At 44.7% G+C, this 512,963-nt stretch overlaps 7 protein-coding genes and 4 long non-coding RNA genes across 22 annotated transcripts; 7 read left to right on the plus strand and 4 right to left on the minus strand.

Moving 5' to 3' along the window:
• Positions 1-9,752: 9,752 nt before the first annotated feature.
• On the plus strand, positions 9,753-49,425 carry PMEPA1 (prostate transmembrane protein, androgen induced 1). 3 transcript variants are annotated; one of them, XM_039563433.1, is made up of 5 exons: positions 9,753-10,145; positions 25,278-25,316; positions 42,112-42,266; positions 48,149-48,202; positions 48,620-49,425. In XM_039563433.1, the coding sequence occupies exons 1-5, from the start codon at positions 10,043-10,045 to the stop codon at positions 49,169-49,171; spliced, it is 903 nt and encodes a 300-aa protein (XP_039419367.1). In that variant the 5' UTR covers positions 9,753-10,042; the 3' UTR covers positions 49,172-49,425. The 3 variants fall into 3 exon arrangements, with proteins under 3 accessions (XP_039419367.1, XP_039419368.1, XP_039419366.1); XM_039563432.1 differs by having other exon boundaries at positions 10,043-10,145; positions 48,617-49,425; XM_039563434.1 differs by lacking the exon at positions 25,278-25,316 and having other exon boundaries at positions 9,865-10,145; positions 48,617-49,405.
• A 38,764-nt stretch (positions 49,426-88,189) lies between these two features.
• Positions 88,190-95,876, minus strand: PCK1 (phosphoenolpyruvate carboxykinase 1). The gene is made up of 10 exons (XM_010396813.3): positions 95,766-95,876; positions 95,264-95,538; positions 93,710-93,891; positions 92,881-93,084; positions 92,379-92,566; positions 91,267-91,429; positions 90,923-91,147; positions 90,697-90,828; positions 89,858-89,953; positions 88,190-89,274 (listed from the first exon to the last, which is right to left on the minus strand). The coding sequence occupies exons 2-10, from the start codon at positions 95,485-95,487 to the stop codon at positions 88,820-88,822; spliced, it is 1,869 nt and encodes a 622-aa protein (XP_010395115.1). The 5' UTR covers positions 95,488-95,538; positions 95,766-95,876; the 3' UTR covers positions 88,190-88,819.
• Positions 95,877-99,459: 3,583 nt separating this feature from the next.
• Positions 99,460-108,065, plus strand: LOC109144317. The gene is made up of 4 exons (XR_002045010.3): positions 99,460-99,780; positions 100,792-101,031; positions 102,817-102,956; positions 104,891-108,065. It is a non-coding gene; the product is annotated as an uncharacterized LOC109144317 (long non-coding RNA).
• Positions 108,066-108,070: 5 nt separating this feature from the next.
• CTCFL (CCCTC-binding factor like) lies at positions 108,071-121,059 on the plus strand. Of its 4 annotated transcripts, none has more exons than XM_010396810.4 (9): positions 108,071-108,852; positions 109,854-110,106; positions 111,681-111,854; positions 112,535-112,668; positions 114,257-114,377; positions 115,634-115,783; positions 116,450-116,610; positions 117,396-117,516; positions 118,642-121,059. In XM_010396810.4, the coding sequence occupies exons 1-9, from the start codon at positions 108,694-108,696 to the stop codon at positions 118,830-118,832; spliced, it is 1,464 nt and encodes a 487-aa protein (XP_010395112.2). In that variant the 5' UTR covers positions 108,071-108,693; the 3' UTR covers positions 118,833-121,059. The 4 variants fall into 4 exon arrangements, with proteins under 4 accessions (XP_010395112.2, XP_010395113.2, XP_019140016.1 ...); XM_010396811.4 differs by having other exon boundaries at positions 111,684-111,854; XM_019284471.3 differs by having other exon boundaries at positions 111,729-111,854.
• A 1,263-nt stretch (positions 121,060-122,322) lies between these two features.
• Positions 122,323-135,049, plus strand: LOC120411061. Its single transcript, XR_005603483.1, has 4 exons — positions 122,323-122,754; positions 126,327-126,458; positions 130,598-130,728; positions 132,422-135,049. It is a non-coding gene; the product is annotated as an uncharacterized LOC120411061 (long non-coding RNA).
• A 6,374-nt stretch (positions 135,050-141,423) lies between these two features.
• Positions 141,424-156,403, plus strand: LOC120411087. The gene is made up of 4 exons (XR_005603505.1): positions 141,424-141,670; positions 142,819-142,910; positions 154,711-155,052; positions 155,545-156,403. It is a non-coding gene; the product is annotated as an uncharacterized LOC120411087 (long non-coding RNA).
• Positions 156,404-156,416: 13 nt separating this feature from the next.
• Positions 156,417-171,757, plus strand: LOC104687614. 4 transcript variants are annotated; one of them, XR_005603504.1, is made up of 4 exons: positions 163,163-166,971; positions 167,350-167,430; positions 169,329-169,466; positions 170,533-171,757. It is a non-coding gene; the product is annotated as an uncharacterized LOC104687614 (long non-coding RNA). The 4 variants fall into 4 exon arrangements; XR_002045013.2 differs by lacking the exons at positions 163,163-166,971; positions 170,533-171,757 and adding an exon at positions 156,417-163,147 and having other exon boundaries at positions 169,329-169,764; XR_751571.4 differs by lacking the exon at positions 170,533-171,757 and having other exon boundaries at positions 169,329-169,764.
• Positions 171,758-173,678: 1,921 nt separating this feature from the next.
• On the minus strand, positions 173,679-188,379 carry RBM38 (RNA binding motif protein 38). Its single transcript, XM_039563552.1, has 4 exons — positions 188,034-188,379; positions 187,184-187,307; positions 186,515-186,569; positions 173,679-175,120 (listed from the first exon to the last, which is right to left on the minus strand). Exons 1-4 carry the CDS (start codon positions 188,199-188,201, stop codon positions 174,820-174,822), a joined length of 648 nt encoding a protein of 215 aa, XP_039419486.1. The 5' UTR covers positions 188,202-188,379; the 3' UTR covers positions 173,679-174,819.
• A 12,796-nt stretch (positions 188,380-201,175) lies between these two features.
• On the minus strand, positions 201,176-208,744 carry RAE1 (ribonucleic acid export 1). Its single transcript, XM_039563620.1, has 12 exons — positions 208,659-208,744; positions 208,100-208,196; positions 207,854-207,958; positions 207,182-207,274; positions 206,687-206,773; positions 206,173-206,259; positions 205,878-205,949; positions 205,326-205,433; positions 204,904-205,010; positions 204,734-204,809; positions 204,008-204,202; positions 201,176-202,512 (listed from the first exon to the last, which is right to left on the minus strand). Exons 2-12 carry the CDS (start codon positions 208,187-208,189, stop codon positions 202,426-202,428), a joined length of 1,107 nt encoding a protein of 368 aa, XP_039419554.1. The 5' UTR covers positions 208,190-208,196; positions 208,659-208,744; the 3' UTR covers positions 201,176-202,425.
• A 1,119-nt stretch (positions 208,745-209,863) lies between these two features.
• On the minus strand, positions 209,864-434,616 carry SPO11 (SPO11 initiator of meiotic double stranded breaks). Of its 4 annotated transcripts, XM_019284454.2 has the most exons (15): positions 426,120-426,343; positions 324,329-324,460; positions 221,430-221,574; positions 219,259-219,372; positions 216,763-216,851; positions 216,082-216,148; positions 215,763-215,871; positions 215,074-215,160; positions 213,748-213,784; positions 213,415-213,524; positions 212,435-212,534; positions 211,881-211,918; positions 211,174-211,250; positions 210,865-210,976; positions 209,864-210,612 (listed from the first exon to the last, which is right to left on the minus strand). In XM_019284454.2, the coding sequence occupies exons 3-15, from the start codon at positions 221,525-221,527 to the stop codon at positions 210,493-210,495; spliced, it is 1,158 nt and encodes a 385-aa protein (XP_019139999.1). In that variant the 5' UTR covers positions 221,528-221,574; positions 324,329-324,460; positions 426,120-426,343; the 3' UTR covers positions 209,864-210,492. The 4 variants fall into 4 exon arrangements, with proteins under 4 accessions (XP_019139999.1, XP_019139991.1, XP_019139988.1 ...); XM_019284446.2 differs by lacking the exons at positions 215,074-215,160; positions 426,120-426,343 and adding an exon at positions 434,548-434,616; XM_019284443.2 differs by lacking the exon at positions 215,074-215,160.
• On the plus strand, positions 246,985-289,953 carry BMP7 (bone morphogenetic protein 7). Its single transcript, XM_039563431.1, has 7 exons — positions 246,985-247,498; positions 270,828-271,020; positions 281,044-281,192; positions 284,372-284,569; positions 285,788-285,864; positions 286,508-286,618; positions 287,147-289,953. Exons 1-7 carry the CDS (start codon positions 246,985-246,987, stop codon positions 287,294-287,296), a joined length of 1,392 nt encoding a protein of 463 aa, XP_039419365.1. The 3' UTR covers positions 287,297-289,953.
• Positions 434,617-512,963: the final 78,347 nt, after the last annotated feature.

The raw sequence follows: 512,963 nt of genomic DNA on the forward strand, positions 1-512,963 counted from the left end.
AAGAATTTGGAATTTTTGAGTGCAGACGTGCCGTACACTTTCTGTCTCTCTGGTTGTACAGTGCAGCGTGTTGGAGTGGTGGGAAGTGTGTATGAATGGGAATGTATCACATTACATGTGGGATGTTAGCAAGGCTGGGATTTTTTTTCACAGGAAACTGCATTTGCAAAGAGCACACAGCAACACGCAGTACCCTAAAAGATGTGTGTGAAGGAGTGAGCAAGATGCATTTCCCTAAATCTTCTGGGCAACCCAGTGCCTGAGGGAATCCCAAGGAGGGAGGACAGAGCCTGGGCCCCACTCCAGTTTCCCCGTCCAGTCCTGTGCAGAGGTGTGAGGCAAACTGGAAGCTTCTCAGACACCCCATCCCCGTTCCCTGCCCTTGGCCGGCGCGGGCAGAAGGATGTCCCAGTGCTCAGACAATGGTGGAGGAAGCGGCTCTGGCTGCATTTCCCTTCTGCTCCCTGGGGAGCCGGGGGAGCACACAAGCCAGGGCCAGATTTAGCTCTTGGATCCACATGAAACATCCCTGTGCCGACTGCTCTCTTCCTCCATGCTCGGGCTCTTGTCACAGGAGTGGAAGTGGCGCACACAAGGGGAACAGAGGGGCCGAGCCCATGTGCAGCAGCAGGGCCGGGAACACAATGCGGGGGAAACAAAGAGCGGGGTTGTGTTTGCTGCCTTCCCAGGGCCATTCACTTCTCCTGCTTGGAGCCTGTTTCCTCTTTTCAGGAGCCTCTTGACCTGCAGCTCCCTCTCCTCAGCAGACAGACCCCAAAGCCCTGCGGCTGGATCCTAATGCCTCTTCAGATCAAATCGGCAAAACACTCGGAACACAGAGCCTGAGCTGTGTGTTTGCAGCCAGGCTTTAAGCTCCTTGGCACTGGCACCAGGGGTTCCTGTTTGTTTTCCAACTCCTGGGGACAGCAATGGTGCTCTCGAAGTCAATACAAACAAAACAAGAGAGGCTCCAGCCAGTGCAGCAGAGCTTATCCAAGTGCCGCCATCCCTGGGACTGGGCTGTGCTCTTGCCGATGGAAGCTGTCTCCAGCACTGATCTGAGCTGTCAGCTCAGGCCTGCATACCCCAAATCTTGCACAAAAAAACCTGGCAGAACACAGAACTTCCTCAAAAGAAGGGCACCAATTGACCCATCTGTGCCAAGACACCCGACTCGGGAGGAAGGTGCTTTGACAGCTGCTCTAAAACCCCATCAGATTTTCAAAGCTCACTATCAGTGATGGATTTTCAACCCCTCACTTTCTCCAGGCACTCTCACATTGCAGTGAGTGGGTGCAGGTGGAGGTGTTGGGGGCCCTCACTTGATTCATTTCATAGAATCACACAATGGTTTATGTTGGAAAAGCCCTCTAAGGTCATCGAGTCCAGCCATTCCCCCAGCACTGCCAAGGCCACCACTAAACCCAATCCCTAAGCACCACATCTACACGTCTTGTACACCGAGCACGAGGCAGCAGACCCCTCTGAGCCCGTGTTCAGCTTTCAGGCAGCTCCATCCCACGGCATCCGCCCTCTCTGGAGTTAAGCGTTAGTGCCTGCACGTGGTGCGGGCTCTGTGGAAGCGGGATGGGAAACGGATGCATCCCGGAGCCGCCGTGACCTTCAACCCCACTGCTTGGTCACCCAGCAGAAAAAATTGGGAGCATTCCTTCCCAACAGCCAAATGTGGTCCCCTGTGGGAGCTGCTTTTCCTCTCTGGCCGGCCGGAGCTTCCTCCAGCCAGGACTGTCCCACCAGCTGAGATTCAGGGGTTTGTGTATCCCACATCCAGCACCTGTGTTTCCCACAGCCAGGCTGAGTTTTAAACTCCTCTCCATCAGCTACGGCCAGTGGCTTTCGGAGATGAGCAGGGGCTGTAATTGATTCATCAGGACTCCTGTTAATTGGGCTTTGCTCAGTTGTTGCAATATATTTCGTTCCTGATTATTACGCTCTGGAGCCATGGTTCCTTTAGGTAATTTATGCTGTAGCCTACGTATGTGTAAAAAATTTATTGCAATCGTGTTTTTAATTAAAATGCATGCGATAATACTAAAAGCAGAGAGGGGGAGGGAGGGAGGAGAACGCAGATTAAGTTTTTAATTGTTTTAATAGTGAGATTTGTTTCAGAGAGAACAGGGCATATTGGTTTCCTTGGAAACATTGGCGATGTATTAGCTGTATAAAATCTAGCATAAAAGATTTGAGAAAGTGAAGCCTTTAGGTTTTAACTGATGTTATAACTCTTTTCATTTGGAAAACCAGATTCACACATGCTCCCTGGAGTCCCAAAAAGGTGTCTTTTTGTGTTTTCTCTTAAGCCTTAGAAATCATTTCATAGATTATCGGAATCATTAGAAATCCAAAACTGCAATAACAACAAGAAGAAAAAAACCTTCAACAATTCAATATCCCTGATTCATACGATTTAATTAGATGTGCCTGTAAGTTCTCTTTGTGCCAAACAGTACCAGGCTCAGGCAAGACTCCACGTGATTTGAGAAAGAAGTGCAAAAAATTTGGCTTTTTCAAATGTTCCAGTAAAATTAAGATTATTGGTAATAGACAGGGGGTTCAGTTATTTTATTGTACATCACCTGGAGGTACAATATACAATGCACAGACAGTTTCAAGCTCAGAGAATCACTGAGGCTGCTGATGATGATCTGGCCTCACACAAAGTCTTCAAGGCCTCTGTTTTTCCTGGCTTATGTTTTAGGAACCAGAGAACCCCTGGAGAGCCTCAACCCAGAGACAGCACGTCAGGTTTGGGGCTACAACACTCCAAGGCAGTACAGGAGGTCAAATGTCCATTTTAAGGATGTTCTCATCTGAAGTTAAAACACTTTCTTTTCATTCTCTTTGAAAAGCAGGCTCTCAAATTATAAATTTTGTCTCTTAGTGAGGAAGGATTCAGGTCTCTGCAGCCGAGTGAGACTGAAACAACCAATTTTAATATCTGTGATTCACCTCTGAGCCCAAACTGTGATGATACAGTGCATCTGGGGATCAAATACCGCAGAAACGCTCTCTTTGAAACAAGGGGGGGAACAGACTGCAGATAAAGTACCAGATGTAGGATTTTGGTCCATCAGAGAAGAGAATGGAAGGCTTGGTTTTAGCATGTAAGACTAATCACTCAGTTGAAATCATTTCAGCAGCTGAGTAAATAGACTTATGGAAAAGACATTTATGGGAGCATTTGTGTTCCAGGATCCTCCCTCTTTCCTAGCCCTCCCGTTTGTTTGCTTTTCTGTCTCTTTGGTGTCGAAGCCTCCCCGCTCGCAGGTTTATGAAGCAGCGGTGACGGTGTCAGCCGTGCCGTGTGCGAGCAGAGGGGTCTGAGCTCCCCATCCTGCCCAGGGACAGGGGCCCCTCTGCCCCGCGGGGCTGCGCTGGGCTCCGGGCACGGGACCGGGAGCACCGGCCCGGCCTCTCCATCGCTGTCCCGGTGCTTCCCCCCGCTCCGGGTCACTGCCAGCAGCGGCTCCCGGCTCGGCCAGCGCAGGGGATGTCCTGGGCGGTGCCTGCCGGGGTGTCACGGAGAGGCACAGGGAGGGTAAGAAATGAGTAAAGCCTGAAGGAAGGGCACGGTCCAGGCAGGCTCGGCCTGCACAGGGAATGGGGGACTTCATGGCCCAGCCCTGCCTGGCTGTCTGTCTGTCCTGCCTGGCCTGAGCCCTGGCTATCCGTCCATCCTGCGGATGCAGACGAACCCTAGCTGTCCATCTGTCCTGCCCAGCCGGTGCAGGCAGGGCCCCGGCTGTCTGTCCGTCCGTCCGTCCGGCTGTGCACGGCGGCTGTGCCCAGGGCAGGGCACGGTCACCGCTCGACACCCCGCAGAGGTGATGCCGTATGTCCCTGCCTGCTGTGCGTACGGGCGGGTGAACCGGTTCATGACCGGGGCAGGAAGCCCTGGCAGGGTTTGTGTGCCGTGACACACCCAAGGCACGCTCAACCTGCAGCGCCGGGGGTCGGGGCAGCCCGGCCCGCTGCGGTGGCGCGGGGCCCGCGCTGTCCCTTTAAGGCGGCGGCGCGGGAAGGCGCGCGCTGCGCCTTTGTCACGGCCCCGGGTCACGGCGCGGTCAACGGCCCCCGCCCCACGTGGCGCCGCCGCCCGCATGGCCCTCGCGCGCCACGCCCCCTGCTCTGATTGGCTGCCTTGCGCCCCGCGGCCGCGGCCACCACTCCTGATTGGCTGAATCCGCGCGTCCTTTACCGGCGGGGGCGGGGGCAGCGCCTGCCCGTGACACCGGGGCCATCTGGGGCTGCCCCGCGGCCTCCGCGGGATTTAAAGGGGCCGCGCCCCGCGGGGCGAGGCGAGTTCAGTTCTGGGCGCACTATGCGGCCGGGTTTTCCATGCGAGACCGAGGGCGCATTCCTGGGGACACCCTTATGGTACCCCACGAGTGATGGTGATGGCGGGAGGAGGGCTCGGGCTCGCCCTGTGCTGACGCTGAATGGCGACTCAAGACAGGGGCATTTTCAGAACCTCCTCCTCCTCGTCCTCCTCCCCGCAGAGGTTCCCTGTGGCAGGCGCGGAGGGGCTCCGGGGATGGCTCCCGAGCTGCTGCCCGTTTTTGGGCCGGGGCAGTGAGCGGGGCCTGCCTGCCCCGGCTGCCCGGCAGCTCCAGCCCAGCCTGAGCGTCCAGGCAGAAAAATGCAGAGCAGAGCCTGGGTTTGCCTGAGCTCACCGTTCATGCAAGAAGCAAAAGCACCAAAGCGCAGCAGTTGTGTTTTGGCAAACACGAGCGTGTCCGTGTGTAGCATTTTTGCGTGGGAGTGCGCTGGGTGGGCGTAGATGGGCATCAATCAAGGACAGTTCAATCCATGAGCTGTTTGCAGCTGCTCCGCTTCCAAAACAATGCTGAGAGTGGTTCCGAGCTGCCTTCCAGCATCACTCAAGTGCTTCCTTGGATGAGCCTGAAGTCTTCACTTGGTTGTGGCAGAGCTCAGGGTCACTCACCTTTGTTTGCTTTCCAAAGTGCCATTCCCCTCTCCAAAATGCCTGCTGTTCCCTCAAGAAAAGTCAGGGATTATTTTATGCTTAAGCAGTTAAAAGTCTTCCCTCGGCGCTGTTTTATTTTACACGTGCCATCCCGGTTTCTCTATCACAAGGCAATGAAATGTGCTCAGGCGGAGAGCTGTGAATTCGGAGGGTTATGTATCTCCTACCAGTGCCTCAATAAAATGCAAAGGTAGGGTGGAGTCTTTCCAGTGATGTCAGCCGGAGTTATATTGGGCCCCAAATGAGACAGAATGGGTTGGAATAACATTCTGGTGGCTTCAGTGAACATTTTCATTACAAACAAATACTCACTGACTTTTTATCCGTCCTGGATGGGAACAAAACCTCCTAAGTGGGACCCTTAACTAAAGCTGCTGAGCATCCATGTCCCCATAGCATTGTTCTCCTCTGTGGCAGCAGAGATCCTCTTCTAATTGTTGGGGAGAAAGCCTGAGTTTCTGGTACCAAGCAGTTAAAAAAATAAACTTAAATTGAGAGGTTAGTCACCAGAAAGTGGAAACCATGTCTGGGATTGTCAGAAATAAGGCTTGCTTGAAAATAAATATAGAATTATTCACCATGGTAACTATTGCCCTATTGCGTTAGTGCGTATCGATTTAACATTAATCCAGAGACTAATGCTGTGAAATATTTGGACTCTTTAATGGACAACTGTTTGGTTAACAAAGCTTTGGGGAGTTTTGGAGTTTTTTTGGTTTGGTTTTCCTTAGGTTGTCCTGAACACGATTTGACTCTTAAGGTTACTTATTTCTCAGATGGATCTTGCTTTTCCATTACATTTTATGAATTTATCCTTAGTGCTGCACTGTAATGATCTAAGTGATGCTGGAGTGTTGCAGTGAGGAATAAAAGGAAAGATTTAAATGTGACTGCATAGGCAAATGCCTGACTTCTGGTCTGGCACTGAGCAAAATTACGTTACAATCCCACACTAGCCAGAGCAGGCTGATGTTCCCATGTCCTTCAGTTTGTCCAAGGATCCCAGATGATCTCAGAACTCCTGTGTGTCCCTTTCCCTGGCTGCAGAGCCTGAGGCCCAGGGAGCAGCCTTGGCTCTCCCTGAAATTTTATGGCAAACCCAGGAGGCAAAGGGAGATCTCGCAGTTCCAGACTCATCCTGGAGCCGTCTGAGGTGTCTCCAGGGAAAACATAAAAAGAAGTGGAAAAAAGCTGATCAGTGACAGAATACAGGAGCCAAAATCAACAACAGTGTGTTCTGGAAGTGTCCCACAGATGAGCAGCACTCGCTGCTGGGACAGAAGCTCTGACAAATGCGTTGGGCTGGAGGCTGGATGGTGTCATTACAAAGAACAGGGTGAAGCATTTTAGTTAGCTGATGTACTTTTAATTTTTACAAGCCCATCTGGGATGACTTTAATTATTTGTTCTTAAATCATGGTGGAAAAATGCTGATTATTCTTAAAGCCACATGAGTAGTTCAGATGAAATGGGGATGGTGGTAAACAGAGCATTTTTAAACCAGCATCGACTTGCAAACAGTTATTTTTTTCTTTATTTTTAAAGAAGGTTAGGAAGATGTGTGAACTTGCAGCAGCCTGCACCTGAAATGGGAGCCTTTATCCACCAAAGCGTTGGGAACTTGTGAAAACTCCCCCTGAGCAATGGCACGGCCAGAACCCGGTGCCCAGGCTGCACTGGAGCTGTGGGAGAGGCAGCTCCAGTGGGGGAGGGCAGGCACCGTGCCATTGCTCAGGCCACCCCATCTCCAGTCCCTGTGCCCAGGAGTGATGCCTTTTGAAAGGCAAAGCCTTGCTTGTTGCAGCAGAGATTGCAGAGAAGGACCCTCCACTCAAGGAACTGACCTGCCTCAGAAGAATAATCCATTGCTTAGAGCTGCGTTTACTCTCCTGAGACTGTTTAAGGGTGTCCCAACTGTCTTAAAATCCAAGAATTCTGAACCAAACGTGAACTGTGGCCACATCCATGCACCTGAGGAGCTCGGAGGGCTCGGCAGTGGTGGCAGGGCTGGTGCTGCCAGCTGGGATCTCACATGACACGGGGACACGTGCAGTCTTCACCTTGACTTATTTATGGCAGTGCTACGTGTTTTAAGTGCAAAGGATGGTAGTTGCAAGCTGGTAGGCTCAGATAAGCTTCCAGCCACTTTTTCTGGCCAGTCAAGCAAGGTCCTTTGAAAAAGCATCGCTAATATTCAACTGCCAAGTGTTTTAAACATAATATAAAGATATATTTCCAGATAAATAATAATAAAAGTGGATTGATTGATAAAGCCTATCTGAACTGGAATTTGTCTTCAGAGTTTTGACCGTGTGTGTGCCTGGCTTTAACTTTCTTGATGGCCTTTCTGGGTCTGGTAGGCTCCCACCTGCCCCAGGCCCATGCCCCTGTAGCAGGGGTAATGTTTCTTCACATTTTCAGAAGGCATTTCTAAAAATCTGAGTGCCACAAAATAAATTGAGCCCCCAGAAATAACCTGAAGGAATCAGGATTACCCCTCCTGTGTTACTGATGTGGAAACTGAGGCAGGGAACAAAATATAAAATAGGACTGGAAATGCTTTATCTCCAGTTCTAGCACAGATTTTTTTTCAGGTAATTGTCCCTAATCTCCCTGCACACCAACCCCCACCTCTGGTGCCACCCCAGTAGCTCCTCCTGCCTTTGGGAATGGCACTTGTTGGATAATTCATGTCTGCCCAGTGCTGGGAAGTGCAAACTTCTCAAAGCTTGTTTCTATCCAAGCCACACGACCCTCTTCCGTGTTTCCTTTGGATTAGTAATTGCTGGGAGTTACCATCTGTCGAGTGACAAAGAGTAAAAGATTAAACAACCTGGCAATTCCTTGTTCTTTCTCTCCAGGCATTTTCAGAGGACTGAATGGGGGCTGCAGAAGTACAGGTGGGTATTTAACATTAGTTTGTAGTAGTCATGTAGAAATAAATTCCTTTTCTGGGGAGGGAAATAAAGGTTAAATCTTACCAGTGAGTGCCACTGTCTCTGACCCAAATTTTGAAACCATCCATCTCCTGTGATTGCTTCAGCTTTGTTGGAATAGGATTTCTGCAGGTCGGTCGCCCATGCCCACCTCGATGCACCTTCCCAGCAGCATCTCTGGGGTGCACAGGCCCAGATGGGGACTCCTCAGATACTCCCAAATCCTAAATCAGAGCTATCAACAGTTATGGGAAAATGTGCTTTCTTAGAAGATAACTGAAGCTGCCTTTATCTCCCAGTAACAGAATTCACCAAGTATTATAGCAGCTCTTCGCACCACTGTAGTTAAGCTTGTTTCAGCATTTTCATTATAAACCTTTGTTTTCACAGGTTTATTTCCCAGAAAAAAAAAAAATCTGTCTTGACTAAAGCTTGGCACACTGAGCCCTCAGGGAAGAGTTGATGTTTTTTACTTTTACCTGTCTTGCAGTGAATGGGGTCACTCCATTTTACAGTGTGTGGTTTGAAACAAAAGTGGGAATGTGTCTGGAATAGTTCCTGAGCTCTGAGCAGCATCACTGGCACTACCATGGCAGCTAATGGTAGAATTTTTACTGAGCTCAGCCATGGCCAGACTGGCCCTTACAGGTTTATCCCCCACATTTCTTTTCCAATCTTTCCCATTTTTCTGTCTGAAATGCTGCACTGGGGACTGGCTGTGTGAAGTGAGGCTGAAGCCCTGTGGCTTGGTGCTGTGGGGCCGGGGCTGAAGGGGGTCCCCACAGCTGGGTGGGTGTTGCGGGGTGAGCCTGACTTTCAGGTGGTTTTCCAGCAGGATACACAAATCCAGGTGCTTTTGGAGCTGATCTACAAAATCTCTGCCAGGTTCTGGTGGAGGCTGGGAGCTGGGGGTGCCACTGGACCCACCTGGGTGGGCTCAGTGCAGGTCGTACTTTAAAGATCCACTGTGGGTGGGTGGGTGGGTGCATGACTATGACTGGAGCATCTCTTATGAGGAAAAGCTGAGAGAGCTGGGCCCGTTCAGCCTCCAGAAGGGATGCCTGAGAGGGGACCTCATCAATGTCTGTAAGTATCTAAAGGGAGGGTGCCAAGAAGATGGACCAGGCTCTGCTCGGTGGTGCTGAGCAATAGGACAAGAGGCTACAAAACTGATGGCCAGGAATTTCCACCAGAACATGAAGAAGAACTTTGTTCCTGTGCAGGTGAACAAGCACAGAACAGATTGCCCAGGGAGGGTGTGGAGTCTCCCTCACTGGAGATATTCCAGAGCCGCCTGGACACAATCCTGTGCCCTGTGCTCTGGGATGACCCTCCTTGAGCAGGGAGGTGGATCACCAGCTGACCTACGGTGGTTCCCTCCAGCCTGACCCGCTCTGTGGTTCCGGGGGTCCGCCGGAGCTGCCGCCGCCCCGCCTGGGCGCGTCCCGGGGGGGCCGCACGGGCGCTCCCCCAGCTCCGGTCCCGGCGGCGGCGCGGGGAAGGGAAGGGAAGGGAAGGGAAGGGAAGGGAAGGGAAGGGAAGGGAAGGGAAGGGAAGGGAAGGGAAGGGAAGGGAAGGGAAGGGAAGGGAAGGGAAGGGAAGGGAAGGGAAGGGAAGGGAAGGAAGCAGTCCCCGTCTGGCGCTGACGTCACGGTCCCGCCCCGCGGCGGCGGCGGCGCGGCCGCGTCCCCGTGGCCGTGAATGAGCGCGGGGGGCGGGAGCGGAGCGGAGCGGGAGCGGGCGGGCCGCGCTCCCACCGCGCTCCCACCGCGCCGCGCCCCACAAAAGTGCGGGGCTGCCGCGGCCGGGCCCAGCGCTGCCGCTTTCCCGGGCCGGAGGGGCGCGGAGCAGCCGCGGGGCCGAGCGGAGCCGCTGCCGGGGGCGCTGCGCCGCGCCGGGTTTTTTATTTCCAATTTCTGGTCGCAGCTGCATTTCCCTCCCTCCGCCCCCCCGCGCCGAGGAGGAGCCCCGGCTTTATGTGGTGCTGCCCGGGGAGCGCTCGGCGGCCGGGAAGTTCTTTGTGTCGCCGTCGCCTTCCTTTTTTTTTTTTTTTTTTTTTTTTTTTTTTTTTTTTTTTTTTTTTTTTGTGTGTGTTTAAATGTATAACTTCATGGGGCTGAACAGCACGGCCGTAGCTATTCAGCCCAATGTGTCCTGCACATGCAACTGCAAAAGGTCTTTGTTCCAGAGCATGGAGATCAGTAAGTACTCGTCCTGCTGCTCCCGGGGAGGGTGCGGGAGGTGCCCGGGGTGCGGGAGTGCCCGGCGGCCCCGCCGCGGGCGGGGAAGTTCCCGCGGGGGCTCCCGGCGGCGCCCGGGACCCTTGGCTGCGATGCGCTTTCCAGGAGTGGTTTTCCTCCCCCCTCCGAGCGAGCCCCGGTCTCTCATCTGTTGCAGCTGGGATGTCGCTGCGGGTGTGACACGGCGCGGGCCGGGCTGGCGGAGCTGCCCGGGGATCAGCCTCCCCCGGCCGCTCCCCGCCGGCGCCGGGGCTGAGATCGCCGCTCTTCCCCATCGCGGCTCCATCACCACCCGCGTCTCGCCCCTTGCCCGCGATGCCCTGGTGCCTCTGCCCCGCACCTTCCCCTCCTGCGGGGGTGATGCTGGGGGGCCCCCGCTCTTTGTCCGGGGGTCTGCACTACCCCCGTGTCAATCACCCTCGCCTCGGTACCGGGGGGACACCGCGGTCCGGACGCCCGAGTAGGGTTTGTATTTGGGAACCTGTTCCCCCCGTCTCCAGCCCCTCGGGGCTTTTTGTTCCGAAGGGCGATTTGGGTTTTTTCGTTAATATTTTTCAACCCTCGCAGAGTAGCAGTGAGGGCAGTGCCTGACCTAAATATCCACCACTTCTCTATGTGCTCTTTCCCTCTTGGAAATGAAGTGCACGGAGGTGAGAGAGAAGGAATATTACTGCTGAGGGGAGAGGAATGAGTTGGGCTCTTTGGCAGTTTTGAGCAAATGGTATTTTCTGTAAAGGGAAGGTTTTCAAGGCATCCCAGACCGGGCGGGTTGTCAGGATTGTACCCTGCTTAGCACCTTGTTCAGTGCCGTGAAATCCAAACCCTGCACAGACTAATGCAAAATGGCCCAAAAGGAAAACTTGGGAAAGAGTCCGGATTTTGCATATATTCCTGGCACTGCGACGGGGCGGGCTGGCGCTCGGTGCGTGCAGGGAGCGCCAGCTGAGCTGTGCCTGTTTCTGCTAGCACAGGATCTACCCCGTTACCTCCAGCGGGGCTGCAGAGCATCTGTCCCTTGGTATTTTGGATGGCTTTTGTCCAGTGTCTCTGCCTTCTCCTTCTCCAGTTTCATCGTTGTTTAATTCAGGTGTCTTGAGTCCCGGAGAAGGTCTGCAGACATTTGTATACCAGGTACTAAAATGTGTTCATTCTGAATTTTAGCATAAACCATACGCTTTGTACTGAATGCACTTTTAATCTTGATTTAATCTCATTCGTGTTCAGACAAAACTAAGCTGGATTTGCCTGATTTTATTAACACTACCGGTACTGAATAGACCATTATTCTTCCCTGACTTTAACAGGCCGGGCTAGATGTGCATACCAATAGCAGTGTATAAATAATGAAGATACAGTTCTTTTTTGTGTCAGCCAGTTGCTGAACATAAACTGTGTCCCACAGAATCCCAAGGATGAGAGACTTTACTTTGTGTCTGATCAAGGCTCATGGTTATAATAAAAGTTGTGAATTAAAATGTGTAATGTCTTTTGAAGAAAAAGCTTCTATTCCAGTCTAACTCTTGGCATGAGGTTTTGTTGGAACAACTCAGGCTTTTAATTTCACTCCTTGACTTTTTAGAAATAGCATAGTTTATAATTTTTTCCCCCATTTTTTTCAGCATATGATAGGCTTGGTAAGAGGCAGGTGCTGCTTATGGATGGGGGGTGTGAGAGACTGGGGACACTGAATTACACCGGGGGAAACCTTGCCTGAATTTGGATAGGTATTATGGGAGCCTCGTGCCTGATGCTCCCGTGGTCCTTCCCTGACTTGTCCCCTGCCCTCTGTCAGCTCTGAGGTCCTGATACTCAGGTGCTGAGTTCCCATTAGCTCCTTGGACTGAGCCTTGGAGCCTTGGACTGAGCTCCCTTACTGCTGCCCTTCCTTATTTCATGTTGGTGTAGGTTTCTTATCACCAGTATTATTATTTATTTCCTGCTGATGGCGGGCAGCGTTCGCTCACCTCTGTGCTACAGGAGAGCTTTGGTGGCACTGCAGGGTTGTTACCTGATCGCTTCCTCCACCTGGCTCCAGTGGAAAGGGCAGAGATGAGCCTCCCCTGAGATAAATTCATTCTACAGCGTTTTTCCTCCTCCAGTCGCTCGATTTTGTGTATCTTTCTGATAAGACTTTGAGGGAACCTCAGAGCAGCTACCACCAGATGCTCCTTAATTTTTCAGCCAAAATTTTCAGTTACCAGGCAGGAACGATTCAGGAGAGCAGCACGTGGAGGAACATGCAAACTCCTCTGATTTATAACCATCTAAATAGGTTAACAGTCCAACCGATGCCCAAAACCCTTTTCCTCGCAGGCTTTATTCCGTATGGTGGCTGCGGCGCTGCGGTGGAGGAAGCAGCTGGTTTCTGTGTGTGGCGCTCCCAGATTAGGATTATAAAAGGGCTTTTTGGGGGCGGGGGTGCGAGTCTCGCCCGCCGCCGGGCTGGAGTGCCAATATGCCGGGCGGTGCTAAGCCAGCCAGACGTCTGCGGCAGTGGGCTCTAATCGCCTCGGCTGGGTGAAGGAGGTCAGGGGTGACCGGTGTGGCGGAAGAGGCTGTAAATAACTAATTATTTGGCGCGAGGAGCGGAGCGAGGCGCCGTGCCTGCCTCCCCAGCGGGCACCGGCACCTGCCCGCTCCGGCCATCCCGCGGGCACGGCTCCTGGAGGGTGAGGGTGCCAAGGCGGGGATCCCGCGGGCACCTGGGCATCCCTGTGGGAGGTGTGAGGGCAGCTCTCTCCCGGCTGGGTGGCTCTCGGCAGAGGCTTCGCTCATGCAGACACTTTGGTCGTGCAGGAACGTTATCTGAGGCGTTTGGGATTTTTGGGAGGCGTCGGCATCTCCCAGGAGTCGAGTCCCAACTGCAGCGCCGTGTCTGGCTGGGCTGAGCGAACCGTGGGAGTGGGTTCCTGTCCAAGCCAAGACTTCTAGGTTTTCACATTCTTTGGTTTAATAACAAACCAAGTGCATATGGCTCAACCAGGGATCACGTCTCCTTTCCACTTTCACACTGCTTTTCTGACACTCTGTCATCGACAGTTACGGCCTATTCCAGGGCAGAGTGGGTAAGAACCATGTGCTCCTTTATTCCCCCGCAAAGTTTTCCTCGTGGAGGAAAGCCAGAGCTGCTCCCAGTGTTTCAGCAAGCCCGAAAGTGCTTGCACAGAGGATGTTCAGTTTGTGGCATCTCGGTTTGACCTCAGCCAAACCGGGGAGTTCCCTGTGTCTGCCTTTGGCTGTGTGTCTGTGACAAGCTCTGCTTTTTGCTGAGATCAGCATCCCAAGGTATGATCCTGGAGGAGCAGAGCACGGGTGGCTTTTGCTTGTGGTGGCCCAAGAGGTGTCTGTGTGTGCCCTTGGCCATCCCAGGAGACCCGGACACTCTGCAGTCCCAGCCCCACAGGTCCTGTGTTTCATACCCAAGGAAAGGCCTGATTCCCTCAGCCTGGACAGCACAGGGGTCTTTATTAAAATTACAGTTTATTTTGTGCCCTCAGGTAGTGGTTTTAATCTTCGTGTTTTGTAATGGATGTTGAATGGGAGAATGGAAAGACACAGAGGAGGAAATGCAGGGAAAATAGTCAAACTTTGTTTTTTTCCTGTGGGTGAACACCTGGATTGTGCCGTGCTGCACAGCGGGACCGGCACATGGCACCAGAGGTGATCCTGTATAATTGGAGGTGATCATTTATAATGCAAAGTGGAGGCAAGACATGGTTCATTCTTCCTTTTCAGTCATTGTCAGGGTGTTTTCAGAGGAGAGTGTTTGCTGTAGTAAGTCCTGTTACCTTCTGCCATGGAGGCATCCCCCACCCCCTGAATGTTTGCCTTCATTTGTTTAGTAGTGTGTTTTCAGATCCTGATTGTGAGAGGACCAACACTGAAGGGTGTGTGAGGAACAGCAACCATATTCTTTTCCTTAAAGCCAGGAATTGCCAAGGTGGGGTCTGGGATCACCTCTAAATTTTTGGGCTATTGCATTAGCTGCTACCACTGCTTCATTTGCGAATGGAGAGAAGAGCACCTGCAAACATGTGCTCTTACTTTTATTTGCTGTTGCTCACCAAATATACTAATAATTTTCGATTTCCCAGGCTGAAGTTGGTGGTTTGATAAATCCAGTTTTAGAATGAATTTGTAAACTTAAATTATAAGTGGAGAGACATGAGGAGACCTTTCCAAGGGAAGTACCAAACTACGTGGTGTCACTAATAGAGGGTAATTACAACCCAGCTCCTTTCCTGAGTAACTCATTCTACAGTCATGTCTGTCTGTGTTGTTTCATTCAGGTAGCAGCAGCCATCAGAATTTGCTAAGCCTAATTAGTGAAAAAAAAGGTCATTTATTTGCAGTGGTGTCTCATGTGAAAACTGCCAACCAGTTTGCTTCCTGGAGGGAGATCCCGTACTGGTGTGTGGTTTGTCTTATCAGATCCCTCCCGTTCTCTGATACACTGTGCATCTGCTTCTGGCGGGTTTCATCAAAGTGATGAAGCCTGGCTGGAGAGCTCATGAGGAGAGGTACAAGGGCCACTTCGCTGCAATTAAGTGGAAACTTGGTTCATGCCATGAGCGCGCTCCCAGACGTCCATAAAGCACAGGAATCATTGATGTTGACGAGGATGTTTTTATGCAGTGTTCTTCCTGTCTGTGTGGCTGAATTGCTGGGTGATTATTTTATAACTATTTTGGCAGAAGGTAGGTCACTCAGGCAGGTCCCAGGTGAAGAAACGCATCACAGACCTGCTCCGTCTGCGAACGTCACGGCTGAGTCCGGCACAGGGAGGATCAGGGAGGAATTCTGTGGCAGCAGGGTCTCATCTCCATCTTTCAGAACTGATCAGTGGCTGTTGTGTTGCTGCTTCCTTGCTGCAGGGAATGCAGTAGTAGTCTGGGAGCTCCTCCAGGAGTGATGGGTGAGTGTGGGGTGTAGTGGAGTGGGGCAAGGATGATCCCGGCGCTGAGCATGGGAGCTCAGGTTCCAGGTCCCTGAGTGCCAGCACCTGGAACCTGGACACTCAGTGCTGAGAGCTGGAGAGACCCTGCACACACACACCACCAAGGGCTGACAAGTTTTAATACTTGAGGAGGTCTCAGGGTTCTCCCTGTGTGTGCACACAGCCATAAACACATCCGTGAAACTGAATTTAGTAATACAGGAAAGTGGCTCCAAATGAACTGGTTAATGAAGTAGTTGGTAACCAGAGAAGGGAGTTTTGGGGTTTGGGCTTTTCTGATTGTTTTTTTGGTTTTTTTTAAAGCAGATAAATTTCAGCTGTAAGAATTTATCATTCAAATCAGAGGATTTGGGGAGCTATTGAGAGTAAAGAGAGCTTTGATGATTTGGCAAGGAATACAGCTTCTAAGGCAGTACTTTGATCTGCATTTTAAATGCTTCTTTGTAATGACAGTTTCACAATTTCTTTTCTCATTTTGAGTCAGTTTTGCAGAGGTATGTTTTGAGAGAAAATAGTAACAGCACACATTATTCTTGTTGGCTTTGGAGCCAGCTAGAACTTGTAGTTCATCCCAGATCTTTTGGCTACCATGGTAAATTTATGATTGCACCAAAAAGGAAATTAGTAAAGATGTTAAATATTATCAAAGCTTTGCAAATCTTTTGAAATCTCTCCGGTGTGAAAACTAAACTTGCATTAGCATTTCTGCTGTGGTGTGTTGAACAGTGTTTATCCAAGCATCCACCTAATACTGCAGGTTCCTGATATAGCTTTCTTTTTTCCTTCTGAAGGACACGCTACTGTTTAGCACATGCATCCTTTTAGTCTTGCATTGCACCTGAAACCTTGGCTCTAGTGACTCAAGTTTTCTAAAGACAACCCTACTGGGAACCTTTCTCCTTTCTTTCTATCTCCAGCACCTTCTCAGGTATATCTAACTGTTGTTGGATGGAGAAGGTTGTTGTTGCCTGCGTGTTCTTATACAAGAGCGCTTGTTGCATTAATTTATGTGGTATGGAGAGGGGTAAGAATTGGGAATGTTTATTAAGGTTTTAATTTAACTTTTGCATAGCATCTTGAATCCAAACGGTGGAGGGGTTTATACCTCTCATTGGAAATCAGTAGCCTCAAGCACGAGAACCAATAAGCAGGTTTTCCCAGATCAGTTTGGAGCTGTGTGGCAGCTCTTCTGGTGCTGGTTTTGGCGTCTCCTGAGCTGTGGCTCTGAGCTGTACCAGGCTGGCAGCTCTCTGCTTGTGCAGCAGGTGTGTAAAACAGGGCACACATTTCATTTGCAAGGTAAATTCGCCCAGGAAGTTGGGTCTTCAGTACATGCAAAGGGTACTGGTAGGCTTTAGATAAATAGTGCTGTGGGTACATTTAACTTGCATCCCTCCCAAATTGTCAGTGACTGTGCTCAGTGGGGCGTTATCCCTGTTTTTGGATCTCTCTGGTAGAAGGTGTTGATTTGGAGCATGTGGCCCTGAGACATGTCAGTCATCCATCCCACTCAGAGATGGTAAAGCCAGGGCACTGTCTGTGTTCAGGCTCAGGTTGGCATCAAGTCCACCTTCACTTTTAGATTTTTTTTAACTAAATGCCGCTTTTTCACTGCATACAGCGAGGTAACAGTGCTAAGGTTGTCATCCATCAGTGTCCCCTTTTTCTCCAGGTAGTCAGACTTCCCATTTCTCACTGACACAGGACTAGGTTAATGCTCCATTTAGAAGAGGGTGTGTTTTTTGCTGTGTGTGTTAGCATGTCCCAGACTGTGGTGTTACGTAAAGACACCTTGCACATCTTTGGAAACTTGCCTCACAAGTTGTCAGTGTTGGTGGATGTCCACGGTGCTTTCAAGTGGTTCACACATTTGTGCTTGGTGTATTCAGTCTCACACATCTCTTTAATAAAATGCCTCAAACTGGGTAATTTTTCACTTGCAGTATACATTCAAAAATGTGCAGTTAGAAAGGCAAGTGCTTTTGCACATGGCAGTTCTCTGAACCATTCACAAGACCCTGCTGATGCCTGCTGAGCTGAGGGATTGTGCCTGTGATGGTTCGTGCTTTTGAGCAGGTGCAACAGGATTTCCCACATTTGCAAACTTGGCCCAAACAACCCAGCAAAGCAAAATTTAGCCTTGGCGAATGAAAACTGATTAACCCCCAGGCCTGGAGCGTACCAAGGATGAAAAAAGTCACTGGCACAAAAATCAAGGCTACTTTTCAAAGAATATGTGCAAGACATGGCTTGGGGATTTTTTTCCATCTCTTCATTCTGTCCAATATGTAAAGTAGCTGGTTTGTTACTCTAACCTCCTACAAATGATTGTCAGTAATAATTCTGTAAAACTGTGAATCAACTCTGCATGACTTTGTGCAAATAGACTGAGTAATTTCTTTGTTCTTTTCTTCTTACTTTGTAATTGGAGTCTGTAAAAGCCCAAAGGTTTGGTCTTGTGGAAAGCATGATTCATTTATTGGTGTCTGTGCCGACTAGTTATCTTTCAGTAATTCCAGAGTGCTGCTACAAGCCAAGAGTGATTCATACATGGCTAAGTGCACAAACAAATGGGGTCATGGCCATCTGCAGAAACTTTTCTAATCTATTTATGGTATCGGAGAAAGAAGTGGGTGTATTAAGGATGATGGAATAGGTGTCAATTACATTAGTGACTATAACCGGTTAAGTAACGCTCACCATTACTCAAAACCACATCTGCTCCTTGCTAAAGATCACAACAGCAGGTCCTGTTTAAATGTTAACGCAGATCTGATACGAGAGATGGATTGAGTGTCTAGCCTGCTTCCTGAGGAGCTCGCCATCCTCACAGCTCTTCTGCCTTCCTTGAGATTCAGACAGGGATCAGGAACTTGCACTGGGGATATTTGTAGTGGCAAAGTCCATCTCTGCTGTTGCTGTAAGCTTTACACACAGAATTTGGCCTTACACTTCACTTGTGTTGATGATGAGGGTAGGATTTGTCATTGGCACACCAGGCAGAACGGCTGTGTGACATCTCACAGTGGTGGTCAGGTGGTCAGTTTTCCATCCAAATGCATCTTCAGCGGTTTAAAATCTTGAGGGCAGATGACCAGCATTTTACAAGGTGGCATTTCTCTGCTCCCGTCCCTTTTCAGTAATTGTGAGAACTAATTTTCCCTTTGTAACTCTGGTAACAAAACAGCCCTGGCTGCAGCTGTGTCACAATTGCTCCGTTCAGGTTTTAGGCTTTTGCTTTGGGGGAAGCCATTTGCTCCTGCCCTGCTCAGGAGTGGAGGAGCTGGGCCCAGGGCTGGAGTTGGTTGTGAGGAGGAGAGAGTTTGAGACCAGCAGTAGGAAATAGCAGGGCAAGAAGCACTCCAGAGGCCTATGGTTGAGGGTCTCTGGTGGGCTCCCTCTGGACCCCTGACTGCCAGAGCCTGCCTGCTTGTCAGCCTTGCACGCTGCAGCTGCTTTTGCACCTGAGATATGTGTGTCCAACAAGATCTTGGCCTTGCAGAGCATGGAGTGGTCTCACAGTGGGTTAGAAACCTCCCATGTCTGCAGGATGGATGAGTGTTACTCATGATGAGGTTTGGAAGTGGCCATGGCCTCGTCTCCCCGAGCCCTGGGAGACCTTGTACAGTCACTGCTCAGTTTGTCTTCAGAGGACTTGAGTAGAACACAGAGCTCACGGACTCCAATTTCTGTAAACTGAATTTAAGCATCAGCACTGGCCAAAAATATGTAAGAATTTGGCAACACATCGTTGTTGTCCTTCCACTGATGTTTTGAGCACTGTGTTCGGCTGCGCCCTCGCTGCACGTGCTCCCATGGAGGGAGACGAGGCCTGGCTGACACCCTGAGTTCTCTGCGGACAGGGAAGTGACCCAGACTTTTGCCCAAAGGACTGATGAGTCTCTCCTGATGTCTGAGCAGCTTTCTTCTCCTGCCCTTGCTTTACTTAAGTCAACAGATTGTGTAAGCCACATGCGAGATTTACCTGCAGGGCAAGTGGGAGAGAAGCAGTGCCATTTGGATGAATTCCCAAGAGACATCTAACCGCTGAGCGTTCAGACTCACATTTCCAAGCCTGAGTCCTACAACAGTCCTGAATCTCCTCGTCGCCTCTTCCCTCCGTGGCTTTGGCTGCCGAGGACGAGTCCCAGGGAATTTGCCGGCTTTGGCTGCTGGCTGGCAGCTCCCCTGCGGGCTGAGCTCTGCTGAGCAAGCTTGGAAATTCTCCCCCTTAGTGGTTTCTGTTTAATGTTATGATTAATGTTGTTATTTCTTACGAAAACAAAAGATCCCCCCAAAGCAGAGCGGAGCCCCGCGCCTCCCACACCCTCCTGTGCTGTTTCCCACGGTGCTGAGGGTACATGGGGCTGACTCTTGGAGCCCTTCACAGGGTGAAACCCACAGCTCAGCAGCTGGAATGACCCAGGGTTGGGCTTGTCCTTGGTGCCTGTTCCAAGCCTGAAACCAGGCTGGGTTTCCTTGTGCTCTTCACAGGTATTTGTGCAATGAGAGTCAGTGGTTGTCGGTGTCCCCTGCGCTGGCTTGGCTGCGAGGGCTTGGCTTCACTGAGGACAGATGTCTCAGCTGCTTTCCTGGAGGAGCAAGTCTTGCTCTTTCTGTGTTGTTTTCATTATTTCCACCATTATTCCACTTAGCAAGGGTGGTCTCTTGGCTTCAATACCTCAATACCAGAACAGCATACACAGATTAGGCTGTTAAGCACTGAGCTCTGAAAGTACCTTGTCCTGCTAGGTGCTCTCTTTAGGACACTGAAGAAACAACATGATTGATGGGCACTTGCTTCACACAATTCAGGGAAAATTATCTTAAATTGCAATTATTTCCCGAATAATAAGCAGGAATGTAATTTTTGTTGTTACACTTACATTACTGTAATGGGACTTTCCTTCAACAGGAAGATGTGTTTTCGAATTCAGCATTTCCCTCTCCAACTGCTCAGACACACACAAGGTGTGTAACACTTAATGATACTGATCACTGGTGTGTAATGCAATCAGGGTTTATGTTTCTCTAGTGTGACTTAGTCATAGCAGTATATAGACACTGCACCTTCCTCAGCTTTTTCTGGGAATGCAGGTGCTGGCTGTCCTGTCAGCTGATGTGCCAGAGATGGGCTCAAAAACCAGGAGAGGGGGCAGAGGTCTGTAATGGGGGTCCTGTGCGAGGTGCAGAACAAACTGCAGAGTTACAAACACATTCTCTCCTGGTGATAGCTTTTAATCTTCATCGTTCTCATGGGTTTTCTTGATAAATACACTTCTCAACCTCCACTGAGTTGCCATCCAGGCCTGAATTGTAAGGAACAATAAACGTAATGGACAGACTCAATTTAATAGATTTCACTATGAGCTTTTTATTAGTGCAGCTTTTTTAAAGAGAAGGAAAAAGAGATGACTGCATTTATTTACTTGAAGTGCAGAAAGCAGCTCTTTAAAATCTGAGGGAAGCATGCCCGAGTGGGCTCAGTTCAGCTGGTGGTTGTGGAATGAGGGAAGGATCCCTCCTCCTGCTGTGCAGCCTGTGGAATGCTGGCCGGTCTGGAGTGGGTTAACAGTGTGTGCAGATGTTCAGGAATTCCTCTTTTGACTTGACCATGGGGTTTTGCTGCTCTTCAGAGCACAAGTGCACTCCAGTCACAGCAGGTTCATGGGTTTGGAGATGCCTTTCATCCTCTCCTGTTCTTGCTGTGTGCTCGGGAAGGGATCATGCCGTATCTTGCAGCCATGTGTCTTCCTTGGTTGCGTTTCTAGAGATTTGCAGACCACATAAAGCATCCATTAAATTAAGCAAAATGGCCTTTAGAAAGCAACATTTCAAGTGGAAGAAATGCTTTATGTAATGTAGGGGTATGTGAAGGGACCTAAATACAAGCTTAAATTGGCTGTTACGAAAATAGGTATAATTGGGTTTTTGCACAGTGATTTTACAGATTCTGAGTTTAATGTCCTGGCGAAATCCTGCGTCCAGTCCACGTGCAGCCGAGGAGATGGGGGTTGAGGAGCCCAAGTAATGGGATGTGTTCTAGGAACAGCCTTGCCCTCGATTGCAAAACTGGCCATACCTGTCATTTGCTGAGGCTCTGCTGTGTCTGAGAGGTGTCTGGAGCAGTGATTCGCTCTCACCGGTGTTTGCCCTTCGGTCTCTCCCCTCAACTGCCCCGTGTCAGGGTAAGGGGCATCTCTGACCGTGGTTGTAACTGCTTGCAGGTGAAAAATGCAGCTGTACCCTCCTAACTGGGCACGTGCCAAGAGCTGCAGCTTTGTTTTGCAGCCAGATCAATGCAGTTCGTTTAAGTCGTTGGGTAATTTAGTAGCTGGAGGCACTTCTGTGGGCTTGGCGTGAGAGCGACTGCTTCACTCCCCCCTCGGGAAGGCTGGGAAGGGTTTCCCTCTGAACCCAGGCTTCCTCAGCTGCATCCGGGCACAGGTGATGCTGTGGGGTCGTTGTCCAGCCGTTCTGGGATCAGGAGCCTGAGGAAGTGGAGGATATCACATTTTGACCTTGCATCCTCATATTAATCCCGATGGTTTTTCCTGTTTTAATATTTAAAGCCTTTCCGTTCCTCTCTGGAGAGACAGAGTATTGGCTCTCCTGGGTAAAGACTGACACATCCTCTTTTGCAAAGCTCATCCCAAAGCAGGTTTTCTTAATAGAAATCAAGGCACCTTCAAATCCTGTTGGCAGGAATTGAAGGAATAATTTTTTTATTTGGTCTATCTTCAACCAGTTAGGCCTGAGAGATGGTTTCCTTTCTAGCCTACTAAAGGTCCTGCAAGGATGAAAAAAATCTGTTGCTTTCCTTGGAGTCTCTTAGCCAAGGCATGGCAGGAAGGCCTGGCAGTGTGAGACAGGGTGGAAAAAGCTGAGATAGTATTTGCTGCTTCTTTGAAACTATCCCTTTTTAGTTGTCTAAACAGCGTTTCAAAGAAAATCTCTGCTCTTCTCTATCTTCTTCCAGCATTATAATTCTATATAATCACTTTTCTTTCTCTAAAAGAATAGAGTGTGATTTTTTTTTTTTTTTTTTGCAGAAGGAAGAAGGGATAAATTCCAGATGTTGCTGGGATACACTTTTTGCCTCTGTTTAATGTTTAGTGGCTTCAGTAAATATGCTGCAAGAGGTGGGGCTGGTGTTTTTATTCCAGGACAAATCATCTACAACAAATCCCATCTGCCTGCGGGGGGAGAGCGTATCTTGGGTGTGACCTGGTGGGCTTGGAGCTGATCCTGCCTTTCCTGCCCTGCAGAAAGGCAACAGAGACTGAGGCTGGCCCAGGTGCTCCTTTGGGGTCTTTGTCCTTGGTCACCCACGATCTTCACGCTGCCCTTCCCACGCCACTCCGGCTCCGTGAGTGTGGGGGTTGGATCCCTGGCATGGGAATGGGCACTTCTGCTCTAAACTGGCACAGGGCATTTTTGGGAGCAGCTCTGCCCTGCAGGCAGCCCTGGGTGGGTGAGGGCTGTCACGTCCTCCCTGCTGTCCTGCGTGGGATGCTTTGTTTAGAGGGACTCTCCCATCAAGCCAGGCTTTTTTTGGTGCTGGTGTTGCAGCCCAGCAAAGAACATCCATGTGCCCTGCACCAGAGGGGGGCTGGATCCAGGAGCTGGGCTCTGCAGACAGGCAGCCTTTTCCCTCCTTTCCCAGCAAAGACTTGCCTTTTCGGTGCATGCCATGCTTGTCTCTGCTTTGCAGCCTTGCAGGCTGAAGCAGCAGTGATTTTCCAGCATGTGTTGCTCAGAGGCGTTGTGGGACCAACACGGCAGCTCCGTTCCCTGTTTCATGTTTTCACCTGTTTAGGCGAAGTACATCCCTGCTTTGTTGGCAGCCTGTTGGGTTGCACAAACAGTGTAAGGCAAAACCACGAGCAGGTGTTGGTCCAGCCAGGGTAATTACTGGTTCCATGCTGCTGCTGGTAGGCAGAGGAGCCTGAGCCACCCTTCCCATGGAGCTGTCTGGCAGCACTGCGGCTGCAGAAGGGCTCCGGGCATGGCTCAGCCGCTCCCTGGATCTCTTCCCTGCTGCTGATTGCATAAAAAAAGTTTATGCATATAAGGAGGGAGGGAGGAGAGCTGAGGGTGGCTCTGGTCAGGTTTAAAGCACCGACTTTATGTGCCAATGCCCATTTGCATTTAAAAAGTTGGCAAATGCATGGCTGAACCTAAAGGGCAGATGTGAGGATGGGAGAGACAGGCGTGCTAAGAGGGAGGGGAGAAGAAACGTCCCAAAATCTTGCCTGATTTCAGAGGGTTCAGGCTGGCTTCTCCCACATATCCCAGACCATGGTCAAACATCTTGGATGAGACATGATGGGGACAATGTGCTCACATGTGCACAGGGTGTCACGCTGCATCGCCTGGGCTGTGGAGCAGGGAGGGGAGAGACATTGTTTTCTACCCTTTTGGAAATTTAGCCAGAGACAAGCTGATCCTGATCCAGCCAGCTGCATACATAGGGTCTCTTCTTCTCAACCCTTAAATTTCCTTTGGGCTCCCACCCTTCTGGGTCTCCCAAGCCGTTTTGGAATCCACTTTTTCTCAGACTCTACATTTTACTTTTGGGACTCCCACCCTTTCTGGCCTCCAGTCTTCTTTTGGCCTTTTACTCCTTTCCAGCCTCCCACCCCTTTCTCTCTCTCTGTGCAGTGAGCTGGCTGAGCAGGAGGAGGAGGTCCAAGCTTGTTGCCACACGTCGGTGTTTGGCTCGGCAGAATTCCTTTCTTTCCTTTCCTGTCACGCTCAGTGTCGGTGCCCATTCCAGCGGGGTGGTGATGGTGGTGCACATGGGCCTGGAGGCTCTTGGCTGCCCATGTGCATTCAGGTGACACCTCGTGTTTGCAGGGCCACTTTTGAACAGCTGCATGTGAAGCGTCTAAATCAGCCTGACCTTCACATCGGTGAGCCCAGCCTGCAACCCCTGCTGCAGTAATTTACAGCAACTCTCTGATCCTAAATCTTTTCCTGGGATGAAAAAGTTGCTTATCTCTGTCCTCCCAGGTACATGGGAAGTAACTTTTTAAAGCTTTATTTGAGAGCAGTGATGTGCTGATACATTCCCTTGAGCCTCCCAGCCTGCTCTCTTGCTGGAGAGGCAGGAGCTGTGTGAGGAGCGGGCGGTGTGTCCGTGGCCCCAACGTGGCATGTCTGGCAGCAACAGCCTCCCTTGCTCTCGGGTTAAAGGCCACTTTTATAGGCCAGTAGGACTCCTTCCGATCAGACTGTACTAATTAGTACCAATTAACCATTATCAGTGACAGCCAGTTCTTCCAGGCTTCATAAAAGAGTCCTGCGTACACGCGTTTCTCTGGCGAACCTCCTGCGGGATGCAGAGCTCCCACCCAGCCCACAGTGTCTCAGCTTGCCAGGCCCTGGGGAGGATCCATGTCCCATAATCCCTTCAGTGTTGCAGGTAGTCACACACTGATGGGTGAGGGAGAAGTTAGGAGTTGTCTTTTATTGCAAACTTTTTGCTGCTTTGTTCTCCTCACTTGAAAATACATCTGCTGGGCATTGCTCCTGGGGTGTTGTGCAAGATTTTGCTGTGGCTCTTCCTCTTCGGTACTCCATAGCCACTGCCCTCGCTCTGGGCACGGGGTGTCAGGAGACCCTGAGCTTTCACCACACTCAGCAGCATGTGGGGCTCAGCTCTGTGTGATTGCAGAGGAGACAGAATGTGATAAATAGTCCACCAGTGCCTTCAAGAGCAGAGTGCTGCCCAGGGCCATGGGTAGGCAGTCTGGCACTGCTGGATGTGGCAGAGAGGTCTCTGGGGTGGGCTGAGTGATCCCAGAAGCTTCACAAACCTCTGTAGAGCTTTGGCATTGCCATCAGGCATGATCAGGAGAGCAGTCCTGGGGAAGCAGGGGAGAGAGGAACGGGACCTCGAGAGACAGTGTCTGGTGTGGGAAAAGCATGTGGGGTCACTAACCAGGAGTGGTGGCACCCCTGGTACTGCTGGCCCTGCAGAGGTGGTAGGCGTGGGAGCAGGTGTCTGCTGGCCACAGGGGAGCTGTGCCAGGACGAGTTCCCAGGAGGGGAGCTGGGGTGTGTGTGCAGCCGCTCGGAGGTGGCTCCCATCACTGACGGATCCTTTCTGTTTTTCTTTCAAATGTCTCCAGGCACTGAATGTTTAGGTCGCACCTTTCCAGGTAAACTGGGTAAGTGAAGTATTTCAAGAGTTGCCAAGATCTAATTACGAAGGCTGATTGCATGATTGCAGCTGCTGTACCGTAAACACCCCGGTTACTGCTCCACGGAACGGGTGGGACATTGCCTGGCCCCGAGAGCAGCAGGTACCTGCTCTTCTGGTGCAGAGGGGATGCAGTGGTGTCTTCAGAGGCTGACTGTGCAAACTTTCTATTTTTTGTCTATCCATATGTGGCTGCACTTTGGTAATCCTGGATGGGATTTTTTTTCTTCTGCTGTTCAATGTAGAAACATGTTCAAAAGCTGAGTGTCCTTTTAAGCACCAGCTCTCTTCCATGTGCTGCTACTCTGGCAAACTGATGAGCAGCATTACATTGAGGAAAGAGACTTTCACTCTATTTTATGAAAGTAGTTGACATTCTGAACCTTTTTAAGTCATGGGATGTGGGACTTCTGCTGAGTGTGGCCAGAGATGCTCACAGACAAAACCAGGTGTTGGAAGCCTTGCTAAACCAGGCTCCTGGATTTGAGCTGAACCTGTTCATGAAAGAGCCTTTAAAAAGACACTGTTATAATGTTCGTGGGTCTGTCTCTCAGTTTAGACTTGAGTTCATGACAGTACCTCAAAAGTAAGGTGTCTTTGCTCAACTGTGGTGTTGCAAGCCTGCTGGGGAAGAACCAGCTAAATAAAATGTTAACAAGGGGTAAATAAATGATTTTAATAAATGGCAAATCAATTGCTATAGAGCCTGTGAAGTCAATAGAGCTTATGACCTTGGCTTATAACCACACTCAGATCCTTAACATGCTTATAATGCCTACAAATCATTCATTAGGCTTTTATCAAGCATCAATTAGTAAAAGTCATGATCTAAAATAAGAGGAAAAAAAAGGAATTATTTCAGTTCCTTTATTTCGAGCCTGGTGGCACAATTTGGTTGCACAGCAGGATAGTCCTTGCCTATGCAAAAAAGCTGTAAGACACCACTGGTCCCCCGGCAGCGTTATCGTGGTGCAGACATCAGGCAGGGAACTGCGGGAGCCCGAGGCTGGGATCAGCCCCGGAGCTGGGACACTCACACCAGCCCATAGAGAAACTGTCCTGCAGCAGGCAATGGTTTGTTTACATTTATTTGATATTAATGCCTTAAGATCCCAGCGGATAAGGCGGGCAGAGGGAGCCCTGGTGTCCCCGTGCTCAGGGCAGCTGCTCGGGGCGTTTTCACTCCAGCAAGAGGTGTTTGGCTGTCTCTCCACGGCTGTAAAACTCGCACCCGTTTTCTTGTGCTGTGATTTGGGAAAGCGTGTGAGCAGGGATGTGTTCGAGCTGTGCTGCTCTTCCTGCTTTCCCTGGTCTTCCCATTTTGTGTGTGTTTGTGCCTCGGGGAGGGAGGCAGAGATGCAAGTGAAAACATGCGGTTTTCTTAGAATATAAATAACAGAAAATTAAGTATAATTTTTGTTTGTTGTAGAGTCATTCCCTGCAGTCTCCAGTTGTTTGCTCCTTTGCTGCACTCCTGTGCTCTTCGGGTTTTTTTCATCTTACCAGATGGATACTATTTGGAGTGTGCTGCAGGACACTTCGGTGATCTTGCTGCGGGGTTCATTGTGCGCCCAGCGAAGAGCTGCGCTTGCAGACATCAGTGCATGCCCGGGCTTCTGAAAGCTCGGCCTGCCAGACGGGGCTGCCTCTATCAGACGGCTTTTTGCCTCGCCTTTGTTGTCTGGGTCCTTGTCTGCAGCTCCAGCCTGGGCCGGCATTCCCAGACATCGCCACCTCCACCACCCGCATCCTCCCGGAGCGTCCTGGTGCTGCTTGCAGAGCCAGAACCCCAGGGGGAGATGGCCGTGCCCATCCCTGTGCCACCTGGTCTAAAGCCCTGCACATGGTGGGTCAAAACACCAAACCTGGGCAGGGAGCGGCACTACCTCCCTCAAGGGAGGTTTGGCTTTCACTGGGCTTTTTTTCCTGGGTTTTTAAGGTATTCCACCATCTCCCTGGTAACTCCTGGGTGTCTGCGGTGTGGATGTCAGGCTCTTGGATTCCTGTACATGACTTGTGGATCCCTCTCTTGCCTGCTGAGAGGGAACAGTTCGGCCGAGCTGCAGCCTCTGCCCAGATCTGTGCACTGGAGCATGGTCAGGCAACACTGTGTCCCCTCCATGGGGAGTAAAAAAAGAGGTGCTGCAGTTTCTGCTGGGTTTTGTGTCAGCTCTCCTGCTTCTCATGGAGGCTGGCTTGGACATGGGTACAGAGGGGGAGGAGGGAATGCCCTCAACAAATGGCTATTCATCTTGTTTAGGAGGAGATGCATTCCTTGAACTCTAAAATCAGAGGGCAGGGTGGAGGGTTTTCACCAAGCAAAATTCACATAGCTAAACATGTAAGTACGTGAAAACACATGATTTCTTAGAGGTTTGGGTGAATTCTGAGAGAAGCTGGGTCATGCTCTGCATTCACTGAGATGCTCTGTGAAAAAGCCAGTGTGCACCATTCTTTATTTTATTGTTGTGGGTTTGGGCATTTTGTTATATTAGTCTTAAATGCGTTTGTTTCCATAGCTGCACACTGCTGATAAAATCCCAGTGTGGGATCTCTCAGTCTCCCCGTGCATGTGCACCAAAAATAAATCCCAGGCAGTTGTCAGGAGATGAGCTGCTGCCATGGCAGGTGCCAAGCGTGTGAGGAAGTCCTGGCTGGACCCTGCTGAGGCTGCAGGTGTGTAGCATCTCACCCCGGTGCCACCACGCAGGGCCCTGCCACAGCTCCCTGTTCTGTTGGTGCCTCAGTGGTCCCAGGGAGCTGGAGCACCTGAGGAAGGCGTTGCCACAGGACTGGTGATGTTTTGGAGAGGGGGTAGGAAGCAACAGAGGCAGGGGGAGAAGAAAGTCCTCGTCCTTCATCTTTTTGTTGTGTAAGGTATGGATGTGGTAAGGTGTGCTGGTGAAGGATTGGCATCACGTGGCCACCAGGACAGTAAAACTCCCCACTTGCTCTGAATTCACTGCATTTGCCATCAGCTGTTGAAATTTCACCTCTCATCACAAGGAGGTGGGGATTTAATAGCTGTTTAAACTATCTCAGCTGCTGGGTCTGGTTTTGCTTGGTCTCAGGCTGTAACTTCAGAGGTCCAGCCTGGAGCTGGCAGAAGGATGGGGGCGCTCCCTGAGGTGGCTGCTGGCTGTGCCCAGGGTTTCAGGTCCTGTGTGGAGCGGTGCCACTGGGCCAGTGAGTGTCTCTGATGCCCAGGGTGGCACCACACCAGTGCCACCATGGGTCATGGTGGTTTCTTAGCTGTATAGCTGGGCTGGAGCACATCTTCCAGGTATTTATTTACTTTTCCTTCAGGAATAGTGAAACTAAAGGGTTTTGTTTTGCCCAAAGTTCTGATCTGTGGGTTCCCAGGTTTGCGTGCGGTCCCACTGTGTGCTGGGTGTGCTTGGGGAGCTGCTGCTCCTGCTGCCTGGGCTGACATGGTCAGGGCATGGCCAGGGCCTGCGATCACCCCAAAACCGTATCCTGAGGGCACTTAGGGGCGGCTGGCCGGGAGTGCTTCCCCTCACTGCTCTGCCAGGGGTGTCCTTAACCCCCCCGGATGCTCTCTCTCCTTTAATGCATCTTTTTAAGTACTGGGTAATAGTGTTTTCTTTCTGGCAGAGACCAACGAGGGCTTTTAATAGGTCTTTTGTTTTCTCTTCGTGCGGTTCCCTGGCAGTAACCGGCCATTAGCTCCAGCATTTATTTAGGGTATTTGTATTTTTATATGTGGGGACCTCAAAACTGAGAAGCCAAGGGGTTTGATCAGGATCACACAACAAATACGTGTTAAAGCTGGGACTTCAGCTTTCTCTGAATGTTGAGCTGACCTCTAGGCTTGGCAGAGAGTGAACATCTCGGTTTGTCTCCTTTTAACTGAGCCAGACAGGGAAAGCAGAGAATAAAGGTTCTGTGGAAGGAAGCATATTTTTTTTTCACTCTTTCCTGTTGGCAGTCTGCACGGAGCTGGAATTGCAGGATCACGGTGTTCAGGAGTGTGAGGATGGTATGTGTAAAATACACGGAGGCAAAGGGAAACCCGGGGCTGGAAATCTGACGGGCTCCTTCACCTCCCCGGGTTCCAGCTGCGCTGGGAAGTGGAAGCTACCCTGCAAAGGCTGTGCTGGGGAGGAAGGGTGGGCTGTGCGAGCCCCCTCCCCCGGCAGCGTTTCGGGGCGATGCTGGGGCTGCAGCTGGGGGCTTGCCCTCGCTGCTCCTGCCCCGCAGCGCCTCTGTGCCCGCCTTGTCTGAGCAGCCCCAGTGTGCTGGAGCACAATGCTCCCTTCACTCCCCGTCAGACTGGAGGTCTAGACGCTCTCCCTGCCTTTTGTTATCAGGGTCACAGGTTAGGGAGCGTTCCCAGCTCCTTTTCCCTCCGCTGATCAGGAATCCCTCCCCGCATCCAGTGCTGCACCGGGGCACCCCTCCGGAGGGAGTCACCCCGCTACCCAAACACGCTTAGACTTAAAATTATTGTGGCAGCTCCCAGAAAGAAATGCGCCTTTGAAAGGCAGTCGGGATCACCCCCACTCCAGTTCTTGCCGGCACAGATGCTCAGCTGACACCAGCTAAATAGAAACCTTTTAGCCCTTGCCAGTAAGTCTGGAGCAAACTGCCAAAAAAGCATCGAGGACCAAGATACAAAACGAAGTCAGGCCTGAGCAAAGTACTTGCAGATGAAGGATGGAACTGATGTGTTCTGTCTCTTGATTTTTAGCACATGAGGTGCTTCAGTCTCAGGGTTTTTTTTTTAAATACATGGTGGCATTTTAAAGGTTTTCAGCAGATACAAAGCAAGTAAGTCCCCTAGCAACAAAGGGATGTTTTTTCCCTTAATGCAGGCTTTTTTAACGTGAAGCATTTGTGAAATTTTCCTTCCCCCTTGAAGACAAGTTTAGCTGAAGGAGACATTTTTAGTGGCTTTTAGATATATTTAGAGATGGGACTTGAACCTGTGATGTTGCTCCTGCCCCAGCCCACCCTTTGTCAGCCTTGCCCTGGCCAGGAGGTGCTTCTGGGCTGCAGCCCGTTGTCTGGAGGAAGGAGGTGCAGAGATGGGAATGGTTCGATAAAGAAGTTGGGAACAACTTTTTTCTTCTTCCTGGCAAGAAGACATAACAAAAAATTGGCAGGTTCATGCTTTTTATTATTGAATTAAAATCTATTAAATAGTAACAGAGAGCCAAAACCTGAAATTGCTGTTAGGCACTGCTCTTGGTGAAGTGAAATGCTTCTGGATCTGGCTCACTTCTGCATTTCACGTGTGTGTGTGCATGTGTATCATGTGTGAAGAATGAGTCTATGAAGCTCAAATAGAGGTTTTAAATAGAAATAATGCTGGCAGCTCTTTCTCCCTGAATCCAAGGCTATTATGTGTCTGGCTCTTGCCAACATGAATTGCAGAGGAAGTTCATGTGAACTCCATGGCTGATCTGACAGCTGCACAGCCATGGTGGGTTTGAAGCCCAGGCACAGTTGAGCAGAAGTGATGACATTTTTTGGTGTTTCTTCTTTTCAGAGGGTGAAGGGGGACCAAGGGAGCCTATTTCCCACCCCTGTCCTGGCACATGCAGGGATGGGCACATTGGGCAGTGGTGGCCCAACTTCTTCCCCAAAGCTTTACCCGTGGTCCCAGATGCTTCCACTCTCAGGGGAATGTCACTGATTTGTGCCACTGATGGGGGACATGAGGGGGACACAGACCATCCCACTGGCAGTGGTGGAAATCACAGAGCCCCCAAACCTGCCTCTCGCCCCTGTGAGAATCCTCATGCACCTGTGTGCAGTGGGAACAGTTTGGGGTTAATTCCTCTGCAAACCCGCAGTGCAGCGAATGATGCTGCTTGTACAGGGCATGGGGGGAAATAATGTTAAATTAAACTCACCGTAAGGGAAGAAAAGCATCCAGCCTCATTCTTTACTGCTCATTTTAGTAATTTCTTCCAGATAACCTACACATCTGTGTCAGTGCAATTAAAGCAGAAATTCTGTCTAATGAACAGTTGTAGCCCTTGGGCTATTGCGGAATGAACAATGAAGTTGGAAACAGTCTTATTAAAATAATAATTAAGAAACAAGGGTTGGGAGACAGGGGGAGGTGCAGATGAGGTGGTGGTGGGATGCTATAGGGTGAGGAGCAGAGGAGAGCTGACTTCGACCTGGTTCTGAACTTCCAGGGGTGACTCCCGCCATGACCTTGCCCTGTAGAAGGGACTGGGCAGTGAGGCTGGACCCGGGGCTGGGCACAGGTCATGCCAGGGACATGTGGTCATTCCATGTCACAACAAAACAGTTTCTCAAGCCCGTCTTGCACTGGAGTGGGAGTGGTGGCCCAGGCTGTGGCCTGGCCCTGTCACGGGCAGTGTTTGCCCTCCTGTTCAGCAGATCAATGATTTTGGCTGTGTATTTTATTTTGAGGTTTTCTTCAACAGCTGATGAAGCTCAGAGAGGGAGGAGAATGTTTCTTGTGTTAGGCAGGATTATATCTTGTTTTGCTTTCCCCAGAAAACCATCCTTTCTCAGTAAACCCAACACTCTGCTCACCCACATAGTTTGCTTTAACTTTCTTTTCTCTTTTACATTCCTGAGGACTGGGACTGACCAGGCTCAGCTGTGTCAGTGATGGGGACTGGCCAGTTTTTCTCATGTGATACAGTTTATTCTTTTGTTTCTAAGTAAATAAAAACAAAAAATTCCTTTTCAGTGTTAACCCTTGGGGTTATAATAGTGTCTCTCTGCAAGTCATCATTTTTTGCCAATAAATCAGTTAAAACTTGGAGCTGGCTTTTTCAAACTTAATACACTCCTATTTAGAAATGCATGTGCTGCAGAAAGCGACTGACTCTCGGAATAATAAAAATAAATTTAAAAAAAAGCAAATGCCATAAAAAAAAAGAGGCCAGACAAATCCCAGTGGAATGATACATTGGAATGATTTTAGTGGGATTTATATCTACGAGCTGTGGGGGTTTTGTGGTTTTTTTTTTCTTTTGAAATGGTTGTGAACCAGAGTGATTACTTATCATTTTCATTTTAACTCCATCTGACAAATCGTTTTAGATGGAGAAAGCAATACTGCATCTTTAAATGGCTACTCTGTCAGCGCATCTTGCAGGGCTTTAAATGCCCTTTGTTATCACAGTCTAGACAGGACGCAGGCGGAATATTTGATATGTTATAAGGCAGAGATGTGACAAGGTTGAATTAATTTACTGGCTTATTTAAAACTGAATTTCAAAACATTTTTCCTTACAAACTTGTCTTTTTCTCTCTCTATCCTATATTTTTTTTTTTTTCGAAGTTCGTGCAGTATGTTTCGACTGTTTAGACTGGGAGAGGAGACATTGGCTTACTGCAGCCTGCAGTACTTTAATTGCCCTTTTTATGACTGTCTAGACATCATGCAGATGCATGTTTGTGGTGAGAAGACATTTCCCCCTCTGGTTATACGATAGTCTGAAACCTTTACATTCCCTATCTCCTTACCCCCTCTGCCTTGGAATGCGCTTTACTCCCTCCATCCCCGAAAATCACTTTTCCCCGTAGTTTTATTTTTTGAAGGACACTTCAGCCGCCGTTTTCCTGCTCTTTTCCACGTGCTGGCGTGCAAACGCTTAGTGGGGATGGAGGTGTGAGGAGGGGATGGCTCTCGGGGGTCGCTGCACCGGGGGTGTCCCCGCAGCGCTGTCCCCGCGGTGGGTGCGGGTGCCCGTACGAGCGAGCACATCGGCGCGCTTTGAATGGGTGCGGAGTTTTAGTTATGCAAATCGATGCATTAATTAACCCCGTTGCTATAGCTACTGCTTTATTGTTAAATGCAGTGAAAAGGGGACAGGCTGTGTCCATGGATAATCCTCCCGTCGGTGCTGTGCCCCCTCCCGCCCGGTGCGGGACAGCTGCCGCCCGCATCCCGCATCCCGGCGGGCAGGTGGCGGGGCAGTGCCGGCCCGACAGCGGCCGGGATGGGCCGGCCGGGGCTCTGCCGCCTGCCCCCGGGCCCACTGTGGGGGCTGACCCGGGGGTCGGCTCCGTGCAGCCCCCCCCGCCCCGTGTGTCTGGGGATGGGACGGAGGAGCGGGACAATGGGGCGGCAGGAGGGACGCAGCTGGGCCGGGATGGGGATGCTCGGGGGAGGGGGGCAGAGCACCCCGGGATGGGGACTGGGTTGCTCAGGGAGGGTGGGGAGGCCCAGGACGGGGATGCTCAGGGAAGCCCAGGACTAGGATGTTCAGGAAGGGCAGGTGACCCCAGCCCGGTTCTTGGCCCCAAACCCCATCTGTGGCTGGCCTTCTCTTTGTGTGTGCCCTAAAACCTGCACATACAGAACCCCCCAACAAAACAGACTTCCCAGCAGATCTGCTGTGGGAGTTAAAACCTTTCTCAGGCTGTTGCTGCAGCTGAGGTGGAAGTAAATTTATTACCTTTAATTTTGTCAGATTTGGGGCGGTTGTACTCACCTCCCCCATTCACTCTGGTGTGTGTGTATATATATATAAATATAATTTTTTTCCACATCTCTGTGAGAGTGTGCACATGCATTCGCTTCCATCTGGTGGTAGCAACCAGTTCAAGAACTCAAATCCTGCAGTGACCAGACACAGTGTGCCTGTCTGGGCATTTGCATGCATTTTGCATGTTTTCTCTCTGCAATGCATAATTTTGCCTGTAACTTAAGAGTGTCCTTGTTCTCTGGCAGTAACTTGCCTTGTGAAAGGTTGCTCCTCTGGTGCGCGGGAGCTACAGAGTGGCACTGATGGTAACAGCGCTTGGGAAGAGGCAGAGCAGGGAGAGTTTCCCGTTTTTTGGCCCTGGACGGTGCTGAGGAAATCCGGTCGCAGTTCCAGCCCTGTCATGACCTGTGTGGCTTTGGCCAACTTGCTCAATCTGGGTTTCGACACCCGTCTGCGAGCCAGGGCAGCCCCTGTGGCACTGCTGCCCAGGGCTGCATGTCCTGGAGCCCCCAGGGGAGCTGCAGCATCAGGACAGGGGCACGGCAGGGTCTCCAGCACCGCTCCCAAATGTCACGGGGCTCCATGGGGCTGTGCTGGTTGATAAGTGAGGTAGTGTGAGGGAGCCATGCTGGTACAGAGGAGAAATGCTGAAGGAGCACAGGTTCCCCAGCCACAGTTCAGGGTGTTTTGTGGCTTTTCTGCACCTCAGTTTTGTCCCTAGCCGGGTGCTGGGTGTGAGTTGATGGGTGTCATGCTTGTGTCAGGGAGGCACAGGCACTGCTGCTGTCTGTGTCTCACTCAAGGTGCCCCTTCTTGAGCACTGGTCCCACAGGACTCGCTGGGCACCGTGACAGGGGTTGGGTGCTGGCACTGGGGCACCTGGAGCTGCCTTGGACTCTGACAGGGCCATAGCTGAGTGCACTGGGGATTGACCCACGGATGGTTTCCCCAAGAATAAGTGGAAATGGAAACTTCCTAGGGGACAGCCAGGGTGGAGAGACACCTGGTGAAACCCAGCGTATACAGCGTTTGTTTAGCTGGAAGAGGCTGTGGTTGATGCCGATGACATCCACAAACCCCCATCTCCACACCCACATGCTGTCCCCGCCGGCTGTTGTGCGCTGGGGTGTCCCACACAGAGCAGGACAGCCTGTGCCATCTCCCTGCTCCGCTGCCGCCTGCCTTTCTGTGTGCACAGCAAGCGCAGCCTGCTGGCTCCTCGTGACCTTCACAATTCAAGGCGCCTTGTTGTGCTGGGCTGGGTGACAAATGAATCCCATATTCCTTGGTGTCTCCGTGGCAGCAGGAGGAGGGAGCAGCTCCGGCACTGCTGGGTGACGCGATGCAGGTGGATGCAGCTGATGGAGGCTGCAGGTGCCCCGTCAGCGCGAGGCAGCTCCATTGCAGTGGGAGACAGGGCTCAGAGGAAGCTGGAATCAGAAACCCAGTCCCTGTCATTGCCGTTTGGAGAGGGGGCAAAGCCCTCCCTGCATGGAGCACTTGCTCTCCTTGGAGCATCCGTGTCTGGCAATTTGTCTGTGGAAACAGATGTGGGCAGCGACAAACATCTATTTCTATAACTAGAAACAAATTTGGTAATTGCCTCTTTCAACAGGACTTGCTCAAGCAGGAAATGAAATTCCTAAATGGCAGTTAGCAAAAGTATTTATAGCTAAGTTCATAAATGAGATGTGCTTTCCTTTGTCATGAGTTTCTGCTGGGTGGAAGGAAAAAAAAACCTCTACAGTAGCAAGCCACATATTGATGAGGAGTGTTTCCAGGGTATATGAAAATACTTATTTATTAATGTGTTTATTTTTACTGGCTGTTAGAAATACCCCTGACAAACAAAACCTGTTTGGTCTTTCAGGGTCAGCTGGTGGGGTTTGATCCGGATGTTGTGTGCTGTGTTTTTTCACTCATTATTTGGCAGTTTGTTTTTTTTTTCTGGTTCAGGCTATTTATGATTGCAGATGGTAAACTCTTTTTCCTGTGTCCCTCTCTCTGGATGCTCATGTTCAAAGGGGTGGGTGATGTTCTGGCCTCACTCACCCCTGCCCAGACATCATCCAGGCCTGATGCCATTGTGCTTCCTCTCGGGAAGCAGGAGATGCTCTGGATGTTCTCAGCTTGGTGGGGGCCATGAGCCCTGCTCAACATTTTCTAGTGAGCAAGCACATTTACCTGTCTTTTAAGTGCAAAATCAAAATGACTTTATTCTTTTAATCCAGTTTAGCTGTTCTCACCCTTGGGAGTAACTTCAAAAGCCATGTACTCCTTCCAGTCATCTCGGTAGGCTGGGATCAGCCTTACTGTGTGTGAAATACCTTGTCTAAAAATCCTGGAAAAGGGGAGGGTGATAGAAATAGGCACAGAAAAGAGAGAAGGAGTTGGCATATGCAAGATTTCAGAGAGTCTGCATGTCCCAAAGAACCTTGTTAGTTCTCATTGCTCTGAGGGAGCTGTTTCATGTCTTCGGGAGTTTCTCTAAACAAGTCTCCGGTTGACAGGTCTCTGCTCGGAGCCGGGAAGTGTCCTGGCTGACAGAGCTGCTGACCCCAGCTCTCACATTTGCCATTTCCCTGTAAAAGCTGAGTTCTGCCATGCTGATCCTGCCTTTCTGGCCCTTGGATGCAAGTCCCACTCCCCACAGCTGCCACCGAGCCGTGCGAGCTCGGGAAGGTCACCTTCTGAAAACAGGCCCAGTGGTGTGGCCAGGACAGTTGCTGTGTTTTTTGAGCGCTAAAAAATTTTCTGAGGCACAACCAGTTTGATATTTCTGTGACTATTAAGCATGAAATGGGGCTGTTTCCCTTAAAACTAACGAAAATGGGGGTGGGGAGGTGAGGCCATCATTTGCCAGTGACTCAGAGGATGTGATGCTTGATTACCTGGGGTGACAGATGAAGAAAAAGAACTATATTAAACGCATTTATGGCCCAAGGCTTGGCGCTATGGACAGGACTTCTTGGGGCCCTATTCCCTGTTTTCCAGCAATGTTTTTTCTCAGCTGGCTCCTTTTCTAAGTCTCACTTGCTCCTTGCCCTCCTGCCCCATCTCAGCCTGCCGTCACTGGCTCACACGGCGTCTTTTGTGCTCGCTGCATCAGAATTGTCTGTGCTGAATCCAGAAATGCAGTTTAGCTGTTAGCTGCACTGATGATGCATGAAGTAGCCCAGTATGAGCTCTTCCCAGCTGTCCTGCCTGTTGTCACAGGCCTGATCCTGGTCCCTGCAATGCCTCGGTGCTGCTGCAGCTTCAAGGTGCTGCCAGTCAGTGCCAGCAGTGGCACTATCAATATTGAGATAGTATTCTGTATCTATCTGCAGTACTTACTGTGCTGTCTTGTAAACAAATACAGTTGTGGGCAATCTGATGGGCCCTTTGGATCTGGTTTTATGGAGGCATTAGAAGATAAATGTAGCAGATGCTAATACAAAAATAGTGCAGTAATGACTTCGCCTTCTCTGATTGTTTCTAAGATGACCTAGCAGACGAGCAGCAGAGGATGAGTAATCTGCTGTCTGAAGTTCTTTGTTCTTTCATCTCTTCTTTGCTGTCCACAGCCTCTGAGAGGGAAAACACTCTTAAAAGAGAGTAAGAGTGTGTAAGAGAGTGTGTGTGTTAAGAATGTGTAACTGTGTGTGAGTGTGTACGACTGTGAGGTTTTTTTAACTTTTTTTCTTAGGAATTGTGGCTAGTGCAGCTACATTTCTTCAGTTTAGCTGTTATCTCCTGAGCAATTTCACTTCTTCTCATCACTTCTCACACAATACACAATTCCAGTACGCATAGAAATTGTAATTGAAGCTTGGGGATGACTAGTTTGACCTGCAGATGTGTGTTATACCTGGCTGAAAGCAAGGGTTATCTTGGCCAAGACCCTGCCTGAAAGCTGTTCTGTCCACCTGTAAATGATAGCTGGAGTGTCTGAAATGATTGCAACAAAATACAGGTTTTGGGGGGTTTTTTTTCTCCTTTATACTTGTGGTGGTTTGGAGAATTTGTCTTCTGCAGAGATACTCTGTGTGGAAGGAAGAGCATTAATAAAGTTTATAGGAAGCATTTTATGAACTGAAGTGTAGCTGTAAAAGGCAAGGCAATGCATTTAAAGTGTAACCAAGCCTCACCTCCCCTACGGCCGTGAGGGTGCTCCCAGCATCACCATTGACTCAAGTCACTCTCCCTCCTTGTAAATATATTAATTAATTTAAACCTGTGGGTGCCAGTATTTTGTTTATAAGGACTCGAGGAAGCTCCTAGATGCACCTTCCTGCAGCAACTTCTGTGGAGCCATGAGCGTGGTCTGCAGTGGGAGGAGTGCAGCCGCCACACATAAATCCATACATTTCAGACACTTTAGAGCTTTACGGTGTTGATGACTGGACAGCAGGATGGGCACCAAGGGCATGAGCTTCTTCTAAATCCAGGAGAGTGGAGACCACGGCCTTTGGAAGCAGGGGAGTCCCCATCACTCATTAATACATTCAGATAATCCATCGCGAAGCCCTTGCTCAAGGCCACGCGTGGTGTGAAGTGGCGAGCGAGCAGCGAACGTGAAGAATGGGACGTGACAAGTCATTCTCCTTGGTCACGAATACCCCGTTTTAGGGTGGTGAGAATCTGGGGAAAAAATGCTTAGTTGCAAAACAGTTGCACGCACAGTGCCCGGCTCCCGGAGCTGCCGCGTCTAGACAGAAAATACGGAAAAGCAGGTTGTGTCACTTAAATGTGATGTCTGAACCTGTTAGTTTGAAACGTATTCTGGAATAAAAATTATGCAAAATTAAATTAGTGTGACCTTGCTTTGCATTTGGAGGCGGAATATGCCCATCTTGTAAAGCCTAGTGCATTTATAACACTTCCCTTGGGGAAAATTACAGAGAGAAATGGAATGAGGTCTCTTCTAATTGAAAAGTGACGATGATTAGGAAGCCAAATACAAAATGTGTTGAGTATTTTTTTTCTTGTTTTGTTGTGTGTGTGTTTTTAAGAATACCAGTAGAATTATAAATTATGTGCTTTGCAGTTTGGCTTGTTTTTCATTCCCCAAAGGCTTTTTATTAGCATAGCAGCTGAATTGCACTTGTATAATAACATATTAACTCAAACTTTGGGTTTTTAATGATCTTTCTTCATTAGTTTGACTGAGCTGCTTGGATAAAAATCTTACTGAGTATATCCAGCTTTCCAGTGTGTTGGGTTTGTTTTCACTTCTGCAGAAAAGCCCGTGAAGACAAGTTAAAACAGAGAGAGAGCTGGCAGAAACTTTAGTGCCTCGAGTGGGTATGAGTCTCTTGAAACATGAAAAGCACAAATTCAGTGTGTGGGGGGTTTTTTTATGTTTGGTTTGACTTTTATTTTATTTTTTCCAAAGGCCAGATTGGGCAACCTGAGTGTTCTTGCTCATCTCTGCATACAGGATGGGTTTGCTTCTGGGCATGGTAAGGCTGGGCTGCTCCTCAGAGCCTGGGCTTGGGGTAGAGATGGGGCAGGAGGAGCATCCCTGCTGGAAAGCAGCATCCCCTTTGTTCTGGTAATCATCCTGTGCCTTCCTGTTGCACCTCTTGGCGAGTGTTGTGTAATCCCCAATTACAGCAGTCCCAGAGCACTGAGGGATGGATGAGACACTGGTGTGTTGTCCCAGATGCTGATGGAATTCCCACCCTTTCTTCTGCTTCAGGCTCTGCTGGTTCTGTGCCTGTGTGTGCAGGAAGCCTGGTTTAGATAATTTGTAAGTGACACATCTTGTGTGTTCCTTCCTGGGAAGGAGTTATGGCAGTACTTCCCCATGGCCAAAACCTCACCTGTGTCACTGAAGTACCAGGACCAATTTAGCAAGGTTTAGTTCATTTAAGGGATCTCTTGTCCTAGGAAAGGAACTTTTCTTTACTACTACTTTGGCCTTGTTTTTCTTCAGAAATACAGCCCCTTTTAACAGAAAAGGAAGTTTTCCATCACTGGCTTAATTTATATTTTTTCTTGTGTTTTCTTGCCATGGCCAAAGCACATGCTGCATTTTGAGGCTGAAGTGACTCATCCTCTTAAAAACATTTGGGGGTTTTTTGTTTGGATTTTTCTTTTCCATAATGGTTTGTGCAGAAGATGGGCTCTGCACCCAGGCTGGGTGGCTGCTCTGCTGCCCACGGGGAGGGCAGGCACAGGGGCTTTAGGATCTGGCTCTTCATGGGTGACCAGGGGAGCACCCAGGGGAACTGTGGGGAGCCCTGCTGGTGGTTGGGTGCTGGATGTCAGGGGGATGCTGTCAGTGCTGAGTTACAGCTGGCTCCAGGAATGTCTCTGGGGTGTGTAGGGACACCCCTACACAGCGGGGGTGACATGGGAACAGTTGCTGTGTCTTTTTTTAAATGGTTTTGCGTCGTCCCCTTTTGCAACCCTTTAGGTTTTGGTGTGTTTGTGCCTGTGGTCAGTCTGGGTTCTGCTCAGAAGCAGCGAGCTCCTGTTCCAGCCAGTTCCTCCAGCACAGGGCACCGGGGGCAGCTTTTGGGTCCCACAGATGAGCTGTACTGCTTTGGGGCTGGATCAAATTGTTGGGAATGTGGTTTTCTTCCATGCTCTTCCCCTCACAGTGGCACTGGGCAACTTGTTGGGGTTGCTGTGAAAGACCCAGAGCTTGTCTTTTATTCTAGCTGAAAAGCATTTTTAAGGCAAAACTCCTGTACAATGTTTGGCTTTTAATCCCTCTCTCCCCACCCCATGTGCAACTGTCCAGAGTAGGGGCAGCTGTGTTTTACGTGGAAGGATACGGGCTCCTAGTCCCTCATCCATCCAACTCCAAGAGCCAGATAAGGCTCCTGCTTTCAAGGCATAATTCTGCTTTCTGCAGGCAGTGGGCAGAGCTGATGGAGCATTTTGGGCAGTGGCAGAAATAGCTGCTGTTTAGCAGAAAGAGCTCCAAGGTAACTGGCAGCACTCACCACCTGGACTGTTTTCTTGACATTTATTTGCTTTTACTGGCACTCAAATGCCACCTGTCAGGAGAAAACTTTCCATAAAAAAAAAAAAAAAATTCCTGACTCAGCAGAAGCCACCCCAGCTGGTATGAGTGGTGCCCTTTGAGTTCTGGTGGGCCTTGCTGTGTATCTGCAGATATACATGTGTGTGTCTGTATAGATTAAATACAGATGGCAGCATCCATGATAGCTTCAGGCATGGCTTTCCCAAACTGGATTTTATAGCTGTCGCTGCTGAGAAGCAAACAAAGTGTAAATCCCCAGAATGATTGAATTTTCCTGTCTGGCCCCTCCTTCCCTCCTTTATACTGGGCACTGGAGTTGCTGCTGCCCAGTCCTGGGCACTGCTGGCATGAAGGGGGGCTGGGGGGAGTGACTGAGCACTTTGGGAATGGCATGTACTCCCTGGGCACCAAATTCATGGAAATAATAACCCAGCACTATGTTTGCCTCCAGTACTCAATTTTCCTAAGCCTCAGAGAGGTGTGAGGAATTATTTCCTTAGGAAATTTTAGGAGTGGCTTCTCGCTGCCTCGTGCCAAGTGTCTGCAGAGTTAACGGGATAGTCTGTTGTTTGCTTGTTCTTGTTTGTTTGGAGGGGTTTTGGCAGTTTTCCTTTCTGCCAGTTCAAGCCACTCAAGCTGCCGCTGTCAGCTGGCCGAGCCGCGAGCTGAGGGCTGTCTGGAGCTCTGGGATGTGGCCCCGTGGCAGACGCATCGCACCCATCTGGCGTCTCACCCAAAAGCAGGAGGTCTCCCCGCCCGCTTCTGTGGCGGGTGGGCAGCTCGGAGACGGGGGGGCTGCCACTGTCTCCAGTGCTGTGCTGTCCCCTGGGCCCCCACTGCCTGACCCCTGGCACAGAGGGGACGTGTCCTTGTGCAGGGATGTGCCGGGGAGGAATCACTCCTGTCCTCCATGGAGGAAGCAGTGGTGGTGACGGGAAGAGAATTGCAGAAATTTAGCTTGCATTTAGCTGAACTGTTTCATTAGGATGGCTTGTGTTGGTTCGTGGCTCCACAGCCCTGAGAGAGGTACTGGGATGCTCCTGGTTTTGTGCCCAGCACTGAGGAGGGCTTTGGGAAGTACAGTCTGTGCTGTAGCCTGGAAACACTCTGCAGTATAGATTGTCTTTTTAAAGATCCCTCCTGGACACTCTTCTGTGACACTGAAAAACTGAATGAGTGAGGCTTTTGCGGGCTCAGGGCACACAGAGCCCACGTGTGAGAGCTGTAATGGGAAGGGTGCAGTGTTGTCAGTGGTGTCTCAGCCACTTTATTGTTCTTGTGCTGAGTTATCTGCTGCTGTTCCTGATGGCTCAAAGTCTGTCTGTCTGTCTCTCTTGCAGCGGAGCTGGAGTTTGTACAGATAATCATAATCGTGGTGGTGATGATGGTTATGGTGGTGGTGATCACGTGTCTGCTGAACCACTACAAACTCTCTGCACGATCCTTCATCAGCCGGCACAGCCAGGGCAGGCGGCGAGACGAGAACCTCTCCTCAGTAAGTCACACCCTGCTCTTCCAGCCACACATGCCAGGTTATCTTTGGCCTTGGCATCGTCTGTCTCTGTTACTGGGGGTGGGAGGGCGTTTTAGGGGTGCCTCTGACTCTTTAGGGTGCTGTGTGTGCTAATCTATGGACAGCCATAGCCTCTGCCTTTGCCCTGAGCTTTCCAAATCTGATTTTACATCAGTAAAGTGACTGCACGAGGCTGTTCTTGGCATGTCCTGCTCCTGAAACCATCACCCTCATCTGGTTGGGGTTCATATGCCTTGGTTTAGCAGACCCAAACTATCAAGTCCTTTTGCTCCAGTTAGAGAGTCTCAAGTGACTGTATGAAAACTTCCTGCCTGCCTTGCAGGGAGCAGGAAATCCTGACTGACTCGCTCCAGTTTTTACCAGTGCTGCTGCCATTACTGTGGTGCAAGGGGCAGAAAACACTTGTCAGCCAGACAAGCAGAGAGCTCTCCAAGGGGATGTGTGAGAGGCTGTCTGTAACCCAGGCTCCTGGCTTCATAAAAGCCCGAGGAGAAACGTGTGAATTGTCCCTCTGACAGGGATTTGAGGGGAAGCCTCTCCAGCCTCGAGGCAGATGTTGGTTCATACAGTTTCCTTAAAGTGTAGTGGCTCAGAGAAACTCAGAAGGATGTATAGAGAAAAGGCATCACATTTTCTTGGAAGGTGAGCATGTGCTGTTCGCTGCTGCCTCTGTGGCTCCGTCTTCAGTGCAGGGATGTCTTGTACTGATACTTCTCTTTGTTAGCATTCACCCTGAAGGGTCTTAGAGCCCTTTAAGTAGGGCTCCCTCAAGGTCACTGCTCCATGCCCCCTCCTCTGCAGGCTGCCAGGGCAGGCTGAACACACCGCTGGTGCTGTGGGGTGCTCTGTGTGGGGCCAAGCTCCCTGAATCAGATCCGTACTCACTGCAGGAAAAAGATCAAATATGGGGATTGCTTGGGGGTTTTTTCTTCTATTTTTCCATTTTCTTTCCTCTATTTTTATTTTTTTTTGAGAGAGATATTTAAGATCTTTCACTAAGCCAGGCTTCAGTGCAGCTGAAGGCTGCCCAGGGCTGTCCCTCGTAGCTGCTGTTGTTGTCACACGCCACACGCAGCAGACAGAGCTCCCTCCTCGGCCGCTTTGTGGGGGGGATGCCCCGTGGGAAGGAGAGCTGTGCAAACCCAACCCAGTTAACCCCCTCCTCGTTCCGTGGGCTGTGGGGCACCTCCCCAGAGGGCACGGCATGATCCCGGCTCGGGGTCGTCTGTCAACGCTGCAGTGGCATCAGAGTGCTGGGAATGCCTGATCCCACGGGGTGCCTGATCCCACGTTAAACCAGCTGGTGTGAGGGTGGAGATAGCTCAGGCACCTCCCTGCTTTGGGGATCAGAGCCCAGCTCCCCACACATATCCCAGCTCCACCCGGAAATCTTACATTCCTCTTACGATCCCGTGCGCCCACTTCCAGCAGCAGCAGAGTGTGGGCATCCGAGCACATGAGTTATTAAAAATAGCAGAAACATTGTTTTCCCATTTTCAGATTCTTTTACTGTATTATCATGTCCAGAATGTTTTACTTGCACAATGCCAAATCGTGTCATTTTACATTTTCAAAGCAGAGTTCAGATCAAGCCCTCTTAATTTTAATACAGTAATTTCTGTTTTCTTAAGTGGCCTGCTATTTATTTTCTTTAAAGAGAGTTAAGAAGGCTAACATGGAAAGAGAAGAGAAAATCACATGGAGATTGACCAAAAATTTCAGGTTGAATGAAAAATTTACTCTTTCAAAAACAATTCCTTTTTCCCCTTTATTATTTTTTTCTATTTTAAATTTTACCAGGCCAGAATTTCTACCCATTTTTTGGTTCAGCTCTGTTACTTATTCAGCCTTGAGACACATCAGTGATTAAATGGCTTTTCAGCAGAGTTTGACCTCTGTGCCTCTGCTCGACCCCAGTGAGGATGTGGAGTCTTCAAAACCTTTTTTGGAGCTAAGGAGAGAAATAGGAATATATAATTTTGGTTGGTTTTTTATTATTTCCCATCTTTATGGTTGTTCCCCATCTCCCTGCCCTGTCCATGTGGTGTGTGCAGCACTGATGGAGTGGCAGCAGAGATTCCCTGTGGTCCCAGCACCTTCCTGATGGGACAGAGAAGGCCCTCATGTGCTAATGAGCGGGAAGCTCATTACAGTGGGATCCAGCATAATAAAGATCTTAAAGGCAGCACCTTTCAGGCTAAGCACAGCGTGTCTGTCGGTGGAAAACAGCTCCAGACTGAAGGAGAGCTGGAGCCTGGCAGGCAGAGGCCACACTGGGCTGGATACTGGTTTATGCAATCCGTTAAACTTGCACTGAACTGGTGTTGGGCTTTTTAAATCCCAAACTTCATTTTGGTGTCGTGACCGCAGATGGGCACTGGAGCTGCATTCACGCTTTTCATCTGCTGAAATATTAAAGCAGTTCATCCCGTGGTCAGGATGCTGCTGGGTTTGCTGGAGTTGTCCTTTTTTGTTGCTGCAGCTCAAAAATTACAGCTGAAGGAGAAATTAATTTCCCTAAAGGGTTTTTTAATGCGGCTCTTGCTGGCAAGCAGTTTTTGTATTACTTCATGCGTTTCTCCACCACCGTTCTCGCTGTACTTAAACTCTTGTCTCCTCACGACAAGTACTTTTGATTTTCCAGAACTAAGAATATTTAAGAAATGCTACTGACAACTCTCTTTGCCATAAGAATGGCACTGTCCCTGCACCTTTGGAACAGTGGTATCCCACTCCTCCAAGAAAAAGTAGTGTAAGTGCAATTTCCAAGCGCACCTTTGTCCCCCAAAATAGAAAATATGAGTCTTCCTGAAGGCTCAGAGACTTAATCTGTACCATGCAGCTTTACAGAGAAAATTCTCTGACATCACTAAAACAAGTAGTTCTCAAAAAGTTGAAGATTCATCTCTAAAAAGAAATTTAAAAGTAATTTTAGGTTCTGCAGCAAGTCCTGCAATACTTGCGGAGGCTTTTACAGCTGTGTTCCTCACCAGACAACAGAATCTCAGCTTTCCTTTCAGAGACCCGTGGCTTTCTAGACTGTTCATTGTTTAGATGAATTCAAGTCCTAAATATGCTGAAAATCAGAGGTGAGTGAGGAGAGGCCGAGGGTTTGCAGTGATGTTGCTCCTGCAGTTTTGCTTGGCTCAGTGGGGCTGTGGAGCCATCCCAGGGCCAAAGTGAAGGCTAAAAGCAGGGATGTATTCTGTCCCAGAGGCTTTGCCCTCCTCTGACTACTGATTTCCAGCAGTTTTAATCTTGCTGTGGAGTTTTCAGGAGAGCTGAGCTGTTCTCCAGATGGGCTTTGTGGTAGTGTGTGAGGTGGGGGTTGGCGTTGGGGAGCACTGGGTGCCTGTGGTCGGTCAGCTGTGGGCACAGGAGCATGGCCAGGCCCTGGAGTCCTGGGAGAGGTGGTTAATAGTGGCTGCAGAGATCCAGCTCCTGCAGAAAATGGGTCTCCTCTCTGCTGCTCCTCTCTCTGCACATCCCATTTTAGTGCTGTTTCTGTAGGTTTGCTACTCTTGCATCCACATGTTGCCCAGGGCATCATTCCTGGAGCTCATCTGTACAAACAGATAAATGGTGTGTGAGCCAGAGCTTTGATTCCAAACACATGGGCAGGATCTTGGTGCAGGCTCTGGGTGAGTGGGCACCTAGGGGTAGGGATGTTTTGGGTGGAGCAGCCCTCCCCATCCCCTGCCACCACGGGATGTCCCAGCTGAGCCTGGCAGGGCTGGGAAGCACCAGGCTGCAGCCACCCTCGTGGGAGCTGGCTGACATCACTCCCGGGAAAGGGGGGAGCAGATGGGATATTGCCATGGCACTGCCCACTGCCAAGTTAAATATAAAACATCTAGCAGAAGGCAGCGGGGTACTCGCTGCTCAGGAAGTCTGCCACGGGGGCACGGCAAAGTAAACACAATTTTCGGAGTGCTTCCCGCTCCTGCCCACTGCTTTGGCGTCCTTTGGGATGAGGGGATGGGCTGGCAGCGCCTGTGGTGGCACTGGAAATCCTCCCTGGGCCCTTTGGTGTCAGTGCCTGAGCGCAGAGTCAGAGGGAGGATTTGTCCTGTGGCAGATGCAGTTCCTCTTGGATCTTTTGGCTGCTGGGGGAATTTGATTGCAGACTCTCCCTGCAGGCAAGAAATCCATGTAAAATGGACCAGACTAAACAGTCGATGCCTGTGTAAACAGTTGCATGTTGGAGTCTCGAGGTCTGGAATGAAACAGGGTTGTCTTGCTCGGGAAGGGCCATGGGGCTGCAGCTCAGCCAGCACATTCCTCAGCTGCGGCCGGGGAAGGTGCTGGCATTGTGGCACTTCACCTCTGCTCCAAGGAGATGCTCCTGAAAAAAACATGGAGAAGGGGGAAGGCTCTGGGCGGTCTCATTTCCATTTAAATCGCTGTTTTCCTTGCACTGGCACCAGCATTGCCTTCAGGTTTGTGTGCAGAGCTGAGCTTTAAAACCCAGAACCTGATGGGTTCTCTCCATACCTGATACCACGTGCAATGCCGCAGGAGAAAATATGTTCCAACTTTGGGGAAAATGAAAAAATACGATATAATAGGTGGTTTCTCTGGAGATTTTAACATGGTGCTAGTGCTGTGTTTGGGGCAGGTAGAGAAATAGGTGTTCTCGTAGCAGGAAGGCGTGTGGTTTGCTCAGACCAGCTTCTGAGTGCAACACTTAAAGGGAAAAAGGGGGTTTCTTTTTCCCTTGGCATTTTTTTTCACTGGTGCTAAATACTCCTGCCTGCGCCTGGTTTACTAGTGCCAGAACTGGAGATTCACCTGCAAGGAACTGGGAAGTTCCAAGTTATAATTACAAGCCTTCTGGCTGTTTTCCTCCAGCTCTGCCTGCCAGAGGGATGTTGCTATATGTGAATATTAGCAATATTTAAATATTGCAGTTCCTAAGGCAAAAATGTCTGGGGTGAACTGTGCATGCTCAGAGTATCACCAGCAGATGGGAAGAACCTTTGTTTGTTTGTTTTGATCATGAATTGTAAACTAGTGTCAGGGTTTGGGGGAAATCGTGGCTTCACCTTGCCTGGGGTTGTTGGCACAGAGGTTCGGATCTCAGGATCAGGGTGATGCTTGCAGTGTAAGGAAGCTTCTACACTTCAGTCCCTCAGTCTATTTAAGCCAAGGACTACTTACTCTTTGGGGAAAAAATACTCTGAAACCGTCCTGTTGCTACAGAGTTTTTTCTTTTGTTTTTTTTTAGCCAAATCAAAATTAGGCTTAACATTTGGTTATTCACTTATTATCTTTATTTTCCCATGATGTCCGTGGTTGTGAGCATCAGAATGTGGGTGTGAGGGTTTTTTTTTGGTTTGGTTTTTGTTGTTTTTGTCGGGTTTTTTTTTTAATCTTGTCATTATTTCACGGAGCATTTTTTGATGTCTTGTGAATTACCCACGGCTCATGGATCACAAATTGAAAAATACTCCTCTGGCATGTTTGAACCAGGGAAAGAACCATGCTGGGGGTGTGGGGGTGGGGGAAGTCTGCAAACGGGAGAGGGTTCTTTGCTGGTGCCATTCTCATCATTCATTCTGCAAACGATCCATTAAATGGAGACGGAGGTGCAAGGGGAGGGAAGTTTCGATCGGAAGGGATGTTTTCAGTGGTGATGTGGTAACACTTGAGCATGTATCCACACGATGCCCAGCACACTTGATCATGGTTGGAGATGCTGGTTGGAGTTGGTCCAGGCGGGTCAGGAACACGTTGGTGGCAGTGTCTTCTCTAGGTGACACCTGGCACGAGCTGTCTGCAGAAGGAGCTTGACTGCCCTGGCATCAGACTCACCCTGCCCTCTCTTCTCCTTTCCCATGCAGGAGGGAAGCCTGTGGCCTTCGGAAAGCACCGTGTCGGGGACCGGCATAACCGAGGTGAGGGTGCTGTGGGTTCTGCTGTCCCCCTGCCCGCTGTCCCCCTGCCCCGCTGTCCCCCATCCCACTGTCCCCCATCCCGCTGTCCCCCGTCCCGCTGTCCCCCCGTCCCGCTGTCCCCCCGTCCCGCTGTCCCCCGTCCCGCTGTCCCCGTCCCGCTGTCCCCCCGTCCCGCTGTCCCCTGCCCCACTGTCCCCCGTCCCGCTGTCTCCCCGTCCCGCTGTCCCCCATCCCACTGTCCCCCGTCCCGCTGTCCCCCCGTCCCGCTGTCCCCCATCCCGCTGTCCCCCGTCCCGCTGTCCCCCTGCCCCGCTGTCCCCCATCCCACTGTCCCCCGTCCCGCTGTCCCCTGCCCCGCTGTCCCCCACCCCACAGCACCTCATGCCTCTCAGCCTCTTCACTCTCTCCCTCCAGCAGCAGATCTACACCCCGCGGCCCAGCGAGCGCCTGGCAGTGCCCTCCTTCCTGCAGAGGGACCGCTTCAACCGGTTCCAGCCCACGTACCCGTACCTGCAGCACGAGATCGACCTGCCGCCCACCATCTCGCTGTCGGACGGCGAGGAACCCCCGCCCTACCAGGGACCCTGCACGCTGCAGCTGCGCGACCCCGAGCAGCAGATGGAGCTCAACAGGGAGTCCGTGCGGGCCCCCCCAAACAGAACCATCTTCGACAGTGACTTGATAGATAACTCCGTGTTCGGGGGGCCGTGCCCCCCCAGCAGTAACTCTGGCATCAGTGCCACCTGCTACGGCAGCAGTGGCAGGATGGAGGGGCCGCCACCGACCTACAGCGAGGTGATCGGCCACTACCCCGGCTCCACCTTTTACCAGCACCAGCAGAACAACAACGGGATGCCCCCCATCTTGGAGGGCAGCAGACTCCATCCCTCACAGATCAATGGCCTTGAGAGCACAACGACGACGGCGTGGAACAAAGAGAAAGAGAAACAAAAAGGGCACCCCTTTTAAAAAAAAAAAAAAAAAGAAAAAAGAAAAAAAAATAGCAAGAAAGTAAATGAAACACTCTGCACTTCTCATTAAAAGAAAAAGGAGAGAGAGAGAGTTGAGGAAGATGAGCAAAGAGAAAAAAAAAGCCCTTCCCCATCTCTCAGTGTATAAATATTTACTTGTTATGTCTGGTCTGAATGCACAAGCCTACCAAGCTTGCAAAAACATTTCTTTATTGAGCTGTGTCTAGACATTTAAAAAGGAAAAAAAAAAAATCAACTGTAGTCTTTTTTTTTTGTTTGTTTCTAGTTGGGCTGTGTGTGAATGCTTTTTTTTTTTGTTTGATTATTTCACTTATCTTTAAAAACAAAATATTTGCACAAAAACCATTTTGTTTAAAGATCTGCAATATAAATATATAAATATATATTAAAAATAAGAGAAAGTGTATGTGTAAGGAGCAGGAGTATTTTTGTATTAGAAGAGGCCTATTCAAAAAAAAAAAAAAGTTGTTTTCTGAACTAGAAGAAAAATGGCAATTTTTTGAGTGCCAACTCAAAAAGCGTGTATTACATTGTAAAAAAACAAAAAACAAAAAAAAATCAAAAGCAGGGGTTTAGAGTTATTTATATAAATGTTGAAATTTTGCACTATTTTTTAATATAAATATGTCAGTGCTTGTGTTGGTCAAAGCCTCTATCATGTCTACCATGAACCTGTTAAGGGATCTATGTGGAAGTGAAGAACAAAGTAGCTGGAAGGGGAGGAGGATCCCTGAAGTGGAGATGCCAGCCCTGGGAGGAGCGGTGAGCGAGACTGCAGCTTATGCAAATCCTTAATTTCCAGAGTCCCTGTGCGTGGCCGCCGACAGCCACGGCTTTATACATTCCCTACAAAGCAAGAGGAGTTGGTGTGTGTCTTGTTTGTCATCCGGTAGGATTTTTGGAGTAACAAGGTAAAATGAAAACTCCCTGCTTCCCACAGTCAGGAATGAATGAAGCAGGCAAAAATTACTTGATTTTTTTTTTTATTTTTCTTTTTTTTTTTTTTTTTTTTTTCTTTTTTTGGACAACCTCTAACTTTTTGGAGGGGAGGGTGGTGGGGGTTGAGAATAAACTTCTGTGTCTGAAGGAACAAAAGTGTTTTTTGGTTTATTTCTTTCCATGTTCAACTGAAGGGCCCTGTTGGAGCCAAAGCGGTGGTTGTGGAGGTTGATGTGAGGAACTGGTAACGCACCCACTGGCTGCCCTTCAGCTGGGTTTAAATGTCTCATTGAAAGGATGAGGTGGAAAGTGTGGTGGTGGTGAACATCATTTTCATTTTGTTTCAACCTCCCAAACCTCAATTTGGGATGAACGGGCGCAGCCGTGTCCCGCGGCTCCGCCGTCCCTGGTTGTCGCTATTTTTTGCGTTTGTTATCCAGCTAAAGAGGCAGCAGGTACAGTAGGTGGAAATGAATCTGCTCCTGTGTTGTATTAACTAAAGGCTACAAAAATAATGCTTAAGGCTTTAGATGCAACCCCCCCTTACCTCTTCTGGAACATCCTCTCCCCCCCAGGTCCCGCTGCCCTCCCGCCGTGGGGCGTTGTGCGTGGTTCATTTATCTTGGTTTCGGAAGCGTTTTGTCTTGCTCTGCTCTTGTTTACATTTTCTGTCACCTCGGTGTCTGGTAGGGGCCTCACCCTCGCAGTGAATTCGTACGTGAGCGAGTGAGTGAGTGGGAAACCTGAGAGAGTGAGGGGGAGAAGGCAAAAGGGAAAAATCCCGTCGTGGGTCCCGTCTCTCCGAGCGCGAGGAAGGGTTGGTAGGGAACCACAGAGAGCGAGGATTTTACAAGGGGGTGTGATTTGATTTCCTGCAGGATGCTATCTAGTAGAGTGACATAAATGAAAGATATAAAGGCAATAACTATTGTTTTTAAGCAACTTTTTTATTACTTGAAAAAGAAAACAAACCTAACCATGAGAACGGTTTTGAAGTTCTGACCATTTGAACAATATTTATATATATTTTAAAGAAGATGATGAATAGCTGAACTTGAAGTTTGATCATTATTTTTTTGCTTTTTTTGTTATTTCTGCCTAGAAATAGTCCTGTACCTTCTCAGTACTTCAATCTGCTTTTCCACAGCTCTTGAAATCTTCATAGTTTTGCAGTCATGTAACCTAAATTTTGATGACCTAAAAAAAAAAGAAAAAAAAAAAAAGAAAAAAAAAAGCCACAAAAAAAAAGTAATGCAAAGGAATAAATCTAGTTTGTCATGAAAGGTACAAAACTGACGAATTTGTACGAGGTTTTTAAAATGTATCTTTCCTTTATGTAACATGTCTATTTAGTGCCTTATTAAAGAAACAGTAACCCTCCCTTATTAGAGAGAGGGACACAAAATCATCATTAGCATTACAAGTAACCAGCGTCTGGTCTCTTGCTCCTTTGGACCTTGCATTCACTTTTCCAGTCCCTTTTTCCCGGAGCAGCTCCCTGTGCCTGGCCACGCCGGCTGCTCCCTTGGCCGCTGCTCTGCTCCGACTGTTCTTAGGGAACTTGAACATGTTTTATGCACATTATCCTACCCGGGGAGGTAGGAATTTGTGGTGGATATTGTAAATGAGATACCAACCAAAAGAGAAAGCGAAATATAATATCTACTGCCCTCTTGAGCCAAAATGCGTGAATAGTGTTGTTGGGGTTGGGTGTTTTTTTGTTTTGTTTTTTGGGGAGGGAGGGGGGGTTGTTCAGTGATCTGAACTAGTTTTGTTTGCTGTAAAAAAAATACGGTTACCTCAGCAGATTTTGGGTGGAATATGCATCACATGTTTAAAACTGAGCAGTGAGTAAAGAGGTGGTGTGGGGACCAGAGGTTGTTAAGGAACGAGATTGTCTTGTCACAGGGTGTTACCTGGCCACCAACCCCCGTGGAAAAGTCAGGGAAGTGGGCAGGGGCTGGATAGGCACAGAGGGGTAGTGGGAGAGGGTCTGAAGATGCAGTGCAATTGAACCCAGCTCTCATGCTTGAAAGTCCTCGAAATTTCAACCAATTCTCTTTCTTTTCCCCCTATTTTTTTTTCCCTCCCTCCCCAATCCTCTCCCAGTGTGAGCTTTTATTTGTCTAGTGTCACCCCAAGCTCTGCAGTTGAGTGATCAGTTTGTTGAGTTCCTGGGTCCAGTTTCATTTACCTCTTTCTCTAGTTTGAGGAACTTGATGAGTGTGAAACGGGGTGGCTCATCAACACCAAATTTCTGTTGCAAATGACGCCTTTCAGCCCATCCATGCACAAGCCCCAAGCTGCCACCTTTCCCTGGGCTGCTGCAGCCCCAGTGGGGAGAGCCCCAGGTCCCAGGCAGTGGGTGCAGCTCCTCAGCAGAGCTCAGTCATTATCTTTTGTCTTTCTTCTGTCCATCCCTCTCTTTGCAGTCCTGAGAACTGTGTATTTCAAGTGCAGATACCAGATCAACTCCAAGTTCTGAATGGGTGTTTAGAGATAATGGTCTGTTCTTTTTTTTTATTACTATTATTATTATTGTTGTTATTGTTATTATTATTATTACTACTATTTAATGTTACTTTTCGCCTCGGGGTCCATTTCTTCCCAATTCCCACATCCCAAATTGCCACCAAGGCAGGGAATTTGCTTTGCACACCTTTGCTGATGCCCCGTTCCCTCTGGCCTTGGTGCAGCTCAGCGGAGAGCGGTGCTAGAGTGTCCCGCAGCTGCCAGCAGAGAGATTCAGGCCCCTTAAAAGTGATTTATTTTTAAAGAAGTACAGAAGAATCAAGGCATTGCTAATGCTTAGCAACCTCATGTCCTAGCCTGCCTTTTTGCTCGGAGTTTTAAGTCGCGTTAGCTTTAAAAGGGGTTGTTCATCTTACAGAGTTTCTTAGCTTACAGTACGGCAAACAGCATCCCTAAAGTGCCCCCAAACCTTCCTGGCCTGGAATGGGAACGTGGCTTTGTCGATCCTGGTGGGGAGGAAGGATGGGTTTCATTTGGGGCTGACACTGGTAAAACACGTGTTCCCTTCACAACCCTTGGTTCCACCGGTTTGAGGATTCAGCTTTACTAATCCAGTGTGTTGTTTCCATAAGTGTTACAAAATTCATTCTGTCTTAAGTGGGGGTCTAAGGAAATCCAATTGCTTTCTGGAGAATCACCCTTTTGTATGTGTATTGAATTATAAAATTGCACTAACTGCTATATTAAAGAATAAAGAAATAAAAGCCCAATGTTTTTCCTAAGGATTGGGAAAAGACTGAATCAGAGGTGTAGCATTAACAGTGCTAGGCCAGAAAAGAATGAATTTTAATCTCTTCTGTCTCTGTACCGCTCAGAGATTTTCTGTGTACAACACAAAGCTACAAAAAAAAAAAAAAAAAACAAAAAGAAGTTTTCCAGAAACTGCGCTTCAAATTTTTGCTGTACTATAGAAGCTCATGAAGGACAACATTAAAGTCCTAATTTGCCTGCCTTATAGACACATTTCATTGTATTAATATTTTCTTAAACTTCCAGTTGCATTGTGTTGGCTTTGGAGTTTGTTATAGGCAGTCCTGTATCCTGAGTTCTGTTCAGTTTAAACTTATGTAAACTATTGACAGCACATGCAATGCAGTACTTATCTATATTTTGCTGTTTTAGTATGAATATGTACTCTGATGCCAATTTACAAAAATCTGTTGTAAACGCTTCTTGTGTACCAGTAACCGATAGTGGCAATTATATGTCATTCTAAAAGCTGCAATACTTATACAAATAAATTTTACAATACTTTGGAAAATTTGCCTTCACCTTTTGCTTTGTTACCCAAAAAAAAAAAAATCAACCAAAAAAAAAAAAATCAGGGTTTGTCAACACAATGTAATTTCAGTTTTCCTAATTTCTTCTCGAATGTTGGAAAATGAATCTGCTCAGTTTTGGATATTTGTGTGGGTTTCCCCCTTCCTTGTTCTGAACCATGGCCCCACCTCTGTATTGCCCCCCGTGTGCTCCCCGTGGAGCTGTAGCTGGTTCCTGGTGTATTTGCATGCTCTGTGTGTGTGTGTGTGCGTGTACAGCTGTTTCCTTTCGAGTAGATCAGGTGGCACAGCTCTAATCCCAGAAGAAGCATTCCTGGTTTGCACCAGTGTGTCCAACCTTTCAGCGGTCCTGCCTTTCAGCCAAGAACGTCACTGTTGGTCAGAAGGTCTTAACTTGAATAACGTCAATCAACAAGAACTGCGTAGATTGACTCAAATCCTAAGCACAGAGAATTTGTGTGACTTTTTTCCTCTCTGAGACTGTGGTCAAATTGCAGTGATCACATTAAAGTCATTGAAAACTTGACTGTTTGCAGGGGGTTTTCTTTTGTGTGTCTGAAGGATGGATGTCCCGTAGATTCACCCAGAGCGTGGGTTCCCTCTTGGGGCTAAGGGATGTGTAGTCATTAACCCCTGGGTTTTGCTGCCAGCTCTGCCCCAGCCCTTCTCTCTGGCTGGTCACAGGCCCCTGGCTCTGACAAGCAGCTCCTCCAGCTCCTTTGGATGGGTAAGTGGCGGACACTTGGCTTTGATTTGGGCACGAGGAGCTCCTGTGGGCTTCAGCAGGATTCTGGGATGCTCTGCCTGGCCAATTATTTGCAACGCAGCCCCAGGCTGATGGTCACTTGGGAGAATATCTCTGGTAAGGAATGAAAGCAGCTTAATTGCAGCCCAGGGAGGAGAACCCCAAATCCACCCCTCCGGCTTCAATTCTGGAGCTGTGCCACTCGCCTCCCGGTTGTGGTTTGTTTTGTGGGACTCCTGGTGTTCTTTGTGCATTGCTGCTGGAAAGACAACCCGGTGTGATACAGTGCTGGAAAGAGCTGGCCTTGGCTGGAACACTTTTCCCTGTGGTAGGAAGTCAGATGCTTTTAAGGCTGTGCCAATGCTGTGACCCCAGTGTTGGCTTGAGCAGCTCCAAACCTTCTTTCCCATCTCATGCCCAAAGAAATGCCAAAACACAAAACTTCTGAGAGCAGGCAGTGCCCCTGCCCCAACCTCAGGATCACAAATATCCAAGTGGAATACATCCATCCACCTTGCCCCAGGCATGGCGAGGCAGGGAAAGGGCGGGGTTTGGTTTGAATCACTGTTTCGAAATTACATTTTTGGAATCACAGCTGAAACCAACATCTTCCCACAGAAAAAGAGAGCTCAGCTGAAACCACATTTTCCAAAAGGGAATTTTTTAAAATGACAAAAAAAAAGAAATCAAGTTCAACCAGTGCAGTGCGTGGGAATGGGCAGAGGTAGCTGTTACTAAGCTACCTTTCCATGTCTGTTGAGGAGATCTGGGGACACTGCAGCACCACTGATTGCCAAAAGATTATTTTTAAATTTCTGGGTTTTGGTCGGGTTCTTTTTTTTTCAGCTCAAAGGAAGAAACAAATTTATGACTTTTGGAAACCATAGGTGGCAAAACCTTTGTTTTTAAACAGATTTCTGTGCTGCAAATGGAATGGGAGTTAAGAGATCAGGTTCAGATTTTCCCTGTGCTTCCAGCACCAAAGCCCTTTTTGCCGCTCTTGTGGGCCTCCATGGTAGGCTCGCTGGAAGGTGCAAATTCCAACTGCAGAGAATTTAAACTTCATAGAAGCACTTTTTTTTTTTCTTTTTTTTCCCGTATTTTATCTGCTTGTCCTGTTCCAGCTGCTCCCCTCTGCTGCTGCCTCTCTGCCACTCTCAGTCCAGTCCATCCTGCTCCTGCTCTCCTGGCAGATGATTCATTCCTCACACTCATGCCTGTGTTTAATCTGGCTTTTGCCTGGAGGGCACGAAGCAAAACCCCTCTGGGGCTTGTTCAGCTCCAGTCCTGATGCTCTGGAATGGTGCCACCACTGATTCCTTCCTAGGAAAGACAGGGATGGCTTAGGGTGCTTTGAGGTGGGGAAGGTGTGAAACCTGGAGTCAGCCTCTTACTTTTTAACCTGCTCAAGCTGCATTTCCCTCGGATTGCTTTATTGGAGGTTTTTTTTCTCCATGCTGGGCAGACAGAGCTCTGTCTCACCACTGAGGGAGGGGAAGCCTTGACCAGGGATAGAAACCCTGAGTAAAGTGGCTGGAAACAGATTCTCCTTTACAGCGAGAGCCGCAGTGATGGGTTTCACTGAGATTTGTTACGAAAGCAACGTGCTCTCACAGGGATCCTGCTGTTGACTCTCCCAACTGTAATGGGAATTTACTCCAAACACTTGCTGCTATCCCTTTTTCGAAAAAAAAAGTGTAGAAATTCCCACTGCTTCGGCATAAAACAGGACTGTGTAACAGTATTAGTAGCTAAAGCAGAAGACCAGACAGGAGAGAAGAGGAAATAATTCCTGCCTTGGGCTTCTAGACGCGCTCATGCTGGAAAAGTACTGCCCGAGGTTCCCTTCTTTAAGGTCTGACGGGGTCAAAACTGATTCCCCCTCCCTCTTTTCCCTGCTCAGGAACCCTGCAGACAGCTCTCCCCTCTCCCTGGAATGCTGTGCAGGAACACTCAGAGGCTTTGCTCAGGGAGCAGGCAGGGACAGGCAGGAAGGAATGGGCAGCTGGTCCAGGTGGGGGCTGTGTCCCAGGTGGGCACGATCTTCCCATGGCCCAGGAGGCAAATTTATGAGGGTGGGGTTTGCTCTGGGGGTTTCTCTGCTCTTCTGCTGCGTCGGAGCTATAGGAGGTTTTGCACAGTCTTTCCTGACCGAGTTTCTGGAGCTGCCTGGATGATGTGAAGAAAAGATAAACCCTCTGAAACAGCAGCCACCTGTTCTTGAGATGAGATTGCGATTTATGGGATTTTTAAGGGTACCCAAAAGGCTGTCCTGGAGCTGCACTCTGCAGGAGCTGTGGGTGTACTTTTTCTTCCTCTGTGGCTGAAAGCACATGGATCACGGCAGCTCCAGGGCCTCCTTCCTGTCTGCCTTCTCCCCCGGGGAACTTGTCCTGTTCCCTGAGTGAGCAGGGCTTGCTGTCTGCTGGAGATTATCCTCGTGTGCTGCCCAGCAGGTCAGGCTGGTGGTTGTACCACTTCCAAGTTTCCTGCCCATCTCTGCCCACGGAGAGCCTGTTGTCAGGTAAGATTGAAAGGTGCATAAATGAAATTCAGAGCTCTGGCTGACCAGACTGATGGCTCTGCACCAGGCAGAGGAGAGGTGACATGAAGCCCTCCATGCAGTGAGCTTGGGGTTTGCAAAGGGGAAATGGGGGAGAGCATTGACTGCAGGATTCATCAGTTGTGAGCTCCTGGTGGGTGTTTGTTCCCCCCTTGCTCAGTCCTGACTCAGTTCAAATGCACAGGGTTGCCTTGGGATTGATTGTTATCAACAGCAATAAATCACAATCACAGCAGCCAGTGGTGAGTTTTGGATGCCAGTCAAGATGCAGCTCCTTGGAGTATTTATCTCCATGGAGGCAGAGAACCTGGACATTGAACAATTAGATCAGCGTGGCTCTGTGAAGCTGCATTTGATTAAGAGAGTAACTGCAGTACAAAGTTATTGCTGGGTGTTGCTGGGCATTGCTAAAAAGCAGCCTGGCTTTAAAAACAGAGAGACTGGGGATGGGAGTATAAAACACCTCTGTGCATCGCTCTCCAAGCTGCACCTGCACCAGGATCCCACCTTGTCCTTCCTGCTGTGGCCTTGCTGCTGCCAAGGCATAAAAGGAGAGAAGAGGCGGCTTTTGCTGCAGTGGAAGCATGGCACAGAGGTCCTGTCTTGTTTTCTCATACTGCAGAAGCTACTGGGTGACTTCAGAGACCTTAAGATGGGAACACCTAACCCTGAGTCTCTGGGCAGGGATGGGGCAGTGCCTGTATGTCCCAGGCAGCCCCTGCAGTGTCACAGGTGGGAATTCCCAGTTCTCTCTGTGTCCCCTCTGTGTTCCCAGCAAGGGATGGGCTTGGCCACAGCTCCTGCTCCAAGACAGCACCACTGAATCTACATCTCCAGTACCAGGAGCAGCCAGCTGCCTTTCTGCAAGTGGTCTTTACGGATTTCTAGTCCTTGGGCCCATTAAGGTGGGTAAGGATTAAGCATCCAAAACACTCCAGCTCTAAAACAGACAAGCAGGCATGCAGTCCTGCAAGACCAACCCCTTCAGGGTGCTTTGTGGTGTTTTGAGAAGTGTCTGCAGGTCTGGGGTGATCAGCAGAGCTGGTGTGAGCATGAGGAGGGAGCTGGGTTAGGTTTTAACTTGAGGTCAGTGCACATCAAGGGCTTTCCCAGGGAGGATGATGGGCTCCAAGCACATGTTTGCTCCAGACAATCTATTAATGTGCACACCGAGATTTTTTTCCTTGAATCTCAAACCTAGGCTCTGCAAGGTTCAGATGAGCAGAACCAGGTTAAAAAACAAATGTTGAATGACCCTGATGGGCCCCACTGCCTATCTCATCTTTATTTTTCTTTTGAGAGCTGCTGTTTCTCTCTGCTCTGCTGAGCAGGTCTGTTGATTTTCTGTTCTGAGGAGGAAAGCCTGAGGTTCTCCAAGAGCCTGGCCCTGGTGCTCTGCCTCCCTGTTCCCAGGGCAGCCCTTCCGTGGGCATGGAGGTGCCTGAGCTAAATATAAGCTGTGGAGGGGAAAATAGGGGGAGTTGGAGGAGGTTGAGTGAGAGGATCTGTTTATTTTCCCTCTGATCTCTAAGCCCTGTTATGTTTTATTGCTTTACAAACAGGAGGTCTGGAACGCTTCCTTCCCTCTTGTGCCAGTGCAAGGTCAGCTGGGTGCATAATTCCTGCACTTGAAGGAAAAAATACCAACTATTTACAGTAATGTAGTAAGAGTGGCATGGAACTGGAATTCTATTTACTTTCTGCAGGCCAGGTTTTACTGTAAATGCCCAAATAAGCTATTTATATAAACAATTTCTGTGTATTTGCTCAGCGCCTGGATGCACTTCCACCCTGCTGCTGAGAATTTAGATCTGATGAGTAACCTGTGGCAGAAGAGCAACTTTGATTGCAGGAAAGGTGAAGCAGACAGGTGCTTTACGTGCAGTGGATCTCAAGGAAGGTGAGGCACCTCCAGCACACTTGCTCCCTACATCTGCAGAGGGATGTAGTCACCTATAGCCTGGCAATGCTTCAAAAGAAACCCATTTTGGGGTGCGTGGTGTTTGAGCAGCTGTGTCAGAGAACAAAGGGGCAGTACCAAGGAATGCAGCTGGGGTTCCTCATGGTGTAGAAAATCCTGCTATGAGGTAAGGCTTTAAGGAAGCAGACTAACTTAAAAAAATGTGTTCAGGTTTACTCAGCTCTTCCCATTCGTCAGAACATGCCCGAGTCCTCTGTGGGGTTTCAGCTCAGAACCGAGATCTCGGACTGAGTCACGAGCAAATGTAACTGCTTGTGAGTAATTGCTGGAACCAAATGTGAGCTTCAAAAATGGGCTTTGTCTCTTCTCTAGAAGCTCTGTTTTATGGGAAAAGGCAGTGGTTTTCCTTTCATGCTCTGGCTTTTGGCTCCCCATGTGGGTAAAAGCACAGCCACGAGTCGCTGCTTCTGCCAGTGTGTGGGAGTTTGGCACCCCAGGACACTGCTCATTGCTGCTTTCTGTCTTGGTCCTCAGCTTCTGGACTGCCTTCAGGCAAATGAGACAAACTTCATCCAGCACAGGTACATGTTGCTTTTAAAGAAATGCTGCATTATCAGCCCTACACAGACAAAAAGCCCCTGAACCCTGAGGCACTGCATCCTGCTGTTCTCCATCCCCTCGTGCTCTCTCTGTGCTCTCTGCTCCTGGGTCCCTGTTAGCCCAGGACTTGACTGTGGCTTGAGGGCCAAGGTTCAGCTGCACAAACAGCCCAGTGCCCCAGCCCTGTCCCATGTGCATCCCAACATCCTCATGGCAAACCCAGGGGTGGCATTCCCACTGCTGTGATCCCCGACCTGCCTTTCCTGGATATCATAATTTTTCCTCCAGATCTGGCTGAGGTACAGGGCGACAGGCTAGAACTCGAGTGGAATCAAAATTGCATTTTAATTGTAAACATTTGTCCAGAAATTAATGTTTCTGAACTAATGTTTCTCTCTAACCAATGTGTTCAGAAACAAATGACTCTCACTAATTGATTTTCCCCTGTATAACGGGAATTGTACACGTAGAAAATCAACCATACATAATTGAAAATCCCCCTCTTTCAGCAGGTATCCACACAATCACTCAACTGATGTGTTTGCCTGTCCTCTGGCAGATATCATCTAGGAGTCATGTGGCCGGCTGGAGGGGGCTAATTTCTCCAATTTTTGTTCTTTGTGCTGGATTAAACATTGAAAGTCACTATAAACCAGCTTCCATGTCTAATAAATTTGCTTATAGTTCCAAATGTGTACCCATGAAGGAATGTTATTGATGGCTTCCTCCATTGGAAAGGTGTATTTGATACCTTTACACCTCTGAGATCAGTAATCCCAGTACATAAAACAGTTTTGAACAACTTCCAGGAGCCTTTTAGCAGCTGATCGACGGCTCCTCCGCAGTGAAGGCAGAAGGGACTTGGCTCTGAAGCCCTTGGCTCCACTGTGCCAAACCAACTGCCTCAGACCCCCAGGACCCTCCCAGAGAACTTACAGCCCGAGGGAGTGGGAGCAGAGGAGAGAAGTAAGTGTAAAATCAGTTGTAAAACTGAAAGGCTGTGATTCACTGCTTCTTGTAAAAGGCAGGTGAGACCTTCCCCTGCTGCAAACCAGGTCTTGAAGGTGGCAACAGATTTCAGTCAGTTTAGGAGGGTTAGGAGCAAGTCCTGCATGCAGCTGGTGTGTAACTGGATGTGTTTTAGGAGAGCTGTGGGGCCAGGGTGATGGTATTGATAAATTTTGCTTCATCCAACTTCCTCACCAAACTCCTCCAGTAACACCCACGATGGGTCCCAGCATCATGCAGTGCTTTACAGGAGTTTCCCTGAGGTGCTTTGACCTTTCCTACCATCAGCCTGAACAGGCAAAACCAATCAAGGTTTGTTCAAAAGTAGTTTTGCATCGCAGCTGCTGTTGAGGAGCAGAAAATCAGGTTTCATTAATTTATTTGTTTGTTAATAAAGCTGTGTAACAAAGGATTTCATCATTCCAGCCATACTGAATGTAATGTTCTTGCAAGAATTAATGCCACTGCTAATGGAGGATTGGAATTTTGCCTTAATTATATCATTAAGACACATTTCATGCATTTAATTGTTTTTGTAAAATGACAGCCAAGCTCTCCTGCCGCATATTTCCCATTTCCAGATTAAATTACTTCCCATACAAGGGCAACCTGCTAGTAATGGCCTCTCACAGTTTTTGCTTTCCAGGGGAAATCAAGTGGGTTTTGGTTAGATATGCCAATACTTTTCAGGTTAGCAAAGCTTTTACGTGTTGTTTGTCAATGTTAGTGATGAACAGATGCACCGAACTCTCCCTTCCTCCTTGCTGGCCTGGATTTCATGAAAAATAGGGGTAGGGGGAAGGGGAAAGTGTGTCAAGACAGAACAGGAAGGTAAAAAACCAATCACAGGATTTGTCACATGCCCTGATGCACCTGTGGGAGGTTAATTTTGGGGAAAACACACCATGTCTGATCCAAAGGCAGCAGTTGGAATCAGAAACTGCAGCCTCAGAGGGGATGATGTTCTGGTCTTTCTCATGGGACAGTCCCAGCCAGGAGGCTCAGGGCTTCCTGTGCAAAGTTTCCTGCTTGTTCTTTGGAACTAAGCTTGAGTCTGCAGGGCCAGAATCAGGCACCCCCAGCAAGCCCAGGCTCCTGGAGAGGCATCTCAGAGGTGTGTGAATCAGTGTGGTCCATTGTGCTCCAAGCCAGGACCCAGAGCCCTCGGCAATGGTGACGCACGTGGATTTGTTTGGGATGAGTAAATACAGTTTTCACTGGACAGGAATTTATAGTTATGTCTGCAGCTCCCAGCTGCTCAGGGGGATGGGAGGGGTGTGTTCTCCCTAGTTCATGCCTTCTCTGGCTGCAGCTCTCTCCCAAATCTGTAATCATTGCTGCGTAACGACATAAAGGCAAAATTCAGGGTGAGGGTGGTAGGAAATAGGCATCTCTGCTGAAATACAGAAAATATTAAATTGCCTTGAACAGCATCACTGCTGGATTTTGGACCATCTGAGATAAGCCAAAACCTCCCCAAATGCCATCCACGTGGCTATTGCTGTTTGCATGGCAAACCCAGCAGCCCACAGACGGAACGTAACAAAAAGCAGGTAAAGCAAGTGGAGGAATGCAAGTGGACTGTGCAGACGACAGAGTGGGAACTCCCATGCCAGGAAGCAGACACAGCAACTGGTGAACACTTTGAAAACCTTTCCAAGTTGCTCCTGCAGCACTGACTGTGGGAAGCATTTGGGAGCAGGCTTTTGTTCTCAGACTGTAACCATGCTGCTGACTTGATGAGTCCTTGACCTCAATTAGTTACATTCGTTATTTGGAGCCCAGTGAGAATGAAGTCAACTCTGTCTTTCCTTCTCTTCTTTCTTCCCATCCTTTCTTGCTTGGTGTATGAAAGAGCTGAAACTTGGCCAAGGCACAAATCCCATTCAGCCCTTGCTGGGTTCTGCCCTGGAGAGGTGGAGGAACCGTGTGAGCTCTGCAGACACAGACAACAGAAGGGAATCCACCATGAGAAATGTCCTGCTGGATGTGCTGCACATCTGCTTTGCCACTGACCTGCTGGAAACCTCGAGCAAGAAGCTTCACATGTCTCTTTCTCATGTATCTTGAAAGTGATGAGGGACATTCAGGCACCACGTCCTGGTTGCCTGAAGCCCACTGGGGAAATAACTGAGACACCAGAGAAACACCAGGCACAAAAAATCGAAATAAGAGGCGTGAGAAGCACTGACTTCTGTGTACAAAGCAGTGCAATACCATCTCACATCTTTCTACTAGGGAACTGAATTTCCAGTTCAATTTTGGTTATAGATTCTGTGTCTGGAGTGTTTCACCAACAAATACCTTCCCGCCCAGCCCCCTCTTTGCTGTGATTATTAGTAACAAATTTATGCTGTGCTTCATTTCAGGTTGTCCAACAAATTTTGGAACAAAACTGAGCACCATTAATTGTCGTTCTCGGAATAAACCAACAACATAATTTATCAACGTGGCAGTAACAGTAACATTTGTATTTCCCAGTCTTAAAATACTTGAATTGGAGATGACAATATAATTGAAAATAATGGTAATTATCTGTCTGCAAACGTGTTTTGTTGCTACGCTCAATATCTTCTTTGAAACCAGTCATGAACAGAAGTCACCATAAGCAACAGTAAACTAAAAATTCATTTTCCTAGAGATTGGTGCGCTGCATCTGTTGTGTGAGAAATAACTCCGATTTTTCTTTTGTTTGGGATTCCAAAATGGTCTGTGGATGGAGAATTTCAAATCAATACCATCAGGAAAAATCAACTGCTCCTCTTTAGCTGAATTTGAAATGTTATATGATAATATGAGTGTTTTTAATATATGGATATATGTATGTACACCTTGACATCACTAATATGGAAACAAGACACCTGCTGCATCAAGATGAGAAGGAAACATCAACATAATTGTTCTTGCTTTCCTAGTGAAAATTGACAAATACATGTTGTCAAACTGTGGGCAACATACTGAGTTGGGTATGAGCTGAGCACTGCCTGAGCCCAAGGAGCAGCGTTTCCTCCTGGGATCGGAGCCCTGAGCACTGCTCCCACCTGCCCTGTGCTCCTGGCCAGGGGCTCAGTGAGGTCTCCCCCAGCCCCAGCAAATTTTGGTCAGATCGTTTTTTCTGGAGCAGGCTTAAACTTGAATACTAAAACACATTCAGAGCCCCTCCCTGGAAAATAATGTAACATTGCAGGGCAGGGATGTTTCAGATTGTGTTTTGTACAAATTCCCCTTTTTATTGCTGATTTCAAGTAATACCCCCCCTTTTGCTTTGCCAGTGCCAGCAGGTGAGACACCTATCCCAGCTCCCAGCAGGGACAGGGACCTCCCAGCTGGACAGGGGAACCACGGAGCAGCATCTCTGGAGAGCATCACCAGAGCAAGCAAGAACCAAATGAGAGTTTTGGACCCTTCCAGCCTGGATTTGGGGCAGGAAGAGGCAGGCAAAAGCTTTGAAGGTGAGGTGGCACCCCACAGCTGGACTCAGGGAGGGGCACCTGGTGTCAGGGTGGGGGCCAGCACCAGCTCCGTGCAGCCACTTGCTCCTTGGATCCTCATTTCACTGTAAGCTATTGAAATGATTCCCTTATGAACTAGTTTCTGTTGTCCTTATTAACCAAGGATTAATTAATTATTAATTAAGCAACCCAGGCTACTTATTAATTCAACTTGTTAATTAAGTATAGGATGCTAATGAGGCAGCTTGTTAATTGAGTTGTCAGGGGGAAGTGAGGATAGAGAGGAGGATTTTTCTGCCCAGTTCCCGTAGCAGAGCCAGGAATGTGGCTCCATGTGGGGACGTTGGCCGTGGGAGCTTCCTGAGAAGGGCTGTGCAGTCACAGCTTGGGAGAAGCTTTGTTTATGTTTATTCCTTTTTACTGGCAGCCCAAAACAACCTTTCAAGAAGAGACTCCAGGACTTGCAGCCCAATATTTCAGTGCTATGTGCTGGACTAAGTAGGGTAAGCATGGGGACAGGACCAGTGTGCCCAGGGGACAGAGGCATGGCGATGACCTGGAGCCGTGGGGGATGATGGATGGCAGTGGCCTCCTGCTTTTCTCAGTCTTAATGAGATGCACAAATGGGAATTTTGCTCCTTGAAATGCCTTTAGCCTAAGACGAGAAAGGTCTGCAATTTACAGGCAGCAATAGGAGCAAGAGGTGAGCAGGAACTCTCTGCTTTGCCAGAGCCTCTGCAGGGAGTGAGAGCCACCTCTCTCTGGTACATTGGAGCTGCCTGTGGTCTGCCCCAGCTCTGCTCCTTCTGTTTGCAGGGTCAGGCCAGCATCCACTGAGGATGGAGCTGCTGTGTCTCCCTGAGCTGTGAGGACAACCTCCCCCAGCAGGGAGGCTTTGTGGGATGGCCCCACACGAGCATCGTGCTGTGCATTAGTGCCAGGTGGTCAGGACTGGTACGGTCATTTCAGGATGTTTTCTCTGGAAAGTTTCCGGATGGGCCATTTCTTGTTGCCAGCAAGACTCCAGCATCACTGGTTTGTTCCACTGCAAATGCCATTCCCCAGGCGAGCTGAAAATAAAACCATTTCTAATCTCTTCTGAAAGTTTCAGAAAAGAACTGGGGGAGGGGTAGAGCTAATGAGGAAAACACACAGCTTTAGAAACAGGAGAGCGTTCCCTGAAGTCAACAGGGTAAAAAAAATTCTTTTTGAATATTCATTTCTACTGAGATTTTCTATCGCTATAATTAATTTGTCACAAACACCCTGACAAAGCATTTCTGGTGGAGTGATGAAGGCTACAGGCAGAGGTTTACTTGGTCTCTTTTGAAGGAAAATAACTAGCTATCAAATAACTTTAAACTCCTAAAGCTTTTCTGGATTGATCCTGCTTTCATTAAAGAATGCTACTTGGCTTTGAAGACATTTAAAGCTTTTGAAATATTTTTATATGGATTTATTTTTGGTTAATTCAGTCCCCTTCTGGTATATTGGTGTATTATTCACAGACACTTTGAGAGGCATTGGCTACTTGTTTTCTCTTCATGGAGAGGGACACAACAAAGCCTTTAAAGCACCCCTGGAGTCATTCAGGCTCAGCTCTGCTGGTTTTCCCCTTCCTTCCTGCAGTAACTTGAGGTCCTTGGGACCTTTACCCAAAATAAAAGATTTCTGACAGCAGCCCAATAGCAAATTAATGCTGAATATCTTGAATGACTGACATGTAAAGACTCTGCCTCCTTAGGTTGGATCAGGATCCCTGCTTAGGTCAGATCAGAGCAGATCCCTGCTGGGCCAGCTGTGGTCAGCATGAGGAATTCAAGTCTTCAAGGTTTCCTTCTTTGTCTTTCTACCACCAAATTTCTGCACGACAGGACATCCTTGCAGGACCCAGCAACTGACTCAAAGCAGCAAAAATATCTGTTTGATGGGAGAAGGGTCAGACCTGATTCTGTAATCATTCCTCATCCCAAGGAGTACCAGTTCAATAGGATTGCTCATGTGAGGAAGCCTTCTCTGATGTGAGTAATCATGGCAGATTCTGGCCCTGAGTTATTACACAGAACTGTCTCAAGCTCAGGAGAAAGCTGCATGACTCAGACCCAGCTTTAAAAAATAAAAGTTTTAAATCCCAAGTTAGGATGTGCCATTTGGCTCCTGCTGAAGTTGGTCTAAAAAGGCAGCACTGAATAATAAAAAAGATCAAGCTTTTGATGTTAAATTGCATGTTCAAGCATAAAATCCAGCCTTGATGATGAAGCTTAGCCTGGCTTATTTCACTTGGGCAAAGACACTAAACAAGAACCTTACACTCTTTCTCACTTAAGAGGAAATATCTGTGCATTTTAAAAAAGCAAAAAAAAAGTTTTGACAGATAAGTAATTAGGAAACATCTGGCCAAACTGAAGGCAACAGAAGTGATTCCAATCAAAGGTGGTTCAGTGAAAGCTTTTCATCTCGACTCCAACAGAAACAGCAAACTTAGCACTTAAAAAAAATATATAAAATTCCAGTTTCTGATGAAGTGTTAAAAAGTCCAAGACTGAGAAGTGCAGAGACATCCCCCCGGCCCAGGGCTGCGAGGAGGAGGAGGAGGAGGAGGAGGAGGGAGAGCCCTGGCTGTGCACAGGAGGAGGTGAGTGCCAAGGGCCCGGAGGCAGGGCCGGCGCTGGGACAGTGGTACAGGGCTTTGGATGGAGTTCCCAGCGTGGCTCCGGGGCTGATGTGTCCCTGTGGATCCTGGTTCCTGCACGGTGCCGTGGGGTTCCTGCAGCACCAGCTGCTCCGTGTGCCCCTACCTGCGGGCACCCCAGGACAGGTGAGGCTGAGGGGTCACTGCTGTCCCCTTGTCTCATCCCTCCTTCTCCAAAGCTCCGTGGGAGCCATGCACAGAGCAGTGGAATATCCTTACTGGGGATTTGGGGTGAGGGATGCTCCCTCTCAGTCTCCACATTGCACCGTGTTTTGAAGAGCTTTCCCCACATTTAGTGAACGCTGCTGGTTTGGAGGGTCCATTAAAAGAAATCCCAGCGTTCTGTGTGTGCTTCCTCACTGAACTGGAAGGACTTCAGTGAGCCCCCTCTGAGGTGATGTGTTCTCATGGTGTTCTGGCTGCTGTGTACCTGCTGGACATAGTCCCCCAGGCTGCTTTCAATTTCAAACAAGCTTCATTCTGAGTTTTTGGGAAAGGTTTTAGATATTTCTTTTTCTTCAGGCTGGCAGATTTACACATCCTGTCCAAACCTCTTCAGCCCCCGTGGCCCTTCCTATGGTGTTCACATGTGGTATCTCAGCAGGGGTGGGCAGGACAGCCACCTCCCCTCTTTGCAGCACTCAGAATCAAACCCTGGCATTGGTGCTGGCTGTTGCTGCTTTAAACTGCCCATTTTTGTAATTGTAACACACCAGACTAAAAGCCCAGAGCAAAACTCACTGCTCAGCATCCAGCTGCAGCCCCGAGCTCTGCCAGGCAGGGCAGGAGGGGCGGCAGGGCTCTGGAGGAGGGACAGGAGTGGGAGGGTTTTGACAAAGTCCCTTTGCTGTCCTGCCCCGAAGGGAAGGAGGGGAAGGAGGGGAAGGAGAGGAAGGAGAGGATCCTTGCTCCAGCACAGCAGCCATTTTAAGCTGCTTCTTGCACAGCTGGAAATCATTGCGATAGCATCAGCTGCCAAGGGGAGTTAGGAGATTTGGCAGGATTCAGAGGGAAAGAGGTAGTAGTTAAATCATTTGTGAAGAGTAAATGCTTCAAAGGCAGAGCAAGGGGCCCTGGCTCACTGGCATGGTCCCACTTTGCCCAGTCCCAGGGCAGGGTGGAGCAGGACCCAGCACCAAGCAGGGCACCCACAGCTCTTGAGTTGCTCCTGATCTTCATTCCACAAGCCTGTCCCCATCACAGACAGCTGGAATACTTTCCTACTGGGATGGAATTATTGTTGAGTAAGGAAATATATGCTCTGTAACCTCACCGCAAAAAAACCTCTGTAAAGCATGAACAGGAAGTGTACAATATATTCCTTTCCAAATTAATTGCTATTATTTTGATTAAAACACATTATCATATAAATATTTGATTAAGAATGTCATTAAATCTTTCTTGCTCATGAACTGTGACAACTTTAAAGTCTAACCTTTTATAGCTTGGCATCACATCATTATTTTTCTCATTAGCTAAGTTTAATAATTCGATCTCATAATATGCTTTGCCATTTGGAACCTTCCTTTGTGTGCCAAGTTCAAATCGATGCTGTTAGTTATTTGTGCCACTGCAGATAATTAAACAAAAATTAACAGCAATTTAACCCTGCAGTCTGGCTGTGGGTAGAGGAGTGTTCAGAGAACAAGTCAAAGGGGTTCTTCTGCCAGCTGTGTTGGTGCAAAGCTGGCCAGGAGCAGTGTGGGAAAGTGGAGGCGTCTCCTGGAGGCTCCAGTAATTCAGAAAGTCCCTTTCCACCAGGTAAAGCCTCTGGGCATCACAAACAGAGTGGGCAAACTTGCTGTGGACTCTCACGAATGATGGGGCAGGGCAAAGTGGGGAGCAGTTGGGTCTTGGGCGTGTGGGGAGGAGAAGCAGAGGACCCCAGCTGAGGCTGGCAAGGGGTCACTCTGAGCAGAGCAGTCTCCCTCTCCCCCAGGACACACATCCCTGGGATTTGGGTGCTGCCCTGGCTCCTTCCCCTGGCTCCAGGCTGTTACTTTGGGTAGCTCAGTCTGCTGCAGCCTCCCCCTGTCCCTCAGCAGGATCAGGCCCTTGCAGGCTGTCTGGAGGCAGGAGGATGCCTCTGTCTCTCCCAGCTCACTGCAAACAGCCAGAGCCCACTTTCCTAATTTAAACCGCACACAAAAGCTTGCCTTACATGGTCACGGATGCTATTTTTAGGTCCGCCAATTAATCCAGCTCCGTTTGAGCTGGATTAGAAATCACATACCCCCTTAATTATAGGTGTATAAACTCCAGACTGGCAGCTGTTTTGACATTCTCAGCTGGGAAATTTGCCCTAAACAGCCGTCCCCTCCCTGGTGCGGCAGGATTGAGGCCCGGGGCTGCTGCCTCCGTGCCCATCTGCTGCCGTGGCACCGCGCCTGCTCCGGCGCTTGGACGCCTGCCCTGGGACACAGGTGCCAGGCAGCAGCGAGCTGCGATGGGCAGCCTCCCTCTTTCTCCCTTTTCTTTTTTTCTTTATCTTTTATTTTTTCCCCCCTCCATAGGAAAATCTCCCCTGGTTGCCCAGGTTTTTTCTTTCCGCTGTGGATGTCTGCCAGGAAGGAGAAGGAGCCCGTGCCAAGGCGCTTCCGAGGTGGGGTCTCCATCGGGGGCTGCTGGACGTGCCTGCCCCACACAATGGGCAACGAGGGCAGCTCCTGGCACTGCCAGAATCGAGCCTCAGTGCGGGGATGCTGGCCTGGCACGGCTCAAGCTCCCACACCCAGCAGTGCCAGCCCATGAGGGGGTGCCCATGGCAATGCTCTGTGTCCATGGCTTGTGTGGGAGCCTGTGCCGAGGGGCTGCTGTGCACCTCAAACCCCACAGCTGCTGCTTTGGCTACTCCAAGGGTGGCACATTGACCCTCTCCTTGCCAGGGTTCCTCTCTGGGGACAGGGACACCCAAGTGAGGAGTTGCCTTTTTTATTTTGACATCCGTTGGGGAGATTTTAAAGCTGCCTGTCCATAGAACTGCCCATTTCTAACCCTGCAGTGCCGCTGACTGCTGAGTTTCTGGCAGGAGCCCCCTGAAGCAAAGAGGAAACTTCAGAGAAAGTTCCGTGGGGACCCTCCCTGGGTCACACGGGGCTGTATCCAGCCCAGAGGCAGAAGCTGTCACTGGAGACCACCCTGTGGCACCTCCAAAGGCCCCACGTGTGGGGCAGGGCAGGACTAGAGGGTCAGACCCTTCGTCACCGTCCGACCCGAGCCGGGCCGCTCCCGGTGCAGCTGCCGGAGCATCGCTGCTAATTGCGGCTGCGGCAGGGCAGCCGGGAAGGGCCCGGGCTGAGCCATACCTGAGCAGTGAGATAATGCCCCAGCAGCGCCGGGACAGTGCCACCCCTGCGGGAGGGTCCCCCCGGGTCCTGCTCCAGCTCTCCACGGGTTTAATGCCCGGTGGTCATCTTAGTTCTTTTCTTCTTTCCTAGGAGCTGGAAGCTGGACAATAACTGGCACAAACACTAACAAATGCTTTTTTTGTTTCAGTGTGGTATCAAATGCTTTTGAGCCTAGTGAACAAAGTGCCCTCTCGCTGGAGCTCTGTGACTCTTCCCTCCCTCGTTGTCTGGCAGTGCCAGCATCATCAGCACAGGACAATCCTCTGTCCTTCTCTTGAGAATCTCACAGCACCTCTTGGATCACATTTAATTTCGTGTTTATGTTGAAGTCTGGCACACTGCATCTCGTGGGACAGCTCGACGACCAGGCACAGGCTCCCAAAGGAGTTTTTCCGCTGAAGCTGCAGCCATTTACTCCTGATGTTTTCCACTGCCCATTGGAAAAAAAAACCCCGTGTTACTGCTGCCAGTGCTGCCCTCGGAGAGGGAGAGGTTCACTGCTGTGTTCCTGTGTTTGGCTGTTGCCTTCAGGCAAAGCTCTTCCCTGGCACAAGCCCGTGGAGGGCTCAGTGGGGAACTCCCTCTGCCTCAGGGCTACCTGAGGGATGCTTTATGAAGCCTGGGGCCAGAGCAAATGATGAGGAAGGAATGAGCTCATTTCCCAAGTCAGCTCTGCAGCTGCCTAGGACAGGCCAGCTCTCCCAGCTGACAGTGACACCCCAAGAGTGCCAGAGGAGCCCTGGGACACTCTGGGGCCCAAGCAAGAGGCACAGGGACAGGCACACACCGCTGCCAGCTCCTGCTCCCCAGCAGAGAGCTGGAAGGGAAACAGGAGGATTTCCTGAGCTTTGCTCCTGCTGGTCAGACCATCGATGCCCTAGCAGAGCATCAGTCCCACCTGTGTCCTTACAGAGCTGTGTGGAAAGGAACACATGTCTGGCAGGGGTCGAGAAGGGGAAAGTGGAGATACCTGCTTTAATGGGCTTTGGGAACTCTTTGGTGGAGTTCTAGGAGAAGGCTTTTAGGCTGTTCTGATCCAACGCCCTGGCTCTGAGGTGCAGGAGCTGCTTCCTTCCCCTGCCTTGCTGCAACTCTTTGGTGGGTCCGAGGCTTTCATTGCCATGGGCAGCAGAGCAAGAACGCAGGAAAGCCGGAGCAGGAAAGTTTCGTGTCTGACAGAGGTTTCCCAGAGTGACTCACAGGGCAGCAATTCTGCCCATCCTCATCCCACTGCAAGGACATACCTGTGGTGTATTCCTGAGGCACCGAAACCATCCCCCAGAGAGAGCATTGTGAGATACCACTGTGAATCACCCCAGGGTGTGAGGGGTTGGCTCAGTGTCCCTGTCCCCACGCCCAGGGCTGGACCACCTGTAGAGCAGCTCTGCCAGCTGAGAATTGAGCAATGGGGTGACAAACCTGAGGCTCAGATCTTCCTGTCCCTGTGCCACCCATCCTTTAGCACAGCCCATGTCCACTCCATGCTAAGAATAATGAGAAAACCAAGCAGGGAAAGTGAATTTACAAACCTCTGCAGTGGGAACTGTACAAAGACCTCCACCTTCATCTCAGCGTAGTGACCAGCACCAGCCAGTCCTAATCCGGTCCAGCCACTGGGACAGCAGGACTTGGACGCTGCTCACAGCAGTCAGAGCCATCCAAATTCCTCTCGTTCACTGCCAACACAGTGAAGAAACCCCCTGTGAGGTGAGAGAGGCCCTGCCAGCCAACTCTGATACCTTCAAGTTCTCTCAATAGCCAGCAGGAACCACAATTAACGTCTGCTGCAATTTCTTCATTATCATAATGACAGTGCTCAGCAAAATATATGGGAGACGTTGACGGTGACGCCCAGATGCTGGAACCATACGATGCCACATGGAAAATCATGGTGTGGTATAAAACCCCGGCTTTCATATGGTACAGCTGCCTCTACATAATGCCCTTGTAATTTATCAGTGGATGGCATCTGGTTCTTTCCTGTCATTCTTCGACTTCCAGACAACCATAATCTCAAGTGTCTTAATAATAACACAGACCTGCCAGACAGGGGAGGAGGGAGGATGGAAAGGGGGTGGGGAGCAAAATTGCTCCTTTTGTGCTGTTCAACCCAAATTAGAGGGGAAAACCAGAAAAATGGAAGTCTGGCAGGGAGTGCTGGAGGGGGGCCTGGAGTGGCACAGCAGGTCCTGGAGGAATCTGCATAAGGGGCACCTTGCAGAAGCCATTGCTTGGGTATCCAGGTCTGGAAGGGCTTCCAGGCATCTGCTCTTTCTGGGGCAAATCTCCCTGTGTAGGTTTAAAGCAAACCATTTGGCTGAGGGTGCAGTTTGAGTGTGTGCACAGCGCTGGTGCAGGGTGGCACCGTGGCAGAGCTCAGCCTGCGGCCTGGGGCCGCACAGGGGGAAGGATCAATGCTGGGTCCTGCAGCGGCTCCATGCAAAAAAGTGCTTAAAAGGGTTTGAGACAGGAACTTTGTCTTTGGAGCTCTTCAGCCATGCTGCTGCATCCTGCAAAGCTGTGCCAGTGCCAAGCTGCCCTGGTGTCCCTGTCACGCTCTCCTGGCACTTCCTTCCCACCCTTGGTGCTCACGGGAGTGACTGAGCGTGACACCTACAGCAATTTTGGGGTGCCTGGGGGTGGGCAGCCCAGGCTTGGTGTGCTGGGGGCTTGAGGAGCCAAAGTTTTAAAATCTTTCACAAGACTGGGAGCATGAAATGTCTGCATGTCCAAAACATCATCGCCCCATATGTGATAATCTCCCGGTGCATCTCCCATGGGAGTCGGGGGAAATTCCTGGGGTAGGACAGAGCCCTGAGTGGGAGTGACTCTGCAGAGAGGACCTGCAGGTGCAGGGCCAAATCCGTGCCCGGGTTACCCAGGTGTGAACTCACTGACCTCTCCAGGGCTGGGTAGAACTTGCTTTGGGACGAGTCTGGGGGACAGGGCAGTGCCCGGTGTCGACGGCGAGCCCACTCCAGAGGCTCGGTGGTGGCCCAGCCCCTCCCACCCCAGCACACGCTGGGCCCCCGCAGCGGCTGCGGGATGTGGACATGAGGGAAGCGGGATGCGGACAGGAGGGATGCGGGATGAGGACAGGAGGGATGAGGGATGAGGACAGGAGGGATGCGGGATGAGGACAGGAGGGATGAGGGATGCGGACAGGAGGGATGCGGGATGAGGACAGGAGGGATGCGGGATGCGGACAGGAGGGATGAGGGATGAGGACAGGAGGGATGCGGGATGCGGACAGGAGGGATGCGGGATGCGGACAGGAGGGATGCGGGATGCGGACAGGAGGGATGCGGGATGCGGACAAGGAGGGATGCGGGATGCGGACAGGAGGGATGCGGGACGCGGGCCGTGGGACGCGGGCCGTGGCAGGCTGCCTGTGCCACCACGAGATGGCGAGCGAAGGAGCCTCTTGGCAGGGCTGTCCCGGGGAAAGGGGCTCGGCTCTTGGAGGCACGGGATGGATCAGCCCGGTTTCCCGCAGCCAGGGATGAGAGGAGGGTGGCGAGCATGTATGGGGACATCCACGGCCAGGCTGGGCTGGAATAAGGATGCTTGAAGTTATCCAAGCAGGATTTGGGAGAGCGTGGCAACACATCCCGTGGCTGTTTGTACCCCCGACTACCCCCAATTTCTGACATGCTGAATTCCAAGGGGAGGGTGGCTTCTTAGTCCCCTCTCCATCCCCTCTACTGTCAGGATAACCCACTGCTCCCCCACGTCCCCAGCAGCTGGGGGGAGTGGGGCAGAACCAGGCAGGAGGGGTGAATGGCACATGAGGGGCACCTGGAGGGTGGGCAGGCCCTGTGATAAGGAGCAGGGGCAGGAGCCCTGGCTGGGAGTTGCATGGGGAGCAGGAGTAAGGGATTTTCCTGGCCGTGATGGAGAGTGTTGCTGCATGGAGGTGGGTGTTGGGGCTGTCTCTGCCTGGGGATGGAGAGGCTCGGAGTGAGCCCCATTGTAGGGAGGTGGGGATGATGAATGGGGTGATGGGGATGGTGAGCAGCAGGGCTGAAGTCTTGCTCATCTGATTCTTTTCTGTGACTCCTTCCTGCCTCCTGTCCTGCCCTCTGAGTGTTCTGTCCCTGTCCATGCACACAGGTTGCAGCCTTTGGGCTGTGGGTCTTCTCTTCCAGCCTGATTTGACCTGGCAGGAGGGCTTGGGCCATCCCTGAGCCAGAGTGGTTCCCACCTGCCCCAGTTTGCAAAAGGGGCAGCAAAGCTACTCCCCCATTGATATTTCTGCTGGAAAAGTTTCCTGCTCACAGTTCCACAGGGAAAGATATCTGCAGGAACTAAAAGGGCTTATTGTTAAATATGAGCACACAGAAATTGCATGTGAGCTGTGGGAACACCTCCCCAGTGCTGCTGATGGGTGGCAGTGCCACGGCTGCCATTCAGCAGGCTCTGGCTGCTCTGGGACCTCCAGAGCCAAGCCTGGAGCAGCTGAGTGGGCAGCAGAGTCCCCTTGTCCTGCAGCATCACAGCAATTACTTTGCTGCTCTGTTGAGACGAATGAGGGTGGTTATGAGAACCACTCTGTAGAGGGGCTTAGTGCTCCAACACACACAGCCAGCGCTCCTCCCAGGGCACCCTGACCTGCAGACCTGTTTTCACAACTTGTGTCAGCCCAGAGTATCTTGATTTCTTTTTTCTTTTCCTTTAGTGCACAGAAACTTCTGGTTGCTTTGTTCTTGTAAGATAGGAGGGGAGTAGAGAGATGTTATTTTGCCCTGCTCTCTCTGTTTGTACAGTAAGAGATAAGTCCCATATTGTGTAAACAATCAGGCAACATGTGCTGAACTGGATCTCTTGGTACTAGCTGGGACAGCTTTATCTTGGGAGGGTGCCTGGGTGGGAGGAGATCCCTGTCTGGAATGAGCACAGATGATGCCAACTTCACTTCAGATGACGTTTGTACAGGCTTGCATTAAACTCTTGGGCAGGAATCCAGAGGTGAGGCACCTCTCTGCTGTGTCCCTTGAGGTTGCTGGGGTCAAACATCAATTCAAGAAGGGCTCCAATGCACAGGCAAGGCACTGCAGCTTAGTGCCCATGGCAGCTGAGCCACAGAAACAGGTCTGCTGTTTGCAGGGGAGTTCAGTCTCCTGCGAAGGGGCTTTAGGCTAATGCAGTTTGCCAAAGCAGGTTTGTGGCCTGGGACACTGAAGCCCCAGCACTGTGGTCCCTCCAAAAGGGGTGCACACTTGTGTGTTCACAGGGGAACTTCTGGCACCACGTTGAACTTGCCTTCGGTGGTAATCTCTGAAACAAGATGTGCCTGTAAAACAAACAAAGCAGCCAGTTACAGACCCCCAAATCCTGCTTGCTTTCATGCAGAGTTGAGACCAAGTGACCCAAGGCAGCCTGCCCTGTGCTAATGCAGTGTCTGTCCTGGCTGGGTGGGCAGCAGCTCCTGTGAAGGGACTTTGTGCTGCTTTGTGCCTCAGTTGCTGGCCTGGACTGGAGGGTGTTTGGGTCTCTGCTGGAGGCACAGGTCTCCTTGCAGCCTTTTGAAATCCTGCAGGGTCCTGTGCACCACCAAACACACCTGGGGCAGTGTGTGCAGTGTTTGGGTCAGGTCTCCTTTGGGGCTGCATTCCCTAAGTTCTGTGCCACTCCTCAGCCCACAGGCAGCAATCCTGGGAAGGATCTGATATATTTGGAAGCATTTCCCAATGTGTCTTCAGTGCGTGGACTAAAAAATGCTTGCAGCTCTGCTTGCATTTCTTTCTCCCAAGAAGCTTTCCTCTGGGCTGCTTGTCCCTGCTCACCCCAGCCTCAGCCAGCCCTGCCTCTTCCCCTCTTCCTGGCCCCCTCCAGACCCAGGCAACCACTAAAACCAACTGGTTTTACTCTTGGGGCAGTGGGAGCCCATGAACCTGGTGTGTTGCTGCGATGCTTTGCATCCCCACCCTCACCAGAATTGCTCTGCAGCCCCCTCCTCACACAGCAGAGCCCCCCAGGCCAGCACAACCCCTCTGATTCCTGCAAAACTGGCACAGTCTGCCCAGGTAATTTGCAGGAAAGGCTGAACACAAACAAAGCCGATGTGTCCATGGGTTTGCTTAACAAATGCGTGTGTTGCCCTCTGAGAGGAGTGTTTACCTTGGAGGTTGCAGTGCTGGCTCCGTGCACACAGGTGAAATGTTCCAAAGTGCAGCCTGGACAGCAGGAATCCAACAGTGGGACAACAAACACGTTACGCCAGCAGCTGAGCTGGAGCTGCATTCCTGGGTGTTTTTGCTTGGCGTGGGTGTCCCTGGGATGGAGGGGGAGCTGCCAAGGGGCCCCTTCTCTTAATTAAAACAAAAGTCTAGTTAGGCTTTATCAGGTTCAATGTTAATTAACCCACAGGGATAAAGGCAATAATTTTAGAGCTGCCTCTTTTCTGGACCTGCTGGTTGTATTTTTGTGGTCAGTCTTGTATTTGCCCCTTTTTGCACTGATTTCCTGTCCTGTTGATGGAAGTGTTGGGTGAGAGGGACCTCAGGAGGGCTCTGATCTGGTCTCTGAGCTGTTGCCAGTGCTGTTTTGGGTCAGCTGTGTCTTGGCCTGGACATCTCCAAGAAAAGAGCCTCCTTGGCCTCTCGGGCAGCCTCATTGCATTGCACCAACCCTGCAGGAGAACTTCCCTGATGTTCACCCTGAGCCTCCCCAGGAGCAGCATTGGCACATCCCTGGCACCACAGGACGTGGGGCTCTGCTCTTCCAGCCTTGGAAGCAGCTGGACTGAGGCAGCCTGGTCAGTCCAGGGGTTGCCAGTGAGATACATATTTTTCCAAAGAAATACGTATTTCCATAAAAAACAAACACTGCTGGCTTGGGTCAGCCCTGGGGTCAGCTCAACCCCTTCCTCACAGGTTGGAGACTGCAGATGTCCCACGGCTTGGAAATGAAGCCTGCCCCAAGAGGAAATGCCTTCCTGGTGCCCAGCTGGGAAGCCTGAACTTTGCTGTCCTTTTTTGAAACATTAATTTTTAAAAAATGTGGCTTATCCACCATTTCAGCTGAAGCTGGACTGGTGAATGCTGCTGGGAAATGGAGTTTGGATCTGAACATTTCCTCTGTGAGCTCGGGAGGGGTGGTGGATCTTTATCTCTCTTCAGTCTCCCTTGGCAACATCTATTTGCATGGCTGCACAAGCTGCTGAAACAGTTACTTCACCCTGGTCTTTTGTTTGGTTTCATTAGAAACCAATATTTTGGCCATGTCAAGGCTTGAATTCTTTTGTGTCATGTTTAATCCAGGTTTGATGGCTTGCTCTGCTCCCAGAGGTAGAAAACCAAATAGAAATAAATACGGGGAAGGAACTGATGAGATGTAAAAGAAACCGGGGTGGGGGAAAATGACCCCAAAAACCTGAAGTATCAGCAATTTGTCAGAAAGCCTCTATCATTTTTTTTTAATATGGCTCATGTAACTTCACGAATCTCTGTTTAAAAAGGAGGGAGATGGTGTCAAAGCCTTTGGTGGCTTTGACAATATATGTACCTACCCAAGTAGGTATTTATTTGTATGGGAGCCTGGAGGGGGAATTTCACTTGCTGCCTTATCAGCCTTATCTGCTTCTGCCCTGAAGCCAAAGTGGTGATGAGTGTTTTCTTCTCATTTATCTGTGTACCTGCCTTAGTGATTGGCCAGAAGGGATGGGGGATACTGTGGATCTCTAAACAAATCACTTCCTTCCAATATGCATAATTTACTGAGATACATAAGGAATCAATGTTACCAGATTGCTTATCAGCCTGGTAGGGCACTGCTGTTCCCCTTGCAATGCTCACACGCAAATCTAAGCAGGATCTCTCGGAAAGCTTTTATCTCGGATTGATTTTCAGGTAAGATAGGCATTATCTGCACAAAATAAACATTTTTTTGCCCCGTAACCCATGGTGATGTTACAGACAGGGCTGCCAAAATCAAGCCAGGCAAAGGGCCAGTTTGCATTTGCCTCTGGGGCTGGGCTGTGCAGGCAGCAGTGCTGGGTCTGTGAGCCAAACTGCAGCTGGGTCCTGCTGGGCTGCTCAAACCTGCCCTGCTCCCTGTCACTGCTCTGCCACCTCCCTCGAGCTCCCCGTGTGCTCCCAGCCCTCCTCCCACCTGGAAAGTGGTTGTCTTCCTCTTCTCCTTTCCCCAAGCCCACTGGGGTGCAGGCTCAGGAGGCAGCATGAGCTACCAGAGCTCAGGACAGTTTCTCCTCTCCCCCATATTCCTGTTCCTCCCCCCTTCCCACCGGTGCCAAGGGGCTGGGGGAGTCTGACCCTCACCACCCCCCCACGATCTCCTCTTGTGTCTGGCAGCACATCCTTGGCCCTGACACAGGATAACCTGGCATAACGAATGGATTACAAGAGCCGATCTCACTGCGCAGATAATTTTGCTGGCTTTGTAAAGTTAATCAGTTTACATGCTGCCATTAGGTCAGGAAAGCTCCGTTTACCTTAAATAATTAATCAAGATCAATTAAACACGGGGTAATTGTGAAGAACAGCAAAAGGCAGAATGACCCTCATTTCTTCCCGTTCTTTATCACGTTTAGACAACCCAGTGAACAGCACATCTTGCAGAGCTTGGGCAGTGAGAGAGTAACTTACATTTATATCTGTGGTGACAGCTCTGTCCCGAAGGTTTGACCTAATTACTGCATCTTGTCTCGACTTCTGTCTGGGAGTTATTGTTGCTGTCATTGTGGCAAACGCAGCTAATGAAAACATCCAGTGGTCCCATTAAAATATCAGCCTGGTGAGTCGGCTCTGCTGTGCAAGTGCAAATGAATGTTTCTGAATTCCTGAATTTTTTTGGTGACTTATTGCATCACTTTGAAAATTATCCTCCAAGAGTTCTATTGAGTATTTTTTTTTTGGATGATGCATGAAAAGACCAAAGAAGAAACTTCTTGAAAATAATTATATCAGGTACTTGATAATTATTAAAATCCCAATACCCCCTAAGAGGAAACTGAAATGCCTCTCACATAGGAGAACTCTACAGAAGCTGAGAGTTTTGGTCCTTTTAGTTGATCTTGGAGCTGCTTGGACATAACTTACAGTAGTTTACACAGATATTTCTTGGGATGTTTACTGCATGAATAAGTTGGTTGAACATGGCAGCAGCCAGTACAGAAACTGGTAGAAAGGGGCACGGCATGTCCCAGTGACACAACTTCAAAGAAGCCCTTTGGAGGGAGGTGGGGGCTGCAGGGCCAGTGCAGGATGTTCCTGGAAGGAGCCTGCTTCCTTCACATCCACTGAGTCACAAAACTTGTTCTTCTATTCTGAGAATCATCAGCACAAAGGGACCATAAAGAGTTTTAAAGGCCTTCCTTTGGCTCCCTTGTAAGGAAGCTCTTTGCAGTGAACTGGCAAATACCTGCTGGTGGCTGGCTGGGCTCCTCCCAGAGCTGGGGCAGGATCAGGTGAGGGTTTCCAGTCCCCTTACCTGGTGTAAGAATTACTTTAGGATGGTAATCTCTGGCCCTGACTTCCAGGAAGAACAGCAAGTCCCTGAGCCATGAGGACTCAGTGATCTTAAAGGTCTTTTCCAACCTAAATGATTCTATGGCAGGCTTTGAGAGCAACCCAGACTTGCAAGATACTGTAAAATGAGGTCTTTTTTTCAAAATGGGAGATTCTTTTCCTGAAGAAGTGAAACCAAATAGTTACTTGCTCAAAAGGGTGTGCTCAGAATTGAACAGGCTAGACATGAATTACTGCTCTAAAACAATCTCTTCTGCTACCCTTCACTCTCACGGAGTCTGCCTGTGGTCTGTTGTGACAGTTTTGCTTGTTCTTTGTCCTCAGAAGTGGCATTTTTATATGGATACATCTATAGATGATACATTACAAAAAGAATTCTGCAGTGATAGCTCAGTGTTCTTTTTGCTTCTGATGGGGAAATTGCAGAGGGTGTTTTTGGCTGTAATTCCTGGGGATCAACACATTAATGAAGTAGCCAATGAACTTTGGGCTGGATGTTGCAATGTCTTCGGGCTGTAGCACTTATCTGGATTACTCTTCAGAGAACCCATGTCCTGTCTGCTCCACAGGGAGGTTCAGAGAACAGTCCATAAATCCTCAGCAATGCACACAGTGGATTTTGTTTTAATTTATAATCCACCCCAAGTCACAGTACACTGCTAACTTGGTGTCGATGTGGTGCCTGCTGCACTGACATAACCTGTGTGCAGTGGACACTGAGATCTCTCCAGGCAATCGTGGTTCCCCTTCAGTTTGAATCCTCCTTCCCAGCAGTACAGCACAATGGTCAAATACGCCCAAGGCCTGGAAATATTTATGCTACAGGGACTCCTGGGCTGAGCATGGCTGGTGTTTGTCCCTGTGTTGTGCACGCTGTGCAACAGCAACAAGCCCTGAATTTCAGGAGTGTCAGCACTGGGAGGAATCTGGTTCTGCACACAGGCAGGCTGCAAACCTTCTGTTAACAACAAAACCTCCAAAATCGCTGACCCACTTTGTTCAGAGGGCTTGCATTCCTTCTCTGAGGTGCTTTGGAGGTTCAGGGATAAGGGAGTACTTAGCACTATAACCAGAAGCTTGGGGGAGGAGAACAGGCAGTGTTGGGAGCCCTGGATGGGAGCAAAGAGTTAACTTGCACCACTGGTTGCATGACAGCCCCCATCTGTCTGTGCCTTCCCCTCCAGCACTTTTCTCCATTATTTCATCAAAGCAACAGGCATGGTTTTAATTTTCCATGACTTGCTTATGAAATATGATCCTTGCTGTAATAAAGAAATGATTTGGTTTGTAATGGATACATAAGAAATCAATTTCCTATTTTTAAATTAGGTGGGATTAACAATGAAGCAAACAATAAGCAGAGCAACGGGGGGGAGAAGGATGGGAGAAAGACCTGGCAGCCCCCAGTCAGCGCTGGCTGCACTTGGACATGTTAAACTGCATTTGTTAATGGCTTCACCAAGGCAGCCACAGCTGTAGTGGTTCTTCCAGTATATATACATTTTATGCTTTAAAATCACGATGTTGGGAAGATTGCTGGAGATTCATGAGTTTTCTTCTGCCTGGCAGTAACATTTAGGGTCCAACATGGTTTCTGTCCAAATTCATAGTTCAAAATAATCAGCACCATCATAAATGTCTTGGGAGCAGCTGCCCTGCCTTGGCCATCCAGCAAACATACTCACCTGGACCAGGAGATTGGGAGATGCTCTCCAGCAACTGGAACAGAAGAAGCTTCCACTGTCTAAGGGTGTAGCTGTATGTGAGAGCTGCTTGTTTGGAGATAGAGTAGCAGAGTGACACAGCCTGCAGGGAGTTTTGTAGCTGTCATTGCTAGAAACCATCTGGTCCCCCTCCTTTACCTTCCTCCTACAGCACTGAGCAGTGCTGCCTGGGGACCCCCAGGCCAGGCAGTTGTCAGCAGTCTCACAGCTCTGCACAAGACTAATCAGTACAGTCGCCTTCCCGGCAGCTCTCTGCACTGTGTCCCTGAAAAGAAAGCACTTCCCAGTCCTCGCTGTAGTGAATATTCCCAGTGCCTGGTAATTCTGTGCTGGGTGCCATGTGCTCCACCTGTGCAGGCAGAGCAGTCCATCTGGTGAGGTCCATGGCAGGGGTCTGAGGGGCACAGGGATTAACCTTTAGCCTCTCAAGATGCTCTGCGTGCTTTTTTAATCCCCTGGGTTCCCTGGGAAATTCACCTCCTGTGTAGCAGGATGTGGGCAGGGTGCTTGCAGGGCATGTGCAGGGGGGCCTGTGGGCTGCCCAGTCACTGATACTTGCTCCAGGACACAGTTCCTTGGAGCTGCAGGAGTCTTGGAAGGCAGACTGCCCTTTAGACCTTGGACTGCAGACGGCCGATCCAGGCTCCTGCCAAGCCGCACCGAGCACTGCCGGTGTGTTTTTGTGTTGTTGACAGATGTGCTGTTACTCTGCTTTCCTACATGTGCAGGGAGCCCAGGGATCACAGTGTCCCTGGAGCTGTCAGCTTGCAGGGTTTTGGGGATGGGTCCTGTGGGTACCGAGCCTGTCTGAGTCTGTCCCCCTCAGCAAATCACCAAATTGCAGCGTGGACTTGCCAGAGCTGCTCTTCTGGTGCCAGCAACTCCTCCTGGCCCAGCTCCACACTTGTGCTAAGTGGCTTTGGAGCTGCCCCAGGGGTCTGTCACGGGTTGGAATTAAGAGTTGCATTTGGCTGGCTGGTCTGTCTTTCTTTCCTGGATGCGATTGCTTTTTTTAGCTTATCTCGGTTCTGCATGGGTTTGTGAGTTCCTGCTGAAGTCTCTAACAAGATTTGTATGGTGGCTTCTTTTTCCTCCAAGCAATCATAATTTGGCCAGAAATAAATGTCTGCAAAAATCTTTTTAAAGTCTCTCCCTCATGTAGGTTTCTGCAGCCTTCTTGAGAGACAAGCCGTAAAAACTGATGGGACTTTTGGAAATGGTTGGTGGGACTTCTAGGGCTGGGCAGAAGTCCAAACAATTTCTTGTAATCCTCTCCACATAGATCTGTTATTGCTGGGGCAGGTACCAGATGCATTATCACTACTAATCTCCTTCAAGGGTGGAGGGGTGCCTGAGTGTAGGTAACTATGATGAAATAGAGCCAGATTTCTGTCTCTACAGAATAAAGACCAAGAAAACGCCACGGAATCCAAGGCTTGCTTCTACTTATTAGTGTCAGAAGGCAATTGTTTTTGTACTCTAAGACCACCAGTCAACCCACAGCTCTCAAACAGCCTCTCCCTCCCTTTCCCAACTCTTGTCCTAGTTTAAATTTATAGCTAATTTATAATTGGGGTTTTTTCCCTATTGGTTACCTCTGGAGCTTCAAAAAACTGTTGGTAGTATCACTTTGAAAGGCAAAACCAGGCTGAATGTGGGGTTTTTGCTGGGGTTTGTTTTTGTGCAGATTCTTTCTGTCACCACCAGAGCCAGCAGGAGCTCTGTTGTCCAGCTCCACTGTCCCAGCCGTGGGGCTCTCCATGAAGTTGTTATTTAAGACTTATTTAAGGGACTGAGGTGGAACTAAAGTCCAGGCACACTTACCTTAGCCTGGGCAGACATGAATGAGCTATAGGAAAAGGACCAGGGGAGTCAGGGTGCTCAATGAGGGTCAGGGCAGAAGCTTCCCATGGCTCTCACCACCTTCCTGGCTCCTGCCAGCAGGAATAACTCCTGGGAGAGTTTTACCACTCATGGTTCCATGTCATTCAAAGTCACCCCACTTCTGCAGCATTGCTGGACCTGGATGGTGATGTTGTTCACCCTGTGGGTGGGAATTTATCTCCATGCCCCTTGCAAGGCTCTGCTGGCTTCCCAGCCAGCTGAACTGCCATCGTCTTGTAGCTTTAGGTTTCGCTCTCTTTCCAACCTTGGATAAATTTAAAGCCGCTATTCATAGCTGCTCTCAGGATCTGGAGCTCCAGAACACCATGGGAAGTTTCTCATCTGTTCAGGAAGACAGGAAGACACAGATAAATATAGTGATGGTTTTCAGTGGGTAAAACAAGGTTTTGTTGTTCTATTCACGTTCAGAGCTGGCATTTGTGCTGTTGCTGTGCCAACCTCCACCATGGTGACAGGCCCTTTCTAGGATTTCTGATGAGATGGGAAGGATGACAAGTTCAGACTATCAGTTTAGTTTAAAGCCCACAAATCTATACACAGCAGGGGTAAGATCTATTTATTGTGAGCCTAAGGAGCTATTTTCTGTGGAGGATGAGCTTAGTTTGTGCTGGAGAACAGCTGTTTATCAGGATCAAATTTCTGGGAGGAACTGTTCCTTGGCCATCTCAACCTGGGAAATGGCCTTGTGATGCTTTACAAGAAAAAGAACAAAAACTACATTCTTGGTTCAAAAAAAGAACAAAACCAACAAAAATTAAATGCAGCAGTTTACAAAGGGATTTTTTAGCTGAATAAAAGGCCTTGAGGCTGCATAAGAAACAGCACAAAAATTTTGATATGTTCCTTTGGGAGGATTAAACCAGATGTTTTCCCTTTTCCAATGGCCAACATCTGACATTTCCAAAGAAGACAAAAAGAACATTTCTGGGATGTGTATTAGGAAAAGTTCTGCTTGCAGCTTATCAGCTTGGAGGAAAGCTGAAGGCAGAATCCTCTCAGAACCTATGTCTGGTCACATTTTCACTGGAGAAAAGGCATGGCAAGAGGCACCAGTGTGAGGAAGAGCAAAACAAATTTCAAGGTGATCGTCACTGATGGCATCAAAGGCAGCACAAAGCCCTTCATGCTGGGTAGGGACAACTCAGAGGTCTTTTGCATGGCCTTGTAGAGTAAAGGCATCATGACCATGTTTTTGTTTGCAAGGAGCAGACACAGCCTGAATTTAGCATATTAATTTATGTGGATTTCTGCAATTTGCTCACAAAATCCTTCTCTGATAAAGTTTTGCAGCCAACATATCCATGGTGGCTGCAGAATGCAGTAAAGGAATACAATAGCAATTTGTGGTTTTTCTTTCTCATTTTCCCCACCTAGCTGTTTTGCATAAGGACTCACAGATGGGGCTGGACGTGGTTTGGAATCTCGGTGAGGAGGATTTGCCAACATTAATTTGACCAATGAGCCCTTTTGTACTGCTGAGGTTAAACCACTGCCAGAAATGTCCTCCACGATCAACACTAACAATTACTAATCTGGAGTTTAGAGTGCTCTGCTTTGCCATCCATAGCAGCATTCTCACAGTCTTCCAGCCAGGTACATCTCTAGTTACAATAATTGTCTTTTAGCTGGGGAGCTGACTGACTATACTGCTGAAAGTATGGAATAAATCATGTTACTATGGCAGCCAAGATTTTTGGAAAACAGCATTTCCCAGAGCACAAATGCCATTTCTCTGAATTTTGCTTCTTTTCCTGAAAATATCATCCCAGAATTGTGAGAGGTTTGAAGTTTGGTTTCCCAATTTTCCAACATGAGTTCTGCAGCAAGCCGGATGCTGCTTTTCAGGTTTATTTATTTACTAGGTTTAACCTTCATGATGTTGACAGAATCCAGGTGTGTGGATATCTTATATACTCAAGCTAATTACTGCTGAGACTGACATCTGAGAAAGGGATTTGAAGGAACAAGACAAAACACAGTCAAAACTTGACCTTGAACCATGAGAAATGAGTCCAAAGGATGGCATCGGGCTTGGAGGCTTCTCAACCTGTGCAAGGACTGGGCCAAGGTCTAGGTCTGAGCTCTGGATTTATCTGTGCTAACAGGAGCACTTGGCACTGAGGCCAGACTTTTTGCCTGAGGGACTGTGCTAAATTTAGGGCAGTTGAGCACAGCTTTTCCTGGATGCGGTGCATCCATCACAGTGTTCTTGTCCAGTGAATCACGGCACAAACAAGGCACCAGAGATCGTATCCTCAAGAGCATTAATGGTTAAACTGTGATTTTAATTTTGTCTCTCTTCTTCTCAGCCACCGGTACATCCACAAGTGTTTTAACAAAGTATTTTGTTTCTCACTTCCCAGAATACCAAGTGCATTTCATAACACAGCTGTTGCAAATGTTATGGCTCCGTACACTTCGTGTGTTAGTCTTGCCTGTGCTTCCCTTCTCTGAATTGCGTTTAATAGGCCAAGTTTTATATTTCTCTACTAATTTGTTGAAATTTATTGCATTTGTTGCCTTCCCCTCTTTCTTTTGAAAATCAGGGGAACTTCCAAATTTCAATTTAAAAGCATTTTGTTTTTATGGAGCATAGTATTTGTTGGAGGGAGAAGAGTTGAGATCATAATCTGGCACGGTTGAGTAAGTTTCTAAATTTTAAACCACCGCCTTCTCTCTTTTTAAACATTTTCACTGCCAATACTAAACATTTTGATCATTCAAAATGTAAATTGTACTCCCCATAGATGCTGATGGGCTGAGGATATATTTACATACAAAGGAGCTATTGAATGACTCATGCAAAAACTCATTTTCTTGTTCTCATTCCTAACAGTACAGCAGGTTTTTTCCCCCATTTTCTGGTTTCCGGAATGATCTTTGTCTCTGAGCAGTGTTTGAAAAGGTGCATGTGGTTAAAATGTGCGCAGTGGGAAAACCAAAAATGGTTTAAATATTTTTTGCCAGAGGAGCTTGTGATAGTCACTGTCCATGAGTAGTGCTGTGTTACATAGGAAAAACACCCAGAGCACAACCTGAGGGCAGCGGCCGGTCAAAGGAAGGGAAACTCCCCAATTTCTTGGGGTAAGGAGGAGAAAGCAGGGGTTTAGTCAGAATATGAAAGCCAGTGTTTTGGGCTGGGTAAGATATTCTCAAGGCAGTTAGCACTTTATAACAGCAGTGTTGCTAACTGGGCGTGTGCTGTAAGACCTCAGTGATGGTATCTATATCTCCTCACGGAGCAGCATTTTATGGGAGAAGTGTCACTTGGTTTTCCCATGTCCATATGCCTGCTGGGCTTGGGCCCCTGGCACAGATTCCTCTGGCAGGAAGTAGGAGTCGTTTCTTTGGAACATTCATTGGAGCCTGGTTGTGTTTGGGAAGGCAGAGCAGCACACTGGAGTGCTCAGAGAGCTCTGGAAAGCCCCAAGCTTCTGTACATCTCCTGGGCAGCATTTCAAGCTGTGCCTGGAACACGTCTGCGCTGCTCAGGGCCGCGATCCTCTCCCGAGGCCTCTAAGAAACTCTGAGGCTGTAACTGGCCATAACTCTCTGATATTACCACGATGAATTTTCTCAGCTCTCCCTGTTCTTCCTTAGACATATCCAAATACCAGTCCAGTGCTGTCATATCAGTTTGGGAACGGCCCAGGCTTTTCATCAGCTATTTATAGAATTACTTTATTAACAACTTTATTTTATACACTTGATAGTAATCCTTGAATCTGAGGAGTGTGTATTCCAGTCTTCCTTGGCTCACTTCCTCTGACTTATTTATTGACTTTCACCTTGACTTTTCCATTGATTTGGAGCCTGCTCAAGAGCACACATATAGGTGACCCTATAGGAGATGCAGATGTGATTTTGATCACCTCCACAGAGGCTGCACCACTCTCCTCCACTTCCATCACAGCTTTCTATTGTCTGTTCTCTGTCTGACCTGTGCATTGAGTTGGGCTCTATTATTCACTTCAGAACTGATAATGTTTGTGTTAAGTCTTAAATATGGAGTCAGGGGGTGGTTAGAGCCTTTTCAGGTTATGTGACCTCTCCTAGCAAACTTTGAAGGGCAGCTGTTGACCAGCCCCGGCACTGTTTGCTCTGCAAGGAAGCAAGGTCTGTAAAAAGGCTTATTACACAATGTAAGTGATTTTCTTTTTGCTAAGCAAATATTTGCAATATGTTTTGGGAGATCAAGCATTCAAAGCGAAAAAGCAGGATACCTGCCAGGGATGTGGGAAGCACATAAATGACACCTCTAACTGGGAGAACACGGGATGGTCTTAGTGTCTTGGCTCTACAAGGAAGCCAACACAGGCTCCTACCCTGATTTTCATTGAGCTCTAAGGCTTTAGGCATCCCGACAAATCTGGAGAACTTTTTCCCAAATTGTCTTTACTTCAACAGCTGCACTCGTTACTCTTGCAAAAGCCAAGGTACTGTGGAACAGAGACAAATCCTATGACTTTAACAAATGAGCAAGGTCCTAATATGGGGCTTTCCTAGAGGGTAGTTTGTTTTATAAATGCCTGCAGTAACTAACAATGCCCAGTTATGGAGAGTGTGTCACCAGCTGGATGACTGCTCACAGCTGGTATCATAATTTCTGGACCATTCCTTGGCTTGAATCAAAGTTGCAAAGACAGTATGTGGCTTAAACCAGTTGGCTTAGGAGTAGCAGATCAACTCTAGTCAACATCTAACTTCCACATGTGAATCTCTCCCTGTGCTGTGGTATTGACAGGAGGCTCAATTTATATGCATGCAGTTTATAAACAGCAAGAATACTGGAAATGAGGTAATATTTTGTATAAACATTTATTTTATAGTTTAAGAACAAGCCATTCAAAACATCTGGAAATCACAGGAACATGAGTAATATATAATAGCAATATCTTAAATATGCATTAGTAATATAAAGTCATCTTTCACTCTGATAGAAGTTACGACTTCATTTTTCTAAAAAATATTTAAGCCATGAAATATGTTTAGGTAGTACATATATACAGCATCTAATTTTCTCTCCTCTTTCCTGCAGAGTCTGAGACTCCAGAGGTTTCTGTGATGGAAACAATGTGCTACAACTTGAAGGCTGGATTGGTTTGGATTGTATACGCAGAACTAGGCAAATAATTTACACTCATCATGGCTCTGTGTGCATGTAAGTGACACAGCAGGGGTTTCAGACCCTGTGTACATGCACTCCCACAGCTGCTCACCTATTCACAACAACCGATGCAGTTATAAATCATTAGGTCTGGAGTTATTTCTAGAATGTCTGTATTTATATCCTAACTAAGCTATGACCTACTTTCATTATAACCCCCTGCCCATCAGTGTGCTGTTATGCTTCCAGTGGTGATTTGGTGAAATGTGTTTGCCCTGTCTTAGTGTGTGCGAATTGATAAATAATTGTGGGTTTGATCAGCTTACAGCTGTTTTATCCTCATCTCTAAGGCAAGCAATTCCCTTTCTATTTCATAGGGAAGGTCAGCATTAACTTGCACTTCAAAGTATTGCTTGATTTCTTCTACCTCTTTTTCCCAGAACTCTTTTGAGATATCAAACAGTTCGGTCAGGTTGACATCTTCTAAACCCTTCAAGTTCAAAGCAGCATCAGTAGGGATGTAACCTATGGCAGTTGGTTTGGCAGAGGCTTTCCCTTCAATTCTGTTGAACATCCACTCCAGCACACGGGAATTCTCCCCGAAGCCAGGCCACAGGAATTTCCCTTGGCTGTCTTTCCGGAACCAGTTAACGTGGAAGATCCTGGGTAGCTTTGCAGCCGGACGATGGGCCATGCTCAGCCAGTGGGCCAAGTATTTGCCAAAGTTGTAGCCAAAGAAAGGCCTCATGGCAAATGGATCGTGCATAATGATTTTGCCTGTTCAAAACACAGATGGAGAAGGTAAGGGAATACATAGCACATTTATTCTAAAGTACAAAGATTCAGATCCTCCCAGGGTTTAATACCCATAATCCCTTCACCATCCTTCTGAACCAAAGAGCTTTAAGAAACAACACAAGCATTATCCTTGATGTACAAAAAAAGGTAGAAATTAAATTAATTTTTGTTTTTAAACTTCTTAAATCTCAGGTCAAGCAGCTTAAATGAAGATCCTCAAGAGATGGCTATCATTCACGCATCTATGTTGAGCTCTAGCAGAAGAGAAAATTTAAGTTTGTTTATCCCAGACTGTAACAAGAACTCCCTGTCAAGGCTTCTGGCAACCCTGTGTCTGCATCCTGTTCTGTATACTTGCCACCTAAGGGATTATTTTGCTTAATTTGACTTTTACAGAGAATTTGGCTCTTAATTCCAGTGCAAATATTTCCTATTGTGAAAATGCACAGGTTGCAAAATTATCTGCCAAGACTGAAATGTGAAAGAGCGAGGGGAAGGAGAGGGCAGGCAGTCCAGAGGGGACTGCTTTTAATACAGGTAGGCAGATTAAATTTTGATTTACCTTTGTGCTCAGCAGCTGCTGTTGCTTCAGATCTCATGGCTGCTCCTACAAATACTCCATGCTTCCAGTTAAAGGCCTCATATACAAGAGGGACACCTAAAAAAGAACAAAATCACTTCAGTAATTAGAGGGCCAGAAACATTTTTATAACAGGTTTTGCTATCTGAGATAGTGCTGAATGCATGTCACGGGATGATATAGTCTACTTTTTCCTGTTTTTTAAAATCAGTTCATTTCCTGCTCTCTTACAGCAAATAAGTTTAAATGAATGTTTTCAAAACTGGCTACTGATTACTGAACACATCCATGTTTAGTTGCTCAGTGGGAGATATCTGGGACATCAGAATCTCCAGCAGATTTTAGTGGAAATTGAATCTGGTCCTGTGGTCATATTAGACTCAGACCTAGCATTACTTCTATTTCTTTTCCAACTTTAGGTGATCTTTAACAGGACAATTTATTTTACTTCCCTTTCTTTAAACTATCTAAAACTGATTCATTTCTCTAAACATTTGCTAACTGAACTAGTTAAACTACAAGCAAATTGAGGCCAATACAGCAATTTTCTATGTGTCTACTACCCAGGTTAGTGGGTCCTGATCTCCCTCCAGCCCTTTATTATTATTATGTGTTTTGTGCTAACATCAAACAACTCAGACACTGCAATACCAGTGGCTGGAAGCGTGTGTGCCAAAGGCTAACACGGAGAAATTGGACTAACATTGTTATTTCCTTGCTTTTGCAGTTGTGAAAGAAAAACCCATGTCTATGGCCAGCTGTGTGTCAACCCTTCTGTGGCCAGCACTTCAGCCTGGAAACGTGGCTGCTGCATCTCTTACCAGCAGGTCTGCGGCCTCCAAAAATGATCCCCTCGATGGGAACGCCTTCGGGCGACTCCCACGCAGGATCCATGATGGGGCACTGCCTGGCTGGGGAGCAGAACCTGGAGTTGGGGTGAGCACAAGGTTCCCCTGCACAGAACGAAATAAAAAGGTCATGATGGCAGAAGTAACATTAATTAATTTCAAAGAAAGCCAAGAGAGGGCCATGGCATGGGCCAGGTACCGTTGTCTGGGGTCCAATCCTTGTTCTTCCACGAGGTCACGGTCACTCCAGCTGGCAAGGGCTCATCAATGCCTTCCCAGTAGACACCTCCATCACTGGTTTCTGCCACGTTGGTAAAGATGGTATTCTTGAATATGGTTTTAATAGCATTGGGATTTGTTTTGACTGAGGTTCCAGGGGCGACACCAAAAAAGCCATTCTCAGGATTGATTGCCCTTAAGTTGCCTGGAAGTTAAATGACAAAATATAAGTAAATCATACTGATTTAATTCTATCCAGAATTTTGTAGCATGTCTTACTGCACCTACAGCAACCTGTAAAACATTCCAATTTAATTTCCATACCTTGTTCATCAAATTTCATCCAGGCAATATCATCACCCACACACTCAATTTTCCATCCTGGCAGGCTTGGGTTCATCATGGCCAAGTTAGTTTTTCCACATGCACTAGGGAATGCTGCAGCAAAGTACTTCTTTTTACCTTCTGGATTGGTAATTCCCAGGATCTATTGAAAAATTAATGCAACTGTTAAACACAGTCTTTTTTTCTTGCACTTTTTGTTTTGGAGATTGTCTCCCAGCAAGTGGAAATTGTAAGATATTTAATAATGCACATTTGTTCCTACAGAAAAAGCACCACATAATATAGCTGACAAATATCTCAAACTGTACTTTCGAAATCAGAGAGTCAACTCTTGCCATTAGAATATCTGTAAGAAATTCTTATATTTTAAAAAATGTTAGGTCTGTACATAATAAACATTTATCTTTATTTTGCTGATTAAAGACCATATACATCTGGGTTTCACTGTTGAGACAGAAGAAAACGAGGCAATATTCTTTTGGCTGCACAAGTGGAGTGAAGGGAAAGCACTTTGTGCGTAGATACTTCTGCTCTTCTCAGAGACCACAGATATTTTTTCTGAGACTGTTCTCTTATGCACTTTGAAGTTCTTTTTTGCAGTGGTATTTTATGGCGGTAGAATATTTGAGTGACAGCAGAAATTAAAGGCATGAAGGGTACACAGCCTTAGAACTCCCTTAGAAAAACCAATATTTGCAGGTTTTTGAGTGCATAGACCTCTTTATAATATGAAAGACAATTTTAAAAACTTGTATGAATCTTTAGCTATTAGACTTGTAAAGCAGATGCCCAGTGATGATGTTCAGGCTCTGCTCAAGTACATGGGTCTGCCTCCAAGAAGTCACTCTCAGAAGTTCCAAATCTTGCTTGTTTTATGCCATTACAGGTACTATTTTAAAAGTTTAGCACTTGGCCTTGCAAGCAGTTTTCTATTCCTCATGAGCCTGGCACGGGATACATTCCTATCTAAAGTTACAGGACTATCCATATGTGAGACTAATTTCATTGATAACAAGATGGGTGATGGATTTATGTGGCTCTAATTTGGGGTTTAACGGCTGCTCAAACACACATGATTTAATAGCTCTTACCAGCATGTGCTCTGCGAGCCAGCCCTCCTCTTTGGCCAGTCTGCTGGCAATTCGGAGAGCAAAGCATTTCTTCCCCAGCAAGGAGTTTCCTCCGTAGCCGCTGCCAAACGAGATGATCTCCCTGCGATCCGGGAGATGAGCAATCAGCGTCAGCTCCGGGTTGCACGGCCAGTTGTTGATTAATGGTTCTGCAGAACAGAATGTTGTACTCATGAATGCAGCAATTTCCATGCTTGATCACGCTGTTGTTTCATCAGCATTGAGCCTCTGACAGCAACCCACACCAGATGCTTCAAGGAAATCCCTGGTAAGTACCAGGGATAATAATCTCCTTTCCATGAAACTCTCGTTGAGCTTTGATTCCTTTAATTGAGTTTTGAACCTAGTGCTGTTACAGAACCACCCTGGTCTTCTCTGGTGAGGGTCTCCCATGTGCTGAGGACACACACAGAGCTCCAAAACACAGCCCTGGGAATTTCCAGGGGTTTTTAATGGCTCTTACCTTTTAGCGGGAGAGGGCACCCAACCGAGTGAAGGCATTTTACAAACTCCCCATTGCCCAGGGCTTTCAAAACATCTGTTCCCATCCGTGTCATGATCCTCATGCTGGCCACCACATAGGGTGAATCCGTCAGCTCGATCCCAATCTTGGACAAAGGTGACCCAATAGGCCCCATGCTGAAGGGGATGACATACATTGTACGTCCTGGAAAACAGGGAGTAGCAACATGTGGCCAAGAGTAAAACAAAGAACTTTTGAAGTAACCTTTATTCACGAGGAGGTTGTTTCTCAGTCCTTTAAGAGCCGTTTGTCTTGTGAGAGCTCCTGATGATGTTTCAAGAGTGCTTGTAGCTTTCTGTTTGTCGAATTGTGTAGCAAGAAGTTTTATCTTAAATGCTGAAAGCAGCAGTTCCGACAGATTGTCTAGCCAGGACTAAGGGGAGTTGAAGGTCAAGTTCTCTGTTAGTGTAAATCCCTGAATCTGAAATTATTGCTGTGGATGGGGGGGTCCTTCATTCTCATCTCACTTCCTATCTGCTGCTTAGTTGCTGTGTGACTTACTGAACAAAGTCACGCAAAGTTTTGTACTTTGCCACTCTTTTGGAAGACAACAGTGCTGGAAAGAGACTGAGGGCTGTCCTTGCCCAGGTATTTGGGTCTGTGGTAAGATCTGCATGAAACCAATGAAGTGACTATCAGGGGTATAAAGTTAAATCTTCAGCTCAAATTGTTCTTTAAAGATAACAGTGACTTGTAACTGTCATCTTTACAGTAGTAAGTGTCTCTGCAATCCTGAAAGTTCAGTGTCAATCATCTTTTTCTTGCCTACCTTGCATGCAGCCCGGGAACCTGGTGTTGAAGGCTTTCTCAAAATCTTCCTCAGACATCCAGCGCCCCAGCTGGCTTGTTCCAGTCTTAGGCATCGGCGTGGTATCTCTCTGCTCTTGAGTGATGATGACAGTTTTGCTCTCAATTCTTGCCACATCTCTTGGATCAGTGAGAGCCAACCAGCTGCATTTCACCAAAAATCAGGAAATTAGACTTTATAAATATAGCATTTTTACCCTTCTGTGGGACCAATTTGGCACAAAAGGATGCTAAAACAATGCTTTGTAAGGCAAAAATTACAGTGACAGAGCCAGTATAACAGATAATCTCAAAAATCAGTCAGATACATTCTCTCATACAAAATGTTTTAAGACTTTCCAGTGCTAATAACAAATTATATGGTCTAGGAAATTCTTGTTACATGTTAATACTCCTTTGCCCCTTATCTCAGCCTTATTCTCTGTTGCTAACTTTCAGGGAAAAGTTAATCTTCTTTAATTCTCATTCTCATCAGTGTGAAGTTGTTTTATATGGGAACCATAAAATGATGCCTCGAGCTAAGCGGATGCCAAGGAAAGTAGTTTAAGTGTTGGTATAAGTGCCAGAGGGATCAGAACCCAGCTTAGTGAATTGGCATAGTTCTTTAAGTTAGAGGCATCACAAAGGAAATACTGAGAATAAGCACGATCATTAAAAGTGAAGGAGTTTATTAAGGGGATTCTTTTTCCCCTCCAAGGAATTTTTGCCATCTATTTTCAATAGAGGGGATTGTTTTACATTTTCACCTCTGTGCATTGAAATTTTCCATGAGTATAAAAATGTTCTAGTTGGGCTGTCATAACCATCATCACTACAGCTAAGCATATAATTAACAATGAATAATTTATCTGGTGAATCTTGCCCTTTTCTCTCCCAAATAGTCTGCAAACAGATTGCCAAATTCCTGCACTTAGTTATTCAAAAGTCATTGCAGATTTCTCCCATGAAGATCTCGTGGTTGGCACGTAATTCCTGAGTATGTACTTGTTGTTAATATTCTCCTTTCATGTTCAGTTAGTTGGGAGAAATTATGAAATATTTGAAAAAAGTATTTGCAGAATACATTAGAGTCAAAGCTCATCAGTACGATATGAATAATGCCTGTACTGAATAACATTTGAACACCCACAGACCTATCTGAATGCCACAAAAAAGTATGTGATGAATAAACTAACTGGCTAAAATAGTAGAAGTCTTCAAAAGAAGATTTGCTCAATAATATTTAGCCACTGCTAATGATTAGTTGCGTATGTCTCATGACATTATTTCAGTTCCCTGATGTAACTAATCAATAGAGACAACATACAGTTGATAGTCCAACTGAATAATATGCTTAATGTTAATTTTTAGAGGACAAAGTTTGCTTTTCCTGAGTATTTCACCTATGTAAGCTAAAGTTCCGAAATGTTCATGGAAAGCAAATATTGGAGAGTTATAAGAAGTTTTTAAAGTAAACAGGATAGAAAATGAATTTTCCAATTCTGAGATGTTACTTGACTTCATGTAGGCTACTCACCAGTTCTCATACTTGTTCAGCTTCTTGATCATGCCTTGTTCCACCATGATGTCCAGAATTTTTTTGTTCTCCTCTTCCGAGCCATCACAGATGTGAATGCACTCAGGCTGGCACAGCTTGGCATTGGTTTCGATGAAATCCCTCGCTTCTGGAGACAGACTCTCCAAATCCCCCTGGACAACCTTGGGCATGACGTTCATCTCGGCTTTCAACTGTGGGGGCATTATTGAAGCTGTAGTGGATCTTGTTGATGGCTTTAAAATACTGATCACAATCTAAAATCAAATAGATTGGGTGTGTTAGCACACTTTACGTTCTAACCAGTGTCACAAAGCCTAACAACATATAACATAAAGGGAGAATTTGCAATGGACTTGATTATCTACTGCTTTAATATCGAGATAGGGAATTTGGATCACTGCTAATTTCAAGGTGGAAAAAATAGAGGCCATTCTACTAATTTAAGGTGAAAAAAGAAAAAAAAAAAGGCCATTCTACTTACTGTCTATGTAAGGTGGCGCTGGATGCCAGAGAGGATTTTGCTGTCCCTTTCAGCTGAGCCCGTTTCACCTGCCTTGGAGCTCTCTTGCAATTGCTGCTTTCCAAGGACGCACCTCCTTCCTTAAATATTCTTTGTGGTAGTGTCCATCCCACCAGTTGAGGTGAGGGAGGCTTGTCCTTTACATCACCGCTGGATGTGTCTTGGGACAGTGCCACTGACATTGTCATCACGCAGAGCTGTCAACAAAGCAGCCCTGGTGGGGTAATGATTTAACAGGCTTGATTAATGAATGCTGAAAGCGGAGGTTCTTAGCCCCCGGGTTTGCTGTTTTGAAGCAGTTACAAAATTTAGCAGCTTAACCAAACTTTGATCCAATTTGGCTTTGAAATCAAAAATGTCATAACTTCTCGGCTTGTGGGAAAGGTTGAGTACAAAGAGTTTCTGCAGCAGGAACACAGAGGTCATGCACGGAGGCAAAGTGCAGTTGGCACATTTTGTAGGCAGATGGTCACTAGTTGGCTGTGAAGTGGAGGCTCGTCCAAGGAGTGTTTACTCACCTTGGGAACATTGCCTGATCCAGGTATAAAGTTCAACAGTGAGCACTGACAGGCCTGAATAACCACTACGTACACAAGGCCCAGAGCTCTCATTTTTGTCTATGCAATACTAAAATATTCCCAAGCAATATAAATCTAAGGGTTGTGGTTCCTTCAGTGTAGGCTAGGAAGTTTTTGCTTATGGCTTGCTTTAGGCTCTTGGAAACTAAACAATTAATTTCTATTGCTACAAGCCCAGAATAGGCGGAGTGGCAACTGTCTCAATAATTAACCTCCTCTTTCAAATATTATGTTTTATTTTACTGTGAATTCTGTGGGGGGGAGGTGTCATAAAATATTAACCCATCTCTAAATTAGTACTCAGAGCAAAAGCACAGAACTGCTCAGGACTGGGGCTGCACACTGTTCTGTGGGTGAAGTGCCCTGTGCATATGTGCACATTCATAGACTTGAGTCTGTATCTGTATCAGTTGTGGCAGTGTCTGATACCAACAGCCACTACTACTCTTAAAATTCTGAGCGTTATCTCAGAGTGATATCAGACGCTTGTGTGATCTCAGACACTTTGATCTCTTGTCTCTGTTTCTGCCTGCCTGTCTTTAGCTTCCCCTATTCCATTTCAGACCATTGTGACCATAAAGAAAGGTGGTCCTCATGTCCATTTGTCCATGCAGTCTGGGTGTGTGAAGACTGAAGTATTTCAGACAAACAGAACTGTAGAAATAACTCTGCTGCCATTTCCTCTTGCTGTGTTTACATCCAGTCCCATCAGAGCATCTGGGGTCTGGATGAGATGGTGATTTCATGCCAGCTTGTGGGAGTTTTTTTGTATTGATGGGGCTTTTACTATGTATGTAAAATGTTGTCATTGGTAGTTTGCAGAATAGGAAATCTGGGATTCCCAGCTAAGTTTCAGTTCTATAAAGCAACAAAATTGACTGAGTATCTTGTATAAAGGGTGTTTATAACCCAGCCATTGCTCAGGTTGTGAAGCAGCTGGATGGTCCCAGCAAGGTTCTTGCTGGGGCAGCCAGCAGTGACTTACAAGCCCTGAAAAGCCATGCTGGCAGAGCAGCAGGGATCAGGACTGCAGTTCACCTTCCTGCCCTGCAAGTCTAAAATACTGCAGAGCTGAACCTCCCACTGCAGGAACACCCCCTGGGACTGTACCCTTTATCTCCCCATCAAAGTCTTTTATTATGTTTTGTAAATAAGGGAAGAAAATATTGAGGTAAGAGGGGCTGTCCTTGATTCATGGCAAGGCCAAACATTCCTGAAAAGGAAAACAAAAATCTGGTGGGATAAGAGGTGCTAAAGACTGTTCTAGATAGGGCTGTGACGTAAGCAAAGACAAAATCCAACCCAAATTTAATAATGGCAAAGCTGGTGTTTGTCTTCAAAGTCCACATACTGTGTTGCTGGTGGAGCTGATCAGAAATATTTTCCTTTTAAAACACGTCATTAAGTACCTTCATTAAAAATAAAATGGAGCATAATCTTTAGTAATACTAAGCAGAGCCCTTTTTCAGAGAAGTACAAAAATACTGAGTGCTTTTTGCTGGCCAGGTAAGTCAGTGTACGTAGAAATAACTGAGAGTAAGCCAGCAATGCTCAGTTGTCAGGAAGACAGTAGACCAGAAAATGATCCTATTGCAGCACAAGTAAAATCAGAATAAAAGCTTAAATACAACAGTGTAATACAGCAGGATAAGTCTTAGTGTCTCTAGGTTTTGAGAGGAGGAAAAAAATTCCCAAACCCAGAGCATTAATTCTGCCAATTAAATTACAGTCAGGCAGGTGTTGTGCAAATTTTCTAACACTGCAATCCTAACCTCCCACAATCTTGCTATACAAACTGTGGGCTTCTCTTGAGAAGACACTAAATATGCCAAATTGGTGGCACTGTGTTATGAACATATGTCCATTAAAAATCACATTAAGGATTCCAAATGTTTTTCATTTGTGATGGCAGCAGGGCTCGAGTGCAGATGTCCACTGGGAATTCTAGACACTTCAGCATCAAATTACTTGTATTTAGGTAACACCTCCCATCAGAGGATCTCAAAGCATACCACAAACACACAGTAAGCCTCAAGCCCCTACATAAAACACACGTAGTATTTGGTGCAATGAAATAAGTGGAGCATATGCAAATCAGGCCCAGGATTTTTTATTTTTTTTTCAAGAATCTTCTCATTTAGAGATTCAGCTTTTAGACAGCCAACAGAAGGCATTAAAGGTTTTATGTGAAGATAGTGAATTCTCATAACACCCACTGTCTCCCACACAAAAAACCCAGATGTAGCACTTCCAATGGCTCAGTTACAGTGGTCTTGAGGTGTTCACCCACTAGCAGTGGGTGCTGCTGCCTGAATTCAGTTTCTAGAAGATTTCACTAATGGCAAACATGGGAGGTGGTACAGGGCAATGTAAGGCCTTTAAAAAAAGAGTTGTCTTGAATGTAAAGTTTATTTTCCATTTAAATGAGAAGTCTTTTTTAGTAGTACTACATTATAATGCTCATCTAATAGCTGATACGATTTCTTCTGATTGAACTTTTTTTGGCACTTTTTCTCTGTGCTTCTTGACACTTGAATGTGATGCTTATCAGGTGCATTCTTGGAAGCTGTCAAATCATTTAAATGTGTGTGAATCTGACATTTCAAGATGAGAGTGTTCAACAAGTGTCTTGAAAGGAGGGGGTTTAGGACGTTTGCTTTGATGGACACTATTCAGGTTATTCAAAACAGCAGTTTTTGAGCACTTCAGGTTTTACAGACTTACTGGAACTCAATAAATGTAAAAGTTTTTAGATGCTCAGAAAAAGTGTCATTAAAAGCTTAACTCATCACTACATACCAAGGTGCAACAAAGCACTCACAGTGCGATCTGAAAGTTGTTAATGGCATGTAATAATACCCAGAAATTCTACTTCCCTCCCATTGCTAATTCTCCTACATATTGTCACCTCCAAAGAGTTTGTCACTTGGGTATTTTGTTATAAAATTTTAGGTTTTTTTAAAGATTCTCTGAACTGTTCTATTAACGGAAGAGCACTGCCTCTGGCTTGTTATTTCTGTGGTGGAGTCGTGCTCAGCTGACACTGAGCACACTCCAATAGCTGCTGGACTGGGTGCCACAGAGTCCAGATCCAAGGGCAGCCCTTGCAAGCTCACAGAGAGCAGGGCAGGGATTGTTCTCTCAATTTCCAGAAGAAAACGTGAACCGTGCAAATTGCCTGCATTTGCAAAAGAGTCTGTGAGCGAGCCAAGTGCTTATTCCAGACCCTGCACAGCCCTGCGTGATATTTCCGCCTCACAGCCCCTTTCCTTGCAGGCAGTTCTTCGGCACTGACCCATCTGCAGGAGGTCTGGGGGCCCTGCCACACGTGCTGCACACTCCTCTCCGCGTGCGCTGCGTGAACCGTGAGCCTGAGCCTCTGCAACCGGCCACAACAGGTAGCAGCAATCCGGGGCCACAGTGCTTTCCTTCTTACCTCCTTCTTCCCAACCCCAAATGATACAGGATTTGTCTTGGGCAGATTGTAAGATATATTTGTGGACCACTACAAAAGGCGATGTAATTTTTTTTGCCCATGTTCAAAATGAAGTGGCTTGTTCTGATGGCGGAGGAGAGGAAAAAAATACCCAGATTTATCATGATTAGACTGTACTTCCATTAGTATTTTCAGCTTGACAACAGACATTTCTCAAAACAAATGGAAGCAAATTTCAGCAGCCAGGAACATGCACCCATGCATGTTTAAGGTCTCTAAAGAAAGTCACCAACCTTTGATGCTCAGTTTAGTATCAGCTCAAGTGCTCAATCCTGAGCTGTATCTTAGGGGAAGTCCTGGTTGGGCCACAGTACATGCCAAGGCTGACATTATACCATGGGCACACTGGTTTCTTGCTCATTGTTCTTCTGTTTGGGCAGATAAAATAGTTATTGTTGTTGTTATTATTATTACTTTATTTTTAAGCTCACTTTTACAGGCTCAGCTCTGGAGATGGGATTGATTAATGTAATTTTAACTTTGATAAGCAGTCGCTCTTCTGGAGCCATTTCTTGAGCTGTGACTCTAATCTGGGGACTCTTCCCTAAAGGAATACTGTCCTTTCTTAAAAAAACCCCTGTCAAGTATCAGTGTGAATATGTGAGTAATGGGCTCTGTAGCCACTGGTACCTGACCAGCATCTGGGTATGTGTAATTCTGTTAGCTCGGGAGCTCTTCACATCTACTGCAGAAGATCTCATAGTCACGTGGAGAGTTTGGGCCCACCAAGACTTTGACTGACTTTACCCTAGCCACAACAAAATTATAACTTTTGCATGGTTACTGCAGGGTTTTTTTGCTGGATGAACAGTAGAACCATAGCCAGGAGAGAAGGGGACATACAAAGAAGAAACCATACAAACCAGAGTGAAAACCAGCCAGCATAAGGTTTGCACTTTCCTTTACCTTTCAGCATCTCCTCTGCCCAGTCACACAAAACCCAGATGGCTCTGAGATCCAGTCTGCAAATAAGAATGGTTACCCTTGCTGGAGTGAAATGTCTTTTACCACAGAGGAGTGTGTTTGCAGCTGTCAAGGACTCCCTGCTTCCTACTTGGAGAGAGGGGAACAGACAAACAATCCTTGCACACGAGTTCAAGCACCTCTCGTTCAAGAGTTTCTGGCTTCCTGTGGATGACTGGTGTCCTGCTAAGTATGTCCTTTTAGAGACACCTCACCTCCTCAGGCCTAAAGAAATGACATGGAAGCACCTTTTTATATTCTAAAATTGTTTATTTTTTCTAGGATGAGACACCCCTGGCTCCCCTTGCTCCTTCCTCTTGTACGCTGTTCATTATTTCTCTGCGATGCTTTGCTTTCTAGCAGCTCTCTGCTGGCAGTTGTCCTTTCACAGTTACCCAGCTCTACCTGTGCAATGTGCTTTTTCTCTTTCCTTTAAATCCTCCCATGTATCTTTGTTCTACCTCAACATTTCAGTCCCTTGTTACACACAGTCTGACCCGCTGGTCACAGTTCTGTACGTCCTTCTTGAGCTGACTCCTTTGAAGAAGGATGGCTTTAACCAGTAAGTGTGGGAGCAGATTCCGAAGGTTTAGGTTCTGTTTCTTCCTCTGCAATGGATTTTCCCATTTGACTTTGGACATGTAACTACATCCCCAAGCCTTTATCATCCCCTAGGAAGGGGGTTGGGAGGAGATGATGCCAATTTCTCCCTGTTCTTATGAATTTTCCTAGTTTGGTTGATAGTTCCCAGCTAGAGGAGTTTAAACCCTAATTAGACATGATCATTATCTCTTCTTATTGTTGTCTGTGCCACAGATAGTCCCCGCTGGGTCCTCACTAGGTTGCTGTAATGCAAATAGTAAATTCTTACTTGAAATGAAAAGCGTTTACTAAAACCTCTTTTCTCCTTCAGTAGCAACACAAAAGCAGCAACTTGGGCTGAACCATGTTTTCTGTTTCAAGTGAGATTTGTTCCGTAATTTTTTCCTCAAGAAAATAGCTTTGACTAATATTTCAAGCATTTTTATAACACTAAAAGCCAAGCAACAGGATAAAAAAGCTGATTATGCAGAAATGAAAGCCAAGCTACATCTAAAGGTCAGAAGGCAAACGTGCCTATGTCAAGCACTACATACCTTTTGGTTCTTGAACCTGGCAGCTGGAGGAAAATCAACATTGCACAAAAACCAATAATCCCTGTAACAAATCCTCTGTTTACTGGAAACTTATGTAAGTGTTAACAGGTCAGGTGAAGTCCTACATACTGTACACTTCTGCTTAGCAGCATTCTAATAGGAATAAGGCAACATCAGTGGACCACAATGGGATTTTTTTCAATGTACAGGCACTTTTGTTTGGTCACTGTAAATAGTTCCTACCAGACAAGTGCCGCAATTATGATTATTTCTACAAACAACCCTCAGTAAAGAGATCAGGAGTTCAACTGGACCCTGGAAATCATGCTCTTTTCTTATGCTTTTAGGAAGACAGAATTCAGACTCTGCTACACATGCATCTTTGACTGACCATCTGTAACTCCCTCCAAATTTACTGATTCAGGATGATACATATGCATTTGAATACTATTTATGTAAAGAGGAGTTTCTTACATGTGTGCTTAAACCAGTATGTACAAATGAATAGCAACCAACTCGCATTCTGCAAACAAAATAAACCCCCCCCCCCCCACACTTGTTAACCTTGTAGAGCTCAGGTATTTGCTCTGCAATAGCACTAAGTACCTTTTTGTTTTGGGTGAAGCATAAACGTGCTCTGCCCAGAAGATCTTTAACAAAAGATGGGTATGAATGACAGATCAAGAGACTTTCAGTTTCCAGAGGCAGCTCTGAACAGAGTAATAATCATGATTCACGAAACATGTCACCCAGATATTCTCATCTGCTTTCTAGACACTGCCTCATCTTGATGTTTAAGATTACAAGGACTATAAGGCTGACTTTATTTCTTCTTACAGGAGCAGAAAAGATGTACAACTAAGCCTGCTCTACCATATTTCCATTACCAGCTCCTGATGGAGAAGCCTGGGGCTATCTGGTCGTGGTCTCTAAGTGATGACTCAATAGTCAGTAGCAGTGCAGAAGACTAAGATTTAAGGTATGTCTGCTGATAAATATCATGGACTACATCACCTGGTGTTCAGTGAAGTGACATTAATATACAAGTTGTTAAATGTTCCCTCAAATTTTCTTGATTTCTTCAGATTTTTGAATCAAGAAGTTGATTAGGACTCCTCAGAAAGTTTAACGCCCAAGACAATTTGTTATCTGAGCTGGAAAAAATAGTGCACAGGAACCCACTGCTTTTCTGAACCCACCAGCCACCTCCTTACTGCTGATTTTGCAAGGTTTAACGTGCACTTGCTGCATATCCAAGTGGAAGCAGAATTTGAACTCCTCTGGGTTGTACATCTCACTTACAGATTTATTAGGACAATCATTTAATACTCTCTTTCTTCGGTGATCCTATTAACTTACAGGTTTTGGTGTCTGTTCAGCTGTGCATGAAGAGCTGTTCTCAGAACTGTTTTCCTGATTAAAGATTAACAACACGATAAAAGAAGGAAACATGGACATCCTTGGAGTTTGTTTCTTACATCAGCTGGGTTAAACCTTTACTATATTTTCTCACTGTGTATCTTCTCTCTGTGTTTGGCAATCAAATTCTGCACGGCTCCAGCACGTTTCCCCCGGTTTAGTCAAAACAAGAGGAAAACTTTCTGCCTTTTAAAATTTTAACTCTTCGACCCTTGCACAAACAGCAACAGAAACCTGTAATAACTAACTAAGAGCCGTTGTAGTTAAAACTTTCTTTGCTATCTCTTGGATTAAAGAGTATTCTGTAAAAACAGTGGAAGTCACTGAGGTGTAGTTAACTGTATAACCACGCTAATGTCTTTTGAAATGGAAGAAGTGATATGCTTCCCAATAAACATCCTTCCTCCAAACAGATCCAGGCACGCAGCTCTGCTGTTTGCCACAAGCAGCAAATTGTGTATTACTGGATGGCAGGATTGTTTCTAAATATATCAATGTTAGATGAAACAGTTAATAGACAAATTGCAATTATGGTTAATAATTTTTAGACCACTTCCCTGACTTGTGTCTAAGCAATCAATCATCCCTGGTACTTTCAGCTCCAATAAGCTTATGTTAAATACTTCCCCCTTTTATATATCCCACATCTGTACTCTATTATGTCTTGTTTTTTTGTCATGCTATGTCATTATAATCATTTACAGTATGGAGCAGGATTTTAAGAGTATAGACAATACTTGAAAGCATTAAGTCTTTTAACTTGATAGGAGTTGCTTTTGTTCTGCTGCAAGAATCACTCATATTTAAAGAGATGATTTGTCTCCTCAAAGTCAAGATGAGCACTGGAGAGTGAGCAAAGCCTGGCTTTCCCCATGCCTTAGGCACAACCCGAATTTAGCTGATCCTGCATGAACAGCACAGTCCAAGCACTGTGCCCCGAGACAGCTCTGCAGCTCTGCAGCTCTGCTCACCCTCCTCTGTGCATGAGAAGTGGTAATTTATAGCCTGCCTAGACACTAGTCAATCAATACCCTCCAGCATGATTTCCATCTGGCTTTGCTGTGTCCCATCTTCCCTCTGCTTTGGGGATTCAGCAAGGAAACAAGTAGGACTGTATGTTCTGATGTTCCTGGGTCTGAGGTCTGACTAGTTTTTATGTGATTGTAGCAACCGGGAGCAGAGAACTGTGTTCTTTGGGGCAGGCAAGAAATCCAAGTCAGATCTGAATCCTAAATGATGTCTGCTAAAATAAACTGTAGCTTCCATCTCAGAACCAGAGGTCTGGAGGAAAAAACCAAAAAATTAATAATATTCTTCTTTCCAAGTGATCAAATTATGTATTTTCTCCTGAGAATATTCCAGGCCAGCACTGAAGCACTGACTTAATTCTGAATCTGCAAGATTCAGTTGCTTAGAACAGCATCAAAAAGAACGTAAATTTTTATCACGCTCATTAGCTGACGTGCTTTCTTTTTTTTTTTCTTTTTAATTAAGCTTTTTGGTGGTCTCTGAAGAAATGCTTCATATTTGTGAAAGTGGGACACCAAAGGAACAAGGAGCACCAGAAAATACAGCAAAAAGATTTCAACCATTTAGTGACAGCTTCCAAGGCCTGAGCAACATTTAAAGGAGCCAGATGAATTAGAAGATTGTAGAAGTATCTTCACTTTCTCTGAAGCAGGTGACGGTGTGAAGGAGGTTATCTGGTGCTGTCGTTATTAAGAGGAGCAATATCTCACTGCAAAAGAGGTGCTGAAGGTAGTGATTGTCCCTGGGGTAAGAGCAAAGGGAAGGTGGGCATGTTTGCAGCCCGGTGCTAAGGCACACACACCACTGACAGGTGCAGTGTGAACACGACACATACTTGGAAACAAAAGTGAGATATTGGTGGAAAGTGAAAATGGAAAACTTTCCAGATGCCAGGTGGAAAATGGTATTAAAGCTGTCAAAATAAGTCACAACAAAGACTGGGTTTTCTCGTAGACTAACAGGAGTCATGTTCTGGAGAAGAGGGAAGGTTTCAACTACAAGGCGGAGTGTCATAAATGAAACAATTATGAGCATTGGAGGTTAAATTTGAACCCATTTGTTTTGGGGTTTTTTGCTTTGGTCTTTTTCTGGTTTTTTATCTTTTTCTTTTTTAAGTGCACTGTGGCATTCCTGATTTACTCTGCATCTTGTGGACAGGTCAAAAATGTGTAAATAAATCCCACTGTCATTGCTTCACATAGTTATCTATTCTGGGCCTAATTCCAAGCCCAGTTAAACTGATGGCAATCCTTCCATTGGCATCAAAGGACTGCAGTTTAGAACCTGTGATGGAGGTGCAAAGCATCACCAAAGAGGCTGGATAAACAGCCTCTGCAGTCATCCAAAGTGAGTTTCTGAAACGCAGTAAGGGAAGCAAACCTTGAACTAATTTGAGGTCAAATATGCTTTATGCACATGATAATGGAGCTTTTAAAAAAGTCAGCTCCACCTAGCACGTGTTAAACATCTTCAATATTATAAAAGATATTATTCAGATTTAAGACTGACAATTTGAACAGATAACCCAGTATTTTACTTCTCAAAAAAATCAGATGCACTGTTTATACTTGGGTGGAAAACCACAGATCAGAACAAAGTTTGCTGTGTTTCCTCAGTGCAGGATAGAATTTACTCTGCTGATTGAGGATTTTAGTTGTCCACGTATTGCCTTTCAGGCACTGGTAGATTCTTATCAGCAATTTATCTGCAATTTTGTGGCTGAATCTTGTTTCTTTATGTAACGTTACTTTAGCACAAGAAAATGTGCCTACATTACATTCCTTATGCTCCTTATAAAATACTCCTAGCAAACAATAATTCACATTGAACATTTACTCCCCAAAGTATAATTATGACTTAAAATATAAAATGGCTCTCCATTCTTTTTGTGAGAGACTTTTCATGCAGGCTGTTGATGTGTTAGAAAGAACCAGACTCCCAGTGGAGTGGGTAGAAGCTTGATTGCAGCTAGAGATAGACGATGCAGCAGCAGTAACCGGAGACTGCACACACAACACACCACAACGGCCATTATGGAGCTGTTAACCTCTAGTGTGTCAAAACCTACTCAGAAACTGGTTGAATTCATAGATTGCTGATCCAAGTGGTTCCTTTAAATTCAGCAAAAAATGAACTGAAGGGCTATTCTGCGTTTGAGTTATAAATTCTTGGAAATATCGGTTAATAGTGGAAATAATGACAGACCTTTACTGTAGCTGCACGGATGGTGCTGGTATTAATAATGCAGAAGTGCAAGGCAGGACAGCTCTCAGAAGCTGATAACTGTTAAAGTGCAGAAAACCTCATTAAAACAACCTAAAGGATGGTGGATCATTATAACAACTTCTTTCCTACAGTGCCCTTCAACTATCATAATTGCACAGTATACGTAGCAACTTGAAAAGATTCAGAAATATGTAAGAAATAAAATCTCTGGCCAGAGTTACTGGCAGCCTAATTATGTGAATATATTGTGTACTCTGCATCCTGTTCTTTAGTTTTGAGAGCCTACGGATTCGTGAATGATGAATAATGTGGTGTCTAACCAAAATATCAGCCCTAAGTTGCTGGAATACATATCCAGCCTAAATAATTGCCTTGGATTTGTGTTGATTCCAAGCAGTAGAATAGTTATGACTAACTTGCAGTTGTTAAATGTAAACATTTTGTATTATTTTTGCATTTAAGATTTTACAGAACTGTGGACAGGAGTTGTGAAGGGTGTTTATGGGATTTTTGGTCGCTGTTTCTGAGGATAAGGTGCAATAACCCCACCTCATGTGAGGGTACCGCTCGAAGGCCAGTGATGTGGGCTACTGTTTGTGCTATGGATATTTCACAAGTGCCAGTTTTACTGGGTTACTTCCACTGACAAGGAAAGCCACCCCCTGGTTTGGGGCTTTGATTAGTGTTCAGTAATTTAGTTTAGCAGGATCTGGACCACACTGGGCTGCAGTCCCTGTGCAATGTACTGTACCCTGCAATGCACTGAGCTAATATTTAGAGGTAAAGCTCCAAATCTGTCCTCTGCACCAGCGTATAATAGAGTATTCAAAGTAAGTGGGTTTTATAAAATGTTTGATGGCTGGAAATTACTAGTCTAGAAGAGTACACAAGATTAAACGTTAAGTCGCTCAAATTGTGCAAGTTTACCTCAAAGACATTTTCACAATGCCTTTGAAAAAGTCTTTCAGCTTGTTCTCATTGAAAAACCAATCCTGGCCTAAGGTACAGTGTAACGATGCTTATACATCGCTCCACTGCCTCTGCAAAGCCACTTGAGACAATTTTGTACAACACTTCTGTGGCGGCAGCATCAGGCGGCCCTTCAGCAGCACTCCAGCGTAGGGCTCCCGGCTGGAGGCTTTCCGTCGCAGAAATGTGGCAAGTGCTTCAGATATTTTGCAAGTGGAGAAACCAATTGAGCTCAGCCCCGTGGTCTTCAGCCAAGTGGGAGCAGAAGGTTAAGGGCCTACAATTAAGGCCAAGAGATCTTCATCTTCACTCAGAGGGTGAGAAAACGGCAGCTGCTCTGACAGGACTTGCCGTGCGCGGGGACCAAGGAGCACCGGGCACCCCGTGAACTGGGAAGGAAACCTCTGCAGGTCCGGGGCTTTGTGTTTCATAAGGAAATAACAGGTGAGAAGCAGCTGTTCCCCACAAGATGCTCCCCACGAGTGGGCTCCCACTCCAGCCGCTGCTGAGGGAGCGGCACAGGGAGGCAGAGGGCAGCCATGCCGACGTGCACGGCAGGGCATTGAGCCCCTTCCCTGCCGCCTCCCTCGAGGGGCAGCCCGGGCGCAATGGTCCCGGCCCACCCGGCCCAACAGCCTGGCGGACCCAGCTCCCCGCGGGGGAACCGCCCGCAGTGGCCGTGAGGGACCCCGGCCGAGGAGCGCTGAGGGGGCGAGGCCGGGCAGCGTGCGGGGTTCGGGGCGAGGCAGGGCCGGGGCTGGTTTGCCCTCGTGTTTAACCTCGAACAGGTTCGCTCAGCAGCGTGCGCGGCCTCAGGGCTACAGGAAAACCGGGGCCGGTAGCGGAAACGGTGGCTGAGCGGAGCCGGTGACCGCAGGGCGGGCGGGACACGCGTCCGCCGGAGTGGGCCCCGTCTCCTGAGGAGGGTGAAAGACACCGACCCCACACTCGGTGTGCGTGAAGGGGAGCCTGCAGCGGGGGGAGCCTGCAGCGGGGGGAGCCTGCAGCGGAGGGAGCCTGCAGTGGCCCCGCCGGCGCTGGGCCGGGCCGTGGCGCACAGCCCGCCCCCGGGCATGGCTGTGACCCTGCGGGAGGGCATCTGCGTCTTCTATGACTTAGAGCTGGCGCAGATCCGTATTCTGCAAGAAGAAGGGCAGGAAGAGAGTTCAGAAAACAAAGCGACAGAGAAACCACCAGACACGCTCCTGATGGAGGTACAAGTTCTGGATAAGGTGAAAGTAGAGACATGTTGTTCGTTGTTCGCTGTTAGCTTGTACGGTCGCACCGATTTGGTTCTGTCTTAAGTATTAGTCAGTATTATTGTTTCTAAATTGCTGAGCTTAAGTATCTAGTCCGTAGTACATCCTTTTACAATTTCATCTCATTTTAAAAGGACAAACTAAAAGTTTAGGGTTTCTAGATTCAGAGGATATTCTGAGTTGGAAGAGACCCAGATTATCGAGATGATATTTAAGTGTTGAAATTCAGACCAGTTTTAAATTCAGTTCACCAGTTTCGTGCTATTTGGTTGGACAGCCTCAATCTCTTAAGTGGCCTCATGCAATTTCCCTTCTTAATTGAATTAGTTCAATACTGCAGTAGTTGTTAAAGCTGGGTATGTAATACAGTCCCATTTGAAATGAATTTTATTAAGAAAGGATATGCAAACGTTGTTATTTGTTCTGTACTAGCTATTATATTGGTTCTACAATAAAATACTATTTTTTTCGTATAAAATTCATGCACCACTAGATAACTCCTGAGGTAGGTCATACTTAAGTTTAGCTAACACAAGAAGTATCACAACCTGGTTAATTGTTATATGACAAAGAAGGCATTACAATTAGTCTGCTGAAATCCTAAATTTGTTAAAAAACAGAGCATACTTCCCATTTTCTTTTAAAAGGTTGATGTACTGATATGAAATTTTAATATTTTCTTTAAAAAAATAAAGGTACAGGTTTCTGTGTTCTTAGTGATGTAATCTTAAAATGATGCTCTGAAATTTAGATAAAATCTTGAAGAGGTAGGGCACAATTTTAGTAATTGTTCACTTACCAGTTAGGCTGCTGTATGGTAAATGCAAATGTTTTGTTGCAGTTTTGTCCATCACATGTAAGACTGAAAATCAGAATGAATTGATAGCTTGCATTTTGTTGACTGCTCAGTTGATTTGCCACTACTGACTGCCTTTGATTGAGAAAGTTGTAAAACATACTCTTTTTTAAAATAGATTGACAGAGATAATGATGCCATTGCATTTGAAAATAACATCCAGCAACTGAGCCCATCTGCAGAGGGGGAAGGAAAGGAAGTTTTTTCCACTGTTGGGGAAACAAAGAGTCAGAGCTGCAAAGGGGGTGATGATTTGTCAGAGTTACTCAGTGAAAGTAAAGAGCAGGAATATCCAACTGCACCAGAACAAAGAGTTGTAAGAAATCTCAAGAATCTAAAATTTGTGGCTTGTGCTCCACATCAGGAAAAAGGTAAAAAGTTAATAATCTTTGTAGTTCATTTTTAGTTAAGGCATGTTAAGTGAGATTTTGAACCAAGGTTGAAATTTTACATTAAATACTCACAGTGGTAGTTGTTAAGTTTAGATTAGGTTAAGTCTTAACATTCTGTGGAAACTTGGAAGAAGAAATAATACCTTCCAGCCCTAAGTGCTTGAAGACCTTGTTCAGGCTGATGTCATCTGCCTTGTGTTCAGGAGAGACATTTTGGATGGCATTTAGAAATTAAGGGTCTTTTGAGCAGTGTGTGGTATTTGAAACCTCCAGGGAGATTTCAAAGTTAATATTGTATAAATGCCTTTGAATAAACCTAGTAATTTATTTAATCTCTTGATTCACTCATTCAGCTTCAAAAATGTGCATGTTTGAAGGTTTATGGTTGAGCTTAGAGTGGCTCCACGTTGCCAGCCCAGGGTGGTGGGCAAGTATCAGTCAATACCTGTCAGCAAAGCCTTTTCCAGAACCTAAATAAAAGTAACAGGAAATGGCTGATTTAAGATGTTAGAAACCTAAAAGTATGGTACAGAAGTTAAGGACTGACTCAGAAGGGAACAGATAAGCATCTGTTTCCCTAGAAACTGTGTGTGTGTACTGTAAAAGTCGGATGACATCAATGATGTTGAGTCTGTAAATGTGTGTTGTATCTGGAAGTTAAGGTATTTTGGCCGAGGTTCTCTATTCTCTACCGTACAAATTGTTAATGTCCCCTGTTTTAGTTACAGCCTTTATAGGGAGCACATTTGAGCAGTTTTAACAAAGCTAACAATGTTCCTTTGTGTGGGCGTGAATCCACAATGAATAAATGACAATAAAGTGGTTTTGTTTGCTGTTACTGAAGTGAAGTGTTATCTGCACATCTCTGTGTGGTATAAAGCATTGTAAAAAATGCATTTTGGTCTCAGCATGAAAATCATTACAGAGAGCACACTTGGGAGCAGAGACAACTGTTCTGGAACGACTCTTCAAATATGACGTATTTGCCATTTCACAGTTTCAAATCTTCTTCATAACTGAAAGTGTTGCACATTCATTACTGTTGTGCTACCAACTTTATTCTATGACTTCTTAAAATAACTGATTTTTTCCCCTCAAATTCAACCAGTAATTTTAAAAAGGCTTTTACATCATGATTTTTTTATATGCACTTTGCAGATTCAGGAGCACCAGAAAGCTCCTGGGAACAGCTTAACCTGCCATTTCTAAATCTTTGAATAAACTTACTTAGTGCTAATTACACAGTTGTTATCAAGAAGTTTGTTGCACAGGTTGTAAGTCTTGATGATGGTATCAAGAGAGGAAGTCTCATCCTGTCTTGGAGGTGGCAGCTAGGGTAGGAGTTAAGCTTCCTGGAATTAGGTTCTAAACTGTTTCACTAACAAATAACACAATTTTGGGGTCAAATCACTTAAGTCTTAATGAAGTCCTTTGATGTAGAAATTTGAAATAGTTTTACCTAGACTAGAGGGGCTCTTTAGAAATTGGTAATATTTTTTGAAAACTAGTCATTATTTTGTGGCATGTACAGTGTAAATCTGTCTTTGTTCCAGCAGGAGAAAAAGAATGTTTCAACTGTTTTTTCTGTACATTCACCTCAGTCAAATTATCAAGTCTTAGGCGTCATTTGAAAACCCATTCAGATGAGAAACGTCACGTGTGTCACCTCTGCCCGAAGGCCTTCCGTACAGCAACTCTGCTGCATAACCACGTGAACACACACACAGGTACCTGATGCTTGAAAATACTTCATGTTCCATACTATCTTCAAAATTGAATTAACAGTCAAGTGACTTTGCCTCGGAGCTGTGTTCTGTGATCATTTTATGCTCAGAAATTCCTCTGATTTTCTTTGGCGTTCCACACTGAAAAGACGTGGTCTGTAGTTGGAAACTCTCTGTGTGGGTATTTGTTTATTTTGTTTAGTACCATTCTAACAGTTCTTGTCAGCTGAACAGTGACTTCAGTTGTACTTCATTCCTACGTGCAGAATAGAATTTTCTGTGATGTTTTCATTTTCCTGTATAAATACATGAAGCAAAATGATAAACTGTATTTATTATAAACTTATTGTGTGCATCTATGTGGAAGAAATTCTTCTCTGTGAGGGTGGTGAGGCCCTGGCACAGGTTGCCCAGAGAAGCTGTGGATGCCCCATCCCTGGAAGTGCCAGCTTGGACAGAGCTTGGAGCAACCTGGGATAGTGGAAGGTGTCGCTGCCCGTGGCAAGGGGTAGAACAAAATGAACTTTAAGGTCCCTTCCAACCCAAATCATTCTATGATTTATTGTATATAAAAAGTCAGAATATCAGAAAAGGTTCTATTAAAAAATTCTACATGTTGATTTAAGGCAGACAGATCACATTGCTGTGTTTTTAAATAAAATTCTAATGGTGTATTCTTGCAGGGAACAAACCCCATAAATGCAGTGAGTGTGACAGAGCATTTGTGACCCGGGGGGAGCTTTCACGACACAGGAGGTACAAACACACTTTAGAGAAGCCTTTCAAGTGCACAGTATGTGAATACTCCAGTGTTGAAGTAAGTACAACCTTACTGAATCTTTTGGGAGGGTTTGGAGGCTTTCATGTGCCAAGATTTTAATGTACACAGAATTTTTGCCCAGATTTTTAATCTTGAGAAGTCCAGGCTCTGCTGATCTCCTTGGACACACTGATGGATTGTGTTTATGTGTTATGTTGCTGCAGTGTTACTGCAAGGTGGCTGATGGCGACAACTTTGTGGTGCCATGAATTTCATTTCATTTGTGTGCACATCTTTTCATCCCCATCACCCTGAAGAGAAGGAACAAGTAACCTGAATTTCTGGAACCCTCATTTGGTCCATGTAGTGATATTTGCAAATGTGTTGCTCCAAATTAATATTCATACAGTTATCTAGGGGTTTTTAACTAGTTGCATTTTAAGAGCATTTTCTTTTTTGTGACGCTAAAATTGCTGCTAGACTTTTTGGTCCTACACAAGCATTCTTGGTCCTCATTTACACTACATTCCATGTACTGTAGGACAGTACCAGCTAATGTCTAAAATGAAGCTCATATATTATGTTTGTACACTTGATGATGTTTGGGGTTTTTTCCAGGATTGGAATTTTCTTAATCAAGAGATAAAAACCTTAGAGTCTGCTTAAGGGTGCACTTCAAAATTGCAATTGAATTGGGTACACAGGCTTTCAGAAATGCACCTGTGATTGAATCACTGCCACAGTTTAGTGGATGTTCAATATCTGAATTTGTGCTGTGTCCAGATCTAAAGCTGTAAGCAAGCCTGAACTTTATTCCATGCACCTTATCTTAATAATTAGATTTTGGATAGCTTGCATCTTAAAAAACTGTGACAGCTGATATTAAATTACCCTGTTCTTTCCCTTGTTTCAATAAGGAGCTATTCAGCATTCACTGCTGTTACAGAACTCTCATTCCTGTAAGCTTTACTTGAATGAAAAAGCTGAAGGAGCTCTCTAGTACTTCTATGCAAATTATTTGACTTTTGGTAGCAAAGGTTGGCAGTCATGTTTAATTTTATTTAAGTGAATCGAGGTGTAGATTTGAAGGAATCTAGCAGTGAATTCAATAATTGTGTTTATAAATGGAGGAACTGAACATGTTGTAACTCGTAATCACATACCTGCAGTATTTATGTAATACATATCAGAAAAATAGTATTAAAAAAGTAGAATTGAATTAAACTTTGCAATGGAAGTGATTCATTGGGACTTGAAGGTGAATAGACTCTGGATAATGAGCTGGGTCTTTCATTTATTTTCTTGAGTGTTTTCAAAGAATTTTATGGTTTGTATATCCAAGTAGCCTGACAGTAGTAGGTATCCTCTTTTTAAAATTCTATCTTTTATGTTCCTATCATAAAATCTCCCATTTTGCTAATGAGGACATTAAACATGGAAGTAAGATATACTGGGGAAAGGGTGCAGAAGTGTCCTAAAACCACAGCAGGCTGATTGTGCAGGAAAAAAACATGGAGTGCTAATTCTGGGATTAATGCAATGCTTTAAATTGCCGTAGGTGTAGTATGTAAAATTGCTTATATTTTCATTAAATACATCTCTAGTGTAGATGTTACTTTAGAAAATCTCTTTATTTTTATCTGAGGCCAGCAAAATGAGACGCCACGTTCGTTCGCACACGGGAGAGCGGCCCTACCCCTGTGACCTGTGCAGCTATGCAAGCAAAGATGCCTATAAACTGAAAAGGCACATGTTAACTCACACAGGTAAGATTCTGGGGTAATGATCAAGTCTAGGGCCTCAGCTGCTTAGTATTCATAGGATTTCATTTCAGCCTCAAAATTAGCCCTTTTTTATTTCTGATTTTGGGTAAAAACACACCGAAAAAACATGTTCTCTTTCGGTGTTCTGGATTTGGCTGTTGGAAGCCCAGCAGTGCTAGTAGTTAGTCTTGCCATTCTTCCTAAACCTTTTTTATATTAGAAAAATACTTCTTTTTCTGTGGATCAAGTTATCACTTCTATTTATCAATTACTTGATTTTACATGGAGATGTATCTGACGAGAGATTTTTAAATATCTGTTCAGAACATGGATATTGTTGTGACCCCAGACTGCCAGCAACTAATTTGGTCAACAAAGAATTAAATTGCTTGAATGTTGAAAGCAGCGTGTTCCTGTCATAGCTCTGTAACAAGCGAGTAATCTCAGAGGGCACTGGGTATCAATCCTATACTTCAGGGTTTAACTTGGCTCAATTATGATATGTAATTTGTGCTCTGATTAATGTTTTAGGTTGAATCAGAGTGTGACAGCGTGGTTTGAATCAAATTTTCCAAATATCTCCACTTGTCATGCACTGGTTCACATCTTGAGACTGTTTGGTGCAATTAAACTGACATTTTTTTATGAGAGTCAACCACAAGAGTCCAACTGGAAGAGTTCAAGAGTGTTACCCACTAGTGGCAAGGACTTTTTCCACAGAACCAGTCTGGAGTTGGTTCAAAGCTGTGCCAGTTGCCAGTGTTGATGTAATTTTTAATGATAGTCACACCTGATGTGGCTTTTTGGGGAAGAAAAGCAAGAAAATAATTTCCTAATTTCTCTCCCCACCATTATCAATGGCTGGTGGTGTATCACTCTTATCATGGTGGTCTACAGCTGTTGGCTTCCTCTCCTTGCATATTTGAGGATAATTCTGCATTTTTGTACATGAAGTATTCAAGGAAGAGTAGATGACAGTTAAAATAATTCCTGATTCATAGTTTAGAATTATATGTGTGGCTTTATACTTCATCAGTTTGACTTGTGGAGTCAGGAAAGCCAAGATTTTGTGTTGCAATCAGTTATGTAAACTTCTGGAAGCTTGTTTGGCCTTTTGTGCACTGTCAACTAATACTAACTTTTGGTTGGTCTGGGAACTGTTGCTGTTAGAACATGGATGTTGAGTTCTGTGGGAATTTGCATTTGTATCAAATAAGTAGAGTTTCTAAGCATATGTTATTTTAATTTTGTTTTAATAGGTGAAAAACACTATGAATGTTACATTTGCCAAGCCAGATTCACTCAAAGGGGTACCATGAAAATCCACATGTTACAGAAGCATGGAGAAAATGTGCCAAAACACCAGTGTCCACATTGTAGTACCTGTCTTTCCCGAAAAAGTGATTTGGGTGAGTTGAAGGGAAAACACTGAAAATAAAATGTGAAGATAAGTAGAGGTGAAATCTCTAATTTTCACAAAGTTTCACCAAAGACATTATATATGGCTTCGTATTATCACGGAATATTTTATGTAAAATGTATTCGTAGTTTTACAGGTAAGTTCCTCCTGCAAGGAGATGTGGTGACATCTTGTGGTTGATGTTTTAATTTGTTTAAAATGCAAAGTAGGAAAGATTTAGCTTTTTTTCTTTTTTTTTATTTGCTTGATATCTGTGGCACTGTGACCTTCTGTTTTTTCAGAAGTGTTGGAAGCAATACAGCTGACCAGTAACAACAAAACCTATATAAAATTTCAAGTTTCCAGAAATACATGAAAAAACTGTATTAAAACTGGAAAGTTTTTGAGTATTTGATTTGTTAAATTATTTCCGCTGAAATCAGTCAGTTGCAGGCTTATAACCGCTTGATTTCTTTGGGAAGTTACAACATCTTGCTGCAACTTTAGTTTAATCTTAAACTAATTTGTCTGTTTTACCCCTACTGCAGAGAGCAGAGAAGGTTCTTTTGTGTTTTCCTCTACAAGATTTGCAGTATTCAGGGCCATGCACGGCTCAACTCTTGTTCAAAACTGTGGAAATAAAAACTTGAATGAATTGCTTTGAATAACTGTCCAGGTGTGCACCTGAGGAATCTGCATTCCTACATGGAAGAGTCAGTGAAGTGCAGGGACTGTGAAGCAGCTTTCCACGAGCGCTACGCTTTCCTTCAGCACAGGAAGACTCACAGGAATGAGAAAAGATTCAAGTGTGCTCAGTGCAGCTGCACATGTAACCAGGTATTTCCGTTCCCTGAGAAAATACTGATTCCTCTGGTGATGGTGTTGCCAGGTACAGTTGGCTTTGGGGTTATGTTTACCTTAAGAAAATAAAAACTTTTGTGACTGCAGTCCAACTGAAATAGTGCAGTGGTGCTTATTTTCAGGGTAAGTCCTTCACAAATAAACACTGAAATTGAAATGCTGGAAAGATGAGTCTATCTTCTTGATAAATCTTTTGTGCATGGGCTGCTTAGAAGCATAAAGTATGAGCAATCACTTTCAGGGATGTTGTGATACAGAACAAAATATAGTATTTGAGCCTGGAATGTGATTTTCAGCAGTGATGCAGAGTAAATTCAGTCTGAACTAAAAAATTTATTTTAAAGAGTACTTTTAGGATAGCTAGGACCAGTTCAGCAAGGAAAGTAAGAAATTATTTTCACTTCAAAACCGTATGCAGTGAGAACATTCTCTCATTTTGGGTTAACTGTGCCCACTTTAAAGTAAACGTGGCCCTTTTTCCACATACAGATTTTACATGTAAAACTTTATTTGCTTATCCAGGAACCAGAAAATGGTAACTTTTATTTTATACCCACCAAATGGCAATGTTCTTTTAAAGCAGAATTTTAATAGATATTCTGGAAAATCTTCAGGAGTTTTATGGAAGTTGTTAACTAAGTCAGTCTTCCAGTTAGTGTTCCAAAATTTGTCTGTCAGAACTGTATTTGCTTTGTGTGTGTTAAATTGCTTACATGGATTAATATTTGATTGATACATTTTTTTCTTCATTATGCTGACAGAGTAATATGTGTAAGCACGCTGAAAACTGTGGATTGGTGAGGGCAAAAACTGCTACACCCAGAAAAAGAAGCAAAGGCAAAAATAAAATCCACGAGAACCCGAAGTGTGTTAAGCCAGAAGGTAATCAGTGACTAAGTCAGAATTTAATCATGTAAATTAGAATCAAGACTAAAAGGCTAAGGCAGTGAATCTTCCCTGCTGCTTAATTACCGTTTCACAGTGAAGCTAATAATGGAAGAATACTTCAAAATAGGCTTTATGGTGTGTCAGAAATTCTTGTCATGTGAGTTGGGTCATTGCACAGGTACCATCTTGGGCTGTTCCCTGCTCCTGCAAATGAGTTCCTAAACTCCCTTCTTAGCAATGCTTTCAGGTGGTTTTTGTGGAGTAAGAGACAAGAATGGAGATACACCTTAGGCCTAGATGTCCCTAAACCTCACCTTTTGGTGTATCAGATTGTGTCTGCACTGAGAGAAAATTTGACATGGCGAAAAGAAGAAATGTTGGAACTTTTCTGAATCTAATGAATATATATCAGCAGCTGAGTTTACATTAGCATTGACACTTCTGTTTTCACTGGTGAGGCTGTAATGGTATGGTTAGAGAGAAGTGTTACAGCTGCAGTGTTTGTGTTTTTTCAGTAATTAGATTTTGCTGTTTATTAATGTTTTCCTACATGCAAACAATTCCTTTTGATATCTTGTAAATACCTTCATCTGAAAGCTTGATTTTCTAGAGCTGTGAGAACGTATCTTCAGATGTTGTTCATGCAAATATTCAGTTCATTAATTGACTCACACAAAACCTAAAAATTTCTGTGCTGTTTCAGAAGGTTTTTCCCCAAAGTTGACATTTGCAAGTATTTATATATCACTGTCCACTTCTCGCACAACTTGAAGGGGCCTGTGGGTTCCTCAGTGTGGCTTTGCAGATGATGACTTGTGAGACTGGGGCTGTTGCTAATAATTAAAAAAGAAAAAGGATGCATATGATAATTAAATTTCCAGTTAAATAATGCTTCATTTTCCTCTGATGAGAATACCACACTCAGTAACATGGCTTGTAATGTAATAGTCAACAAAAGATACATTGATTCCCCAAGTGAAGTGTAAGATAAAAGATGTGCTGTAGTTACATATTGGTAGCATTTTCTCCACTAGATTAAACTACATACTTGTTAAATTTATTGAAATATTTACTTGTCTTTCTGGTTAATCATCCCAGTATTTAATTTTCTTTTCAAAGTTGCCCTGAAATCATTCCAAGATGACTCTACTGTGAGAAATGAACATTGTGCCAGTGAGATTGTTCCTGTTTTAGATGGGACAGAAACAGCAGCTCCGAGGGAACACAAAACAGAAGCAACTCATGAAGTGGATTCTCAACATCAAGGACAAATAATGCACAAACAGACTGGTCTTCCTTGTTCTCAGTAGTTGTAACTGAACAGTTCAAAGTGTGGAACTACCTCCAGTTAGAAAGGTAGAAAAGATGCTGGTTGGAAGCTGTTGAAGCCTTTCCGTGCTCGTGTTTCTTCCTGCTGCAGTTTCTACTGTGCAGCCTAAGTACCATTGCAAAGTGTGAAAGTTAGAGGGGACCTTCAGCTGGTTTCTTACATACATGTAATAACAGAATGGGAGAAAACAGCTCATTTCAGGGTCATTTATTAAAGAATGGGTAGGTTTTTTCACCTTGCATTCGTTTTTTTCCAGCTTTACTCACAGAATTGCAGACTGATCTGAGGCAAATTTATCCCTCAGTATCACTGAGAGCTGCCTGAATTTTGGTGTTTTTCAGTGTTTATACTTGGCTGAGGTGAGCACATGAAAGACAATGATTTTTTTTAATGCAAGAAAACATTTACTAAATCTCCTTTCTACAAACACTTTGGTTTCCAATAGAATTCATGATGCAGTAGAATGCGTGACACAAATTTCTGAAAAAGCACCGTTTTTTATGCCTCACACTATTAGTAATCAGAAACTAATTTTTTGTCTGAATTTTTATCATCTCAGTTAGCTGGGCAGACAGAGCTGCATGACAAAAATGAAGCAGGAACAGGGTGTCAGAAAAGTGTGGGTGAACCCCACATTCTGGGAATGCAGAACCTTTTGTGACCTTAAGCTGACTGTTTTTTGAATGCAGGTGGGATCTCTTTTCTTTTTTATCCCTCCTTTAAACAGCTTTGCAAGTGTTCCATGTAAGTTTGTGATCCTCGGTTTAGCACCAGATCCAAACCACACCCACAACTTTGATTTTAATTAGCTCTTCAATAAAGCACAATTGCATTATTTACGAAAGTTCATGTTTATAGTAGACTTAAAAATCAAAAAAATTTAACTGACAAATACAATTCTCTAACGTTCCTTAGGTTATAAGAACTACTGGGTTTAACTCAATAATTACTAGAGTCATTACAGTAAGTACTATTAATTTTTATGATTCATTACAATGATCACAATTGCCATTTATGCACTGCTCACACATTTTTTTTTGTCATTTATAATTAATACTTGGAAACCTGCTCATAAAATCTTAAATACTTTTAAAATATTCATCTTTAATGCTGCTATTCTTACGTTACATTTAATTATAAATAAGCCCAGCATAACTAACAAATATTAATAATATTAGGTCATGTAACAAGTAAATTTAATTGAAATGTCAAGCCCTCATCCCAATTTCAAGATTAACATCTGTGTTTAGCTTTGTTATGGAATTTGACCAGTATTAAATGGTTTGGGTTTGCACGTTGGGCAAGCTGTGGTTGCTGGTTCTGCTGATGTGGTCAGGGGCAGAGAATTCCTGTGCTGTGCACTCCAGGTGAGCTGAAGTCTGACAGCAACTGCAACTTTAAACTTTTTTTACTTTGAATAGCGTGTTAAAAATGAAACCTAGTTAGTTTATTAAAATAACAGCTTTATCTTATAATTGGTAGTGTCTACATGCCTGTTCTAGGATAACTTCTTTAATTCAGCTGCTGTTCCAAGCCAGTGCCAGGAGCTTTAGCTGCCACACAGTGTCCCCAGTATCTCTGTGCTCACGGTGAGCAGATAAGGAAGAATGTTGGTATTAGCAGGAGATAATTGCTGTTTACAGCAAATAATCCATTTGTAGAGACCACACCAAAGGCCTCATTGAGACCTTCATCAATCAGCTCAGTCAAACACATGAACAGGAATTACAGTTTGGTAATAGAAACCTTGTCCAGTTTTGTAGCAAACCTGAGAAGTCAGAGGGCTTGAATTCATCGAAATTTCTCATTGGTTTTGTCTCTCCATTACAGAGCTGTTACTTGAGTGTTTATAAATGTTCATATTTATTGGTTTGTGTCTGTTTCCATACTGGTAAAATGTCCGTAAGTTCATTTGTTCTTCCAGTCACAGGACTTAAGAATACTTTTGTTCATGATAATTGCTTAAATAATACGGTTAACTTTATTCTTGTTGTGCTGTCTCCATTTCTGTTATAAATTATAAGCAGCAGATTTTTTGTTAAAATTAATTTTAGAAGTTGTTTAAATTCCTTGATCAATTTGCTGAATATATATTGTTCATTTGAATTGTTAATAACAAAGCTGACTCATCCTGTGCTGACATCTAAAAATCAGACTACATAAAGTGGAATGTGAATGTAGTAATAAAAGGTATTTTTATCTCTGAACTTTCAAATTATTATTTCAGTAGTTAGAAGCTAAAATGTGTCATTTTGGAAATCAAGGAAGAATGCTTTGACCTCCTCAGGAGCCATTCCTAGTGGCCACATGCTTTTTAACAGCAATGATTGTTCTTCATGATTAAGAATTTGCATAACTATGCAAATGCAAATATTTGCATCGCTATTCTGATTTATATTTTACAAAGATAATTTCATTGTATTGCTCACATATTTTAGACCAGTAGGTATGTATTAATATCTTTTAAAGCAATACATATTCTGAACAGATACCAAATTTAAAATACTTTAATTTACTAATTGTGGAGGAGTTGTTAAATACACAGGAATTATTCATGTCTGAAACAGATAGTGCTGGAGTGTTCTGTAGCATTACGTAACAGTGTTCTGAGATAATCCAGTTATTTGGGAAAGAAGAGGAAACTTGCATTCTGAGTTTCCTCTGCAAGCTGAAATTGTCTACACTTTAAATAGTTAATGTGTGAGGAAATTTAGTTTGCACAGACCCAGCAGATAGAAAGCAGAGAAAGTTAAAACAGGCCTTTGGATACATTTTTTTTACTATTTATGCTCTGTAATAAAAGAGACTTGACACAGCACAGGAGTAGCTTCAATGACGCTAAAATGTGACGTGTGACGTTGTGGAAGTGATGTGTCAGTTGGAATGAATTGCGTTCTGAAATTTGGGACAATCGCTCTCAAAAGCATCCTGGACTCTGCCGACGGGATGAGAAGGAGCCGAGGCTGGAAGTTGGCTCTGGTGTTCCTGCAGGGAGAGTTCACGGGCAGTGCTGCTCCGGGAGCGGTCCTTCCTGGTGCGGGTCCCGGAGCGGTCATTCCCGGTGCTGCTCCCAGAGCGGTCCTTCCCGCTGTTGTGTCCCGGAGCGGTCATTCCCGGTGCGGGTCCCGGAGCGGTCATTCCCGGTGCTGCTCCCAGAGCGGTCCTTCCTGGTGCGGGTCCCGGAGCGGTCATTCCCGGTGCTGCTCCCAGAGCGGTCCTTCCCGCTGTTGTGTCCCGGAGCGGTCATTCCCGGTGCTGCTCCCAGAGCGGTCATTCCCGGTGCTGTGTCCCGGAGCGGTCATTCCCGGTGCTGCTCCCAGAGCGGTCATTCCCGGTGCTGTGTCCCGGAGCGGTCATTCCCGGTGCTGCTCCCAGAGCGGTCATTCCCGGTGCGGGTCCCGGAGCGGTCATTCCCGGTGCTGCTCCCAGAGCGGTCATTCCCGGTGCTGTGTCCCGGAGCGGTCATTCCCGGTGCTGCCTCCCAGAGCGGTCCTTCCCGGCGCTGCCCGCAGGTGGCAGCACGGGGCCGCCGCCGTGGGAGCTCAAGGGAAGCCGCTCCGAGCTGCTGGAATTGCTGCCTCAGTTTCCCTCGGCCCGTCCCTCCATCACTTTGGCCATGTCCGGGCGATATAAAAAGAGCTGGTTTCTTTCCCTTAGCAGGCTACAAAGTGTTGTCACCCCAAGCAGGAGTGAGGATGGGGAGAGCGCTGCTGTCTTCTGCTGAAGCCCAGCTGGGATAGGATGAGGCTGCCTTGTTGTGCCTGGAATGGGACTTTTCTCCCGCTGGGGCTGGCACAGGCTCAGCTGGTCCCTCCACGTTCGCTGGCTGTGACACCTCTTCAGCCCTGCAGTGCCTTTGCTGTGTTTGTGTTTTCCCTTTGGCTGAGTTGGCTCCATGGAAGGTGAGGTTGGTGCCGCCAGTGCAAGGCAGGCGCAGGGAGTCTGCACTAGGGCGTGTTAATATATTTTCTGTTGCTGATAAATGTTTTTAACGTATCAGGATAGTTACTGTTTGTTGCTAATTTAAGCATCTTATCTAAGAAATCTTTACTTAAAGAGATTTTAGGGCTTTAAACAAGCAACAGATTTGTTAGGTAAATTTTAAAGTAAGTCCTTTAAGGTGAGGTGAAGTGGGCACACGGGCCATGAGGAGTGAGCTGGCCTTTTGATAAAGGAAGAGCTTGTCAAATCCAGTAGATTTCTTTTGTATGCTCCAAGTGTGGAAATCTCACAACAGTGTGGAAATGGTGCTCAGTGAGTGTCACCACAAGGACTAGGAGTTCTCATGCTGTGATGTAACATTTTGCCATGAGATGGTCTTTAGTCACTGTTTAAGTGTTATTCCTCATATTCTAAGAGTATATGAGGAAATGGTGGATTTCCAGCTGATTTCCATTTTTGTGACTGTTCCAAGAAATTTTCTTGAATTGTCATCTTAACGTTCCTGTCATCCTCTCCTTTGTATCCAAACTAGTCTCTTTCCTGTCTTTCAAATCTTTTTGCTGACTGCTGAGTCTGGATCGGGGAAACGTGTCTGCTGTCTGTCGGCACATTCCTGAAGATCTTTGCTGTGATAACTTTTTTGTTAGTTACATGAGTTTGGTTATTTAACAATCTCACATCTATACTGCAAAGATAACTGACAAGAAATTAACAGATGGGAGTGTAATTGTTGTTGTTTTGAGGAAGCCTCTCCGTCTCTCAGCCATAGCTGTGTTGTCTCCATTGTGCAGATGAGAAAGATGACACAGAACAAAATGAATCTCTGATTTAATCCTCTTGCCTTCAGGAGCAATGAAACCCACTGATGATACAGTGTGCTGTGCTTATTACTACTTCAGTCTCACTAAACCAGAAATAGAAACCTGGGGTGCTGCAGCATGTGATGATTAAGTTACATTAGCAGAAGGTGGTGAGCAAATAGGCAAGGATCTAAAGACATAAAGCTAGTGCTGTTAATCACTGCCAGAGACATTAAAATCGGAATATTAAAGCTGAAATAACATTTATAACTTCTTAAAGGTCAGTGCTTAAGCTGGTAGGAAGGCACTGTGGCAGCATGACTAACAGCCATGGGCACGAGTGGCATGCAGCATCTTGGAAGGAGCAGACACAGGGTTTCATCTGGTGCTAATTGGAACGTCCAAAAAGGAGACACAGACTCTATAGTCTTAAGGCCTTTCTAAAGTAGGAACAGTGAAATGAAAAACACTTTCCTTTGCTACAAACAGAGGCCCCTTTTGCTGTGTTTCTCTGAATGCAGGCTCACTCCATGCAGTCCCTAATGGGTGACTGAATTATGGCTGGCAGGTTATGTATGGCTCTAGCAGTAACTTCCACTCAGTTTAATATCTCGGGTTTGTTTTGTTTAAGAAGCGGGATGTGCATTTGAAAGCAATTTGCATTAATACAGTATGTCTTCAGGCAAACATCATTCCCTGTTTTTAACAGCTTTCGAACTTTTAAACAGCCCAGCTATTGTTTGAAGTCAGTCACAGAAACAGCTGGGCTCTGTCTGGCGTTAGGGGTGTGAGTGTTACAAAATGGGAAAGCATTTTTGAACAGTTTTGGTTCAATCTGTTTTCACTTCGAATTGGCACTTGATAATGAATTTAGTTTCGATCTCCATCGGTAGTTGACTGTTTGAGTTGCCTCTCTAAATTATTTTATTTTTAGCTTTTGAGATTGGGGTTTTTTTTCCCAGATTGACTATTACTGGTTCTATCCCTGCCCTGTCCACATAACAACATCTGCAGCTAATGGGAGGAATGCAAAGGAGTGACACTGCTGATTGGTTTGATAAGAAAGAGCCTTGCTTTTATTACCAACTAATTAAGTGGTAGGTAGCAGCTAATGGTGATTATAATTAAGCCTGGAACTGCCATTCTTTTTCTGGAAGAGCTGTAAGCTGGGAGAACTAAGCTAAAGTCCCTTTAAGGCAAAGGTGATTTTTCCTTTAGTTACAGGAGCTGATCAGCTGTTTCACTGTAAAGTGAAAGTTGTAAAGCTGTTTATAGTTGGTATTTGCCAATCCCATTTTAAATGTCCTGCTGCTTGAATGGAGTTGTTTATCCCTTCATCATTTAGCTTTACTGACTGTGAATTGAAATTGTTTAATTTTACATGAGCTGTACCCTCCAGGCCATGCCCTCTGACAAAACTTTTGCAGGAGTTTTGCTTCAGTAAAAATTGTGGGATAATAAATGTCATAATAGTGTTAAGGTAAGGCTGTGGTTCATCTTTGCAGAGGTGTAAGTTTATAGTAAATTCAGTCAGTTCAGTGAATTCATTCTATTCTAGTTAGAGGCAAAGTGAGACAGCTGTCTCTTCTTTTGGGGCAAACTTCCAAAGAGTGATGCACAACCAACAAACCCCACCTTTCAAGATGAGGCAATGCACCTACCTGTACTTTGGATACAAAGTGATATTTTTCTGTTTTCCTCTCAATGCCTCTGAGGGATGCAGGAGCATCCAGGGTGCTGCTGCTCATCCTGCCAGGACAGCAGCCTGGAGGGAGTTGCAGTTCCTGCCAGGGCTGCCCCTCTGCAGGGAGGGCACAGTGGGCAGCCAGGCTGTGCTTCAGGGGGTTCCTCCTCTCAGAAGCAGCTGATGAGTGCAAACAATAAAACTGCTTTCCCCATCTGGTGATGGAGACTGACGGTTCGTAGGGGATGAGTCAAAGGTCACTGATGAGAAGATCCATCCAGATAATTGCTGTAATTGCACCCTGAGGATGCAGCTCCTCTCGAAGAGCATCAGGCAGTGACTGTTGGTAAATCTATACTTGGCAGTGAACTTCATCCTAGGCTTTAAATCAAGGAAGTTCCTTCATGAGATATAAATGGAGAAAGTTATTTTGATTTTTTCTTCCTCAATCCAACCATGTTTTCTCTTGTTGGTAGGTGAATAAGGAAATAGTGCCATTATGAAACAGGGAAGTAATTGTGATTTAAACTTAAAATTACCATTTAGTGTTAAATCCTTTGATGAATACACAAGCTGTTGTTACTTCACAACAAATATCAATAGGCAGCATGAATGACTATACATAATTCATAGTATTTAACTTGAAATATTGCATCTTCTTCTTACAATTATTGATTCATTTTTCCTGAGTTTGTCCAGTGGCTTCATTACAATTTAATACAAAAACCTTTTCTGTTGGAGAGTGAACAGTAACAGAACACAAGCAGCAGCCCTGCCACAAAATTAACTTTTTTTTCACCCTTTCACGAGGCCCTGAAATCCAAAAGCTTTGTGGTTGCATTGCTGAGTGAAACTAGGGAAATAACACCATTATCAGTCAGTCAGCCCTTGGCAGTTAGGACTTTATTACGTGAGGAATAAGAAATACTAAACAGAGGTTGTGCTCAGTAAGAAGGAATTGAAAAGGCAGGAGTTAAATACAACAATCAGACTGTGGTTTTTTTTACCTCAAACTTCCTATTTTAATAGACTCTTTCTTTGCCCATAGGGAAATTTCTCTTATACCAGAGAGGCCAAAGGGATGGGAAGGAAAAATCTTTGCTCATGCAAGAAGCTGCAGTGTTTGTTTTCTGTCAAAGCTCCACAAAGGATTGTGATTACCCAACCACTGGTGAGGAAGGTGAGTGAGCATCCAGCATTGCATGAGCCTGTTTATGGCCAGGCATTTTCATTCCCTCTCAGGCTGTGTGTGCCCTGGATCAGTTTTCTGTGGTTCCCAGAGGCTGACAGAATGAAGAAGTGCAGGGGTAACCTGGCGTTGCTCTGAACAAAGGCCGGTTCCTCTCCAGTGCTCTCTGGGGCTGGTTTGCAGGTTCAGGCATGTTCCTTCAGACCCACACTGACACACAGGCAGGGGCAGAAGAACATTTTCTGGAAAGTGCTGTCATGGTTTTTAATCTGCTGTTGTTTCCTCCTTCCTGGATTTTTCTGTACCGGCTCCAAGGCAGTGTGATAGGGAGAAGCTGTCTCTAAACACTGTAGGGATAACTTATCCAGTCAGGTTTCGTTTTTATTCAGTGAAATTGCTGGGATTTTCCACACTGATAAAAGCTGTGCTGTCAGAGACATAATGGTTTTACATCATATACCTCTCATGCAAGTATTAATTTAAACTTGTCCTTACTATTATGAAATAAGTAGGTAGCAGCATGGTCTTGTGCCAGCACAGATTAGTACATTTGTAATTAGATTAGTACAAATTGTTTATAGGTTTCAGACTCCTCTTAGTCCAGTAGAATATGCATGCAGGCTGTAAAATTGCTTTCTTTGCTGGAAATTCCTTTGAAATAACAAATGTGTGGTTCAGAATAGAATTTTACATTTTTTACATTAGTTCAATAACAACAATAATCTGATATCGTGGTCATTGTTTACGCCTTTTGCCATTTATTCATCAAAACAGAAAGCAGTATTTTGTGCCTACCAGAGATCTTGGTATTTGTTTATGATTCATTCAGTGTCTATAATTCTAATGTACTCCTGAAAGTCTCCCCAAAGCTCTCGCTCGTGGGAAACCAGCAGGCTTACACCAAACATATCTGTCACTACTAAAAGCTATTTGATAAGAGACTTGGGAAAAAATCTTCTTAAAATACAGCAGAAGAGAACTGCAAAAACCAGAGTTCTTGAGTCAACTGCTGCACAGGAGCTCTGGCAGCTATTTTTGCTGGGAGTGCTTTGGGTGGAAGACAAACATGGTCAAATTAGCTAAAATGCTGGAAGTTCAGTCAAGGATACTGCCTTAAATAGTTTACCCAGAAAAGGACAAGGCTTTCTTAGGGCAGCCCCTTCAGAATTCCAATGGCAGTTGCAATTTCTAATAAGTAAATATCAAATATAGTAATTTTTCTGTGAATTTGTTTTACGAGAGATTATTGGAATGTTTCGAGGTCAAATTCAGCCCTCCTAACTATGAAATACTCACTAGGAAAAATATATATCTGAGAGTAGACCTTGATTAATATTGTTGTTTTCCTCTTCTAGGTTGTATTTTTTTGCCATTCATGGCTATAGGTCACATAGCTGGAGGAAAAAAAGTATGGTAACAAGATGCTAAAATTTAAAGGAAAATGCGTTCACTCTTGACCTCCTTTTACTGTGTAGTGGTTTTTAGTTTTTGCCAAATATCTGCTATTTGACCTCTCTGGGGTATGATAATATTGACCTAAAGAGCACAGGAGATTATCTTTCAATGTAGGAATAAATTCAATATTTACTCATAAATATTTTTCATAGAGCCATAGAATACCAGGCTGGAAAGGACCTCAAGGATCATGATGGAACCTTTCTAGGCAAAAGCACAGCCTTGACAGGATGGCCCAGCATCCTGCCCAGCTGAATCTTAGAAGTGTCCAGCACTGGGGAATCCACCACTCCCCCAGGGAGATTTTTCCAATGGCTGATTGGAAATTTCTCATTGTGAGAAATTTCCCACTTGTGTCCAAGTGGAATCTCCCCAGGAGTAACTTGTACCCATTGCCACTTGTCTTTTCCATGTGACTCCCTGTAAAAAGGGAATTTCCATCCTCTTTATAGCCTGGAACGTGGTGAGGAGGTCTCCCTAAGCCTTCTTTTCTCAAGGGTGAACAACTCCAGTTCTCTCAGCCTGTCCTCATGGGGCAGCTTCCCAGTTCTTTGCTGATCTTTGTGGTCCTTCTCTGGACCCTCTCCAGCCTTTCCACATCCTTTTTGCATAGCAGGGGTCAAAACTGAACTCAGTATTTCAGGTGAGGCCTGACAAGTGCTGGATTGAGTGGGATGATGATTTTATCTCTGCTGGTGATGCCCTTGTTGGTGCAGCCCAGCATCCTGTTGGCTCTCTGCCACCACAGCTCCCTGGTCACCCATATTGATCTTTTTGGCCACCTGGACCCCCAGGTCCCTTTCCCCAGAAAGTGGCTCAATTGCTGGCTTATCCCTGGTTATCCCATCCACCTTTCCTGCTGCAGTGACCATAGACACACCTGACACTGCAGATATCCAGCCTTTCACTTGATCACCCCCCTGCTCTCCTCTCAAATCCCTTCAGCTGCCACGAAAGCTTTGTGGTAGTTCCCCAAATGCCATATGTGTGGGTGTGACCCCCCATCTGTTAATTAACATTTGCATGCACAGACCAGTTTCTAATCACGTGGATAGAGGGTGGCTGTACTCATCCCACTTCTAGGAAAGATTAATTCCCAAATGCCAGAAGTAGAAATAATGGAGTGAGTAATTCGTGGCGACCCCTTTGCCTCGCGGTGGGGTTGTGGTGGTCTCAGCAAAGGGTTAACAGGGGCTGTGCACAGCCAGCCCCTCACTGCCTCTGCTAAAGGAACATTAATTATAGAGAGCCCGAAGGATTCAGAGCTAAAAAGCCTAAAAAGCCTGAGTCGTATTTAAAACCAAGACAGTCAAATAACCGGTTGGATTTGATCGCTAATAAATTACTGTGTTCTGATGGTGAAATTCAGCAAGAGGGTGACAGTCAGATGGGGAGGTTGGCAGCAAAAGTTTTAAAAATAAATAGTCTTAAATTGCAGGAAATTACAGCAAGCAGCTCCTTGGAGTTATTTTCCTGCACGCATTGTGTGTCTGAGGAGGCAGGCAGCCTGCTGGCAAGCTTTTGACCTTTTGTGTGAGAAATAAAATATGCAGGTGCAATAGTGTGAGTGCACAACGGGGGACAGTGACTTTCAGCTGTGGTTTGAGCACTGGGGGCCCTGCAGGGCAGCCAGGAGTGCTCCAGATTAGCTCCATTAAACCTGAGAGCAGCACAAGGAGAGGCTGTGGCTGTGAAGGATTGCAGAATTTGTGTTTCCTACAAATATCCTTGTACTCCAAATCAGTAAATCAGCCGATGGAAGATTTGTGTTAAATGATCTTGCTGAGAACTGATCTGGTTCTCATATTGCCCTATTTATATTTCAGTCTGGAGTAACTCTTAGAGCAGTTGAGTTTAGTTCAAAGACATTGCTGCAACCATGATCTAACTCCCAGTTCCTTGTCTGAAAGGAAATCCATACCTGCATGGCAGGGACTTCCTCCCACTGTAATTATGTTCCAAATTCCTGAACCCTCTATATAAATATGAATGAGAAGTGATGATTGTAAATGTAATGATGGTGCTGTAGGTAAAAAGGTGACAGTAATGTTGGGAATGTCAGCTCTGCAGTGGCTGGAGGAACAAGTCCCCTCAATTCTCCCTCTGCATCAGAAGTGCCAGATCCTGGATCTCTCTGGACAAAAGGAGTTGCTCCACTCAGATATTCAGTGTTTATCAGATCAGTGTCCATACAGACAAAACTGAGGAGTTCCAGTCATTCAGTTCGCACAGTTTAATGTTGTTGTTACTGCTCCAATGTTTGCCAGTTGTTTGGGCATGAAAAAATCACCAGTTTTTACTGTGGGAAAAACCCCCATGTTGTCCCAAACACTTCCCTATCTTTATAAATCATAGAGGAACTTACACTGAGGATTCTGAACCCAAAGTTTTATCTACTGATAGATCACATTTAGAACCAATTTTTAGCTCCATGTTCTTATCAAAATACTCTTTTTAAAAAAATAAAGGATATGTTCTTGGAAGCTTAAATAACCTCCATAGAGAAATTTGTATCCGTGCAGTTTTTACAACTAAAACCAGTTCTAACTATTATCTGCTGGTGGCACCATTACACCAGAGGAATTTATTATCCAAGTCTTAAATGAAAAACTGCTACAGACTACACCTCTCAATTTGATTTAATGGGATTTTTTTTTTTTTTTATTTCTTCATAGTTTGGTGTCAGTTAAAGCAAACCATTTTGTTGCCATTGGGCCTTTGTGGGTGACTTTTAAAGAAATGAGCTTCATAAGGAACCCGACCATGATGTAGCAGGGAAGAAAATTGTCTGGCAGAGTCACCTAAAGTAAGTGATCCTTTATCCTGTTTTTTTCTCTGCATCAGAAGTAATTCTACATTGAGTTTTATTCCCCTACTTTTTTTTTTTTTAATTTCAGAAATCTTCACTAAATAAATTTAAAAGCCATCTTAGATCATCTTTCATCTTTCAGATGCTGAGAATTAATCTCTGACACTTGATTTTTCTAATTTTGAGTGGGTAGAAACAGGTACATTAGGGTTTTTTCTGTGGGGTAACCACACAGACAAACCCATTATTTTTAGTTGGCAGATACAGTTATTTTGTTTTCTTCACAACCTTATATTGTCCTAATCTTTCATGTAATTTCCTAGACCTTTCCCTTATTGATATATATTTATACATAACTGTGTGAGCCACTTATATACCACACAACATAGTGGAGTTTGATTTTTCCCGTGGCTAGGAGAGCAATCACTTTCCACAGTATTTTTCCACACAGGTTTCTTCTAACTTTACTTTTTAGCTTAAAGTTACCAAGATTGAAAATTTTTAGTAGTTACCTAAATTAATCTTTGTCCTCCCTGGGAGACACAAACATTTCTAATCAAATATATAATTGATTTTACTAATTCTGTTTTTCTTGCAAGGAACTGTTTGGTGCAATCTTCTTTGCTCAGAAATGGGAGAATCACACTACACTTCAGTCCAGTGTGAATGCCCTTACCCACGGCCCTGTATGAGAGAGAAAATGATTCAGTTCAAAAATCCTCATATAAAACCTGGTATTTTTCTGTTTCTCCCAATTTTAGAAAGCACAAATTCTCATCCCCCCATGTTGCTCTCTCTCCCTCCTCTGGTTGACGTTGCTTTATATCTGGGCAGAAGTAATTTGTGCAAGACACATTACTTATAGGACAGTGCCTAAAAATACATCTAAAGGTCACTGCACACCAGACAGAAGGCAGCACTTGTCCCAGCCACTCGCACTGAGAACGACAGGTCTTCGTTAATATTAATTGTACATATTTTAAACAGTGCCTGCTTTAAAAATACATTGCACAAACATGCAGCAATGAGCGTTTTGTGAGCCCTGGGACTGGATAATGGAGGTCAGCTCTTCACTGATGATTTTAGGCATAAGTGTTTGCTGTTCTTATTGGGTTCCAGGTTTGTGAATTAGAGCCGTATTGTGCATCTGCTTCCAGGGAAGTGGGGTATATTTCCAAAAATACAAGTGAAATTAAGAATAGTAACAAAGATGTATAAAGTACTGAGAAAACTCAGAGCTAATGACTTGCACAAACATTCACCACGATTGTGCTTATAATAGTAAGCATGTACAGAGAACATGGGAAAACTCTGCTGGGAGAGCGAGGCCAGATCCCCTCCGTGCTCAGGAGAAGCTGAGCTGCCGTGAGGAGGTGGATCAGAGCCTCCTCAGTGTCCTGCTGCTCCCACAGCATCCAGCTGCCTTCCCGCAGCTCCTGGCCCAGGGATGCCTCGCTCTTTCCTGGCTCCCTCAGACCTTGGAAATGTTCCTCCAAAGGCAGTGGTGGCAGCTGCTCCATGGACTGACCTTAGGATCCACCTGGATTATCCCCAGGGTCATCTTCTTCCTTCCAGCTGGTGATGTGACACTGAAAAGTAGCTCCCTACACACAGTACACACACAGTCACCACTTGTGCCATCCCTTCTTGTGAGCCCAGGCAAAATCAAAAGGTATGATTCTCTCCTCAGGTGGACATTATCCAGGAATGATGTTTTTACTAAAACCATGGATTCTGAGTCTTTATATGTCTCCAGAGAAAAGGCTGCAATATTTGAAAGGCTCTATCAACATCAAACAAAGAAACCCTGGCACCTGGACACTGTTCACATCAAGGCCCTCTCACTCGAGCACGCTTGGTTTGTTTTGTAATTTATCCTTAATAAGAAAATGTTGAAAAGATCTAATTCTGGCTGGGCATCAAAGGCACTGGAGCTGTACATGGACAGCGTTGTTTATAATGTGACTGTGCTGTGTGGCAATTTACATCCCAAATTTATGTTGCTATTGAGTATGGCCTTTTTTTCTTTTGAAAACTGGTGTATGAATGTGTTTACAATGGTAATTATTCACACAGAGTTAGAAGCAAAAAAAGATTGAAGTGTGATGAAAGCAACAGCGTCACAAGGAAGGTGATGCTGTGTAGGTAAAGTCATTTCAGAACTTCCTGACATGTTAAGTTTATGAAGATGAACATTAATTCTGTTTTGGAAGAAGAATTGAGGTAGAACAGATGGGTTGGTTGCCAAGAAAATGGTTTGAAAGGAAGTAATGTGCACATTGACATTTCCTGCTTTTACATAATTATTTTTTAAATAACTTATGTAATTGCCTTGAGTGGAATGACTGTGTTCATTAGTGGGGTATGAAGACAAGCATTTCCAGCATCTCAGAAGGGCTGTCTTGTGCTGTACCTCTCTTCTGTTGCATTTAACCACCCCAGCACATGCTTTTATTTTGTTTTTGACAAAGCAATATGCCATGACTTGAACAAAACTCGAGCAGCATCTTTTGCTTGCCTTGTGCACAGCCTGTTCCACCTGGAGGGGTTAAACGTGAGTGGCACTTTGTCCACCTTCCCACAGCTGCCCACTTGGGGTGGAAAATCATGGTCCTTACCCTCTCAGGGCACGAGTATCATCTCCCTCTTCCTCTGAGCACAATTTGTTGGCTCATCCCACTCTCCCTCCCTGAGAATAAAATCCACAAAGCAGGTCTTGGAACAGAGGATGTTGGTAGGTTGAAGGCCCAGGAATATTTTCCTCCCTGGCCCCTCTCAGTATTCATCCATGCCCTGTGTGCTGGGTATCTTCTCTCTGCTCCCAGATTTTCCCTGTGACAATCCCAGTTTCCTCCCTGAGCACACCCCCCCGCCTCACCCCCATCCCAAGCATCCTGTAGCTCTGCAAGCAGCGTTCTGCTGCCTTGTTTTCGAGTTCCACTTGAACATATGCTGCGTGTGGAGATGCTGATGGGCGGCAGCATCTGCTGCTCCAGCCAGAGCTGTGCTCCGCTTTGGAGGGTAATTACTGCGAGCCGTGCCCTGTGTTTGCCCACTATCTGCTCCTGCCAGGTCTTCGCCTTCCACAAACTGCCCATTATGTGGTGATGATAATTAAATCTCCCCTGCACCAGGCAGGTCTGAGCAGTGCATGAAGAGCCCTCCTTGTCCGTGCAGCTGCCAAGGAAGATGCAGCCCGTAATGATGCCGTAATCACCTGCCGGCTCCACAATGCCCGGCACCACCTATTTGTTCCCAAAGAGCTCTTTCAGCAGCTGTCAGATGTTAATGGCTTTCAGCTGCTGAAACAACCTGCGCCCTGTGCGAACCGGGGGACACATCATGGAAATGGGCATAAATATTCATGTGGGACTAACAAAACCAAAAGTGCGAGTGTGGGTATCAGAGTTCCAGTGTGGATGTGCTGTGATGGGTTTAGAGTGATGAATGCAGCGTGAATGTTTTGAAGTAACGTTGTTCTTTTTACACTTGTGAGAGAAAAAAACCCACTAAAGGTAGTGGGATTGCGGGGGCACGTGGGTAAGAGCAGGATTTGTGCCCCTGGGTGATGTAGGCAGTTCCGGGTTGGGCACTGCATCTGGGTGATGCACTGAAACTTGTTCCTGGAAGAAAGGAGCTGCTGTGTTTGCTCATCCTGTTTGCATCTCTCTTCTGAACCTGCTTATGAAGAATTGAAAGTTTCTCACCAGATCTGTGCTAGATGCTGATGGGACACAGAACCCCACAGGCTGAGTTCAGTGTTCTAGTTTCTAAAATAATTAATGTCAAGAATAGCAATGTATCTGATTTGGTCGAGAGCTGATAATTTCCCACCTATCAGCACCCCAAAGCCTCAAATCTTTGACATCAGAATAGAAGTGTTGTGAGTCAGTCTCTTTAGACAGACTTTTACAAATTAATTCTGTCAATGTGTCTACATTGGATTTTTTAAACAATAACTTTGTTTGTAATGTGCTTTTACTTTTTCTTCAGATTCAGGATAGCCCTGCTGAGAGGGGTCAAGGCTGATGTTCTTCTTGAAACCCTTTGTTGGTGCATCAGAACCGTAAAGGTACATCAGAAGCCAGTGACACCCATTTAAATAATCATAAATTGGTGGTGATATCCTTCATTACCTTGAACAATTATCCGTATAGCCTGTATGTGTATATTTTTCTGGCGAAGAAGTCTTGTGAAAATAAAGTTAATTCAGTGTCTCAGATAAAGAATATTTTAGTTAGAAATTGTTGTCATAATAGTTGCACAAAAGGCTTCAAATGTTCTGCAACTTGGTACAAATAAAATGTTCAAAGGTACAGGTGTTGTTCATGAGCCATCAAAGAGTTTTCCACTGCCACCACGGTGTTTTATTAAAATGAAAAGAAGAGAAAAGATAAAAACCAAAGCTCTGTGCTAATCTTTTCCTTTGTTGCTTGAGGGACATTTCAGTATAAAGTAGCAATTTCCATATCATTTGAATAGCAGTTGCAACCCATTGATGTTTAAAGTGAAATGTGCAGCTCCTGTAATCAGCAAAACAGATGCAAATGTCTTGTCTGTCTCAAAGTGCTGCTCCCTGCTTGCTGCCTCAATTAGATTTAGAGTGGAAAACACGATCAGATAATGGAAATCATGGGAGCGCCTCTTTCATCTCTTTGCTAGCAATAGTTTGTTCAAAAGCATTTGGGGTGAGCCTGGCTGGGTGCACATGAGGGTCCCTGCAGCATCACCACCCTCCTGAGCTGCAGAAGGTCCTGCAGAGCTTTGGAGGTGGGAGAGGGACGCATCTCCCCCCCCCCGCCCTCTTCCCTGACCCTGCCCCTGGGGACAGGAATGGCCTTTGAGTTCTGTTTATGCCCGGTGCCATCCCAGTGCAAGCCTCTGCACATTTTTGTAAATAAGCAATAGCAAAAATAAATGACATTTAGCATTTAGATCCCAGGCCTGTGGCTTTGGGGGTGCAGGGAGCAGTGTGGCAGGTTGGGTACAATGCCGCTGAGCTCCCTGAGTTCTGCCATCCCAGGCTTTAGGTGGCTGGAGCCGTTCCTCAGAGGGCTTTTTAACTCTAAAAATAACCTGCGATAGTATGAGGGAAGAGTTTAGTTTATCCTTCACATTTCCAAATGTAACAGTGAACACATCCGTGGTGCTTTCCTGTGCCCGGTGTGTCTGAGCTGCTGGCGCAGTGATCAGAGAGAGGTTTCCATCAGAATGATTTCTGAGTGGAACTGAGCCCTTCTGGGAAAGGGAAAATTTCCCAGGGAAAGGCTTGGGTTTGATCAAATTAAAATCGCTGAAGCCTCCAAAACAGCTTGCTGATGGAATGAGAATCCTCCTTTGCTTCCTCTACAACATTTTCCTGAAAAGAGGCTGTTTTTTTGGTTTTTTAAATTAGTACTTTTTCTAATCAGGCGACATCTTATGGAAAAGGATTTCCATCTTGTGGTCATCTGTGGTAATAAAACATTCCAGCTGGACTTTTTTTTTATAGCAAACCAAACTGGTTTCAATAAGAAATAATGCAAATCTGTTGTAGTTCCTTGCGAAGGTAAGTGCTGGAGACCTCACAAAGTGTGTTTGTACAGAAGGTGAAACTGTTTCAGGACTACCCCCCTTCAAAAAGTCATCTTTGGAACTAAAATAATTGGGAAAGGTATAATATAAATGATTCATGGTGGAATATTTAATTTAGACACATTATACAGCAGGTTGGCCTCAGGAGCCGTGCACAGGAGCCCTTACTTGGAACTGGAACAGAAAGGAGGCGATTACTCCTGAACTTCTGGGAAATTTTCAATCCAGAGCCAAATATTGTTGCTTGGATTGTTTTCTATTCCAGGATGACTCTGAGTCTCACTACAACGTCATCATAACTTCATGCAGATATTTGTTGTTCAGGGCAAATTTTGAAACCCGTGCTCTAATCTTGAAATAGCAAAATGCTGCAGGGTTAAGTGCTGGAGTTCACTGGAAAATCTGCCCACTTCAGTGGGAAAGACTTTTTAATATATTAAAAACAAAACAAATTTGGAAAGGTCATTTTAAATACTAAGGACTGTGGCTGAAGGGCAGGGCTGTGTGTGCTGGGGAAGTTTAGATCTCGGATCTTGTGCAGGTGCTCTGTAAATGACCTCGGCTGTACAACCCTGCAAGGACAGGTGAGGCTGTTAAAAGGAATAATTAGTTTCTTACGTCTGATTTCTACCTTGTCCAGTCTTGCACTGTGATGCCCTTGCAGATTGCACTTGAAGATCTTCTGACTTCAGCAAGAGCTGGACCAGCCTTGAATATATCTACAAGGAGAGTTAAATAAGATCTCAGATCAAATTCTTAGAGATAAACGTAAGAACTTCATAAGTATTTTTTATTTTGAGGGCTTGTAACTAAAGGAGATGTTCAGTGTGTTCCTTAGTGGGTGCCAAAAAGCTAATTTTCAGAAGTATCTGAATTTCAGGGAAAGTCAATAACTGCTATATTTAATCAGAAGTCTGTGCAACTGCTGCTGAAATCCATCTATATTCTTTTCCTAGGAATAATAAAGGAAAAAAAATACAGCATGTGTATGAAAAATCAGGTAAAATGCATATGACTTACATGATACAGTAATGCAAATTTCAAAAAACCAGTTCAACAATATGTCTGAAGTTGTGCTGTAAATGTCACTGTAAGGAAAGTAGGAGAAAAGAAAATATTTGTGAACTCTTTGCAGTAATTGGTAAATAGTTTCCAGAAAATCTTATGTCCAAAGTTTATACATGGGCCTTCTTCTGTTGGTAACTGCAGCCAGTGGGAGTTTTTGCTGTGGTCTCTACTGAAACAGGATCCCATTTATTTTTTTATTTCTTATGTGGAGGTATAAATCTTGGACCTGAATTGAAAGAACACTTAAGGAGGAAAACATTTTCTCTTTTTATTTTAAAAAAAGTCATCTAAAAACTAGTTGGTTAAAAGCATTAAAAAGTACTTGAGGAAAGGCTTTGTTAAATCAAACAAATCTCTAATTTTGCTTTTAGACCTTCGTGGAGGGTGCTGTGTTTATCCCATTTATTTGAAGTGTGAGAACTCTGTGTCAGGTGAAGCCATTAGCAACTCCTGGGGCAGCAAACAGCAAAGCACCCGGCACAGCTCGGGGCTGCTCTGAAGAAATTCAGCTTCCACACTTCCACATTTCCCCACAGGAAGTGAGGGGTGAGGGGAAATCAGCCAGAGAGGAGATGCCCTGGCACTGAGGGGAGCAGCTGACCCTGCCAGGGTGGCTCTTGGGCTGGGGGTGCTGTGCTGGGCTCCTGGAGCATCCCTGACCTCCCCAGGCGAGATGGGAATTCTGCACCAGCAGCCCAGGCTGGCTCAGCCCCAGGGTCGCCCTCCAGGTTTGGATTATTCTGTGAATTTCAGTATGTACATGGATGGGCATTTCTTCTTGCAAAGTTTTGGGAGCTCATGCAGGTGGTCCCTTACCCACAGTAACTCCAAATAGAGGAGCTTTGGGCCTGCTGAGTGTGATGGTTGAGGAACGAACAACTTCTTTAAATTTATGGATAGTGCTTCCTTTCTCTGCTTCAAACTGCTGGGTAATTCCATCCTTTGGAAAGTGTTTCATTTATCTGGTTCTTTGGCCTTATAATGTTACCTACTGCACTGTGTGTTGGTAAAGAAGTGTTTCATTTGTCTGAAATTTTGTTGACAAATGTCCCCTCACTTGTGTGGAGGTTTTCATTTCAAAGCAATTGCCCTGTGCAAGTAACACCTCTGCAAGCTCTGGTGTCATCCTGACAGCAGTGGGTGGGCACCATCCTCCCTGCTCCTGCTGTTCCCAGCCTTGGGAAGGACTATTTTGTGCAAGTTTTGGTTCCCACATCCTCAGCTCTTCAAACTGTGAGGAGGAAAGTAACTACAGGTGCTTTGGGGAGAGCTGGCTGACCAAATGGACTGGTTTTGTTTCCCTTTGTTACCAGTTGCTAAGAAATGCCTGCAGGAAGCTGCCAAGCACACTCTTATGGGGTTGCTTTCCATATAAATGACTGCCAGGGTCTCCCAAGTGTGGCCTCAGAGGAGAGAGGTGGAGAAGGTGAGGAACAGCATGGAGGTGTCGCTGGCAGTGACAGGGAGACTCTCCTGGCAGGGCTCTCCTGGGCATGGTCTGTGCTGGGACACATCCTGGAGAATTTCCCTTGGAAGGGGCTCCCCTGGCTATCCCATCTGCTTCCACTTGGACTTGGGAAGTCCCAAGTTTTGCAATCCCAGTGGATGGTGGAAGTGAGGAATCTGGATAAGAGATGGAGCTCACGGTGCCTCAGAGCAGGCCCTGAAACTTTGGCAGTTTCTATGGCCCAGATCCAGTGCGGTTTTTTCACTGGTTTTGGTTTTTCTGCAGTTCCCAAGCCCTGGGCGAGTGCTGTGACACCAGGCTGAAGCTTTCAGCAGCAGCAGCCCAGAAATGGTGGTTAATCACTAGTTTATTAGCTCGTGGCCTTAGGCAAACCTGAAATCATTAACAGCCCATTTGTTGGGCTAATGACTCTTTTTTACTAGATGTATAATTTAATATATGGTAACTTTCATGCTTAATTATGCTCTTCAAAGCTTGTTTTGAAGGAATTTATTTCTCTGTGTGCATGTATATTAGAGGGTTGGGAGCTGGCTGGCTTTGCTTGCATGCTGCTCTGAGTTAAAATCTAGATAGTTTATGTAAGAAGATTTTAATTTAGATATGGGTATTTCCCCTGTTGCTTGTTCTTTCAATATTTTTATCTTTGAGCCCTCGAAAAATAAATAATGATGAATTATTTTAAACCAACAGGTTTAAAATGGCATCATTTCATGCCCCACTGTAAGTTGCTACATTGTTTTGGACAAGACCTAAACCCAAAGTCCTGATCAATAGGGCCATTGTGCCAGCAGCTTCCAAATGAATGCAAGTCTTGATCTCAGTGTCCTGGCTGTTTTCCAGCCTGGTTCACATTTTACTCAACAGCAAGTCCCACTTCTGTTCCCTCTAACCTCAGTGGGAACAGAGGCAGGCCACTGCAGAGTGCTGCTAATCCCACGTGCCATTTGCATGCAGCACTTGTAAAGCATTCTGGGATCAGTTGGGATGAAAAAGGGCTGTGCTTGTAAGATGTTTTTCATTGGCATCCCAAATCCGCTGCTGTATCAGTGAAAGGAGTTTATGACTTTGTCAATTGGGAAATTTTTTTCCTTTGAGCGGGGCAGCTGATTGAGAAGGATAATAAAGATGAATTTGATTTTCTTTCTGTGAGCTCTAGTGTCCCCTTCATGGAGATTAAAAATTTCCCGGTGCTGTTTTCAGCTCCACAGAGCAAGCAAAAGCTAATCTCCTGCTTGGCTATACCCACACCATTGCTGTCCACTAATAGGATCGCCATACAGTTGTGACTTAACAGGCACTGGGAGAGGATAATCCTGTTTATTCGGTCATCCAAAACACTGATGATCTGAGATAATCAGTGGGCTGGGAGCAGGGGAGGAGGAGGGGTGAGGTTTGCTTTGCCGTGTGGTTCGTCTGGGCAGAGGCTGAATGCCAGGGAATGGCTCGATCTCGTTACAGCACATGGGAAGGGACCAAAAACATCCTCCCAGCGCCAGCCCTGGAGAGCCATCCTGATAAAACAACAGCCTTGGCAGTGTCTGGTCCAGATGTTGTGCTCAACAATTCTAAATTGTTCTTTTTGTGACTGATTTAATATGGAAATACTCAGTGTCTGAGTGGCCACATGAGGCACTGTGCAAAATACTTTGGCTACCAGGTGGCAGAGGCTGTGTGTGAATGGGTCATCTCCACATGTTCACTCACACTGGGAAACCTACACCTACCTTGTACTTGGATCCAAATTTACTAAAATTACAACTCTTATTACATTTTCACTAGACATGAGACACAGCTTTTCACAGGAGACTGAATATTTGTAAGCGGCCACTGGATCTGTGGGAATGTAGGAGCAAATTCTGCAGAGTCCCTTCCAAGAAATACAATCTGTAAGACTTTCCCTGGTGACCTAGAGCCTCGAAGCTGGGCTGTAAAAAATCTCTTGATAGGGCACAGTAGTGAGCTTTCAGATGACTTTCTTTTCTTGTTCTTGTGATCATTAAAGCTTTCACACTTCATATCATATCCCATTAATTCATTGGCTCGGGTTTCTGTGAAAGGCCCCCTCTTCACTTTGATTTTATCTCAGTCCATGTGTCTTTAGCAGCCAATAGTTTCCTATTGAAGATATTTCAGTGTTTGTAACCTTAACTTTTACAGCTGGCACGAGCCATGGATTAACTTCAAATAGTGATGCTGACTTTGAAGCCTCATTTTATGTTCTCTGAGCTGTCCTAGTCCAGATGACAGGTTTATAGTTCGGGAAGCCAGTAGCAATGGCTGAGCTCACTGGTCTTTGTAACTAAAGCACTGTCATTAGGTGCAGCTCCTCACCATGGTGACACTGCAAATATTGAACACAAAGTGATTCATGGGACCCAATGTAATGCTTGCTTTAATTAATATTTTACAAGATAACTTGCTTTATTTAACTTTTCAAACGTGAGCGGGTTGGGAAGGACAGAATGTTGCTATGTAAAATTCATGGGCACTCATATTTGTGTGCTTGTTTTAAAAATTAAATTTAAAAAGTATTGTTTGTTTTCTCCTCTCCCTGCTGGCGGATGTTCAGGCCCTTGCAAGGCTCCAGGGGATTTTCTGTGTGTGAGAGCTGAATGCTGAGCTCTGAAAAGTGATGTTCCTGCTCTCCTGCCTTCCTCCCTCCCTTTGTATTCTCATGCAGTCAGTGTGACAGGGCAGTGTCCTTGCTGGAAGTGTTTTGGGATACCCTGAGCAGAGAGCACAGTGCTGTGACCCCACTGGTGCAGCCTGACCATCGGACCCCTCAGACCTGAGGTTCAGCCATATTTCCCTGAAGAAATGATGTTCTGGGTAAGTAGGGCTGGCAGGAAGTAAAGGAATATGGCATTTGCAGAGCTTTGGGGCAATACAGGAAATTCGTAATTAGGAAATCAAACCCCAGAGTTTTACTTCTGAAGTGGAATGCTGTTACAAGCATATTCCAGATTTCTATGCACTTTAATTGGAATTTATTTCACCTAAAAATCAATCTGTAGACCAAGACAGAGGATGCATCAACCCATCTATTTAAGTGGTGGCCACACCATCCTTAGAAGTGATGATACCCAGGGTCTTTCCCTCTGGATATGTCCTGATAATCTGAGAGATCACAGCCATGGCCTCTCACAGCAGTGACCAACACGGGGGAGGCCTGTGAGGACAGCCCTCTGAAGAAAAACTTTCTCAATAATTAGGTTTTTCTATAAATTTCCCTCTTACAACTAAGATTTCCTCTTGTAATTTTTACAACCATGACTTTAAATAAGCAAACATTATAAAATCTGTTAAATTCACCAGCATTCTTCTGCAAGCAGGGGAAAAAATGCCCATTATTGACTCTTGTTTGCCACAAAGAAGTGCCCATTAGTGTGTGTCCAACCCCTTTATATAAAACTGAGAGCAATGAAGTCACTGACAGGGCTCTTATTTGTCTACGTTGAATCCTGCAGAGATGGCAGAGGAGAAAATCCTTCATTAATAAAAGAATTAACTCCTCTTCACGTTAACCTAAAATGCTTCTACATTGATGAAAAGATTTGGGTTTGCTCCAGTGTGGTTTTCCCCATGTCGTTGGTTTTTGCTTTTCTTTCAACTTGCTCTTTGTAATCCATTTCTAGTTGGTTTTTCTTTCCTTTTCAAGTCTGACATATAGCATGATGTTACAAATTCTGGCCTGTGACAGCTTGAGGGATATTTATATGTTTGGACAAAATATCTTCCCTTCCAAGTCTATTTTAAATGCCATGGAAACATCTCACTTCTGAGGTTTTGTTTGTCATTGTTAGTTATTAAAATCCTCTTCCCAAGGTCAGCAGTGACACAAAAATCTTGTGCAGGAGGCATTTTCAGGGATTTTGCATAGATTGCTTCAGGAAGTCAGGAGGGGGTGATGGAGAGGAGAGGAAGATCAAGATAAGACCTTTTTCTAGACTATTTAAAAGGTTTCTTTTTCTTTGCAGAGTGTGCAACCAGAAGTAACCACGAGGCAGGAGCTGGAAGCTGAAACTGCAGCACAAGCCTGGCCCAGGCTGGTGTCAGGGGACAACTTCTGGTGAGCTTTGTTTCTTTCCCTGTCCTTGCAGCTGGGAATATGCCATGATTTAAAACCAGTGTAGCATTAACTGTCCCATTACACACAGCAGAAAGCTCAGGGACTGACCTCATCTGCCAGAACAAGTGTTTTAATGCTGCCCAAAGTTCAAGTCAATCAAAAGGTCAAACTTGTTTAAGGCAGGGAGTGATAAGAGGGGCGATGGAAGCTGGGAAGCTCATTCCCACTTGATGGAATTAAGCCAGACTGGCTTCAGGGAAATCTCCAGATAAGATGAACCCTGGAGAGCAGTGACAGATGAGAAACTCAGGGCTGAGCCTCCCCTTGCTGGAGTCAGAGAATTCCCATTAAATGTAACAGAAGAAAAATAGACCCTGGTGGATGGGACTTCAGGTCATTCTCCTGGCAAGGCCTGCTCAGGACACAAATCACAGTGCCTTGATGTTGGTGAAGTTTTTGGTCAGGTGATGGAATAGACTGTGAGAGGGAAAGGGGATTTTCAGCCTGAAAGGTTTGTCCCTGTGAAGGAGGAAAGACCGAGGTTACTTTTGTAGTCCAGAGTGCTCAGAGCAGCTCTCTGAAATGGCTGGGCCTGGTGGCATCTCTGCCAGCATGGGCACGGTGGGATGTGCAGAACTTCTGGTCAAGTTTCAGGGAAGTGGCATCTTCAGTTTATCGCCTTTGGGAGGGATGGGGAGGAAGGTGGAGCTCACACCTTGCTCAGCTGAGACTGGAACAGAACTTTTTCCCTTTTCAAAGGCAGAGTTTTTCCCTTTCAGAGTTTTCTTCTGTGCAGGGCAGAACATGGAAAACTTTTCTGTGGAAAGCCCTCCCTCTGGTTCTGTGGGGGGCTGCTCAGCACCCTCAGCAGCTGTTTGGAAAACTCTTTCTACAGTTCGTAATGGCTGCTTTTATCAAGGGGCTGATGGCCTTATTTAAAACAAACCAAAAGAAGAAAAAAAGACAAGAGGAGGGAGTGATGAACTTTGTAGAATCTGCTCCTGCCATTTGAGTTATGATGGGGAACATTGCTGGGGACCCCATTAGCCTCTGTGGCACATGGCCATGCTTTTGTAAGCTTGCAAAAGATGGAGTTTTTCTATATAGTTGTTTTTGTCTTTTTTTTCTTGGTCAAAGACAGCATTCTCCAAGGGCTGACTACAGAAAAAAACCCTGGTCTTTTTGGCAGAATTCCCTGGTTCTTACACAGCCAGGGTTTTCTGTGCTCCAGCTCTGGTGTGTGACCCACGCTCTGAACACATCCAGGGCCAAATGAGGATCTTTTGACTCAGGGCTGAATCTGATCATCTTTTGTCTGTGGGAAAGATGCAAATAATTCTATTTATGTGGGTGAAGAAAGGTGATATTCAGGATGAGGAAAGGTGGCCCAGGCTGCTGATCTGGCTCTAAGAGCAAGGATGGGTTGAGGACCAAGTCATAGACCTGCTCTATCAGAAGTCCAGCTCCAGACTGCTCAGCCCAGGAGGGCACCTGCCCATCCTGTCCCTCCAGCCCCCGGGGTCAGGTCTGTGCTGCTTTTCACTGCTGGCAAAACCAGCAACACTGCAACAGAGAATGGGGATTTTTCCGAGCTCATGTTCATGACACCAGATGTGCCTGTGCTTTTTTTCAAGCTCATTTGAATGTATGTAATGGACTTCTGGCTTTGTAAAAATCATCAGTTACCAGATGTCTTTTAAATTGTCTACCTTGCAAAATCGTCCGTTACCAGATGTCTTTTAAATTGGAAACCTCTGCAGTCAGAGGTTAAAGCCATGTCAAAACAGTCACTGATATGACTTCATATTACACTTCAAATGCACTGTGATTTCCTCCAACTCTTTCCCCTTAAAAGTCCTCTTGTGGAAATTTTATGGCTCACCCAAGATTTGCCACCCGCCCATTGCTAGAGATCCAGTGATAAATGCTTTTAATAAGTAACAGTGGCAGGGGCTTTGTACCCCTGTCTTGTGGATATCTCACCTCTCAGACAGCAGAAATAAAAGCCTGTTGTACCAGGAAGAGTAATGATCTGGATACTGGTGGAAGGTTCCTGCAGCTGCACAATCAGTGCAGATCTTGTACAGCTGGAGCTGTTTGCAAGCAGGATTTTGTCCTGGGCCCAGTTGGGAGCTCAAGGCAGCTGGAGAAGCAGTGATGCTTGCAGAGTTCCTAAGGTAAAAGAGGTTTGGGGGCTGTGTGGGGCTGGGAAGAGGCTGTGCAAATCAAAAGGAAAAGTAGGTTGGGTGTGAGTTTCCTTCTTAATCTGACTCTCCAGGGTCCCATCCAGTCTCTGTGCTGGCTGCCAAAAGCTCAGACTGAGTGGCTATTTCGGGATACAGCAACACCAAGTGTTACTTCAGAGATGTTTGGAGAGAGATTTAATAAAATCAACTAATAAGGTTTGACGTGCTGAAGATTAAGAAAAGTCATTCCAAGCATCTGAGCTGACCTCAGGGGTGGGGGGCTCAGGGGAGTCGTGTGTGTCCTGGGGATGGATGCCCTCCTGGGATGGCTGATAGGACAACAGCAGCTCACCCACCTCTTTGTGAAACCATCTCTGAACTGTGAGGGCAAACCAGCAGGGCAGCCTGGCACTGGATATTGGTCTTAAAATTAAAAAAAAGATAAGGAAGGGAAAAGGCAGCTCAAAGCTGGTGCATGCTCTGGGGCTGGGAGCAGCCCCTCTCCCTGCAGCAGGCAGCTGGGGTGGCTGCAGCAGTTGTCCCCATGTAAATCACCCTGTCCCCAGCCCAGGGGCTGGCGCTGGACAGTGGGGTCCCCGCTCACAGCCGGGCACTGCCCTTGTGCTCGGTGCCAACTGCTCGGGGCTGTCGGCTTCTGGTTTTGTTTTGATAGTTTAGGGGTTTTTTTTCCTTTTTTGTCATAGGACCAGCCCAGAATAGAATCACGAGATCAGTGTTTATTACTTTCCAAATAATCTATAGCCTGGTTTTAGTGCTGACACCGTTTGAAAGGCGGTGTCACCGCTGCGCTCATGTTTCCATGTGACACCGCTGCTCGCTGTTTTTTCCCATTTCATAACTAATAAGTGAAGTGAGTTTGACAGCCTTGGTTTCAGCTTCAGCCTGTTGGTTCCCATGTCACAGATAGGCTCTGTTAGCAGCAAATTCTTGTCAGGAGAAGAGAATTACAGCTCAGGCTTGAAATGTGCTGGTGTTCAGTGCAAAGCTTTAAATTCTTGACCAAAGTTAGATAAAACCAGCTGAAAGTGTGACGTTAGAAATACACTATCTATTTATCTTTTCCTCCTCACCAAAAATACCTAGAGTGGAAGTATGTGTCTTTGCATCCAAGCTGAGAACAGTTGAGCTCCTCTGAAAAAAAAAAAAGATAAACACAGCGTTTTAAATATTCTGGATTTTAAAATCTGTGCAACTGTCCATCTCGCTAGATGTGTGTGTATTATCTGTATTGAAAGAAAAAGGTATGTAGAGACATCTCTTTAAAGAAAAAAGAATGATTCGTTTTCAAGGTGTGGGAAGCTTGTTTAACTGGTAATAAGAAAAAAATGTTATTTCTCCCCCAGTAGTCTTTAATAGCACCGAGCTCCCGCCTGAGTACAGATGGAGCTTTGATACGATCACACTTTTGCAGGGTATGTGCTGTATATCCTGCTGCTAATCCTGGGGTGGAAATCAGCTCCTCCTGACACCTGCTGCCAGGACCTGACACAACTGATTTCAGCTGCAGCAATTGCAGCCTCCTGGGCTGGATTTTGGATTTGGGCATGTCCCAGCTGGGCAAGTCAGTGCTGGGCACTTTCTTTGCCTGGTGCTGACATCCTCCCGTGAAACCTCCCTCTGGATCCACCACTCCGTGCTGCCCTCCTGGGTCCCCTTCAGCCCAACCATTCCTTGAAGCCCCATTTCTCTCTGCTGGATGGGGCTGCTCCTCCCCTCTGGGCACACCAGAGGTTTGTGTTCAGACAATGTTTTTAATTATGGTTTCCAGCAGGATGAGCTCTCCCACATCCCAGCTTGGAACAGCCTGTGAAATACAGCAGCTTCTGGGGTCAGATAAGGAGCAAGTGCCTGTGGAGCCAGGAGCCCCAGGCCCTTCGGCTACAGCTCTGGGCTTCTTTAGGGAATGCTGTTTCCAGAGCCTTCCTGGCTGTCTGGGGCCGCCATAAAAACTGGAGTCAAACATAGATCCTGATGGTTTTGGCCTCTTTGCTAACATTTGGCAATCAGATCTTGTTATTGAACAGTTTTCTAGAAGCTGAGTGGAAGACTGGAGGGGGTTTTGGAGGGGCTTTTTTGGTAATGGTTTGCTAAATAAATTTATGGTTTAGATCGGAAGGGACCCTTAGCCTGACCTCTGGTATATAACAGAGGGTGTTGAATTTCCTGCACTCAACTCCCACAGTCTATCCAAGAACTGCCTAACCACAGTGCTTTCCTAGGGAAAAAAATGCTCTTAAATGCACTCATTTTCAGCATGGTAGAAAAGTTTCTTATCCCTGATAGGGAGGAATGGGATTTTCCAGAAAGTTCTGAGACAAAGAACTTCTGATCTAGGCTCTCCCTTGACCTCATCCCTCTCCCCAGACAGCACCCTGTGACCTGCTTGTCTCCTTTCCTGGTTGTGCTGGAGGTTAGAGAGACATTAAATGAGCTAAAGGGGCAGAGGGGGAAGAGGTATCCATTTGGGAATAAAGAAAGGGCAGGCATGTAACCCAACTCAGCAGTGACGGGGTTAGTCTGACCTTGCCCCACTTTTGGATGGGAAATTGTCATCTCAAACCAGGTATTTATTACTCAACACAGATGTTTGCAATGACTTATGAGCCACCACTGCTGCTCTTTTACACAAACCCTGTTGGGCCAGGCACTGCACTAGTGCAGAGCAACAAGCTGTTCCTGCCCTGAAGAGCTCTCAGACTCACAAGGTAATTACATCTCTTTGTCCATTAATTTCCTCTCCCAGATTTAAAGTGCAATGACAAATAAATGATTTTAAGTAACCTCTTGAGATAGATGTGCTGCCAGCAGGCCCTGACCTGCCTGGGTAATGGAGGGCTGGGAGATTCACAGATTTGGAAAGCTGCAGCGTGGCTTTGCTAAAATGACACAGATTAAGATATTGTAGAGATTATTTTCCAAAAACGTGGTGGTCAAGGGCTTAATGACTTAAATTGTGGTCAAATGTCTCCTTGTTATCAATCATCCATTGCCAGTTAAACTGCATTAATGAAAGTCTCTTGATAAAAGCTGCCTTATCACCCGGAACTGAGATACCCAGCCTAATGAGCTCCAGCAAGGCTGGAGGAAATGCTCCTTTCAGGAGCCAAGGAGATGAGGTGTCGCTTTCCTGAATTAGGCTGAGTCAAATTGATGGTCAGGCCCTCCAGAAAGAGGCAGTTTCTTTCACCTTTTGTGTTAAAGGACTGCTTTATCCAGGTGTCAGAAAGGATTCTGGCTGTCTTGCAGGAGTTTGGAGTCCAAGCAAACACACCTTGCTGGCCATTTGCAATGGCTGGGGCTGCAGGCAGTGTCACTGCACCCTGGGGGGATGGCACAGCACTTCCCTCTGCCATAACCACTTACTTCCTTGGAGAAAATGGGCTGAAAACAGTGTTTAACATTGGTGATGACAATTCTTCCAGATTTATTACCTGTTTTTTGTTCCCTGCTTGGCTGCCTGCTCCCCTTCCATCTGCCAGCCCTGTAATCCACCTCCTCTTATCTCAGCACAGTTCTCTCCACCTCTTGCTCATTTTCATTTTATTGCTTAGCTAATCTCATCCTCCTGCTTTTCCTGACACTGCTCCCTCCTCCCCATCTGTGGAGATTAAATCACTGCTCCTTTTGTCTGATGCCACTCAACATTCCCCCATTTCACTCAGGCTTTGGGAAGCTTCCAGGCACTTTTGCTGTTGTTGCACACATCCGTTTTCCTGGCACAAAAAGGCCCAGCAGCATCTGATGGGAGCGTTAGCGAGTCCTCGTTTCAACCAGTTCTCAGAGATGTCCTGAATCTGAAATGGAGCCGAGCTCAGCCTGCCCAGTGCAGCAGAGCCAGGTGTGTGTCTGGAGCACCAGGACCGTCAGCAGGATGCTCAGGGCAGCTCCTGCAGTGGTGACAGAGCCTGGCTCCTGAACATTAGCTCAGAAAAATCTAGACCAAAGGCATGGGCTAGGAAATCTCCAAGCTCTCAAAATGTGAAGTTTTGGAAGTGGTTTCTCATCTTGTTGGTGATGTATCAGTGTAGTCAACCATCTTCCCTATTTACAGTCTGTCAGTGTTCATGGCCTCAACAGTTTTATTCTAAATACTGATGAGAGTTTCTGAGGGTTTTGGGTCAAGCTTGAAGCAGTCTCTCTGTTCCAGGGTGTTAAATGCACCCTGGTTTGGGGTCCCATGGGGGGACACTGGATATTCATGCCACTTGTTTCTGGCACCCTTCCACCTTCCCGCACTGCTGGAGACTTTTAGCAGTGCTTCCTCCACCTGAGTGACTGTGCAAGGCCACTGACTGCAGTGCTGCTCATGTGGGCTCAGAACTGGGACCAGCAGAGCCTTTAACTCCCTGGCAAGCCCCAGACTACTTCAAACGGTGTTTCAGGGACCACGTTCCCTGACAGGACTCCTCACAGCTGCCACTTGCTGTTCCTCCCTGCTGTGAGCACCCCAGTCTGTCTGCTACCAGAACAAGTCCTAAAGTCTTGATTCAAGTAACCCCACTCCATATACATGGGAGATGGTCCCCTTAGCAAGGACTGCTGCTGTTTGGCCCTAATCATTGAGTTTAGATGTTCATTGTTATTCTGTTTGGGTTATATCCCTTGCCTTAATCTGAACTTGCAATACCAACCATGGTGCGTTTGCTGTATCTCCCCTCACTACCTTTATATGCCAGCATGTTTTAAATTAGTTTAAAGAGTATGAGAGCTAAAAAGAAAAAAAAACAGGCAGCTTCAGATGAAAGCCAGCGGCATGCCTTTAAAAATAGAGCAGCAGCCCTACGCGAGGTGCCGAGCAAGTGGGTGCACGGGCGGGGAGCTGCAGAGGTTCTGTTTAAACAGAAGGTAAATAAGTGGCTCAGGGAGCTGCAGTTCATCTTGTTCCCTTACGTGTTGCCCAGATAATGCAGCAGATCTTCAGGCAGGCTGGTTCTAAAAATGGACACAGCTCTTGGGTTTCACTGGGTGACACTCAGGCTGTCCGGCCGTCTCGGGTGAAGCCTCCGTGGGAGCAGCGTGAGGGCACGCCAGGGAAATGGCATTTGGTGCTTCAAAACCAGCAGCAGTGCTCAGCTCTTGGCACTTTTTGCAGTGAAGATTGTGTGACTTTATACCGTGGTGCCTAATGCAAAAGTTGCTGCCTGTAAATCCCTGGGGTCAGGCGGTGTTTTGTTAGAATTCCCTTTCCTGCTGTGGTTGACCTGTGAAAACAGCAATCATCTGACAGTGACAGCAGCACTTAATTAGTAATGCAGGATTAAAAAGGGCTGTCCAGTGAGTAATTTCACAGGAGCAGAGTTTAGGATTGAAGCTACTTTAATATAACAATTGTCTTGAAAGCCTCCTTGGCATTTTAATGGTGTTTTTCTTTGGTCTAAATATATATGAGAAGTTGAGAGGATGTTTAAATCTGAGCAGGGTATAAAAGGGACCAAGAGAAAGACTGAAAGGTCTTGTTCAAACTCCACGCAGCTGTGTGAGCCACTGGCTTCCCTAGGACAGGGCATCATCCCCGGGAGCTGCACCTTTCACCATTCCTCTCACTGCTCCAGGATAAGCACTAGTATCTTTACCTCCCTTGTCATACTCCTCTCTCCAGCCTAGTTGAGCTCAGCTCAGCTGTGCAAAGCACAAGTATTTGTTACCCTTCGGTGGCTGCAGCAGTGGCCAACCAGCCCTTCACTGCTCCCAAGGAAACTGTGTTTGGATTGAGCATATGTTGCTCACTGGAATGGAGAATTCTCCATTTTTTTTCTAAATGAGTTTTCTCAGGCTGTCCCTGTTCAGCAAATTCAGGAGAGAAAGGGCAGCAGTGCCCCTTGGCCAGACCATGGCAAGCACTTCTGTTCTCCTACAGGAGAAGGCAGAGTGCAGCCTTCCCCATGGCAATAGAGTGATCCTCTCTTGGGTGAATTGTTGCTTACAAGGTTAATTAGCTGTAGAAAATGAGCTAGAGTACTTGGGAGTAATGAATCATAATGAGTTGTTATATTTGAGGAGTGACAAATTAAATTCATGCATGTTTTGGACTACTTGTTTTAGTCAGAATGGAAAATAGTGCTATGCTTTCTTCTGCTGTTCTGCTTTTGTGTCGAGACGTCAGGAGGTAAATCAATATGGCCAGAGTTTGTAAAGTCTGGCAATGCTTGACTGCACAGTGTTTCATCTCTCTCCTGGGTCCTTGAGCTGGGCTAGGAGCAAGAGCTCCTCTGGAATCAATACTTTTGCCTCCACCTTCAACAAGAGGGATTTTGATCCATTACTGAGAAAACATGAAGCTTCTCCTAAGCTAAAAGAGAAAAAACCACCTGTTTTGTCCTAATACCATGAGTGGTAATGTCCTCCTGCAGCTCTGACTGAGGTGCAGCACCCTCACCTAGGGAAGTACATTAAATTATAGTTCCACTTCCCACACAAAGGTGAGTCGAGGAACCTGTTGGTAGCAAGATTCATGAGATCCTTCAGCTCCTGCTGTGCCCAGAAGAATCTCTGGAGTTTTTCTGTGGAATTAGACCCAGCAACATAGCAAGCTAAGGAGCAGACAGGCATTGTAACCCCTGAAATACCTGGAAAGTCAGGATAAGCAAGCTGCTCCTACCTGGAAGGTAGCTGCTGGAATCTCAATGTTAAGATGAAGGACACTGTGAAAAAGAGGATTTTGGTGAGAAGAATTCGCTCTTAGTCCCCTTCAAGAATCATAACATGTTCTTGGGTGAGCTGGAGCCTGGCACGAGCTGCTGTGCTTGATCTGGGTTTTTTGGTGTGGTACCAAGGTTCAGCTGGTTCAAGGCTGGGGGAGCTGTGAGCAGTGGGAAGATTTGAATTCACAACCTTCCTTTTAAATAGATCAGTGGCTCCAGGAGGGCAAGTGGGATTGCTGCAGTGATTAAGTTCTTTGCTGGATTGATGCCTCTGGAAGTGTTTGGAGAGATTTGACAAATCTTTCTGTCTGTGGAAGGTTCCCATGGCTTTAGCTGTTTGTCACCACTGGGAAATCTTTCTCCTTCACAGAACAAAGAGCACTTCAGGGTTCAAAGAGAGGAGGTACCAACTGGCATTTAGTATTGCTACTAATTATATGTCAAAACTTAATATAAGTTAGGACCAAATTAGTGCATTTCTCCAGATGTTTTCACAGTTGCCCTGTCTGCAGCCCCGTGGGTTATGTTCTGAGTTTTTAAGCACTCATTTTGGTCCTTCTCATCTCCACTGACGTGGTTGGTCCTGGCATGGTCAGGTGCAAACTCCCACTTACTCAGTGCTGTGAAATCATCACTGACATGAAGTGGAAAATTCTCCTTGGGGTGCAGAGCTCTTTCAGGAGGCAGCCAGTGGGGTGATTGCTTATAGACCTGGCCCTGTGCTTGGAGATGTGGACTCATATGCAATATCTGTGAAAGCAGCTATTCTTGCTCTTGCCAAGCTGCTCTGAAGACCCATACAATGATGTGAATTGTAAGCCACAAGCTGGCTCTTATCTTCAAATTGTTTTTCTCTGACAGTTTTAAGAAGAGCTCAGCATGTTCTCAGTAGGAGCTGATAGATGCTGAGCACTTCTGAAATCCTGCCAACTTCATTTAGGTTCCTAAACGGGAACTGAGTGCTTTTGAACATATGATCCTAAGGGTGCATTTCATAGCTCTACAGCTCTGTCCATATCATTTCTTTCCTCTCTCCCCGTCCCCAGAATGCTCCGGGCAGCAGCAATACCACCAGGAGCACCAGGCTAGTCAGGGCTTGAGTGATGTCTCAGTTAAGGTGTCAGCTCAAGCCACACTGAGCAGAATTAAGTGACAGCAGTTAAAAGATGCCTGTCTGCATCCTGTCTGCAGTAAGGTCCCCATCATCCCTACCAGCAGTATGGATACATTTGAGATAGCTGTGGTGGATTTTATATATGTATGTGAAATCAATAATCTAGTGCAAATTCTACCTTGTTTCTCAGAGTATTTCATTCCATGTTTCAGGGCATGTACACTGTGCTTGACAATGTTCTGACTCTCAATTTCAGGATTCACATTTTCTCCTAAGCAGGTTCTTGGGGCAGATATGATGAATATTTTGCAGTGCTCATGGGGCAGAGGAGGAGGGCAGACAGGCCTTTATCTGAAGCTTTTCCAGCAGAGTTAGTGCATGGACAGCATCTGTTTTGGTGCTGTGAGGCTGACATCCTCTCCCTGCAGACTTGGCAGCGAGCAGAAGGACCACATGTCAAAAAATCTGGGGGGCCCAAGCGCTGTGGACAAAAGTATGGCAAAGAATTTAAACATCAGTGAGTGGAGTGATGCTGGAGGGCTGGCGGGGAGCGATTAGCACAGTGCTCTGGAATGTGGCGTTTCAATAGCGCTCCAGAAGGCTCTGCAGCCCCATTGACTTCTGCAGCGTCAGGACAGAGCCCCAGAGCTCCGGCTTTTGCCGGGGAACGGGAACGTGCAGGGCCGGGTGTGCAGCAACCGCAGAGCTCCCCGCTCTGCTCACCCCCCTCGCCCTGCCATGGGGGGATTCCTTTTCTCCACAGGAATCAGGTGCACGCAAGGTGCGCTGCCAGAGCCCCCCGACAGTCTGCAGCAGTGTCAGCTCTTTGCTTGCCCTGGGCCAATGCACTAAAAGCCACCTACGGCCGTGATCCAGCTGCTGCCAGCTGTGCAGTGGGGTGGGGTTTGCGTGTTTTTCTCACGTGTGTTAGCGTGGGATTTGGGTGGGTTTTTTCCACTGGTTTTGGTCTCTTTGGGAATTCACCCAGCGGGACTAAGCATGTGTCTGTGGTCGCATTCAGTTGTTTCATTTTGTTTTCTTTATATTTTCTTTTCCCCCTGGTTCAGATTTCTAGGTATATAAATCAAATTGTGGAATGAATTAAAATAAAGCTGGGTGGAAGGCCTGGCTGATGTGAACACATACATTTTTAGTTGAGGTGGGAGAAGAACCCATTCATTCAAGCCCTCATCTAGGGCAGGGAATTCCCTGGCTTTTGTCTAAATATGGCATGCAAGAGCGCAGCACAGGCAATGCAATGCTTCACTGAGTATTGTTTAAAAGGGAGCTTGGCACTGGCCAGCAAGTAGGATTCTTGTGAAAACATGGCACAAGGAGTTGTTTGACAGATTCTGACATAGCAAAGTCTTTACAAGAGGCAAAAAAAAAAAAAAAAAAAAAAAGGAAAAGAGAGAAACTGCAGAGTGCACAAAGCCAAAAGCATTTTGTCTGCCTAGGAAGATGGCAGAATAGAAGGTGCTTTGCACTGAGTCATACCCTGCATGCTCTGTGGGTCTGATCCTATCAGTGAACCATGGCACTGAGTTAAAAATCCACTCCTAAATGATTGCCTCTCTCATCCAGGAGAGGCGATGAAGAAGAGTAAGAGCTGGGAAGAGACTGGCATGGCTTGAACCCACTGGCCAGAGTCTCTGTCCCAGATTTGCCGAGTTGGATGGACCTGTTCTTTGCCATCCCATGTTCCACCCTGCAGGCAGTGGCATTTCACCAGCAGATCTTTGGATGCAGCACTCAGTCCCAAGCAATCCTGTGGTCTGTGTAGGTGTCCCCTTTTTGCAAAACTTATGCTGAGTTGTGGCTTTGAACACCTATTGCAGCAGCAGTCCCTGCCTGGAAGGAAGCCCTCCTCCCGCTGCCCCTGCTGCATCTGGAGACATTGTGAGAACCTTGGAGCACAAAGGCCTTTGGACATCTCAGCAATGGAGAATTTTGTCTCCAAAATTCCTGGTCTATTTTTGAAATGTGGCCATTATGTGAGAGAAAATTTATCTGGAACTCAGCACTTCTGGAGGTTGCAGATGAGGACACATCACTCAGTGATTCTTCTACTGAACAGTGTGTGTAGCTCATACAGAGGAGGACTTGGCTCAGCCTACCCTAAATTTGCCTTCAGTGCAACATCCGTGCTTGATCATAGCTGGAGCTTCCTCTCATCAAAGGTAAGTCACTCTTCCTCTGGTTGGTTGTCTGGATGGTGTCTTGCAAAGCAAACTGGAATGATAGGAGTAGTCTGTAATTAGCACATACCCTCAGGCAGTTTTGTTGTTCCTGAAATGCAGGGCCTGAATGGTTCTGCTGCAATGGGATTGGTTTGGTGAGTGCTTTAACTGCTCTGCATTTGTACTTGTGTTAGTGAAAGCTGTTCCCTAGGACTGGTCTGCTATGGGTCAGAAATCAGGAGTCCAGATCCACTCCTGTGGGCATCTTCCAGTGAAACCAAAGGTTAATCCATCACATGTGTTGCCCTTGAGATGCACTCCATGGCAAAGCAACAAAGCCCAGGAGTTTCTGTGTCATCTTAGCAAAGCTCGAGGGAGAGTGAAGGCACGGGATCACTCCCCACCCTTTTTGAGCATTTCAGTTGATGTTTTTAATTGTAGTGGAGCTGCTGCAAATATTTCAGAAAGCAAATATTTGGTGTCCCCATCCAGCAGAAAATAAGTAGAAGAACCAACCACCTGCCACTCACTTGGTCACCTCTACAAAACCAGGCTGGGGCTGAGAATCAATAGCAACGACACGGAACTTTTGTGGTGAGTTCTCTTTGAACAAGAGCTGTGCTGGGAGAGCAAACAACACCTGGAGGAGCTGGGCATGGGCTGAAAGGGAGCAGGGATGGTGGGCAGAGGCTGTTTGTGCTCCAGGGTGGGGCTCTGGCACAGGCAGGAGGAGGAGGAGGAGGAGAATGCCTCCATCAGCCCCTGGTAATGCGGGAGAAGAGCAGGCAAGCTCCCACCTTGCCCTGCCCTGGCTGGATGGGCAGCGGCTCCTCTGTGCCTGCCAGGATGAAAGCCCCGGAGTGGAACTGCCCCCAGCCCCTCCGGCTCTTGGCTGGGGTGGGGTCACACCGAGGACAAATCCCAGGGTTGTCACTGGGCACTGGGAAATCGCTGATCTGGTGAAGGCAGCAGATCCGTCAACACTCACACCTCTGCCCAAGCTGAATTCCCTGAGGAAACCAGTGTCCCTGTGCCCTAACTGGGAAGCAGGAGGATGGCATGTTACCCACTCTGGCTGGGCCCAAATACCCAATGTCCAAGTGATCTGCATTTGGGTGCTGGGGTTTTTTCTTAATCTCTTTTTTTTTTGTTGTTCTTAGCCTTCTAAAAACAAACTTCAGATTCGTCAGCTGGAAGTGATCTCATCGCGTTACAGATTTGCTTTCCTGGGAAACTAAACTCTTCTGGTGTAATGATGGGAAAGTCTCACCTTCCCTTTTTCTATATTCCTTTAACCAAGGTTCTGTTGAAATTAGCTTGGCAGGCCAACAGCTCAGAAGCAAAGACACAAAAGAAAAACCTTTGTTACTATTAGGTTTTTTATTCTATTTATTTTCTTACCCATCTCATGATTTTGGGGAGATGGCAAGTGATTTTTGAATATTTATTGACACATATCCAAATCTGTAGAGAAGGATACATTTTACTAATACAGTAGTCTGTTTGTCTCACTGCCAGCAAAAAAAATAGAGGCAAACCCCAATAATTAATTATTGCACTGTGTTTTGTAGTTTTCTTTGAGTTGCAACACTGTCTGCTCACTCCTACTGTTTTTTCTGCCTCTTACAAATTCTTTGCACAAGTGGAAGCCCAGCTCAGCTAACCCAGTGCAGTATCACTGTACTCAAGTGAGGATGGGCTTGGCTCCTCTTCAAAGGGAGCTTTTATCGAGTGTTTAGTGTGATGTGACAAAGCAGGGAAGTGTGCCACGGGACGTGGTGCTTCCAAATCCCCTCCTTCTACCTTGATTAAACTTGAGGGCAATTACCCTTGCCAGGGTGATGAGCACTGCCAATGTGCATCTTGTTTACTGCTGTGCTCAGTTTTTTACGTTGTTTTCCCATTTTGCACTGGGACAAAACTCTTCTGCTTTATGCCCTGGATAAAATCCATTTAAAATACCAAGTTTCTCATATTTTGCCACAGGAACCATGGGATTCAGAACACTGTGTTTCAGGCTGGCACACTTTCTCACAAGTGCAAAGTGATGCCTGGGCCCCAGGAGATCTTCAAGGTCTCACTGTCAGTGCAGGGAAGCTTTGGATGGGGCCAGTAGAAACTAAAAAGATTTATTCTGGGACTATTTTACTGTGCTTGGAACAAGCATTTACTGTCTGGTGTGAGTGGGCTTTAGATGCTGCTGTAAATTCCAGCTGAAAATTTCACAGCATTTGCCATTCTGTTTTGCCCTATTTTATTTTCCATGTTTCATTCGCATTTCTAGATTCTGCTTTATTCTGATTTCTGATAAATTTAGGTCATTGAATCAAAGTCTTATTTTAAAAAAAAAGAACAAAACAACCACATCATATTTGGGCAAAAAAATATTTGGGAAAACATTTTTATTTTACCAATTTCCCAGTTGCCTATAGCAGTCACTCTAAAAACGGATGCATCTAACTAGTGTTACTTGAAAAGATCCTATTTCTTTTTTCTCTCTGCTTTTTTTTTTTCTTTCTTCACAAGAACCAGGCCAGATTTCAGAGAAACTTTAACAAGAAAAACGCACATCAGCACCCTGAGATATTTCCATGTTTGGCTTTGAATCTGTCAGTTTTATGTGGAGAAAAAAAAATAGGTTGTGAATTTACTAGTTCAGAGATTTTGTAGTTTGCTGGTTTTGCCTCGCAGGCTGGGCAGAATGTAGTGAGGACAGGAGCTGGTCATTCCTGCCTCTGCCCTGTGTTTCACCCATCACTTTGTGCCCTGGCAGCCTGCTGGCTTCCTCCTCTTTTCTCTGGATAATCTTCTTCCCTCTTTTTTTTTTTGACTAAAGTGACATGAAAGCCCGTTTCAGTTGGTTATGGTACAGTGCTGAACTCTTCTTTGCCGAGGACGCGCTGGTTGCCTCTGAAGCCATCACTGGACAATGGTGGGACAGCAGACCCAGCTCCTTGTTGCACTTGGCTCTGTGCTGTGATTCCAGGACCAGCATGGGATTCTACTTGGCACGTTCCTGGGAGGGGTGGCCCCGCAGGCAGAGCCAGGGCAAGGCTCCCACAAGCTGTTCCCATTCCTGCTCAGCACGGATGCAGCAGCCCACCTGTTCTCCGCTGTGCTGGAATATCAGCCGGAGCCTTGGCTCTCTTGTTTCAGGCTGCAAGGGGTGATTTTTAATCCCTCTATTCAGAGAGTTTCGAGGAACAGGAGGAGAAGCATACGGCATATGCTCACCTCGGCTCCCAGGAGGTGTGGGGGAGTGCTCCAGCAGCTGCTGAGGTGATCCTTGTCCTTCTGGCCACAGCCACGTCCGAGAGGGGTGCTCAAGGTGCCTGGGCATCACCCCATGAGCAGCTGAGCTCCACAAGCAGGTGGTGTCCCTTCCTCCCCTCTGCAGCCAACAGGGGCATGGACAAGGGCATGGCAGGGCAGAGTGGCTGGAGGAGGGACTCCATCCTCTCCTGGTTTTCCTTCAGTTGGATCAGCTCCGCAGCAGGGCTGGGAGCACTTCAAAGGCACAGGCTCTCCCTCCACAGTCACAGTATAATTTTGGGGTATGGTGTCTTGGGTGTTTGGAAGTTTGTTGGATTAAGGACTCACGTTTGACCAAAGCATGTCTCTTGTGAGATCTGGATGCAGCTCTGGCCTCAAAGCACACGAGATATCTACAGCACTAGAGCGGTGGGAGCAGGCTGCGTGCTGAGCCACTGGGACCTGCCTCCTGGATCCTGCACCTCCCCCTGTCTGCCCATGTCACCAAACCCCGAGCACATCCATCCTTGATGTCCTGTCACTGCTCATTGCCTGACCCTCATGCTGACCCAGCTGCAGCCAACAGGAGCAGTGTCGATGGCATTACTGGCACCTCCTCTTCTCCCTTCCCTTGTTCCCTCCTGTGTCCCTCCTGCCCACCCTGCTCTCGCTGCTTTGCCTGCTCTGGGCACCATCTGCTGGGTTTGGGGCTGTCTCATCTCACCAACTGTCGTTTGTCCTGGCTGTGGGGGAAACGTGCTCACGTTTTGCATCAAAGGACCCCTCAACCCCTCTCTTTGTGGACCAGCCGGGCTGTCGGAGAGGAGCCAAGCAGTTGGCACTCAGTAAGCAACGAGCATTAATAAAAGCATTACAGTGAGGTTAGAGCCTCATTAAAGTACTGCTAACGAACCGTCTGCCTTCCAGAAGTACGAAATTTTAGCTAACACTTCCTCCTTCTAATTTTATGTATATTTAAATCTTTCTGGGCAGGCAATATTCATTTCTCCAGGCTGCTACAGCATAAACAAAGCCCATTTCAGAGGAGCTGCTCTGGAAGTGCCTTTGGGTGCTGTCTCCAATGCTGCTCCAATGAGACATGGGGCAGAACCTCTGGGCAGCCCCTCTGTGTGGCCATGGCAGTGTCCTGGAGCTCACTGGACACAAAGCCCAGCATTCCGGGGTGCACAGCAGCACTGGGGGCTGTGGGATGAAGGCAGGCTCTGGAAACACCACCGCCCCTGGTCCCAGCCCTGCCACTGCTGCTGGCACCCTTTGCCAGGTGTGTTTTGGGGGGATAGAGATCCCACAGCTCATCTGCGGGAGCTGCAGTGCCCCGAGGTCCGCAAGCAGCACCTGAGCTTTGCTGGTGGACATCGCTGGGCTGGGGGCTGGCACTGATGCGTCTTGGCCATGTGTCCCCCGGGAGCCAGCAGGGATTGGTACAGGAGGGGGTTTGCTCTGGGTGCCCCTCCAGCCTCCTCAGCACCCTCAGGGCTGGCTGCAGGTGCTGCTCCTGGCTCCCCACGCTCCCCCCGGGCTGCGGCAGACACCCGACTGCCCGCGGAGCCCATTGTAAAGCAAATTAATTCTCCCGCGCGCCGGGGAATAGCTGTGCTTTCGGAAAGGCTTGGCAGCGGCAGTGGGGAAAGCAGCTGCTCCGAAGCTCGCAGCCCCTTTTTATTTCATTTGCCTGGTTTTAGCAGCATGCGAGGGGCACGGGAGCAGCAGCGCAGCCCGACACGCGGCCACGGGGGCATCTCGCTGGCCGGAATGCTGAGGTGGGAGAGCTCAGAGCTTCTCCTCCGGGGCCTCCTCCTGTCACCTCGGACAGCTTGCTATTCTCCTGCTCACTTTGGAGCAAACCCAGTGGTTTCCCTGTCAAAGGAGAGCGTTTGATGGATTAATCTATTTATTTTGCCTTACAGGGTAAATTGGTGTTTTTGACAGTAAATGCCATTTTCTTGAATGGAAATGGACAGTCCAAATGGCTTCTGCTAGGTTTAGCAGCCTGTTTGGAGGGTCTGCCCTGGGGAGAGGGGTGTCATGAGAGTAAACTCGGGGTTACACTGCTGCTTTATGTGTTGCAGAGACTCAGAGCTCGATGCAGCTGCAGGATCGTGCTAGGGATGTTCCCCCACTGCTTCCCGAATCTTGTGGGTTAGAGGGGCTGCACGGGCAATCTTGGGAGTCCTGCTTGGGGCTGGCAGTGTCTCAGGCTGGGGAATGACCACAGCCTGGGGGAGTTCTTGTCTCACTGCAAAATTTCCTCTTCATTTCAGGCATTACAACACAGATTTTCCTCTTGCGAAGGCCCCGGCTCTGCAGACAGGCACTACCCTCACTGCAGGAAAATTAGTAGGATGGCTTGGGGCAAAGGTAAAACTAAAGTACATCAGTAAATGTTTGCAGGATCAGGACCTTATTCAGGCATAAATCAGGTAGCTCCAGCCAACAATAGAATTACCTAAGTATAAAATCCCATGTAAGCTAGTAAGATCAGCTCCAAACCTGCTATGAATTTGCTTTTTGTTTCCATGCCAAGAATATATCACTTCTAACTGCTGCAATCAGGGCTGGTCCTTTCAGGTTTTTTAAGTGCTTTTGGGCACGTTTATTTCCCATCCCCAGAGCCTGACCCTCCTTCCCTGGGGCATGTCCCAGCCTGCTTTGCCCACAATAAATTGGCGCTATCAGAGAATATATTTTTTTTGTTTCCTGGCCGTTTTTGTTACTGCATTCGGTAAACAAAGGGACAGCAGTGACGATCCAAACCCACTCTTTTTTATTTGCCTGGGAACAGTGTCAACTATTTGTTGGTCTTTTGTTGCTGTTTTTGTTCTCTTTTCAGCCAGTGACTGTTGAAACGGCCACTGGTACCTGCGGGGAGCACGTCCTGGTGCGGCAGGATTTGTCACCTGGTGGCACTGGGTCAGCGAGGGGACAGTGAGGAGGACAAGGAGCTGCTGGTGGAAGGTGCCAGGTCAAACCAAGGGTTCAGGGCACAGTGGTCCCTTTCGTCCCTCCCAAACAATATGAGAACAGCCTGCAGGGTTTTCCTGGGGGTTGTAGGTGCCTCAGTTTCCCCAGCTTTCAGTGCACTGTTTGGAGATGGTGCCCCACGACGAGACGTCTGGTGGTGCTTGTGCCTGGTTGACCTGGGATGAGACTGGTTCTTGGGAATGAGCTTCTCAAAACACCTGGGAGAAGGAAGCTGGAGGCTCTTTCAGCCTGAGGGAAAACTTCTCCTGGCCTCTGCAGCCCTGGGGCCTGTGCAGCAGTGAAGGCAGCTCAGGCAGCTCCCAGGCTGGTCTTTTCCTAGCAGTCACCAGGAGAAACATCCTGGCTCCCACTGCCATCCCCGCTTGTCCCTCCAACCCACAACAGGGCTCTCCAAAAATCCAGGGAGAGCTTCCCCTTCCCTGTTCCACTGGGACAGACACAGCAGTCCCTGGGACAGCACCGTGAGAAACAGCAATGCATTTTCCATGCTTTGGGCACTGGCGTGGGCTGGGGACACCCTGGTGCCATCAGAGCCATTTTTCACCCCTGGGCACTCTGGAACAGGGTGGGGGGAGCTGCTCTGCTGCCTCTGCCAGGCACAACTCTTGTGCTGCAAACCAAATCCTGCAGAGGAACATCCCCGGGAGCCATATGGTGTCTCTGAGGCTTTGATGGAGTTGAGCAGAACTCAAAGCAGCCAAGCAGGTTGGACTGTGACCCGTGGTGAGCCCAGGGGACCTGTCCTGCCCTGCTCAGGGCTGCCAGCCTGGGCATTAAGAACTGTGTTGGTGTCTCCTGCCAGTGCCCGGTGGAGCTGCTGAGATTGGGGGTATGCATGTAAAGGAGGATGGTTTTGTGGTGAAGTGATGCAAGTGGAGAGAGCAGCATCTCAGGCTGATGTTTGAAACATCCCTCAGACAGCAGGTGGGTCAGGGGAGCCTGGGGACACACAGGGTTTGCTCAGCCTGTGCCAGGAAAGCCGTGATTCCAACCCCTTCTCAGGGCTGAGAGCAGCACCATAAACCACCGTGGATTGCTGGAGAGGCCTGCCCTGAGCTCTGCTCCTTCAGCAGGGATAACAGTCCTGCAGCACACAGAAGGAGGGATACACATGGCTGTAGCCTGCTAGGGTCCACTAAAACAAGTCCCAAACCCACGGAGGCAAGAAAAATTACTCAGGAGAATTTCTCTGGGATTTTGCCTTGTACCTCACTTTGTAATGCTCTGAGTTTGCTGTGGAAAGAGCAGTGTTCAACAGCCCAGGCTGGTTGAACCTCAAACCTTATATTAAGCATTTGCTGCCTGGTCTCCAGGAGCTGTGAGCAGCATCTCCCCCGCTGGGAAACACAGGCTGGAGGAGGGATGTGTGCCCTCCACTTGGAGCTGTGGGGGCTGCAGTGACTCACTGATATCAGGGGGCTGCCCAGAAAGAACCTGTGGATGTTTAATGTTGCAAAGGCTTCTGGAGGTTTGCTCTATAAATACAATTACGTTAAAAAAAGCCAGATTTCAGAGTTTACTCTAGAAGAAAAAGGGAGGGATGATTGTTTCTGACTGGTCATGGATTAATTTTTAAATTGTGTACCCACAATGTGTTGTCATGCCAAAAAAAATCTAACCCTTACAAAAAACTCATTTCAAAATGAGTAACTGCAACATTTTTTCATTGTGTAAGAAGGCTGTAGCAGGACTGCTGGGACTTCCCTTCTCCCCAGAATGACATTCTTATATCATTATTCTTATTCTGATATAATTAATGGGGCATTTGGACTCTGATAGCATTTGCTTCCATCCAGTTTCTCATGAAAACCCTCCTGATGCCTCTCAGAGCTTCACAAAGGTATGTAAGCTTTACTCCCCCTCTTTCTCCCTCCCAGAAGGAGAATGGGAACTGGAAAATTCCTCCAGTTTCTTGGCAGGGAGGCTGAGGTGATGTGGTTCTGCACAAAGCAGGTCTGGCCATGGACTCTGGCAGCAGTTTTATCTTCTTGCTGGGCTGGAAATCGTGACTTCAGCCATTGCAGCAGGTGTTCTCTGGAACACTCTGCGAGGAAATTGGTTTAAAGAGCAATAGCATAATTTATCCATCTGAACTAGCAAAGTGTAAATCTGTCTCAGGGGTGAAACAAAAATCCTGTGAAACTTGCAGGGCTTTGCTTGGTTTTTCTGCACCCAAGCAGGCTCTCAGAGCTGAGTCTTGTGCTTGTCCATCACTGCCTGGAGAATGCCCAGCACAGAGAGGCCATTTCTGCTGATAATGGGAAAGTCAGTGTTTGGTCCTGCTGTCAACAGGTTTTAGCTTGGAGAGAAACCTCCACTAATCAGCTGCTTTGTGGCATTTTTACAGCAAGATAAAACATGCCTGGAATTATTTGTTGGTCACTAAGCAAATGTTTTACTGGTGAAATGTTCCAGAAGCTGTTTAGAGTCTTGACTGACAAAAGTGCCAAAAACTTACAACCCTCTCCATGCTCTCCCCTCCCCAGATTCAGGGCTGAGATGGGAGATGGAGATGATGGAGGTGATGGAGGGAATGGAGATGTAGATAAAGAAGGAAATGGAGCCACCTCGTGCAAGAGTTGCAGGGGTCACCAGGGGCTGAAGTGTGGGGAGAAGCTCATTTGTTATGCAAATGTCTGCTTGAGCCTGGCGTAGACAGTGGAAAGCTCGAATTATTTTAAGCAGAGGACAAAAGTTGTCTCCATCCCCCTATCATCTTGGATCCTTGAAAAAACAAAACAAAACAGAAACCTCTCTGTGAACCATCTGAGAATGATCAGCACTTGGCTTTTCTGGCAAGAGCAGGGTGTGCACAGGCGCATGGAAATAGAACAATTAAGGGAAAAAAACGGTATTGGAAGCAGTCGGGCTTCAAGTCATGTTGTCTTGATGGCAGCACGAAGTGATCATCCTCCAGCCTTATCTCCATGAGCCTGCCGGGGACAGCAGAGCTGCAGGGCTGGGGGCTCTCCCTGGCTGACACGCTGAGGTGCTTCTTTGCTGCCTACCCTGTTGAGGGCTGCGGATCAGCCCGGGCTCTCTGGGCAAGGAGAGGAGCAGGGATGGCTGTTTCGGATGCAGGAAGCCCTTTCAGGCCAACAGTTCGAGCTGGGAGGCTGGCCCATGCTGGGGAGGCACCCGTGCATGGCAGCGACCTTCCTGCGCTGGCCAGCGGCTGCAGCTCCCCGGCCACCGCCCGCAGCTTTGCATGAGCAGATGTGCATTTCGTGCTGCTAAGAAAATCCTGCCAGTATTTACATAGCGTCCAGGGGCACCAAGGGCACAAAGCTGAGCCTTTCCCACGTGGGCAATGATGCCACGCTGCCCTTTCCATGGGGAAAGCCAAACCTGTGCCATGTGTCCTGGCAGCGCAGGCTGGGTAAGGCAGTGGTGCTGCCTGTACTCTGCCCACAGTGGCAAAAAGCTGTTTTCCAGACAGGTTAGATCCCTCCAGAGTGGTTTTCCCCTGAGCTGACCTCTCCCTAGGCCTCAGCATCCTTGTGCTCCCTGAGAAGGCCCAGTGAGCCACTGCACTCTGGTGTGCAGAGGGCTGGTTGAAGCTGGGAATGAATCTGTTTTTTAAAAGGGGCTTCAGACAAGCCCTTGATCTGCACTGGAAAGATCCCCACTGGTTCTGCAGCCCTGTGGTCAAATGGGGGTGCAGCCTCTCTGCCTCACTGGGTGGCTGCTGGGTGCTGGCACAATCAGCCCCTTCTGAGGGAACCTCCCTTTCTCCATGCAGCACATGTCACACAGGGTCACTTCCAATGCTTCCTGCATGGGGTTTCCTCACAGCTCTGTCCCAAACACACCAGGGCTATGAGCTGTGCTGCATTGCTGCTCCCCAAGGCACGTGGGTCCCTGGGGCTTTGCTGGTGTCTCTGAGGGAGGGCAGTGAGGCCATGGAGGCTGGGGAAATCCCTTAACAAGTCTAAATAGCCCCCCAAAAGTCCCGTCCAGCCTGCAGAGTTGAGTTCAAGTCAATGTGGGCTCTGCTGGCTCCAAAGCTAAGGGTCTCTGGCACCCCAGGATCCCTTTGGCACAGGTGACATTCCTGTGAGCTTGGGACTCGCTCATCCCCAGCCTGGCTCTGTTCTGTGGCACACAGGGGAACCAGAGGCACTTGGCCATTCTGTGAGGCACTGGCCTCACACGTGTACCATGTGTGGTAAGGAGGGGAAGAGCCACCGGGCTGGTGGGTTCTTGGTGGCATGCCACTGTCCCCCACCATGTCTGCACCAGGAGGTGGGAGAAAAATGCTTGTTCTAGGGCCATGAGCTAACTGGAGTGAGCTCATCTGCTTTTACTACTCCTATCATGAATAAAAGAGTTAGTATCGTGAATAAAGGAAGGAGCCTGGTGTGCATAACAGCCTGTGCCGTGACTGGCTGGGACTGGAGGTGACACTGAGCCGGGGAGGTTTGTGAGCCCCTCCCAGGCACAGGGCAGAGAAAATGGAATGATTTTCCTTGGCATGGCCAGGAGATGCTGGCAGGACTTCCCTAGTAACCCCAACGTGTCTCTGCAGAGCCACCTGCCCCCAGCCAGGTGTGAGCCAGGTGCAGAGGAAGGAGCTGGGGCTTGTGGTACAGTAACACCTGGACCATGTTTTCCCCTCTGTACAAAATGCTTCATTTCCTTAGAGCCATGTCAGCACTGCAAAGGCTCCACTGTGATTTTCCAACACTTAAAAGCAGTGGCTCTCATGGGCATTTTTGAAGTTGTTTGAAAAAAAATCTGTGTGGGCATTACAGTGTTTGTTTTCTCTGATGACTATTTTTAATCTTGTTTTTCATTAAAAAAAATCAAGATAGATATGAATTGAAGCTGCGCCTTTAACCATGACGTGATATTTGCTGCCCAAAGCTAAACACAAAATAAGGGAGAGTTGGAGCATGTGCCTAAAAGCTGGGAAAGGCTAAAGCTTTGAATGCCACTCGCTTGGCAGCACTGTGAGAGCCCAGGGACCACAGCCAGGACACCGTGCTGGCCAGCTGGCACCAGAGGGGTTAAAGAAGTGGGTTCCTGCAAGGAAAGAGCTGGAAGTGGGCTTTCCAGGAGGAGATACTGGCACCCCGGTCTTCCCCTTGGCACCCAGCCTGAGAGAGCCACCAGAGCACCCCTGAAAGGCACAGGGCAGCCCTGGGCAGCACCAGGAGTGACAAAGGCAGCGAGGGGATGGTTCCCTTCTATGCCCCGCTGGTTTCCAGCGCTGGAGAGGAGCTGAGCAGGGAGCTGCACCCTCCCCCAGCTCTCTGGCCCGTCGCTGGGGCTCTCTGCTTTTGTTCCCGTGCTGGGGGCTTGGCCAAGTGGTGTTTGGCTGGAGCCAAAGGCTCCAAGAGGCCAAGGGCACGGTGCTCCCTGGAGCAAGCCAAGGATGGGATGGGGGCCCTGCAGCGGGGCCTGTGGGAGTGGGGGCACCCTGAAAGCAGAGGCAGAGCCTGCCCCACAGTGCTGGCAGTGCCATGTCACACTCAGTGCGGTGTCACACTCAGTCCCATGCTGCCTGGAGACCACGATGCTCCAGGACAGGAGCAGCTCTGCACGTCCTGCTTTGCATTTCAGGAGCCCAGCCTTCCTGCAGGGATGTTCCTGGCTGAAGCCAGGGACAGAGGACAGCAACATGTGGGAAATGTGGTGGCACAGACCCTGACGAATGTCATGGTGAGCTATTTTAAGATTTTATCTCTCTAGCCTCTGACAAAAATGTGCTGTGGAGCAGAGCTTATCATGTGCAATTTGGCACACGGGGCCAGTGAGGGGGCGGTGGAGCTGATCCCTGGAGCTGGGGGCAGGTGACACGGAGGCAGTGCAGCAGCAGCCGTGGGTGTGTGCCACAGGAGATGGGCATGCACAGGGTCTGACCCAGCCAGCAAAAACCAGGTATCTGAGCCAAAGTCCCAGCCTCCCAGCCCAGGTCTGAATCAGGGGACTGCCAGCTTTGCTGTGCTCCTGGCTTCCTGGTGTGATCCAGAGCATGAGGGTGGACCTCAGCTGGGACCTTCCCTGCCTCCACTTTCTAAACTTTGGTTCTTCCTACAGGGTTGATTGATCAGATGAATGATGTAGTCCCCTTTCCCCATGGCTGTGCCCCAGGAGCTCAAGGCATCAAGAGCAGAGGAGGTGAGTGGGCCAGGCTGTGAGCCCTGGGGTTGCCACCACCACCAGGTCCCTCTGGCTCCCCTGGGGAGGCCGAGGGGTGCTGGGCTGGGCTGGGCCACTGCAGACAAACCCTGCGAGGTGAGGAGGTGCAGCTCTGCAAACGCTCAAACCGACAGCAGCACCCTGCACTGCTGGGAGCTGGGGGCTCTGCGAGTTATCACCCTGGCCCTTTTGGCTGCTGGGGCTGGAGATTAGGGAGCTGCTCCTTATCAGCCCCCGGTCCTGCCCTTGTGGGGCTCCGCTTTCAGTCTTACTCACTGGAGAAATGAGTAAGCCTGTTATAAGCACTGTACTGGGACCTGTGGGGCAGCGGGCTCGGGCTGTGCTCGGTGGGTTGGGGTGGGGGTTTTTAAAGCATCTCTGCACAGTGACCTGCAGCAGCCAGGACACGCTGCAGACACCCACCAGAGCTGGGGCTGTGCTGCAGCTCAGGGCCCTGCACATCCAGAGCTCACCGTGTCTGATGAGGATGGGAAGAGTTAATTCTGTGTGTGTGCCAAGGATGAGAGGGGAAATCCAAGGTCCTCACATGCCCACAATCTCCAGTGCCTCACTTGCACAGACACCCCCACGCCTGCCCCCAAACCCATTGCCTGTGCACAAAGCTCTTGGCCTGGCCTCTGAGCTTGGGGCCAGCTCCTGTGGGTGTGTATCCATCCATCCATCCATCCATCCATCCATCCATCCATCCATCCATCCATCCATCCATCCAAGCAGGCCTCAGCCCCCGCCTCCTCCGGGATCTCTACAGAGACACCATTTCTAGCAGTTTATTCGACAGCTACAAGAAAATATCCCTGCACTCTCCAGCTCCACAAGGCACGTGACCCAGACAGTGCCAATGGAATAAACATTTGGATTTAATTTATTATCTTTCCTGCAGGCTCTGTCTCAGCTGGTGGCTGCAGAGGGGCTGGGGGTGCCCCCTGCCTGGGGGATAGGGGCTGGGGCAGCCTGGCAGCCTCTACCCAACTCCATGGGATATTTTTATTTTTTTTCCATTCAAGCCTTTGCAGAGTTCCTGGCAGGACTGGAGCTTTCATCCAGATTGCAGATGCCCAAAATATCTGTATTCTGGGCTGAGCAGACTAGGCTGAAGTGCCCATGGTTGGCTGATTGAAGAGGACAGAGGGGAATGCAAAGAGACAGACAGACAGACAGACAGGAAAAGCACCTGAGTACGTATGGCAGCAGTGGGCAAGAGGATAGGGGATGCCCCCAGCTGCTGCCCCATCTCCAGGCATGGCTCTCACATCAGTGAGATATTTTTACTGTTTATCACCAGGGATATTTTTACTGTTTTTCCCAGTCTGATGAAGCCTGAGCTCAGTCCAGGACATGGTTTTGCCCCAGATTAGCTTGTGCTACCAGCCATTAAATTTGGTTGCATTGCTGTTATGTTATGCTTCTTATTTTAAATTATCTTCCAAACTGGGGTTCACCTGGCATCTTCAGAAAGCCAGGATTTGTGAAATAATAGTTAAAATGCCAGTTGAAATAAGGCATTTTTATGTATTCTTTCACATACACACACAAATACACACAGCTACTGATAAAAAACGTGTTTGTTCATACATCCATGTTTCTAATCAGATTTATAATGTATATAATATAAATGTTTTTCTACATGTGAAATTCATTGGAAACAGGAAACCAAATTAGTTTACCTTACTAAAGTGCCGTGAAATAAAGAGCAGTGTACACGGTTGAAAAGAAGGTAGGATGTGGTTTTTGGAGGGCTTTTCTTCCCCCGAGGGCTTGTTCTACCATGTTTATGTCTAAAACCTGCTAATTTTAAAGCCAGCTCACAGGAGACTAATGGCATGACTTACTTATTTCATTTCACTTTCATTTTGCAGAGCTCAGGGTTTGTTTAAGGTGCTCACATGTCAGCAGCTCATGCGAACACACCAGCGGATGCTACAGGAGACCACAAATGGCCGTGGGTGTCTGCACACACTGACCCCTCCGTTTATCCATGAACAGGAGCCACTCCAGTGAGCTGAGTCTGATTTTAAAAGATCTTTTGAGTGTTAAACATGTAATAAGATGCTCAGTGCTATTTTCAAACCAAGACATGTTCCTGGCTGATTTACAAAAGACCACAGTCTCCAGTTTTATGTGGGCAAATGCTTTTAAAAATCGGCTTCTGGGATTTTGGGTGCTCATCAATTCATCCTCTGACAAGCCTCCGTCTCTGACCTTTCCATTACCAACTTTTCCATCTCCAACTGCTTCATCAGCCTCCTGAGCATGGGCACACAGCTAATAAATCTGAGCCTTTAATTGCCCTCCCACACTGTGTGGCCTTATCTGAGCCATCATTCCTGTCGCTGTGCCTTGTCACATCTCTCTGCTTCCAGGTTTGTGCTGCTGAAGTCAGCAAAAGGATAAAACAACAGTTATTTGGGTTTGGGTTTAGGTACAAATCCCTGCAGTAACACACTCCGTGGTGGCATAGCCCCACATGATGTGTCTGACGTGGCTGAGTTGGCTCTGCCAGGGGGGAGGTACAAACCCTCTGCTTCTATCTCATGCAAGGTCCCATTTTTTGATTCTTTATTCAGCTGAAACTATGCAAAAAATTGTGGAGGGGAAAAAAACCCACAAACCCACCATAAATTCCCTTTCTAAAGACATCAGTAAGGACAGAGGGTGCTGCTGGCCCGCAGTGCTGATGCTGTGACCGCTGAGGCTCGAGAAGCCTCAGGTCCCAAGAACACCCAACGCCTCTGGTACCCAAGGAAGATTTATTTATTCCCCCACAATTTATCCCCCTGTCAGGAAGTTTCCTGCAGCCCTCCAGGAGAGTGGGTGCAGCAGTATCAGCAGCCACAGGTCTATCAGGCTGAGCAGAAGCTTTTCCAGGAACTATCTAGTGAAACACATGACCGTGCCCGGCCAAAGGGCGATACGTGACAGGCATTCACCGGGTTCCCGGCCAGTCAGTTGACTTTGTTATTCAAACTATTTTAGTGATGGTTTTTAATCCCAGGCTTAAGTTTTTCTTTTTCTGTTTTTTTCTTTTTTTTTCTGCCTTTCTTTTTTTACTCTCTGAACAAGGGAATCTCTACGCTGGCAGGATTCAGAGAGGCACAAAGGAGGGAAAAACAAGTTTCAGCCAGAAGAGAGGGGAAAAAAAAAGGATGCTGTTAGCATTCCCTCTATGTGAGGGGGTAAAACCATTTTGCTGTCAACTCTATTTTAAAGGGTAAGTGCCAACAGCAGCCCAGTTACTATGCAAATAAATCCTATGCTCAGCCTTTCCCTCTCAGTGCAAAGTTTTGGTGCTGGGGCTCGTTAGCTAGGAGAGCTGGGCTGTGGGGGTTGGCAGAGCCCCCCATGTCCCCAGTGCCCTCATCTTCATCCTGGGGATGGCCACTGGCTGGGGGTGCCACTGCAAAGCTCTGGACCTTGGCAGGAACCCGTGGGTGTCCCCAGATAACGTGGGACAGTGGGGGGAGCGCTGCAGCGGTGAGGGCTGGGTACCCCTGCCCCTTATCAAGAGCAGATTCAGGCAGCAGCTGGCAGCAGAGCCCTTGGCTGTGCCTCTGTGACAGGGGACACCCCACGGACAGGCAGTGCCTGGAAAGGGCAGAAATCTCACCCGAGCCATCCCCCTTCATGGCAGGCAAGTGGGGAGGGTCTGGCAGCAGCCACCTGGGGTACAGGGCTATCTCTTGCTTGCTGCTGCCGGGTGGGAAGGGAGGTGATGCCAGGACATGATGCCAGATTCTGGCTGGGCTCGTCCAGGTGATGACCAGCACTCCAGCACTGGTATTTATGGTGACGCTTCTGCATGACAGCACAGGGGCTGCCCGTGCTCCAGCCCACACGCGCCAAAACTCCCCCTGACAGCCCCAGTGTGATGGTTTCCCATAAAAAAGATTTGAATTTGTCATGCAAATGACTGGGCATGTGGGCACAGCTGTGAGAGGTGGCCTGGGCCAGGTCAGCTGCCAGCATGGCCACAGGGATGTGTCCAGGACAAGGTCTGGCCCCTCAAAGCTGGTTCTAGTCCTGGAACCTGCCAAGCAGATGCCAGGTGCTGCCAGGGCTGCCCTGCCAAAACCACCCAGCCCTTGCTGCTCCTCCCAATCCCTGAAGATTTTAAAACAAGCACTGTGACCCCCCTGCTCGTCCCCTCCCTTGGCTTCTGTCGGGCTGCAGCAGAGCTGAGCTGCCCAGGATGAGCTTCCTTCGTGCTGGAACAACATTAGGAGGTGGAAGAGGATGCTCCATCAAGCAATGCACTAAAAACAAAATAAAATGATACTTTCAAGCAATTTCAAAGTGATTTAAGCTCTAGCCCTGTGCCACCCTGATCAGTCAGGAGCCAGGCAGCCACTGCCTCTCACGCACACCCCACTGCTCATACTCTGCAGTTTGTCCCTTGTCCTGCTAACACAGCAACCCTTTGAGCTCTTCCCACTTTCCCAGCCTAGCACGGGACAAGGAAGTGCTTGGGCTCCTTTTCGGAGGCTCCCAGCAGCACCTGGCAGAGCAGCCCCGAAGGAGGACGGCAGAGTTCATCATTCTGCCCGCCCTCCCGCAATTTCACAGCCGCGTTTTCGCAAACAGGAAGGCGGCAGGTTGGGCTGTTGTTTTGATGTGGCTCTTTCTCGAAATGAGCCCGGAGCAAAACTGAGCAGGATCCAGGATTGGCACTCGGCAGCGCGGGATGCTGGGAGCGCTGCCTGTGCCCTCGCTTCCCAGCAGTTTGGCCACCTTTCAGGAAATCAGACAGCTAAATGGAAAATCATCACTCTTTTCACTTCAGGGCGCACTGCACACATGGGTTTTTTCAAAAACAAATCGATTTTCAGCAGCCTTGTTGTCCCCATTGAGCAGGGGAGATGTGGGCCCCCAGCAAAGACAAAAGCCCAGTTCAGCAGTGCCAGGCACCCCTGCCTGGGGACGGGCACCTCAATGCTGCTGGGCTGGGGCCAAGTGCTCCCCAGCAGCTCCCAGCACCTCCATCCAAAAATCCTCCCCTCCCTTCTCCTCAGAAGGACTCCTGACAGGGAGAAAGAAGAATTGCTGAATAATCTCCAGCCCTGATAGCACTTCAAAGGCAGGGCTCGGGCCAGGCTGCGCTCCCGCCAGCGCCGTGCTGGATGCGGTGCTTGGCTCTTACTCCTTTGGCAGCCCCACACGTATCCAGAAAGTAATTACTTAAAAAGGAAATAAATGTCACCCACATGGTTGTAAGCAAAACCCCGGGCAGGATGAACAGAGCCCCACCAGGATCTGCATTCTCACGCAACACAAGCAAGGCAAGAGCGAGTTGTTTCCATTCATCGAGATACGCTGTTTACTCTGAGGGCTGCTGGTGACATTAGACATGCCCACCGTGGGCATTTAAGTTCCCCAGGGCAGCCACAGTGCTGAACTGCCTCTGCTTTCATCCTGTGGCATCCTCTTCCCCCAGAATGGCTTTAGGCATCACCACCTGGAACAGCAGCAGATGCTGGTGCCAAAAACACGGCCCTTCCTGGCACCAGGCCTGCCGTGACCTTTATAGAGATGAACCAGATAACTGGCATGATCAAACAGAGTAATTTTATTTACTTTTACAAATTGATTCTTAAGTTTGTAACTGTCAAAATCTGAACACCAAACTTCTAAAGCAAGTTGGTTGGGAAAAGTCAAATGCAGCAGCAGAGCTGCGAAGGAGGCTCAGGGGTGTGAGCAACCTCCCAGAATCTCTCTGCTGCTGGCACCTGCCTGGCTCTGCTGGATCCGAGACACCCCCAGCAAATCCCCTTAACCCAGCCAGGGCTCTGGCAGACCACTCACTTTCAGATGGATTCAATTTTAGAAAAATAACCCCCAACTTATTCTAAGCAAATACCAGAAGGAAAGTGATGGCCTGAGAACTCTGGGATGAGATCCCATCTGCCCCACTGGAGCTGCACCAGGATGGCAGCACCTCCCACTCTCTGCTCCACACAGCATGAGGAAGCACTTGGTACAAGCCCAGAGAGTTCTGTGAGCTCAGAAACCCTCAGGTGCCTCGGGACACGCAGAGCAAGGGCAGCACGTGGGACACGCTGCAGGATGGCAGCAGGAGCTCTTCCCAGGGGACACGCTCCCAGCCCACCCCAGCACACTCAAGGGTGAAGTCCAGCATGGCCAGACCAGGTGGGTTGGGAAATACTCCCTAAGGCACTGCAGCCAAGCAAACATGGTACCAATACAGCATCGAATAATTTTAAAAGTTAAAATAGTTTATTGCTGTCTTTGTAGAAATGCACTTAACTTACATCGCCTGTTCTCTTCCTTTATTTGGCTGTTGGATTACAGGCATAAAAAGGTTACATTTACCCATTTGTTCAGTGACATAACACCTTTTTCTCTATTGCTCCACTCCTGATATTCTCCTAAACCTTGCTGGCCAACAGCCCCAAATCTCTTTTACATAAATACTGTAAATGTCTCCATAGGTTGCAGCATTGTAACAAAAGATCTACCAAAGTAGACAAAATGTTCAGTATTCTTGGTTGGTTTTTTGCATTTAAAAATATACCTAAATTTGAGATAATCTTAACAGAGTAACAATTACAATAAGAAAATAGTACAGTGCGTTGACTAAAGGAATATTCTGCTCTCCTTCAAGCCAATATTCCCTTTTGCATGTTGAAGTGATTCAGCAATTACTTAAGAACTTTTACCTACATACAATAATTTAGTAAAATGAGAATTAAACAAGGCAGATACTTACTACTATTCTTCTGTCTGCAATTCACAGCTCATGCGAATAAAATCGCAATAAATATTAAAAAATAGTTTTTCTTTCGCTTTTTTTTTTTCTGTAAGGCATCTCTGAGTATTACAAAGTTTTTGTACAACCAAAAAATAAGATTGCTTTTTTTCCATGTTCTCCGAGTACCTCTGTACCTCACCAGTAAATAAGAGGATTGTAGGCTGGATGAGGAAGGAAGGGCTGACGGGGCAGGGGGCGGAAAGAAGACCACAGGTGATGGAAGCAGACCGCGATGTGTGCAAGAATCTGTAGTTTTCCTGTGAAACATTTCAGCCGCTTTTAGAACATCTTCAAGACAGTATCTGTCCAGATTGAAGGAACAAAAAAAAAAAACCAACAACAAAAAAAAAAAGGAAAAAAAACTTACCAGAAGTCCACTTTCATAAGCACAGTCAGACTGCAAGGATTCGGGTTCGCCCTCAACACTATAAATAGCTTAGGTATCGATATGCACCTACATAAGGGGGATAAAGGGACGGGGTGATTTTTTTGTTTCTTTGTTTCTTTTATTGTTTTTTTGTTGTTTTGTTGTCCTAGTCGCATCCTTGCACGGTAAGGGATTGTCCTGGGAGGCCGAGCGGCCCTCACTGCATGCGGTCGGGCTGCAGCTGCTGGGGCTGGTACTGCACGAAGGCGGTGGCGGGCGCCGCAGGGTTGCTGGCGGTGAGGGGCGGCTGCACCGTGCCCGTGTAGCCGTATCCCACGAAGCCGGCGGCGGGGGAGGCAGCGTAGGGGTACTGGTCGTAGGCAGCTGTGGTGTACTGGGAATAGGCTTGGCTGGCGGCGGTGTAGTCGATGTAGGGAGACGTGATGGACTGCACGGGGGTGGGGATCACCACGCTGGGCTGGATGATAGCTTGGGGGTAAACATAGTGAGGCGTGAGTCTGTGGAGGCAAAGGGAGAAAGTCAGTGAGGGGCTGGGCTTCCCCCCGGCCTGCACATCCCCTCTTCCCCCCAGAATTCACGTGCATCAGCCACGGAAATGGTGCTGCCCAGCAGTGCTGCCCTCGAGTGAGGGGTGCTCCCTGGGGTGGGGATGAAAAGCAAACACTCCTAGACCCAGAGTGGGAAAAGTGCAAGGTGAAGCAAGGATGGCAACTAATACACACACCCTGGTCCCCATGGCACGGATCTCCCACTATCCAGGCCGCTGGTCCCCAAAATAACCTCCTGGAAGGCCATGGCAGCCCCTGGCTCACCTAATTTCCTTGGCCCCCACACACCCTGCCTGTCCCTGCCAGCCCTTCTGCCTCCTGTATTCTCCACATCCCACCATCCAAACCTGGGTGGAGGGTCCTGAGGATGCACAGCCCCTGTTGGGGGCCTCCTGGCACCAGGGACAACGTGTCACTCTCCACTGTCCCACCAGGAATGAGCACTGTCCCTGGGCACAGCCCTGGGCCTGCCAGCTTGCCAGGTGCTATCAGTTACTACACACTTACACCATGTTTCCACAACACTGGATGTTTAGGGAATGCTACAGGGTGTTTGTTGTAAAACATGAGATGTTAATGCTGCTTTCTTCCCCCCAGTAGCTGGCAGGGCAGTGACACTCCTGTGTCCATGAGCTGTCACATCTGCCCCTGGCATCTCCACTGCCCTTTCCACAAGGGTCCAGAAGAGCTGCTTCTCCCAAGTTTGCCCCTGCCCTGAGGTAGCTGTGCTGCTGAGAGGAACTGAACAATGTCACAGTCAATTAAAGTCCTTAGATGGAAAGATCCTCGAGGTGATTAATGCAGGAGTGCCCACTAATTTGCTAGGAACTGCTAATGAGGAGGAAAGGCGGGGGGAAAAAAGCATCAAAATGAAAGGGCTGTATTTTCCAAAGGGCCTATGTCAAGTCAGGCCCCAAGCAAGGGCAAAAAACTGTGCAAACCTGAAGGTTTAGGTACATCCATACAAACTGCCATGGGCCAGAAAAAAATAGGGAATTGCACATGGCCTGGGGAGTACGACAGGGTGACACATCTGAGGCTTGTTTAAGAAACAGGGTTATTAAATACCAGCAAATGGCACAGTACCAGTGGAAGATCAGAACCACACGCATCAGAAAGGGCACGCTGAGGAGAAGGTCTCTTTGGCCACTGCTTGCTGAACCACATAAGGCCACAGAATGAAGCAAAGCCATCCCCTGAAAGCTTCTGCCACCCGGTCTCCAAACCCAGCTCATTCTGGCAAATAAAAATAACCCCAAGGCAAAACTCTGCAGGAAGATTATGCAGATTCAAATATTTTGGGGATTTTTGTGTGGATGTGTGTGACAGCACATTTTCAAACACAGCCACTTTTAAAAGCCTCCCACGGGCTCTTCACAAGGCACAGGGCTGTACATGGCTACCCTCATTCCACCTGAGCATCCTAAATCTCAGCCACCACCTGCAGCATGCTGGGGTCCACCTGGGGCTGGTCCCACCTACCCAGAACTTACAGGGCTGTTCCCACTTGCTTTACAACCAGCACTGGATGGTTTAATCTGCTCTTCTGGCAGGAGAAAGGCTTCTCACAAACAAGTGCTCATCTGAACCGAGTTTTCTCTCCTTTTCCCACTCCCATATGCAGTTTGGTTTTGCTTGAGACAATTTGCATGACAAGAGAATGACTGCTCTCCTCTCCCCACACAGCAACACTGTCTCTGAAATCAGGGTCCTTCCATATGCCCAGGGCAGCAGGGAGGATGGATGATGGTGAGCAGAACCTCAACTTTTGATTCAGTGCAAGACCTTCTCCTGAGGCCACAGACACCCCTGGACAGCAAGAGGGACCTCACAGCCTTTCAGTCCATAAACACACCATACCCAGCATCACCCTGTGGGTAACAAGAATGAGATGAGGCAGCAGAAATGCATTGAATCCCTTTTTGTTCAGCTCTGATCTAAACTGAGGCCAGCACAGCTGAATCAGAGCTGGAGCTTAGGCACCAGCTCAGCCCAAGGGCACTTCATGTCCACACTCACACCAGGCAGTGGCAGCCGCCTCTTGGAGGAGCAGGGCTCAGTCCCACCCAGAGGCTCCTCACGCCCGTCACTGGGGGATTTTCTCTTTCATTTTGTTTTAAATAACACAGAGGTGCAAATGCTGCTCTCTGGGCCTGCCAGGGCCTGGGAAAAGGCACTGCAGAGGCACGCCCAGGCTCTTGGGGATGACATGAGCAGACTGTCCATGCTTATTGCTCTACCCTGGTAGATCAGCAGCTCAGACAACCTCCTGCATCCCAGACTGGGGATGGATGCTCTGGCTGCTCGTCACTGCTCCCTACACCTCACACCCTGCCCCCAGGCTTCCTGGTACTCCAGGGCCCAGCAAAGTTAAAATCACTCCACAAATGCAACAAAAAATGCACAATCCACTGAAAACCACCCAGCAGCAGGAGCAGAGGAGGGGCCTGCACTTTTCCTGCCCACAGGCAATCCACCTGCGCTCACCAAATGACCAGAACAGTCCGAGAGACTCCCAGCCTGACTCCCACCCTGTTTGAGCAGCTCCTCCATGTCCCTTGCTGCCACCCAACTGCTCTCCAGAGCCGGCAGAGCCCAAGTGGAGGATGTGGTGCCATCAGGGCGAGTGGACATTCCCAGCTCATCCCAAGGAACTCCGCATTGTTGGCTTTGCTTTCACACGTGGAGCGCCTCCACCGCAGCTCCGTGGTGGGCTTGGACACAGCAAATCTGCAACATCCTGCACTACATTTTTCCCTTAGCAAGGAGAAATTCCAGCTCTTCAGTGCTACTTGGAATAAAAAGCACCATTAGCTTGGAAGACAGAAAGTACTCCTGTACCCTGCTTCCAGAAATCCATCCCACCAGCCCAGTGCATACACAAGCACACAACACACACCACAGTTGGTACTGCACTAAAAAATCACACTCAGCAACTCCAGGATCTGCTTCTAAAGGGAATGTAAATGTAAAAGGGAAGGTTCTTTTGGTCTGTGAGATTTCAGTAATTCAGCTAGAAATTTCAGGCAAGATATTGTGCAGTTTGGTCTTCTGAATTAGGTGGACACATGGCAACTCATCGATCAAAACAAAACACACAACCCAAAGTAAGGTCACTCTGATGACTTGCAGCTACAAACAAAACAAACCAGTGCACTAGGATGAAGTTCTCTGCTGGCTACATTCAGCATCCACAGAAAACCTTAAAATAATTCCCCCTCTTCCATTATTTCTGCAGATGATCTTTCAGGAGATAAATTTTAAAAAAGCAAGCTGTTCTAGAGTTCTCCTTCTAGAAAACAGCAAACTCTAATCTGAATTTCTACAGGATGAGTCACATTTGTGTTTTAAGATGCCTTTCCCTTCCTCCCTCCCTGCAGTTCTCCTCCATCCCCCACGATGGGTCCTGCCAGCCAGAAGAGAACTTCATCAAAAACACACACGGTGTGATTATAAAACATCAACCAAGTGATCAGCCGTGGCCACCACACACCAAAGTCATCCTGTGAACAGCAGATGGACGAGATGCTGCTGGCACAACAACAGATCACGGGCAAAGGCCACCCAACACAACGAGCATGGTCAAACCTAAGCCTAGAGGCGGCGGTGGCACAGGAGGGACAGCAGGAGGGACAGCAGGGACTTGGCAGGGCCGTCGTGGTGCCAGCCCATGCTCCTGACCACGTGGCACCATGCCACGCTGCCCCGGCAGCCAGAATTGAAACAGAACAAAAGAGATGGTTACAGAGCCACTGGCAGAGGGGACGCAGGCTCTGTCCTGCTTTGGCTGCGGGACAGAACAAAAGGGGCCCTGTTTTGGTGCAGGCCTGGGTGGAGATGTTCAAACATGTCAGGGAAAGAGTAGGGAGAGCAAGCTTGGCTCCAGGCAGATGAAAAAGTCCATTTCAAAACCTGCCATCGCCCAGGTCTCCCCACCACAGCAGCAGGGCAGGGCTGGCTGGGGGGCAGCCAGGAAGAAGGGACAAGTCAGGTGGAAATGTGTCCCACACCTCTTCCGGAACACCGAGGAAGAAGAACGAGCTCTCATCAGCAGCTCTCTCCAGCAATGCTCATCTCAGAGACACTTCATATGTTTGACTATTTTGTATCAGATTTACACCTAAAATGTGCTTTAGCTGCACTTTCTCAGCTCTCTGCCCTCCTGCAGGACTTCCTACACATGAGCCATGGGCTGCTCCTGCGAGCTGCACGAGTTTGGGAGAGCAACAAGGTGGGAGTTCCTGACCCCCTTGATCTCTGCCAGCCCTGCTGGGAGCTGGTTTTGTCAGTTCTGAAGAGGTGGAGACAGCTGCACCCCTCTGTCAGGAGGGACACGGCATCACACAAACATTTGGGAAACAAGGAGGGGCACAGGGCTCTTGGCAGCCTCACAGAGATCAGCACACAAACGCCACCACCCCAACCAGCCTTTTATTCCTTGAAGAATAAAAGAAACAGAGCCCTTTGTGTCTGCCAGTGAAGGCACAAATTCTGGCATTTGACCCCAGGAATTTGGCCTCCATTTCCACTAGAGCTGACCCATTAGCTGCCACAGGGACACCCACACTGCCACAGCACGTGATGGCAGGCGGTGCTGGGGGTGCTGCAGGAGCAGCTGAGCACAGCCCCTGGTGATGTGACACCTCCAACCACTGCCTGCAGGGCAGATCCAAAGGTGCACTTTGAAGTGGGCTCCTGAGTTGAAAGCTGCTCTGGGAAGCACACCCCACACTTGCACTGGCAGTGCCACGGCACCACCGCAGAGCTGGAGATGCATCCTGGTGTCACTCACACTCCAAGGAATCGCTCCTCAGGGACACTCCCAAGCCAGCAAGCACTCACCTCGAGGAGACACTCTTAGTAAACGTGTGTAGAGTACAGGCAGGGTTGGCCACAGGTATCATACGGGCCCCAGCCACGATGACAGGCTGTAGAAATGTGAGAAATTCAGGTGCTGTTCTCAATCCAGACATGAGGAGGAGGCTGGACTATGGCCAGGGGGTCCCTGCCTGCCCACAAGGACTCTCACTCCAGGAGGGGATCACAGTTTATCCACCAAGACTTTGGTGCAGATCTTGGTTGTGCCCCAACCCCTCCACAGTCCCTCACCATTCACTGACAGGGCTGGGCTTCAACCACGACATGACAAACCTCCAGCTCCTGAAATGTCCCTACTAAAGCTGATTTAAAGTACTGAAATGTCAACAGCTTCTGCCTCATCAGCCAGCTATCCCAGCCAGCTCAAAGTCACACAAGGATGAACTCCGCAGCTCCATGGGATTTATCCTCACCTGCTGCAATACGACACAAACACAAAATAACAAAGCAATCAACACAATTTCTGCTCCTCTCTGTCTGTCTTCTCCTCATCCTCCTCTGTCCCTCTGAGAAGATTTACACAGCAGCCTGTGCAAACAGGTACAGAACTGAGTTTCCTGCTTCCCTGCTGGGAGCAGATGTCACCACACCAGTGGCAATCACCAAGGCATGACGTGCCACAACACTGTCCCAGACCGCAGTCAGTGGGGAAAAACCAGACAGAAATAAAAAAGAGGCAGCAGACCAAAGGTGGGAATACATCTCACAAAGATCTAATCCTTTTCCTCAGCTCAACCAGGAGTCTGAGATCAACATGCTGAGCTCCACCATGAGTTATAGCCAGGCTCAATAGCTTTATCCTCTGCATCTTGCTTCCCCCACACCCAAAGGAAGAAGGAAAAAAAAAAAAACCACCATGATCCCAAACAAAGGCATGCTGGGCCAGACCAAAAATAGTTTTGGAGAAGCAGGCTGAAAAACACTCAGGTAGCAGGAGATAACATCTGCCTGAAACAAGAGCCATCTGGCACCAAGGAAAAAGCCACATGGAAGTTTATCCGCAACTAGTCAGCTCTCCAGAGAAGGAAAAACCCCTCCCCTTTCCAGTTATCAGCACAGCCAAACCAGAAACTAACTGACAGAAGAAACAGGGACTGCTTCACTCCAGTGCACGACAGGAACCTGAGTCCTTCAACATCAGTGTGAGGGACCTGGATGGTAGGGAAAACCAGGGTCCCCAACAGATTAACCCAGGAAGCTCCAGAATTCTGTCTTTGAGCTCTGCGCTTTTCTTCTGCAATTTAGAGAAGATCAATGGCAGAAACATCTCTAAAGTCTTCTAAGTACCCGACAAGTTTTGGAATCATATACCTTACAGTGACTACTTTCAACTGGTTCCATTTTTAACAGACTTTCTTTTTTTACACATGATCCCTTCCACTGACCCTTAATTAAAACCATCCACCCATTTGCTTTATCAAAACCCCCTTTCTTGGAGAGATGGAGTATTTTGAAGTAGAATGCTTCAGCTATGGAAGAAGCAATGAAATACCTCTTTTTGATAAAAGAAGGCCCACACTGATAAAACAAGTAATTAAGTAATTTCTCAGTCAAGAAAGAAATTCCATTTTAAGAGTTTGTGATCTCTGCTATCAGTGGTGTCTTTGTTGTAGTAGAACATTTAAAACATCTCAATCTAATCCCTCCACACCTTCCTGCAACCTGGAATCATGGGGCATGCCTGGATCCAGCATGGCTTTCCCAGCCTCTGCTCTTTGGCCAGAGCAGCTCAACCCTGACACAGGAGAGCTAAAATGCTCAAAGCTGGTGACAGGGAAATTGCAGGGGACAGCACGACCCCGTTTACAGCGCTTGGAGACTGAGAAACAGGAGACTGCGTTTTAACTCCCAGGTCCACGACTTTTCATCTTTTGTGATCATGGAGTATATTTAGCTCTGGTATGTAGCCTGCTCCCATCCGTGGGGAACAAGTTCTTCATAAAAGTCATATTTAGAAGTGACCCGGTGTCCTTGCTACCAAATTATCAGCACAACAACTGTCTGGTTCCCTGGCTGGTGCCCTCAGCGCCGGGGCAGGATGCCCAGGGCTGCATTCATCATTCGAATTACTGGGCATGTGCTTAATACTACGAGCTGGGGCCCATATGCCAGCAGCTGCTCAAAGGAAACATGAGATCAAGCACAAGCTGGGCTGCTCTGGAAATTCAGACATGTGCATCAATCTGCCACATTGGGACTCCGTGGCACCAGCCAGAGCAGCACAGGAGAATTTTGGATCTGCCACTCCCCAGCTCCTGCACCAAGGGGAAAGGACTCAGGTCTCTGCTGCTCAGGAGGCTGCTCTTGTGCTGGGGAGGATGAAGAGAAAATCCACCAGAGGCAATGGAATCACGTGGAGAAGATGGCACAACTCAAGCCATGTGCTGTAAAGACATAGCTAGAGCCAGCTCAGCCTGTCTCTCCATCACACACAAGCCTGTGCCCCAACTGCCCAGGCATGGCTCAGACCCTTCACCCAGAGCCTGTCCCTTGCAACAGGTCTGAGCTTGGCACATCATTCACATGGCCAAGTGTGAGGTCACTGTATCAGACCATGCTTTTATATTGTTTTACAGGCAGAACATGAGCAAATTGTGCCCCAAACCCAAAACAAATGGCACACCAAACCCCTGGGTCTCACACCAGCACTTGCCATCTTGAAGTAGATGTTCAAGAAAATTCTCAAAGCTGTCTGATCTGCTTATAGATACATGTCTGTGCTTAAAACCTACAAATGAAAAAATTAAAAAAGGGATTTCTTTCTGACTGGCAAGCATTTGGTCTGAACAGCAGTCACCATGCATGAGAACCAGCAGCTGAAGCCATTTAGAAAATGGATTTGGACATTTCTTAGGAAATGCCCCCTCTCCTCCCCAAGCTTTCATGTTCCTGGCACAGGATAGCACCAGGTGCCGGGTGCTGCATCCTCATGAGCCTGCTTGGAGTGGGATGGGATCCTGCAGCCTCCAGCTCCGGGTAAGTGGGCAGTGGGAAGCTGGAGCAGGGGGATGCCAGCTGACAGAGGCTGGGCACAGCACGGCCAGCGTACGCCCTTTCATAAGCATAACCACAGAAAAGATGAAAGTTTGTTGCCTTTTATTTTTAACCCAATAGAGAAATTTTAAGGATAAACAGCTGCAAGGGAGGCTGGGCTGACACAAAGAGGGACTTTCTTCACTTCCTAACTGCAGCAGCATCAGTGCATGAAATTTTAAACTCAAAGAGATTTAACTCTTTCTGCTGTTGCTGGAGACCAAATGCGGGCCAGAGGCAGGGGGCCACCAAAACAAGTAACTACACATGGATGGGGTCTCTGGAGCAATGACATCCAATGGGCAGCTATGGAAAGAGCTGGATCCTGCCACAAGAGACAGCTTTATGTTTGCAAGAGCTCAGTCACTTACTCAGTCACTGGTAGATCTCCCACACAGATAGCTCCTTCGCTGAGGCACAGCCACAGGAATGCATCTGCCATATGCTGCCTGTGGCCAGAGCAGCAAGCACAGAGGAGAACCAGGGAATCCCCGTTCCCTGCACAGACTCAAACCTGCCTCCAGCTTGAGAGTCCCAGAGGAAAGGACCAAGAGGTGGGACCAAGTAGCTCTGCCACATCACCTGATCACTAAGTGTGGCAGCTGCAGGGACGAACTGGCACTGCCAGGTGCCTCCAAGCAAAGCACAGTCTGCAAGCTCCAGGCTGAGCCCCAGGCCAAATGCTGCTTCCCTAAACTCAGCAGCCGGATCTCCAAGTCCCCCTGACACAGACACATCCTTTGCCTTGCGTTACTGTTAAGATCTCTGGTTACAACAAGCTAGAAACTTCTTTTCCAAACAGGATTTACTACTGACTCCGTGCTGTCTGCTGTGCAAGTGCCTCCTCTGCCAGGACAGCAGGAGGAAGGAGAGAGGCTCCTCATGGTTTCTCTTTCTGTTCCGCATAGCCCTGGCAATATTTACGGCTGCATTTGGGTGTCTGGGGCTGGGGGGGGGAAGCCTTCAGTTTATAAATAATCCTCACTGCTGTTTGGGTAATTTTCATAGTTTCCATTCATTTCAGGTTTCACCAAAACCTGCCTTTTGTGGTTTGATAGCTGGGACACGACTGGCTGCTTGCTCTTCGTTAACTGCCCAGGAGTTAACGGTTGTTCATTCATTCCTGCCCTGCCAAGCCCAGAGCACTCACCAAGCACCCTGTGCCCCGTAACAATCATCTTTTGGAAACCACAATGCCAACCCCTGGGCACAAACACTTTGCAGAGACAGGAACTACAGGAGGAAGAGCCAGGCAACATCTCACACCAGGGGCAAAGCAGCCGAGCCACTGGGCTTCCTTTGGGAAAGGTCAGGATGGAGTCTGCATGGCCCAGAGCAAACAGACAACAGCAGTTCAGTGACAGACCCTGATAAACTCCTCATCTACCCTCGTATCCCACAGAGGGCCAAGGAAATTGTGGGTTCAAGGGAGTGCAAGAGTGAAGTCTGGCAGGCTCTTAATTTTGTTGGTCTACTGAGGAGACAAAGAAGGAACTGGCAGCCAAGCTCTGTTGCTTGACTGAGCACCTGAGGCTTCGCTCAGAAGCCACAGAACAGCAGCCCCAGTCCTGGTGCTCAGGTAAACACATTCTGCCAAACCCACATTTCCAGTGATTCTGCTGCAGCAATGACTGAATTCAATGAAATTCTTGTTTACTGATGCTTGCAAATAATGATATATAATCCCCTGCCTCCAGCCCTCCATTCTCCTGGTTCCTGTCTCTGGGCAACTGATAAATAATTTATAGTGTTCTCCGCTGTATGTGCTAACTGCAGCTCTGCTGGTTTAATGATGAAACCAATGCCTAAGAACTGCAACAGGAACTGTCTAGATCACAAGGAACATGTAATCAGTCAATCCCACGCTCCTCTGGATGTGAAACCAAAAGCAAAATGTTGGAAAAAAAAAATGTTTTCCAGAGCTGCAGCTGTGGGGTAGGAAGGGCACCCAGAGAACAGCAGATAATCTGCAAGGTGCTCCTGCCAACACGAGGAGTTTAACGGGCTTCACCATTTCACCCTTCTCTGTTCCCATGCATGGCAGGACTTGCCAGAGGCTGCTTTTATTGGCAACTTCTCTCCTGCACTCCCATGCAAAAATCTCTGGGTTCGCATCTCAAAGGTGCTGCTGCTGCTTTGGGGGCTGTAAAAGCTCTTGCAGCTCCCATGCAAGGAGAACTATTAAAAAGCAGCATCTTGCCTATGCAGACTAATGTGGCTCTTGCCCCAAAAAAGGGGAGACTCTTCATTTCATGGCAGATGTTCTTCAAGGCTCTCCAGCAGAGCTGTAACCGCTTGCGAAGAGCAGCGTGTTTGAACCGTACACAGCACACGTACACTGGGTGTGCACTATTGTGGCAACACAGCTCTTACATCCATAAACTCATCGGAATGAGATTATCCAGGCAGTTGGCAACTGCAGCCACAAGGGCAGAGGAATGAAAGTTTTATTGTTAGCAGATTTTTTTTTCCTTAAAAAAAAAAAAGAAAAAAGAAACAAAACACCCCCAAAAAAATGAGCGGAGAACAGGGAAGGGATGAAGTATTGCTGTTGACAAAGGCCAAAATCCCATCTATTTATATTAGAGTCACACAAAAACCACAGCAGGGCAGTACTCAAAAGCTTTTAAAAATGCACCTACTTTCTTAATGCTCTTAGAAAATAATAATAAAAACCTTATCAATATTCACTTTCTGAAATGGTGTAAAAAAAGAGCTGCATCAATCATTAAACAGTTAAATGAAGGCAGTATGACAGTCACTATTGTTCTCGTGAAGCACACTTGTCTTTTGCCGAGCAGCTGCCAGATCCTATTAGATGTATAAAAAGAGGACTTTTCTAACCGAGTAGGGATGGTATAAGCTATTGAAAACAGCAGACAAAAGGCCACTTTTGCAGACTATTCAAGCCTTGTATAACATCTGTCCAAAATCAATTTTTGACCTAATGTTACTTTCATTAAGTAACAGACTTTGTTTCCAATGCAATTTGTTTTCTAGGATAAAACTGTATCCTAAGCATTATTACGTGGGAAACAGCACAGAGGAAGCAGAGGATCTTATTTGAGAAACATGAGAACAGAATTTGCTTAATTGTTTTGACACCTTAAGTACTATAATAGAGAAACTATTTTCCATTTATTTGAATTCCTGTGAATTCTTGAAGTTGGCAAAGCAGCAAGCAATGCACTGGGTTTATTATGACTAAGATTTACTGAGGATAAAGAAGGATCTTTGGGAATTACATTAAAGCTGACAAATGCACAAAACTTCTGAAATCTCCACCAGAAATAAAGTACTCTGAACATTAACAACAGCTGTTGAAACTGTCCACTCTTGACAGTGAAGGCTTTTCTCACACATTTTAAATAATGAGGAAGTTGATTTGTGAATTTGATTTCAAACAGACCGTTAGGAAACATTTCCACTTACCCAAAGGGTCTCTGAATGAAGGCTGGATGTAGCTGCTGCACACCTATGGTAAAACCTAAAAAAAAAAGGTTCAGGAAAAAAAGAAATATTAATGAATGGCATCCATTGTACCATTCAACTTGTAACACACAGGCAGAATTACACCACACGTCTTTGCATTTGATCTGCTATGCATGTGAGCAAATTCAGAGCTCCATTTAGAAACAAGTTAAATTTAACATGCATATGTGATATGCACGAGGAGCAGATGGGAATTCATGATGAAAGCCCAGTGTGAACGTGCTGTTATCGAACAGACAATGGGGTATAAAGCCTTATTTTACACACTGGGTACTGTGGTCATTAAACCAAAGGGAGAAATGATGAAGTGGATCTTACTGTTAATTCTCATGTAACAAAGAGGGTAACGGGCAAACGGATCAGCCAGGGAAGGAAACAGCTTTAACTCAGTCATATGGGCTTTGGTGAGTAACATTAGTGCAGCAGGGCTGAGTAAGAAGATACAGCAGAGAGGTAACTGGACTATGTAGCGTCCTCAGCCAACAATCAGAACTATGGGGGACAGATAAAAGCACATCACCAGATCAGATGATTCCAGCCCGAGGAACTTGTTTCCTCATCTTACAAGTTATTCTAATAGAGAGAGATGGGATCTCCTGGATGCCTCACCAGTTTGAATACTCCTTGGTTTCGCTCCCAAATACGCCAGGTTCACATTTGCTTTCCTGCCGTCAATGATGGGGTTTGGGTCTTTGCAAGCTCTTTCAGCAGCAGCTCTGTCTGCCATGGTCACCTGGAATCGAGTACAGCCTTGTTTGTAGCAACAGTGCTTTGTAAACAGTCCAGCAACAGGCACTAAGTGGAGTTTATTTATTGTTCTATTTTGAATCGGGAGCTGAACTCCCTGCGTGCAGCCTCGCTTGCACGGCGAGATGGGAAGGGCTGCTGGGACTCGACGGCAAAGCGGGGGCTCCCCCCGCGCCCGGTTTCCCCGCTGGGCCGGTGCCAGCTGTTTTCCCCTGCCCTTCCACCTCCTCCCCGTGCCTTTTTTAAGAAGCTGGTGGAGCCCTTCCCAAAACCCCCGGCGCAGAGTTCAGGGCAGCTGCGGGCGGGATGCGGGGACCGCGCTGAGCCCCGCACGGATATCGCACGGCGGGAGGGAGGAGGAGGTGCTGAAACGAACGGCACGGCCTCGGCCAACACAGGGGGCTGCTCCCGGGCCCCCAGCCCAGCCTTTGTCCTGACCGAGCCCCTGGTTCTCGCAGCGGGCACAACCTCCCTGGGCCCTGCACCCAGCGCTCCGCGGCAGCGACGGGACGGGCGGCGGCTCCGCAGTGCCCGGCACCGGGGGGTCCGCCCGGCCACAGCGGGGCTTTGTCCGGCCACACCCGGGAGCTCACCCCGCCACTCCGGGGGACTCGCCAGCCCGGGGCTCCGCTGCCGGCCCCTGTCCCGGCGCACGGGGGGCAGCGGGGGTAGCGCCGGCGCCCGTCTGGGCGCGGAGCGGAGCGGCACTTACAAAGCCGTATCCTCGGGATTTGCCGGTCTGCCGGTCCGTGATCACCACCGCCTCCTCGATGTCCCCGAAGACCTCGAAGTACTTCCTGAGGGAGGAGTCGGTGGTGTGGTAGGGCAGCCCCCCGACGAAGATCTTGGTGAAGGTGGTGTCCTTCTGCACGGTGTGCATGGTGCCGGGAGCGGCCGGCCCCGGCCGGCATCCACCCCGAGCAGAGCCGCGCCCCGCCGAGCCCCCCGCGGCGGCCGAAGGCAGCGGAGCGGCGGCGGGTCCCGGGGCCCTACAGCCGCCTCATGGCCGCGCCCAGAGCCAGAGCGCGGCCCCGCGCCCGCCCGCCGGTGCCGGTGAGAAGCGGCCGCCCCGCCGCCGCCGCCGCCTTTGTAGGGCCGCGCGGCCCCGCCCCGCCCCGCCCCGCCGCGCAGGGACGCTCGGGGCGCGTAGTCCGGCCCCGCCCGGGGGTCCCCGCGGCCCCGCCGCCCCCGGCCCCGCCCCGCACGGAGCCCCCGCCGCGCCCCGCGGGCTCCCGGGCACACGGGGGGGGTCCCTGCGGCCGCCCCTCGGGCCGTGCCCCGCACACACTACAAGTCCCGGTGGCTCCCGGGGAGCAGGGCCGGGGGGGCGAGAGGAGCGCGCCCGCGGGAGCCCGCCAAAGATCCCGCCTGGGCAGCGGCACCCCGGCCCGCTGCTGTTGCACAACCATCGCAACGGCCAGGGCTGGGCTCCTGGCAGGTTCGGGCACGGGGACAAAGCCAGCCCGCGGCCGGCAGCCTTTGTGGCACGCAGGGTGGCAAAGGCGCGGTTGAAGCCCGGGCAGGAGGAAGGGGCGGTGTTGAACCGAATCGCCAAGGAGGAACAGCCGGGGAGGGGGTCAAGGAGTGAACAAAGGTCCAGAGCTGTCTTTCTCAAGCAGGTTCTTAAACGTCCTGCTTCTCTGCTGGGCACCTGGACATGTACCTGTGCAGTCTGTCTCTGGGGACAGGAATGCACCATTCCCATTTCCACTGGTAGTCAGCAACGGGGTTCTCCACCGTCCTCCTTTAGCATTTTGTTCCATCAAAGGATGGGCAACTCCTGCTGTGAAGCGCAAGGCTGTGAAGTGCCGCTGCCTTTGACCTGACCTGCAGGTTTCAGCCCTGGCCTGTGATTCAAACCTGGGACAATCGTTACTGCATCACAGCCCCATATTTGCTGCAGGTACCCCCTTGGTCCATAACTACAGGAAAACAAAAGCTGGAAAGCTACTTGGTACTTCAGAACCCACCATTCTGACGGTGGGATGCTTGCAATGCTTTAATTCCTCCTCTCCACTATCAGTTGGAGTTTGAGATGTAGGAGAGGATCCCAAAAATCATTATTCGTTCATAGTTTCCATCACCCAGAATCTCAAGAACTGCCCCTGTACCTTAGGTTTATCATTTCGCAGAGAAAGAGATTTTTTGCAACATGATAAATGCAGAGATAGATTTTAGAAAAAAAAAAAAAAGCCAGTGAAGTTCTAAATTACCATCCACTTTGGCTTCTATACAGCAGGTTCAGATTCTGCAGACATTTTTTCTCTTATGGACCCCACAGAGAAAAGCCAGTTATTTCAAGAGAAAGGAATGCATTAATGTCTGCACTCCATAGTTATTCATTAATATTTTTCTTGCACTGCTTCCATAGTTCTAAACACCCTATGCTTCATAAAAGAAAGAGGGGGGAAAAAAAGCCAAGGAAAGCCATTAAGCTTTTTAGTCCTGAAGCACCAGGCTTCAAGATTAGGGCACATTTCCTTTGATTACTGTGGAAGAAAGATGGAGCTGGGCCAGCAGCACCCAACATCACTGCAAAATTGACAGCCCCTGCAAATGGATGGTCCATGGAGCCTTTGTGTTTTGTGCAGCCACCAGCTGTCCCTGCTCCGTCCCAACAGAAAGCCTGGAATACACCTTTGGGGTCAGACTCCAGCCAGGGGCTGGGGCCTCTCCACCCCCGAGTCACCCCTTCTGTCTGCATGACTTCCACCACAAACTGCACATCAGCTGCTTCCTGGGCCGCCCGAGCTAATGACAACCCAGTTGGCATTCAGTCACTGTCCTTTTACAGAGCTTCATTCTGCTCCAAATGATGGCAAAGATTCAAATCATCCAACCAGACTCTGGCTCCTCTGCAGGGCAGGCAGGGCTGGCAAAGTTCTCCAAAGAGACCAGCAGCATCTCTGGTCGGGGGGAAAATCAGCACAGGATTTCTTCTTCTTCTTCAAACACGATCCCCACATCTCTCAAAGGAGAAATCCCAGCTCCTTTTCTTCCCTCGAGGCAGGAACAGGAGTTCTCCTACAGGCAGAACAGAACAAGAAAGGAGTTGAGGCTAAACCTGTGCTTGGTGAACACCACAAACCCCCCAGTACCGCTGGTGTGGTGGGGGAGGCAGCCTCGGTTCTGCCACATCCTGGAAAGCAGGACAGGAAATGAAATCTCCTGTCTCATGGTGCAGCTATTGCACACACAGGCTGTAATGAGCTGTTACCACGAAAACAGCAGGAAAGGGAAGAGAAAGTGAGTAAGGATAACTTTATGGAAGTTAATTAATTTGCTTTTATTTTTTCTGCCTCGTTCTTGTGAAAAGCACTCATCCTCCTCAAAACACCTACAGGTAAAATCCAGCCATCAAATCAAAGCTGCAGGAGCTTGGCAGAGCCAGTTTGCTGACACCTCCCTGTGCTTTTACTGCATCTATAGGAGGACCTGAGAAGAGAAGAATATATTTCAACTTTCTCTGGTCAAAGACAGCTCCTGCAAAGACAGGCATATCTCAAAGTATGAAGCTGCCTTGGGGAAGGCAGGACATTGCTTAGCACAAATCTGAGAGAAAACTCCAAGCAAGAGGGGGAACACAGATCTGTGCTATTGTAGGGGTGCATTTAGTCCTTTGTAGTTATTAAGGAATAAAACTACACTGGTCCATCAGTGAGGAAGCTGGGAGAAAAGTCATCTTTTGCAGCGGGTGTACAACGATCCATATCCTTAATGTATAGGCTTTGTATTGCAAATCCAGAGCATCCTATTCTCATTCAGATTGGGAAGATTAATTTTATGATAATTCAACACAGTTAAGAGAACTCACTGGGGTTTTTTTACTTACATGTTAATATATCCCTTGAGGCTCATACAAAACTGATATGCAAAGGCTCCTTCTGGTGGACTTCAGCCACATTATCCAAGAGGTAGAATGGAGCAGCTGCAATCACCAAACCAAGTGTCCTGGTTCCACTGAAAATCCTAGAGAAGGTGGCACTGCAAGACTGTCCAGGTACGGAGCCACGTAGAAATGGTCCCCTGGATGAAAAACAAATTATGGCAGGAAGTTCTACCTTTGGGAGCACAAGAACAGGACAGAGTTGAGACATCTCAGGTCTGACCTACAAGCCGTTGAAGAACCTGCCTCATTTCTTAGCAAACTGATGGGCTTTATTTTTTAAATGGAGCAGGGCTACTGTGGAGCTCTGACCTTTTTGAGTTCCTGCTGCTGCTTAGCCAAGACTTCATTGCTGTAGGGCAGTGCCCTTGGGTTTTGCCATGGATACCCGCTTATTGCAACAACAGCAGATGAAACATACCCCTTAGAAGCTCCACAGTTAAATAAGTTAACTGGAGAGCAAGGGACTTACTGTGGGAACTGTTTGCTTTGTTAGTTTTACTAATGCTCAGTCTGGATGCTGGCCACCAGCGAGGCTGTGAACAGGGAGATCTTGAGGGGAGCTGCATTTAGTGGCATTTGGTTTAGGTTCTAGCAGGAAATTCTGCATCTGGGCCCTCTGTCTCAGATTTTCTGGTTTGGTGCCCTGAGCACACCATAACCATTGCTTAACCCAGAGCTGCTGCTGCTGCAACAACAAGAATTAAAAAATTACAATCATTCTTCTTTGGGCCACTTGTAACAAAATAGTTGAGCAGAGGATGTTCCCAGTCAGGGCTGCTTTTTGGCTTTGGTTTCTGTAGGAATCTTCCAATAGGACTATTTCCTCTTCTGAATATTCCAGAACTGGGGATGCTGAGTGAGCCCTGTTTCCTTTTGCTGGCTACGCTGGTTACACACAAGCAGACCGTCAGCTCTACTGGGCACAGAGTGATCTGGTTTAATGTGCAAGTAACCTGCATTAAAACAACATGGATATGGACATTGGTAAATCTGGGACTGAGAACAACAAATGGGACACCTGACTCAATTCTGCTGGACCACAAGTATGTGTTAGTGTGGCTAAAGGAAATGTCATTAAAAATCTAATTCTACTTCCCCAAACTTTCCTGCCCTCCCACTCGATGTCCCTTCACAAAATGAAAATTGCATATCTGTGCCACGACAAAGGACAAACAGAATCATGGTAACTGCAAACAAGATTCCTGAAAAAGAAGAGGCTCCGGGGAGAAATTGCAGTGCTCATAACTGCTTGGAGCATCTTGCCACAGGAAGTGCACTGCAAGCCTTGGATATAAGTCTAGATGAAAATAAAGGCATAATATGGCCAAGGAAACTAAGAGGCTGTGCCATCACATTGCTCATACCTCTGCAACTGCCAGCAGGGAGAATGTCTGTATTCAGGAATGTTGTGCTTTGCTCTTTGTGCCACCATCACCGTTTCCCAGGAGTTTCTCAGAGCACAGCTTGGCACTTTTCCTTCCACATGCCCTTGTGCCAGTCATGTGTGTCAGGGGAAGAATGAACCACGTGTTTGGGACGAGGAAGGACTAGGCCAGCAAGGAAAGGTGCTTCATTGGACTGGTGGTGAAGATGTGCTGGAGCCACCCTGAGTGGTCAAACCTACATTTCTTGGTGCTGGTCACTCTGCCCTTGGGGAATTTCTCCACCACCATCTCCAATTCTCTGTTTATCCAGGTACAGCTCCTGGGAGCTGTGTGTGTGTACAGACTCTCTGCAGCGTTGGCGAAGCACTCTGGGGAGCTGGAATGACACTGGGCTGGGGACTCAGCCGATCAGCCCGGGCCTGCCAGCTGGGGATTGTCACAGTCTGACAGCAGGGAGCTGGGCTGGCTTTCTGAGCAATCAAAATACTGCCCTTGATTAGGATGGTGGCTTGTTTTCTGGCATTGTTGGCATCTCTGCCAAATAGCTTTGTCATCATCAGTATTGTAATGTCTTGGCCTAGAGCAATGGTAACCCTTGCCTTTCCTGTGACCTTGGGGATGATCTCTCTTTGACCTCTTAGTGAATGACTAATGAAAAGTGCAGATGTTCATATTGCAACTAAATTATGCAACATAATTTAATATGTTAATAATAATCCAGGAAACCCTTCACTAGCTGATCTTAGTTTCTTCTTTACTTCATAGAAGGCAGGAAAGGGATGATAAAGGGTTAGAAAAAGAAAAGGAACAGGACAAAGCAAACAACTCATGTTGGTCTCTGGGACAGAAGTTTCTCTCCAGATTTTCTACCACAACTCCTCCATTGGCAGTAAGCAGTGGGAAACAGGAGCTGCAAGATAAAGAGAGAAGCAGCAAGCATTCTCCTGCTATGGCAGCATTAGGTGATGTCAGCAGAACATTAAATATGTAGGCCAAAATACTGTCCATTTCTTCAGGTTTGCCTTTGGAGATTCATGGAGGAAGAGTCTCTTCAGGAATTGGCTCAGATGTCCCCAAATCTGAAAGGCAGGGCACAGGGAGAAGGGAGAGGAAGATAAGGAGATAAAACCACTTGTCATCACCTGCTAAACACAACCTCCAATAAAGATACTACTCCTTTCCTGAATTCCTGCACAGAAAATCTGTCTCTCTTTAATGGAAATATTCTCCCATCTCTCTCAGGCTGGGATTTAATTATCAAAGGGTTTTCCTCCCTCAAAAAGTTTTTTAGAAAAAAGCATTCCATTTGAGTCAAACATGCAAACTACATCTCAAAATAGTTAAACAAATATTTTGGCTGTTTCAATTTTATGTTGTACTTTGGGAAAATATTAATTGTAACCTCATGCTTATGAAGTCTGAAAACCATAAAACTACATTTTAAAATGAGCAGAAATCATTTAATATTCTTTAAAGGAAGAAAGCAGAAAATGTAAGGCCTTTTGAAACAGCATTAATAATTTCAATTTTTTTCCAAATTTTTTGTGGAGTTGTTAGGTTAAAACTAAGTGGTATTTTCTGATTAAAAAAAAGAAAATGCCAGAAGGCTTCTAACAATCTCTGCCAAAGCTGCCAGGGCCACATCTCATGACCTTTTCATGGGAGTGCATGTGACACTGGTAGCACAAACCAAGCAGGAACTGTCCACCCACTCCAACCAGGGAATAGTCAGGACACTGACTATTAAGAAGAACATTAAACAAGATGTCCCAGCTCTGGGATGTAGAGCACAGCTGTATGGACACAACAGATATTCTTAACAGCAAAAGGCAACTGACTCCAGAGCTGGAACACATCCATAGCATTGGGGCAGACCCCATTTCTCTCCCACTGCCCATGGGCACACCCATGGATCACCTCCTTAACCTGGTGGTCCTTTTCTCCAGGTTGCTGTATTTTAGTCCTCACTAATACAGACTCTTTGTCACATCACATCCAATGAGATAAATAATCCATCTACTCTGATATCACTTTTCCAGTTGTGGTACTTTTAGAAGCTATTTAATGCCCACAATGAACCTGGCCAAGTGCAGAAGATCATACACAAAAAGAAAAAATATTGGCATGGTAATAAACCTTCGTTAAAGGTTTTGTTTGAAACTCTTAGAGCCTCCTAGTTACCATGTCTACTCTATTTAAACACCAGGCAGCAAAGATTTGTTGCAGTGGCTCTGAACAGGATATAAACACAATTGGAAGGTCAAGATAACAAACCAACATATCAGCATTGGATACAGAAGCTTTATCCATGGAGCCTGGAAAGGTGTTTAGAAAGAAAAACACAGTTACCTGCTCTGAAGTGTGGGCAGGATGATTCCAGCTTCTACATGATCTCAAAAAGTCCAAAATGGGCCTTTTACAAAAAAAATCAGTTACTATGGTGCCACAGCAGGGCAGCACCATCACCGACTGGAAGGGTCAAAGCTCACTTGGGCAATGCCATCTGGTTCCTGACAGTCCACATCCAGTCAGCTGGAGCAGTCCCTGCTGATGAGGAAAAGCCATCAAGAGCTCAACAGGCAGTGCCAGCAACACAATGTCCCCAACAGTGCAACAGGACAATGACATCAGCTGAACACAACAAGTGAAACAAAGGCAGGTCCCTTCCTGCTAAATCACACGGCCCAGTTAGTGCCCATCATGCCTTTAGCTAGTGGGTAAGCACATAGAGGAAGGTGCAAGACAACAAAGAGAGCATGTTTTTCATGCATTCTCAGGAGGACAAGACTGGAAGATCAGCTGATCTGTATTTTGAAGTCAAGCTCGTGCATGAAGTGTATGGATCAGTACTAAATCAGGAAACCCATTCTGCTTCTTGGAGTATGGTTTTCCTTTTGCCAGCCTGGGGGTGCCAGGGCCAGTCCTACCTCAAAGGGCATTTTCATCAGCCTGCAAGGAGAAAAATCCACTCTTGTGTTTCCTTACCAGAATTTTGGCTGTGACAGCACCATCCATAAGGAGACCTGTTAAGAGCGAGGTGGTAGCACGTAGGTCACTAGTGGGGAATGTTACCCTGGGCCAAGCCACATTCAGAATCGTTTGGAGAGTTTAATCATCCTCTCTCTCATCTCCCTAATGCTGTTTGCAGCACCACTAAAGAAAGGTGCTCAGATGATGAACTGGATGACCTCAACCATTGTGACAGACACAGGTCAGCATTGCAGAATGACTCCCACTGCATCATGCAGCCAGTGGCTGAACAAAAGCTAGAAGGGTTCAATGAAAAAGGTTTTGCTAAGCTGTTCTCTTTAAATAGACATTTGCCATCTTTCTGTGGTTTTTTGAAAAGCTGTTTCAGCCCAGTGAAAGTGTTTCTGAAATGCTACATACTCATGTTTGAAGTCTGACAGTGTTCCACAAATGTAGATGTTCTTCTTTACAATTATATAGATACTGTTCCATAAATTAAACATTAATGCCTAAACAACCAACTGCTGTCTGCAACCCTGCTGCTACAGACCAAGAATGAACATTACTTACGAAAAGGAGACCTCCAAGGAAAAGAGTCAGGTATCTGGAGAAAGCAATTACCTGTCAGTAAGTGATACCTGACTCCATATAAATCCCACTGTTATAGCAGGAGCATGGCAGACAGCTGTCCTTCCAAAGAAAAAAAGGTTGTAAAGATTATATTTGAACTCCAGTTTAGTCATTTGAGAATAGTTTGAGCTGCTGCATTATCTCTGCCCTTTACTGAGTGCAATAATCATGGCATATTCTAAACAAAATTAGTCTCCCTTTGCTGTACATCATTAGTGAGCTGCATTTTATAGGCAAGGAAAGGAAGGTGATTGAACCAGCTGGCAGTGGCTCAGAAAAGGACATTTGAGCTTACACCTTTCTGGGAGATGGCACAACTGTGAGGAAGTACCTTGAGAAGGGTTGAAGAAAATCCATTACTTGAGTTTTATTTCATAGTGTTCCCAGGAGCTGAACATTATCCCTCTCCTTGTCTGGTCCAGCAAACTGACGATCTGCATTTGAGAAAACATCAATGACAGACAGCATTCCCTATCAAACTACAAAGCATTTGTTAATACACCCCCAAGAAGGAGAGGCTTAGCTGACCTGGGTATTTACCATGCAGTTTCCAGCATTTTTCTGTTCCTACAACAAACTCGTTGTTGGATCTCAGCATATCCACACCTCACAAGTATAAAGCAGTTACTGCCTGCACAAGACACCCTGGGCAGCAAAGGGTAAACTTTCCCTGTGCCCAGGGAAGAGCATTACCTTAATCTCTTATCTAGGCCTGCTTTTCAGTGGCACTTGATACAGGAGCTATACCAAACACTTCCTTGAATACATAAAGCCAGGGATTGGGTTACACACGATTCAAGATCTGTGCCACCAGTAAGACAAAAGCTCCTATATTACCTGGCACGCGCCTGCTAAATTATTGAAGTGTCCCTTGAAACTGAATGTATTCACTGGATAATTAGTCAACAGAAGAAAATGGCCTCTCTTTACAAAGCTAATGTTGACAGGTATTGTGTCTCTTAGGCACTGTAACAAAAAGCATTTGCAGAACTGATGCAACACAAACATTTGGAATTGCTCTGTCCATGCACAAGTGTTCCCAAGGTACATAGTCCCCTTTGTGGTGCTGCCTCAGTCTCACATTACCTTACAACCAAGTCCTAAAAATGTGAATTACTTTTACCAAATGTAGCACCATCCCCATTTCAGAAGCAGGTAAATGGTGCAAGCACATGGAAGTTTGCTTTGCATCTGAGGAAGGAGTGAGATCAAAGTGGCACAGGTACCAGCCCCACTCCTCTCATTCTGCATCAAGTGAGACCTACCTGGGGCTGTGCAGTCACTGCCCCTCTCAGCTCACACTGCTTGTAGCTGATGTCCCCATGTGCCACTCCAGAGGCTCTGCTCTCAGGGGCTTGTTCCCTGCTGCAAGTTCTTGGGATCACAGGCTGCTCCATGTGCACACAGGACACGCTGCACAATGGCAGTCCCAGCACGTCTGCTGACAGCACCACAGCCAGCCAGTGCTGCTCCGTTTATTCTGACCTGGCAAGGGAAGAACAGCAGCAGTTTCCACTTATGGGATGGCTGTGCTGTTGCTGAGAGCAGGATGGGCCTTGCACTGCTGTGTATAAACCTAAGCTTACCTAGAAATACAAATAGATGGCTTCCAGCTGTTTGAACACCAGCTGCGGGATGAAATACAGTTCTACCAACTCCAGCTCACAGCCCGAGGTGTGCAAAGACAACATTCTGTCAGTGCAGATATTACTGGGCTTTTTTCTTTTGAATTACACCTGTCACACCTGACACTAAGGGGACAGGTGGGCTCTTTTAGGGGTCTTTGGCAGAATAAAGAGCACTAAATTGTAGTTACAATCAAGGTTTTCTCAGCAGGATATTCTCATTAGCATAGCACAGAATTTATGATTAGTATGGCACAGGATTTCTACAAGTAGCAACAATATGGTACAATTTATAAGTAGCATAATACAGAATTTATAACATAATTTCTTGTAGCCTGGACCCTCCGCAGGTCTGAGGATCTTAATACATGGTTTAGTGTATCAATGTAACAATCATAATACAGACTTGGAAATCATGCCACAGAATGAGTCACTGAGTCCTGAGGAAGCAGAGGACAGTGGAGGCATCTGTGGCCATGAGAGGTCACAGGTCACTGTCCAGCAGCAGTTTGGGTCCCTGTTCTCCACTGAGGATTTCTAACTCCATAATTTTATAGACAGAGCCCTGGGTGCTGTTACACTTCCCTGTCTGTGATGGGCTCATCAGCAGCACTGGGCTGGCTGGGAGCCTGCCACCTTCAAGGCTAGCAAGGTTTCAGCCTGAAGCCCAGGAATCTTGAGGCCAGCAGCAAAGGGAAGAAGAAACATGTTTGGTTGACTTGGTTCAGAGCACCTTCAGGGCCTGGACGGTGAGAGAAGGGGAACAAATACATGACCTGCTTGGTCAGACATCTCTCTGAGGAGCTAAAGGAACATCTCAGAGTTTGTTCTAAAACTTGGTTTATGTTTATGGATACCAGGTACACTCCTGAAAAACTCAGAATTAGAAATTATTTCTATCTTCTTCTGTTCTCTGAGTATTTTAGGATAACTTGCAAATAACTGTACCCTGTATTCCAGCAGACGTGCTGTAGCACTGCAGCTCCGTGCAGAACTCCAGCGGCCCCAGCTGCAGGGAAAGCTCTGCTCAGGAGCCATCAGCACTGCCCTCGCCTGGCACCACAGCAGAGTTACAGCAACGGCCTCAAACTGCAGCATTCTGTGCATCCTGCAACTGCCGGGGGAGAGAAAGTTATTGGGGAATTGTTCCTGCTCTGAATTTGTTCCAGTCATTATTGTGTGCTGCAGCTCCAGATGATGATCATCACCTGGCTGGTAAAGCTGAACAACGCTGGGGAAATGCTTTACATGGAGCATCAAAGATTTTTGAAATTAAGTCAGTCTTACCCAAATGACTGCAAATGACACATAGCCAATCTGAAGACTTAAAAATTAACAGGCATTTCATTTTTCCCAGGTTAATCTCTGCAAAAAGCAAACAAATTAGAAATCAGGGATTTCTATCATTTCAAAGGCCGGGTAGTGTAAAACCTCATGATAGTGATTTGACACAATTCCTCATCGTGGGCAGCTGCTCAGACACCTCATCTGCAAACAGCACTTCTTCACCATTAAACTGAGCCAGGCCTAAGCAACAGTTTTATTGAAATATCTCACATATACCTAATCCCAGCTCGATGTCAAATCCACACCTCTCTGGAGAACAAGTCAATGACCAGTTTTCTTGGCCTAGGAGCTAAGCTGGAGTACTCACTAATTCAGGATTGCATTTCCTGTGACAGATGGTAAATCAATATTCTGCCTGCCTGCCATTGTGCAAACATGTCTTGTTTCATCTGTGAAAGGCTTTAGCAGACAACCTTTGCCAATTATTTCGTTTTCTGAAATACATTTCATTAAACCAATGTGCAAAACCACTGACACGTGAGAGCAGCAGCAGGAAACTCATCTGAAAATGTTGTAAAATGTTCCAATTTTGAGGGTTTAACTGGGCTGCTCTTTATGCCAAAGATTATTTTCCTGCAATAAAACACACTGACAGCAAACTTTCTGAAAACTAAAGAAGTTATTTTATAAATCAAGCATTCCTATGGTTAGCTTTGGGTACATTAGAGCCTTACATTCTTCAGTTTTTTTGGACAAGGTTACTGCCATAGAATAGCAAGTTAATACATCTCCAGAAATGCACTAATACTTTAAAGGGTGTGAATAAACTCTCACTTATTTTTGATGCTTGAAGGGATACAGCTGTGTGTACTTTACAACAGAACCTCACAATAGTTCCAGAGAAGAGTAAATTGCCAATGTGTTCTCTTAACTTGGGTAATGGAAAACAATTCAGTTCAAAGTCTGACTCTCCTCCCAGCTGAACACATGCAATGGGCACAGCAACATAATGGAAACTATGTTCTTCTAAAATTAGTCTGAACAAGTAGCAAGTGATGACTAAATAATTCTGAAGCCTCACTGACAAAGAAATTGAGTCCAGCAGAATAAGTACTCAACATATTAACACACAGTGAGTTATGAAACAACTCACCAGTGCTGGCCTCAGTGTCCACTCAAGTAGGTGCAACTCCATGGGATCCCAGAGCAATGTACCTGCTGAACTCACCTATTTTCTCTCATTCACATTGTTAAGCATTTAAACAAAATGAGATTTATTAAAGCAAGAAACAATGACACATTCCATTCCTCCCTGTTTACACCAGTGGGAGTTCTGCACACATCAGTGATCACATATACTTCATCTTGAGCCTGCAGTTGCTTGGTGGCATTCAGTTGACTGGGAAGTCTGGAAAAATGTGCTAACAACCAAAGATTGCTGCATAACAATCACAACCTTAGGGAAAAAAGTCAACAGAAACCAAAGAGATGTTTGAGAAAATGACCAGCTACCAATATAAGAGCTGGGAACTCTTTCTTACCTTAAAGAAAACAAATAGTGCATGAACATGAAAGCTCAAACTATGTAAAACAGAGGTAGCAGGAAAAAAAAAACTATCTTGAGAAATAAAACAGAAAAAGATCATCCCTCAACAAGGAGAGTTGGGTGTATTTCAAGGACTTTCCTCTATACCAACAAGAAATACCCATCCAGCAAAAAACTGATGAACACAGGGAAGAGTCTGAGTGAAAAGACAGTGGCTGCAGAGAGTTTGAAGAGTCTATGATTCATTTGTACTCACGTTGTCAGGTATTTGGCTGCGGAAATAGCAATGAACTGGTTTCAGTCTCACAAAACAAAAGGTTTCTCACACCAGTTCTCCCAATTCTTCGAGGCAAACCCACAGGAATAATTCATAGTGAAACAGCAGTTGGAAAATGCACTGGATTCCCAGCTGAAGCAGCTGGAGGAAAAGGACTTTCATTAAATGTCTCTGAATTACAGTAAAAGGACTTTTAAAAGTGAAGCACATTACCTTGCCCACATTATTATAACAGAACTTTTGAATATAAAAAAGCATTTAGTAAAAACTTTATTTGAAATGTAGCATGAATCCGTAACCATCAGCATTAAACCATAACAGTTTTACAGAGAATTTGTACAATATGACATGTACTTCTACACATGCTCCCCCCATCGCCTTTTTATTCAGTCATTATCAAACAAACAATAGCTAGACAGGAATAATAAGCATTCACTTCCAAAAAGAAAACTTTGGCATGTATACAACTGGCTAGTTAAAAGTAAACAGTGGTAGATTCAAGTCAGAAAGAGACCCACTCGTTTTGTTTCACAGCATTTTTGATCAGGATGAAGCTCCCCAGCACTACTTTCTAGTTAATACAAAAATGAGTATTTTTTTCAGTTGTGAACACCCTGTTACAGGACAAAACCATGTTAAGAGAGATGTAAAAAACTCAACTTTTAAATCTAAAAGGTGTCAGCTTCAAAGCAGTTTAGGTCAAAGGGATTTTGCACACATTGGTTTGGTCATGAATAAAACCTTTAAAGGTTTGCTCATGCCCCTGAACTCTGTGTCACTGAGCTATTTCACCACTTCGCACCATTGCAACTTCTCCTTTGAATTAGAAAAAGCAGTTTGCTCAAAAGTCATGTCCGCTGCAGGAGTGTCAGAAAAATCTAAAGTTTGCACTGGGCCCATCTTCTGTCTTGAGTTTCTGTCACTGCTGTTGGCCCCTTACACACCTTCCTAGTCATCTACAAAAGAAGGGAAAAACTCTTTGCAAGGCATTTCTTCCTGGCATACAGCAGACAATGCTTCCATTTCAAAAACCAGAAAGCAGTGAAAGAACCCTGAATTATTAATAACGAAAACAAGCCTCCTTTGAGAAGAATTACTGGTGATTCTCCAAGTACTTACAAAAAATACAGTATTTATACAACTTCTCCAGAACTATTATCATTAACATATTTTAATGTAGTACTAACAAAATAAACCCATAGATACAAATGGTTGCACTTCAAAGCAGGAATATCTACCCCAGTTGTTGCTTTTGCTGCAATTTCATTATTGCTGTGGAACAGAGAGTGGTTAAGTCATGTCAATACGAGCCTCTCTTTCTTATACACATCAGAGGATCTAATTTGGAAAATGTTCTCCAGCAAGTCAGAATACATTTAGTGTAATTTTTACAGTTCCTGCTAAAAGTTTGTGATCCAAACTTGAATAAACCATGGTGCAACAGGGCACAAATGGCAGAAGAGCAGAACAAGCAGAGGAGCTTGAGTCAGACTCGCTACTTCTTATTCCTGGGCTTCAGCTCCTCTGCCGCATTTCGCAGAAAAATGTAGTTTTTCTTCTGTGGATTATAGAATTCATGACCCTAAAGAGAAAAATAATCTACATTTAATCTCTTCAAATAAGAAATATCAGCATTACGTAAAATGTAAGAATATAAATATTCCATTGGTTTGGTTTATTAAGATTGAAAGCATTTAAAAAGTAAGTGGATATTGGACCACAGATATTGGACCACACTGGTGGATTAGAAACAGCTCAGTTTAACAAGCAATTACAAGAACTATACATAAAGTAAAATTTAGGACTTCTATCCATTTTTAAAGTACAAAATATTTTTAGTAAAAAAAAAATAACCATATATCTCTAGGTTCTACTCTACAGATGCAGCCTAAGGACTCAATATGATTTCTTTTAAATGTAATTTTATGCAGAGAAGAAACTAAACCTTTAATGGCCCACCCAGCTTCACTTTATATTTTCTATCTTTTAAATGACGTAAGGTCACGTTTTTTCAAAGTGAAGCCCAAGTTCTACAGGCAACTGCAGAGCTTTCTGTTCCCCAACTGCAGATGCAAATGTGCTGTTTTGCATAATCATATAATTTGCATACACATTACCAAATTAATAGCCAAATATCCAAATCAGGGAGAGCAAACACTAATAAAGCTACTGAAGCCCAACATGCAAGTTGGAAATTACCAACGCTATGGACAAGAAATGGTTCTGAGAAGGAACTTACTTAGTACTTAGCACCTACTGATTTTACTACTTAATACTGGTTTACAGATCTGAAAGATACCACTGCAGTCTACCCAAGCATCAGAACTGCAGAATTCATCTGCTCTGGCACCAACAAATAAAACTGAATACAATGCAGTGAATTTTGCTCTTTATGACAGGCAGTCGAGTTAATCTATGTGATTTCTGCATTCATTTCACTCAAAACCACAAGGAACATTATCCTCCAAGCACCATGAAAATTAGTTACATTTCAAGCTTGCTGGCCCTCTCTTCTTAAACTATTAGGAAGTATTAATTTTCCACAGATTATGGTTTGCTGTGTTTCTGCTGCATCTGTATTGCTAAGTCTGGAAGACAAATACATAATTAAGCACCATCAAAAAGCCTCACTGAGTGGCAGTGAAAATGTAATACAGGGCATTCAAACACTGGGGGTGCTTCTAGTCAGTCACAGCTTTTTTTCCTGCACAGGCAGCAGAGATGTGCACTTCACAAGCTCTGTGGGAAGCTGTTAGGGTGCCACACTGCTCTGCGACACTGCCCATGGCACAACGTGTGTGAGCAACCACAGCAGCCTCTGAATCAGGGAATTTACATTTTGCTCATCCACATTTGCAAACCAGCACTGTTTAGCAATCTTGTCCAGCTGAAGATGAAACACCACAAATTCACAGCTTCAGTGCTAAACTTCATCAGGTGGCCAAAATGGCCATTCTAAATTTTCTTAGGAATCAGAAAGACTCAGCTACTATTTATAAAGAACAGAAAAAGCTCCACAAGAAAAAGAGTTTTAGTTATTAACTGCAAATATGAACGTGAGTCTAAACCTTTCTTACCTTTGACCAATCATAACTGGAAGCATAAGCAAATATATTGCCATTGTGGTTGAAACAACAAGCAGATATTGGCTGGTCCAGTTGCTCTGAGGTTTTTAGCTTTGTCCGTGCATCTTTATCCCAAAAGCTGAATCTCCCATCAGACCCTACTGTGGCCAGAGTACCATGGACAGGGTGGAATGCTATCCCATTGACCTGCAGAACCATACAAAACACCATGTAAAAAACCACACACAGCAACAGGTGATAGGAACACTCACAGCACATGTCCTGAAGCCTGCAAGAGTAAATACACAAAACTTCTACTGGATTAGTAGTACAACTCTTAATTTTTAAAAATATTTTCAGATATATTTTTGGAGAAAAGACCCAAAAAACAACCAAAGAAAAGTCACCAAAGCAACAAGAAAAGCACCATCTTTTTTGCCTAGTACCTAGTAATTCAAAGCATAATGCCATTATACAACTATTGTTTCAATATCTGCAAAATTAACAAGTGTCAACTCCACTTGCTGACAAGAAGATTCAATGAAACACTGATCTAGTGCTTGTTTTATGGGAAATATAAAAATTTGCCTTTCCTCTTATGACTGTGACAGATCTTCAAATGTGTCTAAGATACCTTTAGGCAAGACAAAAGGTCAAGAAGAACAAACAACTCAGAGCCAATTTTGTATCAGGAGTGTACAGTGTATATATGATAGATGGTACATGTTGGAAACTCACAGCATAGATGTCCTGAGGTGCTGATGTGTTTGTTCCATTGGAGCGATGGCATTTAAAAGTGAAATTATCTTTTGCACTGGGAAGGAAATAAAAATTTTTATTAAAAAAGGCTTCTTACTTTCATCACTGTGAACTGAGCAATTAGAGAGGATGTTTTATTAAATACTTACGGATTTGGGGGGTTGATATAATGAATAGCTACTCTCCCTTCAATACTTCCAAGGGCAAATCCAGTTGGTTTGTTCACTTTGTCTTTGAAAATAGCGACACAGCGATGCTGAATTAGAGAAAGACAGAAAGGAGTTTTAGAGAGAGACATATTTTCCACAGGGACACAAAACTGACATCACAGACATCAAAGCAAGGTAAAGCAAAACCACTAACAAGGTCAACAGATTGGTCAAATCCTGTTGAGAATTTGGGCAACAGTGTTTAAATTTCTAAATCCTTGTGAAGATCAGCAACAGATCAATGGCAAACCAGGTCACTGCCATGCTAAGGTAACTTGGGGTTGAAGCACTGCATGTTTTTACAAAAAAATGTCAAGTCCAGAATGTCAACAATCTGTATAAACACAAATATTATTATTTACCTGGTGTTTAAGAGGAGACTCTATTCTTCTAAATTCAGAAGGCTGGTTCTCTAACTGATAAACTATCAAACCCCTTTCTGCAGTGGCCACAGCTGCCATAGGATGAACCTGGGTAAGGTTGTAAAACAGGATGGAAGAGATGGAGGGAAATAGGAAGCAGATAAAGAACAAAGTTAATTTATTCACTTATCTTCAAACACAAGTCAGTATTGCCCTGCCACTGAGAAATTAAACACACCAAAAATCTTTTAATTATCAGCTGGCTCTTCCAGTGTGAAGTGCAGTGGTGGTTTACAAACGTGTCCAGAACTAAGGATAGGTCAGTCCTCGTGCTGATTTTTGTGATGTTAAAAGGACACTAAGTGTGCTTTGTAGGCCGAAAATCCCTATTTTCCAGGGCCTGATCAAGAAGATCAGATTGTGTTCTACTACTACAACCACACAGAGATCAAACACTAACAGTATTCAAGTACTCTCCTAGAGAAACCCCCAAAACTTATTACTGCTCCCAGTTACCCAGCTGGCACCAGTTTACCACATATCCTGACTTACCACATCTGCACAGTAACATCTTTCAGGGAGCTGCAGTGTCATCATAGGTGTTGGTGAACGGGTATCCCAGAACTGATGGGAACAGAGAAATAAACAAACTTACACTCAGAGCTCAGGATACACTTAAAATTGCTACAGGAGAGAGAATATAACTGGCACCAAGTAGTGCAACTCTCTGAAGTGAGGCTATTCATTAATTATTAGAGCCTAATAAAGTAATTTCATTTCACATAAATATTTTTATACACAGATTACTAGCACACTTTGTGTCCATTTTTTCAGGTAAAAATCATACCTTCAATGTTTTATCCCAGCTTCCTGTCATCACACAGCTGTAATTTGGTGCTTTAATCCAATGGATAGTCTTCACAGGAGCATCATGCTGAAGAAAGAAAGGACAAACACACATGCAAAAAGCAATCGTTAGAGACTAACTCTCTTATTAAATTACAATTGGTAACTAATTCTAGTCACAATAATTACATATTCTACAAACAGACATTAACTTCTAATTTGAGCATGTAAACTGTAATTCCTGTTATTGTTGCAGCAGAAAGCTGGTATTTGTGAACTGAGCAACTTCTTAAAATTTTTTTCCCCTCTAATGCAGCAGGGTGACTTAGTGAGATCACTGCAGGTGGAAAGAGCTCCCTTAAGTAAAACAGAGGAAACAGGTGCACAGGGTTTTTAAACCACTTTGATCACCTGTTCAGGTGCACTTCACTATCTCAAAAATATTAAAATTAGAAACATAGCTTTTAATAAATACAGAAAAAGAAAAAAAAATTAGTACTTTGGGTTTTACTTACTTGTGCAATCTGAATTGCTTGATTACTGTTGAGATCCCACATTTTGGCAGTTTTATCACAGGAAGCAGTAAATACTTTACTCCCATCCTAAACAACAAGAATAAACCCAAGAGATTAACCAGCTCTACTGGAAAACAGTCAAGCCTCATTCTCTTCTAGTAACAGTGTAACATCAATGTAACATGTACAGGGATTGCAAGACAAAGAAGAAACAGAAAGTCAAATTTATTTATGACTATATCATAAAAGAACAAACAGTGCTGGCTTTTATCTAGCTTTTAATACACTGCTAACTTTTAAACTCACTTTCAGCCTTCCTACATCCATGCCAGCCCATCCCATTAGGACACACTTAGTACACATTTACAGCAATTTAAGTCTACACAATAACCATGGGCTGCAGCTACATGTGGCACCCGTCTGTCTGCAAACCACACACCAATTTATTCAGACTTTGGGTAAAAAATGTACATTTGTTTTTAAATAAGAACATACATCACTCCAGCAGGCATCTAGTACAGGCCCTGTGTGCATCTGCTGAGCCTTTGGAATTGTCTGTCCGTTATCCTGAACTTCCCAGCAGCGAACCTGTAACAGGAGAAGCAAGTGCAGATTTAACGTATTAACAGAAACTTAAGAAGACTTGTCTTGAAGACCCCGGCCTTACTTTATCCAACAAAAAGTATGGTTAGAAACACCAAAGTTTGGTTTTTTTTCAGAACTAGTGAAACCTTATTTTTTCTGCTTATGTTCCTTTTACCTGTAGAGGCAAAACAACCCTGCAACTTCAATTTCCACCTCAAGAGAGCCTTGCAAACCTGTAACTCCTCACCACACTGTCCTGCAGAACCCTTAACCCTCAGCAGAGCACAACAGTTAGAAAACATGCCCACGTTTGTCTTCCTTCCCTGCCTGAGCCAGCTAGGATGTCATACTTCAAACTAAAAAAACTTACATGATAACTTAATCAAGAACCTAATCTTTTTGGATTAGCGCTGCCAAAGTGGGTGATTTATCAACCATGTCAAACTTAGTGCCTTGGTACCAGACATAAGCTTCGCAGTTCTTCAACAAGTTAGGTTTGCAGGTGCCCTGCACAAGCTTTTAGGATCCCATTTTGCAGTTTAGGCACTTCATTCATCTGCATGTCTAACTGAGAGTACTTACATCATTTGCCCATGATCCTGCAATGAGGAAATTACCCGGCAGTGTTGGCGGACTAAATGCTAAACAAGATATGCTGTCATCAGGTGGAGATGTTACTTCAATATCCTATAAAGGACAGGAGACAGAACACAATTTGCCACATTTTAAAACTGTGAACAGAGCTCTTGTTACTTCTACAGAACGAGTCAGTAGGTTTTGCTGTGACACATGAACACACACAGCAGCACAGGGGGCTGACACACGTACTTTCATCGGGTTGTGGTTATCTGCTGTCGTGCTGCCGAACATGCTGGTACCTCCGGTACCAAACCCCGACGTTGATCCGAAGAGACTCATCCTTGCCCTGCGAACGAGTAAAAGGTTGAGCCCTGCAAAGCCCTCAAGCGTGCCCAGGGCCGCAGCCAGCACACCAGCACGCCCCTGGGATATACAAATATACCAAATAAAATAAAATAAAATAAAATAAAATAAGACACTTCTCGTTGCTGCTGGATCCTCCACACCTCCCGGCTGCCCACCCTGCCGCGGATGCCTCTCGGGCCGTGCCCTGGCAGAGCCAACCCCACCAAGCCCCTCACTGGCACCCGAAGACTGCGACACCGAGGCTGCCCCGGGAAGCCCAAACCCGAGCCCGGCCCGGGGTGCTGCCCATCCGGCGCACGCCCCAGCCGGGGCTCCCTCTGCCCACCCCCGAGGCCGCCGCTCCGCGGCGCTCCCTCTCCCCGGCCGGCGACACCCGGGGCGGCCCCTCAGGCGCTGCTGCGGGGCCGGGCGGGGGTGCGGGCCGGGGTCCGCCCTCACGCACCGGTGCGGGGCCCGCTCCGGCCCGGAACCAGCGACGCAGCGTAGCGGCGAGCGCGCGACGGGCCGCGCCTCCTGCGCACGCGCCGCGAGGCGGGGCCGCGCCTGCGCCCTGGGCGGGCGGGGCGGGGCGGTCGGGGGCGGTCAGGGCGGGGCGGGGCGGGGCCGGGCGGTCAGGGGCGGTCAGGGGCGGTCAGGGGCGGTCAGGGGCGGTCAGGGGCGGTCAGGGGCGGTCAGGGGCGGTCAGGGCGGGGCGGGGCGGGGCCGGGCGGTCAGGGGCGGTCAGGGGCGGTCAGGGGCGGTCAGGGGCGGTCAGGGGTGGTTCAGGGGCGAGGCGGTCAGGGGCGGTCGGGGGCGGTCAGGGGCGGTCAGGGGCGGTCAGGGGCGGGGCGGTCAGGGGCGGTCGGGGGTGGTTCAGGGGCGAGGCGGTCAGGGGCGGTCAGGGGCGGTCAGGGGTGGTTCAGGGGCGGTCGGGGCGGGGCGGTCAGGGGCGGTCAGGGGCGGTTCAGGGGCGGTCAGGGGCGGTCAGGGGCGGTCAGGGGCGGTTCAGGGGCGGTTCAGGGGCGGTTCAGGGGCGGTTCAGGGGCGGTCAGGGGCGGTCAGGGGCGGTCAGGGGCGGTTCAGGGGCGGTCAGGGGCGGTTCAGGGGCGGTTCAGGGGCGGTCGGGGGCGGTTCAGGGGCGGTCAGGGGCGGTTCAGGGGCGGTTCAGGGGCGGGGCGGTCAGGGGCGGTCCAGGCCCGGTCCTGCCCCCGCCCCGCCCCGCCCCGCCCCGCCCCGTCAGAGGAAAAGGGTCGATCCCGTTTTCTTTCCCAGGGCAGTAGGAGTCGTTGCAAGTTGGGTGTTTTTTGGGGATGTCCCTGACCCTCCTGTGGTACAGCTGCTGCTGGACCAGCCCTGTGTTCCCGGGGATTACAGTGCCTGTGCACCTGGACACCAGCCATCACTACGCAGTTGTAACTCTGCCACTGTACAGTAAATAAAAAGGACATTTCATTCGAATTTCATACTGATGAAACAGCCATTAAAAAACCCTACTGAAAATATCGTCTGTAATATCCATGCTAATGACTTTAGAGATCAATTTTGGAAGTATTTTCTATGCAGTCAATCTGGCTCCCTCGCATTAAAATTATTGTACATTTTAATCACCAGTTTTCTGCTTCTCTTTAGTGTTTTAGAGCCAACTAAATAAATAAAATGAACAAGGGATTCTGTTATAATGTGCATTGCTAACAGGATTGTTTATTAAATTCTTTATCAGTAACATCTGCTTTCTTATTTGTTCATTGAAGACAAATAGTAATTTGATTGCTGAAAGATTTATAGCTGCTTGAGATATGCAGTAAGGAATTATTTCTGGCTTTTAGGTCTAAATTTACAAAACCCCACAATGCTGTACCTAAAAAAAATTCCAAAATGAGGCATGGGCAATAAATCCTTAACAAAGTCTTTCACTCCCTTCAAAAATAAAAAGCATCATCTTGTGCTTTAAGAGAGAAGGCAAAGCAATTCCTGGATACATTTTTGAACATTACCTTTTTCTGGCCAGAAAGAACATATTTCATTATCCTTTCTGTGTGTACCACTGCATTTGGCACTGTTTCACAGCAGAAACCACAGAATGGAAGTAGGACTATTCTGCAAAAATCATAATTACTCTTATGATTTGAACAAAAAAAAAAAAAGAGAAAATTATACTCTAGCTACAGTGATAAAGAAACTGATAAAGAAACTGAACAAGAAACTGACACATACTCCTTTGTCTCTGCACTTTTTTTTCTTAAGTGCAGCCAAAATAAATCAATATATAGAAAAACATTTCATTTGCAGACCAACATTCATAGCCATCCACCAAACTGCAGTTTGTTTGGTAAATAGACTCTGGACAGGTAATCTGATGAGAGAGAAGTTAAAACTTGAATTTCAGCCTTCAGTTTAGATGCTGCCATAATTTCCAGCTAAAAGAGAGAAAAAAAAAAAAAGAGGAAAAATTAACGTGTAGGAAGTTAAGTAAGGAAAATCCATCCACTCATTGTACATGCATGTGGAACTATGAAGTGGTTCAGAGACATCCCAGGGCATGGGCTTTCTCAATCTTGCCTTCTTTTAGGGCTACAAAATCTGACTGGTTCTGCTATCCTAAGAGGTTGTCAGACAAAGGATTTGTCCTCTGGGGAGTAAGAAATAGAAAAGAGCAGGTTTATACATACCTCTTTTTTCCACAGTGGCTGACAAGCAATGTAAGGTCTCTTTTGAATACTTGCTAACTTATTTTCATCTTGCTTTGTAAATGGAATCAGGGCATCTTTGCATATGTTTAATCTACAAAAAAAAATAAAATTCTTAAATTTTCTCACACACTTAAAAATATATTTGTACAACTTATTTCTTTATATTAAGCCAAAATAATGCATGAAAAGAATAATGGATTTAAATGGATTTTTGTGCAGTAAGTCAGACTGCATGTCCTGTCTATGAAGCAGAATGATACTCCTGTTTCTTTTGGGGAAATAACTCACCTCTTGAGATCAGATGGAAGGAGACCAAGCCACTTGATAGAGGGAACGGTGAGATGATGGGCCTCAAAGGACATGGACTAAAATAAGAAAGGTCAGCTATAATATCCAGTGAGCTTTAGTTTAACTTGGGATGATCTTTTTCCATTTCTCTACTGAACAATTCATCCATCTGCTCCTGCCCTCTGCCTTCACCTCTATCTGCCTGCCTTCCTATTGTGTTTCCATACCTTGTCTGTAGCCATGTAACATGATAACACTTTCTTGTCCCTCTTGCTTCTTCTTCCATAATGTTCCACACTAACACAAGTATCCCTAAGCAAATTCTCCAGAACAGAATCTTTACCAACATAACATGATTTTGTGGTGAATCACCCATCTCACAGTTAAGTCCTCCTCCTTCATTTCTAAGGCAGAAAACAAAGTTAAATGGTAACCCTTTTCTATTTGGACTGTCTGAAAACCACCTATGCAGCAGAGAAAAACTGAAATATAGTTAAAGGAAGCAGCTGGCAATGCTATCCAGTTTCTTTTTGTTGCAGGATGAAGCTGTTTCTGCAGACACACAAGGCCTATAAGTCACCTCTTTGTGTTGAAACAAAATGTTAAAAGGCAGTGCCCATTCTGGCAAAGGCTGTAGCATTTCATGCATTCCAGCTTCCAGGCTGGGCTACAAAACAACGTATTTGAAGGGGAAAAAATATACTCACCACAGATCCATATTTGTAGACGCACATTATTTCTACACCTGGGTTGCAGAATAGCAAAAGTCAAGTGTCTGTTTGTCTGCACAATGGGCACGTTTAAGGAGACTGTTTAAAAATTCAGTTTTATGGCACAACAGTTATGGCTTTAAGATTAGTGAGGTTCTTATGGTTTACATATATATTTTAGATTATGTCAAAATAATCAGAATCTCAGTATGTCACCTTCATATTTTTAAATGTTTCACACTATCTGTGCGTAGTCAATTTAAACCCAAGCATAATCAGCTCTTTTACACGTTGTCCAACATCTAATACTAAAAATGTCTTTCTCTATCCTGTGTAATTCATATCTCTTAATACTATTGCTTTGAGCAGCTGCTTCTCACTTTGCAGTAATCTTCCTAATTTCAGGTGGGATCAATGTAGCTACATCACCTTCCATCACCTTCTGATTGTGTTGGATTTCTGAACTCTCAGAACCTTCCCGTAAGAGTGAGAAAGGGCATTCTGAATGAATTTTGCTTTCCTTTTATGCCTTTGAACCTCTACAGATTTACCATGTGGATCTGCATCCATAAGGGTGAAAACAGGAATTTGAAAAGAATCCCACAGCTTCCTGACCAAAAGTCGTGTATTAAGATCTGGTATGCCTCTTCCCTAAAGAAAAAAAAGAAAAGCAGATGGTTTTAAATTAAGTGAAACAACATCTGGCTACATATGTGTTTACATTTGCCATTTAAAAGCAAGCAAACAAACAAAATGCTGGCAGAAACGTTTGTCCAGCAGCTGTTTGCAGGGAAAGGTCTATGCTCCTATTTTGGCTTTGTGCAGAGGGAGGGCCAGGCTGGGAGCAGCTGGGCAGGTGTTCTGCATTATGGGCACTGCAGAAGCATCAGACATTCCTCTGTTCAAGGGGTTAATTTATGAGGCCTGGGAGCCGATGTATAGATGTACCCTGGTGTCTGCATAGGCTGGTGTAAGAAGACCACTTTTTTATCTTAAAACAATATTTATGTCACAAATGGAACAATATAAAACAAGTTCTTGCTATGACTGACTGAAGCTGGACCATTTGTGGCAGAGTAGGAGTGCTTATCTCTCTTAGGAATGGGGAAATGTTTTTCCCTCATTGTATGCATATTTCATTTACACATTCCTGTTAATTCCCCAGGCTCCGTAGCTCTTTCAGTACAATCCAAAATCAACCAAATTCTGTTTCATTTGGGTTTGCAAAATCTCAGGTCCTGAAGGATAAAAGGTCACTCAACAGCTGAACTTTTCTGAGACTGAGCAGCAGCTTTGCAGCAGCACAGGAAGCTGATAAGCTACCAAGCTCTAAGGAGGTGTTTGGGGGAAATAAGTCTTTAGAATGTGTGTTTTGTATTTCTATGAGACTAATTAAATTTTTAAAATTATTGTTAAATATGTTTCATATTAATTTTATTGTGGCCTTTTGCCCAAGTTTGAGCAGCTCTACAATGCTAAAGTATTCCTTAAATTGGGTGTAGCTGGAGGATATGAAATGCAAGATGCATACCGTGATCATGATACATGGGGACACTTTATTGAAGAAGTCATCATCCAGGAGTCTCTGAAAAGTTGCATCTTTTTCTACAATTAATATAAATTTGGCATGTGAGGTTAAATCTTTTGTGTTAAGGCTAGCTGCATGTAAAATGATCCATCACACCAATCAATTAAAACCAACTGCTCTAAAATATCTGTTCTGGAGCCAAGAGCAGTGATCATGACTCAATTTCAGAGCCAACAAGGAAAGCAAAAATTACCAGAACATTGTTTAACTTGGAATATTTCTTGTTTTTACTTTATTTTTTTCTGTCTACGATTAGAGTTCTTGCTCAAAGGATACTTTTAATTCCTTGAACATTAGATGGCACAGTGACTGCCTAAAACAACAAAAATGAGATTAATCATTTTAAATAGAGAAAATGATATATTTTAAAATAACAACATTAGGTAATGAAGGACACGATTTTATCCTGAAACACCCATTCCTCCTCCATATGCAAGATCAGTTCTGACATTTTCACCTCTTTACAAGTGTATTCAACCGTTCATATGCACTATGGTGTAGGGGTCTAGGAGTCCTCTTGTCATAACAAGATGCTTTTTGAAAGTGTTTGTGCCACTGTTGCAGAAAATTGTTCATCATGTGGACATGATGGAGATAATGATATCCTGATGAATGTTTTATCTGTCTTAGCCAGAAAAAAAGTCTGCTTGGTGTGAAGATTGCAAATTTAATACAGACTTAAAACATTTAAACATTCTTTTCAGAAGACCATTAAATCTTTTCTTTTACTAACCTATAACCTGATTTTATGAGTATTTTCAAGCAACAACTTGAAGATATGGTAATATTTACTTTACATCTCCAGTTAGGATTGACTCAATCTGGCAAGCATATGGATGAGAAAACAGGAACTGGGGGAAGAACTTGGTCAAAGAGAATGTATATATGGAAGTGTGTGGTCTGTTTTAACTTCTGACTGTAAATCACCCCCAGTGCCAAGGTGGAACCACTCAGCAAATAAAAATATGGAGATCAGTAACAGGGGACTTTATGCTTACAAACAAGGTGTAATGGGCAGATAAGGTTACCTTTCAATATTGAAAGGACCAAATAAGGCTTACAGTGGACACATTTTTCAGAAAATTATGACAGTAGTCAGCAAGTCTGAGTTCTATTCCTGCTTTCATACTCTGTACTGCTGTAGAAAATCTTTCAGGACTAGGCCAGTTGAATCTCATCTCCTTAAATCACTCTTGACTTGTTTTCTCACTCTGCTAGAATTCAATCTATTGAGACAGGACTGCTGTATGTTCAGAGTGGCCAGGATTCTTTGGTTCAAGAGCACTCATTTGACAGAACACTGAAATATAAAGCCTAAGATGTATAATATATACACCTTCCCCTGCAAGGCTGCCATGGCAGAAGGTAGTGCTAAAACCCACATCCAAAGATTTATTCCTGGTGAGTCTAGAGCTAAGCTTCAGAATTACAATACAGTTAAGCAATATTTTCGTCTGTTTTATTCACCCAGGTTGTAATGCCTCAATTTGCCACAAGCAGAGGTTTGTGATAATTGTACACTGTAACCTGAGCTACAAGGAGTGCAGGATATCTTGTACAGGCAGATGCTGTGGATCGCTGTTTGTGGTTTACAATACATACTGTTGCACTGCAGGTACAATTCACTTTTGTACCATCCTCCTCAGTGTAACTTAAATTACCAGCAACAAAACCTTTAGTTGTAGACAGCTGGAAAAAACAGTAAGTTGTATAGAGTAAATGGGAAGTTACTATATTGCACAGACAAAGCAAGAAATCTCTGAAAAGAATTGTGACTGGTACTAAGCAGTGATTCACTGCCATCAGCCTTTTAAAAACTAAGCAATGTTTTGTCCTCATGGACATAAAGCCTTACTTACAATAAATCATTTTAGATACGAGGGAACCCTTGTCAGACAAGATACAAGTAAATTTGACAGGTTGTTACACTTCCGATACACTTTAAGTTTTCACTTAACCCCCAAGTTAGCAATTCATTTGAGGTCAAACTGCTCAACAGGTGTCTTGAACTCTGAAGTTTAAGCACTGCCTTCACTAGATGATAACAACCCCTGTGATTTTAGCTGCTACTTTGTCCCAAACCCTTTGGAAAACAGCAAAGTCTATGAATTTTCTGTGACAACAGAAACCTTTTGAGTGGCACAATAAACCATAACCAGGTTTCATTAGCACCAATGAGACTTTTTATTTTAACTATTTAATTCCGGCTGATAACTTTTTGTGATATTTCCCCTTTCAGTTTAATAAGATCTGGAAATAATGACAAAAAACATTGATAAGAAGCCACTTACTACATGTAGACTTCTCCGAGGAATCTTAAGCATGCAGGAAATGTCATTGATTATTTGGTCCACAACACTTTGGCTACCAAACAGTAGAGTATCTGAATAATATATATCTCTATCAAGACAAAATATTGTATTTGCAATTAAAATACTGAAACAGCTGCATGAGAATTCACGAGAATTTTATAAAGAGCATGGTTAACCAGATAAACCTAAAGCATTCCATGTACATGAATCCTACAGGTTTACATCCTATAGGTTGATTTTCACAAAAACGTACTTAAAACACAGCTTTATTTGAAATGGCAGAAATTGAGCCTGTTACCTTTTAGTTGCGTAAGTGTTGCTCTGCACCATCTTGTAGATCATAGATAATATTTTGAGCATCAGAGCTGAAAAAAAATACATTTCACAAAATATTCTATCCGTTTTCAGAAAGGCATATACAATCATTTGTCTTTATATTAAACCATACTTTTGTATGGTTTTTGTCCCATAAATAAAAATTTGAAATGTATTTTAATATCAAAATACAGAGAAACTGTACTAATCAATAGACTCATTAATTTCTAGCATAATGAGAAAAAATATGAGGGAGTTAAGTGAGGGAATGTGTGCTCTAATGTCCAGGCCAAGAAATGAAATGACTGAGTTAGAAAAAGAAATGAGCTTATTGTCTGTATTCCAAGATTCCTTTCATGGTCAGATTTTTGAACAGGGGGGATGTTTTTATATCAAGACCTTCTGAATATGGTTTTAGTTGATATCCATTAAGGGAAGGAAGAAACTCTAAGAATATTGTATTAATTTCACTGTCACTCACTATAATTTAATAGAGGAAAGAAGAGAAAAGCTGAAAGGCTGATCATAGTATCAGGTTATATCAGCCACACACTTCCAAACTGCAGTGCATAATATTTTAATTTTTGGATGTTTTTAATGAAGTTGGGAACTAAGGGGGAAAAAAAAGCCCAAAAACTGTGCTTTGGACTTTTTTTTAACTTACCAAATCTTTTTGCTGATTGAGGGCAGTCACTTCTTATCTGTTTTGTAGTGCACCGTGGTATCATCTGCAGACCTACAGAATCTTTAAATCTGACACATTGCAAACAAATAAAGTAAACTGCAAACTCCCTGAGTACATATAAATTGTTCTCTGCAAGGTAACTCAGACTCAGAAACCCCTTTCCTATAATCAAATGCACCAGTGCTGTTTTCAGACTCAGCACAGAAACCATCAACTTGGGTGGGGTTGGAATAGCCAAAGGAAAAAGACAGGAAAGAGTTTCTCAAGAAGATGCTTCAAGACTGAATTAAAGCATAAAGGGGATAAGTTTGCAGACAAAAGTACAGACAATAAAAGCATTTTATACATGTTTAGAACTGTTAATATATCAGCATCAGTTATTACTTAGTATGAAAACAAAGGAATAAATGAGAAGAACAAATGTGAATCATTATTAAAATAAAAATCCAGTCTGACAAAAATGACTTTCTGATGTAGACTGTATGGAAAAGTGTTACTATTTCAGAATACAATAATATTATCCAATTTATGCCCTTAAATTATTGTCAGAATAACTTAATTGTATTCTGTTATTAAGTGTGGGAAACAATAATACAGTCCATCCTGCTCTCTAAACAGTTACTTAACCTAAATGAGCTCCCCTATTTCATGCTTCACCATTTCACATGTGAAGGTGAACATTTCACCAGAAGGATCAGTGCCCTCATTTTCTTAAGGACATTTCATTATTTTACTTAAAATTATATTGGTGCCTTATGCTATGGCAGTCCTATCTTTAAAGCATTCTTTTTCATTTCAAAGTTCTGCATGTACTTTTAAAAAGTACTGGTGGTTTAATGGCTATAATTTTATCTCAAACCACATCATGTTTCCTAATCCGTTCGTCCAAGGTTTTGCTCCACGCATCCTTTGGGTGGCAGAGCACACCCGCTGCACAAATCTACAGGGACAGCCCAATGCAGCATCTGCCGGCCAGCTTTAAAGTAACTTTATTGCCTTTGTACTGCAACATTTTAAGGTTATTTGTGCTTCTCTGTTGCCTGCTCCCAACACTGTAACCAAAAAGGAGGAAAACTGTAATCAAGACTCCCCTGAATTGCTCAAGTTAAACCTGGATCGCTCCAATCCTTCCCAGGACGCTGCTTACTCCAGCAGAGTAGTATTCTGTAACACATATCTGAGATTGCACTTTTCCACCAGAAATAATGGTTCTGCTCTTTTAAATGTGATTGATGACTCTTATTTTTAACATACTGTGATCTTAAGTCGTTTTAATTTGAACATTTTCCCCCATATGTGTTCAGATGGTAACTAACAGCTCACATTTGTTTTTCTAGCATGGAATGCCATTTCCCCAAAGACTGCCAAAAATTGCAAAACTTTGTTAGAGTATTTTAATTTTACAGACATCTGAGTGAAACATTTTTGTCAAACTATCCAGACACAAACCATTAAATTCCCTGGAACCTACAAGCCTTTCAGTTAACTGATTACCTTCAGGCCCCTCAGGTTTTTTGATTGGCAGAAGTTTATTGTTCTCATTAAATGAGTATTCCACCAAAGTGTTACGCCTGGAAAGTTTGCTGTGCTTCCTCAACCATAAACATTTGTAATGTGTCCACTTACAAGCACCTCTGCAATCTTATCAATCTGAATATCCTGTAACCCATTGATGTCCAGAGCTTTTACAAGGCCAGAGATAGATTTGTGTCTCCCTTTACTCTTTTGCTTAATTAATTTAAATTAGCTAATCTCTCAGGTTTGGGGATTTTCAGTTTAAATGAGCTCCTTGGAAAAATACTGTTGCACAAGAAACTTTTACAAATCACAGAGTGTGATGTAAAAGAGGACAGGTTTCTTTTTTTCTGATCCTGTCTAGATAAGCTGGCATAAGATCTGAAATTTAGAAAACATACTGGAAACTTCATTTTGCTGGTGATGAACTCAGCACACAACACATAGGTAAGAAACACAACAGAGAGAGATGAGATGCATCTTCTCTGAAGAATAAAAGGATAAGTTTATCACGATCATTTGAAGAAGTAAGATACCGTGAGGAAAAGCAGGAAAAAAGAAAAGAGGAAGCACTCAAAGGGTTTGGAGGGCAGAATTGCCAGTAATTTCTTCCAGCCTAGAACAGGTTTTTTCACTCTAACACAACCTGTCATTTCTGGTTTCTACTGCTTCCAGAAAAGGATTGTTTATGGGACCTCCCTTTCCTTTCCAATCCCTATTACAGTAGTTTTACATTTCCCTTTATGCTATGGTCTGCTATTTCTTAATACATGATGCCTGTTCAGAGTGGTTACTAAGCATTACTTTTTATTTGTCCATTACTTTTTAAAATTATTTATTGATTCTACTGCTTATAGAACGATTATGTATGATTAACTTTTCCGGAAGTTACATAATCAAATTCATATTTGTGACATTTATATTAATAGAAGGCAGGACTTTTAAATATTTACTACTTACTCTATATTCCTCCAATCTGTTCTGTTAGCCACTGTGAGAACAGGTGCTTTTTTTTGGGCCAAGCTTTGAAGTACACCTTGGATAACATTTTCTATTGCTTCAAGAACCTCAGAACTGAAACAAAGACAATTAATGACACAGATCATATGATAAATTCCAGTTCTACTTTATTCAACTATCCCCACTCTTAAAAAAACCATGTAAGCCAAAACTGTTTACAGCATATATTTGTTTCATTAAGTGTGGAGGAACACTTTTGTTTATTAATTTTGTTTTGCTCAGTTTCCCTAAAACCTCTGCCTTTCCATTCCAGATGCACGACTAGAGGACACGATTTAAAGTATATTTCTATTCAATCCTACAACCATCAAATTTTTCACCAGCTGAACTTTAAGACCAACTGGCTGGTCTGTGACTAATGATTAATGTTTTACTATAAATGAGGTAATATTGGCTTTGGCCATGATTTTGGCAAAGTTGTTTTTAAATGCTATAAATTTAAAAAGTGTTCAAGAGTACAAATACTTCCTGTTGTACCATTGCACATTAACCTTTTGATCTGCTGCCCTGAACAAACTGTTAAGGATTTTAATTACATGAAGGCTTATTCTCAACAGATGCACCATGAAAAGAATAAAATCTGTATCTTTCACCTAAAAAGACAAAGTAGCCTTGCAGCAGATCCCTTACAGCAAAACTCCAGGCTAGTTTGAGTGTTATGACAGATGCTTTTTATTTTCATAAGCAATCTGACTCCAGCATTTCAGCTGTCCTTAAAATTGGAAGTGTACTCTACACTATCCTAAGCCTAGGAAGGAATTAAAGAATTCATGGAACTTATTTTAGCTCAAAGTTTTATCAGCAAAGTCCAAAGTACCAATTCTGTCATTAAGTAATATACAGGGAAAAGATGAGTCAATACCAGTACATGCCACACAAAATGAATTATCTCAAATCAGCAAGAATGATTTTTAAAATCAATCCTTAAACAATAATGAACTGTCACTAAAGCTCCCTTCAATCAGCTGAATATGTTTCTTCCATTTTATAGCTCAGCTTCCACACTCTCTCCACTTTGCTGAAATAAAGTTATAATTTTTTTAGAGTAATTTAAAGCTCCACCATAAGAAAAATTAGTGTTGAAGACAATAAAAAATCTGTATGGGCAGATGGATGAAAGAACAGATAGGTAAGAATTCTAAATCATGTCATTGCTTTGATACTCATAGATATTTGACTTATTCATTTGATTCTGTCCACTATAACTATCTTAATATTCCAGATGTACTTCAAAGTTTGCTGCAGAATTTGCAAATCCAGGTTTCTGTTCCAATCCCGATTTCCCCCGTTGCTAGCTAACAGAAATTGGAAATGTAATATGTAAAATGCAAAACAGGAGGAAGAGGACAGGAAGTCTCCATGTACCCCCTGCTGATATTCTGTCTTTTTGCAGAGATTATCTGAATTTTAATAAGCAAACATATGACACTGGCCAAGTATGCCTACTTAAAATTCACTGTGGTTTAGTTGACAATGACATCTGAGCAGATAAAGGGAAGGTGCTGCACAGCTCACGGGGTTTGCCAGTCAGCAAACAGGTTGCAGCAGAGTGGATACTTGTTTCTATATAGAAGGAGAACAGATCTTCAACATAAGTAGCATAAAAGATTCATATTATAGCACCTTTAGCAAGGTAACAAGACACACAAAAGAACAGTTACAAATAAAAATCTGCAATGCAATAAACCAACACACTCCAAAACTTAGACCTGTGCATTGCTGAGGTCATGAGCCAGAGACCAAGAACTCTCCAAATAATAATGTTAATATCATTTTCTTTTTAAAATACCTTCATGATGCTCCCAGACTGTTCTAGCTGCTGAGGCTGATTCACTGTATACAGAAAGACTCTTTAAAAATTGACGAAGTTTTTTTTGTTGATGTAATTCAGTATGCTTGTTTTGTCACAATTTTCTGTATTTCTGTCTGTAGCCACAGACTTTTTGGAGAGGTCTGAGGGAATGAAGATGCTGTTCACAATCTGACAGCCCGTTTGTTTTTGTATTGGATTATGTTTTTGCTTTAGCATGAGCCTATTAGGTGCAATGGTGTTCTACCTACTTAAGCATTATCACAGAAAGAGTACAGGTGCTATTTTTCACATTTTTTACCTGGGGACGTGGCTCTCCTGACCAGACTGACTTGTTTCCCTGAAGCTGGCCTTGTTCCCAGCTGGCATTTCAGTGGAACACAGATCGTGCTCCTCCATGAAGGCTGGTGCAAGTCAGTCCAGCTTCTCTGGATAGGGAAGAAGCCCTGTTAAAAAGAGACAAAAGAGGTTACCACAGAAATTAGAAATGGCTCTTCTGTGTGCTGGATGTAAAACTCATGATCTGAGCTCAAACCACAGGTCAGAGAGAAAAGGCAGACATTTTCTCCAGAAACCAAAGTCAAGATTTTCCTGCCCTTCCTGACTGACCAGCTGAGGGCTTCTCCCACCCTTCCAGACCAGCTAAGGGCTGTACCTGCTCTTCCTGACCAACCAAGGCATTCTCCCACTCTTCCTAATTGACTGAGAACTTTGCCCACCCTTCCAGAATGATCAAGGGTTTTTCCCGCCCTTTGTGACCAGCTGAGGTCCTCTCCCAGCTGTCCAGCTGAGGCCTTTTCCCACCTGCTCTTACCCGATGAGGGCTTTCCCTATCCTGGCTGACCAACTGAGGCCTTTTCCCAGCTGCTCTTACCCGATGAGGGCTTTCCCTGTCCTGGCTGACCAACTGAGGCCTTTTCCCACCTGTTCTTACCCGATGAGGGCTTTCCCTGTCCTGGCTGACCAACTGAGGCCTTTTCCCACCTGTTCTTACCCGATGAGGGCTTTCCCTATCCTGGCTGACCAACTGAGGCCTTTTCCCACCTGTTCTTACCCGATGAGGGCTTTCCCTGTCCTGGCTGACCAACTGAGGCCTTTTCCCAGCTGCTCTTACCCGATGAGGGCTTTCCCTGTCCTGGCTGACCAAGGGGTTTGACGCCCTGAGGCCTTTTCCCGCCTTTTTCTCACTGACCAATGGCTTTTCCTGCCCTTGCTGACAGACAGGTGATGGCCCCGCCCCCCCGCTCGGGCCATGGCCTGCACTGGACGCTGACCCTCAGGCCCATCCACGGAGCCGATGTCTGACCACAAACTCCACAGCACCCAGGTTTCTGGAATGAATCCAGCCAGGCTGGCTAGAATGTGGCCAAACAGCTGATCAGTACTTTTCTCGTCTGGCCATTTTCCTCTTCCCATAATCTCAAATGTCTGTTCCTGGCTGGCGGGAAGCTGGGGGAAATGGAACTCCAGTGTAGCTGTTGAAACATCCAGCTCCTTCCCCAAAGTGGAGTTCAACTTCTACTGAAATTAAAGATTTAATGCTATTTTTTATCATTTGCCTTCAGCATTCTGAAACTTTACGACAGTCTTGTGACATGTTGTCAAACCTTTCTGAATATGCTGTTAAAGTCTTGTGTTCTGAACGAACAATAAACCCCGATTCTAAGAGCCATGAATCACTGGTTTCCAGAGAAGCTAAAACTAAAGAAAAGAACGCTAAATTTTGTAGGGTTTATGGCTGAACTGGGATGGCTGTTATTCACGTGGCATCCCTGGCCAGAGGGCAGCGCTGCAGAATGGGCGACACAGACAGAGATAGTGAATTTGGGAAGAAACCCAGCACATTATGAGTATTTTGGTGCATTTCATCTTGAGGTGTTCGGCCTTTCCTACAAAAAATCCAGTCTTTCACTTCAGAATGTTTAAATTCATGGTGATTACAAAGAGAAAATGGAGCACTCCTGGGAATCCTGGTGCAGGCCAGAGGAGCAGCCCCCCTGGTACTCCTTGGCACGCTCTGGTACTGCAGTATTTTTGTGTGCAGACATCAGGGCTCCTGCACCATCCGCTCTATGGCAAAAAAACCCCAATTATTAAAAACTTAAACTTCTCTTACCTTTGCAGTTATTGTATAGCGAGCGGTATTTTCAACTCCTAACTATGTCATCATAATTGATTCCTCATAGAGGTCTCTCTGAGAGCGTTAGATGTTGCTTAGGATATAAATATCTTAAAGTTTGTCCTTTCTAGAGAAAAGTTTTCAAAACCCACTGTTGATAACATCATGTTTTATGCACAGCAGTCAGCAGTGTTGGAAGCTGTTCTCAATCCAAGTCACAGCCAGCAGCATTTCAAACACTGCGATGCTTAGACTTGTTAGCAAGTTAGATGATGTAGTTTTCAAAATGTTGCTCCATTAGCTACTGCCACTGAACCTTTCTTCTTTGGTACTCATATGAGTGAGCAGTCTAAATCCAGCCTGGCTAGGTAATTAAAAAATTCATGCATTGATTTATTCAAGGAAAACCTCAGGCTATGATGATATGAGCACAAGGTGCTTCAATTAACAGAGAGAAGCCAAAGAAAGGGGAATGAATAAACTGAAACTTTCAGGTCTTTCATCTTTAGGTATCTTTAAGATCACTCCGGAAATATTTATGTAAAATCTCTGTAGCTCTTTCCAACAACTTGACATCAAAATCAACAGATTTTTGTTGATATGGAACTGCCAAAATTATATCATGCCCCCAGCAACAGATTGCAAACAAAACTAAATACATCAACTTAGGAGCAGCCAATTTAATGACTTAGTTCTACTTCATAGCATCAAACAGCAATCATAAAAAAACTAAACTAAAATACTTAGTGTTTATATCTGAGTTAAGAAAACAAATAACAATAACAAAAATTTCCATTCTTCAAAGTGAATACTGCACACATATATGTGAATATATCTAACCAGATAAATTTGTATCCAGAATATGATAAGTAAATGAACTACAATCAATAAATGAACTAGCAGGTTATTTTCCTAGATTCCTCTTTCTTTATTTATTTTCCCTTTTCAAAATCTGCTTGTCAAAAAGCCCACCAAAATTAAATTCCAAATACTGACTGCATGTGTTTAAAAATTATAGAAATATGTATATATACATTTATAGATAAATGTGTATAAATATATACTCTAATATGTATTTATATACATTTTTTTATATGTATAAGAAGGAAAATTACTAGGAAAGCAAATGGGGAGCCATTATGAAATGTTAAGATGGGAAGAAGGAAGTGAAAGCAGCAGTGGAAGGATGCAGTTCTCACGTCCTGCCTCTACCAAGCTGTGCAGTAGATGGCACCACAGGTGCCACAGAAAGTGTTACCACTCAGAAACTGCTAAATTTAACACTACGATGAAACAGGAGCCCCATCTATCACCTGCCAATTACACGAAAAGTTACTCATCTTTTTTCTAATGAGCAAAGCCCAGAGAAATAGGAGATGAAACATCAGTCACTGCTAACAGCTCACAACTTCAAATGGGATATCACCTTCCAAACAACACGGGTGGTTAAAAAGAACAACCCAAAACTAAGGCATGTGTGCAGTCTACCCAAGTCCAGAGTGAGAAACACCTGCAAAATATTTATTCTGTGGTGAGTCAAATCACTTTAAGAGGAAGTGGGGTTTTGTTACTGTCCCTTCCTTCAGTGTTTTATCTTTCAGCCAGAAATAAACTCTACAGACCATTCTTAAAAGGAAAAGTACCTTTCATCTAACCTCTGTCAATTTTCAGATCTGCATTTTGTAATGCTTTTAGGCGTAGTAAAGTATTTCTGGCGGGAGGGCAAAATAGGTATTTGAGACAAAGAAACACAAAGTAAATTAAATAAAAGATTACTTTTTTGCAATTGAGCATGAATTCCACATGCACTCATAGTAATTAAGCTACAAACAGGCAGCGCTGTAGAACTGAACATTCGAACACATAATTTTTGCATGCTGAGAAGTTTGAGCTTGCCCAATACTAACTTAGTCACTATTCCTCCCTCTCTCCTGAACTGGTGTCATACTAAGATAGGACACTCCTCTAGCCAATTAGGAAAAAATCTGATTAAAAAAATGTGTTGAAGGGAAAATATGTTGAAACAAACAAATGGAAGATATTTGTACTAAAATAAAACTGGAAAGCAAGAATGACTTCTATTCCATGGTCATATGACAGCTTGAAAATAGCAGTCTTGAAAACAGCTGCACCTTTTCTTCTGGCTTTCAAAAAGTAAAATGTCTTAACTTCTGTTTTCCTTTTGTTGGCAAAATCCTAGAAAGCATGAACACACAGGTGTGATTTTACTCTTTAAACACAAAAATGCCACCTGCTGTACATTAAAACTACTTGAACCTAAATCTTCTGCATTTATGGGAATGTTACACTGGTGGTGTCATGACCCCAGATTTCTGCCAACAGGTAAAATTTGGGGTGGACTTTAGACAGTTGTTATTAACTATTTAGTAATCCCTGGGGAAAATGAAGTCAGAGGATGATGTAGGAGTTCTGACACTGAGTACTGTGGGCCTTATAAATAATGGGTGGGGCAGTTGATTAACATTCTACTTCATTTTTGGAAGTCTAGATTAAAATCAACCTTATGTCATTCTTTAAAATGCATTTGGTGATTTTAATTAAGCTACTAATGTTAATTGGTTCACAGCACAAAAATGCCAGGGGCACTGTGATGGAATTTTCAATAAATGGCAACCTTTGCTTTTGAAGGTCTTAAGGCTCAGTAAAAAGTCATCAAATAAAAAAATAGCATAGATGTCTTATCTTGGTTTGTTCTTTTTTTTCTTTTTTTCTTTTTTTTTTAAGAGGAGAAGAGAAAAACCATGATTCAAATATAAACTATAAACTTGAATACAGCCCAAAACATGTCTTACCAAACTCTTGCACAAGCAGCTCTGGATGCAATGAGATTGCTGGTCGGCCTTTGGTGAAGACTCTGTGCTGCTTTTTCAGGATACAGTTTTAGCCCATTCAAACATTTTTCAAAGTCTCCCTGCATTCTTATGGACGCCTCTTTTCTCTGTTCTCAGAGTAAACTCAAAAGCCTTAGCTGGATGTCACTGCTGTGACCCATGCCCTGTATTTGGGCATGGAGGAAGGGATGACATTTTGCCCTGTTTTCTCCTTGTCCCACTGCTGCTGGCCAGCACAGCCACCAAAGACCTTGGGTTTGGCTTGATGGATCTTCTCCAGACAACTTTCTGCCTGCTGGTTTAGGGATCTAGGAGGTACTGGAACAGAAGAATCACCCAGATGTCCCACAGCCAGAGGTGTGTACAGCTCGCAGCCACATGAAGGTGTTAATGAAATGTCTGTGTAATAAAACCATGGAGTCTGTGCACATGAGTACAAACTCCTGTAATATAAAGTTCTCCCTGACTGATCTCATGTACTGTTCCCAAAGGGAGTTCAGTGCACAATTTGGGCCTTAAAGAATTGAATATAACAAATTTATATTATTCTCTAAAGAGAAAAATCTTCTGGCAGAAAGGGAGTTTGGAGCTGTTGACTAAGGACTTTTCTACACTGGAAAGTGGACTGGAATTGCTATTGCAGGATCAGCTATTCTGCAATGACTTATTTGACCCATGACTTTTCCAGACTAGAATATCCACACAGGGAGCTATTATGGATAGTTTATTCAGAAATAACTATTTTGGTCACTTTTCCCACACAGAGAAATGCACAGTGTCCATGCATAGCTGTAGTAAGCGTGGCTTATTTTTTACAGGAAAATACTTTTTGTCTGATATATAACATATGGCAAAATGGGAAAGTAGAAAGGGAATTTTGAATCAGATCATGATGCAATTGATTAAGATGCTTTATTTAATTTGCTAATATAGGATATATTATTATAATTTACTATGATTACTTACATACTAAGAACATCTCTACATCTGCAAGGCTATATCCATTACAGGATGTTGCATCAGTTTAACTAAATCATTAAAAAAACCCCTCATTTCTAATTAAGTCAGTGCAAAAATATTAACAAAATTACTTGCTGCAATCTCTGATTGCTGGATCTCACATCTCAGTCATCAGCCTTCTGATAGCATCATACATGCTGTTAGAAAGAAATATACAACCGGTCTGTGCCTCTGCAAAGCCAGGCTTTTTTGGTGTTAGCACATTCATTTTAGTAAACAATAAATGAACAAGAAATAGCCATTGGCTGCCAGCAGTACCTTTGCTAGGTTGAGAATTCCTGTTTGTGCCTTAGGAACAGATGGATGACAAGTGGGTCTAGCACTTTGTTAGCAGAGTTCCTTTCTAAACATCTGATGTAGTGTTAATTTATTATTTCAACATTCTTCTGCATGTCCTCTACTCTGTCATGTTACAGGGTCTCTCATGCATTGCACTGGAATGCTTCCATGTTTGGATCCATTCATGGGGAGTTTTGGGTGCCAGGAATGCAAGATTGGGACCCTAATACGTCAAGAAAAAATAAAAAATATAGAAATGACATTGCTGAAGATACTGTCAACCACCCATTAGTCCTAAGAAAAGAATATCTATAGCTTTCTTTAGAAATTAAACTGAAAGTTATCTTTTAACCCTTTAGTGACATTTGGTTCTTCATTAGAAGGAAAATTAACATGCTCATCAACTAGTCCAGATTCTTAGGTGGTGTGGAGAGCTGGATGAGATCATATCCTCAGCAAAATTATGGAATGCTAGGAAGCAAATCAGGAGAGCCAATTCCTAACTCTCATTTTAACAATGGGGTGCCTCATGTTAGTAATGAAATGTAAGCAAATAATAGGTGTTGCTGAACAGCTGCTCTTACACTATATTGGCTCTTCTCTCTGAAAGATCCAAGCAGGAGAGAACTGCTCCTTTAAGTTTTAAATACATCGATTTTCTACATACTTTAGCAGTTTTCTGATGGCCAATACATCAAAATCTTCATTTTTTCAATATATTTTAAAAAACCAGAGCATAACCTTCAAATTCAGAGACTCGAGAAGGATGACTGACAAGATTTTTGTAACACTCTGCTCCCATCTTTTCATTTCAGTGGTGTCCATCACTCAGGAACTTGTTTCAATTTCATATTTCACTTATTCTCCTTGTGCAGAGAGGAAAACAACACAAGACAAACCAAAGAGGTCACTGTGCTCCTATCAGAGGCATTTAATCACTGATAATGTATTATAAATTTTTAAAAATTACACAAAAGCCAATATTTATGGAGATTCAAACTGATTTCCAATCCTAGTGGAAAACTTGATTCATAAGTTTTGTAGTGTCTGCTTTAAAAGAAATGTTCTTGCAGAATATACAAGAATATATGGTCATTATCCTCATTCATGTTAATTTTCTGCCATTATGGGGTAACAGCAACAGTCTTGGTTTTTTCTTCTGTGTTGCAGATCATTCAGTTTTCTGTTGGAGAGCTAAACTGAAAGTGAACTTTTGCTCTGAAATGGTACACTTCAGTGTTTTATATGACACACTTGTAATAAACATATTAAATTATATACTGTGATGCTAAAGCACTGTAATAAAAGTACTTGCTGCTGACTGCTTGAGAAATTATGAAACAATTGTTTTCAAGTTTTCATAGCTGTAAAACCCCCAAATGGACTTGATATTTGAGAGACAAATTTCTGTGCAGCACAAATGCATTTTTTAACCATAATTTTCAAAAGAAAAACCTGTAAGTTTTGCCAGCTGACCTCCTAGGTAGAGCCTTGCCCATAAATGCAGCAAGGCAGATTGGTGCTAACGATATGTGAAGTTCATCTTTGTACTCCATTCATTCTCACTTCATTACTGGCAAGATTAGTAATAGCCAATTTGCATTGATTTATACCAGCTATTTACAGTCCCCAGGGCACAGAAGTTATTCATGGTAAAACCTGTCATACTCTCCTTTTTTCTAGTCATGCCTCTATCTATGTGGTAATAGAGGGATGAAGTTTCTGCCTCTGCTGTGTCCTGCACAGAAGCCAATGTCTCCAAAGCCAAGTACAACAGAAAAATATGGCTTTGCCAATAGCCAGAATGGTGACCTAAAGATTATGATGAGAAAAAGGCTGAAGTTCTCAAACCCTGTTTTACACTGATTTGAATGGGCACAACAAGCTCCCAGACATCTCTGTGTACCAGTTTGGCAAGGAAAAGGGCGGTGATGGAGCAGAGCATCCATCAGGGACCTGGCAGTGAAGTTGGACAAACTTAGATAGATAGGGCTTGTTGTGCTATGCCCAGTTTTGGCTCCCCCAATCCAAGAGCAGTGTGGAGAATCGACCGGAGTTTCAGCAGAAGGTGCTGGGATACTCTGTGTCAAGAGCACAGGGCCTAAATGGTGAGACTGAGGGTGCTGGGCTTATTTGTCCTGGCAAAACAGAGGCCAGAGACTGGTCTCTGCCTGCACAGCAGTTACAGAGATGACAGCCAAGTTCTGGGTAGGTAGTGTCATAACACAGAACAAGGAGCAATGGCCATAAATCACAGCGTGGGAGGTTCAGTTGAAAATTAGGAAAAAATGTTACTCATTTTTCAGGCATTCTTTGAAAAGCAAAAACAAAACCCCCTCAAAAACTACGAAAACAACATCCAAGCATGAGTACAGCTGAAAAAAACCTAATAGAAAATAAAAATTGCCATCCTCTGGTTTCTTACTGTTTCAGATGTCTCCTACCTTTAATATTATACAAATTACAGTATGGCACACATTTAATCATACAGGCATGTTACATACATATGTTACCTGGTTTTGTTTAAAATTCTTTGTGTGCAATTAGTAGTTGACAGAATGCCATGTTTGTTGAGGAATGAATTCTTTTTGCACAAGTAAACCCCAATAGTGCCCAATTTGCAATGCAATATTGACTATCATCTCTGAATCAAAAATTAGTTCTTCACAATGAATTCATTCAATTGTTTGGGCACTATTGCATCACTGTGTGCAATGGGATTAAAAAGAAAAGTTGGAAAAAAAACTGTATTGAAAGGAAACTGCAAAACTTGGTTGGCCCAAGCACTATGAGCATGCTAATTAACTAGCAGCAGTTACTTGAATAATTGAGACAGGTTTTTTCTTGTATTTATTACCTGCACTTTCAGGTATTTGTTACATCAGCTGTGATATTTATCTAAGCATTGGTTTAGAACACCACATATGTGCAAGGGTAAAGGGGTTAATTTTGATCACTCAAACTGCAGATATTCTATTTAAGGCACTTTGTGACACCAGCGAGTTTTCACCTTTCCCTCAGGATTTTAAATCCACTAGCACTTTTCAGATGGCTTATAGCAATTTTAGTGCTTCCCAAACACAGTTCCAACCATTCAGCTGTCCAGTACCCACTGAGAAAATTGGTTTCCTTTCCCTTGCAACTTTTCAGTTTCCACAGACCAGTGGTTAATATTTTCAATACAGACTCTCTATTCAAGAAACACAAAATGTTTACAACATGGGTGTAATTAATTATATCTACAGTGTGAAAACCCAGACATGGATTTTCCTACAAGCAAACTAAGGCTTTCTGACCATTTGATTGCTGCCTCCACAGAAAATTTGCCATGGTAAAGATAATGTCTGGAGATACATAAATATAGATTTATGCTTTATGACATTGATTAGTGTTTGAAAGCCATTCCTGAGAGTTCACCCTTGTTGTACTGAATCCACCAGTTTGGATCTGATTTAACAATGTCTCTGTGCTTCAACGTACTGCTGCAAGGACTCAGGAACCCTCATATAAATTTTCTTGATGAGAGAAGCTTTTGTATGAACTTCCTAAAACAGTTGGCAACAAAATATAAGAAACATCTACCACGCTTCACTGGATTGGATTAGGGATGAAAAAGTAAGAGGAGAACAAACACCACAACACTTTGTAGTCCCGTTTGACAACTAAGGGATAAATTGCATCCTGCCTTCTATTCTTAATAAAAAGCATAAGACCTATAATACTTGTTAATCCAAAGTCCACCTAGACTAATATTCTCCTTCTGACAGCAAAAAATACTGGACATCATGAGAAGAGTACAAAAAAAGTGTCTAGTGATGCATTCCCAGCATGTTTATGACTCAAAGACTTCTGGAAAAAGTGGTGGGACTTCATATTCAAGGACTTCTGGTGGTGTCTTTGTATTCATCAATTTTTTTTCAATGGATTTCATGCACATTTTTAACATAACACGTCCTGTGACAGGGAGTTCCACAAATGAACTACTCACTCTCAGAGTCCTTGAATCTGCCATCTCCTAGTTAGTTATGATGCTCCTTACTTATGATGTTGAACAAGACAGTAAATAATCAGCCTTTTTTCACCTTTGCCCCACTGCTAGGTTGAGGTTTTGGTGGGGTTTTTCAGATTTTTAACGTATCTCCACACTGCTTCCCCTGACTCCTATTGTCATGGACTAGGGAAGGAAGAAAAAAACAAAAAAAGAAAAGAGGGTGAAAATAGGAAAAAAGACAGAACTACTTAGGAGCCTGAACCAAGATGGAGGGAATGCAGAGCTCAGGATGGTTGCATCTCTGTCTGGGACAGAGAGTAAGAGCAGGAAAGTAGGCTGGGCCCAAACACAGAGGAAGGAGAGTGGAAATCCCCAAATAACAGGAACAGGTGACAGCTCCAGGCAAGAGGCTCTGTCTTGTTTTGATGATACAGGTATCGAGATTCAGAAGGAATTTCGGCCATCAGAACTTGGCTGGAAGCTACACACTGTATTCCTTCCTTTCCCCCCTATATGTCAGGTTTAAAATCAAATAGAAAAAATCAACTTGTAAACTCCTTAACATCTGGGCACACACAGGCAAGTTTTACTTCCTTTATATCCCTGCAGTCCCACTAATAATTCAGCCCACGAGAACCTGAGATCATAGTTTGGCTTCAAGGAAATTCAATGTACTGGAGTACACTAAAGAGATACACCACCCTTTCTCACCACTGGAGGGAACATTTTTGCCCTAGCTTGACAAAGAACTTGGGTGATAAAATAGATTATGGAGAATTTGATATACGTGTAAATGCTTCCAGATATTTAATCAATGGGGAAGCAGTGGAACAGGTTTAGGCAGCCTACAGGTTGATGACCTGTTCTGATAAAACTTGGCTGGACTATTGAAGTCATTCAATATCCATCCGTGCTGTAGTTTCTCATGGCCAGCTACTTACATGGAGCACAGATTCCTGATTTTATTACCTTTTAACTTGCCACCCTCAGACAGGTTATTGCAATAGGATATAAGAAAGAAATCTGAAAGCAATACTGAAGTTTTACCTATCCAAAAAGACCCCCAAAAAACCTCAACAAAAAACAGTCCCCCAAAAAAAACGCTCAAAAACCCCCCAACAACAAAACCAAACCATTATATATCCAGATTGGGATGGAGAGGAGGAAACTGTAGGAAATGTTGGCTATGAGTCCTACTATATGCATAGACATGAAAACTTGGCTGCCCACTCTATGAGCTAAAAGGTTGGATAGTAACAGTGCTCTAGCAAAGATTGAACCCTGGGGCTTACTGTGAGGCAGTGATGGATTTAATGGGCTGGGTGTGTCTAGAGGGAATGAAGGAGATTCTTCTCAGGACGTGCATGCACTTGAAACTGTGTGGGGTTTGTGCATCTCTGTTAAATGATTTGAAAAAACCATTGTGTGATCAATGACACACACACCCACCCCTCCTCACAACACTGCCCTGCACGCAGGATACTCTTATTTCTGTCCTTACAGTTCCTCCCGCAATCACAGCAGGCTTTTTCGGAGCTTAGTTTGATTTCTCATCTTGTTTAAACTCCTTTAGTGTTCATTATTTACCACATGTTCAGCTGTGAACCATTTCAGCCCTTTCCTGTTACAAATAGAAAGAAACCTGGTAGATTAGAGTGCAACTGAAACAAAAATGCCCAGTGCAAAGGCTAATGCTATGGTTTTGCCTCAGCAGCAGGCTGCATTAAAAAGCACATTTCCATTTACGCAATAGAAGATTTTGTTAGTCAATAAATCCCTGCAATCTCAGAGGAAAGAATTAATCTTACATAATTGGAGTTTTGTTTCAGGAAATGAATTTATACTAAGAGATTCAATCTCTTAATTAAAAAGATTTAGTGTGTTTGTGTTCCACTTAGCAGTTTTATTTGTTCTTTAATTTGCAGGAGTCCATACTGGGAAATAATTGAATGAAAATGCCAAGAGGAAAGGGATGTGCATACCAGGTCTTTGTGCAGACAAGAACCAGGATTTCTTGACCTATGCTACTAGTTTTGACTGTTACTGTTAAAAGCAGTCAAAACCAGTAGCAGAAAATCTTTGTATATGGCAGTTCTCTGTGTGTAAAATGAAATTCAGCAGTAGGTTATCTCACAAGGCTGCTGTTAGTGCTGGAATCCAAGGAAGGAGCAGTTGGCAAATGCACTACTGGTATTACCAATGTAACAAAATCAAAGAGAGCAGGATAAGATTTCACACGTGGGAAACACTGCCTTAACAAGAGCCTTTTTCAAATGTCTTCCTCTCCTGATAAAAGATGAGGAAATTACTTGTAAATGAATTAAATTGTATTACATGAGGGAAAAAACCGAGCTGCCATCTTTGTATTCTGCCAAGAGGAGGAAACCAGCATTGAGCTGTACTAGGTACAAAAATGTTTGTATATTGAGAGTGATCCTGTGTTGAACTTGTGTCCCAGTGCAGGAATTTTGTTTGCAAAAGAGCTACTGGGATTGTTCTGCAAAGGCCATCCAAGCCTACGGACCCCCCTGCCCTTCCCAGGAACTCTGGCTGCTTGGCTTACTCTTTGTGGCTGTGAAGTCTGAAAAGAGTTCACAGAGGAGCAACAGGATCAGAATTCCCCTCTCATCTTTTGTTGCAGGAAAAGAAAATGGTTTGATGCAGTCCTCTAAAAACTGAACTGGACCACAAACAAACCCATGTTACACCCATAAAACCATTGCCTTCCTAAATACTGGAATTAAAATTTTTAAACTTGCTGTTTTCAACCAAATATACCAATATCTTTTAGACCTAATTAAAAATTACTCTGGAACTATCATTTGCTATGACTTAAGTATGTATTCCATAAGTTTGACTTCAGCTTCCATTGAAAACTGATGTAAGGAGGCCCTCACCCATGGACACAGGCACATATTTCATCCAACCCACCACTACCAGTTCCAGGTCATGCTGATTAATGCTTTTCACATAAACACACTTCTTATTTCAAATGTTAATGCCTGCTTAGTGCAAGGTGAAAGTCTATCCAACGATAGAATCCCTTAAGAGTGTTAATTAAACAGGACAATAATAATCCACTGGTGATTTATAGTGAGGTGGATTACTAGTGCATAGTGGTTGGTCTGATAGGCATTTATTGCCTACTTAACCATTTAAGTATAACAAAAAAAAAATCATTGTGGGACAAAAGGTGATGAATGTTTCTGCTAAAACAGTCCATTAAGATGATTCATTAACATTACAAAGAGGTCTGCAGCCTGTGTGCCACTTGGAGCCTTTAAAAGTCTGGGAAAGTGAGAGGCATTACCATAGGAAATGCTTTATGCTAAATGTGCGCTGATAGAATCTAAAGTCCACTTTCTGCAGATAACATCACTTTTTACATTTTGCACTACAAGGTCTAAGGATGCTTTGTACTTCTCAATTCCTCGAGAATGTATCTTCCTAACAGAGGAGAGGAGCAATAAAAGTCCCAATGCTCTGGCATACATTCGCGTCCCTCACACTTCCCTTTGAACTGATGGGCCTGGAATGCTGAATCGCTGGTTACACCACTGCGGAATGACATGGGAGCCATGAGTTATAGTCACAACAGCTACAGCTTTATTAAATGCACACCAAATAAAGCTCCTATAATGATCTTTTCAGGTCAAATAACAGCAGATGCCTGCTGTGCGACAGCAAGGCGGTGTACCAGCCACAACTGCTACAGGAATTGTAGGAGGGTTAAATCAGCGTGTAAATGTATCCAAAATAGCAAAATAAAGTCTTCAGTATTTTCCTAACAAATTATTCCCTGAAAGTGGAGCTAATGAAGCTTGGTTCTTTATGGATTTATGCTGCAGCTCTTACACCTCCCTCTTGGAATAACCCCTGTTGTCCTCCACCATATCCCACTCCAGTCCCTCCAGCCCCCTTCAACCCCTCCAAGCTCTCACCTCCCCCCTGTAAGAACATGCAGGCTCCCTTATTCCCTGAGGAATACCGTAGCATGCCTTGGCATCTTCTCCTAGCCATTCCTTGACTTTTGTTTTTGATTTGGCAGCTGAATGAAGCGCTGTTTTCACCAAGGAATATCAGAGCAATGTGCAAATCATCGAGAGCCTTGCTGCTGTCAAACACAATGAACAATTGCTGAACTCTCCCTTCTTCCTCAGTGAGAGCATTAATAAGGATTCCTTCCTCTCCTTAGGTGCTAATTCTTGCAAAACTGGTAAGGACAACTGGTAGGTGTCTCCAAATCATTTACATAACCTGTGACAAATGTGTCAGCATCTTGGAAACTGGGTCAGACAAATAGACAGATTGTGTAAGTGATTTCCCTAGGGAACCAGACTAAGAGGTGTGATAGGATCTACACTGACCAGAAGTCAGTAGAATCTTGTTTATAGTGGGTACAGCACCTGTCCAGACTACCTGCATGGTCTCAAAAATGAGCTGGACCAGGTACTAGGAGCACAAGACACTTGTACCAGACCTAATAAATTCTGCCTCTCAGTAGATAATTACCCTGTTTTATTTCTCAGTCAGCAAATTAGCACAGCTACACCAAATCCTGGCCTGGAGATGACTTAGATAGGTTTGATGTCCCTTCATGGCATGAATTTTCACTTCTAGATACTTCAGTTAAAAGTGAAACATTACAGACACTGAATCTGGACAAGGTGATGGAGCTGAGGGACACATGTGACATCAAACACATCACGCATAGCTCCTCCCAATACTGTTCAATATTTTCTAACTGCCTGGGGAGTTGGGCAAGCAGCATTTAATTCCGGGTGCCAAATATATTTCCACTTGATTCTTCTAGGAAACAAGGCACTGGTTGTACTCATGATCTGTGACCAGGCTTTATTACAAAGTGTCCTGTGCTGACCTCATCTACAGAAATGGGATAACTGTTTCCAAGCAGGGCCATTAGCCCACTAATCCAAAAGCCAGTCTCAGACATGATAAACATCTTTCAGATGAGCTATGCTGATTAATGAATGGAGAGTGCTGAGGCCTGGAGCTGTGGGCTGTTGAAACCCATGCTCCCCACCTCTGCAAACGCCTTTAGAGTCCCCTGGGACACTTGCAAGTCTCAGTTCTTAGTCAATAATGCCCAAGGGTGCCCAGCACTGGAGAAGTGCCTTTGTGGGAGGATCAGGCCTGGGTGTAAGGCAGACGCAGGAAGGAAGGAATACAAAACAGTGGGAGGCTGGCAGGAGCACAGGCTAAACCAGAAAGAGAAGCTGAACATGTGTGTCCAGTGGCTTGATGAGATTCAGAGTGGGAACAAGGATGAAAGGACTGGATCGAAACATCCATGTTTGCAAAGCAAAGGAGAAGGGTTGAAATTTCAACCTTTCAATGTGTTTTCTGATTTTCCCCCCCACATACTGAATTTAACCTAATTTCACTAATAGCTGAGAGACAGTGGTCAACATTTTTTATATTTTACTCTGGATATTCCTTACAAGGTTCCCACAAATTTAGCTGCCAGATTTCATCACCCCAGAGCACATTTCATTTGTGATCTCTTCTTCAAACTACAAAAATATTGAAGGTAGACACCTCACATTTGTCGAATACAGAGAAAGATCACACCTCAGAAAAGCTGGTTGAGAATTTTTGGACAAAGTGTTTTATTCCATCAGAAAATGCTGGCTTGTAAAAAAAAAAATCAAAATTTTTTAAAGTAATGTGCTGATTTCCGTGGAAATACAGTTAGGTAGCTTCTGATATTTCCATGAGAAAAATCTGTTCTGAATGAGAATGGAGTAGAAATTTGGGTGGTGCTTTATTAGACTCCCAAAGTCAGAATAATATCCAAATATGTGCTAGCACCCTACCAAACTGAACAGAATAACTGTCTATTCTCCATGCAGCTACTTTATTTTGTTTAAAAAAATAAAAATAAAAATTAAATTCCCCAGGCTGAAGAGAAACTGCCTGATGAAGCAGCTGGTGACTAAATCTCACCTACGAAGCTCAGGACTCCAAGCAAGCTCTTTTTCAACCCACTACAGAGCCCAAATTTTAGTCTGACAAAAATAATGTTGAAAACATTATGTCAAATGTCTGCTCCAAATCCCATAAAGCGCTCCTTGGACAGGGCCCAAGTAAATACCCTAGCCACTGGATGTTGGCTATTCTGGGATGTCTCATTCTTTGTATTCATGTTTTGTTTTTTAAATCATTCTGTGACAAATCTAAAACAAATGTCAAAACCGTTAATTTTTTTATACACTAGATTTTTTTTCTGTTTCTGGACAACTCTAATTCTCAGTGCACCACCCTTAACTCTTCGATTCATTTCTTCTCTTATACCTTGGTCCAACTTGCTGGCCTTTAGAAGAGCAAGAGACATTTAGCTCTTGCATAGGGAAAACTCATTTGATTTGTGCATTCTGTATTGTCCTATATCACTGATTTTTAAAATTACTTCACAGGCCTTTGGGGCCCGTGAGCTGCTTTTACAGGGATCCAAAAAGGTAAATAAGACACATTGCTTTGGCATGACATAAAGAATTGGCTGCCACCAAAGTCTGCAAATTAGAAAACATTAAAGATCACTGCTTTATACAAATATACGTGCATCCTACTGCTGTTAGTATAGATTGAAAGCTTGCAATAAGCTTTTACTTGCACTGGGATAAAAAAACTATCAACATTATTAAAAACTAAATGAATCACAACATTTTTTGGAAGAGAGTAAGAAGAATACTTTGGCTCAGGAGATACATGTATAACCAGATCCATCACTTTCAAAAGAAAGCAATTTTACAACAGTCAAAGTTAATATAAAGTTCATGTTGTTACTTTTTCCTCATGTACCCGTATGAAAACTGGAGAAAATTATCATTTGACACACTTGTTTTTCAGGATTCACAGTTATCACATCTCTAATGTGATCCCTAAGCATGAGAGGGGTTAATCAAAACTCTAAATAGAATCTGCTTTACATGGCATTAAACACAGTTGGAAATAATTTTTTTTTTCTGATTAATTAATGCCCATAAACTTAGATAGATTCAGAAAACATGGTGCTTTTTCTGTCGATCCACCTGGACATCTCAACCAGAAATTCTCTGAGGCAGCAAATTTTAATCAGATACAGTTAATATTTTGTTCCTAGAAATTTTCAGTAAAAACAGTCTTCAAACGTGCATTTTTGAGAAAAGATGTGACAAAATGATTACTGTTCCTTCATGCTATCACGTTACAGTTACCACATTTAATCCTGAATACTAGAGCTACCACACTCTGGATGATGCCTACATGCATGCAAATATGAAAAATAAAGTCAGATTCATGGAAACAGGCATGTGCTCATGGACCTCGGCCATGCGGCTGTGAAAACAGCATTTTCACAAAAGGCAGGGTCAAGTCTCAGCTGCTCTTACTCAGAACTGTCCTTTAACAGGAGCATTTTCTCTACCCCCAGCACAACAAGGCAGTCAAGAGACAATTAGGCTCTGCAGTTTATGAGCTCCCTTGATGGCCAAAGTGCTCTTCCATACATACCAAATATAGTAAACAGTAAACGCTCAGCTTTTTGTTCTTGCCTCAAGGCTTAGAAACAACTTGCAAATCCTCTCAATTCACTTTGCGTCCCCATTCCTTCCATTAGACTTGCTAACAGTATCTTTCACAAAGATTCTTTTGTTTTATTGAAAATCTCTTAAAGATTTCTTTGACATTTCTCTTTCTCTCAGTATCCTGTCACAGGGTGCTGGACCTTCATCCTGGGACTTACCCAAATCCTTCCTTTTTCCAAGACGCACTGAAACCTTCCATCACACTCTTTTACAAAGGAAGAGTGTAGTCACTGTCCCTAATCAAAACCCAAAACCTTAAAGCTATGAACTGCTAAACTCTTCCCAGAAATGGCAGAGTGCCCTAAGGCCCCCGTCACATCACGGAATTTTTAAGGTGTTCTGAATATTGTGACTTTTCTCCATGATTTAGCCTTTATTCAATATGTGCTTCCTGTCTTAATGGATGTTCTCTCTTCTCTGTCCCCAATCTCTTCCTATCTGTTTCCAAATAAAGCAGTAGCCCATGCTGTAAGTCAGAAATACTCTTATTAAATCCGATAGTAGAACACGAACCCCAAGTCCTCTCAAAAGAAACTGACATTTCTGCTTGCAAATGTAGCCAGTGTAATTCCCAAATCGTCCAAATTAGGGACTTTTGATGCCTGACTTGTCATCATGTCCCAATTACAGACAGTAAGATGCTCCGTAAACAGGTTTCTGTTGAAGCGGAAGGTCTCCTGTGCTGTTCTCCTCATGTATTCAGGACATGGAAATAGGGAGAGGAATAATCAGGAAGTGATTCAAAATCTCCATAGCCCTCATCTGTGTGAGGACAGACTGCCTGTGCTGCACGTTTCCTGCAGTTACTCAGCTGGAAGAACAGGAGTTTGGTCCTGTGTGGTTTCAGTTTATCATCATAACTTCAATTCCTGTAAGCATTAAACAGCTGAAACATTTTCCCTGTTAATGATAAACACGTTATTCACAAAGATGAATTTTACCCCCAAAACAAATGTGAGGATCTTTCTGGAATGTAAAAATCTTCTCTGGATTTTTAATTATCATAAGCTTAACAGATAGCAACTTATCCCAAGGAAATAAGTTAAATTTTTGTATGGAACTCTAAATAGTCTATTTTATAGCTCCTTGATTTAAACAAACAAACAAACGAACATACAAACTGCTTCCTTCTGCTCTTTTCCCGACAATCCAAATATTTAGTACTCTTTATAGGATGCTAACTGTGGAAATCCATGCTTTTAAATTATGCTTTTTGGGTGCCTTGAACAACAAAAACAACAGATTCTGTCTTGCGGTCAGACCACCAGAGCGGAGTGAAGTGCAGTAACTCTGAGAGTTTCTGCCCCATGTTCTGCTCTGCTTGTCCTTTTGAAAGGGGGCTCAATGAAGAGCCTTGTTGAGACCTCCGCTGGTGCCACTGTTTATAGAGGGGGTCATTAGGAACAGTTTAGTCAGAACAAAAGGGGTTTTGTTTCTATTGTCCCGCTTGCAGTTTGACGATGTCTTAACTGAAAAATTATCTTAATAGTCTAACAGTATATATTCGCCTATGGGGCTCAGCAGCAGAAAGGGCTTTGGATGAATGCTGAAAAGATGCACTTGACAAAGCCAACTCAGTGCACGCTGAGCACCATTTAGGAAGCACATTTTTTCTGACTGAAAACTTAGAAGTGCCAGTCTCGGAAAGATAAACCCTTACAGCATTGCACTTACAACTAAAGCACCCTCCACAAAAGGGGCAGCAGTGACACCAAGCACTCCACACTCAGCCGCGGGGAGCCCAGGGAGGTTCCTGGGTGGCTGTAAACACGCACACCTCCACCTGCTCACACAGTGCTGCACCAACACACACCAGCAGAGGAAACAGGCCCTTCAGATTATTTTAAAATCCTCGGGATAAATGATTTTGTGCTACTAAAGGTCTGGGAGATTGCTTCATGCAGCCACTTGTAATGTGGCAAACCTCCTCCCTCGGCCGGACCGGGAGCTGGAACCTTTCCCCAGCCCTGGGAACTGGGGCCAAGCTGTGCTACCCTGCTCTACTTGGGAGGGGATTTTTTGTGGCCAGGGCTTTAGAGAGCCAAATGAATCTCCAGCTTCCATCTTGCTTCAGACTGGTTCAGAAACACTGCTATAAATCACTGCAGATATAAAGAAAGTTATTTTAGAGGCAGAACCAGAGACAAAAAAATGCACATTGTGTCTCTGCAGCCCCATGCAGCTTGGAATTGGGAGCTCGAAACTTCCAATTGGAGTGGGTCTAATGTGTATTCAAAATAGACTGTGAGAATAATTGTTCCTATGGAAATGAAATATAAATAAAAGTAGGAGCTGAGACCATATAAGATAATGTTGGACCAAATTCTGTTTCCTGCTTATTTAAATGCACGAGATAAGCCTCAACAGGAGAGAAGCTGTGGGCTGCAGCTGTTGTATATAATCCTGCTTCCTACAGACCTGTAAAACCAGCAGTCTCCAAAGATCTCTCTGCTCCAGCAACACGAGTTTTATGATTCAGGGGCATGGTACATATGGTTCAGCATACACACCCCAATTTTCCATGCAACCTCCCCTGTTAGGATTACTAATACTTGTGGCATGAGTAGTTTGTACAGCAGCTGTGCAAGGGTTATGCAAGCATTTATGTACACATTGGAATAAAGGCACAAAATAATGGTTCTTTTGAGGTATTACTCTGCACCTGCCTGGAGAGAAAAAGTAAAGCCATCCAAATTCATCCCATTGCATTTACAGGTCAGGATCAGTTATTCGTTCCCTTTGAAAAAAATGAATATGTTTTATATGCTTTTTGTTCAGCATAAAAACAGCAGACATCTCTGCCTTTAGTGAATGCAAACAGCAGCAAACTGAAAAAGACAAAAATATGTGTTAATAAGAAGAATCTTGAATGTCTGTAGGAGCAAAGATCATAATTTATTGTAAGAAAATGTCACAACTAAGCAGATTTTTAGAGGCACATTTCCAAGGTGCTGTAGCACGATTCAAATCCGCTCCCAACAGTGACGTCCGAGCTCGTGCCCAGCATAGTTTTCACAAATATAAGCCTGAGATTTTAGATGTTCAGATTACAATGTTACCAATGAAGGAAATACCTGGACTTGTGCCAAAAGTGTCAACCAAATCAAGTGTGCACACAATAATTTAATAGTACAAAATTAAATTCAGTTTTCTTTGGGCTACTTTGGCAACATTTGAGTCTACATTAAACAATACTCCTATGCTGTATCTGTGCTGCAGAAGTATACTAGTTACATAAAGTTTAAAGACATTACTGAAATACACTGGTGTACATATGCACATTTACAAATGCTCATAGCAATATACAAACATATATCAAAAATATAGCACAGGCCGATATTCAAATTGTATATAAATGTACAATAAATGTAGCACTGCGAAAGTTTCAGTGACATGAACTCATTTCTAATGTTCTCTGAAGTCAATAGCAATAAAAGGATCCCTGTGGAGATCCAGTTTTATGAAGTGAAGGGCTGAACTGTGAAGGACTGGACTCTGTCCACCTTCCCCAGTTGACGAACATTAAATTCAGCCCCATAGTCCCATTTCATAAATCCTAAAATTCTATTTTAGCTTTCACTGCCATCCCCAGAAGTAATAATGCCTTTTTCACACCCCAAAACACAGGTTTCATTTCTGACTCTCCTCTGACGAGTAGCATTGAGAATCAATACTTAATTTTTGTAACATGGTCAGTATTGTCCAACACAGCACTGCTCAACCCAGATCTGTACAAATTCCTGGGTTAGAGCTAATATAATGGCTTTATCCATAATGTGATTAACTTCATGTTGGTGAATATGTTCTCAGTAATAATGCTGGAGAGATGAATAGAAGCTTTTGGTAAGAATGACCCAATATAACATAAAAAAAATACATGAGCTAATTATCTATTCTAATACAAATAACAATGCTATTATTTTTGCTGTATAAGTGTTTTCTGTGCAAAGGGCATAGACAAACAGTTCAAAATTGCCCAAACACATGCTATTTTAGTGGGACTATTTGGAAGGAGAAAAAAGTTTGCTATAATTTAGGACTTGCACTTTGTTCAAGACAAATGAGAGAAGATGCAAAACAGAATGGGAAAGAACCATGGTTAAAGTTAAAAAGAGGACATGAAAGTAGGAAGACAAGGAGCTTGAAAATGAATCAGAAGAAAAGAGGGAAAAACGCTTTGTGTCTGATTTTTGAAAAGTCATTAAATTAGTTTCTGAGCAGAGCCCCCACTTTTTACTGCCCATTTAGTAAAAATGAATGCAAATGGCCAAATTCTGCCACTGGCATATGCCTCAGATGGGTACATGAGGATGACAAACAAATTCACCAAGCACAAACCTGCACATTTTTGCCCAATTCTTGTTTTGTAATCAGCCCCTTTATTTATCTCCTAGGTACATGCTTTCAAATATACCGACTTCCACACAAACAAAAGAAATGGTAGTGGCTGGTACTAAACTCGGGTAAGAGTGTGCACACAAAGCTCGTGCAGATCAAAACGTTACTCAGTTGGTAATGCAGCTTGTGCAGAACCCCAGAAACATTGGGAGTTTGTTTTTATAGAAATTATCTGAAGCAGCAAGTGCCAACAAACAGGGATTACTTCATCACAAGCATTTAGTTTTCCTTCTCAAGAAGAGGAGGACACACTAAAGAAGTAGAGAAGAGTAAGAGGAAAAACTGGTTTCTTAATTGATCCAGGAAGGAGGAGGAAAAAGACAGTGACATGAAGGTGCCAATATTTCAGCAACCTGTGTGGAACTGATCCTACAGGAAGCAGGATAGGGTTTACACAGCAGGCAGGAAAGGAGGGAAGAGAAAGACGTTGTCCATGAGAAAAGGTACAAACTGGATTGTCTTTCTGTTTGAAAGGTATTTGAAATTCAAGCTCAGATCTGAGGGCTGAACTACTGCAGTTGGGGCTGCATCATCCTTTAATGTATCCAGCAGAATAAATGCTGCCCTTTGTTGTGTCCCAAAGCAAGATGAAGGCAAGAGCTGAGGACTTCACATCAAAAAGTTACTCTTTAACAAATTCACTTTCTCATCCCACGCTGCTGGAGTGGTTTTGTTATGCTGTTTTAAGCACCCCCATTGCAGACTATCGTGCATTTATTAAAAGCTGTACTGGTGCAGCAGGATCACAGAAAATACCGTATAAAAGAGAAAACTTTCCCAACTGTTCCCACAAAAGCACAGGATACAGAATATAAAAGCAACATTGCCCCTCTTCTAAGAGTATATCCTGCATTAAATCAGAATATAGCTAAATGTGGCCTAACCCAGACAACTTAAACAGACAAAACAAGAAGGAAATAGATTCAAACATCACTTTTTCAAGAAATTTGTTAAATCAAGGGTCTCAAGGTTTACTTTTTGTCCTCTGCTCTTTCTCCAAAGACACCTATAGCTCCAAGAGCAGTTACCTAAGGTATTAACGAGTGAGCAGAGAAACCTCCCATACTTTTCTTTCTCTCAAGCCTGTTGCGATTCCAGAACACAACACTGACCTCAAGTTCAGCCGGTTTTTAAATGGGAGCTTCAAACAGTTCAAGTACAAGTAATTTAGGCAGCAGAGGCACCTGCTCTCCTGTCCACTGTTCCATCCTTGCAGACTTTTTAATCTCATATCCATGCCAAAGGCAAGGCTGCTTGTCCTCCTGCTGCTTGATGAAAGGCCAACACTCACAACTGTGGAAAAACAATCTACAAGGAACAAAAAAGGAAGAGAAATCAAGTTGTCTGCAGCTGAAAGGGAGAGCAGAGAGATCCCAAATCATCTGTCTGCCCTTCCTATGGCAGCCCAACCCAGACACCCTCTCCTTGCCCCTAGCTGTGCATTCCTGTGGCCTCCCTCCTTCCACCACAACATGGAGTCAGGCAGAACAAGGAGCTGATCCAGCAGAAAATTATTTCAGCAAGACAAATATTCAAATGGTTAAAAAAAAAATCTTTTAAAACCAGAATCAGCTTTCTGGCCTGTAAGTGTTGGTACCAGCACTGGAGAGGGGTGGGGCTACCCAGCCGAAGGTCCAGACTGGGGTGGGATGAGAAAACAAACATCTTTCTCAGGGGGAGCCTGGCTTTAAATCAGCTTAAATTGATCTAGAAACCACACCCTCGGCAAGAAAAATTTAGGCAAATACATGCCTGGTGAAGAGCAGGTTAGTGCTGCTCCTCAGGAAGTACAAAAGATGCTGGAGAGTTTGATCTTAAGTGGGCAGCCAAAATTCAACTACTCTGGTGTTTTCATCGGGAAGGCAGCAACAGGGGCGATTTTTGAGCAGCCCCATTAGCACCAGTAAGTGCAGCAAGTGCTCTCATGATACATAAGGTGAATGTGGCTTCACAACCTCTCTGACCCCTCCATCCTCCCAGAGCTTGAGCCATTCCTAAACATGCGTTAAGTCTGAGCTAAGGGTTTAATGCTGGTTCCTCCACTATTTCAATAGTGCCGTGAGTCACCTCGATGCCTCAGTTTCCCTGTTATTAAGAGGTGCACATGCATGTATACAAACACATCAAATCATTCACCATGTTTCCCATGCAGCTTTTTGACTGGCTACCTGCTGTTCATGCCAGGAGTTTAAACATAAAGAACTAAAAGAAGTGCTGAATATTAGTTTGTAAACGAGCTGCAGGATCTGGTGCTGGATACTACTGGATATTGCTCATCTGAAAATATTAGATGAACAATCTAGCAAAAAAACACCCCAAAAACTGCTGAGCTCCTTTATCCTCTACCCCTCTTCCTCCTTTGCCCAAGGAATGAATCTTAATGTCAGCATAAACTCAATGTATACATGTATGGTTTCTGAAGTTACCTCAGGCTGGATTCAGTGACCCAAATGGACCATCCTGGCTTCCCCTTCTTTCCAAGTAAGATTTGGGAAGCATTAGTTTACATTTGTTATCTGAGATTATTATTATTACTAATTACTGTTGTTGCAAACATCTACTTGGGCTAATTGGGACTGGGGCTCCATTACTGTAGATATTGCACCCACCGAGTTTAAAAAGTCATGCTTTAAGAAGTTGACAATCCATTTCAAGGCAGTATCCCACAAAGGCACATACCAGCGAGCAGAAGGAAAGGGGAAAGCAAGGGTGCAGGGTAATGGAATGGCATAAGCCACCCGTGTGCACAGGTTGATAGCTTCATTTCAAGTAAATGTTCCTGGATTTGCCATTCTTGGAGAATATCTCCCCCTTCGGATTTCTAACGCTCCTCCATTAACTCTCCCCACTGCCGGCTGGAAAAAGTGACCCGGGGCTCTGTGCACAGGGATATATACATACGTGTCTATGTACGTGAATATATAATCATCACGTTTTAAATTATTTAATGGTGTTGGTTTTGTCACGGACAGTCTCTTCTAATCTGTACTTCTTAAAAAAAAAAAAAAAAGGGAGTAGGCAGGGAAAAAAGTGTGTACGCGTGCTTGTGCAGACAGCCGATGTACTCGCATCTATAAATTCTGCGGGAGTTTGGGCCCCTTCTTTATACATAAACCGCCCTCCCTCCTGGGGTGTCTTCTCCTTATGACGTTCACGGTAATTTAGGCGCTTGGGACCGGCTCAGCCTCTCGCCGAGCCCGCAGCCTCCACAAACATCCTGAAAAGCAACCTGAGCAGACGTCCCTCCTCGAGGCAGTCCCAGGGATTTTCTCTCCCAAGCGGTTTGGAGCGGGCGAGCGAGAGAGAGCGCTTGGGTTTTGCTGCCTGCTCCTCCCACCAGAGACACCCTCCCGCCGCTCCCCGCCGAGCCGCGCCGCTCACACGGCTCCGCCGCGGCGTGCGGGACGCGGGCAGAGCGCTCCGCTCCCGCTCCCGCTCCCGCCGCCGCCGGGGGAAGCGCCTCGGGCCGCCGCCGCCGCCGCCCCGTCCATGGGCCGGTGCCGCTGAGGCAGCCCCCGCCGCCGCCGCCGCCGCCTCGGGCCATGAGCGGGCTGCGGCGCCTCCGCGGGGGCTGAGCGCGGGGCCGCGCCGTCCGTCCGCGCCCCCCGCGCATGCCGGTGGCGGGGCGCGTCCCGCGGCGGGGCAGCCCCGCGCCCCCCGCGCCGCCCCGCAGCCGCCGCCGCCGCGCCGCGATGCCGGTGGCGGGGCGCGGGCAGCCCGCCTCCTGGCTGCTGGTGCTGGGCGCCGCCGCGCCCGCCCTCTGGCTGCGCTGCGTGCTCGCCGACTTCACGGTGGACAACGAGGTGCACTCCAGCTTCATCCACCGGCGGCTGCGCGGCCCCGAGCGCCGCGAGATGCAGCGGGAGATCCTCTCCATCCTCGGCCTGCCGCACCGCCCGCGGCCGCACCTCCACGGCAAGCACAACTCGGCCCCCATGTTCATGCTGGACCTCTACAATGCCATGTCCGTGGAGGAGGGGGCGGCGGGGGCCGCCGCCGAGGACGGCGAGGGCTTCTCTTACCCCTACAAGCCCATCTTCAGCACCCAGGGGCCGCCCCTGGCCAGCCTGCAGGACAGCAACTTCCTCACCGAGGCTGACATGGTCATGAGCTTCGTCAACTTGGGTGAGTGCCGGTCTCGGCGCGACTGGGTCCGGGGCAACCGGGCAGGGAACCGTGTCAGGGGTAGGCTGGAGGGGGGCCCTGGCCACCGATGGGAGGACAGGGGCTGGTGGCGCAGGTGGCCCCGGCTGGGAGCTGTTTCCCAGCGGGTCAGGTGGGTGACAGCCCACTTGGGCAAGGAAGGGCAGGTAGCGGCCCTTGGAAGGATGGCTGCTTTGCCAGGCGGTAATTGAGCGGCACCGACGGGGAGAGCGCTCGGAATTCCCATCACAGCGTTTGGACAGCCACGAGCTCTCCCCACGCTCCACACACGCCGACACACTGAGGTCTTTGTCGTCATCTCCCTTTGATAGTCGCTGCACTTCAGAAATTGGATTTGCAGGTAGGAGTTTAACAGGACGATTAGCAGGTCTGCTCCACATCCCACACTGCCAAGGAAGACGCGAAACCCAGGCAGGAGCACGGCACGGGTCCCGCACAGCTCCCGGTGCCGGGCTGGTGCTCGTGCGGGATGCGGAGCCATCAGGGCTGGGCGCACGGGTGGTTGGGATGGTTCCCCGCGGCATCCCAGCGCCGCGCTCCCGCTCTGAGCTGCTCGCACATGTTTTCCTAATGGTTTGGGAGGGATTCCACAGTAAATCCTTATTTACTCCTGTAGCTTTTCCTGTTGACCCCAGTTTATGCCGTTAACTCGCCTCTTTTCACAAGCACATGTGGATGGGTTTATGCAAACGATACGAGAGCTGGCACGCTTTGTATGCGCTTCACTAGGCCTCTCTAATTGGATGCCACGGCCCAATCTGATTTCTATTTGCTCGCTGTAGATCGCACACCCGTGTGGACTGACTTGGCCGGATTTGAGTAAAACATTGTCAGGGTGTGCATTCTATTTTAAATACATAATTAGAGACCTGGCTCTCTCTATCCGTTTTTAGACCTCATCATGTGCGGCTCTTAAACCACACACGTACAGATTGGGTGCCTGCAAGTTCAAGGCAGAACCTGAATTGTATTTCCAAAGCAAGATCAGACTCTGTCCCAAACAAGTACAAGATGAGCACAGCTCTGGCACATAACCTGCCAGGAATTGCAGACCCGCATCTCCAATAAATCCATTAACACCTTTATGGATGTCACTGTTCTGGACACTTCCACTGTCTGGAACTTCAGAGGCAACAAAGATTAAATCGCCACCTAAACCACCACCTCTCTAATCCCAGCACTTGAACTAACTTGAAAAGATCAGCAGCTGTAAAGGCTCTGTGACACACGTTAATAATTATTAGACACGGTAGCCATCCCGACGCAATTCTTGCATGATAAGGAGCCACGGGACGCTGTGGGAGAGCTCTAGTTTGCATGAGCTGCACCTCCTTATTAACTGCCATAAGCGTCACAGTGGGAAGCTCGGAATTACATCTGGCCCGGGGGCTGTGCTCTATGAGGGCTGGTGCTTTCCATTTGGAATTACAGTGTTTGTCTAGTCACTGCTGGATACTTAAGCTGATGAGCAATGATACATTTAAAATCAAATATTTGAGCAGTCAAAAGTACCAACGGCAGTCAAATATTTGACTTTAAAGATAAGGGTGACCTTGCTAACACTGTTCTCCGTGGTTCTTGGGTCCTACACTGTGTGCAGCTGGGTGCAAGGAAAGTCCTGAACAGAAGACAAAAGATGTTGAAGTAGCAATAGCAAAATTCACACTTCGCTTTCCATTTCAGTAGAGGACAGAGAACCTTGTGAAACATGTAAGTACATAATGGGAGGGAGTTTAGCTCTGCTCCTCAGGTGTAGTAATTTCCTGAATCATCAGTGAAACTGCAGAGCTCTTGTGCCACATTTCCGACGTAAGGAAGAGTCTCCTTGTCAGCTCATGTAAGAGTTATAAGAAAGAATTTATGTTCAGGCCATTGACTATTTTGAATACAAAGGAGTGGAATCCATCCAGAAATGCGAAATAAAAGTTGTATTTTGGGTATGTCTGTGTCTGCGTGAGAACTTTGTATGGAGCAGGTTTCACCTGTATAAACCATGACCCCTGGTAAGCAACATCCCCATGCAGTTTGACGACTGCAGTGGATACATTCACTCATTTCAACCTGCCAGGGTTTGTAATCAGCTTAGAAATCTAAGAGTGTTCTTTATGCAAAATCCTAAATGATCATTTTATTTCATTGCTGTCAGCATGCTCAGGGAGTAGTAAGAGTACAAGCAAAACCCAGTAGTTTTAAGGACAGGTGGAATTACTATGAGCAAGGCACATTTCGGAGGTTTATCTGTGCTGTTTTGTTCCCTTGTCAACAGTGCATGCCAGGACGAGTTTAAAAAGGACATAGATCTATAATAGCTTTCTTCATCGCTGTGCACACCTTTCATCCCATTATAGTCATGGCTCTTTCATCTTTATAGGACAAAGGCAGGCTTGTTTATGGAGGTTTTAATGAATTAGAGCAGCCACTCACTCCATATATAATCAAACACAACACCTGCTCTGAGACGTACAGTTTTCTATGACATTCAGGGAAAATTAGAAGATCTATTGTAGAACTGAATTTTTTTGGAGACTTTCTACAATGATCCCTTTTAAAGCAGAGCTGAATTCCTAGATGCAGACTGTCGTAAACTGTGTCCTACTTTTGTAAGAGATACTCTGTGAGCATTGCATTTCACAGGTAGGCTTTTATTACTGTACCAGAGCCATCACAATGAGGAAGTGTCACAGCATAATAAAGTCTCATTTTAGCATGGAGGAAGTAAAAACAAGTGAAGAAATAATACTTTTAAATATCAATCAATAATAAATGTTACTTCCAGGCTTCCAAAGGCTAATCTACAAAAGCACTTTTTTTTTGCCTTATTCGTATTCTTCATCCATCTAGTTGTACAACTTTAGAGGGAATAACATTTTTTTAAAAATTACATTGCAAGATTTACTGGGCTACATAGTAAAAACCCCACCAACACACCCCACACATTGCTTTCTATGGAGATACTGTGTATATTCACTCTGGAGAATTTATGCTGGGTATTGGTAGGGAGGAACCAGAATACAGGTGCTTGGTTTTAGGGAGCTTTGTAGTAAGCAAAGTTTTACTTACTGTAAAATCCTGACAACTAATTAGATTTAGATTTATTACCAGTTCGTTTACAGGCTACATTTTGTCCTAGCTTACACCTGTGCTAAGATGAATGGGGAATGGATTTGTGTCAAGAATGAAGTTATATGTAAATTAAAAGAGAATTTAGCTACAGTGGTCTGACTAAGTTAGCCAGTTAATTACTGGCTAATTTTGTAAAATTTACTACCATAATTTTAGCATTTGGAATTTCATTTCAGATCCTGTCCAAGTACAGCTTATAAACTGATCCATTTTAGGAGCTGAAAAAATGCAAAGCATTTTTTGCACAAGTTTAATTTCAAATTTATAAACAGCAACTAAGGAGTAAACATCCTCTGGATGACTTAGACCTTCTCTTCTAAAAATAATTGCGTTGTCCTTATGCCGGTAAACTTGCCTTGGTAAACAGACTTGCTCAGAATATTTTTAAAAGGGTCGGCACAAGTGATACGCAATTTGTTAATTTGTCTCGTGGTTGATTATAAAATGAACAACATTGTTTAATCCTGGCAAAAAAGGACGGGGGGGGAATTAGTCATTCTTGGAAGGAGCACTTGAAAGTGGCTTTTGTTAATATAAATCAAGAAGCTGAAGAGCCCCCAAGTTTCCTTTTATTTCATACCATCTGGCTATCCTTTTTGTTGACAAGTGTTTGGCATAGAGAACCATCTCTTTGCCCTTTAATAACAGGCTTTAACACTGTAGGGTATTAGAAAAAGATTCTATAACAGTTAAAAAATTTCCTTCGGGGAATACTTTATAAAGTGAGCACGGGCTGCAGGCATTTGCAGCTGTAACCTGGCTTGTGTTAAAATTTGGAAGGGGCTGCCTTGCATTCCAGCTCACTACAGGCCTTCATTGGTGTACAGCCAAAGGTTAATATAGATGTCACACAGTTTTTCTTTGGAGAGCCTCAGATATAAGAGTGCGCGTACAGCTGTGTTTTTAGTAACCCTTTCATAATCACTTCTTTTAAACCTCATTTTCCTGCTTATATAAATCAAAGATTTTCAAGGATATTTGACCTGGATTTGAACTTATTTGATCTTCACATATTTCCCACTTGAAACAAAGCAGATTAAAAGTTAGCCCTGGATGCCTGGTCCCGATCACATGGTTTGTCCATACATTAAGCCAAGCCCTCGGCTTTTTTTTTCCTTCTCTTCTGCCTAACACTGTTAAAAGCTCTCAAGCCTGAACAGGTACATCCCATAATTGTTTTGGGCAGTGTGGATATGTGCAGCACTTGGTGGTGTAACACTGGCTAAGGCAGAAAGCTCTCAGCAAAGGTATGAAGGACACTGACTGTGCAGCAAGTGACCAGCAGGTATTCTTTGAATGTACAGACCCATCCCAGAGAGAATTTAATTAATTTTCAAATTTCCAGGTGTAAAATGGCAGAGTAGAACTGGAACTATTTACCTCTGCCACGTGGGTGTGCTGGTAGCAGAGAAAGGAGCAGCCAAGGACAGATGTCCTTACACAAAGAAAAAGGACCTGAAATTGTCCCCATCTGCTCGCACCCAGCGGATTTATCCCAGAGCAGGGTCTTTCCTCTGTTCCCACACAGGCTGTCCTGGGGGGCTGAATCCCCCTCTGTGAGCTGCAGTTTAGAAGCCAAAACACAACGGCTCTTAAAGGGCTTTGAAGGAGACAAGCCTTGATGGCCAGGTCTTGTGATGCCGGTAACAGGAGCTGGGCACCAGTGGAGCGTGCAGGACCTGCTCCCAGTGCCCCCAGCTGTGCCATGCCTGTGTCTGTGTGTGTGCACGTGTGTGTGTCCCAGCACACCCCCTGCAAAGGAGCTTTAATGGGCTCTGCACAGGCAGCACGAAACCAGGCGCTACATTCCCTGGAAATAAGCCTGAAACACATTTTCGGGTCGGCGGGGAGAGATGTGTGAGAGAAGGTTACACAAGTGGTTGGAAACATTAATTATAAAAAAGATTATAACTATTAAAGCCCAGTCAGAGCTGTTGACAGGCTCCTTTTAAATAGGACACTGTGATGTTTTAGTTTAATACATTCTGGCAGTGTCACCGGGGTTAAGGCTAATACTGGGATGTGTGGATCCTGTCATGTTATTGTCAGGAGGAATGCAGGGATTAGGTCTGAGAGTGGCGGTGGGTGAGTGGTGCAGCTGTGTACACTTATTATAAAAGATGTAAGTCCCACTGGTAAAATCAATATATTAAATTGCAAGAGCCCCTGTTTTTAATTAGTTTAAATCAAATATACGGTTAGTGCCATTAAGGCTGCTATCCTTGAACCAAGTGAGGAAATGCTAACATTTATATGGAAACTGTTAATTTGTGGTTAAAATGATAACACATTTAGTTTTATGCCTCTAAGTTGTCCTAACTGGATGAATACCAGTGAGAAGTTGCAATGATGGATGAAGTCATCTGAGCAAGAACACAAGTAAGCAAATTTTGACAGCATGCCAGATAAAGAGACTACCTGTTGATATACAGCATTAAGAGACTATGATATTTTAAACCGTTTCCAGTGCTCCTCTCTAGGGCCTACATAAAAGTACTTTCATGAATTAATTGCATATATATCAAAAAATATATACCTTTACTATATATAAATAAAATATGCTATTTTATATATGTATATTTCTTCTCTAAATGGAAGAAACTTCTAAAGAAATGAGAGAGCTGTTTAAATTAGTTTCAGGATGAAGATCTTCCTTCACAACTGTTTGAAATAAAAAATAAATGAGACTACACATGAGGACTAATCACATGGATAAAGTTCTGCACATGCTTGAGTTTGGAAAAATGGAAGCCCAAGAGAAAATTCTTGGCTAGGTCTTCTTTGGTGTAAATTGTCAAATTCCTACTGAAGCTGGCCCTGTGGTCTCATTTATACAACTCTACGTCCAAAGTAATTCCCATAAACTCCCTCTTGATTTACATGAGCACCACTGAGAGCAGAACTGGGCCAAAGAAGTGCCCCTGTGTTGAAATAACGAGCATGCAGTAGTTTCTGCTAGAGCTTCACAGAGTTTTCTCTCCTAATCTTGAAATTGTTTCTGAGGGAAGTTTCCTTTGCTGCAAACAATCAAAACATGGACCAGCTCCTATTAGTCACTGCTTATCATTATTAGCCCAATCCATGTTGTTGAACTACAGCTGAATTCCCATCCCTGCAACAAACAGAATTTAGCAAATAATGTTTGACAAAAATGTGAAACTGATATTTCTTAGTACAAGACATATTTCATATGGAGAAACTTCAGTGCTGAAAGATTCGTGGTATCAAAATATCTGAATCATAGTACAAATAAACAGCGCCTTGTAAAGGCTGCGGGGCCAAATTCCGTGCTGGAGTAATTCCATTGAAGTCAGTGGAATTGTGCCAGGAGATAAACTGCCATCTAGATTTTGTTGGTGTTGAAGATTTTGTCAGTAAAAATCTTTGCTACAAAAAAGGTTGCAGGTAGCAAAGTTTGAACTAATTCAAAAAGTCCTTTCGGAAATCCTTGCTTTATTGATGAGGACCACAGAGTTTGCTGAGCCCCCCCTTTATTTGGGTGTATGTTCTACAATTCCATTATTTATACAAAAATATACCTGGGTGTAATCCCCACACACTGTGCCTTACCCCTTCTTTTAAGCATTTGTGCAATCCTTCAGTGGTCCAGACTGAGTGGATTGAATTAATGGCAACTTTAAAACTACAAGTTTTAGTGTAATTGCTTTATTGTTTTGGAACCGAGATGCTTACAATCCAGTTCCTGTGCAAACATGTTTTAATGTGTGTTAATGTGTTTCAAAACCAGACCCTCTCCGCAAAATTCTGCTTTTCATTAATTGACATCAGTAGCATGGTACAGTATTTCAAAGCACTGGCCAAATATGAACTGTGTTTCTAATTTCCTTACTTTCCTGTGTTTGGAATGCCAATGTTAATTTGTTCCCATGGAAGAGTGAGAGCTGCCAACCACAGTTTTATATAAATGGCTTTACAGTGCAGGGCTGCCAACATTAAATGATACTTAGGAATTTTCATGACATTTTATATTTAATACTGTGTGTGTGAGAGAGAGAAATTGAGGGAGATGTATGGGATGTTGAACAGCACAAGCTCTGATGATCAAGGGAAATGTTTGAAGAAATTTATCCTTTGAGGAACTGTTACTTAATGTTTCTTCTCATTTAAGATTTTTTAATAGTCTGTCAGATATTACATAGCATATTCCTTGTGCCTAGATAAAAGTTATTTTGCAGGGAACTTTGTTGCTAACGATCCAAACAATTCTCCCCCCCCCCCCCCCCCATAATTTTAGTTATTTATTAATAGATGAGCAGATGGACTTTAGTTTATGTTGTTCCTCTCATCATTATGAACTAGATTGTAAGAATGTGATATTACTCAACATGAGAAAATGCAAAAGCAAGAAAAGCTGCCACAACTAAGGAACAGGGGAATTAACTGATTTTGATTAAACTGCCAACAGGTAATTTTTCTTTAGAAGAATAGGAGCAGCTAGATAAAATCATTTGCCTTTCTTAAAGAAAATCAAGCATTATCACAGCTTCTTTAGTGGTATGTCTGCCTTTGTACATAAACCAAATGTGAAGTTTCCTTTAAACAAAGTTTATTTTCAACTGATGATGGTAAAAACAAAGTCTGTTTATGTATTTCTCCTTTTATTCCTGGAAGATATTCAAAATACAAATTGTTAATGTTTCAGTAGATTCCTCTTAATGAGTGCTATGGTTTATCTCTCCATTTCCCCAGTTTATTGGAACAGGTGCAGTGTCTGCCCTCCGTGCCAGCCCCGTGCTATACCAACAAACAAAGTGTTGTTTTGGTTCACTGGATTTAAAAGTCTCCTGAGAATAAAGAAATGAAAGAGAAAGAATTTAGAAAGTGCCTAGTGAAGGAAAGGCACTTCAAGTAATGTGCTTTGTCACTCAGTCTTCCCGTAAATTACCTTAAAGTATTTCTAAACTGTTTGAAAAATATTATCCACAGAGGATTAAGTTTCTGTTGCATCTCGGAGGTCCCACACTATTCTTTATCATCTTTATCCTACCACAGTAGCTTCCAAGTTAGTGTCTCTTGTTGTCAGGTTGAATTAAATTTTACAGGAGTAAAAACTCTTTTTTCCTTCTCTTAAAGTGGAAGAACTGTGCATTTTCTTTTTTTTTTTTTTCAGTGTTTCTGCTTCCACCTCATTTAAGAGATACTGCAAATAGGCATCCAAGTTTAAACAAGATTATGTTGTAATTAGACAGACAAACTCATAATTATTTAAGGGCTAAACCAACAACAACAACCCTTTCAGGTTCATTTTGACAGTGTTTATCCAGTGTATCTGGAAAGGCTTACAATTAAAGTGCCTGAAGGGTGGGGATGAGATTTTTCAGCATGCAGTCAGTGCTATCGGGTCCACCTGGCCTGGGAAACTATGCAGGCTTTGTAGTAGAGAAAATCCTTTAGCTTAGATCTTCATGGCAAGCTCTTAAAAGCTACCTTCCTTTAAAAAAAAACAAGGAAAAGGAGGGGAGAGGGAAGGTGCCACTTCCCCCTAAGCGATAATTAAGGCGAGCAAGAGCTCTCTCAGTGGTGGGGGAGCACGATGGGCCGATAATCTCGCAGAGCATCACTCTGTAAGGTTTTCCCTGCTGTACACAAGTGCCTTTCAAATGAGCACAGAGTTTCCTCTCGCCGTGCTGCAGCCTCCCAGCGCGATGCTGGCCTGGATCACACCTCCACACAGCCCCACTGATGTCACCCGCAATATCCTCAGCTGGAGCAGCCTGGCCCCAGGCCACCCCGGCGGTGAAGTCACCACCCCTGACACCATCCGAGGAGCTGGCACAGCGTCCTGTGCCCAGCCTGGGGGGCTGTAAATCAACCTGAGCTCTTGACTCTGTCACTGGAGCCCCTGGGCCAAATCCTGCCCTTGGCCACCGCCTTGCCTTGGCACTGGCGGGGCTGCCTCGACTTTACCAATTGTTCTTCCCACAGCACAGTGGCTGTAAAGCTTTTTAAAAGAGACCAGAAGAGCTCTGGGAGAAGTACTAAAAAAATGCTCATAAAATAATACAGTATCAGTAGTTGGGAGTTTTAATTATGATGGAGAGAAGAGTTTCTTCCTGGGTGAGGACTGGGAATAGGGCTGGTTGTATTTCCCTGTGTTGGTACCTGGAGCAGCCTTTGACTGTAGTGAGTCCTTTGGCACCACAGGGGAAAGCAAGTTCAGGTCCATCATTTAAATGGAAGATTAAAAATTACTGTAATTTAGAAATTTTGAATTCTGGTGCTTACATTTGAGTACTGTTCTTTTGTATCCGTATTTTAGCAATTTATTTACACAAGACAATTATCTGTAATGCCATGAATGATAACCAGTCATCACTAAGAGGAATCCATTCCTAATTGTGTTTGTTCTACCCACAAGCTGCTCTTCCCCTGGTTCTCAAGGTTAAAATTTATTGCTGCTTCCATCACTAAAAATATTCTGAACAATTTAATCTTGCTACTTTTATTTGTTTATTACTCTGCAGTTCTTATAATCCCACAGGGACTTTTTAGATGTTAATAAAGAGTACTGTACATCACTTTTCCTGAAGCTTGTGTGGCACTATAAACATCATGCTGAGTTTAAGTTCCCCTTTCTGACCATATCCTTAAAAAATCCAGCACTTGTTAAGAGAATGGAGGGGATTTTTTTTCTTTTCTTTTTAACAAAAAGAAATAAAAGGAGGAAAAAAAGAGAAGTAACTTTAGCCTCACAATCTGCTAGCTACATAAAGCAGTAAATGTTCAGTTGAGGCAGGGAAAAACCAGAACTGCTAGAGACTGGTTGTTTCCTTTTGGAGGAAACAATAAATGCGCCCACTTGTATTTTAACAACATTACTACTGGGCCCCCTAATTAAACAAATATACTTGTAATAAACTGCAGAAGAGAAGAACTAAAAAAGAATCATTCAGCACAGATCTTTCTCCTCAGCTCAATAAGAAATTTTTGGGTAACCACTCTTAAATCTTGGCCCAAATCAGGAGATGAAGATATTTCAGCACTATGTGATGAAACATTTGTCTCCTGAGACAGGTGAAAAGGAGAAGAAAATCAGACACGTGGTGTAAAACTTCCCTCATTGGTGTGGACACAACTTTGACCTCTGAATACAATAGTTCCTGCAATCCATGGCATGTGCTGTTAATCAAATTACCGGAATATTTGAGTCCATATCCCTGGAAATGTCTGACCGTTCCACTGCATTAAAGCCTGACACAGGGAATACAGAAATACACAAAAGAATCCAGAACGATGCAGAAATGCATTGAAGCCAACCCCAAATATTTCTTTAGCAAACAGTAACTGTCATTTTGCTCATTAGTCCACAGCTGTGAGATGAGAGCTGCTTCACTGGAAATACTGCAGAGGAGGGGGGTAAATCTAAGCCTGTGTGTCTGATACACTGCAAGTCTTTCCTCCCCGGGTTGGCAGCTGTAATCCAAGTGAGCAGTGACTGGTAGGCAGGAGACCAAGCTGGAGAAAAGTGCTCTGTGCTCCTGCTCCTTCAGAGATGCTTTCACAAGCCCCACACCCTCATTTCTGTGCTATTTTCACCAGTTGCACGCAACAGGACCCGAGCTGGGCTCCCTCCATTCACACCAGGGCGTATTTCAACAGCTGATCTTTCACCCCAGAACTGCAATTGCAAAATTGCGTTTGAAGACACACAAAAACCAAAACAAAACAGAAAATGCTGTTGTTAGGGGCTGACTCAGGAGGCCTGGATGGCCCAGCCCTAGTGAGAGGCTCAGTGTCAGGAATCCAGCAGGGCTATGGTATGCAGGGCTAGGTGCTGCTGATGTCACTGATGGGCTTATCTTGTACCAAAAGAAAATTCCTCTTGTATAATAGGGATCGTGGGTGGGAATTAAACTGCAAATAAATCTTTGCCTCACCTTCAGATGCCGTTGTGCCTGGGGCATGGGCCACCAACGTTTAAAGTGTAAAGGGGACAGACACGTGCACATGCTCTATACATGAATATGTACACCTTTATCTTCGGAGGACATTCCTGAAATAACAGTTTAAACTTGCCATCATTTTGAGATGCTAACATTTTGCCTCTGCAAACAGGAATATATGTGGATGCCAGCAACTCACAGGTCTTTAATATTCATAGCTCTCAGGGCTGTATAGAGTTAATAAAAGAATAAACAGCTGCCTATTTCTCAATAAAATAAATGTGTTGCACAGCAAATATTCCTAGAAAGCAGCAGGCTCCTATGCATAAGCTATGAGTCCCATCACAGGCTAAAGGACAGCGAGGGGATGTGTGGTGCTGGCAGGGAGGGTCATTCCAGGCAGTGACCTCCTCTCCAGGTCCCATGTCCCAAACCCAGTGCCCCACCTGAGCTCGGCTCTCTTGGCAGCACAGAGGAAACATGATGATCTCAAAGAAAAATGTGAACTGGGTCATGAAGTCACACTTGCATGAGGAAGGGCACTCCACAGTATCTTTGTAAGCTGAAGTTTCTAATGGTTATTTTCCAAAACATCCCCCCAAATACTTCACTTCTGTATAATACTTATAAACTGCTAATACCCCTGGACCTCCCACATACAGAACACCTGAGAAATAGGCAACGGTTGTAGCAGCCTGGGTGCAGGGATTTCCCCTCTGGGGCAGCAGGACCTTTCCCCTTAATAGTTTGTTGTCCCCTAATCTCCCAGCTCTTGCCTGGCCCAGAGCTGCAGATGTTTGCTAGTGCACAGACAAGCTTGAAAGGCCCAGCTGGTCGTGGTTTTGGGGCACAGCTCAGTGTATACATTCCAAGTTGAGATTTTGCTGATCACAATCAAAGGCTGAGATCCTTATCTGATGGCTGTGTGCCTGATATCAGCTGCTTATTTTGTAATATGCCACAAACTGCTCTCTCAACAAAAGCAGAATCTGGGATTTCAGCTGAGAAATCCAGCAAGTCGTATGGGTTCAAACCTGGGAAACTGGTTTTTAATTATTTTCCTTTTATCCCAGTAAACCACAAGAAAGGCTGGATTCCCTGCGACTCCTGCTGTGCTCCTCGCAGGGAGCTTGTGCAGGTGTAGGCCCACACTCCTGCAGTACTTGGGGGGGATGCTGGAATTGTTGTGGCAATACAATATTAAAGGAGGATTAATTAGATTTATGCTATTTATTTGGGCAGCTGCTCAGTAGATGAAAGGAAGTCTGATGCAAATGAAATGAATAAGCCTTTAGAGGCCAATGTCCAGTCACTTCTCCACTCGTGCCGCTCAGCACAGCTGGTGCAGAAATGGGCACATTCCTTTGGCAAAAATGAGGCATTTGAAGATTCCATCAGCTGAACTTTCTCTTTCAAGTGTTGCCAGTAGATGCACAATATATACATGTGCTTTTTAAAGACTTTTATTTTGAACTCAAGATGTGAATTTATTGCATTAAGAAAAGCAGAACGATCCTTTATTTAGCTGCACCTGCACCTTAATGCCTAATGAGTTTAGTCTGATGGAATCCAGACCTCAGCAAGGATTATAAATTCTCATTTGATTTCATTTACTTCTAAAATACCTTAAACCAGCTGTACTAGTCCAGAATCCAGTCCTCCTTTCTCTATCAGTTTTGCAAGTGTTGTTGAATCTTTTGCTGTCTTAAGTAACTTTATTCTATGTAATGATACTGCAAAGTAATAAGAAACAGCAGCTTGAAAAAAATCATGTCATAGAAGATAATTAGCATATAAGCTCAAAAGCATCCGATTATGAGCACAACTTTCATGAAGTTCTTTTAGCCCTGGAAGGAAGATTTGGAACTCACTCTCCAGGCAGCAGAGGTACCTTTAGCCATTTCTGTCTGTTTTGTATAAGCACATCACAGATGCTCAGGCAGTCACCTTCCCAAAATTACTGACTCAGGCTGTTTATTATGAACAATATCTAATTTATCAAATACATTTGAAGACTTATTACTTTGCCCCAGTGTAGATACTGGAATGCAAGGGAAAAATTTGATCCTATTGCATCTCTGCATGGTCAAATCATTACATTGAACAGCTACTACAACATATTTTGGTTTTAATTTGCAGTAAAAATTTTTAAATTTTTTATTTAATGTCCTCTGCACATGCCAATTGCAGCTCGCGGTGCCTGTGCTCCCAGCAGGCTCCCATCTTCCTGCAGAGATGCTCAGTCCTTCCCTTGTGGGCTTTTTTCCCCATTTTAGGTTTGCCTGTAGCAGTCTCTCACACTGCCTCTTATCTCCCCTGGATGAATACACTTTATTTCTGACCAGATCTGTTCAGCCACTTGTCTCTCCCTCCGACGGCCTGGGGGTGTGTTTGCATTTGCTCAATGCTGTGTGTACACACAGTCAGGGCAGGCTGCTGGTTTTTGCATCAGTGATTTTTTGAGACCTGCTCAGTCTCAGAGCGGGTTGCAGGAAGCACCTTGGGCCCCATCTGCTGAGTGGCTGGGCTGGGGGATTATTTCTCTCAATAAACCTTATGGCCACTTAACTTTTCTCCCTCTTCGTGCTCTGCAACCTCTTCCTATTTGAGACACCCATCACCCTGCTTTCTTCTCCTCCAGACCTGCCTTTTTCTGTGCTGTGGCTGCCACCTCAGCCTGATCCTCATCATGATTCCTCCCCAGACTGCCACTATCTCTTGACCCTTGGATGCACTAGCAAAATGTGTGACTTGGAATTCACACCTAACTCTGGCAGGGAAGCTGGCCTGGCCAGATAGAGCTCCCTGATTCCACAGCACCAGGGAAGCAGCCTTGCTGTCCCCTGAATTACAAAGAGCCAGTGAGCAGTGCAGAGTAGCAGTTGTCTCTGCTCAGAGGGGGAAAAGAAAAATGTACTCCTGCATCTTCACATACCTCCCACAGCTGCATCCGTAGGATTTAGGGTTTAGGGGATGTGTTAGACAGCTGCATGCCTCTGCTCTCAGGCTGTGTTATTCCATGCTGTGCAGACAGAGAAAAGAAAGCAGGAGCAATGATGAGCTTCTGCCTGTCATTTTGCTCAGTTTGACTGCAGGGACAATTCTAGAATGGGGTGTAGAGCTGAGGCTGCCTTTGTGGGGCTGTGCACCCACCTCAGCCTGCCCTGTGCACCCACGGTCCCTGCAGGGGGCTGTGAGAGCCCCTGGCTTGGAGCTGCTGTCCAGGTGCATCCCATCTTTCAGGTACACAGAGAGACACAACAGCCCTGGTCTGTCTGGGGTAAATACCAGCCTCAGTTAACCCTGCTCCCTGTGCCAGAATGAGAGCTTGAGACGTCTGTGATGGCCACAACAGTGGCTGGTTGGGAGGACACGGAAGGAGCCATGATTTGCAGCATCACCACAGTCCCCAGCTTGCCTCTCTGGAAATGAGCCACCCACAAGGGTTTTGCAATGGGAGAGCTGGTGAGGCTAATCCCCAGGTCAGCACTGTCCTGGATTCCCCCTTCGCTGTGAAAGGAGGAAGAGAAACAAGATTTGAGAGCCTGGTGAGGGAGGCCTGGCAGGAGATTTCCTTATGGTGGATTCCTGGAAGATGAAGGTAGAATTAGAGGGAGTCTGTCAAAAGGAACAACTGCATGAACTCCCATTTATTTCTTTCCCCTGTCACACCCCCAATTCTCCATTCCCTCACACCACTCAAATCCCACAGCAATGCTCAGTGTGTTACAGCAGCTGCAGATGGATTGCAGCTCCATGTGCTGCCGTGTTTCACGTGACAGGGCTGTGAATAAGGTATTCTGGAGAAACACAACTCTTCCCTGCTTATTTAACTTTGCTTTCCCCAGATACACATGCAGACACAGCAAACAGCACCAGGAGTCACACCACCATCGGTCTGTTTACTATTAGGAGAGTTTTGTGTTCGCAGAGCAGTCCCACGTGTAAATTTTTCACAATACCTTTCATCTCGTCTGGCTCTGCTTTCAGCAGAGAAACCACAGCGTAAGCGGGTACCCATCAGGGCACACTCGGGAAGGAAAATGGATTACCTGTGCATAACCTGCCCAGATACTTCATGGATGTTCTTTAAAAAGAAATGGTTTTACCATCCAGCATTCCCTCAAGTGTCTGCAGAGAAATCCCGGCAGAAAATGTCTCCCAATTCAGAAGGCAGAATGCACGATTCTCTCTGTCCTTTCCTTCCCAATGACTGTTTCCCCCTTTGCCATCTACCATACTTAGGAATGTTGACTTAAAAGACTCCTGGGTGACACATGGGGCGAGAGGATGTGGTGACTCACAGCATCCTCTGGTCCCCACACCACATTCCGTGGCGGCACGTGGCTCCCAGGGGAGCAGGTGGCTCCCGAACTGCGCTTCGAAGCCCTGCCTGACGTGGGTACAGCACTGATCCCAGCACTGGAAGAACACCAGGAAGGGAGAAACACCAATTTCTGCTCTGAGCAGCCCTTGCTAGCTGAAGTTTGACTTAGTCAGGAAGAACTTGCTGCTGCTTCGGAGATAATTAAACCCATCTTCCCTCGCCCGGCTGTTTGCACACGCACAATGATACCATTGTTCCGAGTCATGCAACACATATGCTGACATTAAAGTGTTTAATCTTGTAGTACAGTATTCCATTATTTTTTGGACATCTGTACATGATAGAAAGGGGACGTATTAAGGGATTTGTTGACAAAGAAATGGCTAATGCTGATACATGTGTGGACTGAAAGGATCTTTCCAAGTTGTGTTCTGCAGTAGGGAGGCTGCTGCTTCCCAGGCCTGAAGCCTGGCACAGATGTGATATGCACTGCTGCTATTACCACTTTTCAATTTATAACAAGGAGTCAGTGTTTAGAAGAATTTTGGAAGCTCCCTGCTGGGTTTGTGGCTAGGTGGTCTTGCTGGCAACACCACCTCCATGCTGAAAGCTGAAAAAATGAAGTGATGGCTAAAGGGAGAATATTAACTCCAGAGGGGTTTTTTTCCCCTTTCGAAGGAAAAATGCTTACCCCAGATCACTTTGCAGAGTGAGCACTAAAGAATTTCCAGCCTCTGGGGTTGAGGATAGGGGTTTATGGAGCCTGGTTTTCATCTTACTTGAAATTAGTCCGTTAGTTCCGCTCTCCACCCACAGATGGGGCAGGACTTTGCCCTGGCACACAGTGAGTTTACCATGCAAGAAAGTTTATCACCTTCTCCTCCCTCTACCTGGCTGTAAAATGGATCCATGAGCAGGGAGCAGCTGGGTGCAGGGTCCCTTCTGCTGAGCTATGCTCTTCCCTTGCCTTCTGCAAAGGGCACATGGGGACAGGGCATCAGGACAGGGCTTGGGCAGATGAGCCCAGAACCCCCCAAATATCTGGGGGTGCTGAGCCTGTGGCTCAAGGACAGGCTGTGTTTTTAGAAGTGGCAGGATGGCAGCAATCCCTGGTGATGGGGTGCATTAATGAGTTATGGGAAAACCACAGGCTATTTTTCTAGTAAACTTATCTCACAGACCAAAATCTAGCTGTATTTGTTTTTCCTTATGTATCTCCAAAAACCTGCAATAGCTTCTAGATGACTTGGAGAGCTGCAACTATTCCATGTAAAAGGTCCTCCAAATACTGTTTTTACCACTCTTAAAAAAAAAAAAAATCCCATCACACACCCCAGGACATTTGCTCTACTCCATATATAGAACTCCCAATTTATATTCAACTATTTCTTCGAATATTTCTGTAACTGCTGCTTTAGCTGCCTAATGTCAGCATGTAAATCATGAAGCCGAGAGAATGAAACAAATGAAGACCAATCACAGAACTTCACATTCCTAAATTCTTGCCATTATAAATTTCCTGCCACTGCCCCTGTAACTCTTGCTGTCGAGCACACTGAGGAGGGAAACATGTGCCTTCGCAGACTGTGACCTGGCATGACATTATTGCAATAATCTTTATTATAGTCCCCCTTTTCCTCAGAAAAATATAAGGACTGACCTTGCATTTCTTGCTCAATCAGGCATCCTGCTGAGCCCAGTAGGCTCTTTCAGCTGCAGAGACCGCTGGATCCTTCGCCTAATTGGTTTCCTCCTTCTTGAACCTCAGCAACATAAGGAGAAAAGGCCTATATTTCATAAGTGCCATGGTTTTATCCACCAATTTAGAGACAAAGAAGCGCAATTTATAGAGGGAACATTTAATGCCTGTTAATTAGGATCCCATCAAGAGGTCTAGCATTTGACATCCCGAAAATTTACAGCGCAGTTTCACAACCACCACAAGCCCCGAGCCCAAGGGGTGGCCCTGGCCTCCCTCCCGCCGTGCTGGGAGGTCCCTGGTCCTCCTGCCACTGCTGCTCTCGGGCACTGTGGGGAGCTGGGAGAGGACAGGATCCACCCAAAAGCTCATCTGGGGAAGGGAAAATTTTTTTGCGCTTGAATACACTTCCCAAGGGAAACAAGAGGGTGAGGCAGGAGATAGGAGAGGAGCTTCCCTTTAAAAGCAGTAAGAGACACAGGCTGGAAGGGCTGGTGGGGCCCAGGTGGAGCTGGTCCCAGGGCAGCTGATTTCTGGGAATCTTGGGCTCTGCACTGAAATGATGCAACAGAGTTTCTGAAGTTTTGGCTTCGATCTCGGGGGGTGGCGATGGAGGGAAATAAAGGTAAATTTTCTTGGAAAATTCGAAGAAGATTTTGCACTGCTGGGTGCAAATGTGTAAGTCAGAGTTTAGTTTGCTCTTTCATGGAAACACTGAGGCTGAGGTCAATCCACAGGGTCTCAGCACAAGCCTGGCAGCCCTCAGCCACCTCTGAAGAAACAGTGCCCACTTTCTGTAGCTCTGCAGCTGTCGGAGGGAAAGCAGATAAAGGCTTTCCTACTCTCTAAACTCACCACACAGGTAGACTCTGAAAATCTGTTAGATTTTAATGCCAGAGTGTGGCAGATTTTTTTTGGCATCCAAATCTCTGAGGGGTTTCTCAGGCAATTGCTGACGGCTCAGCAGCAGCCTGGCTGAGAAGCTAAGGGAGGGGGTGTTGTCTTTTGGAATCTATTTTCCTTTGACTTATCTTTCAGTCTCAGGAATTCAGGACCTTTAATCTATTTGAGATTAAAGTCCTTTACAAATCCCTTCTGGCCTTTTTTGGGAGTGAAGAAGTTACAGACACCCTACTGCACATTCCTTCTGGTGCCTTTTTCCATTGTAAATGAGAAACAAGTAGCTCTAATTGTTGTAAGCACTACAATAAATGAGACAACTGCTCTCAAAGTGCCTCATAAAAACAATTAACATATTATCAGGTGAAAGCGTTAACAAGAAAATTTAAGTTTTTACTTGTTTATATATTCAAAATATATTCTTAAGTGCATCACCCAAATGTGCCAAGGAGGAAGAGGTATGGAATTACCAAAGCTTTCCCAGTCTGGCAACCTGAGAACAGAGTCTATTCATCTGATGTTGACTTTCATTCTGCAAAAGAGTTTTTTGCATCTTCAGAAAACCAGAGCATAAAAATACCTAAGCACGTAGACTGGCCTCCCATGAAATCCATTGAAATTAGTGAAAATATTTCTATTGACTTCCCTGGAGTTTAGATTAGCTCTTTAATATTTCGGCAATAATTACTTTTTAACACTGTCATTCTTGGGAAAAAAAAAAATCTTGCTGTGATTCCCTGGTCCTTTGCTCAGCACATGGGGCTGGTGCTCGACACCGTGCTGCTGTGCTGGGTTCCAGGGCTGAGCTGGGAAGGGTCGGGAGAAGTAACAACACTGCAAGCTATGCCTCAACGTAATCCTCACTGTCACATGGCAGGCCTTGCCTACCAGCAATCCCTGAGACAAACCCAGAGGTCCAACCAGTGCTTGCAGAACTAGCTCAGGTTGGCTTTGCACTTGCCAGCAGTGATTTACAAAGGAGCTGAAGACAGTTGGGGCACTTGTTTCTAATCTCAACATACTTTGCTGTGAAAGTGACCAAACGTGGGATCCGTTTAAGTTTCCCAGCTTTATGCTGATTTGTCATTTGCTTTGGAAGTTTGAGCACAGGGGGTGATAAATCAGGGCCACAAGGTTTTCTGTCCAACATTATTTTTTGGTACTGGCTTCATCTCTGTTGCTCCAGGTTCTAAATATCAACAGCTACACTTTTTTATCCCTGTATCCTAATGTTTTTAAATGCTGTATCTTCAGCACATGTCAGAACAAGCACCCAGTATTTGTTGACATTTTATCTCTAGCTTTCCCATATTTTTGCATCTGATACCTGGCTACTTCACACCTGAGCACATGTATCCATCCTGTTTTCTTTTAACCATCCCTGTCGTTGCACAACCATGTCCTGCCCCCTCTTGCATCACCATCAGGCCACAACAGAGGCTTGGAGAGACAAAGGACTTCAGAGAGCTGGGAGCCCTCTCTGTATCAGATAGAGCAGCACTCAGATCCTGCACAGATAGGCAAGGCCAGACTTTCAAAGGTGCTGATCTGACTTGCATATTTGCGACAGGTGTGGCCAAGTTACTGATAACCACCAGCCTGAGATATTCCTTGTTTTGGCTGCATCACCTTAATTGTCCCCCAGGATTTTTGGTGTCTTGCTTGTTTTCTCATGCATCTGATGTCCTCCTCCATCCCACAGCTCTCAACTCCCATTGTCTCCACCTTTCCCTTCCCAAAGGACTGTGCCAGAGGGAGTGTCTGATGATCCTCATCCACCATAGCTCCAGCTGACTGCCCCACTCCCCATGCCAAGAGTTATTTTACACCAGCAAATTTTGAACCCTGTGTTAAATTAGGCCAGAATTTGTCTGCAGTGGTTGTGACTCCAAAATGCAATACTGCTTCTAAGAGTGAGGAGAGCCTCATGTTTACACATGCATCACCTGTGAGTGACTTTGGATTGTTTTTTAAGGAGAGGAAATCCACTGTTTTCCCACAGTTAAGGCACACAGTCTGTTTCATAGCAGAATTATATTTCAAGGGTGTTCTTCCTTTTCCTATTTTACAACCTTTGATTGCACGTCCAGAGCTTTGGCTTCCTCTCCAAGCAGCTGCCTTGCCAAGGCATTTGAATTGTGAGCTGGAATTTCCAATGTTTGAAATTAGCATCTGGGCTAAAACCATTCACCAAAGCCTTTGGGTAGCAGATTTGTGAGAATTCTGGGCCTGGGATGAAGATGAGTTGAAGTTCTGTGGGCAGAAGGGCTATGAAGCATATCCAGCAAATAGTCAAAATGCTTGATGTCTTTTAAGGGAGCATTTAACACTGATTTAACATTAATGGCTGACAAACAGCTGAGACTTAGTCCTTCAGGAATGACCAAAAGGTTTTTGTGTCATTGTGTCAATACGGATCGTGGATTTTATAGATCTAATGGAGGAACTGCAGTCACATTCAAAGAGCTGCAGCAATTCTCCTGACTGTTTCAGTGAACATGTAAAATACCACTGTTCCCCTCTGCCTTTTTTTTTTAGCACTCCCCCCACTCTCCCCCTTCCAACTCCTCAGGTAATTAGCTGGAAATGACCCAGTTGCAGCATTGTCAAAGGTCTAACACCCATCAAACCCAGGAAACTCAGGCTCCTTGAATGCTCCCCTGCTTACCCTGTGCTGTTGTGCTTAAGGTATTCCAGGGGTCTACAAAAAGTGCTTGATCAGATATACTGTACCATATGTTCCCACATACCAACACACAGCAGCATGACTTAGGGATAGGATTTCAGCCTTCATAATGAAGAGTCTTACTTTTATGAGTTCGAGTCAGACCCTTAACGTTATTTTAACATAGATTTTGGTGTTTAATTATGTAATAAGATTTACTGCAGTCATCTAACAGATGTTGATTCAGGGTCAGTGTTTCTCATAAATTAGTTCTGAAAGGATTTGTTACTTCTGGGTCAGCAGATAGGTCCAGAGTGCAAAGAAAAAGGGGAAAAACAATAAACACTGAGTTGAAGGGTTTCTTGGGATTCTTTCTTCAGTTACATATCCACATATTTTCATGATCTTAATGACTATAGCCACAGGAATGTTTGCTTTAACACTAAAGATGGCTCAGGCCAAAACCCTATATCCAAACATCTGCAAAGCATGGGAAAGTTCAAACTTTGGGGCTCTTTATTTTATGACCCTGGCTGTTAATTTTTCATACTAACACGACACATTTTTTCTAGGGCTCAGCAGTGGGAATTGCTGTGAACTTTAGCAGCACCCCAAAAAGTTTCATCTTCATGTGCTTGTTGTCAGACCTTGTGCATAAAGTGCAGCTAAAGGCCAGTGTTGGTTGATGCAGTTGTCATCACACACATACTGAAAAACTGCACCCACCTTCCTCTGGAAATTCAGCCTTCCAGTGTCTTTGGAAGCAAATCATGTTTGTACATCCTACTGCTAACAGCTGCAACTAAAACCACACAGTTTTATACTCATTCTTCTACAGTTGTGGTTAAAGGAGTGATTCCATATTAAAGTATTTTTTCATTCCCTTTTAATTTAGGTGCAGACAAATTCCTTTAAAACTGAAATCATGCTCTTTATATCTTATTCTATTAGGAGTACTTTGGAGGAAAGGGATTGAGGCACATTTAATAGTGTTGCTAGCACGTCCAGGGCAGTTGTAGCCTGCCAAGTCTTCTACAAGCATGGGTGAATACTCACAATATTCCCCCACATCAGGGTATGAGACACTGAATGTTGTCCCTGAGATGTTTTAGCAGAGGTGCAACAGAGACTGCTCAACCTATAAAACCATTTGCTGAACTTAATCACCTTTGTCTTGGAAAGTTTGGAGGTTTCATACCTAAAAACTCCTTTAAGATGAATCCCAGCTGTGAGTAAGAGCTCTGAAGCATCTCCCTGAGCAGCAATCACACAGTGGCAAACTGGACTCCTCACAGAAGGGATGTGAGAGAGGAGGAAGAGTCCATGGCCAACGGCTGAGCCTCGGCCAGCAAAGCAGCGCTGAACCTGCTCCGTGCTTGGACACAGCCCCACTCCCAGAGCCTCCCCACGCTCTGTCCCTGCCACAGGGACACCCTGGCCAGCACTGATCTGCAGTTGTACCATGCAGCACTGTAAATTTAAACAGCACTTTCCAGACTCAGGCTTGAAACTCCTCTTTTTCAGGAGTAATTCCCTCTAAGTCAATGGATTTACACAATGGATTTGCTGCTGCCAGAAGAAAATCAGGCCTGTAGAAAGACACACATTCTTTGCCAAGGAAATCTCAGAGCTAACTACTTGAATTGTGCAGTCAAGCTGCAGGGAGGTCAAGTGGACAGACGACAGGGCTGGGACATATAGGAAGTTCCTGGTTCAAACCTCAGCTCTTAAAATGTCATGCATTGTGACCTTGGGCGAGTCAGTTCATCCCCTTATTACCTCCGTTTCCCCCTTTTCCTTTGTCTGACTTGTCTGTTTAATTTGGAATTTGTTCCAAGAAGGGTGCCTTGCCTCATGTGTCGGCCTGGGGCAGTGACACCTCACCTCCCCTTTGCTGGAGGACTGGCTTGAAGTCTTTGTTTCCTCCCAACAGCAACCCCCTGCTTCCGTACCCACGAGCAGGGCTACACGAGACCATCAGCTGTCCATCAGGGGACAGGCAGACCTGTCACCCCGTGGGATAACACACATCCCAACACTGGCCTGGGAGGATCTGGCACTTGTTATTTCACAGTCAGGGCTGGGAGGTAGAAGAAGGTCCTCAATTTGAGCAGTTTCTTCACAGCCCTGATCACTAAAGATCCTTTAAAATGAAAGCTTTGACCCTACAGAGCGGAGCTGTGGGCTTGTGATGAGTTCAGCTGGCACCAAATGTGGGACACTGGCATGAAGAGCCTCAAGGGCTGGAATTTGTGTCTATAGCGTGTGGATATGTGTGTGATTGTCAGAAGCAGAGCCAGGCCAAGAACCAGCACTCCTGAAAAGCCCCATCTGTTTGTCTCAGCTCCTTCCCACAGCAGCTCGGTCGTTATCGGTGGCAAATGTCCAGAGTCACTTGTCATGCACAAAGCTGCCAAAAATCCTTGAAACACAATGGCCCCCTGTACCAGCCAACCATAAAACAGTTCCAAAGAGAGCCTGATAAACACATATATGCCTATAATAGCCCAGATATGGGCAGGTATTTCCTATGTGCTTTAATGAACTGAGCAGCCCGTGAGATGCTGCAATCAGATATTCCTGCCCTTTTCTGTTGTGGCAACTGCGAGCGTGTTTGATGGCGAGGGGAAGGGGAACAAAGCAGGTGGCTAATGGGCTGTTTTCTGTTTCAGTGGAGCATGACAGAGAGTTTCACCATCAGCGCTGCCACTACCGAGAGTTCAGGTTTGATCTCTCCCGAATCCCGGAGGGGGAGGCGGTGACGGCGGCAGAGTTCAGGATTTACAAGGATTACATCCGCGAGCGCTTCGACAACGAAACCTTCCAGATCAGCATCTACCAGGTCCTGCAGGAGCACCCGGGAAGGTGAGCGACCCACAGAGGGACCCTGGTGAAAGCACAAGCACAGTTTGTTCCTCCAGGGAGTCACATCCAGTGCTTTTAGAAGTCTTGGTGCCATCAGCAGGAGCGGCTGGGTTTGATATCAGGGCTGTGCAGGGGATCCCAGCCAATGCTGCTGCAGCAGCCACACAGCTCCTGTGTGTGGTGACACGGGGACAGGTGCCCTGTGAGCCTCCCCGTGCCCCAGGGAGCACCCCCGGCACTCCTGCTCTGGCCTCTGGGAGCACTCAGTGGCTTGGCTGCGTGCTAGTGCAGGAAAACTATCATAAACCAGGAATATTTCAAGATTTCTGGAACTATTCCCCCCTTCCTCCTGCCTCCAATGGATCCTGAGGTGGCAAACCCAAATGCTTCCTTTGGAACTGTAGCTTAATTACTAGCCCTTATTATCATAGGCATCCGAGCTCCCTAATTAACAAAGACAGACAACACCATGCTTTTTATATTGACTGATTGTGTTGCATGTGCAAAACTACAAGATGAGCTATTAAATCCCTTCCAAGCAATTATTAATGTATGCCAAGCTCCCTGACAAATCCTCCAGGGAACTTGAATAAGAACATATGTTCAATTTTCTCATCTGGTTTTAGTTCCAATTAATCAGCAGTCCCAAACCACTTATCAAAGGCACTTAGTTTCACTTGCACATACTTCTTTCACGTACAAGTCCTACCAAAAGTGAGATTGCATTTATTTATGCGAAAAGTATTTCCAGTCACATTCTAGTCAGAAGTTACTCTTTAGGACTACTAAATATGGGCTAATAATACTACAGTTCTAATTTAGGTTTATGAAAAGAGAAACACTAGGGATTTAAAAAGTGAAAAGTCCAAAAGGGTAAGAAAAAAAAATATAATCAGGACTCTGGCTTTATAGTTTTATAAGAGCTTATAAAAATGCAAAAAAATTGAAATATGTCAGGAAACCTTGTCAACTTTTTTTAATGGTGAGGATTTCTACTGGTTTTGCTGGATGGTAAAAATGTTTAACCACTGGTGTGTTTTCTTCCACATCTGAAATTCTGATTTTATAGCTTAAAACTTGCAGTTCTCCTGGCATTCCTAATGATGCAATTATTTGCAGTGTTTGGGGACTGTGTTAAAATTAATCTATTTTTATCAAACAGTAATAGTTCGAACTATGCATTTTAACCAGGTCTTCTTTAAATGGCAAGGCAACAAGCCAGAACTGTGCACAGGACCCCTTACATATCCTGCTTGCCATAAACATTTCAGTTTATTCTCTTGTTCCAGAGGCAGCAGCCTCCCTTTGATGTATTTCTTGAATAGATTGTTTAGGTAGAAGCCTGCAGGGATGACTTTCCACTCTTGGGAAGAGCAGAAACTGTAGATGTGTTGGCAGAGGAAGAGGCACCAAGCTGTGTGCCAGGGCACTGGGGAATTGCCAGAAACCTGGAGTAAATGACCTTCCTCATCAGGTGCCAGGGAAGTTCTCCCTCAGGTCCTGATGAGTGAGGTGCCCACTAGGAATCTTACTGACAGAGTCAGAATGAGATCTGATATCTTAATTTTACACTGGTGCATCCACAGGTTTGTTACAACTTTGTTTAGAGAGCGTGGCAAGGTGCTACTGGAGAGAGTTCTGTGTGGAGCAGCAAAAGCTTCTGCAAACTGTCTCCTCCACTAATTCCTATTCTTAAAGGAAAAAAAAATGTATGCAAAGGGCAGGCATATACATGAACCACTGTCTGGAAGAGGTGAGGAATCTTGCTAATTATACAGATGTTCCAGCCACAAGATTAGGTGCAATTTTACTGCATCATATTCACCACAGGAACACTATTTTTAATGAGTGTTCATGCATATCCTCCTTTTGCATACATTTTGGCACAGACTATGGCGAGTTTTGAACAGTTTGTCCTGAAAAAATATTACTGTTGGTTTGGATTGACCCAAGGTAAAAATATTGTCACTAACATTTGTAAAAATATTTGCTCTTTTTCTGCATTTTTCCACTGACATTTTCCACCCGGCTCTGTCACAGCCCAGTCATCCAAGTCAGTGTGTCATTGGGCAAGTGGAGAAAGAAAACAAACTCTCTCCAGTGTTGATCAAAAACCACCCGTTCACTTTGATGCTTCCTTGGCTGTTTGTCTCATCCTGAGCCACTGGAAAGTCAGCCCCATCTGACGTTGTTAGCAACAAGAGCAAAACAAAGCCAAACCCTCCCCCCCACGCAGGCAGGGAAACCTCTGCTGCCTTTGGGTTTCCTTCTCCCAGGGCTCTTCTGCTGACACAAGAGCACTGCGGGAATTGCCTTTGGAGACCTGAAACACGAGGGATTCTCCAGGCTGGTGCTGCTCCTGTGCAGTGCCTGAGGTGCAGCAGCTCCTGCCAGGCTCCCGGGGCAGCTCAGCATCATCTCCCGCACAGCAGAGAGCAGGACAATGTCCAGAGCCCCAGAACAGCACAGGGCAAGCTGGAAAGCCCAGGCTGAGGGTGACTGGGGAGATTTTCCTCTGTGAGGAGGCCAGGGGATATGCTGAAGGCAGGATTTGCAGTTAAACCACAGATGAGCCTCCAGTTTGGAGGGGGTGATGGTGCCCTGGGTTCACATGAACCAGAGGTATGAGCAGTTCAGCAGTTAATGACTTCACGAGTTCAGACAGGTTGGAGGTATCTAACCTCCAACATCTCTTGTGTGCACTTCATTCTCAGTGAAAAATACAGGCTTAGGTGTTTCCAGAGCAACAGCTGCACCCCCACAGACTCTTCCTGAAATCCTGCCCCTCAACAGCACAAATGTTTGCAGGGTAGAAGCTCTCCCCCATCCACCTGCTCAACCTAACAATCCTGGCAGTAAAAATGGGAGCCCAGCCCTGTCCTTTGCAGCAGAGGAGATGCCACTTGGACTTTAACCACTAGAAATTATATCTCTGTCAGACTGAAGATATTGTTACAGGTCTTTGTAGGAAATCAGGCTAAATGATCAAATATCCTGACTTACCATTGCAAGGCAAGCTCTTCAAACTGGCAACATCTCCTTGATGAAAAGGCATGCACAGCATTCTTTAGGCACAGGGCATCAGTTATTCACTTTAGGCAAACAAGTACATTCATGAACAAAAATGTCCCAAATATCATAAACATGAAAACAGTTGACGTTTTAACTGGTATAACATGTCTAAAAGCTTTCAAGTGCATAGCTCAAAGTCCAGTGACTCATGTCCAACTTCTGTTTGGGCTTCGTGGCTCGCTCACCCGAGAGCATGGGAAGGTGTTTTACAGAGCCAGCGAGTGGCTTGAGAAGGGTGAGAGCAGCAGGGCATCCAGTCCCTGTTTGTGGTGATGAACCCTTCTCAGTGGAGGCTGAAGGTGGCCTTTGGGGAGCCAGGTGCTGCTCAAGTCTCCTCCCTCCTGGAAAAAGGAGGGAGAGCAAAGCAGATCCCAGTGCTCAGTCAGGGCACCACCCTCAGTTTATTAACCTGAAGCTGCAGAAAAAATGCAGACTGTAGAGCTGCCCTAAACCTCAGAGCTGGATCCTGCTTTTCTGTCTGCACCTTTCGACGCTGAAATACCTCATCCCAGAGTTGCATCTCCTATTTCGTTGGATCCAGCACTTGCACTGCAGAGTGAATCCCAATCCCTTTGAAGTCAATGGGAGTTTTGTTACTGGAGAGAATAAAACCAGGTACTTGACCAGCCTTTGGTAATTGAAATGTAGTTGTTACACGTTCACTTTGTGGCCATTATGGATTTCACAGGCTTCAAAGGCAGTGATTTGAATGCTCATGTTACCAGCCCTACAGAAAAATCAGATCTTGCAGGATGCATTCCTGGGTCTGACTTGCAGCTGGAACGCTTTAGCTTGAGCTTCAAACTACACCACTGCTGCACCAGATCAAACCTGAGCCCCTCTCCAGACCCCTTTCTGCTGTTCATTGGAGTCTGGTTCCATGTTGTGGGTTGAAACATGTAATTCTAGTACCTAAGAAAGGCTAAGGCCCACCCAACCCATAAAGCAGATGTGCCTTCTTTTTGGAGCTTTTTTAAGTACCAGTGTGATTGTTCTGGGGATGGTGCAGCACAGCACTTTGACTTAATGATGTGCCCCAGCACTATGACAGTATCTGCAAATACTGACAATTATTTTGATTATAGTTTTTTGATGACTTATCTGCAAGTCAGTTGATAACTACATTCATCTCTCAGCAAGTAGCAAGGGAACTTCAGCCTGGAAATCCTGCAGCTCTCCAAGAACAGAGCTGTATCTGGTTTTCTCCTTCAGACCATTCCTAAAAGCCACTGCAAAACCTCTGACAAATCTTGAACTTAGCAAGGCACAACCCTTCACAGGCACTTGAGGAGCTGCAGGAGGCATTTTGCACACCCCAGTGGGTCCTTACTGGGGTAAGTGATGGGCTAATGAACAGCCCTTCAGTGCTGAACAGAAGCAGCTGTATAGAAAGTGTCAGAGACGTGTGTATAACCTCATTTCTCTCAGCACTGTTTGTACAAGAGGCTTCGTGTTTAGGAAACATGTTGCATCTCACTAACAAACTCCCATTGCCACTTTTAATCAGCCTTTGAGACCTAGATCTTATCCTTCTCCAACACTGTAGGAAAGGCAGCATGGCTACTAGAAGCACTAGAAGAATCTGCTGAAATTTTAAAGTGAATTTAATTTTTCCCTAGATTCAACAGAATTTACACAGATCTGTCTCACTACCAGCACACCCAGTTTTCAGACCAGTCCTTGGAAAACACCTCCACCAAAATGTATTCCTGCTCTGGACATCCATTCACCTGGCAGAGCCCCTGGGCTATGTTTGGTTGGTGGCTCCTGCCCGGGGCCATGGGGAGGGCTTTTGTCAGTGGGGAGGGCTTTTATCAGTGGGGAGAGCTTTTGTCAGTGGGGAGGGAGAGGGATCCCAGGCACAGGGAAGGGAAGGTGTGGGAGGAGGGCTGCATCAGGTCTGTGTAAAGAGGGTGTTGCAAACGTGCCAGGGAGAGGCCCAGGGAGATCCTGGGGCCCTCTCAAAGTAGGAAAGTCTGAAAAATATTTTCCTAAGCTTGTCTTTGGACAGCTGCAGCTGACTTTAAGCAATGACACCAAGCAAACTGGAATCTGGATATGGGCAGGTTTTTAATCCAAACAGATGTCTTCTAACCCCACATCTCCTCTCACCCTCCCAGGATGCACTTTTTGCCTTCTCCTCCCTCCACCTGCTCAAACCTGGACGTGAATAACCCCCTTCCCTCCATGCCAGCTCTGTCCTTGGGCTGCCTGCTGGAAAACTTGCACGGTGCCTGTGACCCAAACAGCCGCTCTAGGGTTAGAATATGAGTCAGGAGGAGAGGATTGTGCTCCTGGCTTAGACGCTGTGGTTTACATGCTGAATCAATGAGAATTCAACATATCCATGCCTCAAGTGTTTCCTACTTTAAAACAGAAGCAGGAGGGTTAACCCACACTTGTAAAGCCATTCAAAGGCTGTTGCAAGGTGTAACTGTATGGTTACTGATAGGCTGGTAATTCCTGCAGGTAGCAGGGAGGGGTCAGGGCAGCACAAGAGCCAGGTGGGCTCTTTGGGCTGGGGGATTACCTGATGCAGGCAGGGGACAGCAGCGCTGCTGCCAGGACAGGGCCAGGAGAGCCGGGGCTCTGGGGCTGCTCCCAGCACAGGGTGCTTGCTGGTCACAGAAATCGCCTTGTCTTGCAGTGCAATGGAAATTGCCAGGAGTCACCTTCACTGCTGCTGCCTGTCCTTTTTCCCTATTTTTATCCCACTTGGAAGTGCTCATTAGTGTTTACTACCGCTTGTCAACCAGCAGCTTGAAATAACAGGGCTGATGAGGGGGATGGGGACAGTGAGTGAAGAAAACAGACATAAAAGCGGGGACAGTTTGGCAAGAGGACTGTCCTAAAATAGTGTAGACCTTACAACATTATAGTCTATAAATGCAGAGTTTCATCTCCTGTTCTCTTGCTAATGAAATAGAGAGATATGATAGAATTTCTAGCTCTCATGTTTTCACTGAATCTTTCTCTCTCTTGTCCATGTTCTCCTTGTGCCCCAGCTCACCAAGGCAGGCAATTAGGGCAGGTGCTGCACTTCTCATTTTTGCATATGTTTCTAGTGTTTATGGCTTCAAACCAAACTGCATCCTAGAGACTGAAAAAGTTCCCCAGCAAAAGGCAAAGAAGCCATACATACTATTTTCACGAAGCTTCATGGTTGTTAATCCTTTCTCTTATTTTAGAATTGCTGTGTCGCAACATGGTAACTCCTTTACAATTTCCTTTCAGGATACTCTTCCCTGCCTTTTCTGTACTTGTGTTCTCTTATTTCTGTGCTCATCCCCACAGTCCTCACTTCTTCCAGCCCTTTTCTCTTTCACTAAACATTTGCGATCCCTTTCCTTACCGCCATCAGCCCTTTGGCAGCTCAGCCCTTCCACCTCCATAGCTCCAGCTGCTTCCCAGACACGATCTCACATGCATCCTGCCCAGCCACCCTCACGCTGCAGTTCTTGTTACTCACCCCTGAGCCCAGAAAACAAGTTCACTGAGGAAGTCTCACAGACCACACAGCAGTTATATGACCTGTACACAAATTTTTGGGAGTTCTTTCTAACGGGAGGTGACTCTCCTGTCTGGCATCCAGGGCCAGACACTACCAAAGACATTAGCAGGCAAATGTCAACCTCCTGTCGTCATCTCAGGCTCCACTGCGAGCCTGATACTTGAGAAAACCGAGCAGAAAGCCCCAAATTTTATCATTGCTAAAAGCTCTGACACTCCCGCTGATGTCAGTTCTTTGAACGCTGAGCCATTTTGATGTGGTCTCGACAAAACATACTTGTGGTCTGGATCCAGACTTCGTAATTTATGTAACTCTAATCTAGACATTAACATTTCCATGTCCCAGCTTAATTTTTTGTAAAAGGAGGATCATGTGCCTTTCCTATCTCTTGCTCTGGTAAAAGGCTCAGTACAGTTTCTTGCATGAACTGAAGTCCTGAAATGAAGGGGCTGAATGCAGGGCCAAGGAACCAAAAGGGTTTTTTGCCTCCTCGTTGCAGTGCCATCATTCACATTGCTCCAAGAACACCCTCTGTGAGTACAGAGTTGGTAGGTGAGGCACAAGAGTGAGATGTGCACTAGAAACCTTTTCTCTTTGTGCTCAGATCTTTATCTCACAGCTGAAACCCAAACCAGCCACTTTAGTTAGACTAAACCAGCACTATCTTCTGTGACAAGTCATTAGATGGGAGCCCTCAGAGCAAATGTTGTTTAAGTCTTAGCAGAATAACATTTCTTTGCTGTGTTTACTATGTCTTGTCCAACAAGGATATCTCAAGGGCTGGCTGTCTATTAGCTGGTGATTTAGTGCTGTTTGCCCTGTCTTTGGAGAGCAGGACATTCTACTTAAAGGAGGTTGTTCTTTTTGAAAAGAACAAGAGGTTTCTTTTCTCTGGAACAGGAGCCACAATCTCAGGAGCCTCTGCTTGCAACACCAGTGAGGTTTTGCATCCCCTCCCTGGCCACTGCTGGTGGGCCAGGGCGGAAAATGCTAATCCAGGAGCGCTTGGACTCCTCCAAAGAGCATCTGACATGGGGCTTTTTTGGGGTCCAAATGTTCCAAGTGTGTGTGGGAAGGACATTTCCCTTTAGTGGGTCCCTTTGATCTCTCTCACTTCGGGCTTCCCCTCCAGGCCTATTGTTTGCACATTGCTGTAACTACAGGAAAACAAACGCATTATACAATTTCCCAGACTGACTCACCCTGGTACTTGATGCCTCATGTTGTCTGGTTACCCCGATTGCATCATGTCAGCATGGGAAGCTTAAAGGCTGGTTTTTCTGAGTAATAATACTGCAGTTGAGCAGTAGCTAAAACCAAAAAAAATTACTATTATTGCTACTATCATCAACCTGCAAACTACAAGGGGGGAAAAGCCAAGCAAGCCAAGTCCCTGTTAACTAAACCTTGTGTGAATCATGAGTTCCAGTCAGGGGCCATGCTTAAATAATGTAGTACGTGAGAATGAAAACCCTTTACTCCTGGAAACTTGGCCTCAGCCACTGGAACAGGCCAATCCATGCAACTCCCTCATCCCTGGCTCCTCTGGGATGTGTTTGGTTCAGTGTGCTGTAAACAGGGAAGGGTGGGAGGTGTCCTGCGCTGTGGGAACAGGGCCATTGCTTCTGGGTGGGGATGAAACCCCAGGAAATTTGTCCCCTGGTTAGAGTTCAAGCATCTTGCATTCCTGTAACTAATGTGAGAGGGGTTATCCGTCCTCTTTAACTTCAGCTTTCCTGGGAGCACTCGGCAAAGCTGACTGAGCTCCCAGCACCTGCATTGAGCCTCTGCACTGCTGCACCACAGCCCCTTCCTGAGCCACCCACTTTGGCTTCCAAACAGCCACTGAAACACTCCCACAGGATCCCCTCTGCCTCAGCAAGGAAGTGGTGCAGCAAGTCCTGATGTAGGGCTTCTTCCGCAAACCAGAACTTTGCTGAAAAGCAAGCACTGCTTGCACCCTGAGCAGCACCAGCTGCGTATTCAGCCATGGGGTATCCAAAGCTATCCTGCTTTAGGGAGGAAACACAGAATCCTCCTCTTGCACACCCTGGGATGTGTGCTCACGCGCTCTGGAGGAACTCATTTCACAAATTTAATTTCATGTAAGGCAGCAGATTCAGAGGTGGGTGCTGACATCCCTCAGCTCACGGAGGAAAGCCATCATCTCTTACACACAAAGGTTGAAAGGGAAGCTAAATAGTAAAAGCATTGCAAAAACCCTTCCTGTTCTGTGTGGGACAAAAGCTTCTAATTTCTTGGTATCTCACAGAGAAAAGAATCATTCAAAGCTGTGAGTCAAAAGCCTTTGTGCCAACAGCTCTCCTCAGATTCAGTTCCGATCACTTGATGTTTCGTTCCAACAAGAGGCACTGTGTAAGCTAAGCTAAATATATATATTTGCACTGACAAATCCATAGTGACAAAGTTCATAAGACCTTCTTTAAAGCTTTGAGGATGTGATTAAAGGGTTTTTCAAGGATAGTTCTTCATTCAGAAGGATATAATTACAGTTGAACAAGTTATCATGTTTGTTCACTGTAGGTACAAAAGCAGCTCTTACAGGACTTGTCCAGACACTTCCACCATGTGTCTTTGTTCTTCTTTTAAAGTAATTTTTTATAAAAGAACTGCAACAGTATAAATTTTTTTAAATCTGAGTTTTATCTCCTTCTTTTCTGATAAGAGAAGATTCCTTCCTCTACAGAACCTGTGTTTTCTCAAAATTTAATTCTTCAGAAATTTGCCAGGAAACATCTTGTAAATCTGAAATAATTTCACCTTTTTCAAAAGGATAGAATCCTCTCTATTTAGGATCTTTTTCATTTTCTGATATTATTTCTTCAGCTCGAGTAACCCAGCAGCAGCCTTTAAAAAAAAAAAACCCAAGGAATGAATTGGAAAAAGATTGTGACCCACAATAGTGCAGACCATGACTGTGCAGAGGGTGATTGCCTCAATCAGTTACCTGTAACCTCAGATGAGCAAATTAAAAAAAACCTATTACATATGTTAATATATGCACACCAGTGTTCCAGCTGGCTTGCACCAATGCTACAATTACGTATAAAAGTCAGGAAATTATGTATGGAAAGGCTAATGAGCACCACTGTCTGCCCAATTACCAGGTTTGCATATGCAAACAGTAATTCTGCAGATCTGTGCCTGGCAATCGTTTTTTGAAGGTGCATCAGGAGCTCAAGGTTAACTGTAACAGCAAAGTAACCCCAAACCACCTCAACTCTGCTTCAACCCATCCTCCTTTTTGTGAAGAGAAGAGAAGCTTCATCTGGGGGTGAGTAGAGGGGAGCACACACCAGCCCAGCTCCACCCGTCGCTGAAAGCCCAACCCCGTGCGCTGCCTAAAGGATGCCTATGGGTGCCTGTGGAGACTCCAGTGGAAATCCTGGCTAATTGGGAATTCTGCTTCTTTGTTTCAGGGATTCAGATTTGTTCCTGCTCGACTCCAGAACGATCTGGGCTGCAGAGGAAGGGTGGCTGGTGTTCGACATAACCGCGACCAGTAACCACTGGGTGGTGAATCCCCAGCACAACCTGGGCCTGCAGCTCTCCGTGGAAGGGATTGATGGTGAGTGTCACACACCAGCAGCAACCAGGGAGTCTCTGTTTCAGGTACATGAGTCTCAGCCAGGGGAAACCCTAAGCATTCAGCGCTCTTTCCTTCAAATAGAATTTCTTAAGCACATTTTTCCTGGTTTTGCCTAAGAAAACAGCCCATAGACATATAGGATGTTAAGGATGTACTCAGATGCTGTAGCAGGCTGGTGAGCTGCCTGCAGTCATTCCAGTATTAGCTGAGCACACATCCCCATCAATTAGTGTATACACTGCTGGCTAATCTGCAGATAATACAATCCAGTCAAGAAAAGAAGAATAAACTTTGCTGTGTGCAAAAAGGCACAGCTGAGTGATGTAGGGGGCTGCTGTCCATTGGCACAGAAGTCCTTTCCAATTCAGAAAACAGTCAGGAACCACTTGAACTTCCTTTGTGTCAGTAAAAATGGTTGATAAAGTCATACCTGGTCTGGACTCTACAGTCTGCAGTGTATGGTACAAACCTGTGAGGTTTGGGAATGGGTGGGAAGAGCTGGCTCTGAAACATGTCCAGAAAGGAATCAGGCAGGGAGTTTTTCTAATCAGACCTTAGCTAAAAAGTCATGCTGCTTTGTCTCAAAATTAGGACTCGCAATGCTCACTTGGAGATTTGTGCAAATATCCTGGATTTTCTGGGGGTTCCCAGGACCTGGGACCATCTAGAACTGCCTGACTGCCCCACAGGAGTAGTTTAAGCAAAAACCACCTCAAAACTACTATAAATATTCTGAATGTAGTTATCTAAGGATATGCTTTCATTCTCCAGATATGCATCTGTGATATCACTTGCTCTTGGTTTTCATGCAACACTTGCAGATTTCCAGTAAGCAGCATTTTGCATAAAGACTCTGCAAAGAGGTTTTAGAACAGGCAACCTAGAGAGTCATTTACATGAAAAGGTGATTTAACTCATGTGAGACTGCACAGAGAGGTGCACAGGGTTTGTTTTAACCTGCCCTTTCTGAAGGATCAGTGAATGCAGAAACCCAAACACAGATGCAAGGAAGCAGCTTCACCGTGGAAGTTACTAGTGCCCACCCCAAAACCAGACACCTTTTGCCATCTTTGGACAAAGATTCAAATTCAACCTGATTTACAAGTTAATCTTAACTCTTAAAGGACAGCCAAGACTAGTTTAACCCCTTTTCTTACACTCGTCCTTGTTTTTAGTTTCCAGTTTGCCTCCTAAATGAAACACCTGGGAGCACAGGATTTGTGTCCCTGATCATGGCACATTTGTTCAACTGTGGTTCAAATACAAAAACACCATTGAGACCCAGCCCAGAGTCCACAGAAAAGTGCTAGCTGGAAGTAGGCTGAGTATCTCTGAGCACTATGGATTCTACAGTCTCACACTCATACTCTTCTGCTGATGAAGCCTTATTTCTCTGTCCTCCCCCAGCCTCACCTCGTGATTTTACAGCAAGAGTCAATCTTGGTTTTGAGCATAAGTAGGAAAAGGAAGCTGATTTATAAATGTGTTACAGATTTCAGTGCAGGCTTTTCAGGATCCTACAAGCAGGGAAGTGCTGCAGCCTTGTACGCACTTAGGGTCATCCTTTCTGCTCTGCTGCAGCAATTAGAGGTGGACCCTTGCAAACACAACCAGACCTATCACAGACAGAGCTTTCAAAGATATAAACAAACTCAGCTAGACTTCTCAGGACTGCATAAAGAAACCATATTCCTAACTTGAGTCAAATAACAGATGAGAATGCACTTATCACTGGGAATTTCTGATTTCACCCCTTTGCAAAGTAACTTGCTGCTTTCTCCAAATGGATTAACAAAATACGTTGATCAGCCTGTCATTAAAAGTTAGAAAAGCCAACTGCAGTGTTTAAAAAGTAAATACAGAGATACAGGGGCTGATTGTCTGCTTGTCTTCTGTAACCAATTTCCCTGGCAGCAGACAGTTGCACTCACATTTTTCCACCATACACATGAATTTTTCATTTTATTTTGAATGGCAAAGACATGTCCTTCCTTGCTCCCCAAGTTTCATTTTGGATTTAGATCAACTGTGTGCACTAACAGCTGCTTTTACACTTGAACTTCATATGAAAATCATGTGCTGTAAGCACAGCAGGATTTTGATGCAGCGTTGTATGCTTGGGCAATCCTCAAGGCTTTAGGTGAAGTAAAAAACCAAAATAAATCAACCCCCAACCCTCCTTTGTATTTGCTGTTACATAATCTGTAATCATAAAGCAAATACAGTCTACTTTTAAAAAGTCATACAAAATAAGTGAACTGAGAGCCCCTTGCCCTGCTCTTCCTGGCCAGGCTGCCTGGCAGGGCTTCTCCAAGAAAGTGTCAGCTCTCCTTTGCACATTTGATTTGTGGGTGACAAGGTGCAGCTCTGTCCTTAGCAAAAGGATCACAAAGCTGTTAACATAACTTGGACCTAGCAGCAGCACTCAGTAGCTTGGGACAGTATAATCCTGGATATCACCTCTGCATCTCACAGCAGCACCCAGACATCCCTTGACAGCAACAGGGAGAAACATTAAATTTCCCACTGCCTTGCTTTTTTTGTAAATAATTGATTTAATTCTACAGACAAACCAACTAATTGTCTTTTAGCAAAAATCAAATAATTCTAAAGCCCAAGATGAAGGACATACGGATGATAATCAAGGTTTTGTATAAAGTTATCGGGTATGGTGGTGGCAAGAAGCAGCAATAAGCAAAATGTCTCTAAACATTTGTTTCTCTCAGCTGAAGTATATCTGGAACTCTGTCAGCATTTCATACAAGGCATTTTTATTCTAAGCTAATAACCTTCCAGTGGGAATTTAATGTTCCTATGGGCTGAGTTTTATGGTTCCTTTTATAGGATCACTTCAAATTATAGGTTGGTGAACTTAAAGAAACCCCTCTAAAGAATGCAGGAAAAGTTAATGCTGAGCGGATTTGGGTAAAATAATTATATGTAGGACTATTTTACGTGACTTTTACACACAGATATGAAATGAATTTAGCTGCGGTGAGCTGCTCTTGTCAGAGGCAGCTTTACCCATTAAGTCCAGGTCCCTGTGAGTTGATGCCATGCTCAGGAGTGACCCTCCCCAGGCAGCAGCTCTGCCCTGTGTTCTCCTGGCTGCTGGCAGAGCTGCTGCAGGCTCTCTCATCAGCCTGTTGTGTTCCCAGGACAGAGCATCAACCCCAAGCTGGTGGGGCTCATCGGCAGGCACGGCCCGCAGAACAAGCAGCCCTTCACCGTCGCCTTCTTCAAAGCCACCGAGGTGCATCTGCGCAGCATCCGCTCCACGGGGGGGAAGCAGAGGAGCCAGAACCGATCCAAAACACCAAAGAACCAGGAAGCTTTCCGGGTGTCCAACATCGCAGGTACAGCACAGGCTCCATGTTTCTGGGTGTGGGATGACATGGGAACTGCTTCTCCTACATTATCTCTTTGCTGTCACTTTGGTCCACCACCCGCTTGGGATTATTCCAAAATGCCAAGAAAAAGAATGTTTCTCAGAAGCAAAGTGAAATTGAGGGATTTCTTAATCAAAATTTTAAAAAAACCCCAAGCACCTAACCAGAAAAACTTCTTTTCTCTCATATGAAATAAATTCTCTTTTTGAAATGGAAGATCATTACATTACAGCAATGAGCAAGTGATCAGGGGATCTGAATCCAAATGCTGTCCATTTTCAGGGCTTGTGATTTTAAGTTTAGCCCCTAAATAGTGTAGTAGTCCCAAAATTCTTGCACAGAAGAAGAAAACCCATTCATTCTCAGGATAACCACGGCTATTCTGAGGGGAGCTGTGCTTCCTAATTTGGAAGAAAACTCCATCAGGCATTTGAAATAGAAATGTGGCTTAATTATGTGATACCTCAGAGTAATGGGCCCTTGGTGATGGTCCCAGCATCAGGGCTGGCTCTGCTGAGGCAGCAGCAAATTCCAGCTGCTTCTGGGAGTGTCTCACTGAGTGGAAGGGGAGGTTGTGAGAGGCAGAAGAAGAAAAACAGAGCTTCCAGTCATATTTCTATAGAATCATTAAGGTTGGAAAAGACCTCCAAGATCATCAAGTCCAACATTTGACCAATTCCCACCTTTTCAACCAGCCCAGAGCACTGAGTGCCATGACCAGTTGTTTCTGAAACACTTATAGGGATGGGGACTCCACCACATCCCTGGCAGCCCCTTCCAATGCCTGACCACCCTTTCACTGAAGAAATTCTTCCTGAGCCATTCCTCTACTTGGGTCTTCAGCTCAGGCTACATGGCCAGGATAGACACAACATCAAAACTGCACTGATTCTCCTTTTGTGTGTAGGCAGTAATAAAACAGATCTGCATGTTGCTATTAGGAGGTCAGAGGAAGTCCAGGGGAAAAAAAACAAAGATGAAAATACTACTTTCCCAGACCTTTTTCGGTTTTGCACAAAAAAGCCAGAAGTGCATTTCATCAATGAACCCAGCCACTGTTATATGACCAAAACAGCTAAAAAACCCGCTGTAAGTGCACCAGATGAGCAGTGGTGCCTCGCTCCCTGCTGAGGGCTGTGGGTGCTGGGGCAGCCCAGCCTCATGGCCACCATTGTCCCCTGACAGAGAACAGCAGCAGTGACCAGCGCCAGGCTTGCAAGAAACACGAGCTCTACGTCAGCTTCAGGGACCTGGGGTGGCAGGTAAGGGCTGGGCGTGACCGGGCTGTGACAGGGATGCCTTGGCTTCTCACTTACCTGCAGCAGGGAGATCAAGCCACTAACTGGATTTTTTATCTTAAATCCTGAGAGGAAAAATATTGTCTACTGCCTTTAGCATGCTTAAGTGCTTCTGCTAAGTTGGATGTACAAATATTTAGTGTGAGACTGGCTGGAAGCTCAACACACTCAGGTCCTTTTGAGGAGCTGTGGCCCTGCAGGTCCTCTGGCAGTGCTGAAGGCCCACACAACTCTCCATTTTCATCTGCCCATTCTTTTAGACCTGGTTAAAGACATTTTCCTTTCTGAAAGCTTGTGTCTGCACTGTGTTTCTGGATGAAGTGATCCTTGTGGACAGCCAGGAGAACACTGCTGAATGGATAAACAGCCAAACCCAAATGTTCAGCTACTCTGTGGACACATTTGCAATGTGGGATGTGTCCCTCCAGGAAGAGCAGGCACTTTGGAGGCCTGTAAGAGAGCTTTAGAAAGGCCAGGGGGGCAGATTTTTATTTTGCAGGCCACTGTAACTGTGCATGGATGTGTGAATGGATAGATTTATGCGCTGGTTGGCTTTTTGTTTCACTGCATTTCTTTCTCCACAATCTAATGGCTTCAATTTAATCAGGACTGGATCATTGCTCCGGAGGGCTACGCTGCCTATTACTGTGAAGGAGAATGTGCTTTCCCCTTGAATTCCTACATGAATGCTACAAACCATGCCATTGTACAGACACTGGTAGGTGCAGCCTGTCTCCTGACCTGGAGTAACATCTGACAGGTGCTACTCAGAAATAAATTTACACACAGAAGGGTCTCCTAGCTAACAAGGGAGGGAAGGTCTGCCTTAGCTCATGAAGTGCCTGCAGCATCTGGCTCCACATGTCTGGCTGAGTGGCCTGAATCAGCAGCTGGCCAGAAATGACCCTGCCTTTGCTGCAGGCATTGGCAGGCTCTCTCTGGTTTGCAAGGGCCCTGTGATAGTGTAATGGGGGTTTAGTCCCACTGCATGGGAAGGAAGGAACAGGACATGAGCCCCACTATCAGCATCTCTCCTGGGAAAACTCTGTAAGGATCCACTCTGTGCTGCCACCAAAAGTGGATTTGGGGTCAGGCTGAGGAAGGGGTCTGTGTATCCCAAAGCTACACAGCTCAGCTGCTGTCTGAGGGAGGGTATGGGACAGGCAGAAGGTTGCCCAGGAAAGAAGAATATGGGGGAGGAGAGGGGAAAAGTAAATCTTAACGTGCCTTTACTTTCATTCCCCAGGTTCACTTTATAAACCCAGAGACTGTGCCGAAACCCTGCTGTGCTCCTACACAACTCAATGCCATCTCAGTGCTCTATTTTGATGACAGCTCCAATGTTATCTTAAAAAAATACAGGAACATGGTGGTACGAGCATGTGGCTGCCACTAGATTTGTAGGAAAGAGAAAGACGAAAGAAAAAGAAGTTATTTGTAAAGAGTGAGTTTGTATGGCTGTGTGGGGGAGGGGGAAAGGTTGGTGCTCCAGCCATGGGTTTAAAAAAATCCCAAACCATTTTAGGACCAGGCCGCTGGAAGTTCAGACAATGGAACAGTTTCTGAATCTAAAGAGACATTTGAACACATTTTGTTTTAGTTTATTACAGACAATGAGCTTGTAAACTGAAACAAGCCAGAGAAACCGTTTAAAACCAAATCTGCTTACAAAATTGGCTCCTACAGTACATACTTTTGCAAACGAGTCTTTCTGGAGATTGCAAACTCACCAGTGTTGATTGTGAGTAAAACAGTAATAATCTATCCAAGGTGAGACTGTGCTGTGACTAATAAGTGTGTGTAGTTCCTGTAACACGGTTTGCAATAAAATAAGTGAACAAAATATACCTGGAGTGAACAGGTATTTTGTTAGAGAATCATTGCTTCCACCCCTCTGCTTCAATTTCATAAGCAAAATGAAGGATGAATTACATGCAACTTCCAGTTTCAAACTACAGTAGCAAAAGCTGGATGTGGATTGACACAAATTCAAAGGACAGATTAGGCTAAGAAAAAAAATCAAGTGGCAAGCAAAAGACTGAAGAAAAGTTCTTCAAAGAGCAAGAATTTTGGGGTGTACTTTTTTCTATCAACAAGGAAGGAAATTTCCTCTTGCAGCCAGGAAGTATTTGAATTTGCATTGAACTTGAAACAGGAAAGCATCAAAATGCTGAGAAGCAGGGATTAAACCTAATGTTTAGCTGGGGTATCCTAAGCAGCTACAGAGCTGTAACTAAAGATCCTGCTGCTGTGTGGAAAATGTCCACCGACTTCCCTGAGGGAACAAGTTCCAACACCTTCCTGAGAACACGGAGGCTCAAGCACAGAAGGTGCTGTGAGCTGGGATGTACACCCAGCACCACACAGACTGGGAACCAGCTAGGAAACCTTCCTTCCTGGGGTCAGTGCTTCTGATAAACCTCCTGCTCTGTTGGCTTCACCTCAAAAAAACCCCAAAACAATCCCTTTTAAGGGCCACCAAGAAGCTGGAACAAGAAGCAAGAAAATGTCCCCTCAAGGCTTTTATTTTTCCTTCTTTTAAAGTCACAGGTTACCCAAACATCACACTTAAGTAATTAAGGCTCAATTAAAGTTGTTGCAAAGAAGAATGCAGAGTTGCAGTAACCAATCATAAACAAATCCCCCACTTTGGCACGCATCAAAGAAGGATTGGCTTAAATTCCACCACGGAGATAAAAAGAAAATAATGCCCAGTAAAACACCATGTCCAGCACACCCAGCTCTAAATCTCCAAACTCCAAAAAGCTAAACCTCCAACAGATGGGTCCAGGACATCGCCAATCCCTGGAGAAGGGTCTCTGCTCAGTGAGGAGATGGGGCGATGCAGCCACAGTGGGGTCTTGGCTCCATGTCTTGCCTTAAAGGAGGGTTCAGAGAAAGAAGATAAATGAAATTCTGGACTTCACTCACTACTCTTCTCCCTTTAAGTCACAGATCAAATCCAGACCAGATGCCTCACTTTAAAAGGAATAAGCAAAGGAAGAAAAAAACCCCAACTGTCTATGAAATAAATCAGAAACTTGTTTCTGATGGCCTAATTCTCATCTCATTTAAGTAAATTGGTGTTTTCCCAGCAGTTTTCTCAGTATCAGGTTTAGGCTGAGGGGAAAGGGGAAGTCCATCCACAACATTGGTAGGTTTTGGATGGAGGCCTTGGTGAGCAGCTGCCACGTTGCCAGATGTGCCTGGCATCCCACCCAGGCCACTCCAACATCTTCAGGAGCGGCCTGGCTGCAGCAGGCACACTCCACAGGCAGGGCTCCAGCAAACTCCCCACGGGGAGACTTTGGGCAAACGCAGCCAGCCACATGGCAGGACAACAGCTGAAGCCAAAAGTCCACCTCTCACAGGGCCTGCAGCCAGCACCATCCACCATCAGCAGCCAAAACTGCCCTCAGTGCACTCCTGGTTTAGAGTGAGGAACTGAAATCACACAGATGGGAAACATCTTTTGACATTGTATACATATATACAGCAGTGCTTCTGTAAACCTCCTAAAGGAAGTGAAGGTGCTGCCTAGAAAGTTAAAAGCTAATCATGCCTGAACTTCCACTATTTAGTAGTCAAGGATTAGTTTTCTCTTGCGGGTGTTTCAGTGTTGGTGGTCGCTGCGTTGGTGTATTGCATTTTTACCTTGGGCCACGGTATCTTGCTGTATAGGACTCATATATTAAATATTATGTGGGGATTGTTTCTGTTTTGGTTTTTTGTTGTTGTTTTTAAGCATAATAACAGGATTTCTGTTGCTAGGCTCAACATCAGCTTCACTGTTTGTACATTTTTATGTAAATAGTTGTCACAAGCGGAAGAAGAATTATTTATTTCCATCTCTGAATTCCTTTTCAATCACATGCAGGAAAAATGATTCTCGGTTCCTAAACACATTTGTTTCCTTATTTAAGAAGATATTTATTAACAGTTGGCAAAAATGCATACACATTTCTGGTTCTTTTCATAGAGCAGTTGTCAGAAGCCTTTTTGTACAAACTAGTAAAATAAATCATTGCAACTTTACAAAAGACGTCCCGACGACATTGTGTATCTGTGTGGTTATTCTCCTTTTATTCAAAGAACCTTTTTGGCTGGGCAACGTTTCATCTTGAGCCTCTGTTTTTGTGCAGCTCAATCTCTATGTACGGGCAAAACTGTCACATGTCATTATTTGGTGCAGCTCCTTCGGTCCAAATACAACAGGGAGGGAAGAATAGCAAAAATATGGATGTGTTTTGCAGTCAGTGCTGCAAACATCCATGATTGAATTATAGTGCAGCTGTCAGCAGCTGTTTGAAAGAAGCAGGGGGTAAATTAGTTCTGTTTACTGCTAACATAGTTCAGAGATTTAGTCATCCCAATAAAATTATAGAGGCACAAGAAAGGAAGAAAGAAACTCCAAAGAAACATCAGCCAAGAAGCTGACATTTTCTAATTTAGATTGTTTTAGCATATTTGAGAGATGCTGCTGGCATGAGGTTTCCTACTGTGGATACCACACTGCATTGCTATGGAGGCAGCTGAAAAAAATAATGGTCTAAATCCCTCTATTAACTGAGCATATCTTCAGGGCATAACAGCAATTTTGGTGTTCTTGTTTACTTTGAACAGTGAGCAGAGTTTTGCCAGTTTACATACATATATTTGCTGGGCCAGAGGATTAAGTCATCAGCAGTTGGGAGTTAATCTGCCATCTTCCGCGAGCAATTACAAATTCATAATTAAATTTGCTTCATGCACTGCTCTGAGAGTCCAGCAAAGCATCCGTGGAAAGACCTTTATTGATGTAAAGTGATACCTACTCAGCTTCTGTAGGCCTGGACTAATTTTAGAAGGAGGATTCTCTGGTATTTCTCATTATGGTCCCAATTCTCTGCGTTTTGGTGAAGAGAGGGGTGGTGCCAGCAAGAGGAGAAAGAATAAAATAAATATTTTTGCTTTGCAGGGCCAGTCTTGCAGCCAACAGCAGCTTCACTGCTGACTTCAACACGTCCAGCCTTATATCATGAAATATCTGTTGGTCTCCAGCTCTGCCAAATACACACAACTTGCTGGATGTGCTTTGGAGCAGCTTTCCCAGCCTAGGAGCCAAAACTCCATTCCCAAGCTGGTTGCAGCCTCCCCTTGGTCTGCAGCACTCCTGTGGCTTTGTCTCCTCATCTACTGTTCTGGAAGAGGAATTCTTGACGTGAATACATACACTGCCATAAACTGGCAGGGCCATAAAACCCTAGTGAACAAGCTTCCAAACAGCTAGATTTATCTGAGTAATGACATTTTAAAGCACATTTAAAACATTTTATAGAACAGTTATTTTAACTTCCTTCCAGGCCAAACTTTGAGGATGTTATGTTTGCTTAATTGAGCTGTTTCAGATCTGTTCCAGCACCGACAATAAGATCGTTTTGTCCCTATGCAGGAAACTGCCTCTGTTGCTGCCAGTGTTCACATAATAAAAAATAATGATTTAAAATAAGCCTCAGTGCAATTTTAAGATTCCTGATTGTTATGGAAGTGTCAGCTGTGAAGCCTAAAACCAGAGAGGGACAGCAGAACTTGCACAAGTGCAGCTCAGGGCACAGCCAAGGGCTGCTGGATTCAGTCCCTCAGCTCTGCCTGCAATGGGAACAGATACTTCTGGATGAAAAAACCCCAAAGACTCATCTTTTGAGTTCAGAATTCACATCCTCTGTATGCTTCCATCCCAATACCCTGCTTGCTGACTTCCACTGCTGCCACAAACATATTATTCTCTGTATTCAACCTTCCTTCGGAGAGAAATTCTGCCCAATTAAGCTAAAAGGGGCCTGTTTGAAGTTTTTATTTATCAGGTAATGATTGACAAGACCTCGAGGCAAAAACTAGGAGCACTTTATACTGCAGTCATTCATTACCCGAGTACAAAAGCAACAAATGGGTTATTATGGCCACTTTGAGTTACTCTGTTTTAAATAAAAATGTCTATTCCCTTTTTCTACTTAATGCTGTGGAATTTGTATTCCTAAATCAGCAGCCAAGAAAGACCAGAAGTTTAGGATAACAGGTTTAACGCACTGATTTGTTTCCTAGCTGGTTTTCCAAGGGTCTGTTTACCAGGCAATAGGAGCAGACTTTTTAATTTTAATATTTGGAAAGTTGTTTCTTGGTATTGTGAGGTTTACCACATTGAGATAAATCTGCTGTTTTCTCCAATAGAATCCTCATGTATGAATTCACGCCACAAATGAAGACAGCACAATATTAAAACAGCTTAAATTTGGCTTTGTATTTAAAAGGAAAACAGGAAAAGCCATAGAGAGATTCATCAACTTCACAATTTTTTTCACCAGGGAAAGGTACTGGAGAAAGTTGGGGAAAAAAAAGGGGGCTCAGCCTCAGGCCTACAAACCCTTGGAAAGGCAGCTTTGCACTTGACCAGTTTTTGCAGGCATGGTTAAGCATTTAACCATTTGCAGACTAAAGCTCTACATGGGGCTGCTTGAATTAACCTCACCCTCAGAGAATTGGCTTGCTTGTCTGCAATAAAACCCAGTCCCAGGCCAGTCAGCAGTAATTTGGGGAATGGAGCGTTTGTGTCTGGGCCTGGGAGGGGGTGAGTGGCTGTATCCACTGCAACCTCTGTGCCCGTAATTAAAACCATGCCCGTACCCTTTCCCCGGGAGCTGAGGTGACTCCTGAGTGAGCAGCTCTGTGCTGCTGATAACTTGGGGCTAATGGTCTTATTTTAAGAAGCTCTTAAGAAGAAAGGAGGGGATGCCAGGCCCTCAGTGGATCTGTTGTGCTTTACTGTGTCAGCACCTGGGGCTCCAGCACAGGACGTTGGGGTTGTGCTAAATTTCCAGAGCAGCACTACAGGTTTGGGATGTCACTGTGGTTGTGGAGTGCAAAAAGGGTCACAGAGGTGTTTTTGCCCTGGCTCCCCACCTTCTCTCCCATTGCATGATCTCCCCACTAAGGTCCAGAGTGGACAATAGCCCCAGCAGTGGCCAGACACTGATGGTGACACCAGCAAGGTGACTTTCAGCTTGGCTAACGAAGGAGAACTGTTGCAGGCTGCTGGATTTATTCCCATGCTATTTGTTGCTGCTGTGTCAGGTGCTCCATATAAAATACGTGGAAGCAGAGACATTGAGTGTCTGGATTCAGTTATGAAGGGTCAGAGCTCAAAGATATCATTTCTCAGGTCCCAACAGTTCAAGCCATTTTGTTCAGTGTTTAAAACAAGCTGTAGACAAGAGCAGAGCAGTCAGTGGCTCTATGTCTCTCTGCCTCAGGCAGAAGCACTACTCAACCTCCTTAAAAAGAGAGGTTTGGGCAATTGCTTAATGAGAATAAATTCCTCATTTTAGCCTCTATCTTAGGCTGCATACTAGGCACACAGGAGCACAAACAAACATACTCAGCAGATCCAAAACTGACATGTGAGGTGTTTTGCTTCTGATTTGTTTATACATTTTCCTCAGTGATCTACTGCCACTACTGACCTATATTTGGCTCCTGAAGTGAGAAACTAGCTCTTAAATCCACTGAAATGAGTTGTTCTTCCTGAACAACTGTTCTGAACGACCTGGCTGGACCACAGTTTTAGGAGTTGGTTAATTACTCACTCCACAGATATATTTCATGACACCTCAGAGTTAAGTTTTGGAGGAGACAGCAAGTAGAGGTAGGGCCAGGCATTTGTGAGAAGAAAGAATGCAGCTACTGCCTTTGCAATTGTACAACCAAGTTCCAAAATCCATCTCACAGGGTTCCCCTGGAAACCCAGCTGGTGGTTTTGGGGAGAAGGAACATGACACTCACAGAGATTGGGCCACCATCAGCTTGGAGTAACTTTAATCAAGAGATCTTTTTCCTAACACCAAGTCACACTTTTTTTATTCTAAATCAGAAAAATGCACAAGTGATTCCAAGTGCAGCCCATCAGTTGTTTTGGTTTCACATGACTACTGAGAAATCAACTGTAAAGGCCGGTGCAGTTATATACACACATACCATGCACAGAATGTGAACTGTAAATACTGGCAGGGAGTCTGGTTTAAGAAGCTGCAGTTAATGTTGTGTCAGAACAGCCCTTGGAACCCCCATTTCCAGAGACTTATAGTGCAGGGGGTGGGGAGGGAATAAATCCGATTTTGCTGGAGCTTTGCCTACAACTTCTCAGCCATAAAGCCTTTATTTATGGCTGTTACACAGCATGAAGGATTCAATTTGTCCTTTGTTATGAATTTCAGTGGATCATGTAACTGTTTATTTCCAGATATTTAAAAAACATTGGTATTTTTGGTTTGCAGGAAAAAACAAAGCTCCTCATAGTCTACACTAGTGGGGATGTGCTTAGACCACATTTGATAGAGACAGGGGGTCCTAAAGCCCTGAAATTTCCTCCACAGGGGCCACAGAAAAGGATGAGACAAGGCAGTAAAGCCCTTCCATGAGGTTGGTGTGCTTGGGGATGAAGCCTAGGCTGGAGGTTGTGACTGAGCGACTGAGGTGGTGGAGCCTGGGCTGGAGGAAACCTCAACCCTGCAGCCACTTCAGTCCTGGGCCAGGAATGGCAGCAGCTACCTCTGAGAGCTGCTGGAGGCACTTCTTCATGGGAGTAGGTGGAAAAGCATAACCAGTTCAAGGCACAAACTGGATCAGCTCTTCACAGCTTTGAGAGATTTCCTGCTTCTAGTAGCAGCTGAGAACAAGATGCTCAATAAAAGAATGTCGCAGCCAAAAAGGGACGTGTGTCTTCAGTGACTCACTGCACTTTGCAGTGGCAGTGTGGAGTTGCAATGACAGCCCTATTAATTAACACTTGCTAAGCATTCCCTCTTCAAAGAGTTTTTGTTGATGTCAGTTAAAAAGGAAGATGCTTGGATTTTGCATTCATTTATTTCATGTTTCTCATCCGGCTCAAGAACAGGCCCTGAGAAACCTGTTTTTTGGGCAAGAGGTAACAGCCTCAAGTTAAAAAGAGATGGAGGCTCCTTCCTGAGAGTTGTGGGAGATTGACAGCAAGTTAAGCCCACGGGTCAAATATTATGTTCTCCAGATGGGAGTGACAGTCTTTGAGGAAGCAGATCTGGTTTTCTGCTGCAGCACCTCTCAGAAAATGAAAAGAAAAACATCTCTGCTGGCACTGCAGGATCCTGGAGTGGCTTTTGCCTCATTTCCAGACCATGTGCCAGACATACCCTGGTGTCTCCTCAGGTGTCCTCGTTCCCTTTATGAACAGAGGTAGAAGACCAGGGATGCATCAAGTCTGTGATTCACCTGCCTCCTCTTGAAATATTCTCAGCAAATGGAGAGGTGGGACAGATCACAAGGATTGTCACCGTCTAGGTCAGACCCTGGCGTACCAAAGACTGCATTTACTGCTCATACAGCTTGAAAAAGAAGTGATTTGGGGCTATTTATTGTCAGTATGACAGTAGTGACCTCAAGGGCTTGTTCTAGGCTCAGGATCCCCCAGTTTTGCCAGCCTCTGGTTGAAAATACACAGGTTAATTGGACAGAGGCATGGCAAACCCTCCCCAGCTCTATTCCCTGCCTCTGAAGGGAGTGTAAAGGAACAACGTACCAGAGGTCACACACCCACTTGCAGAGAAGTTTACATTTAATCAACATCTCTCCCTCCCACCCTGTACATATGAGGATCTTCTGGGAAAAATAGCAGTTCATCAATCCATGAAAATATTGAGCTACAGCTCTTCTCTCCCCAGTCAAATTAAAGACCTTTTCTGTGCAGCAAGAGCTGATAAAAGTTGTGCCCTGTACTTTAGGTCCTCATTGCTGGTGTCTACCTTAATTGCTGTTTCCCATTTGCTTTGGCCCCTTCTCAAAGGAAGCAGCACATCTAATTGCACACGGAAGGAGATGTCTGCCTCTGATCTGTCGGAACAGTTTCTCCCTCAAGTAATTTAGAAGTGTCTCTGTTGGTAGTAGACTAAACCAGTAAACGAGAGCAGCTTTGGGATTCAGCCATCTTCCCCAAACGAAAGGATTTTCCCTGTTCAGTAGGATGTTGTCACATTTGGCTGCCAAAACTGCTTATTGTGCTGTGAGTTGTCAGCCAAAATGAAGCTCCACTGCTGCCTGAAATTGTATTTGTTGAGGCCTCTTCAGGTTTGAGAGGAAGCTGCCATATCCCCCTTCCCACTCCCTTTTCTTCCACCATTTACTCAATTGCATTAACAGCAGCAGCAACATCAGAAAGTTTGTGGCGATGGGACTGGAATTCCTCAGTGGAGTTTATTTTAACACATCCAGAACACCAGATATCTACCGAGCTATATATAGAGAAAGCGCTACATCTCTGAAGAATTAAAAAAAAGGGCCTATACTTCTGAAAGCCACAAGGCCACAAAGATAGATTATGTGAATTACTGTCATTACCAAAATTGCTGGTTAAAGAAGAACTTCTGAGCACCCTGCATCGCTCTAGCAGCTCAACTATAGGAACCACTGTAATTACAAAGTATTTTAAATCATGCCAGTACAAACACAATCTGGAAATGGAAAATACCATGCTAGTCATTGCATCTGGAAATTAATGGTTGGCATGGAAATGCATGGAACTGGTTACTCATGCTGAGCAGTGGGCACAGTGAAGTCATGTCCACCACCACTCCTGACTACCTTTGACTACAGGCAAAGGTTATTTCCAGTCTCACCCACACTGCTGGCAGCCCCCAGATCCAAGGGCTGCTCCTCACATAGAGCTGGCATCACAGTTAGGGAGTGAGCTGTCAGCTCACAACATCCCCAAGTGTCAAGAAAGGTGTGACACACAAAGGCCAAAGGGCTGCACAAGCCACATCAGCCTCCTTGCAAGATCGAGGCAACATTTCAGTCAAGTAATACACAAAGAAGCATTTTAGTGAGTCTATTTGGAACAATAAATGTTAGGAACTTCTTACGAAAAAACTGTGAGAGAGGAGTTTGCAACCAAGCAATTTCCACTAAAGAGAGGGGAAAAACCAACCAACCAACAAAAAAATCTTTACAGACACTTCCAGATTCAGCACACAGATTTTACTGGCAAGAACAGGTTTTCTCCCCAGCCTCTGCACAAGGAAGGAGTTGTGGGTGGACAGCAGAGAAGGACGAAGCAGGAGCTCATCCATTTACATCACACCTGAGCCCTGGCAGCCAGCAGATCCCTTCCCCAACATGCTGTCCCAGCTGCAGGTGCTCTCCCCAACAGGGTGACTTCGCCTGTTGCACAACATCCAAGGGACTAATCTCCAAACACCATCAGCCTGGAGAGTACCTGTCCTTATCTACTGCAGAGCAGCTGTTGTGGGCTTCTGTCTGCCAGATCAAAGGAGAGCTTATTCCAATCAGCCAGCATTCCTCAGAAAGCTGGAGTCAGCCCTCTCTGGGATGGAGCTCACCCTGGCCCGCCCAGGGTTGGGTGCAGAGCAGCAGGATCACTCCAGCCAGAGCTGCAGGCTGATCTCTGCTGTCCTGAGGACAAGAGCAAACCAGCTTTCAAAGGTAGAGCATCTCTTTCTACCTTTGTTTCTGCATGCCCAGTTCCAAGCAATGCTTTTGGTCCCCTACATGGATAGAGGACATCCACTCTTCCCTACAGGTCAAGCTTGAGCTACAGCAGCAAAATTCACAAAATTTCAAGATTATTTTGTCTGCAGAGTGTGAAGAACTTTTAGGAACCTCCTCCCAGCTCCGTGCTGTACTCAACCCTGTCAGTGAATGGAGCAGAGTGGGTAGCAGCAGAACAGGGCACAACCTGCAGAGCCAGCAGACAAATTTTGCCAGCTACAACAAGCGAGGCCACTGCCTAAATTGTTTCTGTACACAACAAGCCCCAGTCCTGGTAAGACCAAAAGGAAGGTGAAACCAGAGAAAAGAAAGCATTTGAATAATAATTAAGTAATATTACTCTAAAAACACTACACAGAAGCTGCTCTACCTGGATTCACACACTACTTCAAGCTGCAGCCTGTTCAGTGATCAGTCCCAACACCTGTTTCTCAGTCACTGCAAACTACTGCATCATTTTATTTAGGACTGAAAAGATGAAACTTACCTCTCCAGTACCAGAGATCACCTTTCTCATTTCCTCCACACACTCTTCTCAAGAGAAGCAGGCTGTGACATCAAGGTAGCACCAGCATTTTGTCCTTCCAGGGAAAGGAGACCTCTCATCTTTCTGAAGTCATCAAAACACCAAAGGCCACAAGGCTTCTTTCCTCCTTAGGGCAAACTCTGGCCTTGCAAACCAAACCCCAGGACCAAGCTCCCAGCTCAACTTCTCAGTGACTGGTACAAAATCCTATAACTCAGTCCTTCCTGGGAACTCCTGATTTTCACCTAATTTGGTGATACTTTACACACCAAGTTTTCTCAGTCAGGAGGCACTGTTCCCTCTCCCCCAGGTGATATGGCTTAAGCCTCTCTCTGCCCTTCTCCCAGGCTCCAACCCCAAAGAGCTCACTAATTAGGCAGTCACCCACTGCTCATGGAATGCTGATGTTCACCTCATTGATTGTGCTCTCACACAGCCTTTCAGAGTCCTCTGCTGGCCACAAGAAGCCACCCACATACCTGGCCCCTCAGCAAAGGGACTTTCTGCCTAACATCACTGTGGGGACTGAGAAGAACCTGCCTCTGTCTTGTCTCCCTCTCCCTGGGGCTCCCACAGCCAGGCTGGCCCACAGAATTGGGATGTCCAAGCATGTTTTGGGCTGTTTTACAAGTCCAGCTGGGCAGTGGGGAGTTCTGACTGAAGTCACTGGTTCCCTGGAAAGCCTGGTGAAAAAAAGGGAGATTTATCACATCTCATGGCTCATTTTAGCAAGGATTGCTCCCAAAACAGTCCTCTCCCAACTCTGTCTAGAAGGTTGGGGGGGCCCATATCTGCAGAGGGGTTGGAGCCCTGCCCACATGTGTGGGTGTACAGGCATGGTCTCAGATGCCCAAGGCTGCACACGAGGAGGTTTGGTGGAGGCACAGAAACCTTTTCCTCCTCACATGTGCCTTGCAAAAGTGACTGCTGGCTGTGTTGTCTGTCCCCAGCCCTGTATCAGCCTCCCAAGCACTTCCACATCCTCCTCAGAGCCACAGCTCAGATGATCAGCACCACTTTCATGTGGTCTTTGTTCTTTTTGCATCTGGGTCCCACATTTAGGAATCCAGCACTTTGCAGTGCAGCAGGGATTGAGTGACACTGCCCCAACCACTTAACTGGTTGTGTACCAGTCCCACCATTCTCTGCAGAGAGATCTTCCTCCGGTTCAGATGGACAGGCAGCACTTCCCACACTTGCACAGGGCTGTGTTTTAACAGGGGTTTTGTGAATCTAAGGATTGCAGCAAACCACACAATGTCTTAACACAGCCCTTCCTATAACTTAAGTGATTTACACATCAGAGAATTTCAGAGCCTACTCTGGCAAAAGTTCCTATATTGAAGGCTGACAGTTCAACACTCACTGCTGTCCTTTAACAAGACATAGCTCAGTATGATAGAGAAGAAGCTGGACCTGGAGTCTTGATTTCTGTTTCATATCATCCACTGCATAACTTTGGGCAGGACACATCACCCATCAGTGCCTCAGTTTCGCCATCTGTAAAATTCCAGTTTTGCAGAATTTTTGAAGGCATGGCTATGGTGGGATGGGCTGTAAAGCACACAAAGTTCTGCATGCAGGGGGCAGAGGTTGTGGTGAGGAGTCTGGAGTGACCACAGTGAGCAGACAGGAATGAGGCCAAGCACTGAGTGGCCACAGGTCTTGCCCAGCCCAGCCCAGTAACCAGACTGCCTGGAATGGGCCACTTCCAAAGCAGTAACCGGGAAATCACACAGCAAGTCAAGAAATCAGGAAGTGTTTGGCCCCCATCCACCTGTCCTCATGCAGGCCATGCAGGGGCCTCTCTGATACTTTGTTCAATGGAAAATTTATCCTCTCCAGGTATTTGTGATCTGTCACATCTCTCAGCCTGGTGCACAGGCAGATCTGCCAGCTGAGGGTTTTATACGCCCCACAGGGAGAGGAACAGAGTGAGCTGATCCCATCGCCATGGAGAAATAATTAAGAGGTTTTGTTGAGTAAGGCTTGGAAAACAAAAAAATCTGGAAATGACTAAGGGTCTCAATTGAAACGTATTTCAAATTTACAGTTTTATCAATAATTTCCTTTTTCTCCACTGAAAAACACCTCTGGAATAATAATTAAAATACCTTCATGAAAAAAGGTGTTGTATAAATAATGTACAGATATCAGACATGGGGAAAAATTGTTTTAGGTTTAAACTTGCAGCACAATTTGAAGGAAAGCTGTGTGAAGAGTTTTTAAAAACACACTCATTTTTATTAAAACTTTATGTTTGCCATTTTTCAGTCTGTTCCTCATAAAAAAAGCAAATTTGAACCTCTCTAGAACTGTGGTTTCCATAAGCCAGGATTAAGTGTAGGCATGAGACAGTCCCTACAAGGGGAAGGAGCTGGACCTGGGAAAGGTTCACACAGCACCTCTTGCAAACTAGGGTCAGTTTAAAATCAAGATGTGTCTGACTTCGGGGATGGAAGAAGATTCTGGCTCACTCATGAGCTGTTTAAGGCATCCATTCATCCACAGAAAACAGTGGATCTGCATGGCTCAGGAAGCTGGAAATGGTGGGGATCCCTGCTGGCTGTGGGCACAGCTCTAAAGATGGAGCTGGAGTACCCGGAGTATCTGACAAAATCAGGAACAAGGTTGGCTAAAAAGATTGTAGGGTCCTGCTGGGGACATCTGGGGATCCCTGGGACTTCTCTGTCCGTCCTTTCTGTGTTCACACACCAGGGGCTCGGGACAGACCTACCCCATCCACATGGATCCCGTGCTCTGCAGTTCACATTTCTCAAAGAAAGTTGAGGCTCCTTTGAAAGCTCATCTTGTTTTCCCTAATTCAATCCGGAAAACAGCCATATTAATACCAACAGATACCGCCCACACACAAATCAGAAAAATTAAGGGCCATTGCAAAAGTGCCTGTTTCCAGTGGTCAGATTAGCTGCAGACGGAAGCAATTGGAGCTGCATTAAAACTAACAGGCTGTAATTGTCCAGAGGCATTGTCTTGCAGTGCAACACTTCTCTTTGGCTCTTCACAGAGATTTCTTGGAATTTTTTCAATCGCTTTTCTGCTTGAAGTATATGCTGCATTTCAGATCTTTCCTTTCCGTGTCACAAGAGAATGAGCTAAAAGTTCATCAACAGCCTATGGCAACATCTCAGTGGAGAAAGTTGAAGTCATTTCTTAATGCCATTTCTTATTAGCTATCATCATTGTGTAAATGCTGCGAGTACAAGAGCGCAGGAGGTCTGCTGTTAATCATTATGAACCTTGGTTTCTCCCTGCCTAGCAGTTAAACCTTCAGAATCATTTCATTTCTTTAAAATATACAGAAAACTGGCTTCTCCCAGACCCTTGGGTGTTCTGGTGAATAATACTGTGGACTTAGTTCCCAACCAGCTTTCTGTAGTTAGTTAGATAGATCTTCTATTTAAAGATAAGTTCCATCCCACCCCTCTGCAATCTGGTTATGATTACTGGTTACTGCCACCCGCAGACTGATAAACTTATAACAGCTGCATTGCAGGAAATCACCTCCAATTCAACCCTGATGTTGTAGGGATGTCTTTAGTTAGCTTAAATAGGCTCTTAACATTCATTTTTTTGTGTGCAAAACACCTATCATTAATTTTGACTCGAGAGATCAAACAGTTAACAATGTGTTGATCCTAGCTTACTTTTAAGTGATGTATTGTATCATTTCTGAGAGTTATGAGGGGTTGATATTTTCTTTTACTAATGCATCAAAGTCGATAAGTGAGCGGGGCAAACCCGCGTCCTGGGAAAGGAAGCTATTAACAGCTCTGCTCGGAAGGTTCTGAGGGCCACATTGCGTCATAGCCCTCGAGTTTATTGAATGTTAACTCTTTTTTTTTTTTCCTTAACCAAAGGAAATGAGTTTCTATAATCCTCTGCTTTGAGCTGCATCCTCAGTGGGGTAATGAAAAATGACCCACGCCATCCGATAGCGCACTACTTTGCACACAATAGATCTTCACAAGGGCAGGCACAATGCGACTCCAGCTCCGGCTCCTTCTCCTCGTTGAAATGCACAATGAATTTATTTATTGCCGATCTCAAAGGCACTCGAACAGAACGGGCACAGGGGGGGAATTGCCCAAGTTTAACTTGGCATGGTAAGAAAGCAACCCCAGAGAAAATGACCAACGTGCAGGCCTGGGAGAGCAGGACATTTTTATAAGGAGGATCTCGAAATGGTGGGTTCGTGCACACGCAGGGAGCAAGGCAAATTGGTTCCAAGAACAAGGCGTCTGCTTCCTTGAAAACTTTTTTTTTGGCAGAATTTGTATGTGAGTTGGGCATGTTGAGTGATTTATGGGGCCATTAAACATACACTAAATCAATCTCTATTAGGGGAAAAAAAAGCGCCATGTGCTTAAAAAAGGCCCTCGAGCGAGATTGCTGAACCCAGGGTCTGATGTTGCGAGGCAGAATGGTCACTGGCAATTTGGAGATGTAACATGAACTCAGTCAGTCAATTTGGATATGATAGTTTTTAATGTTCCATGAATCCAGCAAAATGTGTATCCAATTAACTACTACTAAAGGACCTTATTTATAAAATAATACTTTTGCGGTCAGGTTGCGCTTTTTCCACTCATTTCTGTACACAGTTCAGGTTGCAGATTCTGTGTGTTTGATTAATACAGACAAACATCCGTTTTGGGCTGGCTGCTCCTGGCAGGGCTGGGCAGAGAAGAGGCTTTGGCCCCATTATCGCAGATTTAGGCTGGGAACGGAGGCAGGAGAAAGATTTTCTGCTGGAGCTAAGCAGCAAGAATTAGAGCAAGAGGTTGTCCTTTGCTGAGGGATCCCTCCAATGGGCAGATCCAAGTGCTGGAAACACTGAGTTGGCAAAACCCTCAGCTGTTTACTCAGTGCTGTTTTGGAGCTGAAGAAATTCGTAGGTGGTACAAACGTGTCCTTCAGCCCGTAGGAAAAACATCCTCCTTAGAAAACATATCTGAGTTATTTAAAGGATACGTGCAAAACGTATGCATCCCAAAACAGCCCCTTTTCCAACATAATTTCATTTTAAGACCATGCAGTGGGCAGACATTCACAAATTCAGGCAAAACAAAGTTTTATGAACTCCCCTCTGAATTGCCTATGCAAACAAGCATAGCATTCAAATGGAAACAGGCCAAAAGTGTTTTGTGAATAGAGCATTAAGATATTTTCTTCTTGACATGGTAAGGGATGGAAAATCTGTAGTAAAGCCCTACAGCTTGTCAGAGAAAATTCTCCTGTGTATGTGTGTGCACACACACACGTAAGTGCAGGAGAGTGACATGTAAAGTTTCTGACATGCTACCAGATGGGCTGGGGAACTCAGGAATGCTCTGTGAATCCAAGAGCATTTCTCACCCAAGTTCGGCACTTTATGGCCAGCTTTTCTCCAGCATTGTTTTCAGTTAAGTTTTCTTCTGATTTCAAAACAAAAATATTTTAAGTGTGAAATGTTTGAGTTTCAAAAATGAATAAACAACTTTGTTTAAAAATAAAAAAAAAGAAGCAAACCAAAATGCTCAGGAAAAACAAATGAAAAGGCAAAGGAATGAGACTGTAACAGAAGCTGACATGGATACAAGAGAGGACATGGAAGTGATGAGGCTTTGACTTGCGCTAGAGCCCTGTCCCTCCACAAGAAACCCTTGAGCTCCACCACAGCCCAGCACGTCCTGCAGCTTAGGGATCATCTGGGAGATGTGTCTAGAACAGAGAATCAATTTTTTTGTGGAAAAGAGGCAATGGGATTTAAGTTTTGGATCCTGCTGTCGTGGCTCTGGGGTTCAAGGGCAGTGACAGCTGAAGACACAATTAACATAACAAATCTAATCCAGGCAATTACTTTGGTGATACAGCCTAATTGCAAGGAAAACAGATCAGCACTGGGTTTCTTCTGAGCACAGGCAGATCATATAGACTGCTTCCTAGTGTTTTGGCAATCAAGGGCACACTCATGAGACTCACATTTCCAGAAAATACTTTCCAGGAGAAGTAGCTCTTCTCTCTAAAGACTAGGAAAACTGCAACAGCATCAAGATTTGATAAAAGACACACCAGAGATACTTTAGCAGATTACAGGGGTGTACGAGAGGGTTCTCCCCAAACTGCAGCTGACAAGTTTGCAGCAGCAGATAAAGGGCAGCCCTTGCTCAGAGCACACACTTGATGGGGGACAAAAGCCATGGGGTGCCCTTAGCTCAGGGACTCAGCCTCTGCCCTGCTTGGAGCCAACATTTACAGCTTCAGGGTCTCCTTGCACCCAAGCTTTGCTGCCGCTGCAGTTCAGCCTTTCCTGGGATTCTCATCAAACCATAATTTTTTGCCTCTCCTGCTTGCACAGCTGGTGAAATAGCCAAACCTGCCTCGAACATCCTCCTTGGCTTTTCTCCTCTTTTTCATTTGCATTAAAAAGAAACAAAACAAAGCTTCTCCCCCCAACCCAAAACAAACCCCTTTTCTTCTTTTCTTTCATGGCAAAAGAAAACCCAAAATAAACAAAGAAACAATGCCTTCCCTCCTCCCTCCTCAAACCCTCGGGGGCAGTGTGGAGGTAGAATGCCCTTTCTAATTTCATTGACTGTGCTGTTGATATATAGGGCAATTTTATCTTAACAACCTGTAACAAAGGATAAGACAGTAGTCGTCTTGCATTCCAGACAGTAGGAGATGTTTACTCATTCTCCCAGCAGACTCTCTCATAATTCATCTAGACTTTATTAGGATGCCAGGAAATGGGAAACCTATAATTTAAGAAATGTATCACACAGAGAAACTTCTTCTGTTTGGTAAATAAAAGGTAACTGAGGATCTGAGGTTAATTTGCTTTTTAAAAAAATGTTCTCACCAGTTTTCTTGTTTCTTCCCAAAATTATACTTTGAGCTAAACCTTAACAGAGTGTGGCATTGAGGAAAAACACCACTGGGCACCTCAAGAAGGACTGGGATGTGTCCTAACCCCAGGGCTCTGGAATCCTGTGCTGTTTTTTGAGGCTGTGCTGGCAGCAGCGGCTCAGCCTTCAGAGCATGAAATGTGTCTGTGGGCAGGGATGGTTTTGTCTTTATCTTTGGAGGCATCACATTGTCCAGGCTGGAAACACACTCTGAGCAATCTCCTTCAGTGGGGCCAAGAGGAGGGGAAGGGAGGCAGAAGAAAGTACATATTTTGCAGCAAACATTCTTATGGGTTTTTGCTTCTTAAGTGACTTTCACATGAGTGTTTGTTCCTGTTTACGTAGCTCAACATGAATGCCTGGCTTTGATTTGAGGACAAACTGCCCCATAAACTCATGAATGTCTGAATTTAACCTTCACCTTTCCCCCCTAACCTTCACTCTTGCTTTCCCCTTCATAATTGGTGACATTCTCTCAGCCAAATTTAATAAAATATGTGTTACTGAGAGTGAACTAGACTGTGAGCACAGATGGAGGTGGGGAGGGATGATGTGTGATGCTGGTCAGTGCAGGGGAGAAAACTCCTCCTAAAACTAAGTGCTAGGACAGAATTCCTGCTGTTTAAGACCAAGATTCCCAGTGGCCAGAAAACCATTAGCCCATGACTATGAATAAGCCCAGTCCTGCTCTACCCATCAACCACAGCTTGGCTTCTCCCTCTGACAAGTCAAACAAATGCCCAAATTCATCTATTCCAAGTCTTCTAAGTGCCATTGCCTGTGGATCAGGGCTCCTGCCATGCCATCCATCCATGGCAGGGCTGTTGTGAGAGCTGATCAGCATCTCCCAGGCACAGCATGCTCATCCTGAAGGGAAGCAGTCACCCGTTCTGGATATCCATCAAAGGAGCATTTCTCCTTTAAGCTGTGCTTCAGCCTCTCTGTCCTGCAGTTGTCAGCCCAGGAGCAGGGCTTGCTCTGGCATCCTTCTGACAGCTGCCACTGCAGTTGTGTGGGCTGCAGAGATTTCATCTCTGCTTAGATTTGGCCCTGAGGTTTTGAGGCTTCTCACCCCATGACAGATTCCCAAAGAGTGTGGTCTTTGTCATCTTCCAAGTAGCCATTAAAACCAGAGTTGAAGTCAAGGTTATGTTGTACCACAAACCTTTGAAGAGCTTCTTTGCGTGCTCTGCAAAGCAAACCCAGAAGACCACTGATGTTCTTCACTGGGTCAAATCCATCTCTGCTGTGAACTCCACCTAAGCCTGGGGAGTGACTGGAGGGGTGAATGTGGTCATCCCTGTGATCATTAAAGGCCTCTCCCACTTGGACATATCTGATCACAGCTGTTCAACTGCATGTCACAGAAAAGAGGGTTTTTTTCTCTCATTTTATACATAAGGTCCACTTGGAAATGGACCTCAGCAGCTGCAGCTTGCTGGAGGCAGTAATGGATGGAGCTAATTTATCCTGTGTGGTTTTTTTCCCCTGAAAGGAAATTTAGTTTTTAAATGCAGTCATTGTGGGGTAAGAAGAGACGGAGGAGGGAACTGAGAGAGGATAAGAGGCGTGCCTTTAATGACAGGAAAAGAAAAATCTGTGAGCTCAAACTAATGCAACTTCCAAACTCAAATAGATGTCACCATGGTGACAAAGCCTCAGACTTCATAAATTTTTTCCTCTTCCCGTTTGTGGTGAGCTCTGGTACCCTGTTAAATACTTTCAAAGCCTTTTAAAGACTCATTGGAAGCATCTGATCCAGTAGAAGATTTCCTCGTAATAACACTCATTAGATATGGGGAGAAACCACACCTCAAGCTGCCTTCCTGTCTCTGAACACTAAAGACACGAACTTTGGAGTTAAAATTCATCACCTATATGAGACTCACATGCATGAATATGATTTCCAGTGCAAAATTCCAGGGGGGAAGCCTGTGGTAGGGTAATAATCCCTAAGATCCCCTTCACCTCAAGGTCTGTTAACCACAACTCAGTGACTTGGACATGTGTCTGTAAATAGACAGACATGTTTGATTTAATACCAATCCAGTGGTGAACTGGAACTTGAATCAGGCTGCTTGGGTTTGCATAGCCCTGACCCACTGACCTTTTCAGACAGATTTAACTCATCACACACGTCCTCACAGCTCAGTCAAAGCACACCCGAGTACTCCAGAGCCATCACCAGCTCAGGACTGGAGACCAGTGTGAAACCTCTTGGCAATCACTGCAGACAGCAGCACATAAAAACAGCGTTTCAGCATCTGACCTGAAAGATCTCTTTAAATGCATCAGATGCCACCCAAACCTGAGACTCACAGCAGGTTCTTCTGTGAAATCCAACCAGCTTTGGGCCCCAGTGTTGACCAGATACGCCTCACTCAGCGTTTTCCAGCTACAAAAATGTCATGGGCCTGAATATTTCAGGATTTACAGCTGCAGAAACTCTCCAGTGTCACCTTTCTCCCCTTTTATGGCTCAGCCATAATCTTAAATTCAGCTGAATACAAAGAGCTGCCTGTAGACAGCTAATCCTAAAGACAGAGCTTTGTGTGAAACTTGGAGGGAAAAAAAGAAGGGAAAAGAAATAAATCACTGAGAGGGATTGGCAGGGAAGACAAACATTTTTGGCTAATTTTTGCTGGTATTCTTCTACCCTGGTTTGGGGCTGAACTAAGAGGCTCCTCCTTTGCCCATTCTCACACCCTGTGCTCACCAGAGCAGATAATTCAGCAAACAGCAGATAGTGCCAGCACCAGTGGGGTGGGAGGTGCTGTGCTCTGCAGGGGTGGGAGGGGATGGCTGGGGTCGGGGAGGAGCAGCAGCCTTTGCTTGCACACAGGTAAGGATTATCCACGGGATCAACAGTGAAATCCTGGACTGATAATGCTGAGGTAATGCTGATAATTACACAGCAAAGCCAGCCTCTAACCCAAGTCCTAATTGCATTTAAAGAGCTCTTCTTGTCTCCAGGGAGGTGCTGGGTTTGGATATTCCTTGGGAAGCTGAGTGGTCCTGGCTGTCCCCGATCTCCACAGGCACTGGGGACCTGCTTCTGTCTCGGAGCTGGAGCAACATCAGCCCAAGCTGCTCAACCCTTTGCAGAATTTCCAGCTGTGCTGACCTTAATTTATGCAGGCTGTGATCCAACTCTTTGTCAGAGTAGCCTGAGGTGCATCAGGTTCTTCCACCTTTTGGCCCTGGTCTTTCCACCAGGGTCAGCAGAGTTATTCCAAGTACCTTGAAAGTCACCTGACTTTTTCCCTGCTGTGCCTTTCCTAAACACAGAAATGCTGCCCTCAGGCACCCATGGATTCCCACAGATACTGGGAGGCAGAGGAATAAATTTGACCTTAAAAAATAACTCTGTAACCTCCACTGAATTTCACGCAGTAACGAAAACCCTGCCCTCCCTAAACGGAGACCATCCTGCACATGGACAGTCAGAGACCTCCATTCCAGTTTGGGAAACCCACCAAGCAAGGGATGTCTCCATAACAGGCACACTGCATGTTCTTCCTGCCTGTATGGAATTGGCTCCCAGCATTGCTGCTCACCTACATCAGGAATTAAACTGTGCAGGATCCTGAAAACAAGTCAAAACAATTGAAAGCTAGATAAATACATCAACAATAAATAGCGTTTTTCCTTCCTGTTATCTTACTACAGTGTGTGTACATAAACAAAAATGGGGTTTACAGTTTTTCCCTCTCGGGTGTTAATCAGTTAGGAATTGGCTTATTTTTTTGGTATTATTTTGGGAATTAGTATTATTTAGGGAATTAGGAGTGTCATCCATGTTATGGATGCTGAGAAGAAAGCAGAACTGCCCTGGTGCTGTCTGGCTTTACCTTGCAGTGTGTATATGAGCTCTGGATGGGAAGCACAGAGGGACTTCCCAGGAGAGCAGGAATCCCTCCTTTGCCAAGCACTCCTCACTCTCAGCCTCCTGGATCCCAGGGACCCTCACAGACGTGGTTTAGGATGACTCCAGTCTCCTTCTGATGCTTACAACTCAATTTTGCAGTCACTACCCAGGACAGCTTGTGAAACCAAAGAGGGACGATCCAGCTTTTATTGGGGGGCTTTCTACCCGCTGCCAGCTGCAGGATGCTGTTTTACTGTCTGTGCCTCTTTGATATACGACACAAGCTGCTGTGTGGCTGCTTACCTGCTGAAACTCTTTTGATTTGTCCTGGTTCTTTCTTGTCTGCATATGGTTTGTGTCTTGTGTCTAGGTATACTTTGTTAATCTCTCACGGCTTTTTTAAGTAGCCCAACTGTCTTTGCCCGTGCTATTTTTGGTATGCTGAGTCTAATTGGTAGCTTGCAATGCAAAGAGAACCTAAGTTACAAATGAAAAATATATTCCCTACTCTAGTTATGACAAACTCTTTAACATAGAATTTAAAATACTAACACGCGACACAGAGCTACAGCCATTATAAAAACATTTCTGAGAGAGTAAATGAGTGTTTTGTTACAATATTTATCTAAATGTATCAAAGTAATACACAAATCTGAGATTAAAACCTTTAAGGCAGAATCTGCAAATTTTATAATATCTTATAATTGGATAATATCAAATTAGTAACAAAAATAATACATTTCAATATCCTTCCACAAAAAGTAATTGTATCCCCTGCTAAAAAAAAGGACCTAAGACACAGTACCAGATTCCCAGGAAATAAATGCCTTACCCAGGAGGCAGCTGAGCTGGGCTCATATCCCTTGAGAATGAGCATTGATTGAAACACTTGGCCCATGTTACAGGACAGGGAGGAAACCCGAAAAGATGCTCAGTGCTGCTTTTGTGATTTATCCATCACATGGTGTTTCCTCACTTTGCCTGGAGATGGGCAATGCCTGTTCCTGCCCTGGGGCCAGGAGAGATGCAGCAGCACACGTGGCTTGAGAAGAGAAGACCATTAATTTGTAAATGTGGCTTTAATTTCTCTGAAGGCATCAGCCTTGCCTCCATACAGGTGCCAACACACAGCCTCGTGCCCCTCATACACAGCCCTGTCCAGGCAGGTGCTGCGGGACCAGGTGGGGTCTGGTGCAAAGCCCACCACACCTGCACCCCACTGCACATGAGGGAAGGACTCCTGTGGATATTCTTTATGGCTGGGAGCAGGGAACAGGCTGTGGAATGCCCTCGTGGCCAGCACAGCCCTGTGCCAGGGGGGCAGGTCGGGGACAGCTTACACCAGCGCCACTGCAAGAGCTCTGCTAAGCCCTGGCCTGGGGAAATCCTGATTTCCAGGAATAAAAGTCTCTTTCATCTTATGGGCCAGTCCTTCCCCATGGGTTAAAGTGAGAGTACCACATAATCCTGTTTTTCTGTGGGGATGTTTGTAACCCAGGGATGATGGGTAATCCCGCTGCAATCAGTCCAAAACTCTTGGAGGAGAATCAAGGGATGCTGTTATTTGTTATTCCAAACGGAGTGGCTGGTGTTCTCCTCAGCAGCAGAGGGCTGAGGAGAACCTCACACAGCTCCCACTCCTGCTCCTCCTTATGTCACCTTTCATTTCAGAAATCAAGGAGTAAGTGTTCAGACCCCCTTGTTTTTGTGATCTAAATTTCTTCCCCATAGTAAAAGTATCTCTGTTGAACATTTCCAAACCAAAATTGCTTATTCTGATTGCCAGGGTTAGACCTAAATTAGAGACGGAGCAAACTTGGGGCATCAGCATGAGCATTCCTCTCTTCACTAAGGAATCGTTGTGGGTGAAAGGAGGAAAAATCTGCTCTTTCTGCCACTCACATGCACCATCTCACTGGGTAATGCCAGAAGTCGTTGTTCTGCTGAGGTAAAATCATCTCACCCATTAGGCTAAGCAGGTTTTTACTGATTGTCTTAACAAATTGAATTGAGCCAAACTGTTCTTACCGCCTGGACATGTGACTGCAGTGGAATCATTTCACATTGCTCACAGAGTGAGGCTGCAGGAATTAAAGATACATAATATTAATCGAATTTTAAGTAACTTTAAAATTATCTATATTGATGAACAATTGAAGTCCTGATGAGAAGAATTTGTGTCCTATGGACAGGAATAAAGTCCTCTGGAATGGATGAGAATTTTATGTCGGGTAAAAACAATAAATTAAATGTAGAGCAAGAGGAAGAGGGCATTACATATGCTCTAGAAGGAACGGTACCGGGGGGTTCCCGGCAGTACCGGGCATGTCCCAGAGGGGTCCTCGGGGGTCCCGGCAGTACCGGGGTGTCCCAGAAGCTACCGGGATGTCTCACAGGGTACCGGGATGTCCCGGACGGTACCGGGATGTCCCACAAGGTACCGGGATGTCCCGGACGGTACCGGGATGTCCCAGAAGGTACCGGCATGTCCCGGACGGTACCGGGATGTCCCAGAAGGTACCGGGACGTCCCGGACGGTACCGGGATGTCCCAGAAGGTACCGGGATGTCACGGACGGTACCGGGATGTCCCAGAAGGTACCGGGATGTCCCAGAAGGTACCGGGGCGTCCCGGGGGCCCCGGCGGCGCTGGAAGTCCCCGCCCGCCCTCTGGCGGCAGAGCAGCGGAACAGCAGCGCCGCCGCATTCCCGGGATGGAAAATGCCGTCCCCGAGAGCCGGTGAGACGGACAGTGGGAAACGGCTCCGAAAGGGACCAGGATCGAGGTGGGGCTGCTCGGCTCCTTGTTCCTGCTCTGCGGGAGCAGCTGGAAAGCCGAGAGATCTTGGGGAGATCAAGCAAGGCGGCAGGAATAGGTGTTAACAGGAAGGGTGAGAAACGCAGGGCTCAGAAGCACCGACAAATCGAGGCACCTCTCCGGTGCCTGCCACACCGACCTCTCCTGCGGCACTGCCGGGCTCCGGACTCCTCCGTCCCCCCCGGCTCAGCCCTCTCACGCTGCTCTCGGAAAGGCTTTGTGAAAAAGCAAAGGTCTGGATTCCTGTAACAAGTGCTCACCGAGCTCCTCTGTGGCATCAGGCTGGGTCTGTGTGCACCAGCAGGTCTCTGTAAGTCACCCTACAAGTATAAAGTCACCCCAAAACATGCTCTGTCTGGTGTGGACTGAGGCCACTCAAGGAGATGAATCTTGGGTGGGTACAGACCCCAGCTGTGTGGCTGAGCATGGATCAGCTGTGCAGGATCAGCCCTGCTCCTAGAAGACAAATCTCTGTGAACACACAAGGTGCAGGCACTGAAAACGGCCTTTGCACTCCCTCTGCACCGGGCCTGAGCGTGGGATCGCTGCTCTCTGCTTCGGTGCACACAAAGCAATGCCCAGAATTGCCGGGGGGGGAACCTGCACCAGCGCTGCCACACTGGCAGCTTTGAGCCAGGTGTGTTTATTACTTTCCTTACAAGAACATTTCCCAACTACTCCACTTTGTCAGTCCGAGTTCAGTTCTGTGACATTTCTATATTGCACACAACACTGGAGTGCAAACTATGGCTGTGCTCCTAAACTGGATGGGAGCAGCACTTGCCGGTTGTACCCCATGGAAATGCCCCTGCACTGACAGAGGATAGCCTGAAAGAATTACAGAACCAAAAACTTAGCTATCCTCACCATAAATGGTCCTGCTTTAATTTAAAAATACATATTTAATCACGTTTTATGTGGGTGCTGAATTTCTTTCACCTTGCCATCCAACACAGTATTTCACATCGCTCAGGGCACCACTCTGGTCCATAGGTCCTCTCCTTTAGGCTGCTTGTCATTCCAGGTACATTATGTTTCCATTTACCTATATATATATATCTCAATATTTATAGATACAATTTTTCTGTTGAGAATATGCTGTCAGCCCCCTCCTCACCTCCCAGCAAGAGGATCCCCGAGCCACTCCTGAGCTGTGGCTTTGTCCTCAGCCCCTTTCCCGTGGGAACCCACAAACCTTTCCCCTCACTGAAATGCCATCCATGGGTGTGTGTTTTCTGTGTCTATCATGCAAGATGCTCCAGCTGCCCAGCTCTCTTTCTGATGGCGTCATTGCTGGTGAGGGAGCGAGGGGCAGAAATGGCTTCGGGAGGCACCGCTGTGCTGTGGGCACTCGGAAAGGATTGTCCTCCCACACCTGTCCCCTCCTCGGAGCGATCTGCGCTCGCTGGACCTAAGAAAGGCTCCAACACCCGGGGTTTTCCCGAGGCTCCCCGTGGGAGGGCAGGGGGTGCCGCGGGATGCCGGGAGGGGGCGCTGGCGCCGCGCCGGGAGCCGGGAATGGCGCTGGGATGCGGATCCCGGTCCCCAGCGCCGCTGCCCCGCCACCCGCGACACCCGCAAACCCCGAGAGAACGGGATGCGCAAACCCCGAGAGAACGGGACGCGCAAACCCCGACAGCCCAGCCCAGGGTTCCCTTCCAGCGAGAAGTCCCGCGGCTGATCCGCTTTTGCACTTCGCTCGCAGCTTTCGTTTCCGGAATGAAATGAAAATTTAGTTTCAAAGGCAAGCATCCCAAACTTTTCTTGGGGCACAGAAGAATATCCACACAGTGACGTCTGAGCCATCTCAGCACCACTGTGAAAGGATTCTTTGCTGGGTTTTCTCTCTGAGTTTTTAACAAGAGTGGCTGGTTAGCACCTTCTGTGGGAGAAACACGGCCTTGCTCACGCAGAAATCATTCCTTGGGGTTGGCAATTCTATCAGATAAATACTTCAGAGGACTCTTCAAACTACTCCTGAGTTAATAAAATAACAGCAATAAGACTCGGTTATCTCTCCTGAGACCTTCCCGAACACATCCTTTCGGAGAGTAACTGCTGTGGTGCTGATTTAGCATTCCCAAATTATTACCATTTCTATTTTAGCAGCACAGAACCTTAATTGCTGAGCATGCATAAACAATGAGTTCCAGTTAAAAAATTATCTCATACTCACAAGATTCTTCATTTTTTAAAATTGTATTTTATTGCCTTCATTTTGCAAATGGCAAGAAGACAATGGCTCCCATTATGAAGTTATGCACTGGAGTTTGCTACACTGAATATTTTGGGATAGCCTTTGGATAGATCTCTTATCTACTGCATGACAACATGCCCTCAGCTGTGGACCATCCTGGTCTCTCCATCCCCCACAAATACTTCCATCCCTGTCAAAATAGCACCACGAACCCCTTTGCTCTCAAAGGTGCTGAGTTTTCCCTCCAAATCTTGCTCATATTTAGCTGAGCTTTTCCTCCTTGTTTACAAAGCTCTGCATAACTTCGTGCCAGGCTTCTCCTCTCCCTCATATCCCAGTCTCATCTGTGCCTGCTGCTGCTGCCTCTGCTGCCCATGCTGCACTTCTCCCTGTTTTTACTCTATTCCAGTTGCCTGGAGAAACCTTCTTATCAGAATGCAACAAGCAGTCTCCAGCTCCTTTACAAACCATATGAACATCCACCTGTTCTCCTGACAGTAACCATATGCCTCTGGATTTGTTCTGGAGCGTGGGAGACTGCTTTGTGCGATTTGGGCAAGATCCAGCTCCTACTGAAATTAAGGAAAAAATTCCCATTGATTCCATGGCTCTTGTACCAAAGCCTCAGATCGGAAATTCCATGGGATGCTTTCCTCGTGTTTTACTTCCTGCAGCACACCGGGCACATTTAGGATTCAGAATAGTCAGCAATGATTATCACTTAATTGTAGTGATTTAATGCCAGGCAAAGAGGTATGGCTGGGTTTGCCATCTCAGAGGAGCAGCACAAAATCACTATAAACTGATTTATATAAAGCCCCTCCACAGGGCAGGGTTTAAAACACACCACACAAGGAGTTAGAGGCACCTAAAGATCCAGACTCAGCTGGGGACAAATCCTCCCAAGTGCAGCTCTCCTCAGTGATCTGAGCACACAAACTATCTCTGTATCAAAAGAACTCTGTCAACACTATTTGTGCAGAACCATAAACATAATAAAGCTTGCCAGCTCCTCTGTGAACGGGCTATTTATTGCACTCATCTCCCAGGCTTTCCGATACCGGAGCTGGAGGCTGCAAACATAAATACTGAAATGATGTGTTGCATATGCCGTGGCTTAATTTGCTGTGTTTGATTTGAGGCTTAGTTTTGGAAGCCCCTCAGTGCGTGGCCTGCAGTGCTCCCTGCCCAGGCTAAGAGATAATGGAGTGAACAGAGCCCAGCAAACCTCATGAGCCTCCCTGACAGCCAGAGGAGTTGAAATGACGGCGTGAGTGTGGCAGCACAGCCACACTGTGAACTTCTCCAGCCACAAATGGACCAGCATGAAGGGCAAAGACAGAAAATTCAACCTGGAACCATGTCCTGAGAGAGAGAAGGTGGGCAAAACACATCCCACCCTCACCATCTGTTACTGGTGGTGATGGGAGACCTCTCAGTGTGGGAGTCTGTCTGCAGTGCAAGAGCTGTGGTCTGGACTTTTCTTCAGCCCTGACACCAAACCCGGCAGCTGATTTGATGTGCTAAGAACTAGATCCAGGCAAAGCCCCCCTTTTTTCACTAAAAATGCCATTTCTGCAATTTCAAACAGAAGAAGTCTTTCCAAGATGTGTGTCCCCCACCCAGGGAGATGATTCCCTTTTCCTGGAGGTCAGTGGTTGGAGCAGGCACAAGGCAGGGGGCAGATCCAGCCTCGGAGTGCTGGGGGGGATGTTGAAACCCATCTTTTATTGTCTCCCCCTGATTCAGTGACCATTTAAGGAAGTGATTTAGTGGAAGAGTTCCAACAGGAGCTGTTGGGACTCCTGGAAAAGACAGAAATAATCTGATGATAGAGGTGATTTCGGAGGTCCAGCATTTTGTTTTCTCATTAATTTGTTTTCAGAAGAGAATAGCAGAGATAGAGCTGAATGCAGCTTTCCAACATCTCTCTTACCCTGAATTTTGGAGCAGACAAGAACACATTGGCGCCTCCAGCTGTGGGTTACTGACTCCTGATGCTGGGCTTACATTTCTTTTCTTATTATAAGATTCTGCATGAAAAATCTTGTCTCAAAGTGCTAACAAATTTCAGCAAGAACAGAAATATCAAATTCCTGGTTCCAGTGAGAAAATAAATGTGTTTACCCTGGTTTTATCTGAAAAACCCTTCTTTCTCCCTTGTTCTCCCACAGATTTTAATTGCTGCTTGTAACCTGAATAAAACATTATAAAACTGAAGCAATAGCTCCTTATATGTTAGAATGCCCACAGGAATTCATACGGACTTTGTAGGAAGTCTCTTGCACAGTTTTTTGTCTACTTACATGATGCATCCAACTGGAAGTTAAATGCCAGCTAATGAAATTGAGAAGGATGATGCAAGTTGAACTTGTCCTTACATCCCTGGGATCCGGGAAGTAATGGTTTATCTGTCTGATAAACCTGAAAGAAGAACAGATTATTTCATCCAACATTCTGGGATGGGTTGGTCTGCACACCTCTTGCAGTGGTGTTTTTTTCATGTGAAATTCTTCCCTGCTTTTTGCTGCTGCTCTCTGGCATCTTCTGTGCTTGAAGGATGGGGAGAGACTTTAGGAAAGCAGAGGGAGGTTGCTGGAATGAGGCACAGGGTGTTTGTGCTGCCCAGTTTTAACAAAAGTCACTCACGAGTTCGGGGGCTCGGTCTGACACATCCAAAAGAGGCTCTTTGTGCAATAAGGCAGAGACAGGATGCACCGTTTGGGACAAGACAAGAAGTGACTTCAACTTTCACAGCAACTGAAATCAAACCTGACAGCACATTTAAACATTCTATTAATTTAGAAGAGAGAAAAAAAAGCAAAACGAAAATCCACATTAGTGTGGTCTTTTCCCTGGGCACGAGGGAGAACCAAACCGTCCCAGCAAAGCTGAAGTTGAGCTGTGTGATGGTTAAACCTTCACCTCTGACAGTCAGGGATGTGTGCACTTCTGTGCTGAGCAGCACAGAGCAGTCAGGAGCTCTGCCAGCTGGATGCTGCAGCAGCACCACTGCCTTGTGCATCTGGCCTGAACAAATCAGTACTGACTCAACTTCTGCAGCGCATCCGAGGGAAATTATTGACTGCACCAAAACCATCAGTGAGGCAGGTTCATGTGCAGGGCTGGCTTTTCCTCTGGATCAGTCCTTCTCCCCATCCCGTTCAGCACATCAAAAATTGTCAAATTATTCACTTTATAGAGATAGATATATATGTATTAACATACACATAGAAACCTCCCCTCTAGCTGCAGTAAAATGGTTAAGCAGAATGTAAACTGTCATTAACATAACATGGGATTCTCTATAAAAACCTGGGAAAGGATACCTCAAACATATTTTTATTAGGTTTTTTGAGTGAAATATGGCATCTCTGTTGTTTCTAAATCAGAACAAATTAAGAGATTTGTCTTACATAATTGGTGCAATCGGTAACTTAAAATGCAGCCTAGTGCAGAATTATCTACTTTTTGTCTCTGGCAATTTCCACATTACAAGAGCCCAATCTGTATTTTACCTTTTCATAAAATTGTTATTTACTTCCTCATCTACATTAGATCTTCCTAAAAGTTCAAAACACTGGATCTAAAATAATGAACCTTCCAAAGATCTTTTTGTAATCAATTCAATTCCACCTGTGGACACAGCAGTGGGCTGGGAGCCACAAATACCTAAAGTCTTAATCAGAGCTTTGCCAGTAATTTGCTGAATTACAATTGGTTTAAGTCTTTGAAGTTGTGCTCGATTTTGAGTCCCAACAGCCCTGAGCAGCGTTATGGAGGACACCAAGGCTGAATCCAAGCTCAGGTGGAACAGGCACAGATTTGCTACTGACCTGACTGGGATGAGGATTTCCCCCACAGGACTGGCCTGGAGATGTGCAGTTTTGGAAACAAAAAGGATGCTCCTGCAGTGACCTCAGCAGCACTGAGGGATGAAGAACTGAGATGAAGAACTGAGCTTCATCCTCCTGTCTCCAAAATTAACAGCCGTTCCCCTGCACTTTGTGAAGCCTCTGAATTTATAAAACACCGGAGGAATCTGTGATTTTGTAAGATGCAAAAAGTGCACAAACTGCTGATGTTTTCACAATTTTTTACAATAAAAATTAATTAAGTCCAAAAGCAGAAGATTTCACAGACAAACTGTCCCTTTGGTCCACTTTAAATGACATCTCTGCCATTTGGTCACACAGGGCACATCTTGACTCCTCTCCCTTTTAAAAGTCTCACTAATCTCCTTACCATTGCTGTTTCCCTTCTTTGTTTTTGGTTTTTTTCCCCCTGCATAAACTCCTGACAGCCAAAGGGCTGTTCCTGGGCTCAGACCACATGAGGAAACATCAGCTCCAAGGAAGATTTTCAGACAGAGGAATTGTCTTCCTGTGTCCAAAGACAGATCTGTGAGGACACGTTCATAATCAGAAGAGATGCATCCCTCTCCCGGCCCAGAGAACACACACAGCATCTAAATCCCCCACCCTGAACCCTGGTTTAGGATTCATTTGGTGCCTCAAAGTAAGATGTCAGTGTTATTTTGTCAACAAACCGAAACCCAAGGTCCCCTACAGACCTGTGTGTTACAGAGGGACGCTGGAGATGGATTTTACACGAACACACCGACAGCTCCGCAGCTTTGCCTTGTTCAGCTCTGCCTATTCCCAGTGTCTGAGGATGGGTGGCAAAGGGAAGGCATTTAACAAGAAGAAGACAACATTAAACATCAAACATCCCTTTGCTTCTGACAATTAATTGAGAAGAAAACCTCATAATGAGTTGCAGACTCGTCTCCGCGTCGTTAGCGTGACTCCACTCAATTACCGCGCCGTAGTCCAGAGCGAGGGGCTTGGTTCTCATCTTTGTGTTACGTGAGGATGGGGAGGCAGCAGACAGAGCTGAGAGGTTAAAGGTGGCAGGAGGAGGTCGCCAAGGGTGTCACCGTCTCTGAGTTAGCCATAAATAATAGGAACCAGTGTGGTCTTTGGTTTATAGTGCAGCTTTAAACCCTCACTGCCAGGGAGGTGCTGGGAACACGGGCACAGAGAGCTGCCCTGCCCCAAGGCAGATCTGACAGGGGCTGTCAGGAGGAGGAGACATCCCAAGAAACAGTTGCCCAGGGAAATTTGGCTGTCCCATCCTCGGAAGTTTTCAAGGTCAGGTTGGACAGGGCTTTGAGCAACCTGGTCGAGTGAAGCTGTCCCTCAGTCTGCAGGTTATGTTTGCTTTCACCTGAAAGCAAAAAAGCCTTACAAGGAAGCACGCAATGCTGTAATCTCTTAGGACAGCACTTGCATTAAAGCAAGTGTTTATATAAATGATGCCACTCACTTCAGGCTGATTTTAATCATCAAAGGAGAAAAAGCACATTTTGTTTGGTCTTTTACTAGTCAAAAATGGCTGGTATTTAATAAGCCCTGGAGCCAGATCTCAGTAGGACAGGCTTTTTATGGGCCAGAGGCACCTACCATACCATCCTCTCCACACACAGCCACTGACCTATGTCCAGCTGATTTGAATTTACTTCCTAAATCTGATGCTTCACCCAGTTAGATCAAAAAAAAAAAAAAAAAAGAGAGAAACATGGCATTTCTAGACCACAGTTCTTGGTGTCACTACACATTACTGATAATTTAGGAATGCTACAGAACATCTCAAGTTTAAAGTACTTTCATGGTTCCAACGGAGAGCTAAAACAGATGGGGTTTCAGCATGACCTTTCAACCTACCAGGCACAGTTGACCCAGATTATAGTTCAACAAAGCTGCTCCTGGATTCATGTTACATTTTGGGAGGAACACCAGGGTTACAGTGAGAATGGATATGCTGCCCAGAGGCAGCTCGGATGGCAGCTCGGGGAGCCACAGGATGGGAATGGTGTGTCAGTCCTACTCCCCGTGCAGATATCTTTATGCCACGGTAGGTGCTTGGAGGGAGGCTCTGCTCTCTGCCAAAAAATGCTGGGAAAATAATTCAGGAATGGGAGAAAGAACAGAGAGACATTTCACTGAGAAATCAAGGAGAGGGTCAAAAAGGAGTAAAATGGGCAGAGCACTCCAGTTGAAAACACTCCTTTTCCAAGCTCAGGCTTCACAGCAGAAAGCTGGAGCTGAAGACCTGGTGGTGGTCAAAGAGGCCAGGTTTTAGCCCAGAGGCAGCTGCACTCCAGCAGTGGGGAAGGATTGCTCCAGCCCTCCTGGCATGGTGGCAGGGGCTGCTCCTGCCCACCCACGATCTGCTGGACTCATCTGTCTGGGCTCAGCCAGTTGGGAACTGGAGGGGGACCATAAACCACCAAGCACTGTGGCTTCCTGTTGGAACTGATGGAGTTCCTGTCAATGTGCTGTTATTTTAGACATTGCAGCACTAAAAATAGTGCCTGTAGGGTTTTTTTAGCAAGCTTGTTGTTTTTGGGAGCTCTGAAAACAGAAAGGGTTCCATAAGTGCTCAGAACAAGCTTGTGAAATTGTCTTGAAAACCACTTGAAAATGCTGTTTGTTACATTTCCCTATGAGCTCAACAACAAGACTATGCAGACCATTTTGCTAAAACACTGGGCTCTTTACTTAAAATTTAATTCACTCTAAGAAAATCTGGGATATCTACCTAGTTTTCCTCTATTCCATATGGCAGCAAGAAATCTGGATTTTCACAAAATCTTTCCAAAATGCTATCACCATGCCAAATGCCTCTTCAATCTCCTTGCCCCCCAGGACAAAATGTTGATGATCCAGACCTTGATGATGTCTGCTTGTAACAACAAAACCTGAAAAACAAACCTTATGTCCTTCAAGTGGAGATCAGCTGCATGAGACCGACCAGGCTCACCTTAATCCTCAAAAGACTGACATCTGTCCTAATTGTGTAATCTGAACAGCGTGTCTAGAGCAGCTTTTCGATTGTGCTGCCCACGTCTGTTGGTGTTTGTTGGAGCTCTGCTGGAGCCTTTGCCCCAACAGCAGCAGAGCCACTGTGGGGGCAGTGCCCCATCCCTCCTGTCCGGCACAAAGCCCTTGGGATAAAACCTCAGGTAGCCAGTGGGGGATTTCCTAATACATCATCCCAGGAGAGCCTGGTGCTGAGCAAGTAGGAGCCTATCACCAGGTCACTGCTCTGTAACTGCAATGGGAGGATGGTGTGCTGGTAGCTCGCCAACAGTTGGTGTTGCAACATTTTCACAGATTATCCCCTATGATAAAGGTGCTGCATTTAATGAGTTTTGTCAGCTCGGTTATCGTTTGCACGTCGTGCAAAGCGAGTTTTGGGCTGGGCTTAGGAGCCCCTTTCATCCAAAAATTTTAAAGTGATTTGTCCATGTTAATCAAGTCTCCAAGCTGCCCTGTGAAATACCTGTTTAGGCTCCCTAAGAGCATCAGGAATGGATGTAGGGATCCCAGCTGAAGGTCTGTGGAGCAGTCCCTGGCAGTGGGCAGTGACAGGTGTCCTGCCTGGTGGGAAGCATGGGAATGCTGTTGTGTGGTTTTAATTTGCTGAATTTTGAACCTACCTCAAGTTTCAGTGTTCAGAGTGTCCCCTAGCAGTTTTATAGATTAAATACAGAACATGTTAAGAAGAATCTCTTTTTCCTTACTTTGAATCTGCCACCTGCTCATTTCATTTTGATACCCTCTTCTTGCTTTCTTGGAAGAGACATTCCCTGCTCATCCCTCTATGCCACTCAGGCTTTGGAGACATCTGGTTTTTTCCCATCCTTTTTACTCAAAACAGAAAGCACTTGGAGGTGCTTAAATACCTGGTTGCTGCGTAGATGCCAAACTGCCACTGAATCCAAAGTCAAGGACCTAAAAGTCTTTGCAGAACTGACTCAAAAGGGTCTCACATCCAACACTCACCATTCATTTATCCCAACTCTCCTTCCTGCTTTGACCAACACACACCTGCACAGAAGTCAGATCTTATATGGCAAAGCAATAATCTATTCAGGTTGTGTGATATGAATTAATAAGGCTGACACTAATTGCTAGATTTGTTGCTTCTCCGGGCCTACACTGCCCTATTGCCAGGGGACATGGAAGGATGGGGAGAGGCAGAGATCAGCATCCAAAAATAGAAGAGGTTTCTATTTAGTTGACTGTGAACATTCACAGGTACTCCTTGCTCACCTTCTTTCACCGCTTATTTTCTGGCTTTAATTACTTTAAAATTAAAGTTTAAAAGATTTTAAAACATCATTATTTTTTAACCAATCTTTTTCTTGGATCCCCAAACACAGGTTTGATGTTACAGCAACGGCTGCAAGTCCAAAGGAGACAGATTTTCTGTCCCCACCCATGAAGAACAGTTGATTTACTCCAAGCCTTGCCAAGGCCATATGCAAATTGTGCTAATAGGAGCAGCTGCTGGCTGCACAGCCCAGGGGATAAACACAAGTTCTGTTCATGCTGCTGCTGCCCCAGCTCACATCCCCAGGATCACGCTCGGCTGAATGAAAAGCACAGTCCCTGAGAGCTCTCTGCAGCCGTGGCAGGTAACTGTAAGAGAGACACTGTTGTGTGCTGTGGATGCAGCTCAGGCAGCAGGAGGGAAGCCTGAGCAGGAAAATGTGCAGGAAAATGTGTCTGGGCTCTCCCACAGCAAACTGGCACTGTCCTGGGGTGGCCGTGCCAGTCTGCAGCACATTAAGGTTTGGCCCGTGTTTTCTGTGGAGAAAAAACCCTTCCATCTGGATTTCATCCTCCCAAGCCCCGTGAGCGTATGTTATTTGTATATATTCTGCAACTGACAGGATGTTTTATAGAGTTTCAGCGTAAGCACAAGGAGGATACCTGGTGAAACTGTTCTGTATTAAACACAAATGACAGACTTTCCGCTTTGCTCTTTTAAAGCTCTTCTGGCACACATATCTGGATGAAGCTAAGGCAGGGAAAGACTAAGCCAAGGCTGGTGAAAAGTAGGAGATCCTGGATGAGCTGAAGGTCCACCACTCATTTTTCCCCCTCCAAGAGCCCTGTGTCCCTGCTGCTGCCCCACAAAATGCCAGGGCAAGAGTCCAGCTTCTCACTTCTAAACAGTGATCTGTTTTTAAGAAATCCTATTTAAAATCCTGTAGTAGGAAATTCTCTTAGTACTTCTGAGTTGCTTTGGTAGAAGTCAAATGCCCTTGCTTTGTTAGCAGGATGTCAGGCAGCAAAGACTGATTCCAGTACTTAGAAAGTGTATTAGTAAGTGTAATCAGAAAACATTAAGATGGTCTTTATCATCCAAGGGACACCACTACACTGCCTTCTGCTCCTCTCCTGCTCTCAATCTTAAACTAGCTATCCATGACTTTTCATTACTTAAATAAGTCTGGATTTTTGTAACATATTTTGCTGTGGTCACTTTATCCTTTGATTTATCTATTTACTCGAATCAGAAGCCAGAGCCAGATCAGCCTCTTGTGCCCTCTGATCTCTTGTTTGCTCACACAGCCCATGAAGCAAAGGCAGACCAACAGAACAGGTTTGAGAGCATCCTGTGTTGTACCTGGTGCACATTCCCAGAACTTCTCCCAGGATCCAACACCTGGAGGAGACAGGAATGCCCATCACACCTTGAGGGCTGCAGCTTCCCAGGTCAGGCAGGAAACCCACAGTGACCCAGCCCACATGGATCCTGGTGGAGCTTTGGAACAGTCTTCCTCTGTAGTGGTTAAAACATCAAACAAAAGAGAGGTTTCCTGTGATTTTTAAGATTCCAGAGCTACTTCAAGGAGCAGGACTTCAATGATTGTGTGCCATACAGTTGGAGTAAGGGTGAGGTTGAATTTCTTGGAAAATAAATAAACTCTTTTCAGCTCTGGAGACCACAAAATCAGAAAAAGAAGCGCATACTTCTATTTTTCTTCTCTCCCTGGATCATGTAAATTTGGGGGAAGAATATTATCAGTGTGAGACACTGTGAGTAAAATAGTGAATGTACAAATGTTTAGAATGGATAATTTATTTGGGGATAATCTCTCCTGCTCAAACCCCATCATTCTGCTGCCTCTGTAATGGTTTGCAACCATGTGTCCAGCAGGTCTCCCCATTTGAGCTTGTATTTAACATTCCAATTTGGGTGCAATTTTTAATCCCCTTGAATGCTTGAGAGGAGAACAAATATTCAACTTTTTTTTTTTTTCTCCTCCATATTCCTGCCTTTGGCTCCTTTTAGGACTCTTCTGACCACCACTCTGGACTTCATCTGAATCTCGGGGCTCCAGGGTTTTGCCCAATTTCAGACTTTACAATAAAAGTTTTTCCAGATTTACATTCAACTTCAGAAGATACAAACCATTTCTACTCCCAATTTAAGGAACAACCATCAGCCAAAGAAAGCCTCTTCCCACCTCAAGAAATTACATTGTTTAAATGGGAAAAAACCTGTTTTTAATTAATAATGGATATGAAACACATACAATTTACAACAAGGGCACTGGGGAAAAACTCTGCTGCTGTCAAATTCTTTCAGCAAGATGATCCATAGAAACAGAATTCCAGTCACAGCAACTTGAGCTGTTCTAGACTGTAATCAGGAAAAATGGAATGGCTCCACCTACTCACCAGTGAAAACAATATATCCTCTGAAAGAAATCCTTCAACTTTCAGTCCTCCTGGGTCTTGTGCAATATTTTGTGGTTTTTCCTAGCACTGTTTTTATGATGTTGGCAATCAGATCTTCAAGTGACATCGATACTGGTGGGACAAAAACAGAAACAAAATGAGCTGGTTAGAGCATAGATGTTCTGGAAAATCAAAGCAAATAATAAATTAAAAAATGCACTGGAAAAAAACCCATAGTGGATCTTAATTAAGAGCCTGCCTTTACTATGGCAAAGGCAAATCATCAACAGCTTGTCTTCAAACTTCTATCAATAATTCCTTCTCAAACAGTCTGGGAGTGTAGGTAACAAAATAAAGTGTAGCCACACGCAAGATAAATGCCATCTTAACTGGACCAAAGTGCTTTAATGTCTTCTAGTTCAATACAAGCAAAAGTCCACCAAAAAATAGCCACATAATTCACCATCTAAACGTCAGCTCTTCCCTTCGCACGAATCAGAGTACCCTCTAACTGCTCCCAAGTGGCAAAACCACAAGCATAGAAGTAAATGAACCATGATAAGAGTCTCTCATATTAAAAGCATCATAAAAGCCCGAGCACAAAGCCTAGCCAGAGCTGCCCTTCTCCACATGGCCCAGCTCTGAGCAGGCTGCGCTCACCCCCCGGGTGCCGCCTGTGCTCTTGGACGCGTTGGAATTCAGCTGCTCCGTGACAATATTCCAGACATGGAATTAACACTTCTGAAAGCTTTTAGGGATCAAAGGTTGCCCCCTTCGCAAGTTTTTTCATACCGAGGACATGATGGAGTAGTCTGGCTCTAACTGGAAAAATAGTTCAGATGGCACTCAAGGGGCTGTGGTGAGAGGAGGCGGCTGGAGAGCTGGGACCGAGGTTGGCATCAGCCTCCTCTGCCCTCACACCCCTGCAGAACATGCCTCTGCGTTCCAGCCCCAGGGTCTGCTGCTAATGCTTCGTAGGGATTTTGTGGATGAAGCCCCAAACGTGGGAAAAACTCCTGTTTGCGCTGGAGTTAACTGGGACTGCAGAGATTACCGGGAGTAACGAGGAGCTCGGTAAGGCGCACAGAGCTGCAGCAGCAGAGCCAGCTCGGGGGCATCCAGCTCGCCTGGGCGAGGGAAGGGCAGCATCCTCGCTGGGACTGACACAAAGTCAGCCTGTGAGCTGTGCAGACAGACAATGATGTTTTTATAGGTGACACATCCAGAGCTAATGGCAGTTTCTGAGCTCCTGCTCGTCACCGCTCTGTCTTGCTGGGATGGTGAGGAGAGCTGTGCTGCCGCTGGCTCCAGCTGCTGGGAGCGCTGCATTCCCATTCTCTTTGCGCTGGGAATTAGGCACTCAGCACAGCATTTGCAAGACCCCAAGTGACTCAGCCATCAAAGTCGTGTTTTCAGTGATTTTTCAGGAGTTTCAAAGACCCTTTTGACAACATGTGCCTAATTCCTTTAGGCGCTATCAAAAATGCTGCCTCCCCTGGGGATGGCTGACTAAACAGAAGTCTGAACATTCATGTCATAAATATCTCGAGACAAGCCTGTTGATTCAGTGAAATGTGTGGTTGGCTCCTATTGTAAATGCATTCACAGAAAACCTCACAGTGCGCTGCCGCTTGGGATTACTTGTGAGCAAAACAAATGACAAATATTTTGGGGGGTTTTTTAAATAACATTTTAATACATTACAAAGTGGCTTTTCTTTTAATTTTACACCACATCGTTTAAGATGACATGAAGCAACATAATTTGCTGAGACAAGATACATACAAATAAATAAATAAATAAAAAGGGATTAAAAGGAAAGCCTGTCCTGAAAGTCTGTGAGTTGGAAAAGGCTATAATTTAAACCAGAAGGGTCTGGATTAAATTATCCTGACATGCTAAAAGGAGGCAAAATTTTGCTGTGCATTTATGAAGCAGAAATGAAATGGAGGGGAAGCAATGGCTTCAAAGTGAGAGGGCAACTCACAAAACCATCTAATTCTGGATTTTAACCCAGATCTGATAATGTTTAGCAGCTCCAAGCAAACCATGGACCTTCAGAATTCAGAGTCAGTGATGGCCCAGGCCGTGAACCAGCAGGACAACCATATCCCTCTGTGGGAGACCCCAGCCATTATCCAGCAGATCATATTTAAGATGATCTTCCCACTGAATAATGTCTCGGTCATTGGGAGGCAAACACAGCCGTGGACCACCCCTAGGAAATGCAAAGATCTTCAAATTCCACAAACGTCTCCACCTTAACTGCAAAGCCACAGCAGTGATGGGACAGATTTACCTCAGAGAAAATACAAACCAGCATCTCTGACACCAACCAGTCAACCAGAAATCAAAGTAACTGAGGCAGAGCTTTGAATTCTAGCAGAGAAAAAAGTCAAGAATTCCCAAGCAGATCCAACTCATCTGATAGCTCAAGAAACAGCTTATTTTACAGAGAGCCAAGTCCCAGAGCCTCAGCTGAAGGCTGTGGGCAGAGGTTGAACCAGAAACCTTCACCCACCCCTCAGCTGTACTGGCTGGGATCTGTATCCCAATTTTTTTCCAGAAATTTTCCAAAATGTCACGGTGATGGAGAGAAGTGTCAGTGGAGGAAATATTTTACAAGGAAAACTACACATTTCTAAGGATCAGTATTTCCCAGTGGAGACTTTTTTATAATAAAATTAATTATAATATGAATTTTGTGGAATATTTTGAAGAAAAAGAGCTTTATTAAAACAATACTAATCTAATACAAATAAACAAATATAATAAAACATCAAAGAATAGATGATTATATTTATATTATTCTATACTTTATGTCTGAAGGTGTCCTACACAAATTTGAAAAAGAAAGTACTAGAGAAGTACAGTAACTTCTGGATCTTAGCAGCTCTGTTAACCTCTTCGGGCTAAGTGTCAGATTGAAAATAAATCTTTAACTTCCCAGAGGCCCAAAAGCGTAAAGACTCAGAGTTTTTCACAATGACACCCTCCTTGCATTTGTATAATCTGGGTTTATGGATAAATGGCAGCAGAATTCCGCTACAGGCACTTTAACTGGGTGAGCATAAAAACAACGATGCCAAAAATCAGCCTTGTGCTGGGAACAGTCACAAATCCGACCTCTTGGGCAGCACTTCAGCAAACTCAGCCCCAATTCTTCTCCCAGTCAGGGGAGAGAGTCCCTGGTTGTCCATTGTCAGGCAAGTAGAAATATCCCTCCCACTTGCTGAGGTTTTAATGCCATGTTCTTGATAATCTCAATACATTGAGCATGAGATTCAGCCTCCTGCCCAGGCCCTTCAGATCATGCAATGCTTCTCTTTACAGCTTGCTTACAGATATATTTCAATTGGCAGTATTCAAAATTTCCAAATGGAAAATAGCTCCTGGTATGTGAGTAGGGCCAAATCACAGGATAATTTTATTCCCACCAGTCATTGCCACGCAGTGTGAAATTACAGCTCATATTACTCCATACCATGGCTTGCAGAAATTTGGACCAAAATTTTAAAAATATTAATGTGTATGCAAATGGAGTCTTGCACATAAATCAAGCACACACACTTAATAATTTGGTGCTTTGGCTTTACGAAATGATAGATCAAAGCAGAACAAATGAGAAGATGGAACCCAAATTAACACATTAACTGCAACAGAGCCCTCTCAGATCTTGGAAACCACTCTCTGTCTGGGTGTCACATATCCAATTACATTCCTCATAACTCAAATGACAGAACAGACCGAGAGAAGCGAGGATGCCTATTCCTACTCATCACCAGCTACTCATAGTAATTTTTTTCAGAGTACTAGTAATTATCCTTAAAGGAGAACAATTAAAATCCAGTGTAATTGGAAGTCTGGTTATGATTACGGGTGAGTCAAAGTGCTTTGGAAAACGAACACAGAACTGTTTGGAGCTCCATTGGTATTTTATTAATCATGTCATTAAAATGGACACATAAAGTGGGTGTAGCTATACAGTGGGATTTTCAAAAGCTCTCAGCACTAGCCACACTCTGCTCCTAGTAAAGTTGGTAGGAATTCTATTCCTTGAGTTTAATGGGAGCAGAATTATGCCAGAACAGGGCATTTTTATAGCATCCAAACCTTATTGCTCATAAGCAGCCAATTCTCTCAGAATTTCTTTAATTCTTTCTGGTGATCCCATAATCCTGGCATTATTTTCCTGTCCCAATGGCAGCCCCAGGAATGGCGGTGCTGCAATACCTTGAGCCTGGGGGAATATGGGGCAGAAGATCTCCTCCCATTCCTCTCCACGAGGATGAGAACCGGTAGGAGCTTTGCAGATGAGGGGATTTGGCCCAAGTTTGCTGCTGGGGGCAGAGTGCACAGACTTGGCCTTACAGATCTCAAGAGTAACACAGCAATTGGGAGCAGATGGCTGGCATCAGAGAGCAGCTTAAAGAGACAGTGCTGAGAGTGGAGAGCTGAAAAATAACATGAGATTTATTTGTGGTCTCTGGTCTGTCTAAGAAATGTAAGTGGTGGTTGGTACTTTCCGCTCGTCACAGCTAACGTGGGACCTCGAACCAAACAGATTTTGGCTTTCTGTTTTGCAAAACCAAAGTCTGATCTGGTAAGAATAGGTCTAAACAAAGCATGACCTCCTCACTGTTCCTCTGATGTGTCTCCTTCGAGCACCAAAACTCCAAAGCAGGTCCCTGAGGAAGAGTGGAAATGTACCTCAAAACACAAAACTCCAGATTTGAACAATTCCCAGTATTTTACTCAGGAATCTGTTTGCTGACACTGGAAGCATGGACTGAACCATGTTGGAAAGATGGACAATTATCTGTGTGAAACAAAGGTCAAGGATAAGCAGTAGGAATGCAGGAGTGACTCTCTGCTCTGCCCACCGCTTTGGCCAGCGCTGGAGAAACCTCCTGCATGCATGGACAACCTGGAAAGACACCTAACAACACAGATAACTCAAAAACTGTGACTTTAAATTCTGCCATTTGTTTTGTGCAACAAAATCTTCATTCTAAGAACCCACCTACTCAGAAATGATTTATACCAGTCAAATAAGTATACTAAATAAATGGTATTTAAAAGGTATCAAAGGCTCTCAAACACACCAAAGAAGACACTGAAATGCTGTGCTAACAATTGAGAGGATTCCCTGCATAAGATGCTAAGATTGAAACTTTCATTTTGTAATTAGAAGGAAAAAAAAAAACTGCTTGTAATCCTCTTGAAAAGTGATCCCCTTGGAATGAATTGTCTTAATGCTTTACATCTGAAGGCAGCAAGGTAAGGCAGTACTATACAGCGTTTTGTTCTGTCGGAGGGAAGCTGGAAATAATCTGTAGAAAAGATTATTTCCAACTTTCCAGCTCTTTTTCTATAATTAACAGGATGTAAGACATAACAAACAGAGGCTGAAGAAAACCACAAACTCTCCATATGGGGTTCAGTTCCTGTTTACTAGTATCCTGTTTACAGCATAGTCTTTGATGGTCAGATAATCAGGCCTCTCATGTTCCCAGAATGACCACACTTATTCTGTACTTATTTAAGGCTGGGAAGACTTTTTAATAAAAAAATATGTCGAGGAAACAAAGCAGAGAGATTATAACAATATGCATCACTACGGAAATACCAGACTCATTGTTATAGAATACAAAATTACCAAATACCCTTTTGTGTGAAAACAGAAGGACGATGTGAGTTGCCAGTTCAAAGGGAGTCAAGGAACGAAGTCCTTTCCTTCTTGCTGCTGCCCTGGTCCACGTCTGGGTCATGTAACTCCCCAGGTGGAGGAAGGAGAAATACCCATTTCCCAGGACAGTTCCCATTGCTGGCCAGGGGCTCCCTCGGGCAGGAGGCAGGTGCTGCTTTCTGACCCACTCTCCTCAGCTCCAGGCGCAAGGAGGACAAAGAGGTTTAGCTGCAGCTTTGGCTGCTGCTTTGCTCCTCTTTAACACAGGGGCCAGTTGAGATCATGGCCCAGTCCAGCACAGTCTGGAAATAAACCTGAGTGGCACCAGAACAAACAAAACCAAACCACTCTTATACTTGGCAGAACCAATTCCCACTTTGTTGTGCCCAATTCTCTTTTGGCTGAAGAGTGAAGTGCGTACAGAACCTATCCCAAATAACAAAAATTTTGCAATATCAGCTCCCCTTGTGACATTTCCATGCCCTTAGGCATAAAGTCTGGCTTTGGAGACACTTCCTTTCCAGTTTTGACCTTAACTGGACCACAGGTGTATGGACAGTTCTGAACTTGGGAAAACCACAGGAACTTGGGGTCACTGTAACAGTTTTGGTACTTCTTGCTATGATTCCATGTTCCATTGCCTTCCCCACGAAAGGATTTACCCTCTTCTCTACACAGCTTCTTCCTCTTTTCTTTGTAACACACAACTTTTAGAAACTTCATTCTACTTGGCACAGACCAATTTTTTGTCGTGTTTTTGTCACAAATTCAACACCACTAATTACATTGCAAACTTTTTTTGACACCTCTGGTCATGTACACAGTGTACAGAATGTACAAAGGTGGGAATTTATTATATTTTTTTAGTTGAAGGTTTAGGAGTGGAGAGGCCTGCTGTAAGAGAGCTTCCTATTTTCATTTCTTCTTTTGAACTTGTGTTACGAGAGCAGACATTTAGAGAAATTGCACTTGGCAATCAAGATCTTCTCCTCACTTTGTATGTGCTAAGAAAAGTTGCAAGTGTTTAAGTAAATAAAATTAAAACTGATTACTAGATAGTCACTGAGAAAACATACTGTATAACAGCTTTTATCTCTAAGAGAACTAAGGTTTTGGTATAAATAAAACTGCTGAAATTATGCATTGCAAATAAATATGGTTTTGCTTATTTAGATTTTTCTTCTGATAATTTTTTTTTCATAAATACCTTTTCATTTTGCTTTTAAATCTGTTCAGTGTTTAAAATGGTTCACATCCTAAGCCATGTTGCTACACCAGATTTACTGATGTCATTTATTTGCTTTATACATTGAATGTATGAAAGAACAGCTCATCAGAAAGTCAGGGGGATTAATCTATTGAGATCATCTGAAAGCCTAACCCTTACAGGGTTCTGCCTGTATCAGCTAAAATCAGGTGAATTTACAGGCTATCATTCTTCCAGCCCATTAGTAAGACTCTTTGGGTTCGTTTATTTATTTATTCTCCCCAAAGAGCATCACTCATATCTTATGAAAGAAGAGGAAAGTCCCCGTGACTCATAGAAACACCTTAATTAGTGAAGTTGGAAAGGAGTGCTGGTCAGGATACGCTTCCTCAGGGACATGGTCTCTTGGGAAAATGGCCAGCATTTAAAAATTTCTTGGAAAAAGATGGAAAACAGATGGAAACTTTTTCAACACTACTGTTTTGGTATGTAAATTATTTCAGTGCTCCCAAAAAGGTTGAGATAGAAAACTTCAGAACATAGTTAATTAATGGTGATAATCTTAATATAGTTTGCACCATAAATATACCTGGCCTTTAACCCAAGAATAAAAGAGATGTTTGGAGGGGTATCATGGGTGTGGGAGATTTCAATCTTGTTTAGCCTGAGGTTTATCTGAAGAACTGTCTTGGGCCAAGATCTCTTTTCACAGTCTCCTGGTTCATACCACTATAAACGAGGAAAGAATCTGGCCCGAAAATTTTATCAGGTTTAATATCATCATAATTACAAACAGCCCATTACTCCCAGTAATTACACCATGGAGATGGAAGTTTAACTCCATCCTTACTCTGAGATGTTCCACTACTAGGTGATGCCTGTGGCACATCCATATGCTCCTCCATATATTCCACCCAATATTCCTTAGGACAAAGATGACTCTGTCATGTTATGGACATCCCTTCGGAGCAGAGCCCCTCCAGGAGCAACAAGAACTTGGAAAAGTAATTTCTGAGGAAGGCTTAGTAAAGCTGGATTTGAACTCATACCTGAGGGCCAGGAAGCTCCATAAAGAACATTCCCAAGGGCCCGCAGGAAAATAATTTAATTTCACTCAATTCCTCCCTAACCATGAGAAAATCTTAATGATGTGTTGGTCAAACACTGTCATCAGCTCAGCACAAGGTTTGATAGGTCGAACACAGGCGTAATTTCATAAACCTGGCTCAGGGCTCAGTGAGCTCAGTGCCACGTTCATTACTCAGGAGCCGCTCACAGCACCTCAATATTGTTCATCAGGGTAAAATGAGTCACTTCACACCTCTGCAAGACAGCAGGAGATGGAACAATAGAACCCAGTCCCAGCTCCCTTGATGCAACCAGATAAAGGCACTTTCTGCACCACAACACACCACAGCTGAGAAACCTCTTAGCAGTCATTAGGACAAGGCTGGGAGTTGCTATGAAAATACAGTTCTTTTTGAGGTATTGTATTCTGGGGCACTGGAATACTAAAGCTTTCTCATTTTTGAAGGACAAACAATTAAAGTTTGCTGTTCTGAGCTCTGTAAAATTCATCCTACAAGTTCGGCCATCTGCCTGCCACGGGCCATGAGCTGCTGCCTTTTAGCAGAAAGTGAGGATTGGTCATTGTTTTATTATTATTGAACACCCTTTAAGTTGATAATAAATCACTTTAACAACTTTGTCACTGAAAGGCTCCGACAAACCCGCTATTGCACAAGCACATGTTCCACCCTCTCAATCCAAGCGTTTTAGGGACACTACCGCCCCAATTTCAGCTCACTGTGCTATCTACAGCCTTTGACAACAGAATCCCCTGACCAGGAGCTTCCAGGAAGTGCAGAAACCTCCTCAGTGCTCTTTGCCTCACGGGCCAAATGGCCAGATCTGCATCTGAGAAATTCATAATGGAGCCGTGGTTTTCTCAGTAAAACTGCTCTCCAAGAAATCCTTCTCATGGTGCCTTGCTGAGAAGACTTTTCTATTCTCTTCAGTTATCACAGAGCAATAAATATTGAGTAGACTTGGTCAATACTTTTTATTGTGGTCTCTTTTTATTGCTGGAATATGCTGCTTTGCCCAAACAGATATAGTTGGGAGGGGTGGGATGGCTTCAGTAGATTTTTTTCATTTCAATTATTCTATAAACAATGGCTTTGAAATGGTCAAAGAAGCTTTGTTTGACATCTTCAGAACTGAACAAAATCTTCTTTATTTGAAGCAGCTTTTCGTTTTCAAATATAAGTTGACTTATCACAAAAAAAATCTAAAGATGGAGAGGAGTAGTTTTCTGCTGTGGTATGGGAAAAATATTTGAAATCTTAAAAGGTCTCGAGGTAAAATGAACCCATTTTTTGCTGAATTCTAAGACTAGCTCTAAACTGTACATACCTGTGGATTAACTGACAGAACTATGTTTTCTAGAATATACCACCAAAACAAAATCTAATCTACTATGAGACATATTGACAATAATAGGATTAAAGTGAAATTTCCTTGATTGAAATTAGCACCAAAACATCCACTGAGATGAAAAGATCAGTCTGGACATATCACACACAGTGTTTGCTCAGGAGCAGATCTTGCAGAAAGAGTCACTGGGATGAATCTGATCTCGTTCTATTCTTACCATCATCTATGGCTCCTCCACTCCAGCTGAGACAACTTTGCCTCTAAAAAGCCCAAAGAGAAAATCTTCAATTGTGCTAGGATGATTTCCAAAGCACTGGAGTTAGAACTGGAAAATGGGCCCTTTTTGACTGAGAATGACCAAGAACAGAAATTGTGAGAAAGAAAAAGAACCCCCCACGTGTCTCTCCAAAGTGAACGATGTTTAAATATAAACCATCAGCCTCTGCTCATCAGTAGTGTGTAAATGGCTCACTCGAGTAGTGCAAATGTGTCTTTTAGTAAAGTATTAACCCTACTAGAAAGGGGTTTACAACAGAGAAGTGGTCAATCAAACCCTCTGCTCAGATAACAGGTCCACCGCACGCTGCCTTGGGAGAAGCTCTTAAACAACACACCAGATCTCCCAGGTAACTGCAGCACTAGATGAGAGCTGTTTTATTAGTTTCCTAATTAAATTTCACAAACTTCATAGCAGTGACAGACTCTTGGTTATCTCTGCTGCAGAAATTCAGATGGGATGCCAGAGGGAAAGGATGGGGCCGCTCCTCTTATTGCCTGCCAAGATTTTGTGCTACCGGTTACACTCGTCAATCTCTATCTGGAGCAGTTAAGAGCTGTAAAGAATTCATTAAAAGGGCTGAGATTTATTAGAGGCTCCTCAAGCTCATTAAGGATGCTGATGAAATGTGAAGCCCTTGAATCCACACGCCATCTAAGAAACGCTCAAGTAGAGCCTATCAAGTTTTGGCAGAGAGTGGAGACAATATTTTTGTCAGAATTTTTCCCCCCAAAAATAAAATCTATGGCTCTAATTTTTGTTATCATTGCTAGAAATTATACTTTTCAACTGTGTCTCCTTCTTCCACCCCCTTCATGAATAACAAAATGACAGCAAGATTTGGGTGTTTCACAGCCAGAAAGACAAGAGGAAGATAAGAAATATTAGAATTTGTTGTAAAATGTGGGAAAAGCAATAAAAAGAAGAAATTAGAGGACTCAAGTAGTAGCTGCTGTGGTAAAACAAACTTCCCCCTTGAAATATTTCCAGTGAAATACTGTAATTACTTAAAACAGTGAAAACCCGTTTGTTTTCCTCCATGCTCTGCAGGAATTTCAACTGTTCAAACATTTCAGTTACACTCAAAGCTCAGAGGCTTTTGGACTGAATAATGCTTTTATTTTCAACTGAATTGTTTAATTTTCACGTTTTGCATGAAAAAAATGTTTTTGCAAAAAAAAAGGTAGGTACTTTTTGCAGAATTATTTTTGTCATTGAAAAAATCCCAAAAACATTTACCTCTGAAAATGTCAGATATAATTGAAAGAAAGGAGAGGAATAGACAGAAGAAAGGAAAGAAACGGTAAAAAAAATAAGGAAATGTGGAAAATTTTCTCCCTATTTGAGCTGTAAAGAATGGTGCAGAGGAGACGCCAGGTGTAGCCTTGCCTTTAGTCCCTCTCCAAATCTGGGCACACCCAGCTCGTCCCTCCTGCACATTACTCAGCTCAGTCAATAAAGGAAGATCAAGCCCCAAACAGGCTTCTGAAAGGAGAGGAAAAACCCCAAGCTGCTCTCTTTTCGTTTGCAGAGTTTAGCTCAGCAATGACCTCCAGTCCAGCTTGGTGTGAGACATTTTCTACAGGGTCTTGTAAATGCAGCAGCTTTGCCTCAAACAGCTCTTCCTCTGCGAATAAAGACTGAGATGCCAAAGGCACAGGGAGTTTCTGTGGCCAAATGAAACTAATTTTGTGCACAAGGCCTCCCCCCAGGGAGGGATTATAGTCCAGGTAATAAGAGAAATCCTCTGAGGAGTACGCATGTGAGAAAAAGCAGAGTCTGTGTGCAGGATGTTGGATTTGGGAGTGCTGTCACCCCATGCAGGGGCAGCCCAGCCCATGATGGCACGTGCAGGGCTGGAGATGAGAGTGCAAATGACAGAGACTTCCCTGAGTGCCAAACGTTTGTGTTTTCTGTATTTTGTATATCTTGGAATGCAAATACAGTTGAGAAAATTGCACTTTGCATCTAGATGGAGATTGAAATCTTAAGTTCCCACAGACTTAGAGGTGCTCTCATTCAGGTCATTCTGGAGATATATTGAAATACCCATAGACTTACGCTGTAAGAGGAGAAACATCAGCAGAACCCTTACCAAACACATCAAGAGAACATGAGGCTACAATGCCTTCTTTTCCTCGTCCTCGCCCACCTTTTATGTTGAAATAAATGCCTATTCCTCTAGATTTATGTAAATTCTGCTTTTCTTTTTCCTTCATAACGAGTTCATAGCGAATAACAAGCACAATTAAAATGCCCAAATCAGTGTCAGCAGTACAAATTACCTCCCTGACCGACGCCTAACAGGTCAACACCTATTTCAGGAGGGTTTCTTCAGACCACCAGCAACAACCACAGAAGAGTATTTTGTGTGTTGAGAGGAGCCCCATCCATGTAACCTACAGAGCAAAGTCAGGGCTGACCCAAGCACATCAGCACCAAAACAAACCCAGAAAACATTTGTAGACAATCAAAATTTCACAGTGTAATCACTGCTCATGTGTGAGATCTCCCTCAGCAAAGCAAACACGTGTCCCTGCAATCCACACGCAGGAACGCGTGAAGAGACGCTGCCAAATAAAGCCATAACAAGCTTTTGCAATGCCAGTGACTAAGACTTACTTGAGGTAAATAAGGCAGGAAAGCCTAACTTGAACTCAAAAAAGGATGAGTTTGTAGTGAGTGTTTTGACTGCTGTTTCCAGGTGCAGAGATGTATGTCCTGTCCCTCTCCCTGCTTTCAGGAGAGCTCAGGTGACTGAGTTTCCCAGCAGCATAGAGACTCCTCGGTGCCCATCAGCGATGCTGTTTAAAGGGGAGTTTGAGCAGGAGCCCACCAATGGTAAATGGAATCTCTCAGGAGTGGGACACACATCCTGCTGTCCCACTGGCACCAGAAACAGCCCGTGGCCCTACAGACACACAACACATGGGTGCAGATGCAGGCACAAGTCATCTGGGGTGTGGGACTGACCTGTTTTGGCCTGAATTACAGAGCCCGGTAGTCTGTGAAGTGTAGATGCTAATAAATTCTAAACTCAAACTGCTCCTTGAGCACGGGTTTATGTAACAGGTCACTGCAAAGATACGACCCTTTCCAACCATCACACACAAATCAGCCCAAAGAGGTCTCATTTTCTAGTTCTGTGCTTAAACTGCAGAAGAACCTTGAGTCCTCATGCTGCAGGGTGGGTGGCTCAGACCCACAGATATTTATGCATTTCCTTAAGCTTTTTAAAGTGTGTGTGCCTTTCTTAGAAAGAGCACGATGGAAAAGGCACTGGTTCGTCTCCCCACGCCTCACTGCTGAAGAAAAACAGTGGCAGTACATTAAAGACTAAGCTGAGCTGCACTGGGGACCCAGAAACCCTTAAGCAATCAGGAAAACTGTTTGTGGTTTTGTGCCTTCAAGTAATACTAGCACCAAAACTTTTATACACTTCTCTAAAAAGAAGTGGAACTCCAAACCTCTGGGCTCACTTCTCTACAAGGTTCAAGACATTTATGCTCCAGGACCACCTGGAAGAAATTGCCTACCAGCTACAGCTGTACTTTCCTCAGGAAAATAGACACCAGCCTTTGTCCTGCATTTCTCTTTAGCACTATTGTAATCTAGGTGAAGACATTGTTATGCCAGCACAGATTAGTTACACAATCACCACTTGTGGAGGGTGTGGGAAGCTCATTACACCCCTACAACAGAGAGCAAAAAGATAGAGAGGAGGTTTTTTAATCCACAAGACTCCAAACAGTAATAAATACAGCCAGCTCTGGAGCCCACCAAGCAAGCAGGTGAAAATACATTAACACGAGTATTTACTGTAACAAGTCTCTTTTCTCCCCTCCAGACATTTCTGCTCATTCAAAATGTGCAGCGATAAATCAAATTAGATCAAATAGAACTGTCTGAAAGGAAGCCACACAATAATCAGTTTTGAATTTTCCCACCCTTCTCCAATAAAAAGCCAGTGCAGTATTACAGAAAGTTAATATGTGCATCTTGCCCATTATATTTGGCTTGAAACTGTATAAAATGACATCTGATAGCAGCTTGTATGGACAAGCTCTTATTAAACATAATTAGTCAACAAGGACTATCCTAAATCAGTTAATGATCGGCAACAGACAGAAATTTACTGGTATTCCCTGACTTTGCATATTATGGGAGTAGTTTTTAATATTAAAAAGTTCATATCATTCCTACTACGCTTTGATTTACTACTGATGAAGTGAATGTGAAATCTGATTACATTAATTGAGCGTGTTGTCAGATTGTCACTTTTCTCCTTTTTAATTGCCTCCCGTCTCCTTCATTATCCCTGACAAGCCACATTTTCAGCCCAACATCCCACTTTGCATGCCTGGTTTTCCCATCTGCAGTGCTACAGAACTGGTTACTCCCCAGTTTCCCCAGCTGTAGGATCTCGTTGGGGTAGCAGGGATGCCAGGTGGAGCCCTGTGCTCCCTGGGAACGTGCAACAATGGTTTGTATTTCCTGCTGCAGGGGCACAGAAATGCAAAAGTAGGAAATTGTTAGTAAACATGAAGGGCAGCATTTCTGAGCCTGTGTGTGATGGTTTGTGCTACCACAGGGATTATAGAGCCCTCCTGTATCCTAATGGGCGGAATTAATAATTCCTCGTGTGTGTGTGTGTGTGCTTCAGCTGTTCTAATACAAAACAGTATGAAAACTGTTCCAGAGCTCCATATGGCAATTCAAGGGGTGGTTTTACACTTTCAGGGGTTACTTAGAACTCTTCTTTCCAAGCTGCTGAGCTGTTTGCCCTGCTCTGAGGAATGCTGTTTTAGCGTGAGTTTGCTCCTGCAACATAGGAATCCGTGCAGAGCTGAGCAGCAACAGGCAGGAGGAGACCCAGTAAAGCATTTCACCTCATGGTCTCCTCCCATCCTCTCTGAATCCCCAAACCACACAGAAAGAACTCTCCCAGTAACCGGAATTTTACTCTAAACATATCCAACACCGTCTTAAGTTTCTTGAGACCTCCTTGATTTCCACAAAATGCTGTAATCTGCCTGGGATTTAATCAAGGAGTTAATTAGTTAGGTAGTCCCCTTACACCCCCGCTGTATTCATTTGTTTTAGGTGAAGTTACACCTAGTTTTAAACTGCCACTCTAGGAGAGTCCCAACTTGTTTTGCTATCAGTTGGCTTTGATAATTTGCCAGGGAGTTAATCCTGCCTGACATGCAGCTCACAAGATACACCTCACCTGTGCTTTATCAAAGCAGTTCCCCTCTGCTTCAAGAGTGGTGAGTGTAACCCTGCCCAGGGTTGTTGCAGCACTGGAAAACACATTTTGTAAATGATTCTGCATGTGCTTTTTAATTTTTTTTCCTCCAGGAGTTTTGTCTCTCACATTACAGCTCTTGCTGTGTTTATGGAGTCACCTTCTGTCCTAGAAATTTGCCATGTTGAGACGCAGGCTCCCGGCAGCTGTGGGACTTGGAAGAGAACATTGCAAACACAAACACATTTGCTGACAGTGTAATTACTCCCTTCACTAGATTTTTTCCTTGTTTTCTTAAATGCAGGACACCTACAGTCACAATAACAATATATCACTTGCCTGTAGCACAGCTTTCTTTCCCCTGTAAAGCGTTAATGAAGTTCCTGTCCTTGTTTCTCAGTAATTGTGACAGCATGTTGGATAATGTACTGGCCACACTTTATTAAAGCACTGGCCACACTTTATTAAAACCTAACAATCCAATCCCATGCTCCCTGCTAAAGAGACCTAACTCCAGTTCCATTTGGAGTTCGTTTCAGCATGCCCAGATCACACACTTGGTTTTAATTCTTCCAGAGCCTGATCTGAAGACAATGTGCAGGATTTTCAGCTGGTTCACATTTGGCTGTGGCTGTGCTGCGCGACTTTCTAATGCAAGGCCTGATCCTGGAAGGTGCTGAGGGCACAGAGGGCTCCTGCAGATGTCCAAGGGGACACTAAGACAGTTCTGTGCCCCTCGGGATGGGTGGCTCCTGGCTGGGTCAGGGAGGTCCATGCAGACCTCGCAGGATGCTTTGGGGACAGCGTGACTCAGCAAAGCAGTGATTTGAAGGGGACAATGGAGGGGGTGGTGGCAGCTAATTATTTGACAATTATTTCTGTTGAATAAATCTTCCAAGGGGCAAGGAGAGGGATGAGTCTCAAGTGCCTGCCTTTTTTTTTTCTCCTTTCTTTTTTATTCTTTTTTCATGATCTTAACACGTGAGTCTCGCACAGAGAGAGGTGGGACGATGTGGTGAAATCCAAGGGCCAAGGGGAGTTGTTTTTCTCCCATTGGCGCTGCCATGGTAGGAGAGCAGATGAACATTTGGGGCAGATGTCCATAGCACTGTTCACCTAAAGGCCTTGGATGAGGTCGGTGCAATGACCAATCCTTCCTGCAGGGAAACTGAGGCACATGATGCCTTCTTTGGTGTTACAGACCTGGAGGTGGAACTTCCCTAAGAAACTGTCCTGGAGACTTTTAGTGTGCAAGTCTCTGCCCAGAATAACTACAAATCTGGTGTTGCTGTCAGCCAGATAACTTCATATCTGCAAAAAACATAACGTCTTCTTTCTCTCTTGTGTCTTTCTGCCTATAAAATCATCACAAACTGAGTATGGAAGCAGAGATGTTTCTGCGTACAGAGAATATCTTGTTATTTACGAGAAGCAACGTACCTTGCTGTATTAGTTAAGAGGTAGAGATAACAAAGCCATCAAACTCTTGGGTGTTTTGGCATAAAAAAAGGAGCCTCTTGTTCGAAATCGCAGAAGAAAAAAGCTTTAGTGCAGGTTAAAGACGTAAAGTGCAGACTGAAGTGGGGTGAACTTGGACAGGCCCATATAGAGCACACGAGGCAGAATCCCTTGGCTCTCATCTCGAGGCTTCACTTCTATAAATAATGCACAACATTTTCTTATGTCTTCCCTGATGACAAGGCTCTTTGATTTTCTGAAGGAAGCATCATCAAAAAAAGTGTGGTTCCTCCTGCGTGTGATGAAACCATTAAAAAATGGCCGCAGTGTACAGAATCACTCAGAAATGTCATGGCAGACCAGCGCCCAAATACTTACTTGGCAGAAAGTGATTAGCTCAGCTGGATTTCCTGGTTAAATACAAGGTTAGATAAATACTTGAATAAACTTCTTTCAGCACGGACAGGATTAAGGAGAATGTCTTATTCTTGTGCTGACAAAGTTTTGCTGCTTGCAGACTGATTATATCTTTAATTTAAGATGATTATTTTCCATTTTTGATGATTCACAAGGGGAGAGATTCCCTCACTGTTTGTACTGCACGAGTCATCAGGAAGAGCAATTCCAGCTGCCTCTGGAGACCATGGGGAGGTGGTGGGTCAGGAGTGGAAGGGTCCAGGTGACCTCTGGAGCTGTTTTGGGGGGATGCCCACCTGGAGAGGTGCAAGGATTGTTGGCAGCTCTCCGACTGGGCAGCCCTGGGCCCTGCTAGATCTCTCCTGACATTACACAAATCCCTGTTGCAGGGATGACCTGCTGTGGAGCAGGGAGCCAAACTTCCCACCAGTGGTGCTCCAGTGATGCTCCAGGCCATGAGCAAACTCACTATTAAAGCAACTTTCTCATTTTAGCTTCTCCTGAGGTTGTGGTCCACAGGCAATGCAGCAGCTGACAGTGGACTTGAGCTGCACCATGTGTTAGTTACAAAATATGATTAATATCTAATTTTAAATTAGGAGCCCTGCCATGGCAAAGAAAAGGGAAAAGTTTTTGTGTTCTCACTTAGTGGAATTAGAAAGCTTCATGCAACATTTTTATTTTCCTGTACTCACTGCAAATACAAATGGAAGTAGTGGTGTAAACACTTGTGCAGTGAGTGTGGTGGTTAATGAGTGCTGGCAAATGGACACCGCCACAAAAGAATCACAGAAGCACAGACTCATGGGGCCACTGAGGCTGAAAAAGACCACTCAGACCATTGAGTCCAGCCTGTGCCTTGTTCCCACCTTGTCACCAGCCCAGAGCACTGAGGGCCACATCCAATTGTTCCTTGGACACCTCCAGTGATGGGGACTCCAAACCTCCCTGGACAGCCCCTTGCAATGCCTGACCACCCTTTCAGTGAAGAAATTCCTCCTCATGTCCAACATGAAGCCCTCAAGAGCTCAGTGCTATTTATTACCTCTCTCTAGTCCCAATGGTCCAACCTGGAGCAGCTGACCCAAACAATCTGAGACATGAGACAGATCCCTGGTTCTATTCCTAATCTCTTAATTTCAAGGTCAGGAATCTACAGTCTTCCCATCAAATGAAAGGTGCCATGAAGGAGAATGCTGCTAAAGCTGCAGGTCAGTTTAGATTTGCTCACAGACAATCCTAGACTGGCATATTTCCCTGGTTTATAGGATCTGCAGTTAGGAAGTGTTACAGCTTCAGCATGTAAGGAGTTATTCAGTATCCAGGGCGAGGAAATGGCACAGAATGAAGCCTAGAATCCAAGTGAGAAATAAAGCAAAAACACTGCCATAAAAATAGAAGGTTCAATAGTCTTCCACGTTGCATCTTTGGAGAAGATTAATTGGCTTGGCTGCTGTTGTGAGAGCTCCGATACAGCACAAGGCTCCAGCCAACTGCTGAACTCAATGGAGCCACAAAAGGGCTGGGTGCTGAATAACTTTGAAGAGCGCAACATCAAACCAGCCTCAACTTGAATTTGAGAAACATCCCAAACCAAACCCAAACAATGCTGCTGAGTGAATGATTCAGGGCATTGGTACAACCCCCCACATTTTGTGTGGAGCAGTGGGAAGGCTGGTGATGAAGTGCAGTGGAATACCTCTTCCCAGGCCAGAGCAGAATCACAAAAAATAAACAGAGAAAACATATTTTTCCATCGTTAGGCAGATTTAAACCCACCCTATTTGAGGCACGTACACTTTGCTGTCCCTGTTTCCTGAATGAAAATCTTCACCAGGGTATTTAAGTTTCTGGCACACACAGGTTCTGAATCACTCACAGCCTAACACTGGGGAGGGACCTCATGGAAGGCACGAAGCCTCTTCCTTATATGAAAAGATTCAGAGAGGCAAAGAACCTGGCAGTTTGCTGCTTTGCTTCACCATCTCTCTATTCTCCCAAAAGTTTTAATCCTTGGGCAACATTTCTTCCTTTACATCTGAAAATGGGATCCAGGCCTGCTGAATTTTAGGTCCGTGCAGTAGCCAGCAGCCTGCAGTTCTCAGGTAAAGGTAAATGTTTGACTGGGAGAATATTTACTTAAAACTGGCACTACTGTTATAGGACAACTTTCTCTCCAAGTGCCTTGGGATGTTGGATTAAATGAGAAGTGTTGCAACAAAGCAAACAGTGTTCATAAGAGTGCTAATAATAGCAGTACCTGGAGTCACTGCTCCCATAAATAGAGACCAGCAGGAGATAACTCCATGCATTTACATCAGATCACCAGAATGTATATTTGCCTTGAGCAAAAATGATATAATGCATATTTTATCATTATCAATGCTTGCAAGCGTAGGCCATGTGTAAGGTGTTTAGGAAGATGTGCAGCTTTTCCAGCTGTCAGGAACAACACAGTGGATTACTGTGTCATGTGGAGGAAGGCAGAGATAACACTCACCTCCTCCCTATTGTCTCAACTGGAAAAGATCAGATCCAGTCCTATGATTATTATCACATTGTGAAGCTACCAAAGATAATGAAACAGCTCACTCAGGAAGTAGCATTGTGCATTAATCTTCTTTTTCTATGTTAATCCTACATCAAAGAGAAGTCTGCCCTGGCTAATTATGAGATTCACTCCCAGAAGATCACTATTACACCCAGGTTATTCTCATTTTTCCCTCCAAGCCCTCCTTCTCTCAACTTCTCTGGTCTTTGAGCTCCTTACTGAAGGGAGGTGATGATGCTGGGCACCTTTACTGCTGTCACTTGCAATGATGTGGCACAAATTTAGTGTGGGAACAATGTGTATTTATTGTGCTCTGTGGCTCATTCAGGAACCAAAATTACAAGCTGCTGAATGAGGATGGAACAGCAAACAGGATTCTTAGATTCCATCTAAAGGATGGACCTGGAAAGAGAGAAGATGAGTGAGGTGCAGGTGGGTTTGGATCACTTTTGCATCCTAAATTTTACTGACCATAGAAAAGAGAAAAAAGAGACTGAACAAATTGATTGAAAGACACTCAAATCCTGTTGGGTATTGACAGACCAGTTTGTTCTCCCAGAGTCCCTAATTCCCAGGTAAGCCATCCTGCCATCACACCACAGCGTTTCCTTGTGCCTACCAACATGCCAGCTGAAGAATTCTAGCCAGGTTTTCCCAGATGTAGTGATAGTGCACTTGGCAGCCAAGTAATGGAAAGGGCTATTTTGGCCTTAAAATTTCCCCTAGTTCTGCACTCACTGACAGTATTGATATCACCAGGCCTTAAACTCTTCTTTCTTTAAGAGTGACTGCTGTAGTGGAGTGGAGGAAGAAACAAATAAGATCTGACCTGAGGCTCAAGCTCTTTTCTTCTAACAAGTCCCAATCAATGTAAAATATCATGGGTTTTCTGATTTTTCCACTACTTTACCTTTCCTCCTCACATGCAGTTTTCTCTTTCCTCCCTCCCTTTCCATCCCTCTTGACTCCTTTCTTCTTCCTTTTCATATTTCTCTTCAGGCTTTTCTTTCCATTGCCTGTTTCACCCCACTGCACTTCTGCCCTGCAACCTCAAACAACCCAAACTCTCAAAGAAGTCCCTAATCCTCTCCTAATCTGAGGCATAAAACAATTAGCTGAAAATTAATATTTTTGCTGCTCTGTGCTGGCACAGTAACAGGGAAACCTCCATCTCTGCCCTGCTGGGGGAGCAGCCACTACAGTGCAGCCACTTTGGAGAAGCGTCAGATTTATGGATTAGCTGCTGCAAAATGCAGGGTGGATGGAAAGCTCTTCTGGGAGGTGGGGAAACAAGAGGCAATCTGCCTTCTCAGCTGGGTTCAAGGTTCCTCTTTGCTTTTTGAGATCTGCCACACTGTCAGGCCAGAAGGGCTCAATGCAATCCTTGGTCCAGGTGCTGCCTCCATCCACACTCCAGGTAGATAAAGGTGAGCAAGGCTGTTACTCAGAGCACAGCCAAAAGAGGTTGTTGTGCTTATTTTACATCTTTTAGCACTTGGAAGTGGAGTGGTAGGGCTCAGAGATGGCTCAAGGAGTCTCAGCTGGGACAGGGGGTATGTGGGGTGACCACTGCTCCCAGCCAGGCACAGGCACTGCAGAATCCCAATATTCCTGCAGAAAAGGCTTGAGATGAAACGGCTCCATGTGAAAGGCTCAGTGACCCACTTGGAGTTTTGGCTAAGACCAAGGGGGGAAGAGATGCATTCACTCAGTTCAAAACCACTTTTTCAGGAGGAGATGGGAAACTTACAGAAACCAAAGCACGAACTTAAACAGTGCATTCCCTTAAAAACAGAAACACAGTCTTTATAAAGCTTGTATCCCCTCTGTAGAGTTTTTCCTTACTGCTACATATTGACTCATTAACAAATTAACATGTTTTGATTCCACTGTGAAAGTCTTGAGATAATTGTTACAGCTATGGTCCCGGGGCTGAAGAACTGTGCTTCTAAAACGCTTTTATAGACTACAAATTGGATGCTTTTCATACAGGTTATCTAATTTTAATTACAATTTCCCCTATGGCAAGTCTTTCTTTGCTTTGAAGTTGTTAGAGTTTTGTCATCCTTGGGGAGTGAGCAGTTTCAGATTATCATCATGTCAGATTTTATGTCCATGGAAACACTTTTTCAACAGTTCTTTTACGTGAAGCAAGCTTTCATCTGTGAGAGTTTTATTGGTCTGAAAGGTATGACAAGCAACTTAAATGTAAGTGATGTCCTACTTGTAATGTGAAAAAAAAATCTAAGCGTATACATTAGCCACTAAAATAAACAGCAATTACTGTCCCCACAGAGATAATTGCAGAATGTAAAAATAAGACATTATTTTCAATTCAGTATTTTTTCTCAAATAAACATTTGCCACTTTCAAGCAATATTTTGTCTGCCTGAGTCATGAGTGTCTGAGAAGAAGGGAAGGGGAAGCAAAGAAATACCGAAATGAGGAGATCATCTCTCAGAAAACGAGCCAGTCAAGGTTTAACATCTGTCCACCAAGCCCTGACAAGGCACCTCTGAGCACCAGCATGGGTTTTGACCACCAGGCTGCTGCCGGGTGCATTTCACATGACTGATTGCATAACACTCAGCGTGCTGCTTTCATCAGGAGCAGATATGGTCCCTCCCTCTGCTGCATTAGATGCCTGCCGCCCATCTATAACATGTAATCTCTTGCTCTTTATTGCCAAGATGTTTATTGATGCTTGCCAAAGCCAAGGAAAAGAAGGATTTAACACATAAGCATCTCCTTATAAAGGGCTTACTTGCTTGTGTTTGGAGCCTTGGGCACTATGTCCAAGGGACAAGATGCTGAATTCTAAGCATATCAGCCAGGTCTGTGTCAGTGATTTTTTTTTTTGACAGAATTTTCTTGATGAAGCTGTCTGGGTTTGCAGAGCCAATGGCAGTGCTGGCATTACAAGGTTCTGCATCCCGAGTTTGATGGGCTGCCAGCACATTTACTGCTGTAATGCTCTCACAACTGCAATAAAACAACCAGCAAATCAAGGATGCTTAAACCATCTGAGTATTCAGACCTTTAGCCTGCATAGTTTTAAGGCAGTAAGAGATACAAGAGCAAATAGCTAATGAAGATAAACAAACGAACACAAAGCTTGAGGAGTTTGCTGGGGAACATGAAGACAAAGTGTGTGGGGGAGTGGAAGATGTGTGCAGGTTCTTCTCTCATCTTTGACATTCCTGAGCTAACACACAACAATCAGCCCAAGCTGAATCCAGAAGTGACTAGGAGAAAAATGTTCTGGAGGATCATTGCTCACATACAAATGTAACTGCCACTGGAATAATCTTCTTTGGGGGATTTCTAATGGTGTAAGATTATATGAAAATTTCAGGTTTTGTTCTTCACCTCCAAAACCCTTTCTTCATCCAAGAGATCTTGGATCCTGTTCACTGGAATTAAGTCAGGCATTTTCAATTGAAGAAGATCAGAGGAATTAGCCTGAGTTGATTGAAATCCCTCTTAAATTTATGTAGCCCTTTACAATCATTTGAATTCAGGTTGCAGCTTCAGTTACCTAAGTTTTTCAGGGAAAAAAATGATGGGTTTTGCTGTCATAAACAGGATCTATTTTCTTGAAATTATGGACATTGTTCAGAGGATTGCAAAGTAACAAGATCTCCTATGAACAACAACATCAACAACAACAAATATTTGACTAAAATAAATAAATGGAGTTGCTATTTTCTGGTCTTTCTCATCTGACACTATTTTAGGTAACTGCTGACATTAAAGGAGCTATTCTAGATTTATTTCTGGAGCTCAGTTTGAAGCTGATTTCTGATTTTTAACAGTAAAAGAAGTCATACAGAAGACATAGTTCTTCGTGACCACCAACGATTCAAGGGATTCCCTAATTTTCACAAAGGCAAATTGGAAGAATAAGTCTTGGAGCTGCAAGTGGAGTCACTAGAAAAACAGGTTCAGTTACTTAGGGCTAAATCAGTGTAAAAGAGTGTGAAATCTGTGAGAATTTGGGGTGGTCAAAGTGCCTCAGTTCTTTCCAATGAGTGTTACTTGCCTTTCACCAGCTGGTTCAGGCATCACAAGAGCTGGTTTCCCTCTAAAAACTGTCTGGGAGAAGGTCTGACAGAGCCTGATGAGCGCTTCCAAAGGGAGATTAACGCTTTCAAACATCAAAGTAGAGCTCCCTGTTGAACTATGTGAGGATATCAGACTTTTCATGACAAGGATTTAAATGACACAGGTTCTTTGCAGGTTTGACCACAGTGTCCTCCCCTTAACCCTTTCCTCTGAGCAGGCTGTTCCAACCAGGGAGAAATCCACCTAATTTTGAGCTGCAGGAAGCTCAAACCTGCGATTGTTTCCCTGTGCCTTTCCCAGGGCAGACCTGCAGCCCTCTGGGGACACTCCTGGTCCCTTGGCCTCCAAAGGGAGGAATGTGACAGACCCCCCATTTACAGCCTTCTGGAGCCACTCCCACCATCCTGCTTCTCCCCAAAGTAGGGACATGATGGTTTTCCAGGGAATCACAGCGTCTGCTTCCTCAGAGAGGTCTCTGACAGATAAGCTGGTACTAAACACTCCTAATTATAAACCCAATTAACTGTATCCATACCATGACCCACAACTGTGTCAAAAACACATAGCAGCCAAAAAACCCAAACATCTGACCATCCATCGTCATCTCCACTGAGACTTGTGTCCTGGACTTCAGTCCCCTCTGCTCACTGCCACTGAAGTAAAGAGGAGGAAAAAAAATCCTGTGAAGTCAATCTTCCCTGCATTTGTTCATTAAAATATGGTCAGCCTACATGAGAGTTTTATTTGGAACAAAAGGACTGTTAGAGAATTAGTCACAGCCTGGGAGGCAGGAGAGGGCATTGTTTTACGGAGACAAGAAAGGCTTTGGGAAGCAGATGATTCTAATTTACCTTCTTGACTTTATTCAGCCACTTTCAAATAGATTTCTCTTCATGTGGACTGCAGTGTTTATAGCTGTAAAGAGGAGGAAGGCTCACTTTTAACCCCTGCAAAAGAACAAGGCTAAGAAATAAATCCTGCAGAATTCCTTTTCTTGCTCCATTAGCAAAGATTTCAGCTCAGGTGACCTTCTCCAGGGAACACCAAATAACATCAAAAATTCCCTGTGAAAGCTAAGTGGGGTATTCTTGCACTTAGAATAAAATGAAAAGATCTGTTTTAAAATTAAATTCTTCTAATTTAGGTATTTAATTGAACTACACTATTAAAATTACTCAATTTAAAACATTCATGTATGAAAATATTTTAATTTACTTCTATATATAGGTTTATGTTCTGTTCTAAGATGCAAAATTTTGGGGGACAGAGTTTGAACTTTTCAGGCTATTTGGAGTGGGATTTTGCTTAACGTATCTCAGAAAGATTTCAGGGTAGGGAAATCAGTTTTTGACCAGTCCTAGTTAAAAAAGACCTTTTGAGAAACATCCAGGACTGAATTTATAGCTTAAAATTCATCTCTGAAGGGGGCAGTGGAAAAGAAAAAATCACCTTTTATTCTTTCATTTATTAAAATTGTGATATAAAACCTTTCTGTATTTACATGTGTATATATATATTGAATGTACATTTTCCTTGACTTCTTAGTTTCCTTAGTTTCTTTCTGTTTCCTTGGATCCTAACTTGAAAGAAAATGGTAAAAGAGAAACTCACTGAATGGTGACCTCTCATAATCTCACTTTTTAAAAGAGGAAAGCTGAACAAGCAGAAGAAAAGGTGTTTCACTCTGTGTTTTCAAAGCTTTGTTTTGGCAGCCTCCTGTAAAACTCAGGTGCCTGAAGAAATGTTTGAATAAGAGAGACCTTTGCTGAGAAGCACCAGTTACATTGAAGTTGTTCTTTGCCTACCAAAACATTTTATGCAGACGTGTAAGACCTTCCCAGAGATAAATCCCACACCTTTCATTTTCATAAGTTAAAAAAAATAAATTACTTAAGTAAATCTTTCTACTTTAAAAGTTCATAGAAGGATGAAAAGGCAAAAAACCAATTTGTGAGGCCTGTTCTCCTTAGTGCACATGTAAATAGATTTCTCTCTCCCCCACAGAAACACATCCCTCATGCAACACATATTTGGATTGGCTCTGTCCTTCATCCATTTCCAATCACAAAAGCCACCACTCCTCCCAATAACGATCAAAGGCATGAATGCAGCAACTCTAACAATTGCTGCCATGGAGAAACAATTTAATGAAAACATGTGAATATATTTTTAGAGCCTCATAATACAACTTCTCAACTGGAAATGAGGGGAAAATGCGTCTCATGACCATGGGTTTGATCAAGCCCACCAAAAAATGCTCTGCAGAGCATAATTTGAGAACCATTGTATCATACTTGAATCCACTAGAAACCAGCTAACCAAATGTAACAAATTAAGGCAAGTCAATTTAGAAGGGCAAAAATATCACTCCTTGTTAGTGCAGTACTGATAGACCACTCAGTGATGAGCTAAATAAGCACACACACAATCACTTTAGTTTCCAGTAATGTCATTCAAATTAGATTGTTCAGGGGATGCTCTAAACCAGTGCTGAAGTATTGGCTTGTGCTGCTGCTTTTGAAATGACTGGAGAAACAGATGAATGTAGTTCACAATATTTTTTCTAAAGATTTAGGGAGAAGACTAAGCCACCCTTTTAAAAATTGTTTTGTCATTTGGAAATGAAGAGCAATTATACATTTTGCTGAGTTTTTGCCGATTTACCTGTGACCCACCTCAGTTATGCTTGAACCCTTCTTAATCAAACCTGACAGAAGGTCAGATAAATAGTAATTTAAATTCCTCCAGTTTTTGTGAAAACAGTTGGGTAGGTACAGAAGAGAGGCCTCTGCAAATACTCAAGCCCGACAAAAGGAGAAGCTTCATTTGGAGCTTCCCTTTTACAGATACAAAATTAAATCAATCATGAAATATGAACCCAGAAAAGAAAATCTTTGTTAGTCCTGGTGCTCATGCCATATCTTGTCTTTTTCTTCCATTTTCTCCCAATTTTCTGCCTTGGCTATTGTGATGATTCCTTGTCCCCAGTGCCTTCAGTGGGTGTCTGCAGGAGACAGGGGAAGCCAGAAGGGAGACCTGCCCTTTATCCTTGGTTGTGATAAAGGGGGTTGTGATAAGAGTCCTCAAAACTGTGCCTCAAAGTAGCAAAACCGCAGCAATTTTAATTTATACTGCAGTATGAACTCCATCAGCTCTGCTCCTGCCATGAGCTGCCACATCCCATGGCTCTCCCAGTTGTAAACTCAGCGCTTCAGTTTGGTCTGGGAATTATTTGAAGTTGGCGTAATTGCTACTGCTGCGATCCTGAACCCAAACATTTCACATGCACATTCTCCCCCAAAGGAAGCATTGCTGGGATTTTTACACTACATCACTTCAGCTGTTTCAAAACCACAAAATCCTTCATTTAAAATTGAAATCTACATATCACTGCAGCTGCTTTTTGAGCAATATTAACACCTAGTGGCTTGCCCTTTCTGTACTGTATGGGCTTGGTGACCTCCGATCTGCACATGCCAAGGAAGGCCCTTCTGACATCAAAACATTACTCAAGAAAATTCCTTTCAACAGCAGGTACTTTACTGACCTAGATTAAGTTGCTTGAGACGTCAAAGCCCTGAAAAAAAAAAGAAGCTAAAATTGGCCTAAATGACTTCAGGCATAAAATCTGACCAAAGGAATTATGTCAGATGCTATAAACAGAGAGGAAAGCATGTAGGGAATATGAGGGATCAAAGGGAAAATCAAGTTAGTGTGATTTTTTTTGTTTTCTCCCAACTAAAATAGATGCTCCTACTTGTTCTGATGTGGAAGGAAGCAACGGCTGTTGGCTGCCACACAGCTGACTACAGAATGCTTTTATGAATGTTTTAAGAAGGAAAATCAAAAATGTGTTGACTGGAACACTCCATGCAATTCTGGGCTTCATTTAAACTCCCGAGTCTCCCAGTAACAGGAATTACAAATTTACTCAGGCTCTGAGTAAAAGGCTTTTTTGAAAGCAAGCCTTTGCCCAGCAGAGTCTCTGTGGAAAAGCATGTGAGCAAATCCCAGTGAGGTGCAAGGGAAGGGGCTGACCTGGCCCACACCCCCAGCCCATGTGCTGTCATGGGGGGATAGTTGCTATGCTTCCAAAATTCCCTCTTGCCTTCATATCGTAGGTAAGGAGGGCACAAGGATCAGTAAAGGGCAAATATCTGTCAAAAGACAAACTGGTCCAATGCCTTGCGCTTTCAGTCTTGACCTCATATGTTCACAGCCATGCAGTTTTTAAGGAAAACCTTCCTTACTGAACACCATGCTGGTTTTTGACCTCAAAACCCTACAGCTATTCCAGCACCAAAAGCAGTGTCCTGACTTTAACAGGCATTGAGCAGCTGAAGCACGTTATCCCCTTCAAAGCACCCTGGCCATGCTCTCTGCCTGCTCTCAACAGCCTGGGCTTCAGTGGGCAGGTGTCGAATCCAATCCCTTCACTCGGACAGGGAGGGACCTTCCTGTCCCGCAGATCCACATCCAGGCACTTGAGCAAGGTTACATTTGCTCCATCCTCCTGTGGTCAGAGGCTGCAGCAGCACGGACACATCTGGGCCCCGAGTCCAGACAGTTCATTTTGAGACAGCCTGGACAATCGTGCAGCAGCATTTGCCTGGCACCTCTGCCAGGAATCCAGTCAAGCCAAACCCTGGAACAAGTCCAGCTAATAAATGATAGAACTCTTAGAAAGTGTAAAAACACACGACTTTCTAAAGTGTGTTGTAAAGTTCATTTCTTGGCTGTATTTGGCCAACAGTGCCAGTGCTTGCAGTTTCCCCAAATGGGCACTTTAACATAGCTTTGGAAAATAAGATTTTTAATTGGTTATTCATCATGAAAATGTTACAGTGAGCTAAGAGTGCCCCACAAGATGGATACTTAGAAACCCGGTTATTTTTGTAATGGACATAAATAATCCACTTGACAGTACCCTGGAAACCACTCCCAGCTTGGTTTGCTGGCTCTCCAAGTCTTGCCACCAGAGGATACAGAGACTGAACAGGAAAACAATGAAAATGTGCATGTCCTAGAAAAAAAGGAGCATCACTCTTTCTAAAATGCAAACCTTCAGAAATCGTAGAGAGGAAAGCAGAAAAATCAAATAGAATATTAGCTATTACATGAAACCAGGGCTCCTTGATTAAATTTGAATACTGGAGGCCCTTTTATCAGTGGAGACCCCTTTGTCCATGAGGTTTGTAAAGTTTCTAGGTGGAAATGAGGAGCTCTTGGAGCTCTGGTTGGTACAAGCCTGTACTCAGCCAGGAGAAGTGAGTGAGCCATGAACCAGCACAACGTTGTTGGCTACAGAGGCAATGCCAGGAGCAGAAAGCAAAAATGTGACTCCTTCCAGTTCTGTTGGCACTTTTAGAAAGTTTACAAAGCACAGAGAATGGAAGCCCCTCTACACTGAATTATGACTAACAGTATCTGTAGATCTTTATATGCCCTAAAACCCCTCAAATGTGAATGCAAGCAGCATCACACGCTTCTTTAGGGATGATGGATTTAAAGTGATTGCACAGGTACAGTGACACCAAGGCAGGGCTCATCAGAGCTGTGCCTTGGGTCCCTGAATTCACCATTACAACAGCGAGGCACAAACCTCAGCCCGAGGAGCAAAAGATTTCTGCTTTTCAGTTTCCAGTTGCTGATCTCATTTCTGACTCTTGCAGAGTCACAGTGCTGTTCCCATTAAAAAGAAAACAAATGGATTCACTTAAATTGAAATATAAAATCCTTCCCTTGACATTGTTGCTTGTGCTGCCCTCTTTGACTGAATTATATCCCAGTCTCCTGTCAGTCCTTAAGGAAGTGCTTAAAGCCTGAGTCTGCGTAACACCCACTGTGAGGAAGGGGTCACCCAAACTCCTATCTCCTACTGCTCAATTTAGTTAAGAAGAAAAAGCCTGTGCTCATATTCCAACACATGTTTCTGCTTTTAGATCTCTGGGAACTTTACGTGTAGGTTTTTTTTTTCATCTGTTCTCAGAGCAAATGTCAGCGCATTCAAAGTCCAGCGAGGTCCTTATGACCGCAAAGAAACCCCAGACCTGCATGTGGGGGCACAGTGCTGGGAGCTGGGGCTGGGCAGGGCTGCCCCAGAGCCACTGCCCTGGCTCCACTCCTGCAGGGCCAGGGCTAATTCCAGCTGATGCTGCTGGCTTAGCTCCCGGCTCTACTGACACAGTCCAAATTTTGGACACAGGTGATAACTACCCAGACAGTGACAGGAAGATTATGCCAGGCAGTTTCCTCTGTGGAGACCCCAGGGGGTGGCCTGCAGCCTTGGCACGTGCCAGAAAAGCCGCAGGGAAAGCTCCTGCCCAGCCTTCACTGCAGGCAGTTCCCATCCTGAGGTGCTGCTCCTCTCACCCGCATCCGCCTCACCAGCACACTCAGCATCCACACCAGATGAGAGCAGAAGGTTTTCTCCTGCATAGTTTCAATACTCAGATGTGTGTATTTGTGTAAAATAACAATTTATTTAGTTCTACCCTTACAAAAACTGTGACACAGGAGAAGATATTGCTGCCTGTTGATGCTGCAGACCAATATGGTCTCAATTTTTCCTATCATTTTCTTTTATTCACCTGCTGTCTGGGACCTGCCCCTGGGGTGGGAACAATCTTTTTTCTGCATGTTGTCCAGCTCTGTCTCAAAGTAGAGTTTCTAAATGTTATAATGAATAAATGATCCAGATTAATTAATTTGGAATCTAGACCTCTTCATGAGCCAGAGCATCCCTGAGATGGGCTGATTTTTTTGTTGCTGATAAGTGACAGAGATGGGCAAGTTGCTTCAGAATTTGTTACACTCTGCTGGCACTGAAACCATGTATAATTTAGGGCTATCTAAAGCCTCTCTATTCAGTTTCCATCTACTTCTGCCCCAAGCACGGACACAGCTTTTTAAAACGGACATGAAAACATTTGCAGCTGCTTCATCTGAAGCAACAGCCAGTGCTCTTTGTGTCACTGAAATGGCATAAACCCAATATAAACAGGAATAGGAAAATACTTTCGAGTATTCTGTATTTTACAGCTTCCATTAAAATTCATGAAAATGACATCTAAGAGTTCCAGAAGCAAATCAGCACTAAAGTGCTTAGAAATGACACCTTAAAAAATTAAAATACTCAAAGCACATGAGAAAATAAGTTTTTCAAAGGAGATTTAATGAACTCTGACAGTTATTTGTATAATGTTTGTTATGTGGCATCACTAAGATTTTTCTACTGGTGAAGGTTAGATGAAAGTGTTTTGACAGCTCTCACTAGAGGGATGATATTTAATATAGAACAGTTTGCAAAACAGTATCAGGACCTGGGAATACCTTTTTGGTTAGTCATGGTGACCTTCAGCCCTGTGAAGGAAAAAAAAAAATCCTGAATTCTGTAATCTCTGGTTTTAGCAGCTCATCTCACAAAGGAAAAAGAACCTGAGATTTTTAAATACCTCTTTAAGGCAAAATCGTGTGGCCAAACATGAATTTTCACAGCTTACATGCACTGAGGTCTTGAAAATGAGAAAGCCCAGAACAGAATCTGAGCAGGTTGGCTTTTCAGAGGAGAATAATTAGCAAAATAGAAAAACCTCTAAAATCTGGGAGGGCTCAAACCCGAAGTCTCATCCTCAGCCCTGCACAGCAAAAGAACGCAGAGCACAGGTGGTGTCACCCAAACTCCAGCTATGGAGATCAGGGCTCTTCAAGCTCATTTTCACCCCTCCTGGAGAGCTTCACCCTCAATTCCCAAATAAGAAACCCTAATGGCAATTGCATGGAAAGAAAGCAAAGTGATCATAAGGAAGAGGTGTGGGAAAACAGCGCTGCTGTTCTCTGGTCAAAGGCTCCTTCTGGGAAGGTTCTCCACTCACAAAGATTAGTCCCACAGCATTTATACAGCTTTCTACCAAGTGTGGGATTTCCTTCACACTCAGAGGAGGCTCCTCTGGGTTTCTCAACAGCCTGAGAGTGATTTTCCTCCTAGGAAGTTTGTCCCTATAGAGCAAAAGAAAGGCCCAGCAGAGGCTTTAGACATACAGCTCCTATTAATCCAAGTGGGAACTGTTTGTCCACGTTGGTCCCACAAGGAACACAAGGATGTGTTTGTGTGTTTTGAGGAATCCCATGGAACACAGTAGCAGTTTCAAAACTGTTCTCCTTTGGATTTTTTTAAAAAAAACCCATCTTTTTAATAAAATCGCTTTGTAACAAAGTCAACTTTTTTGTTTTTCCACCCAAGTAGGCAGCTAAAACTCTAAACAAATTTTAGGTTTCCACATGGAAGAAAAAAACCCTGTATTTCCTGAAGAAAAATTGTGAAAGAAAATTCTTAGAAGAATTCATTGTTAGCTGAAAGAACAGATTTCGGCCAACAAGAAATTTCTGTGATAACCTGCATGTGCAAGCCCCAGCCTTCCACACACTTAATTTTTGCTGCTTCTCAGGCCTTGATGTATGAAAGGTTTCCATCTCAGCCTGTGCTGCTGTGACTGTCTGGGGACAGAGGCACAGAAAGGAGCTGAGTCCTCATCTGCCCCTGGTTGCTGGCACCCACTGCTGCTCAGCAGCCTCCATGGGCTCTCCCCAAATTTCATTTTTCACACCCTGCAACAGCTTTAAAGATGACAAGGCACAAGAAAAACACAGTAAGAAAAACAATAGCAATCAAACTTGTGAAAAATCAGGAGGTGACAGTTTAAAAATTATTAATAACTGCAGGCTTGTTTTGTTATAGTTTAGCCTAATCTTACAGAATGTGGGAGAAGGGATTTGTTGGGAGAAGTAAAGGACTAACAACATTTAGAAAAAAATATATATTTGTCATTGGGAGCTACTCTTCAACTTCAAAGCATCTTTAGTCTCTTAAAAGGATTTACATTTGAGCTGAAGGGAATTTAGGTAATGGGCAGCTCTGAGAGACATCCCCTCTAGCAGAGTTTTCACATATCACACAGCAAAGGAAACAATTCCTATTGAGTTTCACAGGATGATTTATCATCTCGCCTCTCCAAGCCTCTCACTGGCTCTTCAGCATTCACTGTGCACTTTGTGAAACTGTCTAGAAAATGATAGAACTGACAAATGGTGCCCCTGTCCCGTCTGGAACTCACACCATGCCTGCAGCCCCTTCCAAACAGAAACACAAGTGAAGGAATTCCCAGTTTCCCATGAAGTTACATCAATGCTTTTGGTGCCATTTTCCAAGCACAGGAGCATAAACATGGGGTTTATAGAAACTGGAGGAAAAGATACAGGGATTTTAGGACAAAGGGATGTTCCAAGGAAGGAAACAAACTACTGAAAAGTCTTTTTTTTAAATAGAAATCCAGATATTTTGCTAAAAGGAATGCCTGAGTCAGAGCCCAGACTTCTACCAGCTAAACTACATTTCAACAACAGCTGAATAACTCAGCATAGGGATAAGATATTAGAGGGGATCTCAGACCAAAACAGAGTCAAACATCCATTCATTGGAAAGCAAATCTGTAAGACGCAGCTCCCCAGCCTCACATCCAGACCTGTCATCTTGGCTTGCATCACATAAGTGTTCAACCAGAATGAGACTCCTCATAAGTACCACAAAACCAGGTGGCACCATGTAACAAACCCCAACATCTGCTTTTAGAAACACCACCATGAGGATTTTTTTTTTTTTTTAATGGAGAATATTTATCCTTATAGGAAAGGAGGGCCCCAATTCCATTTTAGGCTAGTGGCCAGATGCTGATCTGGTGTAAATTCAGGATGCCTTCACTTCAAAGACCTTACTCCAGGTTACAATCCTGAATATAAAATTAGAATCAGTGTGATTTGCGGTTAATCATTTCACCTCCAAGTGCTTTTGTGGAACGATGTCGTTCTTCTGCCTCACAGAGTTTATGGATCAGATAAAAAGTGCTCTAAAAATACATTTCAGAAGATTTACTGCTATGATACATGATTTTCTGCCAACTCTTCTCAGCTGACAGAACTTTCCTCTCAATCTAAGCATAAAATCAGCCAGAGAGAAGTCTCTTAAGTAGAAAATGTTCATTATTTTAGCTAAAACCTGAAGATACGAGTGTACTGACAGTTTTATCCCAATCTTGAAGCCATTTTATTGGTCACTGGGATTTTCTGGCTGGAGCACAAGGGGCTTTTTAAGCACTTTAAGGCTGCTCTGCAGTGGTGTCTCAGTGCCTGCTCCTGTCCCATGGCAAAACCTGAGCAATTTGGGGTGGTTTTTTCTCCCACCCCTACTGCTGGCCACATTTCACATAGGAGGATAATAACTTAGTTTGAGGTTCTTTAGTGTTTTATGCACCCAGACACAAAGTTTTTAAATGCTTTACAAGCTCAGATGAAGGCTCATTATGTAAAGTAAGGAGAGAGTAAATTAAAAAGTAAATCCATATTTTTCCTACTTTTTTTACAATCACTGATTCCTTGTCATCCTAGCTTCAGAGTTTTCAGTGGTGGTGGGGAGGGTCAGAAACATACTTTCCAGGAAACTTAAAATTTGGCGAATTCCTAATATCTGAACCAGAGTGCAGAAGACACTGATTTCTTCTGAAGGAATATCAAAAGGCAACCTTTTCTTACCTACTGTTTCCACCAGTACCCACAATTATTTGTGTGAAGCACTCCGAAAAAACAGCGAGCTTTAATGTGACTTAAATGCTTAAGTGTTTAAATATTGCGGATTAATTCTTGTGGCTTAATACCAGATTAAAAATAAATGTGCTCTTTGTGGTGTTCCTCGTGTGTGACAAAGACTGGTTTGAGACTTTCTCGGCTCTTTTGTTTCTTGTTGCTTGTAGATAGCACTTAGGAAAACACATTCCCAGTGGCCCCATAGACTTAAATATCCTTTTGAAACGGAGGATTCCCTCCTCCTTTTTAGCCTGGGGCAAATCTAAGTGATAATGTGAAATACCTGCACAGAAACTGGCATCTTTGCTCTCACTAAACTCCTTGTTGCACCTGAGGGCAAAACAGAGGTGTGTGCACGATGCAGAGCACTTTGGCAAGGATTTGAGGTTTCAGCCTCATCATGTGATGAGAGCTATAGATTCATGAGTGCAAATTAACTCTCTCGGCTCCAGAATGACACCTCCTGGGCACCGGCACCCTAATTCTGGGTTTAGGACCGGGGATGGGCGGAGGGATGGACAGGGAAGCTCCTGAGCTTGCCCCTAGGGCCTGGGAAAGGGGCTCTTCTGCACATCCTTGGGGACTGCGCTTAACTCTCACGTGGGAGAGCGTGAAACACCGTTTAATTTGAATTTACACCCAGACCTTGTCCCGCACTGCGGTGGGTGGCTGCGAGCAGGGTGTCGTGCTCGGGGCTCCTCCGCCTGTGGTTAGGGACAGGGCCTTTGGGAGGTGGTGGCACAACTGAATTGGCTGTTTAGAGGAAAAAAGAGTCTTGGGCAGGTCATTCCAAACCCATGCCCTCTTCCACTGCTGCCAGCCTTCCTCCCCACGGCTGCAGAGGTTCCCGACACGGGTTTGGTTTAGCTCAGGAAAAAACCCGGCAAAAGCACTGCATGGATTGCAAATCGAGAAATAACGAGAGTTGTGGGTAAAAGTTGCACTCTAAAGCCGTGCTTCTGCTCCATTTCCCTCGGTGCAACTCTGGAAGCACCTGATGGAGATAATCTTCGGGAGCTGTGTAAGACTCCTGAAGCCAAGACAGATTTTCTGCTGGCTTTTAGCCTCCTTCAGGCGTCCTTGCCCATGGCAGGGCATTGAAACTAGATGATCTTCAAGGTCCTTTCCAATCCAAACCATTCTATGAGTCTACGGTTTTATTTCCACTGCCAGGATGTGGCCGGCTGGCAGTGATGAGAATGGAACGAGCAGTGAATTCGGACACGGGGCTGCATGTGTTCCAGGGCAACCTTTTGCACAGAAATCTCTCCCCTTTTTTTAGGGCCACTGATGTGTTTGGATTTCTGAGATCTTCCCACAACCATCTGAACGCGATCTGAATGAGAAAGGCTGTTTGAAGTAAGAATTCAATGTCTGTGAATGATAAGATCTCGATCCGAGGCTGGGTGAAGGTAGTTAAGGTCTGTTAACTCAATGGGCCTTCAATCACCGCCTTGCGAAAAGAGCTCCGAAGCCAGGGATGCCATGAAAATACCAAATCCAGCGGGAGGAGAAGGAGGATTTCGGAGCAGTTGGCTTCCTTGAGGCATTTCTTCATTTTCCCCAGCGGCCTAATTCACAGAGACATTAAGAACAGCGCAATATCGTGGCAAGTGGAAGACGGGATTAATCTCACACCGTGAAGAGACTGAGAGAGCAACAGGAGAGAAAAGTTGGCCAGAGTGCAAAGCCTAACCGGGCTGACCTGGCAGAAAAGCAGACCTTGAAGCCAAATTCAACTTTAAACTGTTCCCTCTCCTGCTTTGCTTTCACACCCTTTCCCCCCTGCTTAGCCCTCACTGCAGAGAGCAATTTGGAGCAGAATTTCTCTTTGCCTTGATTTTACCCAGAGGACTCAAAGGTAGAATCCAGTCCTGGATGTCTGAGCTAAAACTGGGGGGTGTTGTGTTTTCTGTGAACAAAACGAAGACACATTTCCTTTTCTTTTGCAACATAAGATGGCTTCAAATGCTGCTTAGATCCCAGTCCTCATAACCCAAGTCAACTGGTCTTTTCTTTCTTTTATTTACGAAGTGATAATTATGACAATATGCAGCATTGTGTCTCTGTGACTTTCATATCCAACTGCAGTGTTACTAATGTAGCTTCAGATTCATTCTTTCTCCCATCCACCCAAGAAGCAAAGGCAAAGATAATTTAGAAATCTTTAGGGCTGTTTACATTTGGAATGTTCATGGGAAAACGGCTTTGAAATGAAAATACATTTTAACAAGAATGTTATTGTTTAGTTCTGTTCTGCTAAACATGACTTAAATACACGCAGAGTTTGTGTCCTTATTTATGGATTTGATTGGCAATTTAGGAAACCACCATTGGTTATTTGAAGAGGGTGTTTATTTAGTGTTACAGTTTTGGGTCAGTTCCCCTCAAAGAAAACTTCAAGCATATAGAATGGCAAACTTGACAAATCATGTCAACAGTTGGAATTGGACACTGCTTTCCATTAACTCTTGGGTAAACTAAATATATCTGCCAGGGACATTTTTTGTTAAGTGGTTATCAACATTGTGCTCTACCAAGGAATCTTGACTGTAACATTTTCAGCTTTAAAAAACCCACAGAATTAAGGTAGAATAAAGATAGAAGAAGTGCATTAATTTGGAGGGCAGAAGATGCAAGGCCGGGTTTGAAAAGTTGTTTGCCTGTGTAAATCCAATGCAGCGAGAGCGGGGAGGGTGAGTCTGTCCTGGATTTGGGTTCCAAGGAATTAAAGGACAGTTTCACCTGGTTTGTTGTAATTAGCCAGAATCTGGCATGCACAGCACTTACATACTTCTGCAAAATCTGCTTTAGCAGATTTATCTGCTGAATTGATTATTAGCTAAATCAATTTATCTTTCAAAACCAGTCCTTATCCGTGTGCCTGGCCTCACCCTGCCGTTGCATCACCTCTGACTCCTCTGCTGGTGCTGGGATGGAAAGGGATGGCTGCATTTTGTAGTTGGTGTGTGTCATGCTCTGAGAATGCTCCTGAATGCCTCTGTGGGAACAGAGGGGAGAAAACTGAATTTCTGACCCCTGGATGTGAGTTTCACACCCATGGTGCAAAAAAGATGCTGAACCGTGCAAGAGACACTCTGCACCCACCCTGGAAGGACACTCAAGACACCTGGACAACCCGGAGGACACCAAGAGCCCTCAGGGCTCCAGGAGCTTTCAGGGCTAAGCAGCAACTGAGATTGAAATGTAATTTTGGTCCATTGCTCATGTTTGTGTTGGACAAGCTGAATAGTCCCCAACACTGCACTAAGAACATCTCTGGCCGACACAGCAGGGCTAAAAACCCATCTGCAGCTACCAGCACCAAATGCATTTTCTAGATTTGGTTCCCAGTTCTTACATCAGCAGAAAAAGGCTGGCAAGGCCCTCAAAACTGGTAGCAAGTGTCTAAATTTACTCAGTCAAGGGAGTCACTCCTGAGTACAAGTGAGCTCTGAACCAAGCCTGGAGTGATCTGACAGAACACCACCCTTCTCCAAAGTGAACATGCTTTATTGAACTCAAAAGCTACAAAGCACTGTATGATACAGTTTATTTGACAATCACAATTCCTTTCCTCCCACACTTAACCTTGGGAGAACTTCTGAGAGCTTTGGACATTTTGTTGGAGAAGTTACTAATCCAAGTTTCTGGATCCTGGGTCACACCATCTCCAAATTAATCCCAGTTTATCTGGGAATCTCAGCTGGAGGTTTCCCAAGAGTCTCTCTGAGATCTCTGTGGTTTTCAGTGCCATCAGACTCAGATAATCTTTCAAACTGTTTTTTACAGCATTTAGGTACTTTCCACGTCTGGCCCTGAAGCTGGAAGTGTGTGAGGCTCAGCTCCAGTAAAATAGAAACTGAACTTTTATGAACCTCATAAACAAAGAATAAAATAAACCGTAAAGTCTCTCTTGGTTTGCAGATTGGCCTGGTGCTTTTATTTATTTATTCATTACCCTTGCATTAAAACAACAAAAATTATTTTAAGTTCAGTAACTTCCTGAGAAACATGGAAAACCAAATCACTGGTTTGGTTTTGAAGCAGACACTTATTTCTTAAAATCCCGCACACGCCATTGCAGACATTTTCCACATTGCTTAGTTAAGCTATATTCCTGTATTTTTCAAAGAACGGTTTTATTCTGCCTTTGGCAGGGTTCTTGTAAATGATTAGAATTATAATTCAGGTGAACTCTCTGTTTGAGATGGATCTTTAGGTCCTCACAGTGGTCTCTAGACCCCTGGGAATATCCATCAGATTTGTAAGTGGTACACACTTACCACGACACTTCCCTCACCCATCAGGAAGGACGTGTGACAACTGTCCATAGGCAAATATTTTAAGCCTTTCTACAACAAAGCCTCTGTAATTCAGCAGATCCTGTACTTTTCCCTCCTAAAATCTCTCTGCCAGCACAACTGTTGTTTCCAGGTGCTGAGATTTCCTACAACTCTGTCAATATCCATTGCTTCTGGAAACCCTGAATGTCCCAGCATTTCCAGCTGCTAAGAGCCAGCATATGGAGCTAAAACTCCTGAATTTTTAAATGTACAGTTTTGCTATTGACCACTCAATGGGTTTTGGAGCCCAAAAAGTTTTGTCATTTTTGCCTGCACTCTCTGCTCTCTTATGATTCAGCTTTCAAAGTCTGACCCTTACACAGGCAACTCCTGCTACAGAGCTTTCATTCATTCCCGTTTGTTTCTGCACAGAAATCTCCCTCTACCTCTCTACAAATAATTCAGTTTTCTTTCTCTGTCACACAAAGGAGAGCATAAACCTGCAAGGCAACAGCTCTGCACTTCCCAAAGTTTCTTCTCACAGACCGGCCCCGAAGGGATCTCAAGCAGCAGCAGTTTATCTCCTCTCTCAGCACAAGGACACGCACCTTCACAAAAAGATTTGCAGGAATATGGGAGCTCCACGCCCTGGTGAACATCCCCAGCTGCCTCTTGGAGTTCAGCTGGAAGTCCCAGCACTTTCTAAGGATGAAATGCAATTTAAAATATCTAGTGCTTTTCACAGGGATGGAAAGATATCTATCATGCAAATTTTAAAAAGTCCTGAAAGGAATGGCCTGAAGTAGTTAGAGAAGCTGATGAGGTGTAATAACCATGGAGATTTTTCCTTGCTCCCCAGTGATTTCCTGAGCTCCTCACAGTGCCAGGGATTTCAACAAGGACAGGATTGCACTGGAAATCACCTGCTCTGCTGCTGGGAACAGAGACTTGGTGTGCCCAAAAGGAGAAGGCAGTCCCAAGAGTGTCACAGCACGCCTGTGCCCGGGGAGCTGGGTATTGCTCAGTTTTGTGGCCAAGGCCTTAGGGATCCATCTCAAAATCTTCCTTGAAATTTAAAGCAGCAGCAAATTAGCCCAGAAATGTTGGTACAACGAGCTCTAATACAGAAGAATGTTTCTCACAGGTTATAAAGAGCAGGAACATTTTGCAAACAGACTAATCTTAGCTCATGCAAGGCTAATTTCAGTATAAAAACTGGGGGGCACCAAACCTTGTCACCACTAAATTCCATTTTGATTCAAAATGACATCTCCTAAAGAAAGATCACAACTGACCATAACAAACACATGACAGTAAAATAAATAATGCTATTTCTAGGAAGGAATTTATAGACCTGAAGTCACTTAAGAACAGAAAGAAGGTCAGGAAGAAGGACCGCATTATAAACCGAAAGCTATTCTGATCTAATGAATGGCAAGGAGACATTTTGGCCACCTCCTAGGGAGCACTGATTATGGCCACTCAGCAACCTCTCTAGGTGGTGGTTAAAACATCTTGTTTCTATTCATTAGTTCAGCAGTGTATTCATTCCACAACAGAGTTTAGGAATCCCTCCCTCCTCCCCTGCAGCACCCCTGGTTTGCAAATATGTCGTCCACAAACAAAAAAAACCCAACCCAGAATTGTACTTCAGCACACCTAAATCTTCATTTTTGCACTTTTCCCCCCCACTTCCTCCACTCTTCAAAAATTGCAGGGAAGCCTCTGTGTCTGTGAAGGAGTGAGGTGATGCTGGAAGAGGTGACTTAGCCCCCAGATGCAGGAGAGGGGCAGGAATGTGAGTGAGGAGTGGAGGCACTCTGCTGCTTCTTGACCCTGCTGTAACTCTGCTCAGGGCCTGGACACAGGGTGCCAGAGGGGACAAAGCTGCCCCAGGCTGCTGTAGGGTCAGAGGGTGCTCTCAGGGGGCTGAGAGGCTCTGCAGCTCTGAGTGGTGTGCTCTGTGCCTCTTAGAGCCGATACAAGTGCAGAGCAGTGAATGTGTGACACACATCCCTGCCAACACTGTCCCGTGGTACAAAACCATCCTGACCACTGCTCTGCCCTTTCTGTCTCCATCTCCTAACAAATCTCACAGACTTATCCAGTACATCCTTATAGTGCCCTGGGGAAGGTGTTGTTCCTGTTCCGACCCCTTTTCTTGGAAGAAAACCTCCCTGCCTTCATGGCTATAAATCTCCTTTTCACTTCCAGCTCCAAAGTGTCCTGGCTAGTCCCTGCTCAGTAGCTCTTGCACTAACATTTGTCATCTAGCTTAAAAATACTCCCTCCCCTTTCATCTTCCTCAGCCAAACCCAGGGAGAACAAACCCACCTCCCTTTCACATTCACATTGCCAAGACAAACACACCAAGCTCACTCCTGCAAATAAAGGTTTTTGCATCCTCTGAAAAGCTCTGATCCAGCTCGAATCCATCTTCCCTAAATCCGCGCCATCAGAAAGGTGCACAGCATTCACAGCTGACACCAAGAGGTGACAACCTCCACCTCTCCATCATGAATACCCCAGGAGCCCCGGCTCAGCCGCTGCTGCTCCACTCCCAGTCCCGGCTCCAGGATTTCCCTGGGAAGAATGCAGACAGGCGCCAGGCAGCAGGGCACTGCCGAAAAATTCCCCAGCCCCTCAGCTGAACCTTTAGAGATGTTAAACAAGGCCTTTGAAAATCTGCCCTGCATGGAATTATCTCCAATTTCACAGAGATTTGGGGAGCAGTATTGTTGCACCTTGTTCCAGTCAAGCTGGCGTGTGCTGGCCTCTGTAGTGGCTGGTGGTGTAAATATAGTGCAAACACAGGCAGATGCTGCTTTTGTGATAAAAACTGTGTTTTAAACAGCATGTGTAACACCTCGACTGGTTGCAAAAAAGCAAGCATGCTATAAAATCCACATGCCTGAGACACATCACCATTTAAAGTATATTTTTCCATTCCTGAAACCAGAAGATTTCTCTTAAACCAGCAGGAAGAAAAAAATCAGCCTCTGTGAGACCATCACAGCCACATTTCCACAAGGTCAGGAGACATTTCTGTCTGCAGTACCACCTGCCTGTCATGATAAATAATTTTTGTTCTGATTTGTGAAGTTTGCTGCCACGGGAATGAGCCTATTTGCTCCTTAATATATGTAAGATGTGCAGCATGACACAGAATTTGCAACACACAGCCACGGTCCAAGAGCTTCTACATCTGTCCTCAATATTTCCCTCCTTGGAGATGTCAGCTTTCCAAGTGCAAGGTTACCCACGGGACTGATCCCTGACCAAGGTGTTACCTTAAGGTCCAGGCACTAAAGAAACCTTAGCACTTACACCAAGGGTTTTTCTCTAGCACAGACCACATCTGACATTGAGAAAAACGCAATCAGTGCTCTTGCTTTTAAAAGAGATGCCCAAACCCATTGAATATTGTAAAATCTTGGTGTCTCACACATCTGTATGGTCATGCAGAACCCTCATATCAGTACTGCTGGACTTCATGAGTAACATGGACCAGGGTACTTTTGTAAAGAAAATATTTCTAGGGATGAGGCCATGGAGTCGTGTGTGAGAGGAATGAGGCTGCACAGGTCTGCATTTGAGGGTGTGCACCCAGCTGAGAGCACCAGAGCAGCCATGAGGAAGATGCATCAGGTTGAGATTTTGGTGAGTTCATAGTTCCATCTCAAACTTCTCTCTTTATGTTACTCAGTGCTAAAATTTTCTACAGTGACACTGCTAGTCCAGGGCTGAATGTCTGTGAAAATGCCAAAATTAATGTGCAAAATCATTGTATGTAAAACTATTACTGTTAAAAAGACACCAAAACAAACCACAAAAAAGTAAATGCTATGATTTTGTAACCATTCAAAATATGTGAACAACATGAGAAGATTGTATGGTCACTCTCATGGCTGTTCAGGTGTTTGGGGTGGGTTTTCAGATATATTACTACTATTTATTTATTTATTCTCTATCTTACAGCTACAGAGAAGAAATAAGAAATGCCCAGGCTGCTCTATGCCTTACAGCATCTCTGCTGCATGTGGAGGTCTGGCTGGTGTCTCACTGGATGTCACAATGCCCAACAAGACCCCAACCTCAGAAATCCCTGAGACTCACCCAGGATTATGTACAAAAGTCCATCTGTTCCCATCTTAAGCAATGTTACCTCGGGGATGTTGGAAAAGAAAGGTTTGAAAAACCTGAGCAGAAATATTCCAAGTATTGCATCTGCTTGTGTAACCTGGCAAAATTTTCCAAATGCAAATCCTCTTAACAATGATCTCAAACCTTTTTTGAGGTTTGGGAACTGTCTGCTTTTTCCACTGTTCCCTGAAGATCAGGAACATATTCACATGGGTGAAGCAATCCTAGATGTCCTGATCCACCAAAATACAGGGCCCAGCATGTTGTTTTTTGGACTGTGGCTTTCCCTCAAGTGGGTTTGTACAGAGGTGCAGCAGAGTCAGACTCATCCCCACTGAGTTACCTGTCCTACCCTCATGTCCAGCACTGGGGTCTTCCAGGGCTGACAGAGGAACATATTTGGGATTGGGTGAGAATGCAGGAGATGCTGGATAAACCTTGCTGAGCCTCTCCCGTTCACTGATATCCTGATTATTGCCATCCCAAAGCCTTTCCTTCTTCCTGGACACAGAGTCCTGAGAGCACGATTTTCACTGTGGCAGCATGCTTGAGGTTGTGCATCAATAGGATTTGTGTAATTTTATCAAACCAATAATATTTTTGACACATATACACTGATTTTCTATTTGTGCCAGCCTTTGTCTCAGCTCCATCCCATAGTGCCCATGTGCAGACAGCACGAGCCATCCCGTCTGAGCACACCACCACTCGCTCAGGTTCTCTTCCTCTCCCTCCCCCAGACATTCTTTGACATGATTAGTGGCTAAATCAGATTCTTTAATTGAAAGAAATATAACTGAACTTTCTTCTGTTGGGAATGTGCCAGAGGCCACATCATAAGCAATGTCAAAGAATATTGGAAATGATCTAGACCTCTGACATTTGTGTTTAGCGATTCAGCTTGCCCCAGGTGGTTTGTTTGGGATCGGAATTTGTCACTGCTGTGAGGAGATAGTCTTTGGTGGTTGGGGCTTAAGGATTGCTGCAAAGAGATATAAGAAGATATGTTTAAACAAGTCACTGGAATGCTCTGCTTTAATCTCCTACAACATTTTGCACAGCCATGTCCAGGAGGATTTCTCTGTGAGAGATGTCCAGCATTGTCTTATTCTCTCTAAGATGGCAACAATTTTAAAAATACACATTTTTTAGAGCTCCTTGCAGCTCAGATAAGAAATATTGAAATATAACCATCCCATTTAGTGTTCATTCCTTTGTTTTTCTGTCTCATCTTCAAAATATCAGAACAACAGGCAGTTATCCATTGAATCTTGTTCCACAACTCTGCAGAACCTAAATCGTATATGGGATCCCACAAGTGGGCCTCATGTTACACTTTTCATGTAAGATTTGCATCTTCCAGTGTATTTGTCTTCTCAAAGAATCACTGGGCTGGAATGAGTCTCCAGAGGTCACCTAATCCGTGCCCATGCCCTGAGGATCCTCATGTACAGCACAGCCTTCTAGAACCCTCTGAACTCTGAAATGTTGGAGTGTAGACCAGCCTGGTTGCATTTTCACTTCATTTACTTCTCTAATGTTTTCAAATTTCTCAAAAACATCCAGTTCACACTCCTCAGAGCTGGCAAATGGCTCAGCCCTGCCTTTGCTATGTACATCCCCTGCCTGGAGACCTGCATGGGGCAGAACCAGAACTTGAGGATTTATAGGTCACTGGAGATTTAAACCATGTTGTTTGTTACACTGAGGACTACTGTGAAGCCAAGCACTTAAATTACAAAAATATTAAATTCTTCCCATGTTACACGAAACTCACTTCCCAAACCCATGCACACTTTGCTCACAAAATGTGTTTCCCAAGAGCCAAAGTCTTGAGAGCAGCAGTTCGCTCTTGTGCTCCTGTCTTCTGGGGCCTCTACTGTCAGCTTCAAAGGAATCATTGTTAATTGTTCAAATTGATTTCCAGCTACGTTTGATTTATTGCTGTATGATTTATTGAGCTGCTGCTCTCCCTGTGCCTCTCAGGTGCTGGCTGACAGGCAGGGAGCTGCCCCGTGCTTGCACTCGCCACTCCCCCGGAGAAAGGGAGATGCTCCGTGGATACAAAGAGGCTTTTTCTGCACAGCAGCTGGAGAGCACTGACTGCCTGGTAGGGGAAACCCTCTGACACCTCCTCATTCACTCCAACAGCTTAAACAGGGATCTTCCCCAAATAAATCTTTGAAATGGAAATGCGAATACATACGGGGAAGACGCACAGCTGCGCACCCTGCGCACACACACCGAGAACTAAAACAAAACCAAAATAAAAGGATGAAATATTTTTAAAGTTTTGCTCAAGCATTTGCAGTGTTAACTTTTGTAGCTGCATATTCATTTGTAAAATGAGGCAACAGGTGAAAGCGTGTCCCAGACAGGAGGTTCACAACTCCCCTCACACCAGGCAGGTCTGGCTGCTCGGTTGCAACATCCCCGAGTTTGCCACCCCTGTGCAAATCCCAGCTGTACCGAGCACATGCCTGCTTGGAGCTTTGTCACCTTCCACAAGTACCCCCTATTTTGTAAATCCTTAGGAATGTCACTGGATAAACATTTTGCATTTGAATCATGTGGGGTTGTAGCTTGTTACAGTTGGGATTGTTCTGCCTTGTGAATGCACTCTGGTCTGATCTGGCTGCAGCTGCTTAAACTGCCCTACAATCATGATAGGAATCATTGGAAATACGTATTTTGAGGAGTCTTTTATGACCACTTTAATTACTTTGCATTTACATTATCTGCTCTTGTATAAATCTATGTTTTTCTCTCTTTTTCCCCCTGCCCCACAGTCAAACCACTTGTGACTGAAGTACAAAACAGAGCTATGACAATTTTCCTTGCATGCAACATCCCATAAAGTTTTAAAGACAGATTTAAAGTTTCAGATTTAAATGCTGCAGATTACTCATGTAGTTGACAGCCTTCACTTTCTACCAAACAAGTCTTTATTGAAGTACAAACAGGGGCAAACAGGGGCAAACAGGAACACATTTTTTCCATCCTAATCAGATGGAGAGGCGACAGAGTAGAAATGAGCTCCTCTAGAAAAACGTGTACAGAGAGGAATTTCTTGCACAAAACGAAGAGGAATTGTGGGAAGAGGGTAGGAGACCATGCTGCAAAGTCAATGCAAGACAGCAGACCCCAGAAAAGGGGCTTACCCCTCTTTACATCCACTGCACTAATGGAATTATGCACATCTGGTGTCGGGATTCATGGCAAATCCAGCTGGGAACCATTCTCATCAGGATCCTGGAATAACTGGAGAGGTAATGAAAATGGATAAGCCCATACTTGAAATTAAGAGTGATGGATGAAGAACTTGCCTAGGTAAGCTTAGATCAAACCCTTGGTAGGGACAAGGGGTGAATGCCCAAGTCTGGAGCAGTGGCATTTGGGAGCTCCAGAGTAGGAAGATGATGTGGTCAGGAACAGAGCCCTGGAAATACTTCAATCTTGGTCTTGCAGTGCCACACAGTACCCCAGCCTCCCTCTGTTAGCTTGAGACTCCTTTGTTGTCTTGTCTTATTACCCCTTAATTCTGGAAATACCTAAAGATGAATGTCTGCGATCGCAAGCAATAAATGCAAATAAAAGCACACAGCGGCCCTGAGCCCCGGCTGCTCCTGACTGCGGTCTCGCCCTTCTGAAGGATGACTCCACATGCCAGGATGCCAGTCCCTTAAAACCACAATGTCCCCAGGACCCCAGACCTCGATCTCTGCCCTTGTCCACTGCTATACTCCTCACGCAGGAAACGCGGCCGTATGGTGTGAGCCTCGCAGCGCCGAGCGCGGAGGACAGCCGGGTGACAAGGATAGCTGTGGACAGGGGCAGTGGCTGTGCCCAAGGGACGTCTCCATTTAAAAGATAAAAATGTACAGCTTATGCTTGAGATCACCACAGTGGCATCTGGTAACAGGCAGAGCCGTGTTGCTTTTTGTAGGTTTGGTGTTGTTTTACTTTTAGCCCTTATCCCTTGTTTTGGTGATTAGCAAATGTGGGCTAGGCACAAATGTGTCCAGGTGGGGATGGCAGCGCAGGTCAGTTCACAAAAAAACAGCTGGGCTGGAGCTTCTGCCAAAGTTCAGATTATTTTTAAGAAAAGGAAAGCATTCTACAATTCTCCTTCAGCCCAGATTGAAATACCTCTGACAACTTATAAAGCAGTTGGAATTCTTGTCCCAACTCATCAATTTAAAAGGAAAATTGATTGTGGACTTGGAAGCAGGAGTGGCAGTGTGGCAGTGAAAGCTATCCCAGGGCAGGCCAGGGCTGACCACAGTCAGAAAGGGGAAGTGTCTCACAGCACAGCCCAACCACCCCCAGCTTCATTCTCCAGTCCCAGTAAGGAGCTGGACACCTCCAAGGACCTCTTGGCACTCCAGGCCATGGCTTTTCTCCCACCCCTTGAAGTAGCCTTGGGCTGTGCTTGGACACCTTGAGACAAAAATTTACAAGGAGTGCTCACTGATTCTCCTCTGTTTCCTGCCAAATATTGGCTCTATCACGGATAAAGAATCTCCACAGAAGCCTGTGTGAGCAGCAAGTGGATTTGTTCATCCATGTGATCACAAAGCTGGAATTAGGCTTGGAACTAGCTCATGAGAAACAAACTCAACTGTATTTATCCCAGCATTTCTGTCAGGCAGCACCTGATTAGGAACACCTCAAAAAGGTGTCAAATCCCTGTGTCCCAGCCTCAGGTGGTGTTTAGGGAACAAGCAGTCTGGACATCCTATTCTGGCTACTCCAGCCTGGTTTTCCTTTCTTTTGCTCTCTTGTAACAAGAATAGGATGGGGGTTGGGAGCGTGTTCATTTTGCACATGTCCGCACAGCACACAGATGAGTAACAGATTTGGGTGCAGGATAAAGCTGGTCAAAGTAAAGAAACTCCTGTGCTACCTCCCATGATGATTCTTCTGTAGTTACTTATTTATCAAATTATTTGGGAATAAATGCTGCTGCAGATGCCTATAAAAGACTGGATGCAAAAAAGCCATGCTGGACCAAATCGTGTCTGTTGAAGAGTGAAATGCTCTTCTGTGAAGAAGAAGAATCAGACCCAGCCTTGTCATAAGTAAATATGTGAAAGACACCAGTAATGCAGCTTTAATTGTGTGCTGCCTCAGCAGCAGAGGAAATGCAGCCTATAAAATAACCAGATAAAAGTCAAGCCTCAGCTTCACTCAGGCACCACATCTGCAAGTTCTGAGCCCTGGAAATACTCGAAGGCTATCTCTGCAGCTCTAAGCAGACAGCAAGGGAAGCACCCAGCATTTGTCTTCACTTCTGCCTTGGGAACAGGAGATTTTGCTTGCTACAAGGCTGCATTTCAAAATCACCTGGCGAACAGGATTGCTGTATCGTATCACAGTGGCATGCAAAAGCAAGATCTTCAAAGCACACCTTAAATAACTTTAGTCCTAAAAGAGGAGTGGAGGGAAGCTGCCACAAGGATATTGCTATGCATGAAGTGTTTCTAAAAGACAGTGCTCACCATTAATATGGCCTATGAGAGGCCACAGCTCTTGGCTTTCCACACTTCCAGGAAGGGCACACTCTTCTCAGATTGCTGGTATGAACATTTTGGAAAGTGGCATTTGTTGCTCTGAAGGCTTTTTGAAGCTATTGTAGCTGGCGGGGCAAGAGGAATTTTTCCCTTTGTTTGCAATGCTTCCACAATCCCAAACAAGCATTGTCTATAGCACTGCCTGTATTGCCACGTCTTGTTCCCACCCACTTCCACGGCAGAAGGTCCTTGGGCTCAGAGTAGGATCTCCAGCAGCCAAGAAACTTTAAAACTTCATGTAAAATGAGAGCCACAAATCACAGCCCAAATTCAAACACTTCTCAGGGAGTATATGCTGCTGAGCTCTTCTGTTTCTGGGCAGACAATAGATACCCTTTTCTGAGTTATGGCCATGGGGCCTGATCCTGCAAGGTGCTGAAAGCCACCAGAGGCCGAGGGGGCTGAGCACTCTCAGGGGTCTTGGCGCTTCGTGCTGCTCAGTCCCAGAAAGAGAATGGGCACGGACAAATTTAACTTTGCCTTTAGGAGTTTTATCTCGCCTCCTCCACTCCCTGACCCCCTGAAAGGCATCTCACCGGGCTGGCCACTTCTCCAGATCTTGTTTTAATTATTTAAGTTGAACTAGAGGACTTTTTGTCATTCCTTTTTGTGGAACCCTCTGTACTTGGGGGGCCTCAGCTGGATATCCTGGGTTATGCAACCAATGGTTAAAGCTATTGTTTTCAGAAAGAAATCGCATGAATCTCATTAAATGCACTCTGATCGGGGAGGCGGGATGCGTCTTTAAAACTGCATTTGGATCCAATCCTATTGTCCCAGATAGGGCTGCCTGCCCACTTTTCTGATTTAGTCTTAAAGAAACTATTGTGTAGCCTTAATTAATTTCATATTGGATCATATTATCACACTGCAACCGGCATTTGCTTGGAGATGCCTTCAGCTGGTCCAGAATTGCTTCAAACCAGGAGAGGGCAGCAATTTCCCTGACAAACCGAAAGTGCAGCACAGTGGTTTATTTAAAACAGGTTTGACAAGGTATAAACAATCCAAAGGGCACAAGACTTGTTGCAGTGCAAGCTAGAAATGGCAAAAAAAACCCCCAAACCACACATGCAAGAAAAAGGTTTGTCATTCATTACCCAGCTATTCAAGCCACAGGTGTATAAATACTTCAGGCTCTTTTGGCCTCTTGACTTAGATAATGCTGAGCATTTGTTATCAGCCTCAGACACTTTATAGCCACTGTGATGGACGGCAGCCCTCGTTCATGGAGGAACAGAACCAGAGTGTCACTTCTCCTCCTCTCCAATCCCCATAATTTATGTGCATAAGCAGAATTGGTACTGGAAGTTCTTGTTCTTCAACACATCAAAGTGGACCAAAAACTAGCCTTCAGTCAGGAGCCAGCCTACAAACCAAACTCATTCCTGATGCAATTTTATTTCATTTTTGCCTACTGTGAAACACTTGCAGAAAGCCTTGGTGACGACAAAAGATTCTGCTCTTGCTCCTAATCTCTCTGTCTCAGTAATTTTCACCCTCTCCCTTCATGGACACAAGACGTTAACTATCTCTACTCTGAGCAGATTGTTTGATACAGAAAAGCAGAAGATTATTCCCAAAATTTCCTTGTAACCATATTGATTTGTCATTGCTCATTGAAAAGAAAACCAAGTTACCCCACTCTGAGTGACAGGTAAGGCACAGCTGGCGACAGCAGACCAGGGCAAACACCTGATGTTGTCTTTGGCTGTGCAGAGCCAGGCCTGACAGCCTCTGGATCCCATCCAGGCTTCTCCATCCCCACATCTCTCCCCAAAGGCATTGCAGGATAGGGGGAGATTCCTCAGCTCCTTCCAAGGATTCATTTCTATGAGAGGTCTGAAAAGAAGGGAATAAGATGTGTGATGGCCACAACATATTGTAAGGCTGGAACAGCTACAAGGTGGGGGAAAATGTTTGGAGTTTTCTCCCCCAAAAATTGTTTTTCTTTTGGTTTGCTTCATTATGCCAAATTTTCCCATCCAAGGAGCTGTTCAAGGATTCCATTTTCTGCTAAGAGCAGGCAGCAAATTCTCCTTTATCCAAGAAAAAACGAAACCAAGCCCGGGGTTACTTGGACTAACGCAGAAACATGCTGGAGTTGTCTTTGGAGATGAGAGGGATTTGGGGAATCCTGGCAACTATTTCTCACCATTTTCCCTTCCAAAAAGCAAATGAAAGTCAACTGCCAGAGCTGAACAGGCTGAGTGCTGCTAATCCAACATTTCCAGAGAGGCCAAGAAGTCTCCAGGGTTTGTTACTGAAATGTGAGGCAGCCACAGCTCAGCACACAGGTGGGGAGGCAGATCCTTCTCTGGTGTAAACTGCTGATAAAATCCATCCCCTGATGTCAGTGACAATTTTTAAGGCATTTTTCTTAAAATACTCTAAAGGTTTGGACATTGATTTTCCAGAAACCAAAAAGGAGGTGATAAATCCAAATAGGTCCAGGAAAAAACTAAAAATACTTACATATTATGGAAAGAGATTAATACACCATAATTAGGAATCCACTACCTCTTTCAGAGAACGACCCATCCAACCATTTTTAATAGTTTATCTTCTTTCATGGGGCTTAGCAAATAGTTTGAGAAACTGTCTTGATATATCTTGCATCTCTACTATTTATTATTAGTCATTTACAAAATACTCTAGGCAAGCTAATTGCTCATTAGAAACTGGACTTTTAAATAAGAATCCCGAAAAATTAAAATATGGAAGGAAAATATTGAGTCTGGAATCTGCAATGTACGTTTTTCTCATGTTTATAAATAAACCTCTAAATAATTGAAAATCCTTATTATCTGGAAATTGTGGAATCACAACCCAGACAAACTGGCATTACTATTCACAATACTGTTCACCATTATTTTTGTTTTTTAAATGCCACCTCTAATCATCTTTCTCCCACCATAACATTGCCCTGTCATCACTTTCTTTCCCTTCCTCCCGGCAAATGTTGTTGTAGGAAACACAGGGAAAGATTTGTGCTGAAAAGCAGCTGGGCAGTTTTCAAGGTGCTTTTTTTAACAGCATCTTTTATCTCCTGCTCATTTGTTCTATCTGTGACCTTTATTATATCCTTTCATATATTTTTACTTCAGATGAGTATGTATAAAATTGAAGTTAAAAGAAAAAAAAAATCTTAAGGATTCTCATGAGTTATGAACACAACTGAGGTTCTTTCCTTACAAATTTCTAAGTTAATTAGGCGACCGAATTTCCATTATTTTTTCATGCATGTCAGTCATGAGAACAGCTGAAATGTTGCACATTTTAACCTCACATTAAGATTCAGAATTAGACTGGGAGAAAAACCCCCATAATTACTTCATTCATATTTTTTATCATTTGCTAGAGTAAAAAGTAACTTTCAGACAGATGCCTAAGGAGAATGCTGGATGCTGGAATACTGTAATTTGGTAATTCCGGGAACAAGCCCCTTCTGTGAGAGCCTTCAAAGGAAAACAAGTTAACATTTCACCCGGGGAACAATAGGGACAGAGCCAGCTCGAGGTGAGATCGGCCGGCCAGCGACTCTTTCCCCAAGTTTGATTATTTGGAGCTTTTACGATGCCTGTAACAGCAACCCGAGCAGCACGAGGACGATGTTTATCAGCTGAAATCAGCTGCAGAGGTAGCAGGGGAGAGAGGAAAGGCGAGGCTGCTCGCTCCGCTCTGATGCGCGCCCCGAGGGGCTTCCCCAGGACGGGGAGGGGGTTTCTAGAATCTCTCCTAAAGTCAGGTCTGTGCTTAGAGCAGTCCCACAGCCTCTGCTAAAATCACCGCGGTCGAAAAGCTAAAGCCAGAACAGAACAAAAACCCCATAAAGTCTTTTTGCCAGGAGCTCGCATAGCGGCATCACGGCTCGGGAATCATTTCAGATGTTTTAGCTGTTACTACAGGCGGGCAAATTAGTGGTTACACAGGGAAAAAAAAAAAGAAAAATCCTGTCCCGTTTTCTGCTGGACTGGAAGCCAGGCGGCAGGTTCGTAGGAAGCTCGGTGAGGTGACATTTTCCCGGCGCTGCTGGGCTCGGTGCCGCCTGTGCCGGGGTCCTGGTGCCGCCCGTCCCTGCCCGGGGCAGCGCAGCGCTCCTTGGCACGAACGGCGGTGCCTTGGCTCCGACACACGGGGCAGGGCAGCAGGGACGCTGCGGTGCTCTTTGCCCTGCGGGAAGAGGCGAGGAGCCTGCCAGGCAGCGGGGAGGGAGGGCCGGCTGCCCGCGGGGTGAGCCACCACCCCGGGCTGCGCATCCCCGGCCCGGCAGCAGCGGGACCTGTCCCCCCGGGGAGCTCCCTGACCCCGCCGCGGTTCGGGCCACCAGGTTTTTCACCTCGTGAAAGCCCCGCTGCCCTCGGGGTCGCTGAACCGGGTCCGGACCGGGGAGGTGGAATCAGCCCTCGGGCCGCTCCGGGGCTGGGAGGCTCCGGGGATGCAGAAAAGGTTCGGCTGCAGCACGGTCTGGGTGAGAAGAGGAAAGACTTTGGCCTCAGAGCAAGTGCCTGCGGTTCAGCCCGTGAGCCCTTTTCACGTTGGTTTTTTTTTTTTGCACTTATCAAATTTACAGCACTTTTGGCTGCAAAATTTGTTTGCAGAGATTGGCCTCTTCCTGAAGTAATGCTCGCTTCGACACCACACTCACAGGTTGCCAAACAATCCTTACAAACTTTTTAGGTATAAAAAAAGAGCAGCAACAAAGCCCCCAACCCTCCAGCCCCAAAGCAGCACAAAATCTGGGCTGTGCAGTTGCTGTGAAACTTTCCTCCTCCCCCTCTGCCTACTCTGTAAAGAAGGGGAGAGAACATACGTGGTGACATGAAACACTTCAGAGAAAAGCAAACAAATATTGGCTTCTCTGGAGAATCAGAAACGTAATGATACTATAATGCTAGCAGTTTATTTTTCACTGCCTCGGGCTGCTTGGCAGAACGTCACAGTAAAATCATCTAGGCATGAGAGATTAGCTGATGTCTATTTTGCTGTAAGGCTCCATGCCCTTCTCTTGAGGGACTCTTACACCTGCTGAGGAATGCTGCTTCCCAATCGCCACGGCACCAGCAGGGAACCCCACAGCCTTTGATCGAGTCGGAGCAGGCATGTTCCCCAGCCAGCTCCAGGGCTGCAGGCTGGCTGCAGGAACTAGCCATGCACCAAACTGAGCTCCAGCTGCAAAGATCTTCATCTAAACCATCAGAGCAGCAAACCGAAACTCACGGCGGGGCAGCACACAAGGGCTTAAATCACATCACACACACACAGGCTCATTGCATCCTTGGGCTGGGGAAAATTTTGTGGTACAAATCCTGGGCTTGGCTGGAGACAGTGAAAATTCCCCCTCTGAGCTGGGGTTTCACTTCAAGGCAATTAAAGACTGCAGTTTGGCTAGTGAATGCTTTATGGAACAGGTGGATTTGCTCTCAGAACGGTCACACCTCCTTGCACAGCCTGAAATAATTGTTCAAATGCCGAACTTCTGTCCCCAGGTATGACCAGGCAGCACCGGCATCCCCTAAAAATGATTTTTTTTTCTCTCCTTATCATGCATGCAAATGTGAATTTAGAATTGGCAAATTGTATTAACACTGGGAGAATGAGGGAGACAATCAATCTCAATGGAGCTGTCAATCAGGGTCCCTGTCCCACTCCCCAAAGTTTTCCTTAACCTTAAAAGCAGTAGGACTGCCTGCATCTGAAATTCCCTCCGTGCTTATTTCAAGGCCAAACACTGGAATTTTATTAGCCCATACCAAGAACCGTTTCTGTAAACTTTTCCCCAAAAGAACATTGAAACCATTTGCATCAGTTTAATTAGCTGGCTGCAGAAGAGCTTTTAAAAATCTACACTAAATTAAAAATGAAAAAAGAAAAAAAAGAAGAAAACCCACTATAGAATCGACTCACTAAAATAGGATTACTTTCCCCCAGGCAAACAAGCATTGCACCCATTTTGGTGGCATCACTTGCTTCTGCCATATCCTGGGATTTCTGTTTCCAAGGTCACTAACACACCCTGGCATGGCAGCACAAAGTCCACAGCTGGCAGGGCCACATAGCTAAGTACTGAGATGGAAATCTGGAAGGAATCATGCCCTGTAAAAAGTACACACGATTTATATCAGCCGTTATTTAACAACAGAAAAAACACATTTCTAAAAGTGTCCAAGACTCATCAGGTCCCTGTTGCAAGTGGTGTTCAGGGCCTGCTGGAATCCACCCCATGACTAAGCCAAACATCATCTGAAAAGCACAGTAAGAGTAATATTTGTATACTATTTTTTTTCACAGATTTTAAGATATTTTTGTTCTTGATAGGAGCTTCCAGGTGCATGAAATATTTGTACCAAACGTGCTTCTGAGCAATGCTAATTGGCACAAATCCCTGCCTAACACGTGGTCCGTGTCGTGGTGGGGGAGCTGCTGTGCCACCCCACAGCCCTCCCGCTGCAGCCACAGCTGCTCCCGGCCCCAGCAGGCTGGAAACCATCCCAAATACAGCTTAGGCACCTGGAATTAATATTGCAACACATCCTCACGTAAACTAGGCTTGCACACAGAAATCAAGTGGAGAAGCCGGGGTTTTGTTCAGAGATGAAGTTGGCAGCACAGTTTTGTCTCAGCCCATCCGACTCCCAGGGCTGCCCGCTCCTCTGCCCTCTCATGGATTACGTGCACTCCCTGGATCCTGCTGCTTTCCTGACTTCTGATGCCTCTGGGGCATGAAGAGCTCTTGCTTCACACAGCACCCAGCGCAGCGGTATAAATAACCAAAGTGAATGAATCAGTGCCACAAACAGCCCTTGTCTCCAGGAATCTGCTGAATCAGCGAGGCTTCCCAGGGGAGGTGCGTTTTGTAAAGGCTCCAAAAAATGTGGAAAGGCTGAATACGAGGATGCCCTCGCAGATACTGCCACACAGACGTTCGGAGCCGTGTTACACAAGGACAGATCTTGGGAAGAAATATCCTCCTGCCCCAGTGGGCTGTCAGGAAAATGGGCACTCTGCCCACACCCTCAGAGCAGGGGCTGTGCAGACCCTCAAAAGCTGCCCTGGGACCCACCCAGCAGAGATGTGGCTGGCACCAGCCCAGCTGGTTTTGCTCTGCCAGCCTGAGGCTGTACCCAGCTGGGAGAGGCCTTAGCTGAGATGTGGAGAAAGGTTTGAATTTACTCGTCTGCCCCCCAGCAAAGAGCTCTGCGTGGCCCCTCTGCCAGGGCTCCTGCCAGAGGTGGGCAAGCCCACAGACAGGATTGGTGTACACTGATCCCATTAAAGGAAATGGGAATTGAGAGCCAAACTCTCCTTAGGAAATCTTCTCTGGGTCATCTCCTACCTTGGTTCCAGGTCAAATGAAGAAAAAAATAACCATTTAAAAGGAAATAAAAGGAAATAAGCAATTCCACTGAAATTGGCTCAAGTTTTCCTTAAGTATCTCCTTTCCTCGCTGTTCCTTATTTTGCCCTGAACACAGACAAACCTCTTCCCAAAGCCCAGCAGACAGTGCCATGGAAGTTTACCCTGTGGGAATCTGGGGGCTGCCCTCCTGCAGCAGGTGCACACAGGGTTGGAGAAGCGCTGCTGTGCTCCAGCCTGCTCTGGCGATCCAGGGAAACTGAGGATCAGGCCCTGGACAGCTTTATTGCTGCCAGAAGAGAAGGGTTTAACACAGGTTGTCCTGGGAGACTAACAGCATTCCTAATGTATGCAAAAAAAAAAAAAAAAGGGAAAAAAAAGGAGAAAAAGCCTCAAGAGAGAACAGAGCTCAGCGACAAGCTGATTTGTCACTCCCTGAAATGCAAGAGTTCTTTAGGACAGGATTCTTAAGCCGTAGCTTGTAAAAAGCTGTTTGTTTTGTACTGACCTTCCCCTTTTATGTAACATGAGAGGCATGCTTCAGCGAGCCCTGAATGCAGTTAACATATGTCGTCAGCTGTGCAGTGCTGCCCCTCCGATAAAAATGGATTTTGGGAGCATATGTGGGAATGGGCTGGCCACAGACACTCAAGGGAAATGAAGGAGTACAGGGCAATTAGAAAGAGCAATCCCCAGACCTCTCCACTAAGCCTCTATAGGAAGTACAAAGACTTATCTCTTGGGCATGGAAACAATTAAGGTCAACAAGTAATCGTGGAAAAGGAAACTTTAAAAACAAGGACATGGTAAATGACCTAGTAAACACCCCTTTTGCCCCCCTCACAGAGCTAGGATGCATTTCATCTGGGGTTCATATGCACAATCTAGCTGGCTTTTGCCTCCCCAGCCCCCCTCACATAATGACTTCCCTTTGCAATTTCCTGGAGGAAGTTGCTGGAGCGATCTTTTAGTGATAAAAATAAGCCATAGTGATTCTTAATTTTCAGTCAAAGAATTCTCCTAATCTCCTAATTAGGGAGCGCATGGCAGCAGTGTCCCTTAGAAAGCATCAATGGGACAAGCAGCCCCTGCAGAAGAATGCAGTTGTTCTGGAAGAGAGATGAATCCTATGGATCATTTGGCCACATGGATAATATCCTGTGCCTGAGTCCTTCTCAGAGGTACATGCAAAGACGGACTATTTTTGGCAAGAGGGTTTCTTCACAATTATTTTCTTTTTATACAGGTTATTAGCGTTGGAGGGGAGACACTGTTGCATCCTTTCTCCCAATTTTAGAAGCATTAATTGAATCCTGAAGCCTCAGCAGTAATTGGTAACCCAGGCTCTGTCACTCATTTTCTCACTTCCCTCTCGAGCGGGCGGGACAGAATTTCTGAGGTTATGATGACACCAGGGAGTTCTCCAGGGTTTTGTGTATTTGTTTTTATCAGTCTTACTTAACATATGGTATTTACGTGTCCTCTTCACGAACACTTGAGAGGTGACCTGGAACAGCACTCGAGTGACTGCTGCCAGCTTGGAACTCCTGACTTACATACAGAACAAGCAGTATTATGTCAATCTAAAATATGCCTCTCCACCCAATCAGCTGCAATTTGATGTGCCCATCAGCATGGCCAGGGAAGGGAAGAAAGATGTTTCTGGTGTGTGCAGGCTGTCAGTGGCCTCCGAAATAAGGCACATGCAGTGACACACAGAACCTGCTTGAGTTCAAGCACATGGGGTAACACCAGACCCTGTGTCTATAGCAAAGCAAACACAGATTTCTCAGTTTCTTGTCTGTATTTATGCACTGGCCAGGCCAAGAGGGTGGTTTGAGTCTTTGCAGCTAATGAACAAACGCAAGTCATGGCCGAGTGGGACCCTGGGTCTCTGTCTGACAACAAGCCATGCTTATTCGTGCTTTTCTTCCTTTCATCCTCACAATTTACCCCAACGGTTAATACAGCAGTTTGAGCTGTGAGAAAAATATGGATAATATTAAACAACTGTAATAGCTTTGCAACATGACACAAAAACCCCTTTAAGCCCAGATTTGCAGGACTTGACAGCTATTAGTGCATCACCTGAATGAAAGGATGTAGTTAAGAATTGGGAGGAAATGGGTTTTGTGCAAGTATCTTCTGCTCTTTGTTTGCCTGCTTACCACATCATAATCTCATCCTAAAAATGTGTCCATTTAATGTCACAAATATATCTGAAGCCCTTGTCACTTGTTTCTACTGCAGGGTACTCACAAGATGCTTTTAGAGGAAGTACTCAAGCAGTGCATGGCTGGAGGCTAAATCTGGCATGCAGCGACTGTAACAAACTATGACATCTGTCACAGCTCCTCTTGGACAGACCTATAATGATTGCTCTGGCCAGAGAAGAAGACATCTGAAATCAGTAGCTGAATAATGCTAATGATACTTCATAAACATCACAGTTCAGATATAATGATGCATTTCTCTGAAGAACGATGCTGAGGGCTGAGTGGGGTCTCACTGGCAGATATTTACCCCCCATCCATTTTTCTGTCCATAAACATTCTTGTGAAGTGCTACAGGCAGGGAGCTCTCATTTTATGCATCCCAAACTGCAGCAGAGACCACAGCACCTAGCAAAGGGAATACATGTGTCAAACATGTCGATAGAGATGATATAATTTCATCCATGTATTTCTGGCATCAGTCTGTATCTATTAAATAACGGCACATGGGAATCATCTGCTTGCATATGCAGCACCACTTTAACCTCAGCAGCACCAATTCTTGTTATTTTAAGTCTGTAAGTTCTCTGGGGCAAGGAATGTGCCTTCCTCCCCACCAGGATTAGTAATTAGCTGTGTTTTTGTGACGCTGCAGATTACAGCAGAGCAAATCAGGTGTGCCAGGTGTGCAGCTCCCCAGACGGGTCAGGCCATGCACCAGTGAGCTAACAGCCTAAACAGGCAAGACAGACAACAGAAATATCATCCTGTACTCAGAGCTGATGTGCTCAGAGGTGACACATCTTGCCCAGGGTCACAGAGAGGGCTGTGTCAGAATGCAAAGCCCCACCTCCCTAATCCCAGTCCAGTGTCTCTGTTAGAAATTGCTCCTTAACCACGGTACTGAATATACTTGCAGTATTTTACACATGGCTTAGCCTAATACTGCTGTATCACAGCTGTCTCCCTCTGTTTAAGAAGCAAATGTTTGTACCATAAATTACGATTTTTGACCATGTGACTGTTAAGAATTCCTACCCATTCCCAGTAACTGTTCCCCATTAGCCACAGCCGAACCTCAGAACTGGCCGATGACTGACAATTGTTACACAGGGCAGCATCCCCATGTCAACATATTCACAACACCTGTCATCACTTCTTGTCAGTAATCTTGATTTAGTTATGATTTAATTTATGCCTTGTGTGTCATAAGCCAGCACTTAATTTTTTCAAAGCAATCAAGTGAATTCTTTTGTTGAGCAGCTTCATTTCTTTGACAGATGCTGAAATTGGACTTTTTTTTGTGAGCAGCTCATATCGTTCTGGCAAATAAGCAGTGCACCAGTGTTACCAGCTCCCAGTGCTGGGGACTCTCAATGTAATAGGAGCAGTGATACAGAATTCCCTACAGGAAGGAAAGGAAGCCTGGCAGCACACACAATTCACACTAACATTAAGCTAATGACAGAGAATTTGTGACAACAGGAGACTGGATTTTGAACTGTTCCTGCGTGTGCCAAGCTTTGCTTTAATTTAAGCAGACTCGTAATGCGGACTTTGCTCGTGTGCTTTGGGCAAGATTGTCACCACACATCGTCCTCCTGCAGCCACAGTCACCAACACACACCAACGTGTGCCCCGGAACACAGGTACAGAGCTCATCTCCTCCGTGTCAGCATCACGACAAGGGAAGCATGATTTGCCTCCCAAATGGAAAGGTTATTGTAAAATTAAAAGCTGGGATGGTGTAATAAAAAAAAAAAGGTCATTTTGTTGGAAATTAGTATTGACTGCTCTTTTGTCTGCAAGGCATCGCTGACAAGGATGTATCTCAAGACCTAGAAAATTCCAAATTTTAAACACCTGACTGAAAAGGAAGTGAAGGATACTCACATAACTTAGTTTTACTTGCTGTAGAAACTAATCACAAGAGCCACATCTTAATAGCATTCTCCCACTTCATACAGCACAATCAAGAGATTCTAACCAAGCAGGAAAACACACAGTCCAAAGTTTCCAAGCAGACAAAACCCCCAATCAATGCAACAAGAGTGAGGAAAAGACACATTTTAAAGAAAACAGAGCAAAATCACAGATTGTAAAAAGCCATCTGAGCTTCACATTTTCACAGAGAAAAACAGGAGCACTTGCCAGGCAGGATTCTCCCCTGAATTGCCATGAGCTTTCCAGGTGGAACAACATGACCTCCAGGTGTTTCTTCCAGCTTCATATGGTTTGTGATTCTGAGGTCTTTGAGAGTGACATCACTAGGACATCAGCTAGTTTCCTCAGCTCTCATTGGCCCATTCCACCAGGTCCTGTGGACTTGTGCATGCACAGTTTGTTTAAGTATTCCCTAAACGGATCCACCTCCATCAATGGAAAGCCTTCCTAGCTCAGGATTTTCCCTAGGGCTTCAGGACCTCTGATTTTAATACTGAGCTAAAGAATTCATTGACTTCCTTGGCCTCCTCCTGCTCTTTGTCACCAGGCTGCCTTCCCATCCTTCTCCAGATTCAACCCCAGAAGAGCTTTGGTTTTCCCAACTCCATCACTGCATGTTGTGACAGTGCCTTGATAATCCTGCTGGGTCACCTGTTCCTGCTCCCACCTCTTGGGTGCTTCCAAAACTCATCAAAAGGTTGCCAAACTATGAATGCGGGAATAATCTGTATTGATTCAGCTCCACTAACTGCTCTTGGCTTGGAATACACCTCTGATTGTATGTACTCCCAAACTGGATTTTTTTTTTCAAATACCTGACCCAGTGCCAAAAGAGACAACCCATAAAAGCTGTCATTTAAGGACTGTACCAGTTACAGCTGGGAGTGCCATAAAGGCATCACAGCACAGTTGAGCAGGTCCCAGATGAAGTCCACAGTTACAAATCCCACAACAACTGCCCTCGCTGGGTTTGTAACACCACAGCTTCAAATCAGACTGGGAGGGAACAAATGCATCAACGGAGTCGTCTTTCTGCCGATAATTTCCTGTGACTTCTGTTGTTTGAAGAGCAGCTCCAAATTAAATCTGAAATATTCTTATGATTGATGAACTACAGAAATCCAGCCCTGGATTTGGATTTGAACAACTGAGCTGGGCAGCCTCTCTGGAGCAGGACAAGTGCCCCCAGTTCTCAAATGCAGGTGCACCAAACCTTTTGTACAAAGCTTGAAGCTCTTTTCAGGGGCTCAGTCAGCAGCACAACGAAACAACAGAGTTAGTGAATCTTTTTCATATGACACACAAATCAATGAGCACTTGCTCTCTACCAGATCTAAGACAGGCAAAACAATGGGCACATGCTTGGGACAGAAAATGAAGTCTCAGGTAAGAGAGATTTAAAGCTCTCTTCCTTCTCAGCTGCCATTCTCTCGTGGTGTTAGCACTGCAGATCTGCATTTCATTCCAGCACCACTCTGTGAAAACTTATATTTATTTTAAAACCACAAGCAAAGATTTGGATTTCTGTAATGGCTGACCAGTAAATAGATGTATTTAAAATGCAAGAATGAATTAAGAAGTAAAGGAAAAGACTGGTTTTTTGTGTTTTAATTTGCTCTAGTGAGACTTAAGAATAAAAAAACTGAACTAGAACTTTTCTTGTGATTTCACATTCATCAAATGATTTCAAACACCAATGATAAATTTGAGCACAGCTAAAGGTGTGCAGAAATATTTGTAGGCAGAACTTGTCCATGCTGAACATATCCCAACAAAGCCAATGGTTACACACATCAGCACACGCTTGCACACACATATATACTGTGACCACATTTATCCCTTTTGCTAAACTACTTCCTTGCAGGGTGAAAGGTCAGACTAATCAGACAGAAATTAAATGCAGCTGGAAAAAAACTTTAGCAAGAAAATGCTTAAAATAATTGCATTGCTTTTTTTAACCACAGTATTGTCCTCTCCAAGCTGAGTGCTTGGCATGTGTGCAAAGGCTGCAGAGAGAGCAGAAAGGGAGAATTCGAGAGGAAACATTCACTCAATCCAAATCCATATCTGTACACACATGGAGACAGTGAATGCTCTGAGGTTTAGGAAATACTCATGTCTGGGTAGCCATGCTAGCCCTTCACACATGTTGAACAGAAAGCAACAGGCTGCTGCTTTTTGTGCCCAAATAAATGAGAGCTTTTAAGTAAAACAATTTCCAGCACCACCCACTTGAGCAGAAATATTGTCATGGTTTCGTTTTACCACTCCGAATGGCAGTGCAAGTTTTTGCCTGTTTGGAAATGTAATGTCGAAGCAACTTGTTTTAATTTAAGCAAGCAGAAGCTGCCAACCATCTTTGCTTCCCAGCCAAGAGGAATTTATCTTACACATTTATTAAGTCATCATCTAGTTAATTGCGATCATTCTGTAAATAGTGGAGCAGAATGAAGAGAGCCATCCAGCACTGTTAAGGTAAAACTGATAAGAGACACGAATGGGCCAGGCCTCAAAGCAGTGCAGAGTCACTGTCACTCCAATGGTATCACTGGAAATACCCAAATTTACATCAACTAAAGAAACAGCCCACCTTCATTTCCCCTGTTATAAATATCAGGCGTGTTTTCTCCAGCCAACACTGTCTCAGCGAAACTCCATCTTCCAAACTGGTGTTTTCACTTAAAGGAGCTGCTCTTGGGGGTGTTTTCCTGTCCATGGTTGTTTGTGTAGAGAAGGGGAAATAAATTACAGGGTAAATAAAGCACCAGGCACAGAACTTCATTCACAGAGATCAAGTGTAAAAGGAAAGCTTTGTAAACTAAAACTTTTGTTATGCTTCGGTGAAACCCTCCCTGCCCAAAGCTTTTAATCTTAAAATTGTTCATTTGGTTGTTTAGTTGGGGTTTTTTTTTGAACAGACTGATAAGGAAAAGCATTTTCCTTTGGAGGATGAGATCTGATTTTATTGACTAGATAATAACCTAGTTCTATTCTTCACACGACACTGCAATCCTACTGAATTCATGAATTAAGGAGTTATTTACTACAGGTTCTAAGAGAAGAGAAGAAAGAGGCAAAATTCTGCTCTTAAATGTAACTGTAAATAAAGTTCCTCCAAACTTCCAGCGAAGCAAAATCCCTGACAGAGCGGATTTTGGCGCCCCATCAATTTTCTGAAGGCTACTTTACATATAAAAAGTTACACTGGATTAACAAAATTATGTGGTTTTAAAATAGATAATTAAAGCAATACAGCTTTATGTGAAAATACCCTTGAAATAAACTTAACCTAGTTTATAGGAGTTTAGCTGCACTGGTTAATTTACAGCACAGCTGTAAATTGCAGCGAAAATGGTTGGCAGCAGCAGCCTACAACATACTTACTTATATCAGCACAATGGTTTACATGAGCTGAGTTTAAAGAGAGTCTTAAACCACATCAATATCCATGCTGAGTCAAGCTCTTGCATCCTCCTCTTCTTGTTTTGTTAGTTTCTCTAGCCCATTTGTAAAAACATCAAGTATAATTCAATAAATAAAGGTATATCATAGTGAGACAAAGCTAGGACACCTGGACACTGGCTGAAATTAATAAATTAATGAAGTCTGCTCTGACATTCAAATACAAATCTTTGGCTCCATGTGTGAACTGAATGAGAAGCTACAGCTCCACTTTGCTTCTTTCAGGTAGCACTCAGTGAATTAAAGGGTCTGAGCAAGGGTCAGTCTGGGGCGTGGGTTTATTCTCATGCCACGTAATACAAATGTGCTGTAGGTACCTGTGTATAGAGTGGTTCAGAAATGCCTCATTCCAGTGCCAGTTATTTCCCCTGCCCAGAGTCCTCTCACAGGAGCTGACTGTGGGGAGGACAGGACCACTGGACCATCGTCCCACCGCTCCTGCCCCACAGACTCCAGGGGCAGAGCAAGCTGCATATCAGCACAACGCTTAAGCAGGTGTTTAAATTTAATTACCTGCTTACAATCTGCAGACCTGAGAGGTTTATGAGCCCTCTGTAAAGGCTTCTGTTGTAAATACCAATCTTCAACCTCTCCAAAATAAGAGAAACTGGAAGGACAGAGCCAAGCTTTGCTCTCAGATAGGAATCAGCAGCTGGTCATGGATGGGGAGCTGCTGCTCTGAGATTTGGAAGGATCAATTTTGGGCTGTTGTTTGTCATACTTGGAGCAGTTTTTGGCTGAGGTGAAGCTTGTCTGTCACCTGCTGCGCTGCACAGCTCAGCAAGGCCATGGACACGCTTGGCACCTCGCTCAGCTGAGGGGACTCACCCTTTATTGTCTGGCCCTGCTCTCCCAAGATGAATATAGGGACTTAATGTATGGAAAAGAGCAGAATTCGCAACCATGACATATTATTTTAAACCTTTTTCCCCCCTTTTCATTCAAGGAAGAGGACAGATGCTCAAGCTGCTGTTTACACCAATGTTAGAATGCTGCCTATTGTAAATTAGGTTGCAAAGACATTTCAGCAACTGGTAAAACTACTCACAGTTCATCTGAAATTACATTTTCAGGATTCAGAACAAGTTACCTCATCATCATAAATGACCCAATTGTCCAAAACACAATAAAGACATGTCTTAGAAAGAGACAAAGACGACATTATTTTCCTTGGTCTCTATTAATAGGGATTCCCCCAAACAGAAGAATCATTTGAGTGGAGATATATTTGGAGGCAAATAATGAATAGGTCCTTCTAGTTATTCACAAGACTACACTGTTGAGAATGTAACAGTTATTTAGGTTCCTTTTTTTTTCTTCAATCACCACTCTGGAGTGGTCTCACATGCAATTAGCTGTTTTCTTTCAGAAAATAAACTGCATTGTAAAAGGCTTCTTTTTTTTTCATTTGTTGAATGTGCCAAATCATTAGAGAGATGTCTAGGTGTCTCCAATATGAGCAGGATCCTTGGTGAAATAAAGAAGAAATTTTACGCTCTAGAACCATCAACAAATCTGATTATTCAGCTGGGTCTGATCCTCACCTCATCTGGAAGTAGCTTCCTTGAGGGGGAATTTCTTTAGGCTACACAGAGCCACTATCATGTCTTCAGCCTTGAGACAGAAAACAATTCAAAGCTATTCACAAAGTTGAGCAAGAGCGTGTGGGAGTGTTGCTGTCACTGCTGGCAGCAGCTACCTGGCTGCTGGGGACACACAGGGGCAGAGCAGGCAAGGGACAGCTAGAGGTAAAAATGCTTTGAAAGTATACAACAGATCAACCTAAGGGCCATGGGGAGACTGTACCTGAGAAGGAAAAACCATCTTGCAGCACTGAGGACATAAACACCTCTAGATCTGTTCTGCGTGTCCAGCAAAGATTAAGACATTTCTTTGGTTTTTGCTGCTCAGGAAGCAAAGGGATTTAAAATACGTGTGTTCTCTTTTCTTGTACTCAAAAGATGCTGTACTGGCAAGAGATGGAGAGGTAATATCATCACAAAAGAGCAGTCCAAGCTTCCTTTGGTGCCCAGTGGTAATTACCAGTTATTAACCTGGGCAGCTTTTAAGTGTGCCAGGGAGGGGCCAGAATAAGTGGAAGCAACGCAGTCTTGTGGCTTAGAGCTGCATGTGGCCAAATCCTCTGTTTTCCCAAAAGGCAAATCAACCCACTAGGAGCGCCCTGATGCCATGTGAGGAAGGCTTCAAACATCCAGTTTAACTTGTTTATGGCTGGCGTGGATATTCCCAAGCTGCCCAGCTGCAAACCCTCTCCCTGCTGGATTGCTGGAGGTCAGCAGCGGAGCCCAGAGGTTTGTGGGTTCCAAGGCAGACACAATTTTTCCTGACCTGTAGTGAAGTCCCTGTGCAAGTGTTTCAAAGCCTGAGGTGACACCGAGGCCACTGAGTCCTGATTTTCAAGCCCTCCTTCTGGAGCGTGGCTGTGACAGCCCCATGTTCACAGGCCAGCCCAGCCCAGCTCTCCCAGCACAGGCACTTGTTTCTCTCAAAACAGAGAGGAAGAAAGCTGCCAAAGCTTCTGGGAGAACCAGTCAAGACCCATTTCAGTATCTCGCAGCTAATGGATGCTGTAAAGTACCTGTGCCAAACATGCTTCACCTTTACTATCTTCCCTTTTTACACAGCATTTTACTTTTTATAATGATGTTCCCATTATCTCAGCCCTATCTTCCCATCCCATAGCCACAGGCCATTAGCCTTGTTTAAAAAAAAAAAAATTAATTAGAATTGAAAAGGTAGAATAATAAAGGAGAAAACTGTTTTCTTTGGCAGCCCTGCTTGCCTTATTTATATTGGCATTTCAAGACTTCATCGTAATATAAGATACACCTCAACTTGCATAATACATCCTGCCTTCCCCCAGCAGTAGCTCTGTGGCACAGCTTGTCTGTCGTGACCTCTAATCCTTCCTCAACCTCCTCTGGGTCAGAGGCACCATTCTGGCTTTCCCTTATCACAGAACAACCCCCCAAAACAAAACCCGAATGTAACCCCTAAAAAAAAAATCAGCAGAACACAAGAACAGCTTTGTGGACCAAATTGCTCTCAAATAAAAGCGCTGCAGGAAAGGTGTCTGTGAATTTTGGACTGAGAGAATTTCTGGGCAGCTCCAAGAGGAGTATAAGTTGAGTTTGTGAAGGAATTGCTGCCAGTGCCCAGTTTTGCTGTTCTGGTCCCTGAAAACTCACAGGCAGTCAGGTGCAAATGCTTGCACCGCCTTTCTATCCTGCAGTGCTCTGCGCTTCTCTTGGGAAAGAAGATGCTTTTTCTAAAGCATTTACTGTTAACTGTGGAGAAGAATCCCACTTTTCTGGCAATTTCACAAGATTTCCCCAATCTTATTCTTAAATTGGTCTTTCCCATGATTAGAAAATACATAAATAAAACAATCCTTCAGGTAAGAAATGGGCAGAAATATTTTGAGAGAGGGAGTTTTAATAAGCTTTTTCAAAGCTCTATTTCTAAATAATGTTTCCAGAAAGTTATCTATAAAGTCCATGGCTCCACCTGACTGCTTGTTACCTGAGTAGTCTTTGCAGAAAGGGAAAAATCCCCAATAATCATGAAATTATGAGCTATAGAGGAGGAATGAGTCATTGGAAAGAGTTCTGAGGCTGAAACTGCTGCTGACAGTGCAACATATTAACGTGGCTTGGTGACATTTTACCTATGTCTGGGTATATTTACATCATTCCTACCTGCAAAGCCTGTCATCAGACAACAAATTATTTTAAAACATCACTGCCCAATGTGTTCAGTACACACTGTGATTAAAATTATCTGTATACACAGACTGGCTTTTCAATTTACTCATCGGTTGCTTGATAAACCACAGTACTGAAAATAAGACAAATAAGATGGTTTGCAAATACTTCCATCTGCCTATTAAATCTCGATTAGCATTCCCACAGATGCAGTAAAAAAAAAAAAGAAATAAGTTCAGTTTTAAAAGCAAATAGGTCAAACAAATTACATATGGAATCTGGCACTGTTAAAGAAGGATAAGTACATGCTTAGATTAATAAGTAATTACCCGTACAGCAGCAGTGTCTTCATTTCTGACCACTAGCTTTTTGTTAGCAATTTAAATTACATCTGTAAAATGTGGAGGGGTTCAAGTGACAATCTGTGCTGGTATCCCAGTGCCAGTTATTGGATATCTCTCAAGGTTTTCCTAGACACGTGGAATTGCAGGAATTGCACACTGTGAACTGCAGATGTGTTCTGCAATTTTAATCTCAGGAACAAAATCGTTCCGACGGCTGCCACTGCTCTACACCTGAGACTTCACACAGCTACCACTGCCCTCTGGGAACACTGAGCATTTTTTTATCCAGCAATAATGAAGTAGAAAGCATTGATTCAAATTCCCACCATCCGAGAGAAGACTCTGAGTTTGGATTTTATCGTGTAGTGGTGCGTGCAGGCAGTCTGGTGAGCTAATCCAGGGGGTAGGTAGAGAAGTATTTTACCAGATAGCAGCAGTCTCAGCACTCATCTCTCACATCATGAGCTCTGGTTAGCAACCCCCGCTGAATTTCAGGATGTAGGTGATGCCTTAGGCTCAGAGAAAGAGGGACATGCCCTTGGCTCATCTTTCTCAGACTCCAAGTGTTCGACAACTCATAATGTCCTCTCAATTCCTCACTGCCCCCACGTGCTATGTCGGGATCTTGTGCACTTAATCACAGCTGGATATTTGTCAAGGTAAATGTGCTAAAATTCAGGCACTGTGAATGCTTTTGTACAGATTAAACCTCCATCTCTTCCCACCATCCACAATACATTTGTCCTACGCTTTGTTAACCCCAGCAAATAAGGTTCATATCAGCGACCCTGGGATTTTAAGTGTTCAGTGTTGACACTTTGGCATAGATCTGTCAGCTCTGGACACCCCATGTCCTGCTGCCTTCCTCTAAGGTATCTGTGACAGACACAGAAGCAGCAGAGCTCTCATCTGTGGGCTTTAGCTCCCAGCACAGAGCCCACATCATCTGAAAACACAGAAGGAATGAGAAAAAAAAGTGCAAAAAAGCCTCCTAGTACAGAAAAATTTCCATTTTCCTTATCCCACCTAAAGTCTGGTAAAAGGAACACCTTCAAGACTTCAAATTAGAGATGCAGTTGCTTTCAAAAAGCTCAACGAGCTTTTCCTGAAGGAGTTCTGGGCTCTGCGGCTGCGGCTCCCGAGCCTCCTCCAGGGCAGGGGAGAAGCCCCACAGTGGCAACACTTTCCAAGTAGAAAGTGTGTTTAAAAGTAGGGCTTCAGAAGTAAATAAAAGTCTTTTGACAATAATGAAAGTAATAATGAACTTTCTTTTCGTGTCAGTTTTGCTCTGTTAGTTACTTGATAATGCGATGCTCTATAAAAGGCTTGAAAGAAGATTCCTTGTCAGTCTGCAGTGCCTGGGGGTAATGCGAGCTGCTCAGCCCTCACAAGTAATTAAAGATAATCAGTGAAAATTGTGAGGGTCTGTTGTACTCTGCATTCCAAACCCCACCTACAACAGGAACAGCGCTCGAAATGATTATTTAAATTTAACCTTTTTTCCCAGAGGATCTGTGAGGGACGGGATTTGTAATTGTTTTTCTGCTGGTGCTGCTGTGCTCCCAAAAAGCAAGAAACAGTAAAAAATCAGTTTCGTGAGGATCGATACTGACTGAAACACGCTTGAAACTCTGAACTGGCTTTTGTGTTTTCCTGCCTCTGACAGATTTCTATCAGCAATGTTTACCTTCAGGTATATTAAATGACAGAGCCAAACCTGCTTCATCTCCTGAAGTGGGATTAATTTACCACAGAATATTTATAGGAACAAATAACAGCTTTAACAAATAAAAGAATAATAATTCTAATAACAGTCTGTATAACAGGGAAGGTTTCCCAGGTACTTAATAGACAACAACTCCCTCTGAAACTTTATTTATCATGAGGAGCAGGGAGAGTTACAGCCTGGCAAATAACTTTGAAAAATCAAGCCACTTATTCAGGTGCAGAGTCAGCAAGGGAACTGCTGAGTGTTGAGCAACTTGGGAAATCTGGTTGAGACTGTCTTTCATTCCTAGTGCTCTTTGAACTCACTGGCACAAGTCCTGCTCGCCGCACTCATGGAAACCGGGAGCTCCCAGCTCTGGCCACACAAAGGGTGCCTCAGATCGAGGTGTGAGATTCCTCGTGTCCTGCTTGCTGGAATGGGGACAGCAAAAAATGGGAGGCACCAGAAGCAGGGGTTGAATTTAGATGGGCTCAGTGTGATGTTCCCCTGTTTTATGGATGCACTGGACCATGGAGCCACAGAAAAGCAAAGCCAGCCTCGGGACAGACACAGTGAGTGGGAGGCTGCAGCCAGGCACACCCCCAAACCTGCAAAGGAAGGGCCTGGAAACCAGTGCCTTACACTGGGCGTCCTCTGCTCCCCTTGCACTTGCTGGGTGTCAGAAAATCCTGTTTCACCTGCTCAGGGCTCCATGTCCCAAGCACAAAAGCCCCGTTGACTGTGGGGCCAAAGGAAGAGCAGAGCGTTGTGTGAGGAGGAAGGGAAATCCATGGATTTGGTGAGTCCTGAGTGCCGAGGACGTGCAAGTGCAGAGCGTGAAGTGCTGAGCCTCCTGCCACCTCCTTGGTTGAAAAGCTCAGCACTGCTGGCTCTGTTTGCAGCTGGAAAATGAGCTTGTGAAACCAGTGTCAGACACTTGGCACTGCTAAGAAATGCACAGTTATTGTCTTTCAGGGCACTGACCAAGCTCTGGGCAGGTTTCATGGTTGTTGCCAGGTTTATTCAAATTTAGCCAAATAAGTAAAAGAAAGGAACCATAAAATTATGGCAAATAATCCGTAACACACTGAAAGGTACTACAATGGGTTTCCAGATTTCTTCAATTTGTGGACCTCAAACAGTTTTCTGAGCTGCTAGAAAGACCTAAGCACACAGACACAGGTACAGAGAATTTACAGTTCCTGACAGTAGCTTTTGCTTTTAGTAGGTGCTTTTTTTGTGGATTCCTTTGAAGTAGCCAAGAAAACCACATCACTGCTTCCATATTCCACAGGCAACAGAAGATCATCAACTTCCAATCTATTTTGTCTAGTAATTGTACATGTTTGTTTCTCCCACACTCCGCTGATGTGAAGTTTAACACTCAAATATTACCAGTTAAATACAAAACAAAGCAAAACTGTTGATGCATTATTTCACAATAAGTAATATAAAACCATGAATAATGGGTTCCAAATGATGTAAACATGTGTTTAGAGTACTGCTTAGAGCACTGATGCTGACCTAGATTTGACCTTCCCAAGTATCCACAATCTATTCCTTCTTTAAAAATAAGAAATGTTGCCTAGAGGAAAGATTGTGTTGTCTTCACAAATGATGAGTGAGGGTTCCGTGTGACCGCAAACAACAGAAATACTGTACAGGTCATAATTAAAATGACCTTATAAAATATCCCATGGAAAAATATTTTCCAAGAGACTGGATTCCACTGAATTTTGTGTAGACCACACACTTTAATCCTGGTCCTACTGAAGTCATTGAGAGTTTTTCCATTGACTTCTATGTGTCCATGGTTTGGCCTTCATTAGCCATGCATGGAGCATATCATAAAAGCAAACATCAGAAATAAAAGTTGGTCTAAAGTTCCCTAAAAAGCATGCCCACAGGGAATTGCTGGGGAAAAATGCACAAAACATTTCTGGAGTGAGTGAGTTTGTGAAGAATATTATCCCACTTTTAAAAAGTCTGAAAAATTTAATTTAAGCCATATGGGTGCACAAAGCATGCAATTAATAAGGAAATGATGTTGATTGTTAATATAGACATCTGAAATCAGCCACAACGAAATCTCGTTATGTCAGGATTGTGGCAGCCTGGATTCAGACCGAACATGCAGCATCACACAATTGATACAATATCACTACCAGGACATTCCTAGCAAATTTTAGGCAGAGAAAATGTCACATCTTTTCAGCCTGAGAAAGCAGTATGTCTACGCAAAACGCAATTATTTTAATTCAGACTTTTAATGATCTATATAAAGACAACAATGGGCTGTTTGTCACCAGCTGAATCAGGGTTGAGCCCAGCCCAGTGAGACCTCGAGAGACACCACTACCACCACCCCAGCACCCTGGGCAGAGCGGGGTGTGCTCAGACACGTGAAACTAATGAAAAACGGAGCAGAGAGTTCTAATCCATGGGGTTTGCTCCCTGAAAAGTGGGATTTCCCGCGCCGCATTGTCCGGCTGGGCGCACACGCACGCAATTAAACGCCTCGTCCCCGAAAGTCCCGCAAAGAGATGTTGCATCTGTCTCGCTCGGCGCCAGCACAGAGAGCGACTCAAGTCCTGCCAAATCGAGTGTGACCTTCAATCTGCCACTCTCATGGTGAAAGGCAGCGGAGTAAATTACTTGGCCTTCCCTTTCTATTGAGGGTGAATGCGAGCGGGTCGGCGGGACCTGCCGCCGCTCCATCCCCAGTGGCACCCCACAGTTTACACAACCCGGGCTGAATGCCATAAAAGAGGGGCTTCATTCACCGGGGGCCCGCATGCAAAAGAGACGCCCATTAGATCATAGTAATTATTCCATTTACATCACACAGTGCCACAGTGGGACGTGAAGGACTCATCAAACACTTCTCTTCACCGGGCCCGGCTGCTAATGAGGCCCAGTGGCGGCATTGTGCCTCCCATTTACTCATGGCCGTGCCTGCCTGCCAACAACAGCTCAGCCCTCCAGACAGGCTGCCCCTTTCAGAGCCATTTATTCCGCGCCCAACCTCTGACCTCAAGGGTTATGACATCAGCAGCCCTGATTTGTGATCATTTTTATTGGCGGACATTCAACTCTTGTTTCCTGTGTTTAACTCTGCCTCCCTTTTTTTAGCTAAACTTATTGGTTCTAATAGGCATCTGCCAAAAGACTATAAAGTAAGCCAGAGCTCGCACAAAGAGGCTTCTGATCTTGCTATAAAAAGCCCCACAGCTACTATTTATGCCAATAATAACGAGTAATTCATTATCTAGGTGCACAAAATCTGTTAACCACTAAAATGTTGAACAATTTGGAGCAGATGTCCAACAATTTTATGAGTTTTAATTAAAATGTTCTATGTATTTTCATCAATACACCTGGGTTTTTAAATTTACAAAGATGCTACATGGACGCACGACAGTACTTTGCAAATTGCATGTTTTTTCAGAGGGGGATTAGGAGGGGATGATTTGGGCTAATCAGATGCTGATTTGTGGCGAATTTTTTCCCCATTAAGGTGTTGATGCAAAATCAAAGAGGAATTAGAGCTGAGATTTAAAAAGACAGCGCTTTCTTGGGACAAAGCAGCGATATTTCAGGAGTCAGTGAACTTCAGCTTGTCTGCTTGAAATAGAGAAGGGGAATTTGCATTTTGAAGCAGAGTCATTAATTTTAAAGCTAGTGTTCTAAATGGAAATTAAATATCTTTAGAGAACAGGTTCTCAAAACACATGTTTTTCATAATGCAGTTTGTTTAAGCACCGTGATTTCCATATAGCAGAAACAGGTATAATAACAGACAGCATTTACTTTATCAAGAATGCAAATAATAATTTTCCAAAAATTTGACATTACAAATCACTATGCAAGCACATAATCACAAGTTTGCATGATTTATGTTTTTAAGCATTTGTTAAAAAAATTTAAATATTTGAGGAGCTGATACTGAGTAAAATAGAAAATATTTTATCTCTGCTCTTTCATTTGGATAATGGGAAGGTTTTGGCCTGAAGTTGAAAACTAACTAGTTTTTAAAAAGGCTGGTTTTCCCTCAATTATAATCATAAACAAATTAACAAAAAAAAGAGGATCCTGTTCAGCTAATTTCAAACTGTTACAGTCGCAGATGATGATTGCAGGAAGTGGTTAAGTAATAGAAGATTTTTTTTATTGTAGGACTCACTCAGTGTAACCAGCCCTACACAGACAATCTTTGTAATGCAGCCCTTTCAGGGCTGATATGGATATTTAATGGATTGGATTGGGACCTGTCACCAATCCCTGATGTATCTCTAATGGAATCTGAGGATTTACATTTGTTTCCCAGATAAGATTCTCATCCAGCTTCTCTTTGTAGTCAAGTAAATCATTTTACTCATTATTTGCTAATCTTAATTTCATCATCTCTGCCAGTATTACCTTTATTTACATAGCTCATTTTTTGACAAAAGCTGAGCTGCTATACTTCAGGATTGCACTCTCTACCCTAAATTGCATGCAATTCACACAGTTTTGCACACAAAACAGGGAAATGCATGAGCACTCCTAAATGACCACGCATAGATATTCATGCAAGCAACAACCTGTTTTACATGCAGATGGCCAGAAGTTTCCCTCTTTAAAAAGCAGGACACACACCCCCCTCCCCAGCTCCTCTGGAACAAAAAAAAAAAAAAAGGAGCGGGGAGGAAAAAGAAAAGGCAAAATGAAAACAAAGAGGACACACTGGATTGGATGCACAGGAGAGCTCCGGGGCACCAGCACTCCATGTTGATTTGTGCAGCTCTGTGGATCTGGATCTGTTTAGATCCCAGATTATGGAAGACTGAAAGAAATTAAAAACTCCACATTGCAGGTCAGCTGAGCCCACTCAGAACAGCTTCCTTAATAAATACCTTCACACAGGGCACTGTGATTGTGATCGGTGGCCCCTAAGGGAGCAAGGGAAGCAGTCCACAGGGTCTTTGAAAGCCAACTGGAGAAAACAAACTGCTTGGTTTAGTTATTGTGATGCACTTCTGCCCTCCAGCTGGAAAGGCTGTGATCAGTTACCTGTATTCTATTGTTGAGATGAATTTTGGGGGACAATAAAAGAAATGGCCCTCCACCACATCCTTTAGCAAGAGATTCCTCTCTAATATCTTTCACATCCTAGGACATTTTTCATAGGTATTAAACCATACCTTTGGTTTTGAACACACAGAATTTTTAGTTAGATCAAGGAGTTGCTTCCCACAGACCTTTTATAGGACAAAATTCTTGCTAATACAGCAAGTGACGTCCAATTGATTATATACTAAGAACAACAATGTTATAAACTTTTAATCTTTCTTCCTGGGCATACAGAAAACCTCTCTGTACCTATGGGCAGGTGTATAGATGCCACCCAAATCACCATATAAACAGCAACACATTTCCTCACAATATGTTGATATGAGACACCAATGAATTGCTTTGAGAAGACAGAAAAATTCCAACACAGTTTGAGTGCTCTCAGCTCTAAGCACACTAAGAAATGGCATTATACAGGAAAAGTAACACCCTCACCCCTCATGAGATCTTACAGGACCACAGAACAACTGAGTCTGGCAGGAATCTCTGGATTTCATCTGGTCCAACCTCCTGCTCAAAGCAGGACCAACCTCTGAGCCCTGCTGCTCAGGGCTTGTCTTGCTTTGGTTTGCCAAAGCCTTCCTTGCACTGGGGATCCCTGGATTTGACACAGCTCACCAGACGTGACTTCACCACTGCTGGAAAGAGGGGAAAAATCATTTTCCTGTACCTGGTGTATTGGTCAAGCCTATCACCCAGTTTTCCTTGTTATTTCCACTTCCATGTAACCCCTCCACCAGGTAACGAGTCAGTCACTTGTGCAGCGCTCCCGAGAACAAGAAAGGGGTAGGAGTTGGCACTGCAGTTCACCTTGCAGAACTTGATGTTGGAGTACACTTGGGAGTGTATCCAGGCTTTTTTTGATCCCTTCACCAGATCGTGAGATGCTGGCTGCAGAAAATCTCCTTATACCTAGTTTAGTCTACAGTCAGAGGGAGGCTCTAAGCTGGGAGCAGGAATCACCAAGGCACAAATACAGGACCTCACTTCACCCAGTTTTAAACCAAATCCACACTTCAAAGCTTAACACTGAGCGCAGCACATGGTCACAGTCTGCAAGGAAGTCGTGCACTGCTCTGCTGAAGGATGTTAATGCTCATCACCATTCAGAGCACTCAGACTAGGGAAAGCTTAATTAAAAACATCTGACAGGCCATTATTATGTTCATACATAATCGCCAGGATGCCTGTACCTGTTATGCCAGATCTTCATACTGTAAATAATTAGCTAAAGGAAACCTCAAGAGGTTTCTTCAGAACACATACTTCACCATATTCTTATAGCATTTGCAATTTTAAAATCAGAAATTGAAGTCTATTTTAAATAGGAAACACTAATAACAGGCCTGCTGTTTTTTTCCCTGCATTAAGAGCAGGATTAATTTTCAAGCACTGCTGCACATTTTCCAGAGCAGTCACTAATCTACTAATCTGTCTTTTGTAGAAGTGTTTAAATCGTTATGATCGGCTTCCTCATGCAACTATTGGGTTGAGTATTGCAGTGGAATAATTAGGAAAACATGAGGCAGAATTCCAAGAGAAAACAATGCAAGTGGGGAGAAAAGAAACTGGGTTTGCAGTTAGGGCACAGGCTGAGGACTCGGGGCCTTTGGGCTCTCTGTTGGGACCTGGACCCAGGGTGGACACGACCAAAACTCAAGGCTCAGCTCCCTCCTCCCTCCAGCTGCTGCTGCCAGCACTTTTCAGCCCCTCAGCATCTTTGTAGCAATTAGTACAGGACTGCCAGTCCTGAACCACAAATCCCAGCTAATGCCTCAATCCTAAGAAATTTGCCCAGCAGAAGGTGTGATGTTTCTGCAAAAACTTATGGCGAAGCCACTGCCTCCAGATGGGAACCTGGGAACTCTAAGGCTGTCCCTGGTCTGCAAGGTCCTGGATGCCCAGTCACTTACTCATAGAGGCTCTGAGTAAAGGACAGGATGGAGTCTGGACCAGGACAAACCGCAGGCAGAGGCTGGAGTTTGCTCTGGTTCCCAGGTGTGTCACACACCCCTTGGCCTGGCAAAAGCTGCTGCAGAAGGAAGATCCCTAAATAGTCCCATTTGTAGAAACACTGCGAATTTTAAAGCCAGCACCTGTTGGTTTAAAAAAACCCCTCATCATATCCACAGACCCCTCACAGAAACCCAGTGGGCGCCCAAGTGTGCACGACCCATATTCTCTGCCTGCACACCTGCATGGCACAGGTGACTCTGGTTTATTTTATTGGGCTTGGCAACCTAATAAAAAGCAGAAGAGTTCAAACTTGTAACTGTCCCTTCCCAAACTGGTCTTTTTGAAATACCTGACACTAGACTTGACTCTTCTGCTTATTAGAACAAGGTTTTGCTGGTTACAAAACTGAAACCAAAATTTCACAATATCTCAGTGGGGTGAAAAAGCAAATATTGATATTCATCCCAATGAGCTTTTGTTTTGTTACTTCTAGGGAGTGGAAAATTTGCAATGTCCCATCTTTGTAAGGAACACCATGAAGTAAATGCTGTTTCCCCAGATTACCACAGCCGGTTTCTGTAGCATGTCTCTGTGGTTAAGCTCACACTGTTCCCAACCAGGCGTTTCTGTCAGATATATCTCTTACTGAAATATCTCAATATAAAAAGTAGCTTTTCAAATGAAATTTCTGTTTTTCCACAAAAATCACAAAAACTCCAATTTGATTTACAGTTGTGAGAAAACCTCAAACACTAAAGTTTTGAAAACCAAAAGTGTAGAGTGCAATTTGTTCTCTCCCATCCCTCTGCTGAAACACTCTTAGAGAAAGAGTTTTGCCTTGGAGTTACAAAACATGCAAACACAGTTTTTTTGACTCTGTCCCATTAGGGAAAAAACATTCAAACAAAGCATGATGTTTTTTTTTCTTTCTTTGACATATTCAAACACAAGTCATGGCTGATTTCAAACAGCTCTATGGCAGGCAAATGTAATCTCAGAAATGATAAATGCAAAAAGTGCCCCTCTGTAGCACTTGGTTGGAAAGCTGCAGACTGAAAGCAAACCAGTTATTTCCTGGAACTGGCATTTCACAAAGTTTGCAGTCCCAGTTTTGTAACTCTCCACAGGCTGCCCTGGTAGGAATTAATGAAATACCTGGGCAGAGTAGTCAGAAGGGGAATTAACTTCCCAACACATTCCAGCAGTGACTATCGCCACACCCGCTCTCGACAATGACCAACCCTCCAAAGCCAACCACAGAAAATTTGTCATTTGCATTCCTCAACATGCAACAAAACAAAGGAAACAATCCGAAGGGGGAAAACAAAAATCTTCGGATTCAGTCAATAAGTTGCATGTGTTCAGAGGGGAAAGCTGTAAGGGAGCGATTGAACTCCATAGGAACGTGTACGGATTGAAGAGGGGTTCCTCCTGGGAACGGCTGATCTAGTCCATGGATAAAAGGTCAATTTACTGAAAGGAGAAGCCAGGCAGATGGCTGTTGGAGGGGCCACAAAGTGTCCTTTTGGCTGACATGGTGGTCCCCCCTCTCCCAACAAAATCACAGATTTTGTTAGTCAACTTTTCAAGTCTTTCTATTGTAGATGATTTTGCCCAAAATAGGTGGAGTTCAAATACATTGAGGATGAAATGCTGAAAAAAAATAACATTTGATCAATAATACCCATTACAAGTTAGTATCACACAGTGCAACACTATTTTGTTTAGTTAAAGTGTCACTTAGACTGAAGAATGACAATCACTTTGCATTGATTTTCCCAGCAGGACCCATCTTTAAATATTCAACATGTTTTGTGAGGTCAACGCATTTTCACAAGAATGTTACCTTGGTTTGTCATTTTTAAAAAATCATTCCATAAATCTAAACGAATTCCTCATCATGATCTACCATCATCTGTCAAAAAGGTACTTATAAATATGTATACGATCATTCTTTCTCTTTTTTCTTGTTACATGAAGAAGGTATCAATGCTACAACTAATTGGGCTAATTTGCATCAAAGACTATACATAATTAATTTGTTTGTTAAAAGATTTCAGCATTTCTTACAGGAAGTGCAAGAGATCGTTGCTGAAGTTTGAAGAAGTAATTAGCAATAACAGATGTCAATGCACATAATTGTAAAATGAGACCAGAAAAGGTACTGACAGAGTCTAATTTCACAACTGGGTTTCTATCAAATATTCTGCTTAATGGTATATAGAAACAATTATGAGTATTTATTCTTTCCTCATTCCAAGGAGAAAGCTCATTTTTACCACTAAATAAGAGCCTTACTTCTATTACTGCTTAAAATAATTACGAAAATAAATCAGTCTACACTCAGACATGACCTTGTCATGAATGTCAGCCACTCATTCTTGGAAGAGAAAATGCAGAGCCACAGCAACTCATAAGGGCACAAGATCTTGTGATGGACACAGGAACAACACACACACCCCCCAAGAAGTGCACAGGGGGCTGTAACTTTACCGTGGTCTTTTCCAAAACAGAATGAACCACATGAGTCTGGAGGCTGGCTGAAGCCAAGGGATGACCTGGAGTCACCTCTGTGCCGCCTGTGACCGTGTGTCACATTGAGTGGGGAGGTGAGACCCTTCACTCCAATGAGTTCTCACCCTCTGATGCTGCAAATGCTGGGCACAAACAGCTCTCAGGGTTGTGTTAAGGCAATAACAGAGACTGTAGACACCCAAACTCAATGAGCTGTTCTAGTCGGGCGTGTGCAAGCGCCACGCTGGACATTCATCCCCAGAGTCCCCTCCTGCATGCACCACTTCAGGCTGCAGTGTTTGCCCTGACCCAGTCTTTAACTAAAACTCACAGAAGAGTAGATCTCCTAGTTTCTCTCAGCATAGTTGTGCTGTTACTTGGCCCAAATTCCCCATGCTAATTAAACCTTTCACTGAAAGCACCCATCGCTTTCAGCCACTCTCAGCCCGGCTATTTTAGTGCGGCTTTCGAGCATTTCCATGAGCAGTTTACGGCCCTGGAAGGAATGTGGCCCAGATCTGGAGATTCATGGCCCCATCCATACCTTTTACACTTGGGACTGAGGGTTCCCTACAGGGGACTCTTTTCAATGTGCTATGGCAGATCACTGCCCAGCTTCCACTAATGCCTTCAAATTACACGGCCTCCTCAATTGCACTCTAACACGCACAGACAAAATGCCAAGAGCACATCTTCTTTTAGATATCATTTTATTGCTATCTACGACTTCCCACAGCATCTATCGATGCTCTAAAAATTGGTTTTGAAAGATGGAAACTGCTAACAAATCTTGCCTCAAAGGAATCCCTCCCCTTGGAAGAAAAAAATGGCAGCTACAGAGCATGCAAATGAAGTGACCAAGATGCCTATTCAGGAACTGCTGGCATGGAGGATAATTATGACCTGTAAAAAGCTCTCCTGGAATCCTATCCATTAGGATTATCCTACATGAAAGAGGAGTTTTCAAGTATGAAAAAGGACAGGTGTGTCCACACCACAACAGAGGTGCCACCTTCATTGTCTGAGCGACAGTTTCAGCACAACCCAGTTATTACCGTTTCCTCTTGTATCCAGTCTTAACAAGATTAAAGTTTTCTGTTCAATAAGCACCTACTCTTCACTGGCCAGATTGTATTAGCATGGTTGGCATTCCACCAAGGTTTAGCAACTCTTTCTAAATGGGGTTTAATAAAGGACTTCGAAGGGATCATATAACTAGACAGAAAGAGTGTAGATAATCAAATTACTGGCTTTCAGCACATACTTAGCCTTCCTTGCATCCAGCCAAACAAGATTTCACATCAAATGCAGGAAAACTCCATGCAAATAAGCCGCTAATGATTATTAGAAGATTCTCACTCTTATGAGAGGATGTCTTATGACAGGTACTCAACATCTGCTCAAATGATTTGTCACCTTATTTTACAACAAATTTGAGGTGACACTTTTATCTTTAAAGTGTTCCTGCAGGTATTTCGGATTAATTACTCCTTACAGCACCTCTGAGTTTATAACTAGTGAGTCCTCAGGGGTCAAGGTAAGTGCTTGCCTATGGTCACCCACCAGTCCATATCTGTCCTCTAAGGCCAAGTCAACACACCACAAGTTCTGCACAGCCCCAGGTGCCCACTGGGCACCACCAGCACCTTCACATGAGCCTTCACTGTCCCTCATTGTCTCTCTGGTGAGGGCAGACACAGCCAGGGACTCCCACATTCACTGGCAGCCAGCCTGAGCTCAGATTTCCTGCGCAGGGTCAGTGATCTGAGCTGAGTTTATGTGGTTACCCACTGATGGCATGGACTGAAAACATCCACCATCTCCAGCTTCCCACATGGCCAAGACCACTCAGTTTCCCTCATTCCATCGTAGCCCTGATGCAGAAAAGCCAAAATGGCATTAAAAGCAATGTTTCCCAGTCCCACACTTCTTTCTGAACCCCTGGAACATATTTCACCTTTCCCATTGTTCATCCTTGACTGTACATGTTTGTGGGATCCCGCGTATGGCTGAGGCAGCTGGCAGGGCAGCTCCAGAGGAGAAGATGCCAGGTCTGCCTGGGCTATGCATCAGTAAGCGTTTGTCTTATGCCTAGACCTGCCAAAAGCCAACATCAGGGTTTCACTGTACTCTCCCAGCATAGCAATGGTTAGATCCCTTTTATCTCTGATGGTAATTTTCATGGACCCCTGCCAGTTTCTTTATGTTCTACAGAGTTCCCCGCTTCATTCAAAGAGAACTCTATTGTTCTCTTCCCTATTCCCTCAAATATATTTCCAAAACTTCTGTTCTAAAAAGAACAGGTTTTCTTGGAAGCTGGTGCTGGAAGAAGCCTTGGCTCCTGACAGCCCCTAAGCTGCATGGGCATCACAAAGATCCTTGCAATCAAAAGTTTTAATGAAGATAGATCCAGGCCAGAAGCTTAAATCAGACCATTGTTAGCTCTTGGTGTTTACAGACTCAGAATTAATGTATATAATTAATTAATGCATAAAATTACATTGGCTATCTAGCTGACTCCCAGTCTGAACACACCCTCAATTTTATCAATAAAGAAATTGGCTGTCAGCTGGCATTGCCAAGGGGTTTCCAAGTGGATGTCACAATTGCCAAACAAAATAGTGAAGACCAGAGCACACAATCCACAGCAGGGGACCAGCACTGACCTAAAATCTAGAGCTGAATCCATATCAGAGGCAGAACTTCAGCAGAGGGGAGCAGAGCTGCCTCCACTCCAGAGCCTCACCATGGTTCTGCAGGGCAGCTCACTTGTATCAGATCAATTTGCCAAGTTTCCCCTCCAGAAGGGAGCCCATCTTTTGTGGGTAAATTTGCCAGTCTCAGTGCCAGAGGTGTGTGCAGGGCAGGAGGGAGATGGTGGCTGTGGGCTGGTCCCCACACAGAGATTTAGCTTTTTATGAAGAAGGCAGAATTCCATTGCAAAACCTGTACCTGTGATATGCTTTGTGGAAAATCAAACCCACTGGGCTCTGACACACCAAACCTGCCTATGCTCCCTGGTTAACTCCAGTCCTGGCCTTACCCCCAAAGTGGGAGGTTGGGTTTTGCATCCCAGTGCTTTTCCAGACTCCAGGAGAGCCTGGGACCACGGTGTGAAGCTCTGCTCACCCAGCAGCACAGCTCCCTCACCAGAGCATTCATGGCACTCAAAACTCACTTAAACACACCTCAGCACCCTGTTACATTCTGGAATCCTACACATACTCTGCTATTCAAGTAAAACAACCAGAGCGTTTTTCATATACAACTTGCCTCCTGACAGCTACACTTTATGACAAAACCTTGCATGTAAGCATAATAAAAACATAAATGAAGACAAGACAGCACGGTTTAGTGGATTTCAGTAAAGAGGCTGAAAACAGAAATCCTTGAAGCCACACCTTATACAACAACTGTAACCACCTCCAGCAGACCCAAGAGGAGCAGGAGGCTGCAGCCACCAGAGGCCCCACACTGCAGAGGGGAGATGCTCAATTTCCACCCACAGCTACCCAATTCCAGCCCCAGGAATTCCTCCTGCTCCCAGACCCTCTCTGCTGTGGGGTGTGCCCACCCACCCCACAGGAAATAAGATAGTTGGCCATCTCCAGCAGCAGGGAGATGTTATAATGAGACGTGGAATTCCCTGGGAGAGAAGAACACCACCTTAGATAATCGTAAGCAAAAAGTAATCTGTTTTAAATTTTTTTTCCCCTGCACTTTTAGGTCTCCTCTAGTCTAACAAGAAAAGCAGCTCTTGGCTTTTATCAGAGTGCTTTTTCCTCCTTCCCAGCTCTCCAGCAGCAGCTATGCTGATGCAGTATTTGGGCACTACAGGTGAAGTCTTATCTGCCTGAGACCTCTGTGGCTGCTGACAGTTTTCTGTTCAGTGCCCAGAAATCTTTCAAGAGATTTTTAACTTTGCCGAGAGAGGGAAGAGTTTGAGCTCTTCAAATTGCTTCAGTGTAATCCTCTTCATTTGCCCTCACCAGCAAACTCCAGCTCCCACTGAAGCTGGCTTGAGAGAATTAAGATTTAATCCAACATTGTTTTACCTGCAGACACAATTCCTGGTTGACTGAGCAATGATGAAGTGCTTTGATATTCAGTGATCGTTTTACAATGACCTCTCATTTTCAGAGAAATCAGTGACAGTGAGGGGCACTACCATCTTTTTTCATTTTAAAATTAACCAAATTATGATTGAGATTGGAAACAATAATGCAACAACGCCTTTCATTTAGCTTGGAGTTTTTCATCCATTGCAACATATCATTTTCTCTCTTTTTTTTTTCTTTTCTACTTTGTCTTTCAGGGTTTTTGGTTTTGTTGCAACAGGAAAAGCACTGCAACACTAAACACAACAAAGCATTACATATTTGGGAAGGAAACACAAGAAAAATGAAACATTATTTCAGACCAAATCATTTTCTCCCCAGTTCTCCCTCCAGTTCAGAAAAGTAATTATATACACAGCTGTGAATGGAATTTGTGATTGTTTCACCTAAATATTGCAGCTGGCTTTAAGCACAATCACACCCAGAAAAACTTCCCTTTTTGCAGCCTAAAGTTTAAGAAATAATAAAAGGATCAAATCACTTTAAGCTGCAGTTTCGCCAACAAGTGTAAAAAGGTATTACATCTTTTTAAGTTAAAAAAGATAGAAACTACTTAGGACAGGCAGAATCCAGACCCAGTGTTCTCATTCCTTACTTTCATCCCTGCTGTTATCATTACAATAATGAAGTATTTTAATCTTGAGGTTTTTCACTTAATAGGTTCCAATTAAGGACTTTATAAATTACGTAGATGTTAAAGACTTTTTTTTCTGCTTTCAGAAAAAAAAGCTGCTTTCACACACTCCCTCCCCTTTCTCCGGACCGTTTCACAACTGCTTTGCAAACTTTATTAAAAAATGGGAAATTGCACAGTCCATCTCATTAGTAAAATCACAGTTGCGTGCAGCTTACATAGACCAATTGTTCATGTCAGAATATTCCTTATCGAAGATATTTCTCTCCTTGTATCTTGTTCCAGCCCTAGAACAGCCCCCCAGAAAAAGTCCTTGGATAGGGCAGGCACACAGCGATGCTTCTCCCAGCATCTGCTCTCTATCCAAATAAAGTGTTGGAATAAGCAAGAAGCAGAATAAAATATCATGTTTCTTTACAAACCTTCCATTTCACCAGTTTTACTGGTGCTTAGGCCTCACAAAGCCTCTGCACACACGACACAGAAGATTTTTGATTTTCACTGAAACGCGAGTACGACTTCGGTATCCAAAAGTACAGGATCCCACAGAGGATATTCCTCGCCTTCCTTCCAAACATTGTGATTCTGTGGCAATTCCCTGTGGACTTCTGCAGCTTTTTCCCCTTGAATTTTTGGAAGTGAAGGAATGAGGTCTGCTAGATGTCAGCATGCATCAGGCTTGTTAGTGTAGATCTCTGAGTGCCGAGAGAGCACAATCCGAACGCCTGACTCCAAACGCTGGAGAGCGACAGTTAATTTTTCTAATGATACACAAAAGTATCAGGAACATTTCTGACATTTTCCTTTTAATTCTATTCCCCTACAACCTGCCCCAAAAATCCACAAGTCAAAACGACAAAGGGCTGAAGCACTGACAAGCACGTGCGTCTCTCTTCTTCGGAAATGTTTTGAATTTGCTAGGAAGAAGTTTCTTATTGAAAATATTGCTAAGTTAGATTCTTCATCTATCAAACCTAACAACCAAGTTCCTTCAAAGAAAGACTAGTATGTACCATTAAAATGAAATATTAGAGACTTTTTCCCTAAAATTACTATAAGGATTTTACAGCTAGCTGAAAACACAAATACTTTTCTAAAGGATGGTTGATTGAAATAAGCCCAGTTCAAAATAATTTTTCATTTAAATTTTAATTTAAATTTTCATTTAATTTAAAATGACCATTCATTTATGATTGCTGCTATTAAAATTAATCACTCATCTTTTGTACAAACCAAGACAAACTTAATCCACAAACTTGGCATCCCTTGTTACAGATGAAACACCCTCAGACTGCACAATTCTTGAAAGATTGGGTCGAGATCTTTATATTGACAACCCCCAAACCAATTTAATCAAATAGAAACCTTTCCATGATGTAGCATCAGATCCTATTGAAGTTTTTTCTGCATCCTTGCTCATTGCTTCTCTACTTTGAACAAATTACCTGAAGACTTGGCCACATTGCAGTGTTGTTGTTAGGCACAAGTTTCTCCTACTAAAGCTAAACTGAAAAAAAAAGATCAAAGAAACTTTCAACAGTGAAATTAGGGCACGTAAAGTTGAAATAGGCATTTCTTGCAACATTTAACTCATTTAACTCTTTTGATTGCAAGCTTTCTCTCTCTAAAAGGAAGCGCCAGAGGACATAGAAACACGGTCAAAAAATGTGTGCCAAGCTTTTTTTACTTATTCAGCACCCCTAAAGCACAACCTCTCACAATTCCCAAGGTCTGTTTTGCAGCATCTTTCTGAGGCAGGTAAGATGCTACTTTCGTTTAAACCATGGGAAGGGAAGTCAGGACACAAATCCTGCACCTAAACAGTGGCTGGGTGAGGAAACCTGGCTGAGTGGGTGTCTAACAGCTGGTGCAGAAAGTACAGGCAGAAAACTCTATAATTGCTGCTCTTTGTAACAAGTCTAACTTCAGTCCCATATCTACAGAGGTACAGGCTTAAGGATTTTATTTTCCAAAGCCCTGAACATGCTACTTTCTTTTCCTAGAAAAGCCTGGTCTCATCTCTGGACCATCAAGAGCCCTGAACCATCTCTTGGGCTCTCTGCACAAATAAAGCTCGCCTGAGCAATCCCCCAGCTGCCTCATACACACAGCAAGGCCGAGCTGAACAAAAGTTGTGTTTTCTTTCCAGCTGCCCAGAGCAAAAGAACTTTCCCCTCTCCCCATACTTGTCTGGCATCATCAGAGCACTGAATCCAACTGTCTGCCCCTCTCTGTGCCTAAAAGGCATGAAGGACGTGGAGGAACTGTGGGCTCTATCACATGCAAAATTTCTTTTGCAGCACATCAGAATCAGACATGATCTCTTCTGACATGACATCAAGAAACAGTTTTGTTTCTTTCTTTACCCCAAGCTAAATGAAGGGTTTATATTGCGCTTGTGGTTAATGCCTGTGTTCAGAGCCATGTATCCTTCTGAGCCTCTCTGCTGGATCACGCACCACTGCCTCTGCAGCAGACAGCCCACAACCCACTGAGAACTTGCTCCTCAGAGGTGCTTGCTTTATACCTGTGAGGGTTCTTTTCCTTTCCATTAATTTCATTATTATTCCCTTTGCCTGCAACCCGGTTTTGGTGCCTCTCCTGGGGCTGAAGAAGCAGAGCAGCAGCCTCAGCAGAGAGGGTGCCCCAGCCATGAGCACTACATCGAGTTTTGGGGACTCCAGGGGTGGCAGATGGACACTTCTGTGGCTCCACACGAGTCACCTCAGCAACACCTGGCAGTCCTGAACTCACTCATCAAAACTGCCCTTTCCTTCTCTCCCTCACCCATCAAACAATCTCCTCCTTGGAGGAGTAGCTTTGGAAAAGATGAAAAAACAAATGGGAGCAGCAGGAAAAAGATTGTTTCAGTTATTTGACCGTTCCAGTGTGGTCTTTTCCTTGCCAGACTTGGATTTTTCACTCCTTGATGAAGGAGTTTTTACTCCTTTGGGTAATGGTGGGAAAGACTGTGCCATTCCCATCACAGCAGGAATGTCCACCACAAATTCCCCACAATAGATAATCTTAATTGTTTTGCAAAGATAAAGCTGGAGGTAGGTGTTCACCAAGTATTTCTTTAAAATTATGAGTTCATTTGTCAGCAGACGACTATGATCAACGTAAATGAAAGGAAAACTAGAAGAACTCTTTTTAAAAAGTATTTCTTGCATAAATTAATTAATCAATACTCAAAAATATCTTTCAGAAAAGAGAAAATTTTACAGACAAATGGACCTTTTCAGTCACAAGATCCACCTTTGCAATAAACACAGTCCCAGACATGAGTAAACCCCGGAGTGTCAACACAACGGGGAGACACCAGAGGAGCCAACTGGAAGTCGTGTCATTTTTTAATCTTCTTAATATTGAAATGCTTCTTTTTTTTTCTCATGAGCCGAGTGGATTTCTACAGCACTTTCATAAGCACAGAAATTCATACCAGGAGCTGTGTGTTTGTGTTAATCAAAAACATGTGGCAACACGCTACACGTGTAGATAAACAGCATGGGTAATTGAGAGAAACGTTCTGCTCAGCGTTTTGCTTGTTCTGCTGTCTCTGTTGAGTTGGTTTGCATTTATTAACAAAAGTTAAACTGAAAAAACCCCAACGTTTCTTAAAACTCCCCATTGAAAAATTGCAATTTTTAAAAAATTAATTGTCTCATCCCTACCCTGAGCAGCAACTACAATACATGAAGTTTTTCACTCCAGACAGACACCAGCATTTCCTTCATATGCCAAATTGTTTAAGCTATATTACTTGGAAATTGAAATTGATGGAGGACATCTGATCTAAAAGATTCTTTTCTTTAGGTTTAATATGCCACATCACATGATCTTGTCAGGTGGGATCATGTCAGTGATATTTATGCCAGAATGTGAATCAGCCATGTATAAGTTGACTGTACTAATACAGCAAAGGGACAGAGATTTTTTGGCAGTATCTTCGTTGACTTTTTTCCTTTTCTTCCCTTCTTTTTCAAGAGGAAAAAAAGTCTGAGTTATGAGCAGTGGCTAAATCACAGACAACCTTCTACCCAGCCCAAATTCCTGATCTGTGCTTTGTGTGGGTGGATCAGAGCACCAGTAATAGGAAAGCCATTAGATGAAAATTAAAGAGAACTTTCCTACCATTTTCTTTTGGCTCAGCTGTTGCCATGGCATTTTTCTTCTACAAAACTCAGAAAACTCAAAATTCTATTTGTGGAACCTCCTTTCTCTGACTGATTTTCCCTCTCATTCTATCATTAAAACACAACAAGAGGAGCAGTGTCTGAGGTCATCTTTCACCTGAAGACTAAGATAAAGAAATGAACAAATTTAGAGTCTCTGACATGCTCTAGGATTCCTGGCAGCACAAACCATGATGGGCGGCAAAAGAAACGTCTGAAATCCTTACTGTACCCTGAGGAAGGGTCTGGGGCTAAATTCTGCTTCCACTGACACCCTTCTCCCTCTGCTGAAGGAATTGAGGACGGAATTTGGCCACGTGTAGCCAATTCTACACCCGGGCTGGTGGGTATTTACCTCTCAGCTCAGAGATACAAATGCATGGCACCATGACAGCCAAACCCTGTAATCCTTGTGGATTCCTTTTGTTCTTGAGGAAACAAAGTGATCTCTCATGCTGGTAACCAGGAAATCCAACTGGGCAGAGGTTTCTGCCAAGAACGTGTTCTAGCAGAGCTCCAGATAATCTTTTTGAGGTCTCTTTCCTATGTCCCTTCCAACACACCATGGTTTTCTCTTGTTCTGGTGACACTGGTCCCCACTGTCCCTTTGGTCTGTGATGTTTCCACAAGACTCACTTCTTTCACAATGAACTCAAACAGCAAATAATTTGCTGAGAAAACCCAAATACATACTCAATGCTCCAAAATCTGTCTTGATCATATAAGCCATAACTCCAAGCCCAAGCTCTCTCACCAGGTACAAGGTTTGCAAAAGCCAGCTGCCTGCACTGCTTGTGGCTCCAGATTAGCATAATTTATCCTTAACTGTAAAGGTTATTTAAAACCCAGAAAAGCAGCTTTGCCAGTTCTCATTTTATCCCACACAGAAAGTTGCTTTAATTTGCAGTCAGGGGGGAAGTCAGTCAGCTGTTCCACCTGTGCCACGACAGGCTGCCTGCTCCTGCTGCTGCTGCCGTCCCGGTGTGGCTGCGGGAACCTTTCTGTGGGAATAAAGCTGTGTGCTAAAAATAGAACAGGGAAAAAAAAAAATCGAGTGGCTTCTAAATTTTACAACCAGTTCTCCTTCATGCAAACTGAGAGCAGCTCTGAAATGTCATCTTGCCAGGCCATGCAGCTCTAAAAGTGCCTTGCTGGCCCCAAACCAGTGAAGGTTCTCCAAATCCAGCCCCGGTGCAAGAGGAGAGGAGGCATAAGAGCCAAGTCTAACATTTAGACTGCCCATTATCAGCTCATGAAAGGTTACGCTGATACTAACAGAAGTATTATGACAGTTCATAATAATTAATGTGTTGTCTCATTCTGGTTTTCAGCAGATACAGGAGAATGACGTTTTTCAGAAGTTTGGAAGCATCTCCCTCTGGGCAAGGAACTGCCTGCAGGTAACTAACACTGCCCCAAGAGGAGATTAAACCAGAAACAGATAATATTGCAGAAGAGGTGCTGCAATAAATAGAAATCTGGTGTTTTCTATTCATTTGTGCCTTTATGGAACTCTTCAATAAAATCTGATTGCCAGAACTTTAACGGTGCTACATGGAAAAAGATTAAATCTGTTTCATTCCATGATAAGAAATAGGTACTGCAGAGAAGACATCCCATCTTTTTCTTACTCTAATTATTTAGGGAAGATGCTTTTTGCATGAGTGGACAAAATCTGGATCAAACTTCTCCACAGATTCATGAAAACGAGGTGCCACTGATCACAAACAACATATTCCAACTGACAGAGAAAGATAAGTTACATTAGTTTATATTTCTGGAGATGATCTAAGCCCTTAGTTATCTGTTACATCAAATGTCTCAGTTTTCCTTCTGTAATCTAATATCCACCTTCAAGCTTGCCCTACATTTAAAATTTATACAAGTTTTTTCAGATGCTGCCATTTTGCCTCGGGCTTTGTAGGTGTTAAGCTCCAGTAATAATCTACACTGTTTCTTTAAGAAAGTTCATCCATTCACTTTAATTACATTTTCAGCCCTGGTTATTGTCCCTGTGCCTGCAAAGAATGTTTCCAGCCATAAAAAACCATTATCTGCCACAATTATGGATAACCAGAGCGTGGCCAGAGGGCAGAAATGCCATGGTGAAAGATTGTACCGCAATTCAGCGCAGAATTTATAACTTTCCTCAGGGCTAACTGTCAGCCTGATCACAATGCCTGACAAAAAAGATCCAGTAAAGCAAATGCAGATGCTTCTTCTTGCCTGCATGGTTGCTCTTTTAAATTTTTTTTATTAAGGTGCAGTTTGTTGCGATACACAAAGTTGCAGCCACCGTGGGAGCAACACCACAGCAAGGACACCCCGCCTGATTCACTTTGCTGGAGCACAGATTTAGACCATACGAGTCCAGCACCATGGTTTTAAACACATTGTTCCTGTGCAACCAGGACACCTCTGAGGTGTGCAGAAATCACTGCTGTGCATTTGCCCTGGTGGCCAAACTGCAGCTCAGTGTTGGCTGCTGCATTGTGTCCTCTCTGCTCCTCCTTACCGATGGAGACAGATGATTTTCCACAGCTTCCCATGTTACTGCTCTTGCAACATTAGATCTTTCCATCACTAATTCTTGTGGCTATTAACATCCAGAGGAATGCCAAACTGGAAGAAAGATTAACTTTTTGACACAGCATTTGAGGATATTCAGTTATTTCTCGCATTCCATCAGGACAGAGGTTTGTATTGTGCCTCCTGATGCAGGATTTCAACAGAAGAGGGCAAGGAGGATCATGAGTCCCATCACAGTATTTCACGAGAAGAATAATATAAATCCTTCTATATTTTTTTTCCAGCCAGAAGTCTTGAAACACAATACAAACACGACTCAGAATTATCCTCCTTGGTTTTGTGGTGAAAGAAAACTGAGCAGTTGAGAGGGGCTGCGGTGATGTTCCTGGCATCCTTGATGCCTGTGCAACTTCCAGCAGAGCAGCAGGAGCTGCCATCCCACCCCTGCCCATGGGAGCCACGTTTCTGGACCCTTGTGAAGGGATAAAGCAGGTTGAAGTTCCTCCCCAATCTCTGGTGTGCTCCAGACTCCTTTAGCCTGTACTCAGGTGCTGGTGCACATTCCCACAGGGCCGGTGAGCCCCAAAATTGAACTTTGTACCTAATCTCAGACTTTCACAGAGAGATAACAGAGGCAAAGCCAGGATCTGGTGTTCTTGGGTTTTAACAGGGGATGCCGTCTTTCTCAGCAAGGAGGCAGCTGCTCAAAGGTAAGTGCAGAATAAAGAGCTTGAAAACAAATTTGATTTCTACACCAATCTCTCCCTGGGGTTTCCAAAAATACTGTGCTTTTTAATGGGACAATAATGCCTGTGGACATTAGGAATTCAAGGGCCTTTAAAGGTGCGGCCCTGTGTGGCCACAGATCAGAGTGAGAGAATTCTCTGTAGATCAGCCTGATTTTCCTCACTTTAGTTTTAATGGCAGGAATTCGAAATACAGAAAAGATAAAGGTTAAAAATGTCAGAGGAGATGAGGGAGCTGTGATTTGCTTGATTCTAGGTAGTGCTATGAGATAGCTTAGTAGGAAGCTTCTGCTCAGTGAAACCCCTCTGAATTCTGTTCTAAACTTTCTGGGTTTCTTCCTCTGAGCACGACCACTTCCAAACCAGCTGCAGCAGAGCTCTCTGCAGAAGAAGTATTTCTCATAATCTTTGAGAAGGTATTTCTTCCCTAATTCCTATCACCCTAACTCCACTCTGGCATGAACAGGTCGTAAGATCTGGCATCCCTGATCCCTCTTCAAACTCAACTTCTATCCAAAACATAATCGGAGGCAAAACTCCACCCCTTGGCGTGCCTTCAATAAAACATCATTCTACCTGAACCTCAGAAAAGATAAACTATTAAAGTAATAAGAGGATAATTTAACCTCTTTAATCAGATAATCCTCCAGCACATTGGACATTTATTTGCACGGTATATTCTACCATAATAAGTTTGAAGCTCCGATTTAAACAATTCCCCACCCTCAGAAAAAAGCTGAAGGAAGTGGTTGAGACATTCCATATCTCAGGTGCCATTATGTGAATGTGAAAACAAATGAGTTTAATTGGGGAGAAATTCATCCCAGACAGAGGGCTCGCCCAAGGCCCTTGTCTGAGAAACCCCACTTAACTCCACTCTAGCACAGAGGAGCTACACAGGCACTGGATGCCAATTAAGCCCTACTTATCTTTTTAATGAAGGGCTGAATCTGAAAATGAATTATTGTTTTGATGTGTAAATGCTGTTGGTTTGGTAAGGGAGTGAAAGGATTCTATCTGGGGGGACAGGCAAAACTGAAGCGATAAAGGGTTTGCACGAACATCCATGAAAACCTTACAGAGCTCTCCATGAGCTGGAAAACAGTGCCTGGCACTCAGACTAAAACTGCAAATTCAGCAGCCCTGGATCCTCCTGTGTCTTTGTGCCAGTTTCAGCCAAGCATTCCTTTCAGAGACCAAAACAAACAGAAAAGCTTCCCTGAAAGCCAGAATATGTCTCATTTCAGCATTTGCTAAACTAATTGATTGCTTTTCTAAGCAGTCATTTATTCTCGTATTTCCCTCAGTGTCATAGAAATAAGTGTTAAGCGTTCAAAAATAAAGAAACTGTTTTACTTTAGGCCAAGCCAAATACTTCTTTTAGCTTTTCCATAAGTTTTGAATTGCTGAAAATATTTTAGATTTTTTTAAAAATACTTTTTATCTGGATTGTTTTTCTAAATTTAAAATTGTCCAGGAGAAACAAACCCACCAATTAATACAAGTCAATGTATGGTCAAAGACCCTGCAATTAATTAGAATAAAAAGCAAAAGCAACTTTAGTCTCATTTAAAATTCAAGTTAGGGAAAAATTGTCATGATTTCTTTAGTTTTTGCTCAACTGTGGCTTTACATTAAGTGGAGTAAAACTTTCAGGTGGCTGCAGTCCTGAACAGGGATTTTTGGAAGACAGTTTCCCAGATACTGATCTTTGGAAATGAAAATGTTTCTCTTGCTCTGAAAGAAAAGTGAAATATGGTGCTTCCCCCTACTCGAAGTGCCAAAAATCTGTGAGCTGGTTTGGATCTCCCCAATGAAGGCACTGAAGTTCACCAGGTTTCCAAACCCCTGGAATCCACGACTGGTGAAAATACAGCGTGAAAAAATTAGGGATGTGCTATCCCAAGCAGTGACCTTCAGCTTGTGGTCTCCAGACGTGAAGCAGAGCAGGGACTTGGATCAGTCCCTTTCAAAAACCAAGCCCATAAAGAGAAAGCTTAAATATCTAATAAAGCAATTCACTCAGCCCATTGGAACAAGATGAAAATCACCAGTCCAGAGGGAAACTCATTCAAAAGTGTGGGAGATTTTTATGGTTTTCCCAGTGGGGTTTTGACCTTCTCCTTAGCAATCATGAATAGTAGGATGTAGCTATTTGAAGACAACAACACAGAAATTGTTTCAATGTGTTAGTAGTCAGAATTTTGCTTTAGGAAGTAGAATTGTGATTAATTAATTGTCAGACACATGGATATCTCACTTGCAAGACTAAATTTCCAAGGACAGATTGTGTCACCTAGACTTCAGGGAAGAGCTAAAATTGTCTAATATAACCATTTTTTAAAGGACAGAGAAGTTATGGGATGAGAAGGGTGAAGGGAGTCACTGGCCCTTTCTCACCTCTGAAATATGCTGGTTTTCTGAGATATGAACAAGAGTCATGATTAAGGTGTAAAAAATATAAATTAATCTATATCCATAGGCCTCTGTTATTTAAAGAATCACTGGAAAATATCATTGGAGACCCACACTCTTGCACTGCCCCAGTCATATATCCATGTACACGTTTGGGGTCTATGATTAGAGATGTTAAATTCCAGTTAATAGTTCAAAAAAAAGACAAAATGCCATGCTACTGCTAACTTAAATCATCCTTGTTTCTGCTCCACCTCATTACACACACACACCATTTCCCTCTGCATGACTGCAAGATCAAACCCCTCATCCCAGACTGTAATCACAGAGTAGTCAGGGAGTAGGTGCCCCCTCCCCTTTGCAGGGTCCTACAGCTCATTAGTCAATCATATTATTAAGAAATTCTCGGTTTTAATAAATGAAGGTGGTGTTCATCTCAAGGCTGAGAATGGATGTTTTTATGGAAATAAGCACTTGATGCTTATCTTCACAGCATCTCCTTAAGAAAACCATTATCACTTCAAAATAGCTCCTCCGAGCAAAAAAAGTACAATTACGTAAGTCTTGTGCAAGCCAAGCCAGGAGGAGATGCCAGGTTGTGTTTATGTTTTTGCCATTTTTTAGACCCAAAAAATCAGCTTAATACAGTTCCAAACCTACAAAGACCCGGTGCTTCAGCCACCCACAGAAGAGCAAATGCCTCTGACAGGCTCCATTCCAGCTGAATTAACCCTGGGTTTTGAACCTGCCTTTAGTAAGAGCTTGTTCCTCAAGTAGGTCCATGGAACAACGGGATAACAGAATCCAATGCTTTGCTTAAATGCTAAAAATCATCCACTTAAGGGGAGCAATTATCACTGATCCTTCATGCTAGCTACTTAACATTTAATGTCTTACTCCTTAAGATATGAAAATAAGCTATTTTAACCTCCTAAAGTAGATTTGAAAAGTCTCCTAAAATTTCTCAGAACAAATCTCATTTAGAAGCAAGTGAAATTATGTTCAGAAGCTACTTAGATGCTTTTTAAAAATCCAACTTGATATTTAAAATACAAAGCCCTGCAGTGATTTTCCCTTCAGTACCTTTTGAAATCAAGCTTAAAAAATGGACTTTGGAGCCAAGATGCATCTTTGTATCTGCGTTTTCTGTTGGCTGGTTTTCCTGCTGTAGCACGGCACTGCACTGCTCTGTCCACAACCGTATCCAAAAATACCACCACGAGACCCAAACTGCTGTTCTGGGACTTCTGAGCGATTGGGAAAGAGGCTGTGCTGTGATGGGCACACATCAACCACATCAAGATGGACTGCGCCGGAAAAGATTGTCTTTGGTAAATAAAAGGGTTTCAAAATGTGTCTTTTTACGAAGTGTTTTTCTTTGGAAACATTAAACTGCCAAAATCGACCTTCTTTACCACATTCTGCAGAGATTAAGACTAATGGCAAAATGAACCCCTTAAATGTCCAGGGAAATAATGTCCCCTAACACTCGAGCTTGTTACTCCTAGTACTCCACGCTTGGTAACTAAGAAATATAATGTTTGGAATGCACATTTCACCTTTAGTCCTTACAGTGCACAGGAATGTGGATTTTACAGCTTTTTATTAGTGCAAACATTAAGAAAACAAACAGAAGACTAGTATGTTATTACTGTTATAATTAATAAATATTTATATTATGGAAGTACACAAAATTTCCAGTCAGGATAGGCACTCTCTACTTTTAAATAATGCACACGTTGATAGATTTCTATTTATGGTAATTGCATCTCACAAAATAAAGAAATTTAGTTGCATTTACAAAATTGTAGGGTGGCCTTTGTCCCTGGGGCATTGCATTCACAGCCATGCAGCTCCCTGGCAGTTCAAGTGCAAAGATTAAACAATCTTCAGGATGGAGAATCATCTGTCTGAAATGCAACTACCAGAGAGGGAATGTTTACATTATTTTAGTATTTTATTACACAGTGAAAAAGAAATCACAGTAAGCTTTTCTTGTGCCACCTGCACCACTCTGCAATAATCCCAAAGCGTGTCCATTAATGGAACAGCTCCCAGTTTGCACCTGAAGGAGGAATGTAAGCCTGCAACTTTCTGGGGTTATTTGACTCATCAATTAATAGGTAATCTCAAGGACACATCCACTGGCCACACCAACTTTCACCAGCTCAGTAGCGGGCTGCCAAACCCCCTAAGGATGACATTCCCACCTGGTTTCCTTTTCTCTCAAGCAAATCCCTGCCCAGCCAAACAGCTCTGACGCTTCAGCTCTATCGTTTCCAGTGAAAATGAAAAGACTTAGCACTACAGAAAATCCCCCTAGCAGGCTTTGAAAAAACTGAATCTCTAATTACTGAACACATGAGGATTATAAGAATTTAATTAGGAGCCCCCCGACCCCTCCAGGTTGACATGGGAGACTCATCCCGGCTCGGCCGCTCTGGCTGGTGGGTGCTGGGGAGGAACTTTGGCTTTTGCAAAACCCGTCCGCCAGCAGCTGGAGCTGGGGCTGCTCACACCCTGTTGTTGCAGACAGCGAGGAAACCATCCAGTGTCCCAAATAAATTAATGAATTACTCTGCTCCTCCCAACAGACTCAACGCTGGAGCCAGGAGCCGTAATCGCGCTCTTGCTGCCTCTGAGTCACTGAGAGCCGGAGCCCGGCGCAGTGTGCAGAGTCAGCAGAGGCGGATGCTGAGCTGCATTGTGCCTGCAAGTCAGTCAAACCAGTTTAAAAATAAACTCCTCTTCCCCCAGCCCCTCTACAGGCCCCTCTGTGCACACACGGCGCTGCCGTTTCCCGCCATGCAGGCGGCTTTTTGGAAGAGCGCGCCCGACTCGCACCAAAGAGCTTTTGCCCTTTGGGTTAAACCGTGTCAGTCCAGGCCCTGAGCAGGCACAGGAACCAAAGCTGAGGTTTTCAGAGGAGCCCGAAGGAGTCAAGCATTCAAAACTCATTAGAATTAAATGGGAGCAGAGCACTCGTGCTCTCAGGTGCCGTTGAACATCTCGGTCTCTGTGCTGGGGTTAAATCAAGATGAGGAGCTGTCACCTTGCTGCTGTGTTTTCTGAGGACAAAGGAGGGTCCATAGCTGCAAAGACAGGTAGGGTGAGACCCTTCTGTTCATCACAACCACAGAAAACCTTCCCCAAAACTGCCTCATTGATTTGTCCCCAATGCCAGGGTCGTTGCACAGCTGGAGAGGGTAAATTGTCCCTGTCATAAACCATTGATACCGTGAGAAACACAAAACACCTTTTTCATTTCATATTTAACTTCATGGAAATGGGAATTTTTCATAATAAACCGTTTTACATCTGTCTCTGATCAAAAAAATTACTGATAAAACATATTAAATCCCCTCTGCCACTGATGTGGCATTTGAAATTAATTGTCAGATAAATTACAGGAGATATTCAAGGTCTGTAAGTAAATTTTAAATATTTTCATATTCAAAATTCAAACCATGTTGATCACACACAAGAGGCTGCATAGCTTGTTTCTGCTGCCTGGCTGTAGTGAAATGCTATGAATCCTTTTCAGGCAAGAAAATACATGTATCCAATGTTTTTGGTGATATTTACTGATATTTGCTGATATTAGTATTTAAAGTGAATGTTTCTGTGTGTTTGATCAGAAAAGTAAAAAGCTAAAACAAATCAGGTATCATGATTAAAATCTCAGGGAGCATTTTGGGGCAACTCAAATTTTTGGATAAATCTAGCTCGCATAAAACTGGTTCTAGTCCATGTATTTTCCTTCATCGTTCTTTTATTGCAGGGTAAATAAAATTATTTATTTCTTTTTCAGCAATCATAATAAAAGAGGTTATTCTCATTAAAGCTAGTAAAACTTCTCAAAGCTTGACATTTCCAAATAACCATGTCTAATTTTTTTACAGAAAGAATTAAACTGCAAAAATTATTTGCATGGAATCATTTTACTCTATGGATATTCTCCAAATTTTTCAAATGTGCTTAACATAAATCAAGGAAAAAAAGGAATGTTTCATCAACTAAGAATAAATCTGATCCTGCACCTAATTCCCACTTTCCAAGCTGCAAACAGCAATAACCCTTGAAAGATGTTTTTAGGAGAGATCATCCCAAAAAGAGGGAAGATAAACACACACTCCCCTTCATGTTCCAATAGGACCATTCCCACAATAGGATGTCTTCAAGTCCTTATTCAACCCCAGGATAACACAGCAGCAAAACTGCTGGTTCTCAAGGCTCTGTTCTCATTGCAAAAGCAAAGTACAAGTTCCAGACCTTTTCCCTGGAAAGAGAAGTTGCAGATGCCCAATCCTTGGTCATGTTTTGTGCCTGCTGCAGCTCAGGAATGTGACTGAGAAAAGATGCCCTGATATTCAGGTGCCAGATTATTGTCCCTTATTCACATTCAGATCACAAGCAGCTATACCCCAAAATATCACTGCGGGCCTGATCCCTGGGGAATTGCCTTTCCCACTGATCCCAGGGCATTATTGCCGTCACTAAGGCAGCATCTAGAATCTTCAGTGTGTGCCACTTTTCCAAATCTTTCCATGCTGTGTGATGAACATCAGTGCTGGGATGGTTACAAATAGAGATTCACCTTGGGTTGTGCTGCAATGGATCTATGAGTCAGTGCTCTGAGGGATGGAGGAGAAAAAGGATATCTTATCATTAGCAGGAGAAGAGCCAGGCTTATCAGGAGCCCTGCAGGAAATCCTCCTCTGTAACCCACAAGGCATCAAAGACAAGAAAAACAGCCTGTATTGGGATGGCAAGTGAGAACCCAGCTCCAGGAATGCTGCAGGATATGAGACAATGCCATAGCCGACCACCAGAACTTGGCCCACCAGAATCAACAGGACCTGAGATCTTGAGGATCTCTGCCACAGGACACGTCTGCACTGCACACTATTAAATTTAAAAATCAACAGAAAAGACACACAGGGCTATTCTAGGAATCAAAAGAATCCCCTGCTACACCAGCACAGGGTCTGGGACTATTTTTCCAGTTTAGAATCCCAACATTTGGCGCAAATGCAAATTTCTGCTGCACTATGCCACAGCCATCTCTCTGTGCACTGGGTCCCATTGGTATAAATGGTGATAATTTACAACTTCCAGTGTTTTGTGGTGGTTGTGAGAATGGAAATCATTATCCCTAGTGGGGAATACTTAAACACCTGTGCTGAGCCAAAAACTGGGGCAGCAGTGCAGGCAGGACCCCATTCCAGACACTGTTTTTGCTCCAGCTCCCAGAGTTGCATCAGTCCATGAGCATCTTGTGCACCTCGAGAGCATTTCAGGGAGATCCAGGAGGGACTGTGCCTACTTGCACAGGGAATTCAAACAGCTTATTACCAAAGCCATTTTCTTTTTTTATTATTACTTTCTTCAAACAAAGCTAATAAATCAAATCACCCAAGATGCACATTATGCAAACCTTAATTAGATTTGGCACACATCTCACTAGGAGTAGCACCCATCTGACTTCAGATCAGAGAACTCAGGTTTGATGGGTGGAACCAAATCGCCCACTTTGGAGTTGCTAAATCTACTTTTAAATGCAGTGTGTTTGCATTTTTTCACTCTGGGACCTGCAGGAAGTTAGCTTTGTTTGACTTTTGGGCAACAGGAGCAGTGGAAGGGAATTCAGAAATAGAAGGGGACATGTTTCGGAAGAGCATAAATCTCTTATTCTGCAGGCATGGGAGAATCACAAAGTTGGCAGCACCAATTTTATGGGGTTTCATTTCACACGGCTACTGCTTGTGGAGCTTCCTCCTTGACAGCCTACTGCTCTAAGGCATTCTGGGATATTATAAATAAAAATATAGAAAGCTGATGCAAAAATACTGTTTTAGCAGCATTTTGTTTGGCAGAGCATCTTTCATTGCTGATACCTCTCCTGATTTTATTGCCAACCTCTTGCCTTTCTTACACACGCAGCACCTCTAGAAACAAGACCTTGTGAAAAACTTCAGCTTTCTATTTTTTTAAATGCATTTATGACCTTCATAGAGATGAAGACATTAAAAGGAAAAAATAATTCGAAGTCTATTCAAGAAAAGGTGGAGAAAAAGATTTTTATAAAGTAAAAATGCTATGCCCACACTTCAGTCCTTTTCTGCTGAGGAGGAATAAGAGTGACCAGCAGGGTATTGAAAAGAACTTGCCCAAAAAAGCAACAGCTCTGCAGATGGTGCTGAACCCCCATAGCAACCTCATGGTTCCCTAACCTCCCTTCCACAGAATGACACATGGGAGGGAGGCAGAGGGAGGGGAAGAGGCTGATCATGGACACACACAGGATAAAAGGAGCTCAGAGCTCCATGGGGAGTCCTGTGCTCCAGAAAGCAAACAAACCACAGCCTGGGCACGAGAGCAGAGAAAGAGAACACATTTTCTGGCTCGTGGCCAGGCTGTACCTCAGCTGGCCATGGTCTGCTCACAACTGGTGTCAGCCCATGGCTGTTGTGACACTGGAAAGGCCATCACTCCCTGTCAAACAGCACAGCTGGTTGGACCGAGGGGGGTTTGCTGCACAGGGAGTCCCACGTGCTGCTTGTGCTGCCCAAATGAGCACAGGCTGAGGCCCAAATTTGTGCCCAGCTTGCCAGGTGACAGCTCCACTGCCAACCCTCACCACCATCCCCTGCATCAGCTCAGGGCAGCAGTGACAGCACAGAGCCCAGTCAGATCCTGCATGGACAGACACCCTCTGAACTCCACACTCAGCCACACCCAGAATGGACACAAGGCTCGTGTGCCCAAAAACACCAGCAGCAAACAGCAAATTTTAAATAGCAAGTGCCTGCAACAGGCAGCTCACGGGCAGTCTTCCAGTTACCAGTTAATTAAGAAAAAAAATTAATATATTCAGTAAATTATTTAATGAAACAATTATTTCATGCAGAAATCTTAGGCTACTTCTAAGCAACCAACACAAAAAAAGATATGATAGTTTCAAATTAATTCTTTAGAGTGACACACGCATTCGGGACCTGCCTTAAAAAGGTGCTGGACTCCACTGCTGAAGCCTGAGTTTTGCAACCTAAACACCTGACATTTTTCTATCTGTGAGATGGGAGACTCACATTTGCCTTATTCACAAGCACAGAAGTGGGCAGAAATAATTAAATAAAGGGAGCCCAGTTCATGCTCCAGTGCACCACGTATGAGAAGCTGCGGCTGACAATGACATTGAAAACCAGTTGTCAGTCTAATGTAATCAGAGAGACAATTGGCTCTGCTGGCAAGAACTGAATTAGTGTTTTCTGTCTGAATCAGTGTCATCTTCTAGGGAGCAGTGAAGCTTATGCAATGATAACAAAACTCCCCAGAAGCTGCATTTGTTACTGAAATATGGTGGTGCTTTGGTGCTGTGTAACCTCATTCTGTAACACAATATACCTCATGGTCATGCTGCTGTTCTTATGTTTCCTGCAATGATACAATTCAGTGACCAGATACTAGATCAAACTAGACAAGCATAATATTAAAACTTTAAAATCTCTCTCTGAAAGCTAATGTGGTTTATTCCCAGGCATGTTCCCTGCTCTTTTCACTCACTGTACACACATGCAGAGCATGAAATTGGGGCAGAGTCAAGCCTAGATGAAGCTTCAAATCTTTGTGCTTTGGGGGAGACAGAAGGGTCAATGGTACTGGGCATCATTTTCCTAATGAGAACAGGGGTAAATTTCAAACCAAGGTCAGATATAATGTCCCTTTACAAGTAGGACCCACTGCTGATGCACACTTGGATTTTGTAATGAGACTCTAAGATTCAGTCTTAAAATAGCCCTTTTAGTATTGTCACAGCATCTGGTAACTTCACCTTTGTTTCTGTTTCAGTTCATAGCACGAGTTGTTGCTGAGCACTGGAACATGCTGAGTAAAAAAAAATACTAATTGTTTTCATTTTCACTGTGGTAGAACCCTCAGCTGCCTGTGCTGCCCCTTGCCTGCAGAACCCCCCCATTGGCCCCTCATGGGAGGTGTGAACAGTTCACAGCCGTCTCAGAGGGTGGAATGATGTACAGGTACAGAACAAAAAGGCTACCTCAGAAATGCCACTTATCTTCAGAAAAATACTACTTCAGCCCAAAGAACTTTTTATATTTGCATATCACAAAATAATCTTAATAATTATGTTTATATTACAAACAACTGGCACCAAGAAACTTCTGGTTTATATTCTATTTATAACGATCTTTTCTTGTGTTTAGCACTATTGATCAATAGAAAACTCAATGAAAGCAATAAAGGCACATGGCTCTTCTATATTCCAGTTTTAAAGATATTTTCTCTTTTTCATCTGCAACACCTGTTTCTTTAGAGAGATACTGGTGTGATGGGAGGGTACTCTCACTGGATTGATATACATCTGTAATGAGCAAGCTGATCATCCTCCTCAGGCCAGGGAGACACGGCATGATCTGACACTTAAAGGCACGACATCAAAATATATACCCTCTTTTTTATAATTAACATTCCACATTAAATATTCATTAAAACTTACATAAATTATTTCCTTGTACAAGGCTCAACTTCTCTGTCCTTGTTCAGACAAAGCTCTCCTTGAATGTGTTTGCCCAGCTAAGACAAGACATGACCACACTTTCAACCTGTTGTGCTGCCATCAGTCTTTGTCAGCCTCAGAGAGCACAAGGCACAACACAAATCCTGAAGCTCCTTGTGTGTGATTCCCTCTTCTTTTCTACAAAATCCACCTAAAAAAATCCCAAACAACAGCAACAACAAAAACTAACCAAACAAAACCCACAAAAACTCCTCCACCTCTGTTGAAACAAAACCACTCAAGTACAGGAATTTTGCACAAAGCAGAGGAGACTCACGGGAGCAGGAAGGGCTCGAACATCCCCATCACATCTGCCAGGGCTCCAGACCAGGCCTCCACGGAGCTCCTCGCTGGAAGACAGAGGGAGTGAGACGAAGAGGGAAGAGGAATGCTTTATGCCTCACATCGACTGTGTGTCAAGCCAAAGCCCCAAACAGGAAATGTTTCCCTAGAAGAGCTTTGTAACAACGTGCTTTTCACATGTACAGCCTGGATTTTTTAGGTCTCTTCAGTAACTGTTTCGATTTACTGAAACAAGGAGAAGAAAAAAAAGCTCAGTGAGGACAAGGCAGATGACCACATCCCCTTGGCACACACCTTGCAGTCCAGCTCTGCCCTCTGAAGACGCGGACACTCTCCAGTAGTGCTTATTTATCTGTCATGTTGTGGTGATGGATGTTACTGTTGCTCTCAAAAACATATGCTCAGAAGTTTATTATGGCACTAAATATGGGCTGGGTAAGAATCTGGATTGTTTAAGTGTCAAACAGTGACAACATGTGTACAATACAACACAGACATCAAGGGGGAACCAGCTCAGCTAATATGTGGTATTCATATAAGCCTTTAGGAACAAAGACCACCCATAAAGCCAAACCAAAGCTGCCACAAGAATAGGTGGTGCTGCTTCTGTCACTGCAGACTGGGTGCTAACTGGCTTCCTAATTAGATTTGCAAGATAATAAAAGGCATAAAATGCATTAAAAGGACAATATGTTATAAGTTTTCCTATGACAAACATTGCTGTAAGTTCAGCAGATTCCTGCTCATGGTAGGTCATGATCAGAACACCCAGTGCATGTTTGTTTTTCTTATGGCTGGGCTTGTTTTCTTTATGTTTTGTAATATACCTTTGTACCTTTGATTAATGAGAATTAGTATTTCCTTAACAAGGATAGTCCTGAGTACCACAGCTTTCAAGTAGCCACTAAAAAACAATCAGCATAAATAACTCTGATACTTCTGAGCATCTTCCTTCAAATAATGGTGTTTTGTTCTATTTCATATTATATTTTGTAAAAACACACGGTAAATTGGCTAGTACAAAAAAAAAGGGAAAAGGAGAACCCTTAAATAAATTAATTAAGCCCCAAGAAAAAAAATACATCTCCTTAAATACATGAGCTGGAACTTAGGAATCTTGGAGACAGCAGCACCACGTGGCAACTGCTGGAGCTCTGTCCTCATCCTGGAAGACCAAAGAGTTCAAGCAGAACTGGAGCATTGCTTGACAAGACTTCAAAAGGATTGAACAGAAAAGGAGTAAAAGCAAAGAATGGCAAAAAAACCCCAAACAAAACACAACCACCGTAGGATAGGAGGGAAGGATAGATTGAAGAGGAGAAACAATAGAAAAAGAAAAGATTGATGGGAAATGTAGACTGCAATCCAATGCATCTTCATCACATGCACATATCAGTGAGTGGTAAAAGAATTTCTTCCCTTGATATATGAAACCCTTAATATCCAACTTTCCTTTCTCTGTGACAGTTACTAACAGAATGACCAAAGGGAAAAACGAGTCTGACAAAACTAAACTGCGCCTCTTGCTCATGGGAATTAACATTTAAACCTGAAAAACCCCTGTCCAGACTCTGTGATCTGCAGTGCAAGGGCCTCAGAATACTACAACAGTTCTGAGAAGTCCTTAAACTCTCAAGCTACAGAGTGGAAGTCCCAGAAGGTGCCACCACACCTTAATTAGCAATTTGCAGGATGAACTGAGGAAAGTTCTAAGGACTTAAGTAGCACCACCTACCCCACAAACTCAACAGCAACAGTTCCAATATCCCCTCACACCAAGCAAAGCTTCCCAAGGTAGGACCCTGCTCATAAGCCAGCAGCTGGAACCTCTACTTGGATTAGAACTGCAAAGGCACCAATTCCTGTTCAGATGGTCCCTTTGTCCAACACAGCCTTGCTCCCCAGCCTTTTGGAGTGTGCTATAAAGTCTTTTCCCCAGGCTCTCTCAGAGGAGGTGGGTTGAGGGAGGTGTGGGTGCTGGAAAGAGAGATATATTGGCTCCAAGTTAAACAGCTTTTTGTATGCACAACCTGAGGCATAAACAAGTCAGGATTTGCGTACTGGACCTTTGCATATACAATCTGTGTGCTCTGGAAAAATCATTTAACAGTCCTTCTATTGCAGGGGTGTGAAAACACTGGGTCAGCTTCTTTGTATTTTAAACAGCATAGAAATGAGCGTGAAATAAGGAAATCCACAAGCGTCTTTGCACAGTCCCTGGATTACCTGAACAGGCAGTTCTGGGCATGAGTGAGGAATGGAGAGGTGGAGTCACATGGCCTGTGCCATGAAGGAAACCAGGCTGGATGACCAAAAAGCTCCATGGATGGCTGGGGTAGTCGCCAGACAGGCAACACCTCATCTCTGGGCCAAGGAGATTTCAGTGACACCAAAGCTATGACAAAGATCAAAGCAAAGAGCAATGGTGGCACAGGGACAAGACATCACATGGGTCCACATGTGCTGCTTACATCTTTGTTTGGTTTCATTTTCAAGAAAGTGCTCTTCCAGGGGACGACCCCAGCTCTCAGACCTCTTGGAATACAAGCTTTTTCAGAAGTGACTTAAAAGAAAAGAGGGTGGGGGAAATCTGATTTAATAAATGATATATAGGAGTATAATTATATGGTTTTAAACACAGTTCCAGTTCACTTGTCTCAGCAAGAAATGCTGGTGTGTGAGAGAAATCATTTATATTGCTTACTATGGTTTTTCAATCTTGGCAAGCACTTTTTCCATTCTAAGATGTGGGAACACCCACATCAGTAATTATATATGTTAGCAAAAATACAAGATAACTTGTATTCTGGAGAGGGGGATTTCTCCCATTTCTCAGCGAACTCTTAGGGCAGTAAAAGGGAAGATCTCTATTCTACAAGCTCCATAACTGTAAAAAATTATTACTGAAAACACAAGTTTGTCTCTATGTCGTGAAACACAGGTCCATTATCCAAAACATTTATCATCTATAACACCTCTGTGGCAAAACTAATGATTTTTCAGTTCTGGGCACCTTATTCAGTGTGAAGAGGATTAGTAACCCCCATTGTTGGGTGGAAATCAGCAGAGCCAGTGGTGAGATTTTACACGTTTTAAGCATGGGTTAATTGGTAGGAGATGTTCATGTGTGCATTCCAGCAAAACACAGGGGTAAAATGTGAAATCTGGGCTTTCTGAGCAGGAAGCACTTGCTGGGATTTCCACAGGGTGGGAATTCTGGTGGAGAGTTGCAGGGAGACGGAGCTGGGGCTCCCACAGCTCCTGCTGGAGCCCGTGGGATGAGGCTGCTCACATGCTCAGCCACAGCCTGAACCACTTGTGAACTCCTGAACCGCAGCTTGGCCATCCCCAAAGTGCACCACACTAAGGGATAAGTTGGAAAGCTCATCCAACTGGGAGCAGGCTGTGTCCACTGCAAATACCTACCCAGAATTCAGGGCTGGTAATTTTCTCTGCTAGTTCTCCCGCTGGCTAAAGGAGCCCAGGAATATCCAGGCACTCATTTTGCAGGCATGTGTGTTTAGGTGCATGGCAGAGAAATCCTCCTGTCCATAAAGGAACTGTTCACTTCCATAATCCTGCCACGTGCACTCCTAATATTTGCAGGACAGACTTGTGGAATAGTCACAGTCTTTTACCTGACCTTACACAGAACATTTTCTTGCACAGATTTTTCCCAATATGTGTCTGGATATAAAGACATGATCACTCCTCATTTTTTGTTTTGTTGGTTTTTTTTTTTTTTTCTTTTCTTTTGTGGTTGCACAGCTCTCAAATCTCAATAAAGATTTAATTACACACTGCATTAAAAGAGAATTGAGTTAGCTTTCTTTATGGTTTCTTAAATATTCTTTTTATTAAATCAGATGCAGATCATTAAGAAGAGCAGTGATAAATAATGGTCCACAGGCAAAATTATAATCTGTCCTTTTGTATATTTTGGAGTTAAAAAGCCACTAGACCTAGAGACATCACACTAGTTGGGCAAGGCAAGAATGGGAAAATCATGTTGTTCTAACCCTGGATAACCCCAACTTGCTACTTGCCACTAAGTGTCCCAAACTAACTTGTATTCTATTTAAAAACTATATTTATTTTCTTTTCATACAGAAAAGAGTTTTCTTCTGGTGTTTCTTGTATGTCAGTGTAAGCTGACATGTGCTGGGACCCACATTTTGAAAGCCCAAATTTCACTTCAAAGCTGCAGGAGAGATTCCCACCATGTCCTGGGAGAGCTGGGCTGGATGAGAGCTAAAGACAGGAAGAGACTTTGTCCAAACTGAGTGACATGTGAGAGGGAGGCAAATAAAGAAACAGAGCTATTGCCTAAGAAAAAGAATTAAAAATTAACGACCCCATGAGTTTCCATGAGCTTTATTGTCAAGCTGTAGGCTTTTAAAATTTCCAAAATATAAAGCCATTCAAATCCTCAATTTTAGTATTCTAAGATTCACAAAAAAAACCCCCCCAAATTACCTTGCATATTTCTAGGATTTTAAAATGTTGCTCTCCCCACTCCCAACCCCTGTAATCCCTCTCTAACACCGGTGTAAAGGGTCTTGCAAGCTTTCTTTAAGTCATCATCTTTAACCAGAGCTGAATTATTATGTCAGATGGTTGAGAGCATTCCACATTTCCTGATAGTTTTGTTTAAACAGTATTGGGCACAAAAAGCACAGGAAAAAACCCCACAGCTTTCTGGTTTCCATGCCAGCTGTTTTAATATCATAAATGATATTAAATGGAAATAATGGAAACGCTCAATGGAAAATTTAAAAAACCAGGCCATTATAATGCCATAATCTTAAGTAGCTCTTAAAAGAAAACAAAACACACTCCCCCCCTTGCTGCCCCCCAGAAAATCCAGATGAACACAGAAAAAGCTGTCAAGCTCAGTCTTGTCCAAAGCAGATCTGCCAATGTTCTGACAATGTTTGCACTTGCTTGTCAAAATGGTCACTTCAGCTGAGCATCATTTACACTTTGGCTTACAAATTAGTTATGTAAATTGCCTCTAAATTTAACATGGAAAAAAATCCACCTACCTTTTAAGTTATATATATAAATATACACACTTTCTATATATATTATAAAATGTGGCATTGTAGGACCAACGCTTCCTGGCTGAAGTGAAATGTTGCAGTTGGAGCACCCAGGAGAGACTGGAGGCTGGAGCACACGGCTCCCAGCCCCTGCACTGGCCTTCCCTCCCTCCTGTGCCACCAGCTCACTGCTGGAGCTTGAAGAAAAAATCCTTTTCTGCCTCACTTTCTCGATCTGCAAAGTGGACAGGGCTGGTTCAATTAGTCCTTGCATTATCTGGCTAATGTAAAGATTTTCTCCTCTCTGAGAGCCACTTCACAAGCTGTTTGAGCAAGTGATCTACTCTGAAATTGCTCAGAAAGCCATTTTCAGCAAGAAGAGGGATGTAGGACTTTTAGCAACTGGTCTGTTGGGCCAAACTGCACATTTCTGGGAGCTGTGGTGCTCACATAAGGTGCTGCACGATGCTGTTAGTGCATGGGGGCTGGAGGAGTGCCTGGGCTGTTTATGGGAATGTCTTTAATTGTTCAGCAGATTTTAAAGATAATTAACCATATTGTTATTAAAAAAAAAGGTGCTGAGAGAGCTTTGTCATGGAATTCTTTCCTTCGTTTATAGAAAGAGTTCAGTTGAATATTTAGGCTAAGACAAGTAAGACCAGTTACAATAGGAAGAGAAGAAAATCTTCTTAGGAGAGAGGATCCTGCACCTGGGACTACTCTGAAACTGAGACTCATCATAAGAGAGAGAGCTTGTGCAGGAGGGAATTTTAAATCTCCCTGAACTCTCACACTGTGCATCTGTATACGGAATAAAAAAATCATATTATTAGGGTGTTTCAAGGTCAGAGATTACTGGAGATAGGCTCTAATCCTGCCTCCTTCAGAAACAAGGACTGAGAAGTACCTCTTAAAATTGGGATTGATAATAATATCTACACTTAGGGTGTGAAACCTAACAGGCTTTGTCTCCTTACTTCTTCCTTTCTTCTCCAACATTTTGAATACCAAGAAAAAAAAACAGCAATGATTGCTCTGACATGTCAAAGAAACCATCATGAACATATATTCTAAATTACTTTATTATTTTCATCCTCTGATGATTTTGCTAATCAAAACTTGCTTGGTTTACTCTTGATGGAAAAATTTTGCCTGTTAATGGAAACGGTCAGTGGCTGACTCCTCGTGAAGTGCACACACAAAACTTCTCTATATTTAGTCATCACTCTATCTGCACATGGGGTTAATACCTGCCTCCCAGGATATGCTGACATTCCACTAATCACTAATGGGACAGGAGAACCCAGCATTAACGTGGATGGGTAATGCCCAGAGCATTAACACGGTGCTCCACAGCATCACTGACTATCACAATCATCTTCAGAGCCTCAACCTGTTCTTCTCTGCCTCAGAGTTTCCCAAAGTACCACAACCCCAACAGGAAGGTGAGACACAGATGGATGAACTTGCTTCCTCAGGCAACTCGCCACTGTTACTGATTGGAGTTGGAAATGCTCAAACTACTGGTTTTATGGCTCTGAAAATCAACTCTCCATCCAATTCAACTGCCAGTTACATATATGCAGCAGAAAAACATTACCAACTCTTTAATTCTATTAAGGGTCCATTGCATTTCAATTTCTATGACAAAATCAGGAGCTAGAAAAGCTTTATGCATCCTACTTCACCAAACACCACTTCCACATTATTGCTGACCCAGAAAAGGAGGAATGAAGGACTGAGGGAATATAGCAATTTATCCTGAAGTGTTTCAGATCCTAAGGTCTTCCTCTACAGCCATGAACACATGGACTTAGCAGCTGATCAGCCCATGAAGGAGGAGTGGGAAAATTAGGATGAACTCATGTCTCAGGATGCTGGTACAAACACCAAAGAGAACAACTTCCATTCCACTTTTGCATTATATTATATTCTCTGCCTAAAAATTCTAGCTGTGCATAAGTCTACAGCAAAGAGAAGAGAAACCTGAGGAAAAGAGAATGTCCTGGGACCACCTATCACACCACCAGCCCACAGAACCGTGCTGCTTGGCACGAGGCAGAATTCCAGACGGTCACATAAGTGGAGTGTGGGTTGCATTTGGTCTTGAGTCACAGCTTGATTATGTGATATCAACTCTGTACTTGTGCAAGGTGAATTTAGCCTTGCAGCCCTAGAGAGAGAGAAATAAATCACCGAAGAACTTGCAGAGACCTGGAAACAGAGTGGGACAGCTCAAGTGATCCACACTTACACTTATTATTAGAAGTGAGAGAAAGCTGCAAATAAGCCTGTGAATATTCTGTCTCACTGCATTCAAGTTGTTTTCCAGCTTGATTCTTCAAGTGAGCTCCTACACATCAATCTGTGCAAATACCAGAGCAAAAACCTGCATGTCACTCAAGACTTTGGTATGTTGCTTGATCAGGACAAGGAAAAGGAACAGGTTTTGAGACTGTTGCACTGTGACAACATTTTTTGCCGAAAAATAATGTACTTTAAAGGTGTTTTGAAAAGTGAATTTTAAATTCACGTTCATTTTTAGTATTTGCATCAACCCCTTTTCCAACCAGGAAGAAGAAGAACACCATGTGACTTACAAAGAGCTGAAATTTGAAATGTTGGAAACCCACAATGAGGTGCTGGCAGCCAAATCCACGGACAAAGAATGAATCAGGAAATCAGCTCAAATAACGAATACATTGAGAACTTCATAATAAAGTCAATTACAATTCATGCACAGAAAACAGACACCATTCATCCACTATTATCCGGTGAATAAATCCCTGAATTCCCCGTTATCTGAGTATGTTTCCCTAACAAAGCTGGATCTTTAACAGCTTTCTAATTCAGCATTTTCTGACAGTAAGGGAGTGGGAGAACCTACGTGGAACATGCAGAGTGTCAGTTTTCCTAAGGGCCAGATTTAGCAGTGCCTCCTGGCCATCCTAGTGCTGGGAATCATCCCACAGTAGAATTTAGGCTATGGGCACATCCCACCAAGCTGCTCAGCAGTCTTTGTGGGACACTCTACAACCAACTAAAAAGCTGGACCTCTGTCAAATATCTATTTTAACCTGAGGTGAAAGCCTGGCCACAAAGAGTGAAGTTTTAGATTTGGCTTCAGCAGAGCCAGGTTTGAGTTTGGCTTGTTGGCAACCAAGGGACAGGAGGTAGAAGCACGTTTTCCCTGTAGGTGCTCCTTTGTATTCCTCAACCGCTTTCATCCACTCCCGTGCGCTCCAAAATCTTTAGCCAGACAGCTCGTTTGCATATGCTTTTGAGATACTAATTAAACACGTACAAACAAAGAAAAACCTTGCAGCAAAAGAGAAAACACAAAGAAATTAAGGAACTTACTTCAGAAGTCTCGGGTAAGCCACTCAATTGGGTTTTCCCCGCAGATTCCCCTCCTGCCTTCGCTTCCCCGATCCACACACTCCGCTAATTCCAGCAGTGAATCCATATATTCACAATCAAGTGGAATAACTTATAGACACCAACCACAAAGCTCCATGAGCATGACTGCACACAAGTACATGCTTGTTTAAAGAGGGATCTGGAACACCTTGAGAAATGTGTACAACACGTTCCATGCATCTGCTGGCTCCTTGAATTATTCTGTCTGAAACAATGCAGCAGCTACAAAAAACCCAACCCAAAAGCATCAAAAAAACACAAAACCACAATACTGAAAGTATTGCGCCAGTAAAATAAACCTGGAAACTCTGTATGAATTCTAGCACAGAAGTGACAGAAAGGGAAAAGGGATCAGTCTGGAAAACCAAGATGCTTTCAGTCAAAATTGGAAATCACAACAGTGAAACGGGAATTTTCGATGAACAATTCAAATGTATTCCTTCTCTAGCTCCACATTTCAGCATTATAAATGCACCAAGCTCCTTCTAATACCAATTTTCTCTGCCAAGGAAGTTTCCCAGAGAGAAAAAGATCTCAAACTTTACTCTCTAAATAATACAAATAAGAATTCTTTCTTTTATGGTTTGCCACAGAAGTGCAAGGTTTCCTCAGGTCTACCCAGGGCCCAGAATATTTGGGCTTCACATAATACCTGACAGGTAATAACAGCTTATCTTGTTAATTTTGCTCTTGGGAAAACAGCAAGAGGTGATCAACTCCCGCTCCCTTTTTGTATGTTTATTTCCTATCACAGATTTTTTTTTTCCACAATGAAATGCAGATAAGAAGTTCACCTCAACAAGATAAAGAGTGAGATGGGTGCAATTAAGTCTATGGAGTAATTTGTTTTCTACAAGACCCACGACTTCAATAACATAACATCTAAAATGCTGGAGGTATCAAAAAACTGGAAACAAAACCAATAAGAGGAAGATGAAATGTCAGCAGATGGATTAACATCATCGAGAATGTGCCAGATTCTTAAGGCTATATTAAGCAACAATTTTTTTTCCAAAGCAAATTCTATGATAATTTTAATAACTTTACTGCGGAACCTGATTTCCTTTTCAACATTAATTCCCAATTTTCCGGCTGTTGCTCATTACCACTCCTGCAGGGCAGGGGGCTGTTCCCAAACTCCTGTCATGTTCCAGCATCTCAGCTGGGCTACAGATCCCTCACCTCAAAGGCTTCACTGCAAAGTTCTCTGTTGTTGCTACAAACGCTCATAATGTCACATAATCATCATTCCAAATGATGTCATCTTGAGTTTTTTGTTTAATTTGCACACTTCCCCTCTCCCCCTCAAAAAAAAAAGAAAAAAAAGTGTGGTTTCCTTCTAGCTGATTTGCTGTGCTTGTCAGCCATCACCTATGTGCTGGCTGTCCCAGGGTCTGAACACAACCCCCTCAGGGGATGTCTATATATAAAATATGTGAGACTCAACGGACAGCTGATTTAATATGACCTTATCAGCTTATGGCACAGTGTCTCCTACCATTTTTCTCTGACAAAATTGAGGTGCTTTTGGCAGAAGGCAATAGATACACACCATATCATGTTTAGCTCCATCCCCAGGAGTTTAACAAGACTGATGCCACCTTTCCTATCATTTTTTTCCTCTTAAAATGGGATTTTCAAGAGCATTGAAAAAAATGGCACATCACTGCCTAAACACACAGCTTTGCTGTCAAAGAAACAAAGGCTTTATAGGGCAGTTTGTTTCTTTACATAAGAACTCTTTTATTTGTGTTTTGAGGAGTTTTATTTTCCAATGACCCTTGATAAGACCAACACGAGCCAGTAGAAAGAACAGAAATTCCTACACATGGGAGAACTCCCAGCTGAACTGAGGATGGAAACTGCAGCCATGAGTGGTATAAATACACAAGGAAAAAACTGGAAAATTTAGTTTATGGGATGCCTGGAAAGTTGCTGTCGCTTTGCAAACCCTATTTCTGGAGACAGCAGCAGGGCTGATAAACAGCCTGTTGCCATCCACATCTCTGCATTTTCCAAGGTAAAAGGAAGCTGGAAAATGGAACTTGGACACAGCAGTGCTTGGTTCTGTTCCAGCCCAGCCATCCAGGCCTACAATCTTCTTCCTCCCTGTGCTTTCCCAGTGTGGATGTAGTCACAACTCCCTTTGCAAGGAGTACAAAACTCATTGGTAAGTGAATCTAAACGGGTGCCATTGCTCCCTGTGGCCTCCTGCACCACTGGGGCTGGATTTTCAATTAATTCCCATTAAACCATCAGCTCCCTTTAGAAATCGTTCTTGATTCTGCTTAAGTTTGTTCTAATTAGCACCAAATAACGAAAGTATAACAGCAGCACCTATTCTCCCAACATTTTTAACAAGCTGTCAGAGAAGGAACAGTGTGAATAACAGCTGAGTTTAATATGCTACTTTCCTTTTTTTTTTTCAATGCCGACTTTGAGTTGCTTTTAATATTTCTGGGTGACCAAAGCAACCAATTTTGAGGTCAAGTGAATACACAGAAATTCTTATAGTTACTTGACACAAAGATTTCAATCTTGATAAAAAAAATAACCCCATGAAGAAATCTCCTCAAATGACTCCAGGATGTGTCATCTGACACATTTATTGCTCAGGGTCCCTGCCAAAGCCATTCAACATATAATTATCTCACCTGTGCAACAACCCTTATTCCTATACATCCAAATCCTTCAGCTTTCTCCAGGAGAATTTTAATGGAAATCTTTTTCAAACTTCAAAGTAATGGTATGTTATTGAATGTCTGAGGTGTTTTTCCCTTTATCAGAGATCTGATCCACAGGTGATAAAAACAGCAATTTACTCTCACCACTGATGAAATGTTCCCATCTGAGAACTTCAGGGATGCAGGAGCTTATCCCACCACATTCCTGCAAGACCTGAAAACTCCTATAGGCTCCGCCAGGAGCAGAGAGCCCTCCAAGGGGGGAAAGAGGCATTTGCAGTGGATCTTTCATGTCATCCATTTAACTAAAGAAGAGCTGTAGTAAGAAATGAGGGGGGGAAATCATGGGCTGTTTCTCAATATAAATGATATTGACCCTGATTCAGGAAGTCCCTGATTCTCAAATCATTGGAGACTGGGGAAGCATCACTGTTTGCCCACTTCTGTAACCCCTCCTGCACATCCACTTGCCAGCCCTGAGTGAGAGCAGAGAGTCACTCTCCAGTTTGCAGAGGTGCCTCCCCCCGGCTTCCACACAACCGTGCTCTCTTTTTCCATGAAAATCCATGGAATGTGTCCCACCTTGTTTGAACACCTCCAGACAGCAGTGCAGATGTTTCCTCAGCCTGGGCCAACTGCTCAGATGTTCAGGATGGGAGAAATTCCCCTTGAAGTCATAGGAGTTCTTCCAATTCCTGCCACCTGGGAATGCTGCCTACTGTTCAAACCCGATCCACCATCCCACTGCAAACATTTACATGGAAAACAGGCTCAGGGAAGGAGAGATTGACAACTTCATTCCTGATATCCTAACTGTGGGCTGGACAGCAATTTATCTTGTCTCTGATTGAACCTACCAGCTATGAACAAAGTTTCACAACTGCAGGAGGCTTTGTGTTGCAACTTGCAACAAAAAATGTGGCATCCTGTACGATGGCCGAAGCGTTCAACGCACGCAGATCTGTTCTCGTGGCTAACAGAACTTTTATTATAGGATTTTTGTTGCTGTTGTTGTTGAATTGAAGAGATGTAGTTCTACTCTTTGAAGTTTAAGACTAGTTGTAAATTCCTTGAAGTCAGCCCTATTTCCTTTTATATTAGCATGTTAACAAGCTTTGGAAGACTGACAGACCTTACAGGAAGACACAGCTGGGTGCTCCTCTAGTCTGGGCTTAATGAAAACCAGAACATGAAGGCTGAACTCTGGCTTGTCTGCTGTTTACAGACTCGGCAGGAAGAATCCACTGCCCCAGTGATGAAGGCATAACGTCCTCATCAAATACTGATACTTTCTGTACCACCAAGGAAAACAGTTGGGATTAATTAAGAAAGGAAATGCCACAATATTTTAAATTACTTCTGTAGTTTAAACCTTTGTACCAGATGAATTCCAACAAAAAAACCCCAAAAAACAAACAAAACAGCAAAACAAAACAAACAACAAAAAACCAATCCACCCTGTGGAAAACTGTGAAAGATGGGATTTTGCAAAGAGGAATTGATTAAAGACTGAGGGTCCAACCATGAGTGTGATCCAGGTCTGGACCAAGAAGAGGCAGGTTACCTTTCAACTCTTCCACGGTACTGTGGGCCAACTGAAAATGTGACAGATCAGGAAGAATAAAAGATTATACTCCCAAAATTCTAAGTCAGTAAAGAAGTAGAGAACAATCCCAAAAATCCATTGGGAATCAGTGTTTATCAGGATGACACTGATTTCAAAGGATGCTCCAGGGATGTCTATCCCACAGACAATGTATAACCCAAGCCTTCTGGGGGCAGATTTACGGCCACTTTTTGCATTGTTTGGGTTGGAAGCATCCTCCCTTTCCTGGAAATCCCTTATGCTACTCCAGCCCTTTTACATCACAAGCTCTTTCCTTCCATTTCTGCATGTCCAGGCCCTGATTGTTGAAAAACAAGTTCTAGAGAGCTAGAAGGGAGATCAAGCTGTGCTGCTGCATTCTGGAGCCCTAATATCTCTGGAGAATATCCAGGAATATTGTCTCTACCCTGGATTTTAACAGCAAATTTTACTATGGCATCTATTTACATAAATTTCTTTTGATTTAGTGAAATATGCGCTCCAACACACTTGTAGTACACATCTAATTTCCACATGCTTAAGAGATAATTGTACATATAAATCAAATAAATGCAAGCACAGCTGGCCAATTCTCGTGAACACCACACACAGTTGCATTTTTCCCACCAATACATAATTCTTAGGAAAGTCTATAGTCAAATGCATGGAAGGAAAGAACATCCACAGGCTGAATAAACCCCACTTTCACATTACTATTTTACATCCCTTTTTAACAAAATCTGGTTATCAAAGGCCAAGACAAAACTCTTCTCTTGGAGCACAGTTTTCAACTCAACCAGGCAGAGTTTTGCTTTTGCTGTTATTACAGCAACATCCTTAAAAACCCTAAATGTTGACAGCAAAGGCAATATTTAAACTCTGCCCAGCCTCACCAAACAGATGCTGCATTTTCATGCATGCTTAGAGCATTCTGCTGCATGCCAGATTTCCATGTGCACCTGGTTATGCAACCAAAATATCCAGCCAGAAAAGTAAATAACACAAAGTCTGCAAAGTCTTAGGCTGCATCGTTGAGCGTTCAAAGTGGAAGTTCGGAATCTACTTTGATGAACACTTAAAATAAATCAGGGAAAGGCAGCCAGCCTGGTGGGTATTCCCAGACCCTTCAGGGGAAAACTGGTGACTGACTGGGAACATACTGGGTCCAGAACTGTTGCAGAATTAACACCAATGAGTCGTGCTCATTAACAGGCAAAACCTTAAAAAACCTCCATGTACTACAGACCAAAACCATAAGTGCTTCCTCAAACCAACAAGATCAGAGTCCTTTACCAGGTGCATGGAAAGTGGTGAATCCAGCAGAAGCACCAGTGTTTTCATTACCGAGGGGATTTAAACTGATGATTTCAAAATACAGATATAAGACACTAAGAAAATCTGCCTCCTGTTTCATTATAAACCATAAAGTCTTTGTGTAGCTGGGTTTGCCTCAGCTTTGCTGGACTCAGTGCAGCTTCTGAATAGGTTTTTTATAAGGCAGTGGATGTCAGTTAAATTAAAAACATAAGAAAAGCACAACCCAATAATCTAGGATCAGGACAGAAGCCAAAACATTCAGGTTTATACATTTAAGAAATGCTTTTTCTGTGCCTCATGTACTGCTTATTCTCATGGGTCAGTTGGTGGTGATAACATCCAAATTAAAGATCTTTCTCTGACTTTATAATGCATCCTGTGCCCTTCACTTGGCTGGTGTATCCAGTCTCTAGAAGTTCATATAATGCTTCATTAGTGCTCATTCATTTGGGAGAGCAGTGTTCCATCTAACCTGAAATATTATTATGGATCTTTATTTATTCCACAGTCCTACTTCCCATTAAAATTGTAACTCATCCTATCAAAAAATTTTGCAACTTCATCAAATAGGAACAATCAGTGGAATTATCTCCCTGCTTCTGTTATTATCCTAACATTTCATCTTAAATCTCTGCTTCTGACTCTGAGAATTCATAAAAGAGGAACTGTTCTATAAATAACATAAAGTTTTGACTAATATGGAATGAATGTGCTCCTCTCACAATCTCCATGTAACCTCCATAATGTCAAGCCCCTGAGTGATTTTGTTGATTATGTACAGCATCCTGACATGCAAACTCACAATCTAGCCTGAAGACATTTGCAATTAATTAATTAATCCCAACAGAAATTATCAAAACTCATTCACTGGGCATTGCACAGCCAGCAGCAAGCAAGAAGAGACTTTTTAACCACGGACAAGGAGAATTCTTCAAGCAGAAACAAAGCCTGCTGCAGAAAACAAAATGTAAATCTTGGAACAAAGCAAGCTCCCTGTTAAAGCATGGATGCACAACGAGTTGCCCAGGGGTTGCACGAGGTCCTTGCAGACCTACTTTGATGCCCGTCACCCTTCCCTGAAGGCCTTGAGAGTTGTGTCTGGCCTCTGACATGGATAACCACAACACCTCAACCTATCACAGAAACATTAACTTGAGAAATAAGCAGAAGATGCCTCAAAATCCTGGGGAGGTATTGATGTTTGGTGTCTTTTTGCTGTTGAATGGACAAGAACCCCATGTTCCTTTTACACAAAGGAATCAACAGACACAGGAAGGAGGAGCTTGTTGAAAACCCTTGATTTGAAGGTGCTTTTCAAGCTCAGAGAATCCGTTATTAAATGCACAGAAGGTGTTTGCATCTCATGTGCTCTCCAACCCAGTTTCAGTGTAGCTGCAGCCCCTTTGGAAGGAGCTGTGACTGATCGCAGGTGATGGCACAAGTCTGACATTTCTGCTGCGCGTTACGTGCTCGAGTAAGCCTGGGCTTACGGTGACTGGCTGGGGGAGTGAGAGACCAATAATGCTGAGCTGGAGGAGGGGGAAGGAAGAAATCCCATGGAAAGTGCAACTAAATACAGCTGCTTACAGCTGGTGGATAAGATTGGGTATTAAATTTCAGTCCTATGTTACAGCACCTGCAGAAAGTGCAGCTACAATGCAGCTCTGCCACAGCACCCACTGCAGCCCCCAGGATTCCTCTTCCAAAACCCAGATAAACTGATTCCTTTTGGGCTTCAATCCCGTTGCAGATGCTTTCAGAAATGCATGTTTTGAAGCTGCTGTGTTGAGAAATCTGAGCAAGAGTTAAAATAAAAAGGCAAATTCAACTACAACCTTAGGTGCATGTTGGTGCTGTGTAGTGCCTCAACTCCGCTGGACTAAATCAGTGTCTGAATAGAGCTTGTTGATAAATAACTTTTATAAGGTAAAACATGTAAGTTAAACAAAATCGTAATAATCTGGGATCAGGACAAAAAAGACAAAATATCAGCAGCAACAGAACTTGAAATAGAATATTTCAGGGCAGAATTTCAATTTAGTCAATCAAAGTATTTTTTTCAATTGAGAAGGAGTGTCTCAGTATTATGTTGAATGTTTTACTCTTTTTTAATATAAGTGTTTTAAGAACAAAGCTGCTCTAAAATTTAAAATCTCACTCTTAATTTCTTCGAATAAAATTTCATCAAGACCATCACTATTTTGTAAGGAAGCAGGGGGGAAGTCATTTGGACCATCCCAAAGTTTGGTTCAAACCATGGTTTTGTGCAGAAAATTCTTTTGACAAAAGTTTTCCTTCATCCAGTTTGGTTTTCTTTGTTGTCTGCCAAATCCACAGCAGGGATTTTTAAATTTTTATTTTCTTTTCTTGTGATTTTTCCCACCCCACCCCAGGAACCCCTCCCTTCAAGAAGCTCCTGGTTTTGCTCACTGGAGAGACTGGAAGCACGACTCTGGGCCATCTGCTCTGCTGGGCCAACCTGCCACTGCTGGATTATGCTGTTCTCTCCTTCCCTAAGATGCTCCAGGGTGAATTTTACATCTTCCTGGTCCAGTCCAATGTAAAACTCAGCTGCTGGAGTGGCAGGAATGTGGCAGGAATGTGGCAGGACTAAATCACACCTTCCCAAATGGATTTCCTGTGTGCAAAATTTTGATATTTAGCAACTTCTTGCCCTCAAATCAGACACATGGGGGTGACCGTGGAGGATCTGAGGGACACCAGATATCTGTGTTTGCAATAGAACAGAACATTTGTACTGAGAATGTGACCCAGTCCAACACCTATCCCTCCTCTCCCTTTGGAATTATTTACCACACCTGCCACTAACCCAGCTCAAGCTCCACCACAGTTATATAAACTCCAACGCTGCAGAGAGATTTTAGTATTTTGTTCTCCTCTATAATGATTTTTCTTCTGAAATCTTAACACAGAATTCAAAATCCAAGCTCTTTACAGCTGAGACAATATTTCATTAATAGATTCTTCAATGAGATCTCATTTCATCCCATCTCCTGTCTCATGTGCAGGAACCACCATGATATGATCAATATTTAAGACTCTACTCACCAAGTTCCACCACAGATTAAATACACAACAAATTAATTTTTGTTTCACTCCCAATAATGGTTTTGAGAGGCTTCTCCTATAACTTTTACATTAACTGTCTCCATCAGGTCTGGGACACTTTAAAGAATTGATTAAAATAATAACTTCCTGGTTATGTGACTCGTGTACTGTGCAGCTTAACATTTTAATTCCTGGTGGTTAAGGCTTCCTCTGCATCTCACACAGCACTTTCCCAGTTGCCTCAATTACTTTTCAAGCAGTATATATATAATAAGGAATAAAGGAGGATGTGATTGGACAATGGAGCACAGCACAGGGAATAATTTGCTGAGTTTTGTTTATACTGGATGTTGAGGACCCATTGTAAAAATTAAAGGGAGGAGGTTTAACCCCTGAGCCTGCTGGGCATTTGCACATCCCCACTTCCTGCTCTGTTCGTTAAGCAAACACAAACCAGTTCTTCATTTACATTTTTATTTCTTCTAAATACGTCTGTGTTTAGGACAGAGAGAATCTAAATATGTGCAAAATAAAAAAAAAAGCTTTAATGGTATAAATCCATCCAGAGCAGCTCCTCAGAAATACACATGGAGAACACGAAGATGCAGTTACAAAATCCAGCCACTGGATTGCAGGTGCCCATCACAAACAGGTATTAATTAGCATTAAAGAGATGCTCACACTGAGCAGATGATAAAGACATTCCGCAGTTCCCAAAGCTGATATGAGGGAGAGCTGTACAAGTCACCTCCTTCTAAAAGAACCAGGGCAGTTCAGGGACTGAAAGTCCCCATTATTTCCCAAACCTGCTTTTTACCCTCCATTATAGCTTCACCAATCTTTCCTAGATGCCAGATGCTTCAAAAGTAAGTGATATTTGAGTGGATATATATATAATAAAACAAACAAACAAAAAAGTATCCAAAAAATCCTGAAAGGAATCCCCTTTAAACATCTCACCACAGCCTTGCTATGACCAGAGACGTTGTCACCAGAATATTTCCCCGATAAAGTCAGATATCTGTGATTCTGTGATGAATATTTAGGGCCAAATTCTCACACAGGTGTCTCTATCTGTCACTACAGAGAGTAAAAATGACCCTTGTGGACCTGCACATGCACCAAAGAAGCAACATCAAGCCAAGGAGTGCACATGTTGAAAACTGAGCAAGTACTCTTTCTTTGCACTTAATGACACAGAGAAAACATTGTTTCTCCTGTAGCCCCGAGAAAGGAAGTACTAAAAGATCATTTTTAAGTATCATAACAATTTTCACACAGCAGCTTCTGTGAAAAGGGGTTCCAGTTATTCAATCCTCTGAATGCAAGCAATCCTGGGCTGAATCCATTATGTGAGTTCCAAAAATTGAAACAAGAGGCACAATTCAGGTCTAAGACAGACTGTAATTTACCTCCCCAATCCAGTAGCTGGAGGCTTCAAAGGGAAAGTACAGCTGAGAAGAAAGAAAAACACAGTGGAACAAATTATCCACCTAAATGATGTAAAGGGACTGGAATCCGGCCACAACTGTAAGATTTAGATTTCTTATAATATACAGGAGAGTGTAAAATACAGTGTGACAGGTTTGGTAAACTAAAGGCCCAGGACTCTCTTCCCACCCTCAAAATAGAGATATCTTTACAGAGATTGTATGAGTCAGAGTGGGCAAAGGAAGAGAGTCAGAGCTCTGCTATTCCAACCCAACATGTCTCTAATTTATTTAAGACAATATCCAACTTAGGAAAGCCACAGAGAGCCACACTGGGCCATCAGGCCACGCCTGAATTTGAAGATCTTCCCCTTATCTGTTGTAATCTGTTTTAAATCCAATCATCTCTGTTTGAATAAAACTCTTCTTTTGAAATAACATCTTGACCGAGATGAGAAACTGTTATTTCACGTCATAATTTTTTTCCCCTCAGGGCTCAATGCCCTGTTACTTGATGCTTTACCTCTAAGGTGAACTTAACGGGTTTCTCCTCCAGTCTTTGGTTCTTCCCATGTCTTTCTTCACTAGATTAGAAACATATATTGCATACCTTGCCCTGGAGGCACTTACACATGTAACCAGGTCACCTCCCTTCTTAAAAAACTTAACAGACTAAGCCCTTTAGTTCTCACAGTAAGGAACGTTCTTCACAAATACAGCAGTATTTGTGAGCTTTTCACTCGTATTCCAAAATAAACCAAACCAAAAAATTCATTTGTCTTTGCTCTACTCTCCATGCTCTGACCCAATGAAGGTGCCTTCCTTGCAGGCAAAGAAGTTCACATAAAAATCAGCCACAATTTTAACATGGGATCAGCTGGTGGGGGGAACGTTGCCATTTTGCACATTACCACGGCAATCTTTCTCCAGTGGTGGTCACATGGTGCTTATTCTTAATTTTAAATTTTCCACCTCATTTTTTGTAAAACGAAGCCAAAATGACAACGAGCATTGATGAGAAGAATTGTTTAGGGCAGGTCAAAAGAGCAAGGATTGTTCACAAAGCTTTGCACAAATCCTCTGCAAGGCACCTTCCTGCCAGCTCCCTTCTCATGCAGGTTTCCATATTTCCACTATAAAGTCCTAATTTCTCTCTCATGTTTCTCCCCCTTTCACCTTTCCCAACAAACCTTTGCTCTTTCTTGAAGGTTATTTGCCTACATGTCAGTCACATTCAATTTAAAAACTGTGTTCAAATAGAAAGAGAGGAAAGATGAGTTAATTTATTGTGATAATAAGGAAGATTCAAAGAATTACTTGTTTGCAAAATAGCTATTTTCCTAAATTTACAAGGCAGTGGTCAGAGCCAAGATGAGCTGCTCCTCTTTATGGAATGCATGCGAGCTCTGAATGGCTCTTTCCTGTGCCTTTATTTTACTAAACTTGTCACACCAGATTTTACACTTCCTTCTAAATTATGAGCAAAAAGATCCCTTTGTTTGTCATTTTTCCGCTTTGCTGGATATGGATCGTGATCAAACAGTGCAGCCAAGTTCCCATCCCCTGCTCACGGCAGCCCGAGCTCCTGGAGCCGTGGCAATGCCCCTAACGGGGTCTCTCAGGGCACCTGGGTTTCCCGAGCCTCCTGGGCATCACACCCTGCCCGGCTCTGCTGCTCACCTCCCTTCCCACTGCCGCTGCTAAATCGCTCACCAGTGCCTGGGGGAAGGTGCAGCTCGGTGATAAATGCAGGTCACTCCGATCCCTGTGCCTGCAAGCAGGAGACACCTGGCACTAAGCCCCATCTCCTCTCTGCCCTGTGCTGCAGACCCACGGTGCTGTGCATGGATACAGCCTTTTTCTTTTCCACAAACCACCTGGTGCCTGTCAGCACTGCCTGTAACGCTCAGAGCCTTTATTTGGATTACTTCACCCGTCTGGCACACACCTTCCCCTCCGCAAGCCCTTCGTGCTGTCACCGGTACCTGCCTGTGATGGCAGCGCGAGGAACTTCAGTCACCAACACAATGCTCCTTTTCCTACCTCAAGGCATGGAAAGCTGGTGGGTGGTTCAAACAGCCAGGGAAGGAAATAATGCTGTGAGCATTGCTTGGTCTAAGTTCCTGTCCTGGAGGCTTGTTCTATTATTCACAAAGCAGCAGCAAATAAACGAGGAAAACGGAGCAGTAACCTCCCACCTCCATCAGACAAATGGACTCATTTTTCCCTTTTTTATAATTAGCACAGCCGATTTTATGGCTGAAGGGGGGCAGGTAGGGGCTGTATATCCTAAAACAAACTGAGCAGCACAGTGAATCTGGTGTGATGGGAGGCGGGACAGTAAAACAAGAGAGCTTTAACAGGAGGTCCTTGTGCAGACCCAAGGCTTGCGGTGACAAAGACAGAGCACAGAAATGATCCCAGCACTGCCCTGGCAGCCTCTCCCAAGGTGTTGCTTGCTCATGCAAAGAGCCCTCACGTATATGCATCACACACCTGCACACACACTCGAGGTGTGTCATTTCTAGGTGTGGGGTGGCCCAGAGCAGGGCTGAGCTGCCCGGGCAGGGCTGTGGCACAGCGGGCATGGCCGGGCACTCCCAGCCCCTCTGCTTGTCCCAGCACCTCCCTGGGCTCTGCCTGGCACTGGGACACGGTGCTGGCTCTGAGTCAGTCACCTCCTCACACAGGTCCCAGGTGCAGGGCACATCTAAGGAGCTCTGGCAGCCCTGGGGACCAGGATGGGACCAGGACACTGCAGGGAATGGGCTGCACTGGGCAGGAGCATCAGGCAAGGGGCGATACCAGGACCCCTCTGGCATCACATCTCAGCTGAGCGCGGGGCGGGCACCTTGTGACAGGAATGGTGCAAAACACCCAGCGAGGCTCTGACTCTTTGTCCCTGTGTGTCCCTGGGTCACCCAGCAGTGCTAAGTGGGGAACAGTGCCTTCACAAGAAGCCTTTTTCACTAACACTGAAGAAATCTTGCTGATCTCTTTCACCTTAAATTTCTACACCCTGCAAATGAAGTGCTTTGGAAACTGCCATAATCCCAGCATAACCTAATGTAGAAATATTTTTCTTTCTCCCCTCCTCTCTCCTTCTTTAAGTTTGCCCTGATGTTTTTAATTTGTTGCAACGTGGCAAAAGTTTTGGTGATCTTTTGGACAGACACACACTGCAAGTTCTTTACAAATATAAAACCAATTTACTGAAAACTACTGCATAATTATGGAATTGAAGAGTATTTGAAGAAATGTGATTTCACTGTGACTCCTCTCTTCTGGAAACTACAGGAAGATTCCTCAAATAACTTTCATTTCTCCTTGAAAAGATATTGTTGAAATTTTCTGAAGTATTTCACCTTTTTTTTTTTTGTTTTAGAATAGTGGCAACCCTAACACACTAATAAATCTTAATGCAAGACTGTTTCAAACATAATTATACTAGCTGTAGGCTAGATTACAGGTGTCCTTTCAGACACTTTAACTTGCTGTATTTACATCTTGCTGCATCAATTGTATGGCTATTGTAAACTTTATATTATGCAAGGTGTGTAATTACGCAGCCTTCCCAACTCCCATCACAAGTGCACACCTGGCCTGGTTCTAACAAGTACATTCCTTCTCCAAATGACTACGTAATTAGAAAATTCCACTTCTTGGCCACAGCTCTGTGCTCAGCACACGTAGATTTTACTGTGAAATGCGTTACCATTTCTCTCACAGGGTCACTGGACACGCTGTGAGCTGCTCATTGTTTTTAATCCTAACATGACCTTTATACTAAATACAAAAAACAACCTTGGGATTGAAAAGCATGGCATGATGTCATGAGCACAGAGAATGATTTCAATGAGCGCAGTGCTGTTTGATCAGGGACCAGTCCTCCCAAGGTGCTGAGTCCTCATTTCCTGCAGGTCCCAAACTGGAGTTTGTAGTGCCTGGGAAGTGGCTGTCCCAATTAAAATCGGAAAATGAGGCATTTAAAATCCTCAGCCGCTTGGAGACCCCTTGCTTTGAGTTTCCAGCTTAGGATGCTTTGTCACATTTATGAGTCTCTTATAGGAAAACCCTCAAAACTTTGTTTTCCTGCGTTCACACACACAAAAACGCTGCCAAAACTTCAGTGGAAACACAGCAATAATTTTATCACTGATTTACTCAAGTGGGCTTGATTAGAGATGTGTGTGAGCAGGGTCTCTGCAGTGCCCCCTCCCACCCTGAGCAAACAGGGATCAACCATGGTAAATATCTTAATAGACATTTGCTGCAAACAACAGGGAATACACTCCGGGTTCCTTCTTTGCTAGAAGGAAGAGGTTTAGGAAACGGGAATTTACAGGAAGGTTTCAGGACTGGGAATTGTTAGAAGTGGCAGCTCCTTTCGCACGTACTGTTGAGGGAGACAATTGTAAATCCTTACAGAAGAAAAAGAGAGCGCCAGATCCCAAGCCCACAGAAATCCCTTGGAAAAAAACCCCAAAAAACCAACTAAAATAAATGCATTGATGCTTTCCCACACTCCTTTAATCGGAATTTTAGATTCATCTATGTGATGAAAGCGTGGTTATCAGATTAAACCCCAAACTTCTCAGCTAAGTAACACAGCCCCATGAATTCACATGAATAAAGGGGCCAGATTTATAGGCAGATATTTTAATTCTTAAACAGTTAACATAACAGTCAAAGAGATGCTTGGTTACTTACACAAAGGGAAGGCTATAATTGTAACATCTTTGCTCTAAGGTGAATAATTAAGTAGATTCCACTGACAAAAGGATGAGAAGACTGTGCCTCGGGACATTTAGTCAGTAGAACTAAGCAACAGGTTACAGGGAAGCAAACAAGGCTATATTTAAACACAAAGCTATTGACTCGATTATTTTCAATGCAGAAAAAAAAAATCCGAAAATGAGCAATCCTTGGGCAGTTTAATAAAATGAGGCAGAATGAACAAATTCAAGGTCACAGGTATTACTGCTGCAACTTTTTTGTCAGGATATCCTTTTACTGCTTTATCCTCTTTTTCCCCCTCGACTCTCGATTTCTCCCCAACAAAGGTGGTAATAGTAAAAAAAAGAATATATTATGTATTTATCCTATTCTTTAGTTAATGAAGTCCTTCAATAAAGCTCAGCCATATTAATGAATACATTTTGCAGATTTGGCCCCTTTTGTTGAAAGAGTAAAAGAAGCCTACTACATATTCACATTCAGAACTATTTTACTTCATTGTAACCAAGAATTTAGGCATTCATAAATAAAATTGTAAAGTTCTGTTGTGAGAAAAATACAGAATTCGTGTATGGTGATCCATCCAGAATCTAGAATTAAAGGAACTGCCTGGGTCTGTAGCATTCAGGTGAGGCTAGAAATCATCTCTCTGTTTTGTTTTTGCAGACCAAAGGGCAAGGAGAGCGCAAGGGACCTTTCCCTGAAAATCTACACATATTCTTAGCATTTATCCCCATACTGAGGCTGGAATCAACCCTTCTCCCAAAGGAAGGATGAGATTCCCTCCTGCACATTCCCTGCTCTTCTACCTGTGGTCTTGGGTCACCCTGCAATGGTGATGCACAAACTGCCACCAAAAATCAGCCCCAGGCTGTTTGACGTCTCCCAAATGCAGCCTACAGGGAGGAGGGTTTCCAGCTGCAGAGCCACTGGGAGCGGTGCACGCTCTGAAAAGGCAGGAGTTCTGCACTCAGAAATAATCTAAAGCCAGGCTGACGTCACCTTGTCTTGTCTTTCTGTCATCTGGGAGAGAGGGCAGGAGGTGGCTTTTGGATGGCAGTCAGTGAACAGCTCTAATGAGGCCTGGGTAGCAGATGGGGTCAGCACACACACAAACACTCCAGAAAAGGATTAGTCAATACATTCACATCCAGACAGCCCAGAATCCTGGGGATACAAAAGGCAGGAAGCCAAGAGGAGGACTGGATGGGCTGGCCCAACTAGTTTTCCATCCAGCAGGACTATCATCTCAAAAGAATGATTTTTAAGCTTTTCTTTTCCATCTCCTATTAATTTGTTTGACATGACCTTATCAGGACTCTGCTAGTTATGTTCTGCTTTCCTTATGTAGTTGTTTTCAACAAAGTGAAACTGCATATAGTTGTCTCCTTCTGTTATGCCTTCACTTCTGCAGTGCTGAAACATTAAAACAATTTGAAGGATATGACAACGAAGTTCCTCAGTACAGTGAGCATGTGGATTGATATGTTTTGATTTTTTTCTTTAGAGAACAAGACTTGTCAGTGCTCAACTAGAAAAGCTGCCAAATACATCATCATCTCTCATTCAGCATGACCCAGGTGCTGTCAGCCCAAACTGACTGTTTTCAGTAAAAAGAAAAAAATCGTGTTGGGTGAGTTCAAAACAGATCCCAAGAGGTGCCAATTAGGAAGCATTTAAAGTGCAAATTCCAATGTTAATTCTCGGAGTTCATTTGCTCTGTATCCATTACCAAATCTCCAGTTCAAAATACACTTTATTGCCTAATTTTGTGCTAGCCGATCTGTTTCTTTCCTGCTCCGCATACTCTTACAGTTGCACGTAGGACTAACAAATGCATTTAAATATTTGATTTGCTGCCATTAGCAAGAGAGAGGGAGATGGGAAAACTTAATGATGGATGATATGATACGCTGTGCACAGAATGCCTTCATGCTATTCACAGCACATTATTATCAACATACCTCTTCCCATCATGTGCATTTTTTAGGGAACTAAAACAAACAATGCCACTGAACTCAAAGAAGATTCCCCAGTAAGAGGGATTAAAGTCTATGGATCGTATAAATGCTGTTGAGTGATCAGTTTTGTTCAAATCTTAACTGTTTATTTTGGTCCTGGTTTTTCTGCAGTAAACATCTTTACATTGAAATGTGGGGCTTTACTGCCTTAAAAGGAGCAGTGAAATGTAATAAACATCTAAAACCTGCTTTTATATACCTCAAACCCAGTCACCTAAATCACTAATTTAACCACTGCAATCATCAGTGTAGGAACTTAATCCGGGGAGGAATCCAGATGGAAGGATTGAAAAATATCTTTAAAACCATCTGTATTTTAAAAACACATTGTTGCCAAGGCAAGGGTTTTTGTGAGGATGTCAATGCTTCTTTATTATCTAGAAATACAAAAAGCATCTTTTTTCAAGTGCAGTCCTTATGTTTTACACATTTTGAATGCTTTTCTGCAGCTTCCACTCAGTGGAAGACAACCAAGCAAAGGGCTGTACCCCAAGGGCCCAGTCTGGCACAGGAGGGGAAATGATGCCAACCTGGAGCTGCCACCAACATTGATGGATGTCCTGCACATGGAGCAGTGGAAATTAATTCATAAATAATCCTGAAATCATTTCTGGTATTAGGAGTCAGCATATACAGCAATAACATCATCTGAATTAAAGGTGCTCCCACTTTTTACATGAGTTTTGAAGTCAGAGTTTCAGAAGTTTTAGGTCGCTTCACTTGGACCTCAACACATTTTGTGTTGTATGGCTTATTTTGGCCAGAATAATGTCAGAAAAACCTAGGTTTTGACACCTGAATTTTTCCAGTTTTTAATGGAAATCTAAACCCAGTCAGGTACCTGCAAAGGAGACTTATATTTGATGGCAATGGGATCATTCACGTACTTAAAAAAAAGCATATGCATAAATGACTGCAGCTTTGAAATTTTTTAATATCAAAAATACTGTGCTTGATGACTTGCACAGGAATCCAGAGGGACCCTGTCCTCTCATCTTCATTAACAGAGGAACCCACGGTCGGGGAATATCTCCCTTAAAAATTAAGCTCAAAAACATCATAATCCAATTAAAGGAACCTCCCCGTTCTGCGCTGCCATTTTCTCGCACAATTATTCACTACAACCACAATTTTTTATGTCCCTCAAACAATTTGTTTTACTTGCTTAGAGAGGCACCAGAGGGTTAAAGGGGTGGTGCAGATCTCTACCTGCAACTGGTCTTCCTGATTTTTTTAGAGGAAGAGATGCCTAACCCTGGTGAGGAGATGCCACGCTGTGTCCCTGCGAATTCGCTGCCAGGGTGCAGCAGCGCCCGTGGCAGCTGCGCCAGCCCCGAGCCAGAACAGCCCTGGCAGACAGATGAGCTGTGACCTGGGCTCAGACACAGGAGGAAACCAGCCAAGAGAAGGAGAAACCTCCACAGAGCAAAATTTAAAATATGCATTCAGTCCCCTGGCATAGGTCAGACCCAACTTGAAGTGCTTGACGCCCTGTGCGTTTGGCCATCTCTGCTCGCCTGCGTTGCTCCACAGCAGCAGCTCAATGACAGGTAAATGAATTAATTTCCCAGCATTTGCTGCAGCCTGCATGCGCAGAATTGCCCAGCCAATGCAAGACCATTTGGTCAAACAACATTTGCAATTTGCTTCTATATTTAGGCCGCTTGCCTGCGAAAGCCCACACATACATTTAACAAGGTCAGCGGGTACATTTGGGCGAGTGGTGAGCAACTTCTGCTGTGGTGAGATGCAAACGTGATGAATCAAAGGGGTTTATTTCTCTTACACCTTGAAATGTAAAAACACATAACCCTGAGAAACACCTTGTGAATCTCATTCCCACTGCAGTGTTTGTTAACACACAGAGTCTTTTTTGACCTTTTGGGAAAGGACATAGAAATATCAAATTTGACCAAGATTTTGAATTTATAAAAGCAAAAACACCCTGGAAATTTCTTTCAATAGAGATAAATATTTTAAACTCAGCTTCCTCTTTTCTCTTTTTAGATAAGCAACATCCCACAAAGAGAAACCAAGAACAACAACTAAAGTAGAAAAGCACCATACAGACAATTGTCTTGGTCTACGCCTACATCTAGACTCTGATGGAAGACTGAAGTGTTCTTGCATGCAAGAGCCTAAGTAGCAGTTCCATTTTAATAGTCTAAATATTCTTAATTTTTTACTTCCCTCAGATAAAGTATTTATTGGTACATCCTGTTCATGTAGCAATCAGCATCACTTTGAATAACTATAAGCATTTACATTTTTCCTTCAGAGCTATAAGCACTGCACAAGATGCAATGAAAGAGAGAATCAAAGATATGGTACTAGCAGGAAATAAGATTTTTTGAGTCCTTTGAAACTCAATTGAGTTTAAATTGCCTTTTTTTTCTTCTTCTTAAAGCACTTTCCCTTCTTGAGGTTAAAACAAAGGTTCAGAAGGGTCAAACCTTTTTCTTTTTTTCAAGGTAGTAACTACTGACAGGAGCTCTGGTATTCAAGAGTCCTTCCAAAGGGTCTCCAGACGTGGCCCCCATTCTGCCTTGTCACTGACGGGGGCTCGGAGCACGCCACAAAATTCCACAACCAAAAAACTTCATTGCTGCACGACAACTTTCTTCAGCATTGCTCGGGGAAGTCAGCTCAGGAAGAAAATGTGTGTTGAAAACTTCATTGAGCACAGCCCCCTGCTGAGGGGTGGCAAGGCTTTGGTACAGGAACATGTAACGTTCCCAAGCACCCAGCAATGGAAAAGTGTCCTGAATTCCAAGTGCTCTATCTCGGCTCTATCTCCACATGAGCTCTAGCCTGCAGAAACGGAATTCACTGTTCCATGGACAAGTTCCAGGAGCTGTTTCCGTGTGCGGTGAATGCCAAAACTGGGCCTAGTCGGCTGTTATTAAAATGTTGCTGTCAAGCTATTAAATGCTTGAAAAGCCCAGAATTAAAAGAAGCTTTTTATGCATGTACTCCCCACGGTGTTTCTAATCGTGCCATTGATGTCTGCAGATCCAGTTCCCTGCAAAATTTAGCTACAGTTTGTGTTTATAAATCATTTATTTTAAAGGCTGCCACCACACAACCAATCTCAGGCCTCAGTTTAATCTGCAGTTTGAGCAGGAGCGAGATTGTGCTCACAGATTGCAAAGCATTCTTCAAAGGCACTGCTGAACACAGGTGCTTTAGGGGACTGCTCCTCCCAGAAACAGGGTGTTTTAAAAGCATCCCAGTTGGACCAGTTTGCACTGGGAGCCTGCGAGAAACTCCTCCGTCACCTGCATTGCCCCTGTTCTGCATCATTCCCATAAATTCCCAGGACGTGTTGGGCCAGCTTGCCACAAATTTAGCTATCCAGATACTGAAATGAATGGCTGAAAGCACAGAATTTACTACCTCTAAAAATCTGTTTATCTTTTCATCTAAATGAAAGGATTTTTTACATCTTTGCACAAGATGTAAGATACTATCTTTGCAAAAGACTTCTTTCTACCTTTTCGTTTGCATGTTCAATACCAACCCCTTCAAAGAATAAAAATTTGAAAGAATAAAACCAATGTCATCATTCTATTTTTCATCACAGAGCAGGTGACTTTCAGAGATAGCTGAAGACATCTACAAGGAAACACATACAGGGTGAGCAATGCAACAATTGTGAGAGCAAAGGCACTGAAAGCAAAAATAAAAAGATTTTAGGAAGTAGGAGCTGAGTGATGACATCAAAAGCGCCAGAAAAGTGCAGGCAGGTGAGGCCACAGCAGCAATGGGGTCAGTCCCATGTGGGATCCAGGCTGGCTGCACCCCCTGCTCTGCTTTGTGGATGAAAGGAAAGCATGGATGCAAAGAGCCAAGGACACAAGGTGGAAGGGAAAAATAATCATCCTGTAATTGACCGTTCACTAATGGAGTCTATTAATTAATGACCACAGAAGACCAGCTAATTTGTGGTTAGTGGTGTTCAAAAGATAAACAGTCTAGACTGAATCAGCCATGTGGAACCCCTCCACGCTGGAGCCATCCTGGTGAGACTTCAGTATTTTCAGGGAAAAGGGAACAATCCCAAGCATCCACCACTTCCAACAGCACCGGTCAGGCTGAGGTCTCTGTCTTACTTAATCTGGACCAAACACCATAAAATATATGAACATTTGTAACTGTCTGGGGTGAAAGAGGTGAGAAGATTTAGGAAGACTTCAAGAAATGCAGCAAAAGGCACATTTTCATTACGGAGTACTTGAAATAACCCAGATCAAGAGAACCTGAACCAAGCACTGACTTTTGCCAAAGGTGATTTTTAAGCCTGTCCTGATCATATCCTTACGTGGGGAAGGACTCACTGGTAGGATGATAAATACTCTGCTCTTTTGTGAGATCTGTGGGAGCATCCTTGAGAGGAAATCTCACGATCCTGAGGCAGACTGTACTTAATACTCCTAATTCACAATTATTTTGTTCAAGTGTTGGATACAAGATAGGAAGGGTTTGATATCTAGAAAACCTTGCATGTAAAACCCTCTTGACAGATCATTACACGAGTCTAATTGAATTTAGATCTTGAGATATGCTGCTCAGAACTCGTTTGCATTTCACTAGAAATGAGATGATCATCTTTACACAGAAACTGTGACGCATATTTTCATGCACATGAAACAAATACCAAAATATTCAGGTATTTGTGTGCTTTATTTGCATATAGTTGCTACCTCTGTGTAGGAACCAAGCAATTACTGTAACAGGTAATTATGTGCTCACATGTAATTTGCATAAGAGGGGGGAAAAAAATCCTACAGTTTACTCATTCTGTAGCTATTTGGGGCAAGAAAGCAAACAAGAGGTACAAGAAAATCTGCATATTTGCCCAATGGACACAAGAAAAGAAAAAAGAAATCTCCATTGTTTTCTCATGATCACATTTCTCTTTTTCCAGAAAATGTATTTATTCTCCTGTTACCAGGTTCTAAATTGCAAGAATAAACATATTCAAAAAGGCAAAACATTGCTACTTTTAAGACCTTCTGTTATTCGTGAATCACAGCCTCCTGAACAAGCTCTCTAATTATTGCAATTTTTGTTTAGTGAAAGAAAAATTTGTACACACACAGGCTTTATAATTGATTCAAACAGAAACATTCTTTTTTTACTCAGAAGGAAATATTTCTTTGAATTATAGCAATTACTTAACAAAGAAAACTGCCATTCTGGAATGAAAATCATTAACTTCAATTTTAAAAAGAAAACACTTCCGTATTCACCACTCCTTCCCTTATTTTGGAGGATAAATTATCTGCCAGGCCTATATTCATGCAGATTTTTGATTTCCTTAAAATTTCAGGATTTAGACACTTTACTAAGAAGAAATCCTGGTTATGCATCCAATTCCTTTTCCAGACTTCATCTATGGCTGAGTAATTCCTGGAACATCTTGCCCCTGTGCTAGTCACCAGCAGGCCACTGCAGGCTACCTTCATTGCAAAAATTTATAATTGATGGGATATCTGAGATTTGGATCCAGTGTGTGGATGTTACAAAATACATCACAAGTTTTCATAAGCTTCATAGAGAGCTGTTTTGCTTGTCCTACAAGTCCTCCTTGAACTCCACCAAAATATAAATTAAATCCCCGGAAGTGAAGACAATTCAGGTTTCTGGTATCTGACCATGGTGAGATTGAAATTGGCTCAATAATAACATGACAAACACAACTCCTGGTATCCCTCACTTCCCCACTTTCCTTGACACATTAAGTGAATTTCCCTTCCTCGAGTTCCTCTTATATTTCAGGGGAAATCCTCTAGTAACTCATTTTCCCACTAGACTCATTCTGCTCTAGGATTAACTAAAGAGAGGATTGTGGGGGTTTTCTACCCCAAAGAGGCAGCACAATCCTATTTTACTTTTGTTGTGAAAGCACCTTCTAACACACCTACAGCCAGCATTTAGGGAAAGGTGCAACTTCCTTGGGGGACAAACCACTTAAGTCAGTTCTCCTCACTGTATGGTGACATTGCAAAGATCTCCTGGGAACACCACCCCAGTGTGAAACTGTGCTGAGAGCTCAGGTGCACAACCAGCAGATAAAAAAACTACAGAGAACTAATATTTAGTGGGGTTTGCTGTAGTATTTTAGGCAGCAACTTGGGGTTTTTGAGTGTCCCCTCCACCCCCTGCTGTGGTTCCCAGTGCTGTACCCAAGGGACAGGACAGGGACTATTTACCCCATTCCCTACTCCCAAGTAACAACCCAGAGCAAGGACTGCACACCCATCCCCGAGCATGGGAACCAGCCCTTCACTGCTTATGCTAAATCCCAGACATGTTTATTCTCTAATCCCAGGGATGGATAACAGCAAACAGCTGAGTTTCCATTAGTTCCCCAACAGGATGGGACAATCATCACACGGTGCTTTTCACACCTGCTTCTCTCTCCTTTTATTCTTGGGTGGCATAATATTCAAACTAGAAGAATATGGCAATGCTCTACACCATTTTGGACATTTCCTTACATCTCAGGCAACATTTGATCTTTTTCTCCCCACTTCTCTGACATTTTTTCTCTGTTCAATTCCATGTTAATCAGATGATAAACCAAATTCTGAAGGAAATACTAAAGGTTTCTGAACTGCTCCCCAGGGAAATATCAGAAACACCATATCCTTTCTCAAACTGATTTTTTGGTGATACATCTTTCCATAGCACTCTTTAAAATGTTGGGTTTGTTCCCTGTTCCTTGTCTGTTTGTAAAGCCCTTCCTCAGCTTAAAGCACCACAGCCAACAGTTTGTCACCAAGTATGTATGTACCAAGAAGCAAAACACCTCCACGGGATTCTCAGCACTGCCAGACTTGTTTAGGACCTTCAGCACGTCTTTAACCAAGCTGTGCCTCATTTTACTGAGCAGAATGAGAGGTGTAATCACAGAGTCTGCAGTTGCTTCTGGGCTCAGATGAAGAATTTGTCTGTGTTCAGTTTTAAACTGCTTTTTTTGGCAGAGTTTAAAATACAGAAATGAGAGTTTTGTACGTTGACGTGGTATGTGTGTGTACATATATATTTATATTTAATATATATACATGTACATATGTGTTCAGGGTTCCAGGTAGGAGAATTTTAAGCAAATGGAAATAAAGATAAAACAGTGACACAGAACTTTCATAAAGCAAATGATGAAAGTGATGTCTAGGCCTTAAAATAACACATTTCATTAGTCAAGACAGTTGTCTGTTCCCAAATCCCTCTCTGCAGCCCCTTGTCACACAGACACTGCTGCTCCATGGAGGCTCTTGGGCAATGGATGGTCGGACAAGTCACTGGGAATTGGCTGTGCTGAAGAATTTGGGACAAAAAGGCCCCCAAGCACCTCACAGTGCGGGGAGCAGGGAGGGAAGCTCACCCTGTGCTGGAAGAACAGAGGACACACCTTGTGTCCTGCCTGCCTTTGACCCCAACACACACATTTAAAGGCTTTTTTCTTTCCCCTCCTCAGTGTAGTTTGTTGCCACTCATTGCACTGACCTGTAAAGTCAAAGCCTGACCTTTTTTTCGAGTCCAAGTGAGAAAGCAGATGAGATACTGGGACAGAAGCAGACTTTTAGCCTCGGAGGCTGGCAAGGGAGGCAGAAGTGCTGCGCCTGAAATCTGTGTTGGGCCATGACCAAGACATCACTTATTCCACAGCCATCCACAGACTGTCACTTCATTTCAGTACTAGAAATGAAGGGTGGTCTGACACATAAGTCATTAGGAAAAAAAAAAAAATTAAATCAATATTCCTAAGCCTCACAAGAAAAGAATGCATTTGAGAGTCAGATTTTTTTCAAGAAGAAAGTCAAGTCCAAACGCTAGTTAGGCCTGTCTGCAGCTGTGAATTGTGCATGTAAAAATATACACTGAGACTTCTTTAAACATGGAGCCAATGTTATAAAGAACTAGATGTAATTTTCCAAACAAAAATGCTATGGTCCTTACCTTAATTTAACTGACTAGTTTGCATGCTCAGAAGATATTCACACTTAGGGGTAAAAAAAATTAATTAATTTTATACATGTAAAATTCTACCATTTCACACCCAGAAAGGGAGGGCTGTATCTTCCAAGGAAGCATGCTTGAAATGATCACCTAAAATGACAGCCAAAGCTGTCATATTGGTGCTAATGTTGTTAATTTACTCGTTCAATGGAAAGCCACCAATATTAGAAATTTGAGGGTATTTTGAAGACCCCAGTTTATGGATGCTAAGGCTTGTATGTCTGATTATGAGAAGAACACAAATTACCAATCTTTCAAACCATTATCAAACTAACATCCTCTGTTTTCTGCCACAAATGTTTTAATGTTTTCTCAGCACATGAGGAATTCAAGACAGACCCTTCCGTAGTCAGTGCTTGTCCTAGATTCACCCACTACCTCAGAATTACACCAGAAACACACTAAATCTATTTTATTTCATTTGTTTTACCATATTTGTTTAAAGAATCATTGGTTCCTCTGTGTCTCAAGTCAAGCGACCTTATGATCCTAAAGTTCCTGTAAGTTTTCCTCAAAAAACAGATCTTTCCAGACAGCTGAATACAGATTACAGGTAAAACAGAAGTCCTAATCATTTAGAATTTCTAAATTTCTCTCATGTGGTCACCTTTAGAGGGAGAGATTATGTTAAAAGGAAAAAACATGAAACAACTGGCATCTAAGGCGTTCGCTTTTAGCACAGCCTTGGGTTCCTGTTTTCCTCCCAAAGCACAAACACGATGAACCCAAAGTCTGCAAAAGGCTAAGACAAGAATTCTGCTTCAGATTATGACTGAATGTTAGTGACCTGTACAATGACAAAAATCATTGAACCAGTCAAGGCAATTTGTGATGAAAAATTACAGGGCCGGAACAGAAGCGCGCTCGGAGCGCTGAAGAAGCCCAGAGTCATCCTGCTCTCCTCAAACCAGAACAGGCAAATCTTCCCCCAGCAGCCACGTCAAATTCTCTGCTAACTCTGCTAAAGAATGAAATATTTAAGTGCCCCCACAAAACAAACAAATCTGCATCTGAAAAACCCTGCTTAGAGGATCTCAATGTTTGGAGCTCTTAATGAAACCACATTTGGCAGAGTTACAAAATTACATTTCAAAAATCTACTTATTTTTCCAGTGTCAATGCTCCTTTCTGTGCACAACGACAAAACTGACTCCAGTTTAAAATGCACCTGTCAGAGCTGTCAGCCATCAGCAGCACTCTTTTGTTGTTTGGTTATGCTGCCAGGCTATTGCAGCATGTTTTCACTGAGAGGAGGAGGTGTCATCTGAATATGGCAAAACAAAACTGCGACTCACTCAGCAAAATCAGACAGACCTTACAGCTTGAAGTAAGGCACACAGGCTGTCTGAGACTGCAGACTCGTCCAGACTATCTTTCTGCTTGCACAGCACCAGCACAGAGCTGATCCCACTGCAGCAAAATAACAAAGTAATGAGAGGAGCCCTCAGCAGGCAGCAGTTCAGGGCCCTGTGAATCAGCACTGGCTCCATGCATTGCTACACCAGCCACAATTAACACCCAGCCCGTACAACAGAGGTGGCAGAGCAATATTGGAGTTCATATGGTGTGGCAAATAAAGGAATACATCATATTTATAGAACAAATGAGGAAGCACTTAATTCCTTCGGATGCGTATGCCAAAATTAAAGCTATCTAAGCATTCACTTATTTTTTCTTTCACTGACTTTTTTCTTGCTTATAAATTTGTGCCACCAAATCCAGGCATTTTGTACCCTGTGGCAACTCCTGGAAGTTATAACAGTTGAACTAATGAGATCTGTGAAAGCACTCCCTCTTTGAGAGAGGAAATGATTTTCAGTCAAACAGTTGAATGTTTTCCCTACCATCTGCAGAAGCTTTTGTTAAAACACCTTCTATACCAAGACACCTGATTAAACAGATGGGGAAGAAAAAAAAGCCTTTGTTAAAGTTTTGGCATCCCGTTTCTTCAATTAGATTCTTCCAATAAGTTTTCAGTAAAACCACACTTACGTTCCACATATTTTTAATCATAAATCTTTTGCCAAGAAGGGGTAAAAGGAAGCAATTCATAGTGCCCTGAGGTGCCTTTATAAGTCTGAAAACACACTACTGCAGGTCATAGAACCATGGAATGTTTTAGGTCAGAGGGAACTTCCAAGATCATCCAGTGCCACCCCTGCCATGGGCAGGGACACCTCCCACTGTCCCAGGTTGCTCCAAGCCCCATCCAACCTGGCCTTGGGCACTTCCAGGGATCCAGGGGCAGCCACAGCTGCTCTGGGCACCCTGTGCCAGGGCCTCAGCACCCCACAGGGAAGGACTTCTTCCCAATATCCCATCTAACCCTGCCCTCTGTCAGCTGAAGGCCAATCCCCCCTGTCCTTCTGACACGCCCTTGTCAGAAGTCCCTCCCCATCTCTCTTGTGGCCCCTTTAGGTACTGGAAGGTGCTATGAGGTCTCCCTTTTCTTCTCCAGGCTGAACAATCCCATCTCAGCCTGGTTTCATTGCAGAAGTGCTCCTTCCCTTCCCTCCAGCATGTGGCCACCCCAAAAAACTTGGCAACCTCTCCTCCACAGGTCCCCTGCTCACCACAGCAGCAGTTCCCTGAGTGTGAAACACACTGAAGCAAATACAGCAAACATTGAGTGAAGTACAAGGGAAGTATCAGGTAGGTACCACCCATGCACCAAGCGTACCTTGAAGGCCTGGGCAAGCATCTGTTGTTTTAAACGTCCAGTGCAGATGTCAATCCTGGCCAAAGGCAACGTCGTGATACAGCTTTGGGCCAACACAGAAAACCCAAAATAAAACACACAGCCTCTTGGTAGTTTGTATTAAATGCTCAAAATTCAGGTAACTCATGGCATTGCAAAGGAGTGTTTGTTCATAACTAAATGTTATGAAACTAAATTCAATACTGGAAATGCTGTAACCAGGATTAGGTGTGTGCAGATTAAGTTCATAGAGAAAGTGTAGCTGAATTACTTTTTTCTCTTGCCGTGCAAAAGAAAACCCCCTAAGAAAACCTCTAAAAACCCCCTAAATGTAATTTCTTTGCTAAGAAATGGATTGCCAAGCAGACTGGCAGAGCTCTCAGCCCCTGTACCAGGCTGGGCAGCCGGGTCAGGCAGTATTGGCAGTAAGGACTGCCTGCCCCAGATGGCTGCAGTGCTGCACCAAGCTGGGGCCCAGGTGTCAGCAGAGCACTGAGCACATCAAAATCATATCACTGCTTCATTTCTCCAAACAATTATGCTTTTAAAAACTCAACCAAAAGAAGTGTCAAACCAGGAACCCCTGAACTTCAGAGTGGTTGGAAAGGGAGCCCACTGAGCAAGGGCAGTTTTGGGCACACCAGGCAGACTCCTCTTCCTAGTGCATGGAGCTCATTCCCCATGGAACTCGTTCCCCTTAGCCCCTTCCCCTCAGCACAGCTCCCTCCCTGGAGTGGCACACGGGGCCGTTTATGGGGGACAAGCTTGGCAGATGCAAGAGTCAAGTGCCAAGAGTCTGGATGCTTTTTCTCCTCAGCATTGCCAGCAGTGGCATCTGGTTGCATGGCTGGCTTCTCGCTCAGCACTCACGGGGTGGGGGGCCCTGGCTCGGGCTGGCCTGAACTCTGTGAGGCTCTTGTGGGTCAGCCTGTCTCTAAACAGCCACCAAAAATCCTCTCTCACCATTCACCCTTTCATTCTCAAAGGGGAAGAGGACAAAGACGGGATTTTGTCCAAACACATTCCCCATATCCTTTCTGTGCTCTGCCCAGCACCTCGCCTGGCTCAGCTCACTCTCAGCAGGCCTGTGCTGAGGCGGGACAGTTTAGCATCAAGTTTTCCTAATTAAATTCACTCTGGCTTCAGGTTGGACAGGAATGCGAAGATTGTTGTGTGTCAGGATGGAGACACCCTGCCAGCAGCCAGGGCAGAGATAGGCACAGGGCTGTGTCACGTTTGCCTCAACCTACACATCGTGCACAGGCTGGGTCTGCAGCTCGGTGTTTGCATGACTAACTACGAGCCTTATGCACATTTACACATTCATTTATGCTGCCAGGTTTTTGTATATTCGCATGGTGCTACATGTTTTCTGAAAACTCGAGTTCCTGACTCTGAGGGGTTTGGGATCTCACTGTGGAATCCAAAGACTCATTAACATTTCAGAACTAGACACCATATTGGAAACAGCACACAATTGTAAAAAACAAACAAAAAAAAAAGCCTGAAAGCTGCGGTTTTTTCTTTCCTTCACCTCCACCACAACATTTATCATAATATAAAGTCTGAACTGCTCTTCCTGACACGTTAGTCATTCCAACACAGGCAGCAAAGCCGGCTATTCCCATTGATTCCCCTTGCTTTGAAATGCGTATTCTAAAAACCCAATTTTGACTTCTGCCTTATGAAGAAATTTATTCATTGGAAATCAATGTAGCTCTTAACATGCTTCTGTACTACACTTATTTCTTCAATTTTTAAAATATTACCATTTTTCACTGGATTGATAGCTCAGTAATCTCAGAAGTGTCTCTTGAACTGTCTACACTGCTGGGGGACCTCCAAGAGCAAATGGAGGGATAATGTTTGAAGTGCAGGAAGCACAGAAGGGCTCTCACTGCAGCGCACGTAGATCCATGTGTGGGAATGATTATCCTCAACTTTTCAGCTCTTTGAAGCATTGTGTGAAAGATACCCACAAATCTTAACCAAAAGTTTCCTACATTAAAAGCACAGCCAAGCAGAGGAGCCTGGTCTTCTGGCTGTGGAGTTTTGCCTGAATATATCCCCATGTGAATACCCTGCTTTGAATGATGTAACATGAAAGGATTGTCTGCATTGTGCAGAAACTTTCTGTTTCCCATTACTCATACTTGTAAATGTATCTGTTCTACAGCTCCCTAAGAAACGAACAAGCCCTAGCATCTGAAATATCCCTAACACATTTTTAGGCAAAACAGAATCAGCTAGCTGTTCCATGATATTAAGTAATTCTTTCATGCTTTGCAATGCCTCAGAGTCTCAAGACAACATTTGGATGCGTTTATGCAATTTCTGAGATTCCCTACACAGGTACAATTGGGTCTTTTCCCACTCTGACAAGAGCTTTTCCGTGGAAGCCTGATAAACTGCACTGCTGACAGCTACACAGTAGTGGAAACAGGCAGGCAAGTGCCTCAGATGTTGAAACAAGAAAGTATCCCAGCATTTTTAGCACCCAGAACTCTTGCTTAGCAAACATCCCCACCCCAAATGTGGTATGGAAAAACTGCAATCTCTCTACATATTTTACAAAATGTAAAAGATGGACAAATAAAAAAAAAATTAAGATTAAAAAACCAAAGAAAGAAAAAAAGAATTTTACCAGGGTGTAACTTAGTTCTTAAGAGTCAGGTTGGATCTCTGAGCCTTCAGAGGACTGATCTGATTGAGAGATGATATGGGACCCCTACACTGAACTCAGCTTGGCTGAAGAAATACAACTGTGCATCAAATTTTGTCAAATCCAGTAAAAAAAAAGCCCACAACAGGGTCCTGTGTGTAAATTCACATCTACAGTAGAAGATTTTGCTACCTGAGGATGTCAGACAGAAGGGGGTGATTTTTACATTACATTTTTATGTTCACCAGAGTACCACACGCAATTTTAAGAAAGCTACAATAGTCACAGAAACTGCCTTGTCTTAGAGCTGATCTACTTCAAATCCAGCTTTTAAAGAGGATTATAAGGAAGGAGTTATAGTGGTAAATCTTCAAATTACTATAGACTAAGCAATTCTTTCTAAATGGCTCCTTTGGGCCTTTCTGCTGAAAGCAACACAGCTCCAGAGGGCTGCAGCTCTCCGGGATCCCACAGACCTCCCACCTCCTTTCTGCCTCCCAAAGCTGGCAGGAATTGGCATGAAGGAAAGATGACAAAGATCTTCCCCAACAATGAGGTGGGGGATTAGACATTGCAGCTGGGCAATCTGGAGAAATCTAACCATGAGGCAGCAATTCCTACACTCCATGGAAGATTTCAACACCGAGTTCACGTAAGCAAGGGAAGACAAATCCCTGAGCTCTTCTCCTTTGCAATGGATCTGTACTGAAATCTCTAGATGTGATGGCAGATCCTCTTTGGTAAATATGGGATTTCACTTGCACGCTGCAGTACCTCACATGCACAGGATCCTGTTTCCTTTTTATCCATAGGAAAGGGTGATGGTTGAACCCTTCTCATCCTGTTTATCTCACCAGTGTTCATTCCCCTCAGCAACTGGGCAAACCTCCCCCATTCCTTGATCAATAAAGCAGCACCTGCTCTTTTCTGCCTGTAAGATTGCTATTTTGGAACATTCATGATTTCTCTTGCCTGCAACAACTCATCTTGTTGCCTATTTGTGTCCAGACAAAGTTATTTGTAATGAATCCTGGAAAATGGCCCAGGGTGATAACTCATGATGGAAAACACAGTTTAAGGGTGATACCTTTATTTCTACCCTACTCCATCTCACATGAAGCAAAGTCACCTTCACTCCTGTGCTGGGTGAGCAGGGAAAAGGTGCTTTTGTACATAACATCTTCCTAGATTTCATCAACCTAACAAGGAGAAAGGGAGGCCTAAGGCTGCCTCGAGGGGCACCCCACCAGTTCTCACCACACTTCCAACACCTTTCTCCTCTCTGCAGGCACTTCAGCAGCTCAGGGCTGAAGGGGAGCAGTGAACACCTGGTGAAACGAGGCAGTGCTGGACTTGCACTTATCCCCATGAGCAGCACTGCCTGGGAGTGGTTCCTGGGGAGTCTCTCCTGACACGCATCGAGTCTGCAGATGGATCATTCATCCTCCACACATGACTCACTGCAGACCTGGGCTGAGCATCTGCCACCTCTGCCAGTAGACTGAAGAAGACAGAGGCAGGCTGTAACACACTGAGGGACTTAACAAGGAAGAACCTGAACATATGGACTCAAGGAGAGGCCAGGGTGATCTGCTCTTGCACCAGAAAAGCTGCACATCTCACAGCACATTATAATTTTTTATCAAGCTATAGCATATCATGGCAACATTACTAAAATAAGCCTTGGTGACCTCTAAGACTCATTCTCATCATGGGTAACATTGGAAGAGCATAAAGACCAGGAAGAGGAAAAAAACCAACACCACCATTCTTCTGACTATCAAAGATGACATGCAGCTTCTCCTGCTAATACAGCTGAGAAGGACGTACTCAGCTTGGTTTGTTGGAACAAAGGCAGCCACAGAACCTTCAATACATTCAGGTCCAAACAGCACCAAAACCCATGAAGCCCAAATACTGAAATGAACCCAAAAGACATTTCTCCCCTGCTGCCCTTGTTAATTTGCACACTATCTTCTAATTTCTCTACTGCATTTCCTCTTCTATGTACTTTTCTAAAATTTTTGCTTGTAGCTGCTTTCCAGTAGCAGTGCTTTGTCATGAAACAGGGGCTGGCAACAGTTGGGAGCTTGGTTTGCTCCATGTTTTCCGTGGAGGTTGTGTTTTTATTTTAACTGGAAGCAATAAGATGGTTATAACCGGAACATCCACAGTAAAAGGGGGTCACACTAAACATGCCAGACCTGTCTGGGCAGGTCTAATTTAAACACCAGCCTTTTAAGAATGGGACTGTCTTTGAATGTGATTTCTTTGTACTTCTGAAGACAGCACACACCCTTTTCCTGCTGCTTGATTAAACAGCACTTGCCCAATGAATAGATCTTGATCAGGAATAGAAAATGCATGGAGCTGTCCTGGGGAAAATGTGCTATATCCTTTCCCAGACTCACCTGTGGGAAGACATGTACAGCTATATTGAACACACAGGCCTTTCAAATCAGTGCCCTTGCATCTGGACCTCTGCTCTGTCAACTGTCTGTGCCTTTAAAGTATTTCCTTTATGCTTTTGAACGTCATAAAGCATTAATGGCTGCAGGAGTGTCTCACAGGAAAGCTGTACTTTCAGATTTGGCTTTGCCTCTGGAGGGCAAGCACCGACCAAGACATGAACTGCTTCATGGTTGTAGCCCAAGATCCATCATCACAATCACAGCAGAAGGCCTGAAGTGCACATCTCACTGGTCTTGCAGAAGTGGATCCTCCCTTGCTAAAAATAACCCTGGCTTTACTGCAGGAACCGTCATCCTTTGCCCTGTTCCACTCACCCAGAACCACACACACCAAGGAGAGCGAGGCAGGAAAGGGCCAGGGAGGAGCTGGTGTTCATATGCAAGGTGAATATCAAAAGTTTACACTACTGTGCTTTACTTTTTCCTGTTTCAGGGACTTTGGCTTCTACAAATGCAGTAAATTCACATGCAGAAAACAAACTCCATAGCATAAATGTATTCTTACTAGATTTTTAGAATAACAAAGGATAACAGAAAATTTCACTCCATCAGAGCAAGAAAATTTGCTGCCCAGAACACAGAGCTGGATTAACTCTGCTGTCTGCTCCAGTTTTCCTGAGTTATCTTGGGGAAATCATCTATCTCTCACAGAAATGAGCGTGAGCTGTCGGGTGTTGCAGCTCCCACTAATTTCAAGACTTTGCTGCTTCAACACATTTCAAAAGTTCACACCTCAGCCCGATTGCTGTAAAATGGGAAGAACAGCAATGCTTGACCTCAAAATAATACCATGAGGATAAACATGTCCTAGGTGTTAAAACCACTTGAGTGTTACATGGACAGCAGCAAGGTCAGGCTGGCCCCCATCTCCAGGGGTGACTCACTTGTAGGAGAAGGTGCTTGCATTCATTTGGAAGGACAACAAGGCATGACTCAATGGATCAAAGCAATTTATCAGTAGTGAAATCAGCACCTAATGTTAAATTCTGAACTCCTTTCTGCCAGTTCATTTGCATATTAGAGCTTTACATGGTTAGTATTAGCTGAAACTAGACCCACTTGACAGGCAGAATGGTTAATTACGTGATTATGAAATTTCTGCAGTGGCTCTGGTAAACATTGTACAAAATGGAAATTATTTTTGCAACTTTTTTTTTTTTTTTTTTTTTGCTTTGTAGTGTATTTGTTCTCTCTATTTTTTGAAGGCTTCAAGAAAGAATTTTGGGAGGCACTCGTCCACCATTCATTCTCGAGCCAGACAGCTCTCAAGGGGTTAGAGGACAAAGCTTGACCATGCTGTTAGAGAAAGGATTTTAACTAGTCCTCAAAAATTTATGTCCTACTGTATAAGCATTTGCCTGCCTCTTTGGATGGCAAATAGGGATCATTCTGCAAAAAGAATTCTTTACAGCACTTCATTCAGCTTAGCCCTTGTCTCCTGGTGCTTAGACAAACAGTTTTTGGTTTATGTAAATAGATAGTGGATCAAATTTCCCTGTCTGCCACACCCAGCCAGCCTGAATCACCCAGGGAAACATAAAGAGAGTCACCTTTTATGCAGTGCTTTTTTACCAAAGTACACAAGAGTTCCTACATTACCCTTTCCTCACCAGCAAACAGATTTTTCATCCTGAAAGAACTTTTCTGTGGATCAACCCTCAGCATAATGCCTGGTAAAGTTTGATCTGGTAAAGAGGAGGAACACTGGGTGTGAAACAAAGCAAAATAAATGCTCTAAGTGAGCCTTGACTTCTGGGCTTCCATGTTCTTGCTCCTACCACCGAGTGCTTCAGGGGCATCTGCTCTTCCTGCAGCCTCCTCATGTGCCCTGAGTGCAGGGCAGGAGGACTGAGGCAGTGCAAGGGTCATGGAGAAAACCCTGGATGAACCCCAGGAGTTCGCCTAGACACGATTGCCAGCTGCCATTAGTTGGGTTAGCTTTTCTGGAAAGATCAATTCAAGGCAAAGCCAGCTGGATCAAGGGTAGTTACACCTTTCCAGTGAGAAATTATGGATCAAGAAGCAGCCCTGTGGCCCCTCTCCACCCACGCTTGGCTGTCCTGCACTGCAAAGCCTCCCCACACAGTTATTGGGACAGCAGAGCCCAACACGCCTCAAGTTTGGCCACAGTGCAGCTCTGCTTCCCTCCTGCAGGAGCCAGGAGATCCGTCCTTCTCCCCGTTTGAAGCTGGAAGGAAACTCTCTCCTGAGGCTGCTGGTCACTGCTGCAGCCATGGTGCAAGGCTGGAACAAGATGCAGATCAGCTGCTGATGTTTTTCAAAACTTCAGCAAGCATTTCTAAAGCAAACCCTTAAGTCTCAAAGCTGAAATGAGGCGGAGAAATGATTTTTGGATGTTTCTTTTCACACTGGGATGTCTCAGAAAGCCTCAGCTCTAGTTTTAATCAACACCAATCAGCCTCTGTGCACTCAGACTGCCACACTTTAGCTACTAGCAAGCAATCCCAGACTGAGACCAGCCAAGTGTTCCCAGACTCTCCATCCCAGTTCCTCTGGACCCCTGCCCATATCCCAACCAGACCCTTAATCCCACCTCCAGCCCAACCTCTGCCTCACAGCTGCTGCAAGAATTCAAAAGGACTCTGAAGAACAAAGCACTGAGGTCTGAATTCTCTATGGAAACCTGAATGTAATCCCTGCTACATCAGCAACTCACCTAAACTTTCCAACTACCACACACAAAACACTTGAAAAGCCAAACCCAACTGCTGGTTTCATTGATGAAACAGAGAGAAATTGGAGTTGCTGGAGTTACTCCTACCTATTGGCCATTAGAAACATGAAATGCTTTGTGAGGTCTTGATTGATTGCTGGAGAACAATTCCATTGTCAGGCCAGCTCACTTCAGAGCTGAGTGTATAGACTGAAATCTTTTCTGTTTGTTTAAACTCTTTATAGAAATTCTTACATAGCTGTGGTTAAACAGTTTTAAGTACGTATGCATGTCCAACTGTGTAACTATCTCTGTTCCATTGCTCTCCTAATGCTTTAACTTTGATGCACAATTTCTAATTTTTTAATGGGAAGTTCAATTATATTGATTTGTCTCAAGACTCTCTGAATTCTTTTCCTCCATTAATTTTGTTGCTATATTACTCAGACTGATTTTGACTCAGTCACGGTGCTCATTAGCAATGTGAAATATAAAATGTGATGTGTAAATCACATAAATCACTGCAATGTGTATTTAACTCTCTGCTGAAGGTGCAAGCCCCAGCTCTTTCCACACTATTTCCAGGAGATATCTTGGCACTATTATGCTTTGAAATGTTGTGACAACCAGAGGACAAAGCTCCTAAACCTCAACAATTTAAAACAAAAAAGGGGGGGAAAGAGGAAAAAAAAGAAAGAAAACATCTCTGGGTGGATCTTAACTACAAAGCCATGGTGATCCATGCTTAAGTAATCAGAAGAAATGGTGCGAAAAAGGAAGAGTTCACCAGAGGAAAAGTGTAAGGAGAAGGTGGCATCAGGTGGGCAGGGGCCTGGGCAAGTGCCCACAGCTGCTGGGCAGCTCAGGGCAGAGCTGCTGGTGTGGTGCTCACTGTGGGAGTTGGCACAGGCTGTAAATTAACTGATGTGATACATAAATCCTCAGCAAAACTGATTGCACACACCCAGATGAAAAATGTAAGTAAACAACAATTCCTGTCCTTTTTATATCTATTGCTTCAAGCTCAAGCATGCTTTAATCCTTCATTTTATTTGATATCATTTACCTTATCCAACACGTATAAAAGGATACGTTCTCCTTCTTAGACTGCCTTCAACTTTCTATGAAACCGGCTTTAAGGAGTAGGCCAATATTTGTATAGCAGATAATACCTAAAAGGGGCTCCCCTGTCTAGATAGGCAGAGAAAATTCCCTTTTTAGGCCTTCAGCATAAAAAAAAGCATGGTACGCTTCGAGAGGCACAGTCTGGCTTCAGCCATGTATTTGATATTCCTTGCATGTGTCGCTCATGTCAGAAAACTGAGGACTAGGTGCCAAAAGTCATTCACTTTTCAGATGTGACATGTCTAGAAACGCCCCCATCTTTGAACAGAAACAATCAGGAGCATTTCCCTGTTGTTGAGCTTTCAAACAGTTGTGAGAAATACAGGGTTATAAAGTCCCCTATGCTTCAAACAAGAATAGAGGGACTGACAGGGAACAGAAAAGTGGTGGAAAATAGGAAAAGTGGTTAAACAAACAAGCCTGGAGAACGGGGTTCTGTGCCTGACTCCACCTCAGGTGCTTTGTTTGGCCTTTGGCAAGTCACTTATCTTCTGTTTCCTTAATGTTTTAATGGAAACTCACAGTTTAAATTACGAGCTTGTACAAGTTAGAGACCAGCACTGAGGGCAGTAAAAGCATCTTTGAGTTACAGAAGAAAGAAGAGCAGGGAATGGAGTGATGGGATTGAAGACTGAGTGATGAGAAGTCTCAGCTCTTGCTCTCAGCGTCTGAGACGGCTCCTTTATCGCCAAGTCATCGACAGAAGCCTGGATTGCTTTGCCTCTAAGGGCCTTATTTTATCTTCTCACCTGCACAGGTAGGATTTCTCCTCTCAGGAGCTTGCATAATCATGCCTCGTCGCAATCATCGTGTGACACACTGCTGAACTGGCACCTCTGCCTCTCTATGAAGTTATCACCATCTTATCTCGACATGGCCCTAATTTTCTGCTTTTGCTTCCTGCAGGCTGAGCTGGGACAGTGGACTGCATGTGTTTTAAATTAATATCCCTCCAGTTACTCTTTGAATATTGTTATCCTAGAAAACACCGTGCTGCACTGCAAGGTTCACCTCTGATTGCGATCTTTGTTAGAATAGTGTTATATATATTCAAATAAAACCTACATGCAGAGCTGCAAGATGCACAGCAGCTGTTTTAAGTACTTTAAGGTCTTTAATAAATTCATACTTCGTAAATATTTTCATGCCCCAGAATGAATCCATAATATCTGGTTTCTTTCATCACAGCAGTATTCAAGTTGCTGAAATAGTCTCAGCTGCCGATGTTTTTCTCCCATCTTATTAAACCACAAAAACCTGTATACACCCAAAAAACCCAATTTTCTGTGGAGTGGAAGAAGGCTGTAGACTTCGACCAGCCTACTTTTAGCTGATCTAAAATTCCAGTGCAAGTGACATTGAAAAAATTTCCATTCTAACAGAAGAAGTTATCACGGAATCAGTGCAGCACTGGAAAGCTGTGCTGCCTCCTGGGCAGTTGCACTGCAGAAGTAACGTTTATGGTTAAATACTCCTGCAAAGTACTGAGTCTGCTTGACTCAATTTTAGGAGCTATAACTCTAAGTCCTCAACATCCATTTGGCCAATTCTCCTAATCCTGTGATGAAGCAAAATGTCTCTCCTCTTTGCAGTGATTCTGATGGAAGTACTGAAAGATCCTTTGGAGGAAAAAAAAGACAAAAGTGCTAATTAATTTTAAAGTAACATTTTCTAGGGAAAATCCATGTGGTGCTGTACCTTTTAAGATCAGAGGACTGGACACAACGAAGTGTCAGACTTGACAATTAATGAAAAGCAGGAAAGTGTGGTTTTGATGCCTAAAGCTGAAATCAACACTGCCTTTAATCAATCTAAACCCAGTAGTGGAGGTATCCCAGGGAACACAGTTCTGGCCATAGAAACTATGGAAGGGAGAAAGCAAGAGAAAGATATTTCTCAAGACAAGACATTAATAATTAAGAATTAATTAATACCTGGACTGAAAGAACTCTCACTGTCCAAACTGGTACCACAACCCTGCATTTCTGTAACTCCATCCAGTGAAAAGAATACACTGTTTTTTACCAGTGTGAACAGTGATTGGTAAAACCCTGGTGTGCAGGCAGGTGTCACCACCCTGGTTTTAGAGATGGGGCATTTTTTCATGACTGCATTGGTTCAAGGTCCTGTTTGTAGGGCAGCTCACTCTCCTTCAAGGGCTTTCCCAAAGAGCCTCCTGCCCCTCATACAGGTGAGAGAAAGGCACCTGCTGCACACCTTTCTGTAATTATTACACTGACGTGGGGTGAAAAGTCTATTCACACTGGGAAGCTCTGTGATCCAGTGTTTGAGTTGGACAAGGTCTGGGCACAGGCATTGGAACATCCTTGTGCTCAGGGAGGTTCATCTCAGCAGCAGGGAGAGCAAACAATTTGCTACGAGAGCACTTTATGCTGTCTAACAATGTTTGTGTGTGTCTGCAGAGATAAAAAAACCACTTCATGATGCTGCTGAATGACTTCTTTCTCCCTCCCTATTTGGGTGTACTCCAAAGCCAGGATTATAACTGCTCTTTGCTAAGCAACAAATATTAACTATTGCTACTTCATTAAAATCCTGCACCAATGCATTTAACCAGCTTATCAGCCAGCAAGATGATATTTTCATATTTGCTAGCCTGAAGCTCCACTAAAATTAAGATCAACTGAGTACAGATATAACAATTATCAATTTTCATTCTTGAATAACAGCTTGAAATTGCCTTCAGGAAAAAGGAGGGTCCTTTGCTTTGGATAAAAAAAAATAAAAATTTAGATATAAAATTAACTACTTTTTCTTCCTCAGGCTAAACATGTGGTTAAGCTCACAAAATTATTCAACAGCTTTACAGGTTGCATCCCTATTTGCTTTAGCTTTTAGGTTAATAAATGAGCAAGTGAAAAAAAGCTGTCAGGTAGATTACATGGTGCTATCAGCCTGCACTTTTACCTATCCCATACTAAATTATTTCCTGAAGCCAGCTGAAACTGTACCAAGAGGGGAAGTTTGAAGTACTTCTGAAAAAATTCCTCCAAAATTTCCAAGGCTGGTTGGATATCAAACATTTGAGTTCAGAGTTCTGTGCATTGTGGGTCACAGTGGAAGATCCTCTGTGTCAAAGCAGTTTAATGCCAATTGAGGAAACAATAGTTTCCCCTAAAAAACATGATAAAGATGGGAATATTATAATATTTGTTATTATGCTCAGAGAAATTTAGAAGTTTTGATCACATGAAATTACTGATAAACTTAGAGGAGGACAAAAACTCCTGCTAGTTTCTTTTCTTTCCATGACCCTGGCACAAATATCAGGAAGATCTGGTGGCTCCATCTTCCCCAATCCCCAAGCAAACAGAACAAATTTTTTATGTACTCTTTATAAGAGACCCCCCAAAGGCAAAGAAAATTAGCTACTAGAAGAATAAACAAAATAATGGCATTTCCACTCTCTTCCTGCTACCTCATTTTTCAGTTGACAAGTGCCAGGTGATTGATGGATTGATTGATTGATTTGCATGCAAAATGAGTTTTCTTCTGTCACTGGAGAAAACAACACTGTTGGGTTTTTTTAAATTTATTTTTCCTTTTGAAGGTTTTCCACTGAACATACCTGACATTGTTTTAGTGGATCCTACCAACCACAGTGAGGAAAACACATGCAACTGAAATAACGTCAACTCTGGATTGCTTAAAGCTGTACAAAGATTAAAGCAGCCCAGCTCTACCTTGCTCAATCTGCAGAGATTGCAAACTCCTTCTTTAAGGCACGTGTGGTGGGGCATCGCATGGGACTGTGGATCCCAGGAAAAGGTCAAAGGCACTGATATCCTGTTGAGCAACATTTTCTATGACTGAGACAAATGTAGCATCAGATCAAAAGGGAGGAGGCTGAGTAAAGGATCAGCTTGCCATCAATTTGAAGACACAAGAAAGACAAAGCAATTCCATCAAGAAAAATTAACCCACATAGATGAGAGATAGATGGTGAAACTGCTTTGAGATATGTTGATAAGTCTACTTCATCAAAGTGGTAGATTGCCTGCAAAATGAAGTCTCTTAGTAAATTTGGACAGCTTTTTTTTCCCCCCAGTGAAAACATTTCCACATTAAATGGTACCATTTGTAATTTCCAGGCTTAAATTTTTATGGCTTTTTCTTTAGGTAACAGATCATCTTTCTGAAGTTGGAGTTTTAAACAGTTGAAGTTGAAACAACACCATAAAGCATTTTAACTACATCAAAATAACTACTTTCAGGGTTTTTGTTTTTAACTTATAGCAATTCACATTTACCCCTCTTCCCCCCAACCAAACCCAGAAACAGCACCTAATTTAATTGTCCTGCCCAGCTTTCCCCACTTTGGTGGTGCATGGACTTTGCAGGCAGGCACAAGCTCTGCTGGTTGACCTTTGTACCCAGGGAAGAGAACCACACACCTGTAAAGAACGTAGCAGGAAAGCAGGAAACTTTCCCACAGGCAGCCACTGCAGGAATCTGTGCCCTGAGTTTCAGCTTGGTTGCAAACCAAGACACGCCACATTTCGGAGGTGGGAGACAACCAACAAGCAAAACTTCCATTTCTTTCTGATACTAAACTCTGGATACTGACAGAAACTCAGGATGTCTTCATCTACAACCCTGTTTATCTTGGCAGCTACAGCCCAGCCTGGGCTTGATGGCAGAGAGCATTTTGTGTCCCCACAGTGTGCCAAATGCATTTCTTGCTGATTAAGCCACATGGGTGAGATTAATTCCACCGTATTTGAGTAGAAGAATGAGTGGCACCTTTGGGAAGGTTATTCACAAGGGGAGCTGTTAGGCTGAAGCCCAGCAGGGCTTTTTTCCCCCTACTCCAGTTGATCAATAGACCAGGGCAGCAATTACAGCCACCATCAACAGCTGCTCAGTGCCATTGAGAGCCACCGTCCTGCTGGGCACGGACCCGGCTCTGGGATTGCAATTAACACACCACCAACAGCCCTGCCAGAGCAACCAGCTAGGAGCCACTCAGAAAGGTTCATTTTCACAGTCTCAGAGATAAGATGCAGTAAAACAATAGCATACTTGGTAAAAAATTAATTGGGAATCTCTCTTCAAGGAGAACAATACCACCTTCGCCTTTGTTTATCCCTGCTGGGAGCCGGCAAAAGTTTTGTGGTGGTGACAACATTAAGGAACTCTCTGGAAAATACTCCAAGTCATTACACCTGTTGTTGGATACCTGACATAACAAGAGGTTCAGGCAGTAACTAATCCATGATTCCTCCCTTTTCTGGGGCAAAACTGGTTTATTCTGCCATAGTAAGACTTGTGCACCCCACCGATGAACGCCTCCCATCCCCAATTTTAGTAGCAATCAGCCAACTGAATGGCTCCAATGAACACCTCAGCCATGGGAGATCAGTGCAAAACAACTCAGTCTACAAAGGAGAGACTTCCCATAACAGTAATTTTCCAGGAACTTTCATTTATTGTGTCCCTGAGTCTTCTGTGTCTGGAGACACAGACACGCTCAAGCTTTTGTAGGTTAATGTAAACAGTGCATGGAATTGAGCATGGCATTAGGATTCAGGCCCCTCTAGCTAACCTCTCTGCAAATGGAGAGGAAGTTCAGGATCACTGGCACATAATTGTGGAGTTGGGGGAGCCAGCCCAACATTTGACTTTTCCCTCGGTTCGGATTTCCCTGCATATAGAAAGAGTGGGTGGATATGGCAAGACATGCAGTACTTATATATCAGCTGATGTCACATCTGAATGCAATTCTAGATTTACTATTACAACTCTTCCTTCATCTAGGCAATAACTACCTGCCTGCTAAAAGGCATCAGATTCTTTTATTGTTAAAATGAAACCGGACCTGGTGCCCTGGGGCAACTGATTTCAATCTCCAAGTTCATATGGTTTTTCTTGCTGACAAGACTGGTTTGAAGGAGAGCCAAAATGCCAGCAGCAGTTGCCCTTGCTAAGGAGAACCTTGAAAGACGTTGTGAGGGTTGTTAATAGAGTGTACACACACATGCACACATTTTTCTGCAATAAATCCTGGGTTATAATTAGTTCCCCCAATACTGCACATGGGAAGAGGAGGATACAGGAGGCAGTTTGTGCCCTGCTGTGGAGGAGAAAAGAAATCTTGAGTTTGCAGGACATCAGAGTCTCCCAAGTGTCACTGAGCTGCCAACATCCCTCCAGTGCAGGAGGCACTGACTGATCACCTACAGGTGCAAGGACCAGATTTTCATGTGGTCTAAGGGCTCTTGCACAAAAGCAATAAAAACTTCAGGCATTTTTCTTGTGTATGACCAGTTTTTCAAATATCAGGCATGATGCTTTTGGGATAAAAACATCCAGGAAAGTCACCAATCCTAAAGTGACAGGAAAGCTGGAAATTGTGTTATTCCAGAATTTTAGGCCATTTCAGAGTAGTGGTGTTGCACTGTTGGTGTTCCTATAGCTGTTTCAACACACTTCCACATTGCCATGTGACGTGCTGTAACAACACAAACACTTCACTCCGCCATAGATTATGCACAATTATAAATATTCCAGATGCCAGACACGATCCAGGAGGAGCATCCCCTGTGCTCACCTCCTCTGCTTTCCCTGCATTCCATGGAACTGCTCTCTGTGGGTCTCTGCAGTTTTCATAAAGAAATTTCATACCATGCTTACCGTAAAATCAGGCTTATATTTGAGCTCTGGTTTCTCCTGAAGGAGGATTGCAGTTATTAAAAGTATTTTTTTCCCCCTTACCACTCAGCTGCTGCATTTGCAGCACTTCCCGGACAGGGGTTTGCTACAGTTGTCTGTGCTAAGCGGTTGCTCTGAATAATTGCACCAAAGAGTTCCAGTTTTTCTGGACCTGCTGCATTTTTCTACATTTTGCAAACACTTTAGAAGAAAAAAAAAAAAAAAAAGAAAAAGCAAAGTAAGGGCGCTGTTGAAACCCTTGGGCTGCTGGGCAGCTCCAGGAGCTCCGGGCACCTCTGTGTGGTTGTCTCTGTCCACCCTAAGAAGCTTCACCCATTGTCCCCTTCTGCTGGAGACAGGGATTCACAGAGATGTGACTGCCTTGGCCACCCAAAACTGAAAGCAATTTTGTCTATTTTGACTCCAGGATGGAGCCACCTTTATGGAAACATGAGCAAAGGTGACTCCATGGTTTCCATTTCCAAGCTCTGCTCCAATCAGCAGCTCTTCCTGTGAGAGCAAAAGGCTGCACTGCTCTTCCTGGCCAAACAGCCCCAAGGGCTCTCCAGCAACTCTTTGAGAAGTTACTGTTCCCCAATCACCCAACTGGAGAGAAATCCTGAGCCAAAGGCAGACAGGCATATTCCTTGGAAGCTTCCATACTCATTTCCAGGGCTCAGGATAAGAAACGATTTATTTTTTTTTTTTTCTTTAAAATAGACTATCATTTTTGACACTGAAGCTCTGATTTAACAATATCTCATCACTTGAGAAAAGTAGCTATTTAGAAGCCAATGATATAAAAGAAGGGATCAAATCAAAAGGCAGATCACCCTTACCCCCAGATTTACCACACCTGGAGAAATATCTTGGTTGTGCTCATTTCACAGATACAGCTTTTGGTTCTTGCTTTTAATTTGTACCTCTTTTGTACTCTTATATGCCTGCTCTTACTAGAATTTCTGGATGTTTGCACTCTACTGTTCTATAAATGAGACAAAAATCTGATTATTAGATTCAGAAATTTAATACAACCTGTTCCAGCCCAGAACATCCTTCTCTGTATGGTAACCCCATTTCCAAACAAACTTCCTTAGAGCTCCCAGCCTCTGGAATATCTGCCCACCAGTCAGTGAAAACCAGGGGTTTAGTCCTCCTAACTCACCACGGAGTGTCTTTCCCTGTAAGAACCCAGCAGATGGAAAGCACCACTAAACACTGTGGGATTCCTAGAGAAAAGACAATTCCTGTTACCAGAGCATTTGGGATCTGCATGTATGTAAATAATCTGTTAATAGAGAGCAACAGATGGCTCTAAACTCAGCAACAGAATAAATACAGCAAGTTTTATTTGATCTGATCTGAGGTGGTTGATGAAGCCATTTGTTTACAAGTGTATTTTTTAAATAAGATCATCTGCAGTGCCCAGAGCATTGTCTGGGTGCTTTTTTATTACAGTTTGTAAAACTCCAAATAAAACCAGGAGGCAAGCCCTTCATTCTTTGGAGCTTTGCCTGTACAGCAGTAGGGTTCTGGGCACATCACTAAGCATTCAAAATAAAGCAGAAAGAATCAAAATAGCAGATTTTCACAGCTGTGCACTTGTGCTCATCCCCACACAAAGATGACACAGCTTGCACATGTGTTTTACTACTGCTGTTCACACAGCTGAGGGTAAAGTAACAAGTAGGAAACCCTGAGGATGCACTGGAGATTTGCAGTTTGGAGTAGCCTTACACTGTTACACACACTTTTCTCTAGAACATTAAAGTTTTATCAAATAATGTCACAGTTTTATAGGCGCTGGCCACCCTACTGCTCTTATTTATTTCTCTCCCCAGAACAGGGTCATAAATCTGTAACAGAACATTTTAAAAGAGGCACCAGAGCATCAGTCAATGCAAAGGCTTCTTTCTCGCAGCACTCACAATCCATGTGGAATTCAGTTACAGTTCTGACCTGTGAATTCCTCCCTCATTTCTCTGGTCACTTGCTCTGTTTGAGAGTCATGTGGAAGCAGAGCCTCCCTCACGGTCCTGCTGTGCCAGCCCCGTGTGTACATGCACAGCCCCTCTTGCCACCAAGAGCTGTCACCACCACACACTCAGACACTGCCCCGGGGCATGGTGGAACTATTTTACTTCTAACAGAGGCTGCCAGAGCAGGCACAGAACAACTTGTGTACCCCCCAATACAAATAAGATAAACACAACACCCACAGCAGTGGGAGGAGCAAGAGGATGAAGAACTCGTCTGGACTGCACTGGCATTTGGATATTGGTGTGTGTGCTTCTCAGAAGATTAAAACGGAGATGAAACGCAACCATAGCATAGCAGACTTGCAAAAACAGCCCCCCTTCCCTACCACGTGCTTTGTTTTAATCAAAACAAGGCATATCTGTGCAGACACACAACTCAAACTCCAGTACTGCAGCTCCTGCATGGAGCTCACTCTGGATGGGACTTTGGGCGCTGAAGACAATTGTGCAAACAAATGAAGGAACCAGCTCACTGCAGCTGGGGGGACACAGTCACAGCAGCCTCCGATGCAGGAGTTCAGCTCTGCCCTTCTTCTGGTGTCTCGAGCAGGTTTGGCAGCACAGCTCTGCTCCCTCCCTCAGTGGCACCGAGGGTTTCTGAGCAGAGCAACAAAGCTCCCTCCCAGCCTCTGTGCAGGATATTCCAGGCTCATCCAGACCCTTCTTTCCCCCTATCTGTGTAGATGAGGGCAGGACAGGAGGAGAGTAGATCAGCCAGCCCACCTGTGAGCAGTGTGCCTGGCTTTCTTTCCATCTGATTTCACATAAAAGCCAGGCTGGGGAATACCTGGGGTGCACATGTGAGCTCCCCTTGCTGCATCAACATCATTTCAAACTCCTGACCAAGTTAAACTAACTCAGAGGGACGATCAAAGTGCAATCTCACACTTTAAAAGGCGTCAGAAAATGGACAGGGAGAGGGACACCTGATACATATTCAGTCACAAGAGAGCATCAGTTCTCTCAGTGAGAGACCTTTGTCCGACACTAAAGCCCATCAGCCACAGGCCCCCTGTAAAATCCAAGCTCTGTAAGTAGCATGGAGATACCTGTTTTTAAAAAGGAAAATAAAGTTTTTATCTGGCTCCACTACTGATTTATAGAAAATGGAAGCAGGAAAATACTGACACTTGCATGCTGCACCCTCTGCAGCTTAAAAATACCAAAGTAAAATATATTTATCTTCATCTTAAGACAGTGAAAATTCAATTAAGCTTAGAAGGAGGAAATATTCATCCCCTTAGAGCTAAGCTAGAAGAAGGGTAGAAGAGCCCAATCAGCAACACTAACATGAACTCAAGTCAATTCGAAGTGTCCTTAGTGCTGCAAACTCACTCCTGTTCTTCACGGACTTGAAAGAACATCTGAAGCCATGGCTTGGCCTCTCTCCCACCTACAGCTCTCCCCTTTTAGTCCACTTTGTGGAGCTTGTCCTTCAGAGGAGAGGACATCTCAGAGCCACCTGTCCCCACTTCCCACTGGCAGCACCAAGGCCCGAGTGCAGCACCCCACGCTCTGCTCGGTGTCCTTGGTGCTGTGACATTGGCAGCTGCATTTCAGATGCCACTGGGGACGGATGTCCTCTCCCAGCAAGACAAATTGGAAGTGGCATGTGGAGAATGATTGACACCACATGTAAGTTCTTATTCTGTCAAAGCCTCGCAATGTTGTTAGTTGTCAAACCCAACCACCCTGCCGTTGCTTTGCCACAATCCTACGTGATGCCCAATGTCTACCAGGCTTTTCAGCTGCCCACAACATTCACAAATTCCTTTCTCAGGGTTGTACACATACCTTTCTGCATAGCCTACAGTCACGCAGGCTTCAGAAAGTTCATTTCCTTCACAGAGGATTCTGCAAAAAAATATTTTTGCTTGCTGGACTTACAGGAGAGGAAGCTCTCTTAAACTGAGGGCTTTTTTAAATAAATTTAAAAAAAACAATCTAAGGCAAAACTTGCTCATGCACTACAAACTCTGCATTTAATGGGCAGGAGTGGGGGGAAAATAAATAACACTCAAATCTGATTTTAAATCCTCCCTTTGCAGCATTCAGCAAATGCACCTCAAAGCTGAATCTCTACAGGAACTGCCAGACCAGTTCATCTGCTGATGGAAACAGCCCTGGATCCCTCCACCCACACAACCCAGCCCTGGCTACACACAGAAAGACACCTCACAGTACTGCCATGTACCCAAAGCACTGAAAAAATGCGCTAAATTTTTGTATCCCAGATTGTCATAAAGTGATACAAACAAAAAACCAACAAAGGCAGAAATGACACAGCTGTGTTGGAACATCTTGTCAAAAAGCACTTCCCTGCTCATTCCGTTTCGTACCATGGCATCAAGAAACTAATTTCAATTGTTTCAAGCCAGAGAGTTTTTAAACATTCAGAGATTTTTATAAATCAATGAAAATATGGGATGTGGCTCTTCTTTCAGATCTGAGAATCCATTCAGGCATTAAAATGCTGAACAACTCAAAAAAAGGCCTTGAATGCTGTGCACTTGAAAGCTCAGTGCTTTACACCTATTTAGGCCCATGGTAACCCAAACACTTTGATTGTAACTCTTAATATTTTTTATGATTCATTTTATATAAAGAAAAAATAAATCCAAGACTCCAACTCCCCTTCTCTTTTGTGTAATTTTCTACTAGATCCTGAAAATTTCACTTCAAGAAAATCCATCCCCTTTAGACTTCTGCCACCACTTTTACTCCCTTCTTAGGAATTTACAAATACTGTGAATTTTGACCAAAAGGAGGAAAAAAGAAAATCAAGGCAACATAATGGTGAGAGCTTATTTCAACTCCTTGCAAGGGTCAGTGGAAAGATGACAAATTAGGAAGAATCAGCTGAATCCTCAATTTATTCTCAGGTCTGCAAAGTTCAAAGAAACATTTCATACCCCACATGCCCTTTGCTCATATTCTTTTCCTATGAAATTTGGTTTAGGTTGGGGTAGGAGATGTAGAACAGAGCCTTGGGAAGGTAACAAACAATGGGCATCATGGATGAAGGTCTCTCCATGGCGTGCCCAGCAGGCTGTCACTCCAGGGTGACTCCAGGGTGACAGCAGGAAGGGCCCCATGCCTGTTCTGTGCCTGCTGCTCAGTAAATGCTGTGCAAAGCCCACAGATTTCTCCATGCATGGATTAGCACAAGGTTAAGGTGCTGTGTTGCTCAGCCTGGGAGAACTCATTGAGATGCAGGATGAGCTGCGTGTGGTGCTGCCTTGCCAGGATCTGCCAGAGTGTGATGGAGTGATACCACAGGCTGGTGGCTTTCCCCACACCCCTCTTACAACCACCCAGGGCAGCAGAGGAAAACAAACCAACCTGGGACACCACAGTGTAGGGGTTGGAGGAGTGTGTTTGGACTGATGGAGCCATTCCTGCAGAATCACAGGGTATTTAGCAGAAAATGTTTCAAACTTGAGCAGCATTCTCTGCCTTTTGAGAAGTCAATCCCTTGAGACATCTCAGCACAGAACTGCACACTGACAAACCAGCCCAGGGGGCTCAAACAGTTCAAATGCAGTCCATGGTTCTCCTTGCAGGAAGGCCAGGCTGGAATTCTGCTGGGACCAGTTAAATCACCTGCATCTCTGCCTGGTACCACTCAGGGTACAGCCAGAACTGAGGGTTCCCTTTCCCTGAGCCATTGTTAAAAAGATCCACTTTTTTTTTTAAATTGTATTAATTCTATTAAAAGGGATCAGAAAGCCAAAAATAACAAAGTGAATGCAAAAGTCTTATCATTAGCAAAGGATTTAATTAGAAAAACACCTACAAGTCAGGGCAGGAACTGCACCTTGCTTTGCCTTTGGAACGCAGCTTGTGCCTCCTCAGCCTCACCACAGTGCAAATATTCAGCTATTTGTTGAAAGAGGGGAAAAAATATGTTCTCTGCTTGCATAATCAGTACTCCTGAAGCTTGGAGATGCTTGAATTAACACATACTTGAATTTTAAAAAGCTTGGGTGAGGAAATTCAGCCCACCACCACTTGAGGACTGTTATTTTGTCCCCATGGGACCTCACTGCTCAGAGCAGACAGCACTTGTGGAGCAGGAATCCTCCCCATACCTGGGAATGTGGCAAATAAAACCCTGGCAAAACAGACTTCAGGATTTATCTTTACTACACCTTGACAAGATGAGCTCTTTTTGGATCTTCTGGGATTTGGGTTTCTTTTTCCTGTTGTTATTCTGGGGTCTTTGGGGTTTGTTCCTATAGTAGTTGAAATACAAAGAAAAAACCTAAAATTTTCAAGGATTAGCTACTTCTGCTGGAAGCACCCAAACCCCACTTGACTCAAACATGCATTCAGTATTTTTATGGCATGTAATATATCCAGTGTGTAATTCCCTAGGCTTCATTCAGAGCCATGGTTACACAATAATTCCCAAATGAGAAGCCAAGACCTCAAGTAAGGCAGACAGAAGCAAATTTTTCAGGATTGAACAAGAAGGGGAGATAGGCAGTATGGGAAATTCATCCTTATCCTACCAAAATTATGAACCATGGAACATCTGGCCAGAAATTGTTCCCTAACTTTCACAGTGTCATCAGAAACTAGATTAACTGGACCAAGAAATGTATGTCTTACAAATTGATCTCCCCAACAGATAAACCAGTTGTCACACATTCAGCTATAGATAAAAGATGTGATTTATCCTTTGCAGTCATCTGACACCAGAAATTGTGGGGCTTTAGTAGTAACCTTTCCCACTACATCCATTTAGCAAGTTCTGATGGGAGACAGGAATTATTTTGACTTCAACTCTCAACATTAAATAGCCTAAATTATTCGGTACCACCACCCCAGTGAAAAATTACAAAGGCATCAACAACTGTTACATGAGCTTTTCCACGGGACCTTTTCAAGAGATGACCGAGTTTACCCATTTCAGGATAAAATTAGGGTCACTTACAGGACAGGAATAGCCCCACCTGCAAGTAAAATGCTCCTGCTTGTGTGAGGAAGGGCAGGAAACACAATCCCAAGCTCCCCATGCTCCCAGTCAGCATTTCCTGAAGTGGATGGGCCTTGCCTCACTGAGCTGTTTGCAGGGAATGTTTGCTGAGCAGGGATGGCTCCCAAAACTGCAGTTTTATTCCCTCAGTCCCCACCCAATGAGCAACATTATCCTGAGCTAAAGCACAAACTTTCTGCAGGATTTGTTAGAGGAGAAAAATAATCCTCTTCTCTCCTTCAACAAGGTCAGGAGAGATGCTGCAAGCTCTTTTGCTCTCTATCAAAATTCCTTTTTTGGGACCACAATGAGGCAGTTTTTCTACTTTAACTGTAATCATCCTTCCTTCCTTTTTAGAAGAGGGAGAAAATGGTGATGTTTCATTCTTTCTAAAAACAAATCAAACCCAAGGCAGATCACAGAAGTTGCAGTTGCACTGTGATGTACTACATCACTCAGAAACATAGAAGAGAGGTCCATTCTCTTAGTATTTTCAGAAAAATAAATCAGAATATGCAGAATCGTCCCTGAGGCTGAAATCAGTGTTCAGTTCCTTCCTTGCCAGTCCCAGCAGAGCCAAAGCCATGGGATGCTGAACATCTGGAGACTCCATCAGTGCAGTGCAGGCGGAATCAGGCTCTCCCTGACCAAGAGTTTAACAGATCTCTTTGCTTTCACCAGCATTGATAAATCTCTTCCTGATCTCTGCATTTTCCCCAGATCCTAGCAGGTGAGCTACAGAAAACAGCACCTGCAAGGAAGGAAAATCCTAAATAGCTCATTCTCCTGTGCCAGGTCAGGATCTCTCCTCTCCTGGCCTGTTGGATTGCTTCAGGTTAAACTTCCAGCCCAAACACAACAAAATAAACCTCAATTTTCTCCACTATTCTGCCCTCCATTTGGGGGAATTTTAACAATTTACTGGTAAATCCAGCTCTGAAGAGTTGTAGTGATGACTAATCACCAAGAGACATGTAGTCACAGCTGCTCAGATATTTATTTCTTGTCTAAACCCAACTCTGAATACTTAAGCACCTTAATAGAAGGAGAATAATAAATACAGTCCAAATATAGGCAGCCATCCAACAGAGTCATCACAGCTCTCTTAAATCCCCCATCTTTCAACCGTGCTCTCACCATTGTATAGCAAGAATGTAGCAGAAAGGCAGAGTAGGGAGGACAGGCATAGTTGCCATATTTACTGCTTTCACCTACTTTAGTTTTTTTCAACTCAGCACATTCAGGTTTGTCTCAGATTCTTTCCCCGTGCACAGCAATCACCAGACTGGGGCAGAGATAAATCAAACCTGGCCCAGGCTGCTGGGCAGGAGGGGGAAGGGAGACTTCACCTGTGATCTGAGCTTTGGTTTTGTCTCACCTTGAAGGGGAGGAGAATCCCAGGGTTAGGATAGAGTGAGACAGAGCCCAGCCAGTGTGAGCAAAAAGTCTTGGAGCCAAGTGTTCATCCAGGGAACAGCCAGGATGGGCACCTGGGCTTCCTATTCCCAAGGGAATTGCAACAGAGTAAGAAAAAACCCCATAAAATATCTATATCTGCTGCTAAACAGCTGTGGTTTAATTGGTGGAGTGACTGCTTCATTGATGACAACCCCGAGCATCAAAAATAAAGCTTGATTGTACATTCTGGGAATCCATGAATTACCCACAGGGAAATGAAAACAAAGAGGATCTATTTTTAAGCTGCATTTTGAAGTTTCTTAGAGGCTTTCCCAATATACTTAGTTTGACTTTTTCCTGCTATTACATTTCTAAACTTTTAAATTAAAAAATTTGGAAAATCAAGTGATTACAGCTTTACAAAGACTAAAGTCTCTAAAATATTGATCTCCCAGTAAAAATAAAAATCAAGAGCCTATCCACTTTATCTTATATGCACTATTTTTTTTGCTTAGGTTGAGCCTCCAGCAAATAAATTCAACAGAAACTAAATTAATTGGGCTCAACAACAACATACTCACTTGAATTTCTACTTGTATTAGTGCTCTGAGTTTTCCTTCATGAGTGTATGCATTCTTAAAACTCAGAACAGCAATCTAGGAATATTTACAAAATTTGGGGGAAAATTTTAAAAAGGCTTGTACATGCCACTATACACACAGAGACATTTAGACTTCATTTCAACATTAAATATGAACTCAATCTGCCTTTTAGAGTTTTCTCCCCCTCTTCAATTTACTTTAATTGACAAAACTCCTCATTCTTGACCTGGCCTCTGTCATAAAGGTTGGTCTTTTCCCTCAGACACACAGAGAAGGTAAATCCTACTCTTGCAGTCCATCAAATGAGTTTCTGTCTCCTCTAACCTGTAATTGAGGTTGTAACAGATGGCTTTGCATTTTGCAAGACCAAAGGTTGTGCAAGAGCAGCAGCTTTATTTAAAGGGACAGATTTGTCAGCGCACAGAGCGAGGTAGGAGTTTGTGGGAGATGAAGAATTTCTGGCTTTGAAGGAAGACTCAGAGGAACAGCATCTAAAGGCTCATCTGCCTGTGCCTTCTCCATTCTTATGAGCGGAAATAACAAAACATCCATGCAGCACTGTGTGATTAAGGACTTCCACCTTCTGCTGTAATGTTGACAACATCTCTGCTGCCAGTGCCACAGGCCTTATTGCACCAAGGTCAGGCAGAAAGGCTGCACAACCACGCAGGGTGAGGCTGCTCCAATAAACCCAAAACTTAGCCAGGAGAAGCAACATTTTGTGGGTGATGCCCCTGGCTTGTGATGCAGATTCTTTGTGCAGCACCACAAAAGCAGGAGGAGAATATTTGGAGTCAAAGCATCAGGACAGCTCAGCAGGAGCTCCAGAAAACACCACTGGTCTGGTACAAAACACAGTCTGTGGGGCACAGAGCTCCTTCAAATCAGTGACAACCCTGGTGCTTTCCAGAGGGATCTCAGCTGGCAGCAGGCTCGAGCCCAGCGTTATTGGGATCACACCCAGCAATTTGTCTGGGGACAGCTTCCTGAACCGGGTACTTGCCAAGGCTCTGTTTGTTTGGTAACAGGGATGGGGAAGAGTCCCAATGGCCCTGAGAGAGGTTATTTCAATGCTGCACCTGGGCACGTCTCACAGCAGCTCCTCTCTCCTCTCTGGCTCACCCAGAGCGTTTCTTCTCTCTGTTTTACATAGATCCCTCCTTTTAAGCCTGTTAAGTGAGTCCAGCCCCCCAGGCAGAAGGGTGGGACCTTCCAACTTTCTGGCTTGCCATGGTCTGTTTATCAGATCTAATGAAGACATTTATGGGTTGATGGTCTGACAGATGCTCAATTTTCTGACTGGATGAGGAAGTCAAATTGTTATATAAGAAGCCAATAAGTACCATTCATTCCTAAAGCAATAAAACACTGCTGCATTTCCAAGTTAATTGGCACAACCAAGCCAGTTTGCTGCGAGTGTATTTAATCAAATTTAATCTTTAGTTAGGGGCTTCTGTAGCACCCCAGACTATCCTATCTGAGCATCTAGAACAGTGATGATTGCTATTACAATGAACTGTTTTCTGCAGCTCTAGCCAGGATCAAAATGTGTTGCTAACAGCAGAACAGTGCTGGAGACACTCACACCTCTCACCCCTTGCATGCGTGGTGGGGGTTAACACAGGGATAAACCTGCCCACAAGTTAAAGCTCAGAAGGTTGTTCCTCTCCTTCACCCAGAACATTTGGATATACTTAAAAATTCTGAAAAGAGTTAAAGAATTCCCTATTAAAAAAAATCTGTCCTCTAATAAGGTTTTCTTAGCACTGGTTGTCTGAGGTGTTTACTGGAGGCACCACTTTGCCATCCAGCACACATTAAATTCAGAAGTGTTTTGTGCTAAAGCACCAAGGCTTGATGGGGCACGTTCTGTGTGTTCATTACAGGGAGCCTCTGGAGCAGTGCAAGGCATGAGACCAAAGGCTATGTCCCATTGGCTGCCTGAGTCATTTATTAATGGCCCCATTAAACATTCCCTCAAGCTTTCAGTTGCAGTTATCCAGTTTACTTTCAAAATATTTTTTTCCTTTTGACTTTTGCTTCCATAGCTGAAGAGTTTTCTTAGGGAGTCCCAGCAGGGCACCCAGGGATGGCTTCTGAAAAATTCTAAGCCCAGGACCTTGGTGTGGAAGTGTCACAATTCCATTTGGGACTGGGGGCTCTTGCCATGGGCTCTTCTGCCTTCCTTCCCCAGCCCGTGTAAACACAGGATGTGGATCAGGTAAGGGAGAGCTTGGCCACCTTCCTCCTTCCAGAGCTCCAAAATCCCTCCTTTCAAAGACCAAGGAGCCTCCTTTTCTCATGCTCAGCACCAGCATTCACACACAGCAGGAATAAAGCATTATTATTATTATTGCTTTATGTGAGGGTATAGGAAATGCAGCTCAGGAGTAATTCACCTTTCTTGCTGCCATGGTGCTGTGAGATGCACAAAAACAAGCCCCACAAACTTCATGTCAACCTCCAAGAGCCACTTTCCCCTCCAAGAAGGTTCCCATCCTCTCTGCCACTGGATTAATTGCATTCAGCAGATGGAATTAACAGCAGTGGGCTCAGTGCTACCTCAGGAGAGAAACAAAATCACTCAGAAGTGACAGAATAAAGGGAAAACTCAGCCCCCTAAATCACTCGCCCATCATTTACCCTGTTGCTGCTGCATTAGGAAATGTCAGGCTGCATCTTTAAGAGTAGACCTGTCTCTGCAGCAAGAGCACAGAAAGCTGGCAGTTGAGAGAGCAGAACGGATGACAGTTTTTGGCAGTGGTTTCAGCTGTCTTGTTGGGTTTTTCAGATTAATCAGCCCCCTTGGAACACTGAACAGATCATCAGGACAATCCCTCAATCCAAGATCTTTTGCAGTGGGAAAAAAAAGTTGTAAACTGGGACAGCAGCATAACAGAGGCAGCATTCTGAGAGGGACTCATGGCTCTGAGAAAGGTCCTTATCAAGACAGTGTCTAAAGCCAATGGCATTTCTGCACCATCAGCCTCTGCATGTGCTCACACATGGTGGGGGTTTTTCCAATGAGATTTTTCAGGAAGTCATGGACTGAAAAAAGCTTCTCTCCGTGGCTCCCCATCCCCACCATTTCAAGCTCTGTTGAATACATTCTGTCAGATGCCAAAAATATTGACGGTTTTCTTTCAATGAAAACCCTTCCTTTCACAATATCTAAGACTGTGCACATGCCCAACATATTTTATTTGAAACACTGAGTTTCAATACGAGACAAATAATCAAGAACTTTGTATTTTCTTAAAGATTCATTTGCAACAATAAATTTTCAGAATCCTAGCTTTCCCACACGAATTCTGAATTCAAGGCACTTCCATGCCTAACCAACATTTTCTTATTGCTCTTCCTGGCAGAAACAGAATTCTGTAGTGTAAGAGCAGCAGAGTTTATTATACCAATTTAACCACTTGATAATCTGGTATAGCTCTGTATAGCACCTCTCAGTGTTGGCCCTCAGTATTTGAAATTTAGGAAAGAAAAAGGCAATTTTGCTAAGGAGTTTCACTTTTCCTCCATTACACAACAAACTAACAATTAGATGTTACGCAAGTTTCTGCTCACCATGAAGGGTGCTCTGCTTTCAGCTTGCTGATGGTAGCCAGCTTGGAGGAGCCAAAACTGAAATTAGATTAATACATCGTGCTCTTGACCTAAAGGCAGAGCTCCCTGTGCTGATCTCCTCAGCTTTCAACAAGGATTTGGGATCATCTGTGAAATTGCTGCGCGTCAGGAGGTAACACTTCACATGATCCCTGCATCTCTCTGGGGCTTTCCCTTGCACATCACACCAGCTGAGCAGGGAGTGGTGACAGCCAGGACACCTCCAGCAGGCTCTGCCCTGCCCTGGCCCCACACACACCTGCCCACAGTGGCACTGGGATGGCATCAGGGCGCTCAGGGCAAATCCCAGCAGCTCTCAAACCACACTGGCACATACCCACAGAGCTCATCACCCCTCAAAGCAGATCCCTGAGCACAACTGTGTATCCGAGCTCGCTGGAACAAAGGGTTTATTTCCACTGGGAATGGGCACAGCTGATGAACCAGCACTACCAGAGTGCCTCCTGCTCCCTCAGACTCCCGTGCTGTGGCTGTGACTTCACTGCTCCCACCAATTCCATCCACTCCTGCCCCCCCTCCAGCCCCAGCCCTGCCCAGCAGCTCCTGCCCTGGCACAGCTCTGCCATCTCCACCTCACGAGTCCCTGAGCTTGGCCTGCCCTCAGCTCCCCTGGCAGCTGGGGGGGCTCAGCTCCTGCTTTTGCCCCACGATTTAATTGACAGTGCCCAGTCACCCACTGGGATTGGTGACGAGCTGTGGCCATGGCCAGGGAGCAGGAAGGGGCTTCAAACAGGACGTGCCAGGGTTGCAAAACACATTAGCAGGGAGATGTTCTTATCACAAGCAGTTTTTACAGCCATAGCCCTGAGAAATCCCATCAGAGGGGAAGAGATGACTCAAGTCTCGTACAGACACTTTACACATCCAGACATTCTTGCATATGAGAGTTTACTGCATATAAAAAATGACCTCTGACTTTTTGTGCCTCTCCTCTACACTGTCATAAACAAGAACATCATTTCAAGAGATGCTGTCAACTTATATTTAGCCTAGTTTTTTTTATTTAGTTTAAAAATAAAAGCCTTCTGTAAAGCGTAAGACAAACAGAATTAAAAAAACAATTCTTTGAAACAAAACAAAAAATTCTGTTGCTGCCTTTCAAACCCTTACCCTGTAGCACTGAAAACTTGGAATTGTCCACAAATGAATATGAGACTGACATGATATTTATTATCCAAGCTTAAAATAGCACAGAACAAACAGAATACAAATCATGGCAAGTAAAAATTAATTTAAAAATTCAATTTAATAATCTAACAGTTCAGGGGCAATATGTGGTTTATATTGGCAGTGGCCTTTTAATCTTGCAAATCATATAATTAAGAAAACTTAATTAGTAAAAGCAGCATTTGAATATTAGAGCTGTGAAAATATCTCCAAAAAAATGGCAAGTATTGGCTTGAACTTTTCGTAAGCCTCAGTTCTGTGTCTGCATGCACTTCTATGAATATAAATAAAAGGCAGGCATAAATAAATGGCACAAGTACTCAGGAAATTGTGAAGTTAGAGTGTTCACAAAAACCAAAATTGCAACCACTCGCACCGGGGCCTGAGGCACAGCCCAGCCATGAGGAGCCTGTCCTGCTTTTCCATGAAATCACCCCATCACAGCCAGGCCAGGACAAGAAGGGACAATTCCTAGAGCGAGCACAGACCTCCTCTCTCCCCAGCAGCCCTCTCAAAGAGCCTGCAAACTACTCAGCCATGAAGAGAAGCTAAATAAAATAAAGACAGCTGCCTGCTTAGGAAAAGCTGCACACAAGTCTGTTTGGAGAGAGCCCTAACTTGTTTCATCCATACAAAGGAGAACAATGAAGGAGAAGAAGAAAAAAAAAAATTTACAAAAGGCTCCTGGCAATTTTCAATGTTAGAAACCCAAGTTAACTTCAGACCTGTAGCCGAGTTAAAAGGCACCAACGCGCCATCGCGTCTCCCTCTCCAGAGGGATGCGTGAGATTCTCACAAGCTGCAAGTCCTTGGAGCTACGACATTTCTCTCCAGCCCAGCCAGCTTTGAAAAGCACAAAACCCATTAAACTCACATTTCCTCTCAGCCAGGTAGCCAGGGAGAATCTGTGCAACATGGAAACTCCAAAGACTTTGTGCATGCAAATGGTACAGGCACTGAAGTAATGACATCCACAGGCAATGTTCCCACTATCCTTGCAGCTTTAGGCAAAAGGGGAAAAAAAAAAGCCCAAAACAAAACTAATTCTGTTAAGTGCCAAAATATTCTCCTCTGTAAAATCCCAGGGAGGCATTTGTCTGCAGAAGTCTGGTTTAATTACTCCTGGACCACTAATATTGCAGGAAAGATACAGTTTGCAGCAAAGTCAGATAGAGGGCTTGATTGTTTTTAAAGTTTCTTTAGTAATATTTGCTCAAGAGAGTTTTTATTGTTGCTCTTCTGCTTTGGGACATGCCCTGCATTTTTCTAAAGAGAAGATTTATCATTGCCTTCAAGGAACAAAGATTGAATTAAATTGATCAGATTGCTTTGTTTCTGGGGGACAATCCAGTGATTCTTATTTGCTTTATGAACAACTCCCAGTATGGAAACAAACTTAGGAACCCAAAGCAGATCCAAATTTTCCCCACGATCTTTGAGTGGTTCAAGTCTCTGCTGCCCTTCAAGCTGTATTTTACTTAAGTTGCACAGAATAAGGGCCCTCAAACCCCACATCCATCCTTCTCCATCCGAGTTCTTTTTATTCAGCACCTTTAGACGGAAACCAACAGCAGCTACAATAAACTGGGGAGGTTTTAAATAAAAAGAAAGGCATGGAACTGTGTTCTTGGTGGCCTGAATTTTGTTCTTGTGAAACAGAGTTCATTCCAAGTAAAGGTAACGGTGATAGGTTGTAGTCGTAGCAGAAATCAGGAATGACTGCTAGGTAACATCACACATCTGTGGAATTTTGTGGGATAACAGCAGTGGGATGTTAGTACCTGGGGTTACAGAGAAGCCCTCAGCTTTGCCCTCACTCAGCCCCGATGCCCCCTCACACATCAGAGCTTTCCTACATGCCCTAACCCCCCCCTGCACAAGGAGCTGTTCTGTTTATCAAACCTGCCTTATCAACAGGCTCATTTTTTCCCCTCATTATCTGCACAGAGCAGCGCTGCTTGGCAGCTGACACCCGGCCTGAAATGATGACACATTGAAGGGTTTAATCTCCTATAACTGGGAAAGGTTTCCAAAGAGGTGTACAAGGAGCACCTCCCCATCCTGACTGTGCAGATGCCACCAAGTTTAATCCCTGAGCCCTCATTCGGCAGCTGGAAAGAGGAAGGAAATTTCCTGCATTTCCAACAGCTCCTGCTGTGAGTGTGCAGAGATCTGTGCTAGGAATGTATCCTGATCACTGAACCTTTTTCTCTCCAACTGCACCACGTTTTACAAGGCAAACCAAAAAAGAGCCGGGTGGTTTTTAGCCTGTGCACATGTACAAAATGCCCCGGTATTGGCTGAAGTATCACTGCCAGAAGCACACACGAAGCCACCAAAATTTAATTATGGATTCATCCTCTCAGCTGCAAAACTATCAGTACACCAGGAAACACCAAACTAAACAAAAATAAAGATCTGGACCTTATTTATACCTGCCAGAGGACTCGATGAAGGAGGTTGACCAACCAAGAAAATTAACATTTGTTTCTGACAGGGATCTATGCAAAGCAACAGGGTTTTAATTTAGGGCTCTTTTCATCAGAATGATAACAGCTGTCATCTACTGGGTGAGCACAGTAATTACTGAACCTCCTCTGCGGAAAATGAATACCCAATGTTTCATTTACACAATAATATCCCAATCTGCAGTGCCAGAGACAGCCAGCGACATTCCCACGGAAGGGCTAACACACATCCCACCTCTGAATTCCTGCAATTTCACAGCCACTTCCCCCCAAAACCTCAACAGTTTTTAAGCTCCTTCCAAAAAAGGCCAGAAGAGTTTATGACAGTATTTATGACCCTAAATCTTCAAATTCAGCCTGATTGATCCTATTCTTTCACTAGTTAGTGGAAATAAATCAAGCTTTATGAAGGTAGCATGAGTATCCTCCTCACCTACAATTTTGGCTTATTTCCAGACTTATCTGCCACACAGAAGAGATTTTTGTTCCAGTCACCATTTCCACACCAGCACAAGGAAAGAAATAAAAAACCGCACTTCAAGATTCAGACATCATGATTTTCTTGTTTTAAACAAACACTTGAATATGTTTATCAATTAAATAATAACTGGCCTGAAAAAGAGAGCTTTTAGATCTAATTTCTCCAAAGTTGAGGATTTTTTCAAACCTTTTTAAAAGAATCAACTCTGATCCAGTTTCTTAATAGAAACAAATTTGGATTTTGAAAGCTAAACAACCTCATGAGAGACTGCAATTCTTTTGCTTACTAATGGAACAGTCTAACTAGAGTCATTATGGGAATGAAACTAATTTTAAAAAAGTGTTTCCATCAAAACATTTGTAATTGCACAGCAGAGATCAGTTTAAAAGTATATGTTTCCTGATCATTAAAACAAGTGAAGTAAAATTATATGTTTTGCAGAACTGCTTGTACCAGCCTGGGCTGTATTATGAGGCAGGGGGCCAAGAATTAAGTGCTTCCAATCACTAAAAAAAATACCAGTAATTCCTGTATAACCTCACACCTTGGAGAGCAAAACCCTTTCAGTGCATTGTGTTGTTTTTTCATCGGTTGGAAAGGATGTGGCAAATAACTTTGGATTAGATAAATCACTTGGAAATCTATTTCAATCAATCATTTCCCCCTTTCTAGCCATGCCCTGGAGATGTTTTGCCAAGCACTGGTTTGCATTCAGAGGAGTTAAGCACGTCTGCCTTTTGCATCCCCTGCCATGCAGCAGCACCTTGGTCTGACTGAGGCTCCTGCCCCTCCAAAGTGCCTCTCAAACTCCTTCCCTGCTCCAAATTCATGGAGCAACTTCGGATTTTAGTGTCTGGTTTACTGTCAGCACAAAAGCAGCAAGGTGGGAGCCTGAACGAGCTTGTTTTGATAAAATGAGTTTTGTGTTAGGCAGCAAATAAATAAGGAAGTATCCAATTCATCTTAATATTTTAAGGCATGTGCTTAAATCCTACCAATTCCAAAGCCCTCTCAGCCAGCTCTTGACGGTCTTGATTAAAAAAAACAGCTTGAGTTTTCAAAGAAGCAAAGGAATCAGGGCATTCATCCCCTTCAGAAATCAAATAAAACTTTGGATGTACAGAATAAAAAGAGTTTCTATGAAGAACAGCCAAAAGTCAGCCTGAAGGAGATGTTTGAAGCAGATGGCAAGAAGCAGGGCTTCTATTTGCAAAATAAATTTAAACTTGAATGAGAGCGACTGTGTCAGACACTGATCTTTTTCCACATCAACATGACCCAAGACTTAATTTTTTTCCTCTCCTGCAGACAATATGTTCAGATAAGAGTTTTTTCTTTCACCTGTAGATATATTTCTGGAAAAGCTGGCAGGAGACTGCCAAAGAGCTTCTTCACCGTGTTCCATTTAAAGGAAGATGCTTCTGTAGAAGAAGACTCTGTGATCCAGGACAGGAAAATGAAGCTGACATGTTTACTTGGAATAAGCAATGATTTTTTAGTAACTGAAGTTATAATTTTTTAAAATTACTTCTTCTAACTTGCTGTACAAGAGTGCTTACAGCAGTTATTAAAAAAATAAATCATAAAATTAGAACAACAGGGCTGGAAGGGATCTCTAGTAATCTTCCAGCTATTCCCTTCCCTGCTCCAAACTGATGTTTGTCTAATTTTTTCCTCAGCTGAAACTCAAAATCTATTACAAATATCCTCTTACAGCTAAAAATGGTTTTCTGATGTCTAGCTTTGTAGTCAAGAAATTTATTTTTATGGATGAATGGACACAGAATAAATTCTCTTCCTTCTTTTTGAAGGCTTGTATCACCATCCTGGTCTTTTCTACACGAAAAGCAACCCCAGTTGAATCTTTTTTCATAAACTTTTTCCCTTCCTTTTTAGAATCTCCACCTGGTCCATATCTTTCCCAAATTATGATGCCTAAATCTGGAAATAATCTTCCTCCTAATATTCTACCAAAACCAAGAAAGGTGGAAGGTTATGTCTGATATCTTCTGCAAAGTTTAGTTCATCTAGAATGCTTTTTATTTTTCTTTTGGAAACAGCATAACTTTAGCTCACGTTCAGCAGGTGCAGGTACAACCACTACATCCCTTTTTCAAAATGCAGATGCAGACAGCTCTTCCTGATGGGATCCCCTAAGAATAATAAGATTTGTACTTCAGAAAGCCCTCTCTCCAAAGAAATAAGCTGAAAATCTGAATGGATGGTGAATATCTTAAATAATATACATAAAACTGTGCATCTGCACTTAGAAGATGGTTTCCCAGCATTCTGCAGAGCTGCAATTAAATGAGCTTTTTTTAAATACCGATTTAAATTAAGATTTTGCTCCTTATTACCTGGTGGTTGCTCACTTTAACTTGAGTAAAACACATAATCAAAGTGCTACTAAATCATCACTCACTGCTCATCAGTGTAAGTCTGCATTTGGGTCTCAAAATTAAAATAGAAAAAGAGAATAATACACAAGGGATATTATTTTCTATAGTAATTTTAAATGTTACAAACAATATCTTTGCTATTACAAAACAGCAATTTAGGCAACTGAACTAATTTTAGAGCATCTCTATGCAAATGTGCTTCTGAAATCGCACCTTAAATACAAGTCACCCTTCAGTTTGGAGACTCAAAGGACGATTTCATCAGCAAATGGTTTTGTTCGGAGCACCACAGAGTAATTGCAGGGCCCTGGTGGTGCTGTGCTGGGATACTTTTATCTTGCCACACAATTTATTGGCACACCTGCACAGTCTGAGGTGGACAGCTCAGAAGCAGGACTTTCATCCTTTCTACAATACATTCAACATTGTCAATTCTATCTTGTTCCCTCAAGATGCAAGATTAGGAGGACAGATGGCAGAGTGCAGAGTAAACAGAATAAATCAGTTTGTTTGTCAGCTGGGTGAGGAGTTTTATACTCCAGTGGCTGTTTTGAAACCCAAGACAAAGGGTGCTCCATGTACAGCTGAAGTGTCCATGCTCTGCATCTCCAATGCTATAGGGAACTAAACAGGAAAGAAATTGACTTAAGGGGTCACATAAACATTGACAGCCAGTAGCAAGTGTTTTAAACAGAGTTGCTCCTTCAGTTCTCCAGAACAGGAATTTCCAATTATGCAGATTCCTGAAGTTTAGAGAATGACACAGCCCTGCTTTGACACCTGTCCTCCCACGCTGCCAGTCAGGTACAGCACACGAGGGACATTCCCATGTCCCATTGCCAAATCCACCACTGCCAACATGTCTACAAGCAAAGAAATTTCAAAATAAAGTCCAGCATGTGACAGGTTGGCTCATTTGCTTAGGAAATGTCATTTTTCCCATTTGATGAACAGTTGAGGAATGATCCCACTTGCAAAGGGAAGGCAATTGCTCAACCCAGCACACTCTGGCAATTTTCACATAATTAGCAGAATACATTTAGTCTTAACCTTCTCCTGATGAATTCAGTCACACCTGTTTATGTGAAATCAATTATGAGACCTTAATCTTCTTAGACAGTTTCCAGCACTCCATCCACAGGTTCAGGCCTGTTTCTCGCATTGCGAAGTTTAAGTTATATTAAAAAAGAAACAATTATCCTATAAACACAAAGACCTAAATTATACCTTAATAATTAAGCCCAGTTACACTTGTAGTCTGCAGCCTCTTGGTGGCCAGCCACATATCAGTGTAGTCCATTTTGCCTCTGAGAGAAGAGGGAGAAGCAGAATAACCCCAAAGCCAGGTCAGCAGGAACATGTCTGTGTGCCTGCCCCGTGCCAGAACACACATTCCTGTGCCTGGATCTGCTCAGGACTTGTGGAGTGACGTAAGGGTAAAGTCTACTCACAGGGTCATCCGAGGAAAGGAAGCCCAGACTACCTCCCCAAAGCATCCAAAATCCCCCTTCTTACAGAAGAATTTTTGGGGAAGGATTTAATTTCACCTCACTTCAGGCATGTCCCTAAAATAGACATTGACAGCAAGGCAGATGATTCATCCTTCAGAAATGCCTGCACTTCCTCACTACAGAGCCTCCACAAGAAGCTCAGGTCAGACAACCAGAGTCAGAGGAGACAAATCCCACCATTAGTGAGAATGTACGAACAGCACTGATATTTAGTGAGAGAACAAGGTGCACGAATTCCTGCTCACCTCTGAAGCCAGAAGTTACCTGACTAGTTGAAGCTAAAAAAAGAAGAGTGTTCCCAGTCTCCACTGGGCATAGTTTGTGGTTTATAGCATGAGGCAGTGTTTTATGCCAAAGGAGAATTTAAATCTCACATCTGTGTTTGTTTCTTGGATCTACTATGCTGGCAAGTGAGTCATCCCAAGAAACCTTAAATTGCTTTTCATCATACATCTAACATCATAAAAAGCATTGAATTAGTGTCCAGAAATAGTTCAAATTGCAGTGGGAGCATGGAGAAGTCTCAGCACACTCACACCATGATCTCGTGGGATATACATGAAAGGAGCTGGGAGTACCTTGAAGGGTTTGGAGCAAAACCTCTGCTTAACCTACAGAGCTGCACAAAACTGCTTTGAGGTGAAACAAAACCAATGAAAATCAACTGCTTCAGCCAAGGAAACTCTGACATTTAGTGTGTGTGGCATGTGTGACAACTGACCCACTGCACGAGACCTCCTGGGAAGCTGAGGTCCTACTCGCTGCAAAGTAGGAGTTTCTCTTTCAATTGTAGACGGGCTACCTTTTCCAGTCATGTGCATTATACAGTTTTTAGAAGGTGGATGAAAGAAAGGAGGAAGAAAAAGAAAAAATATAAAGCCTCTTTTTTCCCCTCAGCCCTTTCTAGGGAAAATATCAAGTAGCAGCTAAAATCTGTTTGAGATCAACTTTTGTTTTATAAACTTTGGGTTTCATTCTAATTGTTAGGGAGACACATAATAACTGGCTTTGGCATAATTTTCTTTGGACTATCTCCCCAAAGCCACAATTAATGTAAATACCAGTGTCTTGTTAGTAATTTCCTTTCATTGGTAAACGCTGAAATGCAATGATCCGACCACAAATCACAAAGCAAACAAGCTTGCAGTGCTGTTCAGGCTACATGGTGATTATGCAGTTTGTACACGGAAGGGTTGATAAGGGAGGTGCGTTATGAACAGAATTCTTGGACTACTTGGAAGGGTTTCATGACATGACAAAGGAGTAACTCTCACATCCTTCCAAGCAATGCAGGTTGCAGCTTCCAGGGGCACTTGGACAATAAAGGGGTAAAAAAGCAGGGTCAGGTCTCAAAGTCAAGAGAACCTGGTGGGGATGTGGGATCAGAGACCAGGCTATGGACTCCCCTCAGTCACAGACCTGGGGGGATTTACTCCTGCTTGTGCATTTCCTGCAGGTGCTGAGGGGTTTCTAGTCATGGACTACACACACCCACAGCAGGAGATGAGTGCCAGCCTCTGTCTCTCTTTGTGCCAGAAGACCCTTGGTGGAAGAAGAATCACCTCCAGGCACACACAGCTCTCAGTCTTTGTAGTTCTGCTGTCACTATGCATCTCTTTTAGCATTCACTTGCTGGTATACAAAAATACAGGTATTTTTATGCCCTATTTTCATTTTATAACTGGATATTTTGTTTAACAGCCGAAAATACATGCCTCCAGTCAAACAATAGTCTGAACATCCAAAAAACTGAAGAAGGTTTCAGTCAAAATCCCTCTTTACCAAAACACCTCTTCTCTGCCAGTCACAGACAGAGATGATACTAAAATATGCAACAGTAGAAGATGCTTTCCAGAGATTAAAATCTTTGTCTGAAATATAACTGGTACAAACAGAGCAGAACAAAATCTGACTTCATGACCAGACTGCCCTGTTTGGTGTGGCAGGAGCATTCTCTACAACACACAGCAGGGACAGGTTTCCAGCACAGCCTTGCCTTCATACAGCTGCAGCCAATGTCACTCTGACCAGGTAGAAATCCTTGGGTTTAAATTGCATTTTGTGACGGGAACAGTTCAATCCCTGTTCTTCCATGCTGCTCTATCAATTGTCTTTTCAAAAGTACAGAGCCATCATTTACCAGCAGGCCAGAGCTGTCATTCTCCCAACAGGGCCTCAGGAGTCTCTTTCCTGGCAGGAAAAGCCATCACTAGCAGCTGCAAGGAAGAAGACAGAGGGATAATGAAATTAATCCCTTTGCCTTCCTAAGCAACTTAAGTATCATCCTTCCATATCTGACAGTCTTGCAGTTTAGGCTCTGCCTCTCTTCAGGGTGAGATGCAAAAGAGAGATGATACCTGGTTTTCAGTGATAAAAAAGCCACATGCCGAGGGGAGAAACAATTTGCCTGTGGCTGTGCAAGGCATTTGGACATGAGGAAATGAGTGCACAGCTGTATTTTAGGTTCCAGTTTTCTGCCAGCTTTCTGGGCTCTCTAGCCCTGATCTCTGCACTTGCTGTGCTGGTGGAAGGAAATTTGCTTCCCCAAGTGCAGGGCTGGGTTATTGTGCCACAGTCACAGCCAGCTCAGGTATCTGTGCTGCTTTACAGGGGAAACTTCCATCACTTCTCAGGTCAGAGGCAGCACCTAATCCCTGCACCATATTTTCCTGTAGGAACTTCACAGTACTGGGGCTTTGCTCACCTCTACGATAGATGGTTTTGAGAGGCCCAAACGACTTTGCAAGGATTGCAAAACACATTTGAATTTGTTTTTCCAGTCATAAAGGGTTGGCAAGTCCCTTCACCAGTCCCACAGCACCTTGGCCCAAGGAAAATATGGAAATAAAACAAAAAACCCCACTAAAACTCCACACTAACTTGGAAATCAACAGTGCCTCAAGAACTGATCAGATACATGTGGATGCAAACACCTAGACAATGATTTATCATCTTGTGTATTCCTACATTCCCTCTCCCCTCCTGTTTTTCCTCTAGGCTGTTTCTATATTCCAACTCCAATTTCTACTCTGAGTTTTCATTATGCTCCTGGTGTAAGAGCCGCACATCCCTTCCCATCTTGTTCTTGCCATTTATTTGGAAGTGCCTATAGATGATTTGCAAAGGCCTGAGACCTCGCTGGGGTACATTTCTCAGCATTAAGCTCCTCCAGCTCCCTGTTGATCCAAATCACTCTGAATTTTATTACCCTTCTTTGTATTGCCTGACTCCCTGACCCTGTAGTTTATGGTTAGTCCAATCTTTGCGTTTCCATCAGAAGACACTTCTCAGCTAACATTAGATTTGAGCCTATTAGAGCTGCTGATACAAGAGGAACCCCTAAGAAATCCTGAAGGGTGGAACTGGGAATACAGCACAGGAGCAATAAGCTTGTTCCCTAGCAAACATGATCAAAATGATGGATCTTGCCAAAAGTGTCAGTTACCCAATTTTTCTTCTTACCGAGCTATAGGGTTTCCTTCACACCCTTTAATTACTCACACCTTACTGAAGGAACACGGCTCAAACAAACAAACAGGGAAAAAAAAAAAAAGTTACAACAACGTAGCATGATCTTGACATACAAGATGTCAGAACCATTACAGACCCCTTTATTGCAGAATGATGTCTTTTGTGCTTAGAGGCATGCTTGCTATTCATAGAGCTACTGCTCAGCTGTTCCAGTTTTTAGTTCTGCATAAATGCCCACTCATTATGTCCAGAGGGTTTTGCCTGTAGCTTTGTGTTTGTAGCCTTGAGGCAAATGTCTTGATGGCTTAGGGAACTCGTAGCGAATGACCAAATAACATCGGATTTTCCACAGCAACGAAGCCATTATGGGACAGCATTTCTATGTAACAGCACCCTTCAGTGTGCAATCATTATAACTAAGGATTTAACCAGGCTCTGGGGACATAACAAAATCACTTTGAAGCCAAAAAATCCACAGTGAAATCTTAAGCATTAGATTTCTGAAATGCTCGAGTCAGGCAGCTTTGTCAGCTACAGTAAAACCAAGTGAAGGGGAAGGAGTTTTATGCACATCTTAAGAATGAATCCAAGTGTTTGGGCCTGTGCATGCAGAGCTGGGAGTGCAGCTTTCCTCGTGCATTCCTTGCACACAGTTTCCTGCATAAGCACACACACAAGCCCTAGCTAAGGTTAATATTTTTAAGCATAGAATTTTAGCTATGGCTGAAATTTCTTAGGGTGTTGCTCACAATTTTGAGGAAAATCTGGTTAGACTGAAGGAGATTACACAGAGCCTTTGTAACCCTCATAGCCCAGGGAACCCAGAGCCTGAAACCTGGCCCATTTCTGCTGTGGTACTCCCCACACGCTGACTAAGGAATTTATCTGGAGGGCTCCTGCTGAATTAGAGGCCTGTGGACACCAGGTTAACAAGAGAGAAGGAAAAGTTTGTGATAAAATCAAGGATACAGCTTAATCACTGGATGAACACAGAGCTGCACAAGCGTGGTGGGTTGACCTTGGACTAGAGCCACCCACACCCCCAGTCTCTCCTCAACAGGAGAGGAAAGAAGATTAAAAAACTCATGGCTCAAGATAAAAACCACAGAGATCCCTGACCAGCTGCTGCCATAAGTAAAACAGACTTGATTTGGGGAAAAATAATTTAATGCATTGTCAATATAAATAAGTTTGGATGGTGAGAAACAAAGACAAAATTAAAACACCACCTTGCACACCCCCTCACACTTCTCCCCTGCTCCAGCCCAAGTCCTGTGGCTGCAGGAGATCCCTCCAGTGCCTTGAGCACATCCACAGGGATGGCAGAGACGTTCCTCACCCTTTTTCCCAGCACTCCTGGGCAGCATTCTGTCCTTTCTCACACCTTTTTTCATGTAAGGCCCTCAGCATTGCTGACAGACCTGGCTGTGGGCACAGACACCCTACACAGCCAGGAAATACAGGAGAGGATGCCTGGACTTCTCCAGTGAGGGAATCCCTCCCTCAAACTAGAAGGGAAATTATGGTCAAAACCCACCAAAACTCACTCCCTGCTCCAAGGACTGGGCTGGAAGAGGAGTTCATGCAGAAAGAGAGGCTGTTTTGGTGGGGAATATGTGGAAATAACCTTGTGCAGAGCAATCTGTGCCAGGAGCCAGCCTTAATGAGCTCCCTGTCGTGGCACATGGGAAACTCCACCGGTGCTTCCAAGGGGGCAGGCAGGACACCTGCCTGCTGCACATCTGGCCACTTTCTCCCAGCAGAGGCAGGGAATGAAATCCAGCTGAGGCCTGGGAGTGCAGTGGCTCAGGGAGCACAGTGGCCTGGTCCAGGCATCCCTGGGAGGGCAAGAACAAGGCACTTCTGGATGGTTCCTTCCAGCCCTCAACACAAAGCACCCCAGCCAGTCTTTTCCCCAGCGCACATCCCCAGGGATGAGCTGTGCTTGGGTAAATCCACAGAGATGCTGAGGGCTGGATAAGGGCTGCATTGATGAGGCAGGAAGTTGAAGCATGGAGCAGAAATGCATGACTGCATGGAAAAATTGGAGGTGCACCCAGACAAGAGACCCTTTGGATAATAAGGTGATGTGGTCCAGCACCAGGATGCAATGGAAAAGGAGCTCCCAGTCACATCCCTCCCCAGTTTGTAACCCTTGCACACAATGGCTGTGCTATTTTGACAGGACTCAGAACAACTAAGTACAGAGCAGGGATGAATCTGACTGCGCATCTTGCCCCAGATACAGCCTGATTTTTGCATCTCCAGGAAGGCTGGATTAATAGCAGCAGCCAGCAACATCACTGTCACAACAACTTAGTGCTGCCGGCAGAAGTAACAGGAAGAATAACCTCTACATTACAAAATGGTTCAACCCAGCAGCATTGCTGGGCAGTGCTTTAGCCCAGCAGTGACTCACCAGAAACGCTCACAGTGCTCCTTGTCTGCAAAAGGCCACGGAAGGCTCCCCTCGGCCAGTCCTGCAGCTGCCCTGCTGTGCCCAGCACAGCCCCAAAGAGCAGTTGTGCATTTTACCCTCAGCCTCTTCCCTCCCCAAGGATGCAATTTCCAGCCTGCCTGGTGGCTCTGGGTTTTACCCCTGGTGGAAAAAAAGAGTCTGGGCCTCAGGGATTTTTAGGTACATATTTTTGAGAAGGTGTTCTTTGACACCTTTGCCTTGTATTGTAAAGGTCAGCTAATACATGCCAGAGGGAATGCTCTCACAGCGATTAAAAACAAAAAAAAAATTAGAGAGGAAAAGTTTAGTTCTTTCATTATTTGCCCACTTGAGGCTTTGTAACTTTTCATGTTTCTTTCTCAGACACAAGAACTTCCTTCCCTTCAAACTGCTCATTTGGGTAAGCTGGGAATAACAACTTTTATTGCCTACAAAGTACTTGGGACACAGTCCTGATGCTGCCTGCACATGATGGTGTTTCAAACCTCAGAAATAAGTACAAGGCACAAGCACCAACTAAAGAGACTTCCAGCAGCCAGACATCAAGTCACCAGCTCCAGGAATCAGCTCTCACACCCAGCAGCAGCAACACGGACAGGTTTGCTTGACTCGTTATTGTAATGAAGCTCATCAAAGTCCCAGGAGAGGCTATTCCACAACATCCCAGCTGCAGTGCATCCTGTAATAACCATTTCCACCTTTCTCAGACTCTCACAGAGTGGTTCAGGTCAGAAGGGATCACTGGAGGTCATCCAGCCCAGCCTCCCTGCTCAAGCAGGGTCCCCTCGAGCACCTCCCTCAGGACTGTGTCCAGATGGCTTTTTAATATCCGCAAGGAATGAGACTCCTCAGCTCTCAGGGCAACCTGTTGCAGGGCTCAGCTCACCCTCACAATAAAGTTCTACCCCGTGTTCAGGTGGAATTCCCTGTGCATCAGTTTCTGCCCATTGCTTCCCATCCTGTCACTACCAAGAAGAGCCTGACTGTGAAAAATAACCTTTCAAAGATGATTGAGAGTGGCTTAGAAAGGGACAGAGAGATGGAAGGGGCCACCTGTCCAGCTGGCAGGTGTGATGAGATCCCTGAACACACAGGGATCCAGGCTGTATTCAGAGTTCAGGGAAGGGCACGTAGGAACCACAGGAAGAGTCAGCTTTCCTTGTGTCTTCCTCATAAATGCAGTATAACTTCACAGTGGATCTGTGCAGGGACACACTTGAAAAGGCCAGGATGTAAACCCAAGGAAAGAATTGGAGGAAAGAAGCAGAAAAACTTCCAGAGATACAAACTGCTGCAGTTAAGTGAGGCCTATTAGCATAGATACACAGTCCTCTATTTCAACGTGCTTATTTCCTTTTATCCTATATTTAAGTTTACACTCTGGTACAAGGCAGGAGATTTCCCCCTCCCCAATCAGCAAATTCATAAGGGTCATGAAAGGGGAGGCATGAGGAGGAAGAGACATAAAAAAATTTAAAAATGCAAAATTTTTCACTAGACAAGTCCAATTCCTCATATAACCATATTTTAAGGCCACGCTGACATTGCAGATTTCACACCCCTCACAGTCCTGTGACAAGCAGCTATTTCCCTTTTTAGACATGCAAAGTGTTCAGGTATTTCACTGTGACTTATTGCAGTAACGATTAGGAGTCCTAAACATGTGCCTGGTCTGACCATAAATACTTCAGAAGCAGCTCACTGTGACCAAAAATGAATTTCATCCCCCCAATTCAGAGCAGGCAGCTGCCACTGCCTTTTCCTGCACATACAAGACGAATAAAGACATGGACACAGCCATGGACACCACTGCCAAGGCCTGGGGAAAAGCTGAAGACCACAACTTTGGGAGTCCTGCAGGGAATGGTGGAGCTGGAGATTAGCAAACCAAACCCTGCTGAAACAAAGCCTCTCAGGAAACCCAACGCTGCCTCTCATTCAAGTCTCTTCATCACCTACAAGCACAGGGCTGTGCTGGAAGCAGTTTGGTTGGTTCAGTTCAACCAGCTATTAAAATCATAACCAGTTCCTTAAGCAACAGCTGAAAGCAACTTCCAGCCATCTCTGCTGCCCAGCCTGGACACCCCATTCCCAGAGAGGGAGCTGGACACCTGACCTACTGCAGCTTCACTTGCCCCCAGGTTTCACTTTCAGGGGAGCAGAGCACTCAGTTTCCAAGCCCACTTTCACATCCAGCCAGCAGGGACATTTTTGGCCTTCTGTCCTTCCTAAAATAGCAATTTTTATTTTTTGTAATGCAGCAGCTGTAGTTAGTGAACTCCATGGCCACAGGTACACCCTGGGATATTTATCAGGCTTCCACAAATACCAGCCAGCACTTCCTAATGCATCACAACAGAGACAACATCCAAGCTTTGCAATTTCCTGGAATTTTTTGCCTCACCTCCACATATTTTTCCACTAAAGAGCTTGCACGGGATTAGCCTCTGTGGGAAGCAGCGAGCCCAGCACAGGAGGAACATGCAACTAAGCAAAGAATCATCAGCACTGATCCACCTGGTGGTCCTTGCACGGAATCCACTGCTCCCACCAAGCCAGCACTGGCCAAGTCTAAGATTAAGGTGCGTTTCTGGAGATCCCAGGCCGTTTACTGACCTCTGCATTAATATCTGAGTCACCCCCTGTCATTAAGGATGCCTTGGCTTGGTGACTCCACAAGCTCTGTCTCTTCCTGCCACAGCCCTGCTGTGGAAGGAGGGATTTCTCCTGTGTTTGGCCTACAACAGGGGCAAGAAACAGCTCCTTCAAAAGGGATGAGTTCCCCATCACCAGCCCAATATTCCCTTTCTGTTTATGGTCCTACGTCTGGGCTGGTTTTTTTTCCCCAAGTACACTATGACAAATTTCCAAATCAGACAGTCACCCTTGAAATCTCTGACCAATTACTGACACTGCCATTCTGGAAACTACATTTCTGACATCTTTTTTTTTTTTTAAAGGATATCCTTTCTAAAAGCTCTTTCACCTCTTTTCTTCCCTTTTAATAAAAAGGGGGGGGGGGAAGGGGGAAGGAAATATTTCCTCAGTTTTCATCTTGTACAACACAGTATGCAAATGCGTGGGGTTTATATAAGATGATGGCCTGGGGCCACATCACCTCTGGCCCTGGCTGTGATCTCCTTCCATCTCCCAGCCCCAACAGGCCGGGACCTGCTGCGCTGGCTGCGGGACCTCGCAGTGAGCCAGGAGCCGGCGGAGCCGGGCAGGGACTCGGGCAGTGCCCCCTGCCCTGAGCCAGCACCCAGCGGGCCCGGGGAGAACCGGCACCAAGGGACAGCCGGGACCCGGCTCGGACCTCCGGAGCATCCCCGCATCCCGCACATCCCCGCTCGGAGCACACAGCGCTGCCAAGGGAGAAGCCTCGAGGTTCTCAAGAAAGTGGCAAAAGAGAACATTTCCTGCACCCTGACCGACAAACGGGGCTGTTTGAAGGGAGCCAAACAGCTTAGCACGCTTTTTTTTTTTTTTTTTTTTTTTTTGATCGTGACTTATCTGAGGAAAATGAATACAAAAGAAATCCCGTAATGGTTTTAACACCTTTCTCTCACCTTTTTAGTTCACACACAAAGAGTCATTCTCATCTTTACCTCGCTGATGCAAGTCACTACCCTACCTTGCCAGCAAATGCGAAATAAAAGGATTAATTTTAGCTACGCTCATGTTGCTTTTTAACAGCACAATCACACAAGTCCCTAAGAAAACCAGGCAAAAACAATTTTTACTTCAAACGTCAACAAAATTCACTCTGAATCCTGCCCCCCAGCCTAGCAGCTTTTCTGGAGTGAATCCCTGGAACCACCCTCTGCAGGAAAGTCAACAGGAGCACCTCACAACAACCTTACCAGGATCTTATCAACTTTTATCTTCCACCAGACAAAGCCACTAAGTACAGGCGTTTGTTTGCCATACAACACAAAGACTCCCCGTTATTGGAGCCGGGAAACGGTACTTGAGGCTCTGAAGGGGACACCCTGCCACTCACACAGAAACATGCATAGTTTTCCTCCTTTAACGTCCTCACAACGACCGCATACACATGCAGATGCGCCCTGTCTCCACTCTGTTATCAGAGCTTACCTTTGCTGAAGGATGGTGCTGACAAATCCTCAGGAAGAAGCGCTAACCCAACCCTGCTTACAGAAAAGTGTTTCAGGCTTATGTCTGCTGCTCTGCTGAGGCTAATCAGCCCCAAATCCAGCTGATCCCACTCACCCACTCAGGTAACCTCACAGATGGATTCCTAAACGCTTTAGCCTGGGCTTCTAGGAACTCGTGTGTGAAGTCTGGAAAACAGCATCCTCTGCGGAAAGGCCAAACTTTAGCTCCAAGTGATGCCTCTGTCCACATTGCACCTTTGTCTGACTCACATCGACTGGTTACAGACCAGTTAAAAGCTATACATTTTTAACATAATAAGCAATAAGACCTCAGGTATGAACAGGTTTTTTCCTCTAAAGAGGGCAGGGCCAGAACCCACCTGCACTGATGTTTTCAGTGCTGTCCCCACCGGTGTTTCTTGTTAAGGTTGTAAAGAACCAGAGCTTCATCCAATGTGCTTCTGGTTTAGAAAATAACACTTTTTGTTTGTTTGTTTAAATGCCAAGGGTTACTCGGCTTTGGCTCTCCAATATCAGAGTCTCTGCTGACAAGTTTGGTGGTCACTGCTCTTTTAGGAACACATGGATCAATGCCATAGCACTGGGCAGTGGCTTCTGGCAGTTTCGGACCTGCCCTAGAGGTCACTGACACTTTAACCATTTGGCTTCCCCCACACCTATGAAAACACGCATTTTCCTGGCATCTCCTGCTCTGAACATCCTCCAGCTTCTCTCATGTTTTCTCTGGATTTCACCACACCTTAACCTTAAGTATAGAGCACCATTTTGGGGTAATTAGAGATTCTTAATTAATTAGAGTTATGGATTTAAGGATTCAAAGCTTGACAAATGAGCTCAGGCAAAGTTTGCTGCAAGAGCTGGAGAAAATTGCTGGTCCCAGGTAGCTGCCCTACCTCTCTGCTGGAGGTTAATTGCTGTTTCTTCAGCACAGCCAAAAATACGTGTGCCTCCATCCCAGATGCTCCAGCTCACAGTCCAGCATCCAGCTCAGCTCCAGCACATCCAGCTGCCACATTTGTGCTCTCAGTCCTCCAGCAGACCCCACACCTTCAGCTATTCATGGATTTGGGTTGTTTTTTTCAATTCTCTATGGAGTTGATGTGATGCAAAGAGGGAAGGACAGGATGAAGACCTGGTAGAAGTGGTTTCTGCTTCCAGACAGGAACCATCCCACCAGAGAGCTGAAATCAAATATTTTCCCTTCTCTCTCTTCAGCAAGGGAGCTGGCAGACTTTTAGACCACGTTTTGTCACTGAACTATTTCAATTAATTACAAATAATTGTTTTATTGCAGCAATCAGCTGAAAAACATTATCTTTCCAACCCTTGGTTTAACCTTTCACTTCCCCCTCAGTCCATATGCTGATTGACCTGGAAATATAAACTCTAAAGCTCACCTAAAAGATTCCCTCTGTTATTTGGTTCATTGTCAATCTCTGGACTTTCTGCTGCACTCATGAACAAGTATTTGAGTTTTGTGGCACAGAGCAAGTGTCTGTATTATTACATGCTTTTAACTTCAAATTATGGGTAAAAAATACTCCATATGGATATTTAGGGAATGTGTCATGGCATAGTAGTAGCCTATGAGAAAGGCCTTCCCGAGAACCAGTTAAAAAGGGCTGTTTAGCTAAAAGAGAGGAAAAAGGGAATATTTGTGGCCAGCCCTTACACAACAATGGTACATGGAAACCAGCTGGAAGATCCCTGTAAGACAGACAGGAACATCCAATGAATGCAAAGTGGCATCTGAAACTGGGAATAAATTTATTTATATAACTCTGTGAAAGTGAAAATGGGAGAGGGAGAAGGCAGCAAATGATACAGAACAGAATCTAACAATCTGTTAAAAGATGGTTCCAGGATAGCCCCTGAGGAATTTTGGCAGAGATGGTGGCCCATGAAGTTCCATGGATCGTGGGACATGAGGCAAAGGGAATGGCCGGGCACCACAGAAATATCCTGACAGCCACAACTGGTTTGGATAACGCCCAGATTTCACAAAGACACGGTGTCTGGCTGTGGCCAGGCTTTGGGAACAAATTCCCAAGTGCGTTTCCTGTGGCTCAGCTCCTTGGGTCAGCATCCCAAATGGACCCTCTAGGGTTTGACAAAACTGGCTCCAGGTTCCCCACACAAAACCTGCAATATCAATGAACAGAAACATGAAATTCAGAGATTTCTTTTAGCGACAGGGAAGCAGCTTTGTCCCTAACCTTGTGTTCTCTTAGTGAAGTAAGTTTGGGGACAAAGTGTCGACAGCACCCCCTTTTTTTCTTAATAAAATAAAACAATCCAGCTGTTGTTGCAGAACAAGTGCCAAAAGCAGCCAAAGCCCTGTCAGGAGAGAAGCTCCACAGCACAGGCCAAAATATCTACAAGGATGTACATAAACACTGCATGCAGGGAAAAAACTGAGAAGAAAGGGCCACAAGAAATCAGCACAGCAAGGCAGACCCATTTCAATATGCATTTCTGGGTTTATTGTAAAATTCTGAAGGAACAGGCAGCAGGTTGCAGCCAAGAGTCAGGGAGAAACCATAAATAACAGTGAAATAAGTGGAGGGCAAATCAGAACTGAGTGTCAAAAATAAAGTTAACTGAAATCAGTTACTAAATTAAGCCAAAAGTTCTAGTTTTACTTAATATTTTACTAGTTTTGCATCATTATTTCTTTCTGAAGCTGTGAACACCAGGAAAAAAATTCTTTTTAAACTGAAAGCAACAGTGCCATGAAGTCACACAGTTTCATGAGGTGGACTCTTGACTAATCCTCAGGTTTGCAATTAATGATGTGTGGCAATCAGACCTCTCTCAGGTGATGGGGTTGCCAAGGCCATGCCCTCAGTTGCCACAGGGGAAAGGAAGCAGCTCCCTGCCTGCCATGGACCCATCTGGGAAGAGCCCAACATCCTGATGCCCAACTGCTGCTGCCAGCCAGGCAAGATATGGTTGAAATATTTTCTTTTTCCACGAGGCAATTTTTTACTGAGTTACATGAATTCAACTATTTTACAGGTATGTATCAGATTTTTGCAGGAGGGCAGTGCTTCAATAATTTTTACTTTTAAACCCAAATATTTTAAAGCCTTTTTCCTTCACATTATGACCAAACCCCTTCTTTTGATGGGAGAAGGGCAAGGGAGAAGATTGGACAGAGTGATTCGAATAGTCCATTTTCAAAGGAAATGAAAAATGGACCTTCTGAAGAGACTTGTATTAGAAATTTTTCTTTTAGCCAGCTCAGGAATAATCTGCGTAAAAGCAGTAAAAACCATGAAATTTTGAGGATCAGGAAGAAGCAAGTGCCTTCTTGAATGTTCAGATCACTCTGCTTTCTACATTCCCCAAGAATTAACACATTCCTTTAAGAGTAATAATTTTGGGTGAAACAAGTTTAACTGTCCTTTTCAGGGGATGGAACAGAAGATGTTGTCGTTGTTTCATGGTTCTGGCACAGCTTAGAAGGTGGTTGAGCTTCAAAAAGAATGTCCTAGCTCAAATATACAGTAAAGAAAAGCACTAAGGTAATGGAAACTCCACATTTCTAATGTTCCACACATATGAATAGAACCCGAGTCAGTACATTAGACAATTGACTGGCTTTGCTTGAATGCACGCAGGAATAAATGGAAACATCCTTATTTCCTATCCCAAGGGGCAATTATTTCACTGCCTGGTTTTGTGCATTAATAAAAAAAAAGCAAGATTCCATTGTCTGGTAGCTAAAATATCTTCCTATATATGCTGGATAAGCAGTCCAGCAGCAGAAAGAGGAAAAAAGGAACAGAGCTGTAGCATTGCATTCTCTAAACAAGCTCCCACCGTACCCAGCATATTTCTGTGTATAAATATACAAAATCCATAAAAATACACTTCAGAAGGGCAACTTGTTTGTGTATTTTCGAAGTTCTGTTAGTCATCATGTGTCCTGGCTGTGCCTGTGCCTACAGATGGTCCAAAATGCTCATTTCTGAAATGCTACAATGAGTCTAACAAATGCAAAGGCTGGAATTTCACACCTCTTTAGGAGAGAAGGGGACTGCATTGCAACTCAAAACCAGCTTTTTCTCCCAGTTCACCACTGATACAGGCATTCATTTCTTTGTGCTTCCCTCTCCTTTCTTCTCCCTGCACACCTCCAGTGGTTTTCCTTTATCCTTTAAAGGGAAAACGAGAACATAAAAATGATTTATAAGCAAGGTGTTCAGAAATGGTACACTTTGCCTCTTTTACACAGCTCTGGAAGAAACACTGCCATGATGTGAACTGAATTCTCACTTGACAGCCCAGTGTCACCTTCCTCAAGGATTGATCAGATCTTGAAGGGCCAAGGACACACTAAAGCCCAGATTTACATTCCTTTTTCAGAAAGCACTGGAGAAAAAAAGCCCAATTTCTCTTCAGGAAGGTTTGTTTGGCTATTTTGCATCTGA

This window comes from Corvus cornix, chromosome 20 (genome assembly GCF_000738735.6).
Source record: "Corvus cornix cornix isolate S_Up_H32 chromosome 20, ASM73873v5, whole genome shotgun sequence".
In the NCBI taxonomy this organism is placed as follows: domain Eukaryota; kingdom Metazoa; phylum Chordata; class Aves; order Passeriformes; family Corvidae; genus Corvus; species Corvus cornix.

What these genes read in the sequence shown, in the direction of transcription:
- PMEPA1 (XM_039563432.1), top strand. Translation starts at nt 10,043, where the DNA reads ATGTATAACTTCATGGGGCTGAACAGCACGGCCGTAGCTATTCAGCCC. An exon ending in GTTCCAGAGCATGGAGATCA is followed by an intron (nt 10,146 to 25,277) that starts GTAAGTACTCGT and finishes AAATGTCTCCAG; the next exon opens with GCACTGAATGTTTAGGTCGC. An exon ending in GAGACGAGAACCTCTCCTCA is followed by an intron (nt 42,267 to 48,148) that starts GTAAGTCACACC and finishes TTTCCCATGCAG; the next exon opens with GAGGGAAGCCTGTGGCCTTC.
- PCK1 (XM_010396813.3), bottom strand. Translation starts at nt 95,487, where the DNA reads ATGCCCCCACAGTTGAAAGCCGAGATGAACGTCATGCCCAAGGTTGTC. An exon ending in GGATTGGACCCCAGACAACG is followed by an intron (nt 90,829 to 90,922) that starts GTACCTGGCCCA and finishes CGTTCTGTGCAG; the next exon opens with GGGAACCTTGTGCTCACCCC. An exon ending in TGGAGGCCGCAGACCTGCTG is followed by an intron (nt 89,954 to 90,696) that starts GTAAGAGATGCA and finishes GTTCTTTTTTAG; the next exon opens with GTGTCCCTCTTGTATATGAG.
- CTCFL (XM_010396810.4), top strand. Translation starts at nt 108,694, where the DNA reads ATGGCTGTGACCCTGCGGGAGGGCATCTGCGTCTTCTATGACTTAGAG. An exon ending in GCAGCTGCACATGTAACCAG is followed by an intron (nt 116,611 to 117,395) that starts GTATTTCCGTTC and finishes TTATGCTGACAG; the next exon opens with AGTAATATGTGTAAGCACGC. An exon ending in GAAGTGTGTTAAGCCAGAAG is followed by an intron (nt 117,517 to 118,641) that starts GTAATCAGTGAC and finishes TTCTTTTCAAAG; the next exon opens with TTGCCCTGAAATCATTCCAA.
- RBM38 (XM_039563552.1), bottom strand. Translation starts at nt 188,201, where the DNA reads ATGCACACCGTGCAGAAGGACACCACCTTCACCAAGATCTTCGTCGGG. An exon ending in AATCCCGAGGATACGGCTTT is followed by an intron (nt 187,308 to 188,033) that starts GTAAGTGCCGCT and finishes ACTCGATTCCAG; the next exon opens with GTGACCATGGCAGACAGAGC. An exon ending in TTCATTCAGAGACCCTTTGG is followed by an intron (nt 175,121 to 186,514) that starts GTAAGTGGAAAT and finishes TTGCCTCCACAG; the next exon opens with ACTCACGCCTCACTATGTTT.
- RAE1 (XM_039563620.1), bottom strand. Translation starts at nt 208,189, where the DNA reads ATGAGTCTCTTCGGATCAACGTCGGGGTTTGGTACCGGAGGTACCAGC. An exon ending in GCTGGGATAAAACATTGAAG is followed by an intron (nt 205,950 to 206,172) that starts GTATGATTTTTA and finishes TGTTCCCATCAG; the next exon opens with TTCTGGGATACCCGTTCACC. An exon ending in TATATCAACCCCCCAAATCC is followed by an intron (nt 204,810 to 204,903) that starts GTAAGTATTTAA and finishes TTTCCTTCCCAG; the next exon opens with TGCAAAAGATAATTTCACTT.
- SPO11 (XM_019284454.2), bottom strand. Translation starts at nt 221,527, where the DNA reads ATGGAGGAGCACGATCTGTGTTCCACTGAAATGCCAGCTGGGAACAAG. An exon ending in CTCGGAGAAGTCTACATGTA is followed by an intron (nt 215,161 to 215,762) that starts GTAAGTGGCTTC and finishes TGTTTTTTCCAG; the next exon opens with CTGTCTACAACTAAAGGTTT. An exon ending in TCTACAAATATGGATCTGTG is followed by an intron (nt 211,251 to 211,880) that starts GTGAGTATATTT and finishes TTCTTATTTTAG; the next exon opens with TCCATGTCCTTTGAGGCCCA.
- BMP7 (XM_039563431.1), top strand. Translation starts at nt 246,985, where the DNA reads ATGCCGGTGGCGGGGCGCGTCCCGCGGCGGGGCAGCCCCGCGCCCCCC. An exon ending in CATGAGCTTCGTCAACTTGG is followed by an intron (nt 247,499 to 270,827) that starts GTGAGTGCCGGT and finishes TTTCTGTTTCAG; the next exon opens with TGGAGCATGACAGAGAGTTT. An exon ending in TCAGGGACCTGGGGTGGCAG is followed by an intron (nt 285,865 to 286,507) that starts GTAAGGGCTGGG and finishes CAATTTAATCAG; the next exon opens with GACTGGATCATTGCTCCGGA.